This window comes from Anabrus simplex, chromosome 1 (assembly GCF_040414725.1).
Source record: "Anabrus simplex isolate iqAnaSimp1 chromosome 1, ASM4041472v1, whole genome shotgun sequence".
NCBI lineage: Eukaryota > Metazoa > Arthropoda > Insecta > Orthoptera > Tettigoniidae > Anabrus > Anabrus simplex.
In genome coordinates, this window is record NC_090265.1 from 1,171,500,163 (window position 1) to 1,171,952,030 (window position 451,868).

The 451,868-nt window shown below is 40.8% G+C and overlaps 1 protein-coding gene across 1 annotated transcript; it reads left to right on the plus strand.

Annotated features, from left to right (window-relative positions):
* The first annotated feature begins 90,185 nt into the window (after positions 1-90,185).
* On the plus strand, positions 90,186-434,911 carry LOC136877240 (nose resistant to fluoxetine protein 6). The gene is made up of 16 exons (XM_067151103.2): positions 90,186-90,313; positions 318,753-318,916; positions 329,851-330,014; positions 336,855-336,923; positions 348,735-348,817; positions 361,992-362,078; positions 371,753-371,920; positions 372,223-372,316; positions 376,445-376,573; positions 400,569-400,734; positions 401,102-401,181; positions 403,777-403,872; positions 408,944-409,073; positions 414,567-414,741; positions 423,353-423,495; positions 432,625-434,911. The coding sequence occupies exons 1-16, from the start codon at positions 90,262-90,264 to the stop codon at positions 432,790-432,792; spliced, it is 1,968 nt and encodes a 655-aa protein (XP_067007204.2). The 5' UTR covers positions 90,186-90,261; the 3' UTR covers positions 432,793-434,911.
* The last annotated feature ends 16,957 nt before the right edge of the window (positions 434,912-451,868 follow it).

The following is a 451,868-nucleotide window of genomic DNA, read 5'->3' on the forward strand; positions in this document are numbered from 1 at the left end:
GAAATAAAACGAAAATTCAATAACATTATTGACCCAAATAATAATAACAACCCGCTAACTTTAACAGCAATAAAGAATCAATCATTGAACAGAAACGAATGCGTGCACTTAAAAAGAAGATTGCTGATAATATTCTTATTGTCACAAAAGCAGACAAGGGCAACACAACCGTTATGATGGAAAGAAATGAATATATATCTAAAACAAAATAATTCTTTACAGACAGTTCGTTTTCTACAGTTATAAGGACCGTACTAAAAAGTCCAACGCCTACTTAAGCAAACTTTAAAGAATATTTCGTTACTTTTAACAGGTCAAGAGAAACAATATTAACTAGTATGAACACAGGCCTTCTCACTGCTAAAGCCCTTCCTATGATACACAAGACCGGCGTCCCCATTCGCCCGATCATCAACTATAGACCAAGCCCTTTATATAAAGCCTCTCAATGCATTCAAAAGTTTTAAAAAAGGAATTATCAGTTATCCAAAAAATCCGTTAAAAATACCACAGAATTGATAGAGAAACTAAATTAGTTTAGTATACAACCTGAACATTACTTCCACTCGTTTGACATTGTAAATACATAGGTCTATCCTAGTATACAAGCGACTAAATTGTACCCTATCATAAAAAGGAATTTAAGCAAATTCCGCCATCTAATTACCGGTATTTTAGAAATACAAGAATTTATGTCCTGTCCTGGAATTGGTTATAAATAATAACTATTTCACTTTTCATAATGTTATCTATCAGCAAGGTTTGGCTATGGGATCGCCAGCCTCGGGTATCTTACCGGAGATTGACTTATATTTTTAGAAAATATATTAAAATTGATAGCAACAATAACTTCAACAATAATCTTTTTTGGGATAGATATGTGGATGATACTTTAGTAATTATAGATGAGAACCCAACAGACGCCACTACCACACTTTTTAACCTAAACAACATTGACCCAAACATAAAATTTACGCTCGAATCTGAAAATGAACAAAAATATTTTTTTTTTAGATTTGACTATCATTAGACTTTCAGGCAAGATGTAGGCCTAAACGACGACGTAAAAGGCACTGTTGGGTTCATTCCAAGCCAGTCATCACTGAAAGGACAATTATACAAATATGAAGACATGTCAGCATCCTGATGAATCTACTCAGTATTATCGAATGTGTAAACGTATTACGGATGGGTTGCTTAAGGTGATTTGACCAAAATATACAAGATGGATAATGACTATGCTACCTAAGGAGCGTTTATCAGTAACATTGAGGTGAGTACATCTTTATATTCGATAAACAAACGTTGATTTTTCGTAGTTCTAATATACTGATATATTGAACTGCGACTGAATGGTTGCTTGTGCGCTCAGGCTCGTACCAGCCTGTGTAACTTATTCCGAGACAGCGACAGTCATGTCGTCAAAAACAGGCCTGGTTACATTTTTTTATCACTGCGATTATACAATCACATGCGGATGCATTCGTATCTGTAGCAAAGCGTTTGATTTTTGTGGCCAAACAATCGCGCGATTATAAATCCCAAGTGCGTCTAGTTTAAGTGAGTTAAAGAAGTTTAATAGGCGATTTAAATTGCTCTGGAGATCCATAATCTACAAAGAAAACCACACTCTTCACTAACACGAAACGATATAAACTACACCGTTTATTATTTTTACGCATTTTGTGAAAACTCCTGTCCAGACTGCACCGACCATAAATCAATCGAGCTATATCGACATTCGTAAGTTCTGTTCCACCAGGATTGCATCAGTACTTGAGTTCGGTCTACTCATCTATTAGAGCTGGGCTAAGTGGCTCCGACGATTACGGCACTGGCTTTCTAAGCACAAATTGTCAAGTTCGATCCTGGTTCAGTTCGATGATATTTAAAGGTGCTCAAATACGTCAGCTCCGTGTCGGTAGACTTACCAGCAGGAGTAGTGGTTTCTGACGGGTTCTGGTACCAACTCCACCTCCGGCCTCCTGGGAGAGGCCACCATCTCATGGAATGTGCTGACAGAGAGTGCATGTTTAACCTCGTGTGACCACACTTGAAAAGTAGGCCGGGTGGCTAAGAGTGTGCTCTTAACCTCACATGACCGTACGCTGGCTACGTGTCCAGGATTAACCTTGCAGACCTCGGGTTCGACAATAGGCCTAAGGGAGGTAACCGTACAGACCTAAGTTCATCACCCGGCCTAACCGCAAAACAGTGTACATGTAGGCTTAACCTTATATGATGTTAATAACTAAAAGTACAGGCATAGCCTTACGCTGACCAGACGTTAATCTAACCGGTTGTCCTATCCTACACCCTGGCTAAAATTGTAGACTTAAGCTCACGCTGACTAGACGTTAACCTATTAGTTTGTCCTTCCTTACACTATCTCAGGCATAACTTTACACGCTAGCTAAGAGCGATTGCTTAGCCTCTCGCTGACCAGGCGTTAACCTAACCGTTTGCCCTTCCTTACACCAGCTCGGGCATAAATTTACAGCCCAGCTAATTGTGCATGCTTAAGATCACGCAGAGCAAGCGTTAACCTGACTGGTTGCCCTTCCTTACACCAGCTCGGGTATAACTTTACAGCCCAGCTAATTGTGCAGGCTTAAGATCACGCAGACCAAGCGTTAACCTGACTGGTTGATCTTCCTTACACTAGCTCGGACATAACTTTACAAGCTAGCTAAGAATGCTGGCTTAGCCTCACGCTGACCAGGTGTTAAACCATCAGGTTGCCTTTCCTTACACCAGCTCGGGCTTAACTTTGCACGCTAGCTGAGAGTGCCTGCTTAGCCTTGCGCTGACCAGGCGTTAACCTAAACGGTCGCCCTTGCCTACACACTGACTAAAAGTGCAGGCTTAATCTTTCGCTGACCACGCGTTAATCTAACTTAACCTGCCGGACTTGGAGCTGAACTTGGAACAAGATGGCGGCTATAAGTCTTAATACGTATGCTTTATGCATAGGGGCATGATGTCGGAAGGTGACTTCGGGGCTTAGAGCTGAACTAGGAACAAGATGGTGGCTGCACATGGGACTAGGAAGAAGGTGTAAGGCTTAATACATGTACTTAATTCATATTTTTAGTGTCTGGAACTTGGACTTCGACCGAAAACGGAGATCGATTTTGGGACTCCTTTGAACTAAAAAAGAACTACTGCCGGACTATATTCTGGTACTTCGGCGAGTATGAAGCATATGTAGTAGGACGTGAAGCCAATATCATTATTAATAGGTGACCCAAACTGAGATCGAGTCTGGGGCTCTCATGAACAAGAGAAGAACTACTGCGGGATTAAATTACGGCACTTCGGTGTATATAAAAAGCAGTTAGTATGACATAAAGTCAATAAAATTATAATATTTGACCCAGAACAGAGGTAGTGTCTGGGGGCTCCCTTTTACAAAAGTAACATTTACCGGCAATCAAAATATCTAACCTACGCAGATATCGAGTGAAGGAACCCCTTGAACAAAAGAAAAACGGATATCGAACTTGGAACTCACTTAGACTGAAGCTCAACATTACCAGGAAATCGAACACCAGACTTTTCTTGGACCGAAGACTAGTGTAACCTAACAGCTCAATCCGCTACAGAAAAAAATGCTGAAAATGTATTATGAAGCGAACCATGTCACATCTCATGAGAATTGATTCTGCAAGCGGCTAGCTTACTAACCTAACAAAAATTTGCGAATGTCGCTTTTAGTGCATTTTGCCAGTTGCTCGTACATGTTATCATCCCGGTCTTCACGAGAAAAAATATATGCATACGTTTGAACTTTGGTCGATTGTCCTTCCCTACACCAGCTCGGACATAACTTTACACCCTAGCTAATTGTGCACGCTTTATCGCACGCCGACCATGCGTACCGGTTGCCCTTCCCTACCTGACTTTAGCGGCTACACGTTGCACTAATAGGACTAGGGAGATGGTATAAGACCTAATGCATATGCTTTATTCATAGGGGCGTAACGTTGGAAGGCAGCCATAGCGGGGGGGGGGGGGTGAGGTGAACTTGGAATCTTGAACAAGATAGCGATTACACACAAGATGGTGGCTACACACACATTGTACAAATAGGTCAAGGGAGATGGCGTAAGGTTTAATACGTGTGTTTTATTCATACGGGCATAACGTTGGAAGGCACCCTCAGGGGGCTTGGAGCAAAGCTTGGAACAAGATGGCGCCTTAATATGGGACTGGGGAAATGGTGTGCTTCATTCATAGGGGCACAACGGTGGAAGCCGAACTCGGAATAAGATGGTGGCTACATATGGGACTAGGGAGATGGAGTAAGGTTTAATACACGTGCTTTATTCATAGCGACCGTAACGTTGGAAGGTGAACTCGAAACAAGATGGTGGTTACACATGGGACTGAGGAGATGGAGTAACGTTTAATACATGTGCTTTATTAATAGGGGCCGTAACGTTGGAAGGTGAACTCGGAACAAGATGGTGGCTACACATGGGACTAAGGAGATGGTGTGAGACTTAATGCATATGCTTTATTCATAGGGGCACAACGCTGAAAGGCGACCTTAGGTCTTGGAGATGAGCGGCCGCATAAATTGCAAAAGGGCACAAAGGGCTAAATGTCGAAAGGGCAGGACTAAATGGCTAAAGGACAAAAGGGAAAAATGACTAAACGGTAAAAGGACTGAACTGTAAAAGGGCAATAGCGCAAAAGGGATAAATGGCTAAAGAGCAATAGGGCAAAAGGGCAAAATGGCAAAAGGGCAAAATAGCACAAGGGCAAAAAGGCTAAATGCCTAAAGGGCAAAAAGTTTAAAGGACAAACGGGTAGAAGGGCTAAAGGGCAAAAGGACAAAAGGATTAAAGGGTAAAAATGCTAAAGAGAATGAACTGTGGTTTAGGGCTTAGAGCTGAACTTGGATCAAGATGGTGACAAGGGACTAGGAAGATGTTGTAAGGTTTAATACATGTGATTTATGCATAGGGACATAACTTTACAAAGCAAAGCTACTTAAAGGTCTTGAATCTGAGCGGCTGCAGAGTCAAAGATGCTACGCAACTGAGTTGATGCATAACGCGCTGTTGGTTTTTAGTGTTTGGATTACTGAATTTTTTATTTTAATATTTCGAGCTTATAGACTTGAACTCTAGAGACTTATAGTAGCTTACAATATTGTTTACATCAATTAGGGATCAAAACTTTGTGTTCAGAACAAAAAAGTTCGCGCTACATGTGACTGAGAATGGAAACCAGGGCTCTCCCCTTTGGACTGCTTGGTAGCGTGCTAAGTAAATGACTACTCATTGAAAACATGCGTTCAATTCACGTGAACTTGTGTTCGAATTAGGATGTCTCTCTTCATTTGTCCAGGCTTGAGACTGGCTCTACACCCTGAAGGGGTTACTAAATAATTTGTAAGATGTTTTGTTGTTTACTATATGTTACAGAAAGAAGGCTTAGGATTGGAGGAAATACGAATAATAAGTAGGGAGGCGTTTAGGTGCTGTACTGTAAAGAGAGATAGCTTACAGGTGACGTCATCGTTTTGAAGGTCTATTACTTAATAATACACGCACCACATAATTCTTGTTCTTTTGTCTGCTTTATACTGTGTGTAACCATAATCACGATAGACTCTTAGCAGTTGCAATCGTTTTACAAGTAGGTTGGGGACTTTACAGTATCTTACATCTATATAGGGTAACAGAGACTTGTTGTTAATATTGTGATTACATGCAGACAGTTGATGTCTTGGCAACGGTAGATCTTGTCTTGAAGTAGTACGTGCTTCAGCGATGGCGTTTGTAGGAAAAATCTGAAATGGTTTGAAGGCAAAGATGCGTTGAAATCTTCATTATTATTATCATTATTCTTATCTAGCTTCTTTTCTTCTTCTTCTTCTTCTTCTTCTTCCTCTTCTAGATCATCATCCTTGTGTTCTTCCTGATACGTTTGCACGACGACAGAACGTGTAGTAGGCTCAGGGAATGAAGTAAAATTAAAAAGCTTTGATGGTAGAGAAACATTGCGATCTTCTTTATCATCATGATCATGATCATTATCATTCTGCTTCTCTTTATCTTGAAATGTATGCATAGTAACAGAACTTGTAGCAGGCGTAAAGGAAGAATTTAACATCTATCGCAGATATGTACTGTACCAGGAAAGCCTAGGTCCTGGTCCATATCAATCGAAAGAAACGTTATTCCAGCATAAAAGATCCGACCGACGTACGAACATCTATGTAAAGAATGTTCCAGTATGTGCCAGACCCCACGAGTGCACTAGGCGGAGTCAAGTGACGTCACCTGTCGCTTGAAGCTCACCTCCCCTAGAGATATTTCTCGAAAGAATTTTTCTTTTACCAGCTTATTAACACCTTAACCAATTTCAACGGGATAAACGCTGAATTATAGCGGACGTCATAAAAGTTAATCCCTGTGAATTTCGAATTAATTCATCCCATGGTTGTTGAGTTATAATAATTTAAAGTTTCAACGAAATTACGTAATCACGGTCACATGGCCGAGAGAGATGCTACCCCTCCCAGCGCTGGTATCTGTATATGCCAAGGCCAGCCAGCCAGCAAGCCAGTACAAGGACGAGTAGACAGCTGTGTGAGTGAGACAGAGGAGAGACCGGCCCGCGTACAGTATGTTCGCGCAGTCACGGTGAAAGTACTTTCCGTCGTATTTCCGGAACGCGAAATTATATCGCCGACAGAATTATAAAAGACGTCGCACTATATTTAGTATATCGCGTCGCGACTACAGTCTAATCCTAAAGACATTTAAGAATGTAATACGAGTGAACTTATTGAAGTGCACACATTAACTATTTAACGTTCACAGAATATGTCATTACGTGTAGACTTATGATATTGAACTTCTGCAGAAACTAATGTGTAGAATCACCAGAACTCGTTTCTTTCCGAGTATTGAACTGTATTCCTTTATTCATGCCACGTCAGTATACGACTTACAGTAATTTGAGTGAAAATTAAGAACTTTTCTGAGGTAATATAACATTATAATAACAGGATAAGCAGAAAATAATTCTTAGTGACTTAATGACTGTGTTCAAAGACTGTGATTATCGACTTGCCTTTTCAAGTGTGAACTGTGCATTTATGAACGTTTCAATAACGACTGTAAATAGTAATTCATACAGGAAGGACTGTGATTCTTTCAATTACGCCATAAATAGTGTTCAACAGTCAATGACAGTGTCAGTGTTAACTACTCGCACTAAGTGAATTTTTCGTGTGCGAAAAATCACCCTAACGAGCTGCAATTCTACATGATCCAGTTCCAGCCGTCATCACCTCATCGGGAACGTCAACATGGTGTGTCAAGGGAACATCGCCGATCCTGATTCTCCACGGAACATTCCAGATGTCCATCCTTCGACATTTTGTAGCAACATTTCTTGCCATAAGTGAGTAGTAACAAACTGACTAAATTTTTTTTTTCATTAATTTGTGAACAGTGGAAACTTCAGTGCCGCGTGTGAACAAATATTTCAGAGTTCCCCTAATTTCTCAGAAGTGATTAATTTAATTTCAAATTTCAGTTTCATATCTCGTAGAAAGACTTTAGGCTTTTCAAGTGTGCTATATATCAAGGGTGACGAACTGAGAACTGAAAACTATTAACCAAAATTTAATTTCTCATATCAACTTACAATTATAAGTGTGCTTAGGTTTAGAAAGACTTTAGGTGGAAATTCAATACCTCATATTCTCACATATGAAAGACTTTGAAATCAGTAGTATTTATGCCATTTTCATGAACAGAATTCAGGAAGATTACTTTCAAACTTTTAATTTCAATGCCAGATTTGAATCAAAAATCATATCGCAGGGTGAAGAATTAATAAATTGTTTTGAAAAAGATTTTTAACCATCTATTATTCGCTCTGCGAGTCTATCCTACTCTGTATCAGCTCCAAAACCAAGTCCCACTCCCTGAGGTCCTACTCATGCCCTTTGCCCACAACTTTTCCTGGTACAGAGAGGATAGTAAAATAATAGATGGCGCCCAACGTGGGGCCCGATTTTGGAGCCGTGCTATAATAATAGATGACGTCGCAACTTCAAGGGCTCGATTTGGAGCCGTGCCATAATAATAGATGATGCGCCAGTAATAATCGCAACATTCAGGGTTCGATTCAAGTCATAATAAATTGCATTTTGAGTACAGGATCCGACTGCAATCATTACGAACACGAAGAACTTGTTGTATTTGACTTATTCGAATGTTCCGTGAACATGGATAACTTACTTGCAGCAATCGAAGCTCTCAGGCTTAGCATTAACGATCAGAATGCTAAGATTGATAGGTCTAATTCCCAATTGCAGGCTCAAATAAACACACAAATAACCGCACTACAATCACAAATAGTTGACTCTAATTCTCAACTACAGGCGCAGATGGTAGAGTCTAATTCCCAATTACAGGCTCAACTTCAACAACAAATGCAGGCACAAAATACTCAACTTCAAGCGCAGTTAACTGAGTCAAATAGTAAGGTTGAAGACTTAACTTCTAAAATTGACAGGACCTTGGACACTAAGTTTGCTGAAGCGGATAAAGTCATTAATAAAAGGCTCACTGAATCTAGTGCCCTTATCGAGCAACGATTCCGTGAAGCTGGAACTCGCCTCGAAAAGAAACTTACTGATTCTAGTGCACAAGTCGAAGCCACATTGAAAAACATGCGGGATCAGTTTGTTGAAAACTTAGAGTCTATCAAGGAAGAAATAAAGACAGAGGTCGTCAAGTCTTTAGACAAAGATCTTAGAAATGTTCTTCCTTCCGTTCAAGCATTTTCCACTGAACTTAAAGATTTACGGACTGAATTTCAAGAATCCCGTGGTAACATCTCACAAACTCAAGTAAAGCTAGCTCAGGTACAGGAAACCTTGCGAGATGCATTAAAGAGCGACGTGGGTAAATTACGAAGCGAGATAGGATTAATTAAGAGCACGCAAGGAGAACTCGACAAGCGTATTACAGGACAGCTAGACGGCACGCATACCCAGATAGCTGCTTTCTGTAAAGACGTACAAGTCATTAAAACTGACTTGAGAAATGAAATAACAAATTTAGACACCTCAATTAATTCTAAAATTAAAAGTTTGTCTGAAGAAATGAATCAAATTAAACTCAAAGAACATACGACTGACGTCACAATTCCTGGTTCGTCGAGGGAAGTACACAGCACAACAACACTTATTAAAATACCAGATGACAAACCAGTCAAATTTTCAGGACGTGATGAGTACACTGCTCGAGAATTTTTGTTAAATGTCGACGATTACCTGGAAGAGAATAGGGTAGATGACGATAGGAAACTTAGAGTAGTATCCAAACTTCTAGAAGGACGAGCCTTATCATGGTTCATAGCTTTTAAGAGCAACTTTAAAAACTATGACGACTTTAAAAAGGCACTTCTTAAACGCTTTTGGGATTCAGAAAGACAGCACCTTGTCAAGATGCAACTCTACTCTAGTAAATACAATACTTCAGTCAATACTTCCCGATATTCCGATTATTGCCTAATGCAATTAAAGAAGCTCCAGTTTTTAGATCCACCTTTGCCAGATATCGAACTTATTCAGATCCTGACACTTCAATATCCGCCTCATGTTCAAGAAATACTAGTCGCTGCCAACATTAAAACATTGGAGCATTTTGACGCTACTTTGCGTAGGTTAGATACGGCTAATACCCAATCTAGTCCGAAAACTAACAGGAGTCGAGAAATAAATACGAATTCTGCGGAAATAAAACCGCCGGAGAGAGAGGAACCCAGGACACGTGAAGAAGGCAGATTAAGCCCTACCAACCCAACCAGATTCCGGAATTTTAGACGTCAGAGGAATCAGGAGAGACACCCTTACCAACCTAGGAATTTATGGAGACAGCACGAAAGCACTCCTGAAGAAAATCGTGAGTCCAGACGACGAGAACTTGAAAGTAGATGGAAGGATACACGGGAATACATCAGGGAGAGAAATCGTAATCCTGATGAGCCTGGAGCTACATCCCTGGAATACCAACGTCAATTCGGACCAAGAGAACAAAGATCACCTGATCCTGAATCAACAGGCGCTATAAAAAAACGCCGATATCGCAATAGGGAGATTAACTACAGAACACGATGAGGACGAAATTTCAAATTATTGTACTGCTGTTATCAATTACTGGCATATTGACGATTCCGAATTACTATTCGAAGACGCACAAACACTAAGGCCAATTATTACACGTTCACTACCTGTCATAACAGTACGCACAGGCAACCTACAGGTGATTACGCTCATCGATTCTGGAGCGCAAGCTTCTTTAATTTCTGATAAGCTTGTAGACTCGCTTAAAAATCAGAACAACGTTTTGTTATTGCCTGCAGCTCAGATTAAAGTAAGAGGGATAGTTCCTGATAAAATTATTAAATGTAAATCCCAGGCATTTTTAGAGTTTGAAATTAACAGTCAGACATTCGAACACATATTTTTAGTAGTATCACGTCTTAACTTCAACTTAATACTTGGATCAGATTTTATGATCAAATACAAAGGAACCATTGACTATGATGCCAACCTCGTAAGATTCAAGAATAATTCCGTAGGACTACAGCTGGTAGGATGAAGTGACCTGGAAGTTCAAGAGAAGGGAGCCCGTTTCGAAGAAGCCGGTGGTGACATTATTAAGCCCGCTGTAAGCGAGGTTGCGCCAGCCGTAGCAGAAAGTAGAAAGGGTGACCAAAGTGAGGACGATGCAGAGTCCCTATTCAATGAGAACTCCATCATAGGTCCGGACTATATAATGTCAATAGCCAGTGTGGTTGAAGACCCGGAAATTAAATTAAAATTGGAGGAGGCTAAAAGTGACGTTCTACAAAAATTTGCATGTGTATTCGATGACAAGCCTGGAGAGATAGCTGGCTACGAATATCATCTTGATGTAAATGACTTGTCTCCTTATCAGAAGAAACCATATCCCGTCCCCGAGAAATATCGAGAAGAAGTTCGTAACTTAATTCATAAAATGACAATATGTACCACAGGAAGAGTAAAGCCTGGAAAAGAAAATCCTGCGTATTTTCTTTTCGTCCAACCAAGGGGAAGATGTACCAGGAAAGCCTAGGTCCTGGTCCATATCAATCGAAAGAAACGTTATTCCAGCATAAAAGATCCGACCGACGTACGAACATCTATGTAAAGAATGTTCCAGTATGTGCCAGACCCCACGAGTGCACTAGGCGGAGTCAAGTGACGTCACCTGTCGCTTGAAGCTCACCTCCCCTAGAGATATTTCTCGAAAGAATTTTTCTTTTACCAGCTTTTTAACACCTTAACCAATTTCAACGCGATAAACGCTGAATTATAGCGGACGTCATAAAAGTTAATCCCTGTGAATTTCGAATTAATTCATCCCATGGTTGTTGAGTTATAATAATTTAAAGTTTCAACGAAATTACGTAATCACGGTCACATGGCCGAGAGAGATGCTACCCCTCCCAGCGCTGGTATCTATATATGCCAAGGCCAGCCAGCCAGCAAGCCAGTACAAGGACGAGTAGACAGCTGTGTGAGTGAGACAGAGGAGAGACCGGCCCGCGTACAGTATGTTCGCGCAGTCACGGTGAAAGTACTTTCCGTCGTATTTCCGGAACGCGAAATTATATCGCCGACAGAATTATAAAAGACGTCGCACTATATTTAGTATATCGCGTCGCGACTACAGTCTAATCCTAAAGACATTTAAGAATGTAATACGAGTGAACTTATTGAAGTGCACACATTAACTATTTAACGTTCACAGAATATGTCATTACGTGTAGACTTATGATATTGAACTTCTGCAGAAACTAATGTGTAGAATCACCAGAACTCGTTTCTTTCCGAGTATTGAACTGTATTCCTTTATTCATGCCACGTCAGTATACGACTTACAGTAATTTGAGTGAAAATTAAGAACTTTTCTGAGGTAATATAACATTATAATAACAGGATAAGCAGAAAATAATTCTTAGTGACTTAATGACTGTGTTCAAAGACTGTGATTATCGACTTGCCTTTTCAAGTGTGAACTGTGCATTTATGAACGTTTCAATAACGACTGTAAATAGTAATTCATACAGGAAGGACTGTGATTCTTTCAATTACGCCATAAATAGTGTTCAACAGTCAATGACAGTGTCAGTGTTAACTACTCGCACTAAGTGAATTTTTCGTGTGCGAAAAATCACCCTAACGAGCTGCAATTCTACATGATCCAGTTCCAGCCGTCATCACCTCATCGGGAACGTCAACATGGTGTGTCAAGGGAACATCGCCGATCCTGATTCTCCACGGAACATTCCAGATGTCCATCCTTCGACATTTTGTAGCAACATTTCTTGCCATAAGTGAGTAGTAACAAACTGACTAAATTTTTTTTTTCATTAATTTGTGAACAGTGGAAACTTCAGTGCCGCGTGTGAACAAATATTTCAGAGTTCCCCTAATTTCTCAGAAGTGATTAATTTAATTTCAAATTTCAGTTTCATATCTCGTAGAAAGACTTTAGGCTTTTCAAGTGTGCTATATATCAAGGGTGACGAACTGAAAACTGAAAACTATTAACCAAAATTTAATTTCTCATATCAACTTACAATTATAAGTGTGCTTAGGTTTAGAAAGACTTTAGGTGGAAATTCAATACCTCATATTCTCACATATGAAAGACTTTGAAATCAGTAGTATTTATGCCATTTTCATGAACAGAATTCAGGAAGATTACTTTCAAACTTTTAATTTCAATGCCAGATTTGAATCAAAAATCATATCGCAGGGTGAAGAATTAATAAATTGTTTTGAAAAAGATTTTTAACCATCTATTATTCGCTCTGCGAGTCTATCCTACTCTGTATCAGCTCCAAAACCAAGTCCCACTCCCTGAGGTCCTACTCATGCCCTTTGCCCACAACTTTTCCTGGTACAGTACTTTTTAAAAATAAATCAGTATCTGCATGAATACGTTTGAGGTCTTCGAATTTGTTTCTTGTTGACACTACACTACACGCGTTTTCATGCCGTTGCCCGTTATAAGCGTTTTCGAATTGTCTTCTACAGTGTTTGCATTGAATAACAGTCTTACACGATATCTCATGGCGTCTCTTGTGATAGCTCTGGAGAAACGTCTTTCCACACTCTTTGTAACTATAGATAGGAATCGGTTGTTCCATGATAGACAAATTTCTAATAACACAACTCTCATAATACTCAAAAGATGAATTTCTGCCTGAAACACTCGGCCTTCGAGGTTGTGAAGTCAGTTTTCTGTTGAGATGTGCACACTGCCAAGACACCGTTCTATAATACATTTCTTATAATCGCGTTAGTAGTTGTTCTATCGAAAAATACGACATTACAAATACTGTAGAAAATTACATTTCTAATCATATTGTCTGAACACGTTTTTACGTACAGTTTATAATACGAGAGATAATAAAAAATTTCGGCTTTTGCTGAGTTGCGAGGATTTTTTTGAACATAATATACTTTTCACGCTAGAGCGACGTAGATATATCGACTCAATGTGAAAATGAGAAGTCACGTAGAAAAATCTTCAGAGTGGGGGCTCACACGTACTGTCTCTTGTCCACAAGTTCACGCCCAATAGGATTTTTATAATTTATGTATCTAACTCTCTCTCTGTAAAAGAAGAAAGCGCGCTGATTCCGACTCTGAGATGCAAATAGATTATGTGCGACCTGCTGATGAAGCACCAAGCTTTGAAACGTTGACTTCGCCATGCAATGCAAGGTTAGAAAGAGCGTTCGCATAAGTTGCGAAACATAGCGTGCAGTCAACGCATCAAAGCTAGATACTTCGCAGCATATTGCACATAAGCTATTTGTCTCGGAATCGGAGTCAGCGCGCTTTTCCTTTTTATAGAAAACGCGTAAGCTGCATACATTTTAAAATCCTACTGCCGTGAACTTGTACACAGGAGACAGGACGCGTGAGCCCCAATTCTGAAGATTATTTTACGTGATTTCCCATTTTCACATTGAGTCGATGCACCTATTGAAACCGTACAGTGTCCTGTACAGCTCATTGACATCATAGGTGCCTTTCTACTTTATTAAAATCATTTTTTAAAAGTCGCGTCATTTGTAGTACGATGGACAAAGGGACTCGAGCGACGTGTGGCCAGAACGAGACCCTGGAAAAGAAAGAAAAGGTTCGGCTGGAGCCAAGCCCTCGTGAAAAAGCCCTCTCAACTTGCAGACAGAGTTGGTGATACCGACGCGACGCTAGGGTAGTCTAATACGCCCAGAGGTGTCGCCTAGTTTCTCAGGGTTCCACACTAATAGAAGGAACTTCCGGTTTTTATGCACGTTCCACGGATGCCAACGTCGAATTTTGGTGCGAAAAATTATATGATATTTTGTTCCAGACATGGGAAAATTATGGGAGGCACACCAATGAATAGAGGAGCTGAATTTTCTGCGTATCCCAGACAGAAAATATGGAATACTTTATTCAAGGCGCGAAATGAGGTCACTAGATGTCCAGCTGTAATGTATTACTAACACATGTGAATTTAGAACGTCACCCAAGCTAAGAATCGCGCTCAAATATGGCTCCTCCCCCCAAGCGGATGCTAGTAAAATAATTAATGGCGGGAGCCTAATTACTTGAGAACTGCCGATCGCTGTCCGATCACACCTGGCTCAAATGAAAGTGGACGTAGAGGGTTACAATAGGCACCATTTAAATGTCTTGAATTCCCAGGATGAAAGGAGCTGTTGTCCTTAATGAACCGTGAAAAGCCTACACCCCCAGTCTTCTGGCGCGGAAATAATAAAAGCTGGACTGGCCCTCGCTGAGCACAGTTCATAGAGGGTCGTTGAGAGAGGACAGTGTGTTACAGTTTTACAGTTTACCCTCCGCAATCTATTGGCCGTTTACAAAGACCGAGTTATTGTGTCCGCCGCGGCCGTGAATTATAAAAGCCTTGTGAATTGTAGGTGGGAAGTCAAGTTCTAGCCAAGCGAGCCTAGGCAAATGTCTCAGTGCCGCGTGTCAATTAATTAGGCTGCTAGCATAATTTATGAACGAGTTGTGGGAGTCGGCTATGAACAATGCCGGCCTAAATGAGTACGCGATTTTAATAAATTGATGTTATCCAATCCGCTACTCTGAGTCAGGGTTCTCGAGTCTTTTTGAGCCACCCGATTCATTCTGTGAATGCGTGCCGCTTGTGATTAGAATGATCTGCCGGCATAAGGAATTATCTGGTGTAAATTCTATGTATGTGTCGCTGTAAACAGAGTTGTGGAGTGACACCCTTTTGGATTACTTTAAGGTTGTAGCAGTGAACGAGCCAACCAGGATGACGGACTTTTGCAAACCAGGATCGAAGGACAACACGCTCGTTTCCAGCACCGAGGCGATGCAGCAGTAAACTCCACCATGGGTCTCCCGTGGAAGGAAAAAACACGGCCACCAAACGGATGAGTGATGTCAAAATTTAATGTCTTAGCACGATAATGTATAACCGGGGTCATAGGATGAGCTTTTTCTTTTGTAATGCCTAAATGTTGTAAATAATGCATGTCCTAATATGGATTTTTTTTGTTCTTTGTCATGATAACGTAAATTCAAGGGAGGTAACTCTCCGGACAACCCATTTCTTTCTTAGTGATTAGTTTTTCGTGATGAGTAATTATTAGTAATTTGTATAATATTCTAGCAAGTATGAGAAACAAGGATTGAAGAGTATTTCGAGTTCCCCTAGGGGTGGTTGGAACAGTAGTGTTGATGAACAGGGAAGACCATGTCCAAAAGTTGTTATTTAATGTCCAATATGGCTATCGTATATGCTGGGGAAGTTCATGGGCCAGTTAGTCAATGCATGCTCAGCTGATACGTACAATTAAGGCATGAACATCAAGAGAGAAGAAGTCCCGACTGAGAGAGGTACAGAACTGTGTTTAGGTAAATTTTGTGAGGGACAATATGCAAGTTCCGTGATTATTGATTATTTGACCAGAATTTGTCTGGAGTTTTTTGTTCTTCGTAACCAGTGTGAGATACATAGAGGCCGGGGGCTTTAATGGATAGTATACATATATATTGCGATGAGCAAAGAGAACCAAGAAGGGTCGGGAAAGGAATCATGAGAGCCCTATGCTCCGAGGAAATAGGATACGCGATATGAGATGTAATGAGAGGCCCGAATGCCCAGATGGTCTACGATGAGATAATTCGGATGTTATGTTACCCCGCATTCGGCGCTCAACGATAAGAATGAGAGGGTCGAGAATAAGTGAAGATTTCTTGGGAATTCTGCGGTAAGATGGAATAAACAAATGAAGCGGGCAAGAAATATGTGTATCCGGGAGAGGAGAACTGGCCGTTGTAAAAGGGTCAGAAACCCTGCGTAGCCACTGAATGGGTGACAGTAGTAGCGCACAATGACCTCCCCGTTCGCTTTCTCTCTCCTAGCAACAAAGCGGCCCTACCGTGTTACTGAAGTTAAAGACTCGGGACTCTGGATTTCACACTGTGCCTGAGTGTTTGTTTTCAATGGTTCGGCTAAGAACACTTGTGTAACTGATAATATCACAATGATTTAGAGGGTTGTTAATAAATAATTACAGATCCCCCAATATTCGGTAGTATGAGGCCGTGGATAGTCTAGGGACTTTCAGACAAGTACCTCTCAGTCGGAAGGCGTCCAGTTCGAGCCCAGGTCAGAATGGGCCGCCTTGTGCGAGCTTCCATTATAAATCAATCAATCAATCAATCAATCAATCAATCAATCAATCAATCAATCAATCAATCAATCAATCAATCAATCAATCAATCAATCAATCAATCAATCAATCAATCAATCAATCAATCAATCAATCAATCAATCAATCAATCAATCAATCACTACTGATCTGCATTTAGGGCAGTCGCCGAGGTGGCAGATTCCATATCTGTTTTCCTAGCCTTTTCTTAAATGATCGCAAAGAAATTGGAATATTATTGAACATTTCCCTTGGTAAGTTATTCCAATTTCTAACTCCCCTTCCTATAAACGAATATTTGCCCCAATTTGTCCTCTTGAATTCCAAATTTATCTTCATATTGTGATCTTTCCTACTTTTAAAGACACCACTCAAATATATTCGTCTACTGATGTCCTCCCACGCCATCTTTCCACTGACAGCTCGGAACATACCACTTAATCGAACAGCTCGTCTCCTTTCTCCCAAGTCTTCCCAGCCCAAACGTTGCAACATTTTTATAACGTCACTCTTTTGTCGGAAATCACCCAGAACAAATCGAGCTGCTTTTCTTTGGATTTTTCCAGTTCTTGAATCAAGTAATCCTGGTGAGGGACCCATACACTGGAACCATACTCTAGTTGGGGTCTTACCAGAGACGTATATGCCCTCTCCTTTACTCCTTTACAAAGACAGGGTTATTGTGTCCAAACTTGCGTCGGGGCAGAAGATATTGATAACCATGTTTTTCTTACAGGAATGGCCCCATTTATACATGATGTGTACGTATGATTGTGTTTAGTGTTTAGTGTGCATTACTTTGAGTTCAAACAGAACCAATGTCCAATGTTGTTCGTATTGGTGCCAGATTAGGGAGTCCGGGGAGTTTAGCTAAGTGGTGTGTGTGGTTTTTTGTGTGTTATGTAAATATCTTTCTAATATGTCAATTATGTAGCGTAGGGACCGGTTAATTACGTGCTAAGAATATAATGTATTATGTAAGGGGACATCATCTCATATTACACGGTGTGATCGACAGAAGGATAAAATTAACGACAAAGGTACGAAACTAATGAGGGAAAGTGGGACGATATTAGTCGCCAGACCTCAATTATACCCTTGTGCTAGATGAACGCCCTCAAGCGAGTCAATTTGAAGTGTTAATTCTTTTCCTCCCGTATGCGGAGAATTCAGTGTATAGGGTTGTTTTCTTTTATGTCATAATTCAGAATAAATTAATCTTCGTAAACCCAGTACATGCTTCTTGTCATTTTTAGCAGTGTAAGCAGTATCCAGTAGACAGTTGAACCCAGAGATCCTACTTTCATATTATATAAGGCTCCAACTTAGGTATTTTTTTCTCTTCTTGCGAACGTGTCCACCCCCAAGTGCTCGAGCTGCCGAGGCCAGCACGGAAAGTAGGAGCGGAGCTGTTCGAAGCTCGTTAGTCTCATCCGTGGTTGTTTACCAGGTTACGCTGAGGCATTATTATGCGTGGGTCGTCTATTCGAGGCCCGTAAGGGTACACTATGTGTCTCTAGCGTGAATACATTCTGTTCAAAAATATTCTCGCAACTCAGCAAAAGCCGAAATTGATTATTATCTCTCGGTACTCTGCTCCAGTACTTGCTGTCAGGGACAATCGGGCAGTGATAAAATCGTGCGAGTTTAGAGAGATTTTGAATGACACTAATATCCATAATTGCGTCCGCCTCCGTAGCGTAACGGTTAGTGTTATTAACTGCCGTCATCGGGGGTCCGAGTTCGATATCTGGTACTGTCCGGTACTGCCAGAAATTTAAGAATGGCAGGAGGGCTGGTACGTGGTTGAAATGGTACATGCAGCTCACCTTCATTGGGGGTGTGCCTTACAAGAGCTGCACCACCTCGGGATGAGGACAAGAGTTGACTTTTTAATCTATAATTGCATTTGGACCGATGACCTAGAGGTTAGGCCCCTTTAAACAACTAGCATCATCATTCTGTAGTAATGTCTTCAGTTGTGCATGGTCTAAGTTAACCGGACAAAGATAATAATAATAATACTAATACTACTACTAATAATAATAATGTTATTGGCTTTACGTTCCACTAACTGCTTTTACGATTTCCTTAGACACCGAGGTGGCAGAATTTTGTCCCACAGGAGTTCTTTAACGTCCCCGTAAATCCACCGACATGAGGCTGACGTATTTTAGCACCATTACCACTGGACTGAACCGGGATCGAACCTGCCAACTTCAGCTCAGAAGGCCAGCACTCTATCGCCTGAGATGCCTGGTATTGCTTTAAAGTATTTTAAATTAATTTAAATTATCTTACGATAGCGATTCTGTTCATTCGCATTTCAGTGCATGTATGTCTACCCCGTTAGTCCTCTTGTAACTTTTTGATGATAATAATAAATAAAATCATGAATAAAAATATATAAATAAAATTACTCAAAAACTTAATAAAATTAATAAGCATAATTAACCGAAATGTCCGTAGTATGGGCGCCAGAGTTCACCAGAATGGATCCCTCGAATTTAGATAAGAGCATGATAAACTTTATATCCCAGGGCGTGTACATAATGCTGCGTACTGGTACATCTGCTGCAGGCCTTACCTAACCTCCTGAAAACGACTAATTAGGTAGGAACTGCACCTAGGTTCATCAATAACACTGATTCTAAAATAGCTAACTATATTCTTAACAAATTCCGTGCATGAGCACCTCATCAACATACAACATTATACATATAATACACACATAAAATATTGCTGGAAGACTCCATATTTACAACAACAACAATAATGATGAAAATCGTGGGAAAACGAAAGCGAGAACTAAGCTATCATTTGTAGATGGTCCGATGAACAATGTACATGTATGAAGATAAATACCCTTCACTGCCTCTTTGTCAATTCGACTTACCGATTCTCATAATCGGCAGTTATCACATCACACAGATACTGTACCTTGTACTACTGTGTTCACATATTTTAACACTTGTAAAGATATATACACACGTCTGTCGATCCTCAGCATAAATTATGGAAAGTCTGAGATAGCTTTCACCAACATATAATGCTTGGCCGCCACAAGTGCTACAATACTTAATGCGCAAGCACTCTCCACAATCAGCCACTTATAACAAGACTACGCTCCACGAACGTTTGAAGCCCAGTCCATTGCTGCCGTGTCACTCCAGTACCGTGTATCAGCACCACTTCCTTCCCGTACAGTGCGTCAGTTGTAGTTGTAGTTGTAGTTATCTTCCTTCTCGTTCCTTTACAATCACCTCTACAATCACCCTTACAATGTTTCTCATAATCCCTGGTTGCCGCCGTATCTTCAACCTTTATAGACATCAACATCCCCCTCCTCTCAGATGACACGTCTGGATTGGTGCTTGCCAGCCAATCATGGGTGGTCCTCTTCTCAAGACATGCCCTGAACTTCTCCTTTCTCCCAAGAGATAAACAAACACTCGGGAGTTTTACATGAATCACCAAACTTTCCCTGGTACAACAACAAGCTCATCTCATCAGGCTGGGATATATACATGAGTAATGGAATTTCCTGACACAAGTACATCACAACAGACACTGGGGTAGCCATATGACTCATACGAACTTCCCGACGACCACAACAAATACATCTCATAAGACACTGGGATATTCATATGACTCATTCAAATTACCAGAGTTATTAAAGCAATGTTTTCCCACTCGTGCAAAACAAATTACTCATACCTACATATGTGGATATCTTCCAGCTTACCAATATAAATGGCAAAGTATACAAATAAATACTGATAATAATAATAATAATAAAATAAATCGAATACTGACAATTATATCTCTAACTTCTACATATAATTCGGGGGTGTGATATATGTACTATCACATAACGCCCCCTTGGTGAATCGATGATATCATATATTATGATTCACCATAAAACAGAACTTCATACATAACCTTATAATGGCATAATTGAACACATAATTTACTGTAATAATGATATATACATTGCGTCTACTGCATTGTATTCGCACACACGAAATACAATTTGTCCAAACAATAATAATAATAATATGGCTATATACACACAACTCTGATTGTTTCATATAGCATTGAACACAATCCCTTCTTGCTACTGTACACATACATTAAAATTGATAATATATACATCCAAGGTGCAGATCCTATCTCTTATATCTGCGAAGGCTATAGATATTAAATGTCCCAAGGACCTTATTTTCTGCGGTTAGGAGCCTATAAGCACACTTGCCTATTCTACTGTCCACAGTATACGGACCCTGATACAATTGAAAAAACTTATGCATAGTTTTCTGATCGGCATTCGACAAATGAGGAACTCTGAGAAGCACCTCGTCTCCCACCTCAAACTCGTCCTGTACTTTCCCCTTTTGCTGGCGAATTCTCCTATTACCTGCCTTAATTAAATTTTCCCTAGCCAGCTGGATACAGATATCCCTGGGTACCGCCTCTCCTGTAGCTAAACCTAGTATTCTAGCGAGTTCGTTGGTAGACTTCCTACCTAATTGAACCTCAATCGGAGAATGTCCAGTACTGTCGTGCTTAGTGACGTTAAACCACCGCTCAATATCGTGCAGGCGATTAAACCATGAGCTGTGTTTCTCGCTCACATACGACCTGAACATCCTGCCGAGTTCTCTCATGACTCTTTCAGACATATTCCCTTGCGGATATCGTATCGACGAATAAATATGCTGGATCCCAATTTCCGCCAATTTGGTTCTCCAGATTTTTGAGGAAAATTGTGATCCATGGTGTGATAGTATCCTGAGTGGCTTACCAAACTCAGGCACATACTTGTCAATGATCTGATTGACACACCTTCTCCCTGTGGCTTTCCTCAGGGGATACAACTTGACGTATTTGCTGAAGGCATCTAATACGACAAATATAAACTGGTATCCATACCGAGAAGACACTAACGGTCTATACAGATCCACGCATACAAGCTCTCCAGGTGCCTGCGTCAAAACTACCTGTCTAGGACCCTCTAAATGCCTGTTGGGATGCTTGCAGCGCTGACACAAGTCACAAGTCGCTAGAATTTTCCTAACGTCCCTTCCCATGTTCTTCCAAATGAAATTGTACTGCAGAGCACATAAAACCTTGTCCGGACCGAAATGTCCCAACTCCTTATGATAAAACCAAACAATGTCTTCTACCAAAGACTTGGGAACTATCACACACCACACATGGTTATAACACTTCTTAGCCAGTAAATCACCTTGTAGTCGGTACCACGTGTTACCTTTCTGAATCTGTGTATCAGGCTCACTAGCCTCCAATTCACCAATTATCTGAATGAGGTCAACATCCTTCCTCTGTTCCAGATTAATCTTACGCAAACGTAACTTCTCCTCCTTGCGATCATAAAATTTAGCAGTACATACTAAAATTCCTCCTGACTGTTCGGCGACAATGTCTTCACGAGATACCTGAGGGTTTCTACTCAAGAAATCTGCTAAGACATTGTCTGCCCCTTTGACATGAGATATGTCAAAGTCGTACTCTTGTAAGGCCAGAATCCAACGAGACATACGATTAGACGTTAACTTACACGTCTGCATAAAAATCAGAGCATTGTGATCCGTCATAATCTTAAATTTAGTTCCTAACACATACGTTCTAAATTTACCCAAGGAGTACACAATGGCAAGCAACTCTAATTCGGTAACGGTATACCTCTTCTCAGCTAAACTAAGTCCCCTACTAGCTAGAGACACAATCCCAAGGTTACCCTCATCATCCTCTTGAAATAACACCCCCGCAATCCCCTTATCGCTAGCATCAGTCATAACTAAGTATGCACGGTCTGATCTAGGATATTTTAGCATGACAGCTTCTCGAAAACCTAACTTAAGTTGTGTGAAAGCTGTATCATGCTCCGGACCCCAGTTCCACCTAGCATTACTCTTAAGGAGTTCCCTAAATGGCTCTACAAGAAATGAATATCTAATTACAAACCTCCTAAAATAATTGCAAACTCCCAAAAAGGACCGAAGTTGTTTGACGTTACGTGGTGTCCTGGTGTTGAAAATGTGTTCTAATTTCATCTGTTCTGGAGTTACACCCTGCTGCGTGATAGTGTGACCTAGAAATGTTATGTGTTGTGCACAAAATGTAGATTTATTCAATTTCAAGGTGAAACCCCCATCCCTCAACTTACGAAAAACAATCCCTAAGTGTCTCATGTGTTCCTCGAATGTATGTGACGCAACGACCAGATCATCAATATAACTTGTGGTGAAATCCTCCGTTTCATGTCCCAACACAATGTCTAAAGCCCTGATAAGTGCGGCAGATGATGTTTTTGTGCCAAAAGGGACGCGTGTGAACTGAAATAACTTATTCTTATAAAGAAATGCGGTGAACTGCCGATCTTCCTTCCTTAAGGGAACTTGCCAGAAACTAGAGCTTAAATCTACCGCCGTGAGCCATTTCCTACCATCGAAACGTTGGATTAGGTCTTCTGTAGTCTCAGGTCGTTGTTGATTGGGTGCAATGCGTCTGTTCATCTGTCTGGCATCCAAGCACACACGAACACTCCCATCCTTCTTGGCTACAACCACTAAAGGGTTCACATATTGACTGCTTGAAGGTTCAATGATCCCATCCTCCAACATTTTCGATATAACCTCATCTACAGCTCTGGCATGAACATGTGGAATAGGGTACCGCGGTCCCACAAAACTCGAGCGATCAGTGATGTCAAACTTATGTTCATAAAGGTGAGTTCTTCCAGTCTTACCACTAAAAACGTCGCTATACTCTACTAACAAAGAAAATAAGCAATCCTTCTGCTCCTGTACTAAATTCGTTCTGTCCACAGCCTCGAGGAACTGGTCTTCCTGACCAGTCTCCACAGACATGTGACACAGATTTACCTGTGACTCTCTATCACAAACTTCATTTACTTCAACATCGTAAGCCACCTGGATACAACTCAACTCATGAACAAAAATTCCCTCATCGATCTTGTACTCCAATTTCATCAAATCACGAGAACTACCCCAAAAGAATCGAACCATCGCACTATCATAATCCAACTTAACACCTTGACTACCCAACCAATCAGCCCCAAAAATCACCGGATATACTAAATTAGGCACTAATAAACATACCTGAAAAACAGTCTCATTGCCTATCTTAACTGGAATAGCCACTTGACTCTTAATTCTATGTGATTTGCTGCCTACCGCAGACAAGATGAAAGTGTTACTAACAGGAATTTCCTCTATGACATGTCCTTTCCTCTTAGCATCATCATAAAACTTAAGATTAATGCAAGACTTCTCACTACCTGAATCTAATAAAGCCTTGACCTTATTCTCCCAAATCTCAACTTCAATCACAGGCGTAATCATAATAGCTTCAGATTCCTCCTGATCACAAAACACTTGGTCATACAATAATTCCTCTTTCACGTCTAAATCATAACTTACCTGTTTCATCACGTGAATAGGAATTTCGGTATCGGACTGCCTATCTGACCCAACTAAGAAGTCCGATTCCGGTTTAAATTACTTGACGTGGACTGTTCACTATTATCATGTCTCGGCACTTGATCTGGAGGTCTTTGATCCGTACGCCCCCTATTTTCTGATTCCCCTTGATTAGGTCTTCTGCCAAAATATTCCTGGTGATTAACTCCCTGATTAGACTGTCTGTTTCCCCTTCCGGAATTACCACCCTGATTCCCTTGCCTAGAATGACTGAAATTCTGATTATTCCTATCTCCCCCTAGCTGATTACCTTGTCTCCCATTATCCCCGTAATTCCTACCTTCAGTTTGCCTAGTCCTCCCCTGCCCTTCCAAAGCATCAAACCTCTCTAACAGCTGCTCTAATTCTTTAATCGTAACAATATTCTGCATACATGCAGCTAATCCGACCTTCTCAGGAAAATGCCTCAACATCTGGCGGACTGTATCTCTCTCCGATGCTAGACCTTCAATATTCTGGCTGATCAGAACATGCGCCAAGAAATATTCCGTCATAGATACACCTTCCTGAGGTTTATACTTGCCAAATAGCACGCGATCTCTTTCCCTTCCCTGAATAGCTTCACTCCAAAATTTAGAACTAAATTTCTCCCTAAATTCCTCCAAACTCGAAATACCCTGTCTATAAACTTGAAACCAGGATCTCGCTTCTCCAACAAATGCAATATCCAACATCTCATCAACCATACTCCACTCGATCAAACCATCGTCAAGATCCTTGGAAAACCGTTTCTCCACCGTTTTCAAGAATTCCATCGGATTAAACTGCCGACCATTAAACTTGGGTAATTCAGAGTCCTTCGTACAAGATACGTACCTCTTACATATGTTGCTACCTACTTGGATTTGACTGATCTCCTGCCTTAACTTTACATGACATGCTTTAATTCCTTCTTCAACTACCATTCTGGCATTTCCTTCTACTGACTTGAGGTCTTTCTCCAATTTCTCAGTCTTTTCATCTATTCGCTTCGCTAAAACATACTGGCTGGTTTTAATTCTATCTATTTCTTCGACTTTATCTTCCACTATTGTTATTCTTTTATCACATTCCTTGCTGTTTTCAACAAATTCCTTCCTAACTACATTAAATCGACATTCGATTTTCTCAGTCAATTCCAAGCGTTGAGATTCTACCTTATTATTGACTTCCTGAATTTCCCTGCTTTGATGGTCAAACTTCTGGTTTAATTCATCTATTCTACCATTCACAGCACTACTTAAACTATCAATTTTACTAGATAATTCAACACTCACTGAATTTAACTCCTTACTTTGATTCTCAATCTTACTGGACAATTCCGTACTAACTGAATTTAATTCACTATTAATACTGTATATTTCATTACTTAAAAAACTCAATTCACTCTTCAACTCTTTACTCTGACTATCAATCTTGCTAGACAATTCAACACTATTATTATCAATTTTACTGGACAATTCAACATTATTAATATCGATTTTACTGGACAATTCAACATTATTATTATCGATTTTACTGTTAATACTGCATATTTCATTACTTAAGGAATTCAATTCACTCTTCAACTCTTTACTCTGACTATCAAGTAGCGATTTAAGCATACTGAGCATTGAAGACTCTTGATCCCCTACATTCTGAGTTTGAGACGGGTTACTCGGTTCCTCACATATCGTTGCCGATTGATCTTTCCTACTATCAGCCATTTCGCTACTCTCACTTAAATTAGATAAACTCAATGTGGTGGAATTCTTTTGACTTCTCCTATCCTGATTCATGGTACCAGCAACTTTAACAACCTCTCTACTTCTCAATTTTATAATACTCGACTCGCTACAACATTTCTTCATACTCCAAAATACATATCACGTACATATAAAACACTTCACTAACATAGTTTGCAGAATTCCAACCACACCTGACAAGTGCACCTACGCTTATAAGCCTAACAGATGTACCAATCATTCAGCCACACGTTGGGAAGCCAATTGTAACTTTTTGATGATAATAATAAATAAAATCATGAATAAAAATATATAAATAAAATTACTCAAAAACTTAATAAAATTAATAAGCATAATTAACCGAAATGTCCGTAGTATGGGCGCCAGAGTTCACCAGAATGGATCCCTCGAATTTAGATAAGAGCATGATAAACTTTATATCCCAGGGCGTGTACATAATGCTGCGTACTGGTACATCTGCTGCAGGCCTTACCTAACCTCCTGAAAACGACTAATTAGGTAGGAACTGCACCTAGGTTCATCAATAACACTGATTCTAAAATAGCTAACTATATTCTTAACAAATTCCGTGCATGAGCACCTCATCAACATACAACATTATACATATAATACACACATAAAATATTGCTGGAAGACTCCATATTTACAACAACAACAATAATGATGAAAATCGTGGGAAAACGAAAGCGAGAACTAAGCTATCATTTGTAGATGGTCCGATGAACAATGTACATGTATGAAGATAAATACCCTTCACTGCCTCTTTGTCAATTCGACTTACCGATTCTCATAATCGGCAGTTATCACATCACACAGATACTGTACCTTGTACTACTGTGTTCACATATTTTAACACTTGTAAAGATATATACACACGTCTGTCGATCCTCAGCATAAATTATGGAAAGTCTGAGATAGCTTTCACCAACATATAATGCTTGGCCGCCACAAGTGCTACAATACTTAATGCGCAAGCACTCTCCACAATCAGCCACTTATAACAAGACTACGCTCCACGAACGTTTGAAGCCCAGTCCATTGCTGCCGTGTCACTCCAGTACCGTGTATCAGCACCACTTCCTTCTCGTACAGTGCGTCAGTTGTAGTTGTAGTTGTAGTTATCTTCCTTCTCGTTCCTTTACAATCACCTCTACAATCACCCTTACAATGTTTCTCATAATCCCTGGTTGCCGCCGTATCTTCAACCTTTATAGACATCAACATCCCCCTCCTCTCAGATGACACGTCTGGATTGGTGCTTGCCAGCCAATCATGGGTGGTCCTCTTCTCAAGACATGCCCTGAACTTCTCCTTTCTCCCAAGAGATAAACAAACACTCGGGAGTTTTACATGAATCACCAAACTTTCCCTGGTACAACAACAAGCTCATCTCATCAGGCTGGGATATATACATGAGTAATGGAATTTCCTGACACAAGTACATCACAACAGACACTGGGGTAGCCATATGACTCATACGAACTTCCCGACGACCACAACAAATACATCTCATAAGACACTGGGATATTCATATGACTCATTCAAATTACCAGAGTTATTAAAGCAATGTTTTCCCACTCGTGCAAAACAAATTACTCATACCTACATATGTGGATATCTTCCAGCTTACCAATATAAATGGCAAAGTATACAAATAAATACTGATAATAATAATAATAATAAAATAAATCGAATACTGACAATTATATCTCTAACTTCTACATATAATTCGGGGGTGTGATATATGTACTATCACACTCTTTCTTGATACAGAGTCAGGGATAGTGCGAAATCTCTCTATATAAAAGGCTAACTCCGACTGACAGTAATCAACACCCAGCCAAAACTACTCGATATAAAGAAATTATATTTTGGGGATGAAATGAAATGTCGTATGGCTTTTAGTGCCGGGATCCAGAACGGGTTCGGCTCGCCAGGTGCAGGTCTTTCTATTTGAAGCCCGTAGGCGACCTGCGCGTCATGATGAGGATGGAATGATGACATATAATAATTTCGTGTGGCTATTTCTAGCCGAGTGCAGCCCTTGTTAGGCAGACCCTCCGATGAGGGTGGGCGGCATCTGCCATGTTGAGGTAACTGCGTGTTCTTGTGGTGGAGGATAGTGTTATGTGTGGTGTGTGAGTTGCAGGGATGTTGGGGACAGCACAAACACCCAGCTCCCGGGCCATTTGAATTAACCAACGAAGGTTAAAATCCCCGACCCGGCCGGGAATCGAACCCGGGACCCACTGAACCGAAGGCCAGTACGCTGACCATTCAGCCAACGAGTCGGACGGAATGATGATGAAGACAACACATACACCCAGCCCCCGTGCCATTGGAATTAACCAATTAAGGTTAAAATCCCCGACCCGGCCGGGAATCGAACCCGGGACCCTCTGAACCGAAGGCCAGTACGTTGACCGTTCAGCCAACGAGTCGGACATTTTGGGGATACATTTATATTACGGTGTAGGTGCTCAGTAAGGGATGATTTTTGGATATTCCATTGATAAGGGGTTGAAAAGAGGTTGAAAAGGGGTGAACTGTTTAAATGAGTACGTCTATATCTCAAAAACGTAACAGTTTACAGACGTAAAAATTGGATTTGGAATTTACTTTAAAAATAAAGAAACACGTATTTTTTGTTTTGTTTTCAGAAAGTTCCCTTAAGAGTGGTGAAAAATGGGTTGAATACCTTTTATCTCAAAAACCGAATATGTTACAGACATGAAAATTGGTATTTGGAATCTCCTTTACAAATAAAGAAATACGTACTTCTTTGTTTTAGGAAAATCCACTTGACGGGGGGTGAATAGGAGTGAAAAATGAGTAAATTTTTAAAATGAATATATGAAGGGTACCGTATAAAAGTGTAACAGTTTACAGACGTGAAAATTAGTATTTGGAATATCCTTAAAAGGCATGAAACACTCATAATTTGTTTTCAGGACTTACGGAGAAGTCAAAAGGGAGGTAAATTTTTAAAATGAGCATAACCACTATATATATCAGAAAGTAAACATGTAACAGACGTGAAAATTGCCATCTGTAATTTTAATTAAAGAAACACGTCATTTTGTTTTCGGAAAATTCAGGGGTGGCTTGAAAAGAAGTGAAATAGGGGTTGAAGTATTTTTATAATGATACTTATCTATATAAATGAAATCATTATGACTGTGTGTCTGTACATCGACTATTTTGGCGAAATTTTCGTACAGTTATCCGTTTCAGGTGTAATAATGGCCACCTGCATATATTTTAGCTTTCGTTTCCTGGAAGTCCTCCTTTTTACCCGTCTCCCAAAAACCAAGGTAGTGGCACAATCTGTCAGACGAGCTAGAAAATTGAAATTTGTCAAAAAGTTAGGTTTTAGCCTGTAATCGACGGAAATATTCCAAGATGTTTATATTTTCCTCCTTTTACCCCCGTAAAATATCGAAGCATGGAGGCAATTTTAATGACGGTGCAGACCTTCGTTTCGATTAATTTCGTGGCTAAACGGTAACCCGTATCAACAAATGAATTGCACAATCTATATTCAATTTGGAGTGATCTACAACTTTGGTCCTATGACTCTTTGTCGTATCTCTATCCCTTATGCCTTAGATTTGGCCGTGTTTCTCGATTGTACGTGAATTTTGCTGATTTTACACATATAATTCATAGTTTGGCACACTTGTAGGGAGGACAGGATCATAAAATCCGGCACGAACATTGGCCCTCCCTGTAGCCATATGAGCCAAATTCTACGTTTCTAGCTGTCACATAAGTATCCGGAAAGTAATGCAGTGTGTGAAAATCTTACCTAAATTTCTTCCTGTTTAAAGTTTCAAATCTCATCCACAAGTAGAAGAGATACGAGAAAATGTCATAGCATTAAACATTTAAACCGCTAAAAGAGGCGTTTTATAGTGCAATCCGTTTGTCGACGTAACGTACCGTTTAGCAGCAGTTAATCTATAAATGAAGGTCTGAAATATTGTAATCATGCATATACTCTCGTATGTCGATCTATGTATATTCACTGAAATCGAATTGTAGCGATCTAGAAGGTGTGTGTCTGCCATTATAATTAATACTTTACAAATCGATAGTGACTGTCAGCAAGAGGGCGTCTGCTATTGTAATACATACTCCCCAGATCGACTTTGACTGGCAGCAGGAATGGAGTCCTCCAACTACTGTGTAACTGGCATTAGTAAGGAGGGCCTGCTATTGTAACGAAAACTCCCCAAATCGATTTTGACAGCACAGTAGATAAGGGAGGCTTCTATTATAATGAAAACTTTCCATCTCGATTGTGGATTTCAGTGGACAAGTGAGCCTTCCGTTATCATCACAACTCTGCAACTCGCACTTCACATTTGTAAAAACCTATGGGGACCTTCCCATGCTGTTTCTTGGATAACGCTTAGACACAGACTATTTAAAAAAAATCTTATTCACTGCGTGTACAGAAATTTACTTCGATATCCACATATAGTGTAGAATGCCGTAGCGAAGCACGGGTACATCTGCAAGTGAAATTATGTGGCATCTTTCTTAGCCGGATGCTCTTCTTGAAGCCAGTTTCAGTTGAGGAGCTAATGAAGATGAAATGAATGATGGTGAATGAAACTGCGTAAGGAGGTGGAAGGAATCGACTATGGTCTATGGATAGGAACTGTACCGGCATTCACCTTAGTGCAGGAGAATGGAATACCACGGAAAAACATTCTCAGGGTAGCCGGCGGTAGGGACCAATATGTGGAGCTGCAAGGTTAGCCAAAACCAGCCGCTGTTAAGGCGAACCCAACACTACTCGATGTATCAACATGTTTCCTGAGTGCAATTTACATTTGGGAGTCTTCGCTTTCCCAGTGCAGTTTACATGGCTTTTTATCTTTTTCAGCGCAATTTACTACTACTCAGTTTAATGGAAAGTTTTCGCCTTGTTTTCGTGTTTGGTATGTGTGAAACTACCCTGGGGAAATATCAGAGGGGTAAGGACAGTTGTGTGTACATAAATATTTACTCTTTCATTGTTATTTCATAACTTGCCGGAGAAGAGTATAAACAGAGCAGGCTCGGCTTGCTCAAGAGTCACCTTTCTGGTTAGACATAGAACAACATTAACTACAAAAGCTGACGCACTTTACTTCAAATGTAAATGGTTTAGTTTGTTCTATCACTCATGATCAAAGATATACTGGCGGTAACTGGATGGTCTAATGCTAAACTAAAAGAAGCGACATTAACACACACACACACACACACACACACACACAGAGATTGAATTCATTACACCGAACGAAGCACTCTCCTTCCCATGTCGAAGAGAACCATCCGGTATTTATACTCTGTTTCATTGTGGCATAAGGTTAGTTGCACCATGTTTCGCTTTCCAGAGTGGACGAAATAAAATTACTTGTTCTAGTTGTTCTTTTCCTTTTGGCAGTGCTGAATCCTAAGAGGCCTAGTATCAATCTACAAAAGCTGAAGAATCTCAAAGGTCTTATAAAATGGGAAGTACAAACATTAGTATTTAGTATATCATAATAATAATAATAATAATAATAATAATAATAATAATAATAATAATAATAATAATAATAATAATAATAATTTATCGTATGATGAAAGGAGGAATATCAGCTATTTACAAAATATGTACAAAAATACACACATATACATACACTCTCAAGTTCATAAAATTATTCACAATACTATGTCCAAATGGTTAATCCACTCAACGGCTTCTTGTGTTAGGTTGTGGAGATCCTTCATTGAGCCTCTAAACGCTCTGAGGGGACATTCGAGCACTTTGTGATCCATGGTTTGCTGCTCTTCACCGCAGCCGCAATGAGGAGAGGACTTCCAGCCCCACTTGTACAGTATTGCACCGCATCTTCCTTGGCCTGTCCTTATCCTATTCAGTACACACCACTGTCGTCGAGGTGAATGAAAGCCTGCGGGCTGCTCCCAAGGAGTTTTAATTGAGTAATGATGTGTCAGGGAGTTTTGACTCTGCCACTGATTGTTCCCTGCATCTAGTATTTTGAAGTTATTGTCTAATAATAATAATAATAATAATAATAATAATAATAATAATAATAATAATAATAATAATAATAATAATAATAATAATAATAATAATAATAATAATAATAATAATAATAATAATGTTATTACGTCCAACTAACTACTTTGGACGGTTTTCGGAGACGCAGAGGTGCCCGAATTTTGTCCTGCGGGAGTTCTTTTACGTGTCAGTAAATCTACCGACACGAGACTGAAGTATTTGAGCACCTCCAAATACCACCGGACTGAGCCAGGATCGAACCTGCCAAGTTGCGGTCAGAAAGGCAGCGCCTCGTCTCGTTTTCATATTGTTTATCATTTTTCGTTATCGTACACGTTTCTGCCTACTGTTGAGAGTAACCCAAGATCTTCGTGGGTGATCAAAAGCACCAGGAGGGCGCTTGGTGTTAAATAATATCTGCCACCCTATTCTTGATTCTGTACTTGATTATTCTGCAGTTTCTTACTAGGTTGCTGTGCTGCTCAGTGGATGAATAATAAACAAGCTGGCATTTGGTCCAGGAGGTCCCGAGTTCGATTCCCGGCCGGGTCAGGGATTTTAACTTTAATTGGCTAATTTCGATGGTTCTGAGGCTAGGCGTATGTACCGTCTTCATCATTAGAATTAACTAGCTGATGTACCCGTGCTTCGCTACGGGATTCTCAGAAAGACTGACTTTGTGGTTTTCCTAACCTGAAATCAACATAGGTCATTACAAAAACGTAAGTATGAATGTAGCGATTAAAAGCAATTATATCATATAAAATACTCGATCAAATGGAAAGCCGCACATTTTATCACTTTTAAGGAACAGTGCTGCGGTTAGATTGCGGTGACAATCTAATAGTCCAAAGTTCCAGAGCTGGGATGACCAGGCCGCAGATTGCCATGAACACTCATCTGCCATTATTCCGCTAAATATGCACACTGTTCATTCCAATCAGTGCCTCAGAGTAGGGATTGAATAGCCGAATGCTATGATGATCCAGTGTGTTACGTACCAGTAGTATCAGAAAATTTATAAACCAGGGGAATGGCATGCTAAAGAAGAAAGTTATCTAACTCCGCAGCTACTTCCCATCAATATTCAGACAGGCTGTTACACTCTGTACGACTGGGCGAGTTGACCGTGTGGTTAGCGGTGCGCAGCTGTGAGCTTGCATCCGAGAGATAGTGGATTCGAACCCCATTGTCGGCAGCGCTGAAGATGGTATTCCGTGGTTTGCCACTTTCACACCAGTCAAATGCTGGGCCTGTACCTTAATTAAGACCTAAGGCACTTCTAGCCCTTTCCTATCCCATCGTCGCCATAAAATCTATCTATGTCCATGCAACGTAAATCAAATAAAAAGTACTCTGTTCGCAGCAGTAATCCTATCTACCGGAGATGAGGGGCAACAGAAGACACAAAGCACATCATGACAAACAATGGTCAATGTAATGTTATTGTTGATCAATGTTATGAGCTTTCTATATTGTAGGCCTTCACATTTAGTTTTCTTTCGACTCTGTGATTTGTAAAATATTTTATACCGTAAACTGCAGTTTCTTATTCTCCGACTTTACATACCGATTTTCATTAAATTCTGTTTACCCATTTTCTCGTTACTCGGCGCTGATATGGACTTAGTAACAAAAATCCAAATTCATGAATATCTTTGTGATCAAAGCCAGTACGGTAACAATGTATAAGACATGAATAATAGGTCATGTAATACCATATAACCTTAGTTATGTAGCATTCATCGATTACACCTCTAATAAGAAATATTTGAGAATTACATTTTAGGCCTTCCCCTAAACTACCATTTCACTCAGCGTGATTAAAATAATTTACAGCCTAGACTATAGCGACTTATTTCCTGACTTTGCATACCGATTTTCATCAAGATAGGACTATTAATAACAATATTTGAGAATTAAATTTTAGGCCTTCCCCTAAACTACCATTTTTCTCAGCGTGAAAACAATTATTGATAGCCTAGATTGTAGTAACTTATTCCCCAACTTTGCATACCCATTTTCTTTAAAATACGACCACTAATAACATAAATAGTTGAGAATTCAATTTTAGGCCTTCCCCTAAACTACCATTTCACTCAGCGTGAGTAAAATGATTTATAGGCTAGATTGTAGAGGCTCATTCCCCGACTTCACATACCGATTTTCATTAGACCACTAATAACATAAATAGTTGAGAATTCAATTTTAGGCCTTCCCCTAAACTACCATTTCACTCAGCGTGAGCAAAATGATTTATAGCCTAGATTGTAGAGGCTCATCCCCCGACTTCACATACCAATTTTCATTAAATTCTCTTCAACCGTTTTCTCGTGATGCGTGTACATACATACAGACAGACAGACAGACAGACAGACAGACAGACAGACAGACAGACAGACAGACAGACAGACAGACAGACAGACAGACAGACAGACAGACAGACAGACAGACAGACAGAAATTACGGAAAAGTAAAAAGTGCGTTTTCTTGTTACTATGGACATGACCGATACAGAAATACCATTATTTTCAAATTCTGAGCAATGTACAGACAAAACTCTTATTTTATATATATAGATTATAGGTAGGCCCCATTCTCACAGACAGGCAGGTTGCCTATATGGCGTCTACTCGAAAGATCTGCATCGCACGCCATTATTATTACTGGAGCAGGTAGTTAAGGCATTACAGTGAAACTATGGACATCGAGAAACACGTCAGGTTTGACACTTAAAGTGAACCACAAAGCATTCTGCATTCACGTTCTTGACCAGGTGGTCTTAAAGGATGGTTGGGTTTGGGTTGATTTGCTAACTGTAATCTGCCGACAGTCACCCTTTAATTTCCTTAAAACAGCCTACCTTAAGAGCAAACAGCTCAGACCTTCAGGTAGACTCTTTTAGAACTTGAGATAACGGTACAGATGTTCATAATAAACAAGTTAGCAGGAAAGTCACATGCCTTTGCTATTCTTAAAAGTTAACAATGCTAAGAGATGACCAAATTACCCTTCTTCCGCGTGTCTTCGTCCTAAAATTTTCCTCATGATTTTAGCTCTTCTTTTAGGACATTTTCCAGCTCGCTCTTTATTATTATTATTATTATTATTATTATTATTATTATTATTATTATTATTATTATTATTATTATTATCATCATATTCATATATTGCCAGGCTGAGTACTTCAGACGGAAGATAGCTGGCTCCCTGATTCGAAGGTAGTGAGTTCGATCATCGCTCATTCCGATAGCAGTGTTGTTTTTTTCTAGTCCGACCATACGGGACCGGACTTTGTCGGATTATAGAGATCTGTCGTATTACTGCAAGTTGAATGAAAATTTTAAAAAACCGAGTTATTTAAACGAAAACGTGGAAACACTTCAATAATATTGTGATCGGGTGAGTTGGCCCTGCGGTTAGGGATGCGCAGCTGTGAGCTTGCATCCGGGAGATTGTGGGTTTGAGTCCCACCGTCGGCAGCCCTGAAGATGGTTTACCGTGGTTTCCCATGTTCACACCAGGCAAATGCTGGGGCTGTACCTTAATTAAGGCCTTGGCCGCTTCCTTCCTGCTCCTAGATCTTTACTATCCCATCATCGTCATAAGACCTATCTGTGTCGGCGCGACGTGAAACAAATAATAATAATAATAATAATAATAATAATAATAATAATAATAATAATAATAATAATAATAATGTGTAGGTCTACTGCTGTAAGAAACCCTTAAAGCCCAAGCGCTATTTTTTTTTTTTTTTTAGCTAGGGTCAAGATCGTGTTCAGCATGTGACGTTCCGTTAACAGCACACGAAAGGAGTAATTCCTAACCTGCATGGCTACCGACAGCAACATAAATTTCTGCCGTCAGTGAGTCCATCTATCGGCTGACAGCCAAAGTGTGCAGTTGAGAATTAATCACACCACTGTGCCTGCAACTGTTTCGAGTTTTCTCAATTTTCTGTGGTTGTCCAATAATCTGAAGGTTCTAATAATAAGATTTTATTCGTTTAATTGAAAAAAAAAATCTTCAGTATGATTCACCATGCGTTCAAGTACTGGGTACAGCATCAGAGAACCAAGTATTTTGGCTGATAATGGAACCAGCGTTGAGTATTTTCTATCACATTCAGACATATCCAGTGCTGGTAAGTTGTGTTTATTTTCTAGTTTTCTTATTAGTGAACTGCAAAATGTTGAGAGTTTCTCCTGTTTGAAGGCTTATACCAATAGTAGCAAATGTACCCGTGCTTCGCTACGGTATTCTACATTGTATATGGATTTCCCCGTAAATTATTGTAAAGGCAGTGAGTAAGATTATATTAAATTGCGCGTATTTTAGCGATATCCGAGAAACAAAAAAAGAGGACGCTATAAGTTGCTTTCGATGTAAGGTAGATATTGGGAGTAGTATAATACAGGGATTCTGCGGCCGCCTCCGCCTCAGGGCTCCCAGGGGCCCCTCCGCCTCCGCCTCCGCCTCCGCCTCCGCCTCACGGGGGGCCCTCCCAAAGGCCTAGTCCGCCTCCGCCTCCCGAGTAGCCTTCCCAGAGGCCTCCTCCGCCTCCCGCGGGAAATTTGAATTTGTAAATAAAGCCACGTGCTTTTTGACAGCTGTCATCGACAACAACGCATCGCTAACCTCACTGCTGCCATCTTGACGGGCCTAAACCTCAGTGGTACCAACTTAACCTAACTAGCGCGAGGTAAACAAATCCACGTGTTTTTGATAGCCACGTGCTTTTTGACAGACAACAACGCATCGCTAACCTCACTGCTGCCATCTTGACGGGCCTAAACCTCAGTAGTACCAACTTAACCTCACTAGCGCGAGATAAACAAAGCCACGTGCTTTTTTGCCAGTTGTCATCCGCCATCTTTAAACTACAGAGCCCCGTGCTGCTCTCTTTATCGCAGTAGCTGTAAATTCGTCACCTGTCATCGCCAGTGCTGCCATCTTGGCGGGTCTAAACCTTAGTGCTACCAACTTAACCTCAGTAGCGCGAGATAAACAAATCCACGTGCTTTCTTGACAGCTGCCATCCGCCATCTTTAATCTATAGAGCACAGTGCTGCCCTCTTTAGCTACTTACCTTTGAGGCGGATAATTTGAAAAATGCTTTTTTGACAGCAGCCATTTTGCATCGCAAACCTCAGTGCTGCCCTCTTTAGCTAGATACCTTTGAAATGCGGTGGCAGACAATTCTACGTGACAGCAGCCATCTTTGAGCACCGTGCTGCCCTCTTTGTGGTGGCGGGTAATTTTTACGTCACAGCTGTCATCCGCCATCTTGCATCGCAAACCTCAGTGCTGCACTCTTTAGCTAGATACCTTTGAAATGTAGTGGCGGTAATTTGAAAAATTCTTTATGCTCTTGTTTGGAAACAAAGCCACGTGCCTTTTTTTGACAGCTGTCATCCGCCATCTTTAATTGACAGAGCACCGTGCTGCTATCATGCGGGCAATTTCGTCAGCTGTCATACGCCATCTTTAATGAACAGAGCACCGTGCTGCCCTCATGCGGGGCAATTTCGTTAGCTGTCACCCGCCTTCTTTAATGAACAGAGCACCGTGCTGCCCTCATGCGGGACAATTTCGCTAGCTGTCATCTGCCATCTTTAATGAACAGAGCACCGTGCTGCCCTCATGCGGGGCAATTTCGTTAGCTGTCATCCGCCATCTTTAATGAACAGAGCACCGTGCTGCCCTCGTGCGGGGCAATTTCGTTAGCTGTCATCCTCTATCTTTTAATGAACAGAGCACCGTGCTGCAATCTTTGTGTTGGCATCTTTATTCTTTGACATGTGGTGGCGGTAAGTTCTACATCCACAATCTGAGAGCACCGTGACGTACTCTTCGTTGTGGCGGACAATTTAAAAAAGAACATGTCAAGGAATACCTTTGTTCTAAAAGAAAACAAGACTACGGTTCTGAACGGCTTGCGTAAGATAGCGATTGTTATAACCTCCTTTTCCCTGCTCTGTTAAGGCATAGCTTTATCGAACATACAACGCGATCTTACACATAAGACAGCATGCATATCACGTACCTACAAGTTTAGACTTGAACACATAATACTGCTTATAGTTCGACGTTGTTGAACACTGCATTGCATGACTAGAATCGAGCACTGTTTAGAAAGAAAAAAAATTACCTTCTCAGCATACTTACTAAGCTGCTCTTTTTCCTCTATCAAGCTACATCTCTATCGAACACGCATTGGTGTAAAACATATTTTTAATCCCAAGAGAATCGAACCCGAGACTGCCGGGTGAGAGGCAAGCACACTAAACCAAACCGTAGGAGCTGGCAATTCTCTTTCTATATAATAATTTCGTGTAGCTATTTCTAGCCAAGTGCAGTCTAAAAATAAATCTTAGTCTTGTTACATCAGGAAGGGTAACTGGCTAAATCCTGGTCTTTCAGCGTCAGGAAGGGCAACCGGCCGTACCGTGAAACAATAGTGTATGATGTAAGAGGCTAGATACTGCTTTTTAAAATCTAAGAAGAGCATCTAGCTGTAAAACCCCGATTCTCGTGTTAGAAAGGACAACTAGTTGTAAAACAGATTCTTAATCCCAGTTGTTTGACGTCAGGAAAGGCAACCTGTCGAAAACAATAGTGTATGATGTAAGAGGCTAGATACTGCTATTTAAAATCCTAGGAGGGCATCCAGTTGTAAAACAGATTTTTGTGATTTAAAATCTCGCGTCAGGAAGGGCAACCGGCCGTACCGTAAAACAATAGTGTATGATGTAAGAGGCTAGATACTGCTTTTTAAAATCCTAGAAGGGCATCCTGTTGTAAAACGGATTCTTGTGATTTAAAATCTCGCGTCAGGAAGGGCAACCGGCCGTAAAACAGATTCTTGCAATTTAAACTCTTGCGTCAGGAGGAGGCACTCGGCTGTAAAACATATTTTTAATCCCGGCTCTGCTACGTTAGGAACCACATCTAGCTGTAAAAGCAGGAGCTCCAAACATTTACAGTGTTAAGCTTTAGGAACGGGTTATGGGTTACATTTTTTGTTCTACCGCATAGAACACTATCTTTGAAGTTGTATCGGCGCAGTCAGTCAGAGCGAAGTGCAGAATGCATGCGTTGACTGAAATTGTACACTCGGCTTCCGACTGTACTAACCTTGAACGAGGACACTGCGTGCTGATAAGCCACTTGTAACTCACGGAACGTTTTCTTAGCCGTGTAGCATTTAGCTCGTGTAAGTTCCTAACATAAAATATTATGATTGTACGGAGAGGTTAAAACACAGCGCCAGAACATAGCCTACCCCTATCGAAAGAGCCTGCACGGCGCCGGTAAATAGGCTACTCCTGTTGAAGGAGCCTGTACAAAGTTTAACACCCCCATCAACAGCCCTTACTTAATGCTGGCTTTTTGCACACCCTGGAAACTGCCTAAGAATGTGATATACTACCGTAGGGAGAGGGTAAAACCCGGTGCCGGCACATAGCCTACTCCTACCGAAGAAGCCTGCACAAGGCTTAACGCCTCCATCCGACAGATGAATCACCCTCAACATCTTATACTCATAATCATTTTCGAAGGAGTCTGCACAAGGTTTAACGCCCCCATCAACAGCCCTTACTTAATGCTGCCTTTTTGCATGCCCTCGAAACTACCTAAGAATGTAATATACTACAGTAGGGAGAGGGTAAAACCCAGTGCCGGCACATAGCCTACTCCTACCGAAGAAGCCTACATACAGCTTATCGCCTCCATCCGACAGATGAATCGCCATCAACATCTTGTACTCACAATCATTTTCGAAGGAGTCTGCACAAGGTTTAACGCCCCCATCAACAGCCCTTACTTAATGCTGGCTTTTCGCACACCCCGCCTCTTAGATCATACACCATAGTTTTACGACCGGTTACCCTTCCTGACGTTAAAGGACTAGGATTTTAAATCGCAGTATACGCGACAAATCTGTTGTAGCAGGTTTTTTTAACTAGATGTCCCGGTACCGGGACATAGCCCCCTCCTACTGAAGAAGCCTGCACAAGGCTTACTGCCTCCATCCGACAGATGAATCACCATCAACGTCTTGTACTCACAATCATTTTCGAAGGAGTCTGCACAAGGTTTAACGTCCCCATCAACAGCCCTTACTTAATGCTGGCTTTTTGCACATCCCGCCTCTTAGATCATACACCATAGTTTTACGACCGGTTACCCTTCCTGACTAGGATTTTAAATCGCAGTATACGCGATAAATTTGTTGTAGCGGGTTTTATAACTAGATATCCCGGTACCGGCACATAGCCTACTCCTACCGAAGAAGCCTGCACAAGGCTTATCACCTCCATCCGACAAATGAATCACCCTCAACACTCTTGTACCCGCAATCATTCTCGCTACTTCGGGAGATAGCGGGTTCGAACTCCTACTGTCGGAAGCCGTAAAAAATAGCAAATGCTAGGCGAGGGACCTGCGCGATCGTCATAACGTGTAATTACATGATCTAGCTAAATGTGGTTTTAGCTCAATACCTTTAAGTGCCTACAGGTAAGGAATACCGCGGATGTAGCTTAGTACCCTCCCGTTTAAGTCCAGAGGTCGAGGATCGCGCGCTAACTTTCTAAGGCTCGATCCGCTGCAGAACTCTTAAATTCTGACGCCTCGACATCAACAGCAGGTTCGATCCCGGTTTAAATACGTCAGCCTGCAGAACTCAGCGTAAGACCCTCAGGAGAGCTCTTGTTGCATAAACATTTCGTTCCGACTGTACTGCAAACGTCTGCAATTCTTGATATCCGCTTGGTAACAAGGAGCATATTTACTCGCTGCAGTCTGCGTGAAGCGCTCACAGTTCTTTGTATGTGTTTATTACGTGCACATCTCCCGTCTAAGTACTGTCTGCTGTGAATATTATTCTTCAGCCTTTAACTTAAGGTAAGCCTGAACTGTTAGTTACTGTTTGCAAAGCAACTTCTACGCTAGGTAATAGACATCTACATTCATATATGTTTGTTCTTTTCTTTTTAGATACAACTAGATACAACCAGAATATTATCATTCGAGTTTCAGGCTTGAAAGTACGCATTTTATTCATCCGAGTAGCAGTCTGCAGCACGTGCATTTTTAAGGTATGTTTTCGAACTTTGAGATGTAAAGATAGCTAGGCTAGCTGATGTATCCTACACTACATTCATATATGTTTCTTCTTTTTTTAGGTACGACCAGAATATTATCATTCGAGTTTCAGGCTTGAACACACGCATTTTACTCATCCGAGTAACAGTTTGTAGCGCGAAGATTTTAAGGTATGTCTGACCTCTATACGTTGAAACTTGGTTTCTTCCGAACATCGTAACTTTAAGCTAATCATAAATAGTTGTTCTCTTCAATCCTCATGCTATAGACGAGGTTAATCTTATAATTTCAAACTCACAGCAATATCCGACCTCTATACGTCGAAACTGGGTTTCTTCCGAACATCGTAACTTTAGTCTATTGAAAAATAGTCGTTCTCTTCAATCCTCATGCTATAGACGAGGTTAATTTTATAATTTCAAACACACATAGCTATGTCTGACCTCAACAGGCTGAAACTTGGTTTCTTCTAAAGCATCGTAACTTTAGTCTATTGATAAATAGTTATTTTCTTTAATCTGCATGTCATAGAAGAGGTTAATCTTATAATTTCAAACTCACAGCAATGTCTGACCTCTATAGGTTGAAACTTGGTTTCTTCCGAACATCGTAACTTTAGTCTATTGATAAATAGTCGTTCTCTTCAATGTTTTATGCTGTAGAAGCGGTTAATCTTATAATTTCAAACTCACAGCAATGTCTGACCTCTATACGTTGAAGCTTGGTTTCTTCCGAACATCGCAACTTTAGTCTATTGATAAATAGTCGTTCTCTTCAATCCTTCATGCTGTAGAAGAGGTTAATCTTACAATTTCAAACTTACAGCCATGTCCGACCTCTATACGTTGAACATCGCAACTTTAGGCTAATCTCTATTGGTTGTTCTCTTTTCAGATGTTTCCCTGCTCGCAGTGTAATGAAACGTTCAGAAGACGTGACATCCTCACACGTCATGTAAAATCGAAACATCGTGATGCATCTGATACGTTTTCCTGCGGGCAGTGCGACGTTACGTTCGCAAGGCGAGATAACTTTATGCGCCATATAAAATCAAAACACACAAAATAACATCTGCTTTATGTGAAGTTTGTGGTATGTATTTCGCTAACGTAGAGCGACACGAGGCTCACTTAGTAGATGCACATCAGGTATCTACTTGCAACTATAACCCTCAGGTAATAGGAGAAAAGCGTAAAAAAACGGATGTAGCTGTAGAAAGTACTAGTAGTAAAAATCTAGAAAAAATCATGAACTTCAAACTATTCACTGCGAGCACTGTAACACTGATGTACCATCTTCACATTTCCAGGGACACTTACGGAGTAATGCACATAAAAATAATGCGTGTAGAAGTGGTAGTAACGCAAACATCGAGGAAATTAATACAGCATTTAAAAGTAGGATTTCTAGTTACAGAATTCGCACCAGTCAAAAGTTTCAGAGCACTTCAAACTTTTTAAATTGTGTTCAACCGGATGTACAACAGCTTCTTGCTAAATCTTTGTCCAATCATAATTTATTTAAATTTTGAACTTTTCGCCTTGTACATTAAAAGCACGGATGAATCCGAAATAACGGACATTAAATCATTTAATACGAAGAATTTTGTCATAAGTGAGTCGACTAATTTTGGTTATGTACTTAGGGATGTCTCTAACATTATTTCAACTAAGAGCGAGGAATTTCAGGAAAAGGAATCAGGGTGGGCTTTAGTTGAAATAATGTATCTAGAAGTTAACATCAATAAGTACAATCCTATGCGTGGATCTTCGCACATCGAGCTGCCGACATGGATTCAGCAAAGAAAAGCTGTTGTAAACATCCAAAACAATGACGAAGCATGTTTTGCATGGGCGGTAATGTCGGCTTTAAATCCTGCGAAATCAGACGTAGCTAAGAGAATATCATCATGTCCACACTATTCAACGCAACTAAATTTCGATAGTATAGAATTTCCTATGCAGTTAAAGGATATTAAGCGCTTTGAGGAACTAAATAACATTAGCATTAATGTGTATGGTGTAGAGAAAAAGTCTGTAGTAGGTCCTCTGTATTATACATGTCATAAGAAGAGTACTAATGTTAACTTACTCTATATTGAAAACAGTGAGAATAGCCACTTTTGCTGGATTAAAAATCTGAGTAGACTTGTTGGTAGTCAGTTGTCCAAAGAAAGGTGTAAAAAGTGGCTATGTGATGGATGCTTGCAGTATTTTAGAACTGAAGATCAGTTAACGAAGCATTCCAAGAATGACTGCAATCATGTACGTACAGAGATACCTACTACAGGCAATAATGTTTTAAAATTTACAAATTTTCACAAGCAGATGTGGGTACCGTTCGTGATTTATGCAGACTTTCAAGCCATCCTGACGCCATGCAACACATGCTCACCTAATCCTGACAACTCTTTCACTAATACTACGAACATGCATGTCCCGTATAGCTTCGCGTATTACATCAAGTGTAGTTATGATAGTACGCTTAACAAGTTAGAGCTGTATCGAGGACATGATGCTGCTAAAGTATTTTTAGAAAGACTTGAAAGTGATGCAGTTCGTCTTGGTCGTATTCTAAATAGTAATATTCCTATGAAGCCACTCACCGAAATTCAGTTAAATGATCATGAACGTGCTACAAAGGGTAGTATTTGTGATGGGGAATTTTCCGAAAATGACCCTAAAGTTTTTGATCATGATCATTTAACTGGTTTCTACAGATGTGCCGCTCATTATACCTGTAATCTTAAGTACAGAGTTCCTAAATTTGTCCCTGTAATTTTTCATAACTTATCTGGTTACGACTCACATTTCATCATTTCACAATTTGGAGCTTCAGATGAAAAAGTAGATATAATCCCTCAGAATAAAGAGCGGTACATTGCGTTTGCAAAGTCTGTAAAAGTAGATGCGGAGCATTCTATAAAACTGAGATTCCTTGACTCGTTTCGCTTTATGGCGAGTAGCCTCGATAAACGTTCTAGTCATTTACAGCCAGAACAATTTACGGAAATTCGACGCGTTTTTCCCGAAGAAGCGCAGTTTAATTTACTTCGGCGTAAAGGTGTTTTTTGTTATGAATATCTTGACTGCTTAGAACGCCTCGAAGAACGTGCCTTACCATCGAAACAATCCTTTTACAGCTCGTTGAATTCAGCAGATATTAGTGATGATGACTATTTACATGCACAACATACCTGGGAGCAGTTCCACATTCAAACGCTGGGTGAATACTCCGACCTATATTTAAAGACGGATGTACTTTTGTTAGCTGATGTTTTTTAAAATTTTCGCTGTGTTTGCAAGAAAACCTACAGCCTTGACCCATGTCAGTATTTTACTGCGCCTGGGTTAAGTTGGGATGCGATGTTAAAATACACGCAGGTGAATTTGGAACTGCTAACTGATATTGATATGGTGCACTTTATAAAATCGTCTATTCGAGGCGGTCTAAGTCAGTGCAGCGGACGGTATTCTAAAGCAAATAATAAGTACATGCCGATTTTCGATTCTAGTCAGGAATCCCAGTATATCGTTTATCTCGATGCTAATAATCAGTATGGGTGGGCGATGAGTCAGCATCTACCGGTGAGTGGTTTCCGCAGGCTAACGCAGTGCGAAATTGATGCTTTACAACTGCACGCCCTAGGCGATGAAGCTGATAAAGGCTATTTCCTCGAAGTTGACTTACAGTATCCTAAAGAGTTACACACTTCTCATAATGACTTACCTTTCTGCCCTGAAAATGTGAAGTCCCCGTACATCGCATCAACGACGAAAATGCTAATTGCTAATTTGTGTGATAAATCTAAGTATATCATTCATTACCGAAATTTAAAACAGTGTTTGAAGTTATCCAAAATTCATCGCGTACTAGAATTTAATCAGTCACCGTGGCTAAAGCCATATATCGATCTGAACAATAATTTAGGAACGAATGCGGTTAACGAGTTTGAAAAAGATTTCTACAAGCTCATGAATAACAGTGTGTTTGGTAAGACTATGGAAAATGTTGACAAACGTGTTGATGTAAAATTGATTACAAACTGGGAAAATATTAAGAAAAGGTATGGTGCTAACTATTTAATAAGTAAACCAAATTTCCACAGCTGCACCATCATACATGAGAATTTAGTTATTATACAGATGAATCGTGTTAAGGTTAAGTACGACAAACCTACCTACGTCGGCTTCGCAGTACTTGAATTGGCTAAAACACTCATGTATGAATTCCATTACGATTATATGATGAAGAAGTACGCGCATAATGCGCAATTGCTCTACACAGATACCGATTCGTTTATTTATCAAATCAAAACTGATGACTATTACAATGATATAAAGCCAGACTTGGGTAGGTTTGATACAAGTAACTATCCTGCAAATAATCAATATCATCTACCGTTAGTGAACAAAAAGGTTCTAGGTAAAATGAAAGATGAATGTGCTGGGAATATTATCGATTCATTTGTAGGTACTAAATCCATGTCATATTGCATAAAACTCTTAAATGAACTACAAATAAAGAGATTGAAGGGGGTTAAAAAGAATGTTCAGAATCAGCTAAGTTTTGAAAACTATAACAATTGCATTAAAAGTAATCCACCTGTTTTGCATAAGCAAATGTCTGTCATTAGAAGCAAGAAGCACCAGTTGTACAATCATTTAATTAGTAAGGTAGCCCTTAATAATGTTTTTTTTGCTAGTTGCTTTACGTCGCACCGACACAGATAGGTCTTATGGCGACGATGGGACAGGGAAGGGCTAGGAGTGGGAAGGAAGTGGCCGTGGCCTTAATTAAGGTACAGCCCCAGCATTTGCCTGGTGTGAAAATGGGAAACCACGGAAAACCATCTTCAGGGCTGCCGACAGTGGGGTTCGAACCTACTATCTCCCGAATACTGGATATTGGCCGCACTTAAGCGACTGCAGCTATCGAGCTCGGTCTTAATAATGTTGATTGCAAACGGTTTATCATTCCAAATTCTACCAACACTCTAGCCTGGGGGCATAGTAGTATTGATAGGTACTACTTTACATAAAGCAGATGTGTGTAAACATTATGCTAGAGGTGTGTACTTATGTTACGCTGTCTTACATCACAATTCACTGTACATATTGTAGGGAGAGGTACGCTGAGAGCGTAGTACGACAAGTTTAAACTTGTGCATACAAGAATTGCGTCGAGAAGTACGCAAACATCACTACGGTAAAATGATTCGAGATAAAACTTGTACATACAAGATGTAAATAAATAATGTAGGATTGGCATATTCTTTTATTTTAGACTAGCAAGATACCCGTGCTTCGCTACGGTATTATAATGAAATTTATAATTGAATGCCTAACGTTTTATATATAATCCGCCGGAATTCGTGATCTAACTCGTTTTCTGAGAGAATCCGCCAAAATTCTTGATCTGACTCGTTTTCTGAGAGATTACGGCAAAGTTCCTCCCATTCTTCAATCTTTCTTTTCCAGCAATCGATTTCGTACTTCCCGGGATAGGTCCAGGGATTCCACCCGGCCAGTTGGGTCGCTAAACCTTTGCCATCTTTTTCCTATAAGCATTTTAATATGGATGAAATCCTTGAGGAGATTCGGCGTGGTGTCGTCTTGGGTGCCTTGGCGGTACTGAACCCGTGGCCGGACTGCATTCGTAGTCATTACCTGGCCAGGACCCGTTTCTAGCGCGCTCCGCACATTTTGACGACGGTCCTGAACATTATTATTATTATTATTATTATTATTATTATTATTATTATTATTATTATTATTATTATTATTATTAGATATTCTGGACCCCACAGCTACATGCAAGACCGCTAATTGGCGGTAAATTACATCTGCTGTCATTGTCAGTTTTGACAATGTGACCAACACCATTGTCGCGCGTAGGCAAGTGTGCGGGATTTCTGGCGATACGAATGACATACTTCCGTGCATTATTGATCTTATTATAGAGGTGAACAGTTTGACGGTCAATCTCATTCCTTTCGTTTATTTCAAATGTGTTTACATTTTTATTTATATGCCAGGAGAATCTACTGTAATCGAAGAACGTTCTCCGAAGGAAAATATGGCTGTTGAAAACGAACCCCAGGAAAGCTTAAAAATGATCGGTTTATGATCAGAATAAGTACATCGAAAACCTACAGCCTGTTTCCAGTCATTCGACAGGGTCAAGAATGGAATGAATAAAGCCCCATCTAAGAGCGACAATAGGAATTTTGCCGGCTGCCGAAGCACTCCTCTGGGGCAATGATCGATGAATGGCAAATGAAGTGAAATATTGAACAGTGTTGCTCTAATGAATGATGTCAGTGAAAACCGGAGTATCCGGAGAAATCCCTGTCCCGTTTCCGTTTTGTCCAGCACGAATGTCACATGGAGTGACCGGGATTTGAACCACGGAACCCACTGTGAGAGGCCGGCTTGCTGCCGCCTGAGCAACGGAGGCTCCTTATAAGTACATTATGAACAGGAAAATCAATTGGTCTCACCTCCTTTTACACCCCACTGCCGTTAAGTTGATTCCCCCCCGCCCCCCAAAAAAAGAAAATTAAAAGAAGGCGTGTTTCTTTATGTTTAAAGGAGATTCCAAACGCCAATGTTCACGTCTATTACCTTCAGTTTTGAGATATAAGTATCCCCATAAAAATAATTAACTTTTTCCCTTCCTTTGACACTCCCCCCCCCCCAAGTGATTATTCCGGCAAAAAATACTTGTTTCTTTAATAGTAAAGGATCTTCTAAATACCAATTATCACGACTCTAACTTGTTCAGTTTTTTATTTATGTGTTCTCATGAAGGGAATTCAACTTCTTTTCACTCCCGCCCCCCAAGATGGTTTCCCCTCCTAAACGCGTTTTTCTTTTGTTTTTAAAGGGATCCAAATACCGATTTTCACGTCTGTAAAAACTTTAGTTTTTATTAGAATTATATGTTCTCACACAATTAAGTCAATTAATTATTCAATTCTTCACACCCCCCCCCCCCCTTTCACTGGAGTTTTCGAGAATACGTCTTTCTTTACTTTTAAAGCAGATTCCAAATATCAAATTTCACGTCTGTAACGTCTTCATTTTTGAGATATCAGTTGCCTTATTAAAAGAATTCAACACCATTTTCAGGCACTTTTACCGCCCCCCTTCCACCCAAGTGGTAATTCCGAAAACTAAAAATACACGTTTCTTTATTTTTAATAGAGATAAAGAATACCATTTTTCACTTCTGTAACTTGTTAAGTTTTTTTGAGATATACTGTAGAAATTCTCATTTTGAAATTTCACCCCTTTTTAGTTCCCCTTAAGTGGAGTTTTCAAAAACAAATCACCTATGTTCCTTTACATTTACAGGATATTCCAAATACCCACTTTTTAGGTCTGTAACATTTTATGTTTCTCAGATATTCTGTAGATATAGTCTTTCAAAAAATTCACCCCACTTTGTCACTCCTACTTAACCACCATTAATTGGATTTTACAAAAGAAAAATATACATGTTTCTTTATTTTTAAAGGAGATCCCATATACAAATTTCCAGTTCTGCAATATCTTCAATTTTTGAAATATATCTCTCCTCATTAAAGGCATTCAACCCATTATTCACCCTTTTACACCCCTCCTATTGGGATTTACAGAAAACAAAAAAATACGTGTTCCTTTATTTTTAAAGGAGATTCCAAATACCAATTTTTACATCTGAAAACGTTTGAAGTTTTAAGATGTAGGCACACTCATTTTAGAAATTCTACCCCCTTTTCACTCCCCATTATTTGGATTTTCCAAAAAAAAAAAAAAAAAATCCTATTTCTTTATTTTTAAAGTAGATCCCAAATACCAATTTTCAGGTCTGTAATATCTTCAGGTTCTGAAAAAAGTAACCTCATTGAAGGCATTCAACCACTTTTTCACCCTTTTCCACCCTTCCTGTTGGGATTTTCCAAAACAAATACATGTTTCTTTATTTTTAAAGGAGATTCTAAATACATATTTTTACATCTATAAACTTTAAAAGTTTTGAGATATAGCTACACTCATTTTAAAAATTCACCCCCTGTTCACCCCCCCCCCCATTAATTGGATACTCCAAAAACAAAAAAGTACGTGTTTCTTTATTTTTAAAGTAGATCCCAAATACCAATTTTCAGGTCTGTAATATTTTCAGGTTCTGAAATATAAGTAGCCTCATTAAAGGCATCAACCCGTTTTTCACCCTTTTCCACCGTTCCTATTGGGATTTTCCGGAAACAAAAAATATGAGTTTCTTTATTTTTAAAGGAGATTCTAAATACCAATTTTACACCTATAAACTTTAAAAGTTTTGAGATATAGATACACTCATTTTAAAAATTCACCCCCTCTTCACCCCCATTATTTAGATTTTCCAAATACAAAAAATACGTGTTTCTTTATTTTTAAAGGAGATCCCAAACACGAATTTTCAGGTCTGTAATATCTTCAGTTTCTGAGATATAAGTATCCTCATTCAAGGCATTCAACCCATCTTTCACCCCTTTTCACCCCTACTATTGGGATTTTCCGAAAACAAAAAAATACGTGTTTCTTTATTTTTAATGAAGATTCTAAATACCGATTTTTACATCTGTAAAGTTTAAAAGTTTTGAGATATAGATGCACTCATTTTAAATATATACCCCCCTTTTCACCCTCCCATTAATTGGATTTTCCAAAAACAAAAAAATACGTGTTTCTTTATTTTTAAAAGAGATCAAAAGTACCAATTTTCAGGTCTGTAATATCTTCAGTTTCTGAGATATAAGTACCGGTATTCTGATTGAAGACATTCAACCCATTTTTCACCCTTTTCACCCCTCTTATTGTGATTTTCTGAAAACAAAAAAATACGTGTTTCCTTATTTTTAAAGAAGATTCTAAATACCAATTTTTACATCTGTAAACGTTTCAAGTGTTGAGATATAGCTACATTCATTTTAAAATTTCACCCCCCTCTTCACCCCCTTAGCGGCGGAATATCCAAAAATCCTCTCTTAGCGAGCACCTACTTCTTAATATGAATCTATCCCCAAAATTTCATTTCTTTATGTCCAGTAGTTTTGGCTCGGCGATGATGAATCAGTCAGTCAGTCAGTCAGTCAGTCAGTCAGTCAGTCAGTCAGGACAAGTTATTTTATATATATAGATTAGGTATTACCTTCTTCCCGCTCCTTATTTGCAAGATAGATTTTCGTTTATTACTCAAAGATGAAAAGCAAGAAAAAAGGTGTTGAGCAGATTCGTAAGTATGTTATTGTCTAGCTCATGATGAGAAGAGAATTCTTTTTCTTTTTCTAAACAGTGTTTGATAGCAATGCAGTGTTCAACAACATCGAACTATAAACGGTAGTATGTGTTCAAGTCTAAACTTGCAATAGTCTTGCTTTTGCAATGCATGTTCGATAGAGATGTAGCTTGATAGAGGAAAAAGAGCAGCTTAGTAAGTATGCTGAGAAGATAATTTTTTACATCACAATTCACTGTACATATTGTAGGGAGAGGTACGCTGAGAGCGTAGTACGGCAAGTTTCAACTTGTACATACAAGAATTGCGTCGAGAAGTACGCAAACATCACTACGGTATTATGTGTTCAAGTCTAAACTTGTAGGTACGTGATATGCATGCTGTCTTATGTGTAAGATCGCGTTGTATGTTCGATAAAGCTATGCCTTAACAGAGCAGGGAAAAGGAGGTTATAACAATCGCTATCTTACGCAAGCCGTTCAGAACCGTAGTCTTGTTTTCTTTTAGAACAAAGGTATTCCTTGACATGTTCTTTTTTAAATTGTCCGCCACAACGAAGAGTACGTCACGGTGCTCTCAGATTGTGGATGTAGAACTTACCGCCACCACATGTCAAAGAATAAAGATGCCAACACAAAGATTGCAGCACGGTGCTCTGTTCATTAAAAGATAGCGGATGACAGCTAACGAAATTGCCCCGCATGAGGGCAGCACGGTGCTCTGTTCATTAAAGATGGCGGATGACAGCTAACGAAATTGCCCCGCATGAGGGCAGCACGGTGCTCTGCTCATTAAAGATGGCAGATGACAGCTAGCGAAATTGTCTCGCATGAGGGCAGCACGGTGCTCTGTTAATTAAAGATGGCGGGTGACAGCTAACGAAATTGCCCCGCATGAGGGCAGCACGGTGCTCTGTTCATTAAAGATGGCGTATGACAGCTGACGAAATTGCCCGCATGATAGCAGCACGGTGCTCTGTCGATTAAAGATGGCGGATGACAGCTGTCAAAAAAAGCACGTGGCTTTGTTTCCAAACAAGAGCATAAAGAATTTTTCAAATTACCGCCACTACATTTCAAAGGTATCTAGCTAAAGAGTGCAGCACTGAGGTTTGCGATGCAAGATGGCGGATGACAGCTGTGACGTAAAAATTACCCGCCACCACAAAGAGGGCAGCACGGTGCTCAAAGATGGCTGCTGTCACGTAGAATTGTCTGCCACCGCATTTCAAAGGTATCTAGCTAAAGAGGGCAGCACTGAGGTTTGCGATGCAAAATGGCTGCTGTGAAAAAAAGCATTTTTCAAATTATCCGCCTCAAAGGTAAGTAGCTAAAGAGGGCAGCACTGTGCTCTATAGATTAAATATGGCGGATGGCAGCTGTCAAAAAAGCACGTGGATTTGTTTATCTCGCGCTAGTGAGGTTAAGTTGGTAGCACTAAGGTTTAGACCCGCCAAGATGGCAGCACTGGCGATGACAGGTGACGAATTTACAGCTACTGCGATAAAGAGAGCAGCACGGTGCTCCGTAGTTTAAAGATGGCGGATGACAGCTGGCAAAAAAGCACGTGGCTTTGTTTATCTCGCGCTAGTGAGGTTAAGTTGGTACTACTGAGGTTTAGGCCCGTCAAGATGGCAGCAGTGAGGTTAGCGATGCGTTGTTGTCTGTCAAAAAGCACGTGGCTGTCAAAAACACGTGGATTTGTTTACCTAGCGCTAGTTAGGTTAAGTTGGTACCACTGAGGTTTAGGCCCGTCAAGATGGCAGCAGTGAGGTTAGCGATGCGTTGTTGTCGATGACAGCTGTCAAAAAGCACGTGGCTTTGTTTACAAATTCAAATTTCCCGCGGGAGGCGGAGGAGGCCTCTGGGAAGGCCCCTCGGGAGGCGGAGGCGGAGGAGGCCTCTGGGAGGGCCCCCCCGTGAGGCGGAGGCGGAGGGGCCCCTGGGAGCCCTGAGGCGGAGGCGGCCGCAGAATCCCTGTATTATACTACTATTGGGGAAGTTTTGTTGATAATGGTAGGTCACATTTCCTACTGCCAATTGCAATCCAGTTCAGAAGTTTCTACTATAACGGCAGGCTCACTTGGAAACTGTCATTCACAGTATAGATGGAGGGTTTTCATTATAAAGACAGGCCCCTATTCCTAATGCCAGTCACATTCGAGCTGGAGAGATTTGATTATAATCGAAAAATGCAGCACTATCTGACGTATCAACAATCGAGACGTAACAATGAATCATAGGACCAAAGTTGTAGATCTCTCCAAATTGAACAGCGATTGTGCTATCTGTTTAGTAATACGACGTACAGTTTAGGCACCAAATACCCAGAAACGAAGGTCTGCACCGTCATTAAAATGCATCCATATTTCGATATTTTCCGCAAATTATACATTTGAGCAGCTTGGAACTTTTCCTAAAAGAAAAGAGTGTCCAGGTTTCGGAATTAGCGCTCATATACATACCCGGAGTAATTAAGGAAGAAATTCATACAGTTTGGGAAGTTGAAATTAATAGAAAACATAATTATAATTGAGGAATGGCGGATAGGACAACAAATATGTAAATACCAAGTGGATACATTGGAAAATTCCCCTCAATAAATTGTGATTGTATCAGTTACGGATATAAAAAGGCAGTAACAGAGGAGAAATGTAGGCGCAGAGATTCTTAGGTAAACAGATAGGTAGATGACTTATGGTATTACTACTTAAGCCTAAAGAGGCAAGGCAGAGGCAATAAATTAAAGCAGAAAACAGAAGTAGAATAGAAATACAGCAAACATTATAGCAAGTGCCAGAAAACACCTTACGGTGTGAAATATAGGCTACACTACGCGATACCCTTCAAATATTAACAATGCCCCTTTGTGTTACTAGAGGACGATTGTAACCTCCAACGGTATTCCGCCAATATCCCGCTGGGAAGGCCGATGCACGTCTCTCTTGCTTTCTACTCATGGAGAAAACACGAGTTTACAAGAATGATGACGTAAATGGCAATACTGTACTTCCCTGCTGGCAAGCAGGGACGTTGCCGTGGTAACCTGCAAGTTCGTTGTCGGTTTGTCCATCAACCCATGCAGAGCATAGATAAGCATGGACACGTTTATAAGTGCAGACCTTCATTTCGAGAGTTACTGATTTGAAACTGTACGACATATCGACAAACGTATTTCACCAACAGATGTTACTCGAGGACGATTGTAACGTCCAACGGTATTCCGCCAATATCCCGCAAAATGGCCCATCGACGTCTCTCTTGCTTTCTTCCCAAAGATGGAAATACGACAAAAAGTCATAAGACCAAAGATGCAGATCTCTCCAAATTGTACGTCGATTGTGCTATCTGTTCTGTGATACGACTTATCGTTTAGCCACCAATTAAACCGATACGAAGTTCTACACCGATATTAAAACTGAATCCATATTTTGATACTCTCCGAGGCAGAACTTACACATTTGAACAGCGTGAATTTTTTTCACAAATAAAAGAGTGTCCACGTTTCGAGATTAGCACTCGCATACATACTGAGTATTTAAGGAAGGAAGTAATAGAATCAAGAAAGTTGAAATTAATAGAAAATAGGATTATAACTGAGGAAAGCCGGATAGGAAATACCAAGTGGATGTATTGAAAAATATGCTGTCTATCAATAAATTGTGATTGTATGAGTTACGAATATAAGAAGGTGGTAACAGAGGAGAAATTTAGGTGCAGGGATTCTTACGTAGGCAGATAAGAAGATGACTTATGGTGTTATTGTTTAAGCCTAAATAAATAAGGCAGAGGCAAGAAATTAGAAGCGAAAAACAGAAGTAGAATAGAAATATACTAAAAATTACAGCAAATGCTAGACTACGCCTTACGGTGTGAAATAATGGGCTACACTTCCTAGTACTGTTCAAATATTAACAGCGCCCCTTACTGATATTCGAGGACGATTGTAACCTCCAACGGTACTCCGCCAATATCCCGCAGAATGGCCGATGGACGTCTCTCTTGCTTTCTACCCAAGGAACAACCACGAATTTACGGGAATTGTGACGAAAATGGCAACACGTTACTTCCCTGCTGGCAAACAGAGACGTTGCCATGGTAACCTACAGGTTCGTTGTCGGTCTGTCGGTCACACCATGCATAGCATAGTAATAGAAAAATAGTAAAAATCATAAAATTTGGCTAACATATGGCCACTGGTTGTATCAACGTTCGTGCCGAATGTGATAATTCTATTCAACCCTCTACCCTTCCTGCCTTTGAAATGTGGCGCCGGCTCGAGACATCCCAGGGTCGCTGACTGGGTACTACCCTCAGAGATATCTTCAGATATTATAAACTAACCTTAAATTAATCAAGCGGGAAGGATAAAGAGAAGAAATAAAATAATTAAATAAAAATCCGAATGAGAACATTTACGAATGCAAAATTTATTGAAAAAGCTAAACTTTGGCAAAGCAATATACTTCTATACAAACAATAAACTCTTCGGACCAAATATTGTTCACAACCTCTATCACCCTCGACTATAAAATATCAACCTCATGACTCATAGATTTCAAATCCTTCTAAACACATTACTTCATCTTTATTACAATTCCCTTTCATCTTATTCATCAACTCTACTTCAGTACTTCAAAAATTTTAATCCAATTCCATTCCACTCATATTTTGGTACCACCATATTTCAAAATTTTCAATAATAAAATATTATAATAATCTATCATCATGACCTTTGTTAATTTGTCAAAGTACCTTTTAAAATGTTAATACAACCAAAACTTCTTCCGTTCATTCTTTGAATCACAAATTCGTATTTGCTCTCCATACCTTTAAGTTATTTCCTCACCATATTATAAACCTTGTAGTTACCATTTACTAGATACCAAATTATTTATTTAAATACACTCTTAAAAATGAAATGTATGAGGCTGTGTAAATTCATTAAGCAACATCCGCCGTGTAATTCACAACTCATCTTTTAATTAATTAAATCCATTAAATTCATTATAATTTACAAATTCGCAGTTATCAATGTCGGTATAATTGTTACCTTGAAAATCATAAATTTATCCAATTACGTTTGTTAGATTTGGTAATTCAATCCAAAATTTTATATATCATAAAATTATTCATCACAAATTTTATATACAAATAGTCCATATTATTATTTGAGTCCGAAACTATTTAACTTATTCTTTCTCAGTACCATCCTCCCCTCATATAATACTGATAATATGGAACGCACGCACGAAATCGAAAAGTAACCCTGACATAAATAAATTAAATTAATTTACCGATTCATTAAAATGATAAATATCTCACATATGCTTAATTAGCTGTTTTATCATACACAAAACATATGCCTACCCTGTAGCAAGAAACCCTATACTATAATGTTAAATACATCTTAACCTACACTGATTCTACAGACAATGGGATAAACCTCATTGCCGCAAGTATAAACAACCACCGTGAACTGAATTCAACATCACAAGAAATATTGCAACTGCAAAACAGAATTTGCATTGCTCATACACTGAAGAACATATAATATAACAAACACAACATAATTTCAATCATATAGTCACAAGGGAAATCCTTATCCACTGACTCGGCCGGGCAACGAACTCCGACCCTCAACATGGCATCATTACAGTGACCTATCATTACACTTGCCGCAATGATCTGTCACGAAGTCTAGCTATCATTATTTAATCTAATTGTGCTGTCCTGAGTTCCACAAACAGAATTTTTCTTACGGATGAATGCGATATTTTGTTACTTATAAGACCTTACTACAGCTGCCATAGCCTCTCTAATACACAACGCGCCGTCCTGGTCTGCTGCCTTATCTCACGTCCGACTCATTTCATTGACACGGCATTCTAACATGTTCGCACCCACTTAAATTCTCTCTCTCTCTACTCTAAATGAAGCCATATGTTCCTCCACAATATCATGCGCCTGTGCGAACAGTTACTAATTATATAATACTCTCAATATATTTTATTCATTTCATATTTCACGTATTATTCTACATTTCTCACTCCATTATCAGGAACACGTATATCATTATGCCGGTATTTACATATATATATGGCGCTACACAATCATTGGTTCGACTCTTGCGGTCGGCATTTTGTGTCTTAGAGGTCCCTATTTCAACACTAGCTAACTACTTCTCGGAAAAATTTTAGGATGACAATTATTCCCTATAGCACAAAATTTCTCATTGATTAACGGTGCACGTTACTTACTGATGACATATATTTTCCAAAATCCCACTGTAATGTGCCAGACAGTCCGGGTTCGAAACTTGGGTCAGTGAAAATTTTCTTGACGAACTTTTCATGCGACATGCCAGGTTAATCTATCTATTCCCTCTAACTAATCCTTACTGATGCCTCCTACGTCATTAAATATTCACACACGCACACGCTAATATTTGCTAGAAGATCACGCACTGAGAAAAAGAACCATGTTTCACACCCGTAATGGAAAATCATTATTTACACACATTATTTCCACACTCGCGAAGACCATATTTTAACACACGCTAATATCACAAGATTTATTCCCCCCTAGGCATCAGTATAAATTACCTAACAAAAAAACCTAACTATCCTTGCTACAGTAATTAAAAAGGAAAATAAACGAATAATCATGCATTAATTTATTTACAGTTAACAGCTAATCATGCACATGCTAGATAATGAATCAGGGTACTTATCGACTCGGCGACGCTCCATACTCAGCTCCACGGCCTCATGGTTTCAGGTCGGCCCCATGATGTACTTAAGCCATCACGCTAACGGCCTCAAAACCTGAACCCATACCATTCTCCACAACCATGGTCTTCACTCTTGTTGCTTTCATGAAATCACACGCTCATCACTTCTTACTACACTAAAATACATATTAAAAAAACACTGATATAGTTAAATTATTCTAGCACATACACTTATTCACAATTGTAATATACACTTTGTCTCTGCTTTCCGCGAGATTACACGTGGTACTGCGATGCGTCCTTGTTTGATCTCGCTCCGATCCTAATTTTCAGTTAATGTTGTAAAAATTCACCTTCTCGAATTTACAAAAATTTCGGTCATTATTGAGTTAAATGCAAAGTCTATCGGACCCGTAGTATCTTCGACAGCTAGTTATTTGATAGGAAATGCTCTAGATTAGGGTTCTCGTGAACCACATACACGTACGTCCGACACGTTCAAATTTCCGTAGCAGAGTGTCTGTTCTTAGCGGCTCGCGTCCTCTCCATGCACGCCGGATTCTGGATATGGAGCTCGGGGAACCCCATTAACAATGATGTAACATCCCGTCACATATGCCTGCGATTATTTATTCCAATAAATTGTTGCAAATACGCCGTCTTTAATTATTGTTCTCAAAATGGTTTAATCTTGTTTTCACCTTATCCCCTGGTGGATTTAAATATTTTTAGAAGTCATTTATGCGGCACCCATCTTTAATTTACCCCCATCATTCCAAAACCTGCTCTGCTGCGATTCGCTGCCTGAAAATGTTGCCAACTTAAATCTGGTGACTTTTGTCATCACACCTCATGGAATATTCCAATGCTTTCCATTTCATCACAAGATGACCTTGACACGTGGAACTATCTTTAAACCTGGGCAAGCGAAATGGCGCCACACATCCGGCCTATAATGTAACTGCGGCTATTCCCTCATATGCCATTTTTTTAATTTCTAATATTTTTAAAGACAATGATATGAGCCAATTGGGCTCACTATCATTCCTATAAGTGTGTCAAACTTTAACATATACGTGTAAAAACTACAAATTAACCTTGCAATCGAGAAATAAAGCTCTATTTTACCTATAAGGGATGGAGGTACGACAAAAAGTCATAGGACCAAAGTTTTAGATCGCTCCAGATTGATCTGCGATTGTGGTATCTGTTTTGTGATACGGCTTACCGTTTAGCCACCAATTATCCCGAAACGAAGGTCCGCGCCGCCATTAAAGTTGCATCAGTATTTCGGTATTCTCCAAGGCCAAAACTTATACATTTGAATAGCTTGGAATTTCTATCGAAAGAAAAGAGTGTCCAGGTTTAGTGACTAGCACCTGCATACATACGGAGTAATTAAGGAAGAAATTGTAGAGTTAAGGAAGCTGAAATTAATAGAAAATAGGGTTAAAACTGAGGACAGCCGTATAGGACAAATACGTAAATACCAAGTGGATGTATTGAAAAATATGTTGCCTCTCAATAAATTGTTATGGTATGAGTTACGAATATAAGAAGGCGGTAACAAAGGAGAAATTTAAGAGTAGGGATTCTTACGTAAGCAGATAAGAAGGTGACTTATGGTGTTACTATTTAAGCCTAAAGAGGTAAGGCAGGGGCAATAAATTAAAGCAGAAAACAGAATTAGAATATAAATACAGTAAAAATTACAGAAAATGCCAGAAAACAACTTACAGTGTGAAGTAATGGGCTACACTCCGCGGTACTGTTCAAATATTAACAACGCCCGTTAGTGCTATTTGAGGACGATTGTAACCTCCAGCGGTATTTCGCCGATATCCCGCAGATTGACCGATGGGCGTCTCTCTTCCTTTCTACCCAAGGAACAACCTAGAGTTTACAGGAATGATGAAGAAAATGGCAATACCTTACTTCCCTACTGGCAAGCAGATAGAGACGATGCCAAAGTAACCTGTAGGTTCGTTGTCGGTCTGACGATCACTCCATGCAGAGTATGAGACCCTCGGAAAATAGTAATCTCACAGTCATTGGAAGATTAAGCGAAGTTACGTGCACAAGAACCTCGTTTATCCGGATTAAGTTGGAACGGAACTGATCCGGATTATCGAAAATCCGGATAATGCGGAAAAATAAAAAACAAATTCAGTACATGTACAGTAATACCTTTTTTTAATTGTACAAAAAATATAAGAACACTTTTCGTACATTTACGACTCTGTTTTATGCACTAAAATAATGTGTGAGTTTTTCTGTTTTACATTTGTATAGCGTTTGCGCGCAGCACGATCGCGAAGACGTTTTACTAACATCGGTTCAGCCGGTGTGGTTTCAGTCAAGGATTCTAAATAGGCCATCCGTTTGTCCAGCTGCATTGTTGCCTCTCCATGAGTCATTGTTTCTTCTGATGGAACACCGGTTTCATTTTCGAATTCACCAAGAGTGAATTAATACGGCGTTGCATTCAGAAGACCGTGGGTTCGAATCCCACATCGGCCGTCCTGGGAATGGTTTTCCATGGTTTCCCATTCTCAATTCCAGGCGAACTCCGGAATGATACCCTTGATAGAGCGTGGCCGAATTACTTCTAATTCCTGTCGTTAACTATCCTTGGCGGAAAAGGCATTCAAGAAGAGTCGACGCCGTAAAAGAAATACTGTACGAGTAAAAATATTTTTTATTATTTTCGATCCGGATAAACCGGAGATCCAGATTGATGAGGGCCGGATAAACAAGGTTCTTCGGTACATAAGAAAAGTAGTTTATAATAATAATAATAATAATAATAATAATAATAATAATAATAATAATTTCGTGTGGCTATTTCTAGCCGAGTGCAGCCCTTGTAAGGCGGACCCTCCGATGAGGGTGGTCGGCATCTGCCATGTGTAGGTAACTGCATTTTATTGTGGTTGAGGATAGTGTTATATGTGGTGTGTGAGTTGCAGGGATGTTGGGGACAGCACAAACATCCAGCCCCCGGGCCTTTGGAATTAACCAATGAAGGTTAAAATCCCCGACCCGGCCGGGAATTGAACCCGGGACCCTCTGAACCGAAGGCTACTACGCTGACCATTCAGCCAACGAGTCGGACCGTAGTTTATAATGAAAGGGCGTTTCACATATAATCCGCGCCTTTTAGAGAAAATCAATAGTATAAGAGAAAATGGAACAAAACTATTCTGGTTTTTCTATAAATCCCCTGTTCAGAGATGTTTAAATAATATGCATATCAGAACCTTCCCCCGGGATAAGTATACTCTAAATGTAAAGTCTGATTGAGATCTATCGAGCTGTTTCGCTGTGATGGTGGAACAAATAGACAAGCAGACACGAAAAATAAGAACCACTGATACAGACTTGAGTTGACCTAAAACGGATAAATATCTGTAAAAAACTGGAAAAATAAACAAAATTACAGACAAAGGACCCCCTACAACTTTATTTATATAGATAATCAAGGACGTGTTTATAACTGTAGACTTTTATTTCGAAAGTTACTGCTTTGAAACTGTACGACATATCGATAAACAGATTTCACAATCAGACGACTCCTTGGTTCCACATGGTTGGTCCTAAGACAATTTCTCGTATCTCTTATATTTATGGGTTATATTGAATTAGAATCATTGAATAGGGTTAAATTTGGTACAGTTTTCACATGATACTTCATATGGGGCCGAGACCTTCGATGTTAGGCCCCTTAAAACAACAAGCATCATCAAGCAACGATACTTCATATTTTTGATACACAAGTGACAGCTGGAGTCATAAAATTTGACTAATATATGTTCACTGGTTGTGTCAACATTCGTGCCGAATGTGATGATTCCATCTAAATCTATGTATATCAAACGATAACCTATACGTGTAAAAAGTACAGAATAAACTTGAAATCGAGAATTTCAGCTATATTTAACGAATAAGGTAGGGAGATAGGATAAAAAGTCATAGGAAAAAGTTGTAGATCACTCCAGATTGAACTGTGATTGTGCTATCTGTTTTGTGATACGACTTACCGTTTAGCCACCAATTATCCTGAAACGAAAGTCTGCACCGTCATTAAAATTAGATCCATATTTCGATATATCCGGGGCCAAAATTTATACCTTAGAACAGGTTGGAATTTTTTCTCAAAGGAAAGAGTGTCCAGGTTTCTGTATTTGCACTCGCATACATACTATACAGTAATTAAGGAATAAAGTAATAGAGTTAAGGAGTTGAAATTAATAGAAAATAGGATTATAACTGAGGACAGTCCTAAAGGACATATATGTAAATACCAAGTGGATGCATTGTATGTTGACTCTCAATAAATTGTTATGGTATGAATTGCGAATACAAGAAGGCTGTAGCAGAGTAGAAATTTAGTCGTAGGGTTTCTTAGGTAAGCAGATAAGAGGATGACTTATGGTAAGTGATGGGCAGTCTGAGGCGAGGTCTCGAGATTTCTCGGGATTTGTCGAGACTAGCGCAGGCACTATTTCTCGCGAAAAATTTCGAGAGCGTTGTCCCTGCATTGTGCGGCGAGCAGCGTGTAGTAGGCCTACGGGTAGTCGGAGCTGAAAGTTGTTTGTGCCGAGTATGCGAATAGCCAACCACGGACCTTCTCAATTTCGTAAATATGTGTCAACAAGCGACTAGGACGTTCATTTCTACCCAGGTCTATTTTGACGCAATATAGCATAATAGTAAAGGATACGCATTCTGGCATTGTATGCACTGGTAGATACACGAATGAATAGGCTAAGTACAGAACCTGACGGCTGCTGTAGGTACACGTACCTGGATGCTAGAGGCAAGCATTATTCGAACTCGAGACGAGGAAAGGTGCGCCTTGCTACATATGCAACCACCATTGCGCACGAGTAGAATGTGTAATCTAAAATGCTTCAGTTTGCTCCAATTCTTCCGTCAGGTAGGTCTCAGACCCCACATTCAATAACATATGACCACTGCTTGTGCTTGCCGATATTTTGGTGACGAAGGAAATAATTCCTTACAATGTTATAGAATATTCGTGTCATAATTAGGTACTTCGATATATGACAGTGCAATGTGAAATTGTGTCTGGTTGTACGCGACAACTTGAAGACGATGTCCAAAACGCAACGTAAGTCGTGGATGTCGGTTATTTTGAAGAGATGTCACATAGCACTGCCCGCTGTGTTGCTTATTCAAAAGAAGTAAAATACATCGGCAGAAATACTTCTGGGATGATCCGACACTTAAAAACACATAATATAAATGAAGAGGAATAGTCACAGAACACCTCCGGCCCGGTGTGAATCACAAGAAGTTACCCCGCCGACAACGATTTTGATGCATCCAGGTAAGTTTACAACATAATAACAGTTATTAACAAATTATACGGGTTATTCAACTAAGAAGTCCACCTGACATAACTCGTGAACAGTTTAAGATACTGGCATTCTGCCTTCACTTTCGTTAATGGTATTAAGGAGCTCATAGTTCAACATGCAGTGCTTTCCTAGGCTTTTGACAAAATTTATCGTCACACACGTTTCCATATGAGAACTGCTGATGATAACTATCAAGGTTACACTCGTAGTTACTGGAACGTCGCACAGCTCGCAGCACACGATAATCGGTCTCGAGAGCGTAGCCTATCACCCCTGCTGAAAGAATTGTGGCAAAGTCGGGCATTTTAGATTACACGTTCAACTCATTATGAATGGTTATTCAGCTAAGATGTCCACCACAAATAAGTCGTGAACAGTTTAAGTGACATTCTGTTTTCACTTTCGTTAATGGTATTAAGTGGTTCATAGTTGAACATGCAGGAGGTACTTTTTCAGGCTTTTGACAAAATGTGTTGGCTCACACATTTTCATGTGAGAACGTTATTTCACGCAATAACTGCCAATGATATACTTTCAAGTTTACGGTCGTAGTTTCTGGTACGTCACACAGCTTGCACTACAGGGGGATCGGTCTCGAGCGAGAGCGTTGCCCATCACTACTTATGCTGTTACTATTTAAGCCTAAGGAGGTAAGTCAAAGGCAAGAAATTAAAGCAGAAAACAGAAGTAGAATAGAAATACTAAGTATTATAGTAAATGCCAGAAAACAATTTAAGGTGTGAAATAATGGGCTACAAACCGCGGTACTCTTCAAATATTAATAACGCCCCTTAGTGCTTTTCGACGACGATTGTAACCTCCAAGGATATTCCGCCAATATCCCGCAGGAATGGCCGATGGACGTCTGTTTTGTTTTCTACACTAGGAACAACCAGGTGTTTACAAGAATGATGGCGAAAATGGCAATACCTTGCTCTCCTGCTGGCAAGCAGATAGAGACGTTTCCATGGTAACCTGTCGGTTCGTTGTCTGTCTGTCGGTCACTCCATGCAGGGCATGAAACCCTCAGAAAATAGTAATTCCCTCCGTCATTTGAAGATTAAGCGAAATTATGTTCATAACAAAAGTTGTTCACAATGAAGGCGCGTTTCAAATATCTTCTTCTTCGTTTTGCCTCATGACTGAGGCGTCGTGACTATTATAACATTCAGCCCTCTAGCCGATGAACCATACTCCGCCATTCTTCCCTATCTAAAGCTTTCAATGTGGTTACTCTGAGAGAACTCTGTAGGGGGCCGTTCACCATGCCAATCCATCGTGTTGATACTCGTCCTCGTTGTCTGGTTCCCTGGACTTTGTCCTCAACAATCAGCTTTCGAAGACTACCATCTCGGCGCATTATATGTCCAAAGCAGCGTACAATCCGCTGGGAGACCTTACACGATAGACGAACTTTTATCTGAATTTGGTTATGGACTGATGTGTTCGTGCGATGAGCTGTCCAAGGAATCCTCAATATTTTCCTCCAGCACCACAAATATACTCCATGCATTTTACGGAAAATCAATTCTATAAGAGAAAATGGAAGAAAACTTTTCTGGTTTTCCTATAAACACCACGTCTATTCAGAGATGTTTAAATCATATGTACTGTATATCTAAACCTTCCCCGGGATCAGTATACTCTAAATATGAATTTTTTTGGTCGATATCTATACAGCCGTTTATCCGTGATGGTGGAACAAACTGACAGGCACGAAAAATAAAAACCAATGACACGGTCTTGAGTTGACCTAAAACGAATAAATACCTGCAAGATTGGAAAAGCAAACGAAATTACAGACAACGGAACCCCTACAACTTTATTTATGTGGATTAATTCTGCATGTTAGGCATGTCAGCAGTAGACAAACTCTACACTATGGCAAAGTGGCCAATCCTATCTCCCGAATAGATTTTTGTCCCTATGATTCGTACAATATTACTGCAAAGTCAAGGGATAAAAACCACTTTCATGTCACTGTAATGTCGAATTAGGACTTCTTGTCTGTGTAAAACTTGTTGCAGTCAATCACCAGAAGGAAAACTAACACTGAAAAACATCCAGTGTCATGGCTAATGATGCAGTGGATTCGGTACCAAAAGAGCGAACCATTCATAATGCTTGTCAAAGTAACTCTTTCGGAGGATATAGCATTTTACATGTTACTGAATGAAAATGACGATATTGATGAGTAACAAAAAGTATGTACGGTACATGAAGTGTCGTTGACTAACATGCACAGTAAATCAGATACTTTACCAGAAAGGAGATGGCAATATTGTTAAGGAATAAACAAATTATGCAAATTAAGTATTGTGGACTGCCATGCATATTTTTCTTGTAAATGAAATGCTTTATCTGTTTAGAGAACAAGTGGTGTAACTAAATTTAGGCCCTTGTACCAGATCTATAACAGGACAAAATTTATCAGAATTATCACTCTGAATTAAAACAAACCTTTCTAAACAAATACCTAACAACAAATAATAAAATACTGCTGATTTTTAAAACTATCCTAGTAAAACATCAAATATCTCAAAACAAGTATAGTGTGAGTTACACCGCTTGGGCGTTAAGGGGCTCATATTAAAAACAGTGCTGTATTAAAGACATATTAGGTGAAAAATACACTTTATTCAATGAACTGCGATGTACAACAATTATTCCTTTCCTTAAGGACCATCTTCTACATAAATAGGCCTATACTATAAATGAAATCGTTAATATCTCTTTCCTTTTAAGTAGTTTTTTAGACGTTTCTCTTGCAGACTTTTTAAAATAAAACATCGCCTGCTGCTATGTTGTTTTCCACAATGTGACACATGTGTTGAAATATGTTGAAATGCACTCACAGCATCGCTCTGTCGTGGGCCTACAGTAAGAATTTGTGGCGACGTTTCTTATTGTTCTTCATCATCGTACGTAGTGGAAACGTAAGAGAAATCCTTCGCCACAGGACTTCTCTGTGGCGGCGCAACGTGAAACACATATACTCCTGGTAGATCTATTGACAAGAGGATAGCGTATCTGAGTACCTTCAAATACAGTAGAGTCTTTGTTGACCGACACTTCGCCAGTAGACGTCAAGATTGATCCACAAACAATTTAAATTGTTAGGGATTATATAAATGATCTCGTAGAATATTAAAGGAGCCTTTCAGAGACATTCAGAGCCAATAAGGCAACCTCCTGGCCTAACTGTTTCTTTAAACCGAAACTTGCGCAAAAGTCAAAGAACATTTTGGAATGGTGCCTCTATTTCACACCACCAACACTTATTTTTGTGTGTACAATGCCATAATAATAATAATAATGATAATAATAATAATAATAATAATAATCCAAACCAAACCAAACTCCATGGCACTACAGCCCTTTAAGGGCCTTGGCCTACCAAGGGACCGCTGCTCAGACCGAAGGCCTGGATTACGAGGTGTCGTGTGGTCAGCACGACGAATCCACTCGGCCGTTATTCTTGGCTTTCTAGATCGGGGCCGCTATCTCACCGTCAGATAGCTCCTCAGTTCTAATCACGTAGGCTGAGTGGACCTCGAACCAGCCCTCAGGTCCAGGTAAAAAATCCCTGACCTGGCCGGGAATCTAAACCGGGGCCTCCGGGTGAGAGGCAGGCACGCTACCCCTACAACACGGGGCCGGATAATAGTAATAATAATATCGAGCAAGTTGGTCATGCAGATAGGGTCGCGCAGCTGTGAGATTGCATTCGGAAGATAGTGGGTTCGAACCCCATTGTCGGCAGCCTTGAAGATGTTTTCCGTAGTTTCCCATTTTCGCACCAGGCGAATATTGGGACTGTACCTTACTTAAGGCCACGGCAGCTTCCTTCCCATTCCTAGCTCTTTCCTATCCCATCGTCGCTATAAGACCTATCTGTGTCGGTGCGACGTAAAACAAGTTGTAAATAATAATAGGCTAATAATAATTGTGATTGATATTTTTCTATATCATTCTCATTTTCTGGAAATTCAGTCGGAAAGTAACGAAAATTCGCTAGTTGATATTCTATTACCCGTTTTTCCACGGGGAAAAACAACGAAAATACGAAGTGCAAATACTAAAAATGCTAAAAGGAAGCTAGATTGGACTTTTAAACCGAAAATCATTTGATTTAGGCTTCTAAAATATACCATCTCCAAGTAAACCTAACGAAGAAGTGCGTTTCGAGAGCCCAGCCAACCTTCAGAACGTTGTTTAAATAGGTAGCTATAATCAGCCAGCTTAGGGGTGAGTTTGCCTCTTACTCCGCGTTCGATTTCCTTCTAGGTTAGGGATTTTTACGTGGATGCTGGGCTGGTTCGAGGTCCAGCCTATGTGGTGGCCTAGGTCTAGAAAGCCAAGAACAACAGCGAGAGAATTCTTCGAGCTGACCACACTTCACCACACGTCTGCGGGCTGAGCAGCGGTCACTTGGTACACCAAGGTCCATCAGGGCTGTGGCGCCATTGGTTGGAGGGGGCAGGGGTATAGTGAGTGCACTTAAGTGAACTTCTTTGCCCATTGAACGAACGTTGTCGTGTACTGAAAGGTCATGCCAAGATCCTGCGGATACAGAGTGAGACACGTGAAAGTGGGATACAGGACCGGTAGTGGCCTGAGGTGATCCACTGTGTGTGCTTATTGCAGCCTGAACAGTACTGGAATATGTTGAGTTGCATAATAATACATTCGTTATTTCCGGCAGGATGGAATACCTCTTCATTACCCATGCGATCTTGAGCATTCTGTTATACAACCAAAATTTTGAACCCTCCATTCGGTTTACTGACAAAACTTAAGTGTTCAGCCATTGTGGTTAGAATCATTAGTCCATGAAATGGAAAATTTGATGCAGTGATACCACCCTCTCCTGTTGTAAGCTTTTCATTTCTACGTAACTACTATACTGTACCCTACATCTAGTCTAATCTGTTTGTCATATTCGTACCTTGGTCTATCCCAGTCGTTTATAACGTCTACACTTACTTCAAGGCCGAACAAGTCTTGGGTGTCTTAAGATGTGTCCTATCATTCTATTTCTTCTTCTGGTCAAATTTTGCCAGATCGTCCTCCTGTCACCAATTCGATTCAATATCTCTTCATTCGTGATTTGATTACCCATCTCACCTGTAGCGCTCTTGTGTAACACCACATTTCAAAAGCTTCTATTCTCTTTCTTTCTGGTCAGACGGTTGAGGCACTGGCCTTCTGACCCCAATTTGGCAGGTTCGATCTTGGCTCAGTCCGTTAGTATTTAAAGGTGCTCAAATACGTCATCCTCGTGTCGGTAGATATACTGGCACGTAAGAAAACTCCTGCGGGACTGGAATCCGGCATCTCAGCGTCTCCGAAAACCGTAAACATGTAGTTAGTTGGACTTAAAACCAATAATACACTGACTGACAGAGCAAATGCAACACCAAGAAGGAGTGGTCAGAACTTCATGCCAATTGCAGGGTAGACTGACGTCACTGAGGTATGCTCATGATGTGAAATACGCCGCTGTGCTGCGCACGTAGCGAACGATAAATGGGACACGGCGTTGGCGAATGGCCCACTTCGTACCGTGATTTCTCAGCCGACAGTCATTGTAGAACGTGTTGTCGTGTGCCACAGGACACGTGTATAGCTAAGAATGCCAGGCCGCCGTCAACGGAGGCATTTCCAGCAGACAGATGACTTTACGAGGGGTATGGTGATCGGGCTGAGAAGGGCAGGTTGGTCGCTTCGTCAAATCGCAGCCGATACCCATAGGGATGTGTCCACGGTGCAGCACCTGTGGCGAAGATGGTTGGCGCAGGGACGTGTGGCACGTGCGAGGGGTCCAGGCGCAGCCCGAGTGACGTCAGCACGCGAGGATCGGCGCATCCGCCGCCAAGCGGTGGCAGCCCCGCACGCCACGTCAACCGCCATTCTTCAGCATGTGCAAGACACCCTGGCTGTTCCAATATCGACCAGAACAATTTCCCTTTCCCGTCGATTGGTTGAAGGAGGCCTGCACTCCCGGCCCCGGCGTCCGCTCAGAAGACTACCATTGACTCCACAGCATAGACGTGCACGCCTGGCATGGTGCCGGGCTAGAGCGACTTGGATGAGGGAATGGCGGAACGTCGTGTTCTCCGATGAGTCACGCTTCTGTTCTGTCAGTGATAGTCACCGCAGACGAGTGTGGCGTCGGCGTGGAGAAAGGTCAAATCCGGCAGTAACTGTGGAGCGCCCTACCGCTAGACAACGCGGCATCATGGTTTGGGGCGCTATTGCGTATGATTCCACGTCACCTCTAGTGCGTATTCAAGGCACGTTAAATGCCCACCGCTACGTGCAGCATGTGCTGCGGCCGGTGGCACTCCCGTACCTTCAGGGGCTGCCCAATGCTCTGTTTCAGCAGGATAATGCCCGCCCACACACTGCTCGCATCTCCCAACAGGCTCTACGAGGTGTACAGATGCTTCCGTGGCCAGCGTACTCTCCGGATCTCTCACCAATCGAACACGTGTGGGATCTCATTGGACGCCGTTTGCAAACTCTGCCCCAGCCTCGTACGGACGACCAACTGTGGCAAATGGTTGACAGAGAATGGAGAACCATCCCTCAGGACACCATCCGCACTCTTATTGACTCTGTACCTCGACGTGTTTCTGCGTGCATCGCTGCTCGCGGTGGTCCTACATCCTACTGAGTCGATGCCGTGCGCATTGTGTAACCTGCATATCGGTTTGAAATAAACATCAATTATTCTTCCGTGCCGTCTCTGTTTTTTCCCCAACTTTCATCCCTTTCGAACCACTCCTCCTTGGTGTTGCATTGACACTGTCAGTCAGTGTATTATTATTCTTTCTTTCTGAGATAGTTATCGTCCATGTTTCAGCCATCTACTGCAAATCGTTAATTCTTGTGACTCGTAAACTGCAACTCATACACTTGCCTACACTATGCTGGTGTGCAGTTGACTTCCCACAGTAACACCACCCATCCACATCAGAGGACAGGAATGACACGGCATTATTATATATCTATAAGCCAATTAAAACTACGCAAAGTACTTAGAGGCGTGCATTTGCCTTCCTTTCATTATTTTACTGTGGGCTTCCTTTCTGTCCTCAGACCAGGTTGTTCCATTCTTTGGTCTTCCCTCTTGGTCAACTTGCCATTTGTGAATTTTGGATCTGAAGATTGCCCTGTTTTGGACATCTGCTGGTGAAATTCCTGCCTGTTTCAAATCGATTTTGATTCCGCCAATCCATTTCATTGTGTCTGTTTTGGCTTTGTTCCTGTTTTCATAGAATTTGACTCTTTGTTCGGTAAGTCTGTCTGGATACATTCTTTCAATATATCCATAGAATCTTAGTCTGCGTTTTGTAATGTCGCTGTGAATATTTGTGTATTGTTTGATTTCCTGTCTGCTTCTAAGTCGGTATTGTCCGTCGGTGAGTTTTGGGCCTAGAATTTTTCTTATGATTTTGCGTTCCTTTTCCTCACTGTTTTCAATGTCTGCTTTTCTGTTCAAAATTAGTGTTTCTGATCCATACATACATTCTGGTTTAATGACTGCATAGTAATGTCTTTGTTTGGTGTGCTTGGAGATACATTTTTGTTGTAGATATTTTGGGACAGTCTATATGCACTTTCCTTATTTCGGCATCGAATTTCATTTGATTTTGTTTCGAGTCCATTTTTCTGAATTGTTTCACCAAGATACTTAAATTATGATACTCGTTTAATTTTGCCACATTTTGTCTCCATGAATTTTGGTGCTTATTTGTTGCAGGTCATGCATTCTGTATTTTCAAAAGATATCTGAAGGCCGACTTTTTCCGCAATTTCTTTCAGGAGTTCAATCTGATTTTGGTCTATTGAAATGTCTCGGATTAATATTGCTTGGTCGTCCGCAAATGCTAGGCAATCTATCGCTAGTTTTCCCCTGCCTAAAGTGATTGGCTGGTGATTTTTGAGGACCAATTTCTGTTTGTGCCATTCTTGTATCACTTTTTCAAGGTCGCAGTTGAAGAGTAAAAGTGAGAGTCCATCTCCTTTTCTTACTCCCATTTTGATTTCAAAGGGATCTGAGATTTCCTCTACGAATTTAACCTCGAACTTCGTGTCCGACAGTGTCTGCTTTATGATTGCAAGTATTTTCATGTCTAAATCTTATTCTTTCAATATTTGGAAGAGTGATTTGCGATCAAATGAATCATAGGCATTTTTGAAATCAACGAATGTGCAGACTAAATTTTTGCTACAAATTCTCTGATTTCTTAGGATTAGCATTAGGTTCAAGATTTGCTCTGGACACGATCGGCCTGGTCTGAATCCTGCCCGATATTATCCTAGTTGTGGTTCTCGTTGTTGTTGTTGTTGTTGTGCTCTATCAAGAAGACATTGGGATATAATTTTGTATGCAACCGATACTAGTGAGATTTCTCTGTAGTTGTTTACATCTGTTCTGTCTCCCTTCTTGTGTTGCGGGTGAATTAATGCATTTTCCAGTCTTCTGAGATTTGTTCTGTTTGCCAAATGTCTTGCACGATTTTTGTGATTTATTTTATAGTGTTTGGGACTGCTTATTCGTGGACTTAGGCTATGACTTTATCTTCACCCGATGCTTTATTAAGTCTTTTGACCTATCTTGTGATTTCTTCTTCATCTGGTGGTAATGAATTTGGATTAGTATCTTCAGGGTCTTGTGGAGAAAATCTTTGTGTGGTTCTGGACAATTCCGTAATTATTTAAAATATCGAGCGAGTTCCCCGCAGTTTTCTTGGTTGTTTAGTGCTAACTGTCCAGTTTGTTTCTTGAAGCAGAGGCTTTGTTGTTGATATCCTATAAGCTTAGTTTTGTACTTATAGAAATTTCGTGGGTTCTTTCAAAGTCTTTCCCGATTTCAAGTAGTTGATCCTTTTCAAATTTCTTTTGGTCTGTCTGATCAACTGGGCTGTCTGTTTCCTCACTGCCAGAAATATTTTGCAGTTATTCTCCGTCTTTTTGCTGTTCCATTTGTTGTATGCCCTCTGTCGAGATTGAATTGCTTCTTCACATTCCTCACTCCACCATGGGTGTATCTTCCCTTTCTGCTGAGGAATTAGTGTTTGTGCTGTTATAATCAGTTTGGTTTCGAGTTGTTCCGAATTTGTCCCCTCCTTTATCTCTAATTTTTCTCTGAGAGATGGTTGGATCCTAGTGGGGTCAAATTTTGGCATTAGTGGCTTCATTTTTGTGAATCTCTGTGGTTTCAACTGTGGTTAGATTTCCGTCAGGCAATGATCTGAGTCTATGTTTGTACCCCTTCCTACTTGAACATTCATAATTTCTCTGTGGTTTGGATAATAGATTGCTACATGGTTAACTTGGAATTCGCCGATGAGTGTGTTCAGTTATCTCCATGTCATTTCTTATCATGGTTTCTTTTTGAAGTGTATTGACAAGATTTTAAGGTTGAATATCCTGCAGATTTCAAATATTTGTCCATTTATGTGCTGGGAATTTTCCTATTGTTTTCTGTGCTTTCTTTCTTTGCCTAATTGTGCAATGAAATCGCCTAGTAAGATTTTTGACGTGGTTTGGAGGAATTTTGGATAATGTTTCTTCTAGTGTTTCCCAGGATTTGTCTACCTTTTTGCTATCTGTTTTATTGTCTCCATTGATTGGCATGTGTGCATTAATGTGTATGTTTTATTCGCACACTTTACGGCGATTAACATTAGTTTATCGTTTACAGGCTTCACATATGTCATTGGGATGAGTATTGTATCAGAAAGGCATAGACCCTGGCACATACAAGTTATACATTTTACTTAGGAACGTACAGTTAAGTTCCGATGCATGAACAGCTGTGTGAGAGAAGGTTCTCGTTCTCACTGCGCTGCGTGAGGGAGAGCGCAAGTCGAGCAAGGTCAAGTGACGTCACCGCTGCCTATAGCTTCCCTCTCCTTCAAAATTCTCTCGAAAATTATTTTATGAACTTATTAACGCCTGGACAAATTGACATGAGACCAACGCTGAATTGTAGCCAATATTCTGGAAGTGAAACCCTGCAAATTTGAGGTCAATCCGTCCAGTGGTTTCGAAATATAATATGTTAAAGTTTGGAAGGAATTATCGCCCCTTCATCACCTGATTCCGGGCGCTGCTCGCAGACCGGTATAAATAGGTCAGTGATTCAAGGTTATAACCAGTGTGCAGTAAGTGTGTTCTGCATTTGTGAAGGGCAGTATGCTCCGTCGCGATTCGTGAGGACATAGTAGTGGCCACACTCGAACGCTGTGAAAATAGTACGAAGACGTCATAAGTCAAGTTTCTGCCGCGCCGCGATGACGGAAATATTCTAAAAGTTTCTCCGAATAAATTGTCGTGATATAATACTTAGAATTGTGTTAATTGAGTGAAGCTGTAGTAGGAAGTGTGAATTTAAGTGTCGGGTATTTCATTTGTCAGTAAACGACATTGTGAATTTTACCATTTCACTTAATTCTGAACTGTATCTTTAAACTGTGACGATATTCTAAGTCATTGCATGTGGTGAACTAAAATCCTAATTTGAGACCATTTCAATAAATTTGAGACGTATTTCTCCTCCAGTAGCATAATTGTGAACTGTATGAGACATTATTTCACTAGACATTCGTCCAATAACAGGGCTAGAAGTAACTACTTTTCTTGTGCATTTTCTCGATCTTTCGATTGCTACTACGAGAAAATCAGTGAACATTAAGGATTTTTATGACAATATTAAGTAGTACAGACTCGTGTGTTTCAAATCCAACCATAAAATCGCCTTAATTTATGAACAGTTTTATTTCAGAGACTGTGGTAGAGACTGTTGTCAATAATATTTTTCAAGTGTTTATAGACTGTGATTCTACGGTCGAACCTCATACATAATAAGTGACAATTATGAACTGTGTTAAATGTTAATTCCATGAACTGTGTGTATATAAAAACTGTGTTTTCCGTAGCATGGACTGTGGATTCTAATTCAACACCGTAAAATTAATATAAGAATAGAACTCTACATTACAACTTGTGTTGGTGATATTTGTGAGCTCTATAGTGCCAATTGAACTTTCCGAATTCCTACATTTCCTCAAAGAACAACGGAAATCTTGGCAAAGTGCTGTGAGATTCTGCTACACCGAACGTCGCTTCCAACGTGGGATTTACGTGGTTTCTTCAACTATGGTACCCATCGAGGGACGTCGACGAGGGAGCTTAACGTGGTATCTTCACTGAACACCCCTCGCCGGTGCTGAGTTCGAGCCTTGGCTGCACGCTGCGGAATGTTCCAGGCACCAAGTCGCCATACAGCACAACTCCAACAATTGTAAGCAGTATTCTGAGTGAGTAATCCTACTGACTGACATTTTACAAAGCACTCAGTTCATTACAGTGCTCTAACAAGTGCTTCGTGTGAATATCAACTCGTAACTTATAATCATTCAAGAGAGGTTCATATCTTGATTTCAGACTGTAAATTCCTTTTTAGAATCATTAATTAATTGAATTAATTTCACATAGATGAACTTTAGAATTTAGAAGTGCACTATTTATTTCATTTCTCAACTTAAACGAACTGTAGAGACATACAGCAAGTGATCAAGTATTTTCATTTAATCTATCAATTTATTCATGACAGTGTGTGTTCATTTTATGCACAAAATATTAGAAAGACAGTAGGTCAGCACCATAAGTGATGAACTTGATAAAATTCAAGGTGCAAAGTAATATTTTTGTATTTGAATTCATATTAGATGAACTGTAGGGTGTATATGATCTATAAATGAGTAATATTTATTTTGGATATCCTTAAACAAGTCGACGCCTCAGAAGATAATAGCATCGATCTTTTGTTATAATTTTTGGAAAATATTGGCTGGAAATTTGAGTTTGAAATTCCAATTGCAGGGTGATTTTTGTGTGAATATTTTTAATAAATTCTATCAAAAAGATTTACCATCTATTATTCGCCCTGCGATACTATCCGTCTCTGTACCTGCTCCAGTAAGAAACCGAACACTACCTGAGATCCTTCCCATGCTCTGGCCCACAATCATTTCCTGGTACAGTATGTTATCCTTGATTGCAAAAGCGACTCCCGTAAGTGGTGTGTTTTTGAGAATTCGTTTGCCTGTTTTACTTTTGAAGGGCCTATAGTTCCCGAAATCCATTGTGTTTTCGTCAGTGTTTTGTTATTAACGATGCAAACATCACATTACTAAGGATTATTTACCTCATAGGTAGGTACGGTATATCAGGAAGTTCAACCACTCAATAGCTATCTATCGACACAATTTTATCGTTTTATCACTTTCATGTTATCGCAGCTACCGACATGCACTTGTTTTATATAAATTCATCGGAATAGTGAACTGAAACACCTTCAGTAATAAGTTACATTTGACTACAGACCTCACAACCAACAGGCCCTAACTGTTTCTTGTAGTGCCAGGATCTGTATTTCTTGTTCGGCTAAGGTTTGCTCTAGTTCACACAATTTTCCTGCTCGTATGAAAGTATTTGTGTTTAGTGTTCCGAAAAATGTTTTGCTGTTGGGCGAAGTTGGCGAGAGGTCTCCGACTCCCTCTGTTTGCGTGACAGTCCAGAGTCCCCAGAAATCGACAGTCTGGTTGTACTGTTCTTGACAGCAGTGGATTGGTTACCACATGGGGTAAAATTTGATTTCTAACACGCCTCATGGCACTTGATTTTCAGAAGTTAGGATCAAGGTCCAATTCTTAGGACTGGAGTGGTGAATTCCAGAACATGAATTTCCAGCCGCACCTCTGGTGATCAGACGCTGACCACTTTGATGCTTGCTGCAAGTCAGACGCGAAGTGAATTTGAGTTGGCTCTTCCGTCCTCTCTGTCATTGGGCTATGTCTTTTTCAGGCTTCGAGGCCACTGGCCATTTTCTCCTTACTTCAGTTGAATCGCGGGTACTAATTTGGCTTTGCCTTATTCACACCTGCCCTGCGTATCCACAGGAGCTTCCCCTATCAGCCATTGGGACGCGCCGTGTTGGGGTTGAGGGCCTCCAACCCAGTGTCTCACGCAGGGTTATGCCTCGCTCTTATTCAATTCAGAGCTAAACCCCACGCAAGTTGACAAGGCACGGTTATTATTATTATTATTATTATTATTATTATTATTATTATTATTATTATTATTAACGATGCAAACATCAAATTACTAAGGATTATTTACCTCATAGGTATGTGCGGTATATCAGGAACTTCAACAACTCAACAGCTGTCTATCAACACAGTTTTATCGTTTTTGTTTTATCACTTCCATGTTATCACAGCTACCGACATGCACTTGTGTTTATATAAATTCATCGGAATAGTGTTCTGAAACATCTTCAGTAATAAGTTACATTTGACCACAGACCTCACAACCAACAGGCCCTAACTGCATTATTCTGATGAAGCGGGCAGCCGACATGTTGAGGGACTACCGAGCGAGTGGCTGCGCGGTTTGGGTTAGTTTGCATTCGGCAGACTGTGGGTTCGAAACCCACTGCCGGAAGCCCTGAAGAGGGTTTCTCGTGATTTCCCACTTTAACACCAGTTGAATGCTGGGGCTTATTTAAGGCCACGGTCCCTTCCTTCCCACTCCTAGCTCTTCCAATCCCATCATCGCCATAAGACTTACCTGCGTCGGGGCGACGTAAAACAAATTGAAAACAAAAATATAGGTAGACTGTGACCCAAAGAGTTTAAATACAAAAAATTAAACAGTACATATACCAATCGAATATAGAGGCGTTCGACTCTTCAGTCTTGAGCAGTGAGCGAACATAAAATCGGACTTCAAAATGTCGTGATACTTCCACTAATACGTGATTATATCACGCACAAATAATGTCACACATTATGTTACGGAGCCGAGTAAAATATCAGGAAAACAGGTAAGTGTAAGTATTGAATAACACTAACACCGAAATATCTCTAATTCTAACAACATTTCGAGGCCGAATGTGAGGTCAAACATCTCTTCTTTTGCTTTAAGTGATAGTAAAGAAATAAGTGACAACAAGGAAACTAACATTGTTTACCTACCATTTGAGGACGGATTTTTGAATTAATAAACGAATGAATTTATTTGTTTACTAGATTTTGCCTGGAGCTCTACCCGCAACAACCATGTTTAGCGAATCCAGGTGGTTGTGTCCGTCGAATTTCGTAAAAAAATCACCGAATAGAGCTAAAATGCAGTGAAATAGATTTCAATATACTGCACCTTTCCCTGTCCCCTAAATATTTGTAGCTCAGCGGAGAAGCTCCGTGGTGCGCTCGGGTGAAATAAATGGGTCGCAATGTCTTTCTAAAATGTACTTAAGTCAATAGGACAGGTTCTAGAATACGTATTTCGTGTTTCGTAAATGAGAACTCGTGGAAATAGTGAGTGGAACAAATTTATTAACAAAATCGCATGATAGGCATGATAAATTCCCAAAAGTAAATGACAATGTCATATTCGTCACCGAATATTAATCGAAATCCGGGTCTCGAATCCAAATTATAAACGTCGTGTGTGGAATTACGGTGGTATCGTTGTGTTTTACGGAGTGTAGAGATGAATTAAATCGCTGGGTGGTACGAAGCCTCAGTCTTAATCATCTCTGCGGGTGACATATAATTATAGACTCGCACATCTCGGACAGGTTAAACAAATCCGATCTAGTCGGTAAACAAATAATTAAACAATGACTCGGGACTGACACATATACTCCCAAAAGAACACTGAATTTAATAACACGGGATCCGCCCGGATAAGCTGAAGAGTCTGAACCTCACAACTAAAAATCCAGCTTGTGTTGTAACCTGATTATACAACGCTGCACACAGTAAAAAAGGACAATTTCTCCATTGCTGTGGAGCATATAATATAGCTAAAAGTTCCTGTTCTGTGTTGTTATAATTTGACTTATGAATCCTCAGTTTTCTGCTAGTGAATTCTAGATACGTAGGCTTTTTCGAGCTATCTGTATCTTCTGTATCTTCTTGGTACAAGCACGTACCTATCTCTACGTTAGAGGCATCTGATTGAACAATAAACTCCTTTGTGTAATCCGGATATCCTAGTTTTATGCTATTTACCATCAGGTCTTTGATTGCCAGAAATGCTCTTTTGGTCTCATCGTTCCATTTCCATTTGTTGTTCACCTTCAGTAGTTCTTGCAACGGTAATGCTATGTCGGTATACCCCTTACAATGATCAGCGAAAAACTGTGTCATACCTAAAAGTTGTCGCACCTGTTTAATTTTTCTTGGCTCAGGAAAGTCACAGATTGCCTTGATTTTCAGGGGGTTTGGTCGTATCCCCACTCCGTCTATGGTATATCTAACGAATAATGTTTGTTCTTGGCAAAACTTGGATTTTGTTAAGTTTATTTTTAAACCGGTATTCTTTATATTCTCTAGTAATCTAGCTAGTTTGTCGCAATGTTCATTGAATGTTCGCCTCGCAAATACCAGCTCATCTACGTAACAGGTTACAAAATCTTTTATTTCCGATGTTAAATTTCTGTCTAAAGCCCTGATTAATACTACACAGCTATTTTTGAACCCGAACGGTAGCCAGCAATATGTATATGTTTGATTATCGAACATGAAACCTGTCAACAGCCTTGACTTTTCCTCCAGAGCGATGTGATGAAATGACGATTTAAAGCCCATGCTCGTAAAATACTTCAAGTTCCTAAATTTCTTTACAATGTCTTTAATTATCGGGACCTGATCATACTCTGGTATTAATTTCTCATACAGTTGTCTTGCATCTGGGCACATCCTTAAATTTCCGTTACTTTTTTTGTACAATTACGAGTGGATTAAGATAAGGCGTAGTTGTTTTACTTATTATGCCATCGTCAAGCATTTCTTGTATTAATCCCTTAATTTCCTGAAAATGCTTCTCTGGGATGTCGTACAACTTCCCCTATATGGAGTCCAGTCATTCACCGAAAATCAAAATGTTAGGAGGCGAACTCTTGCACTCCTTGAAATTCACACAAAAATACTTAAAACCCTATTTGGGCTATACAGAGTCTATGCCTATACTACAGAGGTGACTAGATGAAAAGAAAATATTAAATTACAAAATTACGAGTTTAGTTTAAGTTTTATGAAAACATAGTCACCTCAATATCAACTTGAAGGGGAATACAAGAGGGTACCAATCTTTATTCCCTTAGTTAGACTAGATTCTTCAGACTTCTTTGCAATTTACGTGGAAAGTTTGAAATTTACATTGAGAAAATAAGAGATACATTACAAAAGATTTCAAACCTTCCCCTCGAACTATCTTTCAAAGACTATTACAGGGTTAAAGAGCGTCTGTCATTACCTTGAGCTGGTGGACCTCCCGGAGATGGACGAGGCAGCCCCTCCACCTGCCTCCATTACGAACACAATCTGAAACCCTTGACTGGAGCGATCACAAAGGCAATATGACCTGAACGGTCCCAGCTTTTATAACGGAGAGGAAGGTTCCTGATTTCCCTGGGACGAAACCCTGACACCCCCAATTTTTATTCGACCATCAAATAAATATCAAAAACTCTGATTAGTTACTTAAATAAATGTACAAAATTTCTTACTGGTTGAAAGATTAAGTTAGCGGAAAAGACAGGAGTGCTGGTAACTTTAGAACACCAAAAACAATTTACAAACAATTTAGATTTATCAACTGATGAATACCAAATTTGTCTTGAATTTTAATTGTCCGTCCTCTCATAAGAGGGAGTCTGACACTATAGACCTCAGATGAATAACGTTCAAACTTCTCTTACCACATAGTTTGATGTCCCAGTTACAGATGACCTTCTCAAAGGTGCTTAATTTAAATTCACGGGGCGGGTGTACTTCTGATATAATAATAATAATAATAATAATAATAATAATAATAATAATAATAATAATAATAATAATAATAATAATAATAACATACTGAGTGAGACGTACTGCCCAAGTTCGTATTTGGGAGATAGTAGGTTCGAATCTCATCATTGGCTGCCTCGTGGTTGGTTTCCCATTATTTCCTTATTTCCAAATCAGGCAAATGTTAGGCTCGTGTCGGATAATTAAGGCCACAACCGCTACCTTCCCAGCCTCAGCCCTGTCTTATTCCATTCATACACCACAATGAATTCATCTACAGTTAGCCTACTGTCGCATACCAGTAATCTGCCTTACACTTTATTCTGTAGATATGATCATGAACTGGACATAGTTTGAATATTATAGTCATTCTAGAGCAAAAGCAAAGACATATCTTGCGGTTAGGGGCGTACAGCTGTGAGCTTGCATGCGGGAGATAGTGGGTTTGAAACCCACTGTCGGCAGCCCTGAAGATGTTTTTCTGTGAATTCCCATTTCCACACCAGGCAAATGCTGTGGCTGTACCTTAATTAAGGCCACGGACACTTCCTTTCCACTCTTAGGCATTTTCTATCCTGTTGTCACCATAAGACCTATGTGTGTCGGTGGGACATAAAGCAGAAAAGAGAATCGAATTCTTCTTACGGTATAGTTCAATCACATTCAAATACGTTTCTAAAAAGTGCAATAATTGTTATCTGCAGTACACACAAACAAAATGAAATGACCTCAGTATTTGTAGTTGTAAAAATAAGCGGTAGGGCACGTTATTGAGCGCGGAATACAGCTCCGCGCTCATGCACCCTTCAATTAAAGGAACAAATACTCCCAAGCCCCTTTAGAACCTAATATGATGTGACTATATTGAAGCAGCTGAATTGGTTTGGTGACCTGCAAGTAAGGTTAACACTTGTGTTTACCTATCTAAACCTCAGACAGACTCTTTACCGTTTGCTCTTAGAAAAAGCGTAATAAGTTTAATGACATGTAGTTGAGGTTAGAATGTTATTATGACATTATAACCTAACTTTGTTACTAGAAACGCTAACCTAACCTTACACACGATCTTTATTGACTCCCCTTGAAGGTGTTGAACACGTAAAGTTTCTTTTAGATGAGGTTAACTCTCCCTTTCAATGTGCCTCAATTACCGACTCTTCTTAGAAGTGGTAAAATGGTGGGGTTCATTCACCAAAAATAAACATGTATATGTTCTTTTTCTGTTCAGAACACTAGAGATTGTATGCTGACTGTTCAAAACTTTGCTGTTCATTACAAAATACATGTATATTTGAAATTTATGAACAAGGTAAGGTCACAACCAACAATGTATGTTCTAAAAAGAAATATAGGTTTTATGCACTCAAAATTTTCAGGCGTGCCGTCATCTTGCTAACTTCTGCTGCTTGGTAGAGGATGCATGCTGTCCGTTCCCCTCCAAGCACAATACATTCCCCCTACCTGACACACTTCTTTTCTCCTATGAACAGGGTAACATTACATCAGGGAATGTGTCTGTTTAAACAAATACAAATTTGAAGAAAAAAATGTTTCTACTTAACAAGCTAAAAACCATACAAATATGTATCGAAAGATTATGTTCCTGATATACTGTATGAGACAAAAATGTGTAAATGTATTTATGTAACATATTTCAGAAGATACTAGTTTATTCTCATCCTCCTCTTAATAAACCTAGTAGCGTATGGCAACCTTTTCCTCCTCTTCATAATCTTCCTCCTCTTTCCCTTTATAGACTGTTTTATAAGGAGAGAGGAAGGCCTCCTCCTCTTCCTCCTCCTCCTCCTCCTTCGGGGTTCTCTCCCCTCCCTTCTCTCACACAGCTGAGCCAGGATCAAGCCTGCAAAGTTTGCGACGGAAGGCGAGCGTGTCAACCGCCTGAGCCATTTGGCCTGGCAGGGTAAGGTAGGTGGTAGTATACACTCTCTAATTGCTAGGTTGTGTGTGCCAAAAAAGCCTTGATTAAATTGCGATCCTCTCCGCAGTGATCATATGGAGTGAGGGCATATAATGCTGTTGATGGTTATTTGTCCGTCGGATGGAGACGCGAAAACTTGAGCAGACCTCTCGATGCTATTCGACAGGAGAACGGTTACTATCATCCCTTGTTACTATCATATACCATGTCATTAATTAACAACTGTGTGTAAAGATGAGAAAACGCGAACATTCTTGGTGGAATGATGAAGTGAGAGCAGCCTGTAAACGTAAAAAGAAGGCTTATCAGAAATGGCTCCAAACAAGGGCCGATGCATACAGAGAATTGTACGTAGATGAAAGGAACAGAGCGAAACTAAATGTTGTTTAATCCAGAAACAAGTCGTGGGAAGATTTTGGTAATAACCTGGAAAGGCTAGGTCAAGCAGCAGGGAAACCTTTCTGGACAGTAATAAAGAATATTAGGAAGGGAGTGAAAAAGTAAACGAATGATGTTTTGGGTAATTCAGGTGAACTCATAATAAATCCCAGGGAATCACTCGAGAGGTGGAGGGATTATTTTGAACATCTTCTCAACGTAAAAGGAAATCTTCCTGGCGGTGTTGCGAACAACCAAGCTCATGGGGAGGAGGAAAATGATGGTGAAATACGCTTGAGGAAGTGGAAAGAATGGTGAATAAACTCCATTGTCATAAAGTAGCAGGAATATCTGATATTAGACCAGAAATGGTGAAGTATAGTGGAAAGGCAGGGATGAAATGGCTTCATAGAGTAGCAAGATTAGAATGGAGTGTTGGTAAGGTACCTTCAGATTGACACAAAGCAGTAATTGCACAGGAAAGATTGCAACAACTATCGAGATATCACCTTGATTAGTATACCAGGCAAAGTATTCACAGGCATCTTGGAAGAGAGAGTGCGATCAGTGATTGAGTGTAAGTTGGATGAAAACCAGTGTGGTTTCAGACCACAGAGTGGCTGTCAGGATCAGATTTTCAGTATGAAATGGCGTATGGCTTTTAGTGCCGGGAGTGTCCGAGGACATGTTCGGCTCGCCAGATGCAGGTCTTTCGATTTGACTCCCTTAAGCGACCTGCGCGTCATGATTAGGATGAAATGATCATGAAAACGACACACACACCCACCCCCGTGCCAGAGAAATTAACCAATGACGGTTAAAATACCCGACCCTGCCGGGAATCAAACCCGGGACCCATGTGATCAAAGGCCAGGACGCTAACCATTTAGCCATCGAGTCGGACAGATTTTCAGTATGCGCCAGGTAACTGAAAAATGCTACGAGAGGAATAGGCAGTTGTGTTTATGTTTCGTAGATCTAGAGAAAGCATAGGACAGAGTACCGAGAGAAAAGATGTTCACCATACTGGGGGACTGTGGACTTAAAGGTAGATTATTAAAATCAATCAAAGGCATTTATGTTGAAAATTGGGCTTCAGTGAGAATTGATGGTAGAATGAGTTCTTGATTCGGGGTACTTACAGGGTTTAGAAAGGCTGTAATCTTTCACCTTTGCTGTTCGTAGTTTACATGGATCATCTGCTGAAAGGTAGAAAGAGGCAGGAAGGGATTCAGTTAGGTGCAAATGTAGTAAGCAGTTTGGCCTATGCTGACGACTTGGTCTTAATGGCAGATTGTGCCAAAAGGTGCAATGAGTATGGTATGAAAATTAGCCTTTCGAAGACTAAATTCCATCAGTAGGTAAAAAATTCAACAGAATTGAATATCAGATTGGTGATACAAAACTAGAACAGGTCGATAATTTCAAGTATTTAGGTTGTGTGTTCTCCCTGGATAGTACTATAGCAAGTGAGATTGAATTAAGGTGTCGTAAAGCTAATGCAGTGAGCTCGCAGTTGCGATCAACAGTATTCTGTAAGAAGGAAGTCAGCTCCCGGATTAAACTATCTTTACATTCTGTTTTCAGATCAACTTTGCTTTACGGGAGCGAAAGCTGGGTGGACTCAGGATATCTTATTCATAAGTTAGAAGTAACAGACACGAAAGTAGCGAGAATGATTGCTGGTACATACAGGCGGGAACAATGGCAGGAGGGTACTCGGAATGACGAGATAAAGGCTAAGTTAGGAATGAACTCGATGGATGAAGCTGTACGCATAAACCGGCTTCGGTGTTGGGATCATGTGAGGCAAATGGAGGAGGATACGTTATCTTGGAGAATAATGGACTCTGTTATGGAAGGTAAGAGAAGTAGAGGTAGACTAAGACGGCGATGGTTAGACTCAGTTTCTAACGATTTATAGCTAGGAGGTATAGAACTAAAAGAGGCCACACCACTTTTTGGAAATAGAGGATTGTGGCGACGATTAGTAAATTCACAGAGGCTTGCAGACTGAACTCTGAAAGGCATAACGGTCTACAATAATAATAATAATGAAATGAAGTGGCGTATGGCTTTCAGTGCCGGGAGTGCCCGAGGACATGTTCGGTTCGCCAGGTGCAGGTCTTTCGATTTGACTCCCGTAGGCGACCTGCGCTTCGTGATGAAGATGAAATGATGATGATACGACAAAAAAACCTTGCCTTCGTGCCAGCGAAATTAACCAATGATGGTTAAAATTCCGGACCCTACCTGCAATCGAACCCGGGACCCCTGTAACCAAAGGCTAGCACGGTAACCATTTAGCCATGGAGCTGGACTATAATGATAATGTATGTTATTATTATTATCATTTTCTTTCTCCGTTAGGGTCATCGAGGGACCACGTGCCAATTTCAATTCGTCATTATTTGTTGTTTCTTCTTCTTCTTCCAATACTCCTTCATCTGTTCTCTATGTCTTTTCCTCTCCTCGGGCAATTTTGAGCCTGTTTTCTTTCCCTCCCGACCTTGGAATCCTTCCATTTTAACACTTTATTTCTAAACATTTCTCTTTCTGTTGCTACTTCTTCCCTAATGTTGTTTCTTTCCTAACCCATCTTGACTTCATGGATCCAGGATGTTGTTGATTTGTTGTTCCAAAGATATTTGAAGATATGTTTAGTTAACCTGTTGTAATCCATTTTTTTTAATATAAATGTCCAAAAAATATCCATCACATCTTCCACATTATTTCTGTTATGGTTTCTATGTGCCGCTATATTTCATCATTACTTCTTGCTTTCCAGAGTTCTATAGTTCTTAGCGGACCAAGTATTTACCGTATAATTTTTCTTTCCAGTCCTAATTTATTCAGCTTGTAATTCAGTACTAGACTTTCACTCGCGTACAGGCATTCCGGTTTGACTACTGTGTTGTAGTGTTATATTTTGAGATTTTTAGATAAACACTTTTGTTGGGGATATTCTTGGTTATGCCGTATGCTCTTTCCATCTTGTGTGTCCTTTCTTTTACAGTGGATTTTTCCAAACCATTTTCTTGAATTGTTTCCCCCAAATATCTGAATTTCTTTAGCTAGATAGAGAGATAATTTATTTATCCTGGCAAAGTTAGGGACAGCTGTCGCTGTCTTACACATAACCAGTATCAAAAGTTAGGTTTATAACTACGATGACTAATTACATATTATTTGAATGTAACCTATCATAATCTGAAACGATATATAACTATTGAACTACAGCTAACAGTAACTACTTGTACATTAAAATTACAAAAGTCAAAGGGAAAGAACACAATGATACAGAAAAGAAGTACAATTTTTAAAATATACATAAACAATAAAGTTGTAAATACAAAAAGAGAAATACTAAACAAAATAGAATTATTTCTGAAATATTACTCTTGTCCTGTGAGTTCCCACCCAAGTTAATAAAGGTACAGGGGAAGGATAAAGAAGAAGAGAGGAAGAATATTTAAAAGGAAAGAAGACGAGGAAGTAGGAAAGTGATTATGGCTTGCTGCCTTGCTATTTGTATCTTTCCATCAGATATTTTGCGCATGCACTTTGAAATTTCTTGGACACTGACATCCCTCTGACGTCTTGAGGCAGGTTGTTCCATCACTAATTGCAGTAACTGTGAAGTTATTGCCATATGCTGAGGACTTGTGACACGGTATAGTAAGGATATACATGTTCTGTACTTCTCTTATTCGATCAATTTCTGTTATTAGAAATTCTGAAACATTGTTTAATATTTGTTATAATTTTGTTTCTTTCTACAGAAATTCTTAAACCTGTTCTGTTGGCTATTTCTTCCAGGAGATTGATTTGTATTGTTGCATTTTTCAGGTTTTCTGAAAGTGTGGCAAAATCCTAGACAGTTTATTTAAACACGTCTGTTCTTCCCAGTGTTATTGGTGATGGTGTTCTTTCAGCTTTTCATTCCAATTTTTTTCAACGACGCTGTATTTATTCTGAATGGTTTAGATATTTCACCCATAAATTTCACTTTTGATATGGTGTATGTGAGGGTTTTACGGATTACGTTTGCCAATTTGGTTTTAACTTCGAACTCTCGGATTATTGTATCTCGAGTTTCTTTATCAACAGAATGAAAAGCCTTTTTTTTTTGTAATCCATAAAGCTTACTATTATATCTCTGGAGTTGATTATTATCTGTGACTGATTATGGACTTCAGGTTGAATATCTGCTCCGAGCAAGATCTGCCCTTTCTAAATCAACTCCGATATTATTATCAGTATTACTATTCCTGAGGGTACAGGCGACCCTCGTGTCGGCTGAGGGGGAGCCAAGGGGATCGTTTCTAAATTTTTGAGCGGTCGATGAATTCAAGGTTTAGCCACTTCGACAATAGTCATCATCACCATTTGAATTTCTCGACTTCCTGCCGGAGAATTAGAATCACGGTAAATAAAGTGAGTCTGTACCACCTCGACTAGGCAAACCCGACTTAGTGATTAAACGAATCAAATGAATGAAGAGTGTCTTTTGACACGTGTGATGAAGCATAGTTGTATCCTTTTCCAGAATTCATTAAAACATCCCAAAAGGAATATTTAAAGACACACAATTTTCACTGAAACGAATATCCTGGGTATATCCTATTATTTTGAAATGAAAATTCAGAAAAAGGAATAATGCATTCATTTTGAATCATATGAACTGAAAATAATGAGTGACAAAGTTGAATGACCCTAATGTAAACACAGACGAGTTGCGTTCATAGAAGGTTTAATTGTTTTCACTAGTGGTTTAACGTCGCACTAACACATCACAGGTTTTCGGCGACGCAAGGTTGGGAAAGGTTTAGGATTGGGAAGGTAGCGGTCGTGGCCTTATTTAAGGTACAGATACAGCATTCGCGTGGTGTGAAAATGGAAAATCACGACAAACCATCTTCAGGGCTGCCGATAGTGGGATTGAAAGCCACTGTTGCGAACGACAAAAGAACACATCGGCCGCACATAACAAGTTCATCTCCATAGGCGAACAAATACAATTTTAAAACAAGTCAGATGGAGGACCAGACTGCCCCAAAACGAGCAGACACAAACACATCACTCAGAAGGTGATTCAAATATTTATTGCACATGAATAAACACTGCATATTTACACGTATGTACAACAAAGTTCAGAGGTACACCAAAATCCGTGTGCTGCTGCCGGTCGCCATGTTCAGTGTCATAATATAAAAAACGCAGCGGCACGTTGCCAACTGTGATAAATGAAATGCGGCAGGCGAGTACCAACAGCCACCATCTCCCGAATGCAAGCTCAGAGCTGCGTAACCCTAACAGCACGGCCAACTCGCTCGGTAGAATAAATTATGACTCATGTATACTTGTTTATTACACTAGAGCTTAGGAAAGATAATATTTTTACGTGTTCATGTCAAATATGAGGCCCTATGAGCCGAACTCAAGAGGAATGAGCAAGCCATGGAGAACAATAATGGGAAGCAACTTTATTGAATTCACACTTCTTTCCTTTGGATAATAGGCATTGAAGAAAACCTAACGAAAATTTGAGGCGCCGTTGTTGCAAGTATGGAGACAAAGACAAAGACACCTCCGTACAGGCCATGAAGGCCCTTGGAGGATTGGAAGGTAAAGGCTTCCACCATTGTTAATCACGGCACGTTATGGGGTAGAGTGGTTAGCTTTACGCCCAGCCGCCTTTGCCCCCGGGAATTAAGCTGGTACTCATTTTTGGTGTAGGCTGAGTGAACCTCAGGGCCATATGCACCTCCAGAAGTGGAAATCTCGTTTCTTAAATTTTACGATTTCCTAACGGGGATTAGAACCCACGTCCTTCCGGGCGAACCGAGCACGCCTTTACCGCCTCGGCCAGGCAGCCCCTTGCAAGTATAGAGGACGAACTTAAACAGCTCTCCTTATTTACGTAAGCGTCTATAGGTACATTCCCCAGTCTTGTAAATGAAAATAATCTCCAAAATTCGTACGACTGCCCTATCGCCATGCCACCTGAAAAACTAAAGGATATACGTAAATTATTGCCGCTTGCCCTTTCACTGGAGCAAGTTTTTGTCGACATCATCGACGCACACACCCAGGTAACACAGGAACAAGAACAAGAGAATGGCAACAGTGACAACGAAATGAGTGACCGTGAATACGTGGCATGATTTGGGATTTTGTAATAGAAACATTAGTTTGAGTAAACCTTTGTTCGGTTGTACGTTTTATGAATACATTATTTTAATCTAAAAAAAAAAGTACAGATCTTTTGTAAGCCCTACTTTTGTAGACTTTTTAAGCTAATGTTTTAACATCGCACCAACACAGACAGGTCTTATGGTGACGGTGGGATAGGAAAGGGCTAGGACTGTAAAGCAAGCGACCATGGCCTTAAATAAAGTACAGTCCCAGCATTTTCCTGGTGTGTAAATGGGTTGCCGATGGTGCGATTCGAAACCACCACCTCCCGAATGCAAACTCACAGCTACGCGATCCGACCGTGTAGCCAACTTGCTTGAACATTATTATTACTACTAATAGAACTGCCATTGTTAGAACTCTTGTAACTAGAAATTTCTTAGTTTTGTATATTTTGCTACTATTAATAAAGAAACATCTCTTGCCCGACTCCTCGGCTGAACGGTGAGCGTAGTGGCTTTCGGTTCAGAGGACCCCGCGTTCATTTCCCGGCCGAGCCGGCGATTTTAACCTTACCTGGTTAATTTCTCTAGCTCAGGGTCGAAGGTGATTGTGCTCGTCGTAATACACATTTTCATTTCCATACAACACACCACGCTACTACATGTAATAGTGAATACATCCCTACACATACGATTGGTGTAAATAAAGGCATCCAACCGTAAAACTGGGCTAAATTCATACAAAGTGCTAATGGCTCCACGTAATTGGGAAAAGGAATGGAGAAACACCTCTGTTAAAATAAATATTTCGCTGAATCTTGGCTGGGAAATATTTCCTCTGTCAGCTTTAACATCCGGTTTGCTAAGGTAACTCATCAATCTGTCTAATCATTTTACAATTTGTTTTACGTCGTACCGACACAGACAGGTCTTATGGCGACGATGAGATAGGAATCGGTTGTGCCCTTAATTACAGCACAGCCCCAGCATTTGCCTGGTGTGAAAATGGGAAACCACGGGAAAACATCTTCAGGACTACTGACAGTGGGGTTCGAACCTACTATCTTCCGGAAGCAAGCTCACAGCTGCACGCCCCTAACCGCACAACCAACTCGCCCGGTAATCTGTCTAATCACAGGTTGGGATAATTATGTCTAATCACAGGTTGGGATAATTATAAAATGAAAATCCACAGCCTGTTTCCAGTCATTCGACCGGGTCGGGAATGGAATGAATGAAGCCTCCATCTAGCGGCGAAGATGGGAATTATGCCGTCTGCCGAAGCCTGTCGCACTCCACTGGGGCAATGGTTAATGAATGACAGATGAAATGAAATGATATTGGAGAGTGTTGCTGGAATGGAATACGACAGGGAAAACCGGAGTGCCCGGAGAAAAACCTGTCGCGCTTCCGCTTTGTGCAGCACAAATCTCACATGGAGTGACCGGGATTTGAACCACGGAACCCAGAGGTGAGAGGCCGACGCGCTGCCGCCTGAGCCACGGAGGCTCGACAATTATATAATGGTAGGTAAAATCCAAATTTCTATTACTTTTCTCTCTCTTTTCCATGTAGAGAGTTTAATATCCGGTGCAAACAGAACTATTAAGTTATATAAGGGGGCAGTGAAACGCATTGTTATGCTTGACACACTTAACAACGGCACCTTTCGTACGATAAAAACAAGAGTGAGTTGGACATTACCGGCGTACGAATGAGCAGGCTGCTGGCTCTTCGCCGTCCCCTCTCCTTGACGTCCACTGTCTGGGGGTAGGTGAGCATGCCTGACCTACTGGTGAAATTTTCTTCTCACTGTTACTCCGTCATAGTATTTCGTGTAGTGCGCCGGGCGGCGGAACTTGAAACCTTTAGTGAGATCCGGCTGGCTGTGGTCACGCTCCCTTCATCATGAGGTCGAAAATACTTCCTCTTTTAATAACGATATGGATCCTGTCCATAAATTGTGAGACCAATAATAGTAATACAAGTTCGGTCATTCAGTTTATAAATGAAAACAGTAATTCAAATACCGTAGACCAAGTGAGTGACATTAAATTGTCTGCAACGACGAAAGACAATTTGATCGATAAAAATTCAACGATAATGGACAACAATGGTAGAGTCTCTGATACATTCGAATTGGTCGGTAACTTAGAGGAATCTGTTATCCTTGATGATGAAGTAGTGCAAACTGATATCACACCCCTTCACGACCAAGACTCGGAAAGTTCTATTAATATAACTAAGCTTGAAGATATGTTAGATTTATTTGATGTTTATCGAATATCCCGACAGTGGTACGGTTTGAAAAGAAGACTTGAAGACCAATGCAGTGCTACAATGGAGATGTACTTGACGGCGCTAAATCAGTCTAAGCCATGGGCAGTGAAAAGTAAGTAATAATTGCTTAATTCATTATTAGGATGGCAAAAGTTGATATGTCAGCACTTTCTGTACTAACCAGACCACCAAAACTAGCACTAACAGACATTGTTGACTATTTCCTTCAAATCAATCAATCAATCAATCTATCAATCAATCAATCAATCAATCAGTCACTACTGATCTGCATTTAGGGCAGTCGCACATGTGGCAGATTCCCTATCTGTTGTTTTCCTAGTCTGTTCTGAAATTATTACAAGGAAAAAATGGAAATTTATTGAACATCTCCCTTGGTAAGTTATTCCAATCCTTAACTCCCCTTCCTATAAACGAATATTTGCCCCAATTTGTCCTCTTGAATTCCTACTTCTTTCCTACTTTTAAAGACGCCACCCAAACTTATTCGTCTACTGATGTCCTCCCACGCCATCTCTCAACTGACAGCTCGGAACATACCACTTAGACGAGCAGCTCGCCTCCTTTCTCCCAAGTCTTCCCAGCCTAAACTTTGCAACATTTTTGTAACGCTACTCTTTTGTCGGAAATCGCCAAGAACAAATCGAGCTGTTTTCTTTGGATTTTTTCCAGTTCCTGAATCAAGTAATCCTGGTAAGGGTCCCATACACTAGAACCATACTCTAGTTGGGGTCTCACCAGAGACAAATATGCTCTCTCCTTTAAATCCTTACTACAACCCCTAAATACCCTCATAACCATGTGAAGAGATATGTACCCTTTATTTACAATCTCATTTATGTGATTACCCCTAATGAAGACCTTTCGTTATATTAATACCTAGGTATTTCCAATGATCCCCAAAGGGAACTTTCACCCCATCAACGCAGTAATTAAAACTGAGGGGACTTTTCCTAATTGTGAAACTCACAACCTGACTTTTAATCCCGTTTATCATCATACCGTTGCCTACTGTCCATCTCACAACATTATCGAGGTCGTTTTGCAGTTGCTCACAATCTTGTAACTTATTTATTACTCTGTACAGAATAACATCATCTGCGAAAAGCCTTATCTCTGATTCCACTTCTTTGCACATATCATTGATATATATAAGAAAACATAAAGATCCAATAATACTACCTTGAGGAATTCCCCTGGTAATTATTACAGGGACAGATAAAGCTTCACCTACTCTAATTCTCTGAGTTCTATTTTCTAGAAACAGAGCCACCCATTCAGTTACTCTTTTGTCAAGTCCAATTGCACTCTCCATTCATTTGGTAAAGTTCCTTCATGCAAACAATAATCAAACAAGTACTTCATATATGGCACAATATCTCTTAAGTATATCCCCCGAAACCTTATCAATTCCAACTGCTTTTCTAGTTTTCAACTTTTGTATCTTACTGTAAATGTCATTGCTGTCATAGGTAAATTTGAATACTTCTTTAGTATTAGTCTCCTCGTCTATCTGGATATTATCCTTGTAACCAACGATCTTTACATACTGCTGACTAAATACTTCTGCCTTTTGAAGATCTTTACGTTTGGCGTAGGGCTTGTAGGGCTTGTGGCTCGAATTCTGATTATGATCATCTAGAAATACACGTATTTTCTTCTTCTATTTTGTTTTCTTTCATCCTCTCCCAGTAAAATTCGCGAGTCAGATTAACCATTCCCAAAACTAGGGACCCACAGTTATACACATGCCATACTTGGTAAGATTAGAAAGGAAGAAGTGAAACAATGCTGGAACTGCATCTTCTGGATGCTCATATTTAAAACTGATTTTACTACCGTAGAGTTCCATTTCTAAACAATTAATAAATTTGGGTAGCTTTCCATAAGAGTTATTCATCAGGAAGAACACATATCAACTTTTGCCATCGTACCAAAGGAATGTCACATTTATATTTCCTTGAACCCAATGTATGAAAACTTGTCGTGATTAGAAATGTTCTATTAACGAAAAACCATCATATACTTCCTACAAAACCTTCGTTAAGTAATTCAGACGTCGTTAGAACGAACCGCTCGAAGCCACTGATCATAATATTTCATTTAACTTTTTCTGTTGCTTCTTAGAGATCAGTGCTCTCGAAGGTGAGTCATTTAAAGTTACTTCTGTCGTAATCATCATTGTCATCACATTTGTGGTAGTAATATTACTCCGGCCTTAAAGCCCCGGCCAATACTAAAACAAGTTTGGGTGGCTGCAGCGATCCCAGAAATCAGTGGGAGGAGCTGAAGGAAGTTTATCTAAAGGTTATCAATCAATCAATCAATCAATCAATCAATCAATCAATCAATCAATCAATCAATCAATCAATCAATCAATCAATCAATCAATTACCATTGATCTGCATTTAGGGCTGTCACCCAGGTGGCAGATTCCCTATTAGTTCTTTACCTAGTCTGTTCTGAAATTATAACACACACAAAAAATAGAAATTTATCAAACATCTCTCTTGATAAGTAGCCTCCGCGGCTCAGGCGGGAGAGCGCCGGCCTCTCACCGCTGTATACCGTGTTTCAAATCCCGGTCACTCCATGTGAGATTTGTGCTGGACAAAGGGGAGTCAGGACAGGTTTTTCTCCGGGCACTCCGGTTTTACCTGTCGTCTTTCATTCCAGCAATTCTCTTCCTTACATTTCATTTCATCTGTCAGTCATTTATCATTGCCCCAGAGGAGTGTGACCGGCTTCGGCAGCCGGCACATTTCCTCTCCTCGCCGCTAGATGGGTGCTTAATTTATTCCATTCCTGACCAGGTCGAATGACTGGAGACAAGCTGTGAATTTTCATTTCCTCTTGATAAATTATTCCAATCCCTAATTCCTCTTCCCATAATTATACGAATATTTACTCCCACATATCCTCTTGAATTCCAAATTAGTCTTCATCTTTCCTACTTTTAAAATCTCCATTGAAGCTTATTCGTCTACTAAAGTCCTTTCAAGCCATCTCACCATTGACAGCTCGAACCATTACGCTTAGTCGAGCAGCTCGTCTCTTTAATACCAAGTCTTCCTAAATCAAAGTTTACCGGGCGAGTTAGCCGTGTGGTTAGGGTCACGCGGCTGTGAGCTTGTATCGGGCGATAGTGGGTTCGAATCCCCCTGTCGGAAGCCCTGAAGATGGTTTTCCGTGGTTTCCCATCTTCACACCAGGCAAATGCTGGGGTTGTACTTTAATTAAGGCCACGGCTGCTTTCTTCCAACTCGTAGGCCTTTCCTATCCCATCGTCGCCATAAGACCTTACTGTGTCGGTGCGACGTAAAGCCACTAGCAATAAAAAACAACAAAGTTTACAGAATTTTCGTAACACTACAGTACTCTTTTGTTAAAAATCACCCAGAACAAATCTTGCTGCTTTTCTTTGAATCTTTTCCACTTCACATATCAAGTAATCCTGGTGAGGATTTCCATACACTAGAACCATACTCTAGTTAGGATCTTATCAGTGGCTTATACACCCTCTCCTTTACATCTTTACTACAATCCCTAAATACTCTCTTAACTTTATGAAGAGATCTGTAACCCTTTTTTATAATCCCATTTATGTGGTTAACCTAACGAAGTACTTTCCTTACATGAACACCTAGGTACCGGTTATTACAGTGATCCCCATGAGTTACTGTCAACTCATCAACATAGTAATTAAAACAGAAGATTTCTCCTTTTTTGTGAAACAACCTGAATCCACCCGAGCTCATTTTAGCTTTTGCCGGGGGTTTAAGGCCGGAGTAATTACTACAAACAAGTTGGTGATAATGATGATTATGATAGAAGTAGTTTAAATGATCAAACCTCGAGATCACTGAAGAAGCAGAAGAAAAAGAAAAATGATAATTAATAGCGTTATTAAAAATGTCATTGGTTTTACGTCCCACTAACTACTACTACTATTTTCGGAGACACCGAGGTGCCGGAATGTCGTCCCTCAGGAGTTCCTTTACGTGCCAGTAAATCTACCGACACGAGCCTGGCGTATTTGAGCACCTTCATAGGCTATACCATTTGACTGAGCCAGGCTCGAACCTGCCGACTTGTAGTCAAAGGCCAGCACTCTGACCGCCTGAGCTACTCAGCCCAATAAAAAAAAATACATAATGATGATGGTGATGATAATTATAGTAGTAGTAGTTTTAAATAACTGTCCTATTCCTTGGCTGAATGGTCAGCGTTGAGGCCTTCGGTTTCAGAGGGTCCCGGGTTCGATTCCCGGCCGGGTCGTGGATTTTAATCGTGTCTGATTATTTTTCTGGCTCGGGGACTGAGTATTTGTGTTTGTCCCAACACTTTCCTCTCCAAATTCAGACAACATACTACGCTACCCACCACAGAATTGTGCAATAGTGATTATATACCTCCATATAAGGTTGACGTCAGGAAGGGCATCCGGCCGTAAAACAGGGCCATATCGACATGAGCTACACAGTTCGCATCAGCGACTCCACAAGTGTACGACAAGTGGAAGGAGAAGAAGAAGTTTTAAATAATACGTTTCATTATCGCGATAAATGCAACTTGCAGTCAAATGTTGTAATTCCGTGTTGAAAATCATGTAATTTTTTATACAGTATAATTATTGGTCCTCAATACGAAGTCAGGCTTAGTGACCTCGACGATTGGCCCCGTAAAACAACAATGTGAATTCGAGTACAAAAAGCGGAATGTATGTGTTTTGGCGATCTACAACTGGAATTACACTCTTATCAGTCGATTGTGTATGTAGAAAAAAAAATTACAGTATTCAATGTCTCTCGAAAAGGGGTTGGTTCGTACATGTTTTTCTAAGCAGTTTGGTCATCCCTTGGTACATCGGTCTTGTCAATTTCTAAGAATAGCCCAGGGATTTGACAATTTATACCTGCTACCTTCTTTGTTGTTGCCTTGTCGACTTACGCTGGTGCTGCTGTTGGACTTAAACAGTACAGAATTCAAAGGTTGACTGCCTATGAATTTCAATATAATCGCAATACAGTTCTGTGCCCACAATTCGTCCATGCAGCTATTGGGTCTTTTTAGTTAGTTAGACATCAGTAACCAATAAATAATCGAAGCAAATTAAAAGGAATGATTTAATCCACTATGAATGGACTTCCCTTGTTACTGTAAGTATATCTTCACTTTGCTACTTATTTTCAGGGGATTGAATAGAAAAATATTAAAAAGTACCAGTTAAGTTAACGCGTCAAATGTCCTAAATTACCCACCAATCAGAAGTAAATGGTTGAGATCCCAAAAATCAAAAAACCTGTGTTAATTGTAGGCCTACTTCTACTTTTCCCGCACCTGTGGGGTCGCAGGTGCAAACTGCGTCGCACTTGTGGATTTGGCCCTGTTTTACGGCCCGATGCCCTTCTTGATATCACACCTATATGGAGGGATGTAAGCACTATTGCGTGTTTCTGTGGTGGTTGGTACGGACACATGCACCCAGTTCCCAAGCCAGAAGAATTAATCAGAAGCGATTAAAATTCCCGACCCGACCGGAAATCGAACCCCGGACCCTCTGAACCGAAGGCCAATACGCTGATCATTCAGCCAACGCGGACTAATAGTAGGCCTACTATAACGGGCCAAACTTAATTTTAAATACGTGAATTGCGAAATATAACTAAATCTATAGTTCTGTATACTAAAGTGAGCATGGCTGGATAGTCTTTCATAAGACGTAAGTTTCGCCAAACAGTAATACTCTACAAGTTGGACGTATATTATTGTTCTGAGCTCTGTGGATTTGGTGTGTGTGTACCTGTGTTACTGTAGGTGTCGTTTGTGCTTGTAATTATTAAGACCAAGAATTGAGAAATGAAATAAGTTACTATCCTAGTACTCTTTTGGAATGATTGGAGGGGTAACAACATGTTCATTATAGCTACTGACAACATCGGGATTCGAATATCGAAATTCCACTACTGGTGTTATCTATGCTTACCGCACAGTATAAGTCAACAAGATCATCTGTTGCTGTAACAACAACAACAGCAACAGTAACAACAAGAGCATAAATTCTCAGATACCTAAATTACTGTATACAAAACTTACACACTTTCTGATCACTTTCTTTTAATCGGTTCACATTGACATGTTAACGTATGCTTTACACTTATCGCGTCGTATGCATTAAATCCACCTTAATACATTAGGAAGTGTACTATAAGAATAATGGGAAGGCTAAGTTGAGTGATTTAATCATCATCATCATCATCTGTTTACCCTCCAGGTTCGGCTTTTCCCTCGGACTCAGCGAGGGATCCCACCTCTACCGCCTCAAGGGCAGTGTCCTGGAGCTTCAGACTCTTGGTCGGGGGATACAACTGGGGAGAATGACCAGTACCTCGCCCAGGCGGCCTCACCTGCTATGTTGAACAGGGGCCTTGTGGAGGGATGGGAAGATTGGAAGGGATAGACAAGGAAGAGGGAAGGAAGCGGCCGTGGCCTTAAGTCAGGTACCATCCCGGCATTCGCCTGGAGGAGAAGTGGGAAACCACGGAAAACCACTTCTAGGATGGCTGAGGTGGGAATCGAACCCACCTCTACTCAGTTGACCTCCAGAGGCTGAGTGGACCCCGTTCCAGCCCTCGTACCACTTTTCAAATTTTCGTGGCAGAGCCGGGAATCGAACCCGGACCTCCGGGGGTGGCAGCTAATCACGCTAACCACTACACCACAGAGGCGGACTGAGTGATTTAATACTGGACCAAAGTGAATTTGTGGGCGGTACCACACGATTTCCTCTGACAGCTTTCTAAAAGTAGGTCTATCTCTAAGAAGAAAAAATGCACTTCGCGGTTACTATCCTCGTCGAGACTCTTAACAATTACATTACCACAGACACCCTGAGATACATAACACTGGAGAAGCTGGCCACACGGTTTGAGTCACGTCCCTGTGAGCTTGTATTCGGGAGATAGCGGGTTCGAACCCCACTGCAGGCAGACCTCAAGATGGTTTTTCGTGGTTTCCATTTTCACGCCACCTTATTTATGGTCACGGTCGCTTCCTTCCCAATCCTATCCCGCCGTCGTCATAGGAGCTGTCTGTGTCAGTGCAACGTAAGACACATAGGAGAAAAAGGTACCAGGTACAATAATAAAGAAGCTGATCCCCAATTGCCCCTAGCCTTGCAACGAAGTGAAAATTTCAACAATTACGTGGCTCCAATTACTGAAGTAATAATGTTAGCCATTAGAGTAAAAACTATTGGGTATAAGTCGGGGTACCCGATGGACCTCTATAGCATGTCCGAGAAGTCTCGTCTTTGTAATTTTAATTACCATAATGTTTCTAAAAATTATTTTCTGACCATTTTCTCTCTGCTCAATTCCTAAAACATTTAAGTGTTAAAGTTAGCTTATGATGTTTTCCGGACACTTCTTTATTTGTGCTTTCTTTGGGTTTTATAATTATGTTATAGGATATCAACTTTTGTATACTGCATGTTTCAAAAATGAGAAAAAATTGCAATAAACAATACCCTCTCCTGTATCTGTGATTTCCGAGATATGGGAGTCGGGTATTATCTTATCTTACTAGATGTGCAGTATACTAGGATTTTAAAAATGTACTACACTGTACTTGGATTTTCTTTCCGCTAAATGCTATATTAAGTAATCATTACCGTATAATTATTAAATCATTTCTTTACACTGGAAGCGGGATTTTAATTTGTTCCACCATCACGGATTCTGTTCGAATTATCCAAAATGTCGAATTTACGGTCTTCGGATTACCGCGGTTCCACCGTAATACATGGTGGGTGCTTCATCTATTGGATGTACATGTTGGAATTTAAAGAAGGGAAGGTATCCCCTAACAGATGAGTAGTAGCTAAAGACTTCCACTGTCCTTGAACTCGACAATGAGTGGAATAGAGAGGTTAAAGTCCTGATGCACCATTCTCGGTACATATCAGCAGTTACGAAACAGTGGTAAAACTCTTAGCGTGGAATTGTCATTTCGCTCGTTTTTCTCACTATTATTCCTCTCGGAAGTAATTTGAAGTAGTATTCAGAAGGGAGTGATGAGTTGGACAGTCATTTGTCTTTAATTTATCCAGAAGGCAGTACTGATATTTTCGACAGTCATCTTGTGTGTATAATTCATCTACTTTCCAGTTGTTTACGTATGAAAAAGTTTTATAATCAATTTTCTTCTACTCAGAATCATTGTAGTCATTTTTAACATATCTTCTATTACAGTCCTTTATTTCTAAGATTAATAAATTTTGTTTCGTTAGGTTAGGTTAGAGTATCAGTATCAGCCGATATGGAAAAGGGCTGCCACGCTCACTTACGTCATGTTAATACACCCAGTACTTGTTCAGTTTGGCGAAACAGGATTATTTCTATGAGTAGAGAACTCGGAGTTGGTCACCTATTAATTGTAACCACAGTCTCGTTTCCTCTGTTCATCATCATCAAGATACTGCAAATATACGGAATGTGGTGACAAATCCATTTTAACGACAAGACTTTGGACGCATGCAGTGTGAGGTTATATCGCTCACTCACGACCGGTAAACTTATAAATCGGATCACGACACTTTTAATGCTCGTAATGTACAACATGCTCGTGAGGTTATGTAGCGTACGTAGGCCTTAAAGCCTCCGTTAGCTGCTTAACCGCTCGCACACTACCGGTTAATTTTTGACGGCGGTAAAATGTCACAAATTTCAAAACCGGGCTAGTTGCAGCAGGGTGAACCGAGCAAGCCCTATCAATCTTGCATATGTAGACCTCCTTCCTCTCTCTTGTGTTCTGAATATATTAGTCTAGCGTATGCCGGGAGTGTCCAGGTGCAGGTCTTTCTATTTGACTCCCGTAGGCGACCTGCGCGTCGTGATGAGTATGAAATTATGATGAAGACGACACATACACCCAGCCCCCATGCCAGATAAATTAACCAATGGTGGTTAAAATTCCCGACCCTGCCGGGAATCGAACCCAAGACTCCTGTGACCAAAGGCTAGCACGCTAACCATTTAGCCATAGAGCAGGACTGGAAAGTAAAAATGAATTATTGTAATATATTTGCCCTCGAATTTGGAATGGTAGGACAAAATACAACACTTGTATCGTTTGATAGCAGACTCCTCAAATGGAATCCTTTTCTCGCTGGGCATTCGCTGTGTGGACGATGAAGGTCGTTCCGGGAAGGTAAGGGAATTTAAGAGAAAGACACACACACACACACACACACACACACACACACACACACACACACACACACACACACACACTGATGATATAACGGTGATAGTGAGGAGTGACAGACACTGCCTATATATCATAATGAGATTTAAGTTGATTTCTCTAAAGATAAGTTGCTCACAAGTAAATAAGGTGCATTGAAATACCCTAACAGCCGATATTTCTTTCTGCTGTCTGGACGTAAACGGTTCTTCGGCTCGCGTACTGGAAATATGTAACGTTTCTCAGCTCAATTTATACTGGGTTATTCAAAGGAGAACATGTTTCTTTCTAACATAAGAAATTTAAGAATGGTGGTGTGTAAAAATAACAGTTTTAAAACTAATGTGAAAAAGAACTAATAGTTTAATATGTACACGCCGGGAAGATGTTAATCCACACCGTTAAAAACATACCAACAATAAGAGACCCTCACACAGAAATGTAGATGGAGACTCGACAACTTCCAAAACGAGAATGATCAAGATTTCATCGCTTTAAAGAAAGAAAGGAAGCAAACAAGCAACCACACAGTTTCGAGACAATCAATCAATCAATCAATCAATCAATCAATCAATCAATCAATCAATCAATCAATCAATCAATCAATCAATCATCATCTGTTTACCCTCCAGGTTCGGTTTTTCCCTCGGACTTAGCAAGGGATCCCACCTCTACCGCCTCAAGGACAGTGTCCTGGAGCTTCAGACTCTTGGTCGGGGGATGAAACTGGGGAGTATGACCAGTACCTCGCCCAGGCGGCCTCACCTGCTATGCTGAACAGGGGCCTTGTGGAGGGATGGGAAGATTGGAAGGGATAGGCAAGGAAGAGGGAAGGAAGCGGCCGTGGTCTTAAGTTAGGTACCATCCCGGCATTCGCCTGGAGGAGAAGTGGGAAACCACGGAAAACCACTTCCAGGATGGCTGAGGTGGGAATCGAACCCACCTCTACTCAGTTGACCTCCCGAGGCTGAGTGGACCCCGTTCCAGCCCTCGTACCACTTTTCAAATTTCGTGGCAGAGCCGGGAATCGAACCCGGGCCTCCGGGGGTGGCAGCTAATCACGCTAACCACTACACCACAGAGGCGGACCAATCAATCAATCAATCAATCAATCAATCAATCAATCAATCAATCAATCAATCAATCAATCAATCAATCAATCAATCAATCAATCAATCAATCAATCAATCAATCAATCAATCAATCAATCATTATTGATATGCATTTAGAGCTGTCGCCCAGGTGGCAGATTACCTATCAGTTCTTTACCTAGACTTTTGTTATATTATTTTAAAGAACTTGGAAATGTATTATAAATTTGTATGTACTGTACATCGTATGTTGGTGAGGCCGCCTGGGTGAGGTACTGGTCATTCTCCCCAGTTGTATACCCGACCAAGAGTCTGAAGCTCCGGGACACTGCCCTTGAGGCGGTAGAGGTGGGATCCCTCGCTGTGTCCGAGGGAAAAATCGACCCTGGAGGGTAAACAGATGATGATGATGATGATGATGTACTGTATGTTGAGTGCTCAGCTCGAAGGCTGGTTCGGACCTCAACAATTCCACCATCAACTGTCATGGGTGGCCCAGGAGTCACTGAAGAAGCGTACAAGGGAAAATGAGAAGTGAGGTAGTTTCTCGTTGTTTTCCTCACTAAGCCAGAGGTTGCTATTACTTCTCAGTCTGCCAAGCCCACTGATTGCCCGCACCAACCGACCCTATGAACATTTTCACACCACTCATAACAGGGACTGGCTGCATAAGGAATAGCACTACTAGCAGCACTCATACCTCGGTCACTTCCATGTTGTCAAAGCCAAGGATGAGACTGAGACTGGACAATGAAAGCAACAAATTTGTTCTAGCCCGTACCAGAAGATATGGTGCACTGTAAACACTAGGTCTTGCCAGCAAAAGGCGTATTATAAATTTATCATAAATTATCCCAATTCCTAATTCTCCTTCCTATAAACGAATATTTGCCGGAAATTGTCCGACTCGTTGGCTGAATGGCCTTCGGTTCAGAGGGTCCCGGGGTCGATTACCGGGCGGGTCAGGGATTTTAACCTTCATTGGTTAATTCCAATGGCTCGGGGGCTGGGTGTTGGTGCTATCCCCAACATCCCTACAACTCACACACCACACATAACACTATCCTCCACCACAATATCACGCAGTTACCTACACATGGCAGATGCCGCCCACCCCCATCGGCCTTACAAGAGCTGCACTCGGCTAGAAATAACCACACGAAATTATTATTATTATTATTATTATTATTATTATTATTATTATTATTATTATTATTATTATTATTATTATTATTATTATTATGCCCGAAATTGTCTTCTTGAATTCTAAATTATCTTTCCTACTTTTAAAAATTCCATCCAAGGCTATTCGTCAACTAATGCCATTCTACGCCATCTTTCTAGTGACAGATCGGGACATACCGCTTAGTTGAACAGTTCGTCTCCTTATTCTCAAGTTTTCCGAACCCATAATTTGCAAAATTTCCAATTCTCGTATCAGTTAATCCTGGTGTGGGTCCCATACACTTTAGCCATGCAGTACTCTAATTGGGGTCTTACCAGAGACCTATACACCCTCTCCTTTACCCCTAAATACCCCCACAACCATATGAAGATATTAATATTATTATTTACACCCGCGTTAATGTGATTTCCTAGGTGAAGATCTTTCCTTATACTGCATTAACTCCGAAGTATTTGCAGTGGTCAGGGGCTGCCTGGCCGAGGCGGTAAAGGCGTGCTCGGTTCACCTGGAAGGACGTCTGTTTGATTCTCCGTCAGGAAGTTCAAACATTTACAAATGAGGTTTCCACTTTTCGAGTGGCATATGGCCCTGAGAAATAGTGAGTACTAGGTTAACTTCTAGAGGGAAAGGGATCAGACATAGAGCTAATCATTCTATCTCACTTAGTACAGAGGTTACAGATAGTGGAAATATTTACCTTCCGCTTCTCCAGGAACATTCATGACTTGTTCGAAAAATAATTTTAAAAGTAAGTTTATAGCAGAAAGACATTTCAAAAATGTTTATAAACATTTAAGTAATCCTTCAGTTTCTCTGTACTTGCTCTTCTAAGCGACTGTTTAGCCGGGCTGAGTGGCTCAGACGGTTGAGGCGCTGGCCTTCTGACTCCAACTTGGCAGGTTCCATCCTGGCTCAGTCCGGTGGTATTTGAAGATGCTCAAATACGTCAGCCTCGTGTCGGTAGATTTACTGGAACGTAAAAGAATCCTTGCGGGACTAAATGCCGGTCCCTCGGTGTCTCCAAAAGCCGTAAAAATAGTTAGCGAGATGTAAAAACAAATGACATTATTATTAACCGACTGTTTAGAGAGTAAAACGGTTAGCCGAAATGTGTTCTATCCCGGAACAGTGCTTACTCTAACAGAATAACAAGAATTACTTTCTCTCTGTTCTCTCTGTCATTTCACGCGGATGTACCGTTCTAAAGAAGTGGCCGGCACGGTGTCTGCACCTGAGAACAGTTTTGTGTGTCCCACGGCAGAGGTCACTAGACCTGGCTTACATCGTCGCAGTGTGACTGTACCCGTAAGACGACTGTAAACGCTGATCATAACAATGAACCAACTGCCTCCTCCATGAATGATGAATTATCAAACATGTTAAGTGTGGAGTTACTAAGATTTATTTTGTTTTATGTCGCACCGACGCAGACAGGTTTTATGGCGACGGTGGGATAGAAAAGGGCAAAGAGTATATTAATGCACAACCCCAGCATTTGCCTGGTATGAAAATGGGAAACCATGGGAAACCATACTCAGGGCTGCCGACAGTGGGGCTCGAACCCACTATCTCCCGATTACTGGATACTGGCCGCACTTAAGCGACTGCAGGTATCGAGCTCGGTCAGGTCTAGAAAGTCAAGAATAACGGCCAAAAGGATTCGTCGTGTTGACCACACCATCCCTCGTAATGTGCAGGCCTTTGGCTGTGCAGAGGTCATTTGGTAGGCCATGGCCCTTCGGGGCTGTTGCGCCTTGGGGTTTGGTTTGGATCTGAGTATGGTATTATTTCCATCTACTTGTACCACACTCCTCACTTTCTTATTCCTGATTCGATCTTCCTCGGTCAACTGTTGTTCTCTTCCGACTCACCAAACCATCCACCAGAGCAGCGCGGTGCGATCGGGCACTATCGTCCATTAAGTGGAAGTCTGGACCAACCGCACCTCTGAAGAGTCGAACATATGGTCTCAGTACCTCATCCACCGGGCGAGTTGGTCGTGCAGTTAGGAGCGCGCAGCTGTGAGCTCTCATCCAGAAGATAGTGGGTTCGAACCCCACTGTCGGCAGCCCTGAAGATGGTTTTCCGTGGTCTCCAATTTTCACACCAGGCAAGTGCTGGGGTTGTACCTTAACTAAGGCCACGGCCGCTTCCTTCCCATTCCTAGGCCTTTCCTGTCCCATCGTCGCCATAAGACCTATCTGTGTCGGTGCGACGTAAAGCAACTAGGGAAAAAAAAGTACTTCATCCCTGTATCCGAACGTTAACAGTGTTCCTCGAACCACCCATGAAAATGTGCAGGTCCGTACGGCCAATCAACATAATGCCGCCCCACACCATGACGCCACCACCACCATACTGGTTCCCTTCCACGATGTTTCTGCGGTTGTATCGGCTACCTGGTTCTATCCAGATAAACTGCGAATGGAATAGTTCTGCAAACTGAAGCGGGATTCATCTGTGAAGAGCACATGCCTCCACTCATTCATGGTCCAGTTTCGATGTTGACGGCTCCACAGTAAACGGGCCCGTCTCTGTGCTGGAATGAGCGGGACGCACACCGCTGGACGTCAGACAAACAGCCCTGCTGTCCTGAGCCTCCGGTACACAGTTTGCCGCGAAACGGCAACCCCTGAGACGGCTGCAAGCTCCGCCGACAATTGTCTTGCAGGTGCACTCCGATTTCGTCGGGCGGTTAAGGCTAGATATTGGTCCTGCTGTGGGGTGGTTACCCTTGGTCGACCTGGTTCTGGCCTACGACTAACATCTCCCGTGTCTCGAAATCGTCTCCAAAGCCTAAAAATGACCGCACCGATACATACAAGGATTATGATGGTCATGAGATTGGAAAGATTTAAGAGTGGGAAGGAAGCGTCCGTGCATTCATCTTGTCTGAAGTGGGAAACCACCCGTAACATGTTAAGTTTTTGACATAAACTATAGATATACTCATTTTAAAATATCACATGTTTTTCAATTCTGTTCAACCCTTAAGTGGATTTTCCGAAAACAATAAATACGTGTTTTTTACTTTTTATTTTTAGATTCCAAATACTAATTTTCACGTCTGTAACTTATTTAGCTTTTTAGATATAAGTGCCCTCATACAAAGAATTCAACTAAATTTTCAATTCACTCACCTCACAAAAGAATACATGTTTATTTATTTTAAAAAAGAAAATTCAAAATATAAATTTAGTATCCCCATAAAATCAATTCAAGTCCCTTTTCATCCCCCAGCCCAGTTTATTTTCTCTCTAAAATGAATGTTTCTTTATTTTTAAAGGAGATTCCAAATATCAACTTTCACATCTGTAACATTTTTTTAGACGTAAGTATCGTCATACAGATAATCAACTAATTTTTCAATTCTTTCACCCCCTTTAAGTGAATATTCCGAAGACAAAAGCATACGTGTTTTTTATTTTTAAAGAATATTCTCAATACCAATTTTCACGTCAGCAACATCTTTAGTTTTTGAGATATAAGTATCCTCATACAAAGAATTCAAGCAATATTTCAATTCTTTCACCCACGCCCTTAAGAGGATTTTCCGAAAACAACGAAATGTGTCTACCTTTATTTTTAAAAGAAACTCCAAATACCAATTTTCACGTCCGTAACATCTTCAGTTTTTGAGATATCACTGTTCTAGTAAAAGGCATTAAGCCCTCTTTTGAGTCCTTTTTACCATCTCCCCTTAAGAGGTTTTTCTGAAAACAAAAAAGCCATGTTCTTTATTTTCAAAAGAGATTAAAAGTACCAATTTTCACATCTGAAACATGTAAAAATTTTAAGATGTTCTGTAGATATGCTCATTTTAAAAATTCACTCCCTTTAACATTTCCCCCTAAGTGCGTGTTCCCTTACTCTTACAGGAGATACCAAATAACAATTTTCACGTCTGTAACATCTTCAGTATTTGATATATAAGTATCCACATAAAAATAATTTAACACTTCTTTTCACCCACCCACCCCACACCCTTAAGTAGATATTCCGGAAACCAAAAAAATACGTGCTTCTTTATTTTTGAAGAAAACTCGAAACTGTCTGAGAGTTATCAGCGTCAGGAGAAAGAGATGCTGCTGTATATTGTAACGTAGACAAAGACACTGGACTGAGCCAGGATCGAATCTGTCATCTTAGGCTTAGAAAGCCAGCGCTCTATCATCTGAGCCACTCACCAACGCTATTGTTGTTGCTGTTGTTTGACTGTTCTAACTGCTGACAGTGTTTGCTTTCGAACCGGCAGCAGACGCATTGAGTATTGCATGTCTCAGAACTACGACTGACAGCTTAATTTGTTTATACCGGTCCATATTTCAGTGAGTATAACTCTTAGCGGAGCCTTTGCTGGCGACATGTAGTGTTTACAGAGCGCTATGTCTTCTGGTATGGGCTAGAACAATTTGTTACTTTCATTGACCTGTCTCAGTCTCATCCTTGGCTTTGACAATATGAAAGTGACCGAGGTATGAGCGATGCTAGTAATACCATTCCTTATGCAGCCAGTCCCTGCTATGATTGGTGTGAAAATATCGCCCATAGGGTCGGTTGGTGCATGCATTTCAGTGGGCTTGGCAGACTGATATGCAATAGCAACTTCTGGCTCGGTGAGGATAGCAACGGGAAACTACCTCACTCCTCATTTCCCTAGTATGTCTCTTCAGTGACGCCTAGGCTGTCTGTGATAGCCTTTGGTGGAACTGTGGAGAATCAGACCAGCCTTCGGGCTGAATACCCAACATACATCTCTTAGCGTGCCTGACTCGCACACAGCGGAACAGTTCGAATAAGTACGAAATACTAAACACCGACATACTAAAACACAGAATCTAACTTTCAAAATCGCTAAAGACACGTTCCTTTGTTCCCATGAACAGACAAGATTCATGCTCCTTCACTGCAAATTAACTGGCGTTGTTTATTGTGATATGCAGTGTGCGAAATACAACTTTTCTTGAGGAATGAGAGATCCTCTTGAATAGTAAGAGAGTGAATTATTATGTAGGCCAGTCTTGTTCCATGTGTTTGTGTTACATCAGTTCCTAGTCAGACTGAGTTAACAAGAGAGAGTGAAGGTAAGTTTCATCACACTTGGAAACTGTGCATTACAGTGACGTTCGATAGTCATCACGACAATTTCAACATTTAAAATCATTCTGGTAAATAGATGTAATGTTAGTCAACTTGAATGACCATTAAATCTTATTCGTTTTATCATGCTCTATACCAAGGCTAGGAAGCTCTTGATGCCAAGTTCGGTGTTGACAGGGATCTCACTAAATGTTATTTCACGTCCCACCAAGTACTTTTACGTTTTCCGGAGACGCCGAGGCGCCAGAATTTTGTCCCGCAGAAGTTCCTTAACGTACCAGTAAATCTACACGACGCTGATGTATTTGAGCACCTTCAAGTACCACCGGACTGAGCCAGAATCGAACCTCCCAAGTTGGGCTCAGAAGGCCAGCGCTCTACTATACGAGCTACTCAGTCCGGAGATCTTTTTGGTAAATAAGGAATTAGGCATACCAGATATACGACTTGGTCTCTGTACTCAGTCCGGAGATCTTTTTGGTAAATAAGGAATTAGGCATACCAGATATACGACTTGGTCTCTGTACACTAACTCAACTCAAATGTTAATAAGGTTCCTTAGTTAGCGGTCGTGATAGCCGTCTGGCGTATAAATAATGTTTTTGTTTCTACGTCCCTTTTTTCAATAATGTTATTGTTTTACGTCCCTTTTTCAATAATGTTATTGTTCTTACGTCTTTCAACAATGTTATTGTTTTACATCCATTTTTCAATAATGTCATTGTTTTTACGTCCATTGTTCAATAATGTTATTGTTTTTACGTCACTTTTTTCAATAATGTTATTGTTTTACGTCCCTTTTTCAATAATATTATTGTTTTTACGTCCCTTTTTCAAAAATGTTATTGTTTCTACGTCTTTCAATAATGTTATTGTCTTTACGTCCCTTTTTCAATAATGTTATTGTTTTTACGTCCCTTTTTCGAAAATGTTATTGTTTCTACGTCTTTCAATAATTTTATTGTTTTTACGTCCATTTTTCAATAATGTTATTGTTTTTACGTCACTTTTTTCAATAATGTTATTGTTTTACGTCCCTTTTTCAATAATGTTATTGTTTTTACGTCCATTTTTCAATAATGTTATTGTTTTTACGTCCATTTTTCAATAATGTTATTGTTTTACGTCCCTTTTTTAATAATGTTATTGTTTCTACGTCTTTCAATAATGTTATTGTTTTTACGTCCCATTTTCAATAATGTTATTGTTTCTGCGTCTTTCAATAATGCTATTGTTTTTACGTCCCTTTTTCAATAATGTTATTGTTTCTACGTCTTTCAATAATGTTATTGTTTTTACGTCCAGTTTTCAATAATGTTATTGTTTCTACGTCTTTCAATAATGTTATTGTTTTTACGTCGCTTTTTCAATGATGTTATTGTTTCTACGTCTTTCAATAATGTTATTGTTTTTACGTCCCTTTTTCAATAATGTTATTGTTTCTACGTCTTTCAATAATGTTATTGTTTTACGTCCATTTTTCAATAATGTTATTGTTTTTACGTCCATTTTTCAAAAATGTTATTGTTTCTACGTCGCTTTTTCAATAATGTTATTGTTTCTACGTCCCTTTTTCAATAATGTTATTCTTTCTACGTCCCTTTTTCAATAATGTTATTGTTTCTACGTCCCTTTTTCGATAATGTTATTGTTTCTACGTCCCTTTTTCAATAATGTTATTCTTTCTACGTCCCTTTTTCAATAATGTTATTGTTTCTACGTCCCTTTTTCAATAATGTTATTCTTTCTACGTCCCTTTTTTCAATAATGTTATTCTTTCTACGTTGCTTTTTCAATAATGTTATTGTTTCTACGTCCCTATTTCAATAATGTTATTCTTTCTACGTCCCTTTTTTCAATAATGTTATTGTTTCTACGTTCCTTTTTTCAATAATTTCATTGTTTTTACATCTGGCATATAGTCGCTGGTTGAGGCAGTAGTGGCTACTGCAGCCCTTATAATGCAAACTATCTCACGGGGTTCGGCGACATCTGCTCTGTATGGGAAACTGTGTGTTTGAGTTGCGAAGATGTTGGGGACAGCACAAGTATCCAGTTCCCGAGCAAAGGTAAATTAACCGTTATCAGATTGAAATCCCTCAACCCGACCGGTAATCGAAACCGAGCCTCCAAAGGCTGAAGGCCAAGACCGACCCATGGAGGCAGAAAATGCCATGCACTAGGCACGTACTTCCTCAGGTACCGGGCTGAGTGACCAGATGGTAGAAGCTCTGAGCTCCTGAGCGAGTTCAGTCTCTGCTCAGCCCTGTCATATTTGCAGCGCTCAAATACACCATCAGGAGCGGTTGCTCGCCATCTGACTGCGAGCTGCAAGTCTGGGTAACAGAAAAAAGTATTAAAACTAAATACATCAACTGGTGTTTCCTAAGGTAGACTATATATTAGTACGAGAACGCCCATGTGTATCTTCGGTGCTGTACAATTGTAAACGCCTGCCATGATCTCTCCCAACGGAATTCGGACCTAACCCTAGCCCCGTGTCGGTAGATGTACTGGCAAGTAAAATAATTCCCCTATGGTACAAAATATCTGCATCTCAGTGACTCTGAAAACCGTAGTAGTTACTGGAACGTAAAACCAATAACATTATTATTATTATTATTATTATTATTATTATTATTATTATTATTATTATTATTATTATTATTATTATTATTATTATTATTACTCCAAGTCTACAGATCCGCAGTAGTAAGTGCGAATGGGGCAGAATGGACTAGAAATGCCACGAACAGACAAGCAACTCATATCTGGAATTCCGTAAACCTTGTTGACTCAAATTGTCAAACTACATTTTGACCGCAGATGTGACAGACTTCGCAGTGACCGCTACATTGCCCACGTCTTTCATATGCGCCACTGAAAGCCATCTCAGTCCAAATGATAAAGACCCGTGGATGAGTGAAAGGTAAATGCGTCAACTGCACATAACCTGCAGTAGTTAGCTCTGTGGCCGGTCACCTTTGGCACCCTTTTAGATGTAGGATGACGTGAGTAAAAATCTCCTTTCTAAATTTTCTGGCGGGGAGTCAAACCCACATCCTTCCAGGTGAACCGATCACGCTTTTACCATCTTGGCCTGGCAGTCCCTTCATACAGCTCACTGTTGGGCAGTGGGTCAAAGAGAGACAGACTGGAAAATAAAGAACATGAGACATGATCCGTAAGATACACGTAACCTAATTCGTAGCGTTGTGTCAGGAAGAAATGACGACATATGTAGACGGAGAAAATTTAGGAAATCGATAACTTTTGCGCCCTGAATGTAGTAGGAAGTGCAGCCCGTTCCGATGTCCTTCACACAAGCAGTTTACTTCCCGGTTCAACAATGACCAGCCAGGCGGGCACGTTTCTCCACAAATTACAGCAGCTAAACCGGAACCGCTTTGTCTACCGTAATACGTTGTTGTGTAACAATACACTCGGAAATTCACCTTAAAGATATCATCCATCGTCTTACGTGGACGGATAAGGAAGTTACAAGACTGAACGTTATACCAAGTCAACTGCTATATAGTTTCCTGACTTAGGACAAGGTCAGTCTCCAGATTAGCCTATATTAACCCAAATTGGAGGATGATTCAAGATTAAAATAATGATGCTGTGTGTCTGATGTCTTTTCCATTGTTTTACATGTTAAGAGTCACTGAAGTTTTGAAATTCTTTCGTGCTGTGATAGTAGGTATCTACTGCCATAGGTCGCTCGCATTCAGGTAGCCTTAAATGTCGACCGACTGCCCCAGGAGTTGAACTCGTACAGAAGGTGAACGTCTAATCAAACTACACTGTACAGTCCACCTGATTCAAGATTAAAATGATCTCAAAATATGTCCCAATACCCGCCTCCATAACTTGGTCAGTGATGGGACTGGAAGGCAAGGTTCTATTGTTTAACCTGGTCGATGGCTATCCTGGGTGTGTGTTTGTCAGTCACTCCAGAAAAAAAGTTGGGCTCTTTTAAGTTATGGAGAGCAATATCATTTCTATAACCAGTAAACACTACACACTACCATATTACACAATAGCTCACGTTACGCAAGACATCTGTATCTACAGGACATATTCATATTGCGAGCAGAAACTGAAGTAGCCCATAGGGAGGTAAAGTAGAACTTTGGAATAGGAGCTTAATAGTCTAGGGGTCTAGGACGATGCTCTGCGTCAGGGTAAATCTGGGAATGTCAGAAAGACCTAATGGAAAATTATATTGATTATATCTGACAGTCAGCGAAGTGAAACTAGTTTATTCAGGGTTAGACACTGGACTCTGATTGTTGTTTGCAAAGCTTGTTTGAACTGTCAATGAGGGCATCACATCGGCAGAGTAAACTGTGGCACATGCCTCACACGAACCTGCAAGTATCCTGTCCAGAAATGTTTCTAGGTCGGGCACTGGTGTCCCGTACCCAAGGCTTCTGATATCCCCCGCACAAGAAGAAATCGAGTAGATTTGCATCAGAGGAACGAGTTGACCATACAATTGGACCTCCTCTTCCGCTGCAACCCCCGGAATATGAGCAATTTAGTACGTCACTTCTTCACGAGCAAAGTATGCATTTGCATCCACATCCGAGTACGTACGATCAGTGGCACACCCTCTGACGGTTGTGGCAGAACATCTTGAAAAATGGCATTGTAGGTCACCCATTCAAACGTGGTGGCAGGAAGTATGGTCCGACAATATCGGCCAATTTGTCTTATTTTTTATTTTAAAATGTATGTGTCTTCTTCCTGACCATTTTCCAGTTGCCTGAGGTCAGCACTTCGCACAGATTTAGTTCATTTTTACGGCTGCATATCATTCATAACACCAACCCTATGTGGAGGGATGTGTTCATTATTGCGTGTATCTGTTGGTAGTTAGTAGCGCAATGAAGGTGTGAGTTAAGACGAACACAAACACTCAGGCCCCGAGCTAGAGGAATGAACCTGAGAAAGTTAAAACACTCGGCCGGGAATCGAACCCAGGGCCTTCTAAACCAGTGGCAACTACAGTGACCATTCAGTCAAGGATATATATATATATATCGAGGCCTGTACGTTTGTGTTTGCCTTACTACACATCTACATTACGCTACAAATCACCAAAATACATGCAATAGAACCCTCTACATAGTGTTGACGGCAGGAAAAGCATCCGGCCGTAAAACTAAGCTTAATCCACATTAGTGATAACTCCATATTGTGGAGAAAACGGGAAGAAGAAGAAGAAGAAGAATAAGAAGAAGAAGAAGAAGAAGAAGAAGACTGTCTCAACGATTCAAAGGGATGTTTGCTGCTATTCAAATTACAACCACGTACAGTCATCTCAAAGACTTCGCATTGGGAAACTATTCTTGTATATTACCTAGATGTTAGGCACTTTAAATAACAATAATAATAATAATAATCATCATCATCATCAACCAATCTCGCCCAGGCGTCTCACCTGCTATGCTGAACAGCAGCCTTGTGGGGGATGGGATGATTGGAAGGGATAGACAAGGAAGAGGGAAGGAAGCGGCCGTGGCCTTAAGTTAGGTACCATCCCGGCATTTGCCTGCAGGAGAAGTGGAAAACCACTTCGCGGATGCTGAGGTGGGAATCAAACCCACCTCTACTCAGCTGACCTTCCGTGGCTGAGTGGACCCCGTTTCAGTCCCCATACCACTTTTCCAAATATCATGGCGGAGCCGGGGATCGGACCCGGGCCTCCGGGGGTGGCAGCGAATCACACTAACCACTACACCACAGAGGCGGACTCAGAAAAAATAAATCAGTAAGTGTAAAAGGGATAAGAACAGGGCGGCCATCTAAACTGGACAGTAGAGGCAAGAAAACTATAGTCAACCTAGTGCGGAAAAACAGTAAGATTACAGTAACACACATTTCTGCATAACTGTGCGAATACCACGGAAACGATGTTTAGCCCCGAATTATCCATAGAGTTCTTAGCAACAGCGGATACCGTGCAAGAGTGTGCACAACGAAGCCATATGTAAGTAAAGTTAACAGGAAGAAACGACAGCGTATGTATACAAGGACGAAGAGATTTGGAAAATGGTAATTTTTTCCGATGAGAGTAAGTTTAACATTTTTAACGCTGCATTCAGAGGAAGATGGCAGATATGTAAACTGAACTGGAAACTTTTAAAGAGAGACTAGATGAAAATGATAGATTTGACAAAATCAATGCTATTAAAAACTCTGTTTATGAAAGAAACCAAGAGCCGTTTATTTGATTTATCGGATAAAATAAGTTTGGGAGTAGTAAACCAGAATGGTCAGAGCTGAGTATTAGGTATTGTGTGGCACGGAAATCCGTGTCTCCTAAAGGATACGAGCATCCAAGGCTTTCAAAATTGTCATTCTCTTCGCGCAGCACATTAAATAGGTATATAGGAAATTTGGAATGTGGCATCGGAATACCCAGTTTAATTAAGACTAGGTTTAAAACCGAAGATGACCGAGCAGGTGGCCACGAGGGTCGGGTCACGTTGCTGTAAGCTTTATTCGGGAGATAATGGGTTTGAACCTTAAAAAAAAAAAAAAAAAAAAAAAAAAAAAAACTGGTAAGAAATGGTGAAACGAACTCAAGAAACAACATAATGGATTAATGAACAGATAGATTGTGGGAGGACAGGAAGGCGAAAGCCATCAAAACCTCGTGCCAACTAACAAGTTCCAACGCGCTCCTTGGAAGAGCGAAATGAAGAATGAGAAGAAGAAGAAGAAGAAGAAGAAGAAGAAGAAGAAGAAGAAGAAGAATTGCATGGTTTCAGTTGCTCTGTGCTGACACTTTGATTTGGCACATCTAGGCTATCTGTGTGCCGATTTCCACGTTCCATTTTACTCTACGAGATGGTAGATAAAGTGGATCTCTGTTGGGTGATCTGTGGCTGAGTTTTCATTAATTTTGTCGGGTAATACCAAATTTGTCACCAGAGATATTTTAGAGGTCGACATTTTACGCCATGCAGCGTCGAATGGATTTTTCTGCCCTTATAAATATCTGACCGCCCCTGTTGGGTATGAACCCAAGACCTTGGAATCTGGAGGCCAACACTGCCACTGATCCACAGAGGGATCAACCGTTTGAGGAGTCGTAATCTTCGTAGTCGGAGGGCCGTTGTGAAGGAGGCCAGGACGGAGGAGCATGCTATGGGCCATGAAGACTGCCGTCAGTTGGCTGAATGCAAATTGGTGTAGCGTCATCTTCTCCGTCGAGACAGGCTTCTCAACCGACTGGTAGAGCTCTGTCAGAGTGTATCTTGAGCCTGGTACGTACAAGATATGACCCATGCTATGCAAATCGGCTTCAAAGATTGAGACGCTTTAGTGTGACATTCGCTAATTGGATCTCTCGCAATGGCGCTGACGCCTTCGAGCGCATCCATGACTACTTAACCATTCGTAAACACATTGATAGGTTGGAGAATCGTTGCTTCCCTTCACCCCAGAACTCTGTCTACAAGGATTCGTTTCCCAGAAGGATAACCATCCGGCACATCAGACTAAGTCGCATAGGCGTGGTTTTAAAAGAGGCCCGAGATCACGGTTTTAGATTGGCCACCGAATTCACCAGGCCTGAACGTCATCGAGACATATGGGCGATTTTAAAACGAAGGACACTCGACGTCTATATAGACGACTCAGCGAAAAATTCAGATCAATTTTGGGATCATGTTCTCAGGATCTGGCAAGATCTCGCCCAGGACGAGGATTATTTCCGCATATCCATCTCGCGGAGAATTCAAAGAACTCGGGAAGCCCAGGGCATGTGGACAAATATTCAGTTCCTATGTTTTCTTCCTCTTTGTTGTTACATCTATCGTACGGATGTTTACATATTTATAACAGTATCACATAGAAGGAAAATTAATTCAGTACTTGCATGGTGTGAAACACATTCTTCTTCATTTTGTGTAAGGAAGAGAGCTTATTTTCTTCCAAATATTAATGGTCTTTGTGTTACTTTACTCTGTTCTTTTGGCCAAGTGTCTGGCTCCATGACTAATTGGTTAGCGTGCTGGCCTTTGGTTACAGGGTTTCCGGGTTTGATTCCTGGCAGGGTCGGGGATTTTGACCATCATTGGTTAATTTCACTGGCACGGGGGCTGGGTGTAGGCCTACGTGTCGTCTTCTTAATCATCATTTCATCCTCACCACAAGTCGCCTATGGGAGTCAAATCAAAAGACCTGCACTTGGCGAGCCGAACATGCCCTCGGACACTCCCGGCACTAAAAGCCATACCGTACGCCTTTTTTTTTTTGCCGAGTAAGATTAGAACTACCTCACGGGTAGTTGAGCACAAAACTAACCCGCTTCTTTTCTATGTTTTTATGAGAACAACGCCTATAACAGTACTAATTTTTATAAAGAGGAAGTGAGGTTTGAACTTGCGCCCTCCAACGTGAAAGACCCATGCTTCATACGCCTGAGTTACGGGAACACGATGAACAAAGGCGAGCACTTTTTCTTTTATGTGCCCGACCCAGCTTAATATTAAGCCCGATGTGTTTGGTAGCACGTATTCCACGTTCTTCATGCAACTTCACTCTATGTAGGCCTACACCGGCGCTGCCTATAGTGGTGGTGTAGATTCACCCGTGACGGCTATAGCGTCTCGTGTAACATGCTCTGTGCTCTATGCGCCTACCAAGAGATGGGCCACTACTTACAGTATTTCTATCGCTGTCCATAGAACGATACGGTCCAGTCGGACAAAGAACGCAGTAATATATCAAGAGAACGTTGAAGCTTTAACTCTTTATTTATTTATTTATTTATTTATTTATTTATTTATTTATTTATTTATTTATTTATTTATTTATTTATTTATTTATTTATTTATTTATTTATTTATTTTGCTAGTTGCTTTACGTCGCACCGACACAGATAGGTCTTATGGCGACGATGGGATAGGAAAGGCCTAGGAGTTGGAAGGAAGCGGCCGTGGCCTTAATTAAGGTACAGCCCCAGCATTTGCCTGGTGTGAAAATGGGAAGCCACGGAAAACCATCTTCAGGGCTGCCGACAGTGGGGCTCGAACCCACGGTCTCCCGGATGCAAGCTTCGACTCTAAGATCCTGCACGGATTCCTTATCGGATCACAAACGTTCAGGTATGAGTGAGGCACTTCAATAATTGAGAGTTACTTGTACGATGTGAATTAAGTCTTGAGCTTGCAGTTCCTCGAGGATCACGACCATGACACTATCATTTCTATAGCAGGAGGTATCCATATCTTAATAAAAAGTGAAAGGTGGAATTCTACAGGTGTGCCACTAACATAACCTATGTCATTGCTGAAAGAGTCTTATACTGTTAATAGTGGTAGTACTTCATTCATTTCATTACCTGAGAAACACATACCCTGGTGCGAAAGACGAAATCCGCTGCAATTACTAATGATAAAGATAAAGTTACTGGTACCGTAGTAGTTAATTACGCATTACGCAAGAATGCTTTTGAAGGTCTTCATTTCCGCGAATTTTACATCCTAAATATGGAAATCTATATGATGTCTGCTCTTGTGAGATTATTATTATTATTATTATTATTATTATTATTATTATTATTATTATTATTATTACGGTATTTACTTGTTTATTTATTATTTATTTAATCCCTTTACCCCTCAGGGGATTTTCCTCTCGGACTCAGGGTGGGATTCCACCTCTACCGCCTCAAGGGCAGTGTCCTGGAGCTTGAGACATTTGGTCGGGGATACAACTGGGAAGGAGAACCAGCACCTTGCCCAGGCGGACTCATCTGCTTCGCTGAACAGGAGTCTTGTGAAGGATGGGAAGACTAGAAGGGATAGGCAAGAAAGAGGGAAGAAAGCGGCCGTGGCCCTAAGTTAGGTACCATCCCGGCATTTGCCTGGAAAAGAAGTGGGGAAACCACGGAAAACCACTTCGAGGATGGTTGACACGGGAATCGAACCCCCTCTACTCATTTGACCTCCCGAGGCTGAGTGAACGCCGTTCTAGTCCTCGTATCACTTTTCAAATTTCGTGGTATAGCCGGGAATCGAAGCTGGGCCACCGGGGGTGGCAGCTAATCACAATAACCATTACATCACAAAGGCGGATTATAGTTTTTATACATGTTAAAATGTTATTACAGTATACATATTTTCGAGCCCTGTCCAGTCGAAGTGGTCAAGACTTGGTTACTCCCGTTTTTCCGTCAAAAAGCCAAAGAATTTAGATATGAGAAATGTGAATTCCACTCCTGCTATGACACATGTATCACTTAGCCCACTACAGGTATGAGAACGAAACTAATTCCCGCGGACAAAAAGCGACTGGGAATATACGGTTCAGTGTCGAGGTTACTTCCTCAGAGGCCGTCAAACACTTCGCTTTGCTCTTTATAATTTTTTTACTATAAAGATGTATGTGTGTATGTTGGGTAATCAGCCCGAAGGCTGGTTTGATCCTCTGCAGCTTCGCCAACAGCTGTCATAAATAGCCTAGGCGTCACTGAAGAGGCGTACTAGGGAAACGAGGAGTGATATAAAGATATGAACACTATTTTCGTAAATACCTCTGTGGCGTAGTGCTTAGTGTGATTAGCTGCCACCCTCAGAGGTCCGGGTTCGATTCCCGGCTCTGCCACGAAATTTGAAAAAGTGGTACGAGGGCTGCAACGGGGTCCACTCAGCCTCGGGAGGTCAACTGAGTAGAGGGGCGTTCGATTCCCTCCTCAGCCATCCTGGAAGTGGTTTTCTGTGGTTTCCCACTTCTCCTCCACGCAAATGCCGGGATGGTACCTAACTTAAGGCCACAGCCGTTTCCTTCCCTCTTCCTTGTCTATCCCTTCCAAACTTCCCGTCCCCTCACAAGGCCCCTGTTCAGCATAGCAGGTAAGGCCGCCTGGGTGAGGTACTGGTCTTCCTCCCCAGTTGTATCCCCCAACCCAGAGTCTGAAGCTCCAAGACACTGCCCTTGAGGCGGTAGAATTGGGATCCCTCACTCAGTCTGAGGGAAAAACCGAACCTGGAGGTTAACAGATTACGAACGAACGAACGAAATACCTTCATCTACTGTACCATTAAAAATTGTACGTAAATGTTCTCGAGAACATGCGGCAAGTACACGACTCTATTCAAGGCCAGATGGCGCCTTATTCTCTGGTACAGTCACTCTCATTTCGGTGGGGAACAAGTGAAATGCCAGCCCGTAGTGAGAGCTTCATTCTTGTCACGGCTGAGCATGTGATTGATTTCTCCTCGCTGTCGCCGAGCAAATTCTATCTCGTGCAGAGTTTCTCTTCGCCCGTCAATTCCCGCCTTTGTTATTCTACTAGATTTCGTTGATGGATTCAGGGATGTTGGTTATTTACTGCTACTGTCCGGCTCCATGGCTAAATGGTTAGCGTGCTGGTCGTTGGTAACAGGGGTCACGGGTTCGATTCCCGGCAGGGGTGGGAATTTTTACGATCATTGGTTAATTTCTCTGGCACGGGAGATGGATGCATGTGTCGTCCTTCATCATCATTCCATCCTCATCACGACGCGCAGGTTGCCTACGGGGGTCAAATCGAAAGACCTACACCTGGCGAGCCGAACATGTCTTCGGACTCTCCCGGCACTAAAAGCCATACGCTATTTCATTACTGCTACTACTACTTTAGAATTAGTTTTACGTCGCACCAACACAGGTAGGTCTTATGGTGACGATAGGATAGGAAAGGGCTAGGAGTGGGATTGAATCGGCTATGCCTTAATTAAGGAACATTTCCAGCATTTGCCTGGTGTGAAAATGGGAAACCATCTTCAGGGCTGCCGACAGTGGTTTTCGAACCCACTGTCTCCCGGATGCAAGCTCATAGCTGCGCGCCCTTAACAGCACGGCCAACTCGCCCGGTGCTACTACTACTACTACTACCACTACTACTACTACTACTTTAGATACCAGAAAACTAATATTTCAAGTTTGATTTATGCTGTCACATAGCAGTGGATCCTATCAATTTTACTGGACAAAAGTTACACTGTGAGAATGATGTCCACTTTGGTACCATACCATAATCCGATCATCTCGACCGACTTCGAACTCGTGATCTCGGAAACATGAGACCAACCTTCTACACATGTAGACCAAGTAAGCTAGCGTTGTACGGCCCCGCGGTGTAGCGGACAACGCGTCCGCCTGTCACCCGGCGGCCCCGGGTTGTGGCCTATGAATTGGAACTGTCCCGCTATTCGCCTTGTAGTAAAGATGGGAAACCAGAGGAAACCATTCTCAGGACAGTCGATGATGGGGTTCGAACCCCCGTGTCTCCCGAATGCAGAGCTAGACTCCAAAGCCGTAGCGAGTTAACACGCGCGGCCACTCTGCTCCTTATTTTTACCGCGACAGTCAAGCTGTTTATTTTCTCCGCAATGTCCCTTGTTAAAGTTCCATAAAAGAGTAGCACTTCCTCGACTGCGTCCTACACTTATAAGAGATATAACCTACTTACTCTTCACTTTTCATTTTATCAAGAACTAACGTTTGATTACAGTTCTTCGTTGTGGTGGTACTTTTATTAAATTCTCACATTTCTTGATTCATATTTACGGAATGTGCATATAGCGTTACAGGTGAGTAAGGACAATGTAGCACTGAAAGACGAGAAAAGCAAGGTATGTTATCACGTTTTTGGCTCATTGTAACCCTGATACTGAAGAGAGCGAGAGAGATTGGTGAGGGGGGAGTTATGACAACTAACTGGGTACTTGTTATTTCGCGTACTCGTCAAAAATGATCTACAACATAATATGCTGTACCCAGCCCCCAGGCATTTGCCTGATTTGAAAATGTGAAACTACAGAAAACCATCTTTAACGCTGTCGACAGTGGGATTCGAACCCAGCAACTTCCGAATGCAAGGTAACAGCTACACGATGCGTTTCGCGTAACCAGCTCGCTCTGTGACCCTACAAGTCATTCTCTGATACTTCTCATCCCAAAGACTGGCTGTATAGGAAATTTCATCATTCATAGTGTATCTCAGTCACTTTCGTATTCTCAAAGTCATGACCAGACTAGAACAGGTCTAAGTAATGAACTAGATCGTACCATCAGATACAGTGTACTGAAAACGGTAGGCCTACCTCACCAGAGATGGATCTGAACTTAAGAAGTTTGATAAAAAGGTAAATAAATTAAACATATTGTACAAACACAGCCTATGTAGGAAGCTTGATTTTCTAGAAAAAAATACTGAAAATCTGGTCACTAGGTTATCAGCCAGGCGACCGTATTTTGATTCACGGTCAAAGCATATGAAATTGTAAACAAATATCATTCTTATCTGTATCGTGGACTCCATGTATGACTGCAGATTCCCCCTACTCATCATATCTGCAATATTATCTACTGCTCTACTGTCAATGAATGAATGCGGAATTTTAAAGATGAAAATATTGCGTGTGTTTGAGGTGTGAAGTTCTAGACTTAGTCAATCATCGATGAGACCTCAGTTAGACTTGAGTGTTAGAGAAATTATCTACCGATCCGTACAGAGGGATGGAAATAAGGTAGGACTTGGAAGGTTGCGGCCATGGCCTTAACTCTTTACTTTCGTATGTTGAATGTTTTCCGACATCAGACTCAATTGTCGGAACTCTTCCGACAAGTGTTTATTCTGTGAATAATGTACGTTAATGACATATTTTAAACTTTTAGTAATTCTTGGGAAATATCATGTCTATATAGTATCAGTTCATAATCTTCGGAATATACTTTCTTTCCAGTCAAGACGGGAACAGAAAGCCATACTTTCATCTAGCTGCAGACTCAATCACAATGAGCTGTGATGAGTATATTAACAGACAGAACAATGCAGGACGAAGAGAAACCCAATATTTCTCCAAAACGTTTTGAGTGGAATTAGGCTTTCATCAAAGAGTTTGCTTTGAGACTCTCTACAGAGAGTAAATGAATAACAGAACTAAACCTACAAAATTTTGTTGTATTTCCACTGACTTTGTTATCATGGTTCTTCTTTAGTTTGAGATTATTATTATTATTATTATTATTATTATTATTATTATTATTATTATTATTTTACAATTTACTTTACGTTGCACCACTTATGACGACGGGCATAGAAAAGGGCAATGAGTGGGAAAGAAGCGGCTGAGGTCTTAATAAAGGTACAGCCTCATCTAGTGTGAAGTCCGGCTCCATAGCTAAATGGTTAGCGTGCTGGCCTTTGGTCACAGGGGTCCCGGGTTCGATTCCAGGCAGGGTCGGGAATTTTAACCATAATTGGTTAATTTCACTGGCACGGGGTCTGGGTGTATGTGTCATCTTCATCATCATTTCATCCTCATCACGACGCGCAGGTCGCCTACGGGTGTCAAATCAAAAGACCTGCATCTGGCGAGCCGAACTTGTCCTCGGGCACTCCCGGCTTTAAAAGCCATACGCCATTTCATCTAGTGTGAAAATCGGAAACCACCGAAAACCATCTTCAGGGCTGCCGACAGTGGAGTCTGAACCATTATCTCCCGAATGCAAGCTCACAGCTGCGGGACCCTAACCGAACGACCAACTCGCTTGGTGTTAGGGATTATTTATTATAAGAGCATTTTGGCTTAGAGAATAACTAGCAGTACATCCAAACTAGTGAGGCGATCAGGAAATGTTAGATTTAAAAAGTCAGCCTTAAAGGAAGTAGGTGAAAATCCTTACTTAGGCTGGAGAATAATTAACGATGGCAGCGGAAAGGAATTGCCTGAAGTATAAAAAATCACCGAAAAATTGCATTTCATTTACCCCAGAACCTCTTTGTAAACCACGTTTGTGGCATTACCTTTTGGGGCTAAGATGACCAGGCTACTGGCAGAGCTAAATCTGGAACATACGACATGGAGCTCTACATGTGTGAAATAGTCCTCTTTTAAGTCAAGAAAAGAAAAGGGTTTCTTCATTTCTAAAGGAGGTTCCAAATACCGATTTTCACGTCTGTAATATCTTAATTTTTGATATATAAGTATCCTCATAAATAGAATTCAACTCCTTCTTCACTTACTTTCGATTTCCAGCTTAAGTTGATTTTCTGAAAACAAAAAGTACGCGTTTTTTGTTTTTAAACGGGATTGCAAATACCAATTTTCACGTCTGTAAATGTTAAGGTATGAGATATACTCATTTTGAAACCTGTCCCACTCTCTGGCTGAGTGGACAGCGTTTAGTTCTTCGGTTCACAGGATTCCGGGTTCGATTCCGAGTTGGGTCGGGGATTTTAATCGCGTGTGATTAATTCATCTGGCTCGGGGACAGGTTGTTTGTGTTTGTCCGAACACTCTCCTCTTCATATTCACTGAACACTCCACATTACCAACCACAACAGGAACACGCAATAGTAATTGCATCCCTACACACGGGGTTGGCGTCAGGAAGGGCATCCAGCCGGGTTATTTTTACTATTTGTTCGGGGCGTAGACCTATATAGATCTTTTGCCCCTACTTGCACCATATGATATGAACCTGCGTGTAATTGGAATTGCAAAAGTGCAGAGTGTTGAATGTGAGGAAGGGAACGTTAAGGACGACACAAACACCCAGTCCCCAGGCCAAAGATATTAATCATTTACAATTAAAAAACCCTGACCCGGCCTGGAATCTAACCCGGGGCCGCCGGATGACAGGCGGACGCATTGCCCTCTACACCGCGCGGCCGGACGCATCCAGCCGTAAAACAGGGTCAAATCCACATGTGCGACACAGTTCGCACCCGCAACCGCACAGGTGTGGGAAAAGCGGTAGAAGAAGAAGATAATCATTTTGAAAATTCACCCGCTTTTATATTATTTCACCGCCTTAAGTGGATTTTCCAAAAAAACGTGTTCATTTATTTTTAAAAGAGATTCCAAGTACCAGTTTTAACGTCTGTAAAATCTTCAGTTTCTTAGATATATGTATCCTGATGTAAAGAATTCAACTCCTTCCTCACTTCTTTTCACTCCCCTCCCTCCCCCTTAAGTGGATTTTCTGAAAACAAAAATTTGCTTTGTTTTATTTTTAAAGGAGATTCCAAATGCGATTTTCATGTCTGTAACATGTTAGGTTTTTGCGATATATTGTAGATAATCTCGCTGCTGTAAGAATACTGGAGCTGACATTGCCATGGTTATGACAGTTCATTTCTTTATCCGATTCCTAGAGCAGGGGTAGTGTGGTGCCAATATCTCCATAACGGTTGGTTTTAGGGCCTTAAAACATGGTTTCCGGGCCCGTATGGCTTACCAAGTTTTGTTCTTTGCGTCAAGGGGCTTAAAATGAGCTTTATCTCGCCCTCGTACGACAAATTCGATTTCGCCTATATTAGCCTATTATTTTTATATTTTATATCTCCCCCGTCGAACCCCCACCCCTCCAATTGTTTTGGAAATAAAATACAGCCCATGTTACTCACTGGCAATGCAGTTTTCTATAGGTGAAGTAATTTTTAAAATCGGTTCAGTAGTTTTTGAGTCAATCTGTTACAAACAAACATACAAATTTTTCCTCTTTATAATATTAGTATAGATTATTACAAGGATGCTTTGGAAGACTGCTGTGGTGAAGTGTAGCATTGCATTGAAGTAAAACATGGACTATTGGTAGCACAGGAGGTAAGGCAGTAGAAGCTATTGAAATTTGGTGTTACGTAAAAATGTTAAAGGTGAGATGGGTGGATTGAATCACAAATGAAAAAATGCTGAATCGGTTTGATAAGAGGAGAACGATTTGAAGAAACTTCACGAGAAGAAGAGATCGATTGATAGGTACCAACTTAAGACAACTAAGACGTGAATATGACAAACAGATTAGAGAAGATGTAGGATTCAGTAATTATGTAGAAATGAAAAGGTTAGTACCGGATAGCGTGGCATGGAAAGCTGTATCAAACCAGTATGAGGACTTAAATAACAATAACGACATCATCATCATCATCATCATCATCATCATCATCATCAGCATCATCATAGGTCGTTCTGCCATCCGGCAGGTCCAGTCATGGCTGTAACCTCCATATCTCTCGATCTTGTGCCCTTTTCTTCACTTCTGCATAATCTTCCTTTCTGTTTTCTAATGCTGTCTAATAACTGGTATTGTCTCCTTCCCCTTCCTCGTTTTCCTTTTATCATCCCTTCAATTGCTACTCGTAGTAAAGTGTTGCATCTTAGATTATGCCCTATTCTTCCTATTTTGGATTACGGTCAGCATGCTCCTCACTTCTCTCACTCTCTTCAGAACTTCCTCATTTGATATTTTATCTTCCCACTTTACTCCTTCAATTCTTCGCCAAATCCACATCTCAAATGCCTCTATTCTTCTCTGTTCTTCCTTAATGTTCATGTTTCAGCTCCATATAGAGCTATACTCCATACGTAACACCTTGCAAGTCTCTTCTTCAGATCTTTCTCTAGCGGGCCACAAAGCAGTTTTCTCTTCTTGTTGAAGCTTTCCTTGGCTAAGGCAATTCGAGCTTTTATGTCTGTTATAGAGTGAATGTCTTCAGTCACAATACTTCCAAGATACTTAAAATTATTCACCTGTTCAATAATTTCTCCCCCTATCTTGATTGTCGCTTTTTCTCCTTTACCTCCAAGTATCATGAATTTGGGTTTCTTTTTGTTTATGCTCATTCCATACTTTTCACACTTTTTGTTTAATTCTCTCAGCATTTTGGGGAGGTCCTTCACATTTTCAGCTATTACTGCCATATCATCAGCAAATCTTATACATTCAATTCTCTTACCTCCAACGTTGGCACCTCTTTTACCATCCAAGCATTCACAAATAATTTCGTCCAAGTAAATATTAAACAAACGACACTTTTCCAGAAAAATAACGAGTAAATTTATGTAACCGTCCGCCTCTCTGGTGTAGTGGTTAGCGTGATTAGCTGCTACCCCCGGAGGCCCGGGTTCGATTCCCGGCTCTGCCACGAAATTTGAAAAGTGGTACGAGGGCTGGAACGCAGTCCATTCAGCCTCGGGAGGTCAACTGAGTAGAGGTGGGTTCGATTCCCACCTCAGCCATCCTGGAAGTGGTTTTCCGTGGTTTCCCACTTCTCCTCCAGGCTAATGCCGGGATGGTACCTAACTTAAGGCCACGGCTGCTTCCTTCCCTCTTCCTTGTCTATCCCTTCCAGTCTTCCCATCCCACCACAAGGCCCCTGTTCAGCATAGCAGGTGAGACCGCCTGGGCGAGGTACTGGTCATACTCCCCAGTTGTATCCCCCGACCAAGAGTCTGAAGCTCCAGGACACTGCCCTTGAGGCGGTAGAGGTGGGAACCCTCGCTATGTCCGAGGGAAAAACCGAACCTGGAGGGTAAACAGATGATGATGATGATGATGATGAAATTTATGTAACCAACAAGAGTTGAAATAGTTTTGAGAAGTATTGAAATAGGAAAAATGGTTAAATCAACTTCAGGGTTGCTGACGGTTGGGCTCGAATCCGCTATCTCCTGAATCCAAAGTTATAGCTACCATGACTCGTATCAAGTAGCCAATTCATTCGGTGATGGTTAAGTGTAAGTGCAGGCCTTGAGCAGTAACTTCACCGAAAATAAGGGCATTTTCTATCTCTCTGTTCTAGTAGTGACTGTTTAAATCTTGATGACAATAAATGAAGTAAAACTTTTTAAGTTCCTGTCGTTTGGATTTCCTGTAGAGCTGAAGGTTCGGTTTGCTAATGAGTAGGTCGGCGGTTGCAGAGTAGGCTTCGGCCTACAAGAGGCCACGTCTGGTCTATGGTCCGACAGTTTTGCACTCCGACCGACTAACCGAGCAGAGGAGGGGTGGCCACGGCTCTACCGTGGCTCTACGTCTCTGTATTCGGGAGACGGATAGGGGGCTAGTCCCATCGTCGGCAGTCCTAAGAATGGTTTTCCGTGGTTTTCCATTCTCTTGCACTAATACGAATGCCGGGACAGTTCTCCACACTTCTCCAACACCATCACAAGTCTCGTGGCCTGAAAGACGTCACCGTCTGAGAGGCCCGCTTGCCCCTTCAGGGGAGGAATTAAAGCATTGAATAATAGTAATTGCTAATAATCAATTGCTAATGATGGCTGCACGCAATGGCGATCGCTGTAGCATTACATTGCTCTTGTTTTACGAGCGGCTATTATCTATATTGCTCGTAAATAGTTGTGGTGCAATGATGGAAACTTGATGCCAAGTTTACTAGTCACTAAGCCACTGTCACGGACGGAGAAAGTACAGCCTTAGAGTCTACATAAATTAACCATTAACTATTTTATGTCTTCTTGAGTATGATCCGTGACAGTAATGAAGTCATTCATCAGCGGCGCGAAAGTAGATAACAGTACTAGCTCCATTCAGCATAACACAAACAAAGTGATAGACCGTATGAAAGAACTTCTTCTTCTGCCGTGTCCGATCCAGGTGTTGACTAGCAGCATGGTGGTCCCGCCGGGGCCAGGTGAATTGGCACAAAGGTGTCATTGGATCAGTTTCAGATGGCTGGTCCTGTGGTCTTAGGATAGCGAGCCTGCATCTTACCCGGAAGTGCCGGGGTTCCATTCCCGGCCAGGTCAGGAATTTTTACCTTGGTCTAACGGCTGGTTCGAGGTCCACTGAGTCTGCGCGAGAACAACTGAGGAGCTACTGACGGTGAGATAGCGGCCCCGGTCTAGAAAGCCAAGAATAACGGCTGGGAGGATTCGTCGCGCTGACCATGTATAACCTCATAATCTGAGCAGTATCCGCTTGGTAGGCCACAGTCCATTAGGGCCCTTGCGTCATGGGGGGTTTGGTTTGGGTCAGTTTCAAATATACGAATTCCCACAAACATAATATGGAGTATTTAATAAAATAAATAATACAAATAAATATAAATCTAAGACGATATGTTCCTTTTCACTTCGTGCAGACTTGGTACTGTCGGTACGGTTAACAACCTTTAATGTTAAACATTGTATATTTAATAAGCAGCAAGGTGAATGCCGAATATGTCCTGCCAACACAATTACAATATTACCTGATTTTTTAAATATTTTGTTTGTGAGATTTTTTCTTCATTCAAAAGAGCATGATTTGTCCACAGGAATACTCATGCGTGGCTTTCTTCTCTAAATTGTCCGCCTCCGTAGTGTAACGGTTAGCAGTATGAGCTACTATCCTTGGAGGTCCGGGTTTGATTCCCAGTACTGACAGAGATTTAAGAATGATAGGAGGGCTGGTATGCTGTTACATGCAGCTCACCTCCATTAGTGCTGTGCCTGAAGAGAGATGCACCACTGCGGGACGACGACACGGCTTTATGGTTAAATGGTTACCGTGCTGGCCTTTCATCCAAGGGGCTCGCGAACTGAGTAGAGCTGTCTTCAACATTGGAATTCATCGTAGGTAGGGTCCCATCTTCACAGAAGCGCAAGGTGTCAATTACCGGGCGAGTTGGCCGTGCGGTTAGGGGCCCACAGCTGTGAGCTTGCATCCGGGAGATAGTGGGTTCGGATTCCTCTGTCGACATCCCTGAAGATGGTTTTCCGTGGTTTCCCATTTTCACACCACACAAATGCTAGGACTGTACCTTAACTAAGGCACCGGCCGTTTCCTTCCCATTTCTAGGCCTTCCCTGCCCCATCTTCGCCATAAGACCTATTGGATGCAGCTGAAAACGCTTAAGAGGTTTGACGTTCACTAAGCCAACCATCGAAAAGAGGTAATCAAAGTCTAGTGGTAGCCCACGTCTTGATCCCAGTACACGCCACTGAGAAGCATGGATGGTCGGATGTCCCGAGGTCGGGTATGAGACGGTCTGGTAATGCCAGACTCAAATAGAGGTCCCGTGATCGCCAACCCACGCTCCCAAATTGAAAGCCCCTGACGGGTCACCTCTCGCTTCCTATGAGAAGCAAGTTCTACCAAAGGTGTACTTTATCCCACTCCACTCCCAAGAGAATTCATCGTATTTCCAAGTTAAAGAGGGGCTGCCTGGCCGAGGTGGTAAAGGCGTGCTCGATTCACCCGGAAGGACGTGGGTTCGAATCCCCTCCAGGAAGTCGTAAAATTTCAGAAACGAGATTTCCACATCCGGAGATGCATATGGCCCTGAGGTTCACTCAGCCTACACCTAAAATGAGTACCAGATTAATTCCTGGGGGCAAAGTCGGCCGGGCGTAGAGCTAACCACTGTACCCCATCACGTGCCGAGGTTAACAATGGTGGAAGCCTTTACGTTCCACTCCTCCAAGGGCCTTCATGGCCTGTACGGAGTTGACTTTGCTTTTCCAAGTTAAAGAGAAATATTATTATTATTATTACATCATCACAAAACAAGTCTTTTAAAATGATAACCACTAGCCACTGTGTGGATGAATTTGTCACCTCTGTGCTAAATGTTTAGATAGGATGTTGGTTTTCTCCGTGATTGGCACTGAATGAACACTGGCTTCGTATGCTATCGAACTTAAAAATTAAGAGAAAGTGTTATGTCCTTAATCTTACGATGGCAGTCCTCTCTCTTTTCGGTATCGGTGGCTGGGATGGCGGGAACCGAGTGACTATGACCCGGAAGTGCCTTCAGAAACTCACGAAATACAAAATTATATCTGCTAGATATTCTCCCTCGTAATTGCTGGATAATGTGCAGGTCACGAATTACTGGAAGAAGTAGAAATTAACCGTAACTCAGTAATGCCGTGTAATGCCTGATGTGTGAGGACAGAGGTGTAGTGTTTCATAATTCGAATTCTGAGTTTGAGGACCGGGCATGTTTAAGAAGAGTGCACCTTAGGAAACCAGCTGTTTACCAGGTGGTTCGGTGAAAATGACCAACGCGTATTTTGAAGTTCCCCGTTCGTTGATCCATAATATACAGTCGCTTGTCTCTGATTTTAGTTGTTCATCTCTCTTCTCTCCTCTCCCTCTCCTACTGCGTTCACATTTATCTTGGTTCTCTCTATACTGTTTCTAATATTGCAAGACTTCCAATTCCTCACTTACTGCATCAGGCTGTTCATGGCCTCCTCTCACATCCTTTCCTCAAATCTTAAATCACTTTTCTTTTCTTTGCTACTATTTTTACGTCGCACCGACACATAGGCCCCTACAGTATTTATAGCGATAATGGGGTAGGACAGGACTGGGATTAGGATTAGGAAGGTAGCGACCGTGGCCTTAATTAAGGCAAAGTCTGCTGTGAAAATGGGAAACCGCGGAAGGCAATCCTCAGGGCTGCCGACAGTGTGGTTTGAAGCCACTATCTCCCGAATGCAAGATAACTGCTACGTGACACAAACCACGTAGCTAACTCGCTCGGTCACACATTTTCATCAACAAACAGTATGTCCATCCTTGTACCTTTGTGAGTTCCTTGAGCAGTCCTTCATGATATCATGCAACAAAATTATGAACCGTAAACGTGACCATCATGGATTTTTACCTGGATCTGGGTCTGGTTCGAGGTCCACTCAGCCTACGTGATTAGAATTGAGGAGTTATCTGACGGTGATAAAGCGTCCCCGGTCTAGAAAGCCAAGAATAACGGCCGAGAGGATTCGTCGTGCTGACCACACGACACCTCGTATTCTGCAGGCCTTCGGACTAAGCATTGGTTGCTTGGTAGGCCAAGGCCCTTCAAGGGCTGTAGTGCCATGGAGTTTCGGTTTAAATGTGACCATACATTTAATAGCTTCAAGGAAATTCAATAGTTTGTAGACCTTAGCTGTGCCGGCCATTCAGTGTCCACTCAGCCTACGTGATTACAATTGATGAGCTACCTGACGGTGAGATGGCCGCCCCGGTTTAGAAAACCAAGAATAACGGCCGAGAGGATTCGTCGTGCTGACCACATGATACCTCGTAATCTGCAGGCCTTCGGACTGAGCAGCGGTCGCTTCGTAGACCATGGCCCTTCGGGGCTGTTGCGCCATGGAGTTTAGTTTGGTTGAATTTGTAGACCATAGCTCCCCAGAAGTCATGTAAGTCACTGCAGGTGAACAGCAGAGGGGTGATGGGGATCAGGGAAGTATTGCAGGGGAGGGGCGAGGCAAGACGAAAAGGGAAAGTAGAGTGAAAGATATTACGTGGGAGGTGGGAAAGGGTCGTGAGAGGGTGAAAAGAGTGAAGAAAGTAGGATCTGCAGGATCTGCAGAAATCCAGGGAAATTACAGGAGACTAGGAGGCCAGAGCATCTAATGAGGTGAACATGGGTGATTCTATTGGTAGGCATGTGGGGAAGTGTGTAGAGTGTTATCTATGAATTAGGTTAGGGCAGATCATGTCAGCGTTTTCCGAGCTTGTAGGCCGTGGTCCAGGAGCGAGTGAATGTCCCGACGTTTCACCGAAGACTGCGTTCGGCATTGTCAAGGGTTCCGACTGACTTCGATAGCAGCGAAGCTCTCAGTGGTCGCAGTCTTCGGTGAAACGTCGGGACATTCACTCGCTCCTTGACCACGGCCTACAAGCCCGGAAAACGCTGACATGATTTGTAACGCCGGCCGTGAAAGCCTCAATTGTTAGGGCAGATGTTGAGGAAAGTAGAACAGAAGGAAGAGAGTAAAGGAGAGGATGGTAGCAGGTATAGGTACTAACATATTTGGGGATGTGTGGGGTGTCAGCACGGGAGAAGTTTAAGGACGCGGAGATTGTTTTCAGTGGGATACTCTTTAAGAGGGATGCTGACTGGAGGGAGATGTGGATGTAAACAGTGTTACGTGCCAGCCCCGTGGTAGCCCCTTTCGGTACTTCCAGGAAGGGGCTGGTGACTCAGACGACCTGGGATCTCCCAGCCGGCCTGTGGGGTGGGGCCGGCCTTCCCGTGCATTGTTCTCTGCGGTCGGCTTACCTGTGAGTTTCTTTGAGATTCAACGGGAATGTTTTGCCTCTAGTAGCATCGCGAAATTTCCGGATCAAATCATGCGAGCTATAAAAAGGGAGGCTAGCCGCGGACAGTCAGTCAAGTGTTGGACTCGGAGTCAGAGCTGGACTCCGTAGGGGAGTCAGTGTGACTCTCAGTGAGTTGGGGTTCGGTAGCTGGGCTGAGGGCGACAGACGTGTTGGTGGTCGCCGGTGTCCCACGGAGGTCTGAACGATGAGCTGTTGTTTTGGTATCGGAGAGACCAGTGAGTGTGTAACTGGAAGCGACAGAACGGTAGGCTGTACTGTGTGTTCATGTAATTCTGTGGGCTGAGAATTGCCGTGAGCCAGCGAGGAAACGCGCTATGGTGAGTGCGAGGATGAATGGACCTGTGTTAATGTTCGTCGTTGTGAGTATCGCCCTGCTGTTGAATACTGTTGAGTTGTTTGGTCGTTCACTGCATGGGACTGTGTGAAGTACATCTGTGGAGCCGAACCAACGAACAGTCGTCGTGTGTTGTATAGCCAGTGGCACTGTGTTCAAATCCAGCTGTCTCAGGACAGCGGCTGTAGGAGAGGACTGGAATTTGGGAAAGTGAAAGTAAGGATTCGTGTCCCAGGTAAAGAAACGGGCTGGACCTTTGCTGCGCCAGAATGTAAAGAGATTTGTAAATAGACTGGTAATTAGGGTGGCCGTTCATAACTGGTTATAACTGCTTGTGTTTAAATATGTCTATGCATTTATTAGGCCATCCTGAAATAAATTAGAGTAATGAAACAGATGGAGTTTTGTTTCGTAACAATAACTTGGGGCCAGGCTGAGTGGCTCAGACGGTTAAGGCGCTGGCCTTCTAACCCCAACTTGGCAGGTTCGATCCTGGCTCAATCCGGTGGTATTTGAAGGTGCTCAAATACGACAGCCTCGTGTTGGTAGATTTACTGGCACGTAAAAGAACTCCTGCGGGACTAAATTCCGGCACCTCGGCGTCTCCGAAGACCGTAAAAGTAGTTAGTGGGACGTAAAGCAAATAACATCATTATTATTATTATTATTATTAGATAATAACTTGGGGGGGGGGGTATAAGGGAAATTGAGATTTGTACATCCTAGTGGGTGGGTAGGAGAAAGGGATTTGTATTCAGATGGCCTTTACTTGAACTTCATTGGTACCTGAAAGTTAGAAAGTTTGTTCTTGAGAGTTGTTGGGAAGTACATTCAGAGAAACGGGTTGAACTAGGGAGGGATGATGGGAGTATAGGGAGGTGGAAGCCCCGTACAGATGACATGGTCAGTATTGAACTGTAGAAGCATTATAAGAAAGGAATATAATTAAGTAGTTTAGTACATATAGGGCCTATAATTACCAGATACTGTAATAGGAGTTGAATCTTGGCCGAGAAGTTAGGATGAGGATATTTTGTCTTGAAACTCAAGTGTTTATCGCAGAGAAGGATAGGAACGTTCGGAGGTGGAGTTTTCATACTTTTGAAAGAAGCATTTGCAAGCTACGAAAAATTTAAAGCATGAGAAACACGAATATTTACCTGTAAGGCTCGTCTATAAAAATAATTGGCAACTTGATGCTTTTTGGGGAAAGGGTGACGCTGACGCTGATGCGGAATTATTTCATAAGAAATTCAGCTGTGTGGACAACGACACAGAAAGGGACGTTATTGTAGCGGCTGATCTCAATTGACTAAATGTTAACTGGGAATGACAGGAAGCATGACCAACAAATGGTAAATAATTTAATCTCGAAAGGACAGCTGAATCAGAAACTGATGGAACTAAGCAGAGGGAAGAATATTCTAGACGTGCTGCTGACAAAACTAGATGAGCTGTATGGAGAAACTGAAGTAATAGGTGATATAATGATCACGAAGCTATTTTCATTGTAATTAAAAATAAATGTGGTGGAAAGGAAGGTTGTCAAAATAGGATTATAAGGTAATACCATATGGTTGATAAGAGAGGCATTGGGGGAGTTTTTAAAAAGTAGGCCTAATGGAAAATGGTAAGTAAACATTTAAACAGTCTATGGAAATCACTTGTTGAGGAGTGTGAAAACAGGTATGCCTCTATGAAGGGGTAAGGATTGGGAAAGATCAACCATAACAGAGATATAAAGAGGTTAAGAAAGAGGTGCAGGTTAGAAAGAAATGCATTTAGAAAGGGTTGTGAAAGTAAGGAGAGATTGAAGTATCTCACTAGGAAATTGAATTCATCAAGCAAGTCAGTTAAGAATAACGTAATGGTAAATGTAACTGGCAACGACCGGATGCCCTTCCCGGCACCAACCACATGAGGAGGGATATTTTCACTATTGTGTGCTTTTGTTGTGAATAGTAGTGTACTGTGTATGTGTGTGTTGTACGTAGATTAAGAGATTTCTGTTAAGACTTACATAATTTTCCCGTCCCCGAGCCGGAAGAATTAACCATTCACAGTTAAAATTCCCGGCCTGTCCGGTAATCAACCCCGGCTTCTTCTGAAATGAAGGCCTGTACGCTGATCATTCATCCCAGTAGACGGACAACGTACATGTTTCTTCATGGAATATAAAATGGGAAAGCATGGCAAAACCATATACTGAATAAATACTAATTGAAAACATCTTACAGTAGATGTGAAGTTTCCACGGTCTGTTGAGTTGATTGGCTGCCTGAGAGACTGATTACCTTGGATCGAGTAGGAGTATTTCAGTCGTCTCGACAGCTACAGTGTATTCGAAACGTCGACAAAGTGTACGGAATGTACAGAAAACAACAAAAATCACTAAATAACATTTAACAACGAAATGTCGTCATTTTCACTTTATAGCCAGTGTAGCTATTGGCAATATGTCACCCATCGGTCCATTTAGCAAGGGTGGACATTTATATAATATCGTCGGTTGGTCTTGCAAGGGTTAATTCCAGTTCTGATGGTATCTAGAACATGACCATTGCCTTTTAGTATGAAGTGGTTCATTGCTGTTGGAACGATTGGGCCAACACCTCCGTGTACTAAGGGTGTGGCATCTACGTTGTCTGTTATTATTGTGTGTGTTCGTAATTAATTGGAGGTAGCAGAGAGAGAAAAGTCGCCGTAGATTCTGTCTTGGGTATCATCCAGGCATTAGCACAGAGCTGAAAAGGAATACCATTTCTAGAACGATCAGGAGTACATTTCTATCCTTTTCATCCTTTTTATCCTTGGTTATGTTACCGAGGACAAGTGTAAACGTGGCAGAGCCGAATATCGAACTGAGGCTAACAGTGCAGGAGGCTACTACGTTGACTAAACACGACAGTGAAGAGTATGAAAAATGTTAACGCTTTTCTGATCTATTAATAATAATAATAATAATAATAATAATAATAATAATAATAATAATAATTGCATGGCCACTTTCGCCAGACCTGAAGATAGTTTTCCGTGGTTTCCTATTTTCACACCAGGCAAATGCTGGGGGGGCTGTACCTTAATAAAGGCCACGGCCGCTTTCTTCACACTCCCAAGCCTTTCCTATCCCATCATCGCCATAAGACCTATTTGTATCGGTGTGACGTAAAGCAGATTCTAAAAACAAATAAAAAATTGCATGGCTTCAGCTACCTTGTACAGTTGTTTTGATCTGATCCATCTAGGTTGACATTTTACACTGCCAGATGATCGATAACCGAAACTCCATTGGAGAGCTATTGGTGAGTTGTAATTCATTTCTCGAGAGAATACCGTATTTGTCATCAAAGATCATTTACATGCCGTCGTCGTACGACGTGGAGTGTTGAATGGAAATCTTTTCTCCCTTTAATACTTCGACTACTTCTGCGATATTTGAAACCGAGATCTTGTGTTTCGGAGGTCGACATGGTGCCACTGAACTGTTGGGGATATTAGAGCGACATTATTTGATGTTATCACGTGCCTACCTAGAAACATCTAATACATACCTGTGTCAGACAACACAGGGGCGAAATTTAAATTCCTTACTCTGAAGTGATGGTTCGTTTATAAATGAGAATAGGCTAACTGTGTACTTGGCCGATTTTTAACTAATTGACTCATCAACATGCAATTCATTTGACCGACTTCACTACATATATTAAAAGGAAAGTAGAAACCTCATAACCTTGCTTTATTCCATGAATACACTCTACATCAGCAAGATATTTTCCCAGACAGGAGCATTGAAGAATCGATACTGCACACATACATAGCCAACAGTACAGTCAGTTCCCAACAGTGTCCGCTTGGCCATTTTCGGTCTGCACTTAACATCTCTTCGGCATATGCTAAAATATGTACTCGAGATGGCCTAATACTGTAATCTGAAAGTATATTATTTAGGCGGAAAAGGTAGTTTATAGTCGTAATGTAGTTTTCCTCACAATAAATTCAAAATTGCCAGAAAGTATTTGTTTTTCATGTAAGTTAGGGTAGTTTATCTTCAGATTTATTGAAAATTCCGTAGAACTCTATGAGTTAGGTCAATAGACACCGGTCTTTCACCTCTGAATTCCACGTTCAAATTATCTTAGAGATATGTATTGGATAAAGCGTTTTGGCCTCTCTTCCCATCCTCTCTAACCCGGTAACTTTCTATAATCCCTCGTTCATTATCCGTAAGAAGGTGTATGATAGGTCCCATCAGCCTATACTTTCCTATGTCATAGCATTAATTGGGGTCTGCAATTAAGTAGGCCTAATTATTAGGTTTATGCCATGTGAGACGGGAGAAATTATTCAGAACACTGTATTATTGCCAAGGCTTTCTTCCCATTCTCAGAAAAAAACCGTGTCGTTCAAGGTAATGTCCAGTGGTTTGAATGAATTGTCATTCTTGCTCTGTCGATGAGGGAAGTAGATACTTCTCCATCTGATGATATGACTGAAGTTTCCTTGTTAGAAACTCTATAGCAACACCATATGAACCTCCCTATCGGGGAAGTAGATCGTGATGCCTTTTTGTGGCAGAAAGTTAATCTTCACACTATTTCGTGAAACTGATTCTACAGTATCCACTCCTTTGATGAATGGCCAGCGTGGTGGCCTTCATTTCATAGTACCCCGGCCATTTGGTTAATTCTTTAGCTTGGACGCTATGTGTTGATAATCGTCTTAATACACATCTTCATTTGTATACAACATTTCACACTACCAACCACCTCAAACCTGCAACGGCGAATGTATCACTCCACATAGGGTTGGCGTCGGGAAGGGCCGACACCAGATAACTCGGAAAAGTGCCAGAAATGAAGATCCTACTGCACTCTTCCGAATGCGATATGAAGGGTAAAAGAAGTGAACATTCAAAGAGAACATCCCGGTCAGATCGTTTGAAACATTGTCCTTCCATTAAACCAAGAAACAGCACGATTTTTGTCGAATGTAGTGAGTGTGAGGGAAAGTTCATTTCCTACTACTGCAGCCACTCTCCCATTAAAATAACGAGATGAGAAGACTAAATTATCCTTCTGGAAGATCATATTCTTCCGGATAGTGCATGACCATGCGAGAACTCGCGATAGTGCAGCCTAGTAGATGGCACAGAAAGAGGAGCAAGTTACATGTTGCGGAATGTAATCAAGAAATTTTCGTCTCTGTCAGAGGGCTCAGGAAGGACTGTTGTTAATTCAGTTTATAGCAGTAGTTCTCAAACCGTGGCACGAGGGGTACGCTTGAGACTTTTAGTGGGGTGCGTGAAGAAAAATTAAAGTATGGAAAGAAATACGAAGAGACTTAAATATTTTTACTTTTAAAAATCCTCATCGCTGACCGTGCCATCCAATTTATGATCCGTTTTTCAATAAGGTATCTACGCAAGAGGTGGTATTCATAATGGATGTAACTAAAAAAAGAAGTACGGTATTACAGGAAGATAAATATGGAGGCAGAACTCGATTGAAAGTTTCACCACACATCAGAAAACTGTATCACACGATGCAGACACACCCATCCCACTGAAAATTCCATCACTTGTAATTTCTAAATTCGTGTTAAAATCTATTCACAGTTATTATTTTGATGTTGAGGCTAGCTTATAGTGTGTGTGAAACTGTCATGCAGGTAATACTTGTTACAGACACAAACTCTAAAATTTCTTGTATTGTGTTATAAAAATTGTATTTCCTTTCACGATCTTGCCTTATTTACGATGAGTATTTTAAAGAACGGTTTTAGTGAATTAAAACTGTATTCATAATTAGCCAGGTACTCATATTTTTTAAATCTATCATTTAGGTATTTTCTTCGTAGGGGTACTTTGATTTTTTAGTCATGAGTGAGGGGTACAACCTTAAACCTATACAAGTTTGAGGACCTCTGGTTTCGACGATTGGAATATATTTGATCTTAAACTCCGTGTTCTGATGCGAGTGTAGGAAAACCATCCGATAACACACATTATTTTGAGGATTGTAGTAATGGATGTAGCCTATCTGTTATTAATAGCTTAGGTGTACTCGAACCATTAAATAGGGGCTATTGCTGAATATGATACGGGAATCAGACTCTTGGATTGAACTTGGATCGGTGACAACGAAATGGAATAAACTAAACCAAACCCCATGGCACTACAGCCCTTGACGGGCCTGGGCCTACCAAGCGACCGCTGCTCAGCCCGAAGGCCTGCAGATTACGAGGTGTCGTGTGGTCAACACGACGAATCCTCTCGGCCGTTATTCTTGGCTTTCTAGACCGGGGCCGCTATCTCACCGTCAGATAGCTCCTCAATTCTAATCACGTAGGCTGAGTGGACCTCGAACCAGCCCTCAGGTCCAGGTAAAAATCCCTGACCTGGCCTGGAATCGAACCGGGGACCTGCGGGTAAGAGGCAGACACGCTACCCCTACACCACGGGGCCAGCAAATGGAATAATGAAAATAATAATAATAATAATAATAATAATAATAATAATAATAATAATAATAATAATAATAATAATAATAATAATAATAATAATAATAATAATAATAATAATAAAGTAGTTTTCTCGCTCCAAGGTGTTGCAGCTCTTTTCAGGCATACCCCATGTATCAATTTCACCACATATCAGCCCTTCTACCATTCCTAAGTCTCTGACAGTACCGCGAATCGAACCCGGGCCACCGAGGACGACAGTTAATAGTGCTAACCGTGACGCTATTGTGGCGGATAATAATAATAATAATAATTATCATTGTTCCGGGGTTTATGTGGAACACAGAGATGGTGAAATAAGGTGCGGGCTTGAATGGGTCTAACTACAATATCAAGAATTGAATTAAAATTGTAAAAGGTTATATTTCTTTTAGAACTTCAAACTTAACAATTGTTCACTGAATGAACATAACGATGAAACATCAGGTAGAATGAAAATTTTAAAAATTGGAAAATTATTTAGACCTTAATAATTCTGGGCTACAAGCTCCTAAGATACAAATTTACAATTAACGGTGGTATTGTTTAGTTAAGGGCAGAAATCCCCTAATCCAAGAGCACTTGCTCCCAAAATACAATATCAAGCCTCCCAGAGGCACTCTTTACTATTCCAAAAACCTTGAAAAGAGCTAACAGGCTCTCGGTTTCTACCAGCCTACTCAAGGCAACATCAAAACTTACAATCTCTGGTCTCTCAAGGCACTACTTACAAATTGAAAATAATTTTATACAGGAGCATCTAGTACCCAACTTACAGGGCCTTTGCGAAAAAGAACAGGTTAAATAAACGGCCCGAACACAAACTGAATGGAGGCGAAAACTGCGCTCCGAGATAATGAAATATTAAAACCTATAGGGCTCTCGGCCGATGAAGCAGGGGCTATTCCCAGACTACTGAGGTGGCTCGCATGGAAATTACTTCAACACATTACAGGAGAACACCGTTACAAAACGTAGTCACCTCAAACCAAGATGAAGGGGAGCTCGAGAGGGTAACTCACTCTCTATCCCCGATTTACAGTTAAAGATTTTATGAAGTTTTTACATTAGCCAAAAGAAAAGTTACATTTTAGAAAAGTGCTGTTAGATAATTATAGATTCGGACCTTCCTCTCGATTAAAGCTGCGGAGGTAGCAAGAAAGAATGAAGTTATATGGACATTACCTTATAGATGTTCTGCTGACCGAAGAAAGAGGCGGCCCCGCCTCCTGCCTTAACACACACACTTATCAAGACGGTGATCAATTGACAAGGAAACACGAAAAGCCGCAGTTTATATACCCTCAGGGAAGGTTCGAGATCATTCAAGACTAATCAGGACACACCCTCTTAATTTTTATTGGCAGATTCAAAGTGAACAAGAAATGCGGGATTGGTTGGAAATTAATTACCGAAAATTCGTGATTGGCTAGATTCAAAACTGGCGGAAAGAAAATGAACTGTTGCCAGTCCAAAAATAAATGAACATAGATCAGTCATGGAAAACCTAGGAATATTAAACTTCTTTAAACTTCACCTGGCACCAGGGGGCATGATCATAGTTTTTTGGTAGCGTCATCTGTAGAAAAATGTCCAAACTTCTTGATGTATAGCCAAACCAAACAAGGAGAAATTCAGTCAGTTTAGGAAACTTCACAATCAAACAATTACTTAATATTTTAGTGGTGACATCTTCTGATTAAAGTTCCAAGTTCGCGTAGTTTCAGTTTCACCTTTTGATCAATAGAGGAGATTCTTAAGGCGCTGATTTTGAATGCGCGGCGTTGAGGTGTAACTCCCGGTATAATAATAATAATAATAATAATAATAATAATAATAATAATAATAATAATAATAATAATAATAATAATGTACTGGAAGAAAAGGAAAGAATAACTAAGGAGGAAGAATTGAAATTGTAACGTGGTCCTTAGAAGGTCGGAACGCAAGAAGAAATAATAATAATAATAATAATGATAATAATAATAATAATAATAATAATAATAATAATAATAATAATAATAATAATAATAATAATACATTCATTATAGACTGTTGAAGCTTAGACTGTTGGTTTTCTGAGTTCAAGTTTGCGGGTTCGATCCTGGCTTAGTCCTATGAAGACCGGGCGAGTTGGCCGGGCGGTCAGGGGGGCGTGGATGTGAGGTTGCATCCGGGAGATAGTGGGTTCGAATCCTATTGTCGGCAGCCCTGAAGATGGTTTTCCGCGGTTTCCCATTTTCACACCAGGCAAATGCTGGGGCTGTAGTGCCACGGTGTGTCTGAAATCCGTAAAAGTAGTTAATGCGACATAACATTATTATTATTATTATTATTATTATTATTATTATTATTATTATTATTATTATTATTATTATTATTATCTTCTTCTGTTTACCCTCCAGGGTTGGTTTTTCCCTCGGGCTCGGCGAAGGATCCCACCTCTACCGCTTCAAGGGCAGTGTCCTGGAGCGTGAGACTTTGGGTCGGAGGATACAACTGGGGAGAATGCCCAGTACCTCGTCCACTCGTCCAGGCGGCCTCACCTGCTATGCTGAACAGGGGCCTTGGTGGGGGATGGGAGGATTGGAACGGATAGACAAGGAAGAGGGAAGGATGCGGCCGTGGCCTTAACTTAGGTACCATTCCGGCTTTTGCCTGGAGGAGAAGTGGGAAACCACGGAAAACCATTTGGAGGATGGTTGAGGTGGGAATAGAACCCACCTATACTCATTTGACCTCCAGAGGCTGAGTGGACCCCGTTCCAGCCCTCGTACCACTTTTCAAATTTTGTGGCAGAGCCGGGAATCGAACCCGGGCCTCCGCGGATGGCAGCTAATCACACTAACCACTACAGCACAGAGGCGGACTTTATTATTATTATTATTATTATTATTATTATTATTATTATTATTATTATTATTATTATTATTATTATTATTATTATTATCGCATATGGTCATGCCTGTCAGCATTCAGTAGTCACGTCTCTGTAACCGAACTCAGCACTCGTCTCAATCTTGTGAAATTGGAGGGGGCGACAACAAGTCTGTAGCTGAGCCAGACTTTGCTTTTCCTCACTTTCCTACCCAATCAATCACCGTCACGACTGATCTACATTTAGGTCTGTCACTCAGGTGGCAGCTTCCCTATCGGTTGTTTACATACCGAGCTCGATAGCTACAGTCGCCAGTATCCAGTATTCGGGAGATAGTGTGTCCGAACCCCACTGTCGGCAGCCCTGAAGATGGTTTTACGTAGTTTCCCATTTTCGCACCAGGCAAATGCTGGGGGTGTACATCAATTAAGGCCACGGCCGCTTCTTTCCCACTCCTAGCCCTTTCAGTAGTATAATGGGAGAGTTCGGCGGCCGCCACCGCCACCGGGCTCCCAGAGGCCACCTCCACCAACACCACAGCCAGAGGCCTCCCAGATGCCTCCTCCACCACCACCACAGCCAGAGGCCTCCCAGAGGTCTCCTCCACCACCCGCGGGAAATTTGAATTTGTAAACAAAGCCACGTGCTTTTTGACAGCTGTCATCGACAACAACGTATCGCTAACCTCAGTACTGCCATCTTGACGGGCCTAAACCTCAGTAGTACCAACTTAACCTAACTAGCTCGAGATAAACAAAGCCACGTGTTTTTTGACAGCCACGTGCTTTTTGACAGACAACAACGCATCGCTAACCTCAGTACTGCCATCTTGACGGGCCTAAACCTCAGTAGTACCAACTTAACCTCACTAGCGCGTGGTAAACAAAGCCACGTGCTTTTTGACAGCCACGTGCTTTTTTGACAGCTGTCATCCGCCATCTTTAAACCACAGAGCACTGTGCTGCCCTCTTTATCGTAGTAGATGTAAATTCGTCACCTGTCATCGGCAGTACTGCCATCTTGGCGGACCTAAACCTTAGTGCTACCAACTTAACCTCACTAGCGTGAGATAAACAAATCCACGCGCTTTCTTGACAGCTGTCATCCGCCATCTTTAATCTATAGAGCACAGTGCTGCCCTCTTTAGCTACTTACCTTTGAAATGTGGTGGCGGATAATTTGAAAAATGCTTTTGACAGCAGCCATCTTTGAGCACCGTGCTGCCCTCTTTAGCTAGATACCTTTGAAATGTGGTGGCAGGCAATTCCACATGACAGCAGCCATCTTTGAGCACCGTGCTGCCTTCTATGTGGTGGCGGCAAATTCTACATGCTCTTGTTTGGAAACAAACTCACGCGCTTTTTTGACAGCCGTCATCCGCCATCTTTAATCAACAGAGCACAGTGCTGCACTCTTTAGCTAGATACCTTTGAAATGTGGTGGCGGCAATTTGAAAAATTCTATGTGCTCTTGTTTGGAAACAAAGCCACGTGCTTTTTTGACAGCTGTCATCCGCCATCTTTAATCAATAGAGCACTGTGCTGCTATCATGCGGACAATTTCGTCAGCTGTCATCCGCCATCTTTAATCCACAGAACACCGTGCTGCCCTCTTTATGACATGTAGTAGCGGGCAATTTGAAAAGTTCTGTTAGCTGCCATTCGCCATCTTTAATCAAGAGTGCACCGTGCTGCCATCTTTAGCTAGATACCTTTGAAATGTGGTGGCGGCAAATTGAAAAATTCCACGTGCTCCTGTTTAGTAAACAAACTCACGCGTTTTTTTTGTCAGCTGTCATCCGCCATCTTACATCGCAAACCTCAGTGCTACACTCTTTAGTTGAAATGTGGTGGTGGATAATTTAAAAAGAAAAATTCTACAGCAGCCCTCTCTCGACGCTAATTGCACAAGATGGCGGCTATACATGACTCCTTAAGGGTGCTTACGCAAGATGGCTGCTATACATAGGTTCTTATGAGACACCCTTGGGATGCTTGCGCAAGATGGCAGTTATACATGGCTCCTTATGAGATGCCCTAGGGATGCTTGCGCAAGATAGCGACTGCTCTTATGGCACGGCTTAAGGGTCCTTGCACAAGATGGCTTGAGACGCCCTAAGGATGCTTGCGCAAGATGGCGGACACAAGATGGCGGCTATACACAACTCCTTATGAGACGCTTTAAGGGTGCTTGCGCAAGATGGTTGCTGCTCTTATGAAGAAAGCTAGCTTAGAGGCTAACGTGTCGTGCTAGTTCGATTCATTAAATTTGGGGCTTAAATGCAAAATGTTAAATATATCGAAAACGGTGCACCGTAGAGCAAAATGGACAAAATTTTTCTGCCTAATACCTAGGTTCGCAGTACGAGGAACAAGAAAAACATAGTCTAATGATGGGATCAACGGTTCGGTTCCTACTTAGGTCCTTTGGCATTTGCTCTGTTTTAGCTTGTATTGAAGCGAGTCTTCGTAACATGATCAGGTCTAGCTATGGTAGAGAGTATAACGTACCGTGCTGGTTCGATTCATTAAATTTGGAGGCTTAAATGCAAAATGTTAAATATCTCGAAAACGATGCATCGTAGAGCAAAACGGACAAAATTTTTCCACCTAATTCGTAGGTTCGTAGTATCAGGAACAAGAAAAAACATAGTCTAATGATGAGATCAACGGTTCGATTCCTACTTAAGCCCTTTGGCATTGGCAGCTATCTATTTCTACAAGATGGTGGCTGCTCTTATGAGACACAAGATGGCTTGAGACGTCCTAGGGATGCTTACGCAAGATGGCGGACACAAAATGGTGACTATACATAGCTCCTTATGAGACAGCCTAGGGGTGCTCGCACAAGATGGCGGCTACTCTTATGAAGAAAGCTAGCTTAGAGGCTACTGCGCAAGATAACAGCTGCTGTTATGCATGCGGTGGAGGGCAATTTGAAATTCTATGTGCTTAATCAACAGAGCACCCTGCTGCCCTCTTTAGCTGAAATGTGGTGGTGGTGGATAATTTGAAAAATTCTTTTGACAGCTATCAACTTTAAACAATGGCGACTATACATAGGCTGTTAAGGCCTTATCATTCTCCTCCTCCTCCTCCTCCTTCTCTACCTCCTCCTCCGCCTCTTATGTCAAGGCATAGCTTTATATCGAACAAGTTTAAACCTGCATCGCGAAGGCAAGCGTGTGCAGCGATAACATTATTGTGCATGTTTAGACTTTCGAAACATAAGAAGAGTAGAATCAAACGCTGTACTCGATACGACATGTGATCAGAACATTGATTGATGCGTTCAGAAAACAAAATAAGTGATCAAGACTAGAATCGAACACTGTACTCAATACATCATGTGTTTAGAATATGTCAGGGGATACCCTTGTTCTAAGAAGATCAGATTGAAACATAACAAGACTAGAATAGAACACTGTAATCGATGTTGTTAACTTCAACATGTGATTAGAACATTGATTGATGTGTTCAGAACACAAAATAAGTGATCATGACTAGAATCGAACACTGTACTCGATACAACATGTGATCAGAACATTGATCGATGTGTTCAGAACACAAAATAAGTGATCAAGACTAGAATCGAACACTGTACTCAATACAACATGTGTTTAGAACATGTTAGGGGGTACCCTTGTTCTAAGAAGATCAGAATGAAACATAACAAGACTAGAATCGAACACTGTAATCGATGTTGTTAACCTCAACATATGATCAGAACATTGTTTGATGTGTTCAGAGCAAAAGTACAATTTTGATGATTTGCTTAGTGTAAAATCAAAAACTATGGAAACACACTGTACACATATCGCGTAGCTAACTCGCTCAGTAAGCAATATTGCAAAACTACAACTTCAATGATTTGCCTAGTGTAAAAAGTAAAAAACACACTGTACCCATACTGCGCAGCTAACTCGCTCGGTAAACGATATAGCCAAAGTATAACTTCAAATTATTTACCTTCCATCATTCGTCTTGTGTGAAAATCAGTCGAACAAGTTATCGCATAAACATGTAACATGAAATATCAGTCAATCTGTTGGCATGGGTTACAAGCATGTAGCTTATGCGGGAAGTACAATTAAACAGAACGCTAGTGCTATAAGAAATACTCTGCTTACATTTAAGTCCCTAGCTGTTGAACAAGTTATTACAAAAATATGTAACATGAAATATCGGTTCGGAAACATATTGTTTCAATCTGTTGGCATAGATTACAAGCATGTAGCTTATGCAGGCGAGGGCTACAATGCAAAATGCTAAGCCGAAAAAAAATCGTGATAGGGTATGGAACCCAGGGGTTACATCTTATCAGAAGGGCAAAAAGGATGAAAGGACTCTTCCTCCTCCTTACCGCACATTCCTTGTAGGGATAATTGGCTGAAGGGCTAATGGGCAAAAGGGCTAATGGGCTAAAGGGCTAATGGGCAGAAGGGCTAATGGGCTAATGGGCTAAAGGGCTTAAGGGCTAAAGGAGCAACAACCTCATCGATCGCTATCAGCAAGAACGCTTGTACTTTGTTAAGTGTAGAAAATTAATCTTTATTGGTAAATGGTTTTATGTTCAGAACAAGGAATGGAACCTAGGGGTTACGTCTTACCTAATAAAATCCCTGAGGTGCGATGAGTTACGTTTTTCGAACTAGTGTTTGGAACACTGAACTTTTCAAGATGGCAAGAGTGAGGTTAGCAATGTTCTGTTGTTGGATTTTAAATTCTACGCTATAACATGCATAAGGTGGCAGCGTTGAGGTTTACCGCCGTAAAGATGGCAAGAGTGAGGTTAGCAATGCTCTGTTGTTGGATTTTAAATTCCCCGCTATAACATGCATAAGGTGGCAGCCTTGAGGTTTACCGCAGTAAAGATGGCAGCAGTGAGGTTAGCGACGCTCTATTGTCCTCCAAAGTGAGGTTAGGGTTCGTCAAGAAGACAGCTGTCAAAAAAGCACGTGGCTATGTTTACCAAACAAGAGCACGTGGCTGTGACGTCACGGTCACGTAATCAATCCTTAGCTCGACGTCGTTAAGAGCGGCATTAGGATTAGCTATGCTTAAAAGTCTTGGGAACAGAGCAGCAGTATGAATTGCCATGTTTCAAAGCGTGTACACATCACCTATCGATTTTACATGTATCGACCATCGAACTAAACTTCATCCGCTAGATCGTACTGCTATCTTAGCATAACCTATACCCATAAAATTAAAGTACAATGAATAGCCATGTTTCAAAGCGTGTACACATCACCTATCGATTTTACATGCATCGACCATCGAACTAAACTTCATTCGCTAGATCGTGCTGCTATCTTAGCATAACCTATACTCATAAAATTAAAGTACAATGAATAGCCATGTTTCAAAGCGTGTACACATTACCTATCGATTTTGCAAACATCGACTCTCGTACTAAACTTCTTCCGCTAGATTGTGCTGCTATCTTAGCATAACCTATACGCATGACCTTAAGGTACAAAGAATAGCCATGTTTCAAAGCGTGTACACATTACCTATCGACTTTGCATGCAACAAATATCGTAAAAAAATTCTTCCGCTAGGTTGTGCTGCTATCTTAGCATAACTTATACACATGAACTTAAAGTACAAAGAATAGCCATGTTGCAAAGCGTGTACACATTACTTATTGATTTTTCATTCATCGAATCTCGTACTGAACTTCTTCCGCTAGATTGTGCTGGTATCTTAGCATAACTTATACACATGAACTTAAAAGTACAAAGAATAGCCATGTTTCAAAGCGTGTACACATTACCTATCGATTTTGCATGCATCGACTCTCGTACTAAATTCCTTCCGCTAGATTGTGCTGCTATCTTAGCATAACCTATACGCATGAACTTAAACTACAAAGAATAGCTGAGTTCAAAGCGTGTACACATCACCTATCGATTTTGCATGCATCGACTTTCGTATAACGATCGCATATGTGTATTGCTAACGTATGTGTATAAAGTTAAACTTCTCCCGCTAGAGCGTACAACGATCACAATTGTATGCTGCCACCTATGTGCATGAATTTAAAGCATAAAGAATAGCGGGTACACATCACGTATCGATGATGCATGCGCTGACTATCGTACTAGGCTTCTTCCGCTAGAGCATGTAGCAATCGCTTTTGTGTATCCCTAACCCATGTGCACGAACTTAAAGCACAAGGAGGAGCTATGTTATAAAGCGTGTACACATCACCTATCGATGATGTATGCATCGACTATCGTACTAAACTTCTTCTACAACAGCGTGCAATCATCGCTTGTATGTGCTGCAATCTTAACATAACCTATGTGCACGAACTTGAAGCACAAAGAATAGCCAAGTTCAAAGCGTGTACACATCACCTATCGATTTTGCATGCTTCGACTTTCGTATTAAACTTCTTCCACTAGAGCGTGCGTCAACCTTATAAATATGCTGCTAACTTAGTATAACTTATACGCATGAACTTAAAGCATAAAGAATAGCGATGTATAAAAATCTTGTGAACATAGCAGCAGCAGTAAGAATAGCAATGTTTTAAAAGCGTGTACGCATTGCCTATCGATTATACATGCATCAACTAGAGTACTAAACTTCTCCCGCTAGAGTGTGTGCTATCATAGCATAACCTATGTGCACGAACATAAAGCACGAAGAATAGTTAAGTTTCAAAGCGTGTACACATCACCTATCGATTTTGCATGCATCAGCTATTATACCAAACACATTCCGCTAGAATGTACAACGTTCACATGTGTTTGCACTGCTACTTTACCATGACCTATGCGCACGAACTTAAAGCATAAAGAATAGCGATGTTTAAAAATCTTGCGAACATAGTAGCAGTAAGAATAGCAAGGTTTAAAAGCGTGTACATATCACTTTTTGATAATGCATACATCAACTATCGTACTAAACAACTCCTACGCGAGCGTGCGACCATCGCTTGTACGTGTGCTGCTATCTTAACATAACCTATGTGCACGAACTTAAAACATAAAGAATAGTTATGTGTAAAAATCTTGTGAACATATCAGAGTGTTAACTACGTAGGTGTAGACATTGAACTTTACATTCTGAAGCAGCATACTACGTGACCGTGACGTAAAAGGCACGTGCTCTTGTTTGGTAAACATAGCCACGTGCTTTTTTGACAGCTGTCTTCTTGACGAACCCTAACCTCACTTTGGAGGACAATAGAGCGTCGCTAACCTCACTGCTGCCATCTTTACGGCGGTAAACCTCAAGGCTGCACCTTATGCATGTTATAGCGGGGAATTTAAAATCCAACAACAGAGCATTGCTAACCTCACTCTTGCCATCTTTACGGCGATAAACCTCAAGGCTGCCACCTTATGCATGTTATAGCGTAGAATTTAAAATCCAACAACAGAACATTGCTAACCTCACTCTTGCCATCTTGAAAAGTTCAGTGTTCCAAACACTAGTTCGAAAAACGTAACTCATCGCACCTCAGGGATTTTATTAGGTAAGACGTAACCCCTAGGTTCCATTCCTTGTTCTGAATATAAAACCATTTACCAATAAAGATTAATTTTCTACACTTAACAAAGTACAAGCGTTCTTGCTGATAGCGATCGATGAGGTTGTTGCTCCTTTAGCCCTTAAGCCCTTTAGCCCATTAGCCCAGTAGCCCTTCTGCCCATTAGCCCTTTTGCCCATTAGCCCTTCAGCCAATTATCCCTACAAGGAATGTGCGGTAAGGAGGAGGAAGAGTCCTTTCATCCTTTTTGCCCTTCTGATAAGATGTAACCCCTGGGTTCCATACCCTATCACGATTTTTTTTTCGGCTTAGCATTTTGCATTGTAGCCCTCGCCTGCATAAGCTACATGCTTGTAATCTATGCCAACAGATTGAAACAATATGTTTCCGAACCGATATTTCATATTACATATTTTTGTAATAACTTGTTCAACAGCTAGGGACTTAAATGTAAGCAGAGTATTTCTTATAGCACTAGCGTTCTGTTTAATTGTACTTCCCGCATAAGCTACATGCTTGTAACCCATGCCAACAGATTGACTGATATTTCATGTTACATGTTTATGCGATAACTTGTTCGACTGATTTTCACACAAGACGAATGATGGAAGGTAAATAATTTGAAGTTATACTTTGGCTATATCGTTTACCGAGCGAGTTAGCTGCGCAGTATGGGTACAGTGTGTTTTTTACTTTTTACACTAGGCAAATCATTGAAGTTGTAGTTTTGCAATATTGCTTACTGAGCGAGTTAGCTACGCGATATGTGTACAGTGTGTTTCCATAGTTTTTGATTTTACACTAAGCAAATCATCAAAATTGTACTTTTGCTCTGAACACATCAAACAATGTTTTGATCATATGTTGAGGTTAACAACATCGATTACAGTGTTCGATTCTAGTCTTGTTATGTTTCATTCTGATCTTCTTAGAACAAGGGTACCCCCTAACATGTTCTAAACACATGTTGTATTGAGTACAGTGTTCGATTCTAGTCTTGATCACTTATTTTGTGTTCTGAACACATCGATCAATGTTCTGATCACATGTTGTATCGAGTACAGTGTTCGATTCTAGTCATGATCACTTATTTTGTGTTCTGAACACATCAATCAATGTTCTAATCACATGTTGAAGTTAACAACATCGATTACAGTGTTCTATTCTAGTCTTGTTATGTTTCAATCTGATCTTCTTAGAACAAGGGTATCCCCTGACATATTCTAAACACATGATGTATTGAGTACAGTGTTCGATTCTAGTCTTGATCACTTATTTTGTTTTCTGAACGCATCAATCAATGTTCTGATCACATGTCGTATCGAGTACAGCGTTTGATTCTACTCTTCTTATGTTTCGAAAGTCTAAACATGCACAATAATGTTATCGCTGCACACGCTTGCCTTCGCGATGCAGGTTTAAACTTGTTCGATATAAAGCTATGCCTTGACATAAGAGGCGGAGGAGGAGGTAGAAAAGGAGGAGGAGGAGGAGGAGAATGATAAGGCCTTAACAGCCTATGTATAGTCGCCATTGTTTAAAGTTGATAGCTGTCAAAAGAATTTTTCAAATTATCCACCACCACCACATTTCAGCTAAAGAGGGCAGCAGGGTGCTCTGTTGATTAAGCACATAGAATTTCAAATTGCCCTCCACCGCATGCATAACAGCAGCTGTTATCTTGCGCAGTAGCCTCTAAGCTAGCTTTCTTCATAAGAGTAGCCGCCATCTTGTGCGAGCACCCCTAGGCTGTCTCATAAGGAGCTATGTATAGTCACCATTTTGTGTCCGCCATCTTGCGTAAGCATCCCTAGGACGTCTCAAGCCATCTTGTGTCTCATAAGAGCAGCCACCATCTTGTAGAAATAGATAGCTGCCAATGCCAAAGGGCTTAAGTAGGAATCGAACCGTTGATCTCATCATTAGACTATGTTTTTTCTTGTTCCTGATACTACGAACCTACGAATTAGGCGGAAAAATTTTGTCCGTTTTGCTCTACGATGCATCGTTTTCGAGATATTTAACATTTTGCATTTAAGCCTCCAAATTTAATGAATCGAACCAGCACGGTACGTTATACTCTCTACCATAGCTAGACCTGATCATGTTACGAAGACTCGCTTCAATACAAGCTAAAACAGAGCAAATGCCAAAGGACCTAAGTAGGAACCGAACCGTTGATCCCATCATTAGACTATGTTTTTCTTGTTCCTCGTACTGCGAACCTAGGTATTAGGCAGAAAAATTTTGTCCGTTTTGCTCTACGGTGCACCGTTTTCGATATATTTAACATTTTGCATTTAAGCCCCAAATTTAATGAATCGAACTAGCACGACACGTTAGCCTCTAAGCTAGCTTTCTTCATAAGAGCAGCAACCATCTTGCGCAAGCACCCTTAAAGCGTCTCATAAGGAGTTGTGTATAGCCGCCATCTTGTGTCCGCCATCTTGTGCAAGCATCCTTAGGGCGTCTCAAGCCATCTTGTGCAAGGACCCTTAAGCCGTGCCATAAGAGCAGTCGCTATCTTGCGCAAGCATCCCTAGGGCATCTCATAAGGAGCCATGTATAACTGCCATCTTGCGCAAGCATCCCAAGGGTGTCTCATAAGAACCTATGTATAGCAGCCATCTTGCGTAAGCACCCTTAAGGAGTCATGTATAGCCGCCATCTTGTGCAATTAGCGTCGAGAGAGGGCTGCTGTAGAATTTTTCTTTTTAAATTATCCACCACCACATTTCAACTAAAGAGTGTAGCACTGAGGTTTGCGATGTAAGATGGCGGATGACAGCTGACAAAAAAGCGCGTGAGTTTGTTTACTAAACAGGAGCACGTGGAATTTTTCAATTTGCCGCCACCACATTTCAAAGGTATCTAGCTAAAGATGGCAGCACGGTGCACTCTTGATTAAAGATGGCGGATGACAGCTAACAGAACTTTTCAAATTGCCCGCTACTACATGTCATAAAGAGGGCAGCACGGTGTTCTGTGGATTAAAGATGGCGGATGACAGCTGACGAAATTGTCCGCATGATAGCAGCACAGTGCTCTATTGATTAAAGATGGCGGATGACAGCTGTCAAAAAAGCACGTGGCTTTGTTTCCAAACAAGAGCACATAGAATTTTTCAAATTGCCGCCACCACATTTCAAAGGTATCTAGCTAAAGAGTGCAGCACTGTGCTCTGTTGATTAAAGATGGCGGATGACGGCTGTCAAAAAAGCGCGTGAGTTTGTTTCCAAACAAGAGCATGTAGAATTTGCCGCCACCACATAGAGGGCAGCACGGTGCTCAAAGATGGCTGCTGTCATGTGGAATTGCCTGCCACCACATTTCAAAGGTATCTAGCTAAAGAGGGCAGCACGGTGCTCAAAGATGGCTGCTGTCAAAAGCATTTTTCAAATTATCCGCCACCACATTTCAAAGGTAAGTAGCTAAAGAGGGCAGCACTGTACTCTATAGATTAAAGATGGCGGATGACAGCTGTCAAAAAAGCACGTGGATTTGTTTATCTCACGCTAATGAGGTTAAGTTGGTAGCACTAAGGTTTAGGTCCGCCAAGATGGTAGCACTGCCGATGACAGGTGACGAATTTACATCTACTACGATAAAGAGGGCAGCACAGTGCTCTGTGGTTTAAAGATGGCGGATGACAGCTGTCAAAAAAGCACGTGGCTGTCAAAAAGCACGTGGCTTTGTTTACCACGCGCTAGTTAGATTAAGTTGGTAGCACTAAGGTTTAGGCCCGCCAAGATGGCAGCACTGCCAATGACAGGTGACGAATTTACATCTACTACGATAAAGAGGGCAGCACAGTGCTCTGTGGTTTAAAGATGGCGGATGACAGCTGTCAAAAAAGCACGTGGCTGTCAAAAAGCACGTGGCTTTTTTTACCACGCGCTATTGAGGTTAAGTTGGTACTACTGAGGTTTAGGCCCGTCAAGATGGCAGTACTGAGGTTAGCGATGCGTTGTTGTCTGTCAAAAAGCACGTGGCTGTCAAAAAACACGTGGCTTTGTTTATCTCGAGCTAGTTAGGTTAAGTTGGTACTACTGAGGTTTAGGCCCGTCAAGATGGCAGTACTGAGGTTAGCGATGCGTTGTTTTCGATGACAGCTGTCAAAAAGCACGTGGCTTTGTTTAAAAATTCAAATTTCCCGCGGGTGGTGGAGGAGACCTCTGGGAGGCCTCTGGCTGTGGTGGTGGTGGAGGAGGCATCTGGGAGGCCTCTGGCTGTGGTGGTGGTGGAGGTGGCCTCTGGGAGCCCGGTGGCGGTGGCGGCCGCCGAACTCTCCCATTATACTACTCCTTTCCGGTCCTATCGTCACCATGAAACTTATCGTTGTCGGTGCGACGTAAAGCAACTTGGAAAGAGAAATGTTTACCAAGCCTTTTATTAAATGATTTCAAAGAAATTGGAAACTTATCCAACATCTCCCTTGGTAAATTAATTATTCCAATCCCTAATCCCTCTTCTGATAAACGAATAATTGTCCCAATCTGTCCTCTTGAATTCCAGCTTTATCTTCATATATTTTCTACTTGAAAGAAACTCCACTCGAGCTCATTGCACTACTAATGCAATTCCACGCCATCTCCTCACTGACAACTCGGAACATACCGCTTAGTGAAACAACTCGTCTCCTTACTCCCAAGGCTTACCTTGCCTTGATCAACACGTGTTCTCTTCCGACTCTGACAGAACCTGCAGAGTTCTACACTTTTCGTAGCTCTTGAGATTTGAGCCGATATAATGTGGTGTTAAAGAATGCTGAAGATGACATGGGTAGATCGAACCACAAATGAAGAAATACTGAATCGAGTTGGTGATACGAGAACGCTTTAGCGAAGTTTGACCAGAGGAAGAGTTATGATGACATTACATATGTTAAGACAACCAGGACTTGTTCAGTTAGTCTTTGAAGGAAGTTTAGGCGGTAAGAATGTTAAGGGTAGACCAAGGCATGAATATGACAACCAGATTAGAGTAACTGCAGGATGTAATAGTTACAGTAGAACCTCATTAATCCGGACTAATTGACGCTGTAGGTTGTCCGAATTAATGAATGTCTGAGTTAAACAAAATAACTTATGAAATGAGCCAAGGTAGGCCTACATAATATTTATACACTGTTCAGTAAAAAGAACGTGTACAGTACATCATTTTAAATCTAGGAAATACAAAGGTTATTCACTATACAAGATATAATGCATTACAGTATTAGGCCCTAAAAATACAGAATAATTAGTGCAGTTCAGAATAGAACATGTCAATCAAGGCACACCTGCATTGACCACATTTGACACGCTTACTGTTTTGAAGAAACTACTGACCATTTGTTTTCTTCCTTTGACATTAATTTCTTTAATACTTAACTTACGCTGCTGGCTCAAATATTCGTAATATGCAGATACAGTATGTTTTCATCGCTGTTATCTTCAACGTACTTAATGGCAATATTTAGATGTTTTGGATTCGGGTTAATATCACCTGCTTCAACCTGGTCATATTCATCCGTTTCAGAGCTTTCTGCAGCGATCACACTTTCAAAGATCTCCTCCTCTGTTAAAATGTGATAACCTGGATCATCTTCATCTGCTTTAGCCACAACTCATTGTCTTCCAGTGTTGCCGAATTTTCACCACTTTGGTGGAGGGTATTGTGAAGGTCCTCTGTTTCCAATTCAGCCGTATCTGGTGCAACCTCTTCATGTATTAAAAGTTTCTTCCACGAGTTAATCGAAGTGATTTTTTTATATATATAATTGACACCAGACGCGAAATTGGAAATCATGGATCTCAAATTGTAATCTTTGAGATTCTGTAATGTCTCTTGCCGTCTTCTATATTCTTCTCCAGCAGCTGGTTCCTCGACTTCCAAAATTTCATTTAAAAGCTTCTTTTTTGCATAGACGCTTGGCCGTGTAGAAGACGTCTTGATTCATAGGCTGGATCAGAGCGGTTGTGCTCGCTGGCAAGAATGGCTGTCCGGATTAAGCGAAGTCCGGAATAATGGGGTGCGGATTAATGAGGTTCTACTGTACTTAGAAATGAAAACGTTAGCGCAGGATAGGGTGGCATGGAGCGCTGCATCAAGCCAGTATATGAACTTATGACACAAACAACAATCGTAGTTTAATTTTTCGAAATGCCGAACTTCTTTCTTATAAAGAGGGACTGATAATCCTGTTGTTTTGTTTACTCCAACTTACACAATTTGCTTTACGTCGCACCGACACCGATAGGTCTTATGGCGACGATTGGGTAGGACAGGGCTAGGATTGGGAAGGAAGTGACCATCGTCTTGTTTAAGGTACAGCCTGAACACTCACCTGGTGTGAAAAACCATCTTCAGGGATGCCGACGGTGGGATTCGAACCGACGATTTCCCAAATACCAGCTAACACGGTTTGAACCACGCGCTCAACTGGCTCGGTAGTATTGCTACGATTAGACTGACTGGCTCAGTGAGGAAAACGGCGACAAAGTACATCACTGCTTATATTGCCTGGTACCTGTCATCATACTGATAATGAGATGCGGCCTCCGGACAGGCCCGGTGCAGGTGTTTCGAGTTGACGCCTGTAGGCGACCTGCACGTCTGTGACGATGGGGCCCTAGCTGTGGTGAATTCTGTGCTGAAAACAAAGCCAGCTCCTGACCCATCGAAATTAACCAATTAAGGTTAAAATCCTCGACCCGGGAGGGAAACGAACCCGGAAATCCTTGGACCAGAGGTCAGCACGCTAACCATTTAGCCAGGGAGGCGGACAGTCATGGTGCTGCTTACACCCTGTGGGTACGGAGGTAACATACTCTGCCTGTCGTAGGAGGCGTCGCCTAAGGCGCTCTCAACTGTGAGCGTGAGTTGGCAGACGCGGGACACCTTCGCATTGCTTCCGTTTGCTTGTTCCACCCAGACTTCTTACTTTTATCTTTCCTTTCTGACCTACTGCAGTAAGTTCTTGTTTCCTTCTGACCTCTTCTGCTATCTCAGTATTACCCAATTCCTATGCCATACTGTACTGTACTTTTCGTATCCTGTCCACCTTGTACTCCGCCGAGATTTTAACCCGTGAGAGGCCGATCTATAAGCACTTGACGCATGAAGGGTCCTCATCTGAATTGCTTAAAATTATTACTTGCAGCTGGTTAGCTTTAAAAAAAAATAGAAGTCGAACTCTTTCAAATGGTATGAGAAGTAAACTAATTGATTTTTGTTAAGTGTAGTTCAGCTACTTAAAAATAATATGTATTCTTTCCTTTGAGAAAGGTACTTGAACAACAAAAAATGCATGTAAATCATTCCTTTTGGATTGCCTAGCTGAGACGAAAAAGACGTGCTTGCGACGGAAGTTATTGTGTAATTGGTAGGAAAGCTTAAATATGGTAGCTGGAAAGGACTGTAGGGCTCTCTTCAGTGTAAAATTAGGCATTTGATCAAACGAGCAACTCTAAGTAGTTGTAGTTAGTAACATGTATGCTATCCCTACATTACGGTGCATCCTACATCCACCGTTATGAGTTTCTGACCAACGTATTATTGACAATGCTGATGTGCAAACACTTTCTGTGCCAAGGCCGACATAATGGAAATCGAACCGAGGGAAATACACCGGTACTTCTAAATTTCCATTTCGGGCTGTGCAAAATATTATACTTGAATGAACAGAATTTTTTTTTTTTTTAGGATCTCGAACACCTTTCATAGAAAGAATGCCGTAACAAGGAATTACTTTTCTAGTGTGTTCTGCTGGAGATTGTCAAGTACCAACCTGATAAAACGAAATAAGAAATTTTAGTGACACTAATACATGATTTTGTCCCATCATAATGTACAAAATTAACTTTATAATGTTACAGTCATTTCGCTAGGGCGAAGCGTAAGGATGGGAAACAATAAATTACTAGTCTATACAAATAAAATTGTAGGGGGCCCGCAGTCTGTAATTTCCTTATTTTGTCAATTCTTCAGATATTTATCCGTTTTAGGTCAACTCAATACCGTATCAGTTGTTTTTAGCTTTCGTGTCTGTCTGTCTGTCTGTCTGTCTGTCTGTCTGTCTGTCTGTCTGTCTGTCTGTCTGTCTGTCTGTCTGTCTGTCTGTCTGTCTATCTGTCTGTTTGTCCGTCTCTTCCACCATCACGGCAAAATAGCTGGATAGATCTCGACCAAACTTCGTATTTAGCGTATAATCTTCCAGAAGCAGGTTTATATATGCATATGCTTTTAAATCACTGAATAGACTGGGGGTTTATAGGAAGACAGGAACAGGATATTTGCTATTTTCTTTTATACTATTGATTTTCTGTAAAATCCGCAGACTATATGTGAAACGTCCCGTCATTTTAAACAACTTTTGTTATGTACATCATTTCGCTTACTCTTCAAATGACGGAGAAAATTACTATTTTTCTGCGGGTTTCATGTTCTGCATTGAGTGATGGACAGACCGATAACGACCATCCTGATTACCATGGCAACGTCTCCGGCTGTTCGCCAGCAGGGAAGTAGCGAATGTCATTTTCGTCATTATTCCTCTAAACTTGTGGTTGTTCGTTGGGTAGAAGACGAGAGAGACGTCAAGCTGCCATTCTGCGGGATATAACGGATGTTACAATCGTCTTCGAGTAGTATTGAGGGTGGATGTTAATATTTCAACACTACTGTGGTGTGTGGTCCACTATTTCACACCGCAAGGTGTTTTATGACATTTGCTATAATTTTTACTGTATTTCTCTTATTCCGTTTTCTGCTTTAATTTCTCACCTCTGCCTTGCTTCTTTAGGCTTAAGTAGTAACACCATTGGTCATCTTCTTATCTGAGAATCCCTGCGCCTAAATTGCTCCTCTGTTGCCGTTTTCTTAAATCCGTAACTAATCACATTTTAGTGAGGGACATTTCATTTTTCCAATAGGCTACATCCACTTGTTATGTACATATTTATCCTATCCGGTTGTCCTCGGTTATTATCCTATCTTCAATTAATGTCAACTTTCTTAACTGTTTTACTTTCTTCCTTAATTTCTCAGTGTGTATGCGATAATTGAACTCTCTTTCCTTTGAGGAAAAATTCCAAGGTGTCCAATTGTGAAACATTTTGGCCCCGAAAAGTATCGAAATATGGAGGCAATTTTTTAATGACGGTGCAGACCTTCCTATCAGGGTAATTGGTGGCTTAACGGTAAGACGTATCACGAAACAGATAGCACAGTCGCTGCTCAATTTGGCTAGATCTACAACTTCGGTTCTATGACATTTTGTCGTATTTCGATTCCTTATACTTAGATAGAGCTGCATTTCTCGATTATAACCAAATCCACCCAACTCGATTGTGACTGGCATGAGGACAAGGGGCCTGTTTTCATAATTAAAACTCCCCATCTCCATTGTGAAAGGCAGTAGGCAATTGAGCCTGCCCTTATAGTAGAAACTTCCGAAATCGATTGTGAATGTCAGTAGGAAACGTGGCCTGCCATTATCAACAAAACTTCCCAACGCGCACCTGACATCGGAAAGCAACGTATGGGGTCCTCCCCGTGATGTTTCTCGGATAACGCTAAGAGACATGCAATTTTATAAAATATTATTACTCACTGCGTGTACAGTAATTTACGTAGAAATCCGTATACAAGGTAGAATAGCGTAGCGAAGCACGGGTACCTTTACTAGTCTATTAATGTTTTGTTTTGAATACCTTTCACCAATGGAATAACTTGAGATTTCCAAATCAGGCAGTATGTTATTATTATTATTATTATTATTATTATTATTATTATTATTATTATTATTATTATTATTATTATTATTATTATTATTATTATAGTTGCTTTACGTCGCACCGACGCAGACAGGTCTTATGGCGAGATGGGATAGGAAAGGGCTAGGAGTGGGAAGGAAGCAGCCATTGTCTTAATGAACGTACAGCCCCAGCATTTGCCTGGTGTGAAAATGGTAAACCACGGAAAACCATCTTCAGGGCTGCCGACAGTGGGATTCGAACCCACTATCTCCGAATGCAAGCTCACAGCTGCGCGCACCTAACCGCACGGCCAACTCGCTCGGTATTATTATTATTATTATTATTATTATTATATTAGTATTAGTTTTAGTATTATACTTCTCTTCGTCTACGTAAATATTCCCACACTACCAAATACCGCGGATGTAATAGTAAATACGTCCCTCCACATAGAGCTGACTTCAGGAAGGACATTGGGCCGTAAAACTGGTTCAAATCTACATCAGGTGCCAACCCCATTAAACATGGACATGAAATAAGACTGATGGTTCCACATTTTCTTTCCACTGTGAGCCGAAGAAGGTATTGATTCGGCTCCGATACGTGGTTAAATTCTGAGCGCAATGGTGGCCGGCTGTAGCGCTAACTACTCTTTGCTTTTCACTCCTCCAGGAACCTCCGTGGCCTATGCGGAAATGACTAATTATTTCTTCGCAAGAGTAGTTGACTTGTTTAATTAATTATTAGGATATATGAGCAGTACATGCCTTTGCTGGCAGGACCTAGTGTTTACAGTGCGCTATGTCTTCTGGTATAGGCTAGAGCAATTTTGTTACTTTCATTGATCTGTCTCTGTCTTATCCTTGGCTTTGACAATATGAAAGTGACTGAGGTATGGGTGATGCTAGTAATGCCATTCCTTCTGCAGCCAGTCCCTGCTATGAATGGTGTGAAAATGTTGCTCATAGGGTCAGTTGGTGCATGCATTTCAGTGGGCTTGGCAGACTGATATGTAATAACAACTTCTGGCTCGGTGAGGAAAGCAACGGGAAACTACCTCACTCCTCATTTCCCTAGTACGCCTCTTCAGTGATGCCTAAGCCATCTATGACAGCTGATGGCAGAGCTGTTGAGGATCCAACCAGCCTTAGGGCTGAAGACTGAACATACATACATACATACATACATACATACATACATACATACATACATACATACATACATACATACATACATGAGCAGTACTGATTTCCTTTGGAATAACAGTGTAAAGAGTGAAGTCAATGGTTAATACATCACTCCCATTGATAAGACAGCGGTACCCATATTCTGATGTAACGGTCTTCGCTCGCAGTTGGTTCCTCTCTTTGGCTTCACTCTCCCGCCTCCCAGTAAAAAGTCATACACCAGCTGGTTATGTAAGAATCGTGAATATCAGAGAAAGTTTTTTAAATTGATACTAGTTAAGCTAAACTTTGAACCACACACGCTACTCTTCCTGCAGAATATTTAAGGAGAGAAAGTAATTTTGAATCAAGAATTACATCAGATGTTCGTGCTTTGCACGGTACGGAGAGTTAGTAAATTAGGACACAGACACCTCGGGGCGCGGAACAGCCGAAACGTCTGTTGCAAACGGTGTTCCACAAATGAGATGACTATGGACTAAAGGCTAAGATGAGTACTTACTGCATGACTACAGACTGTTCCAGAAACATTGGACTTACTTGCTTCCTTCACTTTCCCTGTTTATGGACCGGCGCTGCTCCATTCTATGCTTCATTATGAAATTAGCTGCCTTTCCCGCGGCCAAAGTATTAACAAAGTTATTCACGTAAGTCACGAAGTTTTATTGTATGTAAGTGAACATAACTCTGATTTTGAATCACATTGTTGGCGAAGCATGATTACTAGCATTAACCTGTTTTACAGACATTTCATTGAAATGAATTAAATCTCTCCAATTTTTCACTATTTCACTATTCTGGATGCTTACGAAAAAATAAAGACATTCGAAGAAATGATGCTATGGATGGGAAAGTGAAACAGATTTTCACCTTTTCCAATATTGGAGTCATGTTTAGTGGCAAATTATATTTTTGTCCATTCTGAATTTCTTGAAATAGTTTGTACCCACCTCAAAACTGTGAAAGGAAAATTTGAAACATATTTTCCAAATAACTTGTATGAGAAATTTCAGTGGATTTATGCCAAATATTAATGATCTGTAGAATTATTTCAGACATTTTACCGATCTTCGAGTTTAGAAAAGGTTGAGAAACGCTGTGCTATATGACCTGCCTTCCTTGGGCTCATCACATTTGTATAATAATAACATTATTACAGTAATTAATTATAATAACAATAACGTATTATTATTATTATTATTATTATTTTTATTATTATTTAAGGACGGATGACTTCCATGTTTGACCCTTCCAGAAATGTCATTGTTGTCATCAGCAGCTATTTATTTATTTATTTATTTATTTATTTATTTATTTAGAGTCCATTGTAAATTAATTTTCATTTCATCATCTGTTTAACGTCCAGGTTTGGCTTTTCCTACGAACTCAACGAGGGATCCCACCTTTACTGCCTTAAGGACAGTGTCCTGTAGCGTGAGACATTTGGTCGGGGAAACAACTGGGAAAAAGAACCACTACCTCGCCAGGCGGTCTCATCTGCCATGCAATAGGGGCCTTATAGGGGATGAGAAGATTAGAAGGGATAAACAAGGAAGAGCGCAGGAAGCGGCCATGGCCTTACGTTAGGTACCATCCCGGCACTGCCTGGATAAGAAGTGAGAAACCAAGGAAAACCACTTCGAGGATGACTGAGGTGGGAATCGAATCCCCTCTACTCAGTTGACCTCCCGAGACTGAGTGGGCCCCGTTCCAGCCCTCGTACCACTTTTCAAATTTCATGACAGAGCCGGGAATCGAACTCGGGACTCCGGGGTTGGCAGTTAATCACACTAACCAGTACACCACAGAGGCGGACGCATTGTAATTTACAGGGTCTTGATAGACATCAGAGTGTCAGAAGTTTGTCTCTCAGAAGTATTTTAATGTGCTGCAAGGTAAGACATGGGAATGACGCATTTAAACGCCTTCAAATGCCACCGGCCGGGCAGAGTGGCTAAAACGGTAGAGCGCTGGCCTTCTGAGCCCAATATGGTAGGTTAAATCCTGGTTCAGTCCGGTGGTATTTGAAGGTGTTCAAATGGCTGGTCCGTGGTCCGACAGATCTGCACTCCGACCGGCCAACCAAGCGGAGGAGGGATCGTCACGGCTCTACCGTGGCTCTATGCCTCTTTATTTGGGAGACGGAGAGGGGATGGTCCCCGCCATCGGCTGTCCTGAGAATGGTTTTCCGTGATTTTCCATTTTCCTGCATTAAGGCGAATGCCGGGACAGTTCCTAGTGTAGGCGACGGTCGCCAACCCTTTCACCTCCGCAGATCTCCTTCACCGATACAAATCTCCTGGCCTGAGAAACGTCGTCACCGTCTAGGAGGCCCTCCTTCCCCTTCAGGGGAGGAATGACAACATTTAGTAGTAGTAGTAGTAGTTCAGCTTCGTGACCATAGATTTACTGGCACGGAAAAGAACCTTTGCGGGACAATATTCTGACACCTAGGCGTCTCTGAAAACCGTAAACTAACTAAAATTAGTTAGTAGGTCGTAAAACCAATAGCATTAATATTAAATGCTACTGGCCTCAGCCATGATCTAACCCATTATCTTGGGAGTAGTGCCGTATGTACTGTGTAAGGTTATGTTTACACTAGCAAGTTCATGCAGCAATTTACTTGCACAGAGCTACTTGCTGCATCACTTGCAAGTCTAAATTCTCCAGGAAGCTGACTTGCAGTCGTTAGCAATTTCTTGGACAAGAAGCTTGCAATCAGTCTCGTGCAAGAAGTGTGAAGGACATTTCGTGAGCTTCCGCAAGTTACTTGCACCGATAGAATCCAATCCTATTTTGTGCGAGTGGATTTTTTGTTATTATTAAAAAATACATCGCAAATGGGAAATATCCCGGTGGCAATGGTCACTTACAGTAGTGTGATAATAAAGTAAAAATAACTACCCAACAACAACAACAACAACAACAACTACTACTACTACTACTACTACTACTAATTACTACTGCATGAGTACAACGAGCAATTCCCTGGAAAGAGAATACCACAAGGAAACCTACTAGTTTCACAATCTAAACCTAGCAGAAAATCACAAACTCGGTGTCCGTAATTCACAACGTTTACTTTTTTCTTTACACTAGCACTAATGGTCTTCTTAAATTACTTGATACCGGAAAGGAATCTGTCAAAGTCTGCTGCAGGTAATTTATTCCAATCCCTTATAGTGCTGTTTACGAAGGAAAACTTGCCCACGACCGTATGCTGGTTGCTGGCCCTAATTTTATGCTTACGATCATTTCTCGAAAAGTATGAGGGAGGTTCGAACCTATTCCTAGTTCTACTCCAGGCAGCGCTTCTTGTATAGCTCTTATAAAGACCACATAGAGGAGCGCTAGTTCTTCTAGATTCAAGACTTTCCTCCTATTGCACGTTACGAAACGCATCGCTCTTCTTTGGACTTTATCTACAGAATTTATTAAACCTACCCTGTACGGATCCCAGCACGCAGATCCATATTCGAGAATCGGTCTTACCAAGCATTTATAAGCTTTACTTTTGGCACAAGAATTCGCTTTCTTGAGATTCCGCATAATAAAAATGTAACGATCTCCAGGATTTCTTAACTAGAGTTTCCACTTGATGTGACCAGTTTATGTCTTTTCTAATATTAACACTTAAGTATTTACAACCATCAACTTCAACAACACCTTCTCCTCCAATTTCGTAATCCCTATTCCTATCATTTTCTTTTTAATGAAACACAATTTCTTGCTTTTTCCGCTGTGGATTTTCATTCGATTTTTACGCGCCTATTTTTCAGTCGTATCTAAATCCTGTTGAAGCAATAGTTCGTCCTCCTCTGTTTTATCTCCCGGCATATGACGCAATCGTCGGCAAAGAGGTGCACTTCCGATTTTATCGAATCAGGCATATCATTCATGAAAAAAATGAAAAGAATTGGCCCAATAACGCTACCCTGAGCCACACCAGACGTAACGCTTACTGGGGAAGATAGCGTTTCTCCCAAGCCCACCTTCTGAGTTCTTCCACTGAGGAGTTCTCGTATCCATTTCACAAATATGATGTCAATGCTCGTACGCGCCAACTTGTTAACGAGGATGTCATGTGGCACAAGATCGAATGCCTTATACAAAATCACTTACTATTGAGTCAATCCTTGACCAACTATGGAGCTTATCCGATATTATCTTGACATACGGAACAGAGCTGACTTTCGCAGGAGAAGCCTTCCCTAACACCATGTTGCCCCTTAAATATCATTCCAGAAGAGTCCCATTTTAACCTCAAATAATCTACTATTAATTGCTCGACTTATTTGCATACGATTGACGTCAAACTTATCGGTCTGTGGTTATTCAAGTCGCTCTTGTCACCCCCTTTGTGAATACGAACTACAATGGCAAATTTTCAATATTCTGGAACCTTCGTAGTGTTCAGTGATATATTACATACATACATACATCATCATTATAGACTGTTATGTCTTTCAATGTTCAGTCTGCAAGCCTCTGTGAATTTACTAAACGTCGCCACAATCCTCTATTTGCAACTAGTGCTGTGGCCTCATTTAGTTCTACACCTCTTATCTTTAAATCGTTATAAATTGAGTCTAACCATCGTCGTCTTGGTCTCCCTCTACTTCTCTTACCCTCCATAATAGAGTCCATTATTCTCCTAGGTAACCTATCCTCCTCCATTCGCCTCACATGACCCCACCACCGAAGCCGGTTTAAGAGTACAGCTTCATACATCGAGTTCATTCCTAAATTAGCCTTTATCACCTCATTCCGAGTACCCTCCTGCCATTGTTCCCACCTGTCTGTACCAGCAATTATTATTCTCGCTACTTTCATGTCTGCTACTTCCAACTAATGAATAAGATATCCTGAGTCCACCTAGCTTTCGCTCCCGTAAAGCAAAGTTGGTCTGAAAACAGACCGATGTAAAGAAGTTTCGTCCGGCAGCTGACTTTCTTCTTACAGAATACCGTTGATCGCAACTGCGAGCTCACTACATTAGCTTTACTGCACCTTGATTCAATCTCACATACTATATTACCATCCTGGGAGAACACAAATCCTAAATACTTGAAATTATCTACTGTACCTGCTCCAGTTTTGTATCACCAATCTGATATTCAATTCTGTTGAATTTCTTACCTACTGACATCAATTTAGTCTTCGAAGGGCTAATTTTCATACCATACTCATTGCACCTATTTTCAAGTTCCAAGATATTACACTGCAGGCTTTCGGCACAATCTGCCATTAAGACCAAGTCGTCAGCATAGGCCAGACTGTTTACTACATTTAAACCTAACTGAATCCCACCCTGCCACTTTATAACTTTCAGCAGATGATCCATGTAAACTACGAACAAGGAAGGTGAAAGATTACAGCCTTTTCTAACTCCTGTAAGTACCCTGAACCAAGAAATCACTCTACCATCAATTCTCACTGCAGCCCAATTGTCAAAATAAATGCCTTTGATTGATTTTAATAACCTACCCTTAATCCCATAGTCCCCCAGTATGGTGAACATTCTTTCCCTTGATACCCTGACATATACTCTCTCCACATCTACGAAACATAAACACAACTGTCTATTCCCCTCGTAGCATTATTCACTTACCTGGCGCATACTGAAAATCTGATCCTGACAGCCCCTCTACGCTCTGAAACCACACTAGTTTTCATCCAATTACCTCTCAACCCCTGATCGCACCCTCCCTTCCAAGATGCCAGTGAATACTTTGCCTGGTATAGTAATCAGTGAGGTACCTCGATAGTTGTTGCAATCCTTCCTGTTCCCTTGCTTATAGATAGCTGCATTACTGCTTTTGTCCAAAGTGGAGGTACCTTACCAACACTCCATGCTAATGTTCCTATTCTGTGAAGCCATGTCATCCCTTCCTTGCCACTATACTTCACCATTTCAGGTCTAATTTCATCTATTCCTGCTGCTTTATGAATATGGACTTTATTTACCATTCTTTCCACTTCCTCAAGTGTAATTTCACCAACATCATTTTCCTCCTCCCTATGAGTTCGGTTGTTCGCGACACCACGAGGAAGATTTCCTTTTACGCTGAGAAGATTTTAAAAATATTTCCTCCACCTGTCCAGTGATTCCCTGGGATCTATTATGAGTTCACCTGAATTACCCAAAACACTGTTCATTTCGTTCCTCCCTCCCTTCCTAAGACTTTTATTACTGTCCAGAAAGGTTTCCTTGTTGCTTGACCTTGCCTTTCAAGGTTATTACCAAAATCTTCTCAAGACTTCTTTTTGGATTCAACAACTATTTGTTTTGCGCTGTTTCTTTCATCTACGAACAATTCCCTGTCTGCATCAGCCTTGTTTGGAGCCATTTCTGATAAGCCTTCTTTTTACGTTTGCAAGCTGCGCTCACTTCATCGTTCCACCAAGAGGTTCGCTTTTTCCTGTCTTTACACACAGTTGTTCCTAGGCATTCCCTTGCTGTTTCCACTACAGCATCCCTGTATACCACCCATTTTCTTTTTATATCCTGAACCTGCTTACTATCTACTGTTTGGAACGTTTCACTAATCATATCCATGTACTTCTGCCTAATTTCATCGTCCTGGAGATTTTCTACCCTGATTCGTTTGCAGACCTATTTCACTTTCTCTATCCCAGGCCTAGAGATACTTAGTTCGCTACATATCAGATAATGGTCTGTATCATCGAAAAATCCCAGGAAAACTCCTACATTCCTAACAGATGGAGTCTATTATGGATCTGGTACCCCTAGCCTCCCATGTGTAGTGGTAAATAGCCTTATGTTTGAAGAATGTATTCGTAACTGCTAAACCCACACTAGCACAGAAGTCCAGCAAACGCTTCCCATTCATATTAGCTTCCATATCTTCCCCACATTTACCAATCACCCTATCGTATCCTTCAGTTCTATTTCCAACTCTCGCATTGAAATCGCCCATTAGCACTATTCTATCCTTGCTGTTGACCTTGACTACGATGTCACTCAATGCTTCATTAAAACTTGTCAACTTCATTTCCATCTGCACCCTCGCATGGTAAATACACCAAGACAATTCTCGTCCTGATTCCTCCAACTGCCAAATCTACCCACATCATTCGCTCCTTTACGTGCCTAACAGAAACAATGTTGCGAGTAATAGTATTGCCGATGAACAGTCCTACCCCATAATTTGCCCTTCCCTTTTTAACACCCGTCAAGTACACTTTATAATCTCCTATCTCTTCCTCATTATCTCCCCTTACCCGAATATCACTTACTCCTAGCACATCCATGTGCATCCTCTTTACTGACTGAGCCAGTTCTACTTTCTTTCTCCCATAAACCTCGTTAATATTGATAGCTGCTCATCGAGTTCCATTTCGTTCGCCAAGTTGTTTCCTTGGAGTCTCCCGCCTGTCAAGTGGGAGTGGGACTTCGTTACTCCCGTAGGTCCGAGGCTCGCTTAAAATGTTCTGAGCTCGGTAAATTCATGGAGCAGGATGCTGCCCTACTTACACATAGTCCAAGTGAGGATCTCTCCTCTAACGGTTTAGAGACAGTGATATATTTAAGATTCTCATTAAATATGGTAGGATCTCTTCACCCCCGAGTTTAAGTGCCTCTCCGGAAATAGAATCTGGCCCACAAGATTTAACTTACTTCTTCTGAATTTAGAAAGACCTTTACGCAATAATTAAGCTTTAATTTGGAAATCAATATTAGATGTCGAAAAATTGTCGCTGAATAACTGTGCCGCTGGGTTAAAAACCTTTCCGTAGTGCTTAATGCTTAATAAATCATACAGTTTTCCCATCTGTTGTGGCCAATAAATCTCGTCCTATAAAAAGGAAAGGAATTGACTAGTTCTTTCCCTTCAGTCTTCGTATATATTTAAAAAGAGGGTTCCAGGAATTTCGATTTTCGTTTAGGATATTGTCAAGATATTTCTCTTCAGCCACTTTCTTTTCTGCTAGCAAAATCTTCACCAAACTTCTACACTTCGCTTTGCACGCATCGTTATTATTTCTTCTGTTGAACGCTCTTCTAGTCTTACGTTTAAGCTCCCTAATAGTCGCGGTGTAGTACGGCGGATCTGAATTTTCCCTAATTGTTATTAGTTATTATTATTATTATTATTATTATTATTATTATTATTATTATTATTATTATTATTATTATTATTATTATTATGAATTCAGAGACAGAAGTAAGAAATCATACACTTTTCCCAGGAAGTGAACAAACTTGCAAAATTAAAAAGTGGCTTGGCCCAAGTTAGTAAGTAGGTGATCACATTTCGCATATTTTTTGTGCATATTGTAATTTAATTTGAAAAACGTAATTAAGCTTACATTCATGCAATCACTACACATATGCTCAAATTTATTTTTCATACATGGAGGGAAAATGCGAATGGATCAGGAAGAAACTGATACAAAAAATCGAGAGGTTCCCAAAAATTTGGGACGTTCACAGCAGTGAATTCAGAGACAGAAGTAATAAATCATACAGTTTTCCCAGGAAGTGAAGAAACTTGAAAAATTAAATAGTGACTCCTCAGGGATACCGGCCGAGTCTCGGTGGCCGCATTCTCAGCGATGAAATTCGCAGAGAGTAGGGTAGCAACGATTTCGAACAGAGTATGTTCCTTAGCAAAGGCAAGTCTATTTGTTTTTCTTTCTTTTTTCTTCTTTTTTTTTGCATCTGAGAGCGAGGTTGTGGATCCTTTATTCCCTATTACAGAATGTGTGTTACCGTAGTTGCTTGTTGAGTTGTCAAAATACTGTGCATTGGATTTTGATTTTATGAAATTTTACGCCTGTCTTATTTAGGAGATGAAGTGATTTTTGTTAGGGGAGGTCCCTAATTACGTTAATGTTTTAACTATCGCGTAACGTGGCGGCATTTTGACTGGGCTTTTCATAAGCCGCTTGACCGTAGCTGCAGCTCAATTTCCGGAAGAGGAAACTGATGGGTATCGGGCGTTGGAACATTTTAGGCCAAGAGAGAATTAGTATTATATGGAGTAAAAGGAGCCCGTATTCAACGAATGTAAAGTAGCCAAAACGTAGAAAATTTAAATAGTTGAATTAGAATATGAAATAATATTTTCAGGCAATGTTTTACTTTTTGTAGCTCTTTGACGTTTACCACGGGTACGGACTGGACGGGCCCGTTTATTGTGAGTTTGATCTCTAGAAGAAAATCATAGAGAACCTTTGCCAAGTAGCACAATTCCACTTCGTTCTGATCTATTATGGGCTAAACATAATTAAGGAGAGAGATACCCCATTCGCCAGTCGAAATGTAATGATTTTTCACATTTTAAAATTCCAGGAATTCTTGTTCGAATAAAAATGTGCACTTTTAATATTAACTACCACTGCATTCATAGCATGATCACAAATTTACAGCAATGTTGCGTATTTGTCATCAGTGCACTGAAGTCCGGCTCCATGGCTAAATGTTTAGCACGATAGCCTTTGTCACAGGGGTCCCGGGTTCAATTCCCGGCAGGGTCGGGAATTTTAACCACAATCGGTTAATTCCCCTGGCACGGGGACTGGGTGTACGTGTCGTCTTAATCATTATTTCATCCCCATCACGACGCGCAGGTCGCCTACGGCCGTCAAATCAAAAGACCTGCACCTGGCGAGCCGAAGTCCATGGACACATCCCGGCACTAAAAGCCATACGCCATTTCATTTTTTCAGTGCACTGTAAATTTTGCTGGCGTAATTTGCGCAGTCGGGCAGCGGTTTTACCATAAATACCCTAATTATTTATTCATATGATTCTTGTTCTTTATTCATAAGAATTAAGAGAGCTGTTGCACATCTCATCTGCCTTTATGTCACCATTTTGGTTGACTAGCACTGCAACCACATGTAAACAGTATCTGCAAGTTACCAGTGATAAACTTGTACAAGTAACTTGCTTACTTTTTATTATTATTATTATTATTATTATTATTATTATTATTATTATTATTATTATTATTATTATTATTATTATTATTTATTTATTTATTTATTTATTTATTTATTTTTTTTGCATGAAGTGTAAACCCAGCAGCAAGTGCCTTGCAAGAATTTGCAGCAATAACTTGAACAAGTTACTTGCTAGTGTCAACCTAGCCTAAAAGGATCTGTAAAGTACGAACATAGTGGACTTCAATGGGTTTGAAGGAATTGCAGAACTATTTGTGATATGTTTAACAATGAACTTTACCATTAAGTGAAGTATACTGCATATAGGGATTCTCTTACAAGAAATTGTAATTCAGTTCAATGATATTTCGTCATAAACTTAAAAGGAAAAATATTTCGTTTGCATTCCTCTATTAAATACCGGTACGAGGAAGTACAGAGTTCGTCGCGAGGGTATGTGTTACGAAAGGCGCAGTTGTTTCCTCATTGGTGTACCGTCATATTCACGTGTGGTAACAATAAAACTTGAAATATTCACGTTCTTCAAGCCCATTACCATTGTGCTGTGTTTATGGCCGATGAATGTAGTGATGTAACCGGAGAAAGTGTGATGCGCTTCAGGGAGGGCGAGTTCAAGCTACTCAAGGTCTTCATTACTATCGTGCACAGTAGAAAGGCAGACTTCACAGACTGTCACTAAACAAGGCCTTCTCTGATCTATATCGCGAGGCTGAGTAGCTCAGGCGGTACAGCGCTGGTCTTCTGAGCTCAAGTTGGTGGGTTCCATCCCGGCTCAGGCCAGTGGTATTCGAAAGTGCTCAAATACGTCAGCCGTGTGTTAGTAGATTTACTGGCACGTTAATGACCATATGCGGACCCTCGGCGTCTCCGAAAACTGTTAAAGTACAGTACTTAGTGGGTCGTAATACTTTTTATTTACAATTTGTTTTAAGTCGCACCGACACAGGAAAGGGCTAGGAGTGGGAAGGAAGCAGCCGTGGCTTCAATTAAGGCACAGCCCCATCATTTACCTGGTGTGAAAACGGGAAACCACCGAGCTCGATAGCTGCAGTCGCTTAAGTGCGGCCAGTATCCAGTAATCGGGAGATAGTGGGTTCAAGCCCCACTGTTGGCAGCCCTGAAGAGGGTTTTCTGTGGTTTCCCATTTCACGCCAGGCAAATGCCGCGGCTGTACCAAAATTAAGGCCACGGCCACTTTCTTCCACTTCCTAGCCCTTTCCTCTCCCATCGTCGCCATAAGACATATCTGTGTCGGTGCGACGTAAAGCAAATGACAAAAAAAACGGGAAACCACGGAAAACCATCTTCAGAACTGCTGACAGTGGTGTTCAAACCCACTATCTCCCGGATGCAAGCTTACAGCAGCGCGCCCCCAACCATACGGCCAACTCGCCTGATAGTGAGACGTAAAGTCGATTATTATTATTATTATTATTATTATTATTATTATTATTATTATTATTATTATTATTATTATTATTATTATTATTACTATTCCTTTCTTAATCCGTTTACCCTCCAGGGTTGGTTTTCCTCTCTGACTCAGCGAGGGATCAAATCTCTACCGCCTCAAGGGCAGTATCCTGGAGCGTGAGAATTTCGGTCGGGGATACAACTGAAACTGGGAAGGAGGACCAGTACCTCGCCCAGGCAACCTCACCTGCTATGCTGAACAGGGGCCTTGTTGGGGGATGGGAAGTTTGGAAGGGATAGACAAGGAAGACGGAAGGAAGTGGTCGTGGCCTTAAGTTAGGTGCCATCCCGGCATTTGCCTGGAGAAGTGGGAAACCACGGGAAACCACTTCGAGGATGACTGAAGTGGGAACTGATCCCATCTCTACTCAGTTGACCTCCCGAAGCTGAGTGGACCCTGTTCCAGCCCTCGTACAACTTTTTAAATTTCGTGGCTGAGCCGGGAATCGAACCCGGGCCTCTAGGGGTGGCAGCTAATCACACTAACCACTACACCACAGAGGCGGGCATTATTATTATTATTATTATTATTATTATTATTATTATTATTATTATTTCAGCCTCCGTGGCTCAGGCGGCAGCGTGCCGGCCTCTCACCGCTGGGTTCCGTGGTTCAAATCCCCGTCACTCCATGTGAGATCTGTGCTGAAAAAAGTGGAGGCGAGACAAGTTTTTCTCCGGGTACTCCGGTTTTTCCTGTCATGTTTCATTCCAGTAACACTCTACACTATCATTTAATTTCATCTGTCGTGCATTAATCATTGCCCCTGAGGAATGCAACAGGCTTCGGCAGCCGACATAATTCCTATCCTCGCCGCTAGATGGGGCTTCATTTATTCCATTCCTGACCCGATCGTATGACTGGAAACAGGCTATGGATTTTCATTATTATTATTATTATTATTATTATTATTATTATTATTATTATTATTATTATCATCTTATCTACATTATGTAATGACAATGATAACCCATTCAGTTCCTCCCCCACCTATCAGTCTAACTGTATGAACTGTGCACTGATATGCCAGAAGTTATAGGATAGCCACCGTACCGTGACGTCTTGGAAGTGCCCAGACCTGTACCAGGTGTGATCTGACACTGTATGTGCTAGTCGTGACAAGGCGATGTGAATTATCATCTTTCGAACGAGGCATGTTGGAGGGGACCAGATGGATGGAGCATACCATTGTCGAAGTTGTGAGGACGTTTACTATAATTCGATGGACGATGGTATGTGTGTTTGGGTAATACGTCCTGGTAGTCCCGCTCCATGGCTAAATGGTTAGCGTGCTGGCCTTTGGTCACAGGGGTCCCGGGTTCGATTCCCGGCAGGGTCGGGAATTTTAACCATCACTGGTTAATTTCGCCGGCACGGGGACTGGGTATATATGTCGCCTTCATCATCATTTTCATCCTCATCATGACGCGCAGGTCACCTACGGGTGTCAGATCAAAAGACCTGCACCTGGCGAGCCGAACATGTCTTCGGATACTCCCGGCACTAAAAGTCATACGCCATTTCATTTCACCTCCTGGTAGGCATTGCCACTGACAGTAAATAGCGCAGTGGCAGACCATGGCTGCTTAATGATCGCGATTATGGGCGTCTGACTGGAATTATCCTTGGCAACAGACTAGCCTAATTGGTTCAAATCACATCCATATTGAATGCGGGAGGTACCAGGTCAGTGCAGGGTTCTTCAACGTCAGTGGGATATGGGAGCAAAAGACCTACCAGAGTGCCCTTATTAAAACCACGACACCGGGCGCAGCGTCTCACCTGGGTGCGTGACGTTGTTAGTAAGTTCCTGAAGTGCTGGCTTGATCCGATGAGTCACTGCTCCAGTTGTTTCGAGCTGACGGTAGTGTTCGCATATGGCGTAGGCCCCTTGAAGCCATGGGCCCCTGTTGTCGGCAAGACACCATACGGGCTGGTGGTAGTTCCATAATGGTGTGGAGTGTGTTCGCGTGGCAACAGGTCGTTGACAAATGACTGCTACGTTGAGCTGCTTGGCGAGCACTTGCAGCCCTTCGTGGAGTTCACGTTCCGCTGCAACGATGAGATATTCCAGCCGGGCAATGCTCCGTGTCATCGGGCTCATGCTGTCCAGAATTGGTTCGATGAGCATTCTGGAGAGTTTCAACGATTGCTGTAGCCACCTCGCTCGCCTGATATGAACCCTGTTGAGCATTCATGGGAACTTGTGGTGAGATACATTCACACCCAAGGTCATGCAGCTAGGAATAGCAGGAAACTGTATATAGCTATCCAAAAGGTATGGGTCAGAATCTCTCCACAGGTACACTCAGCACGAACATTTGTTTGCTATCTGCTTTACGTCGCACCGACACAGATATGTCTTATGGCGACGATGGGACAGGAAAGGCCTAGGAGGGGGAAGGAAGTGGCCGTGGCCTTAATTAAGGTACAACCCCAGCATTTGCCTGGTGTGAAAATGGGAAACCACGGAAAACTATCTTCAGGGCTGCCGACAGTGGTGTTCAAACCCACTATCTCCCGGACGCAAGCTCACAGCTGCGCGACCCTAACCGCACGGCCAACTAGCCGGTCAGCACAAAAATTAAAGGTACAAGGTTTTAATGCTGTGTAGAATATCGACATGTGGATTTGTGAATACAAACACATGTTGGCAAAGGAACTGCATGCTTTATTTACTTAACAAAAAAAATATCGCCATTGCATTTAGCCATTCACCTAAAATCGCAACACAACAGATGAATTACCACAATCACACTGTAAAGTTTTCGCTGAACACTTTGATAACCGAGCGGCAGATGTCTTAATACTGTGTTGCACCTCTCCTAGCTTCAATTACAGCTGCACGCCTGCGTGGCATGCTGCATATGTAATGTCGGATGACTGTCTGTGGAATGGCGTCTCACTCCTCAATCAGTGCTTCACTGAGGTCATGCCATGTTTGTGGAGAATTTTCGCACTGCCGAACCCGTCTCTGCAATGCATCCCACAAGTTTTCCAGTGGATTTAGGTCGGGCCTCCTTGCAGGCCACTCCACCACAGAGATGTACAATCGTTGGGAGATGATATCTAGTGTCGCGTGCTGTATGGGCTGTCGCATTTTCATGCATCAGCAAGAAATCAAGCCCTACACCAAGAGCAGCAGGAACAATATGGTCGTTCATGATGTTCTTGATGTATAACGCAGCAATCAGACGGCCAGGTACCACCACAAGATCCGTACGATTGTCAATCATGATCCGTCCTCACACCATGACCGATCCACCACTATGTCTGTCCAACTCTTGCATACGACCTTCATCGAATCGCTGTCCTCGTCGTGTCCACACGCGTTGACGGCCATCCGGTCCATGTAAGTAAACCTGGACTCATCTGTAAACATTACCTGACACCAGTGACGATGTTCTCTGGCAAATGCAAGACGAGCTCTACGGTGTTCTCCAGCGAGGGAGGTTACACGATCAGGTTTTCTAGAGCGTATGCTATCCTCTCTTAATCGATTACGTATAGTCTTAACACACAGCTGCACGCCAGAGGCTCTTGTAAGTTCTCTTCGCAGTTCCTTGGCATTACTGGAGGGCCGGCGTAGTGCTGATAATCGTAAGAATTTGTTTTGTTGAGCAGTACTTTTTCCATTTACGGCCTTGTCCACGGCGTCCAACATACCCACCTGTCTCCGCATGCCAGATGGAGACACTCTGAGGTCCTTAGCCACATACCGCATTGTTATCACTTCTTGACGCAGAGCAACAGCTCGGAACACTTCCTCTCCGCTTAGATGCCTCATGCTGACTGTCTCATAGTCAAACAGTGTGGCGAGAGTGGTTCGTGTACTGCGGACTACTTTGTATTGAGATCCGACGGTACTGGAAGCATGTTTATGTTAAATGGGGTAACCTCTACGCAATTAAACCACAATGACTGCGTTAATATGGTGTGTAGCAACTTGTAGACACCTGTAAATGTTTCATGCTCCAAGACATAAACTTTTACAGCATGTCAAACATTTGTTCCCCTAATTTTTGTGCCGAGTGTTTTTCTTCCACTTTTGGAGTCGATGCCACGACGAGTTGCTGCATTTTACCGACCTAGAGGAGGGCCAACAAGACACCTGTTCCATGATTTTTGACATATCAATGTCAGGTCTCTCGATCTTGTGTTATGTGAATGGCCGGTGAATGGCTTTAGCTGGCCTGCTCAATGATTTGGATACCTCTCTCCCTCTCTCTCTCTCTCTTTGATGTTTACCATTGACTTTGCATTGAGAAATTACATTTTCTAAACCATTGCTTCTTCCAAAAATGTACAAATATATCGAAGAAATGCCAATGATTTTCTTGGATGGGCGTGTTGTGATCTTCAAATGTTTTAAAATTCATACATTATACCGATGTTGCGTCCATTGTATTGTATTCTCGTCTGCATTGGCAAACAGCATTCTCTTTCATCGATTTATTTGATTTATGAAGGGTTTCCTTCTTGTGATACGGCCGTGAAAGTTACCTCTTCTGAGCACTCTCCGTATTGTTTCGGAATGAACTTTCTTTCCGGTGTCTGCGACAATCTCCGTAACGAGTTTTGGAGCACTGAACTTGGGTTCCTTTTTTTGTTTTTCTAATGATATAACACTCTTCTCTCACAGAAAAGTTCTTGGACGTCCCGTATGCGGTAGATGTTCAGTCCTATCTTCCTTCCAGAATCTTGTGATAATATCGGAGACTGTACTTTTCTTCATTTGTAACATTTCAGCAATTTGAGGACAACTTTAGCATGGTGAAAAATGACTAGCTGCTGCTGTTCGATCGTGCTCTCTCTTCCTCTGCGGCCCATTTTCTTTTAAGTTGTACACAGTACTCTAACTCACTGAATGTTTACGTTCATAGTGTCCGTGGCTCTTCTACACACAACCACTACATGGCAACTGACTTGTGTCGGAATAATTATGTGAGTCACTGTAGTCTTTAAAAAAATAAATGTCTTTCGTAATGTTATGCAACAAGTGGTCACAAGTTTTACGGATGACCTTCTTCATTTCTTAGTCCGTTCACCGTCCAGAGTTGGTTTATCCCTCGGACTCAACCAGGGATCCCACCTCTACCGGCTCGAGGTCAATGTCCTGCAGCGTGAGACATCTGGCGAAGGATACAACTGGGGAGGAGGACCAGTACCTCGCCCAGGTGGGCCTCACCTGCTATGCTGAACTGACGCCTTGTGGAGGTTGGGAAAATTGGAAGGGATAAGCAAGGAAGAGGGGAGGAAGCGGCCTGCCTTAAGTTAGGTACCATCCCGGCATTTGCCTGGAGAAGAAGTGGGAAACGATCGAAAACCACTTCGAGGATGTCTGAGGTGTGAATCGAACCCACCTCCACTCAGTTGACCTCCCGAGGCTGAGTGGACCCCGTTCCATTCCTCGTACCACTTTTCAAATTTCGTAGCAGAGCCGGGAATCGAACCCAGACTTACGGAGGTGGAAGCTAATCACACTAACCACTACACCACAAAGGTAGACTGCGGAGCACCTACTTGGTCAAAAGCGGCAGACGGACACCATGTAGCGCATGCGTGTTCTCTGTCCTGGTCATAGTTATAAAACATTATTATGTAGAACTTCAGAGTGTGAAAAATAAGCCTATTCATACACTACACTAGTGTTCATACGTTCAGCACAATCACTAAACGAGGCCATACCGACGGACTGATGAACAAACGGAAGCTGAATCACACACCATAATGTCACACAACTTGTACAAAAAAAAAAAAAAAAAAAAAAAAAAAGGGTCAGAAAGGTTCTGATAGGTAAGGTACACCTTTGACAACTAACAAGATTTGGCAATGTCTTCCACAACAAAATATGGTTAATAGGTTGTATGGTTACCCCTAACGGGCACACATGCTTCGCAGCGACGTGGCATGCTCTCTATCAGATGGTTCAAGAGCTCTTGTGGCAGTCAATCCCATTCCTCCGAAAGGGCAACGCGAAGGTCTTGGAGGGTCCTTGGTGAAGACTGACGGGATGCAATTCGCCTCCAAAATGCATCCCAGGCATCTTCATATCCGCAGACCTCGCTGGCCAGTCCATGGGATGAATGTCTTCACCAGCCAGAAATTGATCCACCAGAGCAGCGCGGTGCGGTCGGACATTATCGTCCATTAAGAGGAAGTCTGGACCAACCGCACCTCTGAAGAGTCGAACATGTGGTCTCAGTACCTCATCCCTGTATACCCAAGCGTCAACAGTATTCCTCGGGCTACCCGTGAAGATGTGTAGGACCGTACGGCCATTCAACATGGTGCCGCTTCACACCATGACGCCACCACCACCATACTGGTCCTGTTCCACGATGTTTCTGCGGTTGTATCGGCTGCCCGGTTCTCTCCAGATTAATGTAAGACGGGAATCGTTCTGCAAACTGAAGTGGGATTCATCTGTGAAGAGTACATGTCTCCATTCATTTATGGTCCAATTTCGATGTTGACGGCTCCAGAGTAACCGGGACCGTCTCTGTGCCGGAGTGAGCGGGACGCACACCACTGGACGTCGGGCAAACAGTCCTGCTGTTCTGATCCTCCGGTGCACAGTTTGCCGGGAAACGGCAACCCCTGAGACGGCTGTAAGCTCCACCGACAATTATCTTGCAGGTGCACTTCGATTTTGTCGGGCGGTTAAGGCCAGATATCGGTCCTGCTGTGGAGTGGTTACCCTTGGTCGACCTGGTTCTGGCCTACGTCTAACATCTCGTGTGTCGAAGTCGTCTCCAAAGCGTGGAAATGCCACTTTGTGGCACATTCAAGGATACGGCTACTTCGGTCTGTGTCTGGCCTGTTTCCAGGCGGCCGAATATTCTACCCTGCAAAACGGGGTCCAGATGGCGTCGTTGTGCCATTATGTTGTCACGTTCATCACGAGGCTACACTCTGCACACTATAAGAGGGCAAACACGACTGAGGGAATATGGGGCGCAGGCACTGGCTGTGTTTACCTTACGGTTACGCCGTTAGTCAAAGCAGGGAACACTTCTTTCCTATACAGAGCAAACACGTAAGGTTGGTAGGTGCATATGTCGTCCGATTTGCAGTCTATTTCCTGTTGCCCTGCTTACTCGTAACTTATGCTTAATGTTTGGACACTAGTGTTTATCTAGTTGTGCATTTTAAGCACTGTTGTGACAAATAATAATTGTCGGTTAGAATAAAATAGTAATAGTAGTATGTAAACACATTGTAAATAGTTAGCCAGGCTGAGTGGCTCAGACATTTGAGGCGCTGGTTTCCCTGGCACCAACTTGGCATCTTCGATCCTGACTCAGTCCAGTGGTATTTGCAGGTCCTCAAATACGTCAACCTCGATTTGGTAGATTTACTGGCACGTAAAATAACTCCTGCGGGACTAAATTCCGGAACCTCAGCGTTTCGGAAAACGGTGAAAGTCGTTAGTGGGACATAAAGCCAACAGTATTATTATATTGTAAATAGTTATGTAATTCTTTCTTTTGTTTTGGCCAACTGTGGACCACGTTAATTCGATTTCAGTTGCTTACAGGCTTTGATCTGCGCTCAGTAATCCTTCATTCTTTCACTCTGCAACATTCTTCTCTCTTACGTCCATGGTATCTGTGTCCGCAAATAACTTTTTTCTTGGAAACTCTTTATGTTTTTTATTTTCGACTTGTAAGTTTCCCTGTTGCTTACTTCCGACCCTTGTGTTCCCATTTCTTTCAGGTCCTTCTTCAATTCTTGATGCCAGCGTACCACAGTTTTCCTGGTCTCAGAAACCTTACTATCCGGTTGGTCAGTCTTCCCGGGCCCATTCTGTAGATGTGCCCAAAAAACATGGCTCTCCTCTTCCGGATGGTGTCTGAGATCTTTTTTATCTTGCGGTACAGTTCTTGGTTTGCTTTCTTTCTGTATGATCCATCCTCTGTTCTTTGGGCTCCCAGTATCTTTCTTAGAATTTTTCTCTCCACCAGTTCTAACTTCTTGACCAATCCTATATTTATAAGGTTCAAACATTCAGCTGCATATAAGGCTTCTGGACGGATCACTGTCTGGTAATGTCTGAGTTTTGCGTTGATTGAGATCTTCTTCTTGTTATGGGTGTTCATAGTTAGCTTGTATGCCAAGTTCATTTTGTTGATTCTCGATATCAGTGCCTCTTTCTCTATCCACTCTCCCAGATATTTAAATTTCTTTACTTTCCGAATCCTTCCTCCCTCCACTGTCATCTCTCTGGGTGCTGTTTCGATGTTGGTCATATACTGCGTCTTCTCGAAGGGAGATCCGTAAGCCTACTTTACTTACTTGTTCCTGGAGCTGGACAATCTGGTTCCGTGCCTCCTCTATTGACTCTGACAGAATCACGTCATCCGCAAAGGCTAGGCAGTCGACTACAATCCCTCTATTCTTATATCCCATTCGTATACCACCTATTCCTTGCATTTTCTTGCGCCACTCTCTAATGACCTTGTCAAGAACACAGTTGAGTTGAAGGGGAGAAAGCCCATCTCCCGGTCTGACCCCTGTTTTAATCCTAAAGGATTCTGATAGTATCCACCTGAACGTGACCTTCGATGTTGTGTCAGTCACAGTCTGATGGGTTCTCTGGTTATGTAATATTAATGAAACAATAGCTTTTGAGCTTAATATCTTGGAGATGTTAAAAGAAATCAACTTTTTTGAGATCATTTAAGAAAAGAAAAGGGTAAACAACTGATAGGGATTGATTGATTGATTGATTGATTGATTGATTGATTGATTGATTGATTGATTGATTGATTGATTGATTGATTGATTGATTGATTGATTGATTGATTGATTGATTGATTGATTGATTGATTGATTGATTGATTGATTGATTTGTAGTTGGTACTCAGGATTTGTGATTCTGCTTTACGAGAATGAAAATTGGAAGTACTTAGTACTATACCTGATTCACAAGATGGAGGTAACAAGGATGGAAGTTGGGAGAATATTTACTAATACAAATGGGTATCAATAATGGCAAGGGAACATTCACAATGAAGAAATGAATGCTGTTAGGAATTAACTCATTGGATTAATCAAAGCTTCGGTGATAGTATTGAACCCATAATTCTACGAGTAAGTTCAAGGGTTCAGTAATACCAAATTTGGATTATTATGCCAGGATTTCGTTGATGAAGATTTTAACTTGTCCGCTGCAGGCTCCTTCTTACATCTCAACTGGTCGATCTCTCTTTCGATCGATTCCCGGTATTATCAGAGATTTAAGAATGACAAGAGGGCTGCTACGTGGTTAGAAAGGTACAAACAGCCGACCTCCATTGAGGGTGTGCTTGAGAACTGCACCACTTCGAGGATACGAGTTTCGTCTGGCTCCACGGCTTAGTGGTTAGTGTCTTGACTTTCGGTCGTCGAGGTACCAGCTTCGACTCCCCGCCTGGCTGACAGATTTTAATATTAAAATAGTTAATTCCCTCTGCTCAGGAACTATGTTTTGTCTCTAACATTGCTTCAACTCATCACACTAACACGCAATTTTTCATACACTGCAGACATCGCCTTCACTCGTCGGAGGGTCTGCCTTACACGGGCTGCACTAGACTACACAATAGACAAGCTAAATTATTACTAGGGTGTGAATGTTGTTAAAATGTCACCTTTTTTCCCTTTGCATTCGAACGTTGCTTAATCGTATAGAAATTAATTCTGCGATATAACAAAGGATAAGAATGCATTTTATTTTGCATTCTTTTGCAATCTTTTGCATTTGGGATGATCAGTTATTATTTCATCTTTCAAGAAGTTTTAAGGTCAATATATAGAATAATGAATAATTTTAGACCATTTCAATCTTTTAAATTTAATCATCTATTCTTTATTATCAGACTAATAAAAACCCACAAATAACAAAATAAAAAAATGATAAATTTGTCTTATATATGATTAATTTTGCAAAATATATTTCATGGCCAAGCAAACTGACAGCAGATATTGGTGACTAAGACAGAGTAAGGAAAGAATTTATACCTGTGAGTCTCGTGTTCCCAAGATATGTTCAGGAACACAATACAAACAGAACTCAACTCTAATTAGGAGAAAGTCTTTCTTTCTTTCTTTCTTTCTTTCTTTCTTTCTTTCTTTCTTTCTTTGTTTCTTTCTTCTTTCTTAATCTGTTTACCGTCCAGGATTGGCTCTTCCCGCGGGCTCAGCGAGGAATCCTACCTGGGTCGTAGGATACAACTAGGGTGGAGGATGAGTACCTCGCTAGGCAGCCTCACAGGGGTCATGTTGGGGATGGGAAGCGATAGACAATGAAGAGGGAAGGAAGCGGCCGTGGCGTTAAGTCCCTAGAAAGAAACCATAATTTAATTTCATGGATTGCAAACGTTAAAAACAGTTAAGCTGTTTAGGCTTTTTCAACTGTGAAATGTTTTATATAAAGGCCAAAGGCAGGCATTTATACAAGTGGAGGCACATGCTTCCCCTAGTGCACCGTAATTGCATTGTCCTACATAAGAGGAGCACTAGCCGCCAGCGTCTTGGAAAGGTGTAGCAATCCAACTGATGAGCCCATTGCTACACTGGGGCGAAACGCTGGTAATTTCACGATTGAAAAAGTCTAAAGGAATTAAATGTTTTTAGTTATTGTTTTACTTATTTTATAGCATTTTTCCATAAACGTAAGGGCATTTTATTAATCATTTTCAGCGATATTTTAGGCTATAAACATCCGCCTCCTAATTATTACTGTTAGGTTTGGGAGTTCTAGGAAAGCATTCATAATCCACTGACTTTCTTCTTCGTGCTAGTGGTTTAATGTCACACTTCTTCTTATTCTTACTCTTTTTCCTGGCCTTTACCAAATTTCCTGTGGTAAGCACTTTTGTTTGGATTTATCCTATTTTTACGGCCTGATACCTTTCTTGACACCAACCTTACGTGAAAGGAAGTATTCATTATTGCGTGTTTATGTGATGTGTTGTATGTAAATGAAGAAGTACAGTATATTAAGTCCCCGAGCTACGGGAATAATTAGACAGTTCAAAGCCCCAACTCGGGATCCTCTGTACCGAAGGCCGGTACTCCATTGAGCCGGACGATTTAATGTCACACTAACACATACATATTTTCGACGATGAAATACAGCGCTAACCCTTAGGACAATATCGTGGCGACTACTGATACAGTCTTTCACTGTTCACAGCTGCCTGCTAACGTTCCACTAGCTTTCAAGAAACCACCGTGGTGACGTGAAGAATTCATCGAGACCTCAGTGTTCAGCTCATTTTAAAGCTGCATACGGTTTCTCGTTCTGGGTTACTCGTTGCCGATACTCAAACTGTATACATACTTCAGATACGAAGAGCAGCCGTTCCTCCACTTGGCGGTTGAACCTGTCCTTGGCTGGTTGACTGCTGAGGATATGTCTATCTCCTGCTAGGAGCTCTTGAGAATAGTGCGGCCTTGTAAGAAAGTTATCTCTAGCAGTGTTAGCAATAGGTGGGTGCAGCAACAGATAACCCAACAGTCTTCGAGTATCACATGCCAGTACACAATTCCCAACGCCAGACATGTTGAGCCGAGCGACTCGTATCCTAGTTTTGTTACCATGCCTTTGATAGCAGCATATAACAGATTCGTAGCTAATACTCAGAAAGCCTCCGTGGCTCAGACGGCAGCGCTGGCTTCCGTGGTTCAAATCACGATCACAAAGCGTAGGCGGGACAGGTTTTTCTCCGGGTATTCTGGTTTTCCCTGTCACCTTTCATTCCAGCAACACTCTCCAATATAATTTCATGTCATCTGTCAATCATTAATCGTAGCTCCAGAGGAGTGCGACAGGTTTCGGCAGCCGGCACAATTCCTTTCCCGGGCCGATGACCTTCGATGTTAGGTCCCTTAAAACAACAAGCATCATCATCAAGCAATTCCTATCCCACCGACCTCCATAGCTGCAGTCGCTCAAGTGCGGCCAGTATCCAGTATTTGGGAGATAGTGGGTTCAAGCCCCACTGTCGACAGCCCTGAATATGGTTTTCCGTGGCTTCCCATTTTCACACCAGACAAATGCTGGGGCTGTATCTTAATTAAGGTCACGGCCACTTCCTTCCCATTCTTAGGTCTTTCCTATCCCATCGTCGCCATAGGACATATCTGTGTCAGTGCGACGTGAAGCCAATTCCATATTCCAATTCCTATCCTCGCCGATTCATTCCATTCTTGGCCCGGTCGAGTGACTGGAAAGATTCTGTGGATTTTGATTTAGTAAATACATATGGTCTTCATGCTGAACTGTTGAAAGTGTGAGTTCTATTAATTTACGAAGCAATTTTCGCTCCTCCTTGTCACTTTTTCATTCCTGGTCGAATGTTCTTCACTCCAGATGATTTATGGTACCGTACCATGATTTCTTTGGCATTCTCTTCACTTCTTCAAGCATGGTTTCATCACCCTCACCACTCTCATTTAAATGAATTACCTGAAATTCTCGATTATCTGGATAATACGATTTTGTGCATTTTAATAGAACATATAATTCTGTTTGAAAATGCAATAATATCAAACAATGAACATATTCAGTAACCAATTTTACCAATAACTAGTTGATGTACCCGTGCTTCGCTACGAATTCTCAGAAAGACTGTCTTTATTGTTTTTCTAACTGAAGTCAACATAAATCATTACAATGACGTCAGTAGGAATGTCGATTAAAAGCTATGCTCTCATATGAAATACTCGATCAAATGAAAAACCGTTAGCCGTGGGGTTACGGTCGCATAGCTGTGAGCTTGCATCCGGGAGATAGTGGGTTCGAACCTCACTGTCGGCAGTCCTGAAGATGGTTCTCCGCGGTTTCCCATTTTCACACCAAGGCCGCTTCCTACCTAGTCCTGGGCCTTTCCTATGCCATCGTCGCCATAAGACCTATCTGTGTCGGTGCGACGTAAAGCAAATAGCAAAAGATTTATTGAAAGCCCACGAAATTTGCTTTGTTGCAACAAAGAATCAATATACTGATCAAATTACAGTCATAGGCCTATTCCAGACCATAGCTCCAGGACACTCCAGCGAGTGCAGGTATGGTTGGTATAAAACGAACATGCAGTATATTGCAGAAGACATTCGTGCTCGATGTGTTTGTGCATCTGCATCATAAATAACGCTACGAGTTCTTCGGAATTAGTTCCGGGATCGGGTACGCGATTCCCCAGGCGTATGAAACCGATTATTCGCCGCTTCAGTCGCAACCTAAGGGTTACAGGGCTGACTTAGAACTGCTAGAGCAATATTAGAGCTATGCAATGTCAAAACGTTAAGAATGTTAAGATGCGTGTTGGTAATCAGGAGAAACCTCTTACGCCTTATTTTACTGCGGAGCGTTGGCAATAAAGTGCGTAATGTGCCAGATTCTTAGCCATATGCAATGTGAATGGCTTTGTCGTGCTGAGTGAAAGTCTTGGCTGCAATATGACACGTCTTAGCCGGTCAACTGTACTCATACTAATGCTGTAGTCATGTAATCAAGCACGTCCATCTTCAGGAGAGTGAGAAAGTTCAGCGATCCGATAGCGAACCAAGATGTGTTTGATGATAAATTCACTCCTGCTGTTTAGTTTCAGCAACGTGGTAAACGGAGGGAATGTAAAGAAAAAATCTGAGTTCCGAAGGAAAGAGTTATGTGCGACTAAGCGTATGAGTCGTATTTGATTGTTTTTTTCTCAATCTGCTTTACGTGGCACCGACACGGAGAGGTCTTACGGCGACGGTGGGATAGGAAAGTGGGAAGGAAGGGACCGTGCTCCTAATTAAGGCACCGCCCCAGCATTTGTCTGGTATGAAAATGGGAAACCAGGAAAAAATCTTCCGGTGTGCCGAGTAGGGTTCGAACCCACTATCTCCCGAATGAAAGCTGATAGGTACGTCACCCAAATCGCACAGCCATCTGCTCGTTGTCGTCCTATTTGATGATGTATTCGTGTAAGGAGAACGAGAGTTCGGCCCGCGGTGTAGGGGGCAACGCGTCCGCCTGTCACCCGGCGGCCCCGGGTTCGATTCACGGCCAGGTCAGGGGTTTTTAATTGTAAATGATTAATATCCCTGGCCTGCGGACTGGACTTGTTACTGGTAACAGTTTGTATTATTTCATGCTAGTTGCTTTACGTCGCACCGACACAGATAGGTCTTATGGCGACGATGGGATAGGGAAGGTCTAGGAGTGGGAAGGAAGCGGCCGTGGCCTTAATTAAGGTACAGCCCCAGCATTTGCCTGGTGTGAAAATGGGAAACCACGGAAAACCATTTTCAGGGCTGCCGACAGTGGGGTTCGAACCTACTACCTCTCGAATACTGGATACTGCCCGCACTTAAGCGACTGCAGCTATCGAGCTCGGTTATTATTTCATGAATAATTGCTTTTTTATTTCTGATTTTTTATTATTATCAAATTTGTAAAAGTTATTTTCTCCACTTTTTGTCGGGTAGTCGCCCTAAAGTCTACGAGTAGAGGGTCTGCCTAAGGCCGCTGGTTTTCGATTCCTAGCCAAGTCAAGGATTTTTACCTGGATCTATAAGGGCTGGTTTGAGGTCCAGTCAACAATTGAGGAGCTCTCTGACAGTGAGACAGCGATTCCGGTCTACAAAACCAAGAATTACGGCTGAGAGGATTCGTTGCGCAGACAACGCGTCATCCGCGGCACATCCGGGATGTAGCGTCCTGGGGTTTGTTTGTTTGTTTGTTTGTTTGTTTTGTCTCTAATATTTCACATATCCCCAAAATACCATTTCAGCGTATACATGATAAAAATACAGAGGAAATTAGGAAGCTTCAAGTTCCTGCATTTAAAAAAAAAAGACTTGGAACATGTTTCTTATTTAAAAGTAACTTTAAAGTAACAGATTCAAAATTCAAAATTAACTCATAACTTTTGTTGTTCTTTGTCACATTCAACTCGGCCGTGGATAGCAAGAGAAATAGAGGAAGAACCAATTAGACTCCGTAGGTAATGAGAGATCACAGCATGATGTAAAGCGATCTAGAAATATCCCTGCGCGGATATAAACAATAATATCCTCATCCGCACTTCCTGCATAAGCATCCGCGAATGGTTATCCGCGGATAACGTAAGTATTTAACAACATTATATTACACCCAAGGTACTGAAACGGATAGATCTGTTAACATAATACAGTAGGCCTGACACCTGGCACCAGAACCCCTAGCGTCACATGTTTATGAGGGATTTTCTCTTGCGACAACTACTGACGTATTGACTTTTGTTCCTTCCTTTAATTGCGGGCAGGTGCCAGTTAGGCTTAGGTCACATTTGCGGCTTTATGATCTCAATGCTCTTGATATATCACCATTCTCTCATACCATTGTCAAAGGTCGCCTAACCACAAGCAAAAATAAGAGTATACCTGACTGAAAATCAATAACCATCATTATTTAGAAATTATCAACGAAAATTATCCACACTGCCATACAGTTTGTATCCGCCAAGACACTACTTCACGAATATCCGCATCCGTGCTGGGCTCTAGTGATATGCTGCCGTAGTGACTACTGGAGACCATCTGTGCACTTATCTATGCATTCACTTCATCTTCTACATCCAGTCTACGTTGGTCAACTGTTGTTCTCACTCGAGCTACATAGTATTCGATTTCGAGACTCTGGAAATTAACAGTCTTCATCACTATCCTTCTCCGACCATAACCCGTCGACCAATAGTCTATATTCGAGGCACTAATTGGGACATAACTGTGCCAACTATAATTAAACCATACTGTTGATAAACTTAATTTTATACTAAATTTGTACGACAAATTATCCGGTGTAGAAAAAGACTAGGCTACATAAAAAAACGAGATTGTTATTTGTAGGTAACATAAAATAAATGAGAGTTCACCACACATTACAGCCGACCTAACCCATCGACCAATTGTGACATAATCGCGCTAAATAGTGCTGTTATACTTTATTCATATTCATTCACAACTAGTACGCATTTGTGTGTGCGTGTAATATTGGGAAAACCGGGCGAGTTGGCCGTGCGGTAGGAGCGCGCAGCTGAGAGCTCGCATCCGGCAGAGTTAGTGGGTTCGAACCCCACTGTCGGCAGCTCTGAAAATGGTTTTCCGTGGTTTCCCATTTTCACACCAGGCAAATGCTGGGGCTGTACTTTAATTAAGGCCACGGCTACTTCCTTCCCATTCCTAAGCCGTTCCTGTCCCATCGTCACCATAAGACCTATCTGTGTCGGTGCGACGTAAAGCAAAAAAAAAAAAAACATTGGGAAAAGGAAGCAGTTCAATTTCCTGTTCAGAGTTGCTCTGAATGGTTGATGTCATGAAGGATTCACCCCAATGAAGGAAAACGCATAGCAAGAGACTGCATTTCAAAAGAAAGAGAGGAGAGAGATTATATACTATCAAGAATTATACCATTTTCAGTCCGTGGATAAAAGAATGATTCGGTGGAAAGGCAGTCGACCATAAACTGTGCACATGTACCGGCAGTTTGAGAAACATTTAATCTAAGTTAGGTGTAAGATAGGTAAGGAAGTCAGTTCATCTATTGAACTTTATTACAAAACTGAAAAGGGTCATAAACTTGGCATAGTTATTATTGTGAACGTACGGAATATCAGCAAGCGACAGCATCGCCAAGCGAACTGTCTACTTTGATCCATGTCCAACGCAGTGCTAACCAATATCCTCAAAATCTTGAACACTGTACGGGTTTTCGAACTCGAATCCATGGGCGGTCATATTTAAATATGCCGTATTTCTCTCACAAGGAACATTCGGAAATGTCTGACTGATAATACGGTGGTAAGTTTAACTCTAATCAATGGTTATTGTGAGTTATCAATTTTAGCTCTCCATAGCGGTAATTATACTTGTTTATGAGCCTAGATAGATTTTGGTATAATATTGAATACGACCGGCAACTCAGCTATACATAATAATTATTCTACGAATTTGAGCTATCCTTAACCCTTATTAAACATGTTTGTGGATCTTGATGTATAAATCTGTTATGCACAAATATAAACGACAAAAAGCACATTGGATGTATGATGCATTTGTGCAGTTGGAAGTTGAGCAACTCTAATCTTCACTGTCCCAGATAACATTGTCAGGAGCATCGAAGACATCACATTCAAATGGAGTAGCTTTCTTCCAGGCAAGCTTAATCATGCTATTAAATGTGGGGGAACTGAACTGATTATGACTAAGCGCATGGAGATTATGATAACGTTACGGCTCTGGAGATCAATATCAGTGTTGTCGAGTAAGACTCGCTCACAAAAACGTTTGGCGAACTTCTATTGTCGCAAAAAGTATACATCCAAAGGTTGAACAAGGGGAGTTGCACCAGATAAATTGGTTGTTAGCTGTTCTTCCGAATTACGAACAGATTTTTTTGTTGGAGTGAAAATGAATTTAGAACGTGACAACATTTTATTCCAACATTGGAAGAGGGACAGTTATGTCGTCATTATTCAAGAAAACTTTTGTCCACTTTGCCTGATTTTTGGACAACTTATACTGTATGTTAGGAGGTCAGATGATGTTCTGTTACAGAAGACGACCAAATATGCCATTTGTTTCACGTAAGACAATAAATGGATAGAGAAATTTACCTTCTACGCATACAATGGACTGAATTGTATACGAATGTGATATTACAGACGCTGATTTAACTCTGACAATCGTCTCTCTTCGCTCTAGCTTTCGTGCACGCCCACCGTCTTACTGTATATCAATACCATGTTCAGCCGTTAGATTAGCCCTTACCTCTCGACAATTAGACAACACGTACTCCGGCGTGACCTTGAGATTCCCGCGGTTTGTTCCTTGTTCATAATAGGTTTGTTCGCAGAACGAATCCGTGATAGTTCGATTTATCGTCCATATGCGCATGCGTGGTTGGCAACTAGTTTGAAATATGACGAGCTAATTTCCACTACGAACGGACGTGGTTGGAATGGTCTGCTGTTTTGAACCAACGTGTTTTGTATTCTGTAAGCTTCAGAAATTAATTAGGATTTTTTCGAAACTTCAAGTTTTAAAATTGATAAACACGGTAAGATAACTACGTGAATGACTACATAGTATTAGTAGTATTAGTTTAAAGTCTGAATTATAGGCTATACTTAGACATAAATACAGAAGTGGGTTATATTTATATTTTCATATTTGGTAAATTTTACTTATTTTGTAAGGTTACTTCAGCAACTAATCACGGCCGTGAAGTAATTCTCAGGTCAGTTATGAAACGAACATAGATGGCAGCGGGTATGCGCGCGCATATTCTGACTCGTTGACTGAAAGAGTTTTCGTCTAGGATCAGAAACTGTTCCAACGGTTTGCTGATGGCTTCCAACAGTTTGAAAAGTTTCTACGAACAACACATTAGTAGTCAGCAACTCTGATGATCGCTACTACGAACGCGAATTAGAATGTGCGCATGCGTCTGATAGATGGCAACAGTTTCTGACTGTACTACGAACAAAGCTAATATCTGTGATAACGAGATAGACAGCTGCTGTCCTTGACCCTCCTGAAGTAATGCATAATTGTTTTCAGTGACCATCCTTTGTTTTTAGCTTCAGTTACTTCTTGACATACTTGAAAGAAAGTCTTGAGCTACATCATCATTCAAATGCTCATAAACAGGCTCGACATCAGTAATTTCCCCGGAAGGAATTTGTACCAGTTCTTCGCCCTCCAGGATTTCAGTGATAGTGTCGTTTTCAAGTTTCTTGACGAAAGTGAAAGTAGTTTTTTGCAGTTTCTCTTTCCTCCTCATATACTTCATGCGATGAAGATGGTAATTAAATCTAGTATAACACCTCTAACACCTTGTTTGCGTCAATTCTCATTGTGCAAGATACAGGTCTCAAGAATTCACAAATTACAGATAACAGTATACACTCACAAACGTAAACTATAATTACTTTGGAGTCAGTCTTTTTTTTTTTTTGCTAGGGGCTTTCCGTCGCACCGGCACAGATAGGCCTTATGGCGACGATTGGATAGGAATGGCCTAGGAGTTGGAAGGAAGCGGCCGTGGCCTTAATTAAGGTACAGCCCCAGCATTTGCCTGGTGTGAAAATGGGAAACCACGGAAAACCATCTTCAGGGCTGCCGACAGTGGGATTCTAACCTCCTATCTCCCGGATGCAAGCTCACAGCCGCGCGCCTCTACGCGCACGGCCAACTCGCCCGGTGGAGTCAGTCTAACGCACTGCCGGCACGTTGCTGCACGACTGCTTGTCTGCAGTGAACGGACTGCCGTAACAGCACGTTGCTGCCCGACTGCTTGTCTGCAGTGAACGGACTGCCGTAACAGCACGTTGCTGCCCGACTGCTTGTCTGCAGTGAACGGACTGCCGTAACAGCACGTTGCTGCACGACTGCTTGTCTGCAGTGAACGGACTGTCGTAACAGCACGTTGCTGCACGACTGCTTGTCTGCAGTGAACGGACTGCCGTAACAGCACGTTGCTGCACGACTGCTTGTCTGCAGTGAACGGACTGCCGTAACAGCACGTTGCTGCACGACTGCTTGTCTGCAGTGAACGGACTGCCGTAACAGCACGTTGCTGCACGACTGCTTGTCTGCAGTGAACGGACTGCCGTAACAGCACGTTGCTGCACGACTGCTTGTCTGCAGTGAACGGACTGCCGTAACAGCACGTTGCTGCACGACTGCTTGTCTGCAGTGAACGGATCAGTATGCGCACCTAACATTTGCGTTACTGCCATATCTTTTAAGGCTATTTGCAAAAGATGAGATAAATACCTGCCAGGCACTTCGCGAATGTTCCTTGTTAGATAATCAATAAGCGAAGTTAATTTACCGTCACATAACCTAGATAGCGACGGTTGATACTGTGTATATAATTTGCTTACAGTTTACCGCCGCCCTAATCATTATGTGACCGAGCTCGATAGCTGCAGTCGCTTACGTGCGGCCAGTATCCAGTATACGGGAGATAGTGGGTTCGAACCCCACTGTCGGCTGCTCTGAAGATGGTTTTCCGTGGTTTCCATTTTCACACCAGGCAAATGCTGAGGCTGTATCTTAATTAAGGCCATGGCCGCTTCCTTCCCATTTCTAGCCCTTTCCTGTCTATCTGTGTCGGTGTGAAGTAAAGCCTATAGCAAAAAAAAAAAAATGTGCATTTGCCATTTCCTGCTTTGGCCCACTTAATACTGCTACGCCATTGTATGAGCGCCATGGTCGGTCACTACCTTCCCAATTCTAGCCCTTGCCTCATCCTTGAGTTGCAGTAAACCTTCGAAGTGTCACTAAAAAAGAAAAAAAGAAAGCACGACTCGGCTATCCTTGAACTTTAATACTGAAATTCAAGTAATTCTCTTCAGCCACTCTCCTGTGATGTCATAACAAACAGACAGATAGACAGACGGACAGACAAAGAAATTGAACTGAACTACTGTACTTCGACTTTTGTATACGAAATCCGAGAAAGTAAGGAAGTATGAAACAATAATTTGAAGTATGTGGGGAAAACTATATCTTTATTTGTACAGATATGTCATCAACAGTGTTCTTAATAATAACATACTAGGTCCAAGTATTTTGCAATCTCACCGATTACGAAAATCTATGAAGAGTTAGGGTACTGATTGTGTTGTGCCTAATATTGTCCGACACTTTCGAAATCGATTACATATTAGATGTTTCCTTCACATAAATTACTTTCACGTATTTGTTTCCAAACTGAACGCATTAATAACCTGTCAATATTACTACTTTTCTGTACACATTTATCATTCTTATTCTTATACTTCTGCATAGTGGTAATTTATTGGGGTCGGCACTTTATATAGCTTGAGTCTAGTTTAAGGCTGGGTGCCCTTCCTGACGATAACTCTATTTGGGAAGGAAGTATTGTGCGTTTCTGTAGTTCTTGGTAGTGTGTTGTATTGCAGTACAAATTTCTCGCACTTCAAATGAATGTACGGATGCCAGCAGTTGCTTGTCCATGATTTTCAAAAGATACACACAGCTGATCATTTTTTTACTAGTTGTTTTACGTCGCACCGACACAGATAGGTCTTACGGCGACGATGGAACAGAAAAGGGCTATGAGTGGGAAGGAAGCGGCCGTGGCCTTAATTAAGGTACAGCCCCAGCATTTGCCTGGTGTGAAAATGGGAAACCACGAAAAACCATTTTCAGGGCTGCCGACAGTGGGGTTCGAACCTACTATCTCCCGAATACTGGAAGCTGATCATTAGGAACAATTCGAGCCCTTAATATAAACTATCACCATTAGTTTTACTCTCTTTAATTATTCTGTACCTTTCATAACAAAATATTTCAGCGTTCAGATCTTCGCTCCTAATTCCTCTGGTTTCAAGAGCATTATCTCCTTTTACAGTCCTAGCCTTAAAAATCATTCTTGTTATTACAGCCCATTACGAACCAGTACTATTTTAATAATAATAATGATAATAATATAACAAAAATTTAATTATTGCGTGTGGCTATTTCTAGTAGAGTGCAGCCCTTGTAAGGCAGACCTTCCGATGAGGGTGGGCGGCATCTGCCATGTGAAGGTAACTGCGTGTTATTGTGGTGGAGGATAGCGTTATGTGTGGTGTGTGAGTTGCAGGGATGTTCGAGACAGCACAAACACCGAGCCTCCGAGCCAACGGAATTAACCAATGATGGTTAAAATCCCTAACCCGGCCGGGAATCGAACCCGAGACCCTCTGAACCGAAGGCCAGTATGCTGACCATTCATCCAACGAGTTGGACATAATAATAATAATAATAATAATAATAATAATAATAATAATAATAATACTTCACTGATGAAAGAAAAAAATGTAGAAAATCTTTGGGTACAAAGAGGTTACTCACTTTCCTCCTGAGACCAAATCAGTAGTTTTATAAAAGGGTCAAGATAACAACAACTGCTTCAAAGAAACGGAAACTACCTTTTTATGGACGCATCAACAACACGAACCTGTCGAGATTGGCCTGCAGAATTCTTCCCCTGCAAGAAAAACGGAAAGCCTAGCCTCTGTGGTTAAGGGAGATACACAAAGACGTGGGTGTCAAACAGAGGAAGACACAGTAAAGGTCAGTATTTGGTATTAAAAAAAAAAAAAAAAAAAAACTTGCGGGAATGGCGGATGCACTCGAGAAACAACTTGCCAAGCCCAGAAATGTATTATTTATTTATTAGAAGGTTATTTCATTCCTACCCTATGGGTAGGCGGGCCGTCAGCTATACAAAGTAGCTCTTAGGCCGTGTACAATATATATATGTAAAAGAAAATTGAATGTTTAGTGGTATGTATAGACATACGTAAGGGAAAAGTAGGAGGATAACGAATTAGGATACACAGTTATACAGATAGGTACAGAATAGGATAACAAAATGATGAATATACAACGAAGAGAACTTGTTTGCATCGTAGCGTATTGGAGCAAGAGTTCATATAGTCCATTGGGCGTCAATGCACTGACAACATAAGCACTGCACTAGTCAAGTTCACAACATACCGAGTAGGAAATGAATATAACGTGCACTGATAATTGTTACAAATAACAGACGAAATTGCAGAAATAAAGGAAAGACAACACTGAATATAAAGAATATGGAAGAAAAGTCGGTTGAATAACGTTCAAGAACACCAATTGCTAGCTTAAGCAACTCCACATAACGTAAATAAAGAACGTGCCGCAGGTAGAATGTCAATCGACACGAATAAATGCACTGAGAAAAACAAACAGAAATTAGAAGCACACGCATTACCTTGTGGCACTGCAGAAAAACGAAACGGAAACACTGTCACATAATACAATATGTCCTCACTTCGGACGAATAAATAAATAAATAAATAAATAAATAAATAAATAAATAAATAAATAATAATAATAATAATAATAATAAACACAAGATAAGAACTAATGGGACGGAAAGTCCGTTTGCTTGTGCCAGAGTAGAAACAGAGAAAAGATTGTGATGATAAAAATAATAATAATAATAATAATAACAAATAAAATAATAAATAATAAAATAACAAAACAATAGACGGACACTGGTCGAGCTGCAGAAATATAGGCTGCACCACTGTGCGCAGGAGCATCATAGAATTGAAAAATACAGTTTTAGCTTATAACAGGACAGTGGCGGAGAGAGAGTGGGAGGGGGAGGAAAGAGATGAGAAATCTGGAGTGTGCGATGGTCGTTAAGAATAAGCCCAGAAACATATCGGTGGAAGAAGAAGAAAGTGCGAACGTCCAAAGAATAAGGTAGAAGTTCGAGGGATTGTGAAAATATGGCCCATAGGTGGCCATAACCATGTATTATTATTATTATTATTATTATTATTATTATTATTATTATTATTATTATTATTATTATTTCCCCTGTCAATTTTAACCCAGTAATGCTACACAGTAGGTACTGTAATTTGCCATCGCTCCTGATGTATGCAACAGTTGTCGCGGTCAGCACGTTCCTATACCTTGGCTCAAGTCACTAGTTGGCTGAAATCAACTCGAGTAGCCCTACATTATTTTTATTTTAGGCACCTTAATTTGTAAGCTTTACAAATTGTATATAACAATTTTCTTAAATTGATATCAAAATTTATGTTTCTAAGGAAGACCCTTCTTCCAGCGTTACCAACAACTCAGCGTTGAGGGGTTTCAGTTCTGACCTGTTAATCGCCGGCAGGGCAGAATGACTTTCTCCCGCCAGTCTAGTTAGTGAGCGATTATTTTTTTCGAATGATCGGGTAACCATGGAAACAAATGAGTAAATCGAAATCGATTACATGTAGATATCTCCTTTACATAAATACTTTCGTGCTTTTGTTTCTAAACTGAACGCATTAAAACAGGTTACCATAATAATCTGCCGATATTTCTATTTTTTCTGTACACATTTATCACTCGTATTCTTCTTCTTCTACATAATAATATAATACTTCATTGATGAAAAAAATGTAGAAAATCTTTGGGTACAAAGAGGTTACTGACTTTCCTCCTGAGACCAAATCAGTACCTGTATAAAAGGGTCAAGGTAACAGCAACTGCTTCAAAGAAACGGAAACTATCTTTCTATGGACACATCAACAACATGAACCTGTCGAGACTGGCCTACAAAATTCTGTCCCTGCAAGAGAAATGGAAAGCATTATTATTATTATTATTATTATTATTATTATTATTATTATTATTATTATTATTATTATTATTATTATTATTCTTTCTTTCTTTCTTAATCTGTTTACCCTCCAGGGTTGTTTTTCCCCTCGGACTCAGCGAGGGATCCCACCTCTACCACCTCAAGGGCAGTGTCCTGGAGCGTGAGACATTGGGTCGGGGGATATAATTGCGGAGGATGACCAGTACCTCGCCCAGGCGGCCGCACCTGCTATACTGAACAGGGGCCTTGTAGAGGAATGGGAAGTTTGAAAGGGATAGACAAGGAAGAGGGAAGGAAGCGGCCGTGGCCTTAAGTTAGGTACCAACCCGGCATTTGCCTGGAGAAGAAGTGGGAAACCACGGAAAACCACTTCCAGGATGGCTGAGGTGGGAATTGAAGCTACCTCTACTCAGTTGACCTCCCGAGGCTAAGTGGACCCCGTTCCATCCCTCGTACCACTTTTAAAATTTCGTGGCAATCGTGGGAATCGAACCCGGGCGTCTGGGGGTGGCAGCTAATCACGCTAAACACTACACCACAGAGGCGGACTTATTATTATTATTATTATTATTATTATTATTATTATTATTATTATTATTATTATTATTATTATTATTATTATAAGCCCTCGCTGGCGAGATGTAGTGTTTACAGTGCGCTACGTCTTCTGGTATGGGCTATATCAAATTTGTTACTTTCATTGACCTGTCTCAGTCTCATCCTTGGCTTTGACAATATGAAAGTGACCGAGGTATGAGCGATGCTAGTAATACAGTTCCTTATGCAGCCAGTCCCTGTTAGGATTGGTATGAAAATATCGCCCATAGGGTCGGTTGGTGCATGCATTTCAGTGGGTTTGGCAGACTGATATGCAATAGCAACTGCTGGCTCAGTGAGGAAAGCAACGGGAAACTACCTCACTCCTCACTTCCCTAGTATGCCTCTTCAGTGACACCTAGGCTATCTATGAAAGCTGTTGGTGGAGCTGTAGAGGATCAAACCAGCCTTCGGGCTGAATACCCAACATACACATTATTATTATTATTATTATTATTATTATTATTATTATTATTATTATTATTATTATTATTATTATTATTATTATTATTATCATTTCCCCTGTCAGTTTTGCCTAGATGTTATAGGTTTGAATCTCGGTGACTTTTGGAGGAAGTTTCCGTACGACCACGTGAGGCATAATAAGGTGAAAATGCGAATTTATTATTAAATAATTCCAGACTAGCCATTAATACTACCAAAGCATTTATGTTAAGTCTATAATTATTTTAAATGACTAAATAACAACACAGCCCACGTAACAAGCCCATCTACGAGCAACATTCCAGTCTGACTTCATACATATTCAAACATCCTTAGCAGCTGACTGATACATCCTATTAGCCAAGGAGGTGTAGCAACTCGAGAAAGTAGTGAGGGCAGTACAGTCCTTGTGTGTAGTAAGGTATGTGACGACGTTGTTGAAATATGAGAGTAATTTTAGTTCTAGTTTCCAGAGTAATGTTTACGGCGAGATCGTTATCTAAGGCAGAAACACAGGCGTTGTTAGCTATAAACTATTAGGGGGACATCCTAAATGTCACGTACGCAAACTGTCGTTTACTATCGTTTACAGTACCTGCAAGGTATAAGTTGTATTTTTAGAAAAAACGTAAGGAACTATTATAACTTATCTGCTGAGAAAAAACCTATTATTCATAAGCATACAAGTACATTGTACAGGTCTATCACACAAATTATGAAAATTCGACTGTTCTAGCTGGAAAGAAGGCGGCCGCACCTGCTATACTGCTATATTATTATTAGGACATAATGTCAGTATAATAGGCCTACATATTTTACTGAAAAACAATAAATATTACTCGGAAAAAGAGGATCTCCACATTACACCAGCCGGCAGTAATCCAAGTTACTCGTCCAATACACCTGTCTTAATGACCAGTACCAAACTGTTCTTTATTCCAGCACCAACCGAGTTGGCCACGCGGTCAGCGTCGCATAGCTTGCATTCGGGAGATGGTTGGATCAAATCCCATCGTCGACACTCTTAAGATGGTTTTCCGTGGTTTCCCATTTTCAAGCCAAGCAAATAATGTACCTTAATTAAGACCAAAGTCACCACCTTCTCAATCCAATCCCCTTCCCATCCTTGCGTCATCAGAAACCTTCGGTGTGTGCGACGTTACAGCACTAGAAAAATCACCTTTATTTCAGCATTGTTTTTGTTGTCAACACTTTAAGTGGGCTTAAGGTGTGCAGTAAACTGCCACATGATGTAGTCTATTGAGTCATAGTAGAACACAAATATTTTTGGTGAAGTGCTCACAGGTCTGTTTCATCACGCGTTTTGTTACTGAAATTTTAGCATTGTGCAGTAACGTATAGGACATAATTAAATTTTATTGAGATGAGACATGACATTGAATATTGTTGAGTGGGGCATGCCCCAACTGTGCCCCACTCTAATGACGGGGTAGAAATATAATATTTTAATCACAATTAGGACTCGATTGCGGATCCATTGATATTTTAATGTTGTTTTGACAGAGCATGCTGAAGCCTCATCAGATGTGTCGATATTTGTCAATGTCTTTCCATCAAATAGCTCTACGGATAGATATCAAACGTCAAAGAGGAGGAGTGTGGGGAACTCTTAGCGGAAGAGTTGACGTAGGCTTAGCAATGCCAAGAATTAAGCCTGAATTATTTTTAAAGGCTCCACATCACTCTAATTCGAATATAAGTTGAAAATAATAATTCTTTGAAAATTATTTGTTTAGGGATTCTAGGTGAAAATGTAGTAAGCAGTCTGGCCTGTGCTGACGACTTGGTCTTAATGGCAGATCGTGCCGAAAGCCTGCAGTCTAATATCTTGAAACTTGAATCAAGGCGCAATGAGTATGGTATAAAAATTACCCTTTCAAAGACTAAATTGCCGTCAGTAAGTAAGAAACCCAATAGAACTGAACGTCAGATTGGGGATACAAGGCTGGAACAGGTAGATAATTTCGGGTATTTAGGATGTGTGTTCTCCCAGGATGCTAGTATAGTATGTGAGACTTGATCAAGGTGCGATAAAGCTAATGTAATGAGCTCGCAGTTGCGATCAACAGTATTCTGTAAGAAGGAAGTCAGCTCCCGGACGAAACTATCTTTACATCCGTCTGTTTTGAGACCAACTTTGCTTTACGGGAGTGAGAGCTGGGTTGACTCAGGATATCTTATCCATAAGTTAGAAGTAACAGACATGGAAGTAGAGAGAATGATTGTTGGTAAAAAACAGGTGAGAACAATGGCAGGAGGTACTCGGAATGAGGAGATAGAGGCTAAGTTTGGAATGAACTCGGTGGATGAATCTGTACCCAGAAGCCGGCTTCGGTGGTGGTGTAATGTGAGGTGAATTGCGGAGAATAGGTTATCCAAGAGAATAATGGACTCTGCTATGGAGGGTAAGAGAAGTAGAGGGAGACCAATATGACGATGTCTAGACTCAATTTGTAACGATCTCAAGATAAGAGGTATAGGACTAAAGAAGGCCATATAACTAGTTACAAACAGAGGATTGTGACGGCGTTTAGTACATTCACAGAGGCTTGCAGACTGAACATTGAAAGGTATAACGCTCTATAGTGAAGATCTATGGATGTTTTAATTGAAGTGGCGAGGGTGTGGGAGTGGTAGGACCGTTACGCCAGCCCACTAATGTACGGATAACGTGATTGTCTCTTTCTTGGAGGTCCTAAGTTCGAATTCCTGTACCGAGCGAGTTAGCCGCGCAGCTCGGGTTGCGTGACTGTGAGCTTCTGTTTGGGAGATGGTAGTTTCGAATCCCACCATCGGCAGTCCTGGATATGGTTTTCCATGGTTTCCCATTTTCACACCAAGCTAATGATGGGGTGTACCTTAATTAAGGCCACTGCTTTTCCAATCTTTCCCATACTTTCATCACCGACAACCTTCGATGTGTTAGTGCGACGTTGATATACTACATGCGAATTCCAGCCAGTCCACAAAATTTAATTGTGATCTAAGGGCTAGAACGGGGTTAATTCAAGGAGTCATCTTGGCAGGCCAAGGCTCTACTGGGCTGCTGCACCACGAGCTTTTTTTTTTAAACATCACAGTCATTATCCTCGAATACTCGTTGCATGTGAAAATTCTTTTTGATAACTTGAACCACTTTTCTAGAGTGAGTGTCGTTATTAATATTTAATGTTATTGTGTTGAGACAGGAAACATCCAACATGATTTCTGTCTCTTAAATCATCAGCCCAGTGGCTAACATGATCCTCAAATAACACCACCAAATATTATGCGTATATAGAAACTGAAAAAACTGATGATGGCGCTAAAATGAAGTGTACTGGGCAAGATCAGGAATGAGGTGTTTTATCACTGCTATTCTCTCCGAGCCAGAAAGTGCTACTGACCCTGTGGGTAACATAGGATACATACTTACTGGCAAGGAATGTCTTATTTCTGTTTTTCATGCCTGTAACCAAGGGTTCTCAGAACATTAGTGTTGCAATGGTCAATAATAATAATAATAATAATAATAATAATAATAATAATAATAATAATAATAATAATAATAATAATAATAATAATAATAATAATAATAAATGAAATGGCGTATGGCTTTTAGGGCCGGGAGTATCCGAGGACATGTTCGGCTCACCAGGTACAGGTCTTTTGATTTGACTCCCGTAGGCGACCTGCGTGTCGTGATGAGGATGAAATGATGATGATGACAACACATACACCCAGCCCCCGTGCCAGCGGAATTAACCAATGATGGTTAAAATTCCCAACACTGCCGGAAATCGAATCCGGGACCCCTGTGACCAAAGGCCAGCACACTAACCATTTAGCCCTCGAGCCGGATATAATAATAATAATAATAATAATAATAATAATAATACCCGTGTGGGGATTTACCAGTTACCTCCATCGGGCGCGTCCCATTGGAATTGGGGAAGCTCGCTGGCTCTGCCGCCAGCAGAGTCAGAGGGTAGTAGGGAAATAAAATACCACCGTGAAAGAAAAATTGGTCCCTTGCCAGGGTTACGGCGAAGACTGGTAAATGACCAGAAGCCAGAAAACATCTTGAGGCAACCTCTAGGGCTAACAACCCTAGTTGTAAAAGGATGGGTAACCGTCCAAAGCAAAGTCAAGTCAAAAAGCATGATGGCACAACATTTCAAGAAACATACCCCAGGGGGTAAATCTTCGGATAAATCCCTCGTCGTGAACGCCACGGCGCACGAGTCTCGTTCGGATTCTGGGGGAGACTCGACATCATGCAAGAGACGAGTCGGAGCGTCTCGGTGTACCCCGAAGAGTCAAAAACTCAGGCCAAAATCTAAAACCTTTCTAGCAACTTTCAACATAAATTCGCTTACACAAACTGGCAAGCTGAAAACCCTCACCAAAGCTCTTCACGAAAATCAGATATCCATAATGGCCTTACAGGAAACAAGATACCCAGATGAAGAGATTTTTGAATCCGAAGGCTACCGATTTTTCAAGAGCAAAGCGCAAAGAGGAATCCTCAATGGAGCTGTGATGCTTGGAACTGCGTTTGCTGTTAGAACCAAGATCCTTAAATCGGTTGCAAATTTCGAACCTGTGAATGACAGATTGTCTATACTCACAATTAAATGCGCGAACAAAACCTACGCTCTAGTTAACGCACATGCTCCTACAAACGATAAGAACAAGTCAGATCCAGACGAAGTTGATCATTTCTGGGACCTACTGGATGAAAAATTAAACAAAATCCCCAAACACCAAGCTTCTTTTGGGTGACTTCAATGCCCAACTAGGTCGTGAACAGAAGTACAAGAAAGTTATAGGAAATTACCCTGCTCACAAAAGAACCAATCCCAATGGCAAAAGACTGGTGTCCATTTGCGAAAATCACAACCTGCAGGTCATGTCGACACACTTTCGTCATCTACCCAGAAAGCAAATGACTTGGCGTTCTCCCGTCCAAACTCTCGGAGAGTTCCAAATTGATCATGTTGCAATCTCCAGGAGAAACAGCCCTGAGATTATGAATGTCAAGGTAAAGAAAGGCATCAATGTGGCCTCAGATCACTATATGTCTCTTATCAAATTCAAACCAATTCCCGCAAACACAAGGAAGACAACCAAACAGATCACACGCTTCGACAATGATAAACTTCGGCAAAGGGTCGAGGAGTTCCAGGAGAAGGCTAGACCAAATGACTGTGACTTTAACAACGCTAAAAGTCTCCTTGTTGAGGCCGCCAAAGACGTTGCAGAAATCAAGAGAAGCAAAAGGCATGCCTGGTGGAATGGTACCTGCGAATCAGTCCTCCAAGAAAGACTCAATGCTTGGAAACAGTACTACTCTACGAAATCAGAAAATGATTGGGAAACCTACAAAAACCAACGTGCCCAAGCAGCTAGGGTGTTCAGAACTGAGAAACGTAAATACGAAAAATCTCTCACTGAAAAGATAGAACAAAACTTTAGGAAGAATGAAAGCAGAGAGTACTACAGAGCCTTCAAACGCAAACTCACTGGCTATAAACCACCATCTCTATGCTTTGAGCGAAAGGACGGCACACTGGCGACGTCAGATGAAGAAAATTGCAGCATTCTGGCAGACTACTTCAAGAATTTACTTAATTGCTCTAAACCGCAAAACCCCATTGAGACCAAGGTACCCTTACTCAGGTACCCAGATTCCAGACCACCCGACAGAGATGAAATCAAGCGCCACATTGCCCGTCTCAAAAATAACAAAGCGCCGGGGGAAGACTCAGTAGTAGCAGAACTATGGAAATATGCCCCAGAGGAATCACTTGGTATCTTGCAAAAGCAAATAGAAGAAATTTGGAACAAGGAGACCCTACCCGAAGATTGGAAAATAGCTTTGATCCATCCATTACACAAAAAAGGCAGCATGAAGAACATCAACAACTACAGAGGAATATCTTTGCTACCCGTGACTTACAAAATTCTATCACTTGCCATCCTGGAGCGTTTGGAAGCACAAGTCGAACATCAAATAGGTGAATACCAAGGAGGGTTCAGAAAAGGTCGCTCAACAGCCGAGCAGATCCAAAATCTCAAAACGATCATCAGATATTGTACACTAAGGTCCAAGCAGTATGTGTCTGTCTTTGTGGACTTTAAGAAAGCGTACGACTCCATTGACCAGGAAGTCCTGCTAAACATCTTAAATGAATTCGGAGTTGATTTGAAACTGCTGGCATTTATTAGAGCCACCCTGACCGATACAAAATCCAAGGTGAAGTTCCACGGATGTCTCTCGCATTCCTTTGACATCAAAACAGGAGTCCGACAAGGTGATGGGCTATCCCCGATACTCTTCAACTGTGTTCTTGAAAAGATCATCAGAACCTGGCGGATGAGATTACAGGAAACCAATTATAGTCCATTGAGAATAGGAACCAAATCCAAGGGAATCGCAACAGACTGCTTAGCATTTGCCGATGATATTGCTGTTCTCTCAAACGACATTGGAACCGCTAGAGCTCAAGTTGAAATTTTAAAGGAAATTGCCGAACAAACTGGTTTGCAGATATCGTTTGAGAAAACAGAGGTAATGACTAACATCAAAGAGGCTCCTCCAAAACTCCATACAAAATACGGGGACATCACCCGAGTAGACAAATTCAAATACCTGGGTGAGATCATCATGAAAAATGGACTGGACAAAGAAGCACTTCAGGAGCGAGTACGCAAACTGGAAATAGCCTACCAAACATCCCGCACAATCTACAACAAAAAATGCCTTTCCCAAAACATCAAGATACGTCACTATGAAACCGTTCTGAAGCCAGTAGTTCTATATGCAGCCGAAACCCTGTCTCTAAATGCCAAAAAAGGACTCCTTGAAGAACTGGAGAAAAAAGAACGCAAAATTGTGAGAGGAATCTTGGGATCAAAGTACAGAAATGGAATCCATCAAAAGAGATCCAACGAGGAAGTCTACAGTAAAATAGAGAAAATTACAGACACAATCAGAAAAAGACGGGCACGATTCTACGGTCATCTGAAAAGAATAGACGGAAGAAAGTTAACTAAAGAAATCTTTCACTTTTTTGATTCAAACCCCAAAACCACAATTCCCTGGTTTAGAAATACCAAAGAAGACCTGCAAATGCTACATATCTCAGCTGAAGATGCCCTTAACAGAGATCTCTTCCACAAGAAATATTGACGAACGGGCTAAACCGAGACGAGCAACCGAAGAGAAGACACGGTGCCCCTTGGACAGAGGAGCGTAAGCAGGCCCACTCACAAAGAATGAGGGAAATTTGGACTCTAAAGAAGGCCAAGTCCAGTGTCAAATGCAACAAGACTTAACGTGGTCCTTGATGGCCCCAGCGAATTATATAATAATAATAATAATAATAATAATAATAATAATAATAATAATAATAATAATAATAATAATAATAATAATAATAATAATAATAATAATAATAATAATAATAATAATAATAATAAAACCAAACCAAACCAAACCCCACGGCACTACAGCCCTTAAAGGGCCTTGGCCTACCAAGCGACCGCTGCTCAGCCCGAAGGCCTGCAGATTACGAGGTGCCGTGTGGTCAGCACGACGAATCCTCTCGGGCGTTATTCTTGGCTTTCTAGACCGGGGCCGCTATCTCACCGTCAGATAGCTCCTCATGTCTAATCACGTAGGCTGAGTGGACCTCGAACCAGCCCGCAGGTGCAGGTAAAAATCCCTGACCTGGCCGGGAATCGAACCCGGGGCCTCCGGGTAAGAGGCAGGCACGCTACCCCTACACCACGGGGCCGGCATAAATAATAATAATAATAATAATAATAATAATAATAATAATAATAATAATAATAATAATAATAATAATAATAATAATATCTAAACGGAACAAGTTGGCTTTAAGTTACGAGTCGCTTAGCTGTAACTGTAATCTTTCACCCAGGAAATGGTGGATTCGATCCCCACCATCGGCAGTCCTGCTGATAGTTTTTTTGTCGTTTCCCATTTACATACCAGGCAGATTCTGGTGCTCTACAACTCCTTTATTGCTATTTCTAGCCTTCTCTATCCGACTCCTGCTGGGCACCTATATCCATTAATTAACGTAAAATGTCTAACAAGAAGAGAAAAAAGATGTAGTCTAAGTATCTTACGACTCTAACTACTAGTGGTCTCTGACGTAGGTTAGACATGAAAAAGTCAAAGATTAGATAGCTACATGTTTAGGAGGACAGAATTCCTACTCTTGATGCTAGCAGTGACCATACTTAGAGAGGTTTATCCTCTGATTTCACGCCTGAAAAATACTGAGATTGAACGTTCTGGCACCAATTGCTTCTGTTGTCATCAGCCTGTGTGGTTCCCTTCCTGAAAGCTGCCTTTAAATGGTCAATTACGATGGCTCAATCCTGGTCGAAACTGATGATATTTAAGGGTAGTTTAATTTACTGTCTTGTAAAACAATTCCTTAGGACGCTCCGGCATTCCTTCGGATCGTTACATGTTCATATGCCACCCCAGAGTTATGAGTCCATTTCTGAAGTTTTCGACTTCCTGACGAGGAATCGAACCCACGTCGTTTCGAGTGAAAGAACTGCGCTTACGTGCCTCGGTTAGGCAGAATTACTCATCACAGCGGTGACTAGGAATACGTAGGTCTACTCTTCCTTCCTCAGAGATGTCTGACTGCAAGTGGGTGGTGAATGACACTGGGAGATGTCAATACCAGGCCGGCAGCTGGTACAGCGCATGGCCTGCTATGTAACGCTCTAGATACGTTCTTTTCTCCCAACCAGTCTCTGCAAAAGTTCGCGTCAGATTCATATTGTCCATCGCCTCATAGGAAATGTTCTTTCTTTCTTTCTTTCTTTCTTTCTTTCTTTCTTTCTTTCTTTCTTTCTTTCTTATGACGTTATGAGTCAGTAACCCTAATGTGTACTGGATTTCTTCGAAGTCAAGGGTTCGATAAATGTAAAATAGTCAGAAATTTACCCCACGTTAAGCGGCATCTTCCTCCACAGAGGGTGCAGTACATGAGTGCCTGATGACCGTTCTGAATTATATCGTGGTCTGTGTATAAATGACGAGCTGGAGAGAGTGCCAGCACGTACCCAACTGTTGAAGGAAATTAACATCCAGTCGACCAATAAAATTAACAAGCTTGTCACATGTTCACGCAATTGAATCCGCTACTTTGCAATGCTGATGCTTGGACATTCTTCGCTCTCTAATAAAATATTTTTCTACGCCATTCTAGTAACAAACGTATTGTGTTACTTTAAGTCCATTATAATCAGTTTTACAAGATATTTGGTGTTCTGAGTACGTAAAGTTTCTCCCTAAAATCATTCTTGACACTCTGGCACACCAGACCCTCAAGCATTACTCTCCTACAAAAAAATCATATCATTCCTTTCCTCTCGACGTCTTAAAAAATGAACTCCACGGTACATTTCTTTTTCGAGTATTTTTCTACGGGAAATAATTTTTCCATATTTCTTGAAGGAATTGGAAATAACCTAGATACAGCCCATATTTTGAATGTTAAAGTAATAATACTCCTTTACGGAAAGTTTGGAATTTTATACTTGCCCCTCTGTGCGCCTTTGTTTCACAATTTGAAAAGGTTAAAAGGAATATGGCATAAAACAAAGTGTATAATATTGATGATTCGAGCCTGAACAATAAGATGATTCTATAAAGGACTGTTGCCGCACGAAACGAAAATATGAAAGGGACGAAACTTGCAATGGGAAGAGCAACTGTGGCTACTTCCAACAATGCTAACGGTAGTCATAAATTACTGCTCTTTATAATCGGCAAATCGCAAACGCTGAGGGTGTTCAAGAATGTTAATTTGTCATCCCTGCCAGCGTATTATCGCCATAAAAAATCGGCCTGGATGGACAGTGGCCTTTTAAAAACAATGTCACTTCTCTTATCCAACCCAAGGATCAAGGAGTAATTGAATGGCTAACGAGGAGAAATTGTCAGAAATATGTTGCTTTTATTATATAGAAGGCAGAAGAAGGCAGCAACCTGTTTGAGACAATACAATATTTCAGTATGGAGGATGCTATTTATGCATATGCTGAGGTTTGATAAGAAAGGAAATCATCAACACTTGGAAAATCCCGGCGTAAACTTTGGCCGATAATGACAGTTGAGATTTATCAAATTGGCAATCAAAATGAAGATGAAGATACAGTATACAGGCAATCGATCAAGATATACACATCTTGAAACCTGATGTTCAAATCAACGACGCTGATGAGTGACTTTCTGAAATTTAGTTCCACCGAGCTCGATAGCTGCAGTCGCTTAAGTGCGGCCAGTATCCAGTATTCGGGAGATAGTAGGTTCGAACCCCACTGTCGGCAGCCCTGAAGATGGTTTTCCGTGGTTTCCCATTTTCTCACCAGGTAAATGCCGGGGCTGTACCATAATTAAGGCCACGGCCACTTCCTTCCCAGTCCTAGCCCTTTTCTGTCCTATCGTCGCCATAAGACATATCTGTATCGGTGCGACGTAAAGCAAATAGCGAAACTTAGTTGACTGCATGACAGAATAAGAACTAGACGATCAGATCATCGAAACTGATATCAAAAGTGCAGACGATACTGTAGTTACCTAGCAGGTTTCCGATTCTCGTGTACATAGAACAGAATTCTTGTTCCACGCCTATGGACATTTTGTGGGTAAGGAAATGGAGGAATATATCAGCAAAATCTCGAAGACAGAGGAGCATTACCGAGTTCTTTTATTCGTAAGTGTTTAAAATATGTCTGTGTATTGTTGTATTGTATATACTTATTGTATTTCTGTTAGTATGCTCAGTATTACAATAAATACTATTGCACCTCTCGTAATCCGACCTTTCTTCAGTTCCGACCAAGCCCTCCGTGCCGAAGGTGACGGATTAACGAGGTTCTGCTGTACTTCTAACTTTTATGTATGATGCTAAGCAAAGCAAGCCATGAAGCCCCTTGGAGGGGTGGAAGGTAAAGGCTTCCACTATCCGTAACCTCGACACGTGTTGGGGGTGAGTGGCTAGCTCTACGCCCGGCCACCTTTGCCCCCCAGGAATTAACCTGGTACTCATTTCTGGTTATGTATGACGCTACTGATACGAATATATATTAAAACGATACCACTCGCTCAAAACACTCCCTCTCTCGCAGGTCATGGAAAACGATGGCAGCTGAACATCAGTGTAACTCCTTGAATTTGGTCCTCAGATCATCTCACCGCTCGATCACGTACAGAATTTGATCAAATACTCTATGGGAATAATTATTTCCAGTATACGGCTCCCAGGCTGAATGGTCAGCGTAGTCACCTTCGGTTCAGAGGGCCCCGGGTTCGATTCCCGACCGGATCGGATATTTTAACCTGGCTCGGGGAGTGGGTATTTGTACTGTTCCCAATATCCCTACAACACGCATACCACATACAACACTATCCTCCACTATAATAACACGTAGTTTCTAATACATGGTAGATGCCGTCCACCCTCGTCGGTGGTTCTGCCTGACAAGATCTGCACCAGGTTAGCAAGTCACACGAAATTATTATTATTATTATTATTATTATTATTATTATTATTATTAGACGTTTTAAAAGTTCAGAAGCACTGGAAACCCATTCAACTTGGCCGAAAGAACGATGACATTAAGGTCAGTTGTTTAGCTTTCGCAGACGACCTAGCGATACTAACAGACAGTGAAATTTCAGCGATCAAACAGATTGAAATCCTCAAGGAATGCGCTGAGAAAACTGGACTTAAAATCTCATTCGAAAAGACCAAGTTTATTTGCACTAAATTCGACATTCAGGAATTACAAACAAAATATGGACACATCAAACGAGTTCCATACTTTAAATATCTCGGTGAGATCCTAGAACCAACAGGGTTGGAAAAGGAAGCACAGAAAGTTCGGTTACAAAAACTCAAAAGAGCATATTGGAGAACCCGTGACATCTACAACAAGAAGTGCATGTCCATACATACAAAAATCAAACATTATAATACGGTGATTAAACCTGAAGTGCTGTATGCAAGTGAAATCTTGGTTCTTAATAATAAAGGTGATCTGGAAAACATCTTGAAGGAGGAAAGGAAGATCTTGAGGAAAATTCTGGGTCCAGATAAAAAGGAAGAAGGGTATAGGCTCAAATCACGCAAAGCTACGGAAAGACTGTCTAACCTTGCCGCAGACGTCAGGAAACGAAGACTGAAATTCTATGGACACGTTCACAGACTATCGTCTTCAAGGCTAACCCACAAGATTTTGACATACACCGAAAAACTGAAGAACCTACCATGGATACAAGATGTCAAAAATGATCTGGAAAAGGCCCAGATAGAACCATCAGAAATAGTGGACAGAAACATTTACCGTCACAAGATACATAGATGGGTAGTAAAGCCAGAGAATGAAGTCCCTAAAAGATCGGGGACTAAGTGGTCAGAAGAAAGAAAACAGGCACACAGCGAAAGAATGAAAGCAATATGGTCTGTTAGAAAGGCGAATCATAAATGTAATGCGTGATCCAACAGGGTCCATACGCAAATAATTAATTAATTAATTATTAGACGTTTGCAGCCATTAGTTATTATTATTATTATTATTATTATTATTATTATTATTATTATTATTATTATTATTATTAGACGTTACAGCCATTAGAGACAACACTAAGGAACATGTACACATCTTTAGAGGCTTTATTTGCATCCCAGTATCATTGCATTCTCTCTCTCTGGCAGTCTGTCTCCTTTTTGCTGTCCACCCTCTGTTCTGCTGTTCTTCTTCACGAAAGCCCTTGAAGTTATTGATCTGGTGTCGGTACTTGGTTCTGTTAGCAATGTCTTCACGATTTAGTCCTTTTTTTCCGATTCTTCCTGACCTCCCTAAACCACTTATCACATGTGTTAGGTCTACTATCCAGTATGGTAAAACAAAAATTTTAGTTATATTATTATTATTTCCAGTAGATTCTCGTTATACACGTTCTTCATGCTGAAGAGTACTTAATTTTTAGCTTAATTTCCAGGAGGTAACGCCGCAAGTCAGGGTTCCTTCAATCACCTTCAGTGGGGAGCGGCAATCGCGGAAATCGCAGCGAATGGAACCCCACTCTATGTCACCTCCTTGGGGTGGTGTGTCACTCTAGAACGAAGTGTAGATTACTGCGCTGGTTAGGACGCCTCCAGACTCGAATTCGGCGGTTGTCCGTATTCGAACGGAACCGTCTTTCATCACTGAGTACCATTCCGCAAGCTGCCATGCTGCTCGTTTCTGGCAGAAGTGTTCGACGATGCTTAGGTCGTAATGGTGGACGTCGTAACCGCTAACCGTCTGGATATGGTACTGGCAGACACAGGTGTATCCCCAGCTGCTGCGACATGTCTCTGGATGGTCCAAAGCGACACCCGTAAAGTGCTTACAGCCTGTCGCGTAAAAAAAAACGATCCTCCTTGCTGGTGATCCGCCGGAGTCGATCCTAGCCTTCTCGACACGTGCGTGCAACTTCACATTCGCATTGCGTCCAACACCGACGTACAGTGCAGGAAGAACGATTTATGTGGCGAGCAATGCTCCGAAATGTCCAACCTGTCTCTCTTATTCCGACGGTGCAGCCCTCTCACATTCATCTAGCTGGTCTAAGGATCGTCGAATGTACCTTCGGGCCAACTGCCTGTTCATTCAAATTAGCTCTGTGGCCCACACTGCTACCGAGGCTTATGTTTTGCATTTTCGAATGAGGGAGAGACATGTATGCCCCTTGTGGAACTTCTGCACAAGCAATCATCATTAAACGCAAATGAGATACATGCCAGATTATGATGATGCTGTAGGTTCTTTCCAACATACAGTTCATTGTACACGAACATGTTCACGCATCGCTCTATTCGCATGCGCTGACTTTGTATCAGTTATGGGACTGATACATGAATGGGCTGTGTCGGAATGCTTTCTCGTATCGTTTTATGAACTGCCTCTATGGAATTGAAGTATCACAATAAATAAATAAATAAATAAATAAATAAATAAATAAATAAATAAATAAATAAATAAATAAATAAATAAATAAATTTAATTAATTTAACTAAACAATTTTATCTTTGTGAAAAATAGCAATTCCACTTCATCTTCAGTGGATTCATGATGTAAAAAGTCACTGTCAATTCCTATAATTTAACTTCAAACTTATCCAATAAAATGCATCGCACGGAAGAAACAGTGATTGTCTGCGCATGTCACTGAACTGGACGACTCAATACATGTTTAAAACCGTGGACTACTTGCGACTGTCAGAGACCGATGCCAAGAGTTAGTTGGGAAGCCGGACTGTAGTCCACGGACGAATACATGAACGCAATTTTGACTGTGTTGAAAAGGATTTTCCGTGTTGTGCATGTTCAATGAGATAATTGGATTGTGTTGTAAGGAACCTTGTGTGGCCACCTTCGTCGCACTCGCGCGGTTCGTTCATGGAGCTTAATTTCTTCTTGCAAGAGTGCATTTTCATTATAATCTGCCTTAATATTACGTGAGATGGCGATGTTTAACATGGCATGAATGAAAGCCTTTAATGCTGTGACTTATGGGGCACCTGACGTCAGATTCTTCCATCCTCTGTGCTTGTATACTGACTCAGTTTGAATTCTTGGTATAAAGAAAACGTCATGCAACAAGAATGTCCTGAGAGTTGAGAAGGCACTTTCACATCAAATACTGTGCTAATGAAAGGGTCTAGATTTCTCTTACGTGTTGTGCTGAATAAATGATGACATAAGTTATGGTGGTGCAAAGATTTTGTAGGAAATGACTTGGCAATTTTGCATAATAGTTGATGTTGATATATTAATACAAGAATAGAGAGCACTGAAAAGGATGAAGGAAAAATAAAAGTAGTTCATAATGAACACATGCGTTGTGTTCGAAAGAGTTCCCAGGTGGGATAATGGAGTGTTTTCGTTAGATCAAGATGATACTGATTCGCTTTAGAGACTTTCTAATGACCCTTAAATATATGTATGTATGTGTACCAACTAACACCGCATGTCACTGAAGTGTTCGCGGTCGTGTAAGTGACTACGTGACACAGAAGGTGAGGTTAATGATGTTATTTGTTTAAGAAACTGAAGTTGCTAGGTGTTATAGGTTTTAGGAGGCGCCGAAGGGCAGGAATTTTGCTCTCAAAAGGGCTTCTTTGACATGCAATAAATCCACTGTCGTAAATGCTTAAATGCCAACTGACAGAGTCGGAATTTGATCCTGCAACTTTGAATATAGAGGCTGCCTGGCCTAGGCGGTAAAGGCGTGCTCGGTTCGCCCGGAAGGACGTGGGTTCGAATCCCCGTCAGGAAGTCGTAAAATTTAAGAAACGAGATTTCCACTTCCGGAGGTGCATATGGCCCTGAGGTTCACTCAGCCTACACCAAAAATGAGTACCAGGTTAATTCCTGGGGGCAAAGGCGGCCGGGCGTAGAGCTAACCACTCTACCCCATCACGTGCCGCGGTTAACAATGGTGGAAGCCTTTGACTTCCACTCCTCCAAGGGCCTTCATGGCCTGTACGGAGGTGTCTTTGTTTTTAACTTTGAATGTACGAAATGAACACGTAACAAACTATACTACCAGCCGATTCCTTCTGTGGGTAGGAGGTGGTAGAAAACATCCACGGTATTCCCTGCCTGTAGAGAGGGGACTAATGAGGGAAGAGGGTCTCTCAACTTGGGAACATAGATTGACGTTAACGTTGAGTGGCATTCTTTCCGCTTACTTGTCCCAAGCTCCTCACTTACTATCCGACCTACCTTAGTCAACTCTTGTTCTTTTCTGACCCCGACGGTATTAGCTTTGAGATGCCTAGGGAGTCTATTATAATCACGCCCTTTGCAGTGCTTGCCTTCTTTCTGACGTGAACCCTTTCAAATTAGACTTGGGGGTTCTCATGCGAAAATTTGATGTAACGCCTTTCATGAAGCACTTTAAAATATGTTATAGCTCAAGAAGACGCTATTACAGATAGTGGATTGATTTGTACATTATTTTAAAATAGAAAGACGACTGTGCAAGACATTTTAAGCACGACAGCTGACCTGATGCGCATTACGCCATCACAAGATGGCAGTCGGAAGTAGAGGCGGCAAACTATCGATAGTAATCGCCATCGATATTTTCCGATATTATGAGCGTTACTATCGATAGTAATCGATAGTTTGTCTGGCCCCGCGGTGTAGGGGGCAACGCGTCCGCCTGTCACCCGGTGGCCTGGGTTCGATTCACGGCTGGGTCAGGGGTGTTTAATTGTAAATGATTAATATCCCTGGCCTGGGGACTGGGTGTTTGTGTCGTCCTTAATGTTCCTTTCCTCACATTCAACACTCTACACTTCCTCCATTCCAATTACACGCAGGTTCATATCAAATGGTGCAAGTAGGGGCAAACGATCTCTATAGATCGACGCCCCGAACAAACAGCATTTTAAAAAATCGATAGTTTTCAAAAAGTGGGACGAATCATACCATTATGCCTGAAAATAGAACATTTATTGAACACAATATACAAAAATCATTACAAAGCACAACAATTTCATGCTATGTAATTTCTGAAATTCAAATAGGAATCACTCATAAATCTCTTCAGTGGCATGTCCGAGGCATTCTCGGGCTGCACGCGCTTGCCCATAACGTGACCGCCCGAGAAATTTTTGTTCAGCTGCAGTGTTCATTTTGCGATCGCCCGACATTTTCTTGGGTTTCTTTCTTTCTTGCGAACCGGCCAAACTTAGGACCACGCCAATACCACTTCACTTCCTTCTAATCATCCCTTCTTCCTTCCTCTTTCTCCACAGTGCCTTCATTCTTTCAGAATGTTGCGCTCTTCTCTCTTCAGTCCATCTTCCCCCTCTGCGCTCTTTCTTTTCTTCAACCAGAACTTTTATGTTGGAAAGTCTTTTCCTGAATTGGTCTCTATCACGACATTCTTCATCTGCAATTCCTAACCTCTTGAGTTCTTCCTTCATCTGCTTGGCATATCCCCCCTGGCTCTTCAAGTAGTATATTTTATTAAAAATTTGTTTATTTAACCTTGTTGGATCCATTCTGACCATGTGTCCATAGAATCGCAACCGTCTTTTCCTTATTGTTGTTTCCAGGTCTTCTGTTATTTTGTATATCTCCTTATTTGAGCGTAATCTGTAGTTTCCCTCTACCACCCTTGGGCCGTAAATCATCCTCAATATTCTCCTTTCAATCTTTAGTAGTTTTTCCAGGTTCGTTAGTGTTGCTGTTTCCACCCCATACAGAATCACTGGTTTTACCACAGCATCATAATGTCTTAGTTTCGCATTGATGGAGAGATTCTTTTTGTTGTAAATGGCTTTGGTGGCAATGTTTAGCCTTTCCAACTTAAGTCTTCTATTTTCCATGGCCGCTTTATCCATCCCGTTGCTGCTGATAATTTCTCCCAGGTATTTAAACTGCTTTGTGACCTTCACTTCGCCATATTTCGTCTTCATTGTTCTCTTCACATAATTCCTGTCCGTGCTCATCATCTCTGTTTTCGTGAAGGAGATTTTTAAACCTGTTTTCTCGGCTATCTCCTGTAGTTCATTTATCTGTGTTATTGCTTCCTGTTCTGTCTCAGCGAAGAGTGCCAAATCATCAGCAAAGGCCAAACACTTGGGTTTGACATGTTTATTTTTACTACCTATTATAGCACCTGAGTCATTATGTTTCCACAGTGTTTTCATGACCTTATCTAGAACCACGTTGAAGAGTGTTGGGGATAAGCTGTCACCCTGTCTCAGACCTGTTTTTATCTGGAAGGGTTTGCTGATCTCTCCTCGAAATTTCACTTTGGATATGGTGTTTGTTAGTGTTAACCTAAGTAAGTTGAGTGTTTTTTGATCGATACTATATTCTCTCAAAATTTCCATCAATGTGTCTCTATCTATTGAATCGTATGCTTTTTTAAAATCAACGAAAGAGATGAAGATGTTCTTTGGCCGCGCATTGTAATATTTGATTATCATTTTTAGACTTAGGATATGGTCCTGACAAGAGCGCCCTCTCCTGAAGCCACCCTGATATTCTCCCAACTTGTGGTCAATTTGCGGTGTCAGTCTGTTCAATAGGAGTTTAGAAAAAATCTTATACGTGACAGATAAAAGTGATATTCCTCGGTAGTTGTTGACGTCTGTTTTCAGTCCCTTTTTATGTAGTGGGTGTATTAATGCCACTAGCCAGTCTTCTGGTATTTTCTCATCTCTCCAAATATTCCGGAACAGTTCTGTCACTTCAGTGATAAAGGCGTCATTGGCTATCTTCCACAGTTCTGCTATTACTCCATCTTCACCAGATGCTTTGTTGTTCTTTAGGGAGTTTATTACTTCCCTTACTTCTTCCTCATCGGGTGGTTCAGAATCTGGGTTCTGGATTGTGTCCTTCTCAATCTCCAATTTTTCTCGTGGTGATTCACAGTTAAGGAGGTCTTCAAAGTACTTTGCAAGGATCTCACAGTTATCTTTATTGTTGAGGGCAAGAGTTCCGTCCGTTTTCTTGAAATGCAGGCTCGGTGCTATATAGCCTTTGATTCTATTTTTAAAGGCCCTATGGAATAATCTGGTATTGTTTTTCTTGAAGTTTTCATCCATTTCTGTGAGTTCTGTTCTAAGGTGTCCTCTTCTGACTCTTCTCAGTGTTTGGTGGGTTCGTTTCCTTATTTCTCGTGATTTTTCCAAATTTGTCACAGTCTTATTCTCATTCCATGATTTCCATGCCTCAAATCTTTCTTTGATTGCATTTTCACATTCTGCATTCCACCATGCATGCTTGCTTCGACGTTTCGTAGACGCTAATTCAACTGCTGGCTCCTGAAGATTTTTTGTCACTTCATTCCAATTTTTTGGCACCTGTAGCTTTTTCCTGTATTCTTCCCTCTTTTCGTGGATGAGCAATTCACGGTCAATTTTTGGCACTCTATTGCCACAGATATGTGTTTTTCGTCCGGGTATGAAATTCATCTTAATCTGTGATAAATAATGGTCTGATGTTACATTAACCGCTTTTCTAACTTTGACATTATGAATTTCCTTGTAATTGTTCTTGGATATCGCTACATGGTCCAGTTGAAATTCGCCTAGCAATGGGTTTGGTGATACCCATGTTTTCTTTTTGTTGGGGCGTGCTTTGAAATGGGTAGACATGAGTTTGAAGTTGTTCATATTGCATAAATTGATCAGTCTTTCTCCGTTTTTATTCGTCCTGTTGTGTGCCGGATATTCTCCAACTATTTCAATGTACTTCCTTTCCCGCCCCACTTGTGCATTGAAGTCCCCCAGGAGAATTTTGATGTTATTTTTTGGGATCTTTAGTATTTCATCCCCCAGTTTGTCCCAAAACTCTTCAACCATATCGGGATTCTTTTTATTATCCTCATTTATTGGTGCATGAGCATTTATCAGCGTGTATTTCTTATTCGCTGATTTGATTGTCATGAGTGATAGTCTTGAGTTTACACTCTGGAAGTCGACTATAGTGTTTAGAAACTTTTTGTTTACTACAAAGGCTGTTCCCAGTTGCGGGACGTTTTTCATGATCTTTCTTCCGGCCTTTCCTTTGAAGATTCTGAACCCATCTGATTCAAAAGGTTCTTCATCCATGTAGCGCGTTTCCTGGAGGGCCAATATCGAGATATCGAGTCTATGTAGCTCCGCTGTTAACTGTTTCAGTTTTCCAACCTGAATAAGGGAGTTGATGTTGAATGTTCCAAAATAGTATTTTCTCTTATTCTTGAATTTAGCAATGTTCTTGTGGTGCTCCGATTCACTCACGAGCTTCAAAATGTCAGGCACCCTGGAATCCGAAAGCCTGATTTTGTCTTCAGGGTAATTTAATTCGTAAGAAGCTTGTTCCATGATATTAATGTTCATTTTAGGGGTTGGACATAGTCCAACATTGTACAACTAAGGTTGTTAGCCTTAGAGGGCCTCATGATGTTTTCTGGCGAAAGGCAGGCATTTCCTCCTACCTTAAATACGTATGGTTTTCCCGCCAATACTCGGGTGGCTAACTGCAGTGGTTACCCACTGGGCGATGGGGTCGCCACATCCCTACGCCTTGGGTATTGTAATATATTTGGAAAAATGTTTTACAGCATTCTCAACAGCTGGCAGGAGAGTTTTCAGTTGTTTTCATTAAGTCTTTGACCTAAAATGTGCCTTATCTTTTCTCGTCAACATACAATCTCCGACAACGTATAAATCTCATTCTTTTTTTGTCCCGTATTGGCACCAACTCAACTAAGGTTAGGTTGAATGGAGAATCCCACCTTCCAAAACGCTAAATAGTCTTTCTGCCGGCACTGAAGTCGCAGGTACACAGAGATACTTAAATGCACATCTTTGAATTGGAACAAACTCCTCACCAGTTAACTGCAAACAGCGGTACAATTTCTGTTAGGGCATAAAATAAGCCGATGAGAGAAAAAAACCTACCGTTGACTATCGATAGTAGGCAATTAACTATCGATATCAGACGATAGTGGTCGCTATCGATAACTATCGATAGCACTATCGATAGTTTTCCGCCTCTAGTCGGAAGTCAGTAAGTTACCGTGCGGTATAGCTTAGGCGATAGACGAATGAGGTGTCATTTGATTTGTCTCAATGACATCTATCAGAAAACACCAGAAAAAGAAGTGTGACCGTAAATTAAAAAAATATTAAAATTATTGTGACTGTAAATTAATTCATTTTGGAAGACTCACAAAAATGTCCAAATATAAGACTAACAAGCGGGTAAAGCCAATATAAAACTTACACTGGAGGGAACTATAGTACTCGTCACGAAAGCACATAGCCTACACTAAAAGACAAATATCGCCGCCCTATTCTCCTTGTTTTCAGAAATCACGAGACATAACCATCAACTAACCTCAATGTAGGTATCAATAATTGAGGTCCCTTACCCAAGTAAATCAAGATATTCATGATTAAGTCGGATTTCATGCTTAATAAGGAATTAAGGAAGTACATACACACACACACTCTCTCTCTCTCTCTCTCACCCTTACTCACTTTAATGTTATATGCTGTATTTCTGCCTTTATTTTGATATACGCATGACTATAACCTCCATAACCGACGACAGTGTGTTGTCATAAATGATAAGAGAACGGAGTGGAAGTACAAAGTTAATGGTGTGCCACAAGGTTCTATACTCGGCCCCTGTTATTTATTTTATTTTTGAATGACATCTCTTCTAAGTTGTAAAACTGCAACTACCATCTCTATGCCGACGACCTTCAAATTTACTGCCACACAAAAGTGAATGACATAAGTGCAGCTATTGAAAGTATGAACCGAAACTTAGAGCAGATCAGCTGTTATGCAGCTGAGAATTCTCTCTCCATCAACCCAACGAAAACACAAGCTATCATACTAGGGCAGAGAAAACTGCTTGCCCATTTACACAGTCTACGAATTCCAGTCATTCAACTAAATGGCGTTGCTATCTTATTCTGTAAATCAGTAAAAAGCCTTGGAGTCACTATAAATGAATAAACTGGGATGAGCATGTCACTAACGTATGCAGGAAAGTTCATTCATCACTTCATCCCCTTAAGATTCACCAGACCGTATTACCTCTCAACTTAAAAATAAAACTGGTTCAAACATTGATACTTCCAATTTGTAACTATTGTGATGTTGTGTTGCGAACAAAATAGGAAATTGCAGAGAGCTTTAAACTCCTGCATTAGATTTATTTTTTCATTGAATTTTGCCTCGGATGTATCCCCTTTTTATGCACAACTTTCTTGGTTAAAAGTAGAGCAGCAGAGAAATCACCATGTATCAACCCTTATCTATCGACTCTTGACTGAAAATATATCTGAATATCTCTCCAGTAACTTCCGTTTTCTATCTTCCTTTCATGACCGTGACACGCGATCTGGGTCAACAATTGCAATACCTCCACATCATACATCTGCCTTCAGTAATTCTTTCCTTGTGTCGGGCCCTAGAATATGGAATGCTTTACCCCCTGAAATTAGAAATTGTTCCTCATTAATTACCTTCAAAAGATAGTCTAAAGACTTCCTCTTTAATACGTAGGCTATATCATGTAGTTATGTGTGAATGTGTGAGTGAATGTCTGGAGCAAATAGTTCCCAAAAGTTTACATAAATTACTGTTATATTATATGAATTCCACCTAGAGTAGTTATTGAATTTATTTTTCTAATTTTAGACTTAGGATGTAATCTTTTAGTTTTAGTCTATATTAAGTTATATTATTATTATATACAGTGTGTTAAGTTTGAATATTAAGTTTGTATTCAGTATTAAGCCGCATAATGTGGTTAAGTGTAAGAGAGGGCCAAGAGCCCTAACTTCGCCACAAATAAAGACATCAATAAATAAATAAATAAATAATTAATCGTATTCTTGTGTAAATAATTCAGCTCCCTTCTTGAAATTTGCTATTATTTGTCGGACTAAAGAGAAACCAAGCTGTAATAACATACACAGTCAAATATCCATCCAACCAAAAGTCCATTCGACACTCCATATCGTATGATGTCGGCATGTAAAAGATCTCTGGTGACACATTTGGTGCTTACCTGACAAAATTAATTAAATCTCAGATATACCGGGCGAGTTGGCCGTACGCGTAGAGGCGCGTGGCTGTGAGCTTGCATCCGGGAGATAGTAGGTTCGAATCCCACTATCGGCAGCCCTGAAGATGGTTTTCCGTGGTTTCCCATTTTCACACCAGGCAAATGCTGGGGCTGTACCTTAATTAAGGCCACGGCCGCTTCCTTCCAACTCCTAGGCCTTTCCTATCCCATCGTCGCCATAAGACCTATCTGTGTCGGTGCGACGTAAAGCCCCTAGCAAAAAAAAAATCTCAGATATAGACGCCCAATAGAGTTTCGGTTTAGTCGGTCTGCCATCTAGTAAGCCTAGAGTAAAACGGAGCGTCTACATTGACGAGCAGACAGCCGGATGGCGTCAAATTGAAATGTATGCACACGGTAGCTGAGGCCATACGATTATTATTAGCTTTATTATTATTATTATTATTATTATTATTATTATTATTATTATTATTATTATTATTATTATTATTATTATTTTTATTATTAAATATATTAAGTTACATGTAACGTACATATGCCGTAAGTCAATAAGAATACTCAAAGGCTAAGTCTGCAAACCGTACAAAAGTCATGACAAGGCAAGGTTAGGTTAAGTTAGGTTGGTAACGAAATTTCCTTCCACGTGCACTGAACTGATCTTTATAGAGGAGGTATGTTACTTTCCTTTCCGGAGGAGTTCTTGCATTTCTTTCTTGCTTGTTAGACATTCTAATCGAGTATAGGACGCAATAAGACCGTAATTAATAAAATGCTGCGTTTGTAATTTCTCGCCTACTACGTTATTGAATACATCATTCGAACATGTCACAATTCTACTTGCCTGGTTTTACCCAAACAGACTTACAATACCACAGAAAAAGAAAATATGCTTTATAATTATACCCGCAAATATAACACTAGTGTTTTAACACTACTCCCGTGGCAAAACATAATTCTCTCAAATCACGAAATAAACCATGACTGCTTAGTGCCAACTTGCCAGATTAACAGTAAGTGTAAGACATCGTATCGGCAAGTAGGGTCCCTAAACTGTATGGTTAGCGACACTGAATTGAACACAACAGTTAGAAAATAACTATAAATAACTACCTTCAATATTAACAGGGGAGAAAGAGTGAGGTGGTACCCTTGGTGCCAGAGAGTATACATTGGACTCAATGAGACTTAAAGTACATCTGTGGAGCGAGTGGGACAGCTGCGAGAGCCTGCAGTGCTGGCCTGTATAAACAAAATAATAACAAATCACACGATATTGTAAACATTAGGTCTCTTACTTCACACATCGTTGACCATTGTTCAATACAATTTTGATAACTGCAAATGAAGATTTAAACGAGTAAATAAAATGATTTGTCCGCCTCTGTGGTGTAGTGGTTAGTGTGATTAGCTACCACCCCCGGGGGCCTGGGTTCGATTCCCGGCTCGGCCACGAAATTTGAAAGGTGGTAAGAAGACTAGAAAGGGGTCCGCTCAGCCTCGGGAGGTCATCTGAGTAGAGGGAGCTCGATTCCCACCTCAGTCATCCTCGAAGTGGTTTTCCGTGGTTTCCTCACTTCTTCTCCAGGCAAATGCCGGTATGGTACCTAACTTAAGGCTACGGTTACTTACGTCCCTTTTCCTTGTCCATCCCTTTCAATTCCCCCCCCCCCACACACACACACGCGACCCCTGGTCAGCATAACAGGTGAGGTCTCCTGGGCGAGGTACTTGGTCCTTCTCCACAGTTGTATCCCCTACCCAAAGTCTCACGCTCCAGGACACTTCCCTAGAGACGGAAAAGGTGGAATCCGTCGCTGAGTCCAAAAGAAAAACCAACCCTGGAGGGTAAACGGATACATAAATTGATGATGATGATGCTTGTTGTTTTAAGGGGCCTAACATCGAAGGTCATCGGCCCGGATAAATAAATTAAATAAATAAATAAAGTGATTAAAATTTTCAATATGTTTATAATTTCCAATTACAATACACGAGAGACGTTTCACGAACATAACTAGCGGTTGTACTCAGTAGAGCCTACGTTTCTTTTACGATACCTTCATTCTTCGAAGTGTCAGACCTGTTCCAATTTCCCTCTGATTAGAGATAATTAGAGGATGGTTACCCAGTTGTTCTTCCTCTTAAAATAATAATCGCCACCACCACGACGCAGTCGATCTGAGTAATGTAGAATAAAATGAGGAGGGAGCACTGTGCGATAACACTGTTCAAAATAACCACGCTCAGTACTGGAGTCATACGAATATGAACGGCCTTACTGTCAATTAATGTAGAATAGGTAAGGCGAACAAGATTAAATGGTGCGAAAAAGACGACCAGAGAGGAATAAGGAATGAAATATTTTTCACCTCGGGTAGTAAATATCATACATTTGAGATTTATTTATTTATTTATTTATTTATTTACTTAAAATGGTATGCAACAGGGACTAGCCTCAATTACAGCGTAACTGTGTAAGTTTCGTATAGAAATATACTGAATAATTATCTTATTTTCTCAGACCCTATAAACATTTCCCTTCTAAGTAAAACAAAATTACGAGCAATTTTCTGAAGAAACTAACCGTAAAAGTGATACATCAAGTTTTATGTTTCCGGCCCCCTCTGTAGTCCCCTCTTGCTTAATTATTTTTAACAGCGTATAGCTGATATCCTAGTCGCCAGATTCATAAGCATCTCCTCATTTACTGTATTTCCCCGTGATAATGTAACAGGCAAATAGACAAAAATTAAACTGAATCCGGCATAAGCTGTTATTTGTCCTGTGTATTATAAGAACCAAATGTCAGGAAGTCGATTTATTTACGCCTGTAAATATTTGATATCACTAATTTGACGTCCGGCTCCATGGCTAAATGGTTAGCGTGCTGGCCTTTGGTCACAGGGGTCCCGGGTTCGATTCCCGGCAGGGTCGGGAATTTTAACCATAATTGGTTAATTTCGCTGGCACGGGGGTTGGATATATGTGTCGTCTTCATCATCATTTCATCCTCATCACGACGCGCGGGTCGCCTACGGGCGTCAAATCAAAAGACCTGTATCTGGCGAGACGAACTTGTCCTCGGACACTCCCGGCACTAAAAGCCATACTTTTTTTCATTTTTCACTAATTTGCCGTCTGTTGTCCGGTATGTCATATATATTCTATAAGGTTGACTGCCCTTTATTTTATAATGATGAAATGTTAAAATCGTCTTTGGACAGTTTCAGTCATCTGCTTATGCGTATCAACTTACCATAGCTTGCGTTCCAGATAGCACTAGCCTATTCTTACTTATAGAACAGAATGTACAAGACTCGAATAGAGAAGGGCAGTAGCTTTCTCACTTTGGAGTGGCTTGACTGTTCTCCATTTATCACCTTAACACCATTTTCTGGGATGAAAATGGAAAAAACTCAGAAAACCGTCCCAGGACTTCCGACGTGAGGTTCAAAACCACCATCTACCCTAATGCAAGATTATAGCTACTTGACTGGTGAAGGGTAGCCAGCTAACCCACTTTTTAAAATAGAGATAACTGTTGAAGTAGATTATGATGAGTGTTTCCATTGTTATTAATTATCGTAGTTCTACGCATTTTAACGTATTCTTTTTTTGTTTTCAGGTGAGTACATTGGATATGAGATTGCCCGGAATCAGTAAGTACATAATTCTACGAATTTATTTTTCTTGATGCAAGAGAACTTCTGTTCAGGGTTGCAACCAGATACTACAGTCAGACTATTATTATTATTATTATTATTATTATTATTATTATTATTATTATTATTATTATTATTATTATTATTCATCGTTATGCCACTAAGGACCGCGAGATCTCAACTGTTTGACTTCTTGCGGATTTACCAGGTTTTCATCCTTTCGGAGTGTGCTGTCTTCCATGCATCAGAATGGACATGTTTCATTCGAGTTGGGATTTCTTCTTGATGAACCTCTAAGTTTGTGTTTGAGTTGTGCTCGGAGTTGAATGTCTGTTTCTGTGAATCCATACTTTAAAAGATCCTTATCGATATCCACCAAGCAAGGAGGAATCGTTTTGAGACTTCTGCTGTAGGATAACAAGTGTTTACAGATTCTTTCAGCTGGCAATCTGAAGAGGTGAGCGTGACAAGTTATCCTTCTTTTCCGGATTACGCTTGATATCTTTTCGATGTGGGCGTATATTTCTAAGTTGCTCCGAAGTCTGTAAACACCAGCTTTGAGGTTGGGACCATGAATTTTTCGGATAATTCTCCTTTCCTTAATTGCCACTTCTTCAAGCAGGCTATGAGTTTATTATTATTATTATTATTATTATTATTATTATTATTATTAATAATAATAATAATATTAATATTATTATTATCAATAGAAGCATCAATTACAAAGTCAACAAAATGTTTACTCCGAGCTTATTACTACCTCACTATTTCATTGTGTGAAAAATGGCATGGACCTTAATTTCTGTTTATCTAACTCCATAAATTACATAGGACCGAGCTCGATAGCTGCAGTCGCTTAAGTGCGGCCAGTATCCAGTATTCGGGAGATCGTGGGTTCGAACCCCACTGTCGGCAGCCCTGAAGATGGTTTTCCGTGGTTTCCCATTTTCACACCAGGCAAATGCTGGGGCTGTACCTTAATTAAGGCCACGGCCGCTTCCTTCCCATTCCTAGCCCCTTCCTCCCTCATCGTCGCCAAAACACCTATCCGTGTCGGTGCGACGTAAAACAACAACAACAAAAAAAATACATAGATCATCCAACGCTGAATTTTGTGGTGACGATGACTTGCAAAATTCGACTTTTTACGTCAAGCTCTTTATACATAACATACTTACTTACCATTTAAAATTATGCTATTGTAATACGTATTACAATCATCTTCTTCACCATAAAATTATACTTCCATTTGTTTGATAAAGTGTGGACACAACCTTTCACATGTTATTTTTAAGTACCCTACGCTATTTATTTATTTATTTATTTATTTATTTATTTATTTATTTATTTATTTATTTATTTATTTATTTATTTATTTATTTATTTATTTATTTATTTATTTATTTAGCGAATGGCTTTAATTGCTGGGAGTGGCCGCGATCATGTTTGGCTCGCATGACACCCATGGGTGACCTGCTCATTTGGATGTGAGTTTTAGAGAGCAGATAATGGTAGTATGATGGTAAACCGGGTGAAAAGTTATGTTGTAAGTTTCACCATGAGGAAAAGACCTCTCAGTTTTAATAACCTTATTGATGGAGTAAAAGTATCTCATGGGGATCACTGTATGTACCTAGGTTTTAATACAAGCAAACATCTTCATTGACCGAGCGAGTGACAACACGGTTCGAGTCACGTAGCTGTCAGCTTGCATTCGAAAGATAGTGGGTTCGAACCCCATTGTCGGCAGCCCTGAACATGGTTTACCATGTTTTCCCCATTTCACACCAGGCAAATGCTGGGGATGTACCTTAATCAAAGTCATACTCGATTCCTCCCCACTCCTAGCCTATTCCTGACCCATCGTCACCATAAGACCTATCTGTGTCGGTGCGACGTAAAACAAATCGTAAAAATATAAACAGAAACGAAAACAAAAAAAATGAAGTTAATTGGAGTAATAACATTCACGGGACTGCAAATAAAGATTACAGAAACAGAAACGAAAACGAAACATACATTTCATTAAGGGAATGACATCCATGGGACTGTAAATAAAGGTTACATGTCGCCTCATATGATTCTTTTTCTTTTTTTGCTAGTTGCTTTACGTCGCACCGACACAGATAGGTCTTATGGCGCCGATGGGATAGGAAAGGCCTAGGAGTTGGAAGGAAGCGGTGGCCTTAATTAAGGTACAGCCCCAGCATTTGTCTGGTGTGAAAATGGGAAAGCACGGAAAACCATCTTCAGGGCTGCCGACAGTGGGGCTCGAACCCACGATCTCCCGGATGCAAGCTCACAGCCGTGCGCCTCTACGCGCACGGCCAACTCGCCCGGTCATCATATGATTTTGAGGTTGTAGTAAGGATGTAGAGGAGGGCGTTTAAGCCACTGGTAAGACCCAAATTAGAGAACGGTTCCAGTATATGGGAACCTCACCACGGTGATTCGAGAACTAACAATTAAATCCAGAGGAAAGCAGCACGATTTGTTCTGGACGATTTCCGACAAAAGCGTAGTGTTACGGAAATGTTGCAAACTTTGAGGCGGGAAAACTTGGAACTAAGGGACGAGCTGGTCAACTAAGCGGTATGTTCCGAACTGTCAGTGGAGAGATGGCGTGGAATGACATCAGTAAGAGAATAAGCTTGAACGGAGTTTTCAAAAGTAGGCAAGATCATAAAGGGAGATGTATTTGGAATTCAAGAAGACAAATCCGGGCAAATATTCGTTTAATCGAAGAGGAATTAGGGGTATGAATAACATATCAGGGGGTGTGTTTGATAAATCTCCAACTCCTTTGAAATTATTAAGAAAAACTAAGTGAAATACTGATAGGGAATCTGCCACGTGGGCTACAGATCAATGGCGATTGATGATGAATTATTATAATGAGGTAGGAAGAGGCTGAAACGTGGTCCCGGCACTTAGCCTAACTCCTGTCGAATAACACCATTGGGTCTGCTCCAGGTTTAACGTTTCCATCCGACTGGCCCCATCAGTGACGTCATGTCCTACTCCATGGCTAAATGGCTAGCGTGCTGGCCTTTGGTCACAGGGGCCCCGGGTTTCTTTGCCGGCAGGGTCGGGAATTTTAACCACCATTGGTTAATTTCGCTGGCATGGAGGCTGGGTGTACGTGTCGTCTTCATCATCATTCCATCTTCATCACGACGAGCAGCTCGGCTATGGGCGTCAAATCAAAAGACCTGCACCTGGCGAGCAGAAACATGTCCTCGGACACTCCCGGCACCAAAAGCCATATGCCATTTAATTTCATTTCAGTGACGTCATATCTCCTGATTCCGTATGAACACTCAGGAGAGGTTTGGAAGTGAATCCAGGTTTTTGGCACGCAATCTAGCGAATAGCAACATTCTGGTGGTGATTATTTTTTTTCACAACGGGACTCGAACCGACTAACTACCGTGTTAGATCAAAGAGACTGGACACTCGATCATAGCCTCTAGGCTGGCTTTGTTACGTCTTTAATAAAGATTTTAAATGCTTTGGACCAAAAAATTGGCCCATGTGGAACTCCAAGATTAACTATGTTTTCATCAGAAAGCTTACTGTCAACTTCAATCATCTGTCTGCAATAATAAGAGAAGGACCGAGAGAGTTGGCCGTGCGGTTAGGGCACGCAGCTGTGAGCTTGCATTCGGAGGATGGTGGGTTCGAACCCGAACGTCGGCAGCCATGAAAATGGTTTTCCATGGTTTCCCATGTTCACACCAGGCAAATCCTGGGGCTTTACCTTAATTAAGGCCACGACCGCTTCCTCCCTACTCCTAGCCTTTTCGCATACCATCGTCGCCATTATACCTAACTGTGTTGGTGCGACGTAAAGCCAATTGTAAAAATTTAAAAAAAAAAGGTTAAATAAGCCTGTGTCTCGCTGATATAAGTTCCCAGGAATAGTTATTAGTCAATGCTAACAAAAGCATTAGCCTACTTACGCCACAACATGAAATGTACGCTATTTCTTTATCTTCAAAAGCCTTTAAGTAAAATTCACGAGTCAATGCGAGGAGATACTGCTGGTGTTGATTATTGTTTTAAGAGGAAGTACAACTGAGCGACCCTCCGCTCTTAACACTAAACAGAAAGAAAGGAAACCTGAAAGACCGGGCGAGTTGGCCGTGCGGTTAGGGGCGCGCAGCTGTGAGCTCGCATCCGGGAGATGGTGGGTTCGAATCCCACTTTCGGCAGCCCTAAAGATGGTTTTCCGTAGTTTCCCATTTTCACACCAGGCAAATGCTGGGGCTGTACCTTAATTAAGGCCACGGCCGCTTCCTTCCCATTCCTAGGCCTTTCCTGTCCCATCGTCGCCATAAGACCTATCTGTGTCGGTGCGATGTAAAGCAAATAGCAAAAAAACAAAGAAACCTGAAAGAGGTATGACCCATTGTAGAACGCGAGTATGGATACAAGAAAGTGAAAGGCCAGGTAGGGCACACAAATGAAAGTTCCCTAGACCTCATATAACCCTTTCGAGTCAGAAGAGAAAAAGAGTTGGCCAAGGAAGTCCGGATAGCAAAGATGAAAATGATGAGGTTCGTGTAAATATAAAAGCAGAGTCAAACTCAGCTAAGTCGCCAACCCATGTTCCAAGTTGAGAGGCCCAGTCACCGCTTGCGACAGGCAGGGGATACCGTGGAAGTATTCTGCTGCCCCCGCCTACAAGAGGTTAGTTCAAAGAAAGGTGTTTCTACTACCAACTAAGTACATCCTGCACCAGATACCGTTGACTACCGCACTTATACCGCACAAGCAACGCAGTTGGTTAGCCATCCGTCTACTATACTGAAGATTGAGTGATCAAATGCCCAGTCCATTATCATTGGGGCCGATGACCTAGCCGTTAGGCTCCTTTAAACACCAAACATCATCATCGTCCATTATAATTTCAGAGTGTTTAAATGCAGAGACCCGCATCAGTATAATATTACCCTTTATCTCCCTTTTTTAAAGGGCAAACTCCAGTTTTTCGCCGTCTCTTAATACAAAATTATTATTATACAGATCCTTGTCGGAATGGTCAGCGTAACAAATTTCAGTCCAGAGGGTCCCGGATTCGGTTCCCGATAGAGTCGGAGATCTTAGACGCATTCAGCTAATTTTCATGGCTCGGGGACTAGGCGCTTGAACTAGTGCTAAGACACACTCATTTACACACAGCGTACAATACTGCCAACCTCCATAGAAACATGTAATAATTGAATATATCTTCCCGTATAGGGTTGACGTCAGCGAAGGCATCTGGATGTAAAGATAGATCAAGTGCACCTGTGTTGACACAACTCGCACCCGCGACCCTAAATGGGTGAGAGAAAGTAGCATTATGATTATTATTATTATTATTATTATTATTATTATTATTATTATTATTATTATTATTATTATTATTATTATTATTATTATACCTTATCTCTATCGATCAGCAAGACTAATTTTGAACAGGAACGCAAATATCGAAAACAATGAAGAAAAGAAAGGACACAACATTATAAGCAAAATCTGGCAAAACTCGTTGATAGGATATGTCGACATCCGATACACCGGCTTGATGTTCGATGTTATAGTCTGTCTACAATTTCCAGTTATGTGTACCGTTGTCTCCCATATATAAGAATAGATATTGGAAAGGTGTCTCGGTTAACTGTCGAAGGAATTTTACTGGGTTGGTTGAGAAATAATCCGAGGAAATATTATTCTCGGTATGGCCACTCTTCCTGGGATTCAAAAGTACTAATTTCACCAACAAGTGCAGAACTCGTTTCTCCGGCTTCTGTCAAAATTACCGTTATGCAATGCTGTGGTTCCTCGTGTTCCAACAGTTCGCACTGGGTACCCCAAAGTGTTCACTTTCCCGGCACCGCTCCTTACATCACGTCTGTCACGCTGAGGAGCAGGCAAGACCACTTTCTTTAACCTTGTTCCTCGTCGCTCGCTACACAAGCCAGTAGTTGGCCCCAATAATTATACCGAGCGGGACTTGTTCACAGCTCCCACACTTCACTATACCGATTCACGGCGCGTGCAACTGAAAGCAAGTGCCTTTATGACATCACACTCCGTAACCGGCTACTGTAGACGTGAGATGTACCATGTACCGCAATAAGACTTGCAATTGCCAGGCTGGAATAGCTCAGACGTTAAACCGCTGGCTTTCTCAGCCCTAGCTCCGTCCGGTGGCATTTGAAGGGTGCTTAAATACGTCAGTTTCGTGTCAGCAGTTTTACTGGCATTTAAAAATTCCTGCGGGACAAAATTTCGGCACCTCGGAGTCTCTGAAAACCGTGAAAGTAGTTAGTGGAACGTAAAACCATTATTATTATTATTATTATTATTATTATTATTATTATTATTATTATTATTATTATTATTATTATTATTATTATTATTATTATTATTATTATTATTTAAAAAGCGTCCGTGGCTCAGGCGGCATCGCGCCGGCCTCTCACCACTGGGTTCCGTGGTTCAAATCCCGGTCACTCCATGTGAGATTTGTGCTGGACAAAGCGGAGGCGGGACAGGATTTTCTCCGGGTACTCCGGTTTTCCCTGTCATCTTTCATTCCAGCAACACTCTCCAGTATTTCATTTCATTTCATTTCATCTGCCATTCATTAATCATCGTCCCAGAGGAGTGCGACAGGCTTCGGTAGCCGGTGCAATTCCTATCCTCGCCGCTAGATGGGGGCTTCATTCCATTCCTTACCCGATCGAATGACTAGAAAAGGTTATGGATTTTCATTATTATTATTATTATTATTATTATTATTATTATTATTATTATTATTAGAAGTTAGTAATATTTATTGTTTCCTTACATTTTACCAAATATATTGGGTCGATACTAACGTGGATTCAGACCAATTTTACTCCCAGAAGCCTTTTCTGACGTGTTCCTGAGGTAGTTGGTACCGTGAGGTGTTATATTCAAATGAATACTTGTATTAAGACGATCGCAAACTAGAGGAATGCACTAAACGCAGATAAAATGCCCAGCCTTGCTGGGAATCGAACCCAGAGCCCTCTGAACCACTATGCTGAACATTCAGCCTAGAAATTCTTATTATCACTACTAATTTGTAATTCAAAGCGCAAACAAGCAATGTTATAATTTACGTGATGGTTGATATCGAAATCATAGCCACGGCACTTCCAGTTTTATATAGAATCCGAACCATAAGGAGGTGACTTTTCTTTTTAAAAATCCCACATTCATTGGTCGGGATTCGAATCACGGCTGCCATGGTGAATGCCCAGTGATGCTGCCACTCACGCCGTCTAATCCTAAAATCAGTGGTTTCTGGAGTCTACCGGCAAACATATTTATTCATGGGTTTCTTGGAATTTGCCTTCATCCACTTCTAGAGTAAACTGGGGTGATTATTACACTTACATATCCAGCGTGTTCTTGCTCATTTTATTACTCACTAGTAATTGTACCCGTGCTTCGCTACGGTATTTCAGATTGTATACGGATATCGAAGTAAATTACTGTGCATGAAGTTAATAATAATATTTAAATTGCATGTAAATTGGCGTAATCCGAGAAAAAGCATAGGGAGGTCCGCAGACGATGTTTCCAATGTAAAGTGCGAGTTGTGGAGTTGTGATGATAACGACAGGTGCATTTGTCTACCACAATTCATTATGTTTTAGAAACGTTGAATAGGGTGAAATTTGTGTAAGATTTTCACACAGTGCATTACTTTTTAGATACTTATGCAACAGCTTCAAACATAGAATTTGGCTCACATATGGCTAGTGGGTGGGCCAATATTCGTGTAGAATTTGATGATCCCATCTTTCCTATAAGTGAATCAAACCATCAATTGTAGGTGTACAAAGTGCAAAATTTAGGTAAATCCAGAAATAGAGAAAAATTTAATGTATAAGGGATAGAGATACGACAAAAGGTCATAGGACCGAAGTTGTAGTTGTGCCATCCATTTTGTGATACGACTTACCGTTTAGCCGCGAAATACATCGAAAGGAAGGACTGCACCGTCATTAAAATTGCCTCCATATTTCGATTTTTTCGGGGGTAAAAAAAAAAATTTTAAACATCTCGTAAATTTTCTGTCGGTTACATGCTAAAAGCTATAATTTTGCAAATTTTCATTTTCTAACTTGTCTGGGAGATTGTGCTGCAATCTTGATATGGGGGAGTGGGTTAAAAATCAGGACTTTAAGGAAACTTTCAAGCCCATGAAACCTGTAGGTTCTGGATAAATATCACTGACTGTGTTCTTATGCAGGTTTGAAACTCCCAGCATGTACTCCTCAGAGAATTATGAGAATTTGAGATTTTTCTAGGGATCCTGAAGTCATCAGGTTGTCTGGTACCAAGTTTTAAATTTCTAAGATACCTAGAATGGTCTCACTAATTTACGGCTGTTTTCATTTTTATGCCTTAATTTATATATATACATATATAGTACAGTATATATAGATCGCGCCAAACAGACTTCCATTTATTAGTGTGGATAATATTTACCCGCTTCCCTAGTGGTTCTGGGGGCGTCTTACTCCCACAGTACGTTTTCCAGGTAGTAACTCATGCTTGAAAGTCATACTGGAACATACACACGTCCATTATCTCGGTCATTTCTGACAATTTATTTTTTCACCCTTTCTTACCACCTATGCCAAAGGGGGCTGAAGTTAGACTTTAAACATCCGGAATGTTACTATTCATCTCAGCCACCCGGAAAACTATGGATTCGGCAGTATATTCGATTACTATTATATCTCACTCCCCCTTCCCCCACCCTAAAAGGGGGCTAAACTTTAAGTTTAAAAAAATCGGACTGTATGGATTCGACACTGCTTTCGATGATTTGTATATCTCAGTCCCCTTGCCCCTCCCCCGCCCCTAAGGGTTCCTGGTGTGTTTTACCCCCATGTGGTTTGTCTCCTGATACTAAAAATTCGGAGTGTCACTATTCACCTCAGCGACTATGTATTCGACACTATTATTTCTATATATCATTATTATTTCTATATGTCACTCTCCCATCGCCCCCCCCCCCCCCACCACGAAGTGGGCTGAACTTGGACTTTAAAAAATTCCGGAGTGTCACTCTTCATCTCAGCGACCCCGAAAAGTATGGATTAGACACTATTTTCGATTATTTTTATATCAGCCCCCTCGCCTCCCCCCCCCCCCCCCCCGCCATTAAGGGTTCCTGGGCTTTCTTACCCCCACGTTGTTTGTCTCCTGATACTAAAAATCCAGAGTATACAATTCACTTCGGCGACCCCCGAAAACTATGTATTCGACATTATTTTCGTTTAATTTTATATATCACTCCCCCCTCGCCCCCCATGCGAAAGGAGCTAAAGTTTGGCATTTGAAAAATGGGGAGTGTCACTGTTCATCTCAGCGACCCCGAAAACTGTGGATTCGGCACTTTTTCGATTATTTTTATACATTGCCCCCCCCCCCTGACCCCCCACCCCTAAGGGAGCTACGGATGGCTTAACCCCACAGTGCTCGTTTCCAGATAGTAAGTCATAAGTGTACCAAGTTTGGATGAAATGGCTCCAGTGGTTTAGGAGGAGATGTGTCATTTACACACACATACATACACGCATACACGCATACATCCATTTTTATATATAGTAAGAAGAAGAAGAAGATTATGCTTGCTTTATTATTACATAGAGATATTTTATTTTGAACACTGCAGAGATCTAATCTTAAACTGTATATCCGAAGAAATTATTCGAATCCGAGGAATGAATATTACTTCGCTCGCGGCATGCCCAATCATGAGAATGGCTTCGATAATATTAGTCATCAGTTTCAGAGTCGTGTTCATTGCAGAGGGCAGGATTCTTATTCTTAAGAAGGATAATTGGTGTCACAATCATCCGCTCTAAGATGTTCGAGGGTACTCCAGGTGACTCCAAGTCTTTCGAAGCTCTGTCGTGTAGTCGATAGACTTGTAACTGTGTAGAACATCGGGTAATTCTTGTAAAAGTTGCTTGTTGAAAGAAATGAATGACATGATATATGATAGCAAGAATGAAGAGGATGAAACCCGGCGCCGGCACATATGCCACTCCTCTCGAAATAGCTCAAGACTTAACGTCTCGATCCGACGGACGAATCATCATCAACACCGTCATATGCCCTCACACCATATAAGATCAAAAACAGCTTCCTACGTCCTGGACGTAAAATGGCTCCTTGAATATTGTGTTTTCTACCTATCTTATGTACGTTGCCTAGCGACAGCGACTCGGTGCATTTAATCCTGGTGACAGCACGTTGGATTGTCATATCCCAACGCACGTTTTCCGATGGTTTTTCGTTCATAACTCACCAACGAAAGCGAAAATGAAAATTCCGGCTACGAGGTGAATTCGGACCCCTTTCCATCCAACTATGTTCGAAATTTCAGATCTCTAGGTGCTGTAGATTTTGCTGGGCATCGCGCACAGACAGACAGACAGACAGACAGACAGACAGACAGACAGACAGACAGACAAACACTTCCTTTTATAATATTATAGATAGATTACTCAAATACATTATACAGGTTCCTACACAAACTGAAGCATTGTAAATGCATGTTCACATATACGTTTTCAAGTGAACCGGACTTGTTCTGGCTAAAGGAAGATATACAGCATTTCCTTAACTCAAAATCCAGGGGACCCGAAAAAATGTTCGTGTTAAAAGAATTCGTTCAACCAGTAGGCCTATCCAAATTTTTGAGTTTAAGAGATCAATCACTTTACTGTACCGTGCATAGCACAGTACATATGGTAAACTACATAAGTAATTGCTAAGGTACAAATCATTTTCGGAAGTCCGGCTCCATGGCTAAATGGTTAGCGTGCTGGCCTTTGGTCACAGGGGTCCGGGGTTCGATTCCCGGCAGGGTCGGGAATTTTAACGAGCATTGGCACGGGGGGCTGGGTGTATGTGTCGTCTTCATCATCATTTCATCCTCATCACGACGCGGAGGTCGCTTACAGGTGTCAAATCAAAAGACCTGCACCTGGCGAGCCGAACATTTCCTCGGACACTCCCGGCGCTAAAAGCCATACGTCATTTCATTTTCGGAAAAATAATTCAAGTATGTTTCGCTGTCGCTCATGGGAACAAAACTGGCTTGTCACTTCACAGACAACTGGATTCATAGCTTCCTTAAACTCAGTGGCGACTTTGTGTGTTGCAGCAAAACGTTCGAAAATATTCAAAGCGGTTAAAATTTCCTGGCGTGTAGGCGGAATTACATAGTCGTCCAGATCGCTACCACTACTTCAAACAATAACAGTTGTTGATCCTCAATGTACCGGGCGAGCTGGCCGTGCGCGTTGAGGCGCGCGGCTGTGAGCTTGCATGCGGGAGATAGTAGGTTCGAATTCCACTATCGGCAGCTCTGAAGATGGCTTTCCGTGGTTTCCCATTTCCACACCAGGCAAATGCTGGGGCTGTACCTTAATTAAGGCCACGGCCGCTTCCTTCCAATTCCTAGGCCTTTCCTATCCCATCGTCGCCATAAGACCTATCTGTGTCGGTGCGACGTAAAGCCCCTAGCAAAAAAAAAGATCCTCAATGTATAACGTGTTCCGCTCTTATGCAGGCCTTCACACAACCGCTCTCCATGCAGTCCTGTCTGCAGCCATCCTCTTAGTTTCTTCATAATTTCCTGCTATTTTGACACTCTTCACCATCTGGTACCTTCTTCGTTCTCTTCTTCTCCTTCCATTTACCGATCCTTCTAGAGCTTCCATCAGCAAACACTTTGTAGCTAGTGCCCAAGCCATTTCCTCTTCCTTGTATCGATGGTTTGTAATAACTTCCTCTTTTCTCCAACTCTCTCCAATACCTGGTCGTTCTGTACCCTTTCCACCCAGGTTATCCTTCCCATTCTTCTCCACAACTACATCTCAAATGCTACTAGTCTCTTTTCATCTACCTTTCTTAGCTTCCAGGTCACTGCTCTCATAAAGTGCCACACTCCAAACAAAGCATTTAGCCAGTCTCTTCCTTAACCTCAAGTCTAAGTATCCACATAAGAGTCTCTTCTTTCTGTTGAAGGCTTGTTTAGCGATGTCAATGCGAGTTCTTACCTTTCTACTGCTTCTCATATACCATCCACTATTATGCTTCCTAGATATTTGAAAGCTGACACTTCTTCAATATCCTTCCGGTTTATCTTGACGTTAGCCCCGTTCCCTCGTGCACTTATCACCATACGCTTTGTCCTGTTCTTATTCACTTTCATTCCATATTGCTCATAGGTTCCATTCGGTCTTCTAGCGTTCCATTTAGAACTCCTTCATTCTCTGCTAACAACACCATGTCATCCGCAAATCGAATACACTCTAGTCTCCTGCCACTAATACATGTTCTTTATTACGTTTAATGTGCACATTATTTAAAGTTTGTAGGCCAAGAAAAAAAGCTGATTGTTTACTCGGTGGCATTCAGGTTTATTGATCTAATTGCACAAAGAAACATCAATGTTAACCCACTTACCCGTAGTTTAAACACCCAAATAAACTGTTGTTTGACAACAGCTTACAGTCAATTACGCACGTTTCTTGCATTCCTAGCAGAGAAACAACATAAAGCACACAGTGCATAGCCTCGGTAGTTCGCGTTACATGAGCTATAATAGCGCAGGAGGCTAAAAGAGTTCGTAGTTCGTGAAAAGTGAAATGCGTGTTAACCGAGGAAACCTTCCACACATTCCTTGCCGTGGCCAATATTTTTGTTCATGTTAACAGAGTGTTCGTGTTAATGAAGTTCGGCTGTACACGAGGAAGAAAGTCCATTCTATTTGTAAAGAGTGTGGGGTAATCATATTGTTGCATGTCTTAATACAGTCCTGTACTCTGAAACACATGTTGTTCCATTTCGGGAGGCTGTACAGTATGTATTCTATTTGTTAGAATAGAATGTTGTAAGATGACAATTCTTTCCACTTCAGAAAGCTGAAATATATTTTACCTTCAAATGCTGTTAATCATTAGGCGTTTCACTATGGAAAGTAAGTCATTGACACGTTTTGAAAGGTTATAACCCGTCAGCTATTCCGCATTGGACGATTGAAAGCTGTCAACTACTCCACTTCGAAAGTCTGTAAAGCAGTCAGCTGTTTCACTTTGTAACGTTACGGGTTATCACTCATTAGTGATAGTGAATGGAGTAGGATGTAAGGAATCCTTTCATAAACCTAAACGATAATATATCACATAATGTGTATTCTTCTTCCTGGCTTTCTTCCAGTCTGTTAGGATCAGCGCTTAGAGTGGATTTGGCCAGTTTTACGACCAGATGGCCGGGCTCCATGGCTAAATGGTTAGCATGCTGGCCATTGGTCAGAGGGGTCCCGGGTTCGATTCCCGGCATGGTCGGGAGTTTTAACCATCATTGGTTAATTTTGCTGGCACAGGGGCTGGGTGTATGTGTCGTCTTCATCATCATTTCATCCTCATCACGACGCGCAGGTCGCCTACGGGGTAATATAAAAAGTCCAAGGAATGTTCTTAACCAGTTGAGGGATAAATTTATGACACTAGATGTGGGATCAAAAATTGAGAAGAGGTTATTTATCATTTTCAATTTATGGAATTTGAAGTTAATGAAGGTTTACTTGTTGGTGAGGGAATACTGTATAAAAAAATATAGTAATTTATAATGGCAAATAAAATAAGAGTAGATGAAAATATAAAAAATAAAATTAATCAATTTATAGGTATTATTTGAGGAATAAAGAAATATTAAAGTATTTAATTATTTTAGTATGACATACTAATGTTATGAATTAACTAATTTCTTCATCAGAAGTAGGTGTTAATTACTATAAAATGGTTTAAGAGACCAGTACTTACTTTCAGTCATCTGATGATGAATTTATTATGTTATTGATTCATTTAATAAATGAGTTAATGTTAATTCTTTCAATTACAATGGGCATAAAGCTATGATTGGCCCCGCAGATTTCCGAACATTGACCATAAAATAATCCAGGCCGATTTATAAAAAAACTTGTTTGGTTTAGTCGGCCTGGCGTAGCATCAACCTTTACTCCCAAGGCTGGAACTGTTCAGGAATGGAGAACGTCAGCAGCCGTGACTAGAACTCGAACAGGGGTATTTATAGGGAGTACAGTTCGGTTATCTACATCTAATAACCGAAAACCATTTGTAGGTATTTCGTTGTAAGGAAGTATGTATGAGTCGAATTCATAAGGAGTAGTAAAGTCTGTATATTCATAACTTCAATATCATTGATGGCCTACAGTTTTTACTGTAATAAGAGGGTCTATTGATTCATCAAGTAGATAGAGAAGTCGAAGAGATGGAAGGGCAATGAAAATAAGTGTGATTGCAGGGAGAATTGTTCAAATTACTTCAATTGTTTGTCCTTCAAGTAGATAACGATGTGTAAATTTATTGAATAATAAACTTCCTATAATATAAGCAACCAAAACAGTAATTATTAATAAAATAAAAAGTGTATGATCATGAAAGAAAATTAATTGTTCTATTAAAGGAGAGGCACTATTTTGTAGATTTAAATTCGATCAGGTTGCCATCTAATATTCTAATAAAAGGGTGAACTTTATATGTAGAGCTTAAATCTACCGCACTATTCTGCCATATTAGAAATTAGTTAATATAGGTAGTTCGGAATATGAATGTTCAGCTGGAGGATAAGATTGATATCATTCTAATGAACTTACCATATTTATAGGGAATAAGACAGTTCGATTTGAGATTATACTTTCTCAAATAATGAAAATAAGGAAGATAATTCCAATAAAAGAGATAGTTGACCCTAGGCTTGAAACAACATTTCAAGATGTGTAACTGTCTGGATAATCAGAGTATCGACGTGGTATACCAGCTAGTCCTAAGAAGTGTTGAGGGAAGAATGTTAGGTTTACTCCTACATTGTCCAATGTCAATGTTCCAATGCACTTGGCGAGCCGAACATGTCCTCGGACACTCCCGGCAATAAAAGCCATACGCCATTTTATTTACGACCAGATGGAGGGATTTCTCTCTATTGCGTGTTTTTATGATGGTTGATAGTGTGGAGTGTTGTGTATAGATGAAGAGATGTGTATTAAGACGAACATAAACACTCAGTCCCCAAGCCCGAGAAATTAACCGTACTCATTTAAAATATCCGCCCCAGCTGGGAACCTAACCCGGCGCCCTCTGAACCGAAGGCCACGATGCTGACCATTCAGCCAAGGAGCCGGATCTATCACATAATCAGGAAATAAATTAATTCAGCATAAGAAAACTAACGATCCAAGGAAACAAACGCGGATTTTAAAAAGCCGGGCTGAGATGCTCAGACGGTAGAGCTCTGGCTTTCTGAGCCCAGCTTGGCAGTTTCGATCCTGACTCAGTCCGGTGGTATTTGAATGTGCTCAAATACGCCAGCCTCGTGACGGTAGATTTACTGGCACATTGAAGAACTCCCGCGGGTCCAAATTCCGGTACCCCGACGTCTCCGAAAACCGTAAAAGTAGTTACTGGGAAGTAAAATCAATAACATTATAATTGAACAATAAGAAATATCTGTCTTTTGGACAGGAGTGTTTTATCTGCTCCTTTTGTGATAGCTTCAATGAAACTCGAATAATGTTTTCATTTTATTCTTCGATCAGATGATCAGATTTTTCTTTCATCACTGGCTGCATATTTCCAGTCTTTCAGACCTCACGACTGTAGCATATTCTTTTCAAACTCGAAAATTCGCACCCTCAAAGAAAACGAATACAAGTAGTAGGCTATCTCTTGGTCAGATATACTATACTTATATAATTATAGGCCTATCACTAAACATAGGCGCCCATATGATAGTTTGTAGTGTGTATGTGGCGGGGGGGGGGGGGGGGAGGGGGGAGGTTGGCTAGACCTGGGAGTATGTAGTATTTTTAAAATTTTGGAAGATGAATGGCGACTTGTATTCCGCGGTAGACTAACACCCATGGTATCCCCTGCCTGTTGGTGGGGGTCGGTACTACCACTTCTAATAATACCGACTTCTAAATAGTTTTCTTGAAAGAAAACACTTGATTACATTAGATTTTTTCCTTTACCTGAGAGCTAGGGGGGGGACTGCGGCCGCCCCTTGTCCTGGGGAATGGGCGCCCTTGTCGCTAAATAAATATTTTGTACTTCATGAAAACAACATGAGGTCAACTTGCAATTCTGCTGAATCATTACCTTCAAGTATTTATATTTGTCCTGTAACCTCATGTAAAGGATATGATGTGAAGACCTTGAGAATAATTTGTACTAAAACCTCTGTCCGACTCGTTGGCTGAATGGTCAGCGTACTGGCCTTTGGTTCAGAAGGTCCCGGGTTCGATTCCCTATCCTCCACCACAATAACACGCAGTTATCTACACATGGCAGATGCCGCCCACCCTCATCGGAGGGTCTGCCTTACAAGGGCTGCACTCGGTTAGAAATAGCCGCACGAAATTAATTATTTAATTAATTAATTAATAAAAAAAGTAAAACCTCTTTATCCTTTTCCATTAAAGCTACTACTACTACTACTACTACTACTACTACTACTACTATTAGGCCTGCTATGAACTGGGTTGAGTAGCTCATGCGGTGCAGTACTGGTCTTCTGAGCTTAAGTTGGTGGGTTCGATCACAGGGCGTAGTATTTAAAGATGTTCTACTAGACCAGTCCTGTGCGAATAGATATACGGGCACGTATGAGAACTCCTGCAGTTCAAAATTTCGACACTTCGGCGCCTCCCAAAACCGTAAAATTAGTTAGTGAGATATAAAATCAATCTATATATATAAAATAAGAGTTTTGTCTGTACATTGCTCAGAATTTGAAAATAATGGTATGTCTGTATCAGTCATGTCCATAGTAACAAGAAAATGCACTTTTTACTTTTCCGTAATTTCTGTCTGTCTGTCTGTCTGTCTGTCTGTATGTATGTATGTATGTATGTATGTATGTATGTATGTATGTATGTATGTACACGCATCACGAGAAAACGGTTGAAGAGAATTTAATGAAAATCGGTATGTGAAGTCGGAGGATGAACCTCTACAATCTAGGCTATAAATCATTTTGCTCACGCTGAGTGAAATGGTAGTTTAGGGGAAGGCCTAAAATTGAATTCTCAACTATTTATGTTAGTGGTCTAATGCAAATCGGTATGTGAAGCCGGGGGATGAGCCTCTACAATCTAGGCTATAAATCATTTTGCTCACGTTGAGTGAAATGGTAGTTTAGGGGAAGCCCTAAAATTGAATTCTCAACTGTTTATGTTATTAGTGGTTGTATTTTAAAGAAAATGGGTATGCAAAGTTGGGGAATAAGTTGCTACAATCTAGGCTATCAATAATTGTATTCACGCTGAGAAAAATGATAGTTTAGGGGAAGGCCTAAAATTTAATTCTCAAATATTGTTGTTATTAGTAGTCCTATCTTGATGAAAATCGGTATGCAAAGTCAGGAAGTAAGTCGCTATAGTCTAGGCTGTAAATTATTTTATTCACGCTGAGCGAAATGGTAGTTTAGGGGAAGGCCTAAAATGTAATTCTCAAATATGTCTTATTAGAGGTGTAATCGATGAATGCTACATAACTAAGGTTATATAGTATTAAATTTCCTATTATTCATGTCTTATACATTGTTACCGTACTGGCTATGATCACAAAGATATTCATGAATTTGAATTTTTGTTACTAAGTCCATATCAACGCCGAGTATGGAGAAAATGGGTAAACAGTATTTAATGAAAATCGGTATGTAAAGTCGGAGAATAAGAAACTACAGTTTATGGTATAAAATATTTTACAAATCAGAGTCGAAAGAAAACTAAATGTGAAGGCCTACAATATAGAAAGCTCATAACATTGATCAACAATAACATTACATTGACCATTGTTTGTCGTGATGTGCTTTGTGTCTTCTGTTGCCCCTCATCTCCGGTAGATAGGATTACTGCTGCGTACAGAGTATTTTTTATTTGATTTACGTTGCACCGACATAGATAGGTTTTATGGCGACGATGGGATAGGGCTAGGAGTGCCTTAGGCCTTAATTAACGTACAGGCCCAGCATTTGACTGGTGTGAAAGTGGGAAACCACGGAATACCATCTTCAGCGCTGCCGACAATGGGGTTCGAATCCACTATCTCTCGGATGCAAGCTCACAGCTGCGCACCGCTAACCACATGGTCAACTCGCCCAGTCGTACAGAGTGTAACAGCCTGTCTGAATATTGATGGGAAGTAGCTGGGGAGTTAGATAACTTTCTTCTTTTGCATGCCATTCCCCTGGTTTATAAATTTTCTGATACTACTGGTACGTAACACACTGGATCATCATAGCATTCGGGCTATTCAATCCCTACTCTGAGGCGCTGATTAGAATGAACAGCGTGCATATTTAGCGGAATAATGGCAGATGAGTGTTCATGGCAATCTGCAGCCTGGTCATCCCAGCTCTGGAACTTTGGACTATTAGATTAGCACCACAATCTAACCGCAGCACTGTTCGTTAAAAGTGATACAACGTGTGGCTTTCCATTTGATCGAGTATTTTATATGACAGCATTGCTTTTAATCGCTACATTCATACTTACGTTTTTGTAATGACCTATGTTGATTTCAGGTTAGGAAAACCACAAAGTCAGTCTTTCTGAGAATCCCGTAGCGAAGTACGGGTACATCAGCTAGTAAAATAATAAAAATAATACCGGGCGAGTTGGCCGTGGGGTTAGGGGCGCGCAACTGCAAGCTTGCATCCGGGAGATAGTGCGTTCGAACCCCACTGTCGGCAGCCCTGAAGATGGTTTACCGTGGTTTCTCATTTTCACACCAAGCAGATGCTTGGGCTGTACCTTAAATAAGGCCACGGCCGCTTCCTTCCCGTTCCTAGCCCTTTTCTGTCCCATCGTCGCCATAAGACCTATCTGTGTCGGTGCGACGTAAAGCAAATTGTTATTTTTTAAAATAATCTATATAAATAAAGTTGTAGGGGGTCCGCTGCCTGTAATTTCGTTCGTTTTGCCAATTTTTCAGATATTTAACTGTTTTAGGTCAACTCAGGACCGAATCGGTGGTTTTTATTTTTCGTGTCTGTCTATTTGTCTGTTTGTTTCACCATCACAGCGAAACGGCTGGATAGAACTCGACCAAACGTCATATTTAGTGTGTACTCATCCCGGCGACGGTTTTGATATGCATATCGTTTTAAAATCTTTGAATAGGCGCGGGGGGGGGGATTATAGGGAAACCAGAACGGTTTTCCTCCATTTTCTCTTATACTATTGATTTTCTGTAAACTCCGTGAACTTTATGTGAAACGCCCCTTCATTATAAACAACTTTTGTCATGTTCAAAATTTACCTTACTCTTCAAATGACGGAGAAATTTACTATTTTCAGCGGGTATCATGCTCTGCATTGAGTGACCGACAGACCGACAACGAACCTATAGGTTACCATGGCAAAGACTCTGAAGCATGCCACCAGGGAAGTAACGTATTGCCAGTTTCCTCATCATGCCTTTAAATTCGTGGTTGTTCCTTGGGTAGAAGGCAAGAGAGGCGTCAATCGGCCGTTCTGCGGGATATTGGCGGAATATCGTTGGAGGTTATAACCGTCCTCGAATAGCTTAAGTAATAACACTATTAGTCATCTTCTTATCTGTTTACCTAAGAATCCCTGCGCCTAAATTTCTCCTGTGTTGCCGCTTTCTTATATCCATAACTCATACCAGCATAATTTATTGAGGGGCATTTGATTTTCCAATACATTCACTTAGAATTTACATATTTGCACTCATCCCGCTGTCCTCAATTATAATCCTATTTTCTGTTAATTTCAACTTCCTCAACTGTGTTACTTTCTTCCTTAATTACTCCGTATGTATGCGAGTTCTAATTCCGAAACCTGGACAATCTTTTCTTGAAGGAAATACATCTTCCAGGCCATGCAAATGTATAACTTCTGGCCCCGCAAAATATCGAAATATGGATGCAATTTTAACGACGCTGCAGACCTTCCTTTCGAAATAATTGGTGGCTAAACCGTAAGTCGTATCACAAAAGGTCGCGTTTCAATTTGGAGGGATCTACAACTTTGGCCTATGACATTTTGTCGTATCTCTATCCCTTTTTAGTTAAATAGTACTGCATTTCTTGAGTTCAAGTTAATGTCGTACTTTTTGCACGTGTATGTTATTGTTTGGCACACTTATAGGAAAGATGCAATCATGACATTGCGCAGGCACATTGACATGACCAGTGGCCATATGTTCGCAAAATTTTATGATTCCAGGGTCACATGAGTAACAAATAATAAAGTAGTATGTGAAAACTGTACCAAGTCCACCCCCCCCCCCCATTCAATGAATAACTGAATCTAATCCATAAATATACGAGAGTGAAAATGTTACAGGGCCAGCCATGTAGAACACTCAACGAGTCGTCTGATGGTGAAGTCCGTTTGTAGGTGAAATTTAATATATTCTTACTCACTGCATTTACAGTAATTTACGGAAAAATCCGTATACAGTGTAGAATACCGTAGCGAAGCACGGGTACATTTGCTAGTATATTCCCACACACTAGTGGAGTCGGTGGTAGGAACTGTGTCCATCATGTGGACTTGGTGCTGTTTTCCTTCCTGACGCCAACCCTATGTGTAGGAAGGTGTTCACTATTGTGTGTTTCTGTGGTGGTTGGTAGTCTAATGTGTTGTGTGTGTTTGAAGAGGAGAATATTGGGACAAACGTAAATACCCACTCCCCGAGTCAGAGGAATTAACCATACGTGATTAAAATCTCTGACCCGACCTAGAATCAAACCCGGGGCCTTCTGAACCGAAGGCCTCAATGCTGACCGTTCAGACAGGAAGCTGGACAAACATTATTCATCTTATCCTAGTTATTTCTGGGGTCACTCAGGCTCATTTCGGTTTTGGCCGGAGATTTAAGGCCGGATGTCCTTGACGTCACGGGATTCCTGAGATGAACATCTCAACCCAGGATCGACCGGAATTCGAACCTCAGCCTCCCGGATGGGAAGCCAACAGCTAAGCCACTGAGATAATCACAGCCCCAATAATAATAATAATAATAATAATAATAATAATAATAATAATAACAACAACACGCAAGCGAGCAGTGAGAAGCTGGCGCGCTTCCGCCTAAGCCACGGAGACTCGATGTTCTAAGTACCGTATAACAGTTACAAAATACATCCAGTTAATACAGTGATGAGTGATGACTGATGAGGATGCGTTATCAGCGCATACGAAATCTCCTTTTGAAGATTATGTAAAGAGTTCCAAATAGAACGGGAGTTTGACTTACATATTATTATTATTATTATTATTATTATTATTATTATTATTATTATTATTATTATTATTATTATTATTATTATTATTATTATTAACGTTCTTTCAGTTATCAACTTCACTAGCCTTTTCAGTCGCTGATAAACTTTTGTTCATTCTATGGACACCTTCACCTCCATTGTGAATACACAAAATATAAAATAACGGAGCCAGTTGGCCCTGTGGTTCGGGTCACGCAGCATGAACTTGCATTCGGGAGATAGTCAGCAGACCTGATTTTTCGTGGTTTCCAATTTTACACCAGATATGTTAGGATCCACGGCCGCTACCTTCCCAGTCCTAAACCTTTCCCAACCTTGCGTCTTCGAAAACCTTTGATGTGTTAGTGCGATGTTAAACAACTAGCAAAAACCGCGAATGTGACAATGCTCTTCCTATCCATTATCACCCTTAAGTACCGACTCGTTGGCTGAATGGTCAGCGTATTGGCCTTCGGTTCAGAGGGTCCCGGGTTCGATTCCCGGCCGGGTCGGGGATTTTAACCTTCATTGGTTAATTCCATTGGCTCGGGGGCTGGGTGTTTGTGCTGTCCCCAACATTCCTGCAACTCACACACCACACATAACACTATCCTCCACCACAATAACACGCAGTTACCTACACATGGCAGATGCCGCCCACCCTCATCGGAGGGTCTGCCTTACAAGGGCTGCACCCGGCTAGAAATAGCCACACGAAATTATTATTATCACCCTTAAGACTGGCCACATACTGGTATATAGTGCATCAGAATAATTTTCGTTGAGTTAATTTTTTCTATGCACGCATGTAAAGGAAAATGAACGTTAAATACAACATACTCTAGGAGCGGGTAAATATGTCATGCAAACATACATTCCTACAGTACGGTTCATTTCCCTTTACACATATACACATTGAGCGCCGGTAAGATAGACTTCCGAATAGACATGCATTTAAAAATAAAATTAGTCGCAGTTGAAGTAAATAGAATTCAGGTCGTGTCCGATGATTCGGGAATCCAAGTACAATGGTAGGCCTTATCTCACCCACGCCTGAAAACTTGCTTTTGAGGATAAGTAACGTGGTAACTGAGCAGATCAAAACAATATAAATATCGAATCTACACTTTATACAATAAAATAATGTAATATTAATATTACTCTCTCCTTATCTGAAATTTCCAAATATGCCACTAGGATGACTTAATTGTGGCTCAATCGAGCCCTTTTTTCTCAAGAGGTCGATTATGACTGTAACTGTAAATAACCTCTTTAAGAGGTCCTTCATATACTGATAAATACGTAATGTATGCCGCAGTTCTAAAATTACCTTCATAGGAGTTGCACAAATTTGGCATGGTGAACGAATTGACTCCACGCTTCAGGATTTACAGGCGTACGTGACCCTTATTCTAATTCTACTAAATATTGTGAACTATTAGAGGATTGTGTTTTATACTTATAAAGTGGCCTAGTAATAATATTTCTCTTTTTTCAAGAGAAATGAATCCAGTTTGTTTCTGTAATTTTATTAATTGCACGCCTGAAATTAATTTAAATGTAACTAAAAGTTAATAATAATAATAATAATAATAATAATAATAATAATAATAATAATAATTGCTTTACGTCCCACTAACTAATTGGACGGTTTTCGGAGACGCCGAGGTGCCGGAATTTTGTCTCGCAGGAGTTCTTTTATGTGTCAGTAAATCTACCAACACGAGGCTGACATATTTGAGCTCCTTCAAATACCATCGCACTGAGCCAGGATCGAACCTGCCAAGTTGGGTCTTCTTCTTCTTTTCTTCATGGGGCCTCCAAATATTAGTTCCTAATTAGCGTCGAGCTCTAACACCTTTTGCTACCATGTTTTTCCTTCATGCGTTATCAGCGCATACGAAATCTCCTTTTGAAGATTATGTAAAGAGTTCCAAATAGAACGGGAGTTTGACTTACAGGTCGTTTCTCCAATTGACGATCTAGTTGATCTAATATGTTGAATGATACTTTCAACACATGTAATTATAACACAGGTACAGCTTGCAAATGAGTGCACTTGTGTCCGTTAGCACAGTTTTAGAAATACCTCTTCGTTCTCGCTGCAGAAAGTCTGGTTGCCCCACTTACAGTACTTCGAGTTTTCCACACAAGACGAAGCAGGTCCAGTCAAGTAACTAAAGACTTTCTTCAGTAAGCAATCACCATGTATCCATCTGAGACACATTGGGACCACTCCAGGTATTGTGGTGCGTTACAATGGCCATATGCGTCTTGTTATCATCAACGGAGCCCTGATACCTGAAGTATACCTGCTTCCTTTCATGCATGACCAAATGGACCTTCTCTTCCAGCACGACAACGCCCGTCCTACTCAGCGCACGTAACACAACGTGCTCATATGCTTTAGAGACTGTTAGTCAGCTGCAATGGCTTCCTCGGTCTCCAGACCTGTCCCTGATCGTGTACGTTTGTTAGTGCTATGGGCTTTACGTCGCACCGACACAGATAGGTCTTATGGCGACGATGGGATAGGAAAGGCCTAGGAGTTGGAAGGAAGCGGCCGTGGCCTTAATTAAGGTACAGCCCCAGCATTTGCCTGGTGTGAAAATGGGAAACCACGGAAAACCATTTTCAGGGCTGCCGATAGTGGGATTCGAACCTACTATCTCCCGGATGCAAGCTCACAGCCGCGCGCCTCTACGCGCACGGCTAACTGGCCCGGTGATCGTGTACGTTTAAGACTGGATGGTACGATATACCACCCGTCTCCAACTCTGGTGACGAATCTCGATCAGTTGGTTGCGGAAGTAGAACAGACGTCAGATACTTACCTCAGCACTATATTCAGAATCTGTATGCCACTGTGCATGTTAGAACCGACGCACGCATAAAAGCGCACGGTGGTCATATCCAATATTAATGTGTGTATTAGGTAATACCTCCTGACCTCTGTGCGGCGAATCCAATGCCATATTACACGCTTCTTCAGATCATTTGCACAGTTTCATTACCATTATCTTCTCGCCAAATTTCACCCCACTTTTTCCATTTCCGCCAGTGTAGATTCAGGATTTTGCAACTACTTTTAACTCCAACTCTCCACTAGTAGGCTATCTGTAAATATAGATATAAAATATCGTTTCACTCTACCATTCCGCCCCTCTGTGAATTATTGATTCCAAACCGCGCGGATAGGTTTCCTTAAGAGGGAGTCAATGTATACAAAGTATGAAATCTTTACGATAATAGAAAATACTTATTTTTCTTTCTCTGAAAGTGTACCCTTTTTAGAATCCCTGCTGGAATTTTAGGTTACCAATTATTTCTGCACCCTTGCACGTTAGGGACCACCTACATACAAGGTAACATCTTCTAGGGCCTACAAATCTGTGAGTATTGTTGTCCGGACAGAGGAAATGGATACTATATGATATTATTAGTATTATTTCCGGTGGTGGTGGTGATCATTATTTTAAGAAAAAGTACACTAATCAGAGGGAAAATTGGAACTGGTCCGACACTTCCAAAATTTAGGAGAGGACACAAAAGAAACGCAAGGATCGCGAAGGTATGAAAATTAGACTCCCTACGCTTCGGAAACAGAGTTCGACCTCGGGGTCAGAAAAGAAAAAGCTGGCCAAGGGGGGACGGATAAAAAAAATAAAAGCGAGGAGCCTGACACAAGTAATTGGAAGCAACGTCAGACTCAGGTGGAGACCCGTGGTCGCCAACCTACGCTTCCAAGATAAAAGCCCGTGGGTCTCCTTTCAATTGCCTCTTACGACAGGCAAAGGATACAGTGGGTGTATTCTACAGCCCTCACCCAAAGGAGGATATTATTGCCGGCTCTGTGGTCTAGGGGTAGCGAGCCTAATCTTATTGAGAGGCCTCGAGTTCGATTCCCCTTCAGGTGAATCTGAGGGCTGTTTCGAAGTCCACTCAGCCTAAGTGAGAACAACAGAGGAGTTATCTGACGGCGGCATAGCTACTCCGTTCTAGACAGTCAAGAATAATAGCCAGGAGGATTCATCACGCTGACTACGCGTCAACTTCGCAATTTTCAGACCTTCGGGTTGATCAGTGGTTGCTTGGTAGGCCAAGGCCCATCCAGACTGTGAAGCCATGGTTTATTATTGGTTTCTTGGTACATTATTATTATTATTATTATTATTATTATTATTATTATTATTATTATTATTATTATTATTTTAGACGTTTACGGCCATTAGAGACAACAGTAAGCAACATTAACATATTTTTTGAAACTTTCATTGCAGCCCACTATCGTTGCATTCTCCCTCTGGCAGCCTGTCTCCTTTTTCGCTGCCAACCCACTGTTCTGCTGTACTTCTTCACGAAAGCCCATGAAGATATTGATCTCGTGTTGGTACTTGGTTCTGTTAGTAATGTCTTCACAATTTAGTCCGTTTTTTAAAAAACCCTTCCTGACCTCCCTGAACCACTTATCACATGTGTTAGGTCTACTATCGAGTATGGTAAAATAATTCTTAGTCAACCACTTGTCTTCCATTCTAAATAGGTGGCCATAGAACTTGAGTCGTCACTTCTCGATGGATTCCATCAGTCATTCGTTCCGGCTCCATGGCTAAATGGTTAGCGTGCTGGCCTTTGGCCACAGGGGTCCCGGGTTCGATTTCAGGCAGGGTCGGGAATTTTAACCATAATTGGTTAATTCCGCTGGCACGGGGGCTGGGTATATATGTCGTCTTCATCATCATTTCATCCTCATCACGACGCGCAGGTCGCCTACGGGAGTCAAATCAAAAGACTTGCATCTGGGGAGCCGAACTTGTCCTCGGACACTCCCGGCACTAAAAGCCATACGCCATTTCATTTCAGTCGTTCGGTTTTCTGATATAGTTAATCTCGTCCCCGCAACCTGTATTGTCCAGCCACGATCTTTAGGCCCATTATCTTTCGAAGGATCTTCCTCTCAAACTTCTCAGCTTCCCTCAGATCAGCCTTTCCAGTAATTCGGAGGCATTCACTTGCATAGAGACATTCGTGTTTAATCACCGTGTTATATTATTATTATTATTATTATTATTATTATTATTATTATTATTATTATTATTATTTCGCACACTTTCGTGGTAATGATATTCAAGCAGTTGTACAGATTTTAGGAAATAAAAGCACAATATACCTTAATTTACACTACATTTTTAACGCAGAATTTGAACCAATAAATTTCCGAATAGTTCCAGTCGTCACAATGACCTCCGCCTTCTGTGAAGTCTTGTAGATGTTGGTGTTGACATCCAACTTCTTCAGTCCTTCCACCAGAGTTTTAGACATAGCAGCTGTACTCGAAAAGATGATTGGTACAATGAAATGAAATGGCGTATGGCTTTTAGTGCCGGGAGTGTAAAAGGACAAGTTCGGCTCGCCAGATGAAGGTCTTTTGATTTGACACCCATAGGCGACCTTCGCGTCGTGATGAGGATGAAATGATGATGAAGACGACACATACACCCAGCCCCTGTGCCAGCGAAATTAACCACTTAAGGTTAAAATTCCCGACCCTGCCGGGAATCGAGCCCGGGACCCCTGTGACCAAAGGCCAGCACGCTAACCATTTAGCCATGGAGCTGGACATTGGTACAATTATCACCTCTTTATAGTGCTATAGTCTTTGAATATGTTCTGGCAGCGGTGTATACTTGTTGACTTTCTCGGTATACTTTTCATGGAGGTTCCCGGTGTTCGGGACAGAACGGCACGTTTTATCCCGTTCTCTAACACCACTACATCCAGTCTGGTGTGAATAGTCACCTTATCCGTGATAATTGTTCGGTCCCAGTACATTTTAATCTCGTCATTTTCGAGTACAATATGAGGACTGTACTTAAAATAGGTAAGTCTTTCCAGCACGCAAAATTCGGATAATTATTTGGGGAGGGGGTGATTAACGTGAACACAGGCTTGTGAAATGAGGAACAACTATTGTTGCAAACATTCCTATATATTAACAATATTTACATACAAACCGAAAAAAACAGAACAATGTAAATGTTCACTCTCCTACTCTTCTCATTAGAGGAGACGAAAGTTAATAGCTGGGGACACATGAACATAAATATAAACTATATGTGGCTTGCCCGCAAATTGCCACGCAGATAGAATTAATTATCATTCCATGGTTTTGCATTTCTCTATGTAATGTTTGGTCGCCAGCGTTACAGTTTTAAACAAAACTGTAACTGAGATTAGAAAGCGGACATTCCTTCAGAGACCTGTATTTCCCAAAGGAGACTGTTCACGTTTGCACATTTCGTATGATGAAATGCATAATATACAGTAAATAGGACATTATTTTTTGAATGTATTTATGAAACAAGTTCTAATTTTTTCACTTGTTCTATTTTTGATAGTTTCGTACATAAAACATTCCTACAGAATATATATTTATGAATCACAAGTTCTATTTTTCTGTTTACTTGTGAATATTATTGAAAACTCCGTACATTAGACTCGTTCAAAACTGTACCTGAGAAACAAGCTCTATCAGTGTTGTAACCGTCCAGGCTTCTCCAACCATACTAATTTAGTATACAATCCTTTTACGCGATATCACTCGATATCAAGACTATCCGCCATCGGCAATTATTCATAATGACATATTAATTCAACTTCAATCATTTGTAAATAATGCTTTTGGAATCATATTGTATATATATTAGAACATCATTTATTATTTAAATTAGTATATTATGTAGGATAAGAATTCATTATTTACTGTAAATATGGTCAATGTTGAGACAGAGTTGGTGTCCGTTCATCTCATATTTGTGTACACGGAAAAGTTATTCTTGAAGCGAGGAAGTTGGATGACTCACGGGTTTAACTCATGAGCAAGGGTATTACACAGCGACCCGCGTGCAAGGCTAGCAAGCTAGGATACTACATCATCGCCGCGCCTACTGGTTACTTGTGAAGAATGAAGAGAGGGAGATGATAATGCGATCTACGAATCAGATGCTTCGTTGTATTGAGATTTGGTATTGAGCTGTTACCAAAAGTGGGGAGAGCCCGGTTATATTATCTAGCGCGGACACACACAACCACGACTACTTTATTATTTTTGAGACAGTGAGTGGTCGCTTCGAGACATAGCTATTTTTCGTACAGTGTATTGTCGCTTCGACACAGTACTTAGCTGCTGTGATGCTGTCGGATCAGGGTGAGACGAAACAAGCTTACGGTTTGTGATATATTCAGTAATTATTCTGGACGAAGAACTACGTTTAGTTCAAGTCCACGGAATTTGGTACAAGTCTGTATTGTATCAGTAGAATAGCTAAGTTGGATTGAGATGTCTGATAACATGGAAAAATTCATAACTCTGAATTTTCTCCTCCTATGATCAACGGTGATCAATTTTCACAAGTATAGGGCCAATGTCTAATTTAAAGACTAGGCAATTACGGAGTGCTAGTCCAGATAGCCCGAACCATATCACAGAAGGGAGGAAGGATGTCCATGGAGCCAATCTGCAACGAGAAGAGGGGAACGAGTAACAACGGAATTCAGACGACCTCGACGGAAGCTGTAATTGGTGAGCCTCAATTAGATAAAGCAAGCAACAGTTAATTTCAGTAACGTAAATTCTAAAATCCCTCCAAGCTTTAAGGAACTTCTCCGATTCACCTCATTTTTGTATAATAAATTCATTTTATTTTATATTGCGTTAATTTTCTTTCTCAAGCGATACTTAATGGTTAATTATTTAAAATCCTACCCCTGTCATTTCAAGTATAAGTATAATACAAAACCATCCACCACCTTCTCCAGATTCAACGCTTTAGCCGCCTCCGAAGACTACTAAACTCCACGTTTTGGGTGGGGGTGGGGGGAAAATGGCACTGGCACTCTGCCTCCCCTAAGATCATTGGGGGGGGGGGGGCGGCTGTACTTAAAATAGGGAAGTATTTCCAGACGCGCTGAATTCGGGTAATTATTGGGTGGGGGGCATGATTAACGTGAGCACAGGCATGTGAAATGAAGAACAACTATTAATGCAAACATTTCTATATATGAACAATATTTACAAACAGACAAAAATTTGTACCTGATTAAGATCATTTTGTTTCTTAGGTACATTTTTGAACGAGTCTTATGTAAGGAAGGTAGCGGCCGTGGGTCTTAACAGTGGTGGTGGTGGTGGTGATTATTGTTTTAAGAGGAAGTACAACTAGGCAACCATCCTCTATATAACACTAATCAGAGAAAAGACATGGAAGGGATCCGTCACTTCGAAAAACGAAGGTATCGGCCAAAGGAAGACAAGGGCCACGAAGGGCGTGAAAATGAAAGACTCCCTAGCCCTCGCAAACCTAATAGCGTCGGGGTCGGAAAAGAACAAGAGTTGACCAAGGGAGGTCGGATAGGATATATGAAAGTGAGGAGCCTGGCACAAGTAAGTGGAAGCAATGCCAGGACTCAGCTAAGGGCCACGTGGTCGCCAACCCACGCTCCAAAGTTCAGAGCCCCTGGGGCTTGGGTCCTAACATGTCTGGTGTGAAAATAGGAAACCACGAAACGAAAGACTAGGGCTGTCGACTATCTCCCGAATGTAAGCTCACAGCTGTGCGACCTGAACCACACGTCCAGCTCCCTCTGTTATTTTATATTTTGTGCATTCACAGTGGAGGTGAAGGCGTCCAAAGAATGAACAAAAGTTTATCAACGACTAAAAAGGCTAGTGAACTTCATAATAGAAAGGACGTATTATTATTATTATGATTATTATTATTATTATTATTATTATTATTATTATTATTATTATTATTATTATTATTATTATTATTATTAGGGCTGTGATTAGCTCAGTGGCTTGGCTGCTGGCTTCCCAAGTCGGCGCCACTGAGTCTTTCATCAACGAGTCTGTATTCAATAGTAAGTTAAAATCTTGGCAACCGAGTCCTGGCGTTCCTTATACTTCTTCTTCTTCTTCTTCTTCTTCTTCTTCTTCTTATTATTATTATTATTATTATTACTGTTACGGAGTTTCCGTGGTTCACAGAGGTGTAAGAAGCGTGAGGGTTGAACGGGTGGACAAGAAATTAACTAGAGTATAAATTAACACAACAAATTTTGATATGTTATTTCCTTACTTTTTTAAATTTAAAATTGATAGATAGAAAATCTGAAAGAACAATAACTATCTTATAATGAACTCGTCAGATCCAACAACAATGTCTTAAAGTCAAAAATCAGGTACAAAACTTGTAGAATTACAAATGCTAATTTACAGAGAAAAGAGCAAGATCGCTCTTGGCAGTTACAAGATTTACGAGAGCAGGATTTGCTCCTGTTGCTCACACTACAGGGGAGTTTTCGCTCCAATTATATCATAGTCCAGCCTCGCAGAGACATCACTATTATTATGGCGCCCTTACAATCTATCGTTTGTCCTTAATAAGTAAGTATTTATACATCGTTGCCCTGATGTGGGCTCATTTATGGCTCAACAGTTTGTAACATACTGTTCCAGAAACAATTACCGAATAAACAGGGGCAATGAGTGTCCATACTAAATGGTCCTTAATGTAAAAAAGAAAAGGTTGAATGTGACCGGCCATAAACAAAAGGCTAGGAGGTGAAACACTTTCACTCCTTCTAGAATTATTTAAAACCCTAAGTGGGTTTATGGTCCAATGATACAGTGGCTAAGCCTATTCTACAGCGGGGTGACTAAATGAGAAACGTGAAATACCAAAAAAGTGTTAAGAATTTTAGAGATTTAGAAACTTTAGTCACCCCGTACCAAGTTGAATGGGAATCAACAGAGGGTAATCACGCTTTGTTCCCTTACATTACATATTTCCCAGCAGGGAGTAGAAAGAGTCCTCAGACTGGCCAAACATTCTACATTTAAACCACCAGATTTAGACATTTACATGAAATAAAATAGTTGAAACCTTCCCCTCAAGCTATCTGCAGGAGCTATCATATATTTATGAAAATTCTGCCATTACGTTGCTTTGCTGGGCCTTTCGAACGCCACCCGCGGCCGCTGCCTCCATTAGGACACGTCGCACTCAATTAACTAGAGCAATGAAGAAGACAATAGGCCCTAAAGCGCCCATCTTTTATAGTATTTTTGATGGGAAGATTACAGAACTCTTTACTGATAGGCTGGATTCCTGTACACATCCCTGATTTGATTGGCTAGAGAACATGTTTACAAATACTATTAAAGAAGGAACCAGCAGAAGTGTAGATAACTTTTATACATAAAAACAAACAATCCTAAGAACCAAGTTCAAAAACCTCAACATTATAAATTTCTTTATGGAATAATTGTAGTTTACCCCGCAAGATGGAGCAATTAAAGCTAGGGTAAAGCCATCTAAGTGTTGAAAACCAAAATATCTAGTAATACATCAGTTCAAGTTACAGTAGATAACCTAGATGGCCTTATAGAAGGCGTGCAGTTTAACTGGCCGGAGAAGGTGTACCCGCGGTACATTTATTATTATTTTATTTATTTATGTATTTATTCACACGATTGTTCCTCTTAAGCAGAGCGATTGAACTTGAATACATAATGCCATCTTCTGGCGTTATTCCTCTTTCATTCTCAAAATCTAGTCATCCTCTCTGAATGCTTCCTCTTCCGCTCCTCTGCCCACTTTTTCCCAGGTTGTCGTGATATTCTTGACACAAATTTTACATTCGTGATTTTATTTCGGCACTCGGTGCGGTCCTCCAGATTCGCTATGTTGATCTGTTATAGGTCCCTCTGAACCTCGTTTAGCCGTTCCGTACTGTCTCGCCATCGAGATAATCTGCCCCAGATGGTTAGCCGCTCCCAGGTGTGCTCAGTTCGAACTAACCGAACATTCGAATTAAGCGGAGATGAAAATGAAAATAGAGCTTTGTTTGTTTGAATGCTTATTACGAGGTTTAATAGAATTCATTTACGTTGTTTCGAACCACAAATGAAGCAATTTGAAGTTCCTTTGGTTCCACTTAGAATGGTACACACGCTGCCACTTTTCCATAGCTAAACGCAAATCAAAGGTGACATCCAATGTACAGTCACCAAGGATTCACAAGATTCTCTATAGCCTACGAGTCTTCGTGTCAAATTCTTCTCGTAAAACAAACAGCGGCGATTCTTTCTTTCTTTCTAATAGGTCTACAGGACGCTTTTGATCCTGGACGTTCTTTGCACCACAGAACTGTTCCCGATATTACATCAATCAATTGAATAAGTACGAAGGCAATAAAAAACATGTATATTCCACATCCGAATCATTGAATTTCTGTTTGTAAATACTGTGATCTCCACTAAAATACATTGGTGCAAAAGTTCTTTCTTTACTTGCCTTATACTTTGTAGGTTAGGGAAACAGTCTGCATGAATGCTGTTGACGACCGACCTCAATGTGGTGAATTACTTTTCGGAAAGATCGAGATATACAAATAAGGATAAGGATTGCATAACGGATAGGCATTTCGACTGTTTCGTATTTCTTGGGTTTTTCTTTCGCTGTTGTATGTTTAGCAGCAAAGGAAAGCCCCTCCGCAGAATTAGTCGTTAAAAGAGGTTCTACACGCTTTTCTTTGTTTTTAGCGAGCAATCCTCGAACTGTTTACAGGGCCTACCGCGAGCAAAGCAAGTTCCATCGGTCTTCACTTTACTCTGGCAGTGAGCAATTATCAGTGCTGTTACATAATCATAGTCCGGGAACGTACACGGACGGTCAAGGCACTCTGCATGTTTAGCTAGAAACACCGACCGAACCCTCTGAGACATCCACCATTTTTTTGCTCATAGTCATGTGAAGTAAATAATTAAATTTACGTAAACTGTTGTACACACCTTCTATGCAGTTTTCAAGTTTATAAGCACCACAAATAGCCTTCAAATTTCCGCCTTCTTTCGATTAGCATCGGTGGTTGACATCCACCTTTCAGAAATGTATTGGTGTTTCGTGGTGCATTCTCCGAACGCATCTGAACAATGGTACTCCTCCAATTAGTACATTTCAAGATTTTCGTAGTAGGGATTTTCAAATAGCACCTTGAGGTCAAGATGGCGTGGTTCGATACCCGATTGGTATCGACATCCCGGATCGACACCAGGAGACCTGAAAGGGGTCACAGATTTTGGAGAGCATTAACGTGTGTGTATTGTATAGTGTATATTGTGTATTTTCAGATATGATGTATTATTACTTGTGTATTGTGTAAGTGTACATTGAATTCTGTGGAATTACAGGCGAACCAACGTCGTGTGTCCGCTTTGTAAATATTAGAATAAGTTATTACCCCGGAGTAACACGTATATTCGAAAAATTGAGAAGATCCATATCAGCTGATTGAAATTGGAAAAGCTTATGAAGTCCGCCGAATTATCTAAGTCCACCCTTACGAATGTTCAGTAAAACACATAACTAGCTATGGGACCTTATACAGTATTTCATGCAAATTCCAGGAATAACTTCGTGTTTACCCAGTAATCAAAGAAGACAAGAAAAATAAAACTAATAAAGGAAAACTTTACCCCATTGAAAATCGGATATTGCGTCGCCTACACGTTATATAAAAATTCAAACTGTATGCTGCTAAATTGTATTTACAAAGTTAAATTTACATCTTAATGCGGCACCGGCTGATTTTCATGCTAAGATACCATGGGAATGTACTTATCATTTTGGTGTGTAACCTGCTGTCATCTGGCGGCATCCATTTGGATTTAGTTATCCATAGCTGCCGTTTCGCTAGTAGAGAGTTCTGGGTTCATCTCGTTCCGTGTAGACTTCTTGATGCCCTGGACTGCTACCTCCAGCCGCTGGACGTTCCTCGCTATCTCCATACAGGAATTTCGCAGGCACACAGGCGCGATCTCGACGTAGTAAATCCTGGGTTCGTGGAGCACTCACATACATGTGAACATAATTAGGAATGAATTGTTTAAAGCACTGTTTATATGACTTCCAAATAATATGACAATGATAGATCCACGTATAGACTCAAGTTGGACTACCGCAAGTAGCAATTACTGTCCCTGAAGACCGCTACTCGATTCCCATTTGTCATAGAGAGAAATGTTCACTGATCTGTTTGTTCCTACGTGAGCGTCACTAATCATTGATAGTACACTTTCCTGGCTAATCTGATAACGTTTATTTTATTATGTTTGTTGCCTCTGATAACTGCACATGCGTTAATTATAGTACAACAACCACTTGTTATCTATCTTCACTAACTCACTACGTCATGACGATCTTGAATAACGTCACCCGCTCTTTATAAACATATTCATTTAACCTGCAATAATATTAATTGTCTGCATTCCCTTACTGAACACTAAGATTGGTATTTCACACATCCACACACAACGGCTGTAACGTCACCCAAAGAAACTGTAGCTGCTCTGTGGACAAGACTGCGTATCGGACTAACATAGAGTAAGCCCCTGGCTGGAGCAATATTGAATATACTGAGCGTCGATGGATCACGTACGGATCCCTTTATTGATGACTAGGGCAGTCTGCTATGGAGAAGTAAACTCTTCCCACATTTAAAAATCGCTCCGCTAATAGTCGTCTTTCAGAGTCGAATGGGTACTCAATTGATAGATCGTGACCTTCTCTATTTACTGATCTATTTTCGTTTAAATCGCATCACAGGTTTACTGGTAATTTCTAAAGCATCATCTTAAATTTTAGCGCGCGATGAAGGAGGGTATGGGAAGTCCGCTATCTGCGTTAAAATAAGTACTAGAAACATATCGTCCCTGCTCTGGCAAACTAGCGAAACTGACAAACTAAGGAATCTGTAGTTCTCAAGTTCTGGTCTAGATTTTGCTATTTATATATTGTCTACCCTCTGACAAAGTCTCACATCTGCAGCTCATTATGTATGCCTAACACATAAAACCAATAATTAAATATAAAATTTGATTTGACATGAGTAATCACAACTTCTTTCAGCTCTCCTAACCTTTTGACAATTTTCAGATTCGTTAGTTTGCCAGAGCAGGGACGATATGGTTTCCATCACCGCACGTCTTTCTGAAGTGCGTCATTAAGAATGTACTCGACAAGTAATTCATCTTCTTACATTATCAAATACTACAATTTATGCCGAGTTTATTGATTTCTTACTTGTGAATTTCTTAGGCTTGTAACGCTATTTCCTTATTATTACTTAACACGCAACATTTTTTGGTTAGTATCCAAGAATATGCAGGGAAATCGGTGGTAATATCCTGTTCTCAATTTAAAACCCTGTAAACTTAACTCCACTTCCTGACATAGGCAGCAGCTGAGCGTAGCGTCTTATCTCGCGCTCGCTTCCACGATAGAGAGCGCAATACCAAGGCCACGCTGTACTTAGAGCTTTCCTTCTCTGTTCGCGCACTTGCTCCTGCATCCGAGCTCGCACGGCGTCGTTCGAATCCCGGATCGGGCATAAAATGCTGTTACAACCAAATACTTTATAGCATGATGCGGAAAATGGCACATATGACATGTCTATTACCATGTTATTGAACGGTTTCTGTATGTATGTATGTATGTATGTATGTATTGTACCAGGAACCGTCAGCGGTCTGGAACATAATTTAATTCAGCGCCAAGCATTACCACGTCACGGCCAGGACTTAGGTTTAGCAAGCGAGGTGACTACGTCACGAGCTCTACGCAAGGAAGCTGACCCTACTATGACGCACAGATCACGTGTACAGCGCATAATAGCTTGAAAACGACTAGAACATATTTTAAGGGAGCTGACCTACTGTGACGCACCGATCACGTGTACAGCGCATAATAGCCTGGAAACGACTAGAACATATTTTACTATCTTTTCATCCATATAAGATATTGAATAATGAAATATGTCATATCGTAGCCCAACATTCGAAGGCAAACATATTAAAATTTCAAATAAATCAGCCTAGGGATTTGCAAGTAATTCGACCGCCGTGCGGTTAGGAGTGCGCAGCTGTGAGCTCGCATTCGGGAGATAGTTGGTTCGAGCCCCTATGCCTGCAGCCCTGAAGATGGTTTTCCGTGGTTTCCCATTTTCACACTAGGGGCTGTACCTTAATTAAGGCCACGGCCGCTTCCTTCCCATTCCTAAGCCTTTCCTGTCCCATCGTCGCCATAAGACCTATCTGTGTCAGTGCGAAGTAAAGCAACTAGCAAAAAAATTAATTCGACCTTAAAGGAAATCAATTCTGCCACGAGGAGGCTGAGTCAGACCTGGCAGAATCGTATAAAATGACAAGGGTTTACCAAGTAAAGACAGTTCACAACTCGCAGCAGAATGGAGAACATGTTGTCGTACGTGAGTGTCTCCGCCGAGGTTCGAACTTTGTCGTCACGAAGAAGTTCGTAAGCGGGAACTCTACCGTAATTATCATCAACAGACTTATTTTAAAATGTTACTTTTTGGACTTAGAAACTTTTACCATTCTGATACGAACTTAGTCTTCTCGTAATTCTAAGAGTATTTTGAGGACGTGTGACATTGACTTATATTGTGAAATAATAATTTGAATTTCAACTCGATTGGCAGGGAATGATCAGATCTTGTACTTACATCAGAGTTTGTTTAAGTTGGAACATTCGTGAAACGTGTGCACATTAACGCAATTTTCTAGTGAGCTACAAAAATATTCAGTCTATTAAAACAAATAACTCCATAACAGTGCTTGCAGACACGTATTCAATTAAAAGTTTATTTAACTTTAAATATTAAAACACTCATCGCGAGTGAATAAGACAGTGTTGCATTAGACGTTCGATAACATTCTAAAAATTGGGACATATAAACATTCACGGTTTAGAACACTTTTTAATAGTGAATAGAGCTCTTTCTTCGTGTGTGATACCTGCAATTATGTTAGAACTGTGTTTTCCATATGAACAATGGTTCCAATTAAATGAGCTTTCGTACTTTTGCTGCCAGTATTAAGAAAAGTGAACAAATGCACTTAACGAAATACCGTGCCCATTTTATGATATGCAAATACGAGTTATTCTGAATAGGACACTGCTAAGCAATTCTAGTCAATTGAACTTTCGCGTGTTCGCTATACAACACGGTAACGCGTGAAATCCTGACGAGTGCCTATTTTTTAATAATCATATCTACCTGCTGCTATCTCGAGTCAACGTAGAACGAGGGATATGGAACGTGGTTTCAACGAGGGAAGTGGAACGTCGTGCCATGGGGACGACTTCACGACATCGGCTGCTAATGGTATCAACTTGCTGTTCGCTGACCGGCATCTATCTACATTCCGCTCCTGAGTTCCAGTGAATGTAGGTGATATGATGTGCATTTAAAACCATTTTTCAGAACAAATGCGTAAAATTTCAGCAGAATAACTTTCTTTTAAGTGGAATGGTAAACTCAGTGAATAAGTTGGCAGTTACACGTACAGTTAATATAATGCTCATTGGAAACCAGATTGATTTTGCGTTATTTTCAAAGTGTTAAATTTCAGTATTTAGAAAGACTGTAGGAAAATATTAAAAATATGTGGAAGTGCAGAAATGTTTATTCTGAAGTGAAAATAATATTTATGTTAAAGTTACTTAGGAAGACTGTAGGAAATAATTCTGATATTCAAATTTTCGATTTTAAACGAAAGACATTCGTTTCAGTTAATTTATGATGAATTGTTTTCAAACATGGAGACGAAAGACAATCATCTAATGAAATATTTTAATTTAATAATTAATCTACGAAACAAATATTTCGAGCAGGAATAATAGGAAATATTACACATTAATTCGCAGTAATGAATAAATTGAATTGTAAGCACAACTATTATTTCGCTCTGGATATGCCTATCTGTACCTACTTCATAAGAACCGTCCACCCTTAAGTGTAGATTCTCATGCTCCGATCCCTGATCATTTCCTGGTACAGTATGTATGTATGTATGTATGTATGTATGTATGTATGTATGTATGTATGTATGTATGTATGTATGTATGTATGTATGTATGTATGTATGTATGTATGTATGTATGTATGTATGCTGAGTTTTCGTCGTCTCGAAGGCTGGTTAGATCCACAGATCCCCACCACTACTTGTCACATACAGCGTAGGCGTCACTAAAGAGGCGTACTAGGGACATGCTATTTGCTCTACGTCGCTCCGACACAGATACGTCTTACGGCGACGATGGGTCCGGAAAGGCCTAGGAATGGGAAGGAACCGGCCGTGGCCTTAATTAAGGTACAGCCCCAGCATTTTCCTGGTGTGAAAATGGGAAACCACGGGAAACCATCTTCAGGGCTGCCGACAGTGGGATTCGAACCCACTATCTCCCGGATGCGAGCTTACAACTGCGTGCCCCTAACCGCACGGCTAACCCGCCTGTTGAAATGTGGAGTGAAGTCATTTCCCGTTGCTTTCCTCACCGAGCTAGAAGGTGCTATTACATATCAGCTTGCCAAGCCCACTGAAAGACACACATCAACTGACCTTTGAGTGACACTGTCACACCATTCATCACATGACTGGATGAATAAGGAATTATATTTCTAACATCGCTTTCACAATGCCAAAGCCAGAGATGAGACTGAGACCAGATAAATGGAAGTAACAAATGTATTCTCGCCCGCACCATAAGACATAGTGCACCACATCTCACCATATAAGAATCTGGACCTTTTTCTACAAACACCAGGTACAAAATGTGACACATTCTCTACGTCATTGTTATTTCCGTGACTGTACAAGTCGACATTTCCGATCTTGATCTTCTTTCTCCAAGCTTTCCTACCCAGTGCGTCATCCCGTCTCCATGCTTTTCCCTCAGATTTTCAACAACCTCGTCCTTTCACCGAGTTTAGTTTTCTTTTGCCTTCACCTCCAGACTTTCCACTCTTTTCCCGACGAACTTTTCCCTCCTCCTCCCCACATGTCCAACTCATCTCACTCTCCATTACTGGACTTCTTTCCGACCGGTCATACCTTGACTGTCCTCCTGATGTTTTCATTCCTTATTCTGTCCTTCCGAGTTATTCCGCTCATAATACACCTCAACATTTTTTCCCCTCACCCTGTTGGCACTCGGGAATCCACTCACATTTCTGTAGTCCGCTGTTTTTTGTTTCGTTTCTGTTATGTTGTTGTTGTAAATTTCTACCTCGGAATCTTTGAGTTAACTGCATTAATATACTGTAGGTAATGATATACAGGTAACGTTCACACGTTATTTAAACGAAATTCTCAGACTTTTACTTTCAAATCATGCTACTAAATCACATATAATGATTTGGTTTTTTCACAAGGTACACTTGCCTGGTATGAAAATGGTAAACCACGGAAAAGCGATATTCAGGGCTGCCAACAGTGGGGTTCGAACCCATTATCTCCCGAATACTGGATATTGGGTGCACTTAAGCAACTGCAGTTATCGAGCTCGGTAATGATTTAGTTTCTAGAAAGGTTAACATACGTCTGAATTTCGAATAAACTTCCACAAATGGAGTAGAAAAGGAGTGAAGAAGAAGCAGGTAGTAAAGAAAGATTAATTGAAAGTGATTGAATGTTCCCAATGGCACTACTACATGGCAAGAAATGGTAAGTGATACAAAGTTAAAGAACTTTTTTTTCCTAACGATCGGGTTTTTCAGGAAATGGATCTTATGTATTAAAAAATCTTGTAGCTATGTATCTATTTTCACTATATCATCGCTGTAATGACGAAAACACGTAACCTTTCCCATGCTTTACCATTTCTTTGTTCTTCACGGTTTTCGACTTCTCATGAACATGCATGAGATAACCGCTGTTTTGCAACAAACCTAATCACACCCAAATGCACAGTTCAAAAAATAGGGGAACATGTTTTTGAACGTATGCCATGCTGCACAAAACAATACCTTATACCCAGGTATATTACCAACTAAACATTTATTCTTTACCGTTGAAGTATACAACATAACATCGATGCATTTGCGTTCATTTTCAGAACACAAACGGAAATGTCCAAATAGGAGCGAAAACAAAGTCATAACAGTCCTCCAGGGTGGATTTTTATCACAATTGTAGAGCTTGAGTGTGGTGTATGTCTTCCACGAGCATTTACCGCAGGCTAGCGCCTACGTGGTATGCTCCGTATCAGTCAACGGAGGTAACGTTGCGATATCAGGTATCATTCTTCAATGAGAGCCTCTTCGAGGTCTTGGAGAGTCTGTGGTTTAACAGGACGCCCACGAACACTTCTGTCAAGCCTATCCCACACATGCTCGATTAAGGTCGGGACTCACTGCTGGCCATTCCATCTCTTAAATGTCCAGTTCTCGCAAGACAGCTCTGGTGATGCGCGCTACATGAGCCCTGGCATTGTCGTGCATGAGTACGAATTCAGGCCAACACCGTGTGCATCAACCAACACGTCATGATGTAGCAATATCTGCTTGATGTACCCCGTAGCGGTAAGATTACCACGGACGACGACAATATCCGTACGGCCATCAATACCTATGCCACCCCAAACCATCACAGAACCTTGTCCGAATCGGTCGCCTTCCTGGACAACATTTGGCATATACTGCTCACCACGGCATCTCCATACACCTTGACGTCCATCACGTTGTGCCAGGGGAAATATGGACTCGTCTGTGAACAACACAGGTCTCCATTGGCGAAGTTGCCAGTTGACATGGGTACGGGCAAACAGAAGGCGAGCTGCGCGGTGTTGCTGCGTTAAACGGGGCACTCGAACAGGACGTCTGGGTCGTAAGTACACTTCTCTTAACCTGTTCCTTACTGTCTGGTCAGACACCGTGACTCCAGCGACCCTCCTGAGATCTTGTTGCAATTCTCTGGCAGTTGCTGAACGACGCCGCAACGCACAGATGGTCAGATATCGGTCATCCTGCGGGGTTGTCAGGCGTCCACGACCTTGAACAACCCTCCTTGTGAACTGGTCTGTCTCATTGTAGCGATTCCACAAGCGGTGATTAACTGTCGGAGAGACATTGAGATCCACAACAACACGATGAAAAGTCCATCTTTCCTGGATCAAAGTGACGGTCCTTGCGACTTGAACCTCATTAAGATGTCTCATGGGATGTGGTGGTTTACGTACAGCGTGCTCAAATGACCGTAGTAGTCTGTGTACCTCACAACGACACACGGACGCACCGCTATTCACTTTGTTTTGAGGGGTCACCTGACAGTTTAATGCATGGCTACGCCTACATATGGAGTATAACTTCGATTTGACATACCCTGAGTAGCTAAGATCTCAAGGTATGCTGCACGACCATTGGAACCCCATCTACCAAATTAACGTTCACATACCAGACGTTACAAAACATGTTTCCCTACCTTTTTTTAACTGGTACATAAGTTTATTTTTGTCCTTCACTAGCTGCCTCTTTCTTGCATCACCCTTTCAATGATGTTACCGTCTACAGAGTAGATTTAAATTCTCTAAGGTAGACCTTTAATTGTATTGTTCTTCTCTGTGCCTGAATGACCAATGTGCCAGTCATCGTGCCACGTTATTCCGGGTTCGATTAGCGACCGACTTCTTGGACTTCAACAATGTATGGTTAATGCCTGGGGCTCGAAGGCTTGGCATTTGTTGTTAACATCCCTGCATCTCACACACCGCATACTAGATTTCCCTAAACTATACTGACAAGCAGTTCACTTCCAGACACCATCTACCTTCGTCTAAAAGTCTAAGGGCTGTTCCAGGCAGTAATAGCCACAATAATTTTTTTTTTCAAAAAACGAAACCTGTTGAGCGATGAATTTAGAGCATCTCCGGTGCATGTTAAATTTTCCCTAATTTTGACTGATTTTTTTACGTCCCACCGACTCAGACATGTCTTATGGCGACAAAAAATGAAATGGCGTTCGTTTATTAGTCCCGGGAGTGTCCGAGGACATGTTCGGCTCGCCAGGTGCAGGTCTTTTGATTTGACTCCCGTAGGTGACCTGCGCGTCGTGATTAGGATGAACCAATGTTGGTTAAAATTTCCGACGCTGTCGGGAATCGAAACCGGAAACCCTGTGACCAAATGCCAGCTCGCTAACCATTTAACCATGCAGCTGCGCCTTATGGCGACGGTGGGATAGGCTAGGGCTTAGACTTGGAAGGCGCGCGGCTGTGAGCTTGCATCCGGGAGATAGTAGGTTCGAATCCCACTATCGGCAGCCCTGAAAATGGTTTTCCGTGGTTTCCCATTTTCACACCAGGCAAATGCTGGGGCTGTACCTTAATTAAGGCCACGGCCGCTTCCTTCCAACTCCTAGGCCTTTCCTATCCCATCGTCGCCATAAGACCTATCTGTGTCGGTGCGACGTAAAGCCCATAGCAAAAAAAAAAAAAAAGACTTGGAAGGAATTGCCGTGTCCTAGTGTGAAAATAGGGAAACTACGGAAAACCATCTTTAGGACGGCCACGGTGAAATTCGAATCCTCCATCTCCTAACACAAGCTAACATCTACGTGACTCAAACAGCGCAGACAGCTGGCTCGTAAATCTTAATCCGAGTTAGCTAGAATATAATGACCGGTTCTAGTAAACCTGGCCAGCTGGAAACTACAACATGGTTCTTATGAAGCTAAATTACAGTACTGCATGTTGACTTAATTATAATCATTAATCGCCACACGTGCTTATAGCAATAAAGTATAACGAATGCCATTTTCTCAGTCTGGTCTGCTTGTAAGTTAGCACTTCTCTTCATTACACGCCCTCACAACTTTCTTCACTGGTTATTGTTTGAACGGCTGTTGCCATCAACAACGGAGGCAGAGCCTATTGAAGCTCTTGATCCTCCCGTACAGATTTTGCAATGCCATCTGTACCAAAAGGCACTAACCACTTGGAATAGTCGTAATTATCGGAGATACTTGTTACATGTATACTTAGGAAGTCACATTTGGGCGGCGAGAGTAGTAACTACGACGTACGTTGCGTTTTCATAGCTACCTCCATCTGCGGAATACCATCCTTTTAATACAGGCTGTGTGTTTAATAAAACATTGATCCGTTCCTAAGTTCGAGCTGATAATGTCAGCATTTAAGACAGAACACGCCATTGTCGATAACAATGAGATCACATGATCAATAATGAAACCATCAATTGATAACAATAACAATGCACAACATACAGGGTTTAATAGTAAGGTACGACCAAACTTTCAGGTTACATTACTCGCACGTAGAAGTAGAAAATATGGCATATGGACATGGGTCCTAAAAAACGTTTTATTTCCACGTTACAACTTACAACTTTGTCTACAACTTTATAATATGATGTATTCACAAAGACGCACACAAACTGCTGTCAGTTGCGTACATTAATTTATTTACAACTTATCTTCACATTAAAGACACACATCAACAAGCCACCATTTTAACAACTGCCTATCACGAAGCACAATGAGTCTGCAACCACTTCATGCCAACTACCAACTCTATGAAACCAATTCACATACTTCAAACACGACTTCTACACACATCTCATCAAAACAACTCTTGTTAAACAATAACTCAACTCTACCATCACGACTGCCTCTTATATAGTCTATATATTGCCTGGCCCGGCTTCTAGAAGGATGTTCCACAACATATCTTCTCGTATATTCCAGAGTGCCTAATAGTATAGTTATCGTTATAGTTATACCGGTAATGTAAAGAATATTCTACAACCTTTTAGTGTCAAAAATACGTTATTCTCGATACTACAGCGTGTTACACGAAGTTACTGTGGATTATACATCATATATACAGGTAATAATATGTACTATTAATTACAGGTTCTTACATTAACTAAACTCATATAAATATATACAGCACATGTTTCATGACATAACTTCGCAAATAATACGATCGTCCGACTACGTAAATAATACTAATACTAAATGGATGTAAACAGTTCATAGCCATACCTTACAAGTAATAATAATAATAATAATAATAATAATAATAATAATAATAATAATAATTCGAGCTCGATACTTGTATTATCTACTCACGGGTTAAAGAATATTGTTTTCAAGTTATATCAGTCTATTACACGTGCGTCATATATAGTACATTAATCGTGCGAAACACACAGGAATAAAATGTACCAGCATACCACATGAAACTCTTTCTTACAAGAAATGTTCAAAATGCCCTCCGTTGACATTATAAATGCATAATCACCGTCGCATTGAATCAGGGATGCGCTGATGTATCCCTAGAGTATTACGTATGGTTTCGCAGATTTCCACAACATGGGTACGAAGACTCTCTGCATCTTGTACCGGGGTTTCTACACACAAGAGCTTTCAGATGGCCCCAGAAATAAAAGTCTAGGGGGTTTGGGTCCGGAGAGCGTGGAAGCCTCTACTTATCTATGTCACGGAATCACTTATTTAGAAGCCTATGGACTTTAACTCTGAACTGAGGAGGAGTTCCATCGTGCATGAAGTACGTGTTTAGTCGCAATTGTAAGGGCACATCTTCTAGCCGAACAGGTAGATTATTCTCTAAGAAAGCATGATAAGTTTGCCCATTGAGCCTGGGTGGAAGAACATGAGGCCCTAACAGTCAGCAACAATGCAGGCCCAATCATAGACAGAAAATCTTGGTGCTGATTGTGAACATTTACAATCTGATTACCCTGAAATGACGTCTCATTCGCGAAGAGCACAGTTGCACTAAAATCAGGGTTGGCACAGTGTTGAATAAATCATTCGCAGAAGTGTCCCCGTGCAGGAAAATCAGCTGCTTTTAGTGCCTGCACACGCTGTAAATAGTATGGATACAGTAGTTTCTTATGTAAGTTAACATTACTCATTGCATGTTTACGCTGCGCTAGGGTCGTCGTAAACTGTATGAAAAATATTGCCTCCTCCAGTTGCGGTGTCGTCCGTCTAGGCCTCCCCCATTCGCGAGTAGCAGGCTTAAACGCCCCATGCTCCCTAAGACGACAATCAGTTGCTTCAAACGTCTCCGTTCAGGAAATCTCTCCCAGTACAAACTTCGAGCGGCACGGCCATTACTGTACCGTATACTAATCTATATATCAAATTGGCATATGCCAACTCCGCATTTGTGTATCAATCAATCAATCAATCAATCAATCAATCAATCAATCAATCAATCAATCAATCAATCAATCAATCAATCAATCAATCAATCAATCAATCAATCAATCAATCAATCAATCCCCCTTCCTATAAACGAATATTTGCCCCAGTTTGTCCTCTTGAATTCCAACTTTATCTTCATATTGTGATCTTTCCTACTTTTAAAGACACTACTCAAACTTATTCGTCTACATGTCCTCCCACGCCATCTCTCCACCGACAGCTCGGAACATACCACTTATTCGAGCAGCTCGTCTCCATTCCCCCAAGTTTTCCCAGCCCAAACTTTGCAACATTTTTGTAATGCTACTCTTTTGTCGGAAATCGCCCAGAACAAATCGAGCTGCTTTTCTTTGGATTTTTTTCCAGTTCTTGAATCAAGTAATGCTGGTGAGGTTCCCATACACTGGAACCATACTCTAGTTGGGGTCTTAGCAGAGACTTATATGCCCTCTCCTTTACATACTTACTACAACCCCTAAATACCCTCATAACCATGTGCAGAGATCTGTACCCTTTATTAACAATCATATTTATGTGATTACCCCAATGAAGGTCTTTTCTTATATTAATACCTAGGTTCTTACAATGATCCCCAAAAGGAACTTTCACCCCATCAACACAGTAATTAAAACTGAGAGGTATTTTCCTATTTGTGAAACTCACAACCTGACTTTTAACCCCGTTTATCATCATACCATTGCCACTGTCCATCTCACAACACTATCAAGGTCACCCTGCAGCCGCTCACAATCTTGTAACTTATTTATTACTCTGTACAAAATAACATCATCTGCAAACAGCCTTATCGGAGCACTTCCATTGCACTGTACCAACAAACCAAGTCCGCGATGGTCACTAGTGAACAATTACGTGCTTTCTTGTTAACAGTTAATGCTGCTTGTAGTAAGGCAATAAAGTCAGTCGCATGTCAGCGCAAGCAATGACCTGACTCGCATGCCAACATTACCTTCGATCAAATGGAACACAAAACACGGGCGGTGAACCTAATAATTACAACTTAACTAGACGTAACCAAGAGACCACACCCATCAGCTTATCCGAGATTCAATGTGAGCGCGGGTTGCTAACGGAGGACATTTTGACAATTTCATGTGAGAAAGAGTTATTTTTTTGTGGTACACTGGCACGTTACGCTCCTGTGTGTTTCCCACGATTAAAGACTGAATTATTATGTAGAATTGTAGAGAGTGAGATCTAACATGGAAGTAAAGCATTTCAGCAACCATCTCCATATAATATTTCTTCTTACCGAGCTCGATAGCTGCAGTCGCTTAAGTGCGGCCAGTATCCAGTATTCGGGAGATAGTAGGTTCGAACCCCACTATCGACAGCCCTGAAAATCGTTTTCCGTGGTTTCCCATTTTCACACCAGGCAAATGCTGGGGCTGTACCTTAATTAAGGCCACGGCCGCTTCCTTCCCACTCCTAGCCCTTCCTTGTCCCATCGTCGCCATAAGACCTATCTGTGTCGGTGCGACGTAAAACAACTAGAAAAAAAATTCTTCTTCTACGTGTGAGGAATGTGTACTGGAAGTTTCGCCTTGCCCTATTGTCACACCTGTATAAAGTGAGGGAATAACTTAATATCATTCAGTCATAAGAAAGTTGTTATAATACAGAATAGAACACTACCCACGTATTTAACACCAATTATTAATGGTAAACCAAGAATTAAATAGCGAAAATTACATAGCTACTGATTTAACTAACAACGATAAACTAATAAACTTTCCTCACATGTAAGGCAGTAACAGTACTACGCCAAATGCCATCATAAAAGTGACTAAGAGCAAGCCAAGCCACGTTGCGGAAGCATTCTTAAAAACATGTGGCTTCACTGGGATAGTCGCCATGGCAACAGATCATTTTTCGAGCAGTGATATTCAATCTTTTCTGGCTGATAGCGCTAAACGCCAGATTCCCAACTCTTGTGGGTCCTAGTATAAAACACGTTATTTCTACAACGTTACGACCGATTCCAACTGGACGTGTTCTTTCTATATATTACATATCATGTTTGTAGGAGGCGCTGGCTTCGCTCAGCTTGCGTTGCAATACAGTGTAATGTAGTTCAGCCTCCAGACACTCTCAAAACCAAACGAGTTGGTTACGCGGTGCGAGTCGTGAAGCTGTAAGCTTACATGGGACAAACCTCACCATCAGCCGAAGATGATTTTTTCATAGTTTCCCATTTTTACGCCAGACATATGCCGGGTGTTCTTTTTTATCAAAATTGTAAAATTTTAAAATATGTTGGTTCATTTAAAGCACGTTTCTCTTTACAAGTACTTTAGACTGTTTTTCATCAGCAGACATATTTTAGAAAATAATTTTTCAAGTTTCTCTTCAGGACTGAAGAGGTTAAGGTATTTGCGGGAGAGTCCTCGAGACGAGACTGAAACGAGATATAATGGAGGTCGTCAGCTGTTACATTACTTGAAAGTGAGACGACTAGCATCTCTGTGTGTATTTTATGTTAACAAGGAAATTGTATGTACAACTAGGCAACCATCCTCTATGCAACACTAATCAGAGAGAAGGAAAATGGAAGGGATCCGACACTTCAAAAAATGAAGGTATCGGCCAAAGAAAGACAAGGGCCATGAAGGGCTTGAAAAAGAAAGCCTCCCTAGGCTTCGAGTGTTCTAATACCATCAGGGTGGGAAAAGAACAGGAGTTGACCAGGGGAGGTCGGATAGAATAGATGCAAGTGAGGAGCCTGGCACAAGTAAGGGGAAGCAATGCCAGGACTCAGCTCGGCCCCATGGTCACCAATCCACGCTCCGTAGTTCAGAGCCCTTGGAGCCCCTTTCAATCGCCTCTTACGACAGGCAGGAGATACCGTAGGTGTTATTCTACTGCCCCCAACCCCAGGGAGATAGAAGCCTACGGGTTACGTCAATAAACCAACTGTGAAATTTAATTGAAACTCTTCGACATTATTAGGACAATAGCAAAGTTGAAATCATACAAAATTGGTCCCTTTCTATCTGTTAAGTCTTCAGCCAGAAGGGTGATTGGATCATCGAATGGTACCACCAAAGTTTGTGCAGTTATAGGGAAACCGTAAAAGCCGATGGTGGCAACATAATGAAGTGTACTGGGAGAGAAAGTGCTATCGCAGCACGACTGGACCTGTGAGAAGCACAAGGTCACAAGTTGTGCTCGGAATGTCATTACACAGCACCAGCAGTTTCCATACTGTCACAGTGTCACAGCCATAAATGAGACTGAGGCTTCGGCGGAAGCTACATTTTCTTCTTATCAGTGCCAAGAGACAGATGCAATGAAGTTACGTACATCTAGAATAATAGGAACAGGTAGAACTGTCCCTAAAAAGCAAATATGACAAACAGACATAAGACCAATCATTGCTGCCAGCTTTAACAGTTACTTATGAAAATCGCCAAACATTACAAAAACAATATCTTGACACGAGAAGCAATAATGGAGATTCACTTCTCTCTCTCTCTCTCTCGTTTTCCTCAACCTGATGGTTGGTGGGTAGCATGACTGTCCTCGTCCAACGACCTTCTATCCTGGGCTAGCTGCTTGATTAGTTGATATGGACGTCGCCCTTTAATGCCATCGAGGAACCCTGCACTTGGTCGTCCTCTTCTAGTCTTTCCTTCCAGTTTCCCTTCAAGCAGTGTGGTGCACCATGATGAATGCCGGAGGAAATGACCTATCCAACTACATCTTCTTTTCGCGATCATTTTCTCTAGACTGATGGTTTCTTCAACTCTCTTGAGAACTTCTTCATTTATTAGCCTGTGAGTTCAGGGTATTCGTAACATTCGACGCCAGCACCACATTTCGAATACATCTATACTTTTCTTATCATCCTTTAATAGAGTCCAGACCGAGCTCGATAGCTGCAGTCGCTTAAGTGCGGCCAGTATCCAGTATTCGGGAGATAGTAGGTTCGAACCCCACTGTCGGCAGCCCTGAAGATGGTTTTCCGTGGTTTCCCATTTTCACACCAGGCAAATGCTGGGGCTATACCTTAATTAAGGCCATGGCCGTTTCCTTCCCAGTCCTAGCCCTTTCCTGTCCCATCGTCGCCATAAGACATCTGTGTCGGTGCGACGTAAAGCCAATAGCATTTTTTTTTTCATTAATAGAGTCCAGGTTTCAGAGCCATAGGTCGCAATGCTCCAAATGAAGCTCTTAATGACATGCTTTCTTACTGGTAGGGATATTGCCTTGGAGGTCAACAGACTTTTTTTAAATTGAAAGCTTCTTTAGCCTGGGTTATTCGAGAACGGACGTCCTTTTCACACCTCCCATCAGATGTAATGATGCTTCCCAAATAAGTGAACTGATTTACTTGAGTCAATTTCACTTACTTGAGCATATTATTCATGAAACTTGCAATATAATCCTACACTAACTAGGTTATTAACTCAATAATACTTACATGCCATAATTCTAATTATCTGGTATTATCGTAGCAGCCTTATCAACCTACTGTAAAAGAAACAGGCCATAAGAGTTTTGGTCCACCAGGACGACTGCTGCCAATCCAAATGCTCTGCAAGGTACTGGAGTTACACCTGGTCAGGGTGACGGTATACTTAGACGTATTGTTTTCATGACCGAGCCCTCTGTTTCTCATATCAGACAGCTACTCAGTTGGTCTCACGAGGCTGAGCGAACCGCCCTGAGTCAAGAATTAAAACCTCTGGACTGGCTGGAAATCGAACTGGGGCCTTCGGGTAAGAGGCAAGCAACCTACCACTACAACAGGGCCCGACACTTCACAATCCTAAAGGAAAATTACAATTTATTAATCAGTTCCACTCCGAAATATATAATCAATGACTCTTACGATACGACAAAATGAACATTAGCAATAGTTGAGCTCCTTATAAATTACGAAAAATGCCGGCAACATGCGGGTTAAGAGCAGGATGTTATATCGGTAAGCAGAGTCTCTTCACTGTACAAGGGGCAACGTAGAAGCAACGCAGCAGTTAGAAAGTAGCCGTTTATCACTTTCTTCAGTAGGCTTTTCGTTATCGGTTCTTCGTTTTATGATGGCGATGCGATAGGATGGGGCTAAGACAGGGAATAAAGTGACCGTGAACTTAATTAGGGTACATTTCCACCTGTGTGTGGAAAAGTGCGAACACGGAAATTTGCGAACACTATCTTCGGTAAAAAAAGAAACAAGACATTTAATGAACGCGACCCTGTAAATGAAACAATCTTTAATCCATACAACTTATTGAAACTGATTTCCGTCACACTTTACACAGGCTTTGGACTGCCAAAAAGATAATTAGCATATTACCAATTTGGCGTGTTTAAAATCAGCCCTCGTAGGCTTCGTCATTTTTTCATACATTTGTCGTCTAAAATCTGCTTTTATAGGCTACGTCATTTTATATACGTATATACATTATATATTTGCATGTGGGTTACTGTAATTTAGTCCATTTCTCAATACGATAAATGCCTTTTAAGCAGGATATAATGCCTCTTGTCTGTTCATATACTTTTATGGTTTTCTCAATCCTGTCGTCCAGTTTCAAGTATTTCCTCTTCCTCTTCTTCTCTTCAAGATGTATTTCTAACCTCATTACATGCAATTTGTGTGTTCCGCTTCCTTCTTCAAACATTTCACATGTTGACTCTGGGGTGGGGGTTTCCAACGATAGTATTTCATTTGTTGTACCATCCTTCTACAGTATTCGTCTCTTACCGTAGCAACTCCACATTTCCAACGATAGTATTTCATTTGTTGTACCATCCTTCTACAGCATTCGTCTCTTACCGTAGCAACTCCACATTTCGATGGGGATCTCTTCATTTTGTAGCCATGTATCCACAAAGTAGTCAAAAAACTCAAACGTCGGAAGCTTCCGCATGAATCTGGAGTCATCCGTTATCTACGTCCTCCGGTTTCAAATATGCCTGCGCCGCACACATGGTGACGTAAAGCCTTAACTCTTCATTCTGACGGTATTACTCTTGTAGACCCAGACTTTGAATTTTTCTCCATAAACATTTATTTTGCCTTTGCTGGCGGGACCTAGTGCACTATGGCTTCTGGTATAGGCTAGAGCAATTTTGTTACTTTCATTGATCTGTCTCAGTCTTATCCTTGGCTTTGACAATGTGAAAGTGACTGAGGTATGAGCGATGCTAGTAATGCCATTCCTTATGCATCTAGTCCCTGCTATGAAAGGTGTGAAAATGTTGCTCATGATACATGCATTTCAGTGGGCTTGGCAGACTGATATGTAATAGCAACTTCAGGCTCTGTGAGGAATGCAACGGGAAACTACCTCACTGCCTAGGCCATCTATGACAGCTGATGGCAGAGCTGTTGAGGATCCAACCAGCCTTAGGGCTGAGGACTGAACATACATACAAGCATTTCTTCATATGGAAGTGGCACCCACTCACTTGAGTTGAGGGCAAAACTTGATGTAGGCCTAGAGCCGATATTGCAGCTGCCTCAAAATCAACATTGACGTTACTGGGACACCACTGTGGAACTATTTTTTAATAAGAAGGAACAGACGAATATAGGTTTCTTTCTTCTTACTAGGGAGTAGGGCAAATACCACAGGGAACATATTTGTTTCGTCCGGCCGGCCTCCTAGGTCTGCGTGAAGAGTATAGACTTGTGCAAACTGTTTGCTACAGCACCTAAAAGTACCATCCATAAAAAATTATGTAGATATTTTAAAACTTTCTGTTCCTTTGTCTCCACTGAGAACTAGGATTCTTTCTTTTAGTCCATCATCTACAAGGAGAAAACTGCTACCAGCGGCCATTTTCAAGACTTCTTCATCGAGAATAATGTCACCACGTTCTTTTGGCTCTTGTTGACTTCCACGCTCGTTACTTCGCTGATTTAGCAAGATCCTCTTCAACGATTCTGCGTGGAGCATTTTTGTCACAAAGTCATAATCTGAAACGACCATTTGATTAATTAAAATATCTTAAGTATATTATTAAAGTGTGTATTAAAAAATCTAAGTATATTGTCTCTTTCTTATTTTTCTCATTTCTGACCTTACGAAGCATTTTTTGAAAAAAGAACATAATAACCAGTTTTATAGAGCTTATTACGCTCTATAATTTTTGTTCAGTCAAAATTTGCATTTAAGTACTAAAGCTAAAAATCACAAAGAACACTTTTCGTCAAGAGAGTAAAGGAGCTCCAAATATTTTTCCGGATGTACAGGCTATGCCAAATAATAGTACACTATATTAGTAGTAAATAAGTGCATTTTCGTAAATATACGTATTGTTATTTATTGACCTATAATATAATTTGTAATACAAAATTCATACCTGCTTTATTTTATCATATGGCACATGTACTTTATATTAATAATAACGAAAGTTATTGTAATATAAATAAGGACATTTCGGTACTAACCTTTATTATGTATGTTTCCTATAAAATTTCAACGGTGTATATCTCACATAACTGTGTAGTTTCTTCTCGAGCCCTCTTCTTGGCATTACACACTTTCTTCTTCACTTCCAGAGCGGCGTCATTAGGTGGTCCACACAAATGTTCGGATATATAACGTACTTGTTCATTCTTCAACCGCATCAATCCCTCACAGTGACATGACGTTTGGCGTGAACATAGCCACGTAACAACACCTGCTTTTGTTTCTCTATACTTACGGTACGCGTAACCATTATAATGAGTGGAGGGCCTACTCCTGGTCATGGTAACAATTTCCATACTCAATATTTCCAACGCTATGAAGGTTATAAGTAAAGTGAACATGTGTGTGACATGGTGTGGGAGGTTGTAAATACAATGTCAGTGTTAAAATCGGAAAGTTAATCCAGGGTATAGTTGGGGACAAATCATGACGACCTCGCCTCACACCACTACTTTCCAGCGGCAGCTTTGTGTTTATTAGGGGCTAATAGGATTTACTACCTCTACTGCAGCCAGAGTTGCCAAATCGGCTACCGCACTCTACACGAAGAAAGAGTAAATACTACAGAGAGTGAGGAAGAAAGTGGTTTGGCAGCCTCTCCAAAACAAACAGTGATCACTTAGAACTCGTTAACTCAGCAGGGTGTAGGGTGTGATTGACTGCTGGCTTCCAGCTTGCTTCTAGGAACTGAGGCCGTCATGTTTTGTCCCCAACTATAGATGGGATTCTCAGGATAGTGTTCGCATATTTCCGGCAACGAAATATTTACCAAGACTTAGGAAACTCTAGTCAGGTAGCAATAATCCCTGGCGTGAGCGAATTTCCGCTTTAATGATGTGTTCGCAAATTTCTGTGTTCGCACTTTTCCGGCATCCTTTCCATCATCTGCTTGGTGTGAAAGTTGGAAACCACAGAAAACTATCTTCAGGGTTCCGTAGGTCTTGGTCCTGAATGCAAACTAAATATGAACCGCGGAGCCAACTAGCACAGTAGCTTCAATATTGATGGAGAAGAAACGGTAAGATTTCTCTTTAGGAACCAGCTTTAAGTGTCACCAACGATATTAAGTGAAGCAAGGTCTTCGTTAAATGTCAAGTTTGTCAGCGATGTGTTTCAGTTCACCCGGAATAAACTGTCATATCTGTTAATGATAACAGCTTTTATTGGTTTTACGCCCCACTGATTACTTGTATGGTTTTCGAAGAAGCTCAAAATAAGCTACATTTTAGTTTGGCCTGGGACATGAGCCAGATATAAAAATACTGTACCGAGCAAGTGGCTGCACGGTTTGAATCACGTAGCTATTAGTTTGCAATCGGGAGATCGTGGGCTTGAACCCCACTCTCAGCAGCCCTGAAGATGGATTTCCGTGGTTTTCCATTTCACACCAGTAAATTCTTGGGCTATACCTTAATTAAGGCCATGGTCTCTTCCTTCCTACTCCTAGTCCTTTCCTATCCTATCGCCGCCATAAGATGTACCTGTGTCGGTGCGCCATAATGCAAATTTTTAAAAAAAACTGTATCTTATCAAGAATAGCTACAGGCGAGATCTTATACTTACATGATGCGAATTGTCACAGTGGAAAGATGGATCCATCTGTTCGCCCAAGCTTCAGTACCGTCGCACACCTATCCAATGGGTAGGTTCATTTTTCAGCAGCACAGTTCGCATATTCATAAGATGTCGAGTATTGACATAAAGAGGAATGTTCCAACAAGGAGCAAATAGTGCCTATTTGTTTTCACTTCTGTCTACACTCTCCTCAACAATGCAATGTCCATACTTACGACTCACGATGTTTATCATCATATATTACTGTTCATTATGAAGGCGCTGGTGGTGGAGTGTTAGCTCACTGTGTTCAAGACCACGACTTGGGCGATGACCTCGAAGATTTGTCCCTTATAACAACAGCACTCATTATCATCCATCACCGCCATCAGTTATAGCCGATGTCGTTGCACTTATGTAAACGGTAAAATCCATAGCAGCCTGTCATTCATGATGCAATACAAATAAAAATATAATAACAAAAAAGAGGTGACCATATTAGGTGTCCATTCGGCTAAATTATATTAGCATTCGATTTTTCACTCCTAGAAGTGTTGAATGTTGTAAACTGCTGTACATTGGCGTGGCCTGTTAATGAGAAAAAACATGGAAACTTCCAAGGAAGTAGCCTACGTGATGTCAACTCGACTTGAACGACTATGTTAATATTTTACGTGTGGCCCACGGAGAGGCCTGTTGGAGGCAACCTCTGCGTCCGTGAGGATGGGGCCCTGCTTACGATCTGTCCGGCTCCATGGCTAAATGGTTAGCGTACTGGCCTTTGGTCACAGGGGTCTCGTGTTCGATTCCCGGCAGGGTCGGGAATTTTAGCCATCATTGGTTAATTTCGCTGGCACGGGGGCTGGGTGTGGGTTGTCTTCATCATTTTATCCTCATCACGACGCGCAGGTCGCCTACAGGAGTCAAATCGAAAGACCTGCACCTAGCGAGCAGAACATGTCCTGGGACACTCCCGGCACTAAAAGCCATACGCCATTTCATTTGCTTACGATTATTCCTAATGCTGAAGACGCCACAAACACCAGGTCTCCAAGCCAGAGAAATTAATCAATGAAAATTAAAATCACCGACCTAACCGAGAATCGAATACGAGACCCCTTGGACCAAAGGGCAGCATGCTAACCATGTAGCCATGGAACCGGGTCTGTCCCTTCCAAACTTCCCATCACCTAACAAGGCCCTTGTTCAGCATAGCAGGTGAGGACGCCTGGCGGACGTACTGGTCCTTCTCCCCATTTATATTCGCCGACCCAAAGTCACACACTCCAGAACGCTGCCCTTGAGGCGGTAGAGGTGAGACCTCTCGCTGAGTCTGAGGGAAAAAGACAACCCTGGAGGGTAGGCAGATTATTATTATTATTATTATTATTATTATTATTATTATTATTATTATTATTATTATTATTATTATTATTATTACAGTAGTACAACCTCTCCCTTGAGTTTAGACTATCATCTGATAATACAGAAGTCTCGACAAGTTGAACCTGACTATGACCACTTAATTTACTGGTGTATAAAAATGTCACTATTGTTGTGTTTCCTTAGCCCTAGAACTGGCAACTGTCGAATATTCGTCACTTTGGTCTCTACTGTAGTGGTACTGTGGAATATTCGACACTCTGGTCTCTGCTGTAGTGGTGCTGTCGAATATTTGACATGTTCGTACTTCTTCTCGCAATTTCCTCATTTCTTCAACATACGTCATTACAGTCTACTTCTTGTCGTTCTCGATGTCCACAGCAGCCGCGAGTTCAGTTTCATTCATACTTTTTGTTGCTATTTTCTTTGACGTCGCACCGACACAGATAGGTCTTATGGCGACGATGGGACAGGAAAGGCCTAGGAATGGGAAGGAAGCGGCCGAGGCCTTAATTAAGGTACAGCCCCAGCATTTGCCTGATGTGAAAATGGTAAACCACGGAAAACCATCTTCAGGGTTGCCGACAGTGGGATTCGAACCCACTATCTCCCGGGTGCAAGCACACAGCTGCGCGCTCCTAACCGCACGGCCAACTCGCTGGTCATTCATATTTACAATCCCTTTGAGCGCAACTTCACAGAAATAAATGAGTGCAGTTTTCCGACGATCTGTTCGAGCGCCATTTCTGTGGTGTTTGTAAACAATTCTTCACGGGCTCTGCTTTGCTATTCTATTTCGTCGTTTTCCGTTCGGTTATTTGGTTGATTTTTAGTACAGTGTGTGTTTAAATATGGCATCTTCACTTCGTTACGGAAAATTAGTGATAAAGTATGGCGAAATTTGTTGGAAGATGAAAGTGACTGATCTGACTTTGAGGTTATTTAGAGTGAACCGACAGATTCAGAGTCAGATTTGGATTTTTTTCAGTTATTTCTTCGCACAAATATAGGAAAGTGAAAGTGATGATGAAACTCCCATAAAACAACCTGTCATAACAACGTGGTCTAAGGGTGCTGCTCTAAATGATTGCATGCCAGTACACTTTCCCTAATATTTTCAAGAATATACCTCTGAGAGTGACAAAACTTTTGCTAGTGCATTACAGGTACATGTTTGACAATCTGTATATCTCATTTTGTTTGTGACATGTTCCAGTTTTCTGTGCATATGATCGAAAATTGTATTATTATTTTGAATCTAGGAATTACACTTTTTGAACAGACTGTACATTTTTCTAGTTAAAACATTTGTGTAATTTCGTGTCGCCACGACAAACCTCGGTGTATTAGCTTTCTTTAGATATATAAAACTTCGCAGATTTATTTAATATCTTTATTTTCTATTTCTTTAGACAAGTAAAAACTGCCAAATACGGCTGCCACCATTGCCAGTTCTAGGGTTGAGTATTGTTTCTGTGTTAGGTGACCGAGCCTGGGCGATTGTCTTTTGTTTCTAAGTTGTCACTGTCATTATCAACCAAACAGCTTAATACGTTGTGATGTCATGATCTACCAATGAGATTACTGTCTATTTATGTCATTTTATACCAATCAAAACCCAGCTAGTTCCATTATATAGAGCGAGTTTGAGTTCAATATGACTGTCTTGATCTGAACTTCAGGAGTGCCACATAAAGTGAAATCTCCTCCTGAGAGACGGGGGACGAGGCTGGGGTAGCGGTAAAGTAATAGCAGCTAGGTACGGCAGAATCTTTCCTAAAATGTAGCTTTACGTGTGGTGAAGGGAAGATTACAGTGTTATCCCTTTAGCATATAAAAGTTAGGGCGTGCTGCATTTACCTTAATTTTAATGCAGGGTTCTAAGTTTAGTATGTTTTGGTCAACTTGTAGTATGGCTTATCCTCTGTGTCTGTGATTTGTAAGTGTACATTTCCACGTGGTGTTTCGAACTTTAATTTTATTTACTTCTGGTCTTAGTCACCTTGTAGTATGGCTCATCCTCTGTGTCACCGCGCCTTCTGCCCCATTAGTTCTTTTGACAAGCGATGTCACGGGATTGCTTGAGGTGTTCGGCATCCCTTTCATTTTGTTCTTGGCCTTTCTATCAACCTTTGTTTTCCATGTCTTAGCCGTATTGTATGAACTTCGGCTCCTGTGTTTCTGGATCTTTCGATCCATTATTTGTGTGTGACTGCCCTATAAAATAAGAGTAGCGAGTGTAAAAGCTGTTGGAGCTTTTAAATTCAGAAAAGGGTGTTTTGTTAAATGTAATTCGAGGTATCTAAGTGAACTCTTGGGCCGCTGGGCCAGTGAAATTGTAGTTCAGGGTTCGAGACCCTTCTGTCAAGTAACTCTCAAGGGTTCGATTCCCCCTTGGTAACTGTGTTCTGGAAGCTTCTGCTTCTTTCTCTTTTGAACAAAGTAAGGTTCAATATTCCCTCTACTGCGGAACTTCATTTGTAAATGCTAGTGTCTCACTGAACTCATTAATACCGAAGATTCAAGATTCTTGTAAGACCTATTGGTCCTGCGAAGACTTGAAGTCTTTTGTAGAGAAAATGGGAGTCCTTTTCTTCTCCGTTAACTAACTAAGGTTCAAGGATTGTCTGTTTTTCATTGTTCTAAATTTACTTCTCATTATTGTTGTTGTTGCTTGAAAAACGCAAATGGTAACAAAATCAAAAACATTATCATGATGAAAATATCCTAATCTCCCATATACTGGCAAACTCAATTGGGTGTTAGGGATAACATGATAATATTGCCGTGATTGCAAATCTCTAACGGCTTGTATGTGTAATCACACTAACGTGCGATGTTGCGTCACATTTGTTTTCTAAATCTGTCCTACGGTCCTTATATTTATCTGCGAGCATTTCACTTCATATTAATTCCCTCAGCTTATCAGCTGGCATACGAATGCGTTTGTCCTATCATATAATTGTATTATATCCATCAACTCATCCGCTGGCATTTAATTCTCATAAGCTCATGCGATGGTATATAAATTCCTCTTTATCCTCTCTTATTACCATTGAGAAGACTTCATTATAACACACTATAAATCCACTTATCTGGACCTCTTCCATATTCAATAAAACCTCGTCACTCAACATCGCATCTTTAAACAGATTAAATAACTCCTTTTACATTTATTAATTCCCAGTTGATTTTCCCGGATATTTTCTTAAAATACAAATGCATCTGAATAATCGTCAAGATTACCCTGACTGAAATAAGTAATCGTTGTGAGATCATGACTGTTACCTGTGATCCAAAATTATCATAGCCAACACTAAGCTATAATTGCCTTTCTACATTACATAAATGATCACTTTAAAAATAAAACAAAAAGACAAATGGTTCAAAATTTACACTTGTATATATTACTATTGTCTTCCATGACGCGACTAGCCTGGTTACTTTCTGCATCAAAATTACCATGAATTTAAAATCAAATCTCTACAATCTCGTCAAATACACACTTACGACACCTAATTTAGACTTGAATGCAGGCCTTTACATTAATATCTAAATTATTGTTTTGAATAGGAATTAATAATAACCATAATTGTGCGTGAATAAAGAAAAAATATAAACATATATTGACTGCGCTCCTAACTACGACATTAAACAAAGCATTGATTAACCATTAGCACTGACAACTCGCGTAATAATAATATGTATTTATTGTAAACTACATCGTAGATTCTATTAATTATGACGTAGTCACTTAAGTGCAATCTCGTTCACCCCGTGGTCCGCTTGCGTTCTCGTCCTTGGTGAATTAAAACATGATGATCTCAACAATGGACTTTTCTATATTCTTGCCGTCTCCACACATGGCCTTGCTTAACTTAATTCTGTACACGTTACACAATCTTGAAGCCTTAAATCTAACACACATCCTACAACATCCAATATTAACACATATATTTTAACTTGTTTAATTTAACACTTATCACTCCTACCGATTTTCATGTGGTTAACGTGAATGTGTTCCTTCCGCGCTACGTGTTTTTGGTCAGCTGTCCTCCCGTAACTTCCTAGCAGATACTGCGATTTTAAGTTTCCTTTAACTGCTTCGAGCAAGGTCGATTCGTAAAGTATTTATTGTGTGCGGTCGTTAGCCCATTCTGGAAATTCCGTTCTGCCGGCTCACTTACATTCCACTGACCTCCTCAGAAACAGTTGTACTATTGTTTGTTTTACAACCCTCGGCTCGTGCCTTCTACAAATGAATGAAATCGAAAGCACTTCTCAATTGCCGGCTGGTCAACATTTAAACATGTGTCCGCTTGCCTGTGAAACTGTTTATGATTTGAGATTAAGAAATCTCAGACAACTGAAGCACGATTTGAAGTATTAACTCCTCTTATAAAATCTCCATTTTATCATAATTTAGTTACAGTTCTTCGATATATTCCTTTATTTCTGTTCTGGAAATGGAAGATTCGCGATCGTGCGTATTCGTGAAAGTTATTTAAACATCGCGACTGAAGTAGGAGTTGTGATTGGTGAATATGGATGGCGATAGGCTGGCTACTGCGTTCTGATTGGCTACTCCAAGGCCAGGGTTCCCTTTTTAAAGAGAGCGAGGCAGCATTTCATGGTCTGTCAGTCTGTCTGTCTGTCTGTCTGTCTGTCTGTCTGTCTGTCCTAAGTTCTGACGTCGTCAGCGACGCCTCGCTACCAGGATGGGCCATTTGGGATAAGCACTCTTAATTTCTGTTCCACCTTAAATTCCTTTTGATGTTCGCTTGCTTTTTCATATAGGAGTTTGCCCTAACCTCACCCAGACTCACCACTCTTATTTCTGATGCCTTAGCTTTTCAGCTGGGCTTGCCTGTTGTTTTCAGGCATTCCCCTTTCCTTGTTTCGCTAAACATGTAAATTGTAGTTTTATGTATTTACCTTGGGGTTTTGCCTCTAGTAGTTCCGTGTCACTTGATGTACGCTTGTTTTTCCTCTGCCCCGCATCAGAAGTGTTTTTGGTGTGGGGCCCAAATTGAACTGTCCTCTGTGCCAAGTTTAGATATTTCTGACTTTACCATTTTTCAGTTATGTTGTTCAGACGTTTTTAAAGGTACGTTTAACTTCACTCTAAATTGTAAGAGCATATTACGTTTCTTCTCACCTTCCAAATTGTATTGTACAACTTGAGTTGTAATTAGATGTATGGTGTTTGCTGACTCTTTGAACTTGTAAGAAGCTATTGTCAAGGAGGGTCTAATTTGTGTGTCTCAACATGTAATTTGTACCTTACATCCTGTGTATTGGTACTTTCCGTGTGGCTGAATTTGTTCGGAAATCATTTGTAAAGTCCATTTGTAAATAATGTATTTTGAAAATAAAGGATCACGGTTGATTTTTACGGAAACTGCAACCTAAGCCATCTCCATGCCCTTGGTAGGTTCCCAGCCCCTTTCCACGTTCCTGGTTTATTATCATCAAGTTGGCCCTACTGATACTTACCAGTGTTGTTATCGGCGGAGTTCCGCGTAGTTCATCAGATGTTTTATGGTGTGTGTTGTATCTTAGGTACTGTGTAATTGCACTTACTTTCCTCCCTTTACTGTGTTTGGAGTAGCCGCTGAAGTTACGGTTACAATTTCTAAAGTCATTAGTGTGAAATCGGCAGTGCTGTCTCAAATATAGAACTATTGGACATCGTCCCGTGGTTACTACTACCGAATATTATCTAAGTATAATGCAACTTATGCCTTTGCTGGCTGGACCTAGTGTTTACAGTGCACTATGTCTTCTGGTATAGGCTAGAGCAATTTTGTTACTTTCATTGATCTGTCTGTGTCTTATCCTTGGCTTGGACAAAATGAAAGTGACTGAGGTATGAGCGATGCTAGTAATGCCATTCCTTGTGCAGTCAGTCCCTGCTATGAATGGCGTGAAAATGTTACTCATAGGGTCGGTTGGTGCATGCATTTCAGTGGGCTTGGCAGACTGATATGTAATAGCAACTTCTGGCTCGGTGAGGAAAGCAACGGGAAACTACCTCACTCCTCATTTCCCTAGTACGTCTCTTCAGTGATGCCTAGGCCATCTATGACCGCTGATGGCGGAGCTGTTGAGTATCCAACCAGCCTTAGGGCTGAAGACTGAACATACAATGCAACTATTCACTTAGTGTAGAGCGATCACAAGTCACGTTTTTACCGGTTGACAGCTCGAAGTACGACTGACTTGACAAGTGCTGCTCATCTCCTTCCTTCCTTCCTTCCTTCCTTCCTTCCTTCCTTCCTTCGAGTTCTGGCGGAAGGATATCACTATAATGCCCTGGGGATTTTGGCTACTCAGAGCATCACTTTTCCAGACCAAAAGTCGTATGACTTCACTTTCCGCCTTGCGTAACTCATAAAATCACTGCGTTTCGATTGATATGTCCTGACTCAAGAATCGATCGTTAGATTTTAAATAACTTTGATGGCTGCGGTAGTGATAATTTGCTTTGCGGACTTGATGACGTAGTCAAGATATTGCGATAGCCTCTAAAATCTGCTTAGCTACGCACTTTCTCATTATTAATTATCTGTTATGCACTTAACATTGTCACTAGCTCCTAAAATTACGTATTTTAATCTAGTGTTCTACTCACACAAAATCCTCTGTAACTAATGTCACATATCACAGATTGACTTAATATTCTTGACAGCTAGTTTTAAAATTGTAGAAATGGCGAACTTTCATTAGCTGTGGGGTCTTCGACGTTCCTCCGTCTGGACGATTCCAATGCCAAATAAGGGGTTTCGGGTAGATGATTTGGATCTTCCTTCTCTATCTAACTTCAGTTTACCGGGCGAGTTGGCCGTGCAGTTAGGGGCGCGCGGCTGTGGGCTTGCATCCGGGAGATAGTGGGTTCGATTCCTACTGTCGGCAGCCCTGAAGATGGTTTTCTGTGGTTTCCCATTTTCATACCAAGGCAAATGCTGGGGCTGTACCTTAATTAAGGCCACGGCCGATTCCTTCCAACTCCTAGGCCTTTCCTATCCCATCGTCTTCGTAAGACCTATCTGTGTTGGTGCGACGTAAAGCCCCTAGCAAGAAAAGACGACTTGACGATACGCGGCTAAAATCCTTAGCCTGGTCGAGACTCGTACCTACGTCCCTCTGAAATGACGGCCACTACGCTGCCATTCAGCTATTGGAATTCGAATTTGTAACTGAACTCTTTGAAATCACTCATAAAACATCTTGAGATCTGTCACGAACTCTTTAATGACTCTGAAACAGTATTCGAATTTGTAACGGAATATGCTGAGCGCCGCAGTACGTTTTCCACTCCCGTTTAGCCTATGGAGCCTAACTACAAGATAAGAAACGCGACATATTCTACACCCAGGAGACCTGCTTCGGGGCTCTATATAGTTTCTTGAGGTCGCGACTTCATTTGGATATGGCACAATTTTACGGTCTGAAACATTTTGAAATCACAGAATTCATCACACTGGACACTGCAACACATACACTCGCGTAATTTTCTTTGTGCCTCTTACGCAAGGAGTAACAAACCCCTTGACTAAAGAAGAAGCGCAGAAATAAATCAAGATGGCAAACCGCCAAAAATCACGATAAACTACCTGTATCCAAGTGCCCGGACAATAAGACACACACACACACGTTTCGAAATCTCTCCTGGAACGAATTTGGCAACTCGTTGAAATCTCTCCTAGAATTTGAGACCTCTTACAGATTCTAAAGCTTCTTCATAGGACTTGTGAATTTGTATTTTTTTTTTTTTTTTTTTTTTTTTTGCTATTGGTTTAACATAACACTAACAAATCGACGTTTTTCGGCGACGCAAGGATCGGAAAGGGCTAGGATTGGGAAGATAGAGGTCATAGCCTTAATTAGGGTACACGCCAATAATTGCCTGGTGTGAAAATTGAAGGCACCGGGCTGAGTGGCTCAGACGGTTGAGGCGCTGGCCTTCTGACCCCAACTTGGCAAGTTTAATCCTGGCTCTGTCCGGTGGTATTTGTAGGTACTCAAATACGTCAGCCTCGTGACGGTAGATTTACTGGCACGTAAAGAAACTCCTGATGGACTAAATTCCGGCACGTCGGCGTCTCCGAAAACCGTAAAAGTAATCCGTGGAACGTAAAGCCAATAACATTAATATTATTTATTAAAATTGAATGTAGGGGAATTCGCCGAAAACTCTCTCCAAATCCATATGATCTCACAAAGAACATTCGAATTTCTGACAGAACTCCTGGAATATCTAACAAATCTCGATGAGATCCTTCACAGAGTCCCAAAGACCTATACACGAATAGCCCTTATGGAACGGAGCACTCTGAGTGGTAAAAGGGATTTATTTTAACCCTCCGTCGGGCGCAATTTATCTATGTGCCAAATGTGGCACGTTGTATCAAACTGATACATTTTATTGCAATTCAGCTATAATATACTGTATTTTCATTTGCAATTTGTGTTTATAACATAATTATGTGGGATATTTATTTTCTTTATTTGTTATTCATATTGTTTAAAAGATGTTTTCAACAAGTAATTAAATTAAAGAAAAAAGGTGCAAAATCGCGTGAAAGAGTATGTAACGGGGTCTGGCGCATTGTATCATGTTGTTACAATGTAATTTTAAGTTGATTTCATTTTCTTTTTTCTTTTGTTATTTACTTTGCCTAGTAATCTGCAGGCCTTCGGGGCGAGCAGCGGTCGCTTGGTGGCCGAGCCCCTTCGGGGCTGTTCCGCCATGGGGTTTGGTTTGTTATTTACCTATTTTTTATTTACATTCATTAACACAAGCAAAACAATTACAATATTTCACAGAATATTTCTTTATTGTAATTACTAATGCCATACTAATATAAATTTGCATCACGCTCACAGGAGACCGGGCGAGCTGGCCGTGCGGTTAGGGGCGCGCAGCTATGAGCTTGCATCCGGGAGATAGTGGGTTCGAATCCCACTGCGGGCAGCCCTGAAGATAGTTTTTCATGGTTTCCCATTTTCACACCAGGCACCTTAATTAAGGCTACGGTCGCTTCCTTCCAACTCCTAGGCCTTTCCTATCCTATCGCCACCATAAAACCTATCTGTGTCGGTGCGACGTAAAGCCACTAGCTCACAAGTGAACATATCTTTCGCAGAATGGTTTTATTCATTAGTGTATTGAACGACCTTTACAGCTATGACATGAGAGAAGAAATTCTCCCAGGATTCCAAAGCAGTTTTGCTTTGCCTAGCTGGTCCAGTAACACCTGGTAATCGCGTTACAGGATTTACTGCAAGGATACGACGGTGTACTTGTTGTGGCACCTTCAGCCATTTAAAAAAAAATTACAAGATAGAAAGGACCAGCGTTTGTTTCTGAATTCTAATCCCGTTCCTCAACGTCATCGTCAATTGTGCCAGATTCATGGCCTAAATCGTCATTGCCACTTACATTTCCATCATCATCAAACAGTAAATTATGAGTCCGACTCGTTGGCTGAATGGTCAGCGTACTGGCCTTCGGTTCAGAGGGTCCCGGGTTCGATTCCCGGCCGGGTCGGGGATTTTAACCTCCATTGGTTAATTCCAGTGGCCCGGGGGCTGGGTGTTTGTGCTGTCTCCAACATCCCTGCAACTCACACACCACACATAACACTATCCTCCACCACAATAACACGCAGTTACCTACACATGGCAGATGCCGCCCACCCTCATCGGAGGGTCTGCCTTACAAGGGCTGCACTCGGCTAGAAATAGCCACACGAAATTATTATTAGTAAATTATGAGCCAATAGCACATCATTGGATCCCTCAAGTTCAAACGTCTAAGTTGATCCGCCATTTCACAACAAAAGCAGTCAGCTATACCAAGAACAATTTAACAATAAATAACGCTAAACACTAACACGAAAATTTATATAACTGCGTCGGGCGCAATGTAACAATTTGTTACACAAGGCTAGTACAGAGTGACACACGTACTGCACACACTCAACTGAGTGGTAGAGTGATGGGAATTAGGCAGTTACTAAGGAGGAGGGGAATGGCTTCTAGCGTGGCGGACGGTGGCGCCGAAGAGCGGGCTTGTATCATTCTGTACTGTTGTGCCCGACGGAGGGTTAAACTTCACAAATTACATCCGAAAGTCGAAGCAGGATTTTCAAATTTGAGGATCTTCCGAGGAGACCTCTAGCTGTTCCCTAAGAATGTTATTTTGTTGACATTCGGTCTGCCGTTTACAGACTAGAAAAGTTGGCGTAAATACATTCTGTAGGAGTCTGAAGCCTTCGTACTATAGGAAATTACTGATGGATAGCAGAAGTACAATTTCTGATGTACAGTTAACTTGGAGAAGGCGCTGTGATTACACACGTTGACCTATTTAGATGCAATAAACAACATTACTTTGTTAAATAAGGCACAGGCGTTGCTTTCCCTTCATGCCCAATGACTATGTGTCAAAATAGCGTTATCAACAGAGAAATTCCCATGGCAAATCCAAAAGGGTGCCACTTGCTAATGATGAGAGGCGAAGGAATTAACAGGAAACGTCCAAAAGCGGCGCTCAGAGAAGCGAGCAAGGCCGCCTTGCAACAGACTGAGTACCCCTGGCTACGGTCGATCGACCCAAATCGACTATGGATGTCGACGTTGCTGGTGGATGCGGCAGTTCCAGCTAAACAAACTCAGATTTTATAGGTCTGCTTCTCGTATCTTACTTACTTCATGGTACTATCAAGGCTTTGGTCTCCTTGATCAGAGATCTCAGTCGACTGGACCTTCTGCACGTCTGGCCCGTATCATCTTCCTGTATTGAATAGAACAGGCAACTTGCCCAAATCACCGACTTTGAAAGCGTAGTTTAATTTGTAATTAGTTTGCAATAGGCTAATTTAACTTTTAATTTATTTGTCCTGGGCAGCAAATAATTATACAATAAACGGGTGTTTTCGAAAGCTAGCTGTTATTATCAGGCCAAAAAGCCAGCGGTCGCGTCAGCGACATACCCTACCAATCTGAACTACTTTAAGTGTTCCGTCAGCCATCAGCTGAGATCTGTGTTGCACAATATGCTTTCGGATGAATGTTGACGGAAGTTGAGTTAATAGCTTGTTAGTGAGCTGGTTATTCTTAATAAACTACTGAAGAGAATGCTGCTTAAGGTGACTATTAATTTCTCGTTAGGATCTTATCTACGTGCTATTTCTCAGTCTCTTCCTGTGTCATATTTAGAGATGTCGTAATAGTACTTAAGACGGCCGGGAGTGCTGGTGGGTCGTCAGACGCTCCCTCAAGCTGCCCTGCCTTAGTGTATCCTCTTATAAATTGCCGCGTGTGTTTGTGAATATCAATGACTCAGTCGTGAGACCTTCAGTTTTTATCAAGGATGCTTGCCACCTATTATAATGACCATCGAGGAGACATAATTTTATAGGGAGAGGGAACGTAATGTTCAGAATACTAATCTTAACATCATGGTAATCAGTCAGAAACCCTTTAGAAGTATCATAAAAGTTAGTTTCCGTCCTAACCCCTCTTCAGCCGCAGGCAAATGCTTAGATGGTCTTAACTTACACTCTCACTTCCAGCACATGATCACGCAATAAGCGCAGCTAATCAGACCTCATATAGATACAGGGGCTTACAAGTCGTGAAATGTTGGTCTGGGGGCATGAAGGCCCAGCTGAGCTTTGTATTGCTTCCACTTAGTTGTGTTAAGTTCTCTTTCATCTTTGCTATCCACTTCTCTTGAGCTGGTCTTGTTCTCTTCCTACCACGACGGTATTATGTTTGAGAGGCCCTGGGTATCTTTTCATGGGACGTGAGAGATAAGTGATCTCGTGACTGACTTCTCAACCAAAGCGGCCGGAGCTCGAATTCCGACGAATTCGTGTGGAATTCTTGAAATAGAAAGACACCTTCGCGATGTCCAGAATCCAGTAAAACTTTACAAGTTGCTTTACGTCACACGGACACAGATAGGTCTTATGACGACAGTGGGATAGGAAAGGGCAACAAGTGGGAAGGAAACGGCCGTAGCCTTAATTAAGGTACAGCCCCAGCATTTTCGTGGTGTAAAAATGGGAAACCACGGAAAATCATCTTCAGGGCTGCCGACAGTGGGGTTCGAACCCCAGCTCACAGCTGCACGCCCCTATCCGCACGGCCAGTAATAAAAGTTATAATGGCCAATGATCACAATGTTAATTAGAAGCTTGCTTCAGGAGCCTTTCATTTCCTCACTTTTCATTTTTGTTTCCTTTATTCAGACAGTACCTTCAATTTTCAGAATCTTCCGGTATTTACTTCTGCCATCTTTATATAATGTGGGTTTTTCGTACAACACACAGCCGAAGTGCATGCTCACTCCATAATTGGGACTTCACCTGAATGTGATTGTAGAGTTTTTCAACACATCTTTTCGGAATGCCGAGCTGAGTAGCTCGGATGGAAGAGCGCTGGCCTTTTGAGTCCAACTTGGCAGATTCGATTCTGGCTCAGTCCGGTGGTATTTGGAGGTGCTTAAATACGTCAGTCTCGTGTCGGTAGATTTATTGGCACCTAAACGAACTCATGCGGGACAAAATGTCGGCACCTCGGCGTCTCCGAAAACCCAAGTTGTTAGTAGGGTTTAAAAATCAGTAACATTAATTACTTTCCGGAAGACCGCTGAGCGCTTTCCGAGGTCAGCAGACATATCTAGTAAATCTCCACCATAATTAGTTCAGTGGCTGAATGACCGCTAAAGCTGTGATCTTCATCTTCCTATTGGCAAGTGTGTTGACACCTCACTGCTGCGTATATTGTATAGTCGCTCAGCACATGGTGTTGTACATTCCTCGGATTTAAAATGCTCGACCTCCCTTGGTCAACTCTTGTTCTTTCCAAACCGTGACGATTTTAGGTTTTCGAGGCTGAAGGTGTCATCCATTTTCACGGCTTTAGTTCCCTCGTCTATCTTTTGCCGATACCTTCATTCTTCGAAGTATCGGACTTCAGTTTTCCCTCCGATTAGTGTTAATAGAGCATAGTTGCCTACTGTAGTTGTATTTCGTCTTAAAACAACAATCGCCACCATCTTCGCTGTGGATACCTATAACAAACATATCTATAGGTTCCGTTTGTCCTGCTCGATCTTTTGTGCGACTGTATATTACACAGTTTTAATTTTACTATTTGCTTTACGTCGCACCGACACATATAGATCTTATGGCGATGAGAATATATTGTTCTCATTGTGTATGCGGTATAGTTCCATAACCATGTGCTAAATAAATGAATACTGTGGGTGGCTATTAATCACTTTCTACCGCATAAAACTATAATCGTCCATCCCCACTTCTCAGGAGGTGGCAACAGCAGCAGCAACAATGATTTGATGCTTGCTGGGAGTATATAAGAGTTAAACCATAAGACAAGAAAATAAGGAACGTCAATGCAATTTACGCACTGTAGCTATGGAAATGGCAGAACAACTAAATGACTGCAGAGAATCAAGGAAAATCAGAGGGGAAGAAAAAAGATGTACACACTCTTGCTAAATGAAATGAAATGAAATGACGTATGGCTTTTAGTGCCGGGACTGTCCGAGGACGTGTTCGGCTCGCCAGATGCAGGTCTTTTGATTTGACGCCCGTAGCCAGAGAATTAACCAATAATGGTTAAAATTCCCGACCCTGCCGGGAATCGAACCCGGGACCCCTGTGACCAAAGGCCAGCATGCTAACCATTTAGCCATGGAGCCGAACCCCGATCTGGGTTTAGCGTCACTATGTGTCTCCGACAGCGAATCCTGTCAACATGCTTGAGGTATCGTATCATACATCGTATAAAAATTGCTATTTGCTTTAAGTTACGTCGCACCGACACAGATGTGTCTTATGGCGAAGATGGGATAGGAAAGGCCTAGGAAGTGGAAGGAAGCGGCCGTGGCCTTAATTAAAGTACAGCCCCGGCATTTGCCTGGTGTGGAAATGGGAGACCACGGAAAACCATGTTCAGGGCTGTCGACAGTGGGACTCGAACCCAATATCTCCCGATTACTGGATACTGGCCGCACTTACGCGACTGCAGCTATCGAGCTCGGTATATAAAATTGTAACATGAAATATGAACAGATTTTTCTTTTGTTTTTGTTTGAGGAGTGCAGTTCTGACGTATTTTATCAGTCTAGGTTATTTTAGGTTAACTTCATCACTTGTCTAAGTATCGTCTTTCGTAAATAGCGTCATATACGTCACTTTCTTTTGCAAAATATTTGATATGACGTAATACCGTGGGGTCTATAATACTGTTTGTACATTTAACTGTTGCGAGACAAAAATTCACTGACGAGTACTGGTATTTGAAAGTAATAATAATCTATAATGTATATATATAAAATAAGAGTTCTGTCTGTACATTGCTCAGAATTGGAAAAGAATGGTATTTCTGTATCAGTCATGTCCACAGTAACAAGGAAATGCACTTTTTACTTTTCCGTAATTTCTGTCTGTCTGTCTGTCTGTCTGTCTGTCTGTCTGTCTGTCTGTCTGTCTGTCTGTCTGTCTGTCTGTCTGTCTGTCTGTCTGTATGTACACGCATCACTAGAAAACAGCTAAAGGGAATTTGTTAAAAATCGGTATGCAAAGTCGAGGAATAAGTCGCTACAATCTAGGCTATAAATAATTTTATTCACGATGAATGAAATGGTAGTTTAGGGGAAGGCCTAAAATTTAATTCTTAAATATTTAAGTCATTAGTGGTCCTATGTCATTGAAAACTGGTATACAAAGTCGGAGAATTAGCCACTATAATCTAGGCTATAAATTATTTTATTCACGCTGAACGAAATGGTAGTTTAGGGGAAGGCCTAAAATTTAATTCTCAAATATTTATATTATTATTGGTCGTATCGATAAATACTGCATAACCAAAGTTATATAGAATTAAAATTCCGATCATTTATGTCATACATTTTACCGTAAGGCTATGATAACACAGATATTCATGATTTAGTATTTTTGTTGCTGAGTCCATATCGACGCCGAGCCACGAGAAAAATGGGTTAACAGAATTTAATGAAAATCGGTATATAGAGTCGGAGAATAAGAAACTACCGTCTAAGTTATAAACAATTTTATTCACCCTGGATGAAATTGTAGTTTAGGGGAAGGCGTCTAAAATTTAGTTTTTAAATACCTATGTTTTTGGTCCTATCGAAAAGTACTACATAACAAACGTTACAGCGAGTACAATTTCCGATCATTTATGTTTTATTCAGTTTTACCGTACTGACTATGATGAGTGGTATTTCAGAGTCGGAAGAAAACTAAATGTGAAGGCCTACAACATCGAAAGAGAATCACATTGATCAACAATAACATTACATTGACCATTGTTTGTTGTGATGTTATTTGTCTCTTATGCTACCTGTCAACTCCGATAGATGGGATTACTGCTGCGTACCGAGTATAGTAGCCTGACTGAACACTTGCAGGAAATACCCGGGGAGTTAGAAAACTTTCTTCTTTAGCATGCCATTCCTCTGGTTCATATATTTTCTGATAAAGCTGGTACGTAACACACTGGTCCTTTATAGTATTCCAGTTATTCGATCCCTACTCTGACGCGCTGTTTTGAATGAGCAGAGTGCAGAGGCTGACTTAGTAGTAGTAGTAGTAGTAGTAGTAGTAGTAGTAGTAGTAGTAGTAGTAGTAGTATGGCCTGGTCAGAATAACAATTTAGGCCTATTCCAAATTATAGCGTTACAGTTCACTAAATAACTCAACATTCAACCTGAAAAGAGCCGTTTCGTAAGAAAAGCTTCTTCCTCTTCACTTTTATTAATTTCTACATTCATTTTATTCCGAATTATCAGTAAAGAGGGGGTTTCTCCTCTGGTTTGGAGGAAAAATTTGCCTACAAGTCAGATAGATTTTTCCGCCACCAGTGTAGTGAATTGATATTTTCCGACTCATAGGGTACTCCCAGGAAACAGATCAGTAAAAGGGCCCTGGGAGTCTCTACTGTTCGACCCTCTCCCCGCCGAAGAAATACGAAGTGTGTTCACGAATCACGGCTGTCTGCGGCTTGGTCATTTCAGCTCTGGAACTGTGGACCGTTAGATCGGCAGTGTAGTCCTGTTCTTTAAAAGTGAGAAAATGTGTGGTGTTCCATTTCATTGAGTATTTCATATGAAAACATTGCTTTTATTCGCAACATTCCTACTGACGTCATTGTAATGTATGTTCATTTCAGTTGAGAAAACCACTAAGATAGTCTTTCTGAGGATGTAGAAAGGCAGGTGGAGAGTGGGTGTCTGCCATTATCATAATAATAATAATAATAATAATAATAATAATAATAATAATAATAATAATAATAATAATAATAATAATAATAATAATAATAATAATAATAATAATAATGAATTTAGAAAATATTAAAACTGCATCCCGAATAGCTGCCGTCAATAATGGAACCTGATCAAGTAATCGTCAAGAGATGCAGTTTCGTATTCTTTTCGTGGGACAGTTAAGTGCTGCGCCTCTGTGGTGTAGTGGTTAGTGTGATTAGCTGCCACCCTGGGAAGCACGGGTTCGATTCCCGGCTCTGCCACGAAATTTGAAAAGTGGTACGAGGGCTGGAACGGGGTCCACTCAGCCTCGGGAGGTCAACTGAGTAGAGGTGGGTTCGATTCCCACCTCAACCATTCTGGAAGTGGTTTTCCGTCGTTTCCCACTTCTCCTCCAGACAAATGCGGGGATGGTACCTAACTTAAGGCCACGGCCGCTTCCTTCCCTCTTCCTTGTCTATCCCTTCCAATCTTCCCATCCCCCACCAAGGCCCCTGTTTTGCATGGCAGGTGAGGCCACCTGGGCGAGGTACTGGTCCTCCTCCCAGTTGTATCCCCCGACCCAAAGTCTCACGCTCCAGGACACTGCTCTTGAGGCGGTCGAGGTGGGATCCCTCGCTGAGTCCGAGGGAAAACCAACCCTGGAGGGTAAGCAGATTAAGAAAGAAAGAAATAAAGTTAAGTGCTATTCTATATGTTTAACACCGCTCAATCAACACAGATACTGGTAATCTGAATTTATCCCCTTAAATTTCCGGACAATCTCCTAACACTGGTCTGTCATGTTTAAGGACTCTTAATGCCAAACTAATTTTCCGGAGATCAATTCTGTTATATTGCGTACCAGAGGTGAAACTTTATCAACTACCCTGACGCAGTCACTTCGTTTAGTGGAATGCAAAAATGCGAGACTCGTATTCAAAGATTTGCAGGCACTTCACTTTTTAGGACGAAATCCTGACAATGTTGGCAGTTATAAAAGACGCGTGCAATACATATTATTATTATTATTATTATTATTATTATTATTATTATTATTATTATTATTATTATTATTATTATTATTGAATCGCTTCATGCATAAATGGTCTTAGTCCAAAATAATATTTTTTCGGGACAAGATAAAAATAATATTTTGGAATAATTGTGTATGTACATGTCATTTTCCATTTAGGGGCTGTAAAAGTCACTAGACTGTGGCCTCTTCTGCACAAATCACAAGCATTTGTAGGCAAACAGGGAAAATGTTACAAAAAATGTCAAGGTTAACACAAACATATACCTTAAAATGCCAATCAGATACATGAAATATGTTTCCTAGTTACAGTTTCTTTTTTTTAACAATTGGCTTTACTTCGCACCAACACAGACAGGTGCTAAGGCGAGGATGGGGCAGGAAAGGGCTAGGAGTGGAAAGGAAGCGGCCGTGGGCTTAAGTAAGGTACGGCCCCAGCATTTGCCTGGTGTGAAAATGGTAAACCACGGAAAACTATCTTCAGGGCTGCCAACAGTAGGGTTCGAACCCACTATCTCCCGAATACTGCATACTGGCCTGGCCGCACTTAAGTGACTGCAACTATCGAGCTCGGTATAGTTACAGTAGTTGTTGATTGTTGTAAGCTGGACTGACGGCCCTTGTACACAACTCACCGATAGATAGCAGCACCTTGGTTTTATTGAGAAGAGGCCAGAGTCTGTGACTGAGGGTCGTTTTACTTGAATAGTGCTGATCGACTCCTCGTTCACTGACTACGGAACTATGAGAGACGGACTGAAGCGTTTTTAACATGAGCACATGCATTTAGGAGTGTACAACACGCTGGTATGAAAATGTCATTTTCATATAATTGGACTGAGACCTTTTCTGCATGATGCGATTCTATTAATATTACTTTTTAAACTCCACACTAAAACAGATATACGCTAATGTGGGAAATTGCTGGGATGGGTAAGGTACCGCCATGGCTTCATATAAGATTCAAGCTCGTAATTCTCCTGGTGTGAAAATAGGAATGAAACCAGGACTTCTGACGGCGGAGCTTGAAATCTCAATCTTTCGAATTCAAGGTTACATCCACACGACCCGTATAACGTAGTCAACGCACTTGGTATTATTATTAGGCTATTCGTGGGAATTCCATGTTAAATACATATTTGGTTTTTCATTAGATACAGTTAAAATTTGTCATATATTTACAAATAAGGATATCTTATTTGCAGTGATTTAAAACACATTTCATTTGTCATATTTGTTCACAGTACATACTTTTACATATTTTAAGAAACTAAAATGTAATATAATTTAACATTTTTTAAAAAATATGTTCCATATTTTATGGTTTCAAAGTTATTCTTGTCAAAAAAATTAAAAAATTATTTTATTAGCGCCAATATTTCAAAAGGGGCTGCCTGTTCGAGGTGGTAAAGGCGTGCTCGGTTCGCCCGGAAGGACGAGGGTTCGAATCCCCGTCAGGAAGTCGTAAAATTTAAGAAACGAGATTTCCACTTCCGGAGTTGCAGATGGCCCTGAGGTTTACTCAGCCTACACCAAAATGAGTACCAGGTTAATTCCTGGGGGCAAAGGCGGCCGGGCGTAGAGCTAACCACTCTACCCCATCACGTGCCGAGGTTAACAATGGTGGAAGCCTTTACCTTCCACTCCTCCAAGGGCCTTCATGACCTGTACGGAGGTGACTTTGCTTTGCTTTGCAATATTTCAAAGCTGAATTATAGTATTTCCATGAATGTGGAGAGCAGGTTCTGCTCTATGTGCATTCCCTTCTTTCTTGTTAGCTTTGGCCTTGTTAGTAGTTCAACTCGCCGTGATCCAAATCAAAAAGAGTAAACTTTTGTTCTGTGGTTTTCATTTAAATGATTATTTGTGTGGCTTCCATGTTTACTCAATAAATTTTTAACAGTAATATTTTATCAATACAGAAATTCCTTATATTATTTAGGATCATTTTTATTAAAAAATCCATATTGTGCTCCATATACCGGGTGAAGCCTCTGTGGTGTAGTGGTTAGTGTGGTTAGGTGCTACCCCTCCCCCACCCCCTCACCACCGGAGGCTGCGAAACTTGAAAAGTGATACGAGGGCTGGAACGGGGTCCACTCAGCCTCGAGAGGTCAACTGAGTACAGTAGGGTTCGATTCCCTCCTCAGCCATCCTCGATATAGTTTTCCGTGGTTTCCCACTTCTCTTCCAGGCAAATGCCGGATTGGTACCTAACGGCCACGGTCGTTTCCTCCCTTCTTCCTTATCTATCCCCTCTAATCTTTCCATCGCCCACAAGGCCACTGTTCAGCATAGCATGTGAGACCGCCTGGGTGAGGTACTGGTCTTCTACTGCAGTTGTATCCTCCCGACCCAATGTCTTACGCTCCAGGCAGTAGACGAGAGACCCCTCGCTGAGTCCGAGCGAAAAGCCAACCCTGGACGGTAAAGGAAGAAAGAAAGAAAGAAAGAAAGAAAGAAAGAAAGGTAGGCCTATTGAATTTCTAGCCCAGATTATACACTGAAGAAAATGGAAACTGCAACACCCAGAAGGAGTGGTGCTACATTGCTGCAATTGAATATCCAGGACCAGTGTTCGGTTGTGATTCGATGATTACACTTTCAGGTCCCTCTGACCGCAAGTTTGGACAACAATCAATACTGGATATGCCCACCACGAGCTGCAATACATTGATGAATTCGTCGAGGCATGGAGTCAATAAGGCCCTGGATCTCTTCCTGAGGAATTGTGGCCCATGCTTGCTGCACTGCATGGGTCAGTTGTTCCAGAGTTGTGGGTGGCTGAGGACGGTTCGCCATTTGTCGACCCATCATGTCCCACACATGCTCGATAGGAATGAGGTCCGGGAATCTGGCGGGCCATTCTAAGGTTGTGATGTCGTGGAGAGCTTCTCTGGAGATGCGTGCAGTGTGACCCCGGGCATTGTCCTGCTGAAACATCCCATTAGCAATGTTCGCCATCATAGGGACAACCACTGGATTGAGTACCCTATCAACGTACTGTCGAGCAGTCATAGTGCCTTCAACAAGCACTAATTGTGATTTCACATTAAAGCCAATAGCTCCCCAGACCATAATGCTTGGTGTTGGCCCTGTGTGCCTCTCGACAATAAGATCTGGGCGGCTCCTCTCCCCGGTACATCGACGCACACGATTCCGGCGATCACTGCGGGCAAGACAGAAGCGCGATTCATCACTAAAAACGACCCTATGCCATTCGTCGACCCACGTCGATCTTTCTCGACACCAGGCCAGCCTTACACGTCGCTGTTGTGGGGTCAATGGAACACCTTCTGCAGGGACACGGGCTCGTAAGCCATCTGCACGCAGGCGATTACCAACTGTTTGTTGTGTAACGTGGGGTGCCACAGCTGCTCGAATTTGCGCTGCTGTTGCATGGGGTTCCATCCGGGCCATTAATTATTATTATTATTATTATTATTATTATTATTATTATTATTATTATTATTATTATTATTATTATTATTATTATTATTATTATTATTATGAAATGGCCTAACGGCTTTAATTATCCTTGCAAGTTTGGGTGCATTATGTTCGACACGTCGTGCCAGAATTTAATCTATTATAACAAATAAACCAACGCCAAAAAACATCTTCATACAGGACACGAAGGTCGTCGGAACAGTGTAAAGTAAACTGTTTCACTAAATGTAACCTCGGGACTAAGTGGGATAGAGAGGTTAACTCAATGCCAAGTCGCCTTTGCTCCCAAGAATTAACCTGCTACTACTTTGTGGTGTGGCCTGAGTGGAACCTTAGGGCCGTTTGCCTTTCCAGAAGGAAAAGGTTTGAATTTCTGACAGGATGCACGTCTTCAGCGTCAATCAGTGTCATTCTTCATTGATCTGCATTTAAGGCTGTATGGCAGTTTCCCTGCCAGTTGTTTACCCAGTCTTTTCTCAAATTATTTAAAAAACTTGCCTTTGATACATTATTTCAATTCCCAACTTCTCTTCCTATAAATTAATATTTGCCACCATTTGTCCTCTTGAATTCCAACTTTACCTTCATATTATGATATTTCGTACCTTTCACTCAACCTTATTCATCTACTAATGTGTCCGCCTCCATAGCTAAATGGTTAGCGTGCTGGCCTATGGTCACAGGGGTTCCGGGTTCGATTCCCGGCAGGCTCGGGAATTTTAACCATAATTGGTTAATTTCGCTAGCACGCGGGCTAGGTGTATGTGTCGTCTTCATCATCATTTCATCCTCATCATGACGAGCAGGACACCTACGGGTGTCAAATCAAAAGACCTGTATCTGGCGAGCCGAACTTGTGCTCGCACACTCCCAGCACTAAAAGCCATATGCTATTTCATTCCACGCATTTCCCCATTGACAGCTTGGAACAACCGCTTAGTCGAGTAACTCATCTCCTTACTCCCAAGTCTTCCCAGACCAAGTTTGTAACATTTTGGTAACACTAATCTTTTGTCGGAAATCACCAAGAATAAGTCGTGCTGATTTCCTTTGGATCACTTTGGATCAGCTCTCCTATCAAGTAATCCTGGTGTGGTTCCCATACACATTTTTTTTTTTTTTTTTTTTGCTAGTTGCTTTACGTCGCACCGACACAGATAGGTCTTATGACGACGATGGGACAGGGAAGGGCTAGGAGTGGGAAGGAAGCGGCCGTGGTCTTAATTAAGGTACAGCCCCAGCATTTGCCTGGTGGGTGTTAAAATGGGAAACCACGGAAACATACACGTACTGTACTCTAATTGGTTTCTTACCAGAAAATTAAACGCTCTCTCCTCTACTTCACTACTACAACCCCTAATTACTCACTTAACTTCCCCCAACGACCGAGCTCGATAGCTGCAGTCGCTTAAGTGCGGCCTGTATCCAGTAATCGGGAGATAGTGGGTTCGAACCCCACTGTCGGCAGCCCTGAAGATGGTTTTCCGTGGTTTCCCATTTTCACACCAGGAAAATGCTGGGGCTGAACCTTAATTAAGGCCACGGCCACTTCCTTCCCATTCGTAGGCCTTTCCTCTTCCATCGTCGCCATAAGACATATCTGTGTCGGTGCGACAAAAAAAATCCCCCAACGAAGATATTTCCTTATAGTAATACCTAAGTACTTTCGTAGTTACGTATTTTCACTCCATCATCAACAACAACAACAACTCCATGGCACTACAGCCCTTGAAGGGCCTTGGCCTACCAAGCGACCGCTGCTCAGCCTGAAGGCCTGCAGATTACGAGGTGTCGTGTGGTCAGCATGACGAATCATCTCGGCCGTTATTCTTGGCTTTCCAGACCGAGGCCGCTATCTGACCGTCAGATAGCTCCTCAATTCTAATCACGTAGGCTGAGTGGACCTCGAACCAGCCCTCAGGTCCAGGTAAAAATCCCTGACCTGGCCGGGAATCGAACCCGGGGCCTCCGGGTAAGAGGCAGGCATGCTACCCCTACACAACGGGACCGGCTTCAACCCATCAACACAGTAATTAAAAGCGAGAGCACTTCTCTTAGTGAACTGTATTGACTTAGGGAGTCCCAAATAACTACAGGTGATCAAAATATCTGACATCAGTATTTTGCCCAGTACAGGGTTTGTAAACCGTGTTTTGTTATGGTGTCTTAAGAATCTATTCAGCTACGTTAAAATACCATCATTCACGTCTGCAGATTGCTAATAATGGTGAGATGCTTGGTGGAATGCAACCTGGAGTATTGCTGTGAAGCTATTCGAAATAGACGATACATTTGAAATCAAACAAGTAATTTTTACGTGACTGTTGCTATCATTATTGTGGCCGCGGGACCTTCTGTTTTACGTGCAATCCGAACCAATGAGACGTAACTTTTCATTTCATCAGGCGTGCTCAGTAGCTGAGGCCATGTGGTTATTGTTCCCATTCAGGGGGTAGAAATAATGTAAGATACGAGATTTCCACTTCTGGAGAGGCACATGACCCCTGAGCCGATCTACAACACACGAAACCGAATCTCTTATGGAAAGAAAAAATAGTCAACAGATGGAAGTATTATACGCAATGGTAGCAAGGTAACTGTCTCACCACAGGTATGAGCGTAGTAGGGTTATGCGATCAAAACACAGGTTAACGGATCCCGACCAGAGCAAACGGGAAAAGTTTGAGGTTGAACGCTTTCCCTTAAATCAAGACACAAACTAGTTACCGGTAACAATTTCTCGAGTACCTAAAAAAAGGGGAAGAATAAAGAAAGAAAACAAGGTTTATTGAAGTAAAATTCAAAGGAAAACATAAATGAGTCAAGAGTAGGAAATTAAAAAAGTATCACCCAGGGTAAAGGTATATACTCACATTCATACATTCATTTTCTTCGTACAAAACCATCAACATGTCGTACAATAATTTCCTTTCGTGGTGCAATATTATAAGTTATTATAACCTTGCAGGCAGCACGCATTAATTCAATATTCCACCTCGTCTGCAAAGACAAATGATTCCGAGATTAAATAATTCAGTTCTATTGAAATTTTGATTCGTATCCTAGAATTTAAATTTAATATACTTAGAAAGGGCCAGGCCAAAGACTACTCCGCCCCCCCCCCCCCACGTCAGAAAGAACAATAGAGACACACCCCTCACATCTTATATAATCCCAGACGCTCGACGACGACACGATGGCGCGAACAAGGCATCTTTGTATTCAATAAATTAATTATCCACCTATACCAATGGGACATATGTAAGTCTGTGGCAACGAGTCTCATCGGTGAAATACCATGAAGATTATTTCCGAAGCAATGCTAGAGATTTTTATTCTATCGGGCAAAAAACCAAGCTCAAAATTAAAATCCTCGACTATGCGATCAAGAATTCATCTCAACAAGGGCAGATATCAAAACATAACAAGCATGCAATCACCCAGAAATAAATCGTGCATCCATTACTCAATGAAAGCTGAATTAAACAAGAGAGAGAGAGAGAAAACGAAATGCAAAACTAAACAAACAGAAACGATGCAAAATGACGTTTTAATGTAAGGACCTAAGGGCAAAGTCATAGTAAGTATAAAGTCGAAATATAAGTCACTTTAAGCATTTTCTTTTACTCTTTATATGGGTCGAGCAACTTTGGTCTTTTTGCAGAAGCACACAAAGAAAAACGTTTCAGACCTTAAGTCATCAGAGCGATCCACCAATTCAAAGAATATTTAAATCGGTTAAGAAACTGATTAAAAACAGAGGAACGCATTTCGGTAAATTATTGCCTCCATTTTTTTCTTGGGCTTGGGGCAAAACTTTTAATCAAGAAATAATAATGTTCAAAAGTAAAAGAAAAGCATCTCCGTCACGAGATGGGATACAGATGCCATCTACAGATACAAAGAAGGAGTGTATGAAATAGATGTAAACGTAAAGGAACAGTTACAGACTTGAATCCAAACCAAACTGAGAGTAATTATGAATCAAGGGATTATACATGAAGACACAGATATGGTGTGTTTCAGCGCTGAGGTTTACTCAGCGTACATCAAACATGAGCTAACCTCCAAGTGCCGAGGTTACGGAAAGTGCAGCCTCAACCTTCCGCTACTTCAAGGACCTTCATGGCCTGTACTGAGATGCCTTTGCTTTACATTCAAGTATTTAGGTAAACAGGAGGCTAAACCAGAAACCGTCCTGGTAAAGTTACGCGTTAAAGGGTTTAAACTCCAAACCCACGCCAGTGTCAGGATATGAATATGTACCAGCTGGTCGACAGAAGTTAATATATGAACTTTCTAAGCCACGGATGTGATGAAATACCCAATTCTTCTTCTGAATAAGTGGTTATGTACCATGTACTCGAGAATTCCTTAATGTTTACTCTGTCGGTGTAGATACGGTAGCAATCGCTTCTGGCCAGAGCGACACGTGTTAGAATATTGTGTTTATTGATCGGAACATAGTTAAACTTCTTTCCCACTCACACGTGAAGGAGAGATCTTATGCCACTAGCTACCCCTAAACAAAAATAAATACCGTTACATAGCTACACAAATAATACGGCCTATCATGGAGATAACGCCAATAGCCCGGTTTTCGGCGATGCAAGGATCGGGAAAAGCTAGGGCTAGGATTGGAAAGGCAGCAGCCCTGGCCTTAAAGCACAGCCTTGGGATTTGCCTCAGGTGAAAAATGGGAAACATGGAAGACCATCTTCAAGGCTGCCGACTGTGGGGTTAGAACCCACCACATCCCCAATGCAAGCTCACGGCTACTTAACCTGAACCGCGCAGCCAACTCATTTGGTTTATTGTTATTACTATTAGTGTTATTATTTTATGGCACGCCGGGCTGAGTGGCTCAGACGGTTGAGGCGCTGGCCTTCTGACCCCAACTTGGCAGGTTCGATCCTGGCTCAGTCCGGTGGTATTTGAAGGTGCTCAAATACGTCAGCCTCGTGTCGGTAGATTTTCTGGCACGTAAAAGAACTCCTGCGGGACTAAATTCCGGCACCTCGGCGATTCCGAAAACCGTAAAAGAGTAGTTAGTTGGACGTAAAGCAAGTAACATTATTATTATTATTATTATTATTATTATTATTATTATTATTATTATTATTTTATAGCACGAGAAATTGATATGAAAATAGAAACAAGGATATTTGAAAGTATCGTATATGCCGTGCATAACCTCTCGGTGAGTCAGCTCCATTTCGCGTTTACCTTTCATTTCTCCGTCCGGGGTTCAAATCCATGAAGGTGTTGTGATGCATTAAGTGGATGGGACACAAATTATCTCGGGGATCTTCGGTTTCGTCTGTCTAATTCTAACTCACCATAATCACATTTGTCTGTGACCTGGAGATGTGCGTTCGGCTCTTTTCAGTTAGCTGATGATGACGACGCATGCTTCGCAGAAATATCCAAACAGCTCTGCTGTAGAGTTACTAAGTAAGACACTTCTTTTCCAAAAAAATATGTATATATTTTGACTTATATATTTTGACTACACGAACACAATTTCACGCTCTACAAACATGTTTTACTAACATGTACACGTACAGTAGACTATGTGAATATAAACAAAGCATTACAGATTTATCGTTAATAATAGAAGCTGAAATATTATGTGGTGTAGTATAAAATATGTGAATATAAACAAAGCATTACAGATTTATCGTTAATAATAGAAGCTGAAATATTATGTGGTGTAGTATAAAATATGTGAATATAAACAAAGCATTACAGATTTATCGTTAATAATAGAAGCTGAAATATTATGTGGTGTAGCATAAAATATGTGAATATAAACAAAGCATTACATATTTATCGTTAATAATAGAAGCTGAAATATTATGTGGTGTAGTATAAAATATGTGAATATAAACAAAGCATTACAGATTTATCGTTAATAATAGAAGCTGAAATATTATGTAGTGTAGTATAAAATATGTGAATATAAACAAAGCATTACAGATTTATCGTTAATAATTGAAGCTGAAATATTATGTGGTGTAGTATAAAATATGTGAATATAAACAAAGCATTACAGATTTATCGTTAATAATAGAAGCTGAAATATTATGTGGTGTAGTATAAAATATGTGAATATAAACAAAGCATTACAGATTTATCGTTAATAATAGAAGCTGAAATATTATGTGGTGTAGTATAAAATATGTGAATATAAACAAAGCATTACAGATTTATCGTTAATAATAGAGGCTGAAATATTATTTAGTGTAGTATAAAATATTGGTCATCTATATAAGCACGCATGCTATTAATATAAGTTTTATTAGCAAAAACGAAGAAAGTACCGGGATCCGGTTTAGAATCGATAATTTTGTCTTAGACGGCCTATGTAACGAGTGGCGTGTAGCGATATTCTGATGTTTTAATTAATGTACAGTTTGCCAATGGGCGTCAACCTGCACCAGGGCTTTCCGGAGGCCATACGCCATTAATTATTATCAATCAATCAATCAATCAATCAATCAATCAATCAATCAATCAATCAATCAATCAATCAATCAATCAATCAATCAATCAATCAATCAATCAATCAATCAATCAATCAATCAATCAATCAATCAATCAATCAATCGAGAAATTATAGGAAGTTCGTCTGTCAGGACTAGTACTCGTGTTCTTCCTTGTCATCTATCATCTAACAGTTCAACTGAAATGTGTGTGTTTCGACTTAAAGGACATTGTGCGCTCTTCAATAATTATAATTTAATGGATTAACTGCCCGACTCCATGGTTAAATAATTAGCGTGGGTCCCGGTTTGATTCCCGGCCGGGTCGGAGGTTTCAACCTTCTTTGATTAATTCCTCTAGCTTAGAGACTGTGTGTGTGTGTGTGTGTGTGTGTGTGTGTGTGTGTGTGCGTGCGTGCGGAGCCGTGCGCATTAGACCATCACAGCTAGGGCTTCATCCTCACAGACACGCAGGTTCCCCTATAGGCGTTAGTTCAAAAACCTACATCAGGCTTCTCTGGAGGCCATACGCCATTAATACTAGATTAACTTAGTTGAGTTGAACTGTAGTTTATTCAGTGGAATGGAGAATACAACGTACTGGAACTACCATTTACACGGATGGGATGAACGACGAATTGTAACAGTTACCAACTGATCATGGCATGAATTACTTTCACGGACGTTGTTCAGTCGAATTTCACGGCAAATCTCCATCATTACTGTGTATACAAACTGCTTTCATTAGCTACTTCTACCTGTGATGAGAGGTTCTAACAGTCTATTGACAGCTACGCTACTAAAAATAAACACAAGAGTTTAATGTCCTGACAGTAGATAACGGTTAATAGGTTCCAGGTTACCGAATTTAGCCTTGGACGAGTTCACTTATTAGCCAGGAAACATACTACATATCGATGAAAATCCGACTCATTCAACCTTTGTGGTTATGAAAGTCACTTCTCCATTGGTTAAAAAGAATAGGCCACTATTTTATATGTTAATACGCACATAGGCTGTGAAAATGAACCAGCCATCTTCAAAGGGGTAAGGGAAAGCTGCAGTTTGTCCCCTCTCCTTTTCAACGTTTATATAAAACAAGATAATCAAAGTGAGATTTGTAATGGGATTGCAATCCAAGGAAAGGAAAGGAAAACTCACAGATTTTCCTATGATATTGCTATTCCATCTGAGTCTGCAGAATATCTGGAGAAAATTGCTGAATGGTGTGAATTGAGTCTTGAAGGAGTACAAGATGAAAATAAACACATCTGAAACAAAAGTAATGGAGTGCAATTGAACGGAAGCAAGTGATGCGGATAATATTAGGTTAGGAAAAAAAGTTGATGAATATTGTTACTTTGGCAGTATAATAACTAACGATAGCAGAAGTAAGGACATAAAATGCTGACCACCACAATCAAGGAAGACCTTTCTTAAGAAAATAAATTTTGCCCAATTCCAACAACAAAATAGGAATCAGGAAGATGTTTTCGAATACTTTCATCTGGAGCGTGGCATTGCATGAAAATGAAACTTGGATTATAACTCAGAAAGAAAGAGAATACAAGCTTTCAAATGTGGTGTTATAGAAGAATGCTGAAGATGAGATGAGCAGATCGAATCACGAATGAAGAGACACTGAATCGAATTTGTGGGAGGAGAACAACTTAGCAAAATTTGATCACAAGAAGAGAGACAGAAGAATGATAGAACACATCTTAAGACACTCAGGATTTACTCAGTTTTCAGGGAAGTGTAGTGGGTAAGAAACATAGTGATAGACCAAGGCATGAATATGGCAAGCCGATATGAGTAGATGTAGGATGTAGTAATTCTGTAGAATGAAAAGTTTAGCACAGGTTATGTGCGATGGACAGCTGCATCAAACCAGTCTATGGACTGATGACCCAAACAACAACAACAACGACAGCAACAACGTACAAATCTTCTTCTCTGAAACAATTAAAATTAATAACAATGGCGTGTGGCCTCCGGAGAGGCCTGGTGCAGGTGTTTCGAATTGACGCCGCATAGGCGACCTGCGCGTCTGCTGGATGGGGCACTATCTAGCATGAAGTCCAATGCTGAAAACGGCACAAACACTCAGCCCCAGAGTCCTAGGAATTAACTAATGAAAGTTAAAATCCCCGAGCCGACCGGAAATCGTATCCGGGACCCCTTGGACCACGGAGCCGGACAGAATTGCCACCTTTCATACGGATAACAGCTTCACAACGCTTTCTCATGCTTCTGACAAGGCGTGACGTCCCCACTCTTCCGAAAGGGCGTCTTCAAGGGCTGTTAATGTTTGGAGTGATTGATTTTTCGCTCGGATGCGTTCCTCCAATTAATCCCGACTTGTTCAATCAGACTGAAGTCGGGTCTTCTGGATGACCATTTGATTCGTTGCACATGGTGCTTTTGCGGGAATGTCCGAACGATGATGGTACTCTGCGCTTTAGCATTACCATGCATGAATACTGCATTTTCACTGAGTTACCTCACGTGAAGAATCTCATGTGGCACTAAGATCTCGTCAGTGTACCGTCAACCAGTTAAGGATCGATTGCGAATGATCAGGAGGTCGGCCTCCCCACACCGTATTAGACCCAGCTTAATTAGTTACGGCAGAGTGTGCAGCTGTCGGATGAAATCGCTCCCAGAGTCTTCTCCAGACTCGCAGTCGACCGTCTGAACGACATAACGTGAAATGGGATTCATCCGAGAAAAGCACATGACGCCTGTGTCTCAGCTGACAGTGCAGATGACCACTAGCAAACTGCAGTCTCCTGACACGATGTCGTCTGTCCAATGCAGGTACAGTACTTGAGCGGGTCATCGGAATCTTAAATTGGCCTCTCGAAGCCTGTTTCTGCTGGTCACTTACTCGTACTCCAGAAGGCTGCTGTAGGTCCACCTGCAGTGTTGGTGCTGTTATTTGGTGGTTTCGGAAAGCTTGAAGACGTACAAAATGATCCTACCCTTGGGTTGCTTTCCTGTGGCGGCCCATATCTGGGCGCAGGCAACAGTTCCAGTCTCCTGGAAACGTTTCCACAGATACCAACTCGTTTTCTGAGCAATCCTTAGCATTCTAGCAACGTTTCTCTGCGAGTAGGCTTCTTGAAGCAGTTCTAGCACTCTTGTGGCTTCATTCGACGACAAGAACTTGTTGCCTATTGCCTACCTCGGTCCGTCTTCACACGGACCAACTTTCGCACACATTTTGAATTGAGGAACTCGTACCTTTGAACTGACACTGACACCTCCCAAACGTCCGGATGACATTGGAGCCCTCTGCTATGTAAACAGGACATATTATATTCCAATCCCTATACTTTTCCTTTTTTTTTTTTTTTTTTTTTTTTACAATTTGCTTTACGTCGCAACAGCACAGATACTGTAGGTCTTATGACGACGATGGGACAGCAAAGGGCTAGGAGTGGGAAAGATTCGACCGTGGCCTTGATTAAGGTATAGCCTGGTGTGAAAATAGGAAACCACGGAAAGCCATGTAAAGGGCTGCCATCTGTGGGGTTCGAACTTACTATCTCCCAAATCCAAGTTAATGGTGTGAAACTATCACTCATAGGGTCGGTTGGTGTGAGCATTTCAGTGATCTTGGCAGAATGCTGGATGAGGAAAGCAACGGGAAGCTACATTACTCGTTATTTCCCTAGGATGCTTATTCTGTGATGCCTAGATTCTCTGATAGATTTCTTTTAACTGCTGGGTGTCCAACCAGCCTTCAGCCTGAGGACTCACATCATCATCATTATCGAGGATGATAACAACAATTATAACAACGAAATTCTGTTGTTGTATTTCATATGGAATTAATACCATGCTTACTATTTTCACACAGTAAAATGCTGGGACTGTACCATAACTAAAGCCACGGTTGCTTCCTTCCCATTCCTAGGCCTGTCCTACGCCATCGTCGTATTTTCTTCCCTATTCATTTACACCAGATGTTTGGAATAACTTCACACCGAAACTTTTTATAACACATCCACAGTTTAAAGAATATTAGGATTTGGCCTTGATATTTTAAGAAATAATTTGGGAAGTGGAAGACTGCAACGTCTCGGAGCTGGAATTAACGAAACCTAATGATCAACTGTCAAAGGAAGAAGTGTTTACAATTCTGAAGGGAAGGAGTAGTGGTGGTGGTGATTATTGTTTTAAGAGGAAGTACAACTAGGCAATCATCCTGTATTAAGCTAACACTAATCAGAGATAACAAATGTAAGGGGTCGGACACTTGGAGAAATGAAGGTAGCCTATGGGCCAAAGAAAGACAAGGACCACAAAGAATGTGAACATGAAAGACTCCCTAAGCTACGTAAACCTAATACCGTCGGGTTTCGGAAAAGAGCAAGAGTTGACCAAGGGATGTCGGATAGTATAGATGAAAGTGAGGAGGCTGGCACAAGTAATTTGAAGCAATGGCAGACTCAGCTAGGAGAACCATGGTCGCCAACCCACGCTCCCAAGTTGAGTGCTCTTGGTCCCCTTTTATTTACCTTTTACGACTGGCAGATGATAACGTGGGAGTAATACGATTCCATCAACATTTGTTGGCAAGCAACATAGCATCTTTCTGAAAAAGTACATTGTCTCAAAGAACTTTAATAGAAAGTTTTGTGGAAGCAATAATGAAAGTGGTAACAGCCTGGTTGCGTTTTAGAACTCGTCATAAATATACAAAAAAAACCTGTTTAGCTTGAAACTTGAAATCTACCTGTTGGCCCACATAATTTTATTAATTGTCTTGATTGGGCGGAAGTCATTTTCGGACGTCTTGATTAGTCATGTGGTGTGGTATGAAGCAATCCTGCTCTACACCTCACCAATAGATCCACATGCTCATAAAATGATTTTCTAGTCCCTTATGAAGAATCAGAAAAGCACAGCGGTCTTGATATCGTTCAAAGTGACACACAACGACTGGTTCTCATACACAGTATTAACTGCTAATAGAAAACTTTGTCCACAGGAAAATGTTTACTTTTGGGTATATAGTCTATAGGAGATAGAAGTGATCAGCGTCAGAGTTCACAAAATGATGACCTATCCATCATTCAATTACTTTATTAAGCGATTATGGAGCTCCATGTTGCACAAGAAGTTACCTTTGGCACAGTAATTTTTCACAGAATGCTGAATCGTATGTCTTAAAAATATTGTCTTTCTTATTCAATTACACCAGATGTTTGAAGTACACTTCACACCGAATATCTTTATAACACATTCATAGTTCAGCGAAGGCTAAGATGTTTCCTTCGTATTAGAAGAAATATCTTAGAAGTGGAAGATAAAATTGCAACGACACGAAGTAAGTCTTACGTTCACCTCTCGTTTAAACTCTGGAAAGAAGGAGTATACGATTCTATGAATATTTGTTGGTAAGTTACCTGGCAACTTTCCGAACAAGTAGGCTATGTTATCTCAAATAACTTTATTAATGAGTGTGATAAAGCAATAATAATATTATGCAGCAAATTCTGAGTTAAATATCACTTCAAATAGTTGGTCGTAAGGTAGATTCTTGAAGTATTTAAATACTGTATATGCTTACGTGACAGTCATTTCGACACGTTGTAAGCATTGGCACCAGATGCCTGGTTAAGTATACGTCCTAATGTTATCACCAGGGAGCGTATTTTTTGTGCTAAAAATGTGAAAAAACATTCATCTTTTTATGTCCTAAAATATTTGATAAACATTTAAAAATATTCTGCTTTAAATATCACATAACCACTCGAATTCAAGAGGTAAATAAATATAAAGTTTGTTTTATTAAAATATGGTGCTACCAAACGCGCTCCTTAAGGCAAATGGATGTTTATATATGGAAAACTACAGTACGATATATTAATTGTTGGTGTGTCTGACTAGATATTGCGGTATTTACAAAAACTATAGCATAAAGAAACCTATCGTCTTTCAAAACATTGTACCAATTCGTACTCACCAATCACACGCTGGAATATTTTTGCTAGAAGTCTCAGAATTGCAGTGAACAGCAAAGGTCTTCTCGAAATTGTCCATCACAAATGCACGCCGATTATCTTGAAGAACGCCTTATAGCCTACTGCGAAAACGATCGCTCCACATCACAAGGCGTCAGACGTGCATAGTTAAAGAGAGGAATTTCACCAACAGTAATGCCTTCAATTTCACAAACATGAGCACCCTCCAATACTTGAGCAACTTCGCACTTTTTTAAACCTTGTGTTTTTACATAATAACTTTTGATATTTGGTCTTTAACAGTCCCTGTACATGCGAAGCTGAGAGTGAATCTAATTTATTTTCAACAGCACGCACTTCCTTCACTGTTTCGGACAACAGATTAGTGGATTTTGTCTATGGTTTAACACAAGAAGCTTAGATTGGCAGATATAAACGCCAAATCACTTTTCAAAGAGCTTTCTTTCAGTAGCACTTGAAGAATTCAAGTGAAGACGCGTCGCTTTTATCTAGTACATTTACAATGGATAAGAAAATTTCGAAATTGACTTAGTATACCACTGCGATGAGCCAGGTACCCCACCGCGTGACAATAGGTAGAGGAGGAACTGCTGGGCTTTTGTCTTTAAACAGATCGATTCTTGAGGTGCTTTTACAAAGATTTGTTTTGCCATTAGACACATTTATCCGCCTGTGTAGAGCATGAACTACGCAAGTTACGTGTATCATTTTCGGAAAGCTTACAGAAAGGCCTTCGGCTGCTTTTTTCAAGTAAGCTGCGCTATCAGTAAGTAGAAGCAATACATGTCGTATTTTACACCTTTTGGCCAAAGTAAGAGCATGGCTTCATTAAATAACCTAGCTACAGTGACATGGTTTGCAGTAGGCATTTCTTTACACGCTAACAAATACTTTTCTGCCCCTTGAATCAGTGGTTTCGTCAATGCTCACCCACAGCTCCTCGCTATCACATACTGCCCAAATTCTTCGTAAAGTTTCTTCGTAACATTTTGGAAGATAGTTTTTCCTTAATCTGGACTCGTCTAGAGGCTCAAAATGAATGTATTTTGTTAGGAAATTTCTCAGTCCCGGATTATTTATTTTGTTAAGAGGAATGCCGGTCCAAACAAATGCTCTGCGTAAATCTAGATAATACTGGGCGAATTTGGAAGCTCCTGGTGCAGCTCTTTTCAGGCATACCCCCAATGGAGGTGAGCTGCACGTACCATTTGAATCACAAACCAGCCCTCCGGCCATTCTTAAATTTCTGGCAGCACCGGGAATCGAACCCGGGCCCCCGAGGACGGCAGCTAATAACACTAACGGTTACGCTGCGGAGCCGGACTCATCTATTAGACTAGTAATTGTCGCGAACGCACACGCGAAGCAGCCGCAATGTGCTTATTTCCAGATAGGTGCTGGATTACTTGAGAACATTGATCTGCACTTACTGTTTTGCCGCATGTTTGGCAAAACAATACTTTTCCATCGGTAGCGAAAAAGTTTTTAAATTCCTGTCCGTATTGTTGACGCGATCTTGTACTCGACTTCACTTTCGGCATTGTTCTGCAGGTTACGCGCCCATTCACGGCGAATCACTGTTTCAATAAAAGAAGAATAGTAGCAGACACTGAAATAAATATTTCTCCTCTCTTAGAAATTCAGAAAAAGTCACACGACCACGGGAATGATATATGGACCCGAACAACTAACCTTACTCTTAGGAGAGACACGGTAATGATATATGGACCCGAACAACTAGCCTTACTCTTAGGAGAGACACGGTAATGATATATGGACCCGAACAACTAACCTTACTCTTAGGAGAGACACGGTAATGATATGTGGACCCGAACAACTAGCCTTACTCTTAGGAGAGACACGGTAATGATATATGGACCCGAACAACTAACCTTACTCTTAGGAGAGACACGGTAATGATATATGGACCCGAACAACTAGCCTTACTCTTAGGAGAGACACGGTAATGATATATGGACCCGAACAACTAGCCTTACTCTTAGGAGAGACACGGTAATGATATATGGACCCGAACAACTAGCCTTACTCTTAGGAGAGACACGGTAATGATATATGGACCCGAACAACTAACCTTACTCTTAGGAGAGACACAGTAATGATATATGGACCCGAACAACTAGCCTTACTCTTAGGAGAGACACGGTAATGATATATGGACCCGAACAACTAGCCTTACTCTTAGGAGAGACACGGTAATGATATATGGACCCGAACAACTAACCTTACTCTTAGGAGAGACACGGTAATGATATATGGACCCGAACAACTAGCCTTACTCTTAGGAGAGACACGGTAATGATATATGGACCCGAACAACTAACCTTACTCTTAGGAGAGACACGGGAATAATATATGGACCCGAACAACTAACCTTACTCTTAGGAGTGACCAAAACCAAACCAAGCCCCATGGCGCTGCAGCCCTTGAAGGGCCTTGGCCAACCAAGCGACCGCTGCTCAGCCCGAAAGCCTGCAGATTACGAGGTGTCGTGTGGTCAGTACGCTTAGGAGTGACACGGTAGTGATATATGGACCCGAACAACTAACCTTACTCTTAGGAGAGACACGGTAATGATATATGGACCCGAACAACTAACCTTACTCTTAGGAGAGACACGGTAATGATATATGGACCCGAACAACTAACCTTACTCTTAGGAGAGACACGGGAATGATATATGGACCCGAAAACTAACCTTACAAGGAAGACATAAATATGGCGAGGAGAAGAATAAGGGCCAAAGTTACCATGAAGAGAAGTGCATCCAAAACAGTGCGTGATGCTTGTCAAATAGAATTTTGAGTATTTTTTTACGACTCTTTGAAATTTTGACGAAAGTTACGAACATAGAAAGTAATTTAGCAAGTGTGTGTTGGGCAAGCAGGAGACAGACAAAACTTACTCATTATTATTGCCAAATGTGGAAGCTTGGTGAGTAATGTTCATTCTGTTCAGGGCTGCCATCGGTGGGGTTCGAACCTACTATCTCCCGAATGCAAGCTAATGGAGTGAAACTAACACTCATACGGTCGGTTGGTGTGAGCATTTCAGTGAAATTGGCAGAATGCTGATGAGGAAAGCAACGGGAAGCTACATTACTCATTAGCCTTCAGACTGAGGTCTCAACTCATCAATGAGAATGATAACAACAACTATAGCAACGAAATTCTGTTGCTGTATTTCATACGAAATTAACCCCGCGCTTACTATTTTCACACTAGTAAAATGCTGGGGCTGTACCATAACTAAAGCCACGGTTGCTTCCTTCCCATTCCTAGGCCTGTCCTACGTCATCGTCGTATGTTTGGAGTAAACTTCACACCGACACTTTTTATAACACATCCACAGTTTAAAGAATGTTAGAATTTGGCTTTGATATTTTAAGAAATATTTTGGAAAGTGGAAGACTGCAACAAAAATGACAAACAATTACCCCCAATGCTTCTAGCTTACATTATTAAAATAAACATTTTTATTAAAATAATCGTCATCGCCTTAGTTCTAACTGGAACATTAGAAGGTTTAAACCAAAGCTCGCGTGCACCAATTTACGTTAGTTCACTGTACGAACTAAAGCTTTTTTTAAAGTGAAATTTACTATTTTACTTGGTGTTGTACGTACGCTTTAATGCCAGGCGTATGCACAATCTAAAATTAATCTTATAAAGTTTTGTTCTATATCATTTATCACCTCACGCCACTTATAGCATACGTCTCGGTTACAATGACACTCCTTTAAAACGAAACAATTAATCAGGCCCCTTGGATGTCGTTATAACCAAGTTCTGCTGTAGTTCGCTTCTGACTTAGATGGAGAGAATTCTGGTGATCACTTCAGCGACTCGTTCTTCGTTCGCTGCTCATGGGGCAAGTTAAACTTCAGCTTTGATCACTTTATAAATTCAGGTGGTAGCCTCCGTGGCTCAGGCGGCCGGCCACTCCATGTGATATTTGTCCTGGACAAAGCGGAGGCGGAGCAGGTTTTTCTCCGGCTACTCCGGTTTTCCCTGTCATAATTCATTCCAGCAACACTCTCCAATATCATTTCATTTCATCTGTCATTCATTAATCATTGCCCCGGAGGAGTGCGACAGGCTTCGGCAGCCGGCACAATTCCTAACCTCGCCGCTAGATGGGGCTTCATTCCTTCCATTCCTGACCAGGTCGAATAACTGGAAACAGGTTGTGGATTTTCATGAATTCAGGTGATGACCATATTGTAAAAAGTTCTAGCTCTAATATATAATATGTCTATTCAGAGGAAGCTGCTTACCTTGCATCCGGGAGATAGTGGGTTCGAATCCCACTGTCGGCAGCCCTGAAGATGATTTTTAATTTAATTTAATGTAGTTAAGGCCATGGCCGCTTCCTTGCCACTCCTAGGCCTTTCCTATCCCATCGTCGCCATAAGACCTATCTGTCTCGGTGCGATGTAAAGCCACTAGCTTTTCGTACCTCGCAAAGGTAAACGTTACAACGTTTTCCTGTGAACAAGGTTTTCCAGTAGCAGTTTATATTGTTCAAGTCCGGCGCCTTGACTAAATAACCAGTGTCGAGGTCTTCCGTTCAAAGAGTCTCGAATTCGATTCCTGTCCGGGTCGAGGGACTTCACCGCATGTAAAAGATCTCTCGCAACACATTTAGTGTTTACCAGCGAAAATTCATTAAAACTTAGCCTCAGACGCCCGAGAGAGATTCAGTGTACTCTGCCATCTAGTAGGCCTAGAGTAAAATGGAACATCAAATTAAAATGCTTGCACACGATAGCTGAGGCCATAAGATTATATTATTATTATTATTATTATTATTATTATTATTATTATTATTATTATTATTATTATTATTATTATTATTATTATTATTATTATATGGTACTCGTATTTCCTACTGTTGGCTGTAGTTTTGTAAGTGGACACTGCAAAGTTAAGGTGTCACTGGATATGTTCACTTTCGCTCTCACTGTTGTTTGGCGCACCTGCCCACCAGAGGAGAAATTCAATAGTAGCGCCTGAGGTGTTATGGTGACCCTTAAACTTTGTCAGGAAGAGGAAATGGAACAACCTTCGTTACCGATTCTAAGGAACTTACTCATAGAAATTCGTGCGGAACACCCGCCGGAATATGCTTCAGTGGACAACACTTTCTCCGGTAGCACTTCTCAAGATTTTAACCTAATTTATATTTTCTTTCGCTTCCACTTCTTCTCTTCGCCGATTCTCATGCAAGCCATTAACCAGTTTAATTGTTTCAAGTGTCCGGCTCCATGGCTACATGGTTAGCGTGCTGGCCTTTGGTCACAGGGGTCCCGGGTTCAATTCCCGGCGGGGTCGGGAATTTTAACCATCATTAGTTAATTTCCCTGGCATGGGGGGCTGGGCGTATGTGTTGTCTTCATCACGACGCGCAGGTCGCCTACGGGAGTCAAATCAAAAGACCTGCACCTGGCGAGCCGAACCCGTTCTGGGATCTCTCGGCATTAAAACCCATACGCCATTTCATATCATTGTTTCAAGTTAATTTTGTCGCTTGAACATGCATTGAATATGTTTTTCAACATTTCCCGTGAGAGGACTCTAAAGGGAACTACGAATGCGGGAGTCTGTTCACAGTAAAAAAATTCAGCTGTCTTGCCTGTGCCTATGCTGTGCTCCTCATGGACGAATCAGAAGATAACCTCAGACACCTAGTAGAAAAACTGATGAGGAAAAATCCACAGATCTGATTATAGTCACTGTGCTGACCGTTCAGCCCAAGAATGTGGAGGGATACATTCACAGCTGTGTGTTTCTGTGGTGGTTGGTAGGTTGAAGTGTTCTGTGTAAATGAAGAGGAACGCAAATACTCAGTCCCCATGCCAGAGGAATAAACTATATGCAGTTAAAACGAATACAGTAGAGACAATACGCGACACTTCCGGATTTAGCCTTGCTAAAATGGGAGACAATTCACAAGTGGCGCTCCTAGTGGCGTGACTTGAAAATTAGCGCTAAATTCAAATATCAATGGAAATGTATATACGGAAATGGATAAATAAATTACGTCTAGAAAGAAAGTGTTGCTAAAATATTAACTTCAAAGTTGCTAAAGCAATTCTGGATACATGAAGAATTATTTAACAGCTTATTATTTAAAGACTGAAATTAGACATGTAATAAAGATGTGAAATGGACTGCTGTGAAAGGGATTGATCTTTCATTTATGCATTTTTTTTTTTTTTTTTTTACTAGTTGCTTTACGTCGCACCGACACAGATTGGTCTTATGGCGACGATGGAACAGGAAAGGGCTAGGAGTGGGAAGGAAGCGGCCGTGGCCTTAATTAAGGTACAGCCCCCATTTGCCCGGTGTGAAAATGGGAAACCACGGAAAACCATCTTCAGGGCTGCCGACAGTGGGATTCGAACCTACTATCTCCCGAATACTGGATACTGGCCGCACTTAAGCGACTGCAGCTATCGAGCTCGGTGCATTACTATTTTAGCTTTAGCATACCTGCCTGAACTTTCACGGCTTGATTTGTCTTTTTTTTCTCACTTAAAAGCATTGTACATCACATTAGGACACTCGTCAATAAAAATATCGGCACATTACGTACACACATGTTTCAATGAATTTACATTTAAGAGCTGGACAATTTTCCTTTTAAATTGAAGCCTACTAACAGAAAGAAAATATATAAATTTAGCCGCAAAAACATTCAAAATTTCCCTATAAGGCAATGCTTGCCATTACATTAGGGTAAAGCAAATTTGCATCATCATCATCACATTTCTTAAATCCCCCATATTTTCTTCAGTGCTTGACAACGCATTACGGCGTTACAAATGGGGTAACTTGGAACACAATCAGCCACACACACACATATGCATATGCATTTTCCTGAATTAAATCAAAACCCACAGATCACACCCACAACAACACATCGGTACTGAAGGTTAACTGCTGCACTAATACAATAAAATAAGCTTATTATATTTTAAGCCAGTTAAAATATGGGTCGCGCAGGTCAAAAGTTTAGGAAGTAGGTCTTGTATAAAAATATCTTTATAACTGGAAGAATATACCTATATGCAAACACAGCATTTACTTACATTTTCTTGTTACGAGGGAAGCGGAAAAAAAGACCGCGAATCCTTCTGCTCTTCATAGTAATTGCAGCCAAACGCAGCGCATATTTTTCCACTCGTATTGAAGGAGATATAAAGGAATGACACACGCTACTATTTACTTATGTCAACTTAATGCAAACGCATAATAACCCCCAAAACTTCACAAACAAATACACGTGCTCTTATGACAGAATCAGTAACTCTCAGGTCACTCCGCTAGACAGAGCTCTAATCGCTGTCCCTCGATATCTCGCAGAGTGTCGCGTATTGTCTCTACTGTATTTGGTTAAAATCCCTGACCAGGCCGGCAATCGACCCCGGGGTGCTTGGAACCATTCGGCTAAGGAACCGGACACTTTACCTCCTTACACCGAGTTTACAAAATATTGCATTACACAATATTGTATTTTTCTCTAAGCCTTTATTGAACAATAATGAACTGTTATTGAAAAATAAACAAATTGGAGTTATTATTTCATACTTTCTGATGCAGGTTCAAAATTTCAAATGTTCATGATTGCAAATAGGTATAATAATACAAATATAATATCTCGAAGTGATTGCTTCCTTTGTATCAAAGTTCATTCAGTTACTTCATATTGTTGAGCTATTTTTGAACTGAAAATAAAGACTCCAGTTAAATTTTCATGTCTTGTTTCAGTGTATGACGCTACTGGACGATACAGTTCCGGTTTCTTCTGGGGAAATGGCTACTGGATGGGCTCTCAGGTGCTGTGCTACAATGTGGAGAACAGCACTCCCTTCCCACTTGGCTTTAATGTGATTAAGTTGCTGGTACAGCTTCCTCGCCATTTGCACAATGACGTAAGTAAAATTGTTGGCTATGAATATTGAGCAAATACAAATCACTCATAATCGTCATATTTCTGTATACTCTGTGTTTACATAATTTTAATTTACTACTTGGATTAAAACTGTTATCATTACAACATGTGTTGTTTATAAGTTTTAGTTGTTTTAGTTATGTGTCCAATTTAACAAGATTAACCAATGCCTATGCTCAACAAATAGTTTTTTTTTAAGTTTAACCTATTCCAAGACATAAAATAAGAATAATAGGCTTTATAAACTGATACTTTAGTATTTAAGATATATGCCAACAAGGTATTGCATACTAATATTTTAATCACAAGTGTCCAAACCAATAATTCTACATTTTCATATGACTGATCAATAATCAATTAATGTAATTTAAGAACCAATTTTTAATGTATATTACTGAACTTACTACTATTAATTTACACAAATGTATGTATATCTCATTCCACATTGTACAACCCAAATTAGATAGTGATAACATGAAAAATAGCATGTAATTTCATGGATGATGTATATTAGTTAACTACTTACCTTGACACTGTATGCTGGGAAACTTAGGATTGACACATACAATAGCTCAAATGTACCAAGACATACATACCAACATTTATGATCAGTTCCATTTAAGTTTTAATCATTATATGTGATGTTTTTGTAAAATATATCTTTTATGCATGTCAACTGAAGATGACCCCCTAGGGGTCGAAACCGGTCTTGACCATATTTACTAGCTGAATGTGAATAAATTTTGTATTGATAAGGTGGTGACTTATATTTATATTGTTTTTTGTAAATCATTACAACATATCAAGGAACTCGAGGATCTAACTCAGAACCTCTTCATTTACACATTAGGACTGAAGTACCATGGTATTTTTCTGAGGTTATGGAATTCACTTTCTGTTATCTTAGTGTGCATTTGGAACAGATTAGCTCGCGGAGTAGATTTAGTCTGGAGAGCAAACTCAAGTTAAATATTTCTGATAGTAATCGTAGCTTGTTAATTTGTTTCTGTTAATATTTCTCGTTTAACTGCTATCACTTATAGACCATATGCTAATAATAATAATAATAATAATAATAATAATAATAATAATAATAATAATAATAATAATAATAATAATAATTTCGTGTGGCTATTTCTAGCCGAGTGCAGCCCTTGTAAGGCAGACCCTCCGATGAGGGTGGGCGGCATCTGCCATGTGTAGGTAACTGCGTGTTATTGTGGTGGAGGATAGTGTTATGTGTGGTGTGTGAGTTGCAGGGATGTTGGGGACAGCACAAACACCCAGCCCCCGGGCCATTGGAATTAACCAATGAAGGTTAAAATCCCCGACCCGGCCGGGAATCGAACCCGGGGCCTCTGAACCGAAGGCTGACCATTCAGCCAACGAGTCGGAAATAATAATAATAATAATAATAATAATAATAATAATAATAATAATAATAATAATAATAATAATAATAATAATAATAATAAATGTGTAAGCGTGAACTGTGCTCTTTAACTATGAGTAAAATGTGACATCCGTCAGCATCGTGGTATAAGACTAGCGCACCTGCCTCCTACGCGGAGGTCACGGGGTCGATTCTCAGTATTCGGGGGATTTCAATTGAGGACTGAGGGCTGGAATGGGGTTTACTCAGCCTCGTGAGACCGAGTTGTTGTCTGATAACGAGGCAGCGGATCTGGTCAGGAAAGCCAAGGAAATAAGGCTGAGGATATCTTGGCAGGCAAATACGTTAATGGGCTGTTGGACCACGGGTTTGTTTGTTTCGTGACTTCCAGTTTATCAATCATCGTCATCATCAACAGTCGCAACTTAGTGCTATCGCTCAGTGTTGTTTACCTAATCGAAAATTTTTCAAACATGGTAAATGATTCCAAACCCCAATTCCTCCTCCTTAAACGAGTATTTGCCTCAATTTGTCCGCGGGAATTCCAGCTTTATCTTCATATTATGATCTTCCCACTTTTAAAAACTCCACTTAAGCTTATTCGTCTATTAATCTCATTCCACGCCATCTCTCCACTGACAGCTCGAAATATACCTTACTAGACGAGCTGTTGGTCTCCTTACTCCCAAGTCTTCCCAGCCCAAAGTTTGCAACATTTTCTCAACACCATTCTTATGTCAGAATTCACCCTGAAAAAATCGCGCTTCTCTCCTTTCTATCGTAATGAATACAACATATTAAACCTATTACGAATTTAGATCGTAATATAATTTGATAAAACTTAAAGTAATAGTTCGTAAGAGTAGGTAACCGTGTTCGTTGGCGTTGTAAGTAAAAGAACCATTATTTCTATATTATACGGCATTTAACTCTTAGTGTATGCCATGCAAATTAGTCAATTAGTCAAAGAAATTCTCCATTGGTTAGAATATGTGAACAGTTTAATCAAATAACCTTGAATGTTAATAATATTGATTTTCCAATGCCAATTTGCGAATTTCTCTTTCATATTGGTTTACACATATCTGATATTCGAAGTTCCTTTATGGTCAGTATTAAGCTGTCGTTGTTAAATATTCCCAATATATTTCCAATACTGTACATCACTTCATTGCAAATTTTGTCTTATGAATAGAGTATCTTCTATTACTGTCGTTCTTTTCATCGATAATATTAATTTGTGCACTTATTATAATTTAAAAACTATATACTGTAATCAGCTCATTGTCAATTTTGTCTTATTAGTCGAGTACCCCCTATTAATGTAGTTCTTTTTCACTGATAATATCAATTATTGCACTTACTATAATTTAAAAACAAAATGGTTGTACAGCGAGACAGACTCAGTTTGTTTATTTGGTTTTGTTCTTTTTTATTTTATTTCATTTTTCTTCAACCTTTTCAAAATGTTTTATTCGTATGTTTTTTTAACAGGTTCTATGTATGTACTATGTAATGACTCTTGTAATTGGAGGCAATCTCTGTAAAATGCAATATTTAAATAAACAAATAAAATAAATAAATAAATAAATGATTTCGAGAAAATCGGTTATGGTGAATTATCTTGCTTACTCGTAAAATACTTTGACAATGCCTGTCAATATTGTTAACTTTTAAAACTATTTAATATGATTGAAGTAAACTGAAGTCAACACAACTAAGTAAATTAAGGTCAAATTTGATTTTAGAAATACTTGTCTACTTTAAGCAGGAAAGATTATCTAAATTATCTTGATTGTCGTGAAGTAAAACGAAAATTTTGCCGTAGTTCAGTTTTCACTTCTTGTAAGCGGTAGAGATTTTGATGTAAATACATATATGAGACAATTATATTCTTACGAGGTTTAATCGAATTCGAAACGTTCATTATGTCGTTACTGTAGATCTTCTAGCTTTATGTCCGCCTCCATGGCTAAATAGTTAGCGTGCTGGTCTTTGGTCACAGGGGCCCCGGGTTCGATTCCGGCAGGGTCGGGAATTTTAACCATCATTGGTTAATTTCTCTGGCACGGGGGCTGGGTGTATGTGTCGTCTTCATCATAATTTCTTCCTCATCACGACACACAGGTCGTCTACTGGTGTCAAATCAAAAGACCTGCACCTGGCGAGCCGAACATGTCTTCGGACACTCCCGGCACTAAAAGCCATACGCCATTTCATATTTTTTCTACCTTTATTTTGATAGTTTGTGTGACCTTCCTTAGGCTTTACCCTACTTGAAGGTAACTGCATGGCCTCAGTGTAGGTATCTCCCTTTAAGTACTGTATATCTTAAAACATTCAAGCTTTTTAGGTCTTTTCATGGAATCACCAGCGTTTTGCCCAGTGTGATAGCGGGCTCGTCAGTTGGATTGTTATACCTTTGCAAGACGCTGGCGGCTAGTGGGTCGTTGTGACATCACTTCAATCTTCTCTTTTGTAGGAAAATGCACTGACAGTGCGCTAGTCTGAGCGAAATGTACCTCCAGTTACAGTGGTGTCTCAGCGGAGCACTAGTCACCGGCATCTTGGAAACGTGTGCCAATTGAACTGACGAGCCCGCTGTCACACTGGGGAGAAACGTTGGCGATTTCAGGACTGAAAAGGCCTAAAAAGTTTGGATACTTTAATACTGACAATCCGTAAAAAAATACATTTTTATTCCCATCTGGGAACTTTATTTTTGATATTGAATAATTTATATAACATTTTCGTTCTGCTTTATGTCTACTCTCAAATAATGTATCGTCAACTGTGTGTGTACATGTAAGTGAACTACACAAAGTGCTAGGGGATGCTGCTCCTAAGCAATCACCCCAGCTGGCTGCCGGAACACCAACTATTTGACTTTCACTGTTCCCCTTCAAGGTTGTCCGTGCACATTTCGATTTTTAAATAGTCGGGCTGAGTAGCTCAGGCAGTTCAATTGAGCACAGGCCTTCTGAGCTCAAGTCGGCAGGTTCGAGTCTGGCTCAGTCGGGTGGTATTTGAAGGTGTTAAAATACGTCAGCCTCATATCGGTAAATTTACTGGTACGTGAAAGAACTTCTGGGGGGAAAAATTCCGGCACCTTGAAGTCTCTGAAAACTATAAAAATGTAGATAGTGTGTCGTAAAACGAATAACATTCTTCTTGTAGTGCGTGCTCTATTACTGAAGGTTGGCCATAATCACAGCAAAGTCTGTACGATGATCGGCTGTTCTTATCAGTCGACAGAGCTCGATAGCTGCAATCACTTAAGTGCGGCCAGTATCCAGCTTTCGGGAGATAGTGGGTTCGAGCCCCACTGTCGGCAGCCCTTAAGATGGTTTTCCATGGTTTCCCATTTTCACACCAAGCAAATGCTGGGGCTGTACCTTAATTAAGACCACGGACTCTTCCTTCCCACTCCTAGCCTTTTCCTATCCCATCGTCGCCATAAGACCTATCTGTGTCGGTGCGACGTAAAGCAAATTGCAAAAAAGAATCTAGTCTTGTCCAATCCCGTACCTTCCTCAGCCAAGAGTGTTTCCTTCGGCCGCAACTCCTACGCCCATTCATTTTACGCTGCATGATCAATGTAGGTAGGTTTACTTGAGTGTACACATCAACATTCGTTCGCTCCTCGTGCGTTTGAGTACGGCAGCATTGGAGACGTGGTCAGTACACGAGATCCGTAACATCCTTCGGAACACCCACATCTCGACGACATTTATTTTCTTAATGGTGTTACATTTCAGAGTCCATGTTTCAGCGTCGTACAGAAGTTGTGACGTGTCTCCAAGCTGAGGCTTCTCTCACACAGTAGATTCCTCATTTTCAGAAAGCTAGTACGAGCCATTTCTATTCGTATACGAAATCAAAACAAGTTAATAGTAATATTAAGTTGACTGAAGGACAGTGGAGAACAGAAAACAAAACTGTTCTGATTATTCATTTGTTTTGCGGCAGTGAACCTCGGACTTCACAGCTCAGGTCCAGATCACTTCACGAGTATGGGGACGAGAGAGGAGTCAGATTCGTCATAAAGAACTTCATCTTAGTGTTGGGTGGCGACAGGTGAGGGGGTGCCCGCCGGGTTTTCGTGGCAAGGCTGACTTTAGCTGAACTAACTTATCTGGCCGGTCGCCTAGTGACACGGGTGGTTAATTATAGAGCTCTGGCATGCGCGAACCGTACCACTACGAATCATTCCGCACCACTTCTGTAAATCGTATGATTCAGTTCGGCTGTAATTCGTGAAGTTGAAGACTGAGAAGAGTCATGATGGCACAGTTCAATCCTCTTCGAATCCCCCTTTCCAATGATACTAAATACGGATATATTCAACACATTTGATAATTTTCCAAATTTCGTGCACCGTGTGACTTCTGCCCTAAACGTCGTATGTCTGCCGAAATTCTACCGTAATAATATCGGGAGTAATATTCCCTATTCAGTGATACCTCATGGGTCAGAATTTATACAGCAATACATTCAGAAATTGATATGAAGCAAATTAAGAAAATCACACATTTTCGACCCCCCTCATAACTTTGTCCCTAAGGGCCGTAAGGCAACCGGTATGGTACAATCATCTTGAGCTCAAAGAGTGCTTTTTAACCGTTCACACCATGAGCAATCCGAATTGATGAGTAAACGGCCAAATCGACGAGCGTAAGGCATTAAATGCTGTATCGTTGGACTTCTTAACCATCTTCGTATGTCTTTTGGTTTCGAAGTTATTAGTCGCAAACCAAATCAAATATCTCAAAACCCCCACTTCTTTAAAGCCACTCCCTTCCCCGCCTGCTTAACTGAGGCTTGCTAAGTGTCATATTTTCTCTCATGCCCTACATATTCAATCAAGCGGCGCCCTCATCCATTCTGATCGGGTCTTTGGTTCAGAAGGTTCTTTTCCTTTTTTTCTTTCTTTTTTCTGCATCCATGACAAAGCCCACTCAGCCAGTGAATTATTTGTTGTTCGGATGCAGTAGAGATGGGCTCATTTTCTCGTCATAAGGCCCTTTATGACTTCCAGTGGTACACATGAGGAGGCCATGGATCAGAAAGAGTTTGGAGTGGTATAGTTCTTGTAGGGTAAGATCGATGCGAGGTGAAGGTTTTAAATCCGCAATCCAATATCAGAGAGAAATGCATATAACTCAAAGCAGAGTCCTGCAGAGAGGCCCAGCCCACGAGCTGCTTCGGCAGTAGGCTGCAATGGGCTTTGAAAGGCTCGAACCTAAGAAGCCCGTGATGTCATCGCACGGGCCGGTCTGGGCCAACGCTCTGTCATTCGTACGCGCTGAACCAAGGACAGCGCTGTGGTAGTTCTATGGGCTGACTGCTTCAATGTGTACAGTGTACTGCGTGTCAGTGGAGTGCGATGCATTACGGTCGAGTGGAGCCGATCAAATTTGCTGTGGTTTTCAGTTTGACTTCTCCGTCTATCCTGTTATCGGAAACGAATGTGGACTGTAGTTCCTAAAGAATGGAAAGCGTGGCAAAAAATTGTGAAGTAAAAAAAAAGAACAAATGAACTAAAGACCCCACAATACAAGACTTCTGAACCGGATCCTAAACTTAAAAGTCATATTTGGTTGGTATTAAAGCCTGCAGTTGACGGTGATGGGAATGACGTTAATTTTGTGTGCTGTACGATCTGCAGTGAACTTTATGTACACACTAGCAGTTACCCGCGGCTTCTCACGTGGATTTCGTAAATTGAGAAAAGTAATCGCTCCTCAGTACTGTACGGTAGTAAGACATTATCTAAAAATCCCTGAAGTATAAAACCTCACTGAAAAATTGAGTTTCATTTACTCCAGAAACTCTTTGTAAACCAAGTGTGTGGTATTGCCTTTTGGGGCTGAGATGACCATGCGCCATAGAACTGTACACGTGAGAACGTCTTCTCTCAAGTAAGAAAAAAAGGTTTCGTTATTTTTAAAGGAGATTACAAATACATATTTCCACATCTGTAACATCTTCAGGTTTTGAGATATAAGTATTCGCATAAAAAGAATTCAACCCTTTTATCAGCCCTTCCTCCACCCCCCACCTACGTGGATTTTCCGGAAGCAAAAGAATACGTATTTCTCTCTTCTTAAAGGAGACTCTAAACACCATTATTTTACGTCTGTAACAACTTCAGTTTTAGAGATATCAGTACCCTGATAGAAGTAATTCAACACCCTTTTCAGTCCCTTTTATACCCCCCCCCCCCCCACGTTAAGTGGCTTTCAAAAAACAAAATAATTCCTGTTTTTTTATTTTAAAATATTACAAATATCAATTTTCACATCTGTAACGTGTTAAGTGTTTGAGATATACTGTAGATATGCTCATCTTAAGAATTCACGCCAGCCCACATTTCAGTTCTCCCCCCCCCCTTAAGTGTCTTCTTCGTAAGCAAAATAATACGTGTCTCTTTATTTTTAAAAGAGATTATCAATACCACTTCATGTCTGTAACATGTTAAGTTTTCGAGATATATTGTAGAAATGCTCAGGGATTATGTGTACAAATTTTGGTTGGCAGCTATGCCCAAACGTACACGCATAATCTCGCTGCTGTAGAATGCCATGGTTACGGCAGTTCATTTCCTTATCCAGTTCCGAGAGCAGAGGTAGTGTGGCGCCAATATCTCCATAACGGTCGGTTTTAGGGCCTTAAAACATGGTTGTCGGGCCCGTAGGATTTACCGAGATTTGTTCTTTGGGTCAAGGGGCTTAAAATGAGCTTAGTCTCGTCGTTGCACGACAAATTCGATATTTCGCCTATATTAGCCTATTATTTTGATATCTCCCCCGTCGCCCCCGCCCCTCGAATTATTTTGCAAATAAAATATAGCCCATAAAATAAAAATAAATGTCGTATGGCTTTTAGTGCCGGGATATCCCAGGACGGGTTCGGCTCGCCAGGTGCAGGTCTTTCTATTTGACTCCCGTAGGCGACCTGCGCGTCGTAATGAGGATGAAATGATGATGAAGACAACACATACACCCAGCCCCCGTGCCATTGGAATTAACCATTTAAGGTTAAAATCCCCGACCCGGCCGGGAATCGAACCCGGGACCCTCTGAACCGAAGGCCAGTACGCTGACCGTTCAGCCAACGAGTCGGACAATATAGCCCATGTATCTCAGGGATAATGTATATTTACATTAAAAAAGGATTTTTAGAATCGGTCCAGTAGTTTCTGAGATTACCCTCCAGATATACACAAACTAACAAAATTCGCGCTCTCTCTTTATTATATGCCGCGCTGAGTGGCTCAGACGATGGAGGCGCTGGCCTTCTGACCCCAACTTGGCATGTTCGATCCTGGCTCAGTCCGGTGATATTTGAAGGTGCTCAAATACGTCAGCCTCGTGTCGGTAGATTTACTGGCACGTAAAAGAACTCCTGCGGGACTAAATTCCGGCACCTCGGCGTCTCCGAAGACCGAAAAAGTAGTTAGTGGGACGTAAAAGCAAATAGCATTATTATTATTATTATTATTATTATTATTATTATTATTATTATCATCTTTATTATATTAGTATAGGATAAAGGAGTCGGACTGATTTTGTCTTTTTATGATTAGATAAAAAGCACGTTGAACGAGGTGTGCTTGAATGACGAGCATTCTAATGTTTCCGTGTCATCGCACTCCACGTCAACCTGCCAAAGTAATGAAGTTTTCTACGTGGACTGACGTTCATGATGCTCCTATTTCAACAGATGAGCTGGAAAGATATTTAAAGCAAAATTGTGGAATGGAAGAAGATGGATATAGCGTCCTATTGGAGAATAAATGGGCAAAACTATTCAAAATTTCACCAGATCGCTAAGAAAGTAATATGAATGCAAGCATCAAGTTCAGCTTCAGAGATAAATTTCAGTTCAGCGGGCTTCATTCTCTTCTACAACCAGACGATTGCTGATGCTCTTCTTTTCATTCACAGTAATTCCATTCCACCACAATTAACAATGACCAATAAACTACTCACACTAAGTAAAAGCTATGTTCAGGTTTGTTTGTGTTGTTGGCATATTGCACGTCATTTCTGTTTGTATTTTATTTTGAGGTAAACGCGAATGAAGTCCTATGAATATGCTTCGTGTTATTTATAGATTCATTTTCAGTTAACTTGGTGTCAATTGCAGACGAATATTAGTTTATAATACAGTTTCTGTTTGTTTTCAATTATTATTATTATTATTATTATTGTTGTTATTATTATTATTATTATTATTATTATTATTATTATTATTATTATTATTACAGTGCAGGAGAAATCTCTACCGTTTAATTTCCAAATGCGATTAGCCTACTTTAAAATATGTTATTAGCGTACGGGAATTCGTAGAGAGAATGATCCGAATAGTAGTGTGACGTGAACATTTCGTTGTGCACGGCGCACATGTTATTGTGGAGAAGTACTGAAGGTTATTCTACTGGGTCCGCCCAGTGCGGTGGACTGCGGTGGGCTCTATGAGCCCAATGCTGTGGGCCAGTACGCTGCCGCGTCAGAAGAGAAGAGAATGGCACTGCACGGGCTGGGCTGCCGGAGCCCGTGGGTTTGAAGTGCTGCGTGGTGGATCTGGCTGCAGGACTCTGACTCAAACTAGGCACACTAGACGTGGAGAACTGACGTAACAATAGGTGGTAATTGGTATCCCAATGACAATACTTTTTGTAGTAGACAAGTAGTGCGAGAAAAGTGGTGTGCTGCTGGTCTGCTACTGTATCAGCTGAACATGAACAGAACGGGGATCGTAGTTCTTGGATTTATGGAAGTGCTGAGGGAAACAACCATGATGAAATTTCATTCTTGCGATTGCTCTGATGAATTGGCGCGAGTAGGGACGCTTCTGGTGCCAAAGTACTGTACTTTCGGAATATACTGTAGTTCCACATGAGCACATGATTTCGTTACATTAACTTTCAAATCGAATTAGCCATATTTTACAAACACTGTCACGGCAAAACACTTATTTCCGTAGTCTAGTTAGTATAGTCTGACAGTGTATTTCGGCCATTCCTAGATTTGGGCGTTTAAAGACATACTGGTGTTGCAGCTGAAACTGATCTGGGAGCCAAGTGAGGAGGTTAATTGAGCACGGGAGCGAATGTGTTCCACCGTTTCTGGCAAGTACCACAATATGGTAGTGTAAAGGCGAAGGACGTCCACCGTACTCAACGCCATGAGCACTAGTATAACTCCAAGCTTAGGATAGAATTGTAATACTGAAGTGGAGAATAGCAAAATGATTTGTGACAGAAATTTACTAACGGGAGATTCTTTTACAATGTACACTTCATTGAAAAGTAAATAAAACAGACAAAATTGTATAACTTTGTGATAATTTGACTCTTTTAGAGTAATAGAAACATGGATGATGAATATGCGAGTTTGTAACGCTAACGAAGATTCTCGATTGTTGTCTCTTTTTCCCTATTTCTATTGGTAAAAGAATTTCAAATGGTCTAGTGTTTCTGATGTATTAAGGTTGTCCTTGGACTTTGTCTTCAGACTCAACGAGTCAACGTGGGAATATGTCTACCTTACAATTGTACTTCTGAGGATGTCCATATTTTGGCCGAAAGTTCCCTACCTCAAGGAGTAGAGCTACTGAAGGTGCGGTCCCCGCATAACCGCTACAACTTCTGGGATGATGCCGTTTTCTGGACGCTTGTGTGAGTATTATTTAATACAAGATGTACTTATAATCTGAAGTAAGCACGTTAATTTATTTTAATCTTATTCGTAACAAAGACTTGAAAGAAAAATGTTTAGGTAATTGTTAACACTTAATGTAAATTATAAGTGATTAAGGTATTTAATCGACCGAAACTGTCCGAAACACAGTCAGCGCCTGATTTCAGTGTGCTTCCTGACCGTTAAATTTTGACTCATATCTTTGTTCATACCAAAATAACAGCAATAATAGCAATATGGGACAATATAACAAGAAATTTACTTAATAACAGTATCAAACAACATAACCAGAAAGTTAATTAATGGTAATACCAAAGTATAGTTGGAAAGTTACTTAATAGTAATATGGAACAGCATAACAGGAAGGTTATTAAATGTGACATAAGAACAACACAGCAGGGAAGTTACTAAATAACTATATGAAATTACATGATAGGGAAGGTCAATATTAACAATATCTAACAAAATTACAGGAAAATAATTTGTCAACAATGTGGAACAAAATAGGAAATTCAATCAATAGCAAGCAATATGGAGGAAGTAGAGAATTTACTTAACCACAATGAACAACATAAAAAGGACTGTTGCTTGAGCGAAATAAAGAACAAAACAGATAAGTTACTTTACAACAGTAAGGAACAAAATAAAATGGAATAAAATTACAAGGAAGATAATGGCAATTTCGATAATTATTAAAATTGAACTTAGTTAATGACAGTATGGAAAAAAAATACAGCAATAGTACAAAAGTTACTTAACAAAAATGTACTTATCTATCACCGTGGCCTTGGTTTACCTTAGTGATGGCTTCCCACCAAGTTCAACTCCCGGCTCTATCACGAATTTAAGACCGGCTTGAATCAGTGGAAAGGGGGAAAATATACGAAAGAAAATGACCTACCACTTACCCTTTTAATGATTTACCTGACGGCATTGACGTGACATTTTCCAAATTTTATAACAGGGTGATAGATTTTGTTGCGCCCAAAGCTTTAAATTCGGACCATGACCCCACTATCCTCAATATTTCATGGGGACGCCTAAACAAACCATCTCGTCCGAACATTCGTGAAAACTTGGGCTATCACAAATTCAGCTCTCATGTGGATAACAATTTACATACATGTGACATTCGCACCTGGGATGACGTCGACAAGGCTGTTGAGCATCTTACTCGTAAAATGTCCAACGCCAGGAGTCACATCCAGGAGGTCGCACGAAATTCTCTTCAGGTCACACGTCCACAATCTGACGAAGAAATATGTGATCTTCTGAAGGATTTGATCAAAATTAAAAACCGCTATTGGAAGAGATGGCAACTTATTATGACCCATGTGGCCGGGCAGAATACAAAGACCTTTCTCAGGCCGTCCGCTAACGTTTGCTGGAATCCAAGATTGAGAAATGAGAACAGCTCTGTTACACTCTTTCGGAAAACGAGTCAGACCGCAATTTTTGGCGGGTCACTCGGAATTTGACTTGACCACGAGAAGCCCGACGTGCAATTCATGGCCGTCAGGGGCTCGTCTTTTCTCCTCTGGAGAGAGCTGAGGCCTTCGTTGATTCGACGGAGAGTCAGTGTATTGTCCACAATGAGAAGGCTACAGAACGACTGGTAGCCCGCAAGGCCTTAGCTTTCGGACTAAATAGAACGCCGCTTTACGATATGATTGATATCACACTTGTGGAGGTCCGCAGGGTATCAAAGGACTTAGTGAGAATAAGTCTCCTGGAGCTGATGGGATAACTGTCAGGGAGCTCAAGTCTTTCCCCTATCGAACTCTGGTGTTCCTTTGCAGCCATCTTTACAGCCTGTCTCTCACTGGGCTATTTCCCAGCAGCTTGGAAGACCACCAAGATCTGCGTGCTTCCAAAGCCGGGCAGAGACAGGTTGTTTCCTCAGCTCGCTTTCACACATCTCGAAAGTTTTCGAGAGAGTTATTCTCCAACAAATCATTGTTTACCTAGCTTCCAATAACATATTGCGACCGGAGCAGTTCGGTTTCCGGTCCAAACGATCAGCAACACTAGCAGTTTTGCGCCTCGTCCAATATGTTACGGGGTCTTTCAGTATATGGCGTTACGTGCTGTAGGAATGTTTCGACATCAAAAAGGCTTTTGACACCGTCTGGCATTATTATTATTATTATTATTATTATTATTATTATTATTATTATTATTATTATTATTATTATTATTATTATTGGAACTTGCAAAATGCCACCCTATTTGGTCAAAATGGTACAATCTCAAGACATAGGCAATTTTTGTCACTTGCGAAGGTGAACAATCCACCCCTAGGCAGCTCCTTGCGTGTGTGCCTCAGGGTTGAGCCCTCTCACCTATCTTATTCGCCCAATACGTGAATGATCTCATACGGTAGCGAGAATTGAAATTCAACAGTTTGCAAATGTCATCGCAGTTTATACCGCTCAAAGACTACATTGTGATGCTACTGCAAAACTTCAAGCCTGGATACACGTTTTTATACTGATGTAACTAGAAGAAAGTAAAAATCAATCTGGAAAAACACAGGCAACCCTCTTTAGTAGAAAGGTACGGAGATTTCGTCAGCTCAAACTTCGCCACAGGACCCTACCATGGTTGAAAACGGTAAAGTACCTTGGGCTGAAACTTGACCGTGTGTTAACCTGGAGAAGGAATATTGTTACAGCGAGCTAGCGCTAGAGTGACAGCTTTGCGTCCTCTGCTACACAATAAGCGTCTCAGTGTCGTTATTAAGAGGACTCTGTATCTCACTTGCATACGTTCCATCTTACTCTACGGCTGTGAGGCCTGGTGTTATATACAAAGACGCCCATGCAGCGAGTTCAGGTGTTTCAAAACAAGGTAATGAGGCGCATGACGAGTTCACCACGGTACAAGTCCTACCTCAGTTTCCACCGGGAACTTAAGATCCCATTTGTCACACAAAATATTCTGAAACTTGTTCGTCTTGACGAAATCTCGGATCTCTCAAACCCAGTAAACATACAGTGAGTCAAAGTGAAACTCATACACCACTGTATCTAGTATGTGTTTATGAATAGAAATGCGGACAATAATTTATGTTCGCATTTTATGCGTGGAACAATAAAGATATGCCTTGAATTATTAAGTCACCACAGGCTAGTTAGCGTATCCCTCAACTTAGCAAGATATAATAGGTTCTTTGTCTATATGTTGCTGGGGCACGTCAAAATGAAACTCATACAGTGCTATATGGGCAGATAAAAGGGCGGTATAAATGCTGTATGTTTGTGTTTCGACACTACATTCAGTTTGTTGTGGAAAGTTGTAAAGTACGGACAATCTCCCGTGCTATCATGGAGCGACAAAGAGGACAATCTTCGTAAGAAGAAAGAGAAATGATGATTTTTTCACTATAAGAGAAGAAAAACATTTAGAGAAATTGGTAAACTTGTAATCAGGAGTCTTGCAACTGTACAATGCCTCATAAATGAATTTAAAAGTACACGTAGCATTGAAAATAAACACAAAGTGAGTGGGAGAAAAATGTTCAACCTCAGGGAGGAACGTTGGATAGTAAGACAAATGAAGAAAATCCAGTGATTAGTGCTCCGAAACTGGCTGTGATGGCTGAGGAACATACTAATAAGAGAGCTATTCGACTTATCCTAAGGAAAAGTAACAGGCATGGACGAATAGCTAGGAATAAAACATTTGTTAGCAAGATTAATAGGAAGAAAACGTTGAGCTTCGTTAAGGAGTATGTAGAAAAAGATTTTGACTTCCGGAAGACCGTTATTTCTGCAAATGAAAGCAAATGCAATCTCTTCGGATGAGATGGAAAGGTAAATGCCTGGAGGAAACCAAATGAGGAGTTGAAACCTAGCAATCTACGCCCAAGTATCAAACATGGTGGAGGTAGCGTAACTGTCTGGGGTTCATGTTAGCTAGTGGACCAGGAGAATTGAATTTTATTGATGAGACCATGAATAAACATGTGTATCTAAATATACTAAAGGAAAATTTACGACCTAGTGCTCAAAATCTTGGAATACTTGATCGATTTAAGTATTACCAAGACAACGACCCGAAGCGAAAAACTCATATAGTACGGATGTGGCTGCTGCATTATTGCCCAAAGTAAACTCGAGACGTCTCCACAGTCACCAGACTTAAATGTGATAGAAAATATATGGCGCTCGTTGGCTGAACGGTCAGCGTACTGGCCTTCGATTCAGAGGGTCCCGGGTTCGATTCCCGGCCGGGTCGGGGATTTTAACCTTAATTGGTTAATTCCAATGGCACGGGGGCTGGGCGTATGTATTGTCATCATCATTTCATCCTCATCATGACGAGCAGGTCTCCTACGGGCGTCAAATAGATAGACCTGCAACTGGCGAGTCGAACCCGTTCTGGGATATCCCGGCACTAAAAGCCATACGACATTTCATTTCATTGCGAAAAGTTGGTACAATCTATACCTAACAGTTTAAGAGCCATGACAAGTACTAAAGGGTATCTTACAAAGTATTGACTGTTAAAAACATTGTGTTATTAGAGATCGTTCAGGAACTGCTTGAAGGTGTATGAGTTTTACTTTGACCTGTTTCATGCATATTTAAGAATAATGTATTAATTTTCTTTCTAAGTATAAGAAATAGGAGTTGATTTAGTTTGTACCCTAGTAGAGAAATGTGTATTTGTTGAACCAGAACCAAGAATAAAATAAAGTAATATGTATTTTTTGTTGTTGAATCCAAATAAACAAGCTCTCCTCTAGTGTATGAGTTTCACTTTGACTCACTGTATGGGGTCATCGCCCTGCTGAAAAGGGTCCTCAGGACCAAGAAGCCCACTACTCGTTTCAAGTATCGTGGCCCTTGGCTCCTGTACACCAAAACTTAAGTTTCGGTCTTTTCTAAATTAATTAATCGCCATTCACAAATTGCTACAAAATTCTGTGTCTAATGAAGACCGAACCTCTTGCAAGTTGTCAACTACCCACCGATGAGGGGCTTTAAGTTGTGACCTGCACAACACCAGCAGGACAGAGTGATTTTTCTCCTTTCAATGTAGTAACCAAGCGATTTTTTCTGTCTCATCAGGTAAACTCCGGAAACCAATCAATAAAATGGTATTTTTGCTCTGGGGCTGCCATCTACTCGATACCTTGAAAAAAAGTGGAACGGGATGTTCTCATTTCCAGAAAACGCTGTAGCGTGGGGAAGCGATTGCTTTTAATCCCTTTCACGAGCATTCAAGAAGAGATTTTCTACTTCAGATCCACGTATAGGCTGTAGTTGACTCCTAGCATAGCAGACACCTGTACAGGCACCACATCGACGCACACACACGTTAAGGGTCCTCCACATCACCTAGTAGTCAACTGAACATAGCAACAGTACAGCACAGACACGTTGGGGGAGAGGTTCACTAGTGTAGAGTCTTATCAGCCCAAACGGAGGGTGGTTTGCAGTTTGTAGTGTGCTGGTCTGTACAGTAAACGTGCCAACGAAAGGTGCGTCCCACTACTTTAGAGGCTGACGCATATGGAGTAGTGTTTGCCCTTAAGTTTTGTCAACAAGAGGCTCACGCCAGCTTTCAGTGCTTCCTTCTGGGTTCTGTTCTCCTTGTGATTATAAAATTCGAAATACTGTATTGGGTAACTTAAACGAGAAAGATAAAGTGAACATGAGGGATGTGCTGGAATGGTATAGACTATAGGATATTCCGCTTCTTGTGGGATACTTCACATGGAAAGTATTCCAACAGGGATGCGAAGAATAATGCCTACAAAACTTTATTCCAAATATACAAGGAACTTGAATTTGAAGCAACCGTTGCTTCAGTGAGGAAGAAACTGGGAGAGATGAAATATTCCTTCAAAAGGGAATTCGTCTCTGCTGCACAAGTCGTGTTGAGATGGCCGTTCTGAAATATACTGAGGGATGCTTGCTTTTTTGGTTGGCTGGTGTGGAGGACCTTTTACTAAACAATACCACACACTCTCGCTCGCTCTCCCTACATGGCCCAAGAACTTTGCATGGAACAACACCGTTGTTTTTTTTACAAGATGTTTTACGTCGCACCGACACACATAGGTCTTATGGCGACGTTGGGATAGGAAAGGCCTAAGAGTGGAAAGGAAGCGGTTGTGGCCTTAATTAAGGTACAGCCCCAGCATTTTCCTGGTGTGAAAATGGGAAACCAAGGAAAACCATCTTCAGGGCTGCCGACAGTGGGGTTAGAACCCACTATCTTCCGGATGCAAGCTCGCAGCCGCGCGCCCAAAACCGCACGGCCAACTCGCCCGGTACAATGCAGATATTTGCTCACAAAATCGCACTTCTAAAGAAACAGAAGACAGAGGTATTATGACAAACAGGACATATCAGGTAATGCAATTAATCCGAATTGTTGTTGCTTCACAAGGGCTAACATGGGAAGGAAGCGGCCAGGCCATATTTATATCAGGTACATTCTGACATGTACCTGGAGAATAAGAAAAACGCTCTGAAAACTATTTCTACGATGGTCGAGAGTTAGATTTTAACCCACTTCTCTACTATATTATGTCACCTGAAACTGTAGGAGGATACTGTTGTGGAGAGTATTACACGTTACTTACTGGTTTAAAGGAGATGGATGCATTTTTGTGAAACTACTAGTCAGGAAATAGTAAGGTACTTAAAGTTCCTCTTTCTTGTCACCCTCGGTTCGTTAAAAACATTTAAAGATTATTTCAAGAGCTTGTTTATATTTTATATTGTTTTGCGTAAACACAGATATTTAGTAGCAGTACAAAACCATGTTCTATTCTATGTTTTCACAATTTTCTTGCTTTTCAGAGGCGTGTCAGTTTTCGTCTTCTTGATGCTGGTATTTGGTACAGCATATGACCTCTACCTCGATCACACGTGAGTACATGACATTTAACTACTTACTAAGATTGTTACAAAATCTAAACCCTTATAACAATGACCTCTCTTAATGTAGCTCAGACTCCCTGAGAAAACAACGTAATTCAGCTTGGGTGGTTCCATTCCGAGACATAGTTAGGGTTGCCATTCATCGGGCATTCATCCTGGTTTTTTGTCATTTTTCCGTATATCCAGCAGGAATATATTTAAATTATTCAGCATTAAATGGTAATATTCATATTTTGAAAATATTGAAAATAACAGAAATATTAAACGGGCCATGGCATATGACGCTTCGCCAAACAGGCAACTACATAGCATGGTGCGATGGTAGAATATTCCTGTTCGGGAATTAACCGGCATCTGAGGTCTTAGTCCATAATTCATTTGAGTGCTTCCTATGGACTGAACTTTAAAATGTTAAATACATACCTTTTGATAAAATCTTTCCTTGTCTGTAGCATCTGCAAAACAAAGATGACATCCTCTCCACTCCGTTACTGCAATAGGCCCGAGGCTTGCTTAAAACGTTCCGAGTTTGCTCGATGAAAATTCTGTGAAGCAGGATGCTATACTATTTACACATAGTTCCAAGGATAATCTCTCCTCTAATGGGTTAGGAGCCGTCGGTGGATTTTTAGTCACCTGAATATATCCAAGACGCCAACTCCTGTTCAATAGAAACTGGTACCCCAACTCCTAGGACCACTTAGCCGTTGCCCATGGTTCACGAAGGAGGAAGTGACTACAGCAACCACACCACGAGCCATATTTAAACATTTTTTGAAAATTATATTTATTTTCAACCTGGATATTCAACATAAGAAAGCGACTGGCTCATAAAAGAAATCACAGCTTTTTCATATTAGTCAGTGTCCGAAGTGCTCGAAATTACACAGATCTTCCCTATTCACTTTTGCGTGATTCTACAGTGGTTGGTACGTTGTATGCTGTGTACATATGAGGAGATGTGCATTGGTACAACACCCACTTCTGCCTGAGTCAGAGGAATTAACTCCGATCCAGAAAGAAAGAAAGAAAGAAAGAAAAAGTCGCTCAATGTTATTGTTACTTTTGGTAAACCCACACCACTGCTTAACAGGAGCTAAATTTCGATCTAGACTAGAAATGCTAATATATTTCAGAACATTGCAAAACGTATCAAAATGTTTAGTCATTCTGCATCACCCGACTTCGTTCAACTGCACTCCATTACTTTTGTTCTGGACTTATTTATTTTCATTTGTACACCTCACCCAAGGCTCTGTCCATACCAGATCTTCTTCAGTGTCAGACAGAATAACGATATCATCAGCAAATCTCAGGGTTTTGATTTCCCCAACTTGGATTGTGATTCCGTTTCCAAATTCCTCTTTGACTTCTTTTACTGCCTGTTCTGTATAAACATTGAAAAGGAGGGGTGGGGTGTAAACTGCAACCTTGTCACACTTTTTTATGGATCTGCCTCTGTTTCAAAGTTATCGATTTTTATCACTGAAGACTGATTTATATACAAATTGTAGACCATTCTTCGTTCTTGGTACCTGATCCCGATCACCTTCAGAATTTCAATCTACATTATCAAATGCCTTTTCAAAATCTACGAACGCCATGTATGTATGCGTGTCCTTCTTAATTCGATCCTCTAAGATCAGACGTAAAGTCAGGATTTCTTCACGTGTTCCAACATTTCTTCTGAAGCCAAACTGATCTTCTCAAAACTCAGTTTCAGCTTGCCATTCCATTCTTCCGTAAATAATACGTGTTAACATTCTGCTGGCGTGTGATACTAAACTAATGTTGCGGAAGTTTTCGCACTTGACAGCACCGGCTTTCTTGGGAACAGGTATAACAACATTCTGCCGCAAATCTGATGGCACTTCTCCTGTCTCGTACATGTTACACACTAGATGGAATAACCTCGTCATGCTGGTTTCTCCTAAGGCAGTCATTAATTCTGAGGGAATGTCATAAATTCCAGGTGCCTTGTTTCTATTTAGGTAGGTCTCTCAAAGCTCTGTCGAGTTCTGACCACAAAATTTGGTCTCCCATTTCATCAGCATCAGCAGCCTCTTCTTGTTCCAGAACCAGATCGTCTACGTCCTTACCTTGATACAACTGTTGGATATGTTCCTGCCATCTTTCTGCCTTGTCTTCTTCCCCCAGACGTGGTTTTCCATCTGAGCTCTTAATATTCATACACCTATTTTTCCTTTATCCAAAGGTTTCCTTGATTTTCCTGTATGCAGCATCTACTTTTCCTAGGACCATACAAACTTCAACATCCTTGCACTTCTCCTTCAGCCATTCTTCCTTAGCTGTCCTGCACTTTCTATCCAATTCATTCTTTAATCTACCCTCTTCATTTTTTGCATTCTTGTACTTTCGTCGTTCATCAATCAGGTCTAATATCTCCTGAGTTGCCGGGCGAGTTGGCCATGCGGTTAGGAGCGCACAGCTGTTAGCTTGCATCCGGGAGATAGTGGGTTCGAGCCCCACTGCCGGCAGCCCTGAAGATGGTTTTCCGTGCTTTCCCATTTTCACACGAGGCACGAGGTACCTTAATTAAGGCCACGGCCGCTTCCTTCCCATACCTAGGCCTTTCCCATTCCATCGTCGCCATTAAGACCTATTTGTGTCGGTGCGACGTAAAGCAACTAGCAATACATATATATCCTGAGTTATCCACTGATTCTTAGTCGATCTTTCCTTTCTTCCGAAAATTTCTTCAGCAGACCTAGAGACCTCATTCTTCACGACTGTCCATTCTTCCTCTATTGTGTTTCCTTCAGTCTTTCCATATAGTCGTTGTTTAACATGTTCCATGAAACATTCCTTCACGCTCTTTTCTTTCAACTTGTCTAGATCCAATCTACTTGCATTTCTTCCTTTCTTCGAAGTAAGGTGACATTTCATGACCAACAAGTTGTGGTCAGTGTACACGTCTAGTCATGGAAAAGTTTTTGCAATCCAACACCTGGTTTCTGAATCTGTGCGTAATCATAATGAAGTCTATTTGATACCTTCCAGTGTCTCCAGGTCTCATCCATGTAGTGTTTGAACCAAGTATTAGCAAGGACAAAATTATGTTCGGTGCAGAATTCAACCAGCCGACTTCCTCTTTCATTCCTTTGTCCCAATCGGAATTCTCTTACTGTAATGCCTTCTCTTCCCTGGGCTACCACTGCATTCCAGTCTCCCATCACAATTAGATTCTCGTCAACTTTTACATATTGTATTAAATCATCTCTCTCTCTTCATATGGTCTAGAAAGCCAAGAATAACGGCTGAGAGGATTCGTCGTGCTGACCACACGACACCTCGTAATCTGCAGGCCTTCGGGCTGAGCAGCGGTCGCTTGGTAGGCCAAGGCCCTTCAAGGGCTGTAGTGCCATGGGGAGGAGGAGGAGGATCTCTTCATATATTAATTCTATTTCCTCATAATCTGCTGAACTAGTAGGCATATAGACCTAAACTATTATGGTGGGCATTGGTTTGGTGTCTATTTTGACAACAATAATTATTTCACTATGCTGTTGGTAGTAGCTTGTCCGCTGTCCTATTTTCTTATTCATTATTAAACCAACTTCTGCATTTCCCCTGTTTGATTTTGTGTTGATAATTCGGTAGTTGCCTGACCAAAAATCCTGCTCTTCCTGCCAACGTACTTTACTTATACCAACTAGATCTAACTTTAGTCTATCCATCTTCCTTTTTAGATTCTCTATCCTACCACAACGATCCAAACTTCTAATATTCCAAGCTCCGACTCGCAGAACATCAGATGATTGCCCCCTCTCATGTAGTCCCCACCCGGAGGTCGGAATGGGGGACTATTTTACCTCCAGAATATTATACCCGGTAGGAAGCCATCATCATTCATACAGAGAGAGCTGCATGTACTCGGGAGTTAGTTACGGCTGTAGTTTCCCGTTGCTTTCAGCCATGTAGCAGTTTCAACACAGATAAGCCATGCTGAGTATTATTACAAGGCCGTGTCAGTCAATCATACAGACTGGCGCCCTTGCAACTTCCGAAAGGTCGCTACCCCCTTCCGATGAACCATTCATTAGTCTGGTCTCTCGACAATTCCCCATCCGATATGGTTGCATTTGCGGCTCAGCTATCTGCTTCACTGGGACACGCAAGTCGCCCCACCATGTCAGGGTCACATGGTTCGCAGGGGAGGAAGGTTACTATATGAGTAAATTATGTTGATATGCCCGGCCTAGAAAGCCAAGAATAGCGGCCGAGAGAACTCGTCGTGCTGACCAAACCATACCTCGTAATCTGCAAACCTTCGGGCTGAGCAGCGGTCGCTTCATAGGCCATGGCCCTTAGGGGCTGTTGCGCCATGGGGTTTGGGTTATGATGATATGTAGATTGCAGTACACTACAAAATCTTACATTAAGATAAAGGACAAGAAATGACCAAGGTGAATAGTTTTTCGGCGAATTGTATGTTCAGATTACAATCCAAACTACAACTTTCGAGATTTCTTAAGAAATAAATTCAAGAGATCAGTTGGTTTTACGATTATGTCTCTGAATGTTCGAAAGAGCCAACCCATTGACTCCATTTTCACCCCCCCCCCCCCCAGTGAACGTCCCCCTTGGCTACGCCCCTGCCTAGGATAGACAAAGTGAAATCTATCTGCTGACGCATAAGTGAAGAACATCTGCAGGACGAGGAAATTAGACAGAAATACATGGATATGATTAGTGAAAAGTTACAAATAGTAGACCGTAAGCAGGTTCAGAATATAGGAAGGGAATGGGTGGCATACAGGGATGCTGTAGCAGGAACAGCAAGGGAATGCCTAAGGACAACTGTGTGTAAGGATTGGGAAAAGCGAACATCTTGGTGGAATGATGAAGTGAGCAGCTTGAAAACGTAAACGGGAGGCATATCAGAAATGGCTCCAAACAAAGACTGATGCAAACAGGGAATTGTTCGTGGATGAAAGAAACAGAGCGAAGCAAATAATTGTTGAATCCAAGGAGTCATGGGAATATTTCGGTAATAACCTGCAAAGGCTTGATAAAGCTCCAGGGACATGTTTCTGGATAGTAGAGAAGGAAATTATAAAGCTAGAGAAGAAGGAAATGAATAGTGTTTCGGGTAAATCATATGAACTCATTGTATATTCCAGGGCATCACTGGAGAGGTAGAAGGAATATTTTTAAAAACTTCTCAACGTAAAAGGAAATCGTTCTGTTGATGTTGCGAACAACCGAGCTCATGGGGAAGAGGACAATGATGCGCATTGCAAAGTGAAAAGGATGCCAAATAAACTCCATTGCCTAAAAAAAAAAAAGGCAGGAGTAGATTAAATTAGACCTGAAATGGTGAAGTACAGTGAGAAATCTGGGATAAAATTGCTTCATAGTGCAGTAAGATTTATAATTTGGACTTGTACTAACGTTAGTAAGGTACCTTCCGTTTGGACGAAAGGAGTGATTGCTCCTATCTATAAGAAAGGAAGCACGAATGATTGCAACAACTATCGAGGTATTGCATTCATCAGTATACCAGGGAAGGTTTTCACTGGCATTTTAGAAGGGAAGGTGCGATCAATGGTTGAGAGTAAGTTGAATGAAAACCAGTATGACTTCAAACCATAGAGGGGCTGTCAGGATCAAATTTTCAGTATGCGCCATGTAATTGATGAATGGTACGAGAAGAATAGACAGTTATGTTTGTGTTTTGTAGATCTAGAGAAGGCAAATGACAGAGCATCGAAGGGAAATATGTTAGCGGTACTGGGGTATTATGAGATTAAAGTTAGATTATTACAAGCAATCAAAGGCATTTATGCTGACAATTGGCCTGCTGTGAGAATTGATGGTAGAATGAGTTCTTTGTTCAAGGTACGTACAGGGTTTGACAAGGCTGTAATCTTTCTCCTTGTTGTTCACAGTTTAAATGATGAGCAAGTTGAAAGATGAAAGCTGGCAGGAAGGGATTCTGTTAGGTAGAAATGTAGCAAGCAGTTTGGTCTATGCCGACGACTTGGTCTTAATGGCAGATTGTGCTGAAAGTCTGCACTCTAGGAACTAGCAAATATGAGCAATGAGTTTGTTACGAAAATTAACCTTTCCAAGACTAAAGTGATGTCAGTAGGGAAGAAGCCGAGGCTGGGAATATAAAGCTGGAATAGGTAGATTATTTCAAGTATTTAGGTTGTGTTTTCTCCCAGGATGGTCGTACAGTGAGTGAAATTGAATCAAGGTGCAGCAAAGCTAGTGTATTGAGCTCACAGTTGCGGTCTGTAAGAAATATGTTAGTTCCCGGATGAAACTAGCTTTACACCGATCTGTTTTCCAGTACACCCTTGCTTTATAGGGCTGTAAACTACGTAAACTCAGGATATATTATTCCTAAGTTAGAAGTAACAGAAATTAAAGTAGCGAGAAACCTCTGGTCAAGCATGTGGGAACAATGTCAGGAGGGTACTCTGAATGAGGAGGTAAAGGCTAAGTTAATGAACTCGATTGGTGGTGGTGTACGCATAAACCAGCTTGGTTGGTGGTGTCATGTGAGGCGAATGAAGGAGGATATGTTACCTAGGAGAATAATGGACTCGGTCATGGAGGTTAAGAGAAGCAGAGAAGACCAAGACGACGATGGTTAGACTCAGTTTCTAATGATTTAAAGATAAAAGTTGTGGAACTAAACGAGGCCACAGAGCTAGTTACAACTAGAGGATTTGGCGTCGTTTAAATTTACAGATGCTTGCAGACTGAAAGCTGAAAGGCATAACGGTTTGTAATGAAGATGTATGTATGGATTGCAAAAAGAGTTTGCATATAGTTTGTACCGATGTCGTGTAACTTGGACCGGGAAGTTTAGTAATTTGGACTTGTACAGATGAACAGTAAGTATCTGTCGCATCTCTGGAGAAGTGAAATGTAAGCAAGTCCACTTCGGCTATGTTCGGCTTTGTACAGTTAGCTGGAAGCGTTTTGTAACATGGCCATTACGCATAGTTTACACGGTGCCAGTTGATGAGACAGTTGTCAGAAGACAGTTGACTGGCTTAAATTACTGGCTACGTGTGAACACTTCGGTCCAGTTGTCCAAGCAATTGCCCTCACAATAGTCCAGGCAATCGATTGTCTCCAGGAGTAGACTGAGGGCAACCAACTGCCCCCAGCTGTAACCCCCACCACCCGGAGCTCAGTATTGTCGTGAAGGTGATAGGCCAGTTTATTTTGTGCCATTTCTCTTGTGTCAACCGAGAGATGCAGCCGCCTACGTGCTCTTGATAATTTAAATACTAGACTATATATTTTTAACTTATTTGTAGGCTGTTCGCATAAATATGGCTCCAAAGTGGGGTGACAATACTAACGTAAAATTCGTTGAACTGTTTAGGGAACAACGATGTTTGTTGGACCAGCACTATGACCTGTACATTAAAAAAAAAAAAGCTCGTCAAACGGTACTTTGAGATTATCGATAAAATTAACATTCAAGGTTTCGGTGTGATTGAGTTCAAAACTTTACATGACTCAGCAACGAATTCTCGGCACATATAATTACAAAATAAAATTAATTCCTCACGGGACACTACAGACGCTGCGCGCTCAGCCATTTCTCGTCATCTACTGGCGGGCAATAGCTTCCCCGTGTGAACGGGTTCTCGTTCAACTGGACTGGCCAGCGATTGTCCCGCAGTAACTGTCGCCAATTTGGGAACATGCATAATTTTCAAAAATATTTTTTTTGAAAAGTACACCAATGAAATAGTACGTAAACGTATTACATTGTGGTATGTTGCCTTGTTTTCTACCATTAAAAAAATGTTTAATAGTGCCTTTCCGCAAGGCGAGTGAAACGGCCTCTGACGTAAGCGGCGCGCTGTGACGTCACGATCCAGTACCGCATGGAGCTCTACCAGCCGTTGTGCATCAGCCGTTGCTAAAAGCCGATTGTTTATTATTCATGATCGCGAGTAACTTCGAAATGACAGAAGAAAGGTTCGAAACAGCACAGTCAGACAATCTACCCTGTGTAGATGTCATCATTCTTGAAAAATGTGACTTTTGTGGCCGCAGAAATTCGCGGATAACAGGCAAGTTTGTAAGTGGCGTCTTTTATATACGTGCAATGTACTGTAACCCATAGTATTAGGATAACAACGAACCTGGATAGATATCACATCACTTTCAACATTTCCTTCTAGACTGATTCCCCTATTAAAGAATAACATTACATTTTCGGGCTTTCAGCATTAGTAAAGTAAGAAATCGGATTTCAGCACTAACATAAACATATAGGTAGCATTAGAGTACTAGTCCGCTTCTGTGGTGTAGTGGTTAATGTGTGCCACTCCCGGAGGCCCGGTTTCGATTCCCGGCTCTGCCATGAAAGTTGAAAACAAATAGTACGAGGACTGGAACGGGGTCTACTCAGCCTCGGGAGGTCAACTGAGTAGAAGGGTTTCGAATCCCACCTCAGCCATCCTCGAAGTGGTTTTTCGTATTTTCCTACTTCTCCTCCAGGCACCTAAGGCCACGGCCGTTTCCTTCCCTCTTCCTTGTCTATCCCTTCCGATCCTCCCATCCTCCAACAAGGCCCCTGTTGAGCATAACAGGTGAGGCCGCCTGGGCGAGGTAATGGCCCTCCTCACCAGTTTCATCACCATACTCAAAGTCTCAACGTTTCAGGACACTGCCCTTGAAGTGGTAGAGGTGAAATCCCTCGCTGAGTCCGAGAGAAAACCAACCCTGAAGGATAAACTGATTAAGAAAGAAAGAAAGAAAGAAAGAAGGAAAGAAAGAAAGATCATAGTACTATAGGGCTATAATCTATCATTCCCAAAAAAATATATATTTATGGTTGGGACAACTGGCCTACCCACTTCCAGGGCCCATGAAAGAGAATTAAATATCTTTGTGGAGGGAAAAAGTTAAACATGATAAAGATAAATATGACTTCACAAGTCGGGCTGAGTGGTTCAGACTGTTGAGGTGCTGGCCTTCTGACCCCAACTTGGTTCAGTCCGGTGGTAGTTGAAGGTGCTCAAATACGTCAGCCTCGTGTCCAAGACGTAATTGAAGCATTTAAATAAAGCATTATACATTACAATTTAAAGTTTTACCACTAGAACAGCTGACATGGAAAAGTGATTTGAAAATTCAAACAAATTCATCTTACGTTAAAATATTTAAAAATATATATATATATAAACTGTAAACTTTTCCGATATATCACCAGCATTTCTCCGGCTCGCCAAAATCCATTTCTTCCTAGTTTTAGCGTCTTTGGAACATTTATAAACAATTTGTTTGGTATGGTATGCGATGTGCTATTGCACATCGGAACTACACCATTTATAAGTTTTCTGCCTCACTGTCTGCGCAGGATTCATTTTAAGTCTAAAATATACCACTCAGATTATTATCCAATGTATAGACCTCGAATTTAACCATACTAGACACTAACGTAAAGTAGAAACACGCGAAGTGTATCCTGCTTCTCACAGCACACTGTGTTATTTCGTCTGCTAATTCAGTCAACCTGTACGATGACGTCAGACCAATGAGATCGCGTGCTTGCGTGACGTGACATTTTCGTAGATTTTTATCACGTTTGGAGTTATTATTTGTACATTCTGATCACATTTTTGAATTCTGCATGAAATTTTGAATCAGATTAGCATATTTTTAATTAAAACCCCGGATCATGCATGTTCCCTATTGTCCCTTCAACTGGCATCGTGTCAGCTATATTAGTTCTCACTCATTGTGCACTCTCTTCTTCGTGACATGCACTTGCACAGCTCTATGAAATTATAAGCCCGTCGTACGCTTCCACGTAGCATAGTGGCTCAGCTATGGGCACCAAATACATGCTTACCGTAGCAGCTAAGGTTTGAATGCCGGCGTGAACGATTCGCTTTGTTCCAGAATGAATACACCGCGATGACGTCAGACAACGAACACAACAAATTTGGCCTAGCTATCTTCGCTGTTAATTGCATCACTCCATTCTAACATGGCATATCATTCACACGCGTCAAGAAAGCAAATGCTGGGCTCTCGACCAACATGGCAATTTTAGCATTCGTAAGGCACGGATTTGGGGTGTGTGCATGTGTGTGTGTGGTTAATGACTGTTTGCCTCTAACATCTGTCATAGTTTGTGAAATATTTTTGGTAACAGTTAATGTATTCAAAATTCATTAACAACAACTTTTTTTTGCTATTTACTTTACGTCGCACCGACACAGATATGTCTTATGGCGACGATGGAATAGGAAAGGCCTAGAAATTGGAAGGAAGCGGCCGTGGCCTTAATTAAGGTACAGCCCCGGCATTTGCCTGGTGTGAAAATGGGAAACCACGGAAAACCATCTTCAGAGCTGCCGACAGTGGGACTCGAACCCACTATCTCCCGATTACTTTAACAACAACTACATTTGAGCAAACAAGTATTAATAATGCCGTTATTTTGAGAGCAACAATTATCCTAGTAACCATTATCGTACAGTCTAGGTAATTAGACTTGATTCGATCATTTTACAATATGTAAAATGTACTTTGGGTAATATTTGTGTATTCGTACGCAATTTCTTTTGATGGCGTTTTTTTAGTTGTATGTATTCATAGGCTTATCATTGCACTCCTTTATCATATCGTCCCTGCTCTGGCAAACTAACGAATCTGCAAATTGTCAAAAGGTTAGGAGAGCTGAAAGAAGTTGTGATTACTCATGTCAAATCAATTTTTATATTTAATTATTGGTTTCATGTGTTAGGCATAGAGAATGAGCTGCAGATGTGAGACTTTGTGAGAGGGTAGACAATATATAAATAACAAAATCTAGACCTGAACTTCAGAACTACAGATTCCTTAGTTTGTCAGTTTCGCTAGTTTGCCAGAGTGGGGACGATATTATGATAAAAATATCATATCAGTAATATTGAAATTACACGCGACGTCGAAGACTTAGCACTACCCAAGTGAAGTCACAGCTCTTAGTAGCGGGTCTCTATATCAAGTTGGCTGTGACTGAGCTTATAATCAGGGGTATCGATCGATAGCGATACCTCTTGAGTATCGTTGGGTCTGCGAAAACCGCTATTATTATGATGGAGAAACACTGACCTGCAGTACATTTATCTTGAAGAATGAGAAGTCGCTGGCATAACTCTCACAACATTGAACCTTAGGTGATAAAACCTTGCCGACCAAAGTTCTGAGCTGAGATACTTGTCTTAGCAGTTTTCGCAGGCACCTTTGTGGTGTAGTAGTTAGTGTGATTAGCTGCCACCCCCGAGGCCCGGGTTCGATTCTCTGCTCTGCCACGAAATTTGAAAAAGCGGTACGAGAGCTGGAACAGGGTCCGCTCAGCCTCGGGAGATCAAGGGAGTAGAGGGGGTTCGATTCCCACCTCAGCCATCCTGGAAGTGGTTTTCCGTGGTTTCCCACTTCTCCTCCATGAAAATGCCGGAATGGTTCCTAACTTAAGACCATGGCCGCTTCCTTTCCTCTTCCTTGTCTTTTCCTTCCAATCTTCCCATCCCTCCACAAGGCCCTTGTTCAGCATAGCAAGTGAGGCCTCCTGGGCGAGGTACTGGTCTTCCTCCACAGTTGTATCTCCCAACCCAAAGTCTCAAGCTCCATGACACTGCCCTTGAGGCGGTATAGGTGCGATCCCTCGTCGAGTCCAAGGAAAAAACCAACCCTGGAGGGTAAACGGATTAAGAAGGAAAGAAAGAACGTTTTCGCAGGCACAACGACGATGTATAAAATATTGTAATTCTCTCATCTGCTGACTTTACTTCTTTTTCATTTCAGGAGTTCGTGCGACGAACTGACGAGCTACTCTGTTCAAGACAAGGTCAACGGCGTCCATATTGAGATTACTCTCAACAATAATGGTTTGTATACTCACGCCTCTCCTTGCTTTATAATACATACCGGTACTATATGACATGAAAATTACCCTAATCAAGATGACGTAGTTTTTAACCCGTAGATTGAATACAAATTCGCCGTAGCAGGTGAAGCTCACGAATTTAATGACAACGTGAAATGAATAAACGTATAAACGTAGTTTTTGTTCAGCCGGGTTCTCAGAAAGGCAGGTTAGGTACATTTACAATTTATTTACAATTCATTGCTAATTGATGGGTCAGGTGAAAAAAGGGTAAATCAAATTCCTTTAGACCTGGAAAAAATTTAATTTCAGAAGGTTACTAGATGAACAAATAAAACCTTATAGAGGCATATACTTTGAAGAACTGAAGTTAGAAATGTAGTAAACTGAATTGGACCCTAAGCTTGGTTCGATGCCCAGTATATCATCATTAACTTGACTGCGATAAAAATTTGATTTACTGGTACCTGTTTCTTTTCCCTGACCCTTCAATTGTTGACTGTGTTTCACCAGTACAAATCTATATAAATAAAGTTGTAGGGGGTCCGCTGTCTGTGATTTCGTTTGTTTTGCCAATTTTTCAGATATTTATCCATTTTAAGTCAACTGAAGACCGTATCAGTGGTTTTTATTTTTCGTGTCTATGTGTCTGTTTGTTCCACCATCACGGTGAAACGGCCGGATAGATCTTGTCCAAACTTCATATTTAGAGTGTACTCATTCCGGGGAAGATTTTGATATGGATATTATTTAAACATCTCTGAAAAGATGGGGTTTTATAGGAAAACGAGAACAGTTTTCTTCCATTTCCTCTTATACTATTGATTTTCTGTAAAATCAGTGGACTATATGTGAAACGTCCCTTCATTATAAACAACTTTTGTTATGTTCATAATTTCGTTTACGCTTCAAATGACGGAGAAAATTACAATTTTCTGCCGGTCTCATGCTCTGCATTGAGTGACCTACAGACCGACAACGAACCTACACGTTACTATGGCAACGTCTCTGACTGCTTGCCAGCAGGGAAGTACCGTATTGCCATTTTCGTCATCATTCCTTTAAACAAGTGGTTGTTTCTTGGGTAGAAAGCAAGAGAGACGTCAATCGGTCATTCTGCGGGATATTGGCGGAGTACCGTTGGAGGTTACAATCGTCCTCGTATAGCACTAAGGGGCGCTGTTGATTTTTGAACAGTACCGCGGAGTGTAGCAAATTATTTCACACAGTAAGGTATTTTCTGGCATTTGCTATAATTTTTTATTTCTATTCTACTTCTATTTAGCGCTTTAATTTCTTGCCTCTGCCTTGCGTCTTTAGGCTTAAATAATAACACCATAAGTCATCTTCTTCTCTGTTTACCTAAGAATGCCTACGCCTAAATTTCTTCTCTTTTACCGCCTTCTTATATCCGTAATTCATTATCACAATTTATTGAGGGTAATTTTATTTTCCAATACATCCGCTTGGTATTTACATATTTGTCCTATTCGGTTGTCCTCAGATATAATCCTATCTATATATTAAAAAAATTGATGAAAACTAAAGTCAATCAGTCCGGCCATTCTATCCGGTCTATTTCCTTCATTTTTGTTTTAACTGAAAGGTATTCATGCACAAATGCCATCAGGTACTATAAATCACTTAACTTCCACCTTCCTCAAATTATTTCATTTTTTCAATTTTTTGTATCTTTGAAGCAATCATATCTTTGGTTCTAATTGAGGTACGGAGTTCGTTTTGGCCTAAGAACACTCAGTGGATCAGGTTCTTTCATTTCAGCTCTTAACTATTCAAACTGGTCATTCTGAGCAAAGTTATGAGTGCACATTAAATTTGACGTCTCATTTCTTCAACATTTTTAATCATTGAAGCAACCATATCTTTCGTTCTAATTCAGGTACGCAGTTCGTTTTGGTCTAAAAACGCTCAGTGGATTACGCGCTTTCTTTTGAGGTAATAACTACTTACATTGGTAGATTATGAGAATGGTAATGAGTACATTTGTCTCTAGGACGAAGATATTTGAAGGACTTTTTAATAGATCGGCGCATAGTGTTGTTCCAAGGAACGTTTAATTCAATTTCTTTGTGTAATGTATTTTCAAGTGTTTTCTTGACATAATATTACATTCTATTACCGCAGCAGATCATGTGCTTTATTTCATTAAGTCGGAACTTTGCAAATACATCCGTGAGGATAGTAACGAACAACACCATACATTGTACATTGCGGGTGGAGCCAGCGGGAAACTGCTAGTTTTCTATTAATTTCAACTTTCTTAACTGTATTACTTTCTTCTTTAATTACTCTGTATGCATGTGAGTGCTAATGCCGAAACCTGGACACGCTTTTCTTTGAGAAAAAATTCCAAGCTGTTCAAATATATAATATTGGCCCCGAAAATTAGTGAAATATGGATGCATTTTAATGACGACACAGACCTTCGTTTCGGAGAAATTAGTGGCTAAACGGTAAGACGTATTGCAAAATAGATAGCATAATCGCAGTTCAATTTGGAGAGATCTAAGACTTTAGTCCTATGACTTGTTGTTGTATCTCTATCCCTTATACGTTAGATAGCGCTGTATTTCTCGATTAAAATCAAATCTCTCCAACTCGATTGTGACTGGCATCAGGTAAACGGGTCAGTTTTTATAATGAAAACTCTCCATCTCCATTGTAAATGGCAGTTGCCAAGTGAGCCTGCCGTTATAGTTAAAACTCTCGAACTCGATTGTTATTGGCAGTAGGAAATGTGGCCTGCCATTATCCTCAAAACTTCCTCAATGCCTACCTTACATCGGAAACAACGTATGGCGTCCTCCCTATTGTGTTTCTCGATAGCATTATAATCTTACTCACTGCCTTTACAGTACTTTACGGAGAAGTCCGTATATATAATGTGGAATACCGCAGCGAAGCACGGGTACATTTTCTAGTAATACATTAAGTGAAAAGAACGATGAGCCATTGAAGTCTTGAATTACGTCGTGCTGGCTGACGTTTTACCTAGTTTCGTCTTGTGGGGATATATTAACATAGTGCGGGAATTACTTCACGCACTGATGCATTCATTTTCATTCTTTAGTTCACATTTACTTTAAAGTAACTATTGTTATGCGGTACGCTATTTGAAGATGATCGCTGCTATCTTGAGGTGACTAAACCAAACCAAACACCATGGCACTACAGCCCTTGAAGGGCCTTGGCCAACCAAGCGACCGCTGCTCAGTCCGAAGGCCTGCAGATTACGAGGTGTCATGTGGTCAGCACGACGAATCCTCTCGGCCGTTATTCTTGGCTTTCTAGACCGGGGCCGCCATCTCACCGTTAGATTCTAATCACGTAGGCTGAGTGGACCTCGAACCAGCCCTCAGGTCCAGGTAAAAATCCCTGAACTGGCCAGGAATCGAACCCGGGGCCTCCGTGTAAGAGGCAGGCACGCTACCCCTACACCACGGGGCCGGTATCTTAAGGTGACTAACTGCGTGTTTATCGGCTTCAAATCATTGCGGCCAAACAGTACACTCAAAAGCTTTTAAAAATGACTTGTAACTTAATCCATAAAGAGAAACAGATATTCAATAAGAAAGAGAATAGAAGTTTCTGTGTGGCTATGTTTCCAGGCTGCGGTGACTCAGACAGTAGATTACTGGTCTTGTGTGCTGAAGTTGTTAGAATCGGTCTCGGCTCAGTTCGGTGGTATTTGAAGGCTCAAATACGGTAGCCTCATGTCGGTTGATTTGCTCCTGTCGAATAACATTCTGACAGTTCACGCCTCCGAAAACTATAAAAGTAGTTAGTGGGACGTAAGGCCGATAACATTATACTTATTATCATTATTTTTCTAAATTAATAGAAACTCCTTGGGTACTGTTTTACGAGATGAAGAGTCTTATAGTCACAACAATTGAAGTCATGCTCTTTACACGAAATGTATAGAGGATTCATATTGCCCTTACAGACTCATTTACAGTGGATATCTCTACGAGTTCCAGACCGTGTAGCTGCAAGCTCGCGCGTCGGAAATGGTAAATTCGAACACCATCGTCGACAGTCTTGTTGAAGATTTTTCACAGTTCTCATCTTTACACCAAACAAATAATGGGATGTACCATAATTGAGACCATTTCTACTATATTCCCAACCCACACTTTACCGGAAATTTATCTAAGTTATTGCGATGTTCTGGCTGTCGGATGTCGATTAACAGGATATATTTCACCTTCGCGAGTTCTAGATGTGGAAGCTTCTTCATGGGAAGCATAGCATATACTTTCGAAATAACTGGTTAAAGTTTAAGCTATATGAATTTAGCTCTTTCTACAGGAAGAAGCAGAGATGGCCTCGATAATTAAGCAGTAAATATATTATTGAACACAAGTTTCAGCTCCAAACATTTTGCGAAGATGTAAAGGGGCATATCAAGACGCCTGTCCAATGGCCCTTACCAGTTCTTCAGTGTTCAGTCATCATAATTGAGTAAGCTCAATGCGATAGTGAAAACCATTCATTTCTAGCTTTTCCTACACCTTTTCATTTTACAGAATTGGTTGTAAATCATAGAAGTATTGACCTTATTTGACACCTTGTCAGTGTCATCGTATTAATCTGGTGTCCATTCATGTGCGGTCCAGATGAAGAGTTGACCAGACAAAATATGTCCAACTGCAACCAGGACTAATATATTACATGGTACTGTGAGAAACCAGTAATATGTGTTCTTTGTGTTGTTTACTTCCTTGAACTTGGTTATGTACTCTTTGGAAATGGAGGACTCGGGGAGTGTGTAAAAAGAAAATGGTGTGATTGTTTGAGGTTTGCAGATGTCTGGAGAATTAAATCTCGTGTGAAAGTATGTTCTGTGTTTAGAACTGTGTTTACATGTATAGATGACGTTCTGTGGTTTTTTAATGTTGGTGCAAGGATCTGTGACACGGGTAGTGCGCGAGTGTCTAACCCAACATTTAATTTGGTGACCCCGACGTGATAAGTATAACTGTACGTGCCACAATGGAGAATTTGTGTAAGAAACGGAAACCTGTGAGGATATCATTCACGAAAACCTCCCGACTTTTACTAGATGAGCTAAATAAAGACGCGATAAATGACGAAGATGTTAGGTTAATGTCCGTAGAATTGGAACGGTTATTTCAAGAACTTTCGATGTTAGATGAGCAAATACTGGACTTGGTTTTGCAAGAAGAAGGCAGTGATAAGAAATATGAAGATGAGTATGCCAATATTGAAGAATATAGGGATAAAATGGACGCTGTGAGATTCAAAATAGAAGCACACACTCAGAGGTTAGGTGTAACCCAAGAAAATGATAGGTTTGAGATGGCATGTTCTGTTGAGTCACATAAAAAGAAGATGAAATTACCAAAAGTAGAGTTGGTTAAATTTAGTGGTGACGTAAAGGACTGGCTTTCCTTTTGGAGTCAGTTTCGCAGAATTCATGAAGATGAAGACATAGCAGCAGAAGACAAATTCCAGTACCTGATCCAGGCGACAGTTCCAGGAACAAGACCACGAGAGATCATCGACAGCTATCCACCGACTGCAGAAAACTATCAGAAGGCAGTGGACGGACTGACTGAAAGATTTGGTAAGAAGGAGTTGCTGACAGAGTTCTACATCAGAGAGCTCCTAGGTTTGGTCATAAAAAATGCCACCAGTGTGAAAGGTAAGGAACATACTTTACAACTGTACGATAAACTTGAGTGTTACTTAAGAGCGCTGGAATCCATTGAAGTGACTTTTGACAAGCATGCGGCAATTTTGTTTCCACTTGTTGAATCAAGCATTCCAGAGGAGCTTTTGAGAATCTGGATGAGGAGTAGTTCAAGTGTGACTCAGGCAAGTGATTACAGTGAAAAATTGAAGATGTTGCTAGAATTTCTAAAGGCTGAGGTGGAAGGAGAGGAGAGGATAATGTTAGCTAAAACTGGGTTTAAATTGACTCATAGATCAGGTAAAACCTCCAATGAAAGAAAAGATTCAGAGGATGAAAGTGTACCTACTGCATATAATCTGTTGACTAGTGAAAAACAGAATACACGATCAAATGTTTGTGTATTTTGTGAGAAGTTTCATGAGAGTAAGGAGTGTTTTAAAGCCCAAAGGATGTCTCTTAGGGAAAAGACAGACATGTTAAAATCTAAACGGGCTTGTTTCGCATGTTTAAAACCCGGACACAGGTCTGTAAGGTGTAAATCCTCACTAAAATGTTTGATCTGTGGGAAAAAACATTATCCGATAATGTGTTCTGATCTGCCTTGAAATAACGAGAAACCAATATTGTCAGAAGAAAATAGGAGGGAAAACACGAGTGTCGTTGGTGCAAACCACTGTTGTTCTCCAGACTCCTGTTGCAGACTCTAAGGGTAGTTATCACAGCTAAGGGTGGTCGACGTGTGGTAAGGGCGATAATAGATACTGGATCCCAGCGTTCCTATATTCTAAAGAAGACTGCTCTGGAAATGGCTTGTTCTTGTGTTGGATCTGAGAATCTCATACAAGTTCTGTTTGGGGGAATCTCGTCGCAAAGACAAGTACACAAGAGATATCGAGTATCACTTCATAGCATGACAGGAAATTATTCATGTGAGATTGAAGCCTTAGATCAAGTTTCTATATGTGGTTCAATTCGTCGCATTAATCAAAGTGCTTGCCTGCAAGAATTAAAAGAGAAGGGCATTGTAGTCTCTGACACTGGAGCTGGTCATCCTACTATTGAAATTTTAATTGGAGCTGATTATGCAGGAAGCTTATTCACGGGAAATATGGTAGGACTACAGTGTGGCTTAGTGGCACAAGAAACTCGTCTTGGCTGGGTGATAATGGGATCAACACAAATTACAGGCCATAGTAACACGGCTAACCTGGTAACATCCTTACTAACACATAGTGAAGATCTGGCAAGACTCTGGAGGTTAGATGTGCTCGGGATTACAGATCCAGCAGACAGGAAAAACTGAGAGGAGGTGGAGTTAGCAGTTCTGAATCATTTCAAGAGAACAGTCGCTGTTAACAAAGATGGTAGATATGAAGTCTGCCTACCCTGGTGTGAAAGAAGAGAGGATCTTGAGAATAACAGAATGGTGGCAGAGAAAAGACTTGCATCGATGACTTCAAAACTTGTCTCCGAGAACAGATACGAAGAATATCATTCAGTACTACAAGACTGGCTAAAAGAAAATATAATTGAAGAAGTTGATGATGACATTGGAAACAAGCAGGGATACGTTATGCCTCATCGTGGAGTTTTCAAGAGTGATTCAACTACGACGTGCCGACCCGTGTTTGATGCTTCCAGTAAACAAGGAGGAAAGCTGTCCCTAAATGACTGTTTGGAGAAAGGCCCCAACTTGCTGGAACTTCTACCATCCATCCTGCTGAGATATAGAGAAAGGGAAATAGGAGTAGTGTTGGATATAACGAAGGCTTTTCTGCAAATCTCTGTGAACGAAGTGGACCGTAATTATCTGAAATTCCTTTGGTGGGATGATTATGCGACCAGGAAGATTAAGATTTTTCGCCACTGTCGCGTGGTATTTGGTGTAAATTGCAGCCCGTTCATTCTAGGAGCTGTTATAGAGCATCACCTTGATAACTGTCCTGCTGGGTACCGTGAAACTGCAGAAAAACTCAAGCATTCATTTTATGTGGACAACTGTGTTGCTTCAGTCAGTTCGGGAGAAGAATTAAGCTGTTTCATACAAGAGGCTTCTCTTTTGATGGCCACGGCAAAGTTTGAGTTAAGAGGTTGGGCGAGTACTGCACTAAATGAAAGCGATGTGATTCAAGAAACCATACCGGTACTCGGATTACTATGGAACAGAACAACTGATAGCCTGTCTTGTGTAGGGAAAATACAAAATATAGAGCCACCTGTAACAAGAAGAAAGATTTTGCCTGTCTGTCAGGCAGTATTTGATCCTGTAGGGTATACATGTCCTGTCACTGTTGTACCGAAAAAACTATTGCAGGAAAGTTGGAAAGAGAAGACAAGCTGGGATACTGAGGTCTCGGAAGATCTGCAAAGAAACTTCGAGAGGTGGTTAGAAGAATTGCATTGTTTGGCTGATGTTGAAATTCCTAGACGATTTACTTCAAGCAGCGATCGAACATCATACACTTTACATGTCTTCTGTGATGCTAGTGCTTCAGCCTATGCAGCTGTTGTATTTTTAAGAAGTGAAAGTAACTGTGGGATGACAGTGCAGTTGTTACTAGCGAAGTCACGAGTTGCACCAGTGAAGAAAGTAACTATGCCTAGACTAGAATTGTTATCTTGCTGCATTAGTGTCCGACTGCTAGTCACTGTCAAGAACAGTTTAGGTCTCATGGAGATTCCTCAATATTGTTGGACTGATTCGACTATTGTATTGAGTTGGATTAGGAGGGATGGAAGATGGGAAACCTTCGTAGAGAACAGAATAAAGGAGATACTAAACTTCACACAAAGGGATGAGTGGAACCACGTTCCTGGGAAACAAAATCCTGCTGACTTCCCGTCGCGAGGATGTTCGGCTAAAGAACTCTTAGAATCTGCCTGGTGGGAGGGACCAGCATGGCTAAGGCTACCTGAGGAGGAATGGCCTAGTAATATGGCTGTGGACATAGAGTCCTCTTGTCAGGAAGAGGAGAAAGGGGTAGTGATGACAGTTGGTAGTACTACCTCATGGTTTCTGGAGTACTTTTCAAAGTATACCAAGATAGTGAGGATGGTGGCATGGATATTCAGATTTGTGAAGAATAGTGCAAAACAAAGAAATGAAAGGTATAAAGGGAAGTTAACAGTGCAAGAGATAGAAAGAGCTGAAAAGAAGCTTATACAACTGGTACAAGAGGAAACGTTCACCAAAGAAAGGGTTTCTAGTTTGAAATCTCTGTGTGTCTTCAAGGATGCAGAAGGAATCCTGCGGGTGAAGACGAAAATTGTGGAAAGGAAGGACGATGATAACTTCAAATGTCCCGTTGTCTTGCCAAACAAGCATAAACTAGTTCAGCTTTTGACTCAGGAGGAACATGAAAGACTGCTTCATAGTGGAACTCATATACTACTAGCTCACTTGCGCCAGAGATACTGGATACTGAAAGGTCGAAGAACTGTTAGAAATGTGATTGCATCGTGCAAGAAATGCAGACGACATGAAGCCAAAGGTATGGTTCCAGAAGTGCAGTGCCCTCTTCCAGAAGATAGAGTGAAGGACGCATCGGTGTTTGAAGTTGTGGGAACAGACCTTGCAGGTCCACTAATCCTCAAGGGAGGACAGAAGTCGTGGATTGTACTATTCACTTGTGCCGTGTATAGGGCAGTTCATCTAGATCTAATAACCACTCTGTCAACGAATGGATTTATTATGAGTCTTCGTAGGTTCATTGCGCGAAGAGGAAGGCCAAAGCTAATTTACAGCGACAATGGAAGCAACTTTGTTGGGAGTAATAACTTGCTCAGATCCATTGACTGGAGCAAGATAGAAGAAGATGCCTCGTTGCTACGAATCCAGTGGAAGTTCAACCCTCCAACCGCTGCCTGGTGGGGAGGTTGGTGGGAACGGATCATCCAAACAATCAAAAGAGCCCTTCGTCGTGTGCTGGGAAGAGCGTCTCTAAACTACGAAGAACTACTGAGTATAATATGTGACTGCGAGGCTCTGATAAACTCTCGACCTCTCACTTACATGTCAGAAAATCCTGAAGATTTGAGTCCAGTCACGCCTAGCATGTTTCTACAAGACCTGCCTAATGTGAGTACTCCTGATTTGGACTTGATAGATGAGAAGTGTTTAACAAAAAGGATGAGATATATCCAGCAACTACGTCAGGACTTGAGGAAGCGATTCAGGGATGAATATCTGGGTCAGCTTGTACACTGTCATCAGAAGTCAAGTGGTGAAACTACAAAAATCAAGGAAGGGGACATTGTGCTCGTTGGTTGCGACCAGAAAAGACGGATCGAGTGGCCTATTGCCAAGGTGCTTGAGGTATATCCTGGAAGAGATGGTGTGGTACGAGTGGTACGGTTGAAGACTTCTTCTGGTGAAATTACCCGCCCTTTACAGAGACTCTACTTGTTGGAGGGATCCTCACCTTCAGATGTTAGTCCTGTCATTGACGTTGATGACAGAGACCGACAACCTTCAATGTCTCCGCTGAGGGAGGTACATTTGACGAGAAGCGGAAGGAGAGTAAAATTTCCTGAGAAACTGAACCTTTGAGCATAGTTGATTGTTGCTTCGTGCAACAATCAAGGGGGGAGGATGTGAGAAACCAGTAATATGTGTTCTTTGTGTTGTTTACTTCTTTGAACTTGGTTATGTACTCTTTGGAAATGGAGTACTCGGGGAGTGTGTAAAAAGAAAATGGTGTGATTGTTTGAGGTTTGCAGATGTCTGGAGAATTAAATCTCGTGTGAAAGTATGTTCTGTGTTTAGAACTGTGTTTACATGTATAGATGACGTTCTGTGGTTTTTTAATGTTGGTGCAAGGATCTGTGACACGGGTAGTGCGCGAGTGTCTAACCCAACAGGTACATGTGCGGCCTGACACTAGATTTTAGTATCAACTCTACATATGACGTAAAATGTAAATAATATACAACCAAGATAACTCATCAAGCTTAAGTAACATGTGACTATTGATATCATGTTCATAGCTACAGGACCGCCAGTTTTACGTTGAATCCGAAATAAAGGACGTGAATTTTCATTTCAAACATCTCACATGCATTCACTGGAATTGGAAACACGGCCCTCTTGGTGAGAAGCCAGTTACGACACCACATTGTTATCACGCCCCTGGCCCTTTTAAAGCCCCACTTGTGTACCTTATCGTAGCCATCTATGAGATCTATTGGAGAACCTTTCATATACATTCATATCACGTGGAAAACAGACTCGAAGAACACACAAAAAATCTCTCGTGCCTGTTTAATTCGCGTTTGGTGTCCATGTGATGGAGAGGATACATTTGATGTTAAATCAAAAGCTGAAGGATTTTTAATCGTACAAAACGTGTGCACCTTTCGCCATCACAAATATCTTCAGAATGGGCTTTCAAGGTACCATTGATAAAGGCAGTCTGCAAAACGGGAAGGCAAAAATTGTTTCTATTAAGCTGCAACATTAACAACAAGTCAGGAATTTCCAATTCACACCTGGACAATTACTTAAAACTTCCAGGACCACATTAGACGATCGTCTAAAACTTACTGGGCTGCACCTAGATGATCGTCTAAAACTTCCTGGGCTCCACCTAGACTAGACGGTCGTATAAAACTTCTGGGACGCACTAGACAATCGTCTAAAACTTCCGGGGCCGCGGTAGACGAACATCTAAATCTTCCGGGCCAGCACTAGACAATCGTCTAAAACTTCTGGGCCAGCACTAGACAATCGTCTAAAACTTCCGGGCCAGCACTAGACAATCGTCTAAAACATCCGGGCCAGCACTAGACAATCGTCTAAAACTTCCGGGCCAGCACTAGACAATCGTCTAAAACTTCCGGGCCAGCACTAGACAATCGTCTAAAACTTCCGGGCCAGCACTAGACAATCGTCTAAAATTTCTGGGCCAGCACTAGACAATCGTCTAAAACTTCCGGGCCAGCACTAGACAATCGTCTAAAACTTCTGGGCCAGCACTAGACAATCGTCTAAAACTTCCGGGCCAGCACTAGACAATCGTCTAAAACTTCCGGGCCAGCACTAGACAATCGTCTAAAACTTCCAGGGCCGCACTAGACAATCGTCTAAAACTTCCAGGGCCGCACTAGACAATCGTCTAAAACTTCCGGGCCAGCACTAGACAATCGTCTAAAACTTCCGGGCCAGCACTAGACAATCATCTAAAACTTCCGGGCCAGCACTAGACAATCGTCTAAAACTTCCAGGGCCGCACTAGACAATCGTCTAAAACTTCCAGGGCCGCACTAGACAATCGTCTAAAACTTCCAGGGCCGCACTAGACAATCGTCTAAAACTTCCGGGCCAGCACTAGACAATCGTCTAAAACTTCCGGGCCAGCATAGACAATCGTCTAAAACTTCCGGGCCGGCACAAGACAATCATCTAAAACTTCCGGGCCAGCACTAGACAATCGTCTAAAACTTCCGGGCCAGCACTAGACAATCGTTTAAAACTTCCAGGGCCGCACTAGACAATCGTCTAAAACTTCCAGGGCCGCACTAGACAATCGTCTAAAACTTCCGGGTCAGCACTAGACAATCGTCTAAAACTTCCGGGCCAGCACTAGACAATCGTCTAAAACTTCCAGGGCCGCACTAGACAATCGTCTAAAACTTCCAGGGCCGCACTAGACAATCGTCTAAAACTTCCAGGGCCGCACTAGACAATCGTCTAAAACTTCCAGGGCCGCACTAGACAATCGTCTAAAACTTCCAGGGCCGCACTAGACAATCGTCTAAAACTTCCGGGCCAGCACTAGACAATCGTCTAAAACTTCCAGGGCCGCACTAGACAATCGTCTAAAACTTCCAGGGCCGCACTAGACAATCGTCTAAAACTTCCGGGTCAGCACTAGACAATCGTCTAAAACTTCCGGGCCAGCACTAGACAATCGTCTAAAACTTCCAGGGCCGCACTAGACAATCGTCTAAAACTTCCAGGGCCGCACTAGACAATCGTCTAAAACTTCCAGGGCCGCACTAGACAATCGTCTAAAACTTCCGGGTCAGCACTTGACGATCGTTTAAAATTTCCGGGACTGCATCTGGACTAGAACGATTCTGGGTCGCATATGGGCATCTCCTATTAATCTAAACTGATAGCAATGTGAGTAAACAACGAAACTGGGGTAAAATTCCTGTTATTTTAACTAAATATTCTAAACTCCCTTTTCTTTTTCCTGTCTAGCAACCGGAATGTTTATAGTGAATAGTTACAGGTTTTAGCTGATGCGAAATCTTTCCTATACCATCTGTATCTTTTTATCATCATTAGTTTTAGTTCCATCTCGGACCTAAACTGTTGAGATCAGTTTCTTGAACTCTCGAATAATATGAGTAGTAATATGATGGATGAACTTCTTGGTTTGAAACAATAAAAACTGTAATAAAAGGAAATGTATGCTGATATAAATCACCTTACGTTGTATAACGTTTCGTTTTGTATCAGATCATTTAAAATATTCTTCATGTTTTTCAGCTCTGAAGGAGAACGGGCATGGACCTGGGCAGGTGGTGAGCGGAGATCAACACTCAGTCATTAAAGTGTTTTGTCAAAAGGCTCCAGGTATGTACTATAACAAAAAACGACTATAGCACGGAATACATCAGTCAGTCATGTACTATAACTGTAGACGTTTAAAACAGCGCAAATTAAAAACATAGGGATCATAGTAACGTGATCTCCAGTTCTGCGTGGAATACGAGCCTCAGGGCATTTTTAAAAGTTCACATGCATTAGCTGAGTTTTGAACAAATACCGCCTTGTGGGCCATTATTGTTCAGTGACATAATCTTCCGCTTCTCACCAGAGCGGCCGAGATTCGAATTCCAGGCACTCTCATTCGGATCCCATGTAAAGGTGTGAGATCTATTCTCCCCATCACATAAAACTATGATAACTGGTTTGCTTTGCCTCTTTGTCCACAAACTTTCCACCTGAATAATCTCTCTTGTCCGACTCAGTGGTGTAGTGGTTAGTGTGATTAGCTGCCACCCCCGGAGGCCCGGGTTCGATTCGCGGCTCTGCCACGAAATAAAGTAGTACGAGGGTAGGTTCGATTCCTACCTCAGCCATCCTGGAAGTGGTTTTGCGTGGTTTCCCACTTCTCCTCCGGGCAAATGGCGGGATGGTACCTAACTTAAGGCCACGACCGCTTCCTTGTCTATCCCTTCTAATCTTCCCATCTCCCAGCAAGGCCCCCGTTCAACATAGCACTGGACACTGCCCTTGAGGCGGTAGAGGTGGGATCCCTCGCTGAGTCCGAGGGAAAAACCAACCCTGGAGGGTAAGCAGATTAAGAAAGAAATAAAGAAAGAAAGAAAGAAAGAAAGAAAGAAAGGAGAATCTCTCTTACGTTACATTCGAGTTGTCTCTGAAAAACGTAGGAATAGTAAGTGGGACGTAAAACGTATAGCATTATTATTATTGTTATCGCCCGAAACCATGGCTAAATGGTTAGCGTGCTGGCCTCTGGTACAGAGGTCTCGGGTTCGATTTAAGTCCATGGGTAATAATAATATTCTATACGACTTGCCCAGTCTCCCGGACGTTGGGAATCAGTTTGGACAGTGTTCCTCTATATCCAGCAACACCGTATATATTATTATCAACATCATCATCACCATCATAATCGTATGGCCCCAGCTACCGTGTGCCGGCATTTTCATTTGACGTAATCTATGGAACCTGTACGTCAGTTTCATCGTTCCATTTTACTCTACCAGATGGCGGAGTAGAATGGATTCCTGTAGAGGGTTCTGTAGCAGAATTTTCTTAATTCAATGAATTTTGTCGGGTAAACACAAAATATCTCACCAGAGATTCTTCACATGCCGACATGAAATGTAGAACGGAGTATTTTGCCACCCTTCAAAAATCCGACTACCCCTTCCGGGATTGAACCCGTGATCTTGCGATCTAGAGACCGACACTCTACCACTGGTCCACTGCGCGGATGAAACGTAGGTATGGCCTCTTTTCAACGTAAGTCAAGAAGTATGGAAATAAAATTTGCTGCGTTTAGAGATATGAATGATGGAATGAGTCCGCCTCTGGGGTGTAGTGGTTGGTGTGATTAGCTGCCATCCCCAGAGGCGCCGGTTCGATTCCCGGCTCTGCCACGAAATTTGAAAAGTGGTACGAGGGCTGGAACGGAGTCCACTCAGCCTCGGGAGTTCAACTGAGTAGAAGTGGGTTCAATTCCCACCTCAGCCATCCTGGAAGTGGTTTTCCGTGGTTTCCCACTTCTCCTCCAGGCTAATGCCGGGATGGTACCTAACTTAAGGCCACGGCCGCTTCCTTCCCTCTTCCTTGTCTATCCCTTCCTATCTCCCCATCGCTCTGCAAGGCCCCTGTTCAGCATAGCAGCTGAGGCCGCCTGGACGAGGTACTGGTCATCCTCCCCTGTTGTATCCCCCGACCCAGAGTCTGAAGCTACAGGACACTGCCCTTGAGGCGGTAGAGGTGGGATCCCTCGCTGAGTCGGAGGGGAAAACCGATCCTGGAGGGCAAATAGATACAGAAGAAGAACTATGGAATGAAATAGAAAACTTTTGCAAAGAATACGGATGTTTGTAATCTAACTGAGAAGATTCCTTAGAAAAAGGAAAGAAATCGTGGAAATTGTTCTGAGCAGAAAATTCAACTGAGTTTAAAATCGATGCGGTAGTGGTTATTGTGATTAGCTGCCATCCCCCGGAGGCCCGGGTTTGATTCCCGGCTCTCCCGTGAATTGAAAAGTGGTACGAGGGCTGGGACGGTGTCTACTCAGCCTCGGGAGGTCAGCTGAGTAGAGTGGGTTCGATTCACACCTCAGCCATCCTCGAAGTGGTTTTCCGTGGTTTCCCACTTCGCCTCCAGGCAAATGGAGGGTTCTTTCCTAACTGAAGGCCACAGTCGCTTCCTTCCTCTTCCTTGTCTATCCCTTCCAAACTTCCCGTCCCCTTTTAAAGCCCCTGTGAAGTTGCTTGGGCGAGGTACTGATCCTCCTCTGCAGTTGTATCTCTCCGGCCCAAAGCATGACGCGCCAGGACACCATTCTTGAGGCGGTAGAGGTGGGATCCTTCGCCGAGTCCGAGGGAAAAGGCAACCCTGACAGGTAAAGGGATTAAGAAATAAAGACAGTGAAATCGATTGAAGATGACAGTTTCAGGTGATATGCGTAGTGCTGGAATAAAATGGTTTAACGAAGTGAGGGCTTAAAATGTTCGTATATGTGGTTCTGTGATCTTCCAAAAGCACTTCATTTTACCAAACTAGGTCTACTCGACGATACTAACTTTAAAGCAATGGCTAGCTACAACGCTTCTTGTCTTCTAAGAAGCGTCTGCTCCCGTTATCGGTACTGATTCCTGGTGTGGAAACAAATTTAAAATTATCTCCCAAAAAATATTATCTCAAACATATAGTTAAGGCCGATGAAACTGGATTATTTTACCAGTACAATTTACTATTCCCTCTTCTTAATCTGTTTACCCTCCAGGGTTGGTTTTCCCCTCGGACTCAGAGAGGGATCCTACTTCTACCGCCTCAAGGGCAGTGTCCTGGAGCTTCAGACTCTGGGTCGGGGGATACAACTGGGGAAGGTGGCCAGTACCTCACCCAGGCGGCCTCACCTGCTATGCTGAACAGGGGCCTTGGTGGGGATGGGAAGATTGGAAGGGATAGACAAGGAAGAAGAAAGGAAGCGGCCGTGGACTTAAATTAGGTACCATCCCGACATTTGCCTGGAGGAGAAATGGGAAACCACGGAAAACTACTTCCAGGATGGCTGAGGTGGGAATCGAACCCACCTCTACTCAGTTGACCTCCCGAGGCTGAGTAGATCCCGTTCCAGCCCTCGTACCACTTTTCAAATTTCGTGGCAGAGCCGGGAAACGAACCCGGGCCTCCGGGAGTGGCAGCTAATCACACTAACCACTACACCACAGAGGCGGATACTATTCCCTCATGGTAACAATAATACGGATAAGACATTACAATCTGCTTGGTCACGAATTTACTGTTATCGAGCCAGTGGCTGCGCGGTTTTGGGTTACGTAGCTATTAGTTCAGGAGACAGCGTGTTCGAACTCCACTGTCGGTAGCCCTGAAGATCGTTTTCAGTGGTTTCCTATTTTTCACACCAGCAAATGCTGGGGTTGTACTTTAATTAGGCCTAAGGCCACAGTCGCTTCCTTCCCACTCCTAGCCCGTTCCTGTCCCATCGTCGCCATAAGATCTATCTGTGTCGGTGCGACGTAAAGCAAATTGTAAGAAAATAAAAAAATAAAAATGAATAAAAATGGTTATACGGAGGTTTGATTGTTCTTGGTTTTTGCGTCAAACTAGCTACTTTTACTTTTTTCCGGAGGTACTAAGGTACCGGAATTTGGTCCCGCAGACGTTCTTTTTTGTACCGGTAAATCTACTGACACAAGACAGACATATGAGTTTTATGACAGTGTTTGGAAGTCACTGAGTGCATACTGTGAGGTCATATACGAGGGCGAATCAAAAAGTAAGTTCCACTTCCAATATATGGCCACTTATCAAACCATTTACACATAGGCAACACTGTAATGACAACATACAATGTAAGTTCACTTTTCCACATAGTCCCCAAGAGACTGCAAATATTTCTCGGAATGGTCAACCAACTTTTCTATTCCGGATACGTAGAAATCACCTCCAGCGCTATGTCACCACCTGGAGACAGATACTTTCACCTCCTCGTCGTTTCGAAATCGTCGTCCAACGAGATCCTTTTCCAGCTTACCGTACACATGATAATCGCATGGCGCTAAGTCTGGACTGTATGGAGAATGTTGCCATACTTCCCAATTCAATCGCTGCAGCAGTTCGGAAGTTTGGCGGGCCGTGTGAGGTGTTGCGTTATCGTGCAACAAAATCACACCGTCGCTCAATTTTCTCCGCCGCTTTTCTTAAATTTCGAGTGAGATTGTCGTGCCTTCCTCCATGTCATAGAATACTGTCGCCATTACCTTTCCTGCTGAAGGTTGAACCTTGGCCTTCTTTCGTGGTGGCAGTGTAGTGTGCACCCATTCCATCGACTTTCTCTTTGTTTCGGGGGTGAAGTGATGGACCTACGTTTCATCCCTGTGATGATTCGCTGCAGAAACTCGTTGCCCTCCACAGAATACCGTTGCAAAAATGCCAGTGACGATTTGAAACGTTGTACCTTGTGAACATCGGTGAGCAAACGTGGGACCCATCTTTGGCACAGTTTACAAAATCCAATGTGCTGGTGAGCAATGGAGAAAACACTGCCATACGAAATGTTCAACATGATGGCAATTTCCTGCAGTGTTATGCGCCGATTCTCTCCAATGATCCTATCTATACGGTGAACATTTGCAACGGTACTGAACGTTGCGGGCCTGCCTTCGCGATATTCGTCCGTGAGATCCGTGCGTCCGGCGTCAAATTGCTTACACCATTTGACAATACCTGGGTGAAAAATTGTACGCTCACCATATACAGCAGTGATGTTACGATGAATGTCCGTGCAATTGAGCCGTTTAGCCCATAGAAATCTGATCGTTGCACGCACCTCCAATTTGGAGTGAACATACAGTTGGCGCGCCATTGAGCCTGCACACATAACACGACGAGATACCATACAAAACTTCCTAACGGACGTGTCAGCAGTTACTGTAGCTTGCTCCGCATTGGCCACGGTCACGACACACAGCGTGCTCTCGCGGTAAGCTAGTCTAACTTACTTTTTGATTCGCCCTCGTACTAACGCTGAGTCCCTTATCCTTGTTGAATCGTTGTGTAGAGCTGTGATTCACTCACGAATATGAAAAGAAGAACCTAATAGCGTAACAACAAAAAAAAAAAAAAAAAAAAAAAAAAAGAAAAGACCAACAGCTACTAAATTGAATTTCGCAGCGATGATGCTGTTTTTTACGGTCGGTTTTTTCTTTCGCTTATCAGGATTCAAAGTAGTTAATCATAATTATTCATTACCATACTATTCTAAACAACAACATCAATTTAGCCTTTACATGATATAAATAACCGTTGGATAGATTGACGCAAATTAATTATCCTCTTACAAGGAGACTTTGTGTCCGTATCAATTTGATCTCTTTCAATATGCTCGCAGACCGATTCAAATTGTAAAGAGCAACTTCCACCAAACTCCGAGAAAATAGAACTTACGTATTTTGACAGTGCTTTACAAGAACAACACAAGACACATTAGCGCAACGAGCAAGCTCTTAGTTTCACAAGTTCGTGATCCACAGATCGAATGAAGCCCGGCAGAGATAGACAGATTTTTGAAGGGATAACCTGTCATATGAGTCAGCTGCCAGTGATCCGAACCAAGTCACAGAAGAAACAGCTCCTGAAATGAGTCAAAGGGTATCGAAAAAATATCGTACATCCATAGGCAAGAAGAATTATCAGTATCGTAGCCCTTTCTTACAGCTGACGGATCTAGCAGTTTACACGTTGCCTGAATCTTGCTCCTCACTGCAACAGCCATGCTACAGAAAGATTACGGGGCTTGTTGAGGAAGTAAGTTTCGATAGATCGTAAAAGGAAACAAGAACATCAGAAGATAATGCTTTATTTCTGTGGATTCAGTGAACATTACTTACTTCTCCACATATGCACCCTCCTTGTTTAAGCACTAGTGCAGCACCGACCTTTGATACCTATGTAAGAAGAGTCTACCACCATGACCCGAACCACAATGAAACCAATGCCTGAAGTGCAGCGTCACTGTCAAAACGTTGTGCTGCCAGAAATGTCTTCAGTTGGAGGAAGAGATGGAAGTCACTCGGTGATAGGTTGGGGCTGTATGGGGTGGTCAAAAAGTCCCCACTGAATTACTGCTGAAAAACCTGCCTTGTTCTCGCTGTATACGGCCGTGCATTGTCCTGCATGAACGTTATTTCTGCAGTCAACTTCCACATAGTTTATACTGTATCGCCCTCCGCAGCTTCCGCATCGTCTCAAACTCCGCGCGTACCTTGCGATCGATGGGAGTCTATAATGAGCATGGCCATATTTACCTTAGCACAGGTTCAACATAACTGCACCCACTGAACTACAAACGCACCACACTGTTGCAACATGTTTCGCCCTCACCCCAGCGTAAGCTTGTCCCTCACAGACCACTGACGCCGCCTTGTGGCTCTTTCGGAATGGATGGGCCTTGTAGTAACATCTGCCGTCGAAGTTGTGGTTCCCGTTCAGTTGTCTCAGATTATTATCGGCTTTGCCTGGGATTCAAATAGTCAATTTGTGGCCAATTCGTCATCCAACGCGGATTCATCCTCAGCAAAGGATCTTTCCCCTATCGCCTGGATGTACAGTGTGTTGGAGAAAGTGGACATTTTGGAGTCAGAGGACTAGCCTGTCGCCGAGACATCCATGAAATGGTTCTTTGAGTGGGATGAAAATAAGGCTGGATGAGGGTGTGTTTTCAAAAAGGCATCATCTCCGAGTTGTTGCAAGAAGCCGTAGGACACCTTTCGAGAACGACAGACGGTGGCATTCGATACCAAACATCTCCCAAGTCCAGAAGACCTGGTCGTATATCCACTGTTCCTTAACATGCTCGGGAAATCCTGTCAGTTTAAATCCAATTACTCATTCCAGTTTGTTTTATACATGATCCAGAGATATCCTAGACCTTGGCAGAAGGCTAAAGGTACTGTACATTCAGTATACAATGTGGATGGAATCGACTGACCAAATTCACCAGTATGTAAAAGTTTGCAACAGAATGAGCATAGTGAATATAGGAAATTATGGAGCATTGGAAAAGTTCAGTGCTTAAAAATCACCAGCACTTGACTCATTAGTTCTACTTCCAACTCTGTTAAATTTCATACAGCCTATATCCATCATATCTGTTCTTAATCATAATGTGATAATTTCCGATGTGTAACAGGCAATACGAAACATGTTAATATAGTAGATAATTTCCTTACAATAAGTGTGCTTATTTTGATGCATACTTTTACTGAACATCATGGTGAATCTGGTTGATGGTTTCCTACCTCGCTTGCATGATATTTTGACTGATACTATCACAGATACAGGATATTTATTTATTTTTTAATACATTCCGTAACAGAGAGAGGCTTCTATTACAGTAAGCTCTACAAACGATAAATATAATGATATCGCTAAGTCCTTTGAATTTTCGAATTATTTCAAAGAATAAGTAGTATTGAGCTTTCAAACCATTTCATGGACGTATCTGATTATTCTGTAGGACTTTTTTTTTTAAATATAAAGTTGGGAGTTCTTAGCTCGGAACTTCCGGGTGTGTCACCTAATACATACAGCTCACAGGTTAGAACTTCACAGAATTAGGTATATTTGACTTTATTTCATTACTGGCCTATTTGTGGCTATTTCTAGGTAGATGCAGTCTAGTCCAGTAAAATTATACATTTTTATATGAAAAAGGTCGGGTAGATTTGATTTTTTTAAAATATGTTGATAGTGTTGAGCCTGTAATGTAAAATCTCAGTTTTCGGCCTTGGGGCGACACCGCGCGCCCCTTAGCATTGGAAAAACATCAGAATGTTTTTACCTTTTCTCAGTCTTTTCAAAATATTTCCCAAACAGTTGGTCTAACAGAAACTATCATTCCAAATTTAAGGTAGAGTTTGAGCCAAAATTCAGCTCTGTAGCATACGGTAGTTATTGATATGTATGCTTTCAAACAGTTATATTTTTATCAAAAAGTTGCAAAAATTGTGATTTTTCGTCAAATTTTGTTAAATATCTCCTAACTAAGGCGTTTACAGCAAACGGAGGTTTGTGACTGGCAGGAGGATGGGTACACTAGGTAGCTCACCTGTATTGGAGGTGTGCCCGAAATGAGCTGCACCACCTCGGGATGAGGATACGAGTTTACTTTACCAACAACAGAAATGCACCGAAGCAGATTTATTATACAATAAGTAACACATCGAATAAATCAAATATATCACATCAAATTTTAAATGTTGAAAAGGGCCATAGCCCGAAGCGGATTCCATTTAGTATTCCTTTTGCAGGGGAACAAATCCCAGCCTGCTCTTTCAAGGTAAACTCATAACAATTTGCAGTGATAGAAAAGTGAAGCGTTCATCAGATACCACGTTGAAGGAGGGAGAATCCTGAACGACATTGTCGAAGTAAACTCTTGACAATAATTGTCAATTATTGACAAAAATAAGAAATTAGATAATACAATAATAATTACATAGTGAAGTTCTATGCGGCGCATACGGTATTCCAGTACACAAAAGTTAATCCCAACCTGTGTAGTCGAAATAAATGAAATTACAAGTTGCCTGAAAGTAATACTTTAACTATATTACGTGCCCTAGGGGTCCATCATCTTTTTCCGACCTGGTAACTTACTACTAAGAACAAAATTTTGAGGAGCTAGTCAATTACTCCACGGCCAAAAAACTCACATTAGATGTATCAAGACTCCATGTCCCAACGACGGTACCCAACAGACAGAATGTATGTGAACTCAGCGGGAATATAACTAGGAGAAGTAATAATGAGAGTACCAACAGATAACAGATCGTAGGAAACGCGATGTTGTCTGCTGTCGACAATCAGAGCCTTCTATGTACAGGCAATGAATGATGGCCTCAGCAGTACTGTCCCAGGAAAGGAAATCCACGGGCACAACATCATACTACTCAGTAAACTCAGTCTAAGATCAGTAATGAGAATTTCATCTCAATAATTATTTGCGTTTAACCTCCAAAAGTGTGACCGTCCTCGGACTCGAACCCGAATCATCCACTCTTCGATTCTGCTAGGATGGTCAACACACGAGAGAGAGAGACACTCACAGCTCTTTAATATTACATTTCCGGAGAGCAGTGCATTCGGGGGGTTCCTATCCCGAGGGCGGTCACATTTTCAGTTTTTTCGTCGTACAATAGCGATCACTTGAGGAGTAGCTTCCCTCTAAAGCTAAGTTTGCGATTCTTTAGTATTTCTACTGCTCTAAGTATAATCCTAAATCAAATGCGGTAAATGTTCGTGAAAGTTTAATTTTTTTTCACAATTTACACTGGTGTGATGACAGAACACATTCAACTTATTTTAGATTTGTCTGCTTCTTCGAGATTAACGTTCCTTCCATGTTCTGTAATGGGATTCGCAGTGGACCTGTTTGATTACACAATGACGATTGAGCAGTCTCGTTGATTATTTCCATATTAGACAATGACCTAAATACTTAACTCACATTTCAGGCATACTCTCAAGGATTCTGCTGTCCTTCTCAGTGAAGATGAACCTCGAAACTATATGCGACAGTAATGTGGGGGCCGACACTATTCCTACCATCCATGGATTGAGGTCTCTCAGTATGGTGTGGGTCATCCTGGGACACACCTGCATTGTAGCCTTCAAATATTCAGGTACAGCATATTATTATTATTATTATTATTATTATTATTATTATTATTATTATTATTATTATTATTATTATTATTATTATTATTATTATCATTGCACTAGTTATTTATTCCTCAAAAATATACTCAAAGATGATTAGGTATCACTGAAACATCAAGAGTGATACTGACTCTCTGTATCCCTTTCTGGATGCCCTCGTTCCCTGCAAAGCACTATAACACTAATTCCCACTTCATCCATCTTCTGTATACCTTTCATTTCCCCATATAGTTAACCGTACGTTATTATCATTATTATTTTACAGACAACACCGCCTACCGAGCAGTTGTGGAAGAAGAGTTTCTTTTCCAAACTATAAGTAACGGCACATTCTCCGTGGATACTTTCTTCTTCATCAGGTAAGTAATAATTTAATTTGGTTGGTTCTCCTTAGGTGTATTACAGCCGATTGTTTATACTGTTCACACCGAGCTCGATAGCTGCAGTCGCTTAAGTGCGGCCAGTATCCAGTATTCGGGAGAGAGTAGGTTCGAACCCCACTGTCGGCAGCCCTGAAAATGGTTTTCCTTCCCACTCCTAGCCCTTCCCTGTCCCATCGTCGCCATAAGACCTATCTGTGTCGGTGCGAAGTAAAACAACTAGCAAAAAAAAAAAAAAAAAAAAAAAAAAAATTTTTACTGTTCATTGTGATAGCAATCCTGTTCATATACCGTAAGTGTAATAGGGAAGTTTACTGTAAAAATGTGTAAAATGGGAAACGTATTTCCGTTTGTAGGTATACGATTTTAAATAAATAATTCTGCAGAACTCGAACTCAGAAGGCCAATTCTGTACCTCCTGAGCTACTCAGCCCGGCGAATAAGCTTGAGTGGAGCTTTGAAAGGTAGGAAAGATCATAATATGAAAATAAAGTTGGAATTCAAGAGGACGAACTTGAGCAAAGAGTAATTTATAGAAAGAGGATTTAGGAATTGGAAACATTTATCAAGGAAAATGTTTGATATATTTTCAAGTTCTTTGATTTCATTTAAAGAAAAACGAGATAAACAATTCATAGGGAATCCGCCAACTGAGCCAAAATACTAAATGCAGATTAATATTGATTGATTCATTGATTGATTGATTGATTGATTGATTGATTGATTGATTGATTGATTGATTGATTGATAAAAGTATTGTGTGGTTTGCGATTGTTGGTGAGTATACTGATTGTGTGTATCTGGTAGTATCAACAGGACCGGGCGAGTTAGCCGTGCGGTTCGGAGCGCGCAGCTGTGAGCTTGCATCCGGGAGATAGTGGGCTCGAACCCCACTGTCGGCAGCCCTGAAGATGGTTTTCCGTGATTTCCCATTTTCATACCAGGCAAATGCTTGGGCTGTACCTTAATTAAGGCCACGGCCGCTTCCTTCAAACTCCTAGGCCTTTCCTATCCCATCGTCGGCATAAGACCTATCTGTGTCCATGAGACGTAAAGCCACTAGCAGAAAAAAAAAAAGTTTCAACATTACCCTCATGCTCTAGGCATGTTTTGGTGATACTTTAACACTTTAGTTTATAGTGCTCAAAGTATAGGTCACTTTACACTGTATTTGTTTCCCCATCTATTTCATAGTCTAGGAATTTAAAGAAATCCACATTCCCACTCCATATGTCATATCAGCTAATACTAGTTTCTTCCAAAATGGTCATTGATATTAACGAATGCGAGAATTATTTGCCGCCCCCGGAGGCCTGCGTTCGATTTCCGGCTCTGCCACGACATTTGAAGAGTGGTACGAGGGCTGGAACGGGGTAAATTCAGCCTCGGGAGGTCAACTGAGTAGACGGGAGTTCGATTTCCACCTCACCCATCCTCGAAGTAGTTTCCCGTGGTTTCCAATTTCTCCTCCAGGCAAATGCCGGGATGGTACCTTACTTAAGGCCACAGCCGCTTCCTTCCCTCTTCCTTTTCTATCCCTTCCTATCTTCTCATCCCTTCACAAGGCCCCTGTTCAGCATAGCAGGTGAGGCAGCCTAGGCGAGATATTGGTTCTCCTCAGTTGTATCCCCCAACCCCAAGTCTCACTCTCCAGGACACTGCCCTTGAGGCGGTAGTGGTAAGATCTCTCGCTGAATCCGAGAGAAAAATCGACCCTGGAGGATAAGCGGATGAAGAAGGGAATATTGTAAATACGAGGATTGGGGCATAAGTTATGTCAACTAATTTTTTCCTCACATTTGCACAGTCCCAATGGCCATATGTTCTGGAAAGCTTGATTCTCATAGTACATTGACACACCAAGATATGATTGTGTGTTGGATATGTACCACGTATAGGGCGATGGGACAGGAGTAGTGAGTCAGGTTACGTGCAGAATGGAACAGCGCAGGAGCTACTGAAACACCCACCATACTCACCGGACCTGTCTTCCTGCGATTTTTATCTCATCCCCAAACTGAAAAGAACCATTGCGTGGAAGACAGTATGGGACACGAAAAGACATTGCCAATGCTGTGAAACATGAGACTAAAATTCACACAGGGTGAGGCGGCTGTATCCAACGCCTTCTGCATCGTAGACTACGTGTTGTGGACAACCTAGGAAACTATGTTCAGGGTTTATTGTAAAGGTTACTGTATTCTCTGAGAATAAACATACCGAGCGAGTTGGCCGTGCGGTTAAGGACCAGCAGCTGTGGGCTTGTATTCGGGTAATAGTGGGTGCGTACCCCACTGTCGGTAGCCCCGAAGATGGTTTTCCATTTTACACCAGATAAATGCTGCGGCAGTACCTTAATTGAAGCCACGGCCGCTTCCCTCCCATTCCTAGCCCTTTCCTATCCCATTGTTGCCGTAGAACATATCTATGTCTATGCGACGTAAAACAAATTGAAAAAAGTCCGCCTCTGTGGTGCACTGATTACGTGATTAGCTGCCACCCCCGGAGGCTCGGGTTCGATTCCCACCTCAGCCATCCTCGAAGTGGTTTTCCGTGGTTTCCCACTTCTCCTCCAGGCAAGTGCCGGGATCGTACCTTACTTAAGGCTACGGCCACTTCCTTCCCTCTTCCTTGTCTATTTCTTCCAATCTTTTCACACCCCACAAGGCCCCTGTTCAGCATTACAGGTGAGGCCCCCCGACCCAAAGTCTCAAGCTTCGGGACATTGCCCTTGAGGCGATAGAGGTGGGATCCCTCGCTGAATCCGTTTAGGATTAAGAAAGAAAGAAAGAAAGAAAGAAAGAAAGAAAGAAAGAAAGAAAGAAAATAAAAGAAAATAAAATAAAAGATAAATAGAAGAATAAACTTGATGTAGCACAAGCTTTTTATGGCTATAGTAGACCTACTCGGCATTATTCATACATTCCACAGCACCTTACGCTCCCCACTCTCGTCTGTACATTACCATTATTTTGTCTGGTAGATGCCACATTCGTGTGGAAAATATAGTTGCCATGACTTGCAAAACGGGACGTCAAAATTGACACGCTAGCAGCGTAGATGACGTTAGATTTAAAATGCCTGCACTTGGTAACTGAGGCATACGGTTTCTTTTATCTCTTATGGGTCTGTCTTTCTACGTCGATGAGTTAATACTTCTGCTACTCAGCCCTTTCAAAATGGACACATGACCTTAATGACCATTTCATGAGGAAAGGTAATATCTCGAAGTGCTTGTTGTGGTTTGTTATCGTATTATTCCAACCTCCCGAAATGTTTATCCAATTTCTCGGATTATCTTTCCTTCTCCCTTGACGGGATGTGGAGAAACAGATAGTCAGGTAGTCAATATTAACCGACGTTTAGTCCAACTTGCCAACTCATTTACTGAAGAAATAACCCTGTAGAAAGTATTGCCAATTTTTCTAATCAGTTAGTAGTTCTTATTTTCTTCCCTTCATTGTGCAAGTTTTAAGTCCGACTCATTGGTTGAATGGTCAGTGTTGGGGCCTTCGGTTTACAGTGTCCCAGGTTCGATCCCCGGAAGGGTCGGGGATTTTCATCGCGTCTGATTAATTCTTCTGGCTCGGAGAAGGGCATCCAGCCGTAAAACAGGACCAAATTCACATGCACAACGCAGTTCGCACCCGCAACCACACAGATGTGGGACAAGCGGAAGAAGAATATTGTACAAGTTTTAAGCCTTCATAACAAATGCATTTGAAATAGTTCTCACTTACTAGGAAAATGTGTAACATATTTCTGAAAATTATAGGGAGACTTCGCTTAGGTTCTATGTTCTTATCCTCCATTCGGGATTGTTCTGCATTCACCACTTTTCTTGTATTTGTAAGGATTTATTTTTATCCTATATTTATTCCACATCGAGACTCAAGTAATTTCAAATGCATGGTGATGCCCAAGCCTATGATGAAGCTGGGATGTCAAAACGAGCTATTACGAGTAGGATCTAAAAAGAGATGTGTTATATCATTGTGCTTTTGTGCTTTAATGTATGTCCTTGTCTCTCCTTTACGTTGCTCTATCTGACCCTTCTCATCTTTGATGTAATATACTAATGATTCCCTATATTTTTTTCTGTTCCAGTGGGTTGCTAGTCTCATTCCTGTACTTCAGGACCATCGCCAAGATCGATGTGACGAAGCTTACAAGATCAACAGGAGTTATATCTAACATTCTTCAGTTCTTAGGTCTCCTGGGTTACCGCTACTGTAGGTACGTCCGATGTAGATCTCTTAAAATACGGGGGGATACACATTTTACTGGATAAAATTGATCAACATTTAAATTGTTTAACTCTGCAACTTTGAGTGCTTCTTAAACTAAATTTTGTAAGCTTAACACAGATTCATAATAATGTTTTTGAAATGTCTAAATATTTTTAATGAAATTTGCACATTAAGTTTTGCAGTTAAATGAGATTTGCAAATGTTTATACAAATATGATGAAAAAAAAGTAAAGTTACGGAAAATAATTAACAAACATAACAGAGTGGGATTTAGCAAATGGCGTACATATACATGTTACGAACATATATTTCGAAGCACTGGAGATGATTACATATTTTCACCAGATCAAAGAGGAAAGTATATTCTAAAAAAAAAAAAACACATTGAAAAATGATTTTTAGGCGCAGTGTGTTTATTTATTTATTTATTTATTTATTTATTTATTTATTTATTTATTTATTTATTTATTTATCGGATGACAAGGAGTCTCCAAGAACATGTTCAGCTCGCCCGGTGCAGATCTTTCTATTTGATATATATCTTTCTTTGGTGGGTGACCTGTGTGTCCGGGTCTGGGTTGAATGTAGGGAGAGGCTGAAACCCGGTGCCGGAACATAGCCTACTCCTGTCGAATAACACCAAGAGGTCTGCTCAAGGTTTAACGTCACCATCCATCGGACGTATCACCATTTAACAGCGTCATATGCCTTCACTCCATATGAACATCGTGGGACGATTTGGAATTCAATTTAAAGCTTTCAGTACGCAATGGTGTACCTGATCCTTAAGTGACTCAGTGAAAATCGTCGTCTAACAATAATTTGTTATTCTACTGTTTTTAAATGCAATCACCCCTTTTACACCGAAAAACATAGCCTAATGATATATGATTAAGATACGGTCAGAAGTTCAATTTGACAAAGGATTGAGTATTCATATAAGTATATCAGTGGTGTGACATATTGGAAAATTGCAATAGATGATATTCCTCAAGTTAAGCAACATCAGTACTTAACCATGAGCTGCTGGAGAAGCTGATAACAGCTGTCCATCCTATGGCAACTAAACTCCAGCTCACAAATCATGATTAGATATACCGTGGCGTGACTAGCGATAATGACTACGTACCAACTTTCAGGGCTGAGTAAGACTTGAATGGCTATCTTAAAAATAATAGCCCATTACTGACTGGGCTATAAAATGGTAGAATGTCGCCCTCCAGATCCCGAAATCATGGGTTCAAATCTGACAGAGACAGTCGGATTTCACTACTCGGTGTAGCGAGCCTGCTTCTTACCCGGAGGCCCCAGGTTTGAGTCCCGGACAGTTCAGGGATTTTTATCTGTATCTGGTGGCTGGTTCGAGGTCCACTTAACCTACGCGTGAACAATAATTGAGAAGCTGTCTGACGGCGAGACAGCGAGATAGCCAAGAATAACGACCGATGGGATTAATCGTACTGAGTACGCGTCGTCCCGTAATCTGTAGGCCTTCGGGCTTACGAGCAGTAGCTTGATATGCCAAGGCCTGTTGGAGATTTAGTCCCATGGGTTTGGTTTGGAAGAAAGGCCATTTCGCAGCCTATGTACAATTTCGGGATGTAAAAGATCTCTGCTGACATATTTGGAGTTTAGCGGAAAAAAATAATTAAAACTCAGTCATAGATTGCCCAACAGAGATCCGTTTCTCTGCCATCCTGTAGAGTAAAACAGAACGTCAATATTGACCCGGAGGCACCCCGAAATGTCGCTGGCGCAAGAGTCAGTACACCTGAGTAGAAACTAAGTGAAACCGGATGTGTACCATGAATGCAACGTGTTCAACTTTGTGTATTTAGAAACCAGAACTTCTAGTGGTAAGCTTAAAACATCCAAAACTATCTTCGCACTGGCCATGAGGCAGAAGTGGAAGGTAACATCATCGGTGTCCGGACATTTGCGGTCACTACAAAATCACGGACATTTGCGGTCACTGAGATATACTTGTGCCCACTCACAGAAATTCCCCAGCAGTCATAGGAGATTTGCGGTCAATGCAGCAGGGGATGGGCCTCACTAGCTTAATCTCAGGGTATCCCACACTAACCTGCCTGAGCTCCTGCTCGGTCGTTCTAGATCAACATAATTCTCTCGCGTACATTATTTAGAGACTGGTACCTTCAGCCACAAATACCATTCTACAACATATCGTTGTTAGCATTACAATGGTTATATGTACAGAAAGTATAGGGAAAGTCAATATGGAATCATCACCTGGATGTGTCTGAAGGAGAAGAACAAGTAATGACATGCTTTTGGAAACATAAAATCCCGCAGTTCATAAACAAAGTATAAAACACATCTATGTATATTGTGTTGAAAGATGGATTACATCAGATGGCGGGTTTTTGAGTAACAATGTTTTACACACGGTTGAAACACGTTTAAAAATGGGCAAAAAGCAAAGCAAAGTCACCACCGTACAGGCCATGAAGGCCCTTGGAGGAGTGGAAGGTAAAGGCTTCCACCATTGTTAACCTCGGCATGTGATGGGGTAGAGTGGTTAGCTCTACGCCCGGCCGCCTTTTCCCCCAGGAATTAACCTGGTACTCATTTTTGGTGTAGGCTGAGTTAACCTCGGAGCCATATGCACCTCCGGAAGTGGAAATCTCGTTTCTTAAATTTTACGACTTCCTGACGGGGATTCGAACCCACGTCCTTCCGGGCGAACCGAGCACACCTTTACCACCTCGGCCAGGCAGCCCCTTTGAAAACGGGCACTTTTTGCTTTCCACCTGTGATAAAAATATTCAATAATTACACATTCAAAACCTAACGTAAAATGAAACGAAGAAAATGATGTCATTTGATTTTCTGTAGGTCTATTGGTTAACGAATGAACAACCTCCAAACTCGAGTACACATAATAATTTGGTCGGCGGTAAATTATATGTTTAAAAATGTAGATTCTCATCACACTTTATCCAGAATGTCAATCTAGAACGAGCGAGCAGGAACCCAGGCAGTTAGTGGGGGATACCTTGAGATTAAGATAATGAGGCCCACCCCTTGCTGCAGTGACCGCAAATGTCCCGTGACTTCTGGGGAATTTTTGTTCGTGTACACAAGTTTACCCCACTGACCGCAAATATCCGGCAGCCACATCATCTGCTTGTAACCTCGGCACCGAGTGGGATAAAGAAGTTAGCCATCTTCCCGGTTCTCTTTACCCTATTACATTTTCCTGTTGTAGACAGAGTGAATCCCAGAGCTTTGTGCATCTCCATAAATGTTAGTCTTGTTTTTTCCTCTCAACTTTCTGACGAGAAATTGAACCTGCATCCTTCTGGGTGGTTGTAGCACACCCTTACCACTTAAATTAGGTAGCCTTCATATTAAATAAAAGTAGAATCAGAATTTCTTACCTGGGAAAAATCGAATACTTTCATGTATGATATGTGATGAGATAATGGTAATTACAAATATTGACATTAAGTAGATCAACATTAAATGCAAGATGTTACACCCTCTTTTATCCTTTAAGTGTTCGAAATGTCCTCCATCAACGGTACAGCGTGCATCCAATCTGTCCAGCACACTTTTGCACACAGTTTGACACAAAATATGGTACGCATCGTTATCCAGGAATGCTTCAGTTATGAACTCTTTTATTCATCCATTGCTCAGGGTTTTCTTTCATAAACCTTTTTCCACTAAGCTCCAGAAAAAGGAGGTCTACTGGTGTGAGGTCGGGTGAACGTGGCGGCCAGCCAATCCCACCACGTCGTCCGATCCAATGGTGTGGAAAGACATTGTCAAGTTAGTTCCTTACCACCAATGTACAATTAGGAGTTGCACCATCTTGTTGGAAGAACAAATCATTGAATTTCATCCTAGTTCTGAGTTGTTTAGGTACTAATTACAACTAACTATTCAATGGAAGAAAACTGGTTCTACCTCACCTTCAGTTGAGATTGCACCTCACTGTAATGCCTGGCTGGTTTAATTACGTTTGGACAGACAAATAGGAATTTTGATCAGTCCAAAAAGCAGTTATGTCTGTTCAAGTGGCCTGACAATTTGAAACAGAACTCGTCCTGTTATTTGGGATGTCAAAGGCAATGACTATAGCAATAAAGTGGTAAAAACGAATGCTTGGCAGGAAAGTGTAGCTATGTTTGTATCTGATTTCAATGAAAAGATCGTCGCCATAAGACATCTGTGTTGGTGCGACGTAAAACAAATAGAAAAAAAAATTCAATGAGAAGAGCATGGATGAAAAGAACAAACTCAGTAAGTTATATATTTTACCTGCCGTAAACAGTTGCCGGAATGTTATTCACTTAACAGTGTACATCACAAATACAGTTGGAGAAAAGAACTTTAAATTAAACATTGTTATATAGGTATATCCCTCATACCTTAGGAACGTAATCACTCAGCTGGGTTTTGCTTCCTATGTCACGATGAAAAGGACCGCTGAAGACATGGAATGTGGCTGCAGCGACAAGGCTAGCCTTTGGATGGATGGATGGATGGATGGATGGATGGATGGATGGATGGATGGATGGATGGATGGATGGATGGATGGATGGATGGATGGATGGATGGATGGATGGATGGATGGATGGATGGATGGATGGACGGACGGACGGACCACAAATGTTCATCTAATGCAGTTTTAGACATATCGAAGTACAGATAACATTTGCTGTTATTTGCCTCAGATCCCCGAGCTGTAAATTAACTGGGCAGCTGAACTGGCCTGGCATGGGACATACACACACAAGCACAAAAATATCAACACAGTGAACTTGATTGTCAGTCAGTGTTGCCAGGTCACCCACGGTACTTTCCCGCAATCAGTGTAGGTTGTACGCTCGGATTAGGTCATCTCTGCCGTTGAACTCGAAACTCACACTTGATCGCATTGCATCGATCAAAGGGAAAACTTCGACCCGCAATTAATCAGATCAGGATGCTAATTCAGTTGTGGTCAGTTCAGTTTGTGACTTGGTGACGTGTGCACAAGTTCATATTATAAGTTCAAGTATCGGTATATCTAAGTATTTAAGTGATTTCCAAAACTGCAAGAGAGAACGTGAAAAGGAAAATTTAAGTGAGAATGCAGCAGAAAAGTAAGAGGAATGCAATGTTTGCATTAGTGACATTTCGGCACAGATTGATTTTGAAATTTATTTTAGTGACATTTCGACACAACAGTGTTTTTAGAACTGACAGTGCAAAAAATGTAATTGAAACATCATGTCCGGTACAGTGGTTAGATATTTGGAAATAAAAGTTTTTGACCTGTGAACTGTAAAAGTACTGGTCGAACTTTTGATAGTAGAAAATGTGGCACTATTTTAGAATTTGCGGAAGGGGGCTTAAAATAGTACTTGGCGGGGTGACCGGTCGTTTCTTAGTCACGCCACTGTCATGGGTGTTCTAGGACATATAGATTTCAGTAAATTCACCATCTTCAGACTGACTATATTCTTGAAATGATTGGTCATTTATTGAAACCTGCAACAAAAAGAAGTCATTCCCTTTCCAATAAAGAACAAATTCTAATATGCTTACATTGATTAGGAAATGGTGCCCAGCTGCACGGTGTGGCAGCAATGCATGGGACATCAAAATCAACTATTTGTAGAACTGTTACCAAAGTCGTAGATGCTATAGTAAATGTAATATTTCCTAACATAGTACGTTGGCCTGATAATCCACATAATATAGCGACGGAATTTCTGATGAAGGGTGGCTTTCCTTCTGTGTGTAGATGTGTTGACGGTACTCTCGTTAATATTGATGCTCCTACTGAGCACGAGGAGGTTTATGGTGATAGACATGGGCATCATTCTCTCAATGTTATGGTGATTAGTGGCGCAGACTTGACCTTCTATAGTGCTAATGCTAGTTGGCCGGGTAGCGTGCACGATTACAGGGTCCTAAGAAACACTGCCGTATGTAGACGTTTTGACTCAGGTTGGAGGCCGTTCCCAGGAGCAGTTATATTAGGTGACAGTGCCTATGGACTAAAAGAGTGGCTAATACCCCCTCTTAATAGAAATCCTCACGATGCTGTTGAGCAACGATTTAACAAGGCACATAAATCGATATGACATATTGTTGAGAACAGTATCGGAATTTTAAAGGAACGTTTTCCCTGCTTAAACCACTTACGATTATGTCCAACAAAAGCGGGAGCATGTATTGCATTGCATAATATTGCACGTAAGGTCGGAAGAGAAAATGAAGAATACTTACTTACCTTAATGGATAAAAATGAAGACCCTAATCCTGGAAATGAATAGGGACCCGACTTAGACGCCGTTGCTAAACTCAGTTCGTTGTTGAGATATTTCGCTAACTGAACTGAACAATAATATCTGTTTCTATATTAATAACATTCATTTTTATTTACTATACGATATTTCTGTCAATCTTCTGTCTATGGTTTATGTTTGTGGGTTACTGTAGTCACGTCCTAGTTCGTGAACCATGGGCAACAGCTGAGTGGCCTAGTAAGTGGTCCTGAGAGTCGGGATACCAGTTGCTATGGAATGGGAGTGGGCATCTCGGACATATTCTGAGTCGTGGCCCTCCTTGTGCTCAGGCGGCTAGGACTATACAATTCACCGGTGGTCCATAACCCGTTAGAGGAGAGATCCTCACTTGGACTATGTGCAAGTAGGGCAGCATCCTGCTTCATGAATTTACCGAGCTCAGAACACTTTAAGCAAGCCTCGGACCTATGGGAGTAATGGAGTCCCACTCCCATTTGACAGGCGAGGGACTCCTTGGAAACAACTTGGCGAACGAAATGGAATTCGATGGGGAGCTATCGATATTAATGGGGCTTATGGAAGAAAGAATGTAGAACTGGCTGAGTCAGCAAAGAGGATGCATCTGGATGTGCTAGGAGTAAGTGATATTCAGGTAAGGGGAGATAATGAGGAAGAGATAGGAGATTATAAAGTGTACTTGACGGGTGTTAGAAAGGGAAGGGCAGAGTCTGGGGTAGGGCTCGTTATCAGGAATACCATTGCACGCAACATAGTTTCTGTTAGGCACATAAGTGAGCGAATGATGTGGGTAGATTTGTCAGTGAGAGGAATTAGGACAAGAATTGTGTCCGTGTATTCACCATGTGAAGGTGCAGATGAGGATGAAGTTGACAAGTTTTATGAAGCATTGAGTGACATCGTGGTCAGGGTCAACAGCAAGGATAGAATAGTGCTTATGGGCGATTTCAATGCGAGAGTTGGGAATAGAACTGAAGGATACGAAAGGGTGATTGGTAAATGTGGGGAAGATATGGAAGCTAATGGGAATGGGAAGCATTTGCTGGACTTCTGTGCTAGTATGGGTTTAGCTGTTACGAATACATTCTTCAAGCATGAGGCTATTCACCGCTACACATGGGAGGCTAGGGGTACCAGATCCATAATAGACTATATCTTAACAGACTTTGAATTCAGGAAATGTGTTAGGAATGTACGAGTTTTTTGCAGATTTTTCAATGATACAGACCACTATCTGATCTGTAGTGAACTAAGTATCTCTAGGCCTAGGGTAGAGAAAGTGAAATCTGTCTGCAAACGAATAAGGGTAGAAAATCTCCAGGACGAGGATATTAGACAGAAGTACATGGATATGATTAGTGAGAAGTTTCGAACAGTAGACAGTAAGCAGGTTCAGGATATAGAAAGTGAATGGGTGGCATACAGGGATGCTGTAGTAGAAACAGCAAAGGAATGCCTAGGAACAACTGTGTGTAAAGATGGGAAAAGGCGAACATCTTGGTGGAATGATGAAGTGAGAGCAGCCTGTAAACGTAGAAAGAAGGCTCATCAGAAATGGCTCCAAACAAGGGCCGAGGCAGACAGGGATTGCTACGTAGATGAAAGAAACAGAGCAAAACAAATAGTTGTTGAAACCAAAAAGAAGTCATGGGAAGATTTTGGTAATAACCTGGAAAGGCTAGGTCAAGTAGCAGGGAAACCTTTCTGGACAGTAATAAAGAAAGGAAGGGACGGAAAAAGGAAATGAACAGTGTTTTGAGTAATTCAGGTGAACTCATAATAGATTTAAAGTTAAGAACTTCATATTTAGGTTCCGTATTGAAGCAGAATTCACATCAAAGAAAAGTACAATAAGTTCCACCTTTTCAATACATTATATTATGTGACAGTTTTACGTTACAGTTAAACCTTCACATTTTTATACACTCGGGACCGGTTTCGACAGTGTACCTGTCATCATCAGCCAAGAACAATTAATCGAGGACAATAAACCTTACAATACTTCAGGTATGATATAACAGTGAATATAAAATTATACATTATCTATTTACAAAAAGGTGTGAACATGTCCAGGTAAAAAATCACGATTTAAGAAAATCATAGTCCTGTAGGGTGTACACTTATAAAATTTCTAATTAAAATAACGTGTTAAAAACCTGCTGTTATATTATAGCTATAGCAGAGGTGTTTATAGGTGTAAATCTATGGAGTTTTGGCACTCAAGACATAATAGATCCCAGGGCATCACTGGAGAGGTGGAGGGAATATTTTGAACATCTTCTCAATGTAAAAGGAAATCATCATGGTGGTGTTGCAAACAGCCAAGCTCATGGGGAGGAGGAAAATGATGTTGGTGAAATTATGCTTGAGGAAGTGGAAAGTATAGTAAATAAACTCCATTGTCATAAGGCAGCAGGAATAGATGAAATTAGACCTGAAATGGTGAAGTATAGTGGGAAGGCAGGGATGAAATGGCTTCATAGAGTAGTAAAATTAGCGTGGAGTGTTGGTAAGGTACCTTCAGATTGGACAAAAGCAGTAATTGCACCTATCTATAAGGAAGGGAACAGGAAGGATTGCAACAACTATCTAGGTATCTCATTGATTAGTATACCAGGCAAAGTATTCACTGGCATCTTGGAAGGGAGGGTGCGATCAATCGTTGAGAGGAAGTTGGATGAAAACCAGTGTGGTTTCAGACCACAGAGAGGCTGTCAGGATCAGATTTTCAGTATGCGCCAGATAATTGAAAAATGCTACGAGAGGAATAGGCAGTTGTGTTTATGTTTCGTAGATCTAGAGAAAGCATATGACAGGGTACCGAGGGAAAAGATGTTCGCCATACTGGGGGACTATGGAATTAAAGGTAGATTATTAAAATCAATCAAAGGCATTTATGTTGACAATTGGGCTTCAGCGAGAATTGATGGTAGAATGAGTTCTTGGTTCAGGGTACTTACAGGAGTTAGACAAGGCTGTAATCTTTCACCTTTGTTGTTTGTAGTTTACATGGATCATCTGCTGAAAGGTATAAAATGGCAGGGAGGGATTTAGTTAGGTGGAAATGTAGTAAGCAGTTTGGCCTATGCTGACGACTTGGTCTTAATAGCAGACTGTGCCGAAAGCCTGCAGTCTAATATCTTGGAACTTGAAAATAGGTGCAATGAGTATGGTATGAAAATTAGCCTCTCGAAGACTAAATTGATGTCAGTAGGTAAGAAATTCAACAGAATTGAATGTCAGATTGGTGATACAAAGTTAGAACAGGTCGATAATTTCAAGTATTTAGGTTGTGTGTTCTCCAAGATGGTAATATAGTAAGTGAGTTTGAATCAAGGTGTAGTAAAGCTAATGCAGTGAGCTCACAGTTGCGATCAGCAGTATTCTGTAAGAAGGAAGTCAGCTCCCAGACGAAACTATCTTTACATCGGTCTGTTTTCAGACCAACTTTGCTTTACGGGAGCGAAAGCTGGGTGGACTCAGGATATCTTATTCATAAGTTAGAAGTAACAGACATGAAAGTAGCAAGAATGATTGCCGGTACAAACAGGTGGGAACAATGGCATAAACCGGCTTCGGTGGTGGGTCATGTGAGGCGAATGGAGGAGGATAGGTTACCTAGGAGAATAATGGACTCTGTTATGGAGGGTAAGAGAAGTAGAGGGAGACCAAGACGACGATGGTTACACTCGGTTTCTAACGATTTAAAGATAAGAGGAGGCCACAACACTAGTTGCAAATCGAGGATTATGGCGACGTTTAGTAAATTCTCAGAGGCTTGCAGACTGAACACTGAAAGGCATGACAGTCTATAATGATAATGTATGTATGTATGTATGTATGTATGTATGTATACTATATTTCTAGTGATCTACGCACAATAAACATGTTACTATGAAATTTAAGTTCGAATCAACCACTCAATACTTTCGTTGGCTATGTATTCTATGCATTCGTCTGTAGTACAGACAAAATTCTGCGAAGCAGAAGCTGCAATGCCACTTGTAAATTCTGAAGGTGGTATCCCCAATTCCCTTTCCAACTTCAGAGTTTGCAACTTCCTATGGTAAATTTCCACGTGGAGAAGGTCCTGGCTCAGTTTCTTTGACACCCTATCTTCTTCACTGTTAGCAATAGGACGTGGGGAATTCGACAGCTTCCTTTTCTTTCTCCTCGGTGTAGGCCTATTTTGTAGGTTTTTGCCACTGGGAAGTTCAGCGGGAGTCGGTATTGGCTCCACGGTCGCTTGATCTTCCATGTAGCTTTCTGAAAGGTTCAACCCGTCTAAAACGGCTGAATCTTTCTGTACGATGTCAAAGATAGCAGCATCCACCTCATACAATTACTTATCTTTCCCTCCTTCACTTCCAGTTTTCCTGGCATTATCACTTTTTGCCTAAAAGCAAGAATTTAATGCTTCAGACGTGATATATAGGTAAGATGAAATAATTACATATATTCCTCAATCACTTCTACATCACAATTTCATGTAACATGCTGCATCGACATATGTGAGGTGATACAAATTGATAAATGATATATTCTCGATTAATGAATTTAATGAAAACGTAAATATTTACTTACCAGTGCACGACATTTCCATAATACAAATAGATTATCCCTCGCATACGTCCAAGATTTTTCGGCTCCAGCTAACTGCAAAGACTGAGCTTTCTTTAGAACTTCAGTCCAAGCGGATCGCTTGTCATCATGTGATAGGTCATTTTTGAAGTTGCCAAAAAGGATGTCCTGGTTCTCCTTGATAACTTCTAACACCGCCAGCTTCTTGCAATTTTCTTTCTTTCCCGTGATCAAAACTTTAAAACTGCCGGTACCACAATTATCGTCAAATTCACCGCGAAAAATAAAGTATTAAAATCATGGAGTATTATACACTTTGCCCTTGGAATAAACATGATTGGATCACTCATACGCAAAGACTTTTCACTTTGCAAAAAAAATAATAATAATTGAAAAGTAAAACCTAGATCTTGGTGGAACAGAAAGACTTTGCACTTTGCAAGAATTGAAAAGTGTAAAGTTGCAAAGTTGCAAGTGCATTCGTGGAACAGGCCCCAGCTCACGCTTTCTAGTTGAGAGTCTTCGGGGTCCTCTGTTAGTCACCTCTTGCGACAGACACAGGGTAATATCATTATCTTAAGACTAAACCATTCGGAAGTGTGGGGTACCGTATTCGTGTTCATATCTCGCTGGTAGTCATATTTCCAGCTCTCTTGTCACTGAATCACAATATTATTCATTATCATAGGCATGCACTGGGAGTATAGCAGTTGTCTTACTGTAGTGCACCAACATTTTCGAAGGACCTCTGAGGGACATAGCAACAGGTTCTAATGTTCAACTGTAGTCCTACGGCGATCGCAAAATGTTGATGGGAGCAGGATTGTGTAGCCTGGGAACCCATGGTAACAAATAGACATGTAGGCAGCAAGAATGTGATGATCGTTTTGCTGGAAGACAGGCAGCAGAGTGCCTTATATGCTGCATTCTTGACTTCTTCTGTCTGGCCTTTTCCCAACTATCGGCACTATGTCTGGATTAAGCGCGGTTTTACAGCCGGATGTCTTTCTTAACGCCAATCCTAGGTGATGTATTCACTATTGTATGTTCCTTTGGTGGTTTTTTAGTGTAATGTGATGTATGCAGATAAAGATGACTATTAAGACGAACACAAACACTAAGCTAGAAGAATTAACAATATGAAGTAAAAATCCCCAACCTGGCTCGGAATCGAACCCAGAGCCCTGTGAATTGAAGACCAGTACATCAATCATTCTGCCGATCATTTAGCTAAGGAGATGGACTATGCCGCACTTTTGACTGAGCAGTACTCTATGGGACCCACTGCTCACCCTGAAAGGGAAGGCTGCTACAAAAGTTGTCCTAAACATTATCAGCCTAACTAGCACCCAATTGGACAACCGCTTCCCAGGGTCGAAACTCAACAGGGAAAATTATCTTGACTAGAGATGAGCAATGAGTCAGAGCTCATACCCTACTCCAGCTTTGTCAAAAACAGCCAGTGATGGCTCTCGCACTAGTTTTACCACAAGTCTGAACCCATAGCTCTTCATGCGTCGCGTTCACCACGCCGGCTCTGAATGGTGGTTGACTTGACACTGACCGAATAATGTCTGCGTCTAAACCAGTGGATACGAGTCAGATGAAATTTCCTACCTTTAATGCATAAAATCTTCTTTTAATTTAGGAAAATCTACAAAAGTTTAGAAAATAAACAAATAAAAATGTCCCAATAAGATTGTTGTGTTCGTCTTCGTAAAGCACATTTTAGCGTTTTTAAAGATTTTTACTTGAGGTACCGTATATTTTTTAATTACTTTGATTAGAGTGGAAATAGTATAGAACCATCTTAACAAAAGTATTATGAGTAGGGCCTGGATGTTTATGACATGTCATATTTTTTATTTATATTATTTCCATGGAAAAACAAGTTAAGTATTATTTTATCTGTGGTGACTAAATTATGCAATTTTCAAGGGTCATATAAAGTCATATTTTAGCTCTTTTAACGTTTTTGTCATTTTCCGGTAATTTTTTATATTATGGTCATATTTCCCCTTGAATTTTCATATTTTTGTTATATTTTTCTTTCCATTCCATTTTCGCATACCTGCTTTCAGTCGTCTCGAAGACGTATTTTTTACATCTCCTAATTGTTGCCTGTAATTTCTTACAGTTATCTTTCTTACATATATTTATGTGAATTAGGACGGTAAGCTGTATAGAAAGAGACAGGTGCATATAAAGAGACAGAATAGTGAGCCTTAATTAAATAATGATTTGACGTATTTCAAATATGCTTCAATAACGTCCTGTGACGGTGAGCAGTCTTTTCACCGTTACAAGTCATTGTTGTGTGAAAACAGAAGATCGTTCCTATTTGAAAACTTTAAAATATATGTAATTTGCTATCGTAATTCTTTCTGATCACCCATCAAAATGTGACATTTATTTCATTCTGTGCACAGTCGAGAGTTACCTCTGGACTGAGTAATTAAATAAATTCAAAATATAATAATAAAATTAATATTATTACTTATTTAGTATTATTTAACATTCTAGATTTTAGAAGTATATTTTCACTTTAATGTTAATTTAAACAGTGGCAAGATTTTGAAAATTTAAAAAATGTGACCAAAAAAATTTTAGGTAAATTTTATTGTCATATTTTAATACATTTTGAGGTCATAAATGCTTACATATTTCTAATATTTTTAGCTCATAAACATCCGGTCGCTAATTATGAGATATCGTATGTTATCAAAAATTGGAAGGCTCTCACTTATCACTGTTTATTTATCTTCAATTTCTTGATAAAACTGGGACCGATTACAACTTCAAAACTCACGGTCAGAAAGCAGGCATTTTCGGTCCAATGTTGATATAACCTATTACCTATTTATCTTGAAGTTTTGTCCTGTAATTTTGTTATACCCTGTATAAAGGTATCCAGAGAGGTCAAAAAAGACATTACGATTGCATGCATGAAAATGCACCTTTTCTCATATTGTTTCCCTTCTCTGTTTGTTTATGGCATTGTAATAATATATTGTATTAAAAAGGCGGCTTTGGCACATTGATAATCTTGAAAGTCACTGATGCAGTCACTTGAGAAAATAATACTATATCCCTTTATTCCTGCTTGTGACACTGCTTATTCCTTCATAAAACAAATCCTCCCTAATTTTATTTCATACTTTATGAATGATATCATTATTACCTTAAAATACACATCTCATGAACTGTACTCATAAGATTTTCTATTCTTCCCTCTAGTTATATATATGTTATTTGGATGTAATCCACTATATCGATGGCCGAAAACAAAAGGGTTACAATTCAAAATCCATGATTTTTCAGGAAAAGAGTTTAAAGTTTTAGCATTTTACATTATTACATCTCAAAAATGCACTTGTTATATAATTTTTATGCAAATTTGTATGTAAATAGTTCAGTGGCATATGTTAGTATCAAGATGTGGGCTACCACTACACTTAGGCTACCTTTTTTCGATAGTTGGTTTAGGGAACATCAAGCCATAAGCATTTTGAGCTGCATCCAACAGCCAACGGAGCTGCCCGCTGTGTTGTCAAGGCTGCTTCACAAGCTACTGCCCTGGCCTCTGCCACTGCCAGTACTCAACACCTGATCAATCGAGTTGGTAGCCTAAGGTTTAGCAAACTGAAGTCCAGCTTTGAGGCTAAATGGATAGAATGCTTGCCTTTGGTCCGACGGCCCCAGTTCAGTTTTCAGAATCAACCCCCTTATACTGTTAATTCTCCTGGCTTGGGAACTGGGTGTTTATGACGTCTTCGCCATTCATTTTATCCTTATTAGGTCACCACCAAGCCTATGTAGATGCCATGCACCATTATGATTATTATTATTATTATTATTATTATTATTATTATTATTATTATTATTATTATTATTAACATCATCATAATCGTTAAATAACAATGTTGAATTTTACAGCGGTCATACCCATTGTTCAATGGTTAATTATCTTCCTCGGAAGATTATTGGTGGTGTCCGACCCATGATCACGGGTTCGATTCCAACTAACAAAAGAGAACACAAAACCTGAAAGATTGCATTTCATTTTAGCAGATCATTTTTGTTTTGTTTTGCTGGATACTGGCCGCACTTAAGCGACTGCAGCTATCAAGCTCGGTTTTAGCAGATCTACCAATAAAAAGAAGACTATATTACTCCTATAACAGCAGCCCTGCAGTGTCTTCCTACAAGGATGTAGAAGTAAATGGGAGTGAAATACCAGCACTCCGTTGTCTATATATTTAAGACAGAAGGATGAGGTGAGGAAGTATATACGATGAGTAACGCATGGTGATAGCAGTGGCGATCTGACGGACCGAAGCCTAGCACAGCTATCCTCCGCCGGTCCCCGCACCTGTAAGCAGACAGCAGCAAGCCGCGTGAGGTGAGTCGATGGGAAGGGACGAGAGTCTGGGCTGCAATATCAGTCTCCAAAGCCTTGTTCTCAGAAATACGTGCGACGTGTTTTCTCATTGCTTTCAAGGTTTGCAAATGGAACAATGTGTCAGATGCTTACAATATAATGTGCTTTAGATTTCCATCGCTCGCATTTGAGGTTTGGGCTTCACTGATAGCCTTGGTAGCCCTCAGTATATGCCACTAAAATAGTTCTTTCAGTACATCGTTCATTATAATCTGGAAAGGAGTTACAAATCAAAATCTAACCCTTTCGAATTAGGCAAAGCAGCTAATGTCAGAACATCAAGGATAATGTCGAGATAGAGGAAGAGACTAAGGCCAAAGAAGTAATAAAATTTACATATGATAACAATGACATTTACAATAAGATACAAAAGTTGAAAACTAGAAAAGCGGCTGGAATTGATCAGATTTCTGGGGATATACTAAAGACAATGGGTTGGGATATAGTACCATATCTGAAGTACTTATTTGATTATTGTTTGGTCAAAGGAGCTATACCAGATGAATGGAGAGTTGCTATAGTAGCCCCTGTGTATAAAGGAAAGGGTGATAGACATAAAGCTGAAAATTACAGGCCAGTAAGTTTGACATGCATTGTATGTAAGCTTTGGGAAGGCATTCTTTCTGATTATATTAGACATGTTTGTGAAATTAATAACTGGTTCGATAGAAGGCAATTCGGTTTTAGGAAAAGTTATTCCACCGAAGCTCAACTTGTAGGATTCCAGCAAGATATAGCAGATATCTTGGATTCTGGAGGTCAAATGGACTGTATCGCGATTGACATGTCTAAAGCATTTGATAGGGTGGATCATGGGAGACTACTGGCACAAATGAGTGCAATTGGACTAGACAAAAGAGTGACTGAATGGGTTGCTATATTTCTAGAAAATAGATCTCAGAGAGTTAGAGTAGGTGAAGCTTTGTCTGACCCTGTAATAGTTGAGAGGGGAGTTCCTCAGGGCAGTGTTATCGGACCTTTATGTTTTCTTATATATATAAATGATATGAGTAAAGGAGTGGAATCGGAGGTTAGGCTTTTTGCGGATGATGTTATTCTCTATAGAGTGATAAATAAGTTACAAGATTGTGAGCAACTGCAACGTGACCTCGAAAATGTTGTGAGATGGACAGCAGGCAATGGTATGTTGATAAACGGGGCTAAAAGTCAGGTTGTGAGTTTCACAAATAGGAAAAGTCCTCTCAGTTTTAATTACTGCGTTGATGGGGTGAAAGTTCCTTTTAGGGATCATTGTAAGTATCTAGGTGTTAATATAAAGAAAGATCTTCACTGGGGTAATCACATAAATGGGATTGTAAATAAAGGGTACCGATCTCTACACATGGTTATGAGGGTGTTTAGGGGTTGTAGTAAGGATGTAAAGGAGAGTGCATATAAGTCTCTGGTAAGACCCCAACTAGAGTATGGTTCCAGTGTATGGGACCCTCACCAGGATTACCTGATTCAAGAACTGGAAAAAATCCAAAGAAAAGCAGCTCGATTTGTTCTGGGTGATTTCTGACAAAAGAGTAGCGTTACAAAAATGTTGCAATGTTTGGGTTGGGAAGAATTGAGAGAAAGAAGAAGAGCTGCTCGACTAAGTGGTATGTTCCGAGCTGTCAGCGGAGAGATGGCGTGGAATGACATTAGTAGACGAATAGGTTTGAATGGCGTTTATAAAAGTAGGAAAGATCACGATATGAAGATAAAGTTGGAATTCAAGAGGACAAACTGGGGCAAATATTCATTTATAGGAAGGTGAGTTAGGGATTGGAATAACTTACCAAGGGAGATGTTCAATAAATTTCCAATTTCTTTGAAATCATTTCGGAAAAGGCTAGGAAAGCAACAGATAGGGAATCTGCCACCTGGGCGACTGCCCTAAATGCAGATCAGTATTGATTGATTGATTGATCAAAAACTATTAGAAGTGCTTCCTGGCATGAATAGGTACATTTGATTTTATGTTGTAACACTTCCGGCAGTTGAAGCTATACAATGACAGTAAAATTTTTAAAGTGCCTTCTTTTTAATAGTTGTGCGTAACCAGTAGCGTAGCCAGGATTTCAGTTTGGGGGGGGCCCATTTATTTTGATAGGTGACCAAACTTCCAGAGTTTAGGTGGTATAGAATACCTAAAAAGGAAATGAGTGTCCTTGGATCCAAGTAAGAGTGGTGGATTCGTGCGGATTCCGGAAGCTAATAGTAATCATCATCATCATCATCATCATCATCATCATCTTCTTCTTCTCCTTCTTCTTCTTCTTTTTCTTCCGTTTTTCCTACATCTGTGGGGTCACGGGTGCGAACTGTGTCGCACATGTGAATTTGACCCTGTTTTACGGCCGGATGCTCTTCCCGACGTCAACCCTATATGGAGCGATGTAATCACTGCTGTGTGTTCCTTTGGTGCTTGGTAGTGTAGTATGTTGTCTGAATATGAAGAAGAAAATGCTGGGACAAACTCCAAGTCCCCAAGCCAGAATATAAATATGGTAATTTTATTATAATAATGGTCATGTGATAAGCTATAAAGAAGTGACATTTTATACGATTAATGCGGCAAAGAAACACACACACACGTCGAATAAAGGTTTCTCGCCCTTCTCCATGGCTAGATGTTGAAACCAAGAGAATGATGGCCCACCGTGACTCGTTATTTCGACATTATAAAGAACCCTTAGATGACACAGACTTCGAATCTTACCGCATCTTAAGAAATCGCACAAAGCAGTTAATCAGAAATAAAAAATGTGCATATTTCCGGAATTTAGCTAACAACTTTAATTCCAGTCGCGCATGGGACCAATTTAGAGCTCTGGGAATAGGAAAACATGAACAGAGCCAGACAACTCCTGACATTCTACTTGACGAATTGAACGATTACTCTAGTAGAATAAATATTCAACCTACCCCAATTAACTGCACCGAATCACCGCCCTCCCCTCCAGCCAATCCACCATTCACATTTCACAGTGTCACAGAAAATCAGGTTAAAAAGGCTTTGTACTCGATTAAATCAAAGGCCACGCGTGTAGATGATAATCCTATTACTTTTATACATAAAATTATTGGTGCTGTCCAGCCTATACGGACGCACATACTGAACTACTGTTTACTAAACGGAATTTTCCCTACTGTCTGGAAAACAGACAATATTGAATATTATACTGGTACCTAAGAGTTTAGACCCACAATCTCTCTGACATTCGTCATGTGTTCATACTCCCTGCGCTTTCTAAAGCCCTTGAACGTTTAGTATATGAGCAAGTTCTGGAATACCTAAATAAAAATGCTCCTTTGGACCCTTTGCAATCTGGATTTAAGAAGGGTCACAGTACCGCGACAGCACTTTTGAAGGTAAGAAGAAACGCTATAGACAAACGACTGCTCACTAAACTTATCATTCTTGACTTCAGTAGCACCTTTGACACTATAGAAATTTCGACTATGATAAAGTAAATGGAACTGCTAAATTTCGACCTGGCTGCGCTTAAGTTTCTTAGTTATTATTTGAGTAACCATCAACAGCGTGTAACAGTAAACGACAAGGCCTCTAAATGGAAAATGAAACTTAGTGGTGCCCCGCAGGGCAGTATTCTAGGGCCCTTACTTTTCTGTATTTATATCAATGACATACCATCCGAGACAGGAAATAACATATCGACACTGCAAGACAAGATATTAACAATGACCTCTGATGACTCAGTATATATGCACAACGAAATTCTCTTATACTAAACTCCACAAAATTTTAGGCAATCATAATTGGACCACGAAAATTACTGAGCTGATCTAACAATGTCGCAATCCCGCCTATCCTACTTAATGGGAACATTATTCCCCACAGTAAACCGGTTAAAAATCTTGGCTTAATTATGAATGAAACACTTGATTGTTCTGGTCAAATGAAAGAAATACGTAAAAAGACTTTTGGAGTGCTTCACCCTCTTAAACGGCAGAGGGATATATTTTCATTTGAGCTAAAGGCAAAACTAATACAGACACTCATTCCCCCTATTCTTGATTACTGTTACGTTGTATTAGTTGATATGACGAGAGAAGAAACACTTAAACTTCAACGAGCACTGAATTCCTGCCTGAGATTTATTTACAACATCGGGTACGATGTCATACCACCCCATACTATCAGGCTGTCTCATGGCTGAAGCCTGATAAACGTCGGCAGCTACACACTTTAACGATGGTGTTTAGGAGTGTTAGCTGAAAGTCAGCCACTGTATATTTCTTCTAAATTCACCTTTTTATCATCATTTCACAACTTAAATACACGTTTTAGATCCTATCATTCTATTCCACTGCACTGCACAAATACAATTAAGTTAATAGATTATTTGTGGTGATCGGCGTCACATTATGGAATTCCCTGTCAGCTCAGGTCAGAGAAACTAGCTCTTTATTAAGATTTAAGGTCACCTGCCGAGACGTCCGACTCGTTGGCTGAATGGTCAGCGTACTGGCCTTCGGTTCAGAGGGTCCCGGGTTCGATTCCCGGCCGGGTAGCGGATTTTAACCTTCATTGGTTAATTCCAGTGGCCCGGGGGCTGGGTATTTGTGCTGTCCCCAACATCCCTGCAACTCACACACACCACATAACACTATCCTTCACGACAATAACACGCAGTTACTACACATGGCAGATGCCGCCCACCCTCATCGGAGGGTCTGCCTTACAGGGGCTGCACTCGGCTAGAAATAGCCACACGAAATTAAATTAAACCTGCCGAGACTACCTGCTGAGGACAGCTGACTGAATGGTTGACATGTGAATGTGTGCGTGCCTGAGGATGTCATTGTTAAGAGTTTTTAATATTGAAATGAAATGGCGTATGGCTTTTAGTGTCAGGAGTGTCCAAGGACATGTTAGGCTCGCCAGGTGCAGGTATTTTTATTTGACACCTGTAGGCGACCTGCGCGTCGGGATGAGAATGTAATGATGATGAAGACGACACATACACCCAGCCCCCATGCCAGCGAAATTAACCAATGATGGTTAAAATTCCCGACCCTGCTGGGAATCGAATCCAGGACCCCTGTAACTAAAGGCCAACTCGCTAACCATTTAGCCATGCAGCCGCACTTTTCAATATTAATTTAGTTAGTAATGTATTTAAATTTGTTTTTAAAACTATTAATTTATGTAGTTTTAAAGGTTTTACGTACCTCAGTATTTTATTTAAGATTCTGATTAGTATGTGGTTAAGTATACGAGAGGGCCTCGAGCCCTAACTTCGCCACTGTAAAAAAGGCACTAATAAATAAATAAGTAAATATAGAATTTAAGAGGTATGGGTATAGATATTTTGTTAGTTGGTAAAGAAAAATATATGTCACAACATATGCTAGGGAGTGTTTACCTTGTCCTATTAGTTTCCCTAGCGGTTAGGGCAGCGCAGTTGTGAGCTTGCATCCGGGAGTCAGTGGATTCGAACCCTTCTGTCGGCAGCCCTGAAAATGGTTTCCCGTGGTTTCCCATTTTCACACCAGGCAAATGCTGGGGCTGTACGTTAATTAAGGCCACGACCGCTTCATTCCCACTCCTACGTCTTTCCTATCCCACCGTCACCATAAGGCCTATCAGTGTCGTTGCGACGTAAAGCAAATTGTTAATTCGTTTCCCTCGCAAGCCTGGGGTGCAGAATATAGTAGCATTAAGTTACAGTTTTATGACGCTAATATTCGTATGTATAATTTTTATTAACGTGCCAGAAACCAGCGACATGGAGCTGTTGCCATTTCAACACCGTTTTCAGGGCCCCCGACCAAAGTCGGGATTTGAACCTGCGAACTCGGACTCAGAAGGACAGCGACTCAACCAACTGAACCACATGAAAAGGAGGCGTTTGTGATTATTGTTATAAATAGATTCAGTTAGTTTGTTTACACAGGTTTTATGAAGAGCATTTATTAAGGCGTACGTTTTCCAACTGTCCTAAATGCACGAGACCGGACGGAAGAACTAGCTGGAAGCTAAAGAGCCTTGCAGGGGTGTCGCTTCCTTCTCTGTACACTTTTCCAAACCAAACTCCATGGCGAAACAGCCCCGAAGGGCCATCGCCTACCAAGAGACTGCTGTTCAGCCCGAAGTCCTGCAAATTACGAGGTATCCTGTGGTCAGCACGACGAATAATCTCCGCCGTTATTCTAGGCTTTCTGACTGGGGCCGTTATCTCACCGTCAGATAGCTCCTCAATTACAGTATAAGCTCGTGGGCTGAGTGTACCTCGAACCAGTCCTCAGATCCAGGTAAAAACCCTGACCTGGCCGGGAATCGAACCCGGGGCCTCCGGTAAGAGGCAGGCAAACTACCCCTACACCGCGGGGTCGGCTTGTTACTTTTAGGTCACCTTATTTTAGAATTAGACTCAAGGCATCCTGCATTCGATGCCCGCCACTGACAGAGTTAAGAAAGGCATGGGATCGGGAAGATACAGCCTTGTTTGTGGGTGCAATAGAGTTGGCCATGAGTCTCCCGTGATCGAAATATCTACGACCTGGCAGGTAGTCACCTTCACGGGGCGTAGTACCAAAGTGGTTCTTTTCTTTTTTTTAGCAAAAAAATTAAATGAAGATTCTACTTCCTCACAAACGAAGAACGATATTATCAATTTTACGAACAGTTTCAAATATGCAGCCGGTTTAGAGCACAGAAGCTATGATTTCGATTGTTGGATATAATTACATGGTAACAATCAAAACCATCAATATCTACAGAAGATCCGTCACCGCACTCGGTAGGACCGGCTTTCTTTTCATATCCACCGGGCGAGTTGGCCGTGCGGTTAAGGGCGCACAGCTGTGTGCTTGCATCCGCTTCGAACCCCACTGTCGGCAGCCCTAAAGATGGTTTTCGGTGGTTTTCCATTTTCACACCTTAATGACAGCTGATGGCGGAGCTGTTGAGGATCCAACCAGCCTTAGGGCTGAAGACTGAACATACAACATACAATTAAGGCTACGGCCGCTTCCTTCCCACTCCTAACCCTTTACTTTCCCATCGTTGCCATAAGACCTACGGTGCGACGTAAAGCAAATTATAAATACAAAATAAAACATCTTTTCACAACCCCTTCCACGGAAAAATTGTATCCACGCTACTGGCCTAGACTTGACCACTGATATTATTTCGTGGGTACGCCACTGCATCCACTCACCATTTAAGGTACAAGGTAAGCCCGAAGAATGGTTGATACTCAAAATACACCATCATAAATGATGCGGTTATTACTCAAAAGTACTAAAGAAAGGTGAGGCACGCGACCTAGTGTTTTAAGCAGAATCTGTATCAATAGAACGTGACTTCCCATTTTAAAAATGTTTCATGCATCGACTGCGACTCAAGCCTCGGCCGTCTTGATGAGAAGATAGAACCATTGGAACTGAGTTATCACGTCCGCTAATTACAAGATAGTTACATGCACGTTTGATGGTGCCATTTGAAGTTCCAATCAGTCCCCGGGCATTTGACAAAATATATGGACCTACCTATAGAACTAAGGTACGCATCTGCGATCTGTCTTGCTATTAGAATTTTTTAAAAAAATCATAACTTACCGAGGATGCACATTATTTTGCCCTTAGTGACAAATAAAGTTATTATATGGCACAAAATGAGAAACTAACGTGCAGATCACAATCCTGTCACAGTCTTCCGAACGCTGCAACTTAAACACAGCACATCTTTCAACCACGGTACAACCCCAGTTTCCTGGAACTGATCTGCAAAAGCTGGCACGATGTTGTTCAACTGTTTCTGGCTGTGGACCCCGTTATCTCGGTGGTCACGTTCCGGCCCCCTACTGAGTAATCCCTGGCTAATTGCCCCTTTCCTCATCTTTTGGCATTTGTCAACACATTCCCAGTACTGAGGCCTATACAGTGAAATATCCCCGCGCATCACAATCCTAAGTGACTTCCTTTCATTCAAGCAGTACAAATATGGAGAATTATGAATGGCCGTATTGAGCCCTGCTAGTATATTCTTTGTCGCTACGTTAATTCGTCATTTCGGCGTAAGTTTTAAGTTGTTCGTATCGTACGTAAAACAACGGCTGATCCTCGCTCTAGTTTCAGGAAACATTTTGGGGGGGGCCCGGCCCCAGTGGGCCCCCCCCTTGGCTACGCCAGTGTGCGTAACCCACTAGAAGGCCCACCGTACAAATATGTAGACTGGGTGGGTTAAGCAGTTGAGCAGAAGCGGCAGGGATACTAGTTCTTGTCTAATATTTTTTATCCTCGAAGACTATTTCCAAGTTACTTTACATTTTTTTCCTTCCCTTTTGTAATTGACATAGCTGACAAAACCTTCCTCTAGGTACTGTTAAGTGTAGTCATAGTCACCCAGTCATTGACCAGTAGGTGTCTCTTGAGACAACTAATTTACATAGCTAAGTGAGTGTCTCATGTGCTGACCTTGTCAGAAGAATCAGTTAATGTACTCAGGTTGGAGACCGGAGGAAGGTCATATTTTCAGATCTTTCATCTTTGAATAAGTATTGAGATTTTTTATATCTGCAATTTGATCAGAACTTTATTTTAATGCACTAATAACCAAAAATGATTGTTTTTCCTCCTCCGATGTTCCTTTACAATTACCACCTCTAAATAATAACCCATTTTCCATGTAACATGGAAACTTTTCTGTTTGGCAGGTTGACTGTACCTTACATGTATGTGCTCGGTGTTGTCCAAGTGTGTATGAAGTGGTTCCAACACAACTCAGTGTTTGAACCACCGACCAATGATCACGAGAACTGTCCCAACTATTGGTGGCGTAATGCTCTCTACATCAACACGCTGTTTCCTGTCAAGGACATGGTGAGTGCTACATCTTTAGACTGTGTTTGTTAGGTGAGAAAGCAGCGAAGGAATGGGAATATGTGGCAAACGCAGACAAAAGAAGTTTAGGGGTAAGAACTGTGGGTACAATAAGATAATTACTTTTTATGATTGTGCTTAGCAGGTTAAAATAAAGTTAATTAATAAGTTAAGATATTATTTGTTGAAAATCTACTTGACCTGGTAACAATCTCATCAGATGCCAGAGTTTGTAATTTCATCAAGCAGGATTTCTTTAATGTGTCATAAGTCTGTGTATGATACACAAGTATATAGAAATTGTACATTAGAGCCATATGACATAACTTACTATTTTGTTTACCTTTTTATTTGCTTTAATTTTCAGTGTATGTTGTGGAGCTGGTACCTAGCTGACGACACTCAATTTTACGTCGTGGGGGCTGTTTTACTCATACTAGCAACGAGGTAAGAAAACATACCTATAGTATTAATATCACTCTCCTTCCAGGAACTAGAACAAAGACGTCTGTCTGTACATAGGTCTATATTACAGCCACACAAGCTCTCAGACTGACTTTACACATACTAAGTGCACAGGTTTGTATTCCAGAACAGCAAATAACTTGCTATGAAAGAACACATCAAGTATACCCAAAATAGTCATTTTTGGTCGATTTTCTTTGCAAAATATTTAAAATATTTAATATTATTTTGATAAGTGACCCAGAACTCCAAATAAGAACCTATTGTTTGTCTGTCTGCTGTGAGTGAAGAAAACGGGGATGAACTAGGGCCTCTGTGCACTTAATTATGGAAAAAATATAATTGCGACAAATACTGGTATACAGTTCTACTTAAAATTCCTATACATCTATTCCATTACTGGTCATAGGCCCAAATAAGTCATCTACAGTTGCTCTCACACTAACTTTTACATGAACTGAATATACAGAGTAATTTGTTCTAGGTTCGCGCCCCACTGTCGGCAGCCCTGAAGATGGTTTTCCGTGGTTTCCCATTTTCACACCAGGCAAATGCTGGGGCTGTACCTTAACTAACGCCACGGCCGCTTCCTTCCAATTCCTAGGCCTTTCCTGTCCCATCGTCGCCATAAGACCTATCTGTGTCGGTGCGACGTAAAGCAAATAGCAATAAATAAAAAATTTGTTCTAAAGATCTGTGAGGGGCTCTTTTTTTGTGTAGTATGGTTAAATACAAGGGTTGGGACATAAGTCATGGCAACTATGTTTTTCCTCATATTTGCACGGTGATACCATACTATAGTCATATATCCTAGAAAGCACGACACTCATAGCACATGGACACAGCACATGGTGGCGGTGCATTGGACAGGGACCACACAGAGGCCAATAGTGAGTCAGGCTCCATGCAGAATGGGTGTAACAAGGTAAAAACAGCCTGCGTACATTGAACTGAAGGGTCACAATACCAAAAAATGTCAGAGAAAGCTTGTGAAAGCTTTCCATACTGAACTGTAGCAAGATGGACAACAGGATTTCAGCATGAACATAAAACAAGCAGCAGAATGGTTTCATCCAAACCATTGTGTTGGAGATAGTTTAGGATATGAGAGGTCATTGTCAACGCTGTGAATCATAAGATGCAGAATTCACACGTGGTGAGCCGAATGGCATCATAGGCAATGTGTTGTGAATAAACTAGGGGAGTAATTTGAGGGTTTACCGTAAAGGTTACTGTACTCTCTCAAGTGTAATATATACCTATATACCTATAGTGCAGGTCATTGAATTTTAACACATGTTTTATTCCTACAGTTATCATTAAGTGTTCATAATAATATCTATTTATCAAGACTTCAAGGACAAAACTAATTAGTGTTTTAAAAATTAAGGCAAATTAACATTGAGCAACAAGATTTTATCACATTTTATCACAGTGTACAACTGAAGGTTCAGGAAACAAGGAAGTGTAACCCACAAGATCAACAAATTGTGATCAACACACATGCTCTTTCTGTGTTACCATATACGTTTTACAAAGCTAGCATCTAATTTCAGAAAAACTCATGCCTATGAACAATCCTAACTTTTATGAATGTTTTTTTATGTATGTTATTCATGAAAAGACAGTGAATACCAAGTTCCAATTCTATGATTGCCCCCAGTCATGAGAATAATTTTGACATGTTATTGTTGTATAACATTCTTTGTTAGATCTAGTCATGTTTTATGATTGCATGATGTGTTACATGTGATTGTGTGACCAGTTGAAGATGAACTAGAAAGGTCGAAACCGGTCCTGTAGTTTAAATTTTTAATTTAATAAATAAGTATTGATTAGGTGGAAGCCTTCTTCTCATTGTATTTGGTAGATAGATAGATAGATAGATAGATAGATAGATTCATTCATTCATTCATTCATTCATTCATTCATCATTGTTTGCATAGAGTGACAGAAGAGGTTTGAAGCAACTACCGCAACGTAGACACACTAATTTCTAAAGGAAGAAAATGTCCCTGAAAGCTCCACTTCAAGTTCAGAAGATGAAAGAAACAGCCCCTGCTTTACCTCTTCCTCCTCAACCTATCCTTACTCGCTATATCTGTGCTAACAGAGGGCATTTTGAACATTTCATGTAAAAAAGATTTTCATGTGGTGTGCTGGTACGTTCTGTTCTTATGTGTTTCTCATGTTTAATGTACTGCGTAGAATTGTGTAAAATTAGTTCTAACATGGAAATAAAGCATATCTGGACTGATGCCCATATAACATATTTTCTCTTCTATATGTGAGGAACGTGTCCTGAAAGTCTGGCCGCACCTTACTGTTACATCCTGTATTTACCATTCATTACTTCCTTTTACTTCACATATCAATACCACAACATCACAGGATAATCAGACAAGTTATATTTATAATCATGTACACAAGGTTGATGACCAAAGATATCCTTGTTCCACAGAGAATTAAGAAATATGATAATATCTAGTAATGCAAAACTACTGTAAAACTACTGTAAAATGGAGAAAAATAAGCATATACTGTAGTAATTACCACTGTATTTATCTCTGTTTACAGCCACTTCCGATTGTCTGCTGTCTTCCTGACAACATTCCTTGCCACCTCCTGGTGTACAACTGCCTACATTGCCTTCACCAACAAACATATGCCAGGGTGAGATAAACAAGATTTTTACTCCATAATCTATTATAATCTATGAAAGTAAAACTTGTATTTCCATACTTCAGGAAAATAGTTTAAGGTAAGCAATGGTTGTGTTAGCTCCTGCTGAGACAGAATACATGTTTCTACAAAAACTTCAGTCTGTTCCCCTATAGTCTTTATCAACTTGAAATGTCTGGCTCCATGGCTAAATGGTTAGCGTGCTGGCCTTTGGTCACAGGGGTCCTGGGTTTGATTCCCGGCAGGGTCAGGAATTTTTTTTTTTTTTTTTTTTTGCTAGGGGTTTTACGTCACACCGACACAGATAGGTCTTATGGCGATGAGGGGATAGGAAAGGCCTGGGAGTTGGAAGGAAGCGGCCGTGGCCTTAATTAAGGTACAGCCCCAGCATTTGCCTGGTGTGAAAATGGGAAACCACGGAAAACCATTTTCAGGGCTGCCGATAGTGGGATTCGAACCTACTATCTCCCGGATGCAAGCTCACAGCCGCGCGCCTCTACACGCACAGCCAACTCGCCCGGTGGTCAGGAATTTTAACCATCATTGGTTAATTTCACTGGCACTGGGGCTGGGTGTATGTGTCATCTTCATCATCATTTCATCCTCATCACGACGCGCAGGTTGCCTATGGAAGTCAAATCAAAAGACCTGCACCTGGCGAGCCGAACGTGTCCTCGGACACTCCCAGCACTAAAAGCCATATGCCATTTCATTTCATTATCGACTTGAAATTACAAAATACCCAAAAGGTTCAATAATTTCTCATTTATTTTGCTGAATTGTACATTTATGTCTTCATCCTGATGAGGTGCAGCTCTCCTTAGGCACACCTCTGATGGAAGTGAACTACACATATGTCCCTTTCTTAACCACATAACAGTCCTTCCGCCAATCTTAGATTTCTGGTAGTACCGGGAATCAAACCTAGGCTTTTAGGGATGTCAGCTAATAACAGTAACCATTTCACTATGGAGGTGGACTTTCATTGGCTGAGATGGTGTAATAACAGTTTCATATTTAATTTTATTAATCCATTAAACTAGAACTCCAGCAGATTTGCTCACGCCTACAACCGTGGATGGCTCACTTATTACTCACCTTCCTTTTATGTGACTTTGGATTAAGGAATGAAGTTATTGATCACTAAATATTACACTCTTGAGAGTTTTAACATATTTAGTATTAAAGAGAAAAGGAGAAACTTAGCATGAAGTACAGTACAAATTTCAAACATGCATTGCTGCCTTTACAGTTTTCTGTCACATGAGGAGCATACAGTATGTAGTAGTCTTTGGCTATGCATTTGCTACAAACAGTTGGCATGACAGTTGTTTTCAGTGCAGTTAGTTTTAACTTGACAACAAGTGCACTTTTCTTATCTGTCAGGAATTTTTTCTAGGATGTCAACTCATGTTTACTGCCCTACCTGCTCCATAAGCTTCAGCTAGTTCCTCTCCCAGTTGTAGAATGAATTCTCTACACTTAAGTTTAGTCTCATTTAGTGCATTGTAAACTACCCACAAATTTCATCATCCTCTTCTTTGCATTTTCCCATTTATGTGGATCTGCCTTCTTGCAATGTTTCCTCCACTTCATTCGATCCATAGCCTCCCAAGGGCTGAGTCTGGTGAGCCACATACCATCTCTCACACCTATCCAGCCAGTGTGTTTGAGTTGGCCCTCAAGGTTGGCGACACTCTATGTTCAGTTGAAGGGCAGTCATTGCAACTGAGGTTTCACTGCTATGGAGTACATGCCCATACCATCACAGACATGATTCAGGCATTTTCTCTGTGATTGAGACATTCTTGAATTTATTTCACACAACATTGTTCCTGATATGGTCTAGTTGAGTCAAGCCATTGGACCACCACAGCATCTTCATTTCCATTGCATGAAGTGCCTGTTCATGCTTCAATGTTGTAGGCCAGCATTCAGATCCATAAAGGGCCACCAGTCTAATCACTGTGCAGTAGACTTTAGATTTGAGATGCAACGGAACTTTTTTATCACGCAGGACTCCAGTAATTTGGCGTCATTTCATCCATGTGGTGCTGACCATTGTCTTGACATCAGGAATTGTACTGCAGTCTGAGGTGATGCATGACCCAAGGTATTTGAACTGGGTCACTTTATCAAGTTGAACCCCACCCATAGTGATCGTGCCATCAGTTTGGTCACCGCATTCCAGGTACTCTGTCTTCTTCAGATTTAATTTCATCCGAAATTCTTCAAGACGCATCTTCCATTCTTGTACTTGCTGTTTGAGGCCCTCACGAGTCTCGTTAGCTAACATGACATCGTCCGCACATAATAATGTCCATGGATGCCACCCACAAATTTATTCCTTCGAAATTCAATAAATTGTAGAGTGTGAACTGGCCATTGCCTGGATGGTGCTTTTGCCGAGTCCTCACGGGACATTTGATTGACCACATCAACTCCATATTTAGATCCATTATAAAAAGTTACAGTGTCTGGTTTCTTCTTTTCACCACTCTCAGTTTGAACATCTGGATGTATAGTACTCGGAACAAGAACATTTTTGTTCATAGATCATTAGAGTAGCATCATTGGTCTCCAGCAATTCTGTTATGTACAATTTTTCTTTTGCCTCTTTTTGATAAAGACTGGTACATCTGTACAAGCTCTGTTCATAGTACCAACAAGGGTAGTTGAATTGGTTTTCTAGGTTTCAGTTAGAGACAAGGAGGTAAAGAAATCGTTGCATGTGGTATTTCTTCCTTTGTACAAGTAAGGTCCCATCAGTTTCTTTACAGGAAAGTCACCAATTTGCTCACCATAGGGCCTAGTGTCATCTCTTCCAAGATAAGGGAAAGCATTCACAACATACTTCAACATACTTCTGTCTGTATTTAGCTGGTTTTGAGCCCATGAACTGTGTAAAGCTGCAGTGACATCTACAGGGTGGCCGGAAACAATGTTAACTGGATACATTAGCGTTAGAGAGTTCGTCATGCTGATAAATAATTTGAAAGAAATAATTCAATATCTCGCACCATTGTTATTTTATCCTTTTTTTTTTTTTTTTTTGCTGTTTGCTTTACGTCACATCGACACAGATAGGTCTTATGGCGATGATGGGATAGGAAAGGCCTAGGAATTGGAAGGAAGCGGCCGTGGCCTTAATTAAGGTACAGCCCCAACATTTGCCTGGTGTGAAAATGGGAAACCATGGAAAACCATCTTCAGGGCTGCCGACAGTGGGGCTCGAACCGACTATCTCCCAATTACTGGATACTGGCCGCACTTAAGCGACTGCAGCTATTGAGCTCGGTGTGTTATTTTATAAGCTGTCAAAGTTAGCCAATCACATCACTTTGTGGGCGAATTCAAATGGGCTTTGCACGACGGTGTTGCTAAATCTGTACGTGGCTTAAGATCGGCTTGAGAGCACCAATCAAAGAATAAAACTTTGCCAGGGGAGGGGTTTGAATACAGACCTCCGAGCTGACACGATCGTGCCAAAGCAAGTACACTGGGTTTGTGCTTGATGCCAATTTCTCGGCAGGGCTACTACAATATGTAGTAGTCTTTGGCTATGCATTTGCTACAAACAGTTTTTCTGCAGGTATGACACTTGTTTCCAGTGCAGTATGTTTAGTTAGTTGTAGCTGGATATATAAAATATACGGTACATTAATTTTCCTCATTAATAAATGGAAATCAAGAAAAGCAATACAGTACACACACATTTAGTTAGTGAGATCCTTGTTAAAAAAAATAAAAAAAATACACAAACACAAATACAAAATATCAGTACATATATGTTTACATGCATATTCTTACTCATTGTAGATATTCTTGGATTTATATTTCCAAGAACCTCTTCCAGAGGCATATTTTGAGTAGTATTTCAAAACTCAATGAGGTGACGGCATCCTCTACTCCAGCCGGTAGGCTATTATAGCTTTGAAAAGCAGAGAACTTGAAGCTGTTATTCCCATATTTCTGCAAGTTTATTTGGAAGGGAGATAGATCATTTACATTCCTTAGCTGTTAATTGTGAACACGAGCCCTTAAGCAGTATTTATATTACTGGTTACTGGTATTGTGTTCATAATCCTGTGTAACAGTGTTAACGTTTTCATTCCTGCACATGATAATGGGTTGTATTTCCATAACCAGCCTCTCAAATGTGTATTACCTGATCAAGCTGGTATTTCTATTAAGTTTATATCAGAGCGTGGGTTGCCATATGCTACAGATTTCATGGACAATCTACAATTTTATAGAGTAAGAAGAACATCCAGGCCAAAAAGGCAAGAGTCTGCAATATTTTATAATAGTTGTTTATAAGTTTTGAAAGTCAACCTCGGGTAACATTTCTTTGACCAGGTTGTTAAATTGAAACTTTTTTAGCAAACATCAAGGTTGAAATTTTTGAGAATAAGTCCAACAACCAATGAGTACAGGACAGTAGCTTTCTGTCACAATTGTGTTTCTGAGGAAGAGTATTCTGAACTATTCAGAACTGTAGGGTATTATTTCTCTGTTCTTGGGTATAATGCAACTGTAGAGGGGGTGTTTTCTCTTACATCTGATATATGGACAGAAGAAATGAATGGATTAACACCAATATCTGCTAGTAAAATATAATATGGAGCAGGTAAATTAGAATGAGTTTCAGAGGTTCATTCAAAATCAGACCAAGTTCCTTTCTTCTGTTCTTGGCACTGAGGAGTATGAGTGGTATGAAAGTGCTTAGTGTAGTGTAAGTACTCCTTTTTGCAGTAATACATCCTCTCATCATTAAATGTAGATACAAAGATATCAACTTATTTTCTACAGTAAATGCTTTATTATATCAGTTGTACTAATAAGTAAATTATGTAGTCTACTGGGTTTGGAATTTTGAATTATGGCAATCTTAATCAGAGCTGGAAAATGAGACAGATGAGAGAATAGCAATGAGATTATAATGTGCATAAACTGCAACTCTCTCAGCATACACATGTGCTAAAATATATACCATACTGTACATTCTGTTTGCTTTGCTGGTGAGAATTTGTAATATACTCAGAAGTGTTTCTGATTACAGAACTGATGATCCATTAGCATTATTTGACAAGATCTATGACAAGCCATGGACTCGTCTGGGACCTTATCTCATTGGTATGTGTGTGGGATGGCTGCTGTATCGTACAGACTGCAAGATCAAAATGAACAAGGTCGGTTTAATCAAATAGTAGAATGCTTTAAATCCATAATGTTTCCAGTGACATCAAACAGAGTCCTACTGTAGTAAATATAGCCTTGTAGATGAACTAGAGAATAGAATGTTTTCACCTGCCTTGCATTAAACAAACAGTATACCATCATGTAAAATTAAAATTGGAGAAATAACTGATAATTAATTATTAAATTTTATTTCTGCCATTCAGATTTGCATTTTAATTATTTATTGTATAATATTAATCATTTAGTTTGCATCCAGATAAAAATAGTTGTAGAATTAGAAATTAGAGTAGATATTTGCAGTGGTGAAGCATGCTTTAACACAGTGTCTACACCAGAAATCGGGAGAACCACATGTTTTTTCATTTTAAAATTACCCTTAAGGATAATTCTATACCATATATATATATTTTGCATGTATTTCTATGTGTCTTCATTTTACTAAAGCAGCTACCAAGATGTTGAAATCACTCCTTGCTGCAATTGTGCCTCTAGCAGGCCGTCACGTTGTGCTGTTGAGATGTTTGCTTTAATGACTCAGCCACAGGGTTGCAGCACTGCGCTCACAGAGATAATTATTAGGAAGCTCATGCGCAACAGAGGAAGTAATTAGGGGAAAACACCAATGCATGAGACGTTCCCTTCAATGTCTCTTGCTACTCAGTCGGTGCCAAAGAGTATGTATATGTCAATGCTCACAAACCTTCAGTTAGTTTGCTGTTCTGTGTATCCTCCCACATCTCTCACTAGCTAGTATGGTGTGGGCTTTTGTGATTGCATTACTTAGTATTTTATGTAAGTGTTATAGTGTTATGACATTGTAGGCTTTCTTCCAGTTACATTATTCAGACTTAGAAATGTGTGATTTAGGCATACGTGGCCTTACTGACAGTTTATTAATTCAAGGGTTTTCCAAATTAACATATGAAGAGAAATTTGAACTGAAAAATAAGAGATCTGCTCTTAACCTAATTTTAAGTCAGCAGGATGATAAAAAATTCAACTCTTAGTGGTATTAGACATATGATTGTTGGCAGGAAGCATCAAACAAAACAAACTCTACTGTTATGTTTGTCTTCTTTATGGCAATGAAGCTGAATGGAGCAAAGATGGTATTGTGACTGTAAAATTTTTTTGAAAGGAAAGCATGCAAACATCAGGATACAGAAAAACATCTAAGGAACAGGAAAAGTTTTCACATGCTGGGTCGAGGTCGAATAGAGAATGCAATTTCTGAAAGCTCGTGCCTTGCTGCTGTTAGGCATAATGGAAAAGTGGTTGCAAACAGAAAGATTCTATGTCATCTTGTCCAGGTTATCAATTTCTTTTGTAAATAGGAACTATCCCTTCAAGGTCATCATGAGGATGAGATATCAGTAAACAAAAAGACATTACCTGGAGTTAATCGATTTACTCACTAAGAAGAAAATGAACTCAGGGTACATTTACAAAGCAACAGTGCTTTCCTAGGGACATCTAGTACCATTCAGAATTACATAATTGAATGTGTGACACATGTATTACAGGAAACAATAAGGAAGAAAATTGCAAAGGCTCAGCTTATTTCAGTTCAAGTTGATGCACAACTGATGTCAGTGATCAAACTGAAGAGAGATTTATTAGCTATTTGGTGTTTAAAAAAAATGCAGCAAATATATCACAGGTTATATTAGAAAACTCGAAAACTGGGAAGTTGGGAACAATTTAGTATGCCAGACATACAATGGTTCTTCAGTGCTTGCTGGTGTACAAACTATCATAAAGAAAATATATCTCCAAGCACTGTTTATTTATTGCTACACACACAGAATTAATATAGTGCTTCTTTATAGCTTGAAGCAAATAAAGTGAGTTAAGCTTTTTATTAGTGACCTCACAATGTTTCACTCATATTTTTAGGTGTGCTAAAAGAAGTGAACATCTCTGTGAGCAAGGTTTCAAGCTTCCTCACCAGAGTGATACTAGGTGGAATTATCACTCTTGAGCAGCATCAGCAATTAAAATGCATTTTCAAGAACTTAAGAAAGCAGCACTAGTGTTACCGAAGATGAAGAAAACTGGGATCTAGTTTCTATCAGCTCTGTGTACGGTCTAGCAAACAAATCAGAGATCACTATTTTGCTTTTTTGTTTTGCCTTTTCACAAAAGTCTTCCTGTTCACAGATAATCTGTTCAACATTCTTTAGTTCAAAGGAACCTCTGACAAAAACTGTGTACAATAGTAATGAAGTAAGATTTATGCTGGAGAGCTTCAGGCAGATGAGAAATGAAAGCAGCATAACATAATGTATGATGAAAACAGTACTCGCAAACTACTCACTCTCACATACAAAATATTGGATTAATTTATAGCACAAACAGAACTTAGATTCCATGATTGGAAGAAACTAACTATGTGGAACTTCTAAATGAGAAGATGTTTCCAGAATATAGGGCTATCTTTCCACAGACCAAGCTCATGAAGTTGATAAAAATATACTTCTTTCTTTCAGGAAGAACAGCAAAAGATTGAAATAATTTTATTTTGATTCTGAAAAGCATATGCCACCAAATGAACTTTTCTAATTCATTTTTTGCAATGAACTTCAAGCAGTATATGAAAAGCTTACACAGTTTCTACATCTTGTTTTAAGCTTCCCTGCAACAACTGCATCTAGTGAATGCAGCACAAACGCTTTGAAATGTGTGAAGACATTTCTGAGAAATTCCATGAGTAATGAAAGACTGTACTGTTTATCTTCTTTGGCCTTTGAGAAAAATGCTGCTTTCTGAGTTAGCAAGTGACCCAGACTTTAAGGAGTGTGTCATTGATATTTTTGCAAAAAGAAAGATCAACGTATTGTCTTAAAATACAAAAGGATTTAAGTAAGTTGAAGCTACAAAGAATGTACAAAAGCATGTCACAAGTTTGCCTGAAATACTCAGAGTGTACACATTGTGTGTTTATTATTAGATGATGATGGGCTATCCCTCATAAAAAAGTATGATTGTTTTCCTGAAGAACTTAGTGACTGTAGAGGCCAATCCTAGAACCGCAGATTTTTCCACATTTTTGACACACATTTGCTCTGTTAGGTACTGGCTGTGTAGTTTGGTTTTCATCATGAGCTGACGTTGTCTTCTTGCATTGCGCTTGTCAATTTCTGTTCTCCGCCTTTCTTGCTCGAAGCGCTGAGTTCCTTCCCAGACATTGCGACGCCAGAGTCTGAATACGGCACAATACATCAATGCTTGGGAGTTTTAAGTAAATTTACCAGAGCAGTTTCTGAAGATACAATTAGTGGTCATGTAAAAATATAATTAATTCAGCCATAGTATCCATTCCAGTAGAATTCTGCTTTCATTGTGGATAGTAGTACAATTGGAAAGTCAAAATTGGTAGGCAGACTGCCTAGATTGCACTGCTTTAGGGATTGTACATCATGCCAGGTGAGGCCATATTATTATTATTATTATTATTATTATTATTATTATTATTATTATTATTATTATTATTATTGGTCATATATGTTTGCCTAAGTTTTCAGTATATCTCTCAACAATAGTTTTCTTATAATAACCAGCAGTTGATGACCTAGATGTTAGGTCCCTTAAAATAACAACAATCATCATCATCACCATCACATTAACTATAAACATTAATCATTGAGGTTTTCATGTCATGTCTTGAAAATATCATGAGGACTTAGCTCCTATCCTATGTAAGTCAAAATGAGGCTTGTATATCTCACAGTGAGAGAGTAGCTGGATACATTTTTTTTCCCCTTATTTGTGAATGGTTTCTACTGAAAGAATGTAAATGTAAAATAACAAATTTTTATTACTGTCCATGCCTTTGCTGGCAAGACCTAGTGTTTACAGTGCATTATGTCTTCTGGTGTGGGCTAGAAATTTTTTTTTACTTTCGTTGACTTGTCTCCGTCTCATCCTTGGCTTTGACAATATGAAAGTGACTGAGATGTAAGTGATGCTAATAATGCCATTCCTTATGCAGCCAGTCCCTACTATGAGTGATGTGAAAATATTGTTCATAGGGTTGGTTGGGCTTGGCAGACTGAAATGTAATAGCAACTTTTGGCTCAGTGAAGAAAGCAAGAGTAAACTACCTCCCTCCTCATTTTCCTAATACGCCTCTTCAGTGACGCCTGGGTCACTTAAGACAGCTGATGGCAGAGCTGTTGATGGCCAAACCAGCGTCTGGGCTGAGCACTCAACATACATATTAATGTCCAGATGAACTGGAGAGCCTGTCTTAAGCACTCCATGAATGATACTACACTATAGCCATTTCTCTGTTGATATCAGGAAATTTGTAGATTTAGATCTCCAACATATTCCTTTTGATATCAGCCATCTTCAATAGTATATACAAGTATGATATTTCATTAACCAAGGCAAATATTTTCTTCCAAAAATATAGTTAGTGAGTTGGGTTTGAATTTCAGGCAAGAACTTATTAGTTATCTGTAAACTTGTAAACTTATGAGAGCCTTCTGTATGAAAGTAATAAATTATAAATAGGTAGAGGAAGTTGTGGCACTTAGGCATGACCTTAATTTTGGTCTGCACGATGGACTCATCTGTAACGGTCCTCCTGAAGGGTGTCAGTTCAGTTTATAACAAGCTGTTTAGCCTGGTATCTTAACCTGTAAGTGGTCGCTATATGAAATTTTCTCTCACATTATTTTTTATTGTGATATTACTTCACGGTGATGAAAGGGAGATGACTGTTCCTTCTTCTAGCTGAGTTTATAACTGTCATGAGTAGAGCGATTCACATGTGATGGGTAAGCACCCCCTCCGCTAGTCAGAACAAAGGTTCCTATGTGTCCGCGCATGCTGCATGAGAGTTTCTCTAATCGCGCAACTAATGACGTTGGTGTTATGTTGAAGTGGAGCGGGAAACTTACTCCTGTTGTACGCGTTAGTATTTGTATTAGCACTTCTTGTTTTCGAAAATGATATTGTGTTCAGAAACCTTGCTTTGTACATATTACTAGACATAATGCATGTGTGAGATTTTATTTTTTATAACTTCAGGATGGAAGTTATTTTTATGTACATTGCATATGTTATTTTAAGTAGTAATTTGTGTCTTTAATAAACAGCTAATCATTTCATTTTTATGTAAAATATATAAGGTAGAACTTGTATTTCATTTCAGTAGTAAATTTCAGCCTTACGCCCCACAAAACTGTGAAACATATCATAATTATTTTAATGTGAGGAAAAGTCTCACGCGTGACCACTCACGAATTAACTGTAAAATATGGATTTTGTTGTCTCACTCTCTCCATTAACTCTCTGGTGTACCCACACTCTTCTTCTTCCTTGCTTGTGTAGCTCGTTCCATGCACACTTTGGTGCTACGACATTCTGGCCATGCTTTGTAACTTGAGAATGTTGACTTCTATGCGTATTTCTGTTTCTAATGTTATACCAAAGTAGTGCCAACACTAATAGATGGTATTTCCTTTTGTCAATAGGCAGCTGTGGTAGCAGGCTGGATCCTGTCAACAACATGCTTCCTCTGTCTCATATATGGATTGTATAAAGTAGAGCTGCATCCTCTGTTGGGAGCTGCATATTCCTCTCTTAGTCATACTGCCTGGGCCCTTGGGTTAGCCTGGATTGTCGTGGCTTGTTCTACTGGATATGGTGGTAAGTTTAGTTGTGAGATTTTGATTGACATTTGATAGGATGAATGGGTACAGTTTTTGATACTGTAGTGATCAATTGTTCACATTATAAACAACAACAAAAGGGCTTGTTCTTGAACCAAATTTGTGATCTTTAAGTATGATTTTTTGAGAATGAATAATTATATTGCAGAATAGATGCAGAAAGTGCACTACTGTTTTTGAGATCTGGAAATCTTTCTTTCATCCTCAAAGACAGAGGCATCCTAATCAACCTTAAAAGAGGGGTATTCAATGCATGTATCCTCACAGTTACTACCTATGGTCTGCAAAGAGTCACACTGACTTGACATAACACCAACAGACTAACAAGTTATGCAGTGGGCCAAGAAAAGGAACAAGCTTGGGAGCTCACTTCAAGACAGAATACTTAACAAGGAAATATAAAGAAGAACAAAGACACCTGATGTGATCTGGCTCATAGCTACACTTAAGTGGAAATGGGTGAGACAGGGTGGAAGTTGATGGACCAACTATGGTCCAGCCATTGGCTGTCCAACCCTGACAGATTGTGGTGCAAAGAAAAGAGAGAGGAGAGAACAGTATTGTCAACCCGTGGCAATTTGAAACTATAGATATATCTTTGAAAACACTATTACGAATTTACATTGTGCCATATGTTTTAAATATTAAATCACTTAAACCAATACCCTTCATCGATTTGATGTTAATGTTTTAATTAGAGTTATTTTACTGCAAAATAATACTAAGGTTCTGTTCATAGTAAAATAATTGTCACGGTTTGCAATGCCTGGCATCATCGGCGCGCCAGATTTGAGATTGAAGAGAAACACGTGGCCTCAGTTGTTCTCTAGCCTGCATGAATTGTGTGTTTTTACAGTGTGTGTAAGCCATTTGTTTAGATGATTTTGTTCTGACCAAGTTTGAACTGAAAAACAAAAAGTATGTTTACTATGTGGGGAAAATATTGAAACCGAAGGATGATGCAGGGGACTATTAGGTGTCATTTTTGAGAAAGAGTGAAAAAATGGGTGGAAAGTTCTTTTTTCCTCAGGTAAGGGATGAGGCATCTGTTCCAGCAAACAATATAGTGTATGTGCTGCCAAAACCTACTGAACAGGGGTTGACAAAGAGACAAAAATCATACTTCAAATTTGGAATTAACTTCCAGGCCATTGAAGTCCGTTAATTTTAAATGTGTATGTGTGGTTGAATGCCTGTATGATTAGTTATGTAATTTATAAGAGGATTGTATGCGAAGATTACGTTAAATTTGGAAATAACTCTGAAATTAAGTTCTTCTAATGCAACTCTGTAGACTGGTTCATGGTACCCCAAGGGTGGGGCAGAATGAACCATTTACCTAATTTTATTTAAAGACATGCAGCTTTGAAACTACTATTCATAGTATATACATATAAGGGCATTTGATACTTGAATGATTAAACCTCAATAGGGGGAAAACTGCAGGTCTGTATTAAAATTGCTGGATGAGTAGCAGTGAAAATATTTTTTTCCAGTTCAATGTGTCCCACTTTCCCCTAAAGAACTCGTGTGTTTTAAATTTATTCTACTTTTAAAGCAGTGTCTTTATGGAAGTGGTTTCCAATGATTCTGTCCCGATTAACAACTGGAGGACCATCTTGATCAGCTAAGCCAGGTACATTAATTTCCTCAAAGACTAAATAATTCCCATTAAGTAGCCTTTTCTCTTCAAGGTAGTGATGGAGTCCTTCATTTTCCGGGGGTCATCTACCTTTGTTTGCATATTAATATTATCATATGTAGCACAGCGGTAGCCACTATGATAGATGTTGTTACTGATGTTTTTAAACCGAGTGATAAGGCCGGAAATCTCCTTTTCCATACTCCATATTGTTGCTCAACAGTGTTTCTTGTCTTAATATGGGCTCTGTTGTAGTTTTCCTTGCCTTGATTTTGTGGATTTAAGAATGGTGTAAGAAGGAAATGTGTAAGTCGATATCCATTATCCCCTAGGAGATGTCCTTCTTGGATTCTTCCCGTCTCAAATTTCATTCTTATTTCAGAATTATCAAAAATAAAACTGTTGTGAACTGATCCAGGCCATCTAGCAACAATATTCCCTATTAGTAAATTAGCATCACAAATAGTCTGTATATTCATTGAAAAATAGGACTTTCTGTTGCAAAAATCTTCTGCATTACGTCCACCTGGAGACAATATAGGTACGTGTGTACAGTCAATGGCGCTTATTACTCTACGGAAATTGCTTATCATATAAAAATCATCACCTTCAGGAAAACTCACATACAGGGGTCTGAAGGAACCAATTGCTTCAGAAACTTTTCTAATATAGTCACAAATTGTTGATTTAGATACACTATTCACATCTGCTAGTACCAATTGAAAAGAACCAGTAGCACAAAAATGAATACGGTAGTTAAAAGTAGTTGTTGTATGGGTGTTAACGGACTATTACTGTTAGTAGGATATTCCAGACTATTTTCAATTTGCTCTAAAAGTTTCAGTACTACCCTATTGGAAAATCTGTACCTAGTTATGAAATTGAAGTCATCCATTGAGAAGAAATGATCATTACAGTCAGGAATTGCATGTTCAGGTCCCAGATTTTCCAATAATTCTATATACCGGTACAGTAATTCAGCATCAAAGTTGTCTCCCACATTCATGATCTTCTAAATAACTTTGGTGAAGTACTTTAACACTTCCTGTAAAACACCAAAATGCTTAAAACACTTTAAAAGGTTCTGTATTTTCCAACTATACTGAACACTGCAGTGTTTTCAACACAGGGACACCATTTTAAACGAATCATCATGTTTGAAGGTCGAAATTTTGGTGCGTCAAAATTGACGGTGCACTTGACGATTGTTAAAGTGAATAGACATTGAAGAAACAAAAAAAAAAGGATGATAAATGAATAATTGTCAAAGTTAAACAGTTGTCAAATTCATAAACGAAGCTTGGTGAAACCGGCCATAAGAGTAGGTAGGACAACTGTGAAAAGTGTAACAAAAGAAAAGTGTCCAGTGGATCTTACTACACCTTCTGAAGTGCTGTGTACTCCTGAAAAACGAAGACCAAGACAGTGTCCCAAGACATCACTAAATGCATTTCAAAAGGATGTGATGATATGAAATGGCATATTGCTTTTAGTGCTGGGAGTGTCTGAGGACATGTTCGGCTCGCCAGGTGCAGGTCTTTTGATTTGACTCCCCTAGGCAACCTGCGCATCATGATGAGGATGAAATGATGATGAAGATGACACATACACCCAACCCCCATGCCAATGAAATTAACCAATGATGGTTAGAATTCCCGACCCTGCCAGGAATCGAAGCTGCGACCCCTGTGACCAAAGGCCAGCACGCTAACCATTTAGCCATGGAGCCAGACAAAAGTATGAGATAAGGAAACATATTTGTAGTTATTACATGAGGAGGGAATTTCCCATGCATGGTAAACTACTTTTCTCTTTGGAAGAATGTTGCTTTACCGGGCAAGTTGGCTGTGCGGTTAGGAGCGCGCAGCTGTGAGCTTGCATCCGGGAGATAGTGGGTTCGAATCCCACTGTCAGCAGCTCTGAAGATGGTTTTCCGTGGTTTTCCATTTTCACACCAGGCAAATGCTGGGGCTGTACCTTAATTAAGGCCATGGCCGCTTCCTTCCCATTCCTAGGCCTTACCTATCTCATCATCGCCATAAGACCTATCTGTGTTGGTGTGACATAAAAATAAAAAAAGTGAATCTTGCTTATTCAGTGGAGGAAAGACCAGTTCAAGTAAAATACTGAGAGAACTTGATGTATTACCTTTGGATTAGTTAGTGTACATATTCATTTTATTGCAATATTTTATTATTTCGGCACTACTATTCTATGAGCATGTTGTTTTATTGTAAGAGCAACGTTATGATTACCACGGTGGTACTATTCTCAGGGTTTTATTTTTTAATCTGACTCATTTTAATTATGGTGATACTATTTACAGAGTTTGGGTTTTAATGTTATTATTTTATATTTTGTTTATAGTCTACTATTTTTGAATTACGGTTATTCTATTTACTGAGTGTGCTTAATTTTGACTGGAATATTTTGTTATTATATTTATGCCACTGCTATCTCAATCCTATAAACTGCCTGCTCTATGCTATGCGGTTAACACGCTGCTCAGCGTGAGCTATCAGTGTCACCAACCTCCGCTAGGGACGCCAGCTAATGCACCCAGTTTATTTCTGTACCCATGTTGTTGTGTTCCTGTGCGTTTGCATAAAGTATTCATGTGTGTATGTCTCAAGTTTTAAATGATGAATTGTAGTGTTCCTCTTTGTATATTATAGCAAGGAATCCAAATTCTTCGGGTATGAGCTTTCCTGAAATCACCCCAAGTAAAGAACTTTGGGGAAATTGGCTTAACACTATATCAAGGCAAGGATCAACCAAGGGTAGTCAATGGATTACGTCCTATTATTCTCGTGTTTGTAGCCTGAATTTTAGAGATGAAGATCAAAGATAAAACTTAATTTCTTTTTATTGAAGCCAGAGATTGTGCCTACTTGGTTTTCGAATTATCTGGAATACCTTCAAACCAGAAAAACAGCTGCACGAACAATCAGAGAGAATATTTCTTCGGAACAAGTCTATGATGAAACAAGCTCTTCAGCTGCAGGAAATACATTGTATTACGAGTACAAAATTCATGTGAAAAATGATGTCTCAACCCAAGTCAATATTCCAACAAGTAAGAATATCAGCAGTCATTTGAAAATCATACATTGGAGGCTCCGATTGAGAATTCTGAGACTGAGATAAAAGCTGATGACTAACCTTAATGAACTTAAAAGACTGCAGAGGAAATTTAAAGAAACCCAGAAATTGATTGTCTGATTAAAGTGAAGGAAGCTGCTAAATAGAATGAACAAAAGATCATTTATCTTTTAGATCAAATCCAGAATTTTTGCTAGACAAAATCCACGCGGTCAGAACAAATCACACGGTACTGTGTGGTGTGGAGAATAGTATCCCAAACAGCTACGAATATGGGAGGATTCCTGGTCTAGTGTCAGCTCCATCACAAAGTACTCTGGACAGATAGCCTAAATGGGAAATGTTGAGTGTTTGTCAGGATTTCCCAATTAGTGAAGGAAATATATGGATCTGAATGTGATACTCTCAGACCAACAAAGAGGTGTGTGACAGTGATTGCTGATTAAATGGCTCATTAGGTAGGCTCCTCTATAACCAAACCAGTGACAAGTTCGTTTGCATGGTCAATGTTAAAAACTGTATGCTGCACAGATACTGGAAAATCCCCTACTCTCATGAATAAACTGTTGTGCTTTGTTGTGAACGGACATTCAGGAAAGTTCCCTATTCCTGCTACCCATTTCCTTGTTAAAAGCTTAGAAGACTCCGATCTATTACTTATAGTTCAGAAATTATTAATGCCATTGAAAGACAATCATGGAACCAATGTTTTTATGTTTAAATATTTTGGAGAGGAAAAAGTGAGAACCCGTGTGACTCATCCATGTTATCTCAGTCGGAAACTTCTTTTCAGTTTTGACTATTACCATTTGATAGAAATTGTGAGATTCCAGTTCCTAGACAGAGAAATGACGGCAATGGCATCATCACCTCCAAATGTGTGAAAGAAGTTTATCGCCTCCAGAGAGACTTGACATTCAAGCCTGTTTGGTATTAAAAAAAAAAAAAAAAAAAAAAAAAAGAGGAATTTGGAAAAGATGAATGTCCTGCTGTACAAATATTTCCCCAGCAGTCACTGCTGCTATTCGCTTCATGAAAGAAAACCATGCCTGTTTATAAACACATGTTTAGACATTTTGTACGTGGAATCGACAGTGCGCTTCATGCAATCAATTTAAAAAATGTTCACATTCCACGACCTCATTGACAGAACTCGGCACGTTCAGCAAAACAATCCAGACTGTGTTCATTTCTATTCACCAGCAGATAAAATACTACAATGGTTGAATGATGATTTCATCGAGTACGTAAAAATAATTCAGTTGGAATCAAAACATGCAAAACTGAAGTGTCTGACTAAAGAGACGGCAGATACTGTCTCACTAACTGTGAAATCTATAGTAGAATGTATGTCTTATGTGTTGCAAAATGGGTTCTTTCATGTTCTCAGTAGATGATTTTATGGAGATGCAATAAAAGCTCTGTTTAGTGCAGTGAGATTGGGTGGTGGACATAATGACAAGACGGATGCACGCACTGCAGTATGTGCTAGAAAACATATCCCGAAATCAGGTCATGAACAAAGGGTCAGCGAAATAGTGATAGAAAAATGTGTGCATCCACTGCTGTTAAGTAACAGTAAGAAAAGGACTGAAAAGGTGCTCTGTTATTTGTGTGGAGAAAATTCTGAAATTTTTGTGTCCCATGCACCAGTGGGATGATACTAGTATATCTACTGTAACTGGTAAATTTTATATATTTTATTAAGGATTTTTTTTCATATTTTCACACCAATCATAACAGGGACTGGCTGCATAAGGAATGGTATTACTAGCATCGCTCATACCTCGGTCACTTTCATATTGTCAAAGCCAAGGATGAGACTGAGACAGGTCAGTGAAAGTAACAAGACGAAGTCTTATTTAAACAACATATTTTCTGGGTGTGGTAAGTGCTGCCATCTGCAATGTCGCTGTGAACGCAATTCTCGCGGCACAGAGCAGGCGGTATATAGAGATTGAGAACAGCGGTGATTTATGCTGTTCTTGGAGTGCTGTTAATTTTAATGTTTTATTATTATGATTACACTATTCTTGGTTTTTGAATTCCGTATTAGAGGTAATTTTTGTCTATTTCTGTATGCATTTCCATTGCATTAACACAGAATCTGATCTGCGTATGTGTGAAATATTTTAGGATTACAGTAAATTAAGGTTTCCAAAGGTCCACCTATTCAATACAATAATATTTTATTGTGAGTCAATCACATGTCATAAAGGTACTAGTTTCGGCATCTGTTATATGCCATCATCAGCCCTAGATGCAAATTGAATAGTTCCATATACATACATTTTAGGAGTTTGCATTTGTTTATATCACACGATTCAAAACCGGCAACACTGTCTGAGAAACGTCAGGGCCGGACAGCTGGCGGCTGGACTACAGGTGTTGAAATGGCAATATGAAATATGGCACAATGTTGGAAGTCTACTATTACAGTGGGCTGATGACATCCAAAAGAGTAGAGGGAAGAAGTGGCTCCCAAACTTACAGTCACAATAGTGTGAGATGCCCTTTGGTAAAGCATCATTGCTGTATCTGTACACTGATAGCTTCAATATCCATCCTACAAATCACCTCTGTTCCATCAGTTAGAAACCACTCAACAGTTTAATAGTTGTGTATTCATTTTAATCTTAAATCATTAGCTGTATGCCCTGATAAAAAAGTAATTGTGTATTTATTTTATGTTTTTTCAGAGAACTACTAGAGAGGATTTGATTGGCATTCTTTTTCATTTCTGACAACCTCATGAGTTTGAGGAAGAATAAATAAATTAATTGGCTATAAAATGTGGAAGCCCTTGCTGGCAAGATGTAGTGTTTACAGTGCGCTATGTCTTCTGGTATGGGCTAGAGCAATTTGTTACTTTCATTGTCCTGTCTCACTCTCATCCTTGGCTTTGACAATATGATAGTGACCGAGGTATGAGCGATGCTAGTAATACCATTCCTTATGCAGCCAGTCCCTGTTATGATTGGTGTGAAAATATCGCCCATAGGGTCGGTTGGTGCATGCATTTCAGTGGGCTTGGCAGACTGATATGCAATAGCAACTTCTGGCTCTGTGAGGAAAGCAACGGGAAACTACCTCACTCCTCATTTCCCTAGTATGCCTCTTCAGTGACGTCTAAGCTGTCTATGTTAGCCTTTGGTGGAACTGTGGAGGATCAGACCAGCCTTCGGGCTGAATACCCAACAAACATACATACATACATACATACATACATACATACATACATACATACATACATACATACACACATACATAAAATATGGAGGGTAAATCAAATGCACCATGTACTTCATTTATCAGAAATATATGACTGATAAGAGACCTGATGTACTTACTCAAAGCTTTTCGTGTGATTTACTAAAAAAGCACTGTCCAAACATAAATCTAAAGTATATTGCCAGATTCAAGAGATGTTATGGATCCAGACATTTTGACAAATATGATTACTGCAGTACGTTTGCAACTGTCTCTTGACACAGACCAGACCAAAGTCCCAGTCTCAATATGGAAACTGCTGAGGTATGGGTGGCGCTGAGTAATGGCACTGGGAACAAAACTAGTGCATCCGGGCGTTAGGAAAAATGAACTTTTGCAGTGTCCTTATAACTATGTAACCTCTTGTGGTGCTATCTGAGGAACTGCGCAAACTCTGGGCTGATGACCTAACAGTCAGACTCATTTATACTCGATAATATGTAAGAAATTGATGTAAGTTTTGTGTAATTTTCTGTAGAATTCAATTTGGTAATGGAAATGTGGTTGTAGTTTTCTATTAATATGTAATTAATGAAATAAAGTATGTTGTATTGGAATGCATTCTTTGTTACAGGTTATGTGAACAAGTTACTATCTATGAGTATCCTATATCCGTTCAGCCGAGTAACTTACTGTGCCTATCTTGTACATCCGCTCATCATACGTGTTGTTCCAATGAGCATGGATAGTCCCTTCCATCTAACAAAAGAGACTGTTGTAAGTGTATTTCATAAATTTAATTGTGATATATTTTTAAATATGGAAAACATTAATTAATATTCTTTTCAAACTAATATACAGTACATTAAAGCCAGAAAGCTGGCACGAGGAGAGAATCATACACAAAGTACCTATTCTTCTTCCAATCTTTCTGTCTTTGATGTAGGTTTACACTTCTTGTCTCCTTTCCAGTAAATGCATTGATGATTCACAAGAAATATTTGTCCATAAATATGAGGCTAAGTGACTATTTTGGATGGAAAATACACTTTCTGATACACAGACCAGTAATTGTTGTTTAATATGAAAATGGTTAAAAGAATACGTCGGAAGCTGAACTACCTCAGTTATTATGACAAATTAATAGTGACTGTGGGTTGTCTTCTACATGTTCATACCAGTGCCATATCTATTTTATGGTAATTCTGGGACACTTTCTAACTATCTTTAGTTTTAATTTTTTTTTTTAAATTCAGAAGTAAAATTGAGGAGGATACTAAGTCACCTTAAATGCATCCTCAAAGGCTAAGGGAGTAAACCCTGAAAGAAAATCCTCTTATGCGTTAGGCCTAGCAAGTCAGCAGGAGAGTATTGAGTATAGTTGCTTTCAATAAGAAAAAGAGCCTCGGAAAGAATATTATAGACCGGATTGACACGTCCTCTCAGACAATTGTAAAGTATGATGACCATAAGGCTGATGATATACAATGTTCTGAAAGGAAACCCCAAATAAAAAAGAGACCCAAATACCGAATTGGAACTATGAACATTCCATCATTAACTGGAAAGTTAGAAGAACTCCTAGACATGATGGATAGAAGAAAAATATCAATATTGGGATTAAGTGAGACCAAATGGAAAGGGATTGGAAGTAAGACACTTCGTGGAGGTTATAAATTATACTGGAGTGGACAGGAGAAGGTAGCGAAAAATGGTGTTGGATTCTTAATTAACAAAAGAACTGATGCTACAGCTGAAGTTATCTGCAAAAGTGATAGAATCATTAAAATGTCCATGAAACTGGAGAACACTAAGTACACCATCATACAAGTGTATGCCCCACAGACAGGCTGCAGTGAGGAAGACAAAGAGAAATTTCGGCAAGACCTGGAAGATACAGTTAATGAGGAAAATGTTATTATTATTGGAGATCTAAATGCGTAAGTTGGGGTAGACAGACTTGGGTACGAGAACATCATTGGTCCACATGGATTTGGACAAAGGAACCCAGAAGGAGAACAACTATTAGATCTGTGCAGAAGAAATGATCTTATAATCAAAAATACATTCTTCAAAAAAAGAGACAGTCACAGAATAACAAGGTACAGTTGGGATGGCCAGTATAGAACATTGATTGACTACGTAATCACAAATAAAGATGGTGGCAGGTACATCACAGATGTAAAGGTCATCCCTAGTGAAAGCATGGACAGTGACCACAGATTGTTGGTAGTAGACTTCAAACATAAGACAAATGAAACGCAGAAACTTATTACGAAAAAAACCAAGGATTAAAACTTGGAAGTTGCAAGAAGTCCAAATAAAGGAAGAATACAAACTAAGGATTCAACAGAGTTTGCCGAAGTGTGAAGTAACCAGCATTAATGAAGAATGGAAGGCCTTCAAAGACACCTTTGTGGGAGAAGCCAAAAACCTATGTGGAGTTACAAGTTCTATCAAAAGAAAAAAGGAGACACCATGGTGGAATGATAGAGTGAAAACAGCGGTGAAAGAAAGAAACCAAATAAAGAAGGCACTGGACAAGGAGAAACAAAAACAGGGACAAGAATGAAATGAACAAGAAATACAAAGACTTCAAGGAGTATACAGGAACAAGAAACTTGCTGTAAAGAACATTGTAAGGGAAGAAAAAGAGAAGAAATGGAATGAGTTTGCAGACAAACTGGAAGAGGACAGTAGAGGAAATATGAAATTGCTATACAGAGTAGTGAAAAACAAGCGAAGGGATCAAGAGACCATAAAAGCAATAGAACGTGATGATGGAACTCTGGCACAAGAAGAGGGAGAAATTAAACAAGAACTCAAGATCTATTTTGAAAAGCTGCTGAATGGAGATACAGAAAACACAACAACGGATAGAGGAGAGCCAAGTCGAGGAACCACAACTGAACCACCAATTACATGGCTTGAGGTTGAAAATGCGCTCAAGAGCATGAAGAAAGGAAAGGCAGTGGGCGTAGATGAACTAAGTGCAGATATGCTGAAAGCAGCGGGAGTTCCAGGAATCCAATGGCTCTATAGACTGCTCAACAAGATATGGGAGAAAAATACTATTCCTGAGAACTGGAAGATGGGCATCATTGTACCTCTGTTCAAGAAAGGAAGCCGACGAAAATGTACTAATTACCGTGGTATCACACTACTGTCTCATGTCCTGAAAATATTGGAAAAAATAATAGAGACCAGAATCAGAGATATTGTTGAACCAATTTTGGAAGAAGAGCAGTATGGTTTCAGACCAGGAAGGTCAACTACAGACCTTATATTTGCAATTAGGATGCTAATGGAAAAATACTGGGAGAAGAACAAGCCTTTATTCCTTATATTTTTGGACATTGAGAAAGCATATGATAGTGTACCAAGGGAAAGAATTTGGCAATGCATGAAAGAACTTCAAGTGCGAGACAGCCTTATAGACAAAGTGAAAATGTTGTATAGTGGAAACAGAAGGTGTATTCAAGTAGGATGTGGTTTGTCGGACTGGTTTGAAACAAAGAGAGGAGTGCAGCAGGGCAGCTCATTGTCACCACTTCTATTTATTATTGTAATGGATGTAGTAATGAAATCTATTAAAAGGAAAGAACATGGAGATATCAAAGCCTTCACATTTGCAGGTGATGTTGCGATCTGGAGTGACTCAGAAGATGAATTGGGAGAGAGAATACAAAGCTGGAATGAGGAGTTTAAGAAATATGGTTTAAACATCAACAAGACCAAGACGGTGGTGATGAAAGTGTATGGGGAAGGAGCAGAACCAATAGTCATGTTAAATGAAGCTCAACTGGACAGCGTTCCAGTTTTCAAATACTTGGGTAGCGTTATATCAAATGACAATCTAGCAAAACATGAGGTGAACAATCGAATCAATAAGGCAACACAATTCTACCACCAGGTAAGACACCTGCTGTGGGATGAGCAAATACCCATGAAAACAAAAATGACATTGTACAAGTCCTATTATACACCAATTCTTACATACAGTCTCGAAACCACAACACTGACCAATAGAGATAATTCCAAACTTCAGGCAGCTGAAATGAAATTCCTACGCACTATGATCCAGAAAACCAGGAAAGACAAGATTAGGAATGAGAAAATTAGAGAAGAAGTAGGAATAGACACTTCTCTCCTAAATAAGATTCAGATATCGAGACTGAAGTGGTTTGGTCACATGAAGAGGATGCCAGTAAACAGAACTGCAAGGAAGGAATTTGACAGAAAGGTAGAAGGAAGACGACCCTTTGGAAGGCCACGAAGGAAATGGATAGATTTAGTTAAGAGCGATGTAATGCTGAGAGGTCATGATTGGGACAAGTTGGTGGAGGAAGAATGGTACAAGGACAGGATGAGATGGAGGAGGCTCATATACCACACCCGGGAAACTGGAGATGGTTTAGGATGATGATGATGATGACTAAGTCACCTTAATAAGAAGTAGGTAACAATATTTACTCATGAAAGAAGGAAGCGCTACCATTTTTGGTTAATTCCTATCAGAAATTATTCATCTTTTTAGTTCTTTGTCTTTCCTCCTATATTAAGAAGGATAAATTTTCAATTGTTTAACATAGTATGGAAAATATGTAGATACACATACCAGTACATCTGATAAATATGTAATGAAATTTCCATTGGTTTGCCACATAGCACTTCTTATAATTAATTATAATACATTTTATTTGGCTACTTTGTCATGTTTTCTATTATTTACATTTTTCTAATTACAGTATAACCATATGACTTTCATATGAAATTGATGTAATGTTTAAGCATTGTCAGTTCTTGGGACATTTTCTAAACCAATTGCATTACTACTGTTAGACCTGGCTCTTTATATTGGTATACTCAACTAGTTTTAGGATTAGGCTCTCTTAAACACTAAAACTTAAATCCTATATTATGCTATGTTAAGTGACTTACCATACTCAAAGATTTTTCCAGTGACATCCATGATTGAAATTACTTATATTAATGTTCTTCCAGTCATTATTTGTTGTGGCAATATTGAATACTATAGTTTAAAATTCTCCTGTCCTAAGAAATCTCTGATATATCATTTTGGAAAGATATTACTGTATTAGACATGGTATTCTTTTGGAGTAATAATAATAATAATAATGATGTGCAGCCTGCGGAGAGGCCTGGTGCAGGTCTTTCGAGTTTACTCTGTACAGGCGACCTGTGCATCTGTGAGGATGGGGCCCAATATAAGGTGAAGTCTAATGCTGAAGACAGTACAAACTCCCTGTCCCTGAGCCATGGGGAATTCACTAATGAAAGTTAAAATTCATGACCCAATCGGAAATCGAACCTTGGACCCCATGGGCCATGCTAACCATTTAGCCATGGACTTCTTTTGGAGTGAAATGAGACAACCCAGGGAGAAACTTATGTTCTGAAGATTTTTACTCTGCTTCCTCAAGAGTGAACCATGACTGACTGTAACTGTTCTAAATATCTGTGGCATTTCAAGCTCCTGTGGTGTCAGACTGAAGATGGTTCTAAATATCACTTGCATTTGAATTTCCCCTTGTGTCATTACTGCAGATCAAATGATTACTGGTAGAATAATCATGATCAGTTGAGAATCACTTCTGAGGATGTAGAGCTAAGTCTTGCAGACCATGAAGTTTCCTTGAAGTTTGTCTCATTTCACACAGCCATAAACCCAAAATGTTATTATGTCTGTTAGTTTGGGCCATGAAACTACTATCTATATATATAAAATAACTTATCCTGACTGACTGACTGACTGATTCATCATCGCAGAGCCAAAACTACTGGACGTAAAGAAATGAAATTTTGGGGATATATTCATATTAAGATGTAGGTGCTCGCTAAGAGAGGATTTTTGGATATTCCTTCGCTAAGGGGGTGAAAAGAGGGGTGAAATTTTAAAATGAGTGTGTCTATATCTCAAAAGTTTAAAAGTTTACAGATGTAAAAATTGGTATTTAGAATCTTCTTTAAAAATAAGGAAACACGTATTTTTTGTTTTCAGAAAATCCCAATAGGAGGGGTGAAAATGGGTGAAAATGGGGAAAATGAGTTGAATGCCCTTAATCAGGATACCAGTACTTATATCTCAGAAACTGAAGATATTACAGACCTGAACATTGGTACTTTTGATCTCTTTTAAAAATAAGGAAACACGTATTTTTTTGTTTTTGCAAAATCCAATTAATGGGAGGGTGAAAAGGGGGTGAATTTTTAAAATGAGTGAATCTATATCTCCAAACTTTTAAAGTTTGCAGATGTAAAAATTGGTATTTAGAATCTTCATTAAACATAAAGAAACATGTATTTTTTTGTTTTCGGAAAATCGCAATAGGAGGGGTGAAAAGGGGTGAAGAAGGGGTTGTATGCCTTTGATGAGGCTACTTATATTTCAGAAACTGAAGATATTACAAACCTGAAAATTGGTGTTTAGGATCTCCTTTAAAAATAAAGAAACACGTATTTTTTTGTTTATGGAAAATCCAGTTAATGGGGGGTGTAAAGGGGGTGACTTTTTAAAATGAGTGTATCTATATCTCAAAACTGTTACAATTTATAGATGTAAAAATTGGTATTTAGAATCTCCTTTAAAAATAAAGAAACACGTATTCTTTTGTTTTCGGAAAATCCCAATAGGAAGGGTGTAAAAGGGTGAATAATGGGTTGAATGCCTTTAATGAGGCTACTTATATTTCAGAACCTGAAGATATTACAGACCTAAAAATTGGTATTTGGGATCTACTTTAAATATAAAGAAACACGTATTTTTTCGTTTTTGGAAAATCCAAATATTGAGGGGTGAAAAGGGGGGTGAATTTTTTAAAATGAATGTGTCTACATCTTAAAACTTTAAAATTTACAGATGTAAAAATTGGTAGTTAGAATCTCCTCTAAAAATAAAGGAACACGTATTTTTTTGTTTCCTGCAAATCCCAATAGGAGGGGTGTAAAAGGGTGAAAAATGGGTTGAATGCCTTTAATGAGGATACATATATCTCAGAAACGGAAGATATTACAGAACTGAAAATTTGTATATGGGATCTCCTTTAAAAATAAAGAAACACGTATTTTTTTAGTTTTTGGAAAATCCTATTAATGGCGGTTAAACATAAGTGACAAATTGGGGTGAATTTTTTGAAAGATTATCATGGAAACGTAAAATGTTACAGACGTAAAAAGTGGGTGTTTGGAATCTCCTGTAAATGTAAAGAAACATAGGTGATTTTTTTTTGGAAACTCCATTTAAGGGGAACCCAAAAAGGGTGACATTTTAAAATGAGAATTTTTACAGTATATCTAAAAAAACTCAACATGTTACAGAAGTGAAAAATGGTATTTTTATCTCTATTAAACCTAAAGAAACGTGTATTATTAATTTTCGGAAATACCACTTGGGTGGAGGGGGGTGAAAGTGACTGAACATGGTGTTGAATTCTTTTAATGAGGCTACTGATATCTTAAAAATGAAGATGTTACAGACGTGAAATTTGATATTTGCAATCTGCTTTAAAAGTAAAGAAACACGTATTCTCGGAAAATCCAATGAAGCGGGGGGAGGGGGGTGAAAGAATTGAAAAATTAATTGACTTTAATTGTATGAGAATATATACATCTAATAAAAACTAAAGTTGTTACAGACGTGAAAATTCGTATTTTGATCTCCTTTAAAAACGAAGAAAAACGCGTTTTGGTGGGGAAACCATCTTGGGGGGCGGGAGTGTAAAGGAGTTGAATTCCTTTCATGAGGACACATAAATCAAAAAGTGAAGAAGTTAGAGTCGTGATAATTGGTATTTAGAAGATCCTTCACTATTAAAGAAACAAGTATTTTTTGCGGGAAAGTTCACTTAGGGGGGGGAGTAATTTGAAATGAAGTGACAAAAGTAAATTATGTTTATGGGGATACTTATATCTCAAAACTGAATGTAATAGACGTGAACATTGGTGTTTGGAATCTCCCTTAAACATAAAGAAACACGCGTTCTTTTAATTTGGGGGGGGGGGGGGGTTGGCAGTAAAAACTAACGGCGGTGGGGTGTAAAAGGAGGTGAGACCAATTGATTTTACTGTTCTTAATGTACTTATAAGGATCCTCCGTTGCTCAGGCGGCAGCGCGCCGGCCTCTCACAGCTGGGTTCCGTGGTTCAAATCCCGGTCACTCCATGTGACATTCGTGCTGGACAAAACGGAGGCGGGACAGGTTTTTCTCCGGATACTCCGGTTTTCCCTGTCATCATTCATCCCAGCAACACATAATAGTAATAATAATAATAATAATAATAAGAATAACATTAGTAATAATAATAATAATATTGTTCCGGACCGTCGTCAAATGTGCGGACCGCGCTGGAAACAGCTCCTGGACGGGTAATGACTAAGAATGCAGTCCGACCGCGGGTTCAGTGCCGCCAAGGCACCCAATATGACACCATGCCGGATCTCCTGAAGGATTTTATCCAGATTAAAAATGATTATAGGAAAATACAGTCTGGCAAAGATTTACGGACCCAACTGACCGGGATGAATACCTGAGCCTAGCCCGGGAAGTACGAAATCGATTGCTGGAAAGGAAGATTGAAAAATGGGAGGAAACGTGGCGTAATCTAATAGAAAACGAGTCAGATCGGGAATATTGGTGGATTCTCGCTGAAAACGTGTCAGATCGCGAATTTCGGCGGATTATATATCTAAAACAATAAGCATTCAATTACAAATTTCAGTATAATACCGTAGCGAAGCACGGGTACCTTGCTAGTTATAAATATTACAGTATTGTTTATTCTCCAGCTCCTGCCAGGTCAGGGTGTTAATGGTACCTCTCCATCTTCTTCTGTTCAACCATCATTGCTGTTCCTTAGCTGTGTTTCAGTTCAGGTTTCTTCTTATTTTGCTGTTCTTAATTAAGTCCAACCTCCTTAGTCTGAGTCTACCTCTTGTTCTCCTACCTACAGTCTTTGCATCCATCATCTGCTTTGGTGCCCTTCCCTCTTCAATCTTCTTAATATGTCCATGCTGTCTCAGTTTATTTCTCTCCATTCTTTTGGAAAGCTGTTCTACTCTGCTTTCTTTCCTGACATTGTCATTATTCTTACTCTGTCCTTGCCCATCTGATGGCCATGATTGTCGAGGCATCAACTGTTTATGGGGTTTGACATGATGGTTAGAGTACCGTTCGTAAAAAAAAAATCACCATTAGTATGTTTGCCAGCAGGGTAGGAGAGGAGGTGGTATACAATTTCTAATCACTAGACTGCATGCCAAAAGCCTCTCTGAAGTGTTCATATGGAGTGAGGGTATATGTTGCTCTTGATGGAGGTTCATCAACAGGATGGGGACATTAAGCCTTGAGCAGACCCTTGATATAATTCAACAGGAGTAGGCTGTGGGCCAATACCTGATTTCACCCTCTGACTATTTCCTCTTCCTCCTCATCATCATCATCCCACACCCAAATATGCAGGTCGCCCATGAGCATCAATTAGAAAGACCTGCACAAGGCCTCTCTAGGGGCTACACTGTATCACATCACTCTGTGTCCTTTCTTACTTCTTAAACACTTCATCTCACTGGCCTGGATTTTACTCTCCTCTCTTTTCATCAGTGTGTGGGTCTCTGCTGCATATGTCAGTATGGGACAATGGGGAACATCATCTCATTACACTTGCTTGGTACTTCTTCTCTTTTTGGTAAAATGCATTTCCCTGCTGTAATATTTTTACTGATTTCTACATTCAATTCTGCATCACTGTTATAATTATTTAAACATGGTAGTAGTGAATCACTGACTATAACATTTTCCTTGGTTGAACTTACAAACTCTCCCCAGAAGTAGGCCTATGTTAATAAATTTATTTGAAGTTTCTAATGTGGAATCTTCTCCCATTATAGTTGCTGCTTTTCCTGGGTCAACTTGTGGCATCCTACATCTTGGCATTTGTGGTATCGCTAGCATTTGAAGCTCCTGTAGTGTCGCTACTGAAGATCCTAGCCCCTCCAAAGAATGAGAAACCAAAGAATGATGACACAGATGATAGGAACTGTGCAAGTTTTAGCTGATGCTTTTCAACAGTTAAACAATCAAACTGAAGAAAATGAATGTTTAATGAAAGGAAGAGTTATGATACAAATCTAAGTATGGTTGTCCAAGAATCAAAATCAGAATGCTTGATCTTTTTAAATGACATTCCAATCCAGAATTGTATTGTGGAATAACATTGTTCAAGATTGCTGATCAAGTAATGATTATCTATTTTTGTATCATTGTTGTATATTGTGGTGTTTAATATGTTACTGTAAAAAAAAACCAAAGCAAATTAAGATCTGTTATATGATAGAAACATACACTACCTTCCAAATGGATCAGGGTAAAACTATTTATAAACCGAGTTGAATTTGAGTGAGCTGTTAACAAACTACAAACTAGGATAAATAATTCAAATGATAGTCATTGTAAGAAATCAAACTTAATCAGAAGTTCTTCTTCAGTGTTCCAAGTTTCTTAAAGAATTAGGTTTAAACAGTCCTTGTGCCAGATTGCTCTAATGATGTTAAGAGGTGCATCTCTATGGACATAGCAGAAGTCTTTATGAAAATCCTTTTAAAGAAAAGAATGAACTAAAATTGAGAAGTATTCAGTATACATTGTCTTTTGGCAGCCCATGATTTTGGGAAGTTGGTTTAAATAAATATAGCTCATTTTCTGTCTTAACGTTAACTACTGAAAATGAGTTATGCCAGAATTTTGTCAATGTGAGAACTCTGATTTCCTTTAGCCAGGACTAAGGTGTAATCAAATCTAATATTTGGTAGATTTTTCATCACTGAATTATTAGAATCTCACAAGAATGTGTTTCAAAAAGCAAGGTTTGTGATCCTTGTTTAGAAAAAAATGAATTTGTAATATTTTCATTCATTCTATAGTCATGTTTCCTGCAATCAGCCTGATGGCTAAACAAGGGTGTTACCGAAGGAAATAACCAAGAACTTAAGGTATTGTAAGACTAATGATGTGTACAATACTGGGAAATCAATGGGAGTGGAGAGTCAAGTTCCATTTCCCTTTACACTATCAGTAACCTATCATTAACCAGAACGGGTATGAATATTACTTATCTGTTAACACAGCATCAAGTGAAAATCACTGCCTGATGTAACTACTATGCTGACAAGGGAAGTCTCACATATTTCATGTTGAAACCTATATTGAATTTTTTATGACATAACTGACATGCTACAAGAAGACCACTTACAAAACCTTGCCTGTTTCAACGGGAAGGCACCAAAATCAAAGCTGGAACCCACATGGCCTGACGGTAATATGGTGCAGCTAGACATCTCTGCACAGACCTTGACTTATTGCTTTTTGCTTGCCACTCCATTGTTGGCTTGTTTATAGTGAGGGCTGTATACATAGGTTCTGGCTAATGAAAAAGGAGTTGAAGTGAAATAGTCTACAAGAAAAATAGATTGTGTAATATCAAATTTAATCTGTTCAATAGAAAAGAAACTCCACAGTAAAAGTTAATAAACATCCAATAAAACTTCGGAAAATCTCATCCGTTTAAAAATAATTTAACATTGTAACAGTGTCAGTGATTTCACTCTTCTCTGGCACTCTCTTAGACTAGTCCCATCTCCCACTGTAGACCAATTCCAAGTCTTGATCTTTTTGTTCTACCACTTCTTCCATATCCAGGTGGGGTTGCAGGTGCAAACCGTGTCACACATATGGACTTTGCCCTGTTTAATGGCCATATGCGCTTCCTGACTTGAGTGTTTCAGTGATGGTTAATAGTGTAATGTGTGGTGTAAATGAAGAGGAGAGTATTGATAGAAGCACAAACACCCAGTCCCCAAGGCAAGGGAATTAACCACATATGATTAAAATCCCTGACCCAGTCAAGCAATAAACCCGGGAGCCTCTGAATCAAATGTCTCGACACTGACCATTTAGCCAAAGAGCCAGACATCAATTCTAGATTTTAATGGCAGCTCTAAAATGTGTGATCCTTAGCTATAACCTTGTACAACCATCTGATGCACCCATTTTTACTTTGGACTTAAAAAAAGAAAGTAACAATTACAGAAATGACTTGCAATTAATTGAGCTAAAAAGTACATATAGGTGATTAAATATCTCGAAAACACATCATTCTGACTTCAAATTTTAAGAATTCCATACTGTGACCGTTCGTGGGACGCCTAACTCGGAGATGATAATAAATTTTATAATTTCGCTCGACTAGTATTCAGGGGTTTACATGATCTTCCACTCAGGGCATGGCCCTTCGGAAAGGAAGCGGTCACATCCTATCACTACTTAGTCCGATAATAATCTAACATCAGATTCAAGATAATAAGCTCACTAAAACTAGGCATAAATGAATATTTGCAATGAGAAATTGGAAGTATAATAATTTTAATAACATGAAATTAACTGGCTACAACTGAACAACTGAATATGCAACGTAAAAAAATATTAACTTTGTGCATCACAACCGCACCGTATTAAAGAATCAAGTCCATCTTGAAAAATAATTGTCAGTCATTAAGTTAGAATCACATCATTACGCAACACTGTTTCATTTAAATAAATATAAATTGATATACTGGAAAATCAGCAATTTCAGTCTCAAATCGATCATCTTGTTTGTTCATTTCTGACGTATTACTAGACGAACCTGTCCTCCCTGCTCTACTTCTCTTATTACTTCATTATAATTACCTAACTAACTGAGTAATAACTTGAATTTTCTAACAGCGCATGATAAACACCGAAAATCCATCAAATACATAATAATATCAGTGCTCCATGATCAATTAACTGCATGTCTCCGTCCAACCAACGGCGTCATGTGGCTGCACCTGAAAAGGTACTATCTACTGACATAAATAAGCAAACTATCAAGTGCCAGACGATCTGCGTTGCATCGGCTCCATTCCATCCTGCTGAAAATACACCTACAGCGCTAACTTACTACATCTAGCAATACTACAAGCTGATCTACAGTACAGGTGACAATAATCTCACAATCAAATAGTCGTTCGAGTAGCTTGTCGAAGATCCTACTCGTATATTCGTAAATACATTCCGCTACCCATGTGATACCAAATTAAACTCATGTCAGCTCGCATGCCTAACCAAACTCTTCGAAAAGCATTCAAAACAACGCTACGAAACACGCTCATCTAATAAACTCAAATATACGCGGCGGAAATACCTTTCAATACTATTATCCTAACCATTGGCCATCTCAAAGAATTACATTACTACCGCAATTCACCACTCAATAAATCTTCTCTGCTTATACCGTTAACTATACCTTTAGACGACCCTACATATTTTACGCTACACAATGTCCACCACATAATGAGAAATCATCATCCCCTACATAAATGAGCTAAATATCTCTGAAGAGCTTCACTATTATTCATACGACCATCACTGAGTCGATCCACTAAACATATCACAACACTCCGCGGAATTATACATTACCATAAGATCACCACTTCAAATATTTCACACATCAGCACATCAAAACTTACCTGTGGCATTCAAGATCACACACGCCTTATAACTGTTCCACAAACACCGAAAACAACGCAGGAAAGATCGCCTAACCCTAGTATTCACCAACGGAAAACGATATTCTAACATACGCAGCAGCATTACATGACGTTACCAACACCGTTAGCACGTTAGAACATTCAAGTCATTTCATTTTATATCACCTGTGTGACATTAAAAAAATCTACTTCTACTATAAGCATCTACAAGTAAACAAGAAGGGCAAGGTTCGACTACTCATCTGACTTCTTCGTTTTTCCATGGGTATTGGTCGTCAGGTTATTTCTTCAGCCATCTCATTCATCTCGGCAGAGTGCGGATCCACCAGGATCCTACCAGTTTACTCGGACATCTCTTCTATATGAACTTCCTTATTCACAAATATAGGCAACATCTTGAGTTCAACCTGAAACTTGAACAGAATGGTTAGATCGAATTCGTACATATTTTTTTAAATCCACTGTTATAGATTAATACTGGCCTGTGTAAATTTTATATCGCTCAATGCTATACTTAGTTTGTTAACGTATTTAGGCCTCAACTTCTTCAATTTTATGAGCTTTAATTCGGATATACGGGCTGAGCTCTCTATTGCTTCACGATCCTTTTTGTACTCTTCAACAATCGACATTTAAAACAAATTCCAACTTCATTATTTCAATAAAAAACGAGGCTGCTTTCCATAAGCTACATAACTACGATCCTGATTTCTTTACATCTGGTTTTGACATTGAGGAACGTTATCACAAGGATCCACAAAGGAACACACGCTACTATTGTTTGTTCTTTCCACTTGAAATACGTCACGCCACACGCCTGTTAGATAATTTAATGCATATAATTCCGGCTCAGTCCATGGCCTCCTTAATGTCTGTTATACTAGATGTGATGTCTGGCCGATTTTCTTCTCAACTGTTACTGCAAGTATTTATTGATACCCGCTTGTGACTACACGGTTTTACACGCGGTCCGATGTGTACCAAGGGGTTCCGAGCTTGATCTATCGATTCTCATCCATAAGATCTACTATCAATTCGCGAGTTGTGTCGGCTCATATCTTACGAATATATAAATTCGCCGCACATCAACAGTTATTTTACCACCATGCCGTCCACATGCATTTATCATGCTTATGACCTTCAATGACTCCCTGACATGTAATTGCACGTCATTGGAAGGTCATATTCCCCCCTTACTTGGAGAAGAAATTTTGAACATAGGGAGAAATTTCTTATCATGTGATTCTGGATAACAAAATTCCTTTTTCTTCTAATGTTACCAAATTCTAACTTCATGACCGAACAACTCGCACTTATCTTCCAGATCAGAAATCCATTCTTCTATTAACTCGTCACCCTTATCTTAGCGGTATCCATTGCCAAACTTAACAGGTCTCTTCCTCCCCGTCCATAGGATTGTCTTCACTCAGTTCGTCGTCCGTCGTACCATCTTCAAAAACGAGATTAGTTTCCTCTTCTTCTCTGGTGATAGGAAAGTAATATTGTCGCAAATTGGCAGAATCGTATATTGACATGTTCTTTGAGTCCATACTTTGAATCCTATAGGCATTATTGCCTAAATCTTCTACGATCTTAAATGGTCCAATGTATAGGTGGGCAAACTTCGAGAAAAATCTTGCTTTGGGATCAGAAACAGCAGGCTTTTTAATTAAAACATAGGTCCCAATCTCCAATGGTTTCCGGAACTTCCTATATCTCATTTTTTTCGCTCTTTTCTCCGCTTGTTTTACCATGCGTAACTTTGCTCGTCGAACGTTATCTTCAGCTTCAGGCACTTCATCTACAGGTCTTGGGATAATATCATTCCAAGGACGCCGAGGATGATGATTTAAATGAAGTGTGCTAGGAATGTTGTCAATTGACTCATGCCAAGTATTATTCATGCATTCTGCGATCGTTGGTAAGTATGTCGCCCATGTCCAATGACGTTCCGAGCAGAAAATTCTGCAGTGCTTGGAGATTTCCCGCATAATCCTCTCTGCAGCGTTCGACTCTGGATGCCTAATTGAACTAAACCTGTGTTGAATGTTCATCCTTGCAAGCGCCTCAGCAAACTCTTTAGATGTAAATTGAGTCCCGTGATCAGTGATTACGCAACTCGGTTTTCCCATTTCTGGTATAACCTGTCTTTCTAACGCTCTGATGATGGATTTCGAGTTAGGCTTCCTGATTGGTTGTAACGATACAAACTTCGACATGAGATCTAGGGTCACCAAGATGAACCGGTTACCTCGTTTACTGACTGGTAACACACCATATAAATCCATTGCGAATATTTCTCTGGGGTTATCTGGTATTATAGGAATTGGCTGTTGGTACAATAATATTGAGCTGTGCTTCACACGCTGACAGATGTCACATGTTCTAATTATTTTCCTAACATGTCTTCTCAATCCAACCCATGTGAACGTCTCACCAATTGTAGCTGTCAATTTATCAACTCCACCGTGAGCAATCATACGGTGTACGTACCATATCAGTTTGCATCTCAGTTTACGTGGGACGACTACCCTCAATTTCTTCTTCTCCTTATCTATAAATTTATATAGCAAATTGTTATTGTAGACGTACTCAGCCGTTAGCGCATTCACTCCGTGATTATCTGGCCTATCATCGACTCTTTGACACTCTTCAATTATTGATCTTAAACATCGGTCATTCATCTGCAACTCTGATAAACGTTTCAGATCTTGGAGGCATTCCTCGTCCTCAGCTGTTATTTCTATGACATTCATTTCTCGTACACCTTCCGGAGGATTCCTGCTCAAACTATCGGCTAATACATTTGACTTCCCAGGGAAATACTGTATTTGAAGGTCAAATTGTTGTGCATATAATGCCCATCTAGAGACCCTGTCCAGCCGTACCTGCAATTCCTTCTTCAGTTGTAGTTTCTCGCAGGTCTTCTGAGTCATATTTCTCCATGATTTTCTCTGCTAACTGCATTACCTTTTCGACCGAAATGTTCATGGTTTTATGTAATTCACATACCCTTTTATTTTCAATTCTAGCAGTAACATGCGTTCGTTCCTCATTATTGTGTCTGATCCGAATCTCCTCTCTGCTCAAATCGATAACGATGTTGTTTTCTCTTATAAAGTCTGAGCCTATTATTACATTGTGTTGGATTTTATCCATTACCAAGAACGGATGTTCAAATGTGACCCTTCCAATCTCCACCGGTAGAAAGGTTTGCACCTTACAACTGGCAACTTTGTCGGGTATTATCCCTCTTATCTTTACGTTGGCCACCGGTATGACAGGAATTCGTGCTCTGCCTTGAAGTTCCGTGAAAAATACCTTTGAAATAATGCTAATGCTGGCGCCTGTATCTAATAAAGAGTATACTCTGACGCCCAATATTGCTACCCAAATGATAGGAAGTCCTCTTTTTATTTCAACTTCGCCCGACTGGCGGTCTTCTAATAACTCTTCGGGCTCGAATTCCCAAGACTCTATATTGCTGATAATCCATTCTCGTTGCCCATTCAGCTGTTCATCAAGATCTATCTTATCTTCTTCAAATTCTAAGTTGTCGTTGTTTTTTTTTTCACCCCGTTCCTCTCTTTGGGATTAGCCTCAAACGGGATTGCACCAGGATTGAGCGTTCTACTTAAAGCATCATCCCTTTGCTGTTGCTGGTATTGGAGACTTGTCGCACCTACACAGTCCGCATTCATTTCCTGGTTCCTAATTGCTTCCTCCCAACGCTTTGCCTCTTGTTGGTGTTTCAGTTCTTCCAGGTATTTCCTTTTTTCCTGATCGACGTCCCCATTTCGATCTTCACTCCTCTGTCCTGGTCTTCCCTGGCTTCTGTTTCTCCGGCACGGCCATCTATCCCGATGATAGTTCCAGTGTGCCATTCTCCTAAATCGCGAGTACCTTCCATTGTTATTCTGAGGCGATGTCCATTCTCTATGTTGCTGGTTACTATCTTGGTTATCATATCTCTCTTGCTTCCACCTCTTCGCACAATGGCATTGATTATTTCCTCGACAGTCTTCTTCTCGTTCCACTGGTGTAGCGACATTCACCGATGGCTCTATGTGTTTTATTATTCGGTTTCCAACCTGCGTATTCGTACTGTCAAGTTGTCTCAGTACTGCCTCAGCATGTACTGCAGATTGTACATTTGCTGCAGTTAACAATCGCTGAACGTCAGGCGGAAATTGTTTAATTATAGCTCGTACCATTTCTAGTTCTGTCGGTGGTGAATCTAACTCTTTTAGACGGTGGAATTGCATAGTAAAGTAATCTGAAAAGCAGCTTGGTCCACCGAGAGAGTATTTTTTTGAGTATAGCTCCAACCTAACATTCTGTTGAACATCAATTCCCCAAAACCTCTCTAAAAACGCCTGTTTAAATCCGGTATAATCCTCGAAAACATATCTGAACGCCTTATACCATATCAGTGGCGCTCCGTCCAGGTGACGTTCTACCGCTTTGAGTTGTCTTTCAGGTATTATCTTCGCCTCACGGAAATACTCTTCAATTTCTCGGATAAAACCCCGAGGAGTCATTCCAGACTTAATGTTCCCAGTGAACTTCTTCGGTCTATCCTCATTAGTGCGAATCACATTAATTATCTGGGTACCATTCCCAGTATGCATGACGCCGTTCTCGCTACTATCAGTATTGCATATTGGAATCTCAAATTGGCAATCTATTTCTGTCTTCCTTTCGTTATCCGTTGACGATGATTTCTCTAAAGTGGTCAGTACAAGCCTCTTCGTTGTTTCGCTGTCAATTTTCATGTTTTGAATGTCCTTTTGTACGTTCTCAAGCTCATCGCTCAATTTCTTTATTTGCTGACCAGTCAGTGTTCGGTTTTTATCTGACTCGTCGATGATCAACTGGAACTTGCTACTGATGTCTTCTTTTGCTGTGTTCATCTCCTCATGAACACCTCTGTTGATTTCCCCAACATCTTCAGATATCTTTTTGAACTTGTCTTCCCAGCTGGTGCTCGATTCAACGATCTTTCCTTGTATAATTACTACTTCCTCCTTTAACACATTTAGATCGCGGTCAACCTGTGCTTGGATATCGTTCACGTTCACCTTCAGCTCGGCCTTAAATTCGGCGAACATTTCATTGACTTCTTTCCTGTTTTCGTTTATGACCGTTGTAACTTCATTCCTCAAATTTTTCATGTCCTCTAGTATGTCAGCCTGTATCTCGGACATCCGCGACCCCAGTGCTAACATTTCTTCTTGCATTACCTTCGAATTCTGCTGGACTATTTCAGAAACGATCCGTTGGTTCTCCCTGATTTCTCTGTTGGTCGCCTCCTGCCTTTCCTGGTTCTCTTTTCTCATTTCCATTGCCATTGTTTCCTGTGCCTCTCTTATTTCTTTTGCCGTTGTCTCTTGCAATTCTCTTATTTCTTTCGCCGTTGTCTCTTGCAATTCTCTTATTTCTTTCGCCAATGTTTCTTGCGATTCTCTCATTTCTTTCAGAGCGACTTCCTGTGATTCTTGCGCTTTCGTTACCCTTCCTGCCAGTTCTTCTAACAGTGCCTTGACTTGTGCCAACGACGCCATTATTAATGTTATGGTAACCGAACAATAAATGTCTTTATTCTCCTACCGTTCCTCAAATGTCACCTACCTAACTCTACTCGCTATCCGCTAAGTATATCAGTTGACTATTTAGGCCCTGATGGACCCGAACCCGTACCGAAATGACTGATAGCTACCGCAATAAACATGAATGAACAAACAATCTGATCTTTGATTAACCGACACAACCTTCCAATTTCTCATTTGCCTAACTGAACCTTTGCTATCATATCCCGTTGCTTCCTTTTCAGGCCCCACGTTGGGCGCCAAAAACTATTAAATATACCCTATGTGACCGTTCGTGGGACGCCTAACTCGGAGATGATAATAAATTTTATAATTTCGCTTGACTAGTATTCAGGGGTTTACATGATCTTCCACTCAGGGCATGGCCCTTCGGAAAGGAAGCGGTCACATCCTATCACTACTTAGTCCGATAATAATCTAACATCAGATTCAAGATAATAAGCTCACTAAAACTAGGCATAAATGAATATTTGCAATGAGAAATTGGAAGTATAATAATTTTAATAACATGAAATTAACTGGCTACAACTGAACAACTGAATATGCAACGTAAAAAAATATTAACTTTGTGCATCACAACCGCACCGTATTAAAGAATCAAGTCCATCTTGAAAAATAATTGTCAGTCATTAAGTTAGAATCACATCATTACGCAACACTGTTTCATTTAAATAAATATAAATTGATATACTGGAAAATCAGCAATTTCAGTCTCAAATCGATCATCTTGTTTGTTCATTTCTGACGTATTACTAGACGAACCTGTCCTCCCTGCTCTACTTCTCTTATTACTTCATTATAATTACCTAACTAACTGAGTAATAACTTGAATTTTCTAACAGCGCATGATAAACACCGAAAATCCATCAAATACATAATAATATCAGTGCTCCATGATCAATTAACTGCATGTCTCCGTCCAACCAACGGCGTCATGTGGCTGCACCTGAAAAGGTACTATCTACTGACATAAATAAGCAAACTATCAAGTGCCAGACGATCTGCGTTGCATCGGCTCCATTCCATCCTGCTGAAAATACACCTACAGCGCTAACTTACTACATCTAGCAATACTACAAGCTGATCTACAGTACAGGTGACAATAATCTCACAATCAAATAGTCGTTCGAGTAGCTTGTCGAAGATCCTACTCGTATATTCGTAAATACATTCCGCTACCCATGTGATACCAAATTAAACTCATGTCAGCTCGCATGCCTAACCAAACTCTTCGAAAAGCATTCAAAACAACGCTACGAAACACGCTCATCTAATAAACTCAAATATACGCGGCGGAAATACCTTTCAATACTATTATCCTAACCATTGGCCATCTCAAAGAATTACATTACTACCGCAATTCACCACTCAATAAATCTTCTCTGCTTATACCGTTAACTATACCTTTAGACGACCCTACATATTTTACGCTACACAATGTCCACCACATAATGAGAAATCATCATCCCCTACATAAATGAGCTAAATATCTCTGAAGAGCTTCGCTATTATTCATACGACCATCACTGAGTCGATCCACTAAACATATCACAACACTCCGCGGAATTATACATTACCATAAGATCACCACTTCAAATATTTCACACATCAGCACATCAAAACTTACCTGTGGCATTCAAGATCACACACGCCTTATAACTGTTCCACAAACACCGAAAACAACGCAGGAAAGATCGCCTAACCCTAGTATTCACCAACGGAAAACGATATTCTAACATTACATGACGTTACCAACACCGTTAGCACGTTAGAACATTCAAGTCATTTCATTTTATATCACCTGTGTGACATTAAAAAAAATCTACTTCTACTATAAGCATCTACAAGTAAACAAGAAGGGCAAGGTTCGACTACTCATCTGACTTCTTCGTTTTTCCATGGGTATTGGTCGTCAGGTTATTTCTTCAGCCATCTCATTCATCTCGGCAGAGTGCGGATCCACCAGGATCCTACCAGTTTACTCGGACATCTCTTCTATATGAACTTCCTTATTCACAAATATAGGCAACATCTTGAGTTCAACCTGAAACTTGAACAGAATGGTTAGATCGAATTCGTACATATTTTTTTAAATCCACTGTTATAGATTAATACTGGCCTGTGTAAATTTTATATCGCTCAATGCTATACTTAGTTTGTTAACGTATTTAGGCCTCAACTTCTTCAATTTTATGAGCTTTAATTCGGATATACGGGCTGAGCTCTCTATTGCTTCACGATCCTTTTTGTACTCTTCAACAATCGACATTTAAAACAAATTCCAACTTCATTATTTCAATAAAAAACGAGGCTGCTTTCCATAAGCTACATAACTACGATCCTGATTTCTTTACATCTGGTTTTGACATTGAGGAACGTTATCACAAGGATCCACAAAGGAACACACGCTACTATTGTTTGTTCTTTCCACTTGAAATACGTCACGCCACACGCCTGTTAGATAATTTAATGCATATAATTCCGGCTCAGTCCATGGCCTCCTTAATGTCTGTTATACTAGATGTGATGTCTGGCCGATTTTCTTCTCAACTGTTACTGCAAGTATTTATTGATACCCGCTTGTGACTACACGGTTTTACACGCGGTCCGATGTGTACCAAGGGGTTCCGAGCTTGATCTATCGATTCTCATCCATAAGATCTACTATCAATTCGCGAGTTGTGTCGGCTCATATCTTACGAATATATAAATTCGCCGCACATCAACAGTTATTTTACCACCATGCCGTCCACATGCATTTATCATGCTTATGACCTTCAATGACTCCCTGACATGTAATTGCACGTCATTGGAAGGTCATAATACGAACCTCTCTCTCCATTCCCTGCCAGATCGTCTTTATTTGCACCCTTTTGCAAGTAATTTTGGTGTGTCCATGGCTGTACTATGCAAACTGTAGCAACTAGTATTGCTTTCCTGTTGCCTTTATGCATAATTCAGGGGTTTGTATTGGGGACTTGCAGTGTAAACAGGCAGCTAATATTTTGCCTGTGGTCTTCTTGTAGCACAGCAGTAATATCACCAAAGTTTTGAAGTAGGTTTTGATGTGAAGCGTGTGATATTTCCCTAGTGAGATCTCATCCAGCCAAGATGTAATGAAATAGTTGAAGGCCCATGATAATAATAATAATAACATCAATTAGTGGTGAGATGCTGAGGTGATGAGGTGTAAATTCTTACCTTCTTTATGGTAAGAAATGATACCACTGAATATATGGTTGGATAGAAATAATTTACCTGGTAGTTATTACTGTTTAACATTGCCAGATTTATTGACATCTGTGATCTAACTCTTAGCAAATTTTAATCATTGATTAAACAATACAGAATGGTTATTAGACAGGAAATAATAATGTCACAGGGATCTCTCATCTGTGCCAATTGATTTACTTTATGCAGAAGAAATGCACATTATTTGCTAAAGCTGATCATTTTTGTCTATTTTATTTTTGGCTTTGTTTTTATATTACCGATATATGATCACCTAAATGTTCATATCAAAAAATCTCAAGGCCTTTTATACTATAACTAATGACTTTCTTGTTACCAATACTGTATTTGTAGAAATAATTTTCTTTACTGTGTTGAAGGTGATTATAGAATATACAAAAAGTGTGAATTGTACAATCTAATGAATCTGAGGGCAATGGAGAAATATTTGAGATGACATCCAACATAAAGAAATTTCACTGAATTGAATATTTTTTAATTTGTGCATTATCCTCTTGAGTTACATTCAAATTAATGGTAAATACAAAAACATCTATTTACATTTATCTTTGTGTATCTTTTTGCTGTTGAAATGAAGATGAACTCCAATATAAAAATATGATATGGTACTGTACATGAGAAATTTCACTGAATACAATATTTTAATTCATACATTATCCCCTTCAGTTGCATTCAAAGTGCAATAAAAATTATTTTACATTTATTTCCCTGGATCTTTTTGCTGTTTACTCTCTCTAACTAGGAAGGGACAGTCATTTGATCAGGTTTGCCTCTGGTGTACAATTGTTAACAACTGTATTAAGTAAATGTTATACATTATATTAAGTCAATTTATTATTTGTTTTTTAATAATAAATATGAAATCAAAAACTTTCTTGTTCTTTCATAATTGATTTATTTCTGGTTTTATTGCATAGCTTAATAAATTTACTTAGGCTGGTGATTGTAGTTTTAAGGAGCAAAAGAACAGAGTAGTTACCCAAGTAAAATTTGGGTAATCAGTTCTTCTAATATATTATTATTCATCCACTGGAAGGCAATGTTAAGCCTTGAGCAGACCCCCTTGATGTTATTCAACAGAAGTAGTCTATGTGCTGACACTGTGTTTCACTCCCTCACCCCTCATTATCATCATCACCACATACCCAGACATGCAGGTTGCCCACTGGTCTCAAATAGAAAGATCTGCACCAAGCGAGCCATACATGTGCTCAGATACTCTCTGCACTAAAATCCATATAATAAATAAATAAATAAATAAATAAATAAATAAATAAATAAATAAATAAATAAATAAATAAATAAATAAATAAATAAATAAATAAATAAATAAATAAATAAATAAATATTATTACTGGATTAATTTTCTGTAATCAGATTTACAGTAGTTTTTCACACTATTAAGTGCTAGCTAAAGTACTCGTTATTCATATGGATTTATAAGCACGGATTAAAGTGGTTAATGATGCAAAATGAAATGTGAATTTTAAACTCATTGAATATGAATCCTAAACCTATGTGCACAATATTAAAAGGATAGAAACATGGATTATGAATTAATATAAATGAATGAATTAATATAATATGATGACAAAGACATTGAAATCTCTTTCTTCAGCTTATTCCAGTTATTTCTGGGGTCGTTGGAGCCACCCAAGCTCATTTTGGTTTTGGCCGGGAGATTATGACTGGATTCCCTTCCAGACACCACGTGATTCTTGAGATGAAAATCTTGATCCAGGATTGACATAGATTGACCAGGATTCGAACCTCAGCCTTCTGGGTGGGAAGCCAGCAGCTAAGCCACTGAGGTAATCACGCCCCCGACGACGATAATGAAAATGGCTAAATAAATGAACCACAACCCACAGCAGATCTCAAATAGGGTAAGCACGCTCTATGCTATCAACAATAGAACTGTAGCCTCCAAAAGGCTTTCCACAGAAAGGCGCGTTCATTCATCAACTGGCATGTTAACAAACAAACAACTTTATACAAATTAATGACGATGAACATTGCTTCACACAGGTCTGTGTCATCAGATAGCAATTGCACCTCTAGCATGTGCTGTGGGGAAGGGAAGCAGGGGTATACTTTTGCCAAGGTCATAGACAATGCAGCATGATTCACCCACTTACAGACATATTCTTCATCAACATGGAAGTTTTCTTTTCTGCTCCCTGAAGGGGAGGGTTGGGTCACCTAGAGGGTAATGCCCTCTCTCTGGCCAGAAGATCCAGGAAGGTTCTGAGGAGATGAAGGTGTCGGGAGGTAGGCTGTGTGAAAATGTGAGGGGGAGGTGTATTTGGCCTCTTGGCTAGGTTGAGACATTTACTGAATATCAACTGATTTTAGTTTTTGTTTTGATAATACATTTTTTATTTACCTACTATTTTTATTTATTTATTTTTATTTTTAGTGTGCGAGATAAATTCAAGTGGATGGGCTGTGGAATAGTTGCGTGAGGGGGTAAACAACTGTGAATCTATGATGTCATGTGACTGGGGGTGTTTTTTAAAACTATGTATACAGTGTTTCTGGATGGGTGGTGCAGAGGGAGAATGCACAATGGATGGAAAGTGGTCATAATGATGTATGACGTATTGATGATGTTACTATGGGTGAAGTGGAGCTTATGGGGATGTTAAATTATTTGGTAGGACAGGGACTAGCAAGGGTGAGGGGTGTTCAGACTAATTTTTCCAGAGGGCTGAAAGAGAAATGTGTGTTGAGTCCACTGTGAGAAGCATAGAAATATAGATTGAGGGTTTGATTCACTGCTGCTTGTAGACTGAGAAGCACATGAGGGTGATTGTAGGGACGAACATTATAGAGTGTGATTAAGTGAATCATATCTTCTGTTGTTAGAGGGGTAATAATGAGTGAGCTGGTGTTGTGTAGGTGTCAACTGTTCTGATAAGTGCAACGAGTTCTTATTTGCTGGGGGCAGGGCAGGGCATGCTTTGCAACGACATGCATATGTAGGCTGTTGCTTACCACAGCTGTTAGAACAGGGTGGTTGGTAAGTATTTGGGCACCTGGCGGTAGAATGGTTTTGTGTACAGTGGCTGCATTTTGGCGATTCTGATTTGCAGTGGGATGTAGGGTGATGACTGTACGCAAGACAACTCGCGCATCGAATGGGCTGTGATGGGGAGCTCTTGAAGCTCCAACCTTATGGTGATGGCGATGTATTGCACTCACCATACATTGTCCTCGGACACTCCTGGCACTAAAAGCCATATGGTAAATAAATAATTAAATAAATAAATAAGTGTAAGTTATTAGTTCCAAATAGAAGCTTCCAATTGGTTAAATGAAATCTAGTACTTATTTATAATTTCAATAAGTTAATGAAAATAATATAAATGTGGTTAAAACTAAATACTTATATTATTACAGCTGGTAGTAAACCCATCATTCACAGTCCTCAAAGGGACCCCTAGCCATCATAGCCCAGAGCTACGTCGTTGGAAATGGCGCGTCCATTTTTGTACCGTATCATCACTTGATATCATCTCTATGTCTTCTTCATATTTCATGTTCACCAAATGAGAGCTTTGAGACTGGATTGCAATCTCCTCAGGCAGGAAATGAATTCGGATTCGCAAGATCTTAGGAGAGAATCTTCAGAAAGACTCAAGAACTCCAGTGATCATTTTCCAAATTACAATGACTGTTTAGGCTGCAGGCCTAATTAAAACTTCAATTGAGAAAGTGGAACGTTAGATAAATTACAAGTAATTAAGAAACCAATCTTTATGTTCGGGTTCAAATTATAAAGATTTGGTAGAACCGTGGGAAAATTTCAGAACGTAGAATGTCACGAGAATATGTTACCAGCAGTGGAACCCACGCTTCAGCATTTTAGACATATTAGATGTGAGATAAAATTAAGGGACCAGGAAATTCGTGATGCCCGAATTTTTCTGAATATTATGAGTTCCAATTATGAATATAAGACCCAGGAGATTTCAAAGTTTGAAAAGTATGGTGCAACGTTTTCGTCATTTTCTCGCGCCAGAAACGTGTGGATATATTCGATGCGTGGGTAGCGGCCAAGCTTTCTACGGTCGGCGGTCTTTCAGTCCAGCTCTGCGTATGCCTATGATATTCTATTGTTGTGCGCTAGTGAATAATAGCGCTGTGAAAAGGAGGTGGCCCTCCTGTTGATTGAATCGGATGACACGATTACAGCGCTCCTCCGGTGATATCCGGTACTACCGACGGAGGTAAAGTAGTTACGGAGCTTCGGAGGTTAATCGGAGGGCCGCCTCCTGTTCGCCGTACTAGTTCCGATTGTTCGGACGTATTGGGCTGTAATTTAAAACTTATGCCCATGAACGTAGGCACCCTATAAAAAGCGTTACCCGCACACACAGAAATTGATCTATATAACTGATATTGCATAGAATTTTCTTGATGAAAGATCATCGACATATAATTCATATCTCATTTAGATACAAGCCCTGTGAATACTCACAACAAACATTACATCTGCATACTGTAGGTTCAGTTGTTTCTCAGAAAATTGTAGGTCCTACCTGTGAAGAATTTATACAATATTATTTGGATCTTCCGTGGCTTAGGCGGCAGGGCACCGGCTTCTCATCGCTGGATTCCATGGTTCAAAATCCCGGTCACTCCATGTGAGGTTTGTGCTGGACAAAGCGGAGGACGACAGATTTTTCTGCGGGAACTCTGGTTTTCCCTGTCGTCTTTCATTCCAGCAACACTCTCCAATATCATTTCATTTTTTATCTGTCAATCATTTATCATTGCCCCAGAATAGTGCGACAGGCTTCGGCAGCCGGCACAATTCCTATCCTCGCCGCTAGACTGGGACTTCATTCATGCCATTCCTGACCCGGTCGAATGACTAGAAACAAGGTGAGGATTTTCATTATTATACCATTTCTCTGTTCCTTTCCGCAGTATAATATATAACTATCTTCTGTAGTTATGGAAAAGAAAGTTCCAGTTTAATAGGTGAAAAGTTAACAGTAATATGTATTACATTCAAATTATATTATTATTATTATTATTATTATTATTATTATTATTATTATTATTATTATTATTATTATTATTATTATTATTATTATTATTATTGTACCAGGCGGTACACCTCCGCGCCGCTAATTCAAACTTTGCGCCAGTTGAAACTCCTCTACTGGAGGAAGCCTGAACTCTAACAACCAAGTTAATTCTAAAGAAGATGTCGCTATCTGTAAATTTTGAAGAGTTCTGAACTGTGTCTTTTTCGATTTATTTTTGTTTTCTCTGTAGTGAGAAGTGTGAACATTCTCTTCTAGATGGCACTACTGAAGAAATACAACGGTGTACCCTAGTGCGAAGTGAAAGAACTTTTTTTTTTTTGAAGAATTTTAGTATGCATAAGTTTGTTCTTTGTTAAATTTCTTTCAGTCATTGTTTAGGTTGGTTGTATAACCCTTCTCTTTCCGCCAGTTTTGAATTCGACCAATGAGTAATTTTTGTAATTCATTTTCCACCAATCCTAGATGTCTTCTTCAGTTTTGACTTGTGGGCGGGTGTTATCATTCATGAAAGGTCTCGAATGTTCCGCAAGGGTATATAAACTGCTGATTTTCGGGTCTCTGCGCCACTTCAGTAACATTTATCATTGTGTAAATTATGTAGCAGGGGGCGGGAAGCGCCTCTTTCGTCGAGCAGCGGTTCATCAATAAGGTAATGGCCTTTTTATAACTTCTTTTCTTGCTAGCTCAGCAGTTTAACTCTCGGGGCAGGTTCGATACCTTTTATCATGTAACTTTCCTCTAAAATGTAATAGACTCTTGGTATAAATTCTATCTCTTTAAACTACAAATTGGGATAGAGAGTGCCTAACCCTCTCGAGCTCCCTTTCATATTGTTTTTGAGGTGACTACGTTTTCTCAACCATTTTTCTTCGTTTCGTAATGTAATAAGTTTTCCTATCGTGTCACCTCTTTAGTATGGGATTAGCCCTTGCATACGCGGCCTAGTGCCAAATATTTTTTAAATAAAGTGTATTAGGAGTGCAAGGACGCCTCCTCTCAAGTTGGTATTTTGGAGGCCATGTAATTGTCCTGTTTCTTTATTGAGTAGGCCTCAGTAGGTTGGGTATTTTTACCCCTGTTTTCATGTGCTTGGAGGTCAGCTTGAAGGTGGAGTTTGGTGTGGCCTTTGATAGGCTTGAACTTTAAGAGCGGGTTGCTCTTTCTTAAAATTTTGATTTCTGTGTGCCTCGAGCAGGCTTTACTGAGTAATAGGGAGCAAGAGCTCTTGGGCATGATAGGGGTTTTCTGCCCCTTTGTCAAACCTGGTATCTGGCTAAAGTTGGGCTAATTGCTCAAGAATTATGTGTCTGGCTCTCGGAGCCCAAATCCTGTAACACTGTAATTGTACATTCTCGATTTGTTGCTAGGCTACTGAGTACCTGTTATATTTGTTATTTCTTGATCTTAAAAAGAAAATATAACCTTGTTAAATTTTAAATTAACTTTAATTTCGTATATTGAGACCTATTCATCCCAGCACCTTCTTTCACCTCTGCTAATCCACCAAACCACGGTAACAATTATTATTATTATTATTATTATTATTATTATTATTATTATTATTATTATTATTATTATTATTATTATTGTCCGCCTCTGTGGTGTAGTGGTTAGCGTGATTAGCTGCCACCTCCGGAGGTCCGGG

Excerpts from the sequence above, each read along its gene's own strand:
- LOC136877240 (XM_067151103.2), top strand. The coding sequence starts at position 90,262 with ATGGAGATGTACTTGACGGCGCTAAATCAGTCTAAGCCATGGGCAGTG. Across the intron at positions 336,924-348,734 it reads GACCTCTACCTCGATCACAC|GAGTTCGTGCGACGAACTGA; the intron begins GTGAGTACATGA and ends TTTTCATTTCAG. Across the intron at positions 376,574-400,568 it reads CTGGGTTACCGCTACTGTAG|GTTGACTGTACCTTACATGT; the intron begins GTACGTCCGATG and ends TCTGTTTGGCAG.